The 576,716-nt window shown below is 39.7% G+C and overlaps 4 protein-coding genes across 15 annotated transcripts; 2 read left to right on the top strand and 2 right to left on the bottom strand.

Annotated features, from left to right (window-relative positions):
- The first annotated feature begins 142,902 nt into the window (after positions 1 to 142,902).
- CD180 (CD180 molecule) lies at positions 142,903 to 144,947 on the top strand. Its single transcript, XM_050329828.1, is given in 6 exon segments — positions 142,903 to 142,931; positions 143,900 to 144,186; positions 144,189 to 144,291; positions 144,293 to 144,534; positions 144,537 to 144,748; positions 144,750 to 144,947. Coding segments are annotated over 6 exon segments (1,071 nt in total).
- An 8,712-nt stretch (positions 144,948 to 153,659) lies between these two features.
- Positions 153,660 to 423,443, bottom strand: MAST4 (microtubule associated serine/threonine kinase family member 4). Of its 9 annotated transcripts, XM_050330031.1 has the most exons (31): positions 423,216 to 423,443; positions 364,413 to 364,566; positions 354,222 to 354,343; positions 323,090 to 323,164; positions 293,059 to 293,090; positions 228,400 to 228,488; positions 218,257 to 218,326; positions 215,164 to 215,184; positions 214,333 to 214,411; positions 209,527 to 209,684; positions 205,487 to 205,562; positions 203,896 to 204,105; positions 200,877 to 200,978; positions 196,165 to 196,297; positions 192,277 to 192,344; positions 189,905 to 189,990; positions 181,577 to 181,785; positions 180,725 to 180,863; positions 179,542 to 179,674; positions 178,665 to 178,830; positions 175,813 to 175,914; positions 171,843 to 171,965; positions 171,486 to 171,598; positions 169,933 to 170,060; positions 169,598 to 169,830; positions 165,446 to 165,646; positions 163,971 to 164,200; positions 163,416 to 163,538; positions 161,658 to 161,794; positions 160,794 to 160,975; positions 153,660 to 159,949 (listed from the first exon to the last, which is right to left on the bottom strand). In XM_050330031.1, exons 1-31 carry the CDS (start codon positions 423,441 to 423,443, stop codon positions 156,084 to 156,086), a joined length of 7,788 nt encoding a protein of 2,595 aa, XP_050185988.1. In that variant the 3' UTR covers positions 153,660 to 156,083. The 9 variants fall into 9 exon arrangements, with proteins under 9 accessions (XP_050185988.1, XP_050185989.1, XP_050185990.1 ...); XM_050330032.1 differs by lacking the exons at positions 364,413 to 364,566; positions 423,216 to 423,443 and adding an exon at positions 363,259 to 363,306; XM_050330033.1 differs by lacking the exons at positions 354,222 to 354,343; positions 364,413 to 364,566; positions 423,216 to 423,443 and adding an exon at positions 339,987 to 340,102.
- Positions 423,444 to 499,753: 76,310 nt separating this feature from the next.
- On the top strand, positions 499,754 to 530,547 carry LOC126647642 (interleukin-31 receptor subunit alpha-like). Its single transcript, XM_050330086.1, has 16 exons — positions 499,754 to 499,808; positions 502,292 to 502,339; positions 502,572 to 502,622; positions 505,317 to 505,428; positions 508,978 to 509,144; positions 510,223 to 510,362; positions 513,520 to 513,661; positions 513,823 to 513,905; positions 514,976 to 515,186; positions 516,842 to 517,000; positions 518,024 to 518,146; positions 518,725 to 518,877; positions 521,558 to 521,701; positions 525,218 to 525,311; positions 527,292 to 527,355; positions 530,065 to 530,547. Exons 1-16 carry the CDS (start codon positions 499,760 to 499,762, stop codon positions 530,545 to 530,547), a joined length of 2,223 nt encoding a protein of 740 aa, XP_050186043.1. The 5' UTR covers positions 499,754 to 499,759.
- A 12,695-nt stretch (positions 530,548 to 543,242) lies between these two features.
- SREK1 (splicing regulatory glutamic acid and lysine rich protein 1) lies at positions 543,243 to 576,261 on the bottom strand. 4 transcript variants are annotated; one of them, XM_050330079.1, is made up of 12 exons: positions 575,901 to 576,248; positions 570,591 to 570,724; positions 562,959 to 563,074; positions 561,554 to 561,718; positions 560,418 to 560,596; positions 559,692 to 559,822; positions 558,153 to 558,267; positions 553,789 to 553,908; positions 551,109 to 551,603; positions 546,510 to 546,605; positions 545,914 to 546,049; positions 543,243 to 545,037 (listed from the first exon to the last, which is right to left on the bottom strand). In XM_050330079.1, exons 1-12 carry the CDS (start codon positions 576,059 to 576,061, stop codon positions 544,888 to 544,890), a joined length of 1,998 nt encoding a protein of 665 aa, XP_050186036.1. In that variant the 5' UTR covers positions 576,062 to 576,248; the 3' UTR covers positions 543,243 to 544,887. The 4 variants fall into 4 exon arrangements, with proteins under 4 accessions (XP_050186036.1, XP_050186038.1, XP_050186039.1 ...); XM_050330081.1 differs by lacking the exons at positions 570,591 to 570,724; positions 575,901 to 576,248 and adding exons at positions 563,364 to 563,487; positions 566,638 to 570,578; XM_050330082.1 differs by lacking the exon at positions 551,109 to 551,603 and having other exon boundaries at positions 575,901 to 576,261.
- Between the last annotated feature and the right edge of the window lie 455 nt (positions 576,262 to 576,716).

Genomic DNA, 576,716 nt, shown 5'->3' with positions numbered 1-576,716 from the left:
GAGGAAAACAGGCAGTGAATGGAGACATCAACAGCAAGTACATTGAATTTCACACAGAATATTGCTCTGGATAAAAATCGTTTCTGGAGTGCTCACATCTGCTGAAATTATTGTGCAGGGAAAGGCCACAAATTGTGCTCACACTCAGCCTGTTGCAGGCAACTCATGAAGATGACATCGTTTTCTTGTTGCTCAGCTGTGCTGAGTGCTCTCAGGGAATCCAGGATGAAATTCAGAAGCAAATGCATTTTCTAGCAACCTATTATGATTCATGATGTAACAAGATCTTACAATTAGTAACTGTAACAGCAAGAAGGACACCAACTAACTGGAAAACCCAAACATAGGCACACTTTCATTACATGTAAATGTCATTCTTCACTTTATACCAATAAGTGAACATGAAAAATACAAAGTATTTGAAGGCAAATACAGGCTTGAACTCTGTAAAGATTTAATTTTTGACAGGAAATCCTATGTGAATTTCTACTGGCCTTACTGCAAGGGTTGGTGTTGATAAGATTTCTTTTATATACCTGCCTCTAAAGGTGATGATTCAGCTTCCCTGCAACATCCCATGCAGATATGAAGCCACAGTCAAACACAAAACCAGACATCTTTTTTTTAAGTCTACGCCTCATTCATTTCCATGTAAGCAGAAGCTCTGCATTCAGGGAGACCAGGTTACCATTGGGCTCTCAGGCTCCCCTATCACCCTGAGCCCCACAGTGCAATTAACATCTGAATCTGTCCCTGCTTGCAAAGGTGTAATCTTGCAGTGAACTGACTACATCAGGAGATCTCTTCATTGTGCCAAGACAGGTGCAAGGTGCAAGAGAAACTTAAGCAGGTAAGATTGCTATCAATAAGATATTTGTAGTTTAGCAACCTCACAGCATGCTCATTGCCTTCTCTCCTGAGCAGAAAAATGAAGCCATTTTTTCTTGCATTATGCAATTATTTAAGTAGTATATTTCTTAGAGTTTCATCTGATTTGAGAATCAGCCTGAACCATTTTGTCTGCATTAGCAGACGGAAATAGTCTTCTTTCTGGCCTTTCTTCCATCAAATACTTTTGTTCAAGTGCATATTGGTAGAAACGTTGATTGAATATAGTGTATTCATTGCATATACACATACTTTACCAAACATGCATGTGAGTTCAAGCATTGTATGTTTCAATTCTTATTTGTCACAGACCATCAGATAAATTCATTTTTCAACTGTATTTCATTTGAAGGACCTTCTGACTTAGGCTTCATCCTCCTGAGATCTTGCATTCTCTACAGCATTCTTGCTTTTAAAAATTATGTTTTACAGCTTAAATCCAGCAGTTATCGCTACTCACTTTCTCTGTTGGCAGGACCTTTTAGCCATGGGGCACCACACTGCTTTCCAAGTTACAGATCCAGCTTATGACTCTGGGCTCAATCTCTCCGAACCCTGATGAGTATTGTGAGCATTGTAATTCCTACCTCTTTCTAGTATAACAACACAGCAGAGAGGCCAGTCAAGGTCAAGACAATACCAGTTCAGAATATCTCACTTATTTTTTCATTACAGTACAAACTTGCACAGACCAAGCTAGGAGAAAAAAAAAAAGTTCACTTTAAGGCAGCAAACCCCATGCTGAAGCATCCTTTCTCACCTGCTTCTAATCGTGATCTTACAAAATTGGCACTTAAAAATCAGCAATTGCCTTCTGGACCAACAGCTGTTTCTCACTCACTTAGAGCAACTCTAAACATATGACTGAAAATAGAGGGAAGCCAGATATCCACCTGTAACCTGTGGAGGACCCCCTACCAAAGTAGGTAAATGCCCAAAGGAGACTGTGACCCCTGGGAAGCCTATGCTGGAGCAGACTCTTGACAGGACATGTGACCCCATGAAGAGTAGGGGATAAGCATAAGGAGTCCTCAGTCTGAGGAGGAAGGAGTAACAGTGACAATCAATGTATGATGAACTGACTGCAATCCCCATTCTCAGTCCCCCTGCACTGCTTGGAGTACAGGTCAAGAGAAATCAGGAGTAAAGCTGAGCCTGGGAAGAAAAGAGATTTATTTTTCATTTCTCATTATCCTACTGTGATTTGATATGTAAGAAATGAAACTATTTTCCCCAAGTTAAGCCCATCTTGCCTGTGACAGGCCTGTAGACTGGGAACCAGCCACATTCTGGCCTCCTGGCATCACACAAGTGGGACCTGGGTGTGCAGGGTGGCTCAGTCATGACTTGCAGCCTGCAAAGGCCTCTCCTCTCATGCATCTTCTACAGTTTCTGAAATATTTAACATAAGCTCTTTCTTAAGTTACTATGTAGAAACTTAGTAGGGGTACTGATGAGTGAGGTGATGCACCACTGCTTTCCTCAGTGATACGTTACCTGGGATGCACTTTTCCACAACAGGTCTCTAGCAAGCACAGCCCTGAGGAAGGCATGACTCTCCAGTAACTAGGGGCCTCTCTTGGCCCTCAGCAAACCTGCCTTTATCACAGGTGGGTGTGCCGGTACTTCAGAGCTGGATTTCTTCTCCTTCTGCCATTCAAGTATATAATCTACCCCAAAGTCTAAGTCATGATATGAGAAGGCAATAATCATTCTCCCTAAAACCAGGTTACATATTTTCACCCCATCTTGTATGTCTGCAGGATATCATACTTTAATTTATTATTTTTTTACACGCATGTGGTCAAATTTAAACCATTCAGCCACAGATAATGTTGCTGAACCCCTGGCTCAGAGATGGAAGCTGGTGTTTAGACCATTAGCTGGTGAAAGATTTCATGGCACTAAATTACTTGCATAACCCAGCGATGAAAAAACTAACATTCTAATCTACACACAGTCAAAGCCACAAATGCATCCCCAGTCTAGCTGCTACTAATCTTTGGGAGAGCTGCTCCTCTGCTATATCCACGCAAATCAAATATGACAAAACAGCATTGCTCCTATGGGTGGGCTTTGGATTGTACATCCTTTCTCTTGCACTGAATCCTTGCAGCCTTCCCTTGAGCTGTCCCTGTGGGTAAATATAGAAAATTCCCTTTCAATCTGATATCTCCTATCTTGAAGTAAATCCACAGAATGACCATGAGCCAAACATGAGAAACTGTAAAATAGCTCAGTGCATTGCAACATGGAGAAAGAGGACCAAATTGTTCAGTAAATTTGCTCTTTGGGTCAGATTAATGCACTTGGTGAAGTGATAGCTTTTACAAACACAACCAAAAGTGTTCAACCTCTTACCAACTGGCAATGTTGTGAGCAGGAAAGACTTTGACACAAACCAAATCCATTGAGCCTAACATTACCATTTCATTTGGGGTATATCTTAATCCCACCTTCCTGGTTTTTGCATGTCTTTGAGACACTTGTATTATTGTACAACAATGGCTTCTGCCATCTGACTTCTCAGATCAAAGAGCACTATCTTCACTGGGTTCTTCTGTGATACCATAGTGTGGGCAAAATAACAGCAAACTAGGATCATAGTGCTGCCCTGTGAGCTGTGAGGCAGGAGGTGAAGATGGGAGTAGGCCAGAGGTTGCATTTCTCTCCCTGCTGAAGACTCTGGAAATCACATTCCACATGGTTGGCTAGGCACCTGAGGGCTGGTCACCTGTGCACTTGTCACAAGAGGTAATATAGTGTTGTAGAAGAATAACTAAAGAAGGAAATCAAATGCCCCTATCAAGAAGGTCCCTCCAAATGCTGGAAATTTGTATCAGGCATTTCATCTAGGAGTAAAGTAAAAAATAACTGTCTTCTAAAACTCAGTGTCTGAAGACAAAGTGAGAGACCCACTCTCTCAGGATCCAGCACTAATGTAGAGACCCTCTCTCCAGAGAAGCATGTCTTACTGGAGACACCCAGATACTGGCACCTTTTGCAGGTGCTGCTGAGGCAGGGAAGAAATATTTGGTGCATGATTTCACCTGGTGGCATTCTTTGCCTAATAGGGCTTGTAGAGAACAAAGCAAGTGAAGAGTGACAGGAGTTAAAGTGTCAGAAACAGCAAAACAAATAGTAGATGAAAGCCCAAACTTAGAATAGGTGCTCCAGATGACCTCAGGTAGGTGCCTGCTGCCATAGCACTTAGTGCTGTCTCCTGTCATGGTGCTCCAACAAGAGCCTCACACATTCTGCGAAAGACCCAAGAGGATATGCACTCCAGGATAATGCAAGAAATGAAGGCAAGATTATAAAGACTGCATAATACAAACTAGGGGAATAAAAAGGGATGGAATTGGCATTTCTGCTTTACAACTGTGCCAGCATTTCTAAGTCTTGGCTACCTGAACTTTAGCCCTGGTTGAAAACTTCCACATAATGTAAGGAGCACTTTTCATGCCAGTTACAACAGCTCGTGGGGTAAAGAGTAGCATTTCCCAACACAGATTATCTTGATCTCCAGTGTGGTGCTGGGTATGTTTTTGTAGCTAACGCATTGGTGTTAGCTTTATAAGCTCAGACTCCACAAATGGATCACAACATAAGGTTTGTTTGAACTATTTTAATAACTTGCATGCTTATTTACTGCTTGCTCTGCATTACAGATGCTCCATAAGCAAATGAAAGTGCCTTGGAACAGGTCTATCTCTTTATCTGACAAGGAATAGAGAGCTTTGGGAGCATAGGCACTCCTTCACACTCTTACCTTCAGCCCATGGGCATCTATGGAGCCCACATTGTATCGGCCTGGGACAAACTAGTGAGAACACATAGGACTGAGCTAGTTCCTGCTTCATTCATCACATCTGACTTCAGCTCAGCCCAAGCAAGGCAGAGCCTCCCTGTGCCTCACAGGACTCCTGTATGTTCCTACATTAATATCCACCAGTTTGGGAAATGAGCAGTCTGGCAAGCTCTCATGAAGCCTAGAAAAGCATTTCGTATAGGGGAAGAGTTAAGGTTGTTGTGAAAGTGGTATTGCAGAAGGTAAGTCTCAAATTTTCCAGCATTGGGAGGTTTAAGTCAATTGTGATTCGAGTCTTTAAGCATTGTCTTCATGTCCTGTAAAGTACCAGAAACCACAAGTCTCCCCACTGTTACAATCCAATTATTAAAATCATTAGAGAGATGTCTCTGCCTGAATTAATGTGCAAATGAGATCATATGCTGAAGCCGATAGTACAGATTTTTATTTAACAGTGAATGTGAGGTAAGGAGAGATAGAAAGAAATAGGAAAAAGAGGGGGGGAGGGAAAGAGTCACAGAGAGACAGATTAAATAGAAAAATATCATCACTCCATGGATTCCAACAGTATCTCATTAGCCCTCTTCTTTAGGGCTTCTCAGAGGCTCAGTCTCGTCAAAGTGCTGATTGCAGTCTAGATCCATCAACTAGTGAGGAAAACCCACAAAACACAAAGTTTCATGAGTTAATATACACTCAGGTTCAGGTAGGAACACCTAGGTACCTTCCCTGGGGTGGAGAGTTTTACACCGGATGATGTAATACTTTGGATCAAGGGACACTCTGTGAGTTTTTGATGATCTTAGACATTACAGCTGCCTCTTACATCAGCACAGTTGAATCAGTTATGGCCTATTATGGCCCATCAACAGGGATGAATACCTTCAGGCTACATATGAATGTCAGATACTTTCCCGGAGGGAGTTTTCACAGCTGAGCCATTATGTAAGGGATGTGTGCATGATGAAAAACACTTATCCCACCTGCAGGATTTGGCTCTTATCAGCCTTATCTTGTTAAAGTCCCAGGTGTAGCCTCACCACCACCCCCTGTCCCACAGACACACGCACACACCCTGCCTCATAATGGCTGTGCAAACCCTCTGTATCTGGGCAGTTGCTGCCAGTAGTCAATTGTTTCGGTCATCAGCCATGAACAGTTCAGTCTCTCACACCTACCCTAGAGTATTCCTTTTTCATATGTTTCAAAATGTGACTGCAATGCTGCTTTTCCTATGTAGTCTGATGGCTCCCATGAAATCAGCCGTCATATCCCAGTGTCACCAACATGAATTGTGGCAAAGAAAGGGCTGGGGAAATGGCCCCATGGTCATGCAGGACAGCTTCCCAAAACCTGCATACATGTGCCCTTTTCCCATTCTCACACTTCTCCTTGGTGCTGCTCATGCAGAAAACTTCTTAATGGGGGAGGATTAGAGCATCCAGAGGGCAACATTACTGCAGGCTGCTGCAGGCAGACTTGCTTTGGGAAAGGGGAGAGGGAAGCAAGAAAAAAGTGTTGAGATTGCTCTGGGACAGGCAGCATATGCCTCTGCCAGAGCCGTGCCTGCACAGACCGTGATAGTATGACATACATGAAGTCTGGTGCGAGGTCAGAGAGCCTATTTATGGAGGGTTTGGTGGGTATGAGGAAGCAGATCTGGCCAGGCACAAGCCAGCACATGTCTGCCAAGACACATCAGCCCATCTTTATCACCTCTCTGACAGTGCAACTGCAACTCTGTTCAGAGGCATGCCTCTGCAGCTGCCAACAGGCACCCTCAGGCTCCAGAAAGATGTATAGAGAAAAACAGTACTGTTATTCATGCCACATCTTCTTATCTCCTCTTTTCACCACTGGGATGCAAATTAGTCATCACTATAGTAACTGATTACATAAGCATTGTATTAATTTTGTTCATATTTCCCCAAAGGAATCAGCAAGTTGTTATTAGATTTGGACTCACAGATTAATTTTCCAGGCATCATGGACCATTGGCAACTGGGGTGAAGTCATTTATCATTTAACAACAAAGGTAATTTGGTTAACAAACCAAATTTCTTCCAAAAGAAAGAAGATACAGCAAGTAAACAGGCAGTGATAATCAAAAACCTTGAGAGGGTTTGGAGGACAAAGAAAATTTGCTTCAGCCCACTGTTTTTTGTACAGCGTTCTCTAGAGCTGCCTGAAGGTTCATTTGTTGTCATGCAGAATATTCTGTTACACACGGCTTTATTCAAAAACAGGGAGAGACTGCACATTTGTAGATGGAAAAGGTCTTGAGGAAGTTCAATGTAAAAATGCCCAAACCCCTCAATCTTATAAGCTTTCGACAGCCCCAGAGGACATATCAGTACACCTCCCACTGACTGCACCTCCTCTGACTTTTGCTGGATGATACGTGCACAACTCTTTCGCTGGAAGAAAAAATAGGTTTGATGAGAAAGTTTGCTCTGCATCGATTTTGAGTGCAATAATAGGGGAGTGAGAAGGAGTTCTTGGCAGGCATGTGAAATCCCCTTATCACAGCTTAGAGTGACTTGAATTTTGCCATTGAAGTAGATCCATAAGGCCTTTGGCCAGCCCAGGCTTTGCTCCTCCTCATTGTTAAGTCTCCTTCTGGGAAGAAGGACATGATTAAGGTAAGCAGGGACCTACCTGACCCTTCTTCAAGCACTGGGCTTCTCTTGACTGCAAACCTGGGGCCACAGCTGGTGAAAGGCTGACATCTGTAATGCCTGTCTTAAACCTGGGAGCAGGAACAGGGCTTATTCTGTAAATAAAGTGATATTCTTTTATCTTCCCATGAAATACTCATAGCCGTGAGCACTCTGGTGAGGGGCAGGTTGATAAGTACCAGAAATCTCAAACTGCAAGTTTTATTATTTGTTTCTTCCAACAGACAGTCTAACACACAGAGGGGACAAAAGACAATGCCTGAGCACACAATCCTTTGCCTGTAAGCACTATGCAAATGCAGACCCACACAAATTTCTCCATCTGCTCTACAAAATTTGTCAGCCTGGGGATAAATGATGCCTTGCATCCTTTGTATAGACAACCAGCTGCAACCAACCTAACAAGGTCCCTTTACAGGACACAGAGAATGGAGTGCACAATAGCTCTGCTGCTGAAACACCCTTTACCATGGAGTCCATGGTGAGGAGGGCAGCATGCACCCATCAGCCATCAGCTTCCCTGACCCACCCTTGGGATGATGTTGGTCTAGTGGGTTTCCCTTGGAGTGCCCATTCCTTCACAATAGCTTCCCTCATCTGCTCTTCAGGTTCAGAGCGATGCCCCTTTATTCTATATCTAATTATTCTATACCTAAGAAATTACTATGACAGCCAAAACTGTACTCTGTGGAGCTAGACTTACGTCTACATTAATTGAGACCCACAGTAGATCTAATAAGAGCATTCTTGTCTTCTGTCTGTGTTGAATTATTTCAGTCCCTCCCCTCCACTAATCTGAGGAGTTTAGGTCCTGAGATATTTAAAGCCTAGTCCAGCAAAGTACTTTAATATATGCTTATCCCTAACAGCAAAAAAGTTCTTCTAGAACCAGTAATAAGTAAAGCCAATTTGAGTTTTGTTTTATTTTATTTAGGAGTAAAGATAGTCATAGAAATCAATAATTAAAGGAGCTATAAAATTTCAGTCTATATATCCAGATTATATTACAGTAATATTCGTACCTACATAGTTCATCTGCACCAGCCATTTTGCTGCACAATTTGGAGGTTAGCTACATCCAGGATGCTTTCATGGTAAGGGGAGCTGTTGTTTAAAAATGTTGTTTAAAAATGCCTGAATGAATCTCATTAAAATAAGATAGTGTTTTCCACTTCATGGTATGAACTGCAGTTGCTGTACAATGAAGTAGCTCAAGAGCAGGCATTTTTCATTGATAGATGAATTGTTCCCCTCAAATTATGGAGAGATGACGAACTGTATGTAAGAAACCTTTAGGTTATATTTTTAAAGAACAGAAGTACAATACATTCTATGATAATTGCTAACCTCCAAACGACTATATTTTTTTGCAATTTTTTATGAATAATGATTTGTTTTCAAGCTAAAAGTTGATATATGGAGTTCAAGCTTCGAGCACAATTCCAAAGCCAATCTCAAACTTTCTAAAATGAAAATTCATTATGAAACATAAACAAGTCTTTAACTATGCCATGAAGAACAAGAGGTAGAATCATTCTACTGTGATAAGAATAATTTTCCTCTGCAGTTGAATCATTGTTCTAGACTGAGTATGTGAAAAGAATTAGGTTAGCCTTACCTTCTCTGTCTTAGATTTGGGCAAGTAATAAGAAGTTAACAGAAGGTAGAAGTTAGCTCAAAATGCCAAAGCCATACAGTAATCCAGAAATAAAACTCCAGGCCTGTCCATGGTGATTTAAATCTAAACCAGAATGGGACTAGACCTTAAATGGTTCCACAACTGTGGTTCAGCCTGCACTTTTTACAGACCTGTTGGCTGCTTCTCCATCCTCTGGAGAAAATCCTTCCCTGATCTCACTTCCTTCAAAATTACAGTTTCCAAATTTTACCTCCAGACTTTCCCAGTCTTGCAAAGACTCAGACCTCTACCTGGCAAAGACACTCACTCTGTAGCTGCCATACAGGTACAAGGACAGCCACAGTCCCCTTCCCAGCAACTCTGACTAGTGCTGTACCTCCCAGTTCAGCATGCTACATGCCAGCATTGCCCAAGGTACACACCCAGGCTCTTAGGTAGCAAAAGAATGAATTGCCTTGTTGGGGCACGTGGAGATGTTGGTTACAGGAGCCTGTCTTTCTCCACCAGGCATAGCAGGACCCTAGGAAGGTACCACCACCATCTTCCCACAGTTAGGTCAGATGTCTGCCTAGATATCTCCAGAGACAGACTACATCTAACAGCTTTGACTGCAGGGCCAAGTTAAGAACTTCAACTGCAGGACTAAGACAACTTTGCTGTCTTTGACATAAGCAGAGGCATTACATGAATGCCAAGTTCCATATTTGCAGTGGTGAAAATAGCTCTGTCCTGAACATACAGTCAGGGAGACTGAAAATTACCCTACTGGTGTGAGGGACTAAGACTGTCTTTGGAGTACATGTGCTCACGGCTGCTTACTTAGACGCTGACATCAAGTTGGGACAAGTCACAAAAACAGGGTCACCTGGAGAAGTCACTTGCCATTGTCATCAGCAGTGTGATGGCACTGTGACAGAGTGTCTTGGGTCAGTGCAGCCCCTGACAGCCAAGTGGCTGCACCTCCAGGCACTATCACAACCTGGTCTGCTGGAGTCAGGATATGAACAAGGTTCAAGTACCAGGAACACCTAATGCCTGCTTGCAGCCTGCTACGCCTCTACAGGTCAGTGGACAAGTAGATGCCTTTCCATCTGCCTTGGCATACTCTGGTAACAAAAACCAGTTTCTAAGACAGCTTTTTTTCCTAGCAGGGAGATGAACAGCAATCAGGCAGGAAGACGCATGCTGAGTGGACCAGAGCGTGCCAGATACCTTTGCTCACTCATACCCACTCATCCTCCCACAGATGAGCAAGAATAGTACCTGATCACATTGCACGTGTGTCTTGTCTTCCCTGATAAAAGTGCTGCAACTTTCAGCAGAAACAGTGCTTCAAAAATACTCTTTCAGTGACATAAATGACAGGCTCTTGCATCCTTGTGTTTGTGCATGCTCAGTTAATTCCTCAAAAGCAGCCAACAGGACCAGTGTGTTCTCAGCAGGACCTGAGGGAATGGCCTGAAGTTGTGTCAGGGAAGGTTTAGGTCAGATATTACAAAAAGGTGCACTGTCAGCTTCCTAGAAACCACAGTTCAAGTGTGCAGCTAATGCACTGCTTCCAGATTTGGAAAAAAAAAGCAGGGCCAAGGGGAAGGGGTAGATATGCAAGTCTCTGTGAGCCTTTACAGGAAGGTAAGAAGAAAGGATGGCCAGACATGCCCTCTGGACCAGGAAGAGTCATGAGGATGCGTGGAGGGTGTGAAGGATCCGCATAGTATTAGGTAGTCCTGATCCAGGATCCCATGAAACATATTGTCAATTAACTGAAAAGTGTTGCAAAATACCAGGTCTTGCATAAGAGTCTCCAGTTTATGCTCATATTATTTATCCTCCATCTCCTCCCTCATGCATGCATGTCCTTAAGAACTACCACTGACCGCATTACAGAGCTGCGGTCCCTAACATCCTCCAGTTCTGTGAAAAGGCTTCTATTTGGGCAACTGCCCAAAGCCTGATTGCCCTTGGTCATACTTTTCAGCTCATCCTTCTGGCAGCCAAACAATTTCACCATCCCACAGGCACATGAGGCATGAAGGCAGGATGGTGCAGATGCAGAGCTGTGCTTGCCTAAGAGCAACCAGAGTGCTGACACCTCTAAAAAGTTCTGGCTGCTGAGCATTTCAAATGTAGATTTTTTTCAATTCAATTACTGTAGAGGGTTTTGACTTTCCTTATGTTCTATTTTATTTCATTTATTTGCTATTTCACTCAAAGGCTAAATACTTATTTAGTTCTAAATCTGAAAAATGTTATGTGTTCCTACTGAGTAGGAACATGAAGCACTGGGATAATCTTGCCACTTAATACCCCAGCGTATCTGTGGGAAGGTCAGCTACTTAAGCACGTCTGCAGCTTGCTGATTGTCTGAAAACCATGCAGAGTAGCCAAAAATCCATTTCACAGCTGTGGATGCCTCCTGGGCAACAGCCCCTGCTATTGATTTGCTAACTCTGATCTGGTTGATGGGAAAGCACAGGCACTTTGAGAAGCTTCATGCTCTAGTCCATGTCTTCTTTACATTCAATGCAGAAACAAGGTTAGACCAATACATTTTCTGACCCTCCTTTGCTGCAAAATCACCTCCTCTGTCTTTCTGATGGACTCAGAATGGTGCTGGCAGTGCAGCAGAACCAGCTTGCCCACCGTGGTGTCCTCCTTTCTCTGTGGCAGAGCTGGGTCCTGTTCTGCCTGGCTTCCGCACAGGCCAGGCAAGCTAAATTGATTGATGCCATCATTGCATTCAAATGTTGTTGGATCCCAAAATATGGTATCTGCAGAGAGGGATTTGAGTGGACTTTACAGAAAGCCTTGGGCTAGGAGAGTTGGGGAAAAAATCTCAGTTTGAGAAGCAAACAAGATACCATCAGATGTTGATTGCCCTGCCCCCGCCCAGAGAGCCCACATCTTGATTTCATCAAATCTCTGTAGAAATCCTATTGTACCTTATCTTTCCCATTGTGTTCCCTGAATCTCTGCATCCTGTAGAACCAAATACTTGTACCCCCCTGTAAAATCCTCTAAGATAAAGTGGGGTTTTCTCCATGAGGTAATTGCTAAGACCGAAATTTGTTAACCTGGGTTTTCCCTTATGTCATCCCCCAAAACCCCCTATTTGTAATAAATTGTAATAATTCCAACCCCCTGTTGAATATGCAAACCCTAAACCCTTTAAAAATGAACTTGTAAGTCCACTAAACAGTTCCAGCTTCTTGACTCCCTTGGGATCATCTTAGTTTCATTAAGCTCTGCAAAATGTACCTTGTCAGCCTCACAGCAAGAGGCACATTCAAATGCAGTTGCAGCCTCTGGCTGCCTTGTGTAGTATCAGTGTTTGCATACTGGTAAAAATGCTATTGTGCTGGTTAAAGGAATATCAATGGAGAGAGGAGGTGCAGTTTTCCAGCTCAGCTTTAGTCTCACAGCATCTTGGTGTCCCACAACACCCTGACAGAGGCCTGACATGGATCTGGAGTTCACCAGATGAGTTTGCCAGAATGTGAGAAAAATATTGTTTATTAATTTTAGAAAAAAACTGCAAAAAAAAAAAATAAAACGAGTAAGGAAAGTTCTAATACAGGGCACGCCGGGTCCTGAGAACACACCTGAAGGTCCTGAGAACACGCCTTTTTATTCAAAAATCGTGCCTTTAAAAGTTCCCAAGGTCACACCTCGTATATACGAAACAGAAGAGGCATTCCCTTCTCCTTGGTTGGCTGTGCTGTGCTTGAAGGTGGGGCCCGCAGCAGCATGGCGACCCCCAGGTCTAACCATGTGGCACGAGGGGTTTCCTTACCAATATTCATTTTACAGTTTCCCCTACTCCTGCCCTCATGGTTCCCTGACACCAACTCCAGACAGGAGCAGGTATCTTACAGCTTCCTGATATGCCTTATAGGTTAGAAAAGAAAAACTCCTAAGCTAGTGACCTGTTTAATCCATTTGCTTGTAATAAAACTGGTTTTCTTATTTCTCACAAGAAGAAGAAAATGCTACCAATTCCTGTGTTTGCACTTCATGCATTTAAAAATTACAACATATCCTTCGTGAGGATCATGTTTGCTCATCATCTGTTTCATAGGTGTGGAGATTTCGGGCTTTATTTTTATTTACACAAAAGCTGCCTATGATAAACTAGGAAATGCCTGTATTACCCCATGGGAGATGAAGTATTTGAAACATGTCTGATCCTGATGTGTAAATGTTCTGTGGATCAAAAAGTGCTGTGAGCAGAACCAAGCAGGAAAGGTAGTACACAAATCTGGATAACGAGCATCTATGGTAGACATCAAGAAACTGGATTATAGCCTTAAGAAAGAAACTCCTCCACCCCAAACTCCATTCCCATGACATGGCTGGTTCACCAACATAGAGAAGAGAGGGACTGAAGAAAAATGATGGACAGACCCACACACGTGGAAAGGAAGGAGGACTGACAACACCAGAAGTAGCTGTCCAGAGGATGCTGGCCAAAACAGGCAGGTTGGTGAAGGATACAACTTGCAGTAGCAAGTGCTGTAGGCTGCCAGGGCTGCTCCTCCTGGCTGATGTTGGGACTAACCAGGAGCAGAGTCTTTGTTTGGGCCTCCAGCTGCAGTGTCATGGGGCTACCATGCAATCATGTGACTGCTCAGCTTAGGAATCTCTTGCACCTCCCAGATAAGACAACTACATGTAGTTCAACTGAGTAGTTAAGAGACTTCTCTGCGACCTTTACACAGGTGCTTCTAGAAAGTCCTATACAGGAGCTGGCAGTACAAAGCATCTGGTGTCTTGATCAGAGCTGCTCAATGCCCTCTATACTGCACTGCTCTTCAGTCCAACCAGTACAAAGAGATGACCGTCCCTAACGCACTGTTAGTGGAGTAATGGATGGTTAGGGGTGTTTAGAAGAACACGTTTCTGATTCATTAGTATAACTGTGCCCTTGGATGTATCAGAATTAGGGTACACTTGTGTGCTCTCCACTACGTTGTTGCACAGAAAAACAGATTCTTGCTGGGGTATTGCAGAGGCAGAAGGCATCACTCAAGAGCAGCACACTGAGTAGATACAGCCCTGTTTTCCAGTGTGTGGAAACCACAGGGTAGGTTGGGAAGGGGAAGAGAAGCAAGTCTGCGGATACTTGGAGCACACACCCAGACCACAAACCTGCAATATGCTCTCATATGGTGATGTAAAGACATAAACGTACAGAAAGCCCAGCAAATTTAGTAGGCAACAATTTCCCACTTGGCAAGTGCTAGGAAATAGAGAAATGATGGTTCATATATTCCTCTGTCAGGTCCTCTGCCATGGGGAAGGGGTCTCTAAGGGAGCTTGGACTGTTAGAACGGGGGATTGGATACCTTGGATCTGCTATTTAGATACAAAGAAAATTAGCCACGTTCCTCAACAAAGTACCTGGTCTGTCCCATAGGTGCCCAACAAGTACTGCAGCTTCTGGTGGTGTCTTACTGCCCAAAGCCAGAGCTTAGTAAGTATGTTCAGCTGATGCCAGTACAGAATGAATACTTTGTTGTTTGAAAGGCAGTAAGGAAATTTGCAAATGGCCCTTCACTTTTGCTGGCTGGCATGGAGGGCAATACTGAACAGCAGCACAGGTGTTTTGTGTAGAAATTACAGCTCATGGCACATTGTTGTTCATGGACTTTGGCTCAGGGTAGGAAGACCACAGCAAAGTCCCCTCCACCAACCACAGCAGGAGAGGTCCAGAAGAGGTTAAAATGTAGAGGGACACCAATGTGACTAAATGGCTCCCATCTTTTACCATACTCTTTATCACTTAGGTCTTCATCCTCAGTAGGAACTAAGCTGAAAGTTATCCCACACTTCCCCAGTGCTGTGTTTCTCTCACATCTACATGGATATGCTGTTATGAAATGCAAAGAACATGGCTCTTAAAGCAACTTATTTGATTTTCTTAAGTGAATTTAGGGCATGACTAAAATCATAGACTTCTGCACTTGCAAATAACTTTTAACACCATTACAGGATGCAAATGAAGATATAGTCTGCAAATGATTAATTACTTGATTGCAGTAAATCACAATGGTAGATATCTGTGTAGTCTCAGTTGAATCCACAAGGAGTTGCAGGTCCAATCATTAGACATATTAAAATTATAAAATGTAAAACAGGAAGAAAAGCGAAGGTGGCTTAAAAAATTGGAGACAGGATTTTGTGAGCAGTAAACTAAGTTTGCTATTGTCTTTACCCCTACATATAGGAGCTATTACTATAGCTCATCAATATACTGGCTAATATCTAGATTTCTTTGTCTTTTTCCTCTGTAATGTGCAAACTCAAAACACTGCATTGTTATATATAAAATGAACTATAGATTTTTTTTCTGGTTTTACTGCAACTGTGGTTGTCTCCAAAGAGAGTGATATTTATTAAGGTATGACCATCACTCAGCTAAAGCTCTTCTTTATCCATGGTCCTTCAGTACTTACACGAACCCACAAATTAAGGATAAAACACTCCATGTTTCAACTTGCAGATACACTCTGAACTTCTGTAAACTAACACTGAACCATGAAGTCCTGAAAAACTCTCTCCAGAAATGTTAGTGTTTCTTCATTGTTAGATCAATAATGTCTCAAGTGCCATCATTTTCCTCATACTAAAAAAAATCTCGGTAGATTACTCTAATAGTGAACATGTGAGACACAAAGCACCCTTTATCCTGGCTTGAGCCAAAGTGTGGGTGAGACTTCACAGTAAGGACCTTACAAAATGATCTATTTTGGAAGAAGCTGGTTGCCTTGCTGCTGTGCCTCCTCAATTGTTTGTGCTGGAGTGTCTTGGGCATATGAAGAGTTTGCTGTTGGTTTTAAAACCCACAGGAGCACACAGTAGAATCAAAGCCTCCAAGTGAGGAATGGCTTCCGAAAGGATAGCAATTACTTCTTTCCAAAACATTTTTGGGAGGAAAAAAAAAACCACAAGGTCAGAAGTTTACCTCCGAGTACAGGCTTTTGGCCAAGGACATCATGGATTTGACACACAGGGATTATCACATTATGCAGTACGTCGGTGCCAAGCCCAGGAATAATGCCAGACCCATCTGACTCCTACCCATAGTGCTGCAGGTGGAGCTGAGCCCTTTTTATGGGGGAAGAAATCAGCAAGCTCAGGAACGCACTGTTCAGTATTGCTCCACAGCAGGAGTTCACAGAGGCTTCAGAGGCTGTTAGACATAGCTATTAGGAGGTATTTACAGAAATGAAGTGTAAGCATGCCAATGAGACTCCTGCTCAGAGAGCAGCTCTGTAAACAACTGATTGGGAAAGGCTTGGTCATTCTGCAGACATAATAACTAGCACACAAAAAGCCCCAAGTCCAGCCATGGAAATATTTGTTTACTGTTTGAAAAGAATAGGAGAGACATGCAGTCAATCTGATCATCCTCTTCCCTTTTGAGCAACCATGCTGAATACAGTGAGGGACAGAGGTAAGTGATCAGTTCTTTCCCATTAGTTAAACTAAGGACTTCTGCTCCAGAAAACTTACCATTAAAAAAAAAGAGAGCATGGGGGTGCAACTGATCATTTGACAGATATTTATAACTCTCCTGCTAGAGGCTTGTGCATTTAGTCTCAAGACATTAGGCAATCCTAACTCTAGAGACTGAATAGAAAGATGCCAGTAACACTTCTCTGACAATGTTTAACACTTGTGATTCTGGGAAGATCGGTCTGTTTCACACTTGCCCCAGACTTCCATATGTGCCTAAAGATTTTCCTTGCTGTGGGTAATTCAGTCACTCCCAAATGATCAAAGCTTCTCTTCTACAAATACAGATGTGTTCATTCCCTCCATTCTTCTCCCTCCACATAAATGTATTTGTTAAATACACAGTCGCATTGTCAAATCATCCCTTTCTGGTCCTCTGCTGTGACACTACAACCAGTACTCAAGACCTGAGATGGTCTTGTCAGCTCTGAGCACATCCTTCAACCCAGGATCCTGGACTTCATCTAAACAGATAAATGATGCACACTTCAGCAGGTCAGTATTTTGGTGAAATTATCTTCAGGCCTCTGAATCTCAATGCTTAATGACCGTTCTCTGGAAACCTCTGCCTTCTGTGCAAAACTGTATTTTTATACAAGGATATCTAACTCATAATTAAACATTTTACAGGAAAACACCCAATAACAGCTAATCTGACAAAAATTAAGATCATTCATGAATTTGCCATTCGTGAATTTGCCATGAAGAAGATGGTACAGTGCTGGAAATGATTGCTCAGAGACACTCTTGAATCTCCATCCTTTTATGTTTTCAAGCCTCAGGTAGACAAAGCCATGACTGACCTGGCCTAGAACTGAACAATAGTCCCCATTTTGAGGAGGTGTTTTAACTGGATGATCCTCAGAAGTCCCTTACAAGCAGTAATTCTAAGCTCCTTTTAATTTATCACAGAATCACAGAATATTCTGAGTTGAAAGGGACCCACAAGGATCATCAAGTCCAACTCTTAGCCCTGCACTGGATCATCCCCAGGAGTCACACCATGTGCCTGAGAGTATCATGCAAACACTTCTTGAACTGTGACCACTTCCCTGGGGAGTCTGTTCCAGTGCCCAACCACCCTCTGGGTGAAGAACCTTTTCCTAACATCCAACCTAAACCTTCCTTGACACAAGTTCAGGCCTTTCCCTCAGGTCCTGTCACCAATCACCGCAGAGGAGATATCCATGTCTGCCCTTCCTCTTCGTCTCATGAAGAAGTTGTAGACTGAATTTATGAGTATAGGAAAGTTGAAACTACATGTACGTTGCTGCTAGAAGTCTCTGTGACTTGACATAAGAAAACCCACATATATTTTCAGTGGAGATGAACGTGGACAAGATGATCACCTATGTTAAAGGAGAGATGCCAGCAGCTGTTCTGTTAACACAGCGAGATGACAAAATAATAACTGCATGATCTTTATAATCCTGTTCTATCTATGGAGATATTTAATTGTTTTCTAATTACTTTTTAATCAGATTGTATGAAATAAATTTTAAGCAAACAATAAAACATAACAGTTTTGCAATGTAATTTAGCTTGATTTATTTGATGTGATTTCCACTACCTTGCACAAGTAATTGCAAAGTGGGTCAAAGGAAGCATAATGTATGTCCATTTCCGTTCAGAGCCACCCATGACTGAACACAGTGTCCATCCACATCAGTCATGGGAAGGCACAGTCTTACTCAAAGTAGCATGCTTTCCCATGCCCACCCTATTCCAGGCTGACGTGCAGGGCTGCTCTGTCTGGAAGGGTGAGCTGGCATATAAAGATGGTAACAAAAGACACTTTACAGTTTCTCAAAAAAAGCACAGATAAATCATCTGAGACTGTTCTGACATGAACTTCCACTTGTCTGCATTTGAAACTATTACTGGTGATCAGATGCTGAGGAAAAAATCACAGATGAAGGAGGTTTGAAAAGTGTAAGGGTTTGGAAAAGAATTTTGGAAAAAAAAAAAAGGCATTACAGATAGGCTTTACAAATTCTAGAACAATAAAAATACTTCTTTTTGCTCCAATTCCACATAGCATTAAAGGCTCATCTTACTTTCTGTCTGCCTGAAGGATGCAGTGTAACTGGAAAGAAAGTTCTTTGCCATTCAAGCAAAGTAAAAGATCAGTATTGAATTGCTGGTTTTCCTAACTCCACCTCTAAGGATAACATTTGCAGTAAGGCACATACAAAGAAACTTCCCATAAATATAGCTCTAAAGACAATATTTAGTCAGCCGTTGGGAAACGAACATAGAATTTTCCACTCATGTTATTGTAGCCAGTAAAGGTTTACGTTCTGATTCTTATAAAAGGATTTATAGAGTGCTGCAAATTTACAAAGCACTTTCCAAACAGATGAGACATATTCCCTGGCCTAAAGGGAAGACAAATGTAAGAGGAGATGCAGGAGGAATCCTTAGGAAGAATTAGGGACTACAGATTCTTGAAAGCAAGTGTTAAGTAGATATCAGTGCCCTGGAAAATACACAGCCCAATGCTTCAGCTTCTTGCATCAGCTTACAGGTACAAATCAGTTTCTTAAGAGACCTGATTTCTACTCCACACCAATAAAAGCAGAAAGATCCTACTTCTATCATTCTGGCAACAAAAAAATTATTTAGAAATTAGCAGCAGTTAGAAGTCTGACTACTAGATTTGAACAAGAGTTTCAAAACCGAATATGTTCAAAACCAAAACAAAATTTAAACTATCCTGAAAACCAAACTCTGGGTTTGTAACAAGAACCACTACTAAATTGGGCTTTCTTCAAAATTAAAAATCAAAACATCCTGAAGAGATTAAATCTTGAGTCCAGTTTTGGATCCTAACTTGTGACCCAAATCACCTACACTAGAGATTAAAACATGCTGACCCATGGTTGATGAGACTTGGGTGCTCAGAGCTGCTTAAAGTCACTGAACTAGCACAGAACAGTTGCAGCATTCTGTAGGATTAACACTAGAAGTGTTTGTTAGAACAGTTCTGTTCTAGCTATATAGTTTCTCTCTTTTTATTGGATTTTGCCTCGGAATCAGTTCATTGAAATGCCCCATTTAATTTTAGATGAGTCAATGAAGTGGGAGGACTCCATCCCATGAAAGCTTGTTTAAAAGTTTCAGTTTCATAACCTCTAAAATACTGCAGTTCAGCTCTACAAGTTATTTTTTAGGGCCTGGACTTGAGCCTTCAGTTGTGAAACCTTTTGTTTAACTTTGTTGTTTTAAATATGAAATTCTACTTGGACAATCACAGTAGCTTCCAACAAAAGGAAAGGGAAAAAAGGGTTTCAAAGCAACGAACTGGAAAGAGAAGTTAAAAGGAGTGCCCTGAATGTACTTTTTTGTACCAAAATCATGAGCCAAAAATCAGACTTCATTTTAAAGCAATCTCCGTACAATTCTCACTCATTTTCCAACTGGCATCAGCAACTTATGGTGAAATTCACATGCTTTTTCCAGTGCATCAATATATGCTGAGACCCTGAAGGTTAAAATGCAAGTCTATGTAGTGGTTAAAAAAAAACCAAAGACATAACAAACATTGTCAGAGTGCTTTGGATAGCTCACTTCCGTTATTAAGCTTTATACCATCAGGAGCCCTGGCCATATTTCAGTAAACGAAAAGATTCAGAATTCTTTCAGGAAAAAAGACTGCTTTTTTCTGACAATATTAAGAAAAAGTATTAATATAATAATAATTCAAATCTGCACAGTGGGGCAGCCATGCTTTTTTACAGCTCTGCAGTGAACTCTGAGCTCCTCAGGCCCCCACATTTTCAGTTGCATGAAGCAAACACCTGTGACATGTGGAGTTTTGATGCTCTGCCCTGCTGAAGTGTGGCAGGTTAAAAGATTTCCAGGACATAAAGTCATGGTCTCATCCTTTCCTTATCACATGCTTCCTTCACACACAATCCTTTTCCTTCTCTCCGAATGTTACTGGTTCTGCTTTGTTCACCTTTCAAGTTTCCCATCCCAGGAAGGAGATGACACCTCCCTCCCCACCCAGTGTGCCTCCTGCAGCCTCTGTGTTATAACTCAGCTGCAGACCCACCTCCTCAGCAGTGCCCACAAGTGGATTCTGCATCCATATCTGGCTTTTAGGAAATTATCTAGCACAGGTAGTCCAGGACAGGAGATGGCATGGCTTACTTCAGTTCAATTAGTGTGATTTTAGCCTGTGCCTTTCTTCTGAGTGTCTTCAGAAAAATGAAAGGCAAATGTCAGAAATACAAGACAGGCAGTGCAAGTAGATGATATCTGCTTGGTGCTGAAATCTGAACATTCAAAGATGAAGAGGATCCTGGCTTTCACAGAAATGCAAGGGTAAATAATCGGAGAGAGATAAAACTCCAGGAGGAATGGAGTGGTGGGTGTCAGGCTGTAAAACTAAAGTATCTGGTGAAACTAGTAGATGGATTTGTTGTAAATAACTTTGTCAGCATTTCTAGTCCCCTATATGCACTGGAATCCTTCTGTGATTTAACTGAAAACAGTCTCCAATTTAGTAGTGTTAAATAAATGGTACAATTACTATACCTTCATTAATCATAGAATAATTTGGGTTGGAAGGAACCTTTAAAGGTCATCTAGTCAAATAGCCCCTGCAGTGGGCATCTTCAAATAGATCAAGTTGTTCAGAGCCCCATCCAACCTGGCCTTGAATGTTTCCGGAGATGGGACTTCCATCAATGCTCTGGGCAACCTCTTCCAGTGTTTTACCACTCTAACTGTAAAAAATTTCTTCCTCATATCTAATCTGAAGCAACCTTCTTTTAGTTTAAAACCATTACCCCTTGTCCTATCGCAACAGACCCTCCTAAAAAGTCTGTCCTCATCTTTCTATTAAGCCCCCTTTAAGTACTGAAAAGCTGTGATAAGGTCTTTCTAGAGCCTTCTCTTTTCCAGGCTGAATCACACCAACTTTCCCAGCTTTTCCATATAGGAGAAATGTTCCACCCAACTGATTATTTTTGTGACCCTTCTCTGGACTCGCTCCAGCAGGTCTATGGCCTTCCTGTGCTGTGGACCCCAAGGTTGAATGTATAGTCAGAGTTTGGTGCCTCTTGTTCAAAATTTTGGAGCTCCAAATGGTACATTTCATAGTACTCTGTAGCAAAACATGAACAACAAGAATAGTCTCAGAAATAAGATTCATCAATTTAATTTATTTTTTTATAAAATTCACCTAACATTCAAAATGCCTGCAGTGTTCTAAGAAATCTGCCAGCCTTCACATTTGGGAGCTGCTATGCAAAATCTAAGCCAGGTTTTCAAAGCCATTTTGGTGTCTGAAGGTGCAGTGAGTATCTAGCAGGGCTTAGAAATGTGTCACTTCGTAGTTTGGACTGTAGCTTAGAGTTAATGGCATTCATCATTGCAAGATGATTTTAAAACTCAGTTAAGATGTTTTCTACATTTTAAGACAAACACATAAATTTGAAAAAATGGACTTTTTACTGTCTGGTGAGATGCCCCAGCTTAGCAGAGCCAGCACCCAAACATTCCTGGGAATCTGAGCTTGCAGACACAAGCTTGGGCTGCACGAGATACTCAGGGAACCTCCAAGGTGTCTAAAAATTAGGTTTTATTTGCTGATGATATCCAGCTAATATTCATTTCCACTTGTTAAAGAATCTTGCAAATGAGTCCTGATTGTGCACGTCAGACACAAGTACCTCCTATTTGTTCTGCTGTACCTAGAGTTAGGTCTTGATTTCATAATCAGATGTTTATTGCAGCACAAAGCAAAGAGAGTAATTGTTTTTCCTGTAAATCCAGTAGTATAAACAAAACTAAACAAGTCATTTTAGAAATATTGAGAACCAAAAAGCATGTATGGAAAAAAATCTTACCAAATTAATTTGCCTCACTTTTTTAACATGAGCTATTTCTTTCACTGGGTTTTCCCAACACTTTTGTAAAGAAACCAACTGTCACTTGACCAAAATGTTTGGTATTTCTGGCAGTTCTCTTTGGGTTTAGCTGACAAGATGGAGATCACTTAATGGTTATCAGAGAGATTCAGGTGCTGCTGAAATTGAGTGTGTTCCTCTAAGGGGCTTTTTGTCCCTGGGCTAATTTTGAGAATGCTTCAAGTTTGATGAAAAGACACTTGTGCCTCTCTGGAAACACTTCTTACAAAGCTCTAAGAAGCCTCCCAAGTGCAGTCAGTTGGTATTATTTAGCCAGATCATTGTATGCAACCATATTTTTTATTCATCCCTTTAGCCACAAAACCTTGAGTTTTACAGGGTGCTACAGAGGAGAGATGTTTCTTACTAATTTCCTACAGCTTAGCTCACAAAAGCACCATGTAGCGGTGCCTTTACATATTTATTGCTGTTGAAGACAAGCCAAGAGTGATCACTACTTAAACATCATCATCATTCTACTGGGGAAAACAAACAAACAAACAAACAAACAAAAACCAAAAAAACCCCAGAAAAACCCAAACCCAACACCACACCACAAAAAAGCTCCTACCATCACTAAAAAAAAAAAAAATGCAGGAGCCTTCCACACTAATCTTTTGCCTCTAGCACCCATTTCCACTCATCCTGATTTATCTTTTAAAAGTATCCTTGCCTTTCCCGGTGGTAAGAGGAGATGTTATATCAACCAAAGGAATAAATCTGCAGTCACACTCATCCAAAACTTTTTTATCTCTAATAACTCTATGCCCAGCACTGTTTTCTGCTTGTAAAATTACATAGAGGGTAATGCTAACATTGGGGTGACATCAGACTGGTGACCTGTCACTAGTGGGGTTCCACAGGGCTCCATTTTCATAAATGACTTGGACACAGGACTGGAAGGGATACTAAGCACGTTTACAAATGACACAAAACTGGGAGGAGCTCTTTTGGCAGAAAGGCAGAGAGGCTCTTCAGGGAGATCTCAACAGATTAGAGGACTGGGCAGTAGCCAACCAATGTAGTCCAACAAAGGAAAGTGCCGGTTTCTGCACCTGAGATGGGGCAACTCTGTATGTACATACAGACTGGGAGAATGTGATGCTGGAAAGCAGTGCCACTGAAAGGGACCTGAAGGTCCTGCTCAATGTCAGCAGTGCCCTGGCAGCCAGGAGGGCCAACTGTGTCTTGGGGCGCATCAGGTAAAACATCGCCAGCTGGTCGAGGGAGGGGATTGTCCTGCTCTGCTCTGCTCTGCTCTGCAATGTGGTGGCCTCGCCTTGAATATTGTGTGCAGTTTTGGGCACTACAAATATAGGAAAGATATTAAGCCATCAGAGAGTGTCCAAAAGAGAGCAAGGAAGACGGTGAAGCTCCTTGAGGGGAAGCCGTATGAAGAGTGGATGAGATCACTTGGTGTGTTCAGCCTGTAGAAGAGGACGCTCAGGGGAGACTCATTGCAGTCTATCACTTTCTTGTAAGGGTCAGACATTGATCTCATCTCTGTGGTGACCAGTGATAGGAACCATGGAAATGGCCTGAAGTTGTGTCAGAGGAGATTTATATTAGATATTAGGAAAAGGTTTTTGACCCAGAGGGTGGTTGGGCACTGGAACAGGCTCCCCAGGGAAGTGCTCAAAGCATCAAGTGTGACAGAGTTCAAGAAGCATTTGGATGATATTCTCAGGCACTTGGTGTTAGTCTTAAGGATAGTCCTGTGCAGGGCCAGGAGTTGAACTTTGATGATCCTTGTGGGTTCCTTCCAACCCAGAATATTCTGTGATTAATGAGTTACAGCAAGGCACATACTCCCTTGCCTCTGCACACTTCCCTCTATTACTTGTCTAATGTTTTCTTGAATAAATAGATGCTGTACTTCCTTTTTTATGAGAATGTTAATCCTTTTGATGCACGTTAGGTGTGCCTTGGGAACACCTTCTGGACACCTGCTCTCCTGTTTGCAAAGATATGTGGTTCTCTGTTCCAGTACACTTGTATATCAGTTCAGATTTAAATTTCTCTCCTTTGCTAAAGTTGGGGCAAAGAAAGCAAAATATGAAGCTAATAGGAAAGCTTCCATTAAAAGGTGAGATGACAGTGGGGCTTAGATGAGCAGAGCATTTCTAAATGTTTTGGGATTATATATCTAAATTAAGACTGAGATGAAGTACATGAGCCTATGATTGGATGTAGATGTTAGGGCAATGGGAAAATTTAGGATTGTCAGCCATGATGCATATGTATCCTGGGCACCTCTGGATTAGAGAGCAACCTGATGAGCTTAAAGAATACTTCCAGAAGACATTTCAGTACCCAAAGAGATAGTTAGATATAAACTGAGAGGGTTTTTGTAGATCTAAACATCTCCCTGTCAGCATTTCAAAACCCTTATATCTTGTCTATTACACAACTCACATTAAAAGTATTCTGCAGCAGAGCATTCAATGTGATCTGTTTTCCAGCGATACCACAGTTGTATTGTGATTGATTGCTTCAAAATAGCAGTAGTGTACATTTATTTACATATATGGAGATATAAATACCCACACATATATGCACACTAAAAGAGAATGAACACTGTCAGATTAAAAGAGTTAAAAATATTACCACATCATGTTTTCCAGCCGGTCTTTCACCAACAACAAGAAAAACAGTTCTGAAATGAGGAAATAATCAAGTGAAATTAATAAACTCAATTCTCAAATAATGTAAGATGTGAAAGTTACTAGATGCAGATGGGGTCAACATATTTAAAATGAGGAAAAACTTCAGGGAAAATTCTGAGTATCATATTATTCTTTCTAGTTCATTAAAATTTTCCAGTGTGCAGTTTCAGACATACTCTTCACCATCAGTAATTAACAGAGTGCAAGCAGCATCTTGTTTCCTTTCTTTTATTTTTCTGATCTTCACTATACTTGCATTATCTCTGCAACTCCACCGCTCCAACTGACAGTTTTGGTCTACTGATAACTCCTGCTCTGGCTATCTGTATTTACAATTGGGCACCATTTAAAATCTCAAAAGGTGAAATAGTATCTGTTTCAGTACACTCTTCTGCATATTAATATGTTAAATGTGGCTAAGTCTACAGCAGCAATATAGCCTGTCCTCTGATTCCCAAAGGCATGTTAAATTACCCCATGTTCTTACACAAAATTTTCAAGTCCCCTGAAAATTTGAGGAAGACTCTTGTTCTCTCTGGGGTATGCACTCAAAGCCACTATCCTGGTACTCCTAAACTCCTTTTTTTTTTTTCTTTCCTTGCTTTACAGGGAAAAGGGTAGTTATTTTCATGCCCTGTTTTATTGACATTGTAGGCCTGACTGGTGCTTTTGACCATCTTAGATGTTTTGCTGCAAGACTAAAGAAGTGCAGAAAGCACCTGCATCCACTTTACTATTATTTACCAAATTGCATAGCTGCACTGTTGAAACATTTGAAATGTTGTGGACCTCCGTGTGTAACACCTTGAGTAACACTGCTGCAATTGAATAATTACATCATCAAAGACAAAAAGTGTTTTGTATGATTCCTATTTTACTTGGGCTACAAATAAAGTCTTTACTTGGGCTACAAATAAAGTCTTACACAAGTTAGGATTACTATGAAATGGAAAAAGATCATCTGGTTAGATGAGAGCCTCCACTCTTTTTGTCTTTGCAGCCATTCAGCTTCTCCCTACCCATTTCTCCATTTCTGCTTTGTAATATCAGCAAGATTTCCTTCTTATTCAAGTTACCCTGAAAAGAACAGAAAAAGCCACGTGCTTTGGCCTGCCCATATACGTGGTTGAGAGAGACCCATCCAGCGTCTCCAACACATTCCCCTGATGCAATCCCCAGGCCCTCTTGTGCCCCCTTCTCTGCACACTCATTATTTTTCTCTAGTTCATAATAATGCCCAGTTTGTTTATCAAGATCCTCTCTCTCTGCTCCTTCCAATATACTATTTCACTTCTCTGTCTCCTCTTCGTTAAGAAATTACCCAGTTTTACTAGGGACATAGGAGGTGCTGATGACTATTACTTCCAGCAACTGCTGACCTAGCTGATCATCTTCCTCTGTAGCTGCAGTTTATTATTTACATATGAAGAGATTTCCAGCTGTTTTTCCCAGGTAAGAAATAGAAAGCATGGAAGGAAAGGAGTCACAGAACGTGTTTTGCCAGCTCCCCACAGTCAGTAAGTAAGTGCTTTTATGAACCAGAGTGGAACCAGGAGCCACAGCATGAGCCTTAGCAGGACTCCATCACTTCTAATTACATACTGGGTTTGCCACACAGATGCTTCCCTTTCCTTCTGAGGGGACAGCATGGCTAGAAGACAAACCTCATCACACCTACTCTTTTAATCACACCTAGTCAAATGCATTTAGTTCTTGGAAAATGCCTCTGTAAGGCTGTTGCTCTGGAGTTTAAATATTTCTGTGGGATTTTTAATAGTACAACAGGAAATATAACCAAAGAACATGAATTAAAGTTGAGTCAACTTCAAGAAGTCCAGAGGTTTGGAAGGAAGGTATACAAATGTCTATGTCAAAACACTGTTTGGTCTAGAAGTCAATCTGGAATAGCATGACAAGAATAATAACAAAGTTAATTTTGGTAGTTTCTCTGATTTTATCTCTCATGAAAATTCTAGAAAACACCTTTGATGTTTCCATTTAGAGTCTCACAAAACCCAAAGAAGTAGAAAGGTAGAGAAAACAATAAAAGGCAATGGTTCGGTTTTTTGAGGCATGAGAATAGTCTCATGGCAGTTCATATCTCTATCCATTTCCTCAAACCTGGTTTAGGAACCCTGTCAAGCTCAAGTTTCTTTAAACACAACTTTTAGTCAGCCTCAGTGTGATAAACAGTGGTTGCCCTGTTCCAGGTGCAGAATCCAGCCCTTTTGCTTGTTGAACTTCATATGGTTCGTGATTGCCCAGTCCCCTGATTTGTCAAGGTCTCTCTGCAGGACCTCTCTGCCTTCAAGGGAGTCAACAGCTCCTCCCAGTTTTGTGTCATTTACAAATTGGCTTAATATCACTTCCAGTCCTGTGTCCAAGTCATTTATAAAGATGTTGAAGAGCACAGGGCTTAGGATGGAGCCCTGTGGAACCCCACTAGTGACAGGTCACCAGTCTGATGTCATCCCGTTCAGTATTACCCTCTGTGGTCGACCCATGAGCCAATTGCATGGTAGAAATTATGTGTTTATCCAGCTGTGTGATGGACATTTTGTCCAGAAGGATCTTATGAAAGACAGTATCAAAAGCTTTACTGAAATCCAAAAAGATTACATCAGCTGGCTTCCCTTGATCAACTGGTTGGGTCACCTTGTCATAAAAGGAAATCAGGACTTCCCCCTCATGAGGCTGCCTGTAACCAGTGACTGCATTGTCTTTCAGGTGTTTTTCAATACTTCCCAGAATAATGTTTTCCATAACTTTAACAGGCAGCAAAGTGAGACTGACAGGCCTGTAGTTTCCAGGGCTGCCCTTCTTGAAAACTGGGACAACATTCACCAGCTTTCAGTCAGCTGGGACGTCTCCAGTTCCCAAGAGCACTCAAAAATCATTGAGAGAGTTTTTGCTATGACATCAGCCAACTCTCTGAGGATTCTGGGATGAATCCCATCAGGCCCCATAGATTTGTAAGGATCCAGCTGAAGCAGCAGGTCCCAAACTATTTCAGGGTCAACTGGGAGTTGATCATTCTTGAAGTCATGGTTCTCCAGCTCAGGGCACTGAGACTCGCTTGATCCATCATCCATGTTGAAGACAGAGGCAAAGAAAGCATTAAAAACCTCTGCTTACTTCTGTCTCTGTGAGGTGACCATACTTATCCTGTAATGGACCAATGATATTTCTATACTTCCTATCTTTGAAAAAACTCTTTTTATTGCCCGCCACATTTTTGGCCATCTTCAGCTCCAGTTGAACTTTGGACACGTGTGTTTCCTCCCTACAGTGGTAAGCAGAATCTCTGTATTCTCCCCATGCCACTTGACTTTGCTTCCACTGGGCATACACCTTCCTTTTCTGCCTTACTTCCAAGAGAAGATCCCTGCTCAGCCAAGCCAGCCTTCTGCCTCATCTACTTGATTTCTGATATTTGGGAATTGCCTATGCCTTTTGGAAGTGATGTTTAAAAAGTCACCAACATTGACAGACCAGTACCTGCAAAAACCTTGTGCTTTACTTACATCTAGACTTTTTGGGGCTGGAGATCAGGTGAGCAGGAGCCATCTGCAATAGGTATCATTTCCCCTGTGAAGCAAGGCAGAAATGCAATGTGAGCCTGCATCCAGTTATTCTGGACAGTGATATTGCAACTGTATCAGCAGAGGTTCTGGGGATGCCCTGGCCATGCAGACCATACCATCCATACTGTTGTGGTTTTACCCACCAGCCAGCCCCTGGGGCTGAGGATGGTTTTGCCCAGGTGGATTTCCAGAGCAAAAGCCAATCAAAAAGTTCTAGTAAGGCCTTTGCCAATTACATATTTAAGAAAACGGAAGAGAAGGTTGTGGTGCAGTTGAAATTAGTAGCCATGTAGGAGCAGTGGCAGGTCCCAAATGAGGGCCAGGTCCACTCCCCCCCGGGCCCTGCACCAGGGGCAGGTGTAGCACTGAAGCCCCCCTTCTCTCCTCTAACAGAGTAGAGAAAAAAAAAAACTCTAGAGAAGAACTGACTGCTTGGACAAGAATGCTGCAGAAGAAATTCCAGCAGAGAGATAAAGAAGTGTTCAAGGCCAAAGCTGGCAGCTGGAGGAGAGAGAAGTTTGAAGGGGGGGGCTGTTTCTCCTCTCCCTTTCACTCTCTCTCTTCAGCAGGGAAAAGACTGAAAAATAAATCCCTGCTACCTTTGGAAGATTGTTGGGATGAAGAGACCCCCATGCTGCTCGTGGAGGAGCCTACATTTGAGTAAGTTGATGCATGAGGAAGACGAGACTTTATGAGAGACCTGAGATAAGGCAGAGTCCTGCTGAAGATTTATGACCCTGAGAGGGATGAGGCTTACGCCGGAGTGAGAACGGCTTGGGTAAGCCTGGGATCTCAGTGAGGGATCCATGCTGCTGGTGCTGAAGATTTGTAACCCTGAGAGAACTTACGCTGGAGCAAGAACAGCTTGGGTAGGGTGTTGGGATCCGAGTAAGGGATCCATGTTAGACCCATGTCGGAAAGGTCTATCAAGGACTGTTCTCCCGTGGGGAGGGACCTCACAGGAAAACTGTCGCGGTCGAGGCGGGAAGGCGACATGGATTTCAGGATACCAGCAGCTTTTTTATTGCAAGAGTACAGCTACCTTTATACAGTCCTGGGTGACACATGTACACACAGCATTGGTTTACCACTTCATAACAACTCATGATTGGACATACAGCCACATGTCCTAACACCATAGGCTAACATCCTCACAGGAAACCCACTCTGTGTCACAGTCCCCACTGTCTGTGGTTAACCCTCTGCCAGGTGTAAGAAGTTCCATCTTCAGTATCTCAGTTTACTGAGAGCCCAGAACCAGCTGGGCTCCCCAACAGAAAACAGGGGTGGACTCAAAAGCCATTATCCCCTGTGACCCTGTGGTGAAGATCCATGGTAGGCAAGTGTCCCCTTGCAATCCATGGAAGGGAAAACCCTCAAGGCCTGGGTAAGCCTCAGCCTCCAGTCTTAGCCCAGGAGGGGGGTAGGCCCAGCCCTGGAGGCCAACACAGAGCAAAAGAGAAAGAGTTCCAGCTATGACAGATCAGAGTTGTCATCCTGAAATAACAAAAGAAGAGCTTTAAGGTACTGCAGAATTATTGAAAAGACTTGGAGCTCTGAAAAAGGAGAAAGAGACTGCTTCTCCTTCTTGGACTGATAAAAGGGGGGAGAGGTATTTCTGTAAATATATAATGTTTTTACATAATCGGAATTATTGTAGATGTATTTTTTTTTAGTTTTATTTTGCTAGTAATAAATGTTCATATTATTTTTCCAAATCAGGTCTCTTTTGTCTGCATAAACCTTCTCTCAACTAATAGTAATTGTGTGGGGGGTGTGAGAGCAAATTGACCCAGAGCAAAACTACGACACATACTAACTACATTCCCAAAGGTTTCATGGAGGTCAGAATTACACCTACAAACCTGGTAAAATATCAGACCACTTCTGTGATATATGCAATTAAGGTTGAGCAGAGAGCTGATTGTTGCTTCTGCCAAGGAAGGATCCCTGGGACTTGGGACTAGTTCCCTGTCCTCTCTCTGTCCTATTTTTCCAAATGTAAAATGAATTTCCATTTTCTTTCCATTGAACAGGAGAAGAGGGGGAGGGATTTTGGGTGAAATACATAATCATATACTGCAAAATACTCAGAAAACTATCTACAAGATTAATTCAATTGTTTGAGCTCAGAAAACTCTGTCTTGAGCAGTAAATATTTAATCCCAACATCCTGTAATTGAATTGAATTCATTTAACTTCATATAATGCTTTGTTTAGGTGTTTACGTAAACACCTAAATATTTTTAAATGGTTTTCTGTGCATTGCTTTTCCATCTTCCAATTTAAACACTTAAACTTTCCTTAAAAGTAGGGAAATCATATTTTATATCTGCTTATCTAGAAACTGTACATAACATCATTTTCAGACAAAAGTAGTTATATAAGTTTACATTTGTGAAAGATGCTTTCAATCCTGAATTCTATGTTTGAAAGATATGGGAAGACAGGAAAAGTAATAAGCCCTGATATTGAAGTTCTATAAATTTTACACTCCTGGGATCTTTCTTTTTTATTCTTCTTTTCCTGCAGGGTTATGATTCTGTTTCAAAGCCTCCAAGGCCTTTTCTACCTGTCTTTCAGCACAGAATACATGTGCATGTGAGCTCATTTTGGCCTATGACTACATAGAAAGGAAATTACAAGTTTTATTGAAAAATCTTTTTTGTGCTAATGCTAAATTAGGGGACTTTTTTTTCTCTCTCAGAGGACAATCCAAACTATTTGGTGGTGAAGACCCTCTGCTGAAAATACCTGTAAAGGTGCACAGGGCAGCACCTGAATTGATTAGTGAAAGCTAATGAAGAACATTTCTATGACATCCTCTCCTGTGAGGAAAGGCTGAGAGGGCTGGGGTTGTTCAGCTCAGAGAAGAGAAGGCTCCAGGGAGACCTTATAGCCCCTTCCAGTACTTGACAGGAACTTATAAGAAAGATGGGGACAAAACTTTTGCTAGGGACTGTAGTGATGAGATAATGGTTTTGAACTAAAAGAGGGTCAATTCAGGCTAGATATAAGGAAGAAATTCTTATAGTGAGAGTGGTGAAACACTGGAACAGTTTTCAACCAGAGAGGTGGTGGATGCACCATCCCTGGAAGCATTCAAAGGTAGGTTGGCCAGGGCTCCGAGCAACCTAACCTATTTGAAGACCTCCCTTCTCATTGCAAGAGGATTGGACTAAATGTCCTTTAAAGATCCCTTCCAGTCCCAACTATTTTTTAATTCTGTGATTCTATGACTGTATGACAAGGGCACCTCTTGCAAACATGTGCATAGAAATACCACGAAGCAGGGCACTTTGTGGATACTTCCATGGGAACAAGAGGCATTATCTGAATGGGTTTAAGTAACAACACAGCTGTGACTCGGTATGCTCTGAGTAGCTTTCAGTATATAAACCTACAACATAACATTCATAGCGACCCACTAAATAATTTTCAGTCAATAGGAATCAATTCACAGGTGCCAGGTATTTGGCAATGTAAATGGTTTCCACGTAATTAAAGATCACAGTTCAATACTTGAGATCAGTAGAGAAAAATTATGGTCACAAAGATGCACACAAAATCCTGACTGTGAAGAAAAAAAGTCTTCGCAATGTTTTATCCTGCATTAAACAAAGCTTGGTCTGTGGCATGCAGAGGGAAGAGATAAGCAGAGAAAACACCCAAAGTACCCTGATCCACCAGCTGGTATATCTTAGCTCTGCTACACTATGGAGTCAGCAGGGACCAGGGTGTCTACTGCTCTCTTCGGCAGCACCCCATTCCCCACACTTGTTTCCCCCCACAGGCACATGTGCTGGGTAGAGGGACTGCCTCTTTAGCCTGAGCCTGCAGAGGTGCGGGGGTCTCCCCATAGAGGTCAGCACGGTTGCAGAGTAAGCAATGGGGCTTCTGATAGAGCCATAGCATGACCCCTGCTCTGACACTGTGCTGACACTGTATGGCTCCTACAAAAAGGAGTGGTTTTGACCTCATGTCTCTGTTTCCCCCTTGTGCCAGACATATCAATCCCATGACTGCAACAACAGTCAGATCAGGGAGTTGATCTGGCAGAAGAGTAACTGAGACTGAATCCAAAGCTTCATTTTCAACCAAACTAGGTCCCAAATCTGGTTCATCAAGTGCATAAGAAAACAAATGATGAGAAGGACCATTTCTTGAAGCAGTAGAACCACAACAGCTTAAAGTGACTTTACAGTTCCTCACAGAGTAAGGAACAGGCAGTAAATGCTCCTCTAACATCACTCTACAATCCATGTTCGTACAAAGTAAGAAAAAGTGGGTAATAACTTGAAGGATGTTGTGATAGGCCTCTAGCAATCTGGATTTGGTAACTGTCTCATGTCCACCTCACTGCATTGTGCCATTAATACACACACACACACACACCTGCTATCCTTATCTAAGCCAGAGCTATCCCTTCCTTACCTGCAAGGCATAAAACACCAATGAGCAGGCTAAAATATTTAAAAAATAGCATTTCACCTAGTTTGATGGAAATAAACCCACCAAATTCCAGTTTAAGTAAAGCAAAATTGTCTCACCTAAAACGACTTTACTGTGAATAGATGTGCAAACTGAGGTTCCCTAGTGCTGACAGTCCTATAAAACTTGTATAAACAGAGAAAATAGAATACAACCAGTTCTAGACCTGCAGCACTGTTCTGGACTGCGCAACAAATGCACCTACACACAAAACACCTATTGAAACACTCACCACTGTTTGCAGCTTTCACAGAACAGGGGTGTAATTTCTGCAAACATTTATTTTCAAGGCACCGTTCAGGATCTTCAAGCCCATACCTCTGCTGAGGGTAAGGCTAGCTCTGGATCCAGCTTGGATCCTAAACCAAGCTGACCAAGGCCTTCAAACATCTCCAAGGGTAGGAACACCAGCCCACTCCAGAAATATGTTCTGACAGAGACAATCCATCCAAAAGGCAAAGGGCCAAGCATATGGGACAAAATTTTGAGTTCATAACCCTAAGCCAGGGCTGGTGACGTGTGTCAGTTCAGTCTGCTACCAGCTGTTCTGCAGGAGAGCAATTTGTCCTGTCAAAATCTGATAAAAATGATTTTCCAATCAGCTAAATTTTGTTTTAGCTGCTAACAGACTGGGAGACCTGGAGGTCCCTTTCCCTTCTTCTCAACCACATCCCCTCTGCCTTAAGTCAGCTTTTAGGCTGAGCAGATGCTGAGCTCAGCTACTTGGCCCTTTCCCAGCAACTACGAAATGTTACCTAGGAGTCACGGACCATGCCCTGGCCATTGGCATGGACATGGATTAGAAAGCTGCTGCCTTTTCCAGCTGGAAGCCTTTGCTGAAGAGCAGCACTAGTGACTCCCCACCCCCTGGAGAGACACCTCCTCACCCAACAAGGAAAGCCACAGAAGTTGCCTTTAATTTTAAAAAAAGGTTCCTTTAGAGCTTATTTTAAATGGGACACCAAAGTGCTGGGTTTGTTATGGATGTAAGAGGGGGGCAAGTCAGAAAGATCTTTGAAAATGTAGGAGAAGGAACTGAGAATTAAAAAAAATAAATACTGGGGCCTACAGGCTTGTTTCCATCTAAATCAGCAGGTGGTCTGTTGGCTTCAGGGAAGCCAGTTTTTCACCCAAGCATTGGTGGTGTCAAGGGAAGGGATAGCAAAAAAATTTCATTATCCAAATAAATGGAGTGATCCAGATTCTTCAGCTTTCTTCAAACTGGAAGGTAATGTTCAAATAATTAAAAGGTTGTTATGCAACGGTCATCATGATCTGTGAGTCACGCTTTTCAAAGTTCAGTCAAATTGCTTTTAAATCAGTCAACAGACTTCTTACTGATTGCTGGAGCATGTTAGGGCTCACTACCCATTTCAAGAGAATATTTCACAGGCCCTGCTCTTGTTTTCAAGGTCTCTGAATGTAACTCTCTGCAAACCTATCCCAACTCTCTGAGTTTGTAACTCTTCAGAAAAGAAAAGAAAAGAACATTTGTGGTAGCAATGAAGTATTAAAAGAGGAATTAAAACCAAGGAAATCACTGCCCTTCCTTATAGATCCTCTGTCTGCAGAGTGCTGGGGGGATGCTTTCTGAGGGGTCCATTTGAAACTCAGCAGCAACCATCTTACACAGTAACCTAAAAAAAACAGTTTTACTTTTGCTAACAAAAGAAAGATTACGTAAGTGTTGCTTCTGCAAATACCAATTCTCTGACCTTCAAAAAAATCACGCCTAAAATTATCACAGATCCTTTCCCAGGTACACAGCTAAGTGGACAAATTTTCCAAGCAGGGAGTGTTTCTGTGTACTTTAATGCAGTGCATTAAGAACTGTTGAAAATTATCACCCAATATGCATTTAACGCCACGCATACGCAACTGGGTTCTGAGAAAAATGTTTGCTATTAAATGTTAACTAATATCTACCTGATCATTAATGCATAATAACTCTCACCATATACTAGGAATTCTAGATATTCCAGCATTAATCAGCCTACAGAAAGCATGACCAGAAGATAACACTGATGTCAACAATGTAATATGATTCAAGTACATATGAATAAGGAGAATAATAACGTACAATAAGCTCTTTCATATGAATCAGGGGAAAAAGAAGACTATACTGTAGCACCTTCCATGTATTCAATAACAGGTTAATCAGAAGTTTTCCAGTTGGTTGATTGTTTTCTGACTGCCTATTACCAATTTATTTCTCCCTTCCAAGGGTGAGTTGCTGGCCTTTCCACTCCAGACTGCTGTGCTGGACAGACCAGTTCAGATGTTTGGCAATTTCCAAGAGATTATTAAATTACCATGCATATTTTTGTCCTAGTTATAACATATAATATCTGGGCAATATCCAAAAGAATGCAGAAGACTGATAATAAATTGCAGACCCTGTATGACTAGTTCAAAAATCCAACCCTGGCAGTAAGCTAGGCCAGTTTTCTGACAGTTGTTCTCACAGCCTTTTTAATGCAAAGGAGTAGGAAGCAGCAGAGCACGCAACCCTGCACTGGAGCTGGGCAAGCAGGCTGCCCCGCTGGCACTGCGACTGCCTGCTTCACAGCATCATCAGAAGAAAATTCTTCTTCAAACAAAGAATCTCTAAGAAAAGTGATCATTTGGCATCAACTGGGAATAGGGAAGAAGTTCAGAAAGAAAGGGATTGCTTTTTTTCTTTGTTGTTACTTTTACAAATTTTATTTGGTGCTGTCCAAATACTGTTCATTTTTCACAAACTTTGGAGGGTTTTTTCTGAACTCACTTCTTTGTCTTTCCACAAGCAAAATGGAAAGAAGAGGTCAAGAAGTGAAAACCAGTTTTATTCAAAGAAAAACCCAGCATTTCCAGCAAAATTTTTTGTTTTCTTCAAAAAATGTTGAGTGAACCTTGTGGGTAACTCTTTTTACAACTGTTGGATTTCCCACAAAGGAGAAAACAAAAACTTATTGCTGTAGCAAAAGCAATAAGACATCCAGCAAATTCACTGCACAGGCCACCAGGGCCTCCATCACTAAAGCCTAACTTTCTCATGGGCATGGTAATGGCAAAAACCGTGTTTTACGATACTGCTATGAAATGTAACTCCTGCAAATGAAAACCCTCATAGCAAAAAGTAGTGCAGCCTCCCATTCAAATTATGCTATTAATTTCATCAAGTATGAACATGATTTTCTTTGACCCCTCTCCTATCTGCCCCATTATTTCTTTTTCACTGTTTATGAAATTCAGACTTCATTTTCTGTGTGATCTATATTACGTCTCATGCTTTTGTTTATAGCAAGGATGGGCCAGCATGAGCAGCAGCCCACTTCAGTAAACAGTGGATGACACAGCACACCTGCATCCCAGTGAGAAGGGTCCCTCTCCCACTGGGGAATTGTTCTGGCTGCAGCTGGTAAGGATGGGAGATCAGCCAACGCTCTCTGGGCTTACTGCATCACCATGCTACCATGGCATAGAAAACACCACAGAGGTGTGAGAGGGCTGAATGCCACTACAGCTGAAAGCCCTATCTCAGCAGGACATTGTCCTCTGCTCAGTGCTGGACAAGTCTCAGTGCCCAAAGCCTCCATGGCACCTGTTGCTGAGACTCAGAGGTAAACAAATCATCATGCATCCTCTTGACAAGGGGGAGAACTGTCCTCTGACAGGTTTCATTGCCATTAAAAAGACTAAAATTTTGGCTATGTTATAGCTTTCTCTGAAGTTTGAGATGCGAGTCCCAATTATTCTGCCACAGGCATAGGACAGCTGAAGGAAAGTAAAAGTGGCAGGAGGGAGATAGTCAGTAAAAAGGAAAGGATATGTCAAAGATGAACCTTAGTAAAGAAGATTTCTACATTCAGACTTTGCACCCATCCAAACTAGCTAATGTGATACTCTTTATGAACACTCTTCCTCCCATTTAGGAGTTCCTTTGTCCACTTTACCTTAAACCTGTTCCCAATCAGCTAATGTAAAGCTAAGATAAACCCAAATTAAATCAAGATTGGAATGTACAGACGACTACTTGGAAACTGTGTCTCAAGACACATGCTTATTTCAGCTGGCTGAAGCACTGATTTATATGATGTATTTTAAGGATAGAAAGTACTTATTAATGGAAAAGGCGCTAAAAAGCATTTAATTGAACGTACAGGACATTTAGGATGACCCTTCTTCAGTTGTTTGTTTAGAATGCATTTCATGAGGCTGTGATCTTTGAAAAATAATAGTACCAAGAAAAATACTAAATTATACTGAAACGATGGCAATAAGTATTATATCTAGATGAGAATAAAGACCTGTACGCAATCTGACTGGCAGAGAATCAGAAAAAGGACTTGACTTTATCATTTTCATATTTAGAAAAGCCCTAGGTATTTTTTCCCTTAATAACAAACATTTCCAATATAATAAAGCATGCCAGAAAAATAATATATCTTGGAGTACTATGGGTGGCTTTACAAGACCTGAAAGATCATATAAATAACTCATTGCCCAGCAGCTGGGGAAACAAAGCAGACTTTCAGGAGCCCCCAGCATGGACCCATGACCACTTACAGAGATGCTCGGAGAGACCAGATCAACTCAAGGTCCCAGGTGTGGGAAGCTCAACTGCCTGGTCTGAGGTAGGCAGCTTATATTCAGCTCCAATTTGCATATGTCACAACATATGTATGATAAATGTAATGGCCTCACTTAATTTACAAACAGAGTTATGTTGTCAGGGTCTAAAAACATACTTCTAAAAACATTTATGACAGAAGTTATATCAGAGGGATTAATTGAATAGCCAAAGACTGACTCTATCATGTTTTCACAGAGTGTACCCTTCCCTGCCAGGATCACAATGAGAATGAAGCAGAAGTTTCCACTTACTCTTCTAATATTGTAAAAAAACCCCACACAAAACACCTTGAGGAAGGACAGAAGCAAACAATCTCTCTTGATTTTCTTCACATGAAACGAAAGGTCAAATGAGATTATATTGAGTTTCATTTCAGGGCTGCAAGACACGCTGTACGTACCATTAATCCTACATGGCTATTCCTATGTCCCAGACCTGCTTGGTATTCATTCCCCTTGCAAATAATAATTATAATATTAGGTGTCTTAAGTTCAAGCATACAAATCTCAACTATTAATTATTTTATTTCAAATTAGAATTGTCCCAGAGTTAATACCAAAACTGTTTTTATATGGATATTTATAAAATTGCCTGTGACACACTAGCAATAGATTTCAACATTTTAACTTCCGGTTCTCGGAGTACCACTAAGAGAGATTCATGTGAGAAAACAACTTGTGATAAGATTCGCCAGGTAAAATTGTGGAGACATCTATAAAAGCATGATCGACTTTATGTCTGGGACCTCCTAACACTATCCTAGGGCAGCGGGGAGAAGATTTGAAGAATGTGGACTTTTCTCATCATGAGCAGTGGCCTGCTCCATCAATACAATAAACTGCCATCCACAGAGTCCACTTGAACAATTTTGAAATGACAAAATGTACGTGACAGTACAATTTGTCCAGTTAAGTGCTTGCAGAAAGTAATTATAAGGGATTTGCTGGCAACTTAAGCCTTAGTTATCTTCCAAATCCATATGCTTAATTCTAGAGAGGGTATGTGGTTATGCTATTTCCAGGTCCTGCACCTATGTCATAATCTGTGGTTTGCAAAATTAAAAACTAATGAAGTATGCTGGCATTAGGAGGAATGCTTGAGAGGAAAAAACAAACCAGTAATAAAAGACAGTAATTGCTGCTGAACAGGGGACTGATGGATAGCACACCACACTGGTTCAGGTAGGTTATATAAAGGAATGAGTAATCAGTGACGAGAGTGAAAGAACAAATTTTCTCATATGAGAAAGGCAACTGTTGCCTGAGATCAGCCAGTTGGACATAGAAGAGTAACTAAAAATTTGTTGGATCAGAATAAAGAAGGTTAATGGAAGAAAGTTATGGAGTAGCAGATCCCATTTCCAGTTTGTTCTAACACCACCACCAGCAGCTGCAGCATTTGCTGACCACGACCAGAGGAGGAGGCAGGCAATTCTTTCAGCAACTGACCCATCTTGCACATTCACAGCAGCAGGCAGGGTTAATACAGGCTGAGAGCTGACTGGAGGTGATACCTGGAGGTTCATTTTTTTTCTTCCAATTAGGAAGTGAGATTAGGAAGTGAGTGGTACATGTTGTATTTCAAGACAAATACATTGTCATTGCATTTGGATGTTAGAGCATGAACATCCATGTGGTCAGCTGTCACTGCAGGGAATAGCAGAGCTCAGACTTACTGAACGGGCTTCTTCCCATACTCCAGTAAAGTAGACATGTTCTTCAGTGCTGTTTCCCCAGCACTGCTCCAAGAATCCTTGCTGCTGTGCACTCCCACAGCTGCACACTCAGCAGCAGGGGAAAGATGAAACTGGTCTCCCCAGTAAAGGGACCCCACACTGAGTTGGAACAGGCTAGGCCAGGCACATGGATCCAGAAGTGCCACAGCAGTGCTCCACTGGGAGATACAATGTGTTGAGACTTTTCCCTTATTTGTATATGTATGGTCCATTTAAATATTAAATGAAACCAGGCCACCTCTCCTCTGACTTTGATTATTGAATGACAGTCGATAACAGAGACAAGGGAATACTCTTACACTTCACCACTTGGATATGTTGTTCACCTAATTCCTTCAGACACTGCTAAATATTTCCCTAGTTCTTCCTCCAATAATTTTGGACTGTAATCCAAATTGGACTGTATATCCCAACAATGTTTTGGAGTTAATCGCCATGCTAGTCATTGGGATGAACAGGAATGGGATGGATTTACCTTTGTTCTTAGATGAGATAAGCCTACCTGTTGCAGTTTCGGGGGGGTTTCCAGAGGGTCCTCCCGGCAGCTCTGTGAAGGTTTCCAGGGCTGAGATCACCCCCCCGCCACCCATCCCTCATGGCAGGGACAGGCAGCGGAGGCCCCTATGCCAGGGGACAGAGACCACACAGCACGCAGGGAGTCCAGCAGCGAAGAGAGCAGAAGAGAGCTTTATTGATCTAACAATGGTTTAAGTACCTTTTGGAGGGATCCCAGGGTGACCAGTGAGAATACAGGACATCTTACAAACAACCAATCATGACAAGGGGTTAACAACCAATAGATGAGTTTCTAGTTATCTCTCAGACATTCCACAGGTACAGTGAGGGGTTTATGGGAACAAGAAGGGTTACACAAAGGTTTAAAATCACAATCTTGGACACGTGGTCAATTTAACAATATTACAGGCTCCTGCATTCCTTTTATGCAGCAGAGTTAGCCCAACACCTACCCATTAGGAAAAAGTTTCCTGGTTTATGCTCTTAGCATAAAATGAAACTCCCTCTCTGTGCTACCCTTGATTAGATTCTGAGCCCGTAAACACTTTCACTAAACATTTGCAAAGAAAAGAAAACACAGCCAAATCCTACTAAGTTATAATGGTCAACAATCATATTGCAGGACATTTATCTTTTCTGTATATTCCACTGGGGAGAGGTCTCTTTAAAGCTTTCAATATGATTTAAGCAAAAATGCTTTTTATATAGGTCAGGAAAGAGAAATGTAATTTCCCATAGTTTTGTTTGGTTGAAGTTCTCTGTTCTAGCACTTGATTAATGACTCTAGTAAAATGCTTTGAAAGCAGCAATGTTTCTTACCACAGATGTGTTGCCAAATAGAGTACTTCCTGGTCATTGTCTGTTTTGGAGAGGATACTAAATGAACATCCGTGTGCTGCTAATAAACTCAAGGAAACTATTTTTATGGCCAAGAATAAAAAAGGTATTTCTTCCTCAGTACCCATCTCTGTCAGTTACAGTTATGGGAAATAAAAAAGTGAAGTAAGAAATGTTTAAAGAGAGGAGGGAAGGAAAGCCACACAAGGGCAGTGCAACATTACCCCAGCTGAAACATTCAGTTTCACTGGTTGACTTTGACACTAATTTCCTTTCTGGTGCATCCAGCCTTGAAAATAAAGCACTCCAAGGACAGTCCACATAAGGACATAAGCACCCAGAATGGAAATTAGGCAGAATTGTCTCCAAAACACAATCCTCAAATCTTTATCTAATCCAATGACTGACTGTTCTTTTACCATTATTTTTTCCCATATTATTAAGCTTTTATATCTCTTTTGGTCCAGCATCTGCCTCAGTCATGGTAGCTCAGAAGGTACACATGCTCAGAGCTCCCCTAAGGTTTGTTCCAAGTTGCCACTACAAACTGACAGCATTGCCATCAAAGGCCTGCCCAGATAAGGAGATGACACACTTCCGTTGTGCCACATCCTGCTGCCCCCTGCACCAGACAGCACTGAAAGCATCATTCTTGCAGACACTACTGCTACCTACACTCTTCACTTTCCCAGGGCTTCTAATTGCCACAGTTCCAAGTTTTCATGCTCTTAGGCAGACTGATAGGACTGCCCTGTCCCCCAGCAAGGCCAGACTTCACATTCTACCTCTTCAGCTCTTCCACTACCGGATGTACAACTCAACAGTGCAGAAAAATTTTGTGATAAAATCTCTTAATTTTCTGAAAGATTTCCCTTACAAGCCCTTGCCACACCATGATATCATTCAAGCAAACATCATTGCTGGAGGAGGCTCCAGTAGCAAAAACTGCATGGCTACCACAAGGACCTGAGGAACTAAGCAAAACACCAAAAGTGATCAAAAATCTTAAGAGTTATTTAAGATGTATTCATTTTTATTCAGAAAAAGTTTTTCAAGGCTGTAACAATGAAAGACTGAATCTGCATTTCAGGCAAAGCACAAAATAGCATCAGACATGAATTTCTTCTAGGTGACCGGACTAACTCCTCATCCTGACAGTAATCTTGAAGTAGAGTGGGCTGATGAGAGTGATGACAGTGATAAGGTGAAGACACCACAAACAGAGGTGAGATTGTTTTGCTTCTAAGTGAGGATGACAATGATTTTGCAACAAGATGCAACAAGAGAGTGACTCCTGATATAATAATTGGTGAAATAGCAGATCTATGCATCAATCTGAGTGATACTGAAATGAGATGTGGATCTAGAGATCTCAGGTGAAGGTAAAGCTATGGGCAGCAGCTAACAAGGAAACCATGAATTTCCTGTTAAAATATTTGATGGGTGTATTGTCTATCTTTAACCAGCACAAACACTGTTCCTTTAATGTTGTTCCACAGACTCACAGCATCTGACAAAATTAACAACTGCCCAGGACTTCTCATTTGGCATTTCTGCTTTCTGCTGGAACACAATGATACTGGCTAAACATGTGTCTTGTAAACATTTGCCTGTGGTGTTCTTGCTTTGTCTATTTACACAGACATGTAAATTTTATGCTTTACTTTTGACAGAGAAAACATGCAGTGGCTTTTATGTTTAATGCATTCATTCTGACGTTTTTGATTCTCCTACTGCCAATATGCTTAGTTTTTTGCTTAAGGACATTAAAACATATTAATAAAATATATTTGCACACATAACCCTCACACTGCTGTTACTACATGTTTCAGTGGCGAAGCAAGTGACCTATTCCCAGGTTTTTGATCCGTGAGTTTCCTCTGCATCATTAGAGTGACCAGGCAAGGCGAAGAAAATAGAGCTCAGAAGGTGAGGGGGATCCCACGCAAAAGCTTGCCAGCCTGGGAAGAAAGAAGCCAGGGCAATGCCAAGTCACAAAAGTTGAATTTGCAATGCTGGATCATGCTAGCAGGTAATGCAACTCATGGATGAGGAGAACAGCTTTCTCTTGACAGCAACATGCAACCCTTCAGACAAAAAGTGACTAGGTTACTAGTCTGCAAACTAGTGTCTTTATTTTAAGCTCTATGCAAGCTTTAGAGGGACTGATGATATTGTTGGAGAAGAAAAAAAAAGGCAAGCCACAAAATATAATGAAGAAATAAAACAGAGGACTTTTTTTGCTCAATTTCTCTTCACTAAAGGAATGTAAGAACTAAAGTTATTACAAGTGTTTACAAAAATAAGCAGTCAAGGATTGTAGGAAAGGTATTAAAATACTCATTGTTTCAAAAACAGATCTTACATGGATCTCATCAAGCTGATACCCCCAGGAAGAACAGGTAAGCCATGCAGTTAGAAAATACTTTGAGGTCACTAGGGAGTCAAGAAGCCAAGAATAAGCACAAGCTAGGGCTTATGGAACCCAGCCATCCCACTCGTCATGACTCAAAAATTATTTCTCTGCCAAAAAAGCTGAAACTGAAGTAGTTTCTTTCTCAGAGAACTGTGGCAAGTAGAGCACCCACTAGGATGGTTAAAAGAGAGAAAAGGGCTTTAGTGTGAAATTAGGTTAGCTTTTTTTAAGGAAAGTCATTATTAACTGCAATTGATCTTAAACCTTATGTTTTCCGAAAGGAAACTCACAAACATCTTCCTGCCCTACAAAACATACTTATCCTATCTGCAACTTCAAGCATTGAGTCTGCAAAGCAGACACAATTTAGGGCAGTGTTACTGCTTTTCAGGACAGAACAGTCAGAAAAGTGAAGTCCAGAAGTAGCATTTCAATCTTATTCAGAAAAGAAACCTGCATATCCCCATGTAGACTTAGACTGGATTTGCCAGAGCTCGTGGAGATGTCCTGCAGAAACAGAGTCCAAACAAACAGCAGTTCTTCTAGCTTCTAATAGAAGCTAAAAGGAGAGTTGGGACTCTTAGGATTAGCTAATAAGATTTTTGTAAGGATAGATATTTACAGGATTTATGGAATTTGTACCCCTCAACTGCTCTGATAGCTTTGCCTCTGCTTCACTTCCTATCTGTAAAGCAGAAGAACATTCTGTTCCTTCCTGTAATGTTTTGGAAAGGGAATTAGGTCTTTTAAGGCAAAGCTAAAAACAACAATAAAAAATATAAAAAATTTTAAAAACTAGAGATCCTTTATGCTGCCTCTAAAGGAAAAGGAGTTTGAGGAAACTATTAAGAATTGTTACATGTGTCAAAAGTACAGGTTAAGTCAGGCAATATGTCTTAATTTGTCAGCAGTAACATGAAAGAAGCAGATCTTGTAGTGGAAAAGACATGTAAATTCATTTCCCAGCCCAGACTTTTCTTCTCCTTAGAGATAATTTCAGCAAACATCAGTAGATGGGCAATGAAAAGCTCATGTTGTGCACATTTGTATGGGACTCAGGGTAACTAACAGAGGATCTTGGCCTGAATGAGATCTCTAGCAATCAGGAACTAAAACAGTTAGTTGCAGTATTTAAATGTAGGTATCTCACTAGCAGCCTTAACCCTTAGTCCAGGGGTACAGTGGATAACAGGGTCAAAATGGCAAAGCCTGCACATAGAGCCCAAGCTCAGGGACATATGCTAGTTATTGTCTTTGCTAAAACAAAACCTCATGAGAGCAAAGCAAGCATGTGAAAAGGGAGTATAGAAAACATGTTCACAAAGAACAGCTAGTGCCAGGTATTTCCCTGTGCTTGAAGTATCAGCTGGGTCTGACAGGTGCCTTCGAAAAAACATCTCCCTAAATCCCTGCTGTGAGACACTGGCATGCTAGTCATTTACGTACTTCTCCTTTCTGATAGCCAAAGGAGAACTGCATCTTCCCAAGACACTAAACCTTGCTCATCTCCTAAATAAACATTAAGCTCTCGCACATATCTAAGGGCTGAGATGCTTGGATGAGAATGCAAGCCCAGCTCCTCCATCAGACATCCTGCTCCTCCTGACTCCCACCATTAGATAAACATAAAGTAACAGAGTCACAGGATATACCGAGTTGGAAGGGACCCACTAAGATCACCCAGTCCAACTCTTAGCCCTGCACAGGACCATCTCCAAGAGTGACAACATGTGCCTGAGAGCACTGTCCAAACACTTCTTGAACTCTGCCAGGCATGGTGCTTTCATTACCCTGGGCTCTTCATCACCAAAACCCTTTCATCAAGTTGTAATTCTGCCTGCTCCTGCATCCATAAATATTTTAAACCGAGAGGCTAGTAGGAACAGGACCTCGCCTATGGATAATATAGAACCAAGCCAAAGTTTTTTTTTGTTTTGTTTTGTTTTGTGTTTTGTTTTTTTTTTTTGTTGGTAGATATATTAAAGGGGAACTAAAGATTTACTGTGTTCACCACAACAGAAAACATTTATAAAAGTTCTGTTTTTCAAAAGGCAATTGTCCAACAGCCTCTTAAAAAATTAGGATTTCTTTAAAAACATCTTGAATTACTGCTGAAGAACATTTGAAACTAAAAATCACCAGACTTTTACAGGCATTTAATGTGAAAAAACAGACATATAAAACCAAAGCCCAGTGGTTTCCCTTTACACGGTGGTAACTTTTGATTAAAATTTTTATTTCTTATGTGTTCAGTGGCTGGCCTAAAATGTAATTATATGACAATCTGATATTTGAACCTATGAATATAAAAAGAAAGATTAAACTTTGTGGCTTCCACTGAAGTCCAAAACGAAAAGCACACATCTGACAACCTCAGATTGTGGTGAAGTTCAGTTCTTAGACCTATCTCATCCCCAAAACACTTGGGACTTGTTAATCTTTAGTTCTACCAGGCTGTCATTGTTTTACAGAAAAAAAAAAAAGAGAAAGAAAGAAAGAAAGAAAGAAAGAAAGAAAGAAAGAAAGAAAGAAAGAAAGAAAGAAAGAAAGAAAGAAAGAAAGAAAGAAAGAAAGAAAGAAAGAAAGAAAGAAAGAAAGAAAGAAAGAAAAGAAAGAAAGAAAAGAAAGAAAGAAAAGAAAGAAAGAAAGAAAGAAAGTCAAACGGTTTTCAGAGTGTTTTACAACGAATTCACTGCTTTTGAAGCCTGAATAAGGACTTGAAGACCTGAAAGAGATGTATGCTGTTTAAAGGAAAGATATGAAAACATACAACTCCTATTAACCATGATGTATACTTGGAAAGCTGCTAAGTTTATGATGGTGTTTCACTATAACAACACTAAGGAACTCTTCTCCTGTAAATTTTAATTAGTATCCTACTACCTATAAAACACAATATTGAGTCTACATCTATGTCTTTTTACTAGGCTGTGTATGAGTTAGGACCTGACATTCCCAGAACCTCCAGCATTGTGAGGGATTCTCTGTGTTTATCACTATCTTTAAATAAACTTGTAACTGACATGGAACATGGCACTACACCTCCACCGCCAACTCAGCCAAATGTAGTTTTCAAGTGGAACAGATCCCAGAACTTTTAAACCACCTGTCTGGCTTTGTTTTGATGCTCTTCCACTGCAGCTAGTGTGGATGAGGCTAATGTGGAGCCCCTCGCTCCAGTTACCCTTAATGGTCACTGCACTGCACCTGCAATGTTGCTGGAATACAGACTTCAACAGGAGGCTGCCTGGAGCTGCAGAGCCCTCATTCCCATTGTGGTGCTGTGCTGGTAACGTTCTGTGAAACAACACGGTACCATTGGCTTATGCCCTTATAAAGGCTTTTACACAGTAATGGGTGAATGCTTAACTTTCAAAGGGTTTTATACTGTTTTCAGGTTTTAACTTCGCCTTTATAAAGGAAATCTGAAACCCATAATCATATAGCACAGCTGAAAACCTGACAAGGGCCAGAGACATATAACACAATTCTGTATTTCAGCCTGAAGGCCATAAAATGACCTCCAAGACATCAAGAAACAGCCCTGTGCTGTGTCAGCTCTGAGGAAGGGAGGGAGGGAGCCAGGCTGGAAGGCAAGAAGGCAGGCAGGCAGGAAGGAAGGCAGGAACGAAGGCAGCAAGGCAGGCAGGCAGGAAGGCTGGCAGACAGGAAGGCAGGAAGGAAGGAAGATTGGAAGGCAGGAAGGCAGGAATGAAGGCAAGAAGGCAGGCAGGAAGGAAGATTGGAAGGCAGGAAGGCAGGAATGAAGGCAGCAAGGCAGGCAGGCAGGAAGGCTGGCAGACAGGAAGGCAGGCAGGAAGGAAGATTGGAAGGTAGGAAGGCAGGTAGGAAGGCAGACAGAAAGGCAGGCAGAAAGGCAGGAATGCAGGCAAGAAGAAAGGTAGGCAAGCAGGAAGGAAGGCAAGAAGGAACAAAGGAAGCAAGGAAGGAAGGAAGGAAGCAAGGACACCCCCCTACAGTCCATACCCATTTCTCAGCCTCATTGCTGCACTTGCTCTGTACTGTTTTGTCTGTTTTGTGCTTATCTACAGGGACTAGAACAAGGATGTTTGTCCCAGAAAAGTGCTGTCCTACCTCCCCATGGCCCTTTCTGCAGTCATATCTGGTTCTTTCTCCTGGTGTTTTAGTACCAACAATCCTTGGCTGGCTCCATGGCTATCTGGATATCGGTGTTTCAAACATACATATTAGCCTTGTATCTCCTCAGCTTCTATATATGGCTACTAACATTTTAACTGCCCTGTTCCAAACTGCCCTAATAGGAGACTCAGACACATTTCCTGGTATCAGAGGAACATGATACATATCTGCAAGACACAAAGGAAAAGCTTTAGCAGCCTGGGGGGGGGGGGGTAAACAACAAAAAAAACCCACAGCAGTCTGAGAGAAAGATGTGAGCTTCAGATTTCTCTTTGGTTTTCACAAGACCTGTCTAGGACGTCCTAATCTTGTGTATGGTTGAATTAGTTTTGCTAAAATAACTGACTGAAAATAAAATATCAGTGCCGTCAAAGAAATAAAAGTGAATTATTTTTCCATAATAATCATTTGCCTTAATATGCAATTGAAGCTGGATAAAACGCGATGGATGTGAGACCTAGGTAGGCTACAACTTGCAGCAAACTAGCCACAACTGAAGAATAACGTAAAGATTAAAGCTATGTTACAAAATACTTTTATTTCTCATCTCAGAATCTGCTTCTTTCAACTTGTCTTGTCAAGTCCAATTCAATTTCTTGTCCAATACGACAAACTGACAAAAGTCTTATGATGAAGCAACATTTGCAATTGTATCATTTTAACTTTTCATTGTTCTCTGTGTCATCATTGTGTTGTACATTTTCTGATATACATTGCAATTTCCTCTGAGAAGGAGTATTTAATAAATTATATACACGTTTTGTAAGCACAAAGTACTCCAAAGGAACTAGTTAAATCAGCAATAAAGATACCATAAGCACAGTAGCCATTAATTCAAAGAAAAAGTGCTAGTTGCTGTTCTTACCAAAAAAAAAAAAAAAAATCAAATTTTCACAAAACATTTCCAAAATGTTCCGGTCTCAAATTGCTTTGGCAATTGCAGTGGAAAATCTCTCCGATCACAGTCTGCTAAACTGGGCACAGAAGCTGAGCCAAAACAGCAACATACTTGAGGCTGGGATACAATCTTTTGACAATTTCTGTAAGGAACTATCCTTTTTTGCAGAAGGGAACCTCCTGCAGTAGGATTTTGCAACAACCAGTTTTCTTTAGAGGTGAATATCAGAAGGGGAGTCAAACATATTCTAGACTGACTCCGTGAGTGCTGCCTGAGACTGGAAACAGGTAAAGTTTCTCAACTGGACATGCTCCTTACAAAAGCCAGACAAGTATGCTGAGAATTCATAGACTTAGCTGAAGGGTTTGGTACAGCAACCTTCTTATGGAATAGCTGAGACAACCCAGCTGTGTCCTGGCCTGGAGGGATCCTAGCTAACAAATAGAAGTTCAAGAAGCGTTTGGATGATACTCTCAGGCACATGGTATGACTCTTGGTTATGGTCCTGTGCAGGTCTAAAGGTTGGATTCGATGATCCTTGTGGGTCCCTTCTAACTTGGAGTATTCTGCTATTCTGTGATTTTGTGGAAAGTAAACTTTTTATGTTCATACAGTGAGATTATAAGCATACAACTTCTGCAATCTACTTTGTTTCCACTAGAAGTGGTGGTAGCACTAATTAGTGTGCAAGACAAGATGAAAACAGAGGTATTTGGCTAACAGGTAAACTAGCCTGATTTCAGGCAGGAAGTAACAAATTCATTGGGTCTTTAGAGGTGCTTCTCCACCCTTTTTTTGCTCCCCATACAAAGTTGTTCTTTTGTATTTAATAAGACCTGGGGCAATTTTTAAATATTGTGCTATGCAACTCCATAAATATTCTGGAACAGGACAGACTGTGCAACAAAGCCAACAAACTGCAGCACTGGAAGCAGAGGATAAAAAAGTGAAAGCTAAATCCTGCCTGGATTTACTTAAGTTGGTAAACAGAGAAATGAGGGAGCCCAGTGTCCCGCTCCCTCACAACTCATGCTGCATCCCTCTTCCCTACATCCTTTCAGCATGCTCCAGCCACCACATCTTCACACAAATTTGCTATGACATCCTGCTTCAATCAGACTTGCTGTACAATTTTCAGAGAGCCTGGAAGGACAGCCCGTAGACTTTATTCAGCCTAATTGCACCACTTTGCAATCACTGTCATTTAAGGCTTTTTAGCAGCTGATAGGTCATCAAAATAAAATTATTCCAATAACTTGTTCTTTTACCTGCCTGAGATTCATGGAAATAGTAATCAACATTAAAAAGCAGTTTCTCTCTGAAAATCAAATTACAGGAAAAGATTTGAATTAAGGGGTACATTTGAAAAAACGTAGGAGCTTTTCACTGAACAATGCTGATAACAGGAGGCCTTTAAACCCTACTGAAATATAATTAAATACATGTTCACCTCAAAACCAATTTTAAGGAATTAAGCCTTCCTCAAGCCATTCAATAAAACCCCTTGGAACCCATTATGTATCCTTTCAATGACATTTTATAACTATTCATTTATGGGGTTTGGGGTTTTTTTCTTGTTGCCTTGGTACATTTCATGAGAGCAAAACGGCCTAGTGCCATTGTGTTAGCTTTGGGGGGAAATACAGTGCTGTAAGCAAATGCAAATGCTCTTTTGTCTTCCCCTTGTTACCCGACAGAATAAGAATAGGGATGTAATTGAAAAAGTGACCTCATATTTGGGCACACATAGGAAAGAATGACTTGTATTTCATTGTAATTCTCTGGAGTTCCCATAAACACATCTTTCCAGATACTGCCCTAAATGTCAGATTATGCTTCTTATGAAGTAAGTGGGAGGTTTGCCATTGTCTTCTTTGTCAGCAGGATGGACCCTCTGGTACTGGTCTTCAGATGTGGTGACTTGTCCATGTCCACCCATGTCACTAGAGCTCTGTCTGCTTAAGTTAGCTGGAGATCTCCCAAGACTTGTTTATACCCTATCATTATTGAAAGCACAGCATACAGGAATTTAAAAAACAAAACCAAAAATGCCCAACAAACAAACCTCTTTGTTAAAGGAAGTCCTCAAGGATGGTTCTGCACCTTTGAGAGAGGACTGCACATGCATGGAGCTAAAGAACATGGAAAACATTTGGGTGTGGTAGCAGACAGAGCAGGGAAGTTGTTGCATAGAGGATATGCTTGCTTTGCTTGCTCCCAGTACCACAGGAGCTGTAGCTCTCCACAGCTGGATGAGAGCTGGAAGAGAGGATGAACTGACCTTTCCTCCTTCTCATGGGGTCCCACAGGGACAAGAGGAGAGAAGAAAAGTGTGAATACTGGGCAGCAGTGATGGATGAGGAACACCAGCTGGATCTTGAGGAATGGGGGGGATAGACCCAAAAATTCTACTACCAGTAGAGTCGCTGAGTCCACTGAGAGCAGGCACAGGCTGGAAGGGAGGGGAGCGGCATACAAACCTTTCTCTCTTGTCTTTTCCATCCCCCCTCCTCTTCTTTCTGACACAGTCACTTAAAGTTTTCTTTATTTAAAAGATTAAACATTCTCAAATTCAATTTTCAGTTTAAAAGTCCTCCAGATTTCCTGCAGAGAAACACTGTAGGTGGAAGGCTTGGCAGATTGGTCCCAAAACTCTGGTCATTGGAGTCCTGTCAGAAGTACCAACAGATACCATCTACAATGCTCATGGAATTTGACATTTTTTCACACCATTTTGTTTAACAAAGCCATTCCCCTTGCTACCAACTAAGCTGGAATATACTGTTCTTAAAATTTCAGTGCATCTTTGTTTTGTTTGAATGTAACTATTTGGGGGGGGGAAAAAATCCTGCTGATGTTTATGTCTTGTTAAGCCTTTTATTCTATGCTAGACAAAAATCGGGTAAGGTGTAATGCTTAATACAAAGGTGTAATGCTTAATATAGACAATAACTGCACTTTATTTTGGAGTCAGCCCACCACAGAGAAGAGATGAAGACCAAACAGCTGTGATGAGGTTCATATTCATAAGATTTCTCCAACATTTGCATTGCATGGATTTGATGGATGGACTACTCTGTGGATAAAGAACTGGCTGAATGGCCACAGAAAGAGTTGTGGTCAGTGGTTTGTTGTCCATATGGAGACCAGTGACAAGTGGTGTCTCTCAGGGGTCAGTACTGGGGGCAATCCTGTTCAACATCTTTGTTGGTGACAGGGACAGTGGAATCAATGGCACCCTCAGTTCACTGATATCAGTGACCAAGTTCACTGAGGACACCAAGTTGTGTGGTGCAGTTGACACACTGGAGGGAAGAGATGCCACCCAGAGGGACCTTGACAGGCTTGAGGGGGGGGGATCAATGAAGTTCAACAAAGCAAAGTGCAAGATCCTACACCTGAGCCAGGGCAATCCCAGGCACAACGACAGGTTGGAGGGAGAACTGATGGAGAAGAGCCCTGCAGAGAAGGACTTGGGGGTGATGGTAGGTGAAAAACTAAACATGAGCTGGCAGTGTGAGCTCACAGCCCAGAAAGCCAATGAAATCCTGGGCTGCATCAAAAGGAGCATGGCCAGCAGGTCGAGGGAGATGATTCTCCCCCTCTACTCTACTCTTGTGAGACCCCATATGCAGTAGCGTGTAGAGTTCTGGTATCCCCAACACTTATGGGAAGGACATGGAACTGTTGGAGCAAGTCCAGAGGAAGGCAGTGAGGTTGACAAGAGTACAAGAGCATCTCCTGTATGAAGACAGGATGGAAAAGCTGGTGTTTTTCAGCATGGAGAAGAGGAGTTGCATAGTGACCTCATAGCAACCTTCCAGTTTCTGAAGAAAGCCTACAGGGAAGCCAGAGAGGGACTCTTTGTTAGAAACTGTAGTGATAGGACAAGGAGTAATGGGTAAAAACTGAAAGAAAGGAAGTTTAAGTTAGATATTGGGAATAAATTCTTTACTGTGAGTGGTGAGATGCTGGAACAGGTTGCTAACGGAGGTTGTGGATGCCCCATTGCTGTCAGTGTTCAAGGCCAGGTTGGACAAGGGCTTGAGCAACCCAGTTTAGTGGGAGTTGTCCCTGCCCATGGCAGGGGAGGTTGGGACTAGATATTTAAGGTCCATTCCAACCCCTTAACAACTGTGACCCACTTCCAGGAACACATCTCACCTCTGGTAAGACAGGCAGTGAGTGGCCTTTCCTCAGGCTCCCATTCCACTTGTTATAGTTGCACCCAAGCTCATGCATTGTGGGAACCACTCCCAAAGCAGAGCCAGCTCACCAACTAAACTCACCCACCAGGGTTCTGTGTCCTGGCAGAAGAAGGGCAGCTGGCAGTCACAGAAGTGGAAATGTTTTCCTCATCCACTGAAGGGACTCAAAACAATGGCAAAAATGACCCAGAGTAATACCAAGGAAAGCTGATGGAGATTACTGAGGCCCTTCACTTCACCAGGAGGTATTCAGGACTCTTGGGTCAGAGAGTCAACATGTTAGCCCAGCATTTCTAGCTTCACAGTAAAGGGATGAAAGGCACAGATAGAGAATATTAACCCATGGATATTGATGTGACAAAAGACAGAACCATAATCAGAGAGAGAGACAAAATCATGCATCAGCTTCCCCCACATCGTCATTCAGCGAGCTCAGTGACTTGGCTGTGCCTGTGTCATTTCTCCATTATATATTTTTTCCTCATTTACATGGTGGAGAATCTGTATTAATTGTTAGTTATTGTTAACTATGTGAAGGTGTTTCCTGCTCATGCAGTAACTCCTTGCCAGACCAACAAATCTTTGGGTTTTGGCCTCACAGTATTTATTTTGTGGTGGATATCCTTGGGTTAAATCACTTCTGCACCAGGCAGCTATTCTACTTGAGATGGCTTTTTACAAGCAAAATGTGCTGTATTTGTCCACACAAAGCACAAAGGGAGCCTCAAGTAAAGACGTCAGCCACTGCCATCCATGCTCAGATGACAGACTTTGCCAAGGAGGAAAAAGGACTCTTATTTTCCTGAGCTGTCACTGATATTTTTTTCATCTGAGGTAGGGAGAAGAGAAAAACAAGAGTCTGTCCATTCAAGCTCAAGTTATTTTAAAAACAACACCTGCTAGGCCCTGGCATTTTGATTCAACTAAATTCATGGATCTTCCTGGAAAGGGAAATGAGTTGCTGTTGCTCAGCGTAATAATGAGGAAATGCAGAGATTCCTTTCCTATGGAACCCTCTAACTAATACCATCTTGAAGTAAACTTGAAATAGGGATTAGAGAGGGTCTCAATCCCTCTGAGATAATTATAACTACATCTTCAGTGCTTTGCAATCTGATGCATGAAATGCTAATTTAACACATTATATTATACTGCAGTGTCATCATGGTAATAATTTATAAATAACTGACATAACTTTGCGAGATGAAATGGTGACAGTATTATGAAACCTGTGCAGACACTGACTGTAACATATTTGACATGAATGGTTTATTAAGGGTGGGTTATTGCCTTCAGTGTTAAAGTTCATCTTTGGTCTGTTGTTAGCCTAAACTGTGAAGGGTTTTCTTAAATCATCTGAATAAAAGTAGTGTTTTCCATCTCTTTCCAGGAGTCAGTAGTTCTTAAACACCTTAACTGTTTGGATTTACAGCTGCAAAATTTGCATGTGAATACCTCCAGTGACCAATTAATTCAGGATTAATTCACTATTTCAAAAATGGCTAATCTTATTCACAGTCTTTGAGGTGACTTATCCTTGATAAACCCTGCAAGTAGGACATGTTCTCCTATCAAAATATGTGCTATGGCAAAGGCATAAGGTCCTCTACTGCTGGAGGCGTTGGTGTTTACAAATATCCTTGTGCCATTTTGCTGTACTTTAAAGAACTTACTCCTCCAAAGCAAAGGTACTCAATTGCATCAGAAATGTAAACATCTGCCAAAAGTATGTTTGTAATCAGGGTTCAGAGTAAGAAAAGTACCCCCATGCAGAAAGGTTAGTTAAGCATATGTTTAAATTTAGCACATGTTTAGGTCACATGAAAGGAAGTTATGCTTCAGCATTTCTCCTTGCACTGACTGTCATACCCACTCTGCTAGAGAAATCAGTGGTTCATCAATGAACTGAATGCAGTGCCTGTATTTCCTGAGAAAAGCTGCCACATGCATTTGAATATTTTCCTAGGTAAGGGAATATGCACCAGTAAGTTTCCAGATCAAGGTCTAGAATCAGAAAAGATGAATGAAGAAATATGAGTGAGTTAGCCATCATTCCCAAAGAAAAGACCTTCTTTTGAATATAACCCACATTTTTCAGGGAATCGCTGTCCTCTGTAGTTCTTGAACACCTGGGCTTCAGCTGGCAAGATGCAGCTTGAGTCAATGGCTGCCACCTGATAAAATACACTGATTTCCCAGCATGAAAAATCAGTGGCATGCACAATATTGGGTTTGATGTAACTAAAAAGGCATGCAATTTCAAAGACACCTACTAATTTCTTTTAGTTGGTATAGTAATAATTATGACAATTAAATAGCTCCTGTTTTTTGTTTAAAACTAACTTTTTTTTTTTTTTTACTATAGGCCCTATTTCTACCAGTATTACATTTTTTTTCAGATAAGCACATGCCCACTTAATTAGAGATAGCAATTGTTTTGCTTTGTAAAAATGCAGTCCCATGCTCAAATTTTGATGGATTAGAATCATAAAGATCATGCTGTTTTATACAGGACTTCCAATAATTACAGTTCAGAGCCTGCTTTGCAGTGTTGTTTGCTTAGCTCATAGTCTTCCCATGAAATTTGTGTGCTCAAAACATTTACTTCTTTACTTGTTTTGTATTTAATTACCATAAATCACTGAGCTGTAAGAATTCCATAAATAGAGGAATTGATTCCATTCTCTAACATACACTACACAGCTCTGACTGCACTAACTTTAGCAGTATCATTCAGTTCATCACCATACACAGACATGCTTCTCTACAACTTTACAAATGCTCGAGAATTATTTTTTTCCCCAGATTGAGGAAAATATAAGTACATTTCAAGAAAAGTTAAATTTTTCTAATTCTCTGGACAACTAGAGGGGGGGAAAGACCTGTCTTATGCAAAAGACCTGTCTTAGGCAAATATGACCCCTAAGTATGAAAACCAGCTAATAATATAGTCAATCAGTCCATTTCATAGCTTTGATGTTTTGAAGAATGACCATGAGTGAGACATTATTTTGGTATTCAGATTAATAACATATTTTCACATTAGTCCCAAGACTCAGAAACAGAAAACACTCACAGGTTTGCTCAGTACTATGTAGTATCAAAATCTCCTCTGAAAACCCCACATTCATGTGATTTGTGCATACAGCTGGAACAGTCTAAAGCTCCCTCTGACACTTGGCAAAAATGCCATGACTAAGGGAACACAGTCACAGATACATCAATGCAGAAACAGTCCTGTATGAGATCCTTCTTTTGCAGCACAGCTTGCACATCTCGTCACATGGTACATGAGCAGATTTGGAGACTGCCCTGCTCAGGACTGTACCTGTTTCTATTGCCTGTCAGGTCTTCTGTGCACAGCACTTAACTAATGTGAAGTTCCAGCAATTTCTTGCAACATCATCTGCAGCCCACCAACATCCTAAAGGTCATGTAACCCCAGTGGTTTGAAAGCTGAGAGAACATGAGCAGTGTGAGGAGGAAGGAAGTAAAGCACCAGAAGCAGGCAGCTCACTTTTCTCACCAAGTAACAAAACCAGACAGAAAGGAGAAAAGCTGATTGGGCAAACTAATTCCAAAAGCTAGATCTGACCTGTTGTAGTAGCTTACAGAGGTTTACTGGTGATACATATGGCCTAGCAATTGCCATCAAGGGTCAAAAGTCTCTGCTGGAATATCCCTGCAGACGTCAGTGTCTGACTATGGTGAACCCATTCTCTGACTTATAATCAAGGTGTTAACGGTTTTGTCTAGAAGACAAATACTTTGTTTATTCCTTGGAATTTTGGTCTATGTTAAGATAGAATCTCCTTCTCTCCTTCAAAGCCAATCAGAATGATATTTAATGAGGCAATAAGAAAAATTCTGAGTCAAACTCATTTCAAAGATCACTTCAACTTCATTTAGTGTGACTAGTGGTCAGATCAGCATTGCTCAGAGGACACACAAGCCTTCCCAATCTCTGTAGTTCAGAAGCCAGGAGTAGGCACCCCTCTTCATATTGCAACGTGCTCCCACCATATTATTCAAAACAAAACAATTCCTAATCTGGATTACATAGCAGGGAAAAAAATCAGTGATTCATGGCAGTTTTCAGAATCCTTCATAGAGCTGCAGCATTGCTTTGTTGACCCAAGCTAGGGAGATGCGTGGTTGTGGCAGATAGGCCCTGTTAGCAGCAATGCACACCATACAAAGGCGTTTGTGTCCTCCCTTTGAGACAAGCAAGTTTGAAGTGTAAACCATCTCATCAATTAAAGTCTTAGAAGCAGAAAGTGCCTAAAAAGGCTCACTGTTTGACATTGCTTAGTTTTAAATTGCAAATAAAAAAAAAAACCAGGTCTCCCTTCAACCCAGAGAGCAGAAATATTGCACATGCTTTGACCTGTATCTCCATGTGAACCACATCATGGGATTTTCATGATGTATGGCTTTACATTGTTCCTATCTGTTTCTGCTTTAGTTTAAAAAGAAGGGAAAAAAAAAAAAAAAAGAATAGGTATATTTCTCTTGAGTTCAGCTGTGGAGTTTGAAATACAGATTTTGAGATGAGAAAAACCCCCCACCCTTTTCCTAACTACAGCATATTTTTCTCTGTAGAGGAAGTGAACACTAGCCAAAAAGCAAAAATATAATCCATGAGTTCCTGTATTTTAACTGTCTCTCATCCTGAAGCAATAAACAAAGGTTAATCAAATACTAGCTGAGTAAATATTTTTGCTCATATGTATAAACCGACCTAGGTTAGATTCTCATGTTTTGGCTCTGGGTTAGTATGACTTTTCAAAGTTGGTAGAATCAAAATTATTTTTTCCATCTTAACTCCTTAGGCTAAATCGAGGAAATACACATATATACATATATATGTATATACAGACACTCTATATACATTGTTTTTTACAGACTCTCCAAGAACTGTTTCTTTTTCCTCTAAACAAAGCCCAGCAGTATGTTCATGAAAATGTCTCTAAGGAAAAATAAAAATGCATTTAACAGAAGTCAGTAGATTTCAGCAAGGTAACACAGTCCAGCTACCTACAAACTAGTGGAAGGATCTTTCCAACCCACCTTACAGACGGTGAGACAAAAGCTCCATTTAGGCAACACACAATCCTCCTTACCTTACGTGTTCATTCCTATCTGGCTTTCAGCAAGCCCAGGACTTTAGGGTCAGTAAGTCAATCATCAGCAGAGCTCACACGTGCAGCAGTCTGACATGACCTTGGTGGTAAACAGGTCTAGAATGGAGAACAGATGACAAAGGGATTAAACAAAAGGACAGAATGAATATGTATTGCCTTCTCCTCCTCTTCCGGTTCTGTATTCTCCTTCTCACAAGTTCAGTCTCAGCTTCTCTCCTCTAACCTGAAGCCTCCTGGTTCTCAACTACAATTTCTGCCATTACAACCCTCAAGCAGAGAAGCAGGGTTAGGATGGTATCAGCTCTGCCCACCATGGGTGATACAGGGGAAGAAGACCTTTCCCATGCTGCTGTCAGGGTGGGTCACAGTTTTTTGCCCACATGCTGCAGGGAAGTGTTTCTTCCAGGGGCAACCTGCAAACCCCATCCACACAGCATACCTACCCACCTCTTTAGAATGGTGGTCAACAATGGAATTTTTCAATCTTTCCTACCCTTCTTGCAACTTCCAATTAAAACATGTTTTTTTGTTACCGACTCCTTTGACTAATTTTGCTCTTTTTTCTGCTGTGGTCACTTTATAGGAATGAGTGTGGTTGCAGAGGGAACCAGTTCCAGTGACTAATCCAGCTGCTGTGGTTCAGTGGGAGAACTTCTTTCTGACCTTTACGCAGTCTGTCTGCAAGAACATCCCCTCAGGACTGAGATCACTGGCCAGTACTTTTTCTGCAAGATCAAGCTGAATTTTCTCCCCTGGTTCCTCCAGCATCTTCTAAGGAAGCTGGGCTGCTATTTGAGACATAGTTCTTCAGGGAAATAGGCAACCAGAAGGTGTTTGCAGTCGGACAGTGTTAACATCTTCATAACAAAAAAGTATCTATTAGCCCTGGTTAATATATTTCTGGCAAGTGCATACCAGTCATATTATTTCTTTCTCCTTAACAATGTCAAAAATAATTTATTCTTATCAATTTAATAAGGACATAATTTTCATTCTCAACTCCTGACACTTCTGTCTGATTTCATGCTACAGTTACCTTTTTTTTACCTGTTTCTGGATCCTTGGCCAGTAAATATCATGTGTGGTCACAGGTTTTCTTCTGTAAACAGGTCAAAGACCTCTGGTCTTTAATAACTTAACTTAGGCACGGGATCTCAATCTGGCCAGAAAATCTGGCTGATCCATATAAGCCCATGCGATGGAGCTGGCATAGTGTCACTGCAGGGATGGAGTGTGGACGTAGGCAGGGGTATTGCCATTGGTGCACCCAAGCCATGGTGTCCCCTGGCTTCCAGTAGCTCCTCCAAGAAGGTATCAAAGCTCCATTTGTAACTGCCCTGTTACAAATTCAGAGAGGAATCTGGCATCCAATGCTGCCATTCCTAACAAGGGCTGAACAAGAAGATCAAGCACATCCTGCTACACCAGCCTAAGAAGGCAAAAAAAGAGTACATTCACATACAGGAGTGGCTGGAGAGCAGGGGATGGTTGTCCTGCCCTGAGGACAGGGGACTTCCTGCTTTCCAGTTATTTCACAAGATTTGTAGAAGTTTGAAGGCCCAGCTTTTTGGAGAAAGCACAAAGACAACTTGTACTCTGTCCATCCTGGGTGCACGGTCCTCTCCACATCCATGAGAAGCCATGGTCACACCTCTGGGAATCAGGAACCATTGGACCACATCATGGAATTCAGGAGTTTCTCGTAACTGGAAGAATATAGCTCTGGCTATGTCCAGTGGAACGCTGCACTGCACTCATCTCACTAAGACCAACACTGGAGGCTGACCTCATTTACAGTCAGTCACTCAGAAGACACATTCACTTCAAAAAAAGAGTCAAGGACACTTGGAAAATATGCTTCAGAAACCATGGCCCTGGATCAGAGGTCGTGGTATATATATCACCAAGTGTCCCTGTTTGAAAGTATGTCCATCAGAGCTCTAAACCCATTATGCACCAGTAGCCCCTCTCTGGTCACAAACACCTGTCTTTCTCCTTTCTTAGCTTGGAAAAGAGAAGCCCTCCTCTGAGACTTGTCAGGCAGCAGAAGCAGTTAAAGGAGCAGTTAGTAACTAAACTCAGATGTGTAAGAAAAGACTTAGATCCAAAGCACTGACAGTAGCTAATTTCAAAATGCTTTCAGTTATGTGTTCAAAGCTATCTCCACAGGATCTCCTCTGAGTTTTTTACTGTATGGTTGAAAAGATTTTCTTATGTTGATGCTAATTTAAATTATAATAAACAGACATTTCTGTACAATCCTGCACTTACACAGTTTATACCTGTCTCATCTAATCATTTTCTGGGGTATGTTTTAGTTTAGATATCTCTCTGGTAGTGAGATGACACTTCTTCCCATACAATTACCTCACATGCATCTCCTTTCATAAACATCTTACTCTTTGCCTTTCAGTTTCTTGCCTTCATCCCTTGAAATTCCCTTTATATGTCTTCTTTAAGAAGGCATGTTTCCTGAAGCCACTAGAAGCCTTTTCTTGCCAGATACTGCCTCAGAAAGGAGCGTTCTCCACCTCAACAAAGTCCAGCATAGTCCTTCTTGCATTTCAGCTCCCACTGTTGAGTGCTGAAGACCCACTGTCCTGGCCCAGGTTCTAAGTAGCGTATGTGGTATGCTGAGTATTTATCAGGTTTTGTCTCTTGCACTTCCTGTCCCTCACCCTCACCCAGCATAGCTTGTAGTTATGCCTGCAACGTTTTGCTTTAGACCCTAAACCCAGAGGGAGAGCTTCCAAAGGGCAACACTGGCAATGTTAGTCTCTGCTCAGGACTAATGCAAGCACATCTTTTCCACTTGCCTCAGCACCAGCATCTTCCACTTACTGTCAAAAAAATTACATTTGCTATGAGGTTTGAAGTAATTTAATATAAGGCAGTAATCAGCTTCTAAAAGAATCAGACTCAATGCAGTGTTGAAAGTGAATGGAAATAATAGATCCAATAGATTCTGTAGAACAGTAGAACTCAACTTTGCTCTGCCTGATACTCAAGATGCCTTTGCTTGGCAATTTAGCCTGTAAACTAATCACTGTCATGTGGCACATTTGGAGATGTTTTAGGCAGAGAAAAAAGAACAGCAAGGACTTCTGTGAAAGCAAGCGAACAAACATAGAAGTCAGTGCAAATGTTATTATATTTCTCTTTGGTCAACTGTATTTCTGAGTCCTTACTAGATGGACAAACAAGGTGTTATTTATTTTCTGTTCACACATAAATTACAAAGTTCTACAAGAACCAAGTATGCAATTAAGGCTGGATTTTGCATACAAAGCACAAGGGAGAGTGATGTAGTTTCCTACAGCTTCCCTTGTGCTTTTCTGCTGGAATCAAGCCCTTCCAATCAGGAGACTACTGAGTGAAACAAGAAGAGAGAGTTTATTTTTTTCAAGAAGGAGGTTCTGCCACCAGTTTGCAGAAAGGGGCAGGGGTCTGTGGCTGAACTGCACAGCTAGCAGCAGTGGCCCACACAGAAGGTAAAAACCTACACAGGCTGCCAAAACAGCCAGTTACCAATGGAGTTTCACTCCTAAGGAATGAAGCAGCCCCAATGACTTCTTGGCAGCTGGCATGTGTCACCTCCAATGCACATATCAAAAACTCTTCATCCTAATCCCCAAATACACCTTGCCTTTTAAGTCAGAGCAAAGAAGCAAGTAATGGCACTGATATAAAAATTATCTTTTTTAGAGACAGTTGTATGTTATGTTAGTCTGAATACAGCCATAGTCTACATCTACAGGACTTAATACAAGTCATGCAAAATCTGTGCATTGTGACTGAGACTCAAGAGATCATGTTTCAGCCATGCAAAACATATGGATCATCACTGAATCTCAAAAGACCACGTTTTGTAATTGTGCACACATTCCCATGGAGAAGGGGTGAAGGCAACGAAGACAGTGGCTACAAGGCAAGAAAGGCCTCCTACAGGAATTAGATCTGGAACAAAAGTGTCTTAAGAGTTATGTCTAGAAGCAATGATGAGAGAATTAATGGACAATTAATTCAGAGATAACAAACCTAGGCAGGTGAGACAGAGGGAGAACTCAGGAAGCACTTAGCATGAAACCAAGTGCCCTTATAAGAGCTGTTACAAAAATAAAAAAACCTACACAGTACAGTTATATTGAGATACTGCACTAAAAGATTGGAGAGTCATCTGCAAAACTGTAATAATTAAAAAAAACCCAAGTGTTTGAATTCATTGCCCTGATTCTCAAAAATGGATTTCATTGAACACTACAAACAAAGAAGAGCTGTTAAAATAAGCTCTTAGGAGGGTCCTGCCCTTACTAAATAAATATGATAAGACGAACAAGGGTTTATCACCCTTTTGAAATTTGATCATGATATTCCAGTCCTACAGTGAGTAAAAATAAATTGCATATTAGATTATGCCAAAGGATTATTCCTTCTAATGGTAGTTGTAAACAGTATGTTTGTTTGAAACCCTGGATAAGAGAGGGCAAAGCGCACTGTGGGATTCAAAGTTACGCTGCTTGCTACAAAAAACCCCTTCAAGCATTATTATATCTAAAGCAAGCACAGGCAACTTGTGAAAAACACAAACAGAACTCACCCAACATTGTTTAAGTTGGGATGCCCTGCCCCAAAAAATCTGAGAAAATCCCCATGGAGATCCAAACCAGTGAGGTGGCTCCCACATCTACATGTCTGAGAAAAAACTCATGGCCCTGAATTGAGTTTTGAGAAAGATTGCATTTCATAGTTTGGGTTCAGGGTTTAGCTGCAGGGGCTTCCCACTGCTGCCAGAAGTTCAGATCAAAACCACATCCCAAATCTGCCACGACAACTTGAGGGGAGAGGACATGGGAGCAACTTGGGCGATCACATATGATGGCAGTTAAACAGCTGTGGCAACCTACTCTTATGCACAGGAGCATGAGACCAGTGGTTCTGTGCCACAGACAGCACTGGGTCCTGGGAGTGCCCAGTGCTGCACCACAGCACCAGCCACCAACTACCACTGCCACTGCCACCGCCACTCTCACCATCACCACACACTCTGAAGTTGCACCAAATGTTGGAAGTGCTGCCAAAGCCCCAGCCAGACCCTGCAATGTCCCAACAAGCAGAATTAAAATAAGCCTGCGGCTGAACTGACTGTACCAGGAGCACAGAAGCACACTCTAACCAAAGCTGTTCAAATCTGTTGTTGCCAATGGCTAGTGGGCAACTTTAATGAGGCTGAGCTGGTCGTTTTTTCCTTTTCTTTTTCCATTTTCTGGTCGGTTGTCAGGAGCCAGACCAAGATTGCTGAACTCAAGGCTGCCCCTCTGGCCAGCCTGCTCCGGAGCTTTCCCATGGGCTGCTGTGGGGTCAGTACCTTGTGCTCTGCCTGTGAGCACGTGTGCCTCTGCTGCTGTGTGCATCCAGTGCGTGAACACTGCGGGAGAAATAGGCAGTTCTGAGCCCTGTAATGCTCATACTTGCTTACCTTTTGTAACAGGTTTCAAACATTCTTTTTTCTTTTACCACTCAAATCTCTGTCTAGTGAAGTTTTTAGCAACCAATACTACTCTCTTTTAGTGTATACTTTTCAGTTAAACCATTTCCTTTTTTGTTGTTGACCTTGCCTTCTGCATGGTTCATGGTTACCTGCTCCCTTCTGATGGTAACTACTCAACTACAATTTCACACCACTCTGTTTTCAAATCTGTCCTGTGTTATGCTGGTAAAGTCTCATTGTCAACCATAATGTCCTAACCCAGCACACTCTTCACATTTGCAAGGGGAAGGACTCAAGAATATATTTTTTTCAAACTTTTGTTTCAATTCTGTAACTGGAAAAAAAAATGAAGGAGAAACAAAAGTTACAAGAAGGAGGAGTTGAAGGGAGGCCCAAGGAGCCCATATAAAAGGGCTGGGCTGCAACATCGAGTGCAGTTACAACATCTTATAACTACCTTTAGAAGGAGACAGTTTATTATAACAAAAAAAGAATGATATCTGAATGTCATTATCAAACAAGGCACACCTTCAGAGAGATCTGTCTGTCTGCTTTTGATGATGGAGAGCAGCCAAGCAGGTCTCTGAGCGTGTCTGTCTCATGGCTCGTGGAGCAGCAGGAGAACATTCACAGGCCTCTGTGCCAGCTGGCAGTGCTTCAACCTAATAATCCCATACAGCACTTTCCTACAGCACACTGCAGGGTGTTGTAAGGCTTCATTAGCTAAGGCTTGTAAAGGACTGTGAGTGCTTAAATAAAAGGCACTAGTTTAATGTTAGATATTAGTAGGACTTTTTTTCACCAAGCAAAATTTACAGTTCCAGCTCAGGGAAATCAGCTCTCATCCTGCCCTCAGCCCTGTTTGGGAGAGGCATCTGCCATCAGTAATAGTATCAACATCATTGTCTATGAACATGATTGCCTGGGGTGGCCTGAAAGCAACAGTGACACACAAGTTTCTTTCACAACTAAAGCAACAACATTTCATTGATTTCTTAAGAGAAATCCTAATTTGGCAGCACTATAGCAGCTAAAACTATATGCTGGCCAATCCTGTTGTTTACCAGGATATTTGATTCCATTACATTTAAAACCTTTATAAAGAGTCAAAAAAAAAAAATTACAAAAAAGGCTATATTTTAGCATAAGTGAATAGTACTACCATTGCTATTAACAGAGCACCTCACACCAAACAGGAGAAAGCTTCTACTGTTATATTAAATAAATAAATGGCAGTTTAAATTAAAACAGTTAATCAACTGCTAACCATGTAAATCTTCCTGCACTACATCTTGAAGACAATATATCTGTAGACAAAAAGAAACTTTCTGTCCAGAAAATTAGTTCTGAAGAGTAGAGGAAACCTCCCCACAGACTGTGACGCTAGCATATGATAATTTTGGATTGTAGCATGAAAAAAAAAAAAAAAGAAAAAAAAAAAGGCAAAAAGCCAGATTATTAACAGGAGGTAGATCTGCCAAATTAAGAGAATCATTCTGGCACCAACTAAGAATGATTCATTGTACTATCATTTAAATGTGTTAGAGATTTCCGTGATAAATTACACAGGTCAGTTTTCTCCTTCATTTCTCTATCAGCTTCTATGCATCCATTTCCCAATAGTCACCAAAGTACACTATCTTTTACTTTTCATAATCTAAAGACCTGTAAACTTTATAAGCCATACTTGTAGAGAGTTGGAGACAAGACCTTTATCAGGAAGGAAGGATGATTTTCTCAGTAAGGAGTTCTGTGGGAGCTGGTGACAAAGTTGCTAAACCACTATCATTTTTGAAAAATTGTGGCAGTCAGGTGAAGTTCCAGATTACTGGAAAAAATGGAAATAAACTCCATATGTTTAAAAAGGGGTAGCAGAGGACCCCAGGAACTACAGATCAGTCGGGCTCACCTATGTACCAGGCAAGGCCATGGAGCAGATTTTTCTGGAAATTATGCTAAGGCACAAGGAAAACAAAGAAGTCATTAGTAGCAGCCTTTACGAAAGGGAAATCATGTCTGACAGATCTGGTAAGTTTCTTTGATGGGGCTACACTATTGGGTGACAGGGCAGAGCAACTGACATCATCTAGCTGGGATTATGCAAAGTGTTTGACACTGTCCCACACAACATCATTATCTCTAAATTGGAGAGACATGGATCTGATGGACAGATGGGTGGATAAAGAACTGGGCAGCTGAAGAAAGGCTGCATGGTCATGCAGAGAGTTATGGTCAGTAGCTCATTGTCCATGTGGAGACCAGTGACAAGTGGTGCCGTGCCCCCAGAGGTCAGTACTGTGGCCAATCCTGCTCGACATTTTTGTTGGTGACCGGGACAGCGAGATTGCAGGCACCCTCAGCAGGTTCACTGATGACACCAAGCTGTGTGGTGCAGTTGACACACTGGAGGGAAGAGATGCCACCCAGAGGGACCTTGACAGGCTTGAGAGGGGGCCAATGGAAACCTCATGAACTTCAACAAAGCAAATTGCAAGCTCCTACACCTGAGTCAGGGCAATCCCAGGCACAATGACAGGTTAGAGAGAGAAGTGATTGAGAGGAGCCCTGCAGAGAAGGACCTGGGGGTGATGGTAGATGAAAAACTCAACATGAGTTGGCAATGTGAGCTCACAGCCCAAAAAGCCAATGAAATCCTGGGCTGCATCAAAAGGAGTGTTTCCAGCAGGTCGAGGGATGTATACCACAAATGACAGGAGAATAACCTGGGGTAACAAAATAAGCATAGTCACTGATCTCAACTTGTTAATATCCTGAATATTTTATTATTGAACAATTTAGACATTCAATCAGAAGTCTGTGTCTCATTGGAGTGTTTAACTTTTTTACTATGACAGACCAGAGGCTAAGACAGTATTTTTACCTTACATTTTGTTTTTCAAGGAATTTTGTCATCAATATTATACCAATACCTTCTTGCAGAAAGAATAGCTAGCAAGACCTTAGCCTGACAGAAAAATGTATAGTTAATTTCATATCTATAAACTTTAGTTTGGCCTTCTTTTCACTCATATAAGTCTCTCTTAGTTACAAGGAGTGCTAATTTTATGGTAGACTGGCCATAAAAGTCCAAAAAGGACTTTTTTCCTTTATGAAATGCCCCATATCATATGTATCAGTCTCCAGGCACTTCCTTCAGACGAAACCAGGCTTTTTTAATTGAAAGAGAAACCTTGCTCTTTAGCCTTTGTTAGATGCTGAAGATCTCTACCAAGTCTCTACCAAACTCTCCTTGTTGACTTTTCCATCCAAAAGAAGACCTTAGACCTCCAGCATGAGTAGGCATAGGTGGCAAAACTGTTCCTGAAAGATGCAACCTCTGGAAAAGCTGTAAGTCATATTGAAAAGAGCTAAAGCTTAGTCTCTCTTTTATGTGCTTGTGTCATCACAGGACATCTGCAAGAGTAGTGACCTGCATGACTGAGATCCCTGGTGCTGGGGAAACTGAGTGCTAGTGCAGCAGTGGGTGACTGTGAGCAGAGCTCTCACTGGATTCATCAAATCTTCAGTAGAAGAACAATCAGAAAAGAAGATGTCAACCTATTTTGTGATTTCTCTTTTCTCCCCCAGTCATCCTTAGTGGCAGATGTGTTGCTCTGAGAAGCCAGGACACAAAGCACTATGCTAACTTAATGTTTGTATTATTTGTGCTTTCCAGAAGTATTAGTAGCAAAATTATTTTATCAATCCATTTCATCAGTCTTGGTGGGGGCCAAGATGGGGGCGGGCAGGTGGCCACGCGCTCCGCGTGCTCCTGCAGCTGGGTGGTGGGTGGTGAGGGACCCGCTCCTGCTATCACGGCTTGTCGTGGCCCTGCATGCATGGGAAAGGCTGCAGCACCGATCTGTGCAGTCGACCTCCTGGAGAAGCCGTCGGGAGCTGTGCTTCGACGTCGGAACGGCGGAGAGGTTGGCAGATGGCCGGCGGCCATGCGGGGCCGGGCCGCGGGACCGGGCCGCGCCGGGTCGGACCGGGCGGGTGCAGGGAGGGGGCCGGACGGTCCCGGGGGTTCCCAGACCGTGGGGGGTGGGGGTGGGTAGATGGTCCCGTTCAACGCGGGGGAAATCCCCTGGTCGAGCCGTGCCGGGTCAGGCCGGGCAGGAGCAGGGGGGAGGGTGGACGGACCTGGAGCTTCCCCGGGCCAACGTGGGGGGGTCGGCGGGGCGGCCTCATTTGGGGGCCACGGACGGGCAGTGCAAAGGGGAGCTTGCAGTGGCACGCTGGGGGCTGAGGTTTGGGGTGGGTAGTGGGTTTATTCTGGAGGCTGGGGGGTTTTGGTTGGGCAGGGGTTGTGGAGGGTGCCCAAGCCTAGGGTGAATGCGGGGACTTCTTACATGTGTGCCTGCCATTGCCTGGGGGTATGCCGGGATCGCCGGGTGTTGTCGCAGTGGGAGTTGGGATATGATGGGTTCGGCTTGCTAGTGGCTTCTAGTGGCTTCTGCCCAGGAATGTGGTGTGCTTTTATTTTTGTTGTTGTTGTTTTGTGGGTTTTTGTGCTGGTGTTTGTCGTTGGTGTTTGGTTTTGGTTTTGGTTTTTGTTGTTTTGTTTGTTTGTTTTGGTTTTGTTGTTTTTTTGTTTTTGTTTGTTTGTTTTGTTTGTTTGTTTGTGGGTTTGGGTTTTTTGTTGTTGTTGTTTTTTGTTTTGTTTTGTTTTGTTTTTTCCCTTCTGCTCCTAGTGTCTTGAGGGGTGCTCAGGGCAAGGAAGTGTCCCTGGGTTAAACTGTAGGAAGCTGTGAAGGAAAAGTAGGGAGAGCAGGGCTTGTCCAAACTATTTCAGTATGCCCTTATGAGGTTGTGAGCTGTGCTGACGGTGGCATATGCCTCCGGTAGGGTCTCCCATGCCAGACAGGTCAAAACTGAAGGGTCAAATGTGTCCGTGGGCAGGATGAGCTCACTAGCCTTCCGGCAGTCATCCTAGGAGAAGGACAACTCTAATCTCAAACCCAGGCAGATAGAGCTCGCTTAGCCCTGTAAGGCCTTCCATCCAAGAGAAGGATACTCTAATCAAACCTACGTCCTGAGGACCTCACTGTCACCGTCCAAGCTTGCTAGGCCCTGGCAGATGAACCTCAGGAGTAAAGGGTGGGATCAGTTCTGCGCAAGCTGAGCCTCACCTAAAAAATCCACTGCGCAGGCTCTAGGGTTATACCCACACTTGTAAAGTCCTGCAGCGACATGTGAGGGACGAAACGGCAGGTGATAAGGTGCACTGGAAGCCGCAGTCCTAACCCTGCATGCAGGCGGTTCAGGACATTGGTCGGCTGAGTCTGACCCCAGAGATGACAGACTCACTCAGCAGCATCCTGAATGACCAAGCAGCCTTTTTCAAGGAGAGCACTGCTTGCTCCACACGGAAAGGGGCCTAGAAAAGGTGGCCTAACCAAAACTCATCTCCATCCTTCAACCGGTTGGTTAACCACCGCCAACGGGCATCTTCTGTTGGGGTCAAATAAAGATTAAGAGTAAAAGGCACACACCTGCCTCCAAAGGTGTACTCAAATTAACACTCGCATGCTGGAACATCAGAACCATGCTTGATACTGCAAACAGTGGACGTCCTGAGCATCGCTCTACTCTGCCCATGAACTGTCACGACTCAACATTGACATCGCTGCTCTTCATGAGGAAGGTAACCTTAGAGAACATGGTGCTGGTTATACACTCTACTGGTCAGGTAAACCCAGTTCTGAAAGGCATCTCTCACGAGTTGGCTTCATGAGTAAAACTCTATTGCCTCTAAACTCGAAAATCTGCCGACTGGTCATTCTGATCGTATTATCTCCCTACGCCTCCCACTACACAACAAGCAACATGCTGTTCTCTTTAGTATATATGCCCCAACCCTCCAAGCTGACCCTGCTGAAAAAGATAAATTCTACAACGACCTACGCCACCTTATCCAAAAGGTTCCTGAAGATGATAAGATCATTATCCTTGGTGATTTCAACGCCAGAGTAGGAAAGAACTCTGAAGCCTGGAAATGAGTACTAGGCAAGCATGGTGTTGGGAACTGCAATGATAATGGTCGCCTTCTGTTAGAGTTTTGTGCTGAGCAGTAGCTTACCATCACCAACACTATCTTTCAGCAGAAAGATAGTCTGAAGACAAGCTAGATGCATCTTAGGTCCAAACACTGGCACCTCATTGATTATATCTTGGTCCGACAGAGAGATACCCGTGATGTTCATCACACCCACGTGATGCCTAGTGCAGAATGTCAAACAGATCATCGCCTCGTGCACTGTAAACTTAACCTCCACCTTAAGTTCAAACCTAAAAAGGGCGGCATTCCTAGAAGGAGACTTCAAGTTAACAATCTTCAATCAGCTACAGTGAGGGACAGCTTCCAGGCAAATCTTCAGTCCAGGCTCGAAGTTCATTCCACAGATCCCTCTCCCGAAGCGCTTTGGCAACTTATTAAAAATAGCATTCTGCAGTCCTCTGAAGAATCCTTAGGGTTCTCCTTCAAGAAAAACAAGGACTGGTTTGATGAAAACAACCATGAGATCCAGGAATTGTTGAGTAAGAGGAGAACTGCTCACCAAGCCCATCTTACTCAACCATCTTGTCACATAAGAAAAGCAGCCTTTTGACTCACATGCAGCAAGCTGCAACAGAAACTTCGTGACATCCAGAACAAGCAGTGGACCAATCTAGTGGAAAAAATCCAATTATGCGCAGACACAGGTGACTACAGGGGATTCTATGAGGCTCTGAAAACAGCCTATGGTCCTACACACCAGGTTCAAAGCCCATTACTCAGCACAGATGGCCAAATGCTTCTCACAGATAAAGCTTCCATCTTGAATCGATGGTCTGAACACTTTCAGACCCTCTTCAGTACTAACCGTGTAGTTCAAGACTCAGCATTGCAGTACATTTCACAACAACCCGTGAAAACTGAACTGGATACTGCCCCCACCATGGGACAAACTCTTAAAGCAATACAGCAGGTGAAAATTGGCAAGGCAGCTGGGGTTGACAGAATCCCACCTGAAATCTGGAAGCACGGTGGCCAAGCACTCCATGCTAGGTTTCATGAATTTGTGGTGCACTGTTGGGAACGAGGTGAACTGCCTTCAGACCTTCGCGACGCTGTCATCGTCACCTTTTACAAGAGGAAAGGAGATAAATCAGACTGCTCAAATTACCGAGGTATTACTCTGCTCTCCATTGCTGGTAAAATCCTTGCAAGAGTTCTGTTGAACAGATTAATACCTGCCATAGCAGAAGATCTTCTACCTGAAAGCCAGTGTGGTTTCCGAGTCAACAGAGGTACCACAGACATGGTATTTGTTCTCAGACAACTGCAAGAGAAGTGTCAGGAACAGAACAAGGGACTCTGTGTTACCTTTGTTGATCTCACCAAGGCTTTCGACACTGTGAGCAGAAAAGGTCTGTGGCAGATTTTGGAACGTTTAGGATGTCCTCCCAAGTTTCTCAAAATGATCATCTCGCTTCATGAGGACCAGCGCGGCCAAGTGAGACATGGTGACGCACTTTCTGAGCCGTTTCCAATAGCCAATGGTGTGAAGCAAGGCTGCGTTCTTGCACCAACTTTATTCACAGTCTTCTTCAGCATGATGCTCCAAAGGGCCACGGCAGACCTTGATGATGAAAACGGTGTCTACATTCGATATCGTACGGACAGGAGCCTGTTCAACCTAAGGTGACTGAAGGCCCACACTAAGACCTTAAATTATCTTATCCATGAGCTGCTTTATGCTGATGATGCCGCCCTCGTCGCCCACACAGAAGTAGCTCTGCAGCGTCTAACATCCTGCTTTGCAGAGGCTGCTGAGCTGTTTGGACTGGAAGTCAGCTTGAAGAAGACAGAAGTTTTATATCAGCCTGCACCTCAGGAAGTCTCCCATCATCCCCATATCACCATTGGTGAAACAGAACTCAGATCAGTCCAGCAGTTTAGTTACCTGGGAAGCATCATCTCCTCAGATGGTAAGATTGATGCAGAAATAGACAACAGGTTAGCTAAGGCGTACAGAGCCTTTGGTAAACTCCATAAAAGAGTGTGGCGAAACAAACACCTGAAGAAAAGTACAAAGATCAGCGTTTACAGAGCTGTTGTACTGTCTACTCTTCTGTATGGGTCTGAATCATGGGTCATTTATCGACACCACTTGCTTCTCTTAGAACACTTCCATCAGCACTGCCTCCGTTCAATTCTAAACATGCACTGGACTGACTATGTGACCAACACATCTGTCCTTGAACAGGCAGCAGTCACGAGCATTGAGGCCATGCTGCTGAGAACACAGCTGCGCTGGGCAGGGCACATCTCCAGGATGCAGGACTACCACCTCCCTAAGATCGTGCTCTATGGGGAACTTGCCACTGGCTACCGCAAGAGAGGAGCCCCGAAGAGGAGATACAAGGACACCCTGAAACAATCCCTCAGCCTTGGCCATATTGATCACCACCATTGGTCTACCCTGGCCTCCAATCGGGAGGCCTGGAGACACACCATCTATAACGCTGCTGCTGCTTTTGAGAACACACGCAGGATCACTCTCGAGGAGAAAAGACAACGCAGAAAGAATCGCGTCTCGTCGATATCACCTGGGGAGTCTTTCTGCTGTGCCTTCTGCAACCGGACTTGTCTATCTCGCATTGGCCTTTTTAGCCATCAGCGTGCTTGTAGCAAGCGTGGGTAGAGCCCTTCTCAAATCTTCGTTCGCGAAGCCTAGCCATGATGCATGAGTAGCAAAATTATTTTATCAATCCATTTCATCAGTCTTTAAGTTTTACTCTGGGTATCCTCAAACCCTTTTCTGGTTTGATGTTTTTGTTTGGTTGATTGAGGTTTTGTTTGTTTGTTTGTTATTTGTTTTGGTTTGGGATTTTTTTTTTTCCAGTTAGAGGATGCTGTACAGAGTAATCCATCTTTTTATTTTGAATCTTTGAAGGCTAGTGTCATCTCAGCTCCTTGTATCTGATCTCTTCTCAACTGTTCCTCTTCTCAAGGCACTCGCTGACATTTTTGCCTTGTAGCACATGCATCCTGTGTAATCCATGCATTACTCCTTTATGATTCAATCCAGCCACTCCTCAGGTTGCTTTTCCTGCCTTTCCAATGGGAATAGGAGGTAGATATTGCCTATCTCCAAATTTAGCATCAAATTGTCCTCTCATCTTTAGAGGATATACTATGGACACGAAGTGCAGTGTTTCTTCCTGGTGGAGGTGCATGGCTTCCTTGGAGAGCAGGATGGCCACGGTGCATTTTGCCCAGGCCACTGTGGGCCATGACATATTCAAAAGACTGTGCCTAAAAAGAGAAGGAGAAGACATGAGGTCCCTCATTGCTCAGTTTCCTGACCTACTCCTAACCCATTTTATAACTCTAAATTAAATTAATTGACTTCCTGCAACCTGTATCATTGTTTACACTTGATAAAATCTGTTAGTGCAACTATATATATATATATATATATATATGTATGATCATACTTCCTAAATGCATGAGTGGCAATGAACAGCAGTATTTAATAATGACATATCCAGCTGTTTCTAACAGCATTACATGTTGCAGCTACACATGCAACACTGGTGTAACCTGGCTCTGGTCACCGTGGCAGGTTGTATTTTGCCTGGTGTAATTCACATTATCATAGAATCACAGAATGGTTTGGGTTGGGAGGGATCTTGCATATCATCTCGCTCCAACCTTCCTGCCCTGGACAGGGACATCTTTCAACATACTAGGTTATTCAGAGACCCATCCAGCCTAGTCTTGAACATTTATAGTAAAGAGTTTCTTTCTAATATCTAATCTAAACCTGCCCTCCTTCAGCTTAAGGCCATTCACTATATGCTCTTCTAAAAAGTCTCTCTTCAGATTTTTTTGGGGCCCCCTTTAGGCAATGGAAGGCTAAAGAAATATGGTATTAACAGTCTAGAAAACTACTAAGCACAAAAACAACAAGAAAGCTGTCCTGACAGAGTAAAACCAATGCCATTTCCCACAAGGGAAAAAGTTTTTCTTTAATGATGGCTCCTGAAAAGAATTAATTTCATAGTATCACAGAATATACCAAGTTGGAAAGGACCCAAAGGATCACTGAGTCCAACTCCTGGCCTTGCCTAGGACCATTCCCAAGAGTGACACAATGTGCCCAAGAGTATTGTCCAGTTGCCTCTTGAACTCTGTTAGTAACCACTTCTGGTGCTGTAACCATTTCCCTGGGGAGCCTGTGCCAATGCCCAACAACCACCTTCTGGGTGAAAAACCTTTTTCTAACATCCAGCCTAAACCTTCCCTGACACAGCTTCAGGCCATTTCCTTGGGACCTGTCTCTGGTCAGCACAGAGAAGAGATCAATGTCTGCCCCCACTCTTCCTCTCACAAGGAAATTGTAGATTGCCATGAGTCTCCCCTCAGTCTCCTCTTCTCCAGGCTGAACACACTAAGTGACCTCAGTTGCTCCTCTTACATCTTCCCCTTAAGGCCCTTCTCTACCTTTGTTACCCTCCTTTGGACACTCTCTAAGAGCTTAGTATCTTTCTTATACTGTGATGCCCAAAACTACACACAGTATTCAAGGTGAGGCCACACCAGAGCAGAGCAGAATGGGACAATCCCCTCTCTCAACTGGCTGGCGATGGACACGGCTGGCAGGATACGGTTGGCCCTCCTGGCTGCCAAGGCACTGCTGACTTATGTTCAACTTGCCATTGACCAGGACTCCCAGGTCACTTTCCATGGCACTGCTTTCCAGCATCTTATCCTACAGTCCATAAGAACAACTGGGGTTGCCCCATTCCAGGTGCAGAATCTGGTCCTTTGGCTTGTTGAACTTCACATGGTTGGTGATTGCCCAGTCCCCTGATTTGCTGAGCTCTCTCTGCAGGGCCTCTCTACCCTTGAGGGAGTCAACAGCTCCTCCCAGTTTTGTGTCATTTACAAATCGGCTTAATATCACTTCCAGTCCTGTGTCCAAGTCATTTATGAAGACGTTGAAGAGCACATGGCTTAGGATAGAGCCCTGTGGAACCCCACTAGTTACAGGTCACCAGTCTGATGTCACCCCATTCACTATAACCCTTTGTGCTCAACCTGTGAGCCAGTTGCTCACTCACCACATGATGTGTTTATCCAGCTGTGTGATGGACATTTTGTTCAGAAGGATCCTGTGAGAGACACTACAGAAAACTTCACAGAAATCCAGAAAGATTACATCAACTGGCTTCCCTTCATCAGCTAGGTGGGTTGTCTTGTCATAGAAGGAAAACAGGATTGATAAGCAGGATTTACCTAGTGCCTGGAAACCTAGTGTGTAATACCGAGCACAACATTATTAGCTGTGCAAGTGCCAAAGAAGTATTTTGTTTTTTTTCAAATTATAATGTGATTTTTACTACCATTAATCAAATTATGCCAAAAGATGTTTGACATATCTGAATGATCTTACAAAATGTACATATAACTTCTTCCATGGCTGATTATTACCAAATATCTAACAGAAGAATTCTTTATAGAATTCTTTATAGAAATGGAGAGACATTTTTATACTCACATGGAAGACAATCAATCTGTAGAAAGAGGTAAGTAAAAATATCTAGAAAAAGTTTAAATTCACTAGGTCTGCTATGTCCTTAGTGCTTCAAGGTCAACGAGAAATCATTTCAACATCTGAAACCTGCATGGACTCCATCTGCTGCAGATGGAGAAAGAACTTCTAGTAAAGAAAACTAGCAAATGTATAAGAAAAAGAGTTGAGTATCTTCACTACGACATAATGTCAACCCTGAAGTCTTCCTTAATTGACTAAAGAGCTTTGCCATATGGCTTCCTGCAATTACCTGTCAGTCAGTTTAAACTGCTCCTTGGACCATTGTCCTGAATAAATGAACATCTATATTAAATCATTTTGATGGACACATAAACACACATTTTTTAGGAACAATTACAAATACCCTCATAAACGTTATGTCTTCCCTCTTGGGAATTCCTTAATGTTTCAAGGTTTTATTCCAGTAGTACTTCATCAGAAATGTTAATCTAAGCGACTTCCCTTCTCCCACAGTAAAAAATCCCAATGATGTCATACAAAATCCCATAGCCAACCTTGAAACCTGCAAAATGATACCGCTAATTTGAGTTACACTCATGTAGGTAATGGAGGTAATCTCCATCAAAACATTTCTCTCCTTAAAGTAAATTAGGTAACCTCCATGTACAAAAAGTGCAAAATTCATATGCAAGAGCTGACGTATGTGATGTTTATAGAAATATATAAGGCAGATAAAGACATGAGTACAGAGCGTGTTCAAGGAACTAATGACTGCAAAGCACATAAAATCCTAGAGAATTTGTCTGACCTCCATACTGTGAAGGGTAGAAAGGCTAAATAGTCCTAAGCGCTCTTCCTACCAAGGCCTAGGATTTTTTTTTTAATACTGTAGCACATTGATCAAGCATTAAACTATTACCCACTGGACAATAATTTATTACATTGGTTAGTGCACCTAACTGCTAAACCAGCTGTAGTAGAATCCTTACCCTGAGTGTTAAAGCTCTGAAATTAAAAGGTAGCAGGACCATTGAATTCTGATTGCATCAGAAGCCCAGAAGACTCACATTCCTTCCTGATAAGAAGTGTATAAATCTGTTATAGTTTTATTGTTTTATATTTAATTTGTTATATTGTTTTATATTTAATTAAAAATGTCTTACAAGTGAAGTGCTCATCTATTGCAACATGGAGGCTCACTTGGAAAAAAAATTAAAATCTTGCAACAAAGCAGAGCGAAAAAGAGTAAAGAAGATGAACTCTCACTGCTCCCAAAACCCATCGTCAGATACAAACATTTCATTTTTAGCTTTGCTTAGCCTAGCAGCAGACAAAATCAGAGTTTCCACCAGAGCAAGTGCTTTTGCCAGAGTGAGCTCCTACATGGTGCAGATGTCAAAGCATCAGCTACCACTGAATGAATGTAACATGGCTGCTCAAAAGCAAAGTAGTCTCTGTCATGACCATATTAAAGCTTGGCATGGAAGGAAAACACTTTAACTTTCATGTGACAGATCTCAGGAGCTAAAAAAAAATGACAGCTCTGAAAGCCAAAGCTAAGCTGCCTGGATTTTTCTTTTTTTTTCTTTTTTTTTTTTCTTTTTTTTTTCCCCCCCCCCCTTTCTAATTTAGGCAATGAAGCTCCATGACCCCCTTCCTCCCCCAAATCACTTATTTACACAGACTCAGTGTGCCCCAAGAATTAATTTTTGACAATGAAAGGAAAGTAGATTGCTATGCCTTTGCATTAAGAGCCTCATGATGTGTCAGGGACGTTTAAGACATCAGTTGATACTGATTATTTTCAGACTTAGATTTAATACTACTCTTTTGTGAGCTTATTTATTGCTTTGGAAAAGCAGTTTCAGAGATCTGCAGCAAAACCTACAAATCGCTAGCATTTTGCATTTCCAACTGCTGTGGACTTGTGAAACTGCATTAAAACATGACAAGAAAAGAAGTCCTGCATTTCAAATACATGAACCCACTGGTATATCAAGATCGATCCTTAACTTGCTCAATAAATGCACCATTTACAGCATTTCCAAAGCCTTTGGATTTCAGCAGTGTGTCATGTTCGCCATGTCACACTGATAAGTAATCTGAGCACGGAGCATACTCACATCCTGTGATGTGCAATACACACTACACCAGGTGTACTAGTGAGTATGGCTACAGCCTCTGAATCCTCCTGTTCACTGATATTTGAAATGCAAAGTGTGCTCATTGCCTCTGCACAGCTCCAATAAACCAAACCTCTGAGGATAAATGACTGCCTAAGCAGAGAAGGAGCACTTTGAATGAGAGATAACTGTTCAAATTCCAAACAGCCAACATGAAAAAAAAAATTTAAAAAAAAAAAATAAAAAAAAGGAAAGGATAATTGTGTACCATTGAAAAAGAGGTAGAGAAACACAGTATATGAGTCTGAGTAAAAATGAAATCTAATCACACTATACTGAGGCTGTGGATAGAACATTTCATCCCCTTTTTTGTATTCTGTTCATTCAGGCAGGAATAAAAATTACCTTTCTTACTTGCATGTTTTCAGAAACCTGTTTCAAGCAGATGTTTATTTTATCTGACTGGATCTCAGCTAGCCTTCAGCATAGATGATACTAGATGTTTTCTGTTTAAAGCTTGTACTCTGAAAAGTAAAACCTGGGCAGTACAGCAGGTGTCTGTGTGTGAACACTTCATCTTCTTCATCCCTGGGATCTTTCTGAGTTTTGTGTGAAGGATCTTGTGCTCGTCCCAGGCAACTGACCTAAAACATCAGAGATGCCTTCTGACAGCTTCATGGTGTGTCCTTACAGCCTTGACACTACACAAGCCTTGAGCCATCCCTTTCTCATACTAGAGTGAGTTTTTCTCAACAGTGAATAGGATTTAAACTCAAAAGTGTTTCCTTCCTTTCAGCCTCACTTCAACAATTTCTAGGCATGTTTCCCACTGTGTTTTGTCCAGAGTCCAAACCCAGAGAAAGCTGTCTGCTGAAATTAAAAGGGTATTTAGCTATTTAGCTTACCTAGTACCATGTATAAGACCACTTGAAATGGACTATACAGAAAGATCTCTATGGCTTAATGTCGTCTCTCTGGCAGTGGTCAAAATCAGGTGTCCATGGAAGGTAACAGATAGGGATGCACCAACATGATACTTCACCTACTTAATATCACAACATCTGGTTAACACATGACTGAGGGTCACAGTGAACTTCAGATGATTCCTGTATGTTTTGTAACCCCCAGAGCATTTGTCTGTCATTAACATATTCAATCTCAAGACATGAACTTAGGCATCTTTGATATCCTGTGGCATAGATTTCACAGCTGAGTTATACAGCACTTGAGCAGATTAACAGTGAGCAGGTCAAGTTTCACATTTTGGGCATTACCTCCTGTCTGGTTTACCCATGTCACCTGTTAACAAAGGAGTGTATAAAAGGAAGTTCTTGAAAAAGTGATGAATATACATTAAAGGGGGAATGGTACAAAGAAAAAAGGAGAAAATGAAGTATTACCTTTAATATAGTGTTGGTCTCTCATTTGCCTTAGGTCCTAATGGAGAGGTTATGGAAAGCTAGAACAGTAATGTTTGCATCTTGTTTGAGTCTCATGATGATCATCATCATCATTATTATTACTACTACTACTGTTATTACTACTACTCTCGTTTTTATCATTATTGCTACAAATATCTACTTGGATCAGATAAAAACCCTAGGGCTTTACTATATTATGCATCACAGCTGCTAAAACTTTATTTAATCAGCTGGCATCTCGCACATTTTCTTGAAGAAAAGATAGTTGTTTTGTTAGGAAACTTAAAGTTCAGGATTATAAGATACGAGAAGCAAACAGGAAGACATTCAATGGAAGCAATATGAGTAAAAAAATGGGAATAATGGCCATTACATTCTCTTCTCAAAGAGAGTTATTACAGTGGAGCTCCTTCTTTCATACTTGCAAAGACCTTGACTCTGTCTTACTGCAACTACCTGCCTGTAGACCTGTAGCAGTCCCAGCGACAAAATGCCAGTAAGCAGGAATGTAGAATGAAAGAAGGGATTTACTGACTTTTAATAAGTGAGTTGAAGAACAGTGGTAGAGAGACATCTGCCACTCCTAATCCATTTACCAGCCAGGATTTTGTCTTTGAGGAGATTTCTTAGTCTGGAAAGACAGAGGAAGGAAAGTGAAGAAGAATTAAAAGATGTCTGTTTACTCAATTGTTGTGTTACAAATCTAAAGGATTTGACTGAAAGAACTCTCTGGACCTAGATTTTTCCAGCATAAGTATCTTGATTTGTTTGTGGAAAATTATAGTTCAGATATAGTATAGTTCACAGCACTGCCAAATTTCCTCACGCATGTCATTTGAGATTATAAGGTTGTTCTCAAAACATTCATAACTCTCTGGAGTATTCCAGCCCCAAAGCACATCTCCATATAATGAATCATTATTGCTGCCATTTCTGGGAGCCCGTAGGCAAAACCAAGCCCTGACTAATACGTCCAGATCCAGTTTGCATGCCTACAAAGAAGGAGAGTATATATGTACAGACAGATGCATAAACAAGGGACAAAAATAACTCCAAGAACACATCACTACTGTCCCTAGGAGGCAGTTGGCTCTTCAACAAGTTCTTTTTACTATATTCCAGGATTTAATTACATTACTATGCATGACAGGAAGTCATCCTCCTTCGTCCATGTGGGGATATAGAGACTACTGAAGGCTAGGCTAAAGAGCTGAGTGTATTATAGCATTAAAATTGTTTAATGCCCTATTAATGAACGTAATTTTAAGAGAATAAAAAGAAACACCTTTGATTATGGAGAGAAAAATAATGTGTCAAAATTGAAACATATTCAGCACTAAGTGGAACTCACACAATTGATGGGAAAAAAATAAAGCAGGAAACTATCTGATGCAGGCTCAATAAACACTCCGAAAACAACCCAAATGCTTATTCACTTGATTTCTGTAAAACTTCTTTGGCTTACAACCTGCCAGTGAGTGAACCAGTTCTAGAAATTAACCATATACTTTCACATCAACGACTAGATGTCAAAATAATTGGAGCACTTGCATAACAACTGATGCAGCACAGAGGAGAAAAAAAAACAAAATACGGAGTAGAAGGATTATTTGTGTTTAATTTCTATAATATTATGAAACGATTTAGTGTTTCAATGTCTCTGAGTATTTTTTCAATGTTTTTGACTTTATTTGTTAAGAATTACCTCCTTGCTGCATTTTCCCCTGTGTTTTGTTGACAGCTTTTCTTAGGTAGATGGACCTTGATACCAGAACAGAGGAAAATGTCTTCCGATCAGCACTAAGTGATGAACCAAACGCAATAACCGCCTGGTTAGGAGTTGTGTCCCACATTCAGTAGGAGCAGGAAGGTCCCTTTTGGCCTGACCTGGAGGTTATGACTAGTGCAGCCTTCATGGTACACCACATTAGTCTCAGCTAAAATCACCTTTTACTCATAGGTTACAAAGAGTACCTTTAACTCCCAAGACACCCTTAAAAACAAGATGAATGCCACAGACATGCTTCACCAAGGCCTATCACATGGTAGTAGTTTTATCCACCAACAGTCTTATCCATATTCAGCTGCTTATAACCCAGAGGTAAAGAAATAGTTTATTTCAGGCTCCTGGAATAACATCCCATTCCCTAGAAATGTTTCATGCTGTACAGATTATTTGCTGAATGAAACCACTGTGCTGGCCTGCGCCACATACATAACCATTTCCACTCACCCTCTTCTGCACGTGACATGCAACAAAAGTGCAGAGTTTAAATTCTGCTAAGAAGTTTACTTCAGAAGTGTGATCATTTAATAGGATCATGAAATTGTTTAAAATACAGTGAGCTTTAGCATAAGAAATCATGGATTTGTTTTATAGAGATGTATTTTTGTATGGTTCTTCTTTCATTAAAAGTTGAAAAGATAAATTATGAATCTATCTCTACACTATCTAAAAAGAAATTTTAACTTTTATTTAAAATATCAGATTTATCAAAAAAAATAATGTATGCTGGAAGTAACGCAGTACAGAATTACTTACATATCTAGCTGCCAAGACCTGAAAATAGGGTAATAACCTCTGGTAATTCCTAGGTATTTAAGGTTACCATGGAATATCACTAGAAATAACTTAGCAAATGATTTAAGAATGCCTCAGACTGTAATCACATGCAGATAAAGGGGTAGAATATTCTTGGTGTAGTCTGGAGTTCTTAAAACAGTGAGGATCTTATTCTAAGGTACTTTTAAGTCTATTCTATATAACTGAGGTGGAAAAGTATCAGCATGACAGTATCTGATTTAAATTCAAGGTAATTGTTACATCTCTAATAGGATTTTTCCATTGTACAACAGAATAGGCAGGCAGTATGTGATGTAAGGGTCAGGGAAGAAAAAAAGTGAGTTTGGAAAGCTCAGAGGAAGAAGAATACCTTGAACTATTTGCTCCTCTTCAGTAAATGAAGAAGGCAGAAACTTTTGCCAAACCATGAGGAAACTTCTTTGTGCTCATCCTTCCTACAGGCTTTCTCCTCATACCTGGAATCATTCCCTCCTGAAGCATAAACTCACAGAAGCTCCCTCTTTGCAAAACTGAGGCTTGTCTCATTATTAAAACAGTGACTGGTGACCCTGAGAGTTTGTTCCTTTGCTGACACTGCCTTTGTGCAAAGGTGAATCCATCTGCAGACCTTACGGCCACAGCTAAGAGAGCCTTTGGTTGCTGTGTGCCTGCAGAGCATTGCTGGTTTGAAGCTAGTAGGGCCTCCAGCCCTATCCCTCTGCCCAGCCAGCCCAGGCTGTGGCATGTTGGTGCACTTCTAATAAATAGCATGTCTGTGAGAGAGTAACAGCTTTTGCTGGGTAATATATGACAGCCTGCCCTGTTCCCTTGCCTCTGGGGAGTGAGGGTCACTGTGGGCAGTACACCCATGCTCCCAGGCAGCTGGGTGCCCTCACTGCCCCCACCCCAGCACACCTTTTCTTACCATTTACTCAAGCACAAGTTGAGAAAAATTTGCATTTTCTAAAAACAAAAATCCTGCACTGGCATGCAAAAAGATGCCCTCTCTCACGCTAAACCCTCCCTTTTGCTACTTGTTAGTGAGCATGCTTTGGGGCTTCAGCAGGGTCTTATTTAGGTCAAGAACCCCCCAAGTAGCTGACACTGTGGCAGTGAAGCAAACTGACCCACAGATGCATCCTGCCAAGGCTGCAGAGGGAAGATGAGACATGCACAGGCAGTTCATGGTCTGAAAGTCCCCTACTAACGCCAGTCCCTTCCTCCCTCTCCCCTGATAAACACAGCACAGTAACCATAAGGAGAGAAGCTTACTTTCAAACAATTTTAAATTGAAACTAAGTAAAAATATCAATGGACATGGTGTTCACAAATCAGCATAACAAGTTTTAATTATTAGAAAAAAGTTATTACTTGTCACTGTGATCAAGGTTTGGAATGAAGTTGTAATTATAGCATTAGTTTGCATTCCCAAAACACTAATGAATCAGGACCTGACATTTAGAATTATATTTAGCTTGATTAAGAAATACAAAAACAATGATATACCAAATTTGCCTTTTTTTCAAGTCACAGAATTTTCACTATCATCCAGGGTTTCTCTGGAAAATAAATAGGTTAATCTGGATTTACTATAAGGAAAAGAATTCATTATAATAAAAATAATGTTCTGAGAAATTACATGTAAATGATATTTTGCCAGGAAGCTAAAACTGACAATCAAATAAAAATACCCTAAATAGTCATTATGGTAGCACAGATGTTCTCCTGCCTGCATTTCACTTCTACTCTTTCTATTCTAGCTGCTATAAAATATTAATTGAATAAGAGGCTCTAACAGCAGACTATAGACTTTTCAGTCCAACTCAGGCTCACAGATCTTTTTTTTATAGTTTTATTCACAAACCTGTTGTTGCTGGACTATATTTCCTGGATATTGAATATGGTGAACTCCATTTTAATATAAATATGTTTTGCAGAAATACAAGCTCTGCAACTGTTATGGTGCCTTTTTTTTTTTTTTTAAGCCCTTTGCACTGCATACCATTAGCATTTCATGGAACTTGACTAAGGAGTTCAAAAAGAGGGCAAAATGTGAAGTTCTCACAAGATCAACTAATTCAACAGATTGGAAAGAGTAAGTGCTCTGAGAAATCACATTAAGAACTGTTAAAAGTGTTCAGTCAACAACAAACTTCGCATACGTAGTCTGGTTTCATGGAAAATTTATGCTTGTGCCTACAAAACCTTGCTTTTTTCTCCTGAAAGTTATTAGGGGGGTTTGTTTTAAACAAATCTTCACAGATCAGACCTCTGAAGCCCTTCTGAAAGCCCCTGAGAGTTTGGTGCTACTACTTGCTTAGGAGTCATATGATTAATTGATTTTGTCAGTTTGCTGTGTTAACTGAGAGAAAAAAAAAAAGGCAAAACAAACAAAAAAAAATCACAAAACAAACAAGCAGGCCCCAAAGCATCAGCTCCCTTAGCAAAGAAAGAATTGGGAAAATATCATGGGGAATTAGCACGACTATTTCCAATGATCCAGGCTGGAAGCTGTATTTTCAAAATGAAAATTTTTTTTCCTGCCAACTTCTTCATTCAAAACTATTTAACAACTCTGCAATTACTTTCAAACTTGCATAAATTGACTCAAAATTATTTTGCCAGCAAACCATACATCTAACAAACTTTAACTGTCTTACTTGGGAGCCTTGGAAATGACCACACCAAGTTCTGCTTCTATGTAGATATTACACTCATGTACTGCTTTCTTAGAAAAGCACATTAATTTTACTTGCACTTTCAAAAACTTCTGTGACTGACAGAGCAGACCTTCACCCTTCCATGCTAGCAAAGGTTCAAACATCTAAACTTCTTCGAGAAAAAATCCTCTGTCCTAAAAGCAACACCTGACATTGTTCTCTGCCCTACCCAATTGCACACAACCCAAAAAGAGTGTGCAGCTCACCATGGCCAGGTGTAGGGTGGTGAGGATATCGCCCCAAGGCACTACCTACCCTATTCTTTCTCTCCACATCCCTATCAGGATAAAACTTATCTGTTCCTACCACAGACAGATAAATTGATAGCAAAACCCTCATTCATGTGAGATGACACTCCTTGACCCATGCTCAATCAAGACCAAAAAATAAAAAAGGCTGAATTTTGCTCATGCTGCAGCCACACCACATGAGCCAGACTCCACATCAGGAAGTCAATACATTTGTGAGCAAACCATTCTCAGACCAAGTCATAGTCCAGTGAATTCACCTCTGTAGCCCCAGAAATGCCATGTCACATAATCACAGAATGGGTTCGAAGGGACCAAAGTGGGTTATCTGGTCCAACCTCCCTGCTCAGGCAAGGTCATCCTAGAGCATACTGCACAGGATTGCATCCAGACAGTTTTTGTACATTTCCAGTGAGACATTCACAGTTCTACAGGGAGCTTTGCACAGAAATCCATTTGGAGGGTACAGGCTAGGGTTTTATTTCTAAGAGCTATGTAGTATGCAACTGCAATGGTTTCTCCTTATCTGCCAGGCCTTTAAATGAGGCAACAATTAAAAGGCATTAGTAATTTTGTGCTTAGATGTAGTCCCTTACAAAAATGCTCTCAGTTTCATTATTTCAACTCTTTCTTCTTTTAATTGGAGTAGCTCACTATGGCTGCAAGAAAGCATTGAGGTCAACTGACTAAATGGGGTAGCATTTTAGTTGTCAGCATTTCAGTTTGGAAAAAAAAGAAAGCAATGCCAATAAAAGTTTGAAAGGCTGAAATGTGCCGTGCATTGTACCTAGGACAGAGGTTCACTTTGAGCAGTTCTAGGTACTGTATTTTTCAAAATCTCACTCACAGCTGTTTAATTAAATCAGGTTTTTACTTTCCTTCCAAAACATCAAAGTCCCAACATCTGCCCTTGAGCGGGAAGTCCTGAGACACCAGCAGGTAACTTGACTGAGAAAAACTCAGTCTAAGTCCTGAAAAGCTCCTTTGGACCCTCCTTGCATGAAAAGGAGAGCAACTGAGGAATCTACCAGAAAAGAAAGAATGAGTTTGGGCCACAAGACACAACCTTCTTTGAATTTTCCAAAAATATTTGAGCAACACTTCATGCCAGAGTATGATGGTACAGCCCAAGCCTCTTTATCCTATGCATTAAAAATATAATTTCCCCCCAACTCTGTTATTTGTAGTTTTCTCCTTTAATAAAAGAATTCAAAAAGAGTTTCCTGAGGCTGTGCTAGATTTCTAATCTGAAGGACTTCTAGGGATAGTTGGGGAATATTTTCCTGTTGTGTCTGAGAAACGTGTGTGACACAAATGGCTAATGTAAGAAGAGCAGTTTTTTACACTTCCTCCTGTGACTGATGTCTAGAGATTTCCAATGCGTGGCCCAGGAGCTCATTGCTAGCAGCTACTTGTGAGTGCAGAGGGCTTTGCATACAGTGCTTCCTCACTGCTTCTTGCCTGTGAACTGCTGTGGGTTTTTTTTTAAGTAATTGGCTAAATGGCCCTGATTTTAGGGGCTCTCCACAGCAGTGAGGCTGTCACATCATGGACCAAAGGTTTCTGATCCTCAAGGCAGGTAAGTGACCACTGTGCTGTTTTTCCTCTTATGTTTCATTACCAAACTACCTCTAGATACCACAATTCTCAGAACATTTCCTGCCAAAAATAACTGGTATTATGAGAACTACCATAGGCTTTTTAATGCTAGATGTGTATTTGAAACTGAGACTAGCATCTCCCTTCTTAGTTTCCTTTCTCCTGTTTGAAAGTAGAAAAGTTGTGAATATTATGACCTCAATCTCATTTAATGGAATAAAGGGCCATCAGAAACTAAGGACAGCTTTATCACAAAAGCAACACTGTCATTTGGTATAGTGTGTGTTTGCATGTATATATTAAGGTTAAGGGAGAAAAACCTACTAAAAAAAATTAAGAGTCTTACAAATATCAAATAGCAAGACGAAAACACTGTTTACTGAACAGGAATAAGCTCTCTGCAAAAAGTAACAGACTATTTTAAAATTGTAACTATGCCATTTTGAACTGAACATATCAAGGTGATACTCAAAGTGCAGTTAAGCTAGACTGACTGTTTAAATGCAGATTAAAGTATATCTTGCGTTAATTGTTGAAGCCGTTGAAGCTCCTTCAGGCCTTATAAGATTTCTAGCTACGAATCCCCAGCTGGTTTATTTCCCCTTTCTCGTATGTTTACCAGATCATTGCTGTACTCAGCACCACACTTCCTCCTCTCAAGGGCAAATCCTCCCTGAAGATAAGCAGCAGAAATCCCCTGAACTCACAAGGGTGGTGGCAATGCCATGGGCAGAAGCCTCTGGTTCTGCTCCTGTCTGCAGTGTTGGCAGTCCTGCAGGGGTATTTCCAGAGGCCGGGACTGGAGGTGGTGGTGCTTGTAGGTGACAGCACTGCTGGGAGCACCTCCAGCAAATCGGCCTCTTGCCAGGCTCATCTCACCAATTTGCAGAGCAGCCTCTCCAGCACCAAGTCATAAGGGGCTGCCATGCAGAGGAGGAAAGGGCACTTTTGTTTAATCAGTTTCCAGGAGAAAGCAAGCCTCAGTTTCTGTATTCCAGCAGACCCTAGATTATATTGAAATTGTATATTGATATCAGGACTGGCACAAAAGGGAGGAAGTGTTTGGAACAGCCCAGGTGGAGCCCCATCATGTCCACAGCCAGGTGGGATGCCCTTGCTGATACAGTATCTGAAGCAGGGTCTTTCTGTGGAGCCCTGACTTATCCGCTCTGCTCAGCCAAGCAGGGTCCTCTGGACAGGTCAGGCAGGTGACAAAACACTCAAGGTATCATCAGGTTCCACTGGATCAGACTCATTGCAACTACCTTAGAATCGTATTTTGACACAGTTACACAGAATTTATTTTGAAAGGCATTATCCTATGTTTCACTTCTGTTACTTAATAACTGAGGCTGTAATGAGTATGACAAAGGAAAGAAGATTGCTATGCAGATCAGATACCCATCATTAACTTAGGGAGAGATAATTAATATGGTTAACAGTGCTGCTGAGAGAGTTCAGTGTGCTGAATGTAGATGAGATTTGCAAGCAAACTTCCTGAAGATTTCACTGGGGGATGCATCTTTCCTGCACACAGAGGGGATGGAAACCCACACCACAGTTCCAGACTGGATCCAGTTAAGCACATCACTAGGACCAATATTCTTCAGTTCAAACCCTCTGCCCTGAAGACTCTTTCTGTGCAATCTCCAGACACTCTCCTCTCCATGATAATTCTGTAACACACTCACACATAATGACCCACTGTGGAAGCTCTTTAAACATTTCCCATTTCTTTCATGCATAGCAGGGCAGACTGAGGTCCCACAGAGACAGTTTTGTAAATGCAGCTAGCAGACCAAGGTAATGTAAATGCCAGGAGCAATCAGGAGTAAGGAAAGGTGAATACCACAGTCTACTGATTTATGAGTACATTGGTTGACCTTGACAAATTTTTTAGAAATATATGACAGTTTAGGCAAATCTCAACCTGTCTTTAGGTCAAAACGTTCCTCACAGGATAGCAGGTTTAAACGAGCATTATTTACTGCTGTTTGGTTTCTAGTGTATCACTCAATGTAATTTCCAAAAACTCACTAATAATGTGTTGAGCAAAAGTAATAACTCCCTGAAAATACCAAGAAAATAAAGTGTTTTTTCAGTTCTATCCCATCTTCCACTGGAAGGAGTGCACTTTATGCACTCCAGAATTTGCCTGCAATGCCAGTGAGGCCTGGGGAGAAAAAAAAAATGTTGGAAACATTCACCTCTAACACAGAACTGCAACTTACTTATAAAAATATATTATAAACATATTTTAAACCAGATTTTTTTTCCACAAGTATTTTACATTGCTATTTCTCTCATCACTAATTTTAATTGCAAAATATGCTCCTTGAGTCACCTTGATCCTTCTTCAAAGACAGGGCATACTATATCTAGAGAAATATTCCTACTTCTAAACCATCTTTTTAGTTATTCACTATGAAGCCATTAAAATAGTTTGTAAGGTAACGTGTATGTATAACATAACATGACATGAAACAGTAATTCCTCATCAGTTTAAATATAAGTAACCTCTCTTTCCAAAGAGAAACCATAGTTCAGATGCCTTTAGGTCTGTGAACATCACGAACATCTTAATATTCAAATGATAAGTACTAGGTTTCAACAAAACAAACAAACAAAACCACACAAAACCCCAAACAAGACAAAACAAAACAAAACAAAAAAATCTCAGACTTGCTTTCCAGTAGATGCCTGGGGGAGATTTAAAATATTCATACCAAAGTGATCAGTATTCCACATAGCACTTCACAAAGGAATTAAAAAAAATCAATTTCCTACAGACCTTCCTATTTCTGAGCTTTTTTATGAGTCAATGACAGGTGAAGTGTTTGCATCATCAATGAGGTCTTGCAGCACATAATACCTCAAACACTGCACAAGGTCTCTCTTGGGACTGATGAAACAAACACACTAGTTTTGATGTCCAGACTTCAGAGCAAGAATCAGAAAATGCGGCTGCACTACACCTCTCATACGTGTATATCCTTTTTTTAAACTAGATTGTATTATGCAGGGTAACATATTTTGCTATCTCTCCGAGCTCAGCTGCACTCATATGGAATACCCCAGACTCCATAGGAATCAAGGAAAGCAGAGGCACAAGTACGTACTAGACATTTTAAATCTTGGAGTCAGAGCCTGAAAGAACAAAAGAACACTGTATGAAATGCAAAGTATACTATGGCTGTTCTTTTCCTCTGTAGTAGCTACATCAACACCAAAATCAGAAGGTTTGGCTTGTGAGGTCTCTAGTCCAGAAGTGTAATTTAACAGAGTAATTTGTGAATTTCACAGATGAGATGTGCAGAAAAAAAATTTATGAATGGAACATTACTCATGCTTACTGCTTCTTAGAATAATTAACCAATAACCTGCTAAGAGGTTTCCCTTCCTGTGGTACCCCACCCCTCAGAAAACAATGATTGGACTACTGCCCTTGGGGCAGCCTGCCTGCTCAGTGGCATCTACCTCAGGCTGCAGGAGACTTCTGCTAACTGACAGCACAAGAGTCACAGAGATCTTCAAATGCCCTTCTTCCTACTGGGAGGAAACTACAGTTGTACTCCCACCTCTCTGCAGCCTCCAGCTCTCCATAGGTTGGAGTCCAGAATCCTCCGCCTGCTTCTGGCATGCTGTACATACTCCTTTCCTGCAATCTTTTTTTTTACCTCAGTTTTTGAAGACAGCTTGCTGTGTTCTGTATTAGTTTGCCAATCAAAAGTTCACTGTCACAGTCTTAGAAAACATACTTTTTTGGTTATCCCTCTTATTAAACATGTTAGTCTTTTGGAAGCCCTGTGTGACCTTGTGTGCCTTGTGCAACACAAAGGAAATTTCTAATATTTAAGCCTTAAGAGTGTGACAAAAATTCCTCTGGTGACTTCACCTGTACTGCAGCTAGCCCACAGCTCTGCAACAGCTGCAGGGTTTACTCTGCTGGTAATTTTTCATCCCACTTGCCAGGTGACTCAGTGGTGTCATAGCCCTCATGGGGCACAGGGTGTGCACTGTACAAGCAGAGTTAACAAGGCAGAAAGCACTGCAACTTGCAAAAAGTTCAAACAGTGCTCATCCCATGTATCCAAAACGTTGTCCAGTACAGTGAGTCACCCCAGAGAGCACATCCCTGCTCTGGCCCACAGCAGTTCACTCAGCCAAGTGCAACCCAGGCCAGGTACCCAGCAGGGTGAGCACTTGCAGGGTGGCATCAATAATTCCCTTGCAGGCACCAGACAGATCCTACTCTCATGTTACTCAGTTCCATAGAGTGAAGGTTTCAGTTGAGTTTATCTTGTCACCGCTGAACTCACCTTCTGTGCTTGATTTACTACATTTTTCTATCTAAAGTATGGCATAAAAATGTCACACAGAGATGTAGAATTGGTAAAGTAAAAAGGTCCTCCAGAGAGAACAATAATCTAGTCAGGGTGTGTGGGTATCATTTCTACCTCATTGTTTGGTGCTTGCACTGCTGTTTATGCAAACTGTGGGGTTTGGGTATTTTTTAAAGAAACATACAACAAAAGACTATTTGCAAAAAAGGACATCTGGGTCTTTCTCTGCAGATCCAATATCTTGACTGTAGTAGAGAAAAGATCAAGGGTAAGTAAAAACTCTGTTCTTCCAAGGAATATATTTGCCTACCCATTACGTACTGCTGGTATCATGTAGGACCAACCTTGGCTCAAATCAACAATGTCATCTGCAAAGCCCCCAGCACCTAAGCCAAAGGACTGAAGTGATTATTACCAGTTAGGATTGTCCAGACTGCCCACTGAATAGATATGTATTTGGACTAGAGCTGGTTTTGAAGAATTCTATCCTACAAATTTCACAATGGAGGAAACTCGACTGTAACCTAGTATAAATAACTCATTTCAGGGAATCTGACTCTATGGAGAATATTGTCCAAGTCCAAGATTATCAAATACACTGGTGAAGGTAAGAAGCGTTCTACAACATTATTACCTCTGACTTCAAAGTATATTTCTGCTGCTGTTTCTTAATTAGATTTACAACTAGCACTTCAGAACTTGGCTCTGATCTCCTAATCCTGAAAAAGTATTTTCCTTCCTTTTAACCAGACAAAGTACAGATCCAAGAGAAAGTACGCTGTTTGGCTAGATATGAGATATGTATGCTCTTAGGCTAATCGAAAGTTCTTTGGGTGAAGTACTTGAGGCAACATGTGCATGACTAGGAAATGATATGCAGGCATATAAATATGCATAAGTGTATATTCAGACTTAATTTCTCATATCCTGTGGCCAAGCATTACCAGCCATGGGGTGGGAGGAGGAGGGGGAGGAGAGGGAATAAAAACGGTAAGAACCATGGGTCGTTTTGCTGTACTGGTATTCAGCATCTCTTCTACCCTGAAGGGTAGACATCCTATTCGCATTCTAGGAAAAAACACAATCCAAAGCAAAGAATAATGTATATATTTGAGAGCAATAACCCACACTGAAATGGTCTTGCATCTCTCTCAATTATCTCTACACTATTATAAAAGAAAAAAAAGCCTTCAGAATGAGGCGTGTAATATTATCAAAGGTTTGATGAAAAAAAGTCTTCTGGGAAGTATCAGGAATGCACGTCATATCTCTGAATTCTGGGAAAATACTTAAATATGATTTAGCTGAAATTTGTCTAACAATATATAGAGGCAAATACCTTACAATTGAAAGCATATTGGAAAGATCACGAGAACTTATTTATTCCCGCAGTGACCGTAAGAAAATTATATTCCAAAATATGTGTTCCTTACCTGCTTGTTTCATAGCTTATGGCTATCTGACATGCAAACTGCTCACTTCCAGTCAAAAGGAACCTCATTTACAGAGCAAAGCTCATTTTTAGGTCTTAAAGCAGAAGCAAGTTGGACAAGCATGTCTCTGCCAGTTTACCTCCTGGAAAGGCAGTGATGTCCTAAAGGCTATACAAGATTTTGTGCAGCAATTGCTGATCAAGCCCTTAGATGTGTAGAGCATGTCATTTTGAGAGTGTTTGCTAAAAGATCCTAGTGGCTACCAGGAGGTGAATTTCAGAACCAAAGACAATAACATTCCTCATTAAAACACTGGATTTGTTATGCTCATTTTAGATTCAGCTGAAGGAGCAAGGAAATCACTTTCTATATAATAAAAGACATTTCTGAGCTGCCTCACAAGGCATTAAATTGCAAAAGAGTTCAAGGCTAAGCCATTTCACCTGAGAGTTTCCACTCATTGCAAAAGAAGAAGCTGGAATATTAGTTTTGCAGGAATTGGACTTTGGAGACACAAAATCAAGTGAAAGGGTTTGGAGAGGAAACTAGAGAGAGATGGGGCTTTCTGAATGCCTAACTCCTTGGAGTTACAGTTTTTGGATACACTAAGAGCGGCACCCAGTGTGTACTTTCTCTATTTTGTTACAGAAAAAGTACGGTTTTCATTGATACAGTTTCCATTGACTGAGAGGGTAATACCAACAGCCCCAATTCATAATCTCAGTCTGCATGTGCTTGACACATAACCTTGTAAATTCTCTCCTTTACAGGTTGTAATTACTCAGTGTTTCAAAAATTTCTGAAGAAATTGACTAGAGTTTCCTACTCTGGACGAAAGAAAAGCTCAATACCAATAGAAACGTATAGAAAAGCGTGACAATTACATGACAAAGAAAGACCAACAATGAGCTTACAGGACTCAGTTGTTACTGACTTTGTCCTGGTTCCAAAGATGGGTACTGGGCAGTGTAAAGACTGAAGAGAAAATGAAGAAGAGTCTACCAGTAACAGCTTAAAACTCCTTGAGGATGAGAGGCACCATAAAGCTTAAGTGAGGTGGAGGAAATATCTAATTAAACATAAAATATACACAAATAAATACATTCCTGTTCTGGTAGGGCAGGCACATAATACTAAGGAAATGTAAACCTATCTTTGAAGTCAGTTCTCTGCTGATTTAGCAAAGCATCACACTTCTCCTGTGTGGCACTTAGGAACTGGGAAAAAGGATGGAACAGATAGATAAACATCACCTTTTGATTGTCTCCCACTGGAGCAGACTGGACCATCCTAACAATAGGGAGTTTTTAAAAAATAATAAAAAATAAGGATTAGCAAGATTTAAAAAAATAAACTGCTTGTCATTGATGTTTCTCTGTCCACCTATTCTCTTCTCCTCTCCTCGAGGCTCAGAAGACACATTATGGCCCATCTGTTCTCTTCTTTCTCTGAATTGTTTTGGGGTTTTTTTCAAGGAATAATGTAGAACATTTATGAAGTGAGGTCTCGCTGTTGATTTTCGTTTGCACTCTAAGCCTTTCATGTTCCTCTCTGAAATCCCTGACAATTCATTTTCTCTCTGCTTTTCTATTTATAAATTAATGTGCTGAATTTCTAGAAATTTCATTTGCATTTTGCATTTCAGGGCTTGGAGAATGAACTGGGTATTATTTTGAAGTGTTTTTTTCCTGTTTGTTTCAAGACCACAGAACACCTTGCACCTAGATTATTTGTTGTTTTTCCAGTAAATCCTTCCATGCTTTTTAGCTGAGTATTATTTTACCTATCTGAGAGGTTGGACTGTAACATACTATCGTATTCCTTTTAAGAGTTTCTGTGAACATCTCAGGCTTAAATTAGATGCTAGTTCAGGCAAGGGTACTGAACCTTTGCTGTGGTTACAGCTGGTAAGTAGTTATATAGGATTTTTTCTTCTTTCTGTATCAGGAAATAGGTATTTCTGCTTTCAATATCTCCCAATCGTGTAAACTGCAACTTGAACAGATCTGCTCTGGGCATCTGCCCATTGTACTTTTGAATACCACCAAGCATTAGTTTGTGCACTTACTTGTAAAAACATGGATTCTACACCCATTCCATATGTGCAAGAATAATAATCATGAAATGGACAATATTTTTATCACATATACCTTCTACACTTATACATTTATGGACCTATTCACAAAGGTCATCACACTAAATGGCATGTGTTCTCCGAATAAACCAAATCAACCTTTCAAGGCATTTCAGCTGACTTCTTCTTACATGCAGGAGTTTCACTCCATGTTAATTCTATACATGTTAGCTATTCAGTTACCCAAAACTTTAACTGGTAACATCCATTTGCCCTGTTAAACAAATGTAATATTCAGACCTATGTGGTGTCAGTAATCAGTCTGTCATAATTCCACCTGCTGTGCAAAAACAACATCTTCCCAAGAGGAATAATCCACTGTCTCAGGGAAAACATAACACCAACTTCATCCAAAGAGAAAAGTTTTGAGTCAACTCTTTGTTGCATGCAGTGGCTGTGCTTGCTCTTGTTTTGAAACTCTCCCCTTGCTGTGAAAGAGCCAAGGTCAAATGAAAAGCCTTCATATGGCTATGATACAGATTTTTGATCATTAATAATATTTAGTCATGTATTGAAGTCATCATCCTGAGTGCAACCTCACAGCACCTACAGGATGGACAAGGGATCAGATCCAGCCAGCACAGGTTTAGGAGGTGCAGGTCCTGCTGACCAACCTGATCTCCTTTTATGATCAGGTGACCCACCTGGTGGATGAGGGGAAGGCTGTGGATGTGTCTACCAGGACTTCAGCAAAGCCTTTGACACCATCTCCCATAAGTTCAACAAGACCAAGTGCTGGGTCCTGCACTTTGGCCACAACAACCCCTGCAGTGCTACAGGCTGGGCACAGAGTGGCTGGAGAGCAGTCAGGTGGAAAGGGATCTGGAGGTGCTGATTGACAGGAGGCTGAACATGAGCCAGCAGTGTGCCCAGGTGGCCAAGAAGGCCAATGGCATCCTGGCCGGCATCAGGAACAGTGTGGGCAGCAGGAGCAGGGAAGTGACCCCTCCCCTATACTCAGTGCTGGTGAGGCCGCACCTGGAGTATTGTGTTCAGTTCTGGGCCCCTCAGTTCAGGAAGGACATTGAGGTGCTGGGACAGGTCCAGAGAAGAGCAACCAGGCTGGTGAAGGGACTTGAGCACAAGTCGTGTGAGAAGAGGCTGAGGGAGCTGGAGTTGTTGAGCCTGAAGAAGAGGAGGCTCAGGGGAGACCTCATCACTTTCTACAACTCCCTGAGAGGAGGTTGTAGCCAGGTCAGGGTCGGTCTCTTCTCCAGGGCAATCAGCAGTAGGACAAGAGGGCACAGGCTTAAGCTCTGTCAGGGGAGGTTTAGGTTGGATATTAGAAAGGGGTTCTTTACAGAGAGAGTGATCAGGCATTGGAATGGTCTGCCCAGAAAGGTGGTGGATTCACCATCCCTCAAGGTTTTTAAAAAGAGATTGGACATGGCCCTTAGTGCCATGATATAGTAATTAGAGTTGGATCAGGGGTTGGACTTGATGATCTTGGAGGTCTTTTCCAACCCAATCTATTCCATGATTCTATGATTCTATAGGTTTTACTTTCCACTAATGATAATGTCTTTTCACATCCTGCCAGTCCAAAACCTTCTACTAGAAAACAGTCAAGGGTCCCAGACCTGCTGTCCTGCATCATTACCCTTACCAACTCCTGCACCCCAAAGACACTTGGGAAATCAGTCCTGTGAGACTGGGGAGCAGCATGGAGTTTGCTGTAGGGTTTATTCAACATCATACACAAAACACAAAAGCTTTTCATTTGCAAACAGTCATCACTTCAGATATAAACAAGATGTAAACTCCCATTTTTATACTATCTCCATGTTCAGTCTCAGCACACACATAGGGTATGGAAATCTCCAGAGAAGTCAGCTGGCAGATTAACACAGAGATCAAATTTAAACCTAAGAATGATTGAAGAGAGAGGATAGTTGTAGTTTCACTGGGAATATCAGAAAGGCCTGGAACAGCTAAAAATGTGAGATCCATCAGGGAGCAATAATATAAGCCTCAGAAACTGGAGAAGGAAGACAGAAGTGGCTTAGGGTGCACTCAGGGCAGTAGATCAAAGAGATGACTTGTGAATAAGTCTGATCCTTAACTAATTGAGTAAAGGGAAAAGCAGACAGACACAAAGACTGAAGCAAGTCTGACTTCCTTTGCTATCTTCTGTTTGATCTGGACTGTGCTTACAGTAGTTACCTTGATTTTCACGGGGATATTGTGAGTAGGGCACTAGCAGAGATGGTGATGTTAACCTACAGAATTATTATATCAGAGGTACTCTTTATTAAACTAAGTTGTACCCTCTGAAATTGACAAGGCATTACCATTACTTGCTTGTTCTCTTTCCCTGTTCCAATTATACTTAGGCAGGAATTGCAAGAGGAGTAGCCCAGGAGGTTTGAACCTGAGATGCTTTGCTTTGTCCCATAGACACAAAGTCAGAGGTCACTCACAGGGGGCACTCAAAGAAATATGTTCCATGAGACACTGAGTGAGAAAGGGGCCAGGGAGACTTCCAGACGTTTCACAACATAAAATTTTCTCTAGGATTTAAACTGCCAAAGAGCAGGTCTCTCTAAAAATGAAGTTGTTTCATTCAAATCTTTTCAGTTTTGACACACAGCTAGATAAATCATATGAAGAGATAAAGCAGCAACCAATATCAGGGCCTCTTTTTTACTCTGTCTTAGCATTCGAGAAAGAATGGGGAAGGGGTGAACGGAGACCACTCTTTTAGTTCCTAAAACCTTTTTTCTTCAGTATCCTGTTCATATCTTTCCCTAATCCTCTTTAATTGTGATATAAAAGTCCTTTGTCTCAACTGTCCAAAGAAAAGCCAACTTAAGCAAACTACTTAAAAAATATAGCAGTAGAGCTACTGCAGAGAGAACTGCAGCTCTCAGGGCTCTTGCCCTGACAAAATTGTAAGTTACTTCAGGGCCAAGTGTCATCCAGGCAGATTCAATGCAAACACTGTAGAAAAAGGTGAACATTACTGCACTGACTGCTCCAAACTGAGGAAGACAAAAGAAGGCAATCTATACCATAGGCAGACTAGATTAGGAAACACTTTTTTCCATCACACTATGTCTGCCTGTATTCCTCTCCCAGCTCTGCCATATGCACAATCACACAAATGTCCTCTGTTTGACATTTTAATCAGTAAAAGTCCAGTGAGTTGACTGACAGGCTTCTCATATACCAGTTCATCACAGCAGGAAGACAGAAATAGGTATGTCAGTATGGCTGCATCTCAGTCCCATCAGACAACTCAGCAGTGACGACGGGACCAAGTGAAGTCTTTCTACTCATTAGATTCCTGTGGTCTACAATGTGCCAAGAGCTTGACTACGACTGGTGTATGTAGATGACTTCTGTGATTCCCAGTTGGTCTCTCACTGAAATCTATCCCAGGTTTGGGTCTGGCTAGCTTTCAAGAACAAATGACACTAACAGAGTCATGGGCTCCAAAGATAGTTATTTCTTAAAGAATACAAAGTCTTAAGGGTAAAAACAAAGGTCAGCAAACAGCCACCACTGCAGAGTCAGAGATAAGAAGTCAGAGCAAACCAAAAGAGATAGGGTTATCTACCCTGTTTTGTTTGGGAACAGCAGAAACAGAAGGCTTCTATTGCCTTTTTTCTTAACCGAAAGAGTACTTTTTAAGTAAAGTAAGACTGTAAGACCTTAAAAAGCAATAATTTTCTTTATTTGCAAATAAGACGTACTATCACATTCTCATTTAATCTAATTCTTAGCCACTCTGCTCTCTTTCTTCCCTGTTCTGGCCAGCTCTGCTCTGACACCCATCAGGCCCATGTGACTGCAGAATTAAGGCAGTAATTCTTACTGTGACAGCAAGAAAAATCTCTGTTTATATTAAAGCCATTTTTCAATTCAATTTGATACTATTTTATTATTTGATTCTGCAAGAAGAGCACACTGAATCAATACAGAATTAACTAAGGGACCTGGGCACTAAGTATCACTACTTGGCACTGGTTTGATCTAGAGGCAGAAGGACATGGTCTTTCTTCCCCTCCCTTTTTACCACACTGCAGGCATTAAAAGGTATGAAATGTTCAAAGAGGATTCGATAAATCAGTAGAAGGACTTGTAGATCTTAACTTTTTTTTAAATGAGGGATGAAATATAGGAAAAGAACTGCAAGAAGGAGGGAGGAAGAACTAGGGAAAGGCAGTAGATGTTGTAAAAGATCTACTTGCATGTTCCCTGTGCACCAGAAATGTCCAGATGTATGTTGGCAGAGCTACAGTCAGAGTCCATAGCAAGGCTACATCTCACACATCTGGAAGCTATTTGGCAGGGTGTAGAGTTCAAATGTTTCCTGCTTCAGCTGATTTCAGATATGCCTCTCAGTGATGGGCTAAGCTGAGGACAACTCAACCAACAAACTCCTTGAAGAAGTCGTTCACCGCAGCTCCAGCTCATTTGCTCTGACTGCTGTCAGGAGCAGGCATGGAGCTGGGCTTTCTCTCCCCTTTGGCTAAGGGATGCTAGTAACACTCAGCAGTGACAATGATAATAGACGAACAGGGAGGAGAGCAGGGGAAAGAAAATGGCACCACAATTCAGCAAAGCCTGGCCTTGTATCAAGAAACAGAATGTACCTGGACAAAATCCAGCGTGTGAGTCAACTGGAGTGCAGAGCAACCCATTCAGGAAGTAAGAAGGTCTACACTGCACGGAAACACAGAAGGGTTACATTAGAGCCCATGTGCCTTTTTTAAAGAAATCCTTCTGTTTTAAAAAATAAATAAATACAAACAGAAAGAAAGGTTCAGTTTCTCTACTCTAAAAGAAATGCCATCTTAAGCCAGCAAGAAAGGGGAGGCACATTGCTGCTGTCAAGGCTGCTGACTTAGCATTGACCAAGTATGGAAACTCACAGCAGTCACTAGAGGTTAACTCTGCTTTGGTAAGAAATGTTTCAATAGAGATGCACTTCTAGGACCACCTTGTAGCAGTTATTAATATAATAAATAATAAGTCCCATGGGGACCATGGCGACACCAACGTGATGTGTAAGAAGAGAGCGAGTTTATTCAAGGAGTCCCAGCTTATATAGCAGTTTCAAATGCTGCCACGTCACACAGGTAACTTAAGCCAATCCCATACAAGCATTCAACAGAGCATGTGTGACAGAGTACTTAGAACTACAACTCCCAGGATGCTTTGCAGCACCTGGTATAACCAGACCCCACAATTCCCCCATTTTTATTAATAAGACAAGACAGGGTAAATTTAAAAAACAGTGCAATTCTTAACAAAACGTTTTTCACTTGACATAGTAAACTTATTTCTTGCTTAAACCTTATTTACCTAAGGGTTTTTTGCAATTGGGTAGAACAAAAACTTTTATCAATCTGAGGGTTTACATATAACTGGGGAAAACTTACTTTATTAAAACACAAGGAAAAGTTTAGAGGAAGATCATGTTTTGTCTTTTATTAAGGCGATGTATTAGAGGTAGTGTTTGCTGTGTGTGTTCGTTTCAGATATTTTGTATAAGGTGTAAATGGTTCACATACACTCATACATTCACACAATGTCTCTTTCACTCATTCGGGTGGCCACCCCAATCATTTTTCATTCATGCATACATGTAATCTTTATTTTGTTTTCATATTCTAGTTATATAACTTAAACTTTTATGTAGTGTTTGGTCAGAATGAAAATTGTTTGACTCAGGATTTACTTACTTATTTACATGCATATTCTCACTGTCTTACCACCTCATATTCCAGCTGGCACAGTCCAATGCCTGTGAGCTACCTGATGAGCTTAGTGAGGAGAGAGCAGTGTGGTGCATGATTTATCTCATCATGATGAGCTCCCCAAATGCACTACACCTTGCAGTGACAAGCCTGCCTGACAGCTTGCTGGGACTGGCTAATCACCATGCCAACCAAAAACTTGCTGATGGTGCAGACTCCCCAGACATAGAGGAGGTCACAGCAGAGGGAGGCTTTCCCCACCTCACAGCACAAGTTCCAGTTGTGCCACCATGGGAACCAAGCCAGGGTGAGGAAAGATGCCTTGTGTGACAAGGAGTCAGGGGCCAAGCTTCACCTCTGTGAACTGATCTTGGACCACCCAGAGAGCATTTGGCTCATTTTTTCTCAAGTCTCAACCATATACAGGAATTTAAAGGAATACACTGATCCTTTCAGTGCTTGACACACTTCAGGCTTGCGTATGAAAGATGTACAGTATATTACATACCTCCAATTTTGCTTTCTTTTTTTTCTGTCCAGAGCCATCCTGGAATTATAACAAAGAAAGAAAGGAGGAATGAGATGATCCAACACCTAAATGTAGTGTACCAAGACATTATCACTGGATACCACTGTCAGTGGCAGCAATATTTTGCAGCACAGCCCAGATCTATTAACACCTCCACCACTAGCTCATGCACCCTCACTATTTTTGTTTGCTCTTTGTGTTCTCTGACGTGTGTACCCAGTTGCAGGTGATGTTGCACTTCTGCTTTCTCCATTCTCCTTCAAAAGTTGAAAAGCAGCAATATTTATCCACTTATTTTGTTGCTAAGGGCACGACACAAAGCGTGCAGCAGAGAGATGAGGAGGCAGAAAGCCCCCCTGCAGTGACATCTCCCCATGGCCACTGTAGTCATGTCTACCCCCAGTCCAGGTGTCCAGCCATGTAATCTCACTTTGGAAACATTTTGTGGCAGAGTCTGTCAGGTGGGCTTGTCCTCAGAGGGTGCTGCCAGTCCAGCCATCGAGTCCTGTACTGACATTTTCCTGTGTCAGTCTTTCCAAATGTTTTCTTAGCCTGACACTACTGCCTCTCTGCCCTAGCCTCCCCCTTCCCAGCCTCCCTTGTACCATTCCACCACCACCCTGACAGCTTCTCCAAAACAAGCATCCACTCACTCTTCATCCCTTAACTACTATTTACCCAGAGTCCTCCCATCCTGGTGCTGACATGGATAAGCCACACTGTTTGTTTAGCTGACATAATGAAAAGTTCAGTCAGGGATGAAAAAGGTCCAAGAGAAAAACCAAGATGTTTTATATCAACTTGAAATAACCAGTAAGTCAGGACTTTTAAATTGCTGATCCTACATATCAAAAATACAGCCAAGGTGGAGGACCATATTCATAGCATAAAAAAATCCTGAACCCTGCAACAAAGTTAAAACACATCTGATTACAAGTACAGGCTGAGACAATCAGTATTGTACAGCGTGGAGAAGAGAGGCCTTAGGGAAGACCTTATAGCACCCTGTAGTACCTGAAGGGAGCCTACAAGGAAGCTGGAGACTGACCTTTTACAACGACATGTAGTGATGGGACAAGGGGGAGTGACTTCAAATCGAAAGAGGGCAGGTTTAGATTTTATATTAGGAAGAAAATCTTTACCATGAGGGTGGTGAGGTACTGGAATAGATTGCCCAGAGAAGTTGTGGAAGTGTTATGGCGAGGTTGGATGTGGCCCTGAGCAACCTGGTCTAGTGGCAGATGTCCCTGCCTATGGCAGGGGGTTTGGAATTAGATGATTTTCAAGGTCCCTTCCAACTCACACCATTCTGTGAATCTATGATTAAGGTGACTGGAAAATTCAAGCAGACCGTGACCCAGTTAGTCTTTTCCCTACAAATAGCTTTACTAGAAAATACAGGTGAACTATAAATATCAAATTCACTTCCTTTTTCAATCTGCTCTGCCTAGCACCAACACGACATGGTGCTGTGAAGCTGGACAGTTTGAAGAGGAGGAGGAATTCAAGCAAAATGTGCAAATGCTCTGCCTCTGTATGACAGCTTACTTTCACTATCCCTGCCTGAAGGAATAAAGGAAAGTGGTTTTGAAATAGGAGAGCACCCACTGGAACCACCTGCAATACCTGTGTTTGGCTTGTATGTAAATACTTTGAAATAAGAACAAGATGCAAACTTACTGATTTTTCATCTAAAAGAAGCAAAAGTAGCTGCAAAACAGGGAAAAAGCATCAGTCCTCCAGCCTTGTGGGTGTGGAAATCCATGTCAGAGAAAACAAATACTTAAATCCAAGCTGGTGCTCTGGGGCAAGGATGCAGCATGTGTAACTCAGAAACGTGTGATCTTCCCCAAAGCCAGGAAAGGAGAAAGGTGCTTTGGGCACTAGATCAGCTGTTTTCCTCTGCTGAAAAACCATAACCTTACCTAGCTGATGTGCGTGAGCTCTAGGTCACAACATAAACAAAAGAGTTATCCCAAGCAGTCATGGGGTATAACAGCCTAAGAACATTAAGCAACAAGGTCTGTGGACAGAGAGGAACATATTTTACTAGACTCACTAACACAGTTAGACAAAAAAAAAAACAGACCAGCTTTCAGCATGTGGGATTTTCTCGGGTCTGAAATGGAAGTGTTACCCCAGAGGAAAGTCATGATTCTGGGGAGCAAAAAGAATCTGGGAAAATAATGGGATGCTGAAATTCAGTGGATTATTCATGCATATTTGGAATATTAGGATGCCTGTTGACTAGCACAGTGTTTGGCCAGGGGAAGAGGGCAGCAAGCTGCCTGCCACAGGCTCTCTGAAAGCCAGTGGGAAGCAATCACAACGCAATGGGCAGAGCAGACCCTCCCACAGCCGACCAGGCTGTGAGTGGGAACCTATACACTTGGGACATCAAGAGCTGAGGAACAAGCACTGTCCAGGTTCCCAGGCTCCAAGGGATTTCCAAACAACATATCAATAGCAGCACACAGGTTTGCTCACAGCCATGGTGGAAGTCATGTTTATCAGCAAAGCGCCTGTCTTGGTGAAGCTGCAAAGGCCAGTGCCTCACCTGTGTTAAGGCTGAGCTGGAAACCTGTAAGCAGTTACAGTGTACAGTAATGGGACCCTTTGGGGGTTTTAGAATCCTGCAAAAAAGAGTTTGCAAGAGATAAAGTTGTTTTTCCAACTGTTCACTGAACTTGCCACATTTCTACAGAGAAAATTCTTTTAAAGAAAGCCCTTACAGTCAGCCTCAAGTAGACTGAGAGAAATAAAAGCTCTTTTTCCACTGAGACAGAGGTCCAGCAGCACATGAAGAAAAGCCTATGCTCCCTTGGAGAGATGACAAAACCCAGTGCATTAGTATTGTTGTGTCTGTGCAGAGGCCACTGCAGCCACCCTGCTTCATTCTGTATTTTCTTTCTTGCAGTCTATACAAAGGGACAAATGATGAAACTGTAGCCCAGACCTGCTCCCACAATCAGAAGGCAAACAAGAGTATGGAAAGAGAGCTTGTGCCTGAATTTGAATGCCTGTTTGCTGAAAAGAGATCTGCACATGAAAGCTGAAAAAGTCTTGATCTGGTAGAAATGTCCAAGTATGTATCCTTTTGATCAAGGGATGAAACTAAGTAGAGAAGGAAGGCAGGAGGCAGCAAGTGGTAGGGTTGAACACATGGAAAATGAAATTTTTGCCACTGACATTGAGTAGATCCAGATCCAGTACTGAGTGGTGCTTTCTACCCTTCTTTAGTGCAAGAAATATTTCAAAATCAGAAAGTTATGATACAAGTAGAAGTAATATCTAAGTTTCAAGGAAATGGAGGAATATGTATAGTTTTTACTTATGAGAGGTCACTGTAAAAGAAGAGAAAAAACTATACTTCACAGAATCACAGATTGGAAGGGACCCACAAGGATCATTGAGTCCAATTCTTAAGTGAATGGCCCATACGGGGATCAAACCTACAACCTTGGTGGTATTAGCACCATGTTCTAACCAAGTGAGAGATGAACTGTTGAGTTGCATGGCATAATCTTTATCTATCATGTCTTCTCAACAGGTTTTCTGCTGTAATGAAATCCCAAGAGCTGATGAAAAGGGAAAGCAGGTTGCCAAAATGAGTGAGGTACTGTCAGTATAGACCTGAAGTTTCCAGTGCTCAAGTACACTTACAAAGCTCATGTGTCAGCTAGCAGGTATAGCTGATGGCTGATTTTCATTTATATATGAACCTCAAAAATGATCTTTCTCTGCTTACATAACAAAAGACAGTTTACTATTTTTAAAAATTATGTATCTGGTGTTAACCAAATTGAAAATAGAACTACTAATTTCAAGTCATGGGGTCTTTGTGGGAAAACACAAAGACATCAAACTATGTCACTGTCTGTCTTTTACTTTTCACCTTTCCTAAAAAGGATAACAGCTATGATGGTCAGTGTCATATCCTCCACCAGAGTCTAAAACTGCCTCAGACTCAGCTCAGGAAGAAAAGGAAGCTGTCTGAAGTGCTACCACAGATGTAACAATCCTCCTGCTTCATGAAAAATCATGGGGAGATTAAAGCACTGGTTCCACTGCAGCCTTGCCTTTGGCAGTCAGCACTCTGGCCAGCTAAGGCTCACCTGCAGGACTTTGTAGGCCAAGTGTTTTTCTGACAGTGGAGTACTGATGCTGTGGTAGTTTGCATTTGCTGCACTAAGTGATTGCCCTTCAGAGAGACTGAGAAACTGGACATGTTGCTTTTGCTCATTGAAAAAAATCCAGCTAAAGAGAGGAGATGATAGGTTCTCTGCAGAGCTCAAAGATAGAGAGGAGATGCTTCTACCAGCATGACAAGGAAGTTTTCCCATCACATGGAGCTGAGAGGTGCACTGGGGAGGAAGGGCAGCTCCACTAAGCTTAATCTGGCTTTGAGATCTGTTTTTAGCTCCATAAAGTGGGACAAATGATGAAACTGTAGCCCAGACCTGCTCCCCACAATCAGAAGGCAAACAAGAGTATGGAAAGAGAGCTTGTGCCTGAATTTGAATGCCTGTTTGCTGAAAAGAGATCTGCACATGAAAGCTGAAAAAGTCTTGATCTGGTAGAAATGTCCAAGTATGTATCCTTTTGATCAAGGGATGAAACTAAGTAGAGAAGGAAGGCAGGAGGCAGCAAGTGGTAGGGTTGAACACATGGAAAATGAAATTTTTGCCACTGACATTGAGTAGATCCAGATCCAGTACTGAGTGGTGCTTTCTACCCTTCTTTAGTGCAAGAAATATTTCAAAATCAGAAAGTTATGATACAAGTAGAAGTAATATCTAAGTTTCAAGGAAATGGAGGAATATGTATAGTTTTTACTTATGAGAGGTCACTGTAAAAGAAGAGAAAAAACTATACTTCACAGAATCACAGATTGGAAGGGACCCACAAGGATCATTGAGTCCAATTCTTAAGTGAATGGCCCATACGGGGATCAAAACCTACAACCTTGGTGGTATTAGCACCATGTTCTAACCAAGTGAGAGATGAACTGTTGAGTTGCATGGCATAATCTTTATCTATCATGTCTTCTCAACAGGTTTTCTGCTGTAATGAAATCCCAAGAGCTGATGAAAAGGGAAAGCAGGTTGCCAAAATGAGTGAGGTACTGTCAGTATAGACCTGAAGTTTCCAGTGCTCAAGTACACTTACAAAGCTCATGTGTCAGCTAGCAGGTATAGCTGATGGCTGATTTTCATTTATATATGAACCTCAAAAATGATCTTTCTCTGCTTACATAACAAAAGACAGTTTACTATTTTTAAAAATTATGTATCTGGTGTTAACCAAATTGAAAATAGAACTACTAATTTCAAGTCATGGGGTCTTTGTGGGAAAACAAAAGACATCAAACTATGTCACTGTCTGTCTTTTACTTTTCACCTTTCCTAAAAGGATAACAGCTATGATGGTCAGTGTCATATCCTCCACCAGAGTCTAAAACTGCCTCAGACTCAGCTCAGGAAGAAAAGGAAGTGTCTGAAGTGCTACCACAGATGTAACAATCCTCCTGCTTCATGAAAAATCATGGGGAGATTAAAGCACTGGTTCCACTGCAGCCTTGCCTTTGGCAGTCAGCACTCTGGCCAGCTAAGGCTCACCTGCAGGACTTTGTAGGCCAAGTGTTTTTCTGACAGTGGAGTACTGATGCTGTGGTAGTTTGCATTTGCTGCACTAAGTGATTGCCCTTCAGAGAGACTGAGAAACTGGACATGTTGCTTTTGCTCATTGAAAAAAATCCAGCTAAAGAGAGGAGATGATAGGTTCTCTGCAGAGCTCAAAGATAGAGAGGAGATGCTTCTACCAGCATGACAAGGAAGTTTTCCCATCACATGGAGCTGAGAGGTGCACTGGGGAGGAAGGGCAGCTCCACTAAGCTTAATCTGGCTTTGAGATCTGTTTTTAGCTCTTCTCCACTCTTAGGCTCAGTGCCCCACATGGCAGAGGGTGCTGGGTGCCACTTAACAAGGAGAGGCAGGATGTGGTACTGAACCCATGGAGCATCACAGTGTCCTGAGTGCTTTTCAAATTGATGCCAGATCATTCTCCTTGCAGTGTCATGCAGGCTGTTTCCATTTAAGGTAGAGCTTGTTTTGCTATTGTTTAACCCAATCCTCTGTACTGTACTATTACATTTTTCCATGGTAAATGATATTGAACCATTTTTACTGAAGCATAGATGGAATCCTGCTTTTTTTACCCTAGTTTCTGACTATCATCTTATACACAAAGGATTTGCTTCATAAAAGCAGGTATAGCAGCCAGAAAGTTTGATGTAGAAGTACCTGAGACACTGTCAAGGAGTGGGGACCACAAATTCTCACTGGGGCGATGAAGCAGAATAACAGCAACACCAAGACCTCACCTGGCTCAAAGGAAAATCTGTGCCTCTTTACATGATTTATACAACAGAACTTCAACATCATTGTAAATAACTGCAACCATTCTTGCTGTAGGCAGCCCCTGGTTTTTTGTTTCTGCCCCTTTTTGTTTCAGAGGCCACAGAAACAGAGCTAATGGTTGCAATGGGTGGTTATGATGGAGCTACAACAAAAGAGACAGTTTTGCAGATGACCAAAATTCAACTGTTCATAATTCAAGTCAAATAGTGTTAGCCAAAAAAGGTAGGTGATAATTTTTAAACAAACTCTTTAAGTATTTTTACAGTGTACAAAATAGAATATTTCATTTGAGATTAAAGTAACACATTTGGTTACAGTAAAATTTTCCTTTTTATTACATTTCATTGAAAAGAAAATGAACATCCAAACTTCGATGGGTTTTTTCCTTCCTTGGTAGCTAAAACATAGTTCAGTCCAAGTTTTCATTAGTCCAGGCCTTTTCAAAGGCCAGGCCTTTCATATATATTCCTTTCCCATTATTCCTATTGTCTGCATTAGTACATTCCAATGGATATGATTACTAACCAAGACATAGGTTTCTTATGACATGAACCTCAATAAATATATAAGCCAACAGTAAGGGACCATATCAAATTGGTTTTACTAATCAACTTTATAAAACTATGGGGAAAAGTGAAGAGAAATCAAGAAAGGGAGCACTGATGAAGTTTTACTTATGTATTTTCATATGGGAATCATGACTGATAACTTGATGTTTCCTGTGTAAGTCAATATGAGCTGTGACCCTATTTATCTTTATCATTACCTGATATCTGCACCCTTATTGACATCTCAGCAGAAGATAGTCTTCCAGAGGTACTGTAGGCCACATAGGGGCCTTCTGAAAGGCCACTGCATACTTTCATTTTCCCACCTGCTGGGTTTGCCAAACAGAGGCTCAGGTCTTTAGGAGCTTCAGAGAAGGGAAAATATGAAACTAATGAGAAAGGAAAAAGTGTATTTCAGGAATCAGAAGCTAGAGAGAATTACTCTCTCTCATTGGCAATCAATACCTTTTCCTGATCACATCATCCCTACTTGCAAAGGAGAGACAACAGGACTGTAACAAGCATGAAGGAGGTTATAATCTTTCCCTGAAATATTAATTACTGACATGGAGCTGTCTGACGGCCTGGTAGCTCTTTCTCAGCACACAGCTGATCTACAAAGCCACACCATGAACCACCTTCCTTGGGTAGCCAAGTAGAAAGACTATTCTGTTAAAACATCAAACATTTTCATCCCATATCAGAATGAAAACGGGACCAATATTTTTGAGAGAGAAAGTCACGATACTGCAGTCTGAACCTTAAAACAATTACCAGAAAAGCAACAGGCTGAGGTTTAGTCTTGCTTCTGTCTCAATCAGAAATGGATCTCAAATCCAAATTTCCCATACCTCAAGTGAACCCGGTGAGACATAAGCATACCAAGCTGCTCTGGGTTTTGCAGAGAAATCCTGATATGTAGACAAGGAACCCTGGTGAGAGTGCTACTATTGATGGGTCCAGATTTCAGAGTGCATTGCAGTAAATATGGTGCCAAGACTATAAGACATGCTACAGGAAAGGTACAGCCATTGCCCTGCTTAGCCTCTGTGAAGCTGCAGAGCTTCAAACAGGTATTCTTTGTGTGAGCAAAAGAGAGGCTGTAAATTTCCTCCCCACTCCACCCTCCAAGAAAAAGATTTCACTGAAATAAACTATTGACATGCTCCAGCTGCCACAGAGAAAAGCCCTGGCTCGTGCCTGCACTGGTAAGTCAGTCAGAGAGTTGGGGTCCCCACCACAGGGTGTGTGAGCTCCCTTGTTTGAATAGCTGGGATACCAGGGTAGAAGTGCTGTTGCAAAGGGAACCTTAAGCTCCAACTTGCAGTCAGCTACCTCTTTTTCATGCATTCCTGCATATCAAGGCTTCAGTGTTCAGACTTACTCTATAGCCTTTTTGTTCCTCCCCCCGGGGAATAACTAACCTTATGATGCTCAGTCCGGTTCAGGGAGCCTGGAAGTACCCCAGTGACATACAAATTGACTTCAAAATCTACCAGCCCTCTCTGAAACAAGGTGCTATGTTTAACGTGGGAAGGCTGCAGGCTGATGAAGACCTCTGGAAATTTTTGCTTTATCTGGAGTGGAACAAATTGGAAGATACTAATAGCATTAAACTTAACAGTAATACAGATTTGGGCAACAAACAGCACAAGATCATGAAGAAATAAGGGGTAAGATCACTGCAGTTGCTTTATTGACAGGACTGCAAGCTTAGTGGAACGTAGCAGAGATAACACGAAGGTACACCCTAAATTTGGCTTCACTGCTTGGAGGCAAAGAGCAAACCTGCTTTGTCTCACTAAATGTCTTCAGCAATCATTTATCAGCAAATGGAAGCAGCAATCCCCAGGTGCAGGAGAATTAGATAATTTTCTTCTAAAATTTAGGTACACTTACTTCAAAGATGATGTGATTAAACAGTAACTGCATCAACTTCACATGGTCCCTTGCTATGGGGATCTGTGGGCTGGAGCTGATTCTTTGTAACTGGTGAAACAACTGAACAGTGCTTTCCTCTACCAGCTTTACTGTAAATTCTCCTCGGGAGGAGTTTATTGCAAATGAACAGTTCAGTTAGTACTGATGAAGAAGAGGTGAAAATCACACACCACAACTGCCAATTAATTCCATTCTCTTACGGGAATTCTTTCAGGTTTGGCAGCCTGCATTGATTCCATCGCATCTTTGGGGACGTGCTCTTTGCGCAGAGCAGAGCAACCTGTTAAACAACAACCACAGCAGAAATGGTGCACAGTTCTTCTTTATTAAGCTCTGCTCATCTATCTCTTTACTAAGAAAAACCACCAAAGCCACACTCTTGGTAGCACTCTTCTTATCTTTTTCTTTTCACTGCAGAAACTGTGCAGTTCATGTTCCCACAAAAGAGACTTACAGAAATTTAATTGCCAAATCAAGCAGCAGCTTGAACCAAGTTCTCATTTGACAGCTACCTTTGTTTTTCCAGGCTACATACTGTGAAGTCTAGTAACACATTTGCCAAGAGACATAAAAAAATTGGAGCCAATGGGGAGCAGTGATATTCAGAACTCATGACAAAGCTACTTTAGAAGTGGTGAGATTCCAAACGTTCATCCTATGTCAGAATGCAGCCACAATTAACTGCAGAAGAAACTCCTTCCCAGAATACAAGTTTCTTATAGTTTCTTTCATTTCACACGACCATCCATAAGAATGAGCCAGGACACCTATTGCTGTACCAGTAGCAATGCTGTGCCACCTGACACTAAACATAACCAAGAGAAATCTGAAGCCAGGTTGTCCTCTCTTTCAGTTTGCTCCGTGCAAAACACTTCGAAGTGTTGTAGACTCATAAAAGTAAGTAGCTGAGAAGAATTTGAAAACTGTGAACTTCTTACCACTGTCCCAAGGCAGCTGCTCCGGTGTCATTACTGGGATATGTTTCTCCCAATTGCTCTTGAAAACTGGCGTCCTATTGCTGCAGTTCACTCTCATTACCATCAGAGAGCCTTTCCCATTTTCAAATCAGAAACTTCTTCTCTGCTATTTGCACATTGCTGTTACCTTTTGCAGAGCAGTTCGGCAGCACCAAAACATTTCTTTCTTGCCTCCTCAGTCTCCCATTCTTTAGTCTAAGTCTTGCACCATCAAACATTATTTGCTGAATCCCTGAGAACTCATACTGCTCTTTTGTGGACTTTTTCTAGTTGGTGCCCAGCTTATCTGCTGTTGACATGGCTCTTGAGCTGGTTTGTCACAGCTTTGTCATCTTCCTTATACTTCTCCTCATCCTATCCTTAATGGTACTTTTCCCTCTCTCTCTGTCAATGGAGAATAACACTGCCTCATGTTCGCTTTGCAACTAACTATACCCTCCAAATCCCTTTCTTCCAAATTCCTGCTCATTTAGCCCCTCCCTACCCATGCCATTCATCTCATCGCTTCTGAGAAAGCAGAGATTTGGACTTGTCTTTATTGAGTTACACCACCCTTTATCAGCTCAAATGATTAATTCATTGAGATTCTTTACAACTCAAAACCCTTCTGACATGTGATCACAGCACTCTAACCATGATGTTATCTGAAAATTTAATAAACTGTCTCTAGTTCATTAAAATGTTGAATAGTGATGGACAAAAACCAAACTCAGCCAAACTTCTCACAAACATCTTTTAGTTTGATACACCATTTTCCCAGCCTTCCTGTTGAGTAGGACACATTTCTTGCTAAGTAATTCACCTATATCTCCCCTCTTATTATAAAAACACAGTCCAGTCTGTCATATCTACTTATGGTGAGGTAGAAATAAAGATATTACTAATGGTTTCTCAAACATAAGACACCATGCATAATAAAAGATAGCTGTAAAGACCTGTGCCCAAACTAAATAGAGAAACTTCCCATTAAAATAGATCAGTAGTTACTGATTAGACTTTCTTTGAGGGGTTTAGCATATTTCATCTTTAATACTTCTATGGAATCAAGCACTAAGGTACTCATGCATTTCTTTCTTACAGCTTGGGGCAGACCCAAAATCCAAGCGCGGAGAAAGTAAAATATCAAGAAAAGAAGATATCCCCTAAACATTGTAACCAAGTCTAGAGTTTAGCCTTTTGGGAAAATAAAGCTACTGTTGTTTGATTATTTGCACTGTAAGTGGCATTTCTGATTCAGCTTGGACTTTTGCATTGTTCCAAGTGCTTAAGACCTGGCTCTCTCACAACTGTTCCTCTCTAATTTAGTATTACAACTGCTTCTTCACATAGGTTATTCCCTGAAGCACTAAATACATTTAACAGCACTAAAAAGATCAGTGTAAATTTCTAGGGTAATCTTCAGATGTTTCTCCATTGGTTGTCTTATCTCTAGCTTTTCCTCATAATATTCTTTTGGTCTGTATAAAATCTGATGATAATTATTTATTTGTCTTGAAGATCAGTGCCTCTGCAGGCAGTAATAGAAAGTCTTTGTAAACATCCCCTTGGAGTAAAAGCAATATAAAACCTAAAGCTACAGTCACATGATGTTTCCATGATTAATTTCTCTTTTGTAATAGCAGATTCTCTCATGTTCCTTGGTTGAGGGGTTTTTGTGAGTAACAAGTCAGAGTGCTGGCCAGAATGGCTTCTGGATGCTGCACGGGTACTCCAAGCAGCTGCTCCCCTAACAGCAGGCAATCCAGATAAGCTGCTCAGGCACACTTACTCCCTGCCCATGGTGTAACTGCAGGTAAATTTCCCTACTCCAAGGGTAGATTTACCCATCCTTACTGTTGGCACTGCACTGTTCACCCCTTTCCCACAGGCCAGCAGATTAGAGAGCCAGTCTGTCCTTCCAGTTTATGGAATCACCACTGGTCTTTGGCCCAAAGGCTTTACAGTCTGCTTTGAAGAAGAGCATGAAAGAGCACGAACAAACAGAGGGAGGACAAATGGAGATCAAAGGTGTCCAGGGCAATGAGAATAAAATAGAATAATAACGCACATCTGCCATTTCTCAATGTTATGGTTTCAAACTGTCTTTAAAATCAGCTAACCTTCCAACAGAATCAGGTTTAATCACACTGTGTGTTGTTAGATTTTTCTATTTTAATTAGATTTTTCTCTTTCCTCAGAGGTGGCCCAGGAGAACTAATTCTGAGTAGAAACTACCTGTAAAAAGCCAAAGCTTTTGAAATAGTTCAGAAAGGCAAGTCTGAAAACAGCACAGTGAATTCAAGGCAGGTGTGAAGAAATGAGTCATTTAGGGTGCCAGCCTAAGGAAAGAAGGGAAAAAAGTCACAGGGGAGATCAGATTAGGAGCTGATGGTCTAAGATACTTGGAGATTTTAGGATACAAACCAAATCCCATTTTGCTGAACAAGCAATTCTTGTGCCAGGACTTCCTAGCTGCAGAAGGAGGGCAGAATTGCCTTATTTTTCCTACCAGGGGTATATACAGATAAACCAGAGAGTTTAAAGTGAGTGATGTCTTTGGAAATTGCAGTTGACAGCACAGTACAAAAGTAAAGGTAGAAGCCTGGGGAAGAGGGCTAGCAACATGAATTTGCAAGCCTAGTGCTGCATGGAGTTCACAGAGCTCTGCAGAGTTCTAATAAATAACAAGCTAGAGACATGGAAATCTAGCAACTTAGAAGAGCCAGAGGGTGACCCTGTCTGCTGTGACTCACTATTTAATAAAATTAACATTTAACCTTTTCTTTAGTTTCATGTGAATAACTCACAACCATCTAATACAGATTAAGCTCAACAGAGTTCTGCTGTTGTGTCTTGCTGTGAAATCATATTATTCCAAATGCTTGACTTCATTAATATGGCAGACAGATCACTGCTGTTACAGTACCTTTTTATGTATGATACACAAACCCTCGCTTCCCCGCTCCCTTTACTATCCCTTTTCATTTTCTCCATCAGGCACAGAGTAACAAGAAATCCCGCCATTGTAATTTACTCTGCTCAGTATGCTATCTGGCTAAAATATTTTTCTTTCATATGGCATCTCCAAAAACACACAAATATGAGAATATTACTATGGTTGAAAAAAATCAAGCTAGTTAGGTAATGTCAAACTGGCAGACATTCAGCATTCTTCAATTACCTCCCTTGTACATATGCATTCTGGCATAGTCTTTAATTAACATGATCTTACCATTTTTTTCCTAGTGAAAACATGTCATTAAGTACCCAGGGTGAGTGAGGACCCAGTTCAGTGCATTCTACTTTCTCCATAATGATTAAAAGGCTTATTTTCTATAATCCCCAAAACCCTGCTCTGAAGACAGACTAATTAATTTCTGCTTGCTTTCTCCCATGCCACTACAATACGTGAGTGCTTCAGAAACAACATGTTCATTTTCACGGGAGCCTGAGGAGACAGACAAGAGGTAAGGACATGTGGGAGGCAACAATTTTCATTTTACAAGAAGCAAGCCAAAACTGTGATCCTCAGTGGTGGCCAGACTCAAAGCCAGTCCCCCTGTTCTCATCCTAGCCCAGACTGGAGAAGCATAAACCACCCATCCCCAAGTACAGTGCTAGGCTCCGCAGGGGCAGCACACACTTTGGTTGGTGACAGAGGCATCAACATGGGCAGGTGCAAGTCTCAGGGCATGTGGCCCACTAAGCCACCCCAAGGGATGAAGTAAGCTTGGGTTGCCTCGGGGGAGGGTGTGCATCAGGCTTTATGTACACAGGATTTCTGCTCAAAAATGGCCAAGCTTTGGCTAAAGCTTTCCAGCAAAATCAGCTTGCCTCAGAGATTTGGTGAGGAAGTGCTCAACTCAAGGTCTCACACTCTATGAGAATCTGACAATCAGAAGTACCAGATGACCATAATAATAAGCCCTCTCACAGTGAGAAAATTGAGATTGATTTTGACATTCTGACAGCACAGTTTTAATTGCTGTTTATATCACAAAATTTTTATATATCCACATAATCAATTAACAGACCTGTCAGGAGCTAAACACAGGTGCTCTCACACATCAGCTTGAGGAGACTGACTGGGGTGGTCTCACCTGCTCTGGGTTTCAGATGGGTTGGTACTGCTCTGGTCATTGCCACCTCTACCCAGAGCCACCTGTACTTTCACCAAAGTCAGGAGTACAGTCAGTAGGGTCACATTAACCTACAGAATCACAGAATAATGAGAGTGGGTCTAGTTGGATGGGACTACAATGGGCCATCTGGTCCAACCTCCCTGCTCGAGCAAGGGTCATCCTAGAACACATGGTATAGGATTACTTTCATATGGTTCTTTAATATCTCCAGAGAGGGAGATTCCACAACCTCTCTAGGCAGTCTGTTTCAGTGCGTGGTCACCTGCACAGTAAAGAAGTTCTTCCTCATGTTTAGGTGCAACTTCCTGTGCATCAGTTTCTGCCCATTGCCTCTTGTCCTATAGCTCATGATCACCAAGCAGAGCCTGGATCCATCCTCTTGACATCCTCCCTTCAAATACTTGAATACATTGATGAGGTCCCCTCTCAGTCATCTGTTCTCAAGGCTGAACAGATACAGCTCCCTCAGCCTCTCCTCATACAAGAGATGCTCAGTTCTTCTCATCATCTTTGTAGCCCTCTACTGGACCAGGGCTGAACAGAAGGGCAGGATCAGCCCCCTTGACCTGTTAGCAATCCTCTTCCTAATGAACACTAGGGCACCACTGGCCTTCCTGGCCACAGAGACTCACAGCTGACTCATGGACAGCTTGTGGTCCACCGGGACACCCAGGTCCTTCTCCACAGATCTACTTTCCAGCAGGTTGGCCCTCAGCCTCTGCTGGTGCAGGGTGTTATTCCTCTCCGGATGCAGGACCTGCCCTTGTCCTTGATGAATTTCAGACAGTTCTTCTCTGCCCATCTCTCCAACCTGTCGAGGTCCTTCTGAAGGGCTGCACAGCCCTCTGGGGTATCGGCCACTCCCAACTTTGTGTCATCAGTGAACTTGCTGAGGAGGTATCTGCCCTTTCATCACAATCATGGATGGGTAAGTTAAACAATACAGTACTGAACCTTGGAAGACACCCTTGGTGACAGGCCTCCAATTAGACTCTGTGCCACTGATTTCTATCCTCTCGGTTCTGCTGTTCAGGCAGTTCTTAATCCACCTTACTGTCCACTCATCCAGCCCATACTTCCTGAGTTTGCCTATGAGGATGTTGTGAGACACAGTGTTGAAAGCCTTGCTGAAGTCAAGGCAAACAATATCCAGTCCTCTTCCCTCATTCATCCAGGTAATTTTTTCATTGTGGGTTGGTCCAGCATGATTTACCTTCAGTGGATCTGTGCATACATATCCGCATCCACTGAAAAACCCTGTTGCAAGGATACATAGAGCTCAGGGCCACATTTAGCACCAGAAGTTTTTCATAAAGAAACCAGTGTGTAGGAGTTCAAAGGACTCCAGTTTAATCATGACAGTTCAGTACAGTCATATGGGTCCACCTTGCACAGGCAGTGGGCAAGTGCGGCTGTGAGGATGAAGGACTCTGGGAAGAACGCTCTTACAGCCATTGCGTGTTTAAGTATCACAGTCTGTCACAATCAGACTCCTTTTGAACGATGTGATTACTAAACAGCAGTAACAGTCAGAGACCCCAGAGCACAAACTGTTTTCTGAACCCCCGACATGAGAATTTTACCTAGCTACTGTGAATAGAACAGATATGACTAGGTCTGAAACACAACAGCTTAAAAAAGATTTTCAAAAACTACATATGTGGAAAGCCAGCAGCTCAGTCACAGACAAGTGATCACCAGGCTCAGCTATACCTGTCAGATCTGTGGCACAGACCAAGTGCTGAGGGTGACGTGCTCCCTATTGAATCTCAGAGGCCTTACAGTGAACAACATTAAAAAACCTGCATCAAATGACATTAATTCAGTGCTACAACATGTGTGCATTCAAAGGCATCATGGTGGTGCACCACCACTGCCACTTCTTGCTCTGATAGCCAAAGACTGGAAATCCTCCACAACAAACCTTCATACACCTATCTCTCAGAAACCTGTATGATCACCTTATTTAGCATAGTGGCAATCACGCCTCTTTTGCAGCCCCTCATCAGGTAAAGAAAGTGCCTTCAAGACAGACTATATTTACTCTCAAGGAGAAAGGAGAGAACATAGTCTTCAAACAGCACCCCTCCTTCTCTCCCTGAAGCAGCACTGAAGAAGTTTTATATCCTTCTCGAGGGCAGTGGAAAATCAGACAGTCCCCCAAGTTAAAGATGTGCTTATAGGGCTGGATTGAAAATTAAGCGTAGATTATTTTCTGAACCAAAGCCAGGAACAACTTCGCCAGTTCACTCTTTTTGCTTGAGACTTGTTATAGTGGTAGATAGATGGTGGTTTTCATTAAATCCTTGGTTTGAATGTGAAATTTAACACATCCTTAGTTACATCACTCTAAGTAGCAACTCCACAATGTTTTCAAAAAGAACGAAAAATCCTGATCTCTGTAGGATCATACTAATCCATAGCCAACAGCCCTGGAAATAGCACATAACACCCTCTCAGACACAGGTAAGACAAACTGTTCCACATTACAGAAAACACCAGCACATTTTAATCTTTCCTTAAATGCAGCCAAATGAGCGACATTCATTTGTAGGAAGTTGTTGGGAGTAGGGAGAAAGAAAACACCTATGAAATGTGGAAGGCATGTGTTGTGGACCAGGGAAACACCAAGACAGTGGAGAAATCCTTCGCAGAATGGAAGGCACACACAGTGAAAGGTGCTGGCAAGGCAGGGACATCGACCAAATCGCCTACTACATGATGGACTGATTTACTGTGTGTTTTTGGTTTAGGAAGAAAACCTAATCTTAGGTTGGACTCCATTTTACTTTACTTGTCTTCTTCCCATAAGGACTCGGTGCCTGCCTTGGCAGGCACAGCAACAATTCCTCTATTGGCCAGATACCCTGGGGTACTGACCAATCGCAGGGTTTGGCTGGCTCCCCCTGCCCTGTTGGCAGGAAAGCCTGATTGTTACCTCCCAGTTACCACCCCCCTTATCCATATTCATTCCCCCTACCCAATGTTTGTAGGAGGATTTGCATGCTCCTCCTTCCCTCGCCCAGTTTCCAGAACCTACCCTAACCAGCCCTATATAAACCCTGTCCCCCCATGAATAAATTGGATCAGCCCTGGTCGCTGCTGTGAATAACACCTCGGTCTCGTGTCTCTGTTTTGGGCTTGGGACTCTCAGCAGCGCTGCGCTACCTTCACTTCTGCCTGCACTAGTGTGCTCCGCCGTCTCCCACATGCGGAGACTAGCTGCCACTGGCTGCCTTAACCGGAGACCACCTCCTCAGAGGTTAGCGCAAGAACCCCTGACGCTGGTTCGCTCCTTTCCCATTTTCCAAAGCTGCGTCTGGAAGTCATGTAACTAATTATATTCAAACACCAACACAATCTATCTGCAATTCTTACTCCAATCTGCTAGCTAACAGGTAGTGAGTCTAAGCAAGTACAGATGAGCAAATATTGAGCAAACCCAGTGAATTTTCTGAATATTCTAATGGTATGCAATTTTAAACGTAAAGAGGAAGCAGAGAACTTTCTTTAGCAAGATCTTTCTGCCAAACTCTCTGAACACATGTGCCTTTAAAGCAGGATGGGACAAAATATTTTATATATATTGATCAAGTGACACCAACAGGCTCAGTAAAATCTTCTAGCTCTGTTTTTATGAGCTGAGAATAAAGATAGTTGTATTTTGGATGTAAGGAGAGTAGCAAACCATGGCTACTGATATTCAAATGACAAAAATGTCTGAGAGAATTCCAGATGTCAGCCATGTGTTATGGTTTAATAGTTCAGCTCTGAGTCACAGGCACAAAAATGTTATGAAACACATGCCGGCTGGCCTGCCTGTGTGTGTACACACATCAGTGTGGGCTACTTAAAACAGAAAAGTCGTAATTTTCTCCAGGGCTTTAACAGCACTGGAGAAAAGCAGTTAATCTGTGCTGAGGTGGAAGAAAATTTGCACAGTTTGTACTATGCCATGGATGAAGGGTGCGATGATTTAGGTGCAACATTTACAAACTGAAGTTAGAACTGAAGAGAGGTTAAACACCCACTTGATAACACATGTAATCCTTTCAAATCCTAAAAATCCAATCACACCTTGTGTCTTGAATAATCACTAGCCTAAATCACACATACCCTTGCCACGTGAAACTCATGGAAGTCCAAGTAATTTCTAGCCTAGATCTTTCACACTGTAATATTTATAAGGTAATTTATTAGTTCCTTTTAGCAATTTTTTATCACATAAAAGGAATGAATATTTGTGATATCAATGTTTAGCAAGAGATATCACATGCCTCATCGCCTTTATCGTGGAGAAACACAGACAATCATTTATTGCTCTGTGCGTAGTTGGTGTTCAGGAGCACGCACCGCTCGCTGATTGATTTCAGCTCTCTCTGGTTTTGGGCGGTCAGCCTGCAGAGAAGCTGGCAAGCAAGATGTTCCCTCTTGCCTGTCCTCCACTCCAAGGTGGACCTGACCAAAACAGAGGATTTTCCTCTGCGTCCTCACCATGTTGCCTCACTGGAGAGCAGCTAATATTTCTGGAGGGTTTCCTTGCCTGTTATTCCCAAAGCATGGTGGAAATACATCATGAATAAGCCTTTTCATGAGCTGTGTGCTGCCAAAAGAGAAATGCTGTCCTGAGTCCATCTCTTGATCCACAGGCATTCAAATTTGTGTGCAAATAAAAAAAGAAAAAAGATTTGAGACTTTTTTTAACTGTCTGATAGCTGTTCCTCGACTTGAATGCAAGGAGTCATTTGTCTGATGGGTATACACACATGATCAAAATCACGTTCAAAATCTTAGGAGAATAATGTACTTTGGCTCATCCGTTTTTCACTCCTGGAACCAGTGTTGCCTGTGCCATGCTCCCACATACTGACATCAGCCTGCTCTCTCCCTACCTGCCTCTCTCCGTCTGGGTGGCTTTTCCAGGGGCACAGCAAATTGGGAGCTTTGGAATCTGGACCAGTTGGTCTCAGGGAATTAGCACAGCAGTGAAATCCATAAGAAGCTATGGACACTCTACCACCTCCAAGACTTACACCCTTGAACATCCACAGGCATTTGCATACTGCATGTTTCCTTGGCTGATTGTAAATGCCCATTTGTATTTGGACACGCTCATGCCAAGTCTGTGGACCCGCACAGCCACCTGAGTGTGCATGCAGACCTCATTCAGACAGGTCAGCATGTCAAGGGCACATACTTTTGGGGTGTAGTAACTACATGCTCGGCATGCACAAACTGACACATGTTTTTATGAAAATTATACCTCTAAAGATACATTTAAATAACACATATTAGAGGATTTTAATGACTCCATGAAAGGACAGGTGGGATAGGTGCAATGAAGTGGCCCAAGCAAAATCACTCAAAAGAAGTTCGTGCTGACGAGTGGAGAGTGGAAGGATGAGGAACAAACTTCAGCTGTAGGACAAACAGCAAGATGCTCCTCAGCAGTGGAGCTGGTTGAAGGCTGCCTGCCCTCTGGGGCCTCCAGGATATACTTATCAGCTGCTGAAGGGTCATCATCAGATTAAAGAAACTGAAGTTATGTTGATGCTGCCTCTGTTCTGGTCTGGAAAAACCAGACACAGACAGTTCTTGTAGACAGTTGGTACCTGTGTGCCAACAGTGTACCAGAGGTTTTGGTCTGCCTCAGGCATGCCTACAAAGAGAACAATCCTCTGCTTGGGAACTCACAAAAGTCTTTTATATTTCCCCCAAAGCTCCCTACACTCTAAAGCACAGGTTTGGGGGCAGGGAAGGAAGGATGTTAAACTGTACGGGGAAAAATAAAACACCAAACAATTGTCAAACACACTTATGATCTGTCTTTGCGAACTAAGTATTCACATGGGAATTTGGACAGGTGCAGCGTCACCAGATCTGGCAACGGCAGCCCCCTGCCTATGTAGCTGATTCGTATTTATCTTGCTGTGGTTTCCACTTAGCTGGGTCCCGCAGCAGTGGGGATTTCACATGCCGTGTGGCTGAGAAGCAGCAGCCGCCTCTCTGCCCTGGCAGGCATGGGGAGCAGCTGGGCTCCAGCACTGGGAACTCGCTTTGGGGGGAAACCTTTGCCAATGGGCTCCATGTGCGGCAATGGACTCAGGGCAGGCATGCATTGCCAGTAACACCTCATCACAGAGATACCACTTATCTCCTGTGTGCAAACAGAGAACACCAGCTTCTCCTGGCAATTGTGGTACAGCCCTAGACAGCTTGCAATGCAAGCAGAGAGCAAGAGGTGTTCATGATACCCTCCTTTTAAGCATTACAAATTCTGCATATAAAACTAGCCCTAATTTGAAAACTCCTGTTGAAAATCCCCAGATAAATGCCTCTCCCTGAGCTGCTGCTATTTATGGAGGCTGGAGTGCAAAAGCATGCCCCTACAAGGGCAGGAGGAGTTTGGCTCTGTGGTCATGACTTGATAAAAAGTCAGGGATGCCATGAGGTTTGCAGACATATATTATAGAACAACAGCATTTACTTGATTTTTTGTCTGCATTGTGACTCAGTGGGAAACGGCTGATGGGGCCAAAGTGGAGCAGGAATAAGCAGGTGCTGCAGAGGGAGATTGCAGTGCATGGAAACAGACACAATTAGATTTAAAAAAAAAATTGATGAGAAAGGATAGAAATGCCACAGGAGGTGGTCATCACAACGCATCGAAGGCAGTCTGCTGCTTCAGAGGACTGAAGTTTGCAGACTGGGGCCAAGGGCAAGGGCTGGTAGGTGTCAGAGGGCCACCCTGCATGAGCTTGGGACAATGGAGCATTGGAGATTTCCTTAGCCATGTCAAAATAAGCTCTCCAGAGAGTTAAGGTTGGGTGCACGCTCCACCAGCTGCCCCAGTGTGGGGCAAAACTGCTCTGTGCTCACCTGCATCCTCTGGGAGCAACTTTTGCAAGAGGCCTTCTGATGACACAGTCTATCAAATTATGCATTATGCTCCAGCTGTTGCTGTTGGGGTTTGCTTTTTTTGAATGATGATTTTTCATAAAAGCCTACCCACTTCAGAAATGTTGTCACAGAAATAAAATAAAATACGCAGTAGCATTACTTATTTCCTGGGGACTGCTGCCAAAACCATGTTAGAATAGCTCCATCTCGTGGAAATCAGCAGCACCAGTGGAGGCAAATGACTACTATCTGTGAGAAAAGCTGTAGGAAAATACTGGCAACTTGCTCCCTGAATGCATGTGCCAGCAGTGGCTTTGGTTCCCATCCACAGGGGTTTTGCTTGTCCCATCTCTCCCAGAGGTTCAGCTCAAGCTGCAGGTTTGAAAAAAACCGTAAAATACCTGTGTGCAAAGCCAGCATAACTAGTACCTTTAAGCAGATTTTTTACGTATACCTGTAGTATTTACACAGTTCCTGTATGGTCATGTTCAGAGATCAGGCAAAGTTTAGGGCTGTGTGGTGGCTTCAAGCACTGTCACACAGAGCTCGACTACAGACCATGTCTCAGAGGGACCCCCATCTCCCACCATCACTCCCTGCCTTCACTGATTAATTTAAAGTTGCATCTGCACCTCACTCAGCACTTTTTTCTTGACTCTGTCATCTAGTTTCCCTTTGTCTGTACCCTTGTGCATGTACTTGTAAATCAGGAAGCAACAGCTGTACTGCAGAGCTCAAACACATTTCTGTCTTTAAAGACTTTCCAGTTTAGATAAGAAACCTTAAAATGAGGTTACATTTTAAAATAATAATTACTCTCTCTTTCTTAATATATGGTTGGATTTATTCTCCTATTTTTCTAGACTCTCAGTTGTACCCTGTGATAGCAAAGTTTATTTAAAACTTTCTGTTTAAAGTCTGTTTAATCCATGTTCTGGTGAACAAGAAATGAATTTCAGCATGAAGTATGTGTCCTTTTGGTTTTGCACTGTTACCACCACTTAGAATCTTCTAGGCAATGAAAAAAATCTTTCAGACTTAAGAGGTCTGACAAACATCCCATAAACTACACAAGACATCAGCGTACATCACTGACAGTAGATGCAACAACCTTCTCAGGAGAAACAGCACTCATCTGCAAGGTGCACAAACATTTAAACAATGCTAAGAAGATGGATTACCCTGAAGAGAACGCTGCACTGCCCTGCCATGCTCAGGGTATCCCGCAATGCCTTAGCAAACAGTGCCCACTCAGTACATGGGAGTGGGAGCTGTAACAGCAGAAAAGCACAGCAGTGTACACTCCAGGGATCCCATACAGCTTGCCTCAATGAGTTCCAAACTGACAGCAGTCTAGAAATAGGATCTTGACAAGAAAGGCCATGGAAAATGCTGAAAATCTAGGCACAGTCATGGTTGAAGGGAGGCTCTTGGAAGTAAATGGCAGCAGGCAACTCACTGAATCTGTTACAAAAACCAGCTCTTTGTCCTTCCCTCTGTCCTCTTCTCTTCTCTCTAAGACCCCCTCCAAGGTCCTGCTCACTCCACAATGCTGGGTATGACTCCTGCAAGTTTGGGTCCTATAGGAAGCCACAGATTGCTGTTGTTGCTTCTTAGGTAGCTGAAAGACAAAAGAAACAAGAGCTAAAACTAAAGAAAAGGATAATATAGGAGACAAATTTTGGAAATCTCATCAGGATCACAGGAATTTTACCTTCTTCTATTGTTCATCCCACCATCCTTCTCTGAAGAGTTATTTTTTCCACTCGTGTAAAAAAGATCATTTATACAGTACTATTGCCCACATTGTTTCATTTAATCAGACCAGGCAACCCCTGTCCAGGGCAGGCTTACCACTCACAAACAGCACCACACTGAAAGACACTGCTATTTCTGTCACACCAACACAGCATCAAGAAACTCATTAAAATGGAGTGCCAGTGCCCAACGTCTTGTGTTTCTTTAAGATCCACTCTTCTATGACCTAAGAAAAATATACATTCCGTGGTGCTTTGCAGACCAAGAGAGTCATGTGTCTGCCCCAAGCAGTGCAGCTCGGATCAGCACAGGAGCGTAACAAACTACAGTGCACACACCTGCTGGGAACACTTTTTTACACAGTTTTGTCTCCACATGCTGGAGGTGACAGCTCTGACTAGCAGCTGTGTCGTGGGTTTGATGACCAGCCCCCCAGTGCTGAAAATAGTTTTTCCAGGTGGATTTCCAGAGCAAAGCCAAACAAAAGTTTTAGTAACGCCTCTGTCAATTACATATTTAAGAAAATGGAAGAGAAGCTGTTGGGGCAGAAGAGATAAGAGCTATGAGGTAGAAGAAAAAATGGGAAAGCCAGTGTAGCAGCCGGCCCTGCTGGGCTAGGCCGTGTGCTCCCCACCCCGGGAGACGTCTGGCCCAAGCAAGGGGGACCAGACCCCTTCTCTCCTGTAACAGAGCAGAGAAAAACCTCTAGAGAAAAACTGCTTGGACAAGATGTGCTGCAGAACGAATTCCAGGCAGAGAGAGAGTACAGCCTCCAAGGTCAAAGCTGGCAGCTGGAGGAGAGAGAAGAGAAGCCCGAGGCACATGTGTGAGGGGGGCTCCTTCTCTCCCCCTTCTCCCTCCCTTCAGCAGGGAAAAGACTGAAAACCAAAAAACCCTGCCATCAGTGGAAGATTACTGAATGAGGAGACCCCTGCAGCTCATGAAGGAGTCTGTGCTGAAGCAGCTGAATGCATGTGAGTGCATGAAAAGGCTATGACTCCGTAAAAACCTAAGATGGAACAGATTCCTGCTGGAGACCTGTGGCCCATGGAGAGAGACACCTATGCTGCAGCAAGTCATCTTAGGTAAGACTTGTGATCCCAGTGAGGGATCCATGCTGGTGCAGCTGACTTTGTGACCCTAAGGGACAGCAGAGAATGGAAGAACTTTTGCCTGAAGGTGGACTCACACCAGAGGACTGTCTCTCATGAGGAGGGACCCCACAAGAAACAGGGGTGGACTCAAAAGCCATTATGCCTTGTAACTGTAGTGAAGACCATGGTCAGGCAAGTGTCCCCTTGCAGTCCCTTGAAGACCCCACAAGGCCCAGGCTTGCCATGGGAGGAGAGAGGGAGTGGTTATGTAAATCAAGAAACCTTAAAAGGACTCGTCCCTCCCATTCTGGGTGTGCTTGGACTTGGTCACGAAGCTGGTACACCCAGCGTGCTGAAATTAAACTTCTTTGTTTCACTTTATTTGGCTATCTTCAAAAGTTGAATTAGAGATATTTCTCACATGGTGGTGATGGTTCAGCTGCTTCCAGCCACACCAGGAGAGCACAGAGAGAATTTCACTGCAAAAAACAAGGGAAGGCTATGGCTTGCTTCTGGCTTTCTTTTGAAGGCAATTGATATTTTTGAGGGATTGCAATACGCAAAGAACTAACACCAAGACAAGCTGCAGTGTGAAGCTCTGATGTGCTTTCTTTTTTTGATGGCAGTGAAACCTTGCCAAAGACTGAGTTGCCAAGCGAAACACTTTGGAAAGACTAATGACCAACCTGCAGATGGTTTCTGGAAATACTGTAGAACATTTGCCCAGCAATCTTTCAGGGGGCTGAGAAGTTAACCAGCCTGTCTCAGACCTGGATCTGACAAACTCATCAAGTCTAAACATTTTGCAGATTCTTCTCCTTGCACATAGTTTTGGAAACAGAGACTAGGTATTTGGTGTATATATTTTTTAAAAACCAGAAGAAAGCAGACATTAAAACAGACAGGATTTCTGGAGAAAGTATCTGATGGAAGAAAGAACTGGTGGCCCCAGGTCATTGGTCTCTGCTGAGTCCAGTCAGCAGAGGGGGCATGGCCCCGGTGAGGACCACTGTGAAATAACTCTGCATGCATGGGACCACTCTTTTCAGATCCACATCTCTAGTCTGGCTGAGTTATAAGAATTCACCATTTCAAAACCATCTGATAGAAACAGCTCATTAGCAGCACCCAACCTTAGTCTCAACTCCCAGTAACCACATAAAGAACTCAGAATTTTAGCAGAGAGGTTGGTTGGTTTTCCCATCAGTTAATCAAATCAGTCAAGGATTCATGCTTGGCAAGAAAGACAGGATCACTGGAACTTCGGAGCCCCATCTCTGAAGCATGGTGAAGACAAAGGAACAAATGTTATGCTGTGGGAAAATATATTTCATCATCATCATGGCTAGGCTTCACAAATGAAGATTCGAGAAGGGCTCTACCCACACTTGCTGCAAGCGTGCTGATGGCTAAAAAGGCCAATGCGAGATAGACAAGTCCAGTTGCAGAAGGCACAGCAGAAAGACTATCCAGGTGATATCGAAAAGATGCAATTCTTTCTGCATTGTCTTTTCTCCTCGAGAGTGATCCTGCGTGTGTTCTCAAAAGCAGCAGCAGCGTTATAGATGGTGTGTCTCCAGGCCTCCCAGTTGGAGGCCAGAGTAGACCAATGGTGGTGATCAATATGGCCAAGGCTAAGGAATTATTTCAGGGAGTCCTTGTATCTCCTCTTTGGGGCTCCTCTCTTGCGGCAGCCAGTGGCAAGTTCCCCATAGAGCACGATCTTAGGGAGGTGGTAGTCCTGCATCCTGGAGACGTGCCCTGCCCAGCACAGCTGTGTTCTCAGCAGCATGGCCTCAATGCTCGTGACTGCTGCCTGTTCAAGGACAGATGTGTTGGTCACATAGTCAGCCCAGTGGATGTTTAGGATTGTACGGAGGCAGCGCTGATGGAAGCGTTCTAAGAGACGCAAATGGTGCCAGTAAATGACTCATGATTCAGATCCATATAAAAGAGTAGACAGTACAATGGCTCTGTAAATGCTGATCTTTGTACTTTTCTTCAGGTGTTTGTTTTGCCACACTCTTTTATGGAGTTTACCGAAAGCTTTGTATGCCTTTGCTAACCTGTTGTCTATTTCTGCATCAATCTTACCATCGGAGGAGATGATACTTCCCAGGTAATTAAACTGCTGGACTGATTTGAGCTCTGTTTCACCAGTGGTGATATGGGGATGATGGGAGGCTTCCTGAGGTGCAGGCTGATATAAAACTTCTGTTTTCTTCAAGCTGACTTCCAGTCCAAAAAGCTCAGCAGCCTCTGCAAAGCAGGATGTTAGACGCTGCAGAGCTACTTCTGTGTGGGCGACGAGGGCGGCATCATCAGCGTAAAGCAGCTCATGGATAAGACAATTTAAGGTCTTAGTGTGAGCCTTCAGTCGCCTTAGATTGAATAGGCTCCCATCTGTTGGAATTAAGTGGAAATGCAGAGACCAGCTAGCTCAGTGTTGGGGTAACAGAGCTGAATCAACTTTATTAAAAAAATGAGGGTTTTTATAGGGATTGGGGAGGAAGGTTCAGGAACATGGGAGGAGAATCGAGGAGCATGCTAATCCTCCAACCTGGATTGGGTATAGGAAAATACATAAACATAGGGAGCATATACATATGTATGAAGGGGTAAGGTAGTAACAGGGGAAAACAGGGATTGGTCGAGCTGCTGTGGCTCCATGAACTGTCCAATGGCAGCTGACACTAGCTCTTGAGCACGGTGTCCATGGCAACCACTTGCAACATGGTGACAATTGAAGCTGCAGCTCGAGGGCAATATTACACCTAAAATCCTTTACAACACAGGTTGTTTTACCACCATAATTATACTCCTTACAATTACAAAAACTACCTCCAACACCCATCAGTACGATATCAGATGTAGACACTGTTTTCATCATCAAGGTCTGCCGTGGCCCTTTGGAGCATCTTGCTGAAGAAGACTGTGAATAAAGTTGGTGCAAGAACACAGCCTTGCTTCACACCATTGGCTATTGGAAAGGGCTCAGAAAGTGCATCGCCATATCTGACTTGACCAAGCTGGTCCTCATGAAGCGAGGTGATCATTTTGAGGAACTTAGGGGGACATCCTAAACGTTCCAAATTCTGCCACAGACCTTTTCTGCTCACAGTGTCGAAAGCCTTGGTGAGATCACCAAAGGTAACACAGAGTCCTTTGTTCTGTTCCCGACACTTCTCTTGCAGTTGTCTGAGAACAAATACCATGTCTGTGGTACCTCTGTTGGCTCGGAAACCACACTGGCTTTCAGGTAGAAGATCTTCTGCTATGGTGGGTATTAATCTGTTCAAAAGAATTCTTGCAAGGATTTTACCAGCAATGGAGAGCAGAGTAATACCTCGGTAATTTGAGCAGTCTGATTTATCTCCTTTCCTCTTGTACAAGGTGACGATGACAGCGTCACGAAGGTCTGAAGGCAGTTCACCTTGTTCCCAACAGCGCACCACAAATTCGTGAAACTTAGCACAGAGTGCTTGGCCACCGTGCTTCCAGGTTTCAGGTGGGATTCCGTCAACCCCAGCTGCCTTGCCGATTTTCACCTGCTGTATTGCTTTAAGAGTTTCTCTCATAGTGGGGGCAGTATCCAGTTCAGTTTTCACGGGTTGTTGTGAAATGTACTTCATTGCTGAATCTTGAACTACACGGCTAGTACTGAAGAGAGTCTGAAAGTGTTCGGACCATCGATTCAAGATGGAAACTTTATCTGTGAGAAGCATTTGGCCCTCTGCACTGAGTAATGGGCTTTGAATCTGGTGTATAGGACCGTAGGCTGTTTTCAGAGCCTCATAGAATCCCCTGTAGTCACCCGTGTTTGCGCATAATTGGATTTTTTCTGCTAGATTGGTCCACCACTTGTTCTGGATGTCACGAGGTTTCTGTTCTGGCTTGCTGCATGCGAGTCGAAAGGCTGCTTTTCTTATATGACAAGATGGCTGAGCAAGGTGGGCTTGGTGAGCAGTTCTCTTCTTACTCAACAATTCCTGGATCTCATGATTGTTTTCATTAAACCAGTCCTTGTTTTTCTTGAAGGAGAACCCTAAGGATTCTTCAGAGGACTGCAGAATGCTACTTTTAATAAGTTGCCAAAGCGCTTCAGGAGAGGAGTCTGTGGAATGAACTTCGAGCCTGGATTGAAGATTTGCCTGGAAGCTGTCCCTCACTGTAGCTGTTTGAAGACTGTTAACTTGAAGTCTCCTTCTAGGAATGCCGCCCCTTTTTAGGTTTGAACTTAAGGTGGAGGTTAAGTTTACAGCGCATGAGGCGATGATCCGTTTGACATTCTGCACTAGGCATCACGCGGGTGTGACGAACATGACAGATATCTCTCTATCGGACCAAGATATAATCAATGAGGTGCCAGTGTTTGGACCTAGGATGCATCCAGGTTGTCTTCAGACTATCTTTCTGCTGAAATAAAGTGTTGGTGATGGTAAGCTGCTGCTCAGCCCAAAACTCTAGCAGAAGTCTATTATTTTTTAATAGCGTCTTAGGGGGTGCTCAGGGCAAGGAATTGTCCCTGGATTAAATTGCAGGAAGCTGTGAAGGAAAAGTAGGGAGAGCAGGGCTTGTCCAAACTATTTCAGTATGCCCTTATGAGGTTGCAAGCTGTGCTGACGGTGGCATATGCCTCCGGTAGGGTCTCCCATGCCAGACAGGTCAAAGCTGAAGAGTCAAATGTGTCCATGGGCAGGATGAGCTCACTAGCCTTCCGGCGGTCATCCTAGGAGAAGGACAACTCTAATCTCAAACCCAGGCAAATGGAACTTGCTTAGCCCTGTAAGGCCTTCCATCCAAGAGAAGGATACTCTAATCAAACCTACGTCCTGAGGACCTCACTGTCATCGTCCAAGCTTGCTAGGCCTTGGCAGATGAACCTCAGGAGTAAAGGGTGGGATCAGTTCTGCGCAAGCTGAGCCTCACCTAAAAAATCCACTGCGCAGGCTTTAGGGTTATACCCACACTTGTAAAGTCCTGCAGCGACAGGTGAGGGACGAAACGGCAGGTGATAAGGTGCACTGGAAGCTGCAGTCCTAACCCTGCATGCAGGCGGTTCAGGACATTGGTTGGCTGAGTCTGACCCTGGAGATGACAGACTCACTCGGCAGCATCCTGAATGACCAAGCAGCCTTTTTCAAGGAGAGCACTGCTTGCTCCACATGGACAGGGGCCTAGAAAAGGTGGCCTAACCAAAACTCATCTCCATCCTTCACCTGTTTGGTTAACCAGGTGCGGCCAACGGGCATCTTCTGTTGGGGTCAAATAAAGATTAAGAGTAAAAGGCACACACCTACCTCCAAAGGTGTACTCAAATTAACACTCGCATGCTGGAACATCAGAACCATGCTTGATACTGCAAACAGTGGACGTCCTGAGCGTCGCTCTGCTCTGCCCATGAACTGTCACGACTCAACATTGACATCGCTGCTCTCAGTGAAGTTCGTCTTCATGAGGAAGGCAGCCTTAGAGAACATGGTGCTGGTTATAATCTCTACTGGTCAGGTAAACCCAGTTCTGAAAGGCATCTCTCAGGAGTTGGCTTCATGAGTAAAAACTCCTTTGCCTCTAAACTCGAAAATCTGCCAACTGGTCATTCTGATCGTATTATCTCCCTATGCCTCCCACTACACAACAAGCAAGATGCTGTTCTCTTTAGTATATATGCCCCAACCCTCCAAGCTGACCCTGCTGAAAAAGATAAATTCTACAACGACCTACGCCACCTTATCCAAAAGGTTCCTGAAGATGATAAGATCATTATCCTTGGTGATTTCAACACCAGAGTAGGAAAGAACTCTGAAGCCTGGAAAGGAGTACTAGGCAAGCATGGTGTTGGGAACTGCAATGAAAATATATTTAGAGCACTGACATATTCCCAACTGGAACAGTATGCGTTTTACCTCGTTACATGCCATGTCATAACCAGTAGTTACTTGGAAGCTGCATGGATGCTCATCAGGCAAAGGCCATGAGAATGAAAGGCAAGAATTTATTAATATGAATGGAGGAGAAAAAGGAGGGAAACTTGAGAAGTGAGTCGAAGCAATCAAAACTCTGCTGAGATATCATTTCACGTTCCCAAGGCACCTGGCTGAGCATGACCTATATTTTTCTTTTACTTAACATGGCAGTTTTGGGGTTCTCCAATTATTCTCACCCATTCTGACCAGAGGTACAGCCTACTTCTGCATTTCAGCAGGTGGAGGAGGAAGGGTGGCACTCACCTGCCTATACAGTCTTACCAGTGACCACCCTGTACCAAAGGGTCATGGAAACCCCCTCTCAGCCAGGATGATGCCGGGACACTTTAAACACACTGTGGATGTAGCTATGGCTCCTCACCAGCACTTCTTACTTTAAAGCAGCACAGAGGTTTCTCTCCTGGAGCTCTATACACAACAATTCATATTACTTAGCAACAGGGCTTCCTTTCAAGATGTTCTTTTGTCATTTCAAAGCCTCTATGTCAGAAGCTCTTTAGATAGTCTGAATTCACACAAGCTCCATCAGTTTAACTCTTTATCTCTGCCTGGTCTTCTCCCATTGTAAGGTTAACATCTGTGTCCAGCTGAAGAAAACCAAATCAAATAATAATGCAACTCTGAGTGATCAGTCCAGCTTCACTGTGCAAGGGCTAATTAGAACCTCCTTTTCCCTAAAACCATGCCAAGTAATGACCAACAGAAATCATTGGAGAGAAAAGGAGAAACTCACAGGGGTCTTAATTCTGATTTTCTGCTTGCTATTGAAGTCAGACAGATTTATAAAACTACCAGATTTCTCTATTGTCCATTTAGGATTTAAGACTTGTGCAGATCAGTTTGACAGATTCTGTACTGTTTAGAGAGAATAATAATGGTTTGTTACTAATCATTGTGAATTGTATTTTATCTTGGCTTTATAGTACTTATACAGTACTATAAAATGCTCACTCCCATGGGGAGTGAGAACACCAGGTCTTTTGCTTGTTTAGGAGGAAACAGAGGCTGAATTTTTGAGACAGGGAAAAAGTCTCATAGCTGTTTCACAGACTAACAGAGAGCTCCCCCACTGAAGTCCTCAAGACATCCTATGAATTTTTGAAAAATCATAATCTACTCGATTATAGCAGCAGCTATACAGAAGCAATGTCTGCAGGGAGAGTGTAGGAGATGTTCGCCCTTTGAAGATGAAACATGGATGAACAAGATATCACTAATTAATCAGTTGCTAATTCCTGTCAGCAATTTCCTTCCTACATAGTGCCTTTGTCCTGGCTATTTTCAGTCTGCATTTGGTAGGACTTCACATAGCTTCACATGCACCAGTCATGGCCAATTCAGCTTCCTGGCTGGCAGGCAGGACTCAGGATGCAGGCACAGGGGCCAGTAAGCCCTGTGTCCCCTGGCCTCTAGCAAGCTGCAGTCTTCACCTGAAAGTCTGTTCATCCTGTCTGCTAAAAAATTAGCACTGATATCACCTCTGAAGCCTGGAGTTGCAGGGCATGGCACAGGAGTAGCACCCTGGCTGAGTATCTGCACATCAATCTTTTTGAAACTTACCTCAAATAAAATCCACAAGAGAACAATCCATCCATGGAGAGGCAGCCAGAGGAGTTCTCACTCTATTTGTTTGGAATACAATTTTCTATAATGTTTCTATACACAGTGCTCACATCATGCCCCTGGTCACACTGTCCTTTCTTATCAAGGAACATCTAGGTCACTACCTCCGCAAATGGTTTGCTCAAGTCATGGAAATTTCAGATTGAAGCTGTGGCATGTCCTCAGTGCTAACATCAGCCATCAGTGCCAGAAAACAGAAGCTGGTGGTTTGGTCCCCCACCAAGGAGTTGTGGTAAAGCAGAGGAAGAGGAATTCCTGGGGCAGGGGGATCCTTCAGCCTAGTCTCTGGCTGCCCAAAAGATCCATCAGCCACATTGTTCCCCAGCTGGGAGAGCGTCATAGTTGCAGTCCTGCAGCTGCTGTCCCACTTGTATCCCCAACACCCCCAGTGGCAAGCAAAGGGACATTGCTCGTATACACACACTGACTGCTATCTCCTACCCTTGTTTAGGATTTCAGAAAGATTAACTGCTGCAGCATGAAGCAGAGGGCTTTCACATGAAGTCTGGTAAAGTCTGACATGTTTTACACAAGCTGTTTCTTCTTGACAGTGATTTATGCTCTTGCCGCATCACCTTGTTTTAGGCTTCTCCTTAGAGTGCAGCCTGAGCCTGCAACACCTGCTGCACAGGCAGTAGAGTCCATGCAGGTTTTCCTGCTGGGAGATGCATGTTTGTGGCAGGGCAGGTGGTCCTGGTCCTCCCCAGGTTTCATCTTCTTGGGGTATCACACAGCCACAGTGGGGTAACTGCCCAAATCACACTGCTCCAAGGCAAATCCTGGTCTGTGTTCTTAACATGCAGCATTGAAAGCAACCATTTGGATTCCTATCTCTGGTTTACGTTACTAAAGAAAACAACAAACAAGGAAAATCTTGAACCCATACTTGAAGGAAATGGCTGAAAACCATTTCAGTCCTTTGATCTTGAATAGGATTTACAGATATTTTGGAAGCCTTGGTGTACTGGGTTGCCAATCTCTTTTTCTTCAGAGCTATGGAAGATGCAAAAATTGACATTATTTATCTGTTAGATATGAGGGAATTAACATCTCATAGGGATTCTGAGGGTATTAAAGACCCACCTTTCTATGTCATAGGTGGGAACTGGCATCCTGTGAGCTCAGCATCATGCCAACAGCTCATGTGATGCCCAGGTCTGTGCAACTTGGTTGGGCTGAGGAGTACTCCAGCACTTCACTGTCAGGGTCCCCTCTGGGACTGACACTACATCCCTGGTGGGGTTTTGATGGGGGAAGGTCCACTGTCCATAGGCAGACACTGTAAGTGACTCACTGCATTTTGGTGAGCCTTGTGAGCTGTTCCTCTTGTCTAGCTCAATAAATCAGCTTAAAATGGAGAACCTCTGAGGGATGTACCACCCTCTCCAGAGGACTTTCAGAGTGCAGGGGAGACTGACTGAGGGGTGCCACAGCACTGCAGGTGCAGTGTGAAGGGAGCAACAAGCTCAGTACTCAGCAGCATGCAGCATCTCACGAGTGCTTAGGGATGAGCACAATCACACTGGAGTCAATTATTACTGCTGCTGTTTGCATGCTCCTAAATTCACCATAATCAGAGTGGAAAGAGTTTCAACCAAGCACAGAGGAGGTAAAATTATGAGCAGCAAATTCCTCATGAGGGGACTCTCCCAGCACCCCTGTGGTCTGACAGCCCCCTGAATGCAGTGATGGAGGAAGAATCCACCGAGCACCTGGGAACAGCACACACCAGCAGGAAGAAGAGCAGCCCCAGATGAATACGAAAGGTGAATCAGCCTGCAACAGCCCTGGCTGCTACAGCCACAGAGGGTCTGCAGCCTGCTCAAGCCCATGGTGGGTATCCATAGCAATGCCCCTTGCCAGCACCAAAACTCTCTCCTGCTAACTACTGCCATAAATTCTTACCTCTCTCCATTTTGTTTTAAAAGCACAAAGATCTAAATTAATCATTAAGTGTTGTATGCAGTTTTGGAAGCCTCAATATAAGATATAAAGCTATTACAGAGTATCCAAAGGAGGGTCACGAAGATGGTGAAGTGTCTAGAGGCGAAGCCATGTGATAAGCAGCTGAGATCACTTGGTCTGTTCAGCCTGGAGAAGAGAAGACTGAGGGAAGACCTCCTTGTGATCTACAGCTTCCTCCTGAGTAGAAGTGGGGGCAGGCACTGATCTCTTCTCTTTGGTGACCATTGACTGGACAGAAGGAAATGGCATGAAGTTGAGTCAGGAGAGATTTTGGTTGGATATTAGGAAACAGTTCTTTACCCAGAGGGTGATTGTGCACTGGAACAGGCTCCCCAGGGGAGTGGTCACAGCACCAAACCTGACAGAGTTCAAGAAGCGTTTGGACTATGCTCTCAGGCACATGGTGTGATTCTTGGGGTTGTCGTATGCAGGGCCGGGAACTGGATTTTATGATCCTTCTGCATCACTTCCCGCTCAGGATAGTCTGTGATTCTACGAAACTGAGTCAGGCACCAGAATTCATTATTTGAATAATAAATACTCCCATTTCCTCAACAGCATGGAGTCTCTCTCATGGGAGACTTCCATGAATTTCTCCAACATGAGTCCATCCATGAGTTGCTCCAATATGAGTCACTCTTCCATGGAATGCAATCCTTCAGGCATAGGCTGCTCCAGTGTGGGACCCTGACAGGACCACAGGTCCTACCAGCAAACCTCCTCCAGTGTGGGCTCCCCTCCATGGGTCTGCAAGTCTCTGTCAGGAGCCTGACCCAGGATGGGTTCACAGCCCTCTTTCAGGCATCCACTTGCTCCAGCGTGGGTCTCCTCCATGGGCTGCAGGTGGAATTCTGCATCCCCATGGTCCTCCAGGGACTACAGAGGGACAGCTGCCTCACCACAGTCTTACCCACAGGGGAATCCCAGCTCCAGCACCTGGAGCACCTCCTCCTCTTCCTTCTACACTGACCCTGGTGTTCCTCTCACATGTTCTTACTTTGCTCTTCTCCGGTTGCAATTACATCTGCACAATATTTTTTTTTCCTTCTTAAATATGTTGTCACAGAGGCATTGCTATCATTGCTGATTGGCTCAACCTTGGCCAGTAGTGGGTCTGTCCTGGGGCCATTAGTTCTATTGGACATGGGGGAAGAAGCTTTTGGCAGCTTCTCACAAAAGTCATCCCTGTATCCCCACCCACACCACCCTACCAAAACCTGGCCACAAAAATCCGTTGCACAGGGACAGATCAAGCCTTCACCTTTGAGCACTAACATGGGAAATGGCAGATAAACAAGAAGTAAACATATACAAATTCCTCTGAACTTCTTGCAACCAGCTGCAGGGTGAGCAGAATTCCCAGAAAACACAAGACTGACTGGGAAAGATTGGCAGCACTGTTAGTGGGATGTGGAGTGAGCTTTTCAGTTTGTCATTCAGAGAAGTTACTTTCTTTTGTATACTTTAAATTAAAGAGGACTAAAAAACCCAGCTAATTAGGTTGGCACAGAAGCATCCTAGTGGAAGAATGACACAGCAGCAGGTCACTGGTTCTGTTGCCTCTCTGTGCCTGCCAGCCTCAACAGCCCACCCAACAGCTTTAGGCAAGTATGCAAAATTCACTGAGCTCTGAGCTGGATTTTAAGCTTCCCTCCTGATATGTTGTGAGCATACCTCCTGATTTTGTGCATGTCCTTGGCACCATAGAAGCTCAGGTATCTCCACCTTCCCAGGTGTCAAGCCTGATGCTCTCCAGTTGGCATCTTGGTTGCTTGAAGCTTCACTGATTGAGTCACTGATGCTGGAGCAGCTCTGTCAGGCTAAGCCCAGTAAGTTTTCATCACACCTTTCTCTACTCTACTAGAAAGACTGCAGCTTAAGCCTACTGAAAATGAAGTTGTCAAGCTGATAACTCAGTAATTTAAGAAAGGAAAGAAAAAGGCACGTTGAGCTGTTTGGCTCAGAGTCAGCATTCAGTGCTGTTCTGGGTAGTGAGGACCAGACACCTTTGTCTGTCTGGCACAAGATCCCCTCCTGCCTGCAGCTGCCCCACACACACCCATCTTAGAGATAGATAGATATATTGTCCCACTCAAAAAAACCTGATCATTTCCTGTAAGGTAAATACAAGAGAAAGAGTGTTCCTTTTCATATTGAAGTATTGCTTTTTAGCTACTGTTTCTACTGCAAGAGTCATGCATAAACATCACAATCGTTTTTGCAGAAATATAGGCACAGATCTTAGAGTCATAGAATCATAAAATGGTTTAGGTTGGAAAAGGCCTATAAGATCATCAAGTCCACCGTAAAAGTAACATCACAAAGTGCACCACTGCCATCAGTCCACAAAGCAGAGCTCTGGCCTTCAGCTGTTTTACAAGATTTTGTGCCTTTCCTAAATGATGTATAAAACTTTGTTCAACTCAAACTCCCTGTTGCACTAAATTCCCCTTTGGTGAGATGCTACAGTCTCATCTGCACTACCCTGTACTTAGCAGAGACATTTCACTCTACATGAGCATAAAGACTGATTTCTCTCAGTTTCCACTTCTTAAAAATCTATTCTGCTCCAGAAAAGCATCAGTGCACAGTAACCTGACTATATTTAAAGCAGGCAAGTTCCTCTTTCACTCTGAAACTATTGTTTTGCTCATGCTGAGTCTGGGAAGTCTAGCAAGCTTATTTTTTCCTGACAACCTCCTTTCTAGCCAAGTGCCCCAGTTTTTCTCTACTCTACTCAGTCTCACTTTCATTCAGGCAACGCAGCACAAGGTCAGCCAATGCAGCAATCCACCTCTCTCCATAATGGCCTGTGGTTTTCACAGTGCTCACTTGTATCAGCTGCAAAGCATCCGGTGCTGCAGAGAAAATGTGTGTGGAGGTGAGTGACAGACACCAGTCGCTCTTGATTTACAGGAGCTGGAAACATCTCAGGTGACTACTTACCTGCTAACATTTCAACATTTTCAGTTCTAAACGGATTTAGGGGAATCTGAAGGTCTTTATCAGAGAAATAAGACAAGTATCTTGACGTCAGCTTAGGAACATCAGCCACTGTCCCTCCTCCTCATCCTCACACTTGCACACCTGTGCACCTTCACACTCTCTCCCCCTACTGAAGGGAACCTTGGGAGCCCATCAAACCAGCACTGTACTTCATCCCTCAGAGATCTTGAAGGATGATAAAGTTTCACAGGGGTATTTAAGAGGTATCAGAGCTAGATAGAGGATTTTTGTCTTTTATGCTGTGCTCGTCATACAGGAATTTGTACACAGTGTTGGGATGATGATGTGTCTATTTGCTGTTTGGTATGCACTACCACATGAGAATAATAAGAAAATACCAGGGCTTTTTCAGGGACAGGAGAAAAACTGACCCCCTAAGATTCTTCTTTTATTTTCTTTAAACCTTTCTTCTGTTTTCTTTTCTTTTCTATTCCAACTGGGAGGCAATGGAAAAAAAGGTAACATGTTTGATTCAGTGAAGAAGCACAATGGAAAAGCAGCCCTCAGCAGCACACATTTGGGGCCAATAACAAATTAATCTTTGAATTAAATCTACAAATCCCTGAGGACTCGGAGCTGTACAACAGGATCCCCATCAGGATGGTGTCTCCTCAGCTCCCTGTGAGAGCCACTTCATGCCCTGAAGCATACGGAGAGAGCTTGCTTACTCACTGTTTTATTTGAATGGCAAAACATAAGCACTGTTGTCCTTTATAGTGACAGCTAAATAACTTTTATCTGTCTAAACTGCACATGGCAGCAGTTAGCTCCACAGGTTTTTCTTTGCTCATCAATATTGAAAGCATCAGTTTTTCTAAGGCAGTATTTTCCCATTTTTGTAGTGACTGACACTGTATTATTTTGGTGCTTCTAGGCTGAACCTGAGTCCCTATGCTGTCCCAAGTATTATCACAGCAGCTACTAAAGTGGCTTTCTGGCCCCCCCGCCATGGTTCAGCACTGACTCATCACTCCCTGCTGGTGCTGTCCCAGAACTCTATCTGGGACTCAGCATGCCAGAGGGAGCAGGGCAGTAGAGGAGCTGGACTCCCTACCCAGATGGGAAATTTTGTGGTGACAGTCCCTCTTGACTTCCTCCACCATGCTTCTGCCAGTGTCTCTCTGCCCCTGCCTGCCAGGCTGCACTGCCTGAAGCAGTGTGGGGCCATGTTGCTTCACAGAGACTCCCTGAATTTACACCATCCATTTACAGGATTTGTGCTTAAAGGAAAAGAAGAAAGTGTTCACCATGTCCAGTTTGTGGCTTGCAACAAATACTACTAATTGTCCCTCTCCTGTGAGGCTGCTGAGAGCTGACGCTGCCCACCTGCATCTCCTAAGCCAGAGACAGGCAGAGATGTCGTTTAGCCTCAAACAGAGTTTCAAGTCGACAGAATTGAAATAGTTAATAAAGGCAAAGATAAATAATTTGCTAATCAAATTATCTTTGCAATGTTAGTGTTAGTGGTTAGTTTGAATTACAAATGTCAAACCACAATGTTATGTTACTATGGAAAGCTATATCTTACTATGTTAAACAAGTTCTGACTGTAAGCTTTAAATGAGCCTATAAAGATATGGATAAAGGGGCATAGCTGAGCGGCACAGCCCCCAGCACAGCCTGTCACAGCCGAGCCAGGAGCGGCGGAGCAGCCGTGGCAGCAAACTGCCCGAGGGGGGAGCCGGCCCGAGGGAGGAGCCACTCGCCCCGTTCCGAGAGCAGCCGCTGCCATCTGAGGACCACCTCCATCTGGGACCTGCCACCCGGCATCCAGGCGCCGCCTAAAGGGGAGGGAATAGCGGCACATATAAAAGATCATGGCACGTTTTTGGCGGGAAGACCGTTGGTGGAACAGGAGTTTCCCCGGGTCTTCCAGCGCGCTGCTTTGCTTATTTGCCTTCAATAAATTTCTACAATATATTTAAAAGAAAAAAATTTATATCTGGTCATTTGACTATAACAATTTGGTGCTGTGTCTCGGATTTGGATCCCTGTGTGGTGGGATTCTCTCTCTCTGAGAGGGCGCCCCCGTCCCTGTTGGACGGCTCAGGGGAGACTCCCGCAACACAGATTCCAAATATTCGACCAAAATTTTGAAGGCAATTAAGCAAATAAACTACTGCAGTTCCCCGTAATTTTCGTGCATGAACTCCGGACGAAGACTTGCTCGGGGAGAGAGCAAGTGATTAAGGAACCCGCCCGGCTTGCAGTCGGGTGGGGCCGCTCGACTTAAGTCGAGCGAAGACTTACTCAGAAGTAGTAAGTATAATAGGGGTTGCCGTCCGGTTGGGGAAGGGACCGTTTGGCTAGGAGCTGAACGAAGACTTACCCAGGGAGAGGTAAGTATTTTGCGGATCCCCCTTTCGGTTTGGGAGGGGGTCCCGGAGTGCGAGAAACTGAGACGTCCGTCGGGACGAAGCGAGTGCGGACCTTGTGGTAGTGGGTTCCCTGTATCCCGCGAGGGACCGAGCCACGAAAGAGGGAAAGCGAGTGAAGTGTGTGTGTGTGTGTGTGGAGGCACTCCGGAAGATGGGACAAATAATGAGTAGAATTTTTGCTCCCATGGGTAATTCTGAGGTGGAATTGCCTGAAATACCCCTGAATAGTCACTTGGGAATAATGATAAGATACTGGAATGATTACCCCTCTGGAGGAGGGAAGTCAAGGGAAAAAATGGTATATTATTGTATGGAAGTCTGGGGAGGAAAGCAGATAAGGCGAGACTATTTATATTGGCCAGTCTATGGCGCATTTGAGGATTGGATGTGTCAGACTCTGAACATCTATGTTAATAGTAAGGAACCCTTCTGTGCAGAAGAGAGCGAATACGCTAGCATATGGATTAGGTCAGACACTAGAATCCTGTTTGGAAACTTGCTGTCTTGTCCCGTCTCTGCCGCCGCGCGGGAACATTGCCATTACCCCGCCCCCTCTGCCGAGGGGGGGGATTTGCCGTTTTGTCCCGCCTCTGCCGCCGCGCGGGAATCGTCCCATTACCCCGCCCCCCCCCCTCAGGCTCTCAAACTTCCCCTTTTGAACCCCCCGGTTCGCCGTCCAGACATGCTCAGTACATAGGTTCTTATCCATACATAGTCCGGGGCATGTGCTCTTTGCACATGCTCAGTTACAAAGTTTTCCCCATGCATGTTCCTGGGCTGTGTTACCGGCGTCCGTGGTCTGGGGGTTTCTTTGTGGGCCGGGGTCTCTGTGATGAAGATTTTTAGTCTTCCTCGATGTCCACAAGATGAACCCGGCTTGGAGCATGCACCTTTAGTAGGTATTTTTCCTCCCCTTCCAGTCTTATATTTTTCCTCCCCTTCCAGTCTTACAACAGTGAGGGAGGGACGAAAAGAGGATTACAAGCAGAGACGTGGGACCCCTCGTGAGTCTGACAAACAAACAATCCCAAATAATCAAAAACAGACAGGTCAGACAGAAGCAGAATGCTATTACTGCCACAAGAAAGGACATATAAAAAGACATTGCAGGAAGCGTATGCTGGATGAGCAAGTATTTCAAGAGGATTAGGGGTGTCAGGGACTCTATTTGCTGGGGACCAGGACAAATACAGAACCCTTGATAAAACTAAAATTAGGTCCCCAGCAACAAGCGATTGAATTCTTAGTAGACTCTGGAGCAGAGAGATCGACTATTCAGAAGGTACCTTGGGGCTGTGTAGAATCCTCAGATTCAGTACAAGTTATAGGGACAAAAGGAGAATCATTTAAGGTACCCCTTACTAAAAATGTAAAAATAGAGACTCCTAAGAAGTATACTGTAGGATCATTCTTGTTAGTCTCTGAAGCAGAATATAATTTATTGGAAAGAAATTTAATGATTGAATTAGGAATAGGCTTGGAAACAAAAGAACATGGGTTACAAATTAAGTTATATACCCTTACAGTTGAAGATATGGAAAAAATAAACCCTGAAGTCTAGTATACTCCAGACTCTGTGGGAAAACTAAATATAAAACCATTTGAAGTTGATATTCAAAATCTTGAGGAACCAATAAGAGTAAAACAATATCCTATTTCCTATGAAGGAAAGATGGGATTAAAACCTTTTATAGAAAGACTTATCACACAGGGACTATTGGAGCCTTGTATGTCACCACATAATACCCCTATTTTACCAGTAAGAAAACCTGATGGAACTTATCGATTAGTACAAAATTTGAGAGAAGTAAATAAAAGACTCATTTTGTAGAAGCTTTCCCTGTAACACGATGTACGGCCAAAACAGTAATCAAGATCTTATTAGAAGAAATAATTCTGAGATACAGTATTGTAACTATCATAGATTCAGATAGGGGACCACATTTTACCTCAAGAATAATTAAAGAAACAATAGAGCTTTTTGGAACTAAGTGGGAATATCATACACCTTGGCATCCGCAAAGTTCTGGTAAAATTGAAAAGATGAATGGAGAACTAAAAAAACACTTAACTAAATTGATGATGGAAACTAAAATGAGTTGGGTAAAATGTTTACCATTAACTCTATTGCATATCGGACCCAACCGCGTACTGATACAGGAATTTCACCATTCGAAATGATATATGGGATGCCATATGATCTTAGTAGCCCTCTAAAACATCCAAAAATAGAGGATACTTTTCTAAGAGAATATATAATTGAATTAATGAAGAGAAAACAGGAGTTAAAAGGATTAGTAACTCAGAGACCTCCTTTAGATATAGCAATACATAGAATTCAACCTGGAGATCAGGTATTAATAAAGACCTGGAAAGAATCCTCATTAACCCCTTATTGGGAAGGGCCCTTTGTTGTTCTTCTTACCACAGATACAGCAATTCGTACTGCTGAAAAAGGCTGGACTCATGCATCGAGAGTTAAAGGACCGGTAGAATTATCTTCCCCAAAGTGGATTATAACATCCAAACCAGGAGATCTTCAAATGAAAATCAGAAGAACAGGACTGGTAAATGAACCCTTACGAGGAGAAAGTAAAAACTGACTTATACCAGTGGTTCCAACTACCCCTGGGGACACTCTTTAAAGAGTAAATATGGCATCCTGGTGTAATAATGAACGGATACCCTATCAGACGAGAGAAGCTGAAATATGTAGATTAACAACTGAAATACCTGAACCTTGGAGGAAACTTCAGGGTATACCTTACATAAAGCATCTCACTTCGGGCATGTGGAGTGAGTGACTTGTAAATGCATACAGTATGATAAGAAATGGTATTGTACTTCAACTTTACGTCATACTCATTGTATAGACTGTAGAAATCATCACTTAGTTGTAAGAAGAACTAGTGTGAAAATTTATAAATTACTCTGCAAATGAGAATTATTAATACCTGAAACCTAGGAAATATACAAGGAAAACTGACATAACATTATAAAACAACATGCTACCAAAATTGCTTGGGAGCGAACCCCAAAATAATTAATTGATAAAGTAAAACCTGAAATGAGATTCTAAATAAATAACATGATTCTAAAACCACAGTGAGAAGGCTAAGTGAACATAAAAGCAGAACTCCTGAAGAATACCACTGCTGCCGAGAAGAGCTAATACCTCGTTGCTCCCTGCAAAGGAGTAGACGAAGGAGGCAGAGAGGTACAATTGTGGAGACAACTAACTCTGCGAAAACAAACTTGCCACTAGCCTATACCACCGCAATAAGACTGAAAATTAGATTACAGTTTACAAAGCAAATAAAGTTCCAGGTATTAAAGTTCTATGTCAGCAGGACCCCCCCCTAGTTTTTCAGTTACAATGATAAGAATTATAGGTAGTCTGAAAAGTTATAATAAAATTTGATAAGCAAATTACTGATAAATAAAAGAAGGGGGGAATTGAAATAGTTAATAAAGGCAAAGATAAATAATTTGCTAATCAAATTATCTTTACAATGTTAGTGTTAGTGGTTAGTTTGAATTACAAATATCAAACCACAATGTTATGTTACTATGGAAAGCTATATCTTACTATGTAAACAAGTTCTGACTGTAAGCTTTAAATGAACCTATAAAGATATGGATAAAGGGGCATAGCTGAGTGGCACAGCCCCCAGCACAGCCTGTCACAGCCGAGCCAGGAGCGGCGGAGCAGCCGTGGCAGCAAACTGCCCGAGGGAGGAGCCACTCGCCCCGCTCCGAGAGCAGCCGCTGCCATCTGAGGACCACCTCCATCTGAGACCTGCCACCCGGCATCCAGGCGCCGCCTAAAGGGGAGGGAATAGCGGCACATATAAAAGATCATGGCACGTTTTTGGCGGGAAGACCGTTGGCGGAACAGGAGTTTCCCCGGGTCTTCCAGCGCGCTGCTTTGCTTATTTGCCTTCAATAAATTTCTACAATATATTTAAAAGAAAAAATTTATATCTGGTCATTTGACTATAACAGAATGACCCGTGCTCAGACCACCCAGGGCTCACAGAGATGCACCTCAGCAAACCCCCACAGGCCACGTGCTCCTGCCCTCAAGGCACACACCTGCACTGTCCCCTACACATCATGGGCTCCAGGGCATTTCCCTCTGGACACTCAGCTGCTGCCCCTGCTTGTGCTCCTTCACCAACAGAATTGCTTTGTATCAGCTAAAGTGCTCGTGCTGGCCAGCTGTGCCACACGTGCTTTTACCCACAAGCAAAACGTCTGTGAGGTGACTGGCAGGGTATTGTCAAAGCTGCAGCTCCCACGCAGCCCCAGGACTCACCCTTCCCAGGCTGGGGCTGGCTGAGGAGGTGGCTGTTGCTGCACTGATTGTGCTCACACTCCCCACTGCAGCCTGGCAGCTGGGACCGGGGCAGTGCTCCGAGCATTCCCAGCGTTTGGAGCAGTGAGGCAGCCTGTTTCAGGGTGTTGCTTCCCAGACTCTGGTTGGCTTCCATGTAATCCCCAGACAAAGGTGGGTCAGGCACGTTTAATGACTTTCCCTGGTAGCCACAGAGTAGACTTCTCTGTGTAATAGATTGATTTATTTTCACTTAAATTGAAAATCCTTCATGGACATTTTAAAGACTAAGCATATCAGGTATGATCTTTTCTTAGCCTGAGCTAAACATTCCTGCTGTCTTCTCACTGCAGCGTGTAAATGCAGTTCATATCCAATTAATGTGGCCACATTCTTTCTAGAAACATTTTCCAGACTTGTTTTTTTTTTTTTTTTACCTCCTTTCTGTAAGGTTTACTTAAGACTTCTCTTAGAATAAGTTTTGTTACAAAACTCGTGACATTCAGAATTTAAAACTACTTTGTAGGAATCCTCTTTTAATGATTAGTAATTCATTCAGAAGAGGAAACAATTCTCGTATTTGCTAACTTTAATAAGAAAGTACTGCAAATGAGATACACTTCAAATTAGTACAAGAGAGATTCAAGGCATTTGTTTTAAAAACACACTCCACAAAACACCAGGGATGTCCATTACAAGCCTATGCTGAGGCTTCCTAGGGTTTTGGCTGCTGCATTTTAAATAATTCAAAACTCTGGGTTTATTTGGGGGTTGTGTTAGTTGTTTGTTTTTTTCCCCAAGTGCCATTTATATTCACAGTACATAGCTCTTTCAGCTTCACTGTATGTTTTCCACAGATTACAGCAAATAAAAGCTATAACTGTGAAGGTTTAGGACTGAGGGAGATGCCTGAAAAACTAACTGTCACAACAGAAATACTCTACTTCAGTTTCAGTGTTCTGCCTTCACCCCAGAATTCCTTAGAAATTTTCGTTTTATTAAGTTGGACATTAAAAACCTCCTGTCTCCCTGCCTCCCACAAATGCCTCCTCACACCCACCATTTCAGGGCAGGTTTTTCTTCTCAGCAGAACCCTGTAATTAAATGTGAACTTAAAAGTACCAGACAAGCATCACTGAAAAAGTTTTATCGTGGTGAAGGCAACTGATCATGAGTTTTTACAGACGTGAGGTTCAGCTTGGGTAATCACATATTCCATGAGAGTTTTGCGAGACAGGCCACTGATGCCGCTTTTTTGTTTTCTCAAGGTATCAGATCAACTGGCTGTATGACGGCACCCACAGCAACAGGCAGCTGAAGACAGTTGTGCTGACAGGAAACCCGCTCATGCTTCTGTCTGACACAGCATTTGCTGGCCCACATTCCCTGGAGCACCTTGTCTTAACAAAGACAGGAGTAACCAGTATCTCTTTCATTCCAATGACAAATCTGGACAGCTTAGATACCCTTATCTTGGACAGCAACCAAATTTCTTCATTGCAGCTTCTTCCCAACTTTCCCACTCAAAACCTCAAACATCTTGACTTTCAAACAAACAACATACAAGCACAGCAGTAGATGTCCATGTTCTGCAGAATATCAGCAATATAACCCTCTTCTTTAAAGGCAATGACATTACATATATTGAACCTAGAGCCTTCCAGCCCCATTTCTAGTTTGGACTTCACAGACTGTGCTGATGCCTCTGGGGTCCTGGCAGGGATACAGAACTCCACAACCAAGCCCCTTTGGCTGGGAACATTTTATAGTGAGGAAAATGATCCCTACATAAGCCCAGATGTTTTACAAGGCCTCTGTAATATCTCTGTCAAGGACCTCTATTGGCAGTTACAGCATTTCAGAAATCTGAGTGCTGATACATTTCAGTGCTTAACCAAGCTCCAAAACTGGATCTAACCCAAATCCACATACATGCATTGCCCCCTGGCATCAGTGGCAGGAACTTGGTAGCAGAGTTAGTTCTCATTATAAACTCCTTTAAGCACCTCTGCAACATCAACTCTGCTGCCTTCCCCTCCCTTAACTCACTTCACATCAAGGGCCTGTGGCTGGGCTCTGGCTGTTTGGAGAAACTGGCAAAGCTTCAGCATCTTGAATTTAAGTCAGAGTCATATTGCAAGCTCTAAGTGCTGTAATGAAGCGCTGAGTGGTTTGAGCAGTCTTCCTTACGTGAATCTGTGCCACAACATACAGCTCCATCTGCAGGATTTGCTCATTAAGGACAGTCCTAACCTACAGCTGCTTGACCTAACCTTCACTCCTTTTCATATTAACACTTCACAGGGCCTTTTCTGAAATTTGCATCTCTTGCAAGTGCTGAATCTTTCCTACTCCCACATTAATACGAGTATTCACCATCTCTTTCAAGGCTTTGAAAACCTCATGCTCTTGGACATCAGTCAAAATAACTTTGGCTTGGGGATCATGCCAAAACACAATCTGTTCCAACAGCTATCCAATTTAGAGGTGCTAATATTATCATCCAGTGAACTGACAACAATAAGCAACCAAGTATTTCACAGCCTCAAGAAGTTACACTTTGATCTGAACCATAAGAAACTTACTGCATTCAGCACAGATGCATTTTCAAATCTCAAGAGTATCTATCTCAGTTTTGCCAATAACAGGATCCATATTGCACCAGGTGACAAACTATTGTCCCTTGCTGGCCACTGCATAATCAATTTAAGTTACAACCCTCTGGACTGCACCTGCTCCAATATTGGTTTAATCACCTGGTACAAGCCAAATCTGAATAAAATAGAGGACCCTAAAGGAACAAGTTGGGACTCAACTGACCACTGTCTCATTCTCCTGTGGGATGAACACAGCAGAAATCGTTGCAGTTGTCCTGGCTGTTTTCTCCTGTGGTACCATGTTCATTCAGGGTGCTTTGTATTTCCAGAAAAATTAGCAGCAAATATATGTTTATTATGGAGACACAGAAAAATATCTATAACAATTGTATTATGTTGAAAGACATCGTACTGGTTTTGTTTGTGACCTGTGTTTTCTTAACTTTGTAATACCCTTTGTATTATAACTTTTAGAAAAATAATGAAAAAATTAGAACTGAAAAAATAAACTATGACCTGAACCTTGAATATAAATAACTTGTCTTATAGAGAAATCCCAGTGTGTACCAGTTTGTATGGCTAATGAACTTGTAAAGGGAAGATCCAAGGTCCAATATTCTCTTTAAAAAAAGAAAATCCTACCACCATCACTCTCAAAAACAAACAAAAAACACCAAAGAAGAACAAATTAAAAAAAAAAATCCCACCTTCTATCAAATATCCTTGAAAAGCAACGTTGTTTAAGAGCTGGCAGTAGTGCACCCCACTCTGCTAAGCAGTAAAAAAACTATCTGTGAAGAACAGGCACAACATTCATAGTCATGTAAGACATAGTCCTGCAGGACTGTCAGAAATAGCATGTATCACTTCTATGATTTCTTTAAAATATTTCTTTAAAATATTCTTGATCCTTAGAAAATTCATGACCATTGGACCTTGTCTGTGCATCTCCCACCCTGAGGCAGGCTGTGCTCCTATGCTATTTTCTAGACTCCACAATAAGCAGAGACTGGCACCAAATTCATCTTTAACCATAAAATTTGTAGATTTGGTCAAGATCTGTTGGCACTACATTTGCTTGCACAGGGCAAAAAACCCCAATGCCAATAGCTATGAGACATTCCTGTGCCAGCCAGGAGTGGACTGTTCTTTCCAGCCACAGCCCAGGAGAGAAAACTAGAGGCTGCAGAGGGGGAAGTGTAGTGGACAACCTCATCCCACAGGTGCATCTCATAGCAACAGCTACTTCACAGGGCTTCTGGTGGGCATTCCTGGAGTGAAATTAGAGTCTTTCTGCTCTAATGGGATATGCAACAGCTAGGCAGGAATAAAGACTTATTATTTACATAAAACCAAATCACTTTCCCTGCCATCATATCTGAATAAACCCAGTAGCAAGACAGAATATGTGCATCTGACCAAGGATCTAATGGAAGATTAGGATCTAATGGAAGCCGTGCCTGCTCATCTGCCCTGTGTTACCATAAGTAATTTATGTCACTGGTGCTTTAATAACAGGCTAATACAGATGTATAGCCACAACCTTCTTTGGGGTGTATGACCCTTCTGTCTCTATGGCAGAGCATGCACCACATGGAGTCATGCCCTCTCCCAGCATGGCTCCCTGCTGTGTTATGCCAGGAGCTGCAGTTGCTCTCTGAGACATGGAAGGCAAGCTCTCTCTCAGCACTTGCCATGCAGGACTCACATTCAATTTCAGCTCCAGCCCAAAGGCATTTCCTCAACAAATATATGTTTATTATGGAGACACAGAAAATATCTATAACAATTGTATTATGTTGAAAGACATCGTACTGGTTTTGTTTCTGACCTGTGTTTTCTTAACTTTGTAATACCCTTTGTATTATAACTTTTAGAAAATAATGAAAAATTAGAACTGAAAAATAAACTATGACCTGAACCTTTGAATATAAATAACTTGTCTTATAGAGAAATCCCAGTGTGTACCAGTTTAGTGCGGCTAATGAACTTGTAAAGGAAGATCCAAGGTCCAATATTCTTTTAAAAGAGAAAATCCTACCACCATCACTCTCAAAACAAACAAAAACACCAAAGAAGAACAAATTAAAAAAAATCCCACCTTCTATCAAATATCCTTGAAAAGCAAGTTGTTTAAGAGCTGACAGTAGTGCACCCCACTCTGCAAGCAGTAAAAACTATCTGTGAAGAACAGGCACAACATTCATAGTCATGTAAGACATAGTCCTGCAGGACTGTCAGAAATAGCATGTATCACTTCTATGACTTCTTTAAAATATTTCTTTAAAATATTCTTGATCCTTAGAAAATTCATGACCATTGACCTTGTCTGTGCATCTCCCACCCTGAGGCAGGCTGTGCTCCTATGCTATTTTTCTAGACCCACAACAAGCAGAGACTGGCACCAAATTCATCTTTAACCATAAAATTTGTAGATTTGGTCAAGATCTGTTGGCACTACATTTGCTTGCACAGGGCAAAACCCCAATGCCAATAGCTATGAGACATTCCTGTGCGCAGCCAGGAGTGGACTGTTCTTTCCAGCCACAGCCCAGGAGAGAAAACTAGAGGCTGCAGAGGGGGAAGTGCAGTGACAACCTCATCCCACAGGTGCATCTCATAGCAACCAAAATAACTTTGGCTTGGGGATCATGCCAAAACACAATCTGTTCCAACAGCTATCCAATTTAGAGGTGCTAATATTATCATCCAGTGAACTGACAACAATAAGCAACCAAGTATTTCACAGCCTCAAGAAGTTACACTTTGATCTGAACCATAAGAAACTTACTGCATTCAGCACAGATGCATTTTCAAATCTCAAGAGTATCTATCTCAGTTTTGCCAATAACAGGATCCATATTGCACCAGGTGACAAACTATTGTCCCTTGCTGGCCACTGCATAATCAATTTGAGTTACAACCCTCTGACTGCACCTGCTCCAATATTGGTTTAATCACCTGGTACAAGCCAAATCTGAATAAAATAGAGGACCCTAAAGGAACAAGTTGGGACTCAACTGACCACTGTCTCATTCTCCTGTGGGATGAACACAGCAGAAATCGTTGCAGTTGTCCTGGCTGTTTTCTCCTGTGGTACCATGTTCATTCAGGGTGCTTTGTATTTCCAGAAAATTAGCAGCAAATATATGTTTATTATGGAGACACAGAAAATATCTATAACAATTGTATTATGTTGAAAGACATCGTACTGGTTTTGTTTGTGACCTGTGTTTTCTTAACTTTGTAATACCCTTTGTATTATAACTTTTAGAAAAATAATGAAAAATTAGAACTGAAAAATAAACTATGACCTGAACCTTGAATATAAATAACTTGTCTTATAGAGAAATCCCAGTGTGTACCAGTTTGTATGGCTAATGAACTTGTAAAGGGAAGATCCAAGGTCCAATATTCTCTTTAAAAAAGAAAATCCTACCACCATCACTCTCAAAAACAAACAAAAACACCAAAGAAGAACAAATTAAAAAAAATCCCACCTTCTATCAAATATCCTTGAAAAGCAACGTTGTTTAAGAGCTGGCAGTAGTGCACCCCACTCTGCTAAGCAGTAAAAACTATCTGTGAAGAACAGGCACAACATTCATAGTCATGTAAGACATAGTCCTGCAGGACTGTCAGAAATAGCATGTATCACTTCTATGATTTCTTTAAAATATTTCTTTAAAATATTCTTGATCCTTAGAAAATTCATGACCATTGGACCTTGTCTGTGCATCTCCCACCCTGAGGCAGGCTGTGCTCCTATGCTATTTTCTAGACTCCACAATAAGCAGAGACTGGCACCAAATTCATCTTTAACCATAAAATTTGTAGATTTGGTCAAGATCTGTTGGCACTACATTTGCTTGCACAGGGCAAAAAACCCCAATGCCAATAGCTATGAGACATTCCTGTGCCAGCCAGGAGTGGACTGTTCTTTCCAGCCACAGCCCAGGAGAGAAAACTAGAGGCTGCAGAGGGGGAAGTGTAGTGGACAACCTCATCCCACAGGTGCATCTCATAGCAACAGCTACTTCACAGGGCTTCTGGTGGGCATTCCTGGAGTGAAATTAGAGTCTTTCTGCTCTAATGGGATATGCAACAGCTAGGCAGGAATAAAGACTTATTATTTACATAAAACCAAATCACTTTCCCTGCCATCATATCTGAATAAACCCAGTAGCAAGACAGAATATGTGCATCTGACCAAGGATCTAATGGAAGATTAGGATCTAATGGAAGCCGTGCCTGCTCATCTGCCCTGTGTTACCATAAGTAATTTATGTCACTGGTGCTTTAATAACAGGCTAATACAGATGTATAGCCACAACCTTCTTTGGGGTGTATGACCCTTCTGTCTCTATGGCAGAGCATGCACCACATGGAGTCATGCCCTCTCCCAGCATGGCTCCCTGCTGTGTTATGCCAGGAGCTGCAGTTGCTCTCTGAGACATGGAAGGCAAGCTCTCTCTCAGCACTTGCCATGCAGGACTCACATTCAATTTCAGCTCCAGCCCAAAGGCATTTCCTCAACATTTTCCTCTATAACATGCTGACTAGCTAAAATTCCTAAGATTAGTGCTGGATTACAAAGTTTTGGCTCATTTCTGATGATACTGCTGAAAAGAATCCCAGCTTGGTCTTCTCTGGTAAGAACTACCTGTCATGAAAAGCCCCTTTTATTGTCTATTAGCAGATCAGACGCATACAATGTGTATTCTTGCAGCTTTCAGATGCCTTCACATCACTGTCACTGCCTTACCCTGCAGCTTCTCCTCCTTCCCTTTGTAGCCATGTATGCCTCCTTTTTAATTTGCTTACAAACATGCCCAAATTCGAGGCACCAAAAAAGTGCTGCCTCTCCTCACAGCTCTCTGTATTGCTGGTTCGTGTTCCCTGTTTGTGTGGCCACTGCCCCTCTCTGCAGTGAAGCCCCTCTGATCCTATCAGCAGGCACTGAGCTCGAGCTGCCCAACACCAAAGCCGCATGAGCTGCCTCCCCCAAGCGAGCCTTTCTGCAAGGGCTGCTCAAGGGAGAGATTTCTGAGCACATCAAGCTGCCCAAGGGAAGCACATCCTAACTTGTCCTTGGGAGCAAGGCAGGGATATTCCTGAACTCAGCCTGGGGTTCAAGGTGCATTTTCCCCTCCCTCCGAAAATCCAACTGCTTAATTGGGCAGCCTCCACTAACAATCCAGCACAATTGCCAGCGTGCCTACCATCCAAGAAAAACCTGCTTCTTCCATTGTTTTCCTCTGAAAGATGTGGATTCAGGGAAGGGTTCGACAAACAGTGACTTTGAAAAGGGAGCATAACCCTCCATAGGCATACAAAAAATTCCTGAAAGTATCAGATAGTAACTGCATGAGATACTAGTGACTGGAAACTGCATGCTGGGCTGAAAGGTATTCTGAAATGCCTTTTTATGTAGAGAGACCACCACAGGATTTAACCACCACCAGTTTCTGAAATGCCTCCTAAAGTGGTGTAAACACATTTGTAGACTTCACTTGCTGAAAACTCAAAGACAGCTGAGAAGGCAAAATGTCTTCCTGTGCAGTATCTGTTTGCACATAGTGTTAAGACTTTCCTGAAATCCATCCTTTTCTCTCTGCACAACTTGTTTTAGATTGCTGTATATGGTATGTGTTGTATTTTTCCTCTTTTTCTTTACAGTGTCATCTCTGCTCTATTTGCCTGCAAAAATGCCATTCATGAGAGATCCCGCAAACAACAATGCTGAACAGCACACGCTATGTGTTTCAGAATGCACAAGTCTAATAATACAGGGACTGATTATTCTGAAAGAAGAATTATCTATCGATATAATACACTAAAATGGCCAGATTATATATTAAGACTTTTAAGTCCAAAGATTTATTCTTCTGGGATCACTTAGTAAGAATATAAATTGAAAGAGACAATAGATTTATTTTTACTTAAAGAATTCCTTACCTAATCAAGCTCTGATGTGATGCACTCTTTGGTTTCAAGTCAGGCTTTTACTCTCTTTATTTTTTTCAAATACAGCTGTGGAGCCAGCACAGACAGAACAAGGGAATTGCCAGAGGTGAATGGTGCCTAACAAGATTTAACTTTCCACCATGCTGGCTCCTGGGCTACAAATGTCTCTGAAGTCATGGTACAACTCAACATCGCAACATGGAATTTATCAATATTTACACAGAGAAGGAACTTGAGCATGAATTCATTGTCACATTTCAGAGACTGGTAAGCTCTTACATTTATTTCAGTGGGACAAACCAAAACTCAGAGCCAAGTTCTTCCTTCCCTAACTGTGCTTAAACAAGATGCTCTCAGTAAGATCCAAGTCAATTTCTGAAAGAGGATTTTACTCTGAACAGAATGTTTGAATGGGCCAATTTCTACATTTGTTGACTTAAAAAAACACACCCTGATGTCATGGTACATCCTTTAAGAACTTTCTTACATTCACTCATCTTGTCTGTAGCTGGAAAAAGAGCAGGCAAGATCCCTCCCCAAACACTCTCTACTATACCATACCTCCCTCATCTGACAAAAACAACGGAAATTCTTCTCTCCCAGCAGCAGAAGACATTCTTCTCCACCAAATCCCTTGGACAGCCTCTTCTTCCTGTATATAATTCATACCTGCGTTTTGTAGGGCTCGCCATGTACCAGAACACAACAACTGCATTGTTACTGTCTGCTTACTCTGCAGTCTTCTCCACTCTTCCTGATGCTCCCAAATGCATCCTTGGCAGATCTCTGGGAGATCAAGCTGGTCAGTTCTCATCACCTACTACACTGTAGATACAGTCAGTGGAAAGAAAAACTGTTGCTAACTGTAGCAGTTATTAATATAATAAATAATAAGTCCCATGGGGACCATAGCGACACCAACGTGATGTGTAACAAGAGATCGTTTATTCCAGGAGTCCCAGCTTATACAGCAGTTTCAAATGCTGCCACGTCACACAGGTAACTTCTTAAGCCAATCCCATACAAGCATTCAACAGAGCATGTGTGACACAGTACTTAGAACTACAACTCCCAGGATGCTTTGTAGCACCTGGTATAACCAGACCCCATAGCTAACCTAAGGCATGAAGTGGGACATGCATCCATACATGCTCCAGTATTTCCCTGTCCTGTGATCTATTATTTTTGAGCTACTACCTGAGTTTTGATCCAAATCCAAGCTGGACACCCCTGCTAAGCCTTAAAGACTGTGTAAGAATACAATAAGCCTAAGGAGACTCAGCAAACTGGGAGTTTGGTGCTGAAGAAGGGAGCTCATGTTTCCCTGGCAGACCACGAAAGCATTACCATCTCCTATAAATAGGTGCTGTCTTTTCTTACCACAGTCAAAGTGAGGATGACAAGCCATGCCAGACACAATACCGATAACCTGTCTCTCCTGACTTCTTCATTAATGCAAACTCCATATACCACCCCTTTCCTCTGGTCCTAAACACTATGGAGGCTCACGGAGCATGCTGGCTTCTGTGCCTCCCCAAGCTGTGTACAGCCAGGGAGGCATGAAATTCAGTCAACCCTCAACTCCTGTCATTTCCTTTCCCTCAGCTGCTGGATCCTGCTCTTCCTTCCTTGATCTATCACCCCACCATCAGTGCACCAGTTTTGCAAGACTATCTGTCTTCCAGTGGGTTGGAGCAAATTGGAGAAGTTGGGGGTGATCTGCAGCTTCCCCTCACCTGTTTGTTTCAAATAGGGAGTGAAACTGCAAAAGTGATGCTGTAACACTGCTGCACTTAGTTTTGTACAGAGGAAAAACAGAGAGAACAATTTAATAATAAAATGTGAACACAAATTCCCACCTGTTGGGCAGCTATGCAGATTACCAGCAGCAGAACAGTAAAGAGCTGTGTATTTTAATTGATACTACTCCTATAGTAATAACAATGTACGTTTTGGAGGAAGGATTTATATGTCCTACTTGTATGTCCTACCATTACAGCTACTGCACATGGAGTATTAAGACTTTCCTGAAATCCATCCCTTTCTCTCTGCACAACTTGTTTTAGATTGCTGTATATGGTATGTGTTGTATTTTTCCTCTTTTTCTTTACAGTGTCATCTCTGCTCTATTTGCCTGCAAAAATGCCATTCATGAGAGATCCCGCAAACAACAATGCTGAACAGCGCAGGATATGCTGTCCATCATCACACCACACCTATCAATCCAACAGCCAAGCAGTGGTTCCAGACATAGCCTGAGACCAGATACTCAGCAATGCAGACGTCCTCTGTCCCCAGACAAAACTACATTTCCTCATGCAATACCCTCTGCCAGCATGTACCTTAAGGGATCCACTGAGTTGGCCCGAAAGAAGAAAAACCGGCCCACCTCTGAGTAGAGAAGAGATGTGCTTTAAGTTATAGCAGTGAGAGTAGTTAAAGGAAAAATGCTAACACAGCAGTGTTTCATGCTGACTTTTTATTTTTGTTATGCAACTGCTTAAGTATAAATAATTGTGTTCAATATATAACAATTATGACATCCATAAGGAGTTTCTTAGAGAAAATAAGACTGCAAACACTTTATTGCACAGACCCTAACAATTTTTCCTTTTTTTTTTTTTTTTTTTTTTTTTTTTTTGTAAGCTGAGAAGTCTACTGCAGGAAGTCTACAAAAGAACACATCAGATCTACAATCACATTAAGACTGACCAAGAAGAACACAGGCAGGAGGATCTCTTAACAGCTCACTAGTAAAGTAAACACCAACAAACAGGTACTACATAAACACAAGCTTATACACTGTTACACTTCCAAAATGCAAAGAACTTATTTGTCAGAAGTGATAATGAACTATACAAAATATACATAAAGGTATACTGTAAACAAAAGCTAGATGTGCTTTAAAGGAAACAAGGATAGTTAAAAAATGCAGAGACTGTAAACTAGGAAATACCTTCCAGACAGAAATGTTATTTTGAAGTGCATTAGCATTCATTTGCAGTAACTGCCAAAGCACAGGTGAACTGTAAATGTTGAGACCATTTTCTTTTTAACACTTCTCCAAAATTATTATCCACTGCTCACTAGCTCCTCTGCGAATGCATCAAAGGCAGTATGAATGTTCTAGTGCCACAGTTCTCAGAAGCTGTTTGTGGTATTAGCTTTTCCTGACAGTTTTGCTGTAATCCAACTCAACTTGTCAGTACAATAAAGTTTTCAGCAGAAGGAAATGAATTCTGCACACTGTCTATTGTCACGCAAGTCTCCAAGTTAAGATTACACTGTGCTTTTATGAACAATTTTCTAGCTTTTGAGACAGAAAGACAAACCACAAGCATTGGTGTAAAAGTAGGGGCCTAGCTCTACTGTGGTTACAGAAAACAGAAATAAGCAAAACGACCATTCTATTGATCCCCAATTATTAAAACCCATGCTAGTGCAAGGGCATTTTGTAGTGCTTCTGTACATGTTTCAAATTTCACCTTTCATCTCTCAAAACAAACCAAATATCCCAACACTAAAACGATCAAAGTCTACATGTTCCACAGTATATAAAATTTAAATAAGGCTTAGCAAAAGTAAAAAGACAGTAACATTCTAGCACCAAATAGCTCCAACAGGTTCCTTTGTTATAAAATGCTTCTTTTGTAATTACAGTATTTAACTTTTTTTGCATACAAATAAAAAGATTATGTTATGAAATGTATGGAGCTACTTAATGCATTTAGAAATGAATGTGAAACCCAGAGTTACTTGCTAAAAACAGCAAGTTAAGTCTAGAACATAAGGCCCCTGCTATGTATTAAAATGTATCGGATATCCTAAATTTTTCTGAAGATATGATATTGAAACTCCTGAAACTGGTTTTTTTTCTCCTTTTTTACCTTACTTGTCATAAAATAGAAAAGAGCTATAGCATTATGACACTAATTACACAGACCTATATGCCATAATACGTATTATCTAAATGTATTGAAAACAAGGATGAACATACCAGTACTACCAGTCATGTGCTTATACTTGTGCCTCACACTGTAAGGGCCTGAATTTAAAAAAGCTCAAGGAACTTGAAAGGACTGCAGCAAAAACTAAGCACATGGCATGTGCTTCAGATTAGAGCCTTGTCTGAGGTGAAGGTCACAGAACACACTTCCAATAGACAAGAACCACCATTTCACCACAGAAAACGACTCTCGCTGGGATGCCCTGATAATTAAGTGGTCTTCCCATAGCTTTAAGGACACCTACTCTAATCAGCCTTTGTGCATTAGGGAGATGCAGTTATGTTAGATCTGGTGAAGCAGTCAGCCAGGTACAGTACTATCAAAATCAGATTATTAAAAATACATGTAAAAACTCACAATAGGTCACCATATTTATTCTGTACTAGTATTTTTTTTAACCTCTATTTAGGATTTTTAGTAAGTAAAAATGTGGCCTGATTTTCTCCAGTCAGACCTGTACTTGTGCATGACCATGCCAAGTCTGTTTTAATAATTTGGTTTCATATTTCAGTATGGCAAATAAGTGGTTAAGCAACTATCTTAAAAAGGGAAAGAAGAAACAATGCAACCAGCAGCAAAGTATATATGCTACATTCGACCCCCAAACACATCACTAAGTATTTACAGAGGAAATATTTTCTTCAACAGCTCTTGGCTGCAAAGGTATTTTTGTACAAATACTATATGGTAACAGTTTTACCGGTTTCAATTGGAAAGGCATTTTGAAAAAAGTCCTCTCTTTACATATCCCCTTGTATTGTTTCTTCAGTGACATGAAAGCTTTGCCGCACAAACACACGACACAGTGCTGGTTTAAAGGCAGTACAACATATTGAAATTGTTTCAGCTAGTGTTGAATTTACACTTGCCAGGTCTTACAGTTAACAGGATTTTTTGTGAGCATTGCTCCGCGAAGCTTCCTTTCCTCGACGCTGCCGAGTTGAGTCTTTGTCATCTGAAAGTGCGCTAGGGCGGTCAGGTGTGGCTGCTGACCTGGATAAATCTTTACCTACATTCTGTTTTCTTGAGGCAGACTGCTGAGCCAGAATGGTGTCTTTTCCCTTTACATCCCCAGTGTTAACAAAAAGAGTCTTTTCTTGACTTCCAGGTTTCCCCCCAAGGTTTGACGCAGGGTGGTAGGCTTCTCCTACAATAGCAGCACTGTGCAAGGCCATCAATGAAACACTTTTAGTCATTTCTGCCTTACTGCTCCCTGTGGAAGAGGTGCTTTTCTTATTTAGTTCCTTGCAAGTTGCAGGAAGCTCAGGTGAGCCTGCTTTAACCTTTGCTGAAATTGCATCACTCTTAGCTGAAGCCAAAACAGGTACTTCTTGCCTACACTCAGAGAAATTGGATGAACAAGTCAGCGGCTTTCCTGGTATTGCAGTCACACGACAAGAACTCTGCCCACTGGCAGCAGACAAATGTTTTATTGCAGTCTGCTTATTTGCATCCTCTGGCTGTTTCTGATTAACTTGTCCCTTCCCTTTTATATCTTGAAGGCTTTTGCTACTTGTGGTCACTTTTTCTGCTCCTTTCCCTCTGGCATCATAGTTTGGAAGACAAAGGGTGGGCTCTACTTTCCCACTGTCAAGCTGAACGTAAAGTGCGTCAGTGCATACTTTTCCTTCGGGTCTTTTGTCTGCAGAGATCATCTCATTACTAGGATTTCTGTCTGCCGCTTTGTTCTGCAAGAGACAATCTTTCACAGTGGAAAACTTTGGAGACATGGTTTGTTTTTCACTGAAGTGAAGTTGCTTTTGATCAGCAGATTCCCCCAAGCCTGCTGGTTCTTGCCTCTGCTTAGAACTCTCTAGGCCTGCTGGTAACAGGCCCACAGCAGAGGATTTGGGTTTGGTGTCAGGGGTGGTGCTGCTCATTTGGAGGGTGGTGATTGAACAATGATCCAAACTCACAGGCCTTTCAGCCTGCACGTGTTCATTGTTGATTCTTCTTGAAGAGCCCGGAACAGAAGAAACATGATCTAGCACATTTTTACTGGTATGTTTCCCATCCTTCCGGGAGCTGGCAGACAACTGAATAACAGTTTCTTTTTCTTTTATTGTTGGAGTGCATGGTTTTTGTGACAATGTCTGTTTATCCAAGGATTTAGACTTAAAGGAACTTGTATCAGAGGCTGGCCTGTGTTTATTAGTGCTGCTTTCCACACAGGTGGCAGCAGGTTTCACATGTTCTTGTACACCTGTGTGAACTTCTACAGTGCAGTGTCTGCTTATTGTGTCTTTCACAGCAGGTGAGCCTGAAGTGTTAATTTGCTGCCGAGGAACTTGGCTGGACTGTTCTCTCTCAGCAGTTTGAAGCCTGGTATCAGCAAATGGTTTATGATCTTTCTTTCCTAAATCTTTGGCACTGTCCTTCTGTACAGAGGAAACTGGTGCCAACTTCTCAGTTTTATTATCGCAATCTTTTGAGGGTTGCACAGGCCATTTGGATGGAAGAGCTTCACTTTTTGACTCTGAAGTAACCCTCTTAAATTCAACCTTCTCCTTGATTATGTCCCTTTCCACAAAACTTTTACCAACACTGCTGTCATCTTTTCCTAGCTGTTTCAGTGATTCTCTGCCATCCTTAGGCTGTGCCTTTGGGGCAGCTGGCTGCATTCTTCCTTGCATCTGAGGTGGAATGGCAAATTCAGCACAACTTTTTTCATTGCTTTTGGAGCAGCTTGTTATGAGGACATCTGAGGCAGATACCTTCACCGATGACTCCCTGATCACTTCCACCTTTGCAGGGATAGGTTCACAACCTCTCCGGGCTACTGGCTGTTTGGCAGGCAAGTCCTTTTGTACTTGTTTCTCTTTTCCTGTAGCTTTTTCAGGAGTGCTTTGGACAGCAGAAAGTTTGGAGTATGTTTGAGTAGTTCTAACACTCTGAGTAACACAATACTTTGTCTCCACTGAATTGTCCTTCTGTTTTGAAGGGGAGGTATCTTTCTTTTGAACAGCTTCTATAACAGAAATACTGCCTTTAGTAGCTGGACTAGAAACCTTTTTTTCTGTCACTGCTTCTGCAGCCACAGGGATAACTGGTGGATTTGGAGACCCCTTGACCGTGTGCAGAACTTGAGGCTCTGCTATGGTAACTTTGCCAGATTTTGAGTAGCTTAACAACTGCTCTTTCTGACAGACCATTTCTGCCTTCCCACCGCTCCCTTGTGGCCCTGGGGGTTTAGAAGATCCCCCATCACTGCTGGGGCTCTGTCCTTCTGGCAGCACACACAAAGGAAGTTCAGTCTTTGAAGCCTGTGGACCAGAAAGCAACGCAATGTCTAGTGTGCCTTCTATCGGCTTCAGACAGGAAACAGACCTCCCATCAAGTTTATATTCTGATGGACTTTTTCTGACAGGAGCATCAGTGGAAATAAGGGCTGGTTTTTCCACATTCATGTCTGCTCGGCCACTCAAGGTCTTAAGAGGAACAAAAGGAGCTGAGTTAATCTGAGCAGCATGTGCACTGCCAATAAATGCTCTACTATCTGCAAATGCAGTGGAGTCCTGCTGTATGTTCATGGGTCTGCCTGTAGTAAGTTGAAGGCATTCATGAACATTAGATGTCAACTTGGGTTTTAGCACTGGACAAACACTGTCATCTTTTTCTTCAATGGACATTTTCTTTCTGAGATAATCAATATTTGCGAGTTTACCATCTAATTTTTCCAATTTGGCAAATTCTTTTGTTGGTACAATTTTATCTGTGTTTTCTCCCTTTCCATTTAGTATCCTGTCAGAGGACTGAGGTAGCACATCCTGCAGTGTACATGGAGGAGAAATTCTTTTGAAGTCGTAAGAAATATGACTGAGTTCATTAGGGGGAGGCCCATGACACAACATCTGTGCATCTAAAGCAACACCATCATTTGATCTCAAGTTTGCATTCTTTTGAAAGGTGTCTTTGAGTATGCCACCAGTTGACTGGGTCTCCAAAGCAACAATTTTTGTTTCAAACTGATTTGATCTTTCTAATACCTTTTGGAATGCTTTTTTGTCTTTTTCTTCCAATCTTAAGGTATTGGGATTTTCTGGTTCATGGCTGGATTCATGTATAGCAGCATTTGCTTTTTCAGCAAAATCTTGTTTTTTCATTACTACCTTGACCTTCAGCTTCTCTCTGTCTAGCTCATCAATGGATTCTTGCCTACCTAGTTTTCGGGAGATGGGTCGTTTCAAGCAGCCCTGCTCTGCAGGCCTGACTCGTGTGAGTGATGGCACATCACATACATTCTCCTCCAAGCTCTGAAGAGTTACTTCCCTTTGAGATAATTCTTTATTCACTTCTTCCTGGGTCACTTCCAGACTGTGTTTTCGTGAACATAAGTGCTTCTTATCACCGCCATAAGAGGGTGCAAGTTTCTCTTCAGATTGGACTCTCTTTAACAGTGGAGATCTTGGTGGCTCTGCACTCTTTGGCCTGACAATATGCCTTACAATAGTTGGAGGTGAGTGCATTTTGCTAGGAAAAGATTGAGCTATTTTTGTATTTCCAATAGAATGTCCCAGCAACGGTGATGGAGATCGCTGAGGAGATGTTGGCTGGGGTGTCGGAGAAGGTGTCCGTGCAAGAGGAGAAAGGGGAATGCTACCAGCTGATTTGCGTCTTCCTGATCTGTATCTTTGCCCTCCAAGCTTTGGACCCAAGCCATGAAGAGTGCTGGGTCTTATGTGTCCTGAACCAGCTGGAGAATTGGGAGCACTTGAACTAGGGGAGCTACTCTGGGAAGAGTTAGTACCTACAAAAGAACAAAAACACAAACAAACAAACATAAGAATAGGAAGACTTCTTCAATCTTCTAATTTCAATCTTCTGTCTAAATGTTCAATGAGAAACAGAAAAAAAAGTTCTATTCCAGCTCCTGCCACAGTGTTCCAAAATCTGCAGGGTTTTAAGTGGCTGGGTTGTAAACCCTGCATCATTCCAATTATGTTGCTATTTCTCCCTTTTCCCTCTTTCATCATCCCCTTTTAAGTTATCTCTTCCTTCTACTTAAATAGAACAGCTAATGCTTTCTGCCACTTCAAAGCAATGATCAAGGCTTTCCCGATTATTTACCTTTGCCAAGGGATTGTACAACAGCAGTCAACTTCTAGTACACACTTCAATTATGACAGAAGTAAAAGAGGAAAAAGGGGGAGGCTTCTAGGAGCCAGAAAAATGCATATTTCAGCACTCAGACAATCTTTTCAGCAATAATCTGCATTCATGAATGCCCATGCTAGTTCCACTATGTAGCAACTTACCTCAGTTTCACCCTTTTATCAGTTAGCCTCTGCTAGGCAAGATTCTGCTTTTTGCTGCAAATTGGGATTTTTGGACTGAGATTTTTACAGCTGTTGGACTGAGATTTAAATGCTGGGACAAACTTTGAACACACAAATCCTTTTTATGTGCTTCTGTATTGTAAAAACACCTTTGATTTGCATCAGGAATGTTTTTCCCTATTTCAGACTGTTCAGTGACTATGCTTGCCAGAGCTGACTACTCTTACTACTGAGTGTATCCAATCTGTGGGGGTTCACAGAAAGCACAATACCCTTCAAGTCCTTTTCCTCTACCCTGCACTCCTTCACACTCACCTGATGGAAAATCAGGAGTGGAACGGTAGCTTGGGGTAGGAGATCTAGGAGATAAGCTGTGGGTTGGAGACCCAGGCAAGCTCTCCCCAGAAGAAAGGGATCGGTTCAGGCAGGAAAAACTTCTGCTGGTATGAAGAAGAGGCGAGGGCTGCTTTGCCAGTTTTTTAAATAGAGATCTTCTCCTTGTGTGAAAAAAGCACAGCATTAATTGTAAGTTAAGATGCACAGAAGATACTATTACCGCAGGCAAAATTCTTGCAAGGGTTTCCTCTCCCATTATGAAAATATTAAATCTATCTTTATATGAAAGCAAACCACACTGCAGAGCATGAAGTTCCGAAAACATTCTGATTTGCTAATAGGTGGGATAGATGCTGTAACTAAATCTATTCATACTAAAATTTATTCACTTTATTTCAGAAGAACAATTAACTCCTTATGAGTATAAATCTTCATTTGCATGATTTAGGAACCCACCAAAACTGAAGGAATACCTATAAAGTATAAGTGATGTATTTACCAAGTACACATAAACTTATCATCCAACTAAAAATGTTCAAAAACTTAGCACTAGGAAGTTTAATTAAACAAGTACAAAAACATAAACCAAATTAAGATACAACCTCAGTTATTCACTTTTTCCTCCATATCTATATATGTACCATGCAAAACTTTTAGGTTATTTTAGCAGATCTAGTTTAGGCAAAACAAAATTAGAAGGCCACAGAATCTCAGAAAAGAAGATAAACCTATGTAGAAGACAAGACAGAAAACTGTATTAACTTCATATTTTAAATTTATTGTTATGTACATACAAACACACACAAGGAAATGCATTGACCATGGAAGTAAAGAATCACTCACCTCTCTAAACTCTCCTTCTTCTTGGTCTTCTTACTGCGTCTGACCATTCGGCTCCTGTAGCTGTTTCGCCTGGCAGGTCCTGTCTTGATAGAAGTATTTTCAAAAGGAGTTGTCGTTACTGAGACTTTGTTGCCACTCTGCCAAAATAAAGGAAGATGCTTTAAGTGTGAGTAATATGTGTAACACAAGACAACTTGGCCTTGAATTGAATCTATGCCACAAACATGAACACAACAAGAAAGAACTCCAGCATCAGAGTAACAGCTATTAGTGCAGGGAACCCTATGAAGACATTGCCAGGCACGTCAAATAAATGATGATTGTAAAGTTCTCCAATTTTGCCACATTTTCTAACTTCCTCCATTCCAGCTTCAGAACAAGGAGAAATTCCCGTAATTTTAGCTGGACAGGAGGAGACCAAGGATTGACCAAGACTGTAATTTTCAAGATGAAAGCTTCTACAGAAAAAAAACCACAAAGAACAGCCGTAACTGTGCAGTGGTCCATTCACTGGCCGTTCATGTCTCAGGATACCAACACTTACAATGATGAAACAGAGGAGAAAAATAAAATCTTTATTGTCAATCCCAAACCATCCTTTTATCTTGTTCAAAAGAGATAACAAATATAATTAAGCTAAGCTTTTTAGCACAGATTGCAGAGATTACTCAGTAAATAAGATAGGTATTTTCTGCTGATTTTATTTTTCAGTAATCAATACTTCCTGCTCAGCATCGCATACTACTACAGTGAACTTCTTTTCAAAGAAATTCCAATGACCCAAATTAGTTTATGATACAGCCCATCGAATAAACAGTGATCTCTTGTTTTGAGTTTACTCTTTTAAGTAGTGGGTAGGATTGTCATGGTTGTCTTTTTCCACATCTCACAAGAAAACAACTGCGCACCCTACTGCCTAAAATTACAGAATTTTCTCACACATTTCTTGCAAAACTGGAAAACCTGGCAGTTCCTTCTAGTTTCCAAGGAAGAAAATAAAGACTTCAGGAAAAGTATATTTTGTATCTTTCCTCAGCTCTTTATATTTCCCTATTCCTTCACTGCCTTCCAGTGCTTTCTTTGACTTCTTTTATAACTGACTACTCCCTTTGACATGCATGTTACATCATAAATTGTTAACAACATAGGAAGTAAATATACAGATGTCTAAAGTATTTCTGACCTACATTAGCCTCTGCTGAAAAGCTATAGCATGAGCTGTAACTATAGGCTACAGAGAAAAGCTAAGACACTATTCAATCAAGAAAAGTTCGTTCAGAAAAGTTGAGGGGGTTGGTTTGTTTGTTTTCAAGGCAAAAATACAATTTTCTAATGGGATAGACCTCAGAAAACTCCACAAGAGAAAAACATGACAGATTATTCATAAAAGTCCAGCTGCAGGATGAGAATTTCATTAATCAAAGAAGCTCTGCCATATATATATATATAATCTCATATATGAGACAAAAAAATGTCTTGAAAATGAGTTTTTTTGAGAGATAGACACCTCTTTGTGTCACTGCCTCAAATTTACTTCAGCTATCTCAGCATCAGTGCCAGGCTATGGCAGAAAAACTGAAATCATAGCAGCATATATGAAAGTAATTGACCTTTCTCCAGATCTGTGGCAATAGCAGATTAGAGTTTGTACTTCCAACAACCATAAAATCTAGTAACTAATCTCAATGAAACAAACATAACTCCTCAATCACTGGTGAAAATAGCAATCACTTTGTATCCCAGTTGTCCAAGAGTTACCTTTAACAACAACTCAATAACTTCTGTATGAACAAGACCGTGCACTGGCTCTCCGTTGATATGAGTAATCAGGTCTCCAGCTTTTAAACCTGCCTGGAAAGCCGCACCTCCTTCTTCCACGTTCTGAAAAACCGAGATGAAGAAAATGTACAGAAAGTAAACTCCTTTTAACCTTCATTCCTTCAAGAGTAGACTTTGTTTAATGAACTTTCTATAAAACAAGTTAGAAATGAAGAAACTTACTAAGTTATAGACAAGAAGAAAAGAAGAAAAATACATCCACCATCAACTACTTACTCAATCTTTGTATTTAGATGGGGCTCGAATGGTTTCAAAGCTCACTGAAACACTCTTTGTTGCAACTGGTATTAAGTAAGCTTTGTAGAGCAGGGCAGTTTTCATGCATGGTAAGAAGGGGTGGAAAATTGCTTGGCATATCATGATTTACACAGTAATTGTCAACAAACAGATGTCATAGGTACCAAAAAAAAGTGAATAAACCATTACAGTTTTCTGTGCTTGTATATTGTTAAAAAAAAAAGAGTATTATCTTACCCAAACAATATGGTGCACAGTATAGATATCGCTGTCACCTACGTACACCCTGATGGCTCGGATGGTGAAGCCATACTTTTTCCCTGAACTGTGAATTACAATTGGTTGATGAGGACTTGCAGAAGCAACTGATGAATCACGGCTGGGAGATGAATCTCGGGATGAAGAAAGATCAGATGATAGGGAATGAGGAGACATAGGACTTCCCAAAGGAGAAACACCAAACACATCTGTAAGAAAAGAATCTGCCTATTAGAGTACATTCTGAGAATATACGAAGTTTGCTTAGTTTCATGACATTTTTGTGTCAAAATATGTAATTTTCTTTGTATAAACATCCTGCCCTCCTCCCCTGGTGTGCATATTAGTGAATGAGAAGTTTAACCAACAATCAGATATTAGAACTAAATTTTTTTCCCTGTAGTGTAAACTGGATTTTTTTAATTCAAGGTCTACTTGTTAGATGTAGACTGCTTTTTCCTTTCAGACAGGAAACACATGCATTGCTAACTTTGTAAGAACAATTCTCAGCCTTTTCCTAACAAACATTAATGAAAAGAAAAGCAGAGTTTGGTAGCAGATGTGACTGTGAGTACACCCAAAACCACACCCCAAATTATCCCAGCAGTGCTTAACAAATCACTAGCTGTTTTCTTGGTCTCAGCTACATACAGATAAAGATAGAGATAAAGACTATGTACAGTATGTACTCAATACCTAGGACAGTAACTCAATTCTTGTACCAACCCTCCATTTCTACATTATGCTACATCATGTAAAACCACAAGAGTTTCTTGCAACAACAGTAGCAATTACAACTTCATTTAATTTTATTGTTTTAAATGCACTATGTCTGTGCAAATGTGAATACAATTGTACTCATTTGGGAAGTTTGGACTTTAATTCTGAACCATGAAAAAGTAAAGCACCTTTGCTTCATGTGAAAACATTCAATACTACTGTTATGCTTCCACTTACTTATAGCATTATTTCTGGTTCCAAATTTTGAGCACTTCATCTAAGTTAATGTAGTACATTTAGAAGCCTACATGCTATTTCTGTCCTTCTGATATTGCTCTCCTGCTTATCCGCTTTTCTTATGGGGGACGAGAGAGAACTAGTCATTCTGAATGCGCTGTTGTAACAGTTATACACAGAGAGCCAGTTAAAACTTAAGCTACAACCCTGCTGTTGGATGGACCAAGGACTGAAGTTGCATCCTGCTGTCCATGCACACAGTCAAACAAAGTCACTGCTAAGTAACATTTCTACCTGTCAGAGAAGGCCCCTTAACTGTAATGTGACCATTATAACTTGCTAACAAGACTGCACCATCTAGTCATGCAAGTGAACAAGAGAAACAAAAATGTGCGACACAGAATACATTCTGGACTCTCCAAAATCTTCCATTTGTGTCATAAACCATTGTAACATTGCATAAGTCAAACATTTTGACCAAAAGTATTTATCTCTACCTCCTGGAATCATGAGGGACAAAGCACTTGCAGAAAGGGACTTTGTGACTTTTCCAGAGATCTTCTTTTTCTCTGTGCTTTCCAATCGCTGACGAGCAATGTGAGATGTAGCTTCACCAGCTGTCTTTGAAGCATTATCTGCGCTGTCCACAGTCTCACTTCTTCCATTTATTTGATCTAAGTGTTCTGAGAAACTGCCAACTGTATGAAGAAGGGATAAACACATTGAGGGAAAACTGGGGGGGCAAGAAGGGGGAATGGTACAATTGTGGAATACAAAATTTTCTGTTAACAAATTCATAGAACTACATTACAGAAATCTAAGTAATTCTTCCAGACTTACAGAAGCATACAGTTTAACAGAATGTATTGAAGCAACAGGTTTATTTAGTCACTGACTAAAGTAAAATAAGACAAAAAAGCTGAAGCAAGTCTTCTCTCTCAATATGCAACACTCACCTTACAGAGCTTAACCATACATTTATTTTTAATGTAAACTTCTTCTAAAGTAAACAAAAGGTTACAATCCTACATAAGTTGCTATCGGCCTAACAAATTTTCTAAAATAATTAAAATACTAAGTGTATTTTTTTTTTAGTTATTAACTTTTGCTTTTATTATATGGGTGGTTTTCTATCACAAGGAGAAAGAAACCAAGCACCAGTAAACTCAGTATTACAATCACATTGGTCTTAGTCTATCATAGGTAACGAACTTCCACAATACTGAAAGAGTAAGAATCACAACGTTTCAAACAATGAAAATAAAGGCCTCGTGTCAAGTGAACATCTTGCACAGGTTTTCATCAAAAACTCAAACTTGTCACAGAAAATCTGTATGATCTTATCAACATGCACCATGGGTATGTCAGCTGTTTAAAGACATAGCAACAATACCTACTATTCCTTTAAGGTCACTGAATATCCTTTTGCTAATGGACCACAGAAAAATGAACCTACCAGGGGTGGGGCCCCACTAGACCTGTTGTTTACAAACAGAGAGGGGTTGGTGGGAGATGCAGTGGTCGGAGGCCGCCTGGGGCACAGTGACCATGAAATAATAGAGTTTGCAATACTCAGGGATACAAGGAAGGCCACCAATAAAACCTCCACACTGGACTTCCAGAGGGCAGATTTTGGCCTGTTCAGAAGACTGGTCCAGAGCATACGCTGGGAAAAAACCCTTGAAAACAAGGGGGTGCAGGAGGGATGGACGTGCTTCAAGAAGGAAGTCTTGAGTGCATAGGAACAGGCTGTGCCAGTGTGTCAAAAGGCAAGCCAGCGAGGTAGATGACCAGCTTGGATGAACAGGGAGATTCTGAAGGAAATCAGAGATAAAAAGAGAGTTTACAGACTATGGAAAATAGGGCTGGCTACTCAGGATGAGTTTAGGAGTATAACTAGGTCATGCAGAAAGAAAATTAGAGAGAGAAAAGCGCAATTTGAAGTCAATTTGGCTACTTCTGTTAAGGATAACAAAAAGGGCTTCTATAAATACATTAATAACAAAAGGAGGGGCAAGGACTTGAGGTGGAACATAGTTAACAGGGATGTTGGAGAAGGCTGAGGTACTTAACACCTACTTTGCCTCAGTATTCACCAGTAGGACAGTGGCCCTTGGGACAACTGCCCTCTGGAGCTGGTAGACAGGGACAGGAAACAGCCTCCCTGTATTCCAGGAGGAAATAGTCAATGACTTAACTGAGCCATCTGGATCCACACAAGTCTATAGGACCAGATGGGGTCCATCCTAGGGTGATGAGGGAGCTGGCAGAAGAGCTTGCCAAGCCGCTCTCCATCATTTACCAACAGTCCTGGTTCCCTGGGGAGGTCCCAGACGATTGGAAGTTGGCGAATGTCACACCGATCTACAAAAAGGGTTGCAAGGAGGAGCCGGGAAACTCCAGGCCTGTCAGCCTGACCTCAGTGCCTGGCAAGGCTATGGAGCAGATCACCTTGAGTGCAATCACACAGCACCCACAGGATGGACAAGGGATCAGACCCAGCCAGCACGGGTTTAGGAGGGGCAGGTCCTGTCTGACCAACCTGATCTCCTTTTATGATCAGGTGACCCACCTGGTGGATGAGAGGAAGGCTGTGGATGTGTCTGTCTGGACTTCAGCAAAGCCTTTGACACTGTCTCCCATAATATACTCCTGGAAAAGCTGGCAACCCATGGCTTGGACAGGGGCACTCTGTGCTGGGTTAAGAACTGGCTGGAGGGCCGGGCCCAGAGAGTGCTGGTGAATGGGGCTGCATCCGATTGGTGACCGGTCACCGGTGCACCCCCAAGGGATCAGTGCTGGGCCCAGTCCTGTTTAACATCTTTATCGATGATTTAGATGAGGGGATTGAGTCCATCATTAGCAAATTTGCAGATGATACCAAGTTGGGAGGGAGTGTCAACCTGCTGGAAGGCAGGAGGGCTCTGCAGAGGGACCTGGATAGTCTGGAGAGATGGGCTGACTCCAATGGGATGAAGTTCAACAAGGCCAAGTGCCGGGTCCTGCACTTTGGCCACAACAACCCCTGCAGCGCTACAGGCTGGGCACAGAGTGGCTGGAGAGCAGCCAGGTGGAAAGAGATCTGGGGGTGCTGATTGACAGGAAGCTGAACATGAGCCAGCAGTGTGCCCAGGTGACCAAGAAGGCCAATGGCATCCTGGCCTGCATCAGGAACAGTGTGGCCAGCAGGACCAGGGATGTGATCCTTCCCCTGTACTCAGAGCTGGTGAGGCCACACCTGGAGTATTGTGTTCAGTTCTGGGCCCCTCAGTTCAGGAAGGATATTGAGGTGCTGGAGCAGGTCCAGAGAAGAGCAACCAGGCTGGTGAAGGGACATGAGCATAAGTCCTATGAGGAGAGGCTGAGGGAGCTGGGGTTGTTTAGTCGGGAGAAGAAGAGGCTCAGGGGAGACCTCATCACTCTCTAGAACTACCTGAGAGGAGGTTGTAGCCAGGTGGGGGTCGGTCTCTTCTCCCAGGCAATCGGTAATAGGACAAGAGGGCACGGGCTTAAGCTCTGTCAGTGGAGGTTTAGGTTGGATATTAGAAAGAAGTTCTTTACAGAGAGAGTGATCAGGCATTGGAATGGTCTGCTCAGAGAGGTGGTGGATTCATCGTCCCTGGAGGCTTTTAAGATGACGATGGATGTGGCACTGAGTGCCATGATCTAGTAATCATGGGGGGGTTGGATCAAGGGTTGGACTTGATGATCTCGGAGGTCTCTTCCAACTCAGTTAATTCTATGATTCTATGGTCTGAGTTACCATTGCAACTCCTGTGCTAATGCCAGCACCATTACCTGGGGGTAGAGGGATAGTAAGCATGACTTGGGATACTGTAAAACAAAGGTCAAGGTTTTAGATAAGGGAAGGAGATGGATGACCCTGAGGAAATTTTTTTCTCCAGAAACAGAAAGAAGGAAGGAAGAGGAAAATGTGGACTACATAGGAAATTAGGGATATGGGAACAGAAATGTGTATCTTGAAAAATACTCAGTAAGGTAAAAAAGAGAAATAAGCTGAAGACCAGTATATGTGTAGATAAAACACTAAGGTCCTGGAGTGTACTGAAATGCATGCAAATCCTTGAGCAGGGTGAGGGATGCATAAAGCAAATAGAGTAATTAAGTAGGGAATGGTTTGCAACACTCCCTCCTAGATTTGTAATGACAAAAGTGAATTCCACAAGTCAGAGAAAACACTGTCAGTTCTGAAAGGTTTACATCATTGAGATGTCTTAATTAAAAACACACAGTGTTGTAGCACCGCATGTTAGAAAATAGCAATATGGTAGATTCCATGATGACCAAAGATCACAAACTTCAGTAAGGAAAGATATAAACATAGTTCTTTAAGTGCTAAACGCTCCTTTTCTTCACAAAAGAATCCTGCAAAGGCTCTATGGTCAAGCCACCATTTTGTTCACTTGCCTAGCAACCCTTTAGAGTCAGGGATACCAAATGATGCAGTTTCTAAAAATGCTGAAACTTTCCCATGTTTTCATGAGATTTTATTAGCTCAAGCCTGAGCACAAACCATATCTCCATTGGATGACTTTTTTTAAAAACAATTCTGATGAATACTACTGTAAAACAAAGAAGGTCTGTTACTGTTTCTCATGTAATCAGTCAAGAGACCCACTGTCAATTACCTGAGAGTGTGGAGCTGCTGATTGTACTTGCTGGAGTGGTTACTTCAGGTTCATCTTGCACTATTTCATCGTTCACAAATGCAGACTTTTCCTGGTCCTCCTGGGGTCCCACTGAGCTGGCAGAATCGTCCTGTACTCCTTCAGCAGATATAGACAACTTTGGAAGCAAACCCGAACTGCGTTGCTGCCGGCTGCTCTCAGTCTCAGATGAAATGGATGTAGATACTTGTTGTCTGCATTAAAAACAAGCAAACTCTCATGCAGTTACTGAGATGAGGCTACCTGCTACCTGGCAAGCAGGATGTAGACCCATTCCAGCACCTCCTCCTACTTACATTTCAGAATATTCTGAACTCCAGCTTAAAGATTCCACACAAGGCAATGTTACATTTTTTGTTTTGTCTCCTGCATCTTCCTTATCTTCACCTTGTGTTTGAGTGACTCGATCTATACTACTAAAAACCTATTACAGACAAAGAAAACCCAAAAAATCAATTCATTACTGACATAAATTTGATACAAAAAAGATAAGCAGGATCTGTGATTCTATATGCTTATACAGTATTTCAGAGTGCGAAGTTCAAGCTTCCTGAACCTTTTCAAATTTTCAGGAGTTTGTGTTCTTAAAATGCCTTCCTATTTGCATTCTTGGTTCCTCACATATGAATACACAAATATAGCCTGTTCTCATGAATTAATCAGTTTGCTCCTCATTTCACAGTGTTAACCAAGACAGTACAAACAAAATCCAAAGCCTTGGCCCTTCTCAGTCACAGGATTAATGTACACCTTGGATTAATTCACAACCATAAAGCCAAGCAAGATCAAAAATCCCTAACGCCCAAGAAACTGTCTTAGTACCTACCAGTCAGGTGGGGAAAGCAGAAAAAATAATCAGAATGTACTTAAATTCAAGAATAAATACATGCTTTATTAAAAATGAACTCTGATCACTGGAAGTCTGTTATTTGCTTAGCTGACAAACAGCACAGAGTCTGAGAGATACACTCATAATGCATAATTGCATAATGTTATGCAGTGACATAACATTAACCAATCAATTACTGTGTAACAGAGCCTTCAGTAGGACAGATGTTCCCAGAACCACAGAACAACATTGAAAGGGACCACTGTACGTCATGTTGTTCAACCCCTCTGCACAAGCAGGGTCACCTAGACCTGGTTGCTAAGGACCATGTTAAGAAGCTTTTGAAGATCTCCAAGGACGGAGACTCCACAGAGAAAAGAAGTGTTTCTTTGTCTTCAGACAGAATTTCCTGTCTCTCAATCTGTGTCCATTGCCTCTCATCTAAGAGAGGTATACTACCTTTTGGACAGTCAGTTTCACCTTCAATTCAGAGCACTCAAATCCCTCCTTCAAAATCCACAATTCTCCTTGACTGAAAGACATGCTAATCACCACCCTGCTTTTCTCCTTCAGTCTAATGTCATTAAATTAATAGGTACTATAGGATAACACTGTAATCTTTGTTATGATATCATCTGCAAGATACCCAGGACACAACTGGAGCAACATGAAAACTATGTACAGGAAAAACAGTGTAAAGAATATGTATTAGCATTTAACAGAACAATTTCCCTAAATTTTCTGCTAAGCCATAATGAATTTTCTACAGAAAACACTATCATTTTTTATATAATTTTCCATTAGTATCTTAAAGATTTAAGAATTAACTTTCCTACAGAATCTTTCCATGTTTTGATTTACTGTTACTCATTTTATTCTTGTCCAATTTTAGTTAACTTCACTGTTTCTTGAAAAAACAATGCCCTATTAATGTCTTGTATATTTATAATTTCCAAACTCCGTTAAAGTTGAAAAATGTTTATGCACACAATGCATTAGATTACAGTAATTTTTACTTACTTTTGAAAATCTGTGAGAACATGAGGAAAACTGTCTTATCTCCAAATTAAAATCTTCATCATTGGTATCATCTTCTTCTTCTGTTTCCATATGGTGATATTTCTCAGAACGAGCTACAGACAAGGGAAATAAAATATCTGAATTTATCAGGAAGAATGGATACCAAGCTTAAATATTAAATCAAAGTCAAACTTTATTCTTAAGACTATTTCTGCTGAAATTTCAATCCACCAGTGAAACTGCAAGTTGCCAGTGAATCTGATAAAGGGGCTGTTAAGCAGTAACCAAGAGTCAAAATTAATGATTATTTAAACACGGCATTCATCACTTTTTTCTTTAATACCATAAAACACCTACTGTCAAAGTAACTTGTGTCATCTTCAGACTCCAACTGTGGAATAAATTCTGCTTTCTGCCTCAGCAAACTATTCCAGTCAAGGCTCCTGAAGAACTGATGCTGCTTTACTTCATATGCACCACCTGGGGGAACCAGAGAAAAACACTGAGCAACCCATACCAAATCCTCTAACATTAATTGAACTAAACCCCTGGCCAATAATGCAAACAATCATGGAAAGGCATTGTCACCGCTGTACGCACGAACATCTACTACCCATTTCCATTTGAATATCCTAAGTCTGTCTGAGATCCTCCCTGTCCCTGTTTTATTATGGTTATTCTTTAACAGGTGGCACTGTTTTATTATATTCCCCTTCTAACATTTCTATTTTTTCTGGATATTTCTGTCAGCTACACATTAGTCAGAATCACCAGACGTAGTAGTAGTTATAAAAATATAAATATGTGCACCAGGGGAGTAAGCACAAGTTATAAAATAATGAAGAATTATTCTTAATAGTTGCTCAGTATAAATACTATTGCTGACCTAGAGATCCTTTTGGTGTTTTATGGCAGTAATACACAATTCTATAGGAAGTATCTTATCATTTATCTTCTCATTGATTACTGTCTGCTGTAATGCGTGTTGTAATGTGTGTTAAACAATTACACTAGTTTTAAGTTAAAAAACAATTATAAGAACACAATGGAATACTGGAAATTTTGTCCTGGGAAGATGGAAGATGATGTCATTAATAAGCACACACCTAATTCTAAAAACTGAACAAATAACCTGCAGCAGCAAAACCTGCTCTCAGGTTTAAAGTATTTGGTTTATGGTTTTGGTGGCGGGGGGGAGGCTGCAGAAGTGGCTTCTAAGAGAAGCTGTCAGAAGGTTCCTCTACATCCAACAGAGCCAATGCCAGCCAGCTCCAAGATGGACCCACCACCAGCCAATCAGCATTATCTGGGATAATGTATTTAAGAAATATATTATTTTCATAATGTATGACAGGTATGTATTCTTAATATATACCTACTGCATAACAGCAGCCAGAAGAGAGGAATGAGAACAGATGAGATGAACAACCCTGCAGACATCAAGGTCAGTGCAGAAGGAAGGGCTCCACGTGCTGGAGCAAGATTCCTTTGCAGCCAGTGATGAAGATCATGGTGAGGGTAGCTGTGCCCCTGCAGCCCATCGAGGACCCTAAGGCAGAGTAGGTGGGTGCCCCTTTAAAGGAGACTGTGATCCCATGCAAAAGCCCTTGCTGGAGCAGGCTCCTGATAGGACCTGTGGCCCTGTGGAGCTCACCCTGGAGCAACTTTGCTGGTAGGATTTGTGACCCCATGGGGAATCCATGCTGAAGCAGTCTTTTCCTGAAGGACTGCACCCCATGGAAGAGACCCACACTGGAGCATGGTAAAAGCATGACAAGAAAGGAGCAGCAGAGACAGTAACCCCCGTGTCCTGTCTCCTAACCTGCTCAGAGGGAGAAGTGAATTACTCAGAGGAGTGAAGGTGAGCTTGGGTAGAAGTGAGGGGTGAAGGGAAGGTGGTTTTAGATTTGTTCCTATTGTTCATTATCCTACTCCATTGTTAATTAGCAACAAATTAACTTCCCTGAGCTTTGCTCATGAAAGTAACTCCCTTTCCTTATCTCGACCCATGAGTCTTTTGCATATTTTCTCCTCCCATTGAGCTGAGGAGGGCAGGGACAGAGCAGCTTGGTGGGTACCTGGTGGGCAGCCAGGGTCAACCTAGCATATTGATAAAGCTAGTCTACTCCTGAATATCAAGGCTAAGTACGGAGAGAGCCATAGAAAAACAGTAAAATCTCCAGGATTGGTTTCTAAGTCAGTGCTAAGATTTCTAGGTTGGATTCTTTTCTGACTGCACCAGTGAAAAATTCATAGAAGCTAAATCTTCCCAAAGGAGACCAAAATCACATCTCATCATAAGTCACTAGCTAAAGAGTATTTCTCTGAGCTCAGTAATAGGATACTACATCAGAATTTTATAATTCTTGATTGGTATCAGATGCTCCAAACCCAAAGAAGTATTTTTAATGTAATTTTCTTCCTTCAAAACTAGTACCTATTTCTCTTCCTTCAACTTGCCTATGCCACTCAGGTCTCCTGAGAAAAATAAACAATTACAATTTTCATGAAGTGTTATGCAGCTTGCTAATATGCAATAAATTAAAATTCATGATGGAACCTGGGATAAGCTGTGCTATTTTTCAGTGCCTACCCTAACCCTAACCTGCCACTGCAGCTTCCATTTTTGTGAGCTGCTTCTAACACACAGAACCCACAACTTTCCTGAAATTTCTAAATCCCAGGCTTGAAAGAAATGGCTGCCTCATTTCTTTCTTCAGACTGTCAACTCTTAAACCAAACGCTTTAAAGACATCAGTCCCTAAATGAGCACCACTGGTGCTCCTCGTGGTGGCACTGACCATTTCAGTAGTTAAGCCAGACTCAATCTAGTCAATTCACTTTCTCAATCAGCTGTAGCAACAGAGGCAGAATTTGCATTCCAATTCTGGCCCAGCCTCTCACAAGGTGACAGTCTTGAATTAACACCGTATTTACCAGGAAGAAGCATCCTGGCAATGAACCAATGTCTGGAAAGAATATACTTAAGACAAGGAAATAAAACTAGTTGTGGATTTTCATTTTGTCTTTGGCAGTGGTGCCCTCTGCAGAAGAGGAAGGTAGCAACTGGAGAACATACTGAGGCATGACACCTTCCTCACTCTTAACTTGTTCATCATGGGGCAAGATACCACAATAAACTTTGCTGGATGCCACTCACTCTAGATTATCAGTTTCAGAGAAGTCTAAGGGTTGTTCACACAGGTCCCAGACATTCAGGAAGGGACATGAAGTTCATAAATCTCAGTCACATCACCACATCCCAAAGGAAGTCAAAGGAAGACATGTAATTTGGGACCAAGTCAATAATACACGGGGTCTGGATTATACTCACATTTCCCCCGAGCAGCTGTGGTAAGGCCAGTTATGAACTGATTCCTAAAGCTTCTTTTTAAATGAGGTCTAAAAACATGTAACACAGTCTGACCACTGGACTCAGTTTTGCAAGCAATTCTCCAAGTACTCTCATGCTGACTCAACCTGCCACTTGGTTTCCTTAGTATCCCCAATGTATTTATATTCATGGCATACAGTTCATTGTAAATTATACTGCAAAGTATACCTTTCTGTTTGGGCTCTTTTATATAGGAGGCCTTTTTCTGTTGTGTTTACCTAGTGCTTTGCCCAGTAGGATGACAGTCACTGACTTGGGTTCTCAAACATCATCCCTTAAAAATCATGTGCAATATTCCTCCTTACTGCCTCTCACAGAAACTCCCAAATAAGTCCTGCTCTGTCAAGTAAAAAAATAAACTCTATTACATAAACATATAGCTCTTTCATTAGCCTATGCAGTCTCACTAGTCCTAATACTTTCTTAACGTTTACATTTGGGTTTCAATTCTTTTTCATACAAGGTATTAGTGCTTGATGAATGAGAATGACAGTAATTTCTGAATAACGAGTTTGAGTGCTCATCACCCATCCTAAAACCTGGAGAACTGATTTGCCAGCTAAGATACTTGTGAAAAAGGAAGCCTTCTCTATTTCTGTGTTTGGTTATTTAACACTGTATTAATGAAGAAACCGTATGCAATGGCTGCTTTGAAAAATCTGTTATACTTATCAACTTAAGAGTAAATGCAAATGAGAGCATGTAAAGTCTGTGAAGTCCAAAAAACCCCCCAAAAAGAACAGTTATCATCCTGTTAAGCTCATATTGCCAGTCTGAATCTATAAAATACCATTGGTTAGAATAGAATGTTGTCATACAGCTTGTCCTGACAGAAGTTTCCCAAGTAAAACAAACAGATGAACAAAAGCTCCCAATGCTGAACACAGAAGTAATTTCTAGAACATTAACAATTTAAAATTAGTGCCTCCTAACCTGTTCCCAATCTTTCCAAAGGATTCTGCCTGAGCAGTAGGGTAATCAGATCCTGGGCATCCGGAGGTGGTGCTTCATCCTTTTCAGGCCAGTTGATTTCATCTAAAAAAACCCAGAAAGTTGTTTGTTATTACTTAAGTCTGATCCCAAAATTCAGCACAAACTGTGTGAAAGTTGTCACCTAGCAGCAAAGCAGACTTAAGGCAACTTTTTGTGTTAGATACCAATTACTTCTAATTTTATACTCTCTATACAGACTCCATAAACATATTATGTTCCCATTTTCCTTATAAGTATTCTTTACCCCAAAACAGTCTTTAGCAACAGAATAGAAAAATGCTTGGCTCATGGAAAACTATTTCAAAATATTAGCACAACTTGTACAGTCTTCTCCCTGCACCCCCAAACATTGTTTAAATTGTAGTCATGTTCTATGGAAACTATTGTTAAGATGGACACAGCTGACCTGACCCAGCAGTTGCTGTTCATATCTGTATTCCTTCTACGGAATGCTGGGAGATTCACTGAAATCATTACTCCCATGATTAAGGTCCAGGTACCACTCTGTGACAATGGACCTTTTCTTCAAAAGTCTCATACTTCCAAGGAAAACCACCTTACTCTAGCGACTCTTACACTATTACGGCTTTTGCACTTCATGGCAAGCTGGACCTAAATCCTGCAATCAAGACAAGATACGCTGCACATGAACATGAACTTTCTAAAAGCCTACATGGCAAGTTTTGTTTGGTTTTTAGCAAAAGATGTCTCCACAAATGCAATATATTGCAGGTTTTAGACAAAAGTCTGCAGAAGTTTCTTGGAGGGTATAAGAATTTTGGCGACAGAGAAACAGAACATTAGGAGCTCCGGAAATATAGAAGGCTGTTAAGGACTTTGTTGTCATTATACGATCTAGACTTCTCCTTCAAAATAATCATAACTGGAGAAAAAATCATCAGAAGCTACACACAAGTTTAACCTTTGTATTTCAGAGTTTAAGGAAAAGTACTGAAATAAACAGGCATGAAACGTAATCTGTTTCTGGAGCAGTATTTTCAACTCCTATCACTTTTGGCATGTAAGTTTACACTGCGGCCTCCCACAGTTTTCCTTGAGGGAGAAAACTTGGAGGCAGGAATGGCAACCTACAAAGAAGGCAGTGGCAAGACTTACAAATAGAATTTCAAGTAGAATGTAAATTTTGCCCACAATAACTGGAATAGAAGTCTAGGCTACAGTTTGGGTTCTTTAACACAGTTTTTACAGTTAAATACAAAGGGATCATTTATTTTAGCACAGAAAACTTATCCAACAAGAGTTCTCCTAGAGACACTAAGAATTATTTCAGAAAGTAAGAATACCTAAAATAAAGGGAAAAATGGTAAGTCAAAATCAAAACAAGAAACTAAGCTGACCAACAGCCTTGGAGAGTGAATGGAAATAGATCAGGATAACAAAAATAATTTCTATAAGACAAATGGATGCATTCAAACAGATAAAGTTATTTACATAAGCATCAGCTAGATTGTAACACATATGTTTTACAAAATGTAAAATTAATGCCACAAGCAAAATAAAAGTCTGAAGTGTAAATTTTGTCATTAATTTTAAAACTATTTCCTCCCCTTCTCCAAGTCAGCAGGAGCAAGGATAAAAACACAGGTGCCCATGTCTGGAAATACAATAAAAACATGAGTTATTTCCATGTTTTCCTGCCTACAGCTTCCATTGCAGTTTAAATCTGATTTGGGAAATAAAGCCTGAATAAGTATTGCAGCCACAAGGCATTCAGAATAAAGACATAATTTGCTCCTTGTGTTAATTAAACAGTTCATTATTTTTGCCACTGAGGCCTCAGCATACCACATCAGAAAACAACATTGTTATAAATCCACAAACAGCTAGGATGTTGTATAAAGGGGTCACAGGCACATCAATACAGTTTACAAACAAGTCTGGCTTTCAACTTGGACAGAGGAAAGCAAGATGATGACATAGTGTCTCCTTAAGTATAAAAGGGGATCTGTCGCGTTCTCAGAGAAAAGGAAGCAGAGGTGCATTCTTAGCTTCTGGACATTTTAAACAGACCATAAAACAGACAGGGAAATAGTAGCAGAGGTGCCATTTTGTTAAACTTGTGTCATAAATAGAGAACCTCTACATCTATGCATCTGGGAAATTTATGGAAACAGCAGGTAGGATAGTGAACAAGTCTGTTTAATTATCATTCAGTTTTGTCACAAGCCATATAACACTTAAGGTCAGTTTGCAGGTTAAGACCCAGAATGTTATTGAATTTTAAATGGAAGAAGAACAGATGCTACAGAAATAACAATACACTACAACAATCACCAATGAAATCATTAACAATCTGTGAACTGAGTTTGTTTCCTTCCTTTCTCATTATTTATTATTCAGGAGACATTTGTTTTAGAGTTTTATTACATATTTGTTAATTTCTTCATTATGCCATGAGGCATTTTCCCATTTATGCAAATTTATTTTAACTGTTTCTTCTCTGGTATAATTTATTTACCAAAGTCTGAAATCACTATTGCCATAGTAGCATGAATTTTTTACTGATACTGCTTTTCTTTTCCTAACAGTGCAGTTTAACCACTTTACTATATATCACTGAATTCCTGTACTTAGAAAAAATATATAGTAAGTTCAGCTTTTAATCCATATTTATTCTTATTACTTTGATAGCAAATTGTGTTTTACAGTATTACAATAATGGTGGAGTTTTTGAGCAAAACTAGCCTGAAAACCTGGTCTATCAGTAAAGATGTAAATACATTTACTATTAACAGAAATTGATTTTTTTTTTTTTTTGTGATTATCCTCACCACTGATTACTTGTCCAAACAGCTCTTCTGGTGTATCTCCAAAGAATGGCACACATCCAACAAGAAATTCATAAAGAATAATTCCCATAGCCCACCAGTCCACTGGTTTTCCATAACCCTGTCTCAGTATCACTTCAGGAGCTATGTATTCAGGTGTACCACAGACCTAAAAGAAAGAAAATAAGCATGATGGTAAAATGAGTCTAACTGAGCTATGTCACATCATTTATACTTCTTGAAATATAAATTAATATGGAAATATGGAATTCTGTAAGGTTTAGTCTGCTACGTTTGCATAACAGCTAATGCTTTTAGAACATCTTATCTACATTAAGAGGCATTATAATCAACATTTGTGTATCTGTTATGCAAAGAACCCTCTGTGCTTTGTAGATGGGAGCCCATCATAGCAAGTATTTTATTTAACTTTTAACATATCCTTCTCTTTACATGGAAGTTGTGGTGGTTTTATCTTACAGAACTTTTAGTGAACAGATTGTGAGCAGTGGTAATGAGGCACGCTTAAAGGGAAATGGGCCATAGCACCGATTTTAGCACCCTTGGTTCTACAATGCATAATGAGCTCCACAAGTACTCTGCTGAGACGTTTGAATTCCTTATAAAAACAGTTTTCCATTTGTCTCACTCACAGATTAAGCTGCACACAATTAGGTTGTTCATCTTACTAACAGATCCTAATGTAGAAAGAAAAAGACTAGGACAATCTGCAGGGCATCAGTAAAAATAACTGACATACTCAAGTGGAAAACCAGAACAGAAATAACAGTGGTTTATTTGGTATTATGGCACATTCTGCTGGCAACACACTATTTCATGTGAATATTCAATGTAGAAATAAAAAAATGTTGTTTCTTACTTGTTTATCAAGGAATTCTCTGGCATCCTTCTCAATATGACCCTCATAGAGATTGGTAGTCAAACTCATTAGCCCCACTTTTGACAGGCCAAAGTCTGTAAGCTTTATATGGCCCATGGATGTTACTAATAAACTGAAAAATAGGAAGATTTGAAGTTATAGTGATATAATTCAACATTACGTGCTTTTAATTGTTATTACTGCTGTAATACCTAAAAAAAAAAAAAGTTTCGATAGCACTGTAAAAGTATAAACATGGCTTAACTACATTTAACTACATACAAAATAAATACGTTAAAAATCTCAGTCTTACTTTTATTACTATTATTATCAGAAGTAAACAAACTTTTTATGTGTTATTGAACTACACAAGTCTTGAGAGCTGAACGCTACAAGCTTTGAAGAAAGTTATCATCTGGAAGACCTAAAATAGATGGCTTTGAAGTGACGTGAGTATTTCTGGTCCAGTATGAGGTGGGTCATGCATTTGAAACAACTCTCAGATATTAAGCTAGTAACTAACACTTCACTGTCCTAAGGTATCATGCTATGAAGGTATTGTCAGCTAACACCCATGACTCCGATTATTTTTCTTTTTTAATTTGGAACAGGAAGAAGATTAATTGAGTTTCAATGACCATACTGTGTACTTCAGCTACTTGCTGTAATGTTAATTTGTATGTATAGAAGCCATATTGTACTCTTAAATATTCAAAGTAAAAAACCCAAACCTCTCAAAAACCAAAATTGCCCCTGAAAATCACGCAACAAGAAATATTTCTCCATTTGTTGAATTTTGTTTTCATATACGCAGATAGCTGCAAGTTAATGATATTTTGTATTAAACAGTGGTTTGACCATACTTTGAAAAAACTTTTCTTTAGTAACCAAATGCATTCCCCTCCATTTCAAACAGAAGAGTAAGTTTTTTTTTTAGCTACTCTGATAGCCCCTTCCATCTTAGACAAAGGAAATTCTTTATTAGCTCTTTTGGAAAAAATACATTTTCTGTAACTGCAAGTAGTGATAATTCAAATACTGTGCAAGAACTGTGAATCTATATATCATTCAGGGGGGAAAAAAACCAAAAAACAAACCCCAAAATATTCAAAGCAAGTTTAAACCTTTCATATTTTATCTACCAATTTCAAAGTCCTCTTTCAGTTGTATTCCATACACATACTTGTCTGGTTTCAAATCCCTATGTACAATTCCGTAATTATGAAGGTATTCCAAGGCCAGAACAGTCTCTGCAAAGTACATCCTTGCCATGTCTACAGGTAAGGGACCCATATTCTTCATCAAAGTAGCACAGTCTCCACCTGTGGAAACAGGACAAATGTTCCAGATATATACTGATACTACAAAGGATCAGTATAAACCATATATGATGCAGAAAAGGACCCAAACAACAGTCATAAGTGTTCATTTTCTCATCAGATGATTCTACTGAACATGTGACCCCACCAACTACTGTACTGGAAACAGTGTAAAGCTGGGAGAGAGCAGTACAAAGATTAATCTAGAAACCAATAAAAAACCTTCTGCTATCTAAATGGAAAAAAAAAAGTCAGTGGCAGAGAAGACCACACAACCCTACATTTCTGTCCACTGTTCTTCTTCAGTATCACCATTGTCTCCTCTTTCCTATTTCTTTGTAAAAATAACTATTAAAAATACCCGCACATGTGCTAATGAAAATTTGAACCCCGGAAAAAATCAAACATTTCCACATGAACTTTGAATAATAGCACACTTCTGATTAGAGTCTATAAGGAACTTACCCTAAGAGCAGTTATTTCCCATTATAGCTGGAGCACAAGTGTTTTACAAGCTGTTTAGTGGAGATAAGGACTGGGGGGAAAAAAAAATGCAAACAAACACCTTGCTGTTGGACCTAGATCCTAAATCTGAACAGCTAGAATACAGAGGACACATGGGAGGGCTTTCTAATACAAGTACTGCATGGGTTATTTTTCTTTCTTGGTGTAAGAAAATTCTCTTCCTCCTCTGTAAAACAGAATAGACGGTTTACCTTCCACATATTCCATGACCATGCATAAATGACGTCTTGTTTCAAAGGAGCAATACATGCTGACAACAAACGGATTTTCTGCAAATGTCAGGATATCACGCTCAACAAAGGCCTGTTGGATCTGGTTTCGGAGGATGAGATTCTGCTTATTAATTTTCTTCATGGCAAATCTTTGTCTGGTTTCTTTGTGTCTCACAAAATAAACCGCACTAAAAAGTTCACATGGGAGAGACAAATCAAAAAAAGTCTGATTAACTATTAAAAATACATTTCAAAATAGATTTAAAACTAGAAAATAATATTTTTTAAAAAATTATATATATATATTATATAAAAGTCAGTAGTTGACGTCCACATTAAAGAATGGTTACAAATCTCATTTTGCTTCATAACCGGGATGAATCTCAGTCAACACAAACTAATATGCAAACTAAAACCATGCAACTCTCTTCCATTTTCCTCTCACTCCCCCAAAAAAACAACAGATATAACAGCAAATGCTCTCAGCTCAGGCAGATTTTGGGCGTCCCCATTACCAAAGGATTATATATAAAACCCAGCTATGGCACAGTGTTACAAATGATTGTGACAAATGCTTATTCTGTAGGTCTGCTGTAAGGTAAATATAACTCAGTCCTGGGGATTTTAAAAAATGACACAGGCTTTTTATGAAGGTTGCTCAGAAGTTGCTTGATGGGGTGGCTCCCTCATCACAAGGTGCAAAATCCCCCATCCTTTTTTCAGTCCCTGACATGAGCACTGATCTGTATCAGAGGCAAGTCACCAGTAGGTAACCTGAAACAAAGGTCAGTGTATTAACCACATGGTAATGTGGGACTATAATGTATCTTAACAAGCAGAATTTCCACTGGCCTGCTGGGTATAGCTTCCTGTGAGTCTGGTTAGATAAGGTAAAGGCGACAAGGGAAGCAAAGGGAAAGAAGACCACCTGGGTAAATCTTCTGTCTTTCAAAGCTAAGGAGAAGGAATCACCCTGCTGTGAAACACTGACACAGGACATTACAGTTGCATTTCTCAAAATCCCTTGAGGTAAATCCTAAAAATGTTTGCCCTGTTTGCAATCTACTTTGTAGCATTTAATGCTCATACCATCTCCAGAATATAACTACCACAGTAGTAAGTGTTTATAGAAAGAAAGGACTCAAAGAAGAAAATGGGGGGGAAGGGGAAGACATATGGAAGTAGGACTCAATTATGGAAGTTTTAAATTCTATTTATTGTCCCCATGAGGTCCAATTATCAGCATACAATTACTTACACACAAAAAGCAACTCCTGCCTTACTATTTCTATGAAGATCTTCCCAGAAGCAAAGAAGATAAGAAGCAGGTAAAAGACAATTATGAAAGTAGGTGAAAATCCCCTCAGTTTGGAATACAGACTGAGCTGAAATTCAGCTCCAGTAGTTCTCCCTGCTAGCTTCATGCCTTTTGTCCTGCACCTCTTCCTACTGCTCCCCTCATATTCACTTCTCTCTCCACCCCTTCATTACAACTCTTTCCCTTATGTTTTGGTTTTCCTCTCTTGTTTGTTCCTATCAGCTGTCTTTCAGCCTTAGCTTCTTAATCTCCTGTAATTTCATCTTTTCCCTGTTTCAGTCCCCCTATGCACTCCTGGAATGTAGAAAAGTAATGCCTGAAGCCTCAGTCCATTAAAAAAAACCTGGTTATATGAATGAACTGAGGACTCGGCACACAGATCTTTCTCAAAAGTTTTAGACTGGACAGTGTGCCAAGACGCACTTCTGAGAGGTAGATAGTACAAGAGCATATTATTACAGATTCTTAATAAATCCTCTGCACTGCAGATCAGGTGCATCTGTAAGATCATTACTACCATATTTAAAAATTATTAATCATTAAGTTTCAAAGACTCTTTAGCCCAGTAACTATCTGGGACACTCTGGCTAGATTTTTCCAGCTGTCTAAACTGCATTCTCCAGTCTTACAGTCACAAGCAAACAACTGTATGACTTTCCTCTGGGATTCCGTTATTCCTCAGAAAAACACTGTTTATTTCAAGTGTACCAGATTCACAGGACAACTGCAACGTAATAGTCTTCCTCATTCTTACATACGTATACACTGTTTATGCTACAAAAAGTGCTTTTAAATGGTCTTTAACATAGAAAAATGTCTAAAATCCTCACATCCTCCCATCACAGTAACCCCAGCAAACATCATTTATACTTTAGGAAGAAAACTATGCCCCAGACAGCAGCATGTTTATCATTAAATGCTGCTCGTGACCTTCAGTATATTATAAAGATAATATCAAATTTAAGGAATCTTTGACACAAAAATAGTGTAAAACCCAGATTGCCCTGTTGATCCATTCAATGACAGTGGCATCCTCTGTCTGCCTTCAAAGCCTCCACTAGAGTGGTAGTGCTGCAGTACTCCAATGGTTTCAAATGAGGAATTTGCTTTCCTTTCTCCCCCCAGCTTTCTGTTTTCATAACATGGTGACAGGAATTTCTAAAACATCCCCTAGTTTCACTGTGTAAACTGACGCTGTAGTTCAACACAGTAAAAAAAGTTTACTTTTCAAGAGAAATAAGAACATTAATCAACTTTAGCACTGTTCAAACATTAGTTTATTTCACTTCCAAAATAAATCTCAGCTTGAGAAAGTATCTCCATAATACATCTAGCTAGGCACAATTATCAAACACTGTGCACAAGTGAAAAAAAGCTAATATATTTAACTGGTTTCCTGAATTAGTCCAAATTAAATATTTTGCAAACAATTACTCCAGTCTTACAGCCGTGACTCCTGTTTTTTCTCTAAATTGAAAATCTTTAATTACTGAAAAAAGTCAGACAGGCTTCAGACCTACTTTGCAGCTCTTCAGTAACTTCAGATTTTAGAGCCATTTTACAATCCATTCTACATTCAGTGCTTAGGGCTAATATAGCCATATTGCTTGCTTTTACCCTGTTTTCTAATCTATCAAAGGACTTTGAACTCTTGTGGAGACACAGGTGCTGTACTCATAGCTTAAAAATTTCCCCTGCTGATCAGGTAAAATTCACTTTCACAAGCAATTTCCTGGGACTGCTAAATACTGTACGAGCCCAGAATTAGGTCTGACATTGCCTCCAGTGAAGACAAGCTACTTGTGAGGCTGTGATTCACGTTGCAGCAATATGCTGAAGTTTACAGATGGTTATTTAAGATCAGAATTTAAAAGCAGCACTGCACCACACCATAGCTAGGAAGTGTCTGTGACCAGATCAAAGTTAGCCAGGGGTAAGAGGAAAGGCTATCTGAAGCACTGCAGCAGTCCTGATGTAAGCATCCAGTGCTTCTGAGCTCTGGGACAATCTCAGACTTAACCCAGTTTGCCCAGAAAGACCTGAGAAGTTGGCCACATGACGAAGAGCACATGATGGCTTTGATCCTTCTCTCACAACTGGTACTCGTCCTAGTTGTTCTAGTACGTCATCAGTTTTGAAAAATTAAACTACCCTTTCATACATAACACTAGAAATGCCTTCTATCTTCACGGAAGCTAGTAAATAATAAGCACAGATTCAAAGTGATGAAACTGCCCTCCAAAATTCTGATAGGTAAACTGTCTGGTGCTACTTAAGTGAACCTACAAAGACACAGATCCCTCCCTCCCCTTCCACTTCTAAACTGGTGGCTGCCAGGCATGACGAATTAACCTGAATCATGGAGTTTTATTCTACAGTTGGGTAACTTCCTTAGTCCCATTCCTACTACAGTACTATCAACAGAGTAGAGAAGGGACACGAATACTCACAGGTTAGGTGCAGCACCTGCTCACGATAACACTGCTTCCAAATTTTTAAATTTATCAAGCAACACCATTAGCCAGTATGCATGTACATATTGACACTGCCGTCCCTGTAGAAGTAGAAGCATTCCAGGCTGGACGAAAAGTGCTATCATGCATTTGGTTTAAGCAGATACATTTATAAATTGGTGAAGACATCTTGAACTAACATAACTCACTTCCCTGGGATCAAGTGTAATCTTTATTTTGTTGAACTATTTCAGGAAACCAGGCTGATATTAACTCGAGATGGACTACTACTACCTGCTACCTCTTGCAAGTTGGAATATGGAAAAAATATTGCTGTGATTGCATAAAAAGTTTAAAATTTGGGAAGTATGAAAGTTTTGACTGGCTGAAAAAAGTGACAGACAGCTTAATGACTTGGCCAGAATCCTACATGTTTACTGATTCACAGCTTGTTTAACTTCTTGTATATTCCTAGCCATTCCCAAAAGCCTCATCTACAACACCTCATCTACTATACACTCATTTAATTGAACTACAAATGAGTTTACCCAATCAATTAAAAGCAGAGAACTGCTAAGATATTTACTCAAACCTTCACAAAACCAATAGTTTACACTTAAACTCATCTGAAAATCTCTGCTACAGTATGGCAAGACCAACAAATGTCAAGCAGTCAAAACTTTCTATTTCACTAATAAAGGCAAAAACACCACAGCAAAATAAAAGAACGGATGGGGTTTTCTTTAACTGATTCAGAATTAAACCCTCCATTATAGCCTCAAAATAAGTAAAATATTACTACAGAATACTAAATCTTTAATAAGTCAGAGCACAAAGCATGTGTAATAACATTTTTTGAGAATAAAACAATGAAGCACAGGTAGAATTCATACATCTTTAGATGATTTCAAAAAATTAGTGGCCTGGAGGGAAAAAATAATCCTTGCAGCATAACAACAGTAACTTCTACTTCAGCTTTCTATATTTGTAAATTAACTGCAAAAAATGCCTTTAAGACAATTTACTGCTTTATATTCACATGAAACAGATATCATTTGTTTATTACACTACATGTTGTAGATGGGTTAGAGAGCATTTAGAATCACAGAATCATAGAATAGATTGGGTTGGAAAAGACCTCCAAGATCAATCATCAAGTCCAACCCCTGATCCAACTCTAATTACTATATCATGGCACTAAGGGCCATGTCCAATCTCTTTTTAAAAACCTCCAGGGATGGTGAATCCACCACCTCTCTGGGCAGACCAATGCCTGATCACTCTCTCTGTAAAGAACCCCTTTCTAATATCCAACCTAAACCTCCCCTAGCAGAGCTTAAGCCCGTGCCCTCTTGTCCTACTGCTGATTGCCTGGGAGAAGAGACCGACCCCCACCTGGCTACAACCTCCTCTCAGGGAGTTGTAGAGAGTGATGAGGTCACCCCTGAGCCTCCTCTTCTTCAGGCTCAACAACTCCAGCTCCCTCAGCCTCTTCTCACAGGACTTGTGCTCAAGTCCCTTCACCAGCCTGGTTGCTCTTCTCTGGACCTGCTCCAGCACCTCAATGTCCTTCCTGAAATGAGGGGCCCAGAACTGAACACAATACTCAAGGTGTGGCCTCACCAGCTCTGAGTACAGGGGAAGGATCACTTCCCTGCTCCTGCTGGCCACACTGTTCCTGATGCAGGCCAGGATGCCATTGGCCTTCTTGGCCACCTGGGCACACTGCTGGCTCATGTTCAGCTTCCTGTCAATCAGCACCCCCAGATCCCTTTCCACCTGGCTGCTCTCCAGCCACTCTGTGCCCAGCCTGTAGCACTGCAGGGGGTTGTTGTGGCCAAAGTGCAGGACCTGGCACTTGGCCTTGTTGAACTTCATCTCATTGGAGTCAGCCTAACTCTCCAGTCTATCCAGATCCCTCTGCAGAGCCTTCCTGCCTTCCGGTAGGTTATCTTGATGTGCTTCCCTTTAAACTTGACCATAACTTTTGGGTAAATTAACCATCAACTGTATTGGTGCCAACAGAAAAAAGAAAAACTCAATAAAGATTAAAAAATGGTCTGTTCATTTTACAGTCTGTCCCACTTGTCTGATATACCACGACGGAGATTTTCAAGGACACAGGTAGTTTTGAAAAAGTGGTATCCTAGAGAATTTAGCAACACAAACCTCCTCAACTTACAATATTCAATAGGCGCTAAAATAATTTTTAAAAGTGAGTAAATGCTTTTAGAAGTTTATTGTCTCACATTTCATTGTGTTTCTTTCCCTCTAAGTGAATTGTAAGAGGTTGTTTGTTTTCTTGTTCTTGATTTTTCTTGTAAGTAGTAATGATTTAAAAGAAAGATCCAAATCAACAAAATCTACCTTCGTTATTACTTCCTTAAGAACGGAAGTAATAGCACTCTACTAAACGGATGAGTTTTTCAATTTCCACTAATACTATCACACATATTATAACCTGCCAGCCTACCCCTATTTTTAAAGACAGTGATTCATGAACAAACTGAACACACTCCAAGGTATTCATTCTCTATCAGCTCTCCTTTTCTTCTCATATTTATCAGAGTTTCATCCAATTTTTACAAGATTACATCGACAATTTCACTTATTATTGGCTTTGAAAAGGTATTTTGTAAGTGTTGATTTTCCCAGCCACAAACATGAGGAAAAAAAAAGTCATGTGTGTCATAGAAGGCCATGGCTTTTCATCCATTCTTTTCCAGCTTTTTGGATCCTTACTTGTCTCTGGTTTCAGTTGTCTCCAGTCTGTATTTCTTAATGGCGCATCGAGGCTCCTTCTGACTGTAACACTCATGGAGCAAGAGTAACAGGTCTACTGAACTTCTGACTGCAGGTTTCAGGCCTCACATTGCTGACTACAGTATGTCCTTCTGCAGCTGCTCCCTTCTCCACCCATCCCTCAGCAAACAAAAACTGCTGGGAACCTGGGCAGGTTCAGTGACTCTTGACACCCCTTTCTCCAATGGGTTCCCACCCCACACAGTTCTTACTACCCTCCTCCAGTAAGACAGAAATGAAAGGACAAATGGAGGGGACTTAGCATTTGCCAAGGGAAGAAGAAAGGGGTGCAGTCAGGGGGTGGGCAGCATCTACTGCTAACTGCTGAAAGGCTTTTGAGTAGTGAGGCAATTGGGAGAAGGTGATACAAAGTAAGCTACTAGTTTGCCTACGGAGAAATATTGAGAAAATTAGACAGAGGTTGACTAGTGAGAAGTTGCATTTGAATATTTACATAACTTTAATTATGCTATTTCCTTCAGGAATTATGCTATTTCCTTCAGGATTTTTGCTGAGCTAGGTAAACACATCTGGATACAAGTAGCCTTCACTCAAGTTACCATAATCAACAATATTGAATGCCTCCCGTTCCAGAACTCAGAGTTACCTTTAAATATCATCAGAGAGAGACAAATCAGCCTCAGGCCATTAAACAGACACAGAAAACTCCAGAGGGTATATTGCAGGTGGTCCTTCACCTATGTTCAAGATTTCTTCAAAGAGTGACCTATCAGGTCACTACTTCTTCCTACCTCAAGCCGAGGTGGCACAGAGCAGGGTCAGTCTAATGGGGTTTCTGCTGGAGAGCAGCACAGCCCTCCTCCCCTGTCAAGCTCTGAGTCTCATCTGGTTGTTGGCTCTTCATCTCAAGATGGAAACCTCTCTTTTTTGAAACAATACACATCTCTTCTATTCCTGCAGATTACAGAGACCAACAGTTCCTGTCTTCATACATTTCAATGTATGTAGAGGAGGAGCCAAACAAGGCTCTAACAGGTAGCACTGGATCAGAAGATGTGACTGAAGACAGACACCACCACCGCACAGTACTTCGCACATATCTGGTATTCAGATAACATTTAGTGTTCATTTAAGGCCCAGGTTACCCAAATGTTCTCTTAGCCTTGTGGGATTATCTCCAGATACTTACTTACAACTTACACTGGGCAGTAAGTTGTGCAATTTCCAAGTAACGAGAAACTAATAAAGGAATAGCAATTCATTAGAAGTTAATTGGTTAAAATTTAGGAATTAGAAGAGCATCCATGGAGAAGCAACAAAACACTGCTTCCCTACTTCAGGAAATTTATTTCTATTTCAACAATACTTTTAGGTCAAGTAAGCACTCATTTTTATCAATCCGTCTCCCTACAAATGAAGTTTTATTCTGTCTCATATCTGCATAAACACCGGCTCTTTCCCATATTATAAAAGTGACTTTAAATCCGCCTTTTCATTTATTCAGATTTTATCTTTAGTAGGATATCCACTTCTGAAAAATCTTTGTGATTTAATATTCAGTACCTTAATTTACCGCAGCACACAGCAATTAATTATTGCCCAGCAACTTTTCAAAAACTTGTAAACTCAAATATTAGTAACAAAACAGGAAAGCAAAATGAAAAGTGCTGCAATGCAAACTCACTCTCACACAAAGATCCCTGAAATAAGAAATAATGGAAAGTTAAGCAAAACTAAAATGCAGAAGACTCATCACAGTCAGAGATTACTCACCCATAAGCTCCATTACTAATCAGTTTAATTGTTTCAAAATCACTTTCCCGAGGTTTCCTCTGCAGCTTGAGTGAGGTATTAGAGCTCTTCAAAGGAAGAGACGAGAAAGAACAAAGTTAATACAGTACTTTTTTTCAAAATCAGGTGAAAAAACCCAACCAAACAAAAAACCCCAATCATCACCAGGTAGAAGCTCTGATCAGACAGTCACACAGTCAGCACAGAGAGGGACTGAGGGACTCGTGAATCAAAGCTGTTTTTATATCAAACAGGTATCTGCTACATCACAACAAACTGTCCACTTATCTACATGCGAAGGTTACAGCCATGAAGGTTTCTGGTAAAGTAGTTACTGGCAATTCATATCTGGAGTTATGGACTCATGTGAATCCCCCAAAGCTCTTGTTGGCCATTGCCTTCCCATTTTAGTATTACAGCCTGGTAGTAACAAACTGCTGATGAGCTCCTGTTCATTCAAATGAACTTTTGCACATTTCAAACTAATGTTAGGGTAGAGTGTGCTGTAACTTAGGATAGACTGTGAAAAGGGACAAAATGAAAGAGAAAAATATGGAAGATAAAAATGCATTAATTCTACCTTTAGAGAGTCACTTTCATCTACTTGTCAGAACTTTCTAAAAATTCAGATGTCCTGAGTATGGCAAAACCTTTTTTCTAGTTTTAATTTTTAATTAATCTTCAAGATGTGTGAATTAGTTGGGGTGCAGGGGAGGAAAGATGAGGGCACATGACTCCAAAATCAGCATTCCAAACCCACAATATAGTTTTCAAATGTTTTCCAAACCTCCAACAAGTTCCATGACCCCTATCCAAGCAGTTTGGTAATAGTTAGAAGTTGAAAGTAGAGCTGGTTGGAACATTTTCAATTAAATGCTTGCTAATGAAAATTCAGTGCAAGATCAGGAGGTGACAGAGAGGACTTACTAAACTGTTTAGCCCACTTGCGTGCCAGTATAGGATTCTTCTTAATTGCATATTTAATATAATTGTGAACAGTCCTGTATTTGAAAGTTATGCTTCCTGTATTTGAAAGCTACACTTCCTGTGTGTTTATTCCACAGCTACACTTTCAGATACTTCCAAATATCCTGTATTTTTCTGTACTAATTTCATTTCATCACCTCCCTTACTTACATTTCTTCATTACACTACATTATCCTTCCTATATTTCTTCAGCATTTGTACAACACAAACTTTACGATTTCAATTTCTTAGTTAACGCTCCTTAGATCCTGTGAAGCACTTCAGCACTTCCTTTAAGCCTTCTAATTATTCTGCCTGGTTTTTCTCCAGTTTGTCAGCATCCTTCCACTAAATACTGCTTGGGTGTAATACAGTATTTTAAATGCAGATGAATGAAAGCAGCAGAGTAAGAAACACCCTTTGTGTCAATTACGGAATTATGGTTTTATAAGTTGCATTTTGCCAGAATGTTAGAAATTATCCCAGTGTAGTATGACATGTACCAGAGAATGATGTCTTTTCTGTTACATATCAGAATCAGTTTAACAGAGAGCCCATGCCTGCTAACATTTGTAAATACATGTAAAGTACCACTGAATTACCCACACATCTCCTCAAACTGCACTTGCTTTCTCTATCCACTTGAACTGAAAATCAACCAATAAGTTGTTAGAACTTCATCTACTCTCTCTTGACTAAAATCCAAGGTATGAGAACCAACTTTTAAAAATAAGATAAGCTCATAATATTCAGTGCAATCAACTCGTCCAATTATTTTTTGTTTTGCCATCCTGAGCAAACATCTGACAAAATATTACTGTAACATACCCGTTACTGCAGGTATATATTTCCAAACACAGATTCAGAAGAATGATGCACAACCTTCCAGACCGTAAACTAACTTTCTGTATCTAGCCTATTTGCTAACTTACTCATTTCTTCCTTGTCTCTTCACAGGATCTGTTCAGAGTCTCTCACTTTGATCATTAGCTGCCTCTGTGAATGGACTGTTATAAAATCTCTTTAAAATACTTTGTTTTATTAAACAGTTTACAAGTACTTCAAAAAGCAAAAGAAATACATTGATTGAATAGAAACAAAGAAAGCACTGGTGGATTTTGTGGTAAAGCTATTGCCACATGATTGACACTAAATTCATGGAAGCTAAAGACACTAAAACATCTAGGAAAATAAGTAGAAAGCTTTGTTATACTTTTTGAAAGCCTTTTGCCTGCTGAGCATCATGACATTAGTGTGAGGATTAACCAATGTTTATGCAGTCCGTTTACCCATACCAGGAGAAAATATAACAGACAGGGTTGGGGGGAACACAACACATTTTCCTTTTTCACATTCAGCAAAAGCAGCAACATAATGGAAAAGCTTACATTTACTGATTCATCCACTTCCAGAGTTTCTGCTGTCCCACTCTCACAATTAGCTAGTTGAGCTATTTCTGGAAAGAAAGATTAAAAATTTCATTTTAAACTACAGCAAATACAAAACTAGGTGAAGCACAGAAAACCTGAGAAGTGACACCTTTCTGAAATACTAAATTAAAAATGGTGTCCTCATGTAATACTTGCCAAGTAATTTTCAGGGCATCTTGAGGCATAGATTAAAAAAAATGCACCCAGAAAATTACAATCTGCTATTCAGTACCTATGTAATCTTCCACTGATGAATTCAAATGGCCATGAAGCAATGAAGAGCAACACTGTTTTCACTGTTGAGATGTGGGAATTTCAAGACTTGTGTGTAAACTAAGCATTAAGGGAAAGACAGCACTAATCTGATAGAACTCCTGAGGATCTCAGCCCTGGAGGGGTTAACAGTAGGCAACCCCCTTCTTGGGCTCCTTTACAGTTAAAGCAGAAGCTTCTAGTTTAGACTAAAGATGGAATCTAAATATTTTGCAACTTCTACACAGAAACACTATAGGTCTAGCAGAATAAGCTAAAAGCCCTACTCTTAGAAGTTTATAATTTAGAGAGTCATAACACAGACAAATTCTCAGGGAAAGTATTATTTTGGGAGTCTACAAGTTGAACAGATTATCCCTGCCAGCATCAACCCATGCTGCAAAGCTCCTAAGCCAACCCTGTTCTTTAGGGGGGACAGTAAATAAGAATTCATTTGGGTAATAAAAGCTAAACAGGACAGTCAGTAGCTAGAAGACCCCATATACATACTTGAATCATACATAGTTGATTATATATCCCCTACATAGCGAAAGACGCACATTTTATCATAATTATGAGATGAGAATCAGACAGATAAGACCACCTGAAATCTGTAAGATGCATTTTTATCTCGGGACTGTTAACTGAATTGATGAATATGAAATATAACTGAATATTCACATAGAATATCTAAACTGGATATTTCTATATATATGACGATTATAAATGAAATGTTGCACAACACTCATTGCAGTTTTTAAAAGTAAATTAACCACGCAGACAATTTTCTGTTGGAACAGCTAGAGATTTGAAAGGAGTAGCTCTCATCTGTAACCACTACTGAAAACAAAATGTATGTAAAGTATAAGAAACAGAGGAAATTAGAATGTCACTTCAAAAGTCAAGCAGACTTTTAAAGTGTTAATTTTTGGAATGTTTTTAGCTTCTTTAAGTCAATAAATGGTGAAAAATATCTCCACTGAGCACAAACAAATCTTAAGGGAAAAAAAATTATACAGGATGAACTTGGAGTGGATTTCCATGGGAAGTCACAGTTTTGTGAACATGGGGGTTTTAAAATAGAAGTGCTGATGAAACTTGTATTGTATGGGAGAGAACCAAGCAAGCTGAAATAATATACTTTGACAGTCTTCTCAACTGAAATTACTTTCACAAATAGCATATTGAAATGCTATCTTTTTAAACAAACTTTTGCAAAATAACCATTATCTGAGAAATCCATATTATTTGCAAGCAGTAGGTAGTAATGGGATGGAACCAAGAGCCAACTTTCAAAACAGGGAGCTATGGAACCATTTTGCAATGCCTGAAGAGATTTTTAAAACTCACCTAAATACCATTAAACATCTGTCCTTTTTCTTTCATTGATTTAAACCATTTTCAAGACTCAGCATTCAAAAAGGTAAAGATGGTAATTTACAAAACTTGGGAAAAAATGTCTCCTCCGGGAACTCTTCAGAAATGCAGGCATCACTCTCTGCTAAGTGATGAATCTGTTGTGGTATTGCTTTCAGTACAGTATAAATTTATCTAGCATTATCTCCAAATAATGCATGCATCATTTCACTCAAAGAAAGGACACTACAGCTATGGTAGCAAACAAAGGAGGTAAGTAAAGAAAGGTATGAAGTAGGTTGCTTTTCTCTGCAGATGAAATAAAGAAGTCATTGCGCAGTGATTTATACTGCTTATAAATATCGCTTTTTTGTAGGGTGGCAGGAAAGCAAAGAGTATTTCAATTATCATGGAATGCTTTAAAAGTTTATATTATATAAATATCAGTTTATGAACTATAATTTTAAGATGTGTCCTTGATGAAGTACACTCACATACAGAAGTCAGAGCAACAGTACTCCTTACTTTTTTGCTATATCTCTCTCATAATAAACTGGACCAAAAAAAAAAATTCAAAGATTTTATTAGCTTAGACTCTAGATTCTTAGATTCTTGACTCATACTGAGAAACACTTTTTTATCCAAGTGGCCAAGAAGAATCAATCAGAATGGTAAGGTTCAAGTGGCAGAACCAGGGTCAGTGATACCACACCCTCAACACACACTCCAAATTATATCTTGATGTAATGATGATCTTATATGTACTTGATCAGGGAAGAATTTATGAATTGTTGGTTTAGGACAGACCAACAGCTCACCAAACCCAGAAGATACTTGCAGAGAATTAAGATACTTCTTGATCTTTTCCAGAACCAAAAGGAAAACAATATTTATGTGTATTTTCCCAATTTGTCTGGCTTCCTTGCTGTACTCCAAATCCAAGCAAAAACCATCAAAGCTGTTAATCTGTATCTCAGATAAAAAACAGTACTAAGTTTGGATGAGGAAGTTCTTCTGTGAAGACAGGAAGTAGACTAATAATAGACTTGATTTTCTTTAGATCTGTTAATATAGAATGAATATCGGCTATAACAATGACCAATCTAAATGAATTAGATCTAACCAAATTCCTGACAACACTGCAGTACTGAACTTTACAAACTGCTTTAGTTCACCAAAAAAAGAGTTTTAAATGCAATATGCGACTCGTTTGATTTAACAACAGGTGATCATGCATCATAAGAACTAGCTAAAAAAAAAAAATAGTTTATCATAGTTTTTTGCTATTACTTTGTGTTATCAAGTCCTCTCTTAGTCCTGGTCTTAACACAGAAGACAAGCTAATTGGCACTAGCTAGACTCATTTTTGCATGATGGCATTTTGGCCAATTTCTTCCAAATTACAGAACTAGCACTGAACACAATGAACTGATTTCTATTTGTCACCAGTGATTGAACATAGTCTCAGGATGGCAAAGAAGATAGTCTAACTAGGACAGAGAAATAATTTAAATTTTTTCAATGCTGTCCTTAAAATAATCATAAAATGGCTTGGGTTGGAAAGAACCTTAAAGGTCATCTCTGCCATGGAGAGGGACACCTTCCACTAGACCAGGTTGCTGGGAACCCCATCCAGCCTGGCCTTGAACTCATCCAGGGATGGAGCACCCACTACTTCCTTGGGCAACCTTTTCCAGTATCTCACCACTCTCACAGAGAAGAAAAATTGTGCAGTGACCTCCACTGGAACCTAAGTTCTCCCTATAAAAGTTTTCAACATGTACACATAAATTACCCAGAAAAATAAATGAAATGAAAGATAGTTTTCTCACAGACTTTAAGATGCAGAAGCCTGGGGCCACTGAAAAGCAAAAAACTCAGTGCATGTGTTTCCCTTTATACCTGTGGTTAGATAACATTTGATAACCATCAAATTATGCCAGTAAATTTCAGCTAGAGCTGAAATAAGAAAGTTGCATTGTCAGGCTGGAAGAAGACGACTAGTATCATTGACACAATGCATTTGTGAATGATATTCAAACAGAAGAATTCTATACACAACAAGTTACCTTTTTAATGCCTTTGAGCTTGGGAGAGTATTGTGAGGGTTAGCAAATGCTTGATCTGCTACCATCTTTACCTTTACCCTTTTCAGGCACACACAGATTATCGGAATGATAAATTACATTGAGAAGGAAGAATCTAGGAACCTGCAGCTCTATCAGGAGATGCACTTACCTTCCAGAGGATCTTTATTTAAGCCCAGTTGGCTAATAATATATCGAGGGATGTCTGTTTTAATGCCCTGACCCTCTTTAGCATGGCCTTCAGCTGCTTCCAGGAGATAATAGAACTCTTCAGGATCAAATTCCTAGAAGAAAAATAATCACCATCATTTTCTCTGTTGAAACTGAATTTTTTAGTGCCTAATAAAAACATCCTTTGCCTTTTCTACTGGACATATTTGATGTTTCCCTATTAAAAACAATAGCTTTTTATTCTATTACTAGTAATCTATTAATCTATTCTGATTTTTCTATATTGTAACATACTGTAAGCAATGAAATTCCACACCATTACTTCAGAGCCATACTTTATAGGAATAGTATGCTTTTTGCCTTCAAAACTTCACACAATACTGAATGAAATTACCTATAACAGCAACAATAACATTTCAAATAGAGAAGACTACCTCCCTGCATCTGCTCGCCTACAAAAACATACTACAGAAACAAACTGTAAATATATTGTATTACAATTTTTACTTCTAAATGAAATTTGAAGTATTTTTAATCAACATATATGGACTGTGTTTTATGGAAATATAATTAAATAAATCAGTAACTTCAGAAGGAAGACAAAATTTTAAGTTGATAAAAACACATTTGAACTTCATTGATCCAATTGTTCCACATCTAGAAATGAAACATTCTCCTTTGGGAACTGACTATATTGTAACTCTCTTTTATAACATACCTAAAAGGTAAGCCTAAACAAGCAACAAAAAGTAACCAAAAAAACAGAAATTCAAAACTGCCTATCCCCAAGTCCCTTGGAAATGGTTTAATTTTACTACCTTTATAGATTATAAAAATAGGAATGCATTTAAAGGAGTAAGGAATTTTATTTAAAAGGTTTGTCAGATTTTTTTTTTTAGCAGAATTTCTCTCTCTACCAGCATGAATTCCTATCAAAACACCTCTTCATGGCTACTGCATTCTTCAAGATGTTTGTATAAACCGGTGCCATGCTTAACAGTGTTAAAACATGATGAGTCATGAAACACTGATGTAACAAAACAGATTTTTTCCTCGAGTAAGTTCATCTCTGTCACAAATACCTATGGAAGTCAGGCAGACTGCTGAGCTACCTTCCCTGACTCTTGTTTTGTGCCCTAACATAACTGCACATGGTTTTAGTCTACATGCTGAATCACAAGGCTCCTGTCCTAGATTCTCAGGCTACTCAGGACTTAGAACCTCGACGTCTCAACCCAGAAAATCGCTTGAGAAATTAGGTATCATGTTTCATTTTGAAAGCATCAATGCAGCGGCAGCTAACAACATGTCTGAAATAAAGCATCTGTGGAATTTTCAGTTTTATGGAAACAATCTTAGTTTTACATTTATCACAAAACAATTTTCATCATCTACAGCCTACTGCCAAGGATTTATCATGAACCCATAAACTGCCAGAACTGTCTTAATTAACTTAAAAGTCTCAGGATGTTGCTAAACTGCCTAAAAATCTGAACAGATAAGTAAGCAGTACATGCTGTTTCAGTCTTACTCTCATCATATGACTTGCCAAGCCCAACTGATTCGCTTACATGTTACTCTTTGGCACTGAAGAACCCAAAAACGTGGCTGTATGCCAAGATTTCTATTTACTTTCATCAAGAAAACATCCTCTCTTGACCTGCTGCAGGGGTAGATATACAGCTTCTCCTCCACTTACTAGCAAGACAAGGCAATTTCAAAGCAAGTAGTTTTAATCCTGTAAGAGTGTGTGTGGGGGGGTGTGTATGTGTGTATGTATCTATCAAAATACATTCATCTAGCTATATACATACACAGGTGTGAATAACGAGAGGCAACAAATTCATTTTCTGGTCTTTACTTCCAACTATATAATTTTCCGTGTACAAATAGAGAAAAATCTTTCAATATTTGGCAGCAGCTCTTGCCACACATGAAACTGTAAAATCTTTATTCATGTGATTATCAGGTAAATTAAAACAGAAATTCACATGCCATGAACACCTGAGCCAAGACCTCAGAAAACTGACAGCTTTACTGCATGATATATGAAACTTCTTAAAAATATAAAGCCAGGTTTATTTTCTACAACTTTATGAACTTTCTTACATAGGCTGAAGTTTTTCATATCTAGTATCTATTTCAGACAGATATTCTAAAATACTACTCAGTATTATTCAAAAGTTTCCAGAGGGACACTACGAATTTTGTTTCTGTAAGTTCACACAATTCCCATGTTGTTTATGGAGTAGGTTTAACACCTTCTTGCATGAGAAACATATTATTTTGTGACAGTATGCCTAAATTTGTTCAAACTGCCTGTACCTGCAGAAACATACAGTGCGGGGTTTTCACATTCCAGTATAAAGCTCCTGAACATTCTGTCTGAATTGAGAACACTTGAAGCAAGCTGTGCTGGCTTTCCCTGCCGTTGCTGCTCTGAAACTCTGAACTAAGAGACAGTCACTTCTGGTCTTTGCAGCATGGTCCTTCAACTCACTTCAGAAGATTCAGCAAAAGGAAGGACACAGGATGCACAACGCTCTACTTGAAGGATAAGGGACTGCAAGTAGCCTAGGATAAAATCCAATAGCAGAAACTGGGAACTAATTGAATGGAGATTTGGACTAGATCCCTATAAAACTCAGCACTTAGGGAGAATGAGCCAATGGACAAACAGGCCACCAGGAGAGAACCACAGAATCATCAAGGCTGGAAGAGACCTCCTACAAGATTATCCAGTCCAACCATCCTCCCAACACCACATTAACCCCTAAGCCAGTAAACCATCACCCAGCACCAAGTACAGATGCCCCTGAACACCTCCAGGGATGGTAACTCCACCACCTCCCTGGGCAACCTATCACTCTAACAATGAAAACTTTTTTTCTAATATCTAATCTGAATCTCCCTTGTCTCAAGCTTAGGGCCATTTCCTCTTGTCCTCCCACTGCAGGCAGAGACCTGTCCCCACCTCACCACAACCTCCTTTCAGGTGGTTGTAGAGAGTGCTGAGGTCCCCACTGAGCCTCCTCTTCTTGAACTAAACAGCCCCAGCTCCCTCAGCTGTTCCTCATGAGACATTTTCTAGACCCTTCATGAGCCTCATTGCCCTTCTCTGGGCACACTCCAGCACTTCAGTTAGAAAGCTAATGAAGAATGATGATGCTGAGGGTAAGGGTTAGTGGGAGAAAGCGAACAAGCATGGAAGGGAAGGATATAACGCATGATTAACAAGTATTGGTCTGTCAGCCTTCAGAATGTGTTTAAGGGCATTTCTGGATGTGTGATAATAGAGAAGGATGCAGACTAGAGTAGAAAAAGAAGGGGAAAAAACCATCACATGACAAGTTGGGTTATGTGGATAAAGGCTATATGAACCCTGTGCATAGAGCAGGGAATATCACACTAGACATGGAATAAGCTTGTCAGGGCTCAGGAAGAAGGAGTAAAACAAGTTTGGATACAGTGGCAGAGGCAGGACATGCTAAGATGTTCTCTAAAGCCTGCCTTTTTGTTTTGTTTTTAAACTTCTCTTTCACGCTGATTCAGAGCACATATCTTATTTTAGACTGCTTCTGAACTGTAAATCATGAACAAAATGCTGGGAATACAGAGACACGGCACTTCCAAAACAAAAGAGACAGCTCTCAAAATCCCACAGTTGAATGAGCCAGGTTGTGGATTAACTGTGCCACAGATGAAGGGACATAGCACAGTCAAAATCATCTTGGAAAGACTTACTAGATCAGATCCAGTGCCACAAAAATGCAGTTATGACAATTTCAGGCATAACTTGAGTCTAGCAGCATGTTAGTGGCTCCCACATAAGCCTTTCCAGCTTCAAACACCTGCATGCAGCATCAACACTGTGATCTTGGTATCAGCAGGCAGAGTGGCTCAAAGTTAGCTTGGGTTGCCTGCTAGGCCTGTTGGACTCAGGCTGGCTCTGACATGATATTTAGGTGTCTGCACCATCCTCCTGAATACATTGTGTTCTGCAAGGGTTTCTTAGTTCCACTGAATAACTGAGCTCTGAGCGCATGAGCAACTTCCCACACCTGAGCCATCCCAGCTCCTGCAGCATGGACAAGAAAAGCAGACATGCCCACACAGCTCACACAAATTAATGCAGTCTGACAACACTGGTGTTATGCTCGTGCATAAGTAAATAAACTCTTCTGCTCCTTCTGGTTCCCAGTATAGTATCAACTACCCATATATGCAGGTAGCCTAATCCCTCTGCTGTTACTCTCCCAAGATCAAGTACAGCAGAGCTAACTTCAAGCTGCTTACAGCTCTGGCAGCTGCTAAGTGAAACAAATTTAAGAAACTGGTAAGAAAAATGGGAAGAACACCAATTACAAATCAGGAACAGTCTTCCCAAGAAATAATGAAGTATAAAAAAACCAACAGAAAAACCCAATTGGTTCCGAACAGCAGCTTCCTTAGCTGATGAAAAGAGCTCTATACCATAGTATTTGCAACAGTAAGGAAGCAAACAAAACGGAAGGAAAGCCCTGACACTCCCATGTTCCTGAAATAAAAGTGTAAAGGATCCCATCAACAATGAAGTCCTACCCTATTGTTTGACATATTCCAAAAAACATGTTTAAAGGGCCTTGAATACTAACCCAGAAATTTTCTACACTACCAAGTGAAAAACACTACTCATAATAAGCATGACCTTACCAGGCATTCTAGTAAGCGAGCAGGACGAGCAATAACTATCAGGATTTTTCGAACAAGTTGTTTAATAAATGCCATTTCTTCACTCTCTGACCGTTCTTGGGCCTAAAAGATAAAAATAAAGTGATATTAAACGAAACCACATTCAATGCACTGCAGGAAAAGTTTGTATGAAATTTGGGACACTTCTGAGGGTTTGAAGCATGTACTTGATACAAACAGCACCTCAATTTCAAGATGCCAGAATATATAAAAAGGATCTGAGCAACACTAACTTTAAATTAAAGTAACCCATTTCTACAATTCTAACACTGTAACAACAAAATAAAAGCACCTGTAATGGACATATATCTATGGTTTTTTTTGCTTGTTTCTTAAGCTTATATGGTATTATTACCATTAAAACCATCAGTTTTGCAAAAGGGACAACATTCAATACAACACAGGTCTCTACATGTAGGTTGTGCCTCAATTTGTTAATAATTTTAGGATGAAATGAAAACTAACCCAAATAATAACAGAAGATATAAGCAACATTCATGCTAAATTGATACTGATTTCGTATAGTCAATTGTCATAGTGAAATGACAATGGCATATATGTAAATATATAAAAACTACACTTGCAGAGAGGCTCCATGTAGAGGTACATGTAGATAGGAAGACAATGAAAAACTGAGTTCTACAAAGATTACCACAAATGGGGGAAAATGCTATAAAAGAATTCATACAGAAAGAATACTTCTAGAAGGCTTGGTAATATCCGCACTATGGTCTGAGCTGCATTTCAAATTTCTTTTAAATGCTTTCCTCTAAGAACAAGTTATGTAATTTAAGAATAATACCAATAAATGCAAGGAAACAGTATAAACATATTAATAGCCCTTCCCTCAAATAGCAAAGTATTTATTTGTTCTGAACAGTAGAAGCTATAGACTTAAATTTCTCATTATCTCTTGCTTATTCAAAACCACAAAGAGAATTATGAAACCAACACTTAAAAGACTAATAATACGGACTTTTCATATAACAAGTTACATTTTTGATTTTAAAACTCTATGAAAACAGGAAGCTATGAATACTGCACTTAATATAAATACCACAATTTTAAAAACCATCAAATATCTGAGAAGAATTAACTTGTGGAGTTTAAAAAAGGAAAGAAGAAAAAGGCACAAATGCCATCTAGCACTCTGCAGTAGATTTCAAAAGAACCTTGATTAGATCGAAGCATAACTCCGAATATTATCAACTAAGTCCAAAAAATACCTTTTATAAACAAAAAACCTGCCTATTTTAACCATCAGCAAAATTTAAAGCACCTCTGTAGCGTTTTGTGAACACTTAAGTGCATAAGTGAACAAAAATTTCAATATATGTTACATTTAAGATGGATGGAGCAGGAAAACATTCAGCTCCACTTGACCTTGACCATACAGTTAAAAAAATACTGGCTGAACCAAGCTGCTCAAACCTTAAGAGAGTCTTCCCCAGGTTGTGCTTAGTGCCAAGTAGCTGCAGGAAATGCAGCTTTCTACTGACCTTGCAGCTGAGAATTGACAACAAATGAATCGTGTGAATCCATAGCACAACTAAGTGCCCAGAACCAAGTCGTGCAAAGAGAAAGGTTTTGTAGCGTCATATTATGCCGTTAACAACTATGCAGTGGACTCAAACACATGAATATTTTAAGGTATAATGTCTTTGCAGAACAGGAAATGTTTTCATAATACAGAATTAGCATCATAGAAGATGAAAAAATGAGCGTTTTGGTAAATTTTTTTAATAATGCACTGCTTTATACGCAGATTGAAGAATAATTTGCTGAAGTATTTTTTTTAGTGGGTTTTGGGGAAGATGTTAATGAGTGAACATATACACTAAACTTCACTCAAATACATTGCCATTTTAAAGAATATATGGTCAGTCTTAGCTTGGACATGTTTCCTTGTATTTTGACATTATCAACTGGTCAGTTCCACCTGCAATTTGCATCATAAAAGTACGATCATTTCACAAGAAGGTCACTGGCTCAAAACTTCCTCTTGACTAGCAAGCAACCTCTATGTACTTTTAATGTTTAAAAAAACAGGGTTTCAGTAATCCAGAAATGAATCACTGATGTTTTAAGTTTTGCATTGCTGTATGAAGGGAAAAAGTTTAAAATACATCAGTTGCAGAAATCCTATTTACTCAGCAGAAGTTAACAAAAAAGTAGCATAGGAAAACAACCAAAACCAAACCTTTAGCAACTGCTTTTGCATTCGGAAGAAAACAGAAAACATAAATTAAGACGGGTACCACATCTTAACATATCAGTTGGAAGATTTCAAGTTAATATTGAATCTGCAGGTCTATCAGATCAACTTTGGGTCATAATGTAGTATCAGTTCCCATACAAACAAATTAGTATATTACATGACTCACTCATTGTTTTAAAAACGATACATTAATAAACTGCAACGACTTATGACAAAGTGCATTTATTTGTTAAATTTCAAGTTCTTCTTAATTCATTCAGCTGATCATTCTATGAAAGTTTCAACACTTTTAGAAACGACATTATTTCTGTTAACAAACAGTTCAATTATGAAAGGAATGTTAGAAATAGTAAATAATTAAATAATCTCTTACTGACGAAAAGCTAAGGGTTGCCGACTGCTTTCTCAACACAGCAGGCAATCAGTAGGGTTGATAAAAAGCAAAGTGTGCATGTTTCCTCTTTTATTTACAGCAAATGGAACAGCAAGCATTCTTCTCTGGGGCTTATGCACACACCTCTGCAAGCAATTTATAACTTGCACTGCTGTTGTTTCTGAAATCTTTACAACCCATCTATGCCAGTCCAGCATACTAGGATGCCTTATCATTTTTCTAGTGGTTATTATGCAGACTAAAAGAGATATGAATACAACTTTGACAACTACTTGAATGAACAGTCATGATTCATGACACCATTCAACACAACTCTTAGGCAAACAGGTTTAACCCATTTTTCAAGCAAACAGTCTCATGGCTCATACCTCCTGTAGCAATTTGTCTAATTTCTGCTGTAATTCAAGGAAGTATCGTGATGTGATGAGGCCCTGGTGAGATTTATCCAAACAATCTCGAGCCAGTTCTGTGATCTGATGGTGGGTAAAACTGAGAACTCCATCTGCCAGGGGAAGGATGTTCTCTGGAGAATGATTGGTTATAATGTCCTGAAGCCTCTCTTCCATCTGAGCTGTGGCCTATAGACAAGTAGTTATGCAATATATTAAATCAGCTTTACAAGAAACTAACAGCCTAGAAGCTTATTTCTGATTCTAGAACATTTCTGTACTGCCTAAGAATTTACCCAGTTGGAATGCATGAAATGACTGATGTCAAAAAACCAAGCACACTGAGAGACAAAGTGACAGATGACACTTCCCCACACTATCAGTCCAGAAAACCAAAAGCCTTACTGTTTTACTTACAGTTCCTCCCCTTATCTCCAACTGGTGATTAACTGTGCACTAATCTTGTGATGATCACTAAACAGAACCAAAGAAGCACCCATAACTTTTCATCTTTTAAGTCAATGCCAAAGTAGAAATAAATAAATAAATAAAAGAACTCGTGGGGTCTGCTTTATTCTGTTAAAACTGCAAATACTACAGACAAAAATATTACACTGGGCAATTTGAATGAACAACTGACTAATTAAAAGCACCACAGGCTCACAGGTCCTGCCAAATGTGTCTGCAGGTTCCCAGATGTCTGCAGATTTTACAGAACCAACCGTCTGGTCCTCACAGAACTGCAGATGCTTTGAAAAAAACCCTCAAAGATATTCTTATTATTAAAAAGTAATCCCATACATCTTCATTCATACCTGAAACTCTGAGATGAGTGGGTTGTTCACACTTCAGATTTTTGCTCAATTGCTCTGAAAATCCTGACAAATCTCTCCTTGTATTTATAGGAAGAAATTCAAAGAAATTTCTTCCTTTTTTTTCACTTTTTAGGAAAAGTACCTTGTTTTATTTTCCAGCCATCAGCAAAATCCTAGAAGCAACCAGAAGCACAGTGCTTCAAGTTACACTTGCATCTAGGAACTCACGACCTCTGGACAGGAGAGCAAAATGTCCTCATATCTCATAGTCAAACCTCCACAACTGTGTATTGATCTTCACAATTAAATCAGTGCATATAATGTATATACATGCATATAAGATGTTTGGAAAAATGAAGAAATGCCACTAAAGGAAGGAATCTGCAGGTTTATCACACCAGATGCTTCTCAAGACTTAGCAAGAGAAAATGGTTTTGGTTTAATAAGTCAATACACATTTGTCCCAGGTAAACAGCACCTATGGAAATCCAATGCATCACCAGATGCCAATCCGCAGAATATATTACCAGCATGATTCGCTTCAAAACTAGTTTGGAAGCTTTGCCAAATAAATGCCCAGTTCTCAGATGGGATTTTCTATATTGTGATTTTATCTTTGCAGTAAGAGTTTGGTGATACTTTATGAACGCCATTACAAGGTTGGATCACCAGTTCTTGTAACAAAGCCACCACTTACTTAAAGCCTAAGTTGCCTATCAATTTGGATACTGGGTATGCTAAATATAATTCATTACCTTTGGGAACCTTTCCTTGTAGACATGGTTCATCATAATTATTTCATTGTCACAGCAGGCAGGAGAACGTCCAGGGCTACAAGCAAAGCAAATTATCCCATTACACTTGTCTCAGCATGAACTTCAGTATAGTTATTATATTTTTGTATGATTTATTTGCAACAGAATGCACAAGCTTCACTGGAAAGGTTCATTCTTTCATCAGTGGTACATCTGGTTCCTTTTGCTATTTCTGTCCAAATCCTCACAGCTATTTACTATACTTAACATCTAACTGCTAACAATGTTTTTTTCTAAGTTTGTACATACATTTCAAGACTGAAGTAGTCTTGTAACACCTCTGAACATCATCTTTTTCTCAGAAGGGCAGCAGAAATGTATTTAACTGTTAGTTACGGTTATACCTGAGTCTTTCAAGTTTACATACAAGCAAAATAGCAAGATCTGACAAAGAACTCTGGCAGTTACAAGAGAAAAAGTCAGCAATGGGCTTGTTTGCATTTCATTTGGTTTTTTAAACAGATAATTAAAAAATACAAAATCAAAACAATCTATTTTCCATCTGACTAGCAGATAAAGGCAGTAACTTCCCAGAAATAATGTCACGCATATGCATGAGTCCATCAAAGCCAGGGCTTTGTGCCTGTATATGAAGCACAAGACTTTGAGGAAAAGAATCCAAAAAGGATACCCAACGACTCAGCTAACCTACATAACTACTTTTTGCTAACATGAGCCTCACTGTCCACGACAAAGACCTTTAAAAAAATCTCAGTATGAATTTCCTGTGTTGGGGACACTGGCCCATGCAGTCTGGCCTGAAAGATGTGGACTAGGAAGAGGACCCAACACAGAGGACAATCCTCTAGGAGTGACTTTATCATAACACAATCACAGGGTTTTCTTGCATTAGCAGAAGAATTAAAATTTTTGGGAAACAGGAACTTCAATCCATCCCACTTCTACCAGTTTGATACCAGGGCCAACGAGGGATGCCCACAGCCACTTCAAGCAGTAAGCAGTATGTTCATCGAGGTTCAACTTAAGTACCTCTACGCAAATGCACAGAGCATGGGCAATAAACAAGAGCCATTAGAAACGCACATGTGCCTGCAGGGCTATTGTCTTACTGGCGTCATGGAGATGTGGTGAAATTGCTGCTATAACTGGCCTCTTTGAATAGAAGGATGGAAGTTCTTTAGGAAGGACAAGCATGGGAGACGAGGAGAGGGTGTCACCCTCTAGGTCAGTAACTAGCTGAAGAGCGTGGAGCTCTGCCTATGGACAAATGAGGAGCTGAGTGAGAGAGCTCATGACACAGCAGGGCAGAAGTCACCCAGGAGGTTTCTTCTGGAATGTGTTGCTGATAAGTTCCTTCTCCAAGTGATAGAGAGATCAATGAGGAGAGGTGCTATGCTAGACCTCATTTTCATCAACAAGTGGGGCTAGGGGGGAATGTGAAGCTCAAAGACAGGCTGGGCTGCTGCGACCATGAAACGGTGCAGCTTGTAATCCTTACGGTTGGATGAGAGCTGGATGATATTCAACCGTCACCTTCTCTGAGGTCAGGAGTGATGCAACCCAACAAAAACGAAGTCAGGCAGAAATGCCAGGAGGTTTGTCTGGATGAACACAGAACTTCCGGACAAATTCTAACACAAAAAGGAAACCTACAAAGGGTGGAAGCAAGGATTGGTAGCCTGGGAATAGTACAGAGAGAATGTCTGAGCAGGAATCGGGTTAGGAAAGCTAAAGCCCTGATAGAATTAAGTCTGGCCTGGGAGGTCAATGGCAACAAGAAAAGTTTCTATAGGTATGTCAGTGATAGAAGAAACAGATATAGAAGAAAGAAAAAGGAAAATGTGGGCCCTCTCCAGAAGGAAATGGGAGATCTGGCTACCTGGGAAATGAAGAGGCTTGGGGGACTTCATCACTTTTTTGCCTCATTCTTCACTGGCAATTGCTCCATCCACTTTGCCCAACTTGCAAAAGACAAACACAGGGACTGGGAGATGGCAGAATCACCAGCTGTAGGAGAAGATCAGGTTCGAGACCATCAAAACAACCTGAAGGTGCCCAAGACTATGGGACCTGGTATAATACATCCAAAGGTTATGAGGAAGCTGGTGAAGGAAGAGGCTAAGCCACTGTCCATCATATTTGAGAAGCTATGGCAGTCAAGTGAAGTTCTCAATGACTAGAAAAGCAAAAAAATAACCTCCATTTTTAAAAAGAGAAATAAGGAAGACCTGAAGAATTAGAGGCCAATCATTTTCACCCGTGTGCCTGGCAAGATCATATAGCAAATGTTCCTGAAAACTATGGTAAGGCATATGGAAAAATACGTGATTGAAGCCAGACAACTGGCTTCACTAAGGGCAAATGATGCCTGCCCATTTGGTGGCTGCCTATGATGGGGTTACATCATAGTGTGGGTGCAGCACAGAAGAACAACCAATGTTATCTACATGGACTTGTACAAATCATTTGATACTGTCCTCCATGACATCCTTGTCTCTGAACTAGAAATACAGGACTTGATGGATGGACTTCTTAGTGAATAAGGAATTGGCTGGATAGTCACAGTCAAACACTTGGGAACAGCTCAGTGTTCAAGAGGACACCACTGAAGAATGGTATTCCTCAGGGGTCAGTATTGGGACTGGTGCTGTGTAATATCCTTGTCAGGGACACAGACACTGGGATCAAAGGCACCCTCAGCACATTTGCCAATGACATCAATCTGTGTGGTGCACTTGACATGCTGGAGGGAACGAATGCCATCTTGCGGGACCTTGATACACTTGAGAGCTGGGCCCACGTAAACCTCATGAAGTTCAACAAAGCCGAGTGCAAGGTGCTGCACGTGGATTGAGACAATCACAAACACGGATACAGGCTGGGCAGAGAATGGATTGAGAATAGTTATGAAGAGCGGAACTTGGGGGTGTTGGTGGCAAGAAGTTACAAATGACCTGGCAATGTGCACTTGCACCCTAGAAAGCCAATTGCATCCTGGACTGCATCCGAAGCAGTGTGGCGAGAATGTCAAGAGAGGTGATTCTCCCCCTTTATTCTTCTCTCCTGAGAACCCACCTGGAGTACTGTGTCCAGTTCTGAGGTTCTCAGCACAGGAAAAAGACAGACCTGCTGGAGCAAGTCCACAGTGGGGCCACAGAGATGATTAGAGGGATGCAACACCTACTCTAAGATTACAGGCTGGGAGAGTTGGGGTTGTTCATCCTGGAGAACAGAAGACTTTGGGGAAACCTTACAGCAGCCTTCCAGTACCTACAAGGTACTCTAGGGGGTACAAGGGACACATAAGAAAGCAGGAAAGGATTTTTACAAGGGCATGTAGTGAGAGGATAACAGGTAATAGCTTCAAACTGAAAGAGGGCAGTCTTAGATGAAATATTTGGAAGAAACTTTTTACTGTGAGCAGGGTGAGATAGAGTAACACATTGCCCAGACAAGTTGTGGATGCCCCATCTCTGGGAGTGTTCAGGGCCAGATTGGATGGGGCTTTGAGCAACCTGGTCTAGTGGGAGGTGTCCTTGCACATGGCAGGGGGGTTGGAACAAGATGATTTTTAATGTTCCTTCCAACTTAAATCATCCTGTGATTCTGTAACTCGCTCTGGCTTTCTAAAAGGTCAAAAATGAACACTAAACTTTGTCTCAAGATAATCACAATGGTGTGTCCTTTTACAGATATGGACAATCCATTACAGACATCCACAGCAAATCCACTGAGAACAGCATAGGTACATAAATTCAGAAAGGGAATGCTACAACCAGAACAGTAATGACTAGGTCATCGAGATAGTGTCTGCAGGTTAGTTGCCTTCACATTAAGACCTATCTTAACAATACTGAAGTAAGTCACGATCAAAACCAGAGTAAGTATTTAAAAGGACTAACCTGAATTCAGCCTCAGTTACATACTTCTGTATGTAAACACCTCCAATATACACAACCATGATGCTCTATAATACGTGGATTTAGAACCAACTCCTATTTTCAGATATACAAACTTACCTGAGACTTCGGGACCGAGGGCGCATTGCAGTTGTCCTGCACCTGTTATCACTGGCAATGCTCTCAGTGGTACAGAAATGTTTAGACAAAAAATGTAGTTCATCAGGTGTCGGTTGGTATGGTAACTGATGTAGCTTCTCTTGGGATGAGCAAGATGACTACAAGAGCAGAACAGAACACAAGCTTCTATCAGAGTGAAAAAAAAAACATTTTGAAGACCACATTTGGTGCTCAATAATCAATATAGTCTTATTATTTAAAAACTACAGTTACTGTTTCTCATGCCTGACTACCAATTTAAAGGAGAAAATAAGTAATTAGCCTAAAACTCACGAACTAAATATAAAGTATTAAAAAACCCAAAACTGCAGTCCCAGAAGACAGAGACATTGCATTTCAAAAGTTTAAATTTCCTAAGGCAAAGGTGACATCTGATGTCAATAACAATCAACAACAGATAAGAATAGTTAAAATGGAGTCTGCTGAAAATTAAATATTGGAATAGCATAAGTATGATAACTGTAGAGTACAACTTACTGTCAAAATGCTAATTGTAAATCTTCACCATAAAGGTATGTCATTAACCATATTTAAGGCATTACTAATGCTTTTAAAAATAAAATTAAATACAATCTAAATTCTTGCTGAAAAATTCATATGCTAATCTTTTATAAAAACCTGTACATTCAAAAATGAGAAAACTTGACACATTTATCAAGACAAGATATATGGCTGACAAAAACTAAAAGCCATCCACTTAGTAAAAAACTAGAGGATACAGAGAGGTATGAAATTGGAAGTGGTACCACAATAACTATCCTCGCAAGATTTCATGTATACAGCTGCTCTGCATGAGCAGTGCAGATGATCACACTATTATATTTTACTGTATTTATTGCTAGCTCCCTGAGCCATGATAGATGCTTGGAACACAGAACTTTGAAATTTCTTCTATGAGCGTAGATCTGATATCCTTGTCAAGAACAGGTACATAGTTCAAGGCATTAACAAGCAGGACTGGGCTACATGGGAATGTTTCACCACATCAGAACAAGCTGAAGTTAGCAACACTGTGTCACCTTACTTTACTGTGGGCTATAAAGCATGCACATCAAGAATTTACCACAGTCCACATGACACGTAGTAACTTGTTAAGTTACAGTAAGTCATGTATGGAATTCTGCCTTCGCACATTACCATGCATCATTAAGCACACAGCATAGGCAATTTTTTTCTTATCTCACACTATGGCAGCTTGCTGCAGTTAACCTCACAGTACAATTCCTACACCCATGCTCTGTAAGATCAAAAATACTCTAGCACAGGGAAATTTCCCAATAAAGAATATCACAGATGGCTACTCCTATAAAATCATTCTCTAACTCTTTGGTTTAAAGAGATTCTGGGAAGATCAGTAGGAAAAACAACTGATATCACATTTCCCCTCAAAAAAGGTATCAGAAAGTTTAGATCCAACAGGAGAACCTTCCTAATGCTAACAACTCTCAGTTGCATTTTAGAATGCCTGATCCAAAAATCACACAAAACTTAAAATATTTTTAATATGTACAACCATAATGCATTATGGAAATGCAAACTGTTCTTCCAACAAAGAACAGCAAATTTGCAGCCAATACCAGCTAAAGCAACCCTAAAGTCTCTTTTCCTATCTCCTTATCCTACTTCCTCATCCCAATAAGCTTCCAACAGTATAATCTCCTGGCAATCATATGCAACTGTGTATTCTTTCACTTTATCAGTTTTATAGACTTACTCTTCTAGAAGATACAATCATCTCAATTGTATCTCGTAACTGTCATGATCTGATCCAACTTTGCTGGAGTATGATGTACTAAGAGCTTCTTTTACACTGAATAATTTAGCAGAAGATATTTTAACTTCCACTCTGTTGTAAGAACCGGTATATGTAGCACTTGCACCACTTCTAAACCCACAATTATCCACTAAGTGGGTAATTCCATCAATCTCTCCAATTTCAATTTAAAAAAAAAGATAAACAGGCTAACAAGATATCACGAGCTACACTCACCTAACAATAATTGTGGTAACTACGGACACTTCAGCCCTGCTTTGACTTTCAGTTGCTTGTAAAGAACAAAGTTCTGCTCTACTGTGATGTGTAAAAACTATTTCTGTTCTCTGGTTGATACATGTCTAGATGAATGTGAATTTTATTTATATACCACGGAAATGGGAGTGTTCTGTAGGTACACTCAGGTTGATGTATGAAATGATCTCTCATTGCCTCTAAGAATTAGTAATAATGTGGAGAATGCTGTACAGTGCTAGCTCTGTTCCAGATTCTGAAAAGGTATATGAAACCAATTAGATGGGTGTACTTCTAGTTTTAATTTTATGATTCACACGTATCATTCAGTTGGTAAAAGAAGAAAGTGAAAAACATCTCTACTAAAAAGTGAAGAAATAGTACTAGATTTAGAATTCAAAGGTTGTCCCAGTGCTTTTGTAGGGCCCATAAGCATCAGAGGATTTAGGGCAAAACAAAACAAAAAACTAACCATAAGATACTGTAGATAACACAGTTATGCATGATACATTACAGCCCAAGAACCAGCCAAGACCCACCCCCCAGAAGCCTTCTGACCCATTTCCAGAAAGGAAAGAATGGACTGCACACGGTAACTAATTTACACAGAGAGTAAGAAACCCGCCTTCAGGGTGGGGAAAGCTTATCTATAAAAAGGTACCCCCCTCCCAAGCCCAAGGGTACTCCCAGAACCCCAGACTGACGATGAAATCAGGACTGGTGATATCTTTCACTTTCTTTCTTTTTTCCCATCTTTCTTTTTTTTTCACCATACCCCTTTATTGAAAACCCACTGCCATGTGCTTGTATAGTAGCTCAGAGACTAACATAAAAATTTCCACACCAAGTGTGTAATTTACTAATAAAACTTTATGAGTTTTTGTGAACTGTCAAGACTTTTCTCATTTCTTTTGACCCAGAGCATCTATGAGTCCTGGGTGTTCCTTTCCCCTTAAGGGTGGGACATCACAGATACAAATGGTATGAATCTCTACTGCTGCTTTCTTCGATAAAATGCAAATGTATTTATTGGAAAAACATTATTTCCACAAGTAAGAAAATGTTTGTTCAATGCTAGGGAATCTATTTTAATATTTAATTTTATCTATTTAATCTATTTAATACACTATGTTTAGCCAGGAAAAATTGTGGGATAAATCAACAAAGGTAGAAGTTAAGAAGTTAAGATATCTAAGTCAATAAATAACAGTGCTATAAATTTTTGTAAGAAATGCAAATATCATGTAAAATTGCTTCACATTCCAGGCGGACTACAGTATCTAGTAAACTTAAATATTTGAATTAGAATTACCATTTCAAAATTGAAGACGACAAAGGAAAAGCTATGAATATGGACAGAAAATTAAAACTGTGTTTTGATCTGTTTTTCACACAGCTTTTAGTTTCATTTCTAGTACAAGTCTGTTTCTTGTAACAACGATGTTTCTATGGCTATTACTTTTATCTGATATAACCTCCTTTACAATATATTTTAGATGAATACAGCACATTTCATCTAGTCCCCATGAGAGGTATACAAATATGCCCTATGGAAAAGTGTAAAGGAATTAATGTGAAACCAAGAAATTTACTTGGTAAAAGCAAGATCTACACAGAAAGGAAAGGACAAGTTAAAAATCAGTGCGGGAATCAGTGAGGAAAAGTTCTTGAGATCAGAGAAATTGCTCAGTCTGCTTTAAGACAGATAAAATTGTCTTCCCAGAAGTCTTTGTGGACAAAAATATAATAACAGAGACTGAGGGGAGACCTCATTGCAGTCTACAACTTCCTTATGAGGAGAAGAAGAGGGACGGGCACTGATCTCTTCTCTGTGATCATGAATGAGAGGACCCCAAGAGAACGGTCTGAAGTTGTGTTACAGGAGATTTAGGTTGGATATTAGAAAAAGGTTCTTCACCTGTTCAGTAGTAATATCATTCATAAAACGTAAAAAGTAAGGCTAAATATATAAAACATTGAAGAGCCATAGTTGGATCTACACAGTCCAAGCCTTTGACTGTAGAAGATGCTATGTAACTGTCAAAATGTCAACTATTTGCTATTTCTGAAGCAGGCTTCCTCCACAACTCTATCTCTCCAGTCTCTCAGGTGTGACTATCACAACAAACAGCTTGGTTCCAAGTTGTAACATGAGTCAGTACTTCCTCTACAGAATAGAGATGCACAAGATGTACAGACTGATACTCCTCCCACTGCCCAGCTCCTAAGTACTAAAGCAGGATATCATGTACTCCCATGGCATGGATCACAAGTCACCTTGTACATGTATGGCAGGGGGGCTGATAGAAAATCACATCAAAACAATTGCTCAAACATGCAAAAATTAATAAGTTAGACTTATCCCATTATGTGTAATTCATCCCATCTTAAGACAGCAGTCTGACTCAGGATGGATGAATCACGTCATAGATTTTTTTTTTTTATCAAGGCAGCCTCACTTAAGACTTGATACCTAACTACCATATGGTTAAAATAAGGCAGATTGAAAGGGGGCAGTTAAACATTACTCACTGCCAGAAAGTATCTCTAAGCAAAGCATACATCATTGCTGAAAGTCTTCTATTTCAGTGAAGTAAAGCAGTTTCGTATCACATATTAATTCCAAGTCTATTACCCATAACAAAAACTACATTGTCTTCTTTTAAGAGAAGCATACTATATTTGAGAAGTTAAAGCACATAGGAGAAATCTACCAGCACAGCAAAGTGGATACTTACAGAAACAGTTGAGCTGGGTGTATTTGTACCATAGCCAGAAGAAGGGAGGGAAGCCAAAGACCAGCGGCGACCATCAGTCCTGTTGTGAAACTGAGGTTAGTCAAATGAACACTGCAGTACCCTAACACAGAAACATCCGTGGAAGTATTACTGTGTAAAACTGCATTCCAAAATCATGATGCAAACAGGATTTTAATAAACAGTATACTTTCACAAGGGACCACAATAAACAAGCATTCACCAAGGATGACTTAGGCTTACAGATTATTTTTTAGTGTGTTTTTTGAATTAAAATTCTATGAAATGAAACAACCACAGAGTGAATGAACAGCTAAACAGAACTGGGGACTAACTAATACACACAGAAATGGACTACAGGGAGTTTACAACTCTTAAAGTCCATCAGATGAAAATTAATAAGCAAATCAAAAATCTTATGAATAAATGTAAACCATAATGCTCTGAACCACAGATAACCAGAACAGGCTGCTTGAAATACAAGGGTAGTGTGTTCTTAAGTGGCATCAGTAGCATCAGTACAGGATACCAACAAACTAGTAGGCTAATGTCAAATAACTGCAAAGAACGATTAGATAAATCTAAACTTGTTAAATGTTAGATACGTAAGTCAGGAAAAAAAATTCTGCAGCAACAAATCATGCTCATTCAGAATAAAAAAATAAAATACAAAAATTACAATCAAAACCAATTTATGTTCTTCACTGCCTGAGGTGAGCTACACAACAGACATGGAATTTGAACATTCAAAGTCACAAACCAAATAAACAACTATGGGAGCCACGTTAGAATTTTTGAGAAGGTAACATTTACCTGTCATTTCGATGCCCATGACTGGAGTACAATTGTATCAAGTATGTTAAAAAAAAAGGCAAAATAATATATAAATTTTAAACATAAGTTTTTACTTACATGAAACATAATTTTTTATTAACAAAAAGTATGACTGGAAAAGATAATCAAATACCTGTCTTGCAGCTAGTACAAAGACAATCTTTCAAGTCTGATTTACACAAATAGTGTAATTTTGAAGAACTGAAGTCATGTCAAATCGGGAATCTTAAACCTCTTGATGCAGCTTCCCTTCCTTAAGAAAACTGTCTAAAAAACCTCCTTGCTTCTTTCTAATCTAAGGTATTAGTTCTTACTACTATTTATTCAACCACAAACTACAACTAAAGCTCAGAGACTTTGAATATGTAAAGTGTAAGAAAAGAAACTACAGTGCATTATTAGTATTAAAATATGAAGAGCACATGTGCTAGAGGGTCTGCTGATTGTATCAAATACTGAACTCCAAAAAAAAACTTCCTCCACTTTCATAATTTCATTTTTAATTTAGTAATTCTTCTCCCTTCTTTCCTTCACCCAGATATACAAGACACCTCCAGATGAACAAACTATTCCAAAAGTAATTTTCTCTTCATTTGGCTTAGCTAAAGCTGTTCACAGTTGAAATAAGAACTTAGACAGTATTTAAAAATGGGTGAGACCCATCTATTTGGCAGTTGTGAGAGAGAAAGTACTTCCTTACTGAGTAACTCACAGTGAACAGGGTTCCTGCATCACACAGGAAGACCACCAAGAGTGGGAATGGGATATCACAGAAAATTATCTGGGAGATAAAGGTAGGAGAATAGGAGTTATCCATAAGGGATGATGAGGAAGAAAGCAGAGGAAGCCTGTACAGCATTTTCTGCTGGATTATGATACACAACTTGTCTCTGCCCCAGAGTATGGAATTACTCATTTTCCCACAAGTCTAGAAAGAAGAATCTGTCACCTACCCATAGGTTTGTGGATGCCAGGCTTGTATGTACCAGCAGAAGCAGTGGCTTCCAGAGGCACTGTTCCTGGGCACTGATGATTCGACCAGATACGGGCAACAAAAGGTGACTCTGCTGTTTGTTGCCAAGGTCCTGGGGAAGGCTGCCTTGAGCCCTGCATGGCAGAGGCCGACAACCACCTCCCTGATGTAGCCCTCTTTGCTGTGGCAGCGTAACATGGCCAGTGGCTGATGAGAAGCAGCTACACTAGAAGACACTTCCCAGGAGACTTCAAAACCATTTCCTTTTCCTCCCTCTCACTTCCCCATCTTTTTGCTATCCCCACTGACTGGTCACAGTGGATGGAAAAGGAATATCCACACACCTACACCACTTTGCCCCTGTTTCTTCAACCTGCTGTATCTCATACCCACACAGGCTTGTTTTTCCCTTCCTTTGTATTTTCATTAAATTTACAAAATACAACAAAAAAAAGGCATAAAGTCAGAAGACTGAAAACTGCTCTCATTGACCACAGGCCATTTTATGACAAAAATGCATCTTATCACAGGTTATATAAAAACAGCAACACAACTACAAAACAAATTCTTAAGAAAATGTTACATTAAAGATGTTTTAAACTTCAGTGTCATCAAGCATTTTCACTACAAAGACAGAAAACCAGTTTCTACAGAAATTTGCTCTAAATATGTTTCTTGAATCCCACTGAAGTAGTGAAATATTTTTAAGTCAAAGAAACTACTTCTGTTACCATTTCTTCAGTTAAGGAATTTATTTAGAGCTCATTATAGGGCTCTAAAAAGGTTAAAATCCAAATGAACCACTGGTATACTTTTTTTTTTTCCCCATGCTGAATTTTAAGTTTTGCAAAAACATAATGTTTTAAACTTTCTGTTGATTATGGGTGGGAAAGGAAAACTACTTCCTGGCTGTTGTATTTCTAAGCAACGCTTTATCTTTCACATCTGCTTTTTCCATTATAAGCTATTTCTGGATTTAATGAATCTTTCTAAAAATACACTTACGTACAAATGTAATCTGTGGTGAGATAGTATCTCTGACAAAAGAAAAGCTATCAAGAGAAAGCAGATTCAAAAAAAAACCCTCAACTTTTTTAAGGTGTTGATTAAAAAAGTAGCATCACAAGCTATCAGAAAGATTGACAAGATCTACTGTCACTGATGAATTAGATTCAGATGAAAGAAATACACAAGTTTTCAAACCTTTGCAGCTTAAAAAAAAAGAAGTTAAACCATTTCCTTGCACTTACTTTTTAAAACCTGTGTGTGCCACTTTACTGATCTCCCAAAATAAAGTAACTAAAACTTTAGAGGCAAGTGATGTCTCACTGTAAATTCAACAGTTACACCCATGACACTACTTAGGCATTCTAATTTCATTTCTTGTATATACTCTTGGGTAAACATAAAAACTGTGCCTACTCTCACAGACTTAATGAACTTATTATTTGAGGTAGGTTGACAAAGTGTTAAGTGATAGGGAACAAGCAGAGAGTCTCCCATGATGTCCTACCATAACTTTGGTTATGGATCATTTAATAACAATTTACTTCATAGATCACTTAAAATTCACTTTAAATCTTTAAAAATTCAACCAATATAAATTAATTCTCACAACACTCCTATAACAATGCTAATTATCTCAGTGGTATAGACTGTGAAACAGGTCAAGGACAGGTATTCAAGGTATGGTAATAGTATTAATGCTGCCAGCAAAATCAGACCCTGAACTCAAGAAATCAATTACAGTGCTCTTATAAGCAATGCACTTCTTACACCAGTAAAAAAACCCCTTTATATAGCTTAAGATTTCCCTATATCTCAGTGGATGAGGAGATAATGTCTGAACTGGATTCATGACAATCAAGTCTTTTTTTTTTTTCTTTTTTTTAATTCAAAAAGGTATGACCGTGTTGCACCACTTATTCAGTACAATTTTGTTGTCACTGAGGTTTAGGAGATTTTACATAAGTGAGTTAATGTTTATTATTCTAAGCAATAGACCTGACAGATGTATTTACAATCAACTTTTAATATCTGGGTCCAACATCATTTCCTCCATGCAGAAGGGATGTTGCATACTACATACAACCTCTTACCTTCGTGCAAAAGAAAAGTGGGCTGAGGCACTGGGAGAGAAGTTCCTAGGGCTATCTTGAGGACTGTTTCCTGTTGGAGATAATACACACAAAAAATATTAGAGGGTTGGGTGGGGAGAACCCACTAAAAACCATTCAGGATATTAATGTAAGCATTTCCAGTAGGTTAGAAATAAACTTCAGAATTTCTTCTCTCATAGTCTCTCAGAATGTAAACTGTGAAACAGAATCTCATTTCAATTAACATTTCATTTATACTGGATTTTTAGTTACTGGATTTTATAATTCATAAAGAACCTTTATTTAGTCTTTTAGTTTGAAAATTCTCAAAATAATTTCAGAATTAAAGTTTAAAAACCCAGTACATTAGCTTGAAGCATTTTAATGTCAGAAAAAAAAGGGGGGTTTAATCACATAAAACATTTGAAAGACAGAAAAATCACAAAGTGATTTAGCCCTTACACAAGGGCTATACAGCATTTCTACAGTTGCTTTATTGTGATTTTTTTTTTTTTTTTTTAGTTTTTTCTTGCTGTTGTTGGGGAGGTTTTTTTGTTTGTTTTTTTTGGGGTTTTTTTGGCTAGCTCCAAAACAAACAAGCAGATAAAACACAGTGAACTGATTTTTTTTCCCTTAGTTATGTCAGACTGAGGCATGGAAAGGCCCTTTGTGATGAAAAGCAACTGGACATTGTGAACAGGTTGCAACTTTAGGGTCTGCTACTTCTTCATATCAGAGGATCCGACCTCCTGCAGACCAGCATGAGCGGACAGGTAGCAGCTGGTGAGAGCTGCTCCTGCCACCTCCACCCCTCAGCCCCTACAGTATCTGAAGAAGAAATAAAGATGACCCCTAAAAAAACCCACAAAAACTACAAAATACAAACAAAACTCCCAAACTTCAAATAAACAAGAAAGTCAAAATCTCAAACAAATCCACAGCCAAAGCCAAAAGGATTAAATTTAAAATAGCACTGGCATACATCTCACAATCAATGTTTCCCTAAACATTTCCTTACAATGACACTAACAGCAACACCTTAAAAAAAAAAAAAAAAACCTAATATATTTGTTGCAGCATTTTATTCTTGGACATAAATGAGACTGCAACAATAAGCAATAGATTAAAAAAAAGATCCTATGTACCCAGCTAGAATCAACATGAAATTTTAAAGGGGAATATTACTACCCATGTATGAAAAGGCCAGTACAATAGAGTGAATCCTTGAAAGGACTTCCAGTGGCCTTGATTTCTATTCAAATTTTTGAATTAACACTGCATTTATCATAGTGATGCCTATAACAGATCTCATTAATTCTATAGGAGGAAGCATAATTGTCAAGCCATTAGCTGCAAACACAGAGAGTAACACACACCCCCACACCGCCCCCCCCTCCTTTTCTGTCTAGAAGTAGGTGCAAGATGGTTTCTGATCTGTGCTTAAATCACATCTTTGCAGCTGCTCTTCCCACCACCCCAAGAGACAAGGATTCCACTCTCATTGGCCAGTACCTCCAAGGTTTTTTTGCCCATTTATCTTCCATGGCTGAATTATGTCCTTCCTACATTCTCTCCTTCTCCTCAATACCCCAGCTTCTTTGTTACCCTTCAGACACTTCTGAAGGTCTCAATAATTTCAAGGTGGCAAGAATTTTTGTTCCGTGAATGGGTTGGAGCAGAGGGAATCCGAAGACACAGATTTCCTGGGGACCAATACAATGTGTTCTTGAACTGCATAAACTGTAAACACCAAATTACTAAGAGCAATAGGTCATCTAATTTAACAGCTAACTGGATTTCTTTTGGTGCTACCAGAAGCTTGTTCACGAAAGATAAGGTAAAAAAAGAGAACTGTAACACTGTGCATATAAAACAAAGTTACCATCTTTAGCTACTGCACTAGAAAAAACTAAGATGCAATTTGGAGTGTACTGTGGACTTAGACAAGAAGTAAAAAAGACAACGAATCTACCCTGAATTCTGGCAGAAAAGCACAGAATTAGGCTTAACACAGTGATATAGAACCAGCTTTTGACAGGATAAAGTTTTACGAATCAGCATTTGTCAACCAATTCCTTTCCTTTAGTAGCTCTTTTAAAGTTACATAAACGTGTATTTATCACATATCAAGGACATGCCTAACTGTCCATCAGTTAGAATATATGCAAAATCTTCACATAAAAGTAAAAAATATGGTTAAATAATGCAGTAATTTTATAGCCATTGCAGTGCATTTGGATTTGTGGAGACACAATGCTGCCAGCTATGTTGCTAGAATCAACAAAGATCACTTCCTTACAGGCAAAACCTGAAGAAGTCAAAGTCTTACTCACGAAGAGAATCAGATCCTGTTATTAGGAAAATGAACATGCAAGCACTACTTTCAATGGCAAACCAGCTTTTAAAATAACAAAACTAGTGATGCCACATACGTAATACCTGGATACTAAATCCTGTAGGTTTATCTTGAAGTCTTAAGAACTCTGACAAGCCTGGAAACAAGGGATTAAATACAAATCCCTAATGACTGGAGAAACAGCTAGTGCTATAACAGGGCTAGGGTGTGGTGATCCAGAAGAGCAAGACAGGTTAGAAGCAGAGTACTATAGGTGACCTTCATTCATCACAGCATTCATCCACCTATCTGCAATTCAACAGCAGGGAGACTTTCAAATAAAACCGAGTGTCAGTTAATTCTCTGCCCATATGTGCAGCACTTGCTTATTAGCCAAATCCCGCTGTTCTTTGGGATCTGCTAGCTGTTGTATGTCACAGTCTGAGGGCATCTAACCCTAAGATTACTGTCAGTGTTTCTGATATGGTAAAGTAAACTGGACTGGTACTTAGGCATTAGGTAATTAAACCCAGCATCCTCTGGAGACAAAATCAATAGGCAATCAACATATCAAAACAATACTGTTTCATGAAAACACACAGGGAACTACTCTGCAAGCAACTACTGTTAAGAAAACTACATCAAGACTACTTAAACTGTGATTGTTTTGCAAGTATCTTCAAGAAGTCCTGTGTCTTTGCCAGAGGGATGTTGTCTATTTACAAAATAAATAGTTTCAGATGCAATGACTTTCTGTTAGTACTGAGGGAATACCAGATTAATTATAACTGTTATCCTGAATTCCTGATGGGTCAAATCCGGCTTGAAGTCTTGATGTTATGATTTGATGGTCTTCTAAAATGCATCACAATAATACAATATAACAATGGGTCATATGTTCCTCTGTGTCAGTTTACTTGATGATGAACCCACAGTATGACACAACAAGGCATCAACCACCAGCAGTTACAGGTCTGACTTTCATACCATAATAAACAGTGACAGCCAGTAGAATGCACAGCTGGGTAACAGAATATTTTTGAATCCTTCTGCAGGTGCTTTATACTGAGATCCATCCATGTGAGGAGCTCAAGCTATTTCAAAGTCTGGATTTATGCTTGAAATGAAGAAATTAGTTTCACCAGTTACAGCAAGAAAGGTTTGCATGCTCCTTAAATCCATTTCCAAGAAAGTTTTGTATGTTCTGACAACTGCTCAAATTGCATCTTGTTATCCCATTTATAAATTTATTGAATCCCATAGGAAAGGTCAGGTTTGTCCCTGCCATACTAAGTGGACAGTTCTTTAAGACCCTTCTGGTATATATGGGCAGCATGTATTTCTCTTCAGATTCTATGAAGGGGACAAAAAAAAAAAAAAAAGGCAACTCTCTGGTTTAGATGACCATACCATCTTTCCAGTCTTCCTGTTGTTAAGGCTAACAAATAAGCCTTTCAGCCTTATACAAAGGAGTTCCCACATTCTATCCCATCAGGTTTTCTGCCCACATTATCCCATTTGAACATGTATAACCATAAATACAGGGAGTATTCCAGATAAAATCTAAACAGGACATTGTACATAAAATCTTCCCAAATTAAATTGAAAATTACTGCCTTTATACATCTTCTGAGATTTGATTTCCAAAGCTACAATAGATTGCTCCTTGCAAACATCATCTGATTCAGAAAATTTGTCAAAACCTTACCTAAATTCCTTATAACAGCTGAGTCCACAACTTACCACAGACAGAATATGTTACAGATCCTCCAGCATAAAGCGCTGCATATTGCAACGTGATTTCATACTTTTTTATTCCACTCCTTGAGATCATTCACTCGCTTCAAACACAGTCCCCCAATGCTATTTCAGACTGGATGTCTTCCAAATTTATATCAGCTACACTAATTTTTTGCCAAAGCCACTTATGAGAAGATTAAAAAGGTTTGGCCACAAAAAGAAAACCCGAGGACTCTACTGATAACCTCCATTCCCACTTTTTAGTATCTCCCACTTTAGCACAAGCCCTGTCTTTACCCCCTTAAACAATTTGTTATTTATCTTGCAATTGTCCTACTGCGTGTCATCTCAGTGGCACCACATAAAACATTTACTACAAAACAGACAAGTATAATTTACAGCATTGCTCCTAACAGCTAAATCTTACTCCTTCAGCAGATATAATTAAAAAGCACCACATGTGACTATTAATCATTAGGGGTTACTATCACCACAGGAACAAGCTCCTGTGACTCCTGAGGTGGGGTGGGTTAATGTCCTGACTTGCTGAGATTATAATCATTCCCTTTACAGGTTGGGTGGAGCAGATGACCTGCCTTAGCAGCGTCAGGCACAGTGAGACAGAAAAGCCCATTACAGTACCTGGGCACCAAATACTGTCTGAACTAGTGCTGCACTTCCCAGAATTCTGAATGTATCCAAGAGTTCATATTAAAATTAAAATGATCTTTAGGCAGGTTTAACAGCTTCCAGTAGAGATACTTAAGGCAAAGGATGGTCAAACAACTAACCAAAGAAATTACCTGGCACAGATCTGTCTTCTATTTTCATAAGAAACACAGTGAAAGCTGACACTTTTCTTGAAATCTTTTGTGACCTTTACACACATGTATAAGCCATAGCAAGAGACTTCGACTGCAAACTAAAAATCTGACTTTTCCAGGCACAAATTATCTCCATGGGGCCTTCACAGAGGAAAGTGGCATTACATATATTGTATTAGTAATTAATGTACATAACAGACGTCTATCTCGCATTGGCCTTTTTAGCCATCAGCGCGCTTGCAGCAAGTGTGGGTAGAGCCCTTCTCAAATCTTCACTTGTGAAGCCTAGCCATGATGATGATGACATAATAGATATATAATATTTGCGGTACACATTGCCTTTTTCTTATCTGCTTTTTAACCCTCAGTCTTAGACCTTGTAACTCTCCATGTGCTCCCAAGACTTGCACTACTTACTGATCTAAGAAGTCTTTACTGTAGCTCATGAGCTTTTATGGTCACTATGCTTATAAACGAATCTGCCCTTCTTTGACAGATGTTACTCATGCCTTATTTGTGCCCTGCACAATCTATTTACTTCATCCATGTGGTGCTGTCTCACTGTTCCTCCCTTCCATCCTAACACGTGAGTCTGAGCACAACTGACACGGTACAGATGACAGTTAAAAAACTCAGTATAAGTATACAGATGCAAGCTGATTTGGACAAACCCTAAACAGATTAACAACAGACTCTTTTATAGGAGTGATCCTCTATTACCTCCAGAGCAAACAATGAAAACTGGGGACAGGCAGAAATTTGCAGAGATCTCTATATGACTTCCTCATAAGGGCAATTATTGTCATCCTGAACTCGGGCCACTGGTTCTCTTCAAAGACTGTCTATCTTAACTACAGAGTAGCTGGTGCCTCCAGTTCAGACCATACTTGAGAGAAAAACAGGACTACAAGGAAGAACATGGGAATAAAACGCACCTTGAAGAAGTATGACTGTGTTCTTCCAAAACAGAGCACTACTATTCACATCCACTCTGTTTTAGCTAACTGGAACCAGATTATGATTACATAGAAGCTCTTCAGGAGATCGCAAGTAATGGCACATTGTTTCAGAAGGTGCAGCCAGACCTCTAAATGATTGCTCTGCAGATATCAAAGATGAAATCATTCTTGAGAAAAACCACAGATACTGGCATTAAGGTTAATGCAGTGCATTCTAAGAGTGCTCCAACTTGAGATTCATCACATGCCTTTGCTACAGCTGACACAGAGGATTCATAGAACTTTTCTGCCCTCAGGAATGTGAGGTCTTGCGGGGGGCGGGGTGGCTAGAAACAGAGCTTAAACTAGTGCTCCCAATAAAACCCATCTCAAGTATGACATGTAAGCAGAGGTAACTAGGTGCATATTTTGCCTGTTGTCCCAATAAGCAATGAATTAATGGAGAAGGGAAGAGGCTGTTTTTACATTCAAGGGTGTCCTCACAAGGAATGAAAATAATGACTTCAGATGCCTCTGAGGCAATGAATTCCCAAGCAATGCCAACAATTTCATTAGGACTATACACAAAGCACCCAGGATAACACTAAAGATCCTTAGTGGTTGGTACTGTGCTGTGTTTTAGATTCAGGATGAGAATAATCTTGGTAGCACACATGGATGTTCTAGTTGTTGCTAATCAGTACTAACTCTGAATCAAGGACTTTTCAGTTTTCTGTGCTCCACCAGCAAGCAGGTATACAAGAAGTTGGGAGGGAGAACGGCCAGGAGAGCTGACCCAAACAGGCCAAAGGAATATTCCATACCACAGAACATCATGGCCAATATATAAACAGTGAGTGCTGACCAGGAGGGACTGATCACTTCTGGGAGCAGGGCTGGGCATTGATCAGCAGCTGGTGAGTGATTGTATTGAGCATCACTTGTTTCTCTTGGATTTTATTCCTCTCTCCTTTTCATTACAATTATTATTTTTGTTATCATTATCATCAGTAGCAATATTATATTTTAATTTACTTTATGTCAATTATTAAATTTTTCTTATCTCAATCCATGAGTTTTACTTTTTTTTTTTTTCTTCTCCCCACTGAAGGGGGGTGGTACAAGTGGATGAGCACCTCTGGAGTACTGAGTTGTTACTGCAGGTCCTTATCCCTTTGTTGTGATTTAACCCCAGCTGGCAACTAAGTTGGTACAAACATTAAGAATTTAGTGCACTTAAATAAGAACAACTAATGGAACTATTTTCAGTAAGGGCAACAGCAGGCTCTCCCCAGAGATGGATGGAGTTCCCTGAGAGTACAGAGTACAGTAGGGGGATCCAGTATCCAAAGAAAAACACATCTGTCAGAAAAAGCATTGATGGTGTGAAACCAGAAACCAAAATGGTTTTTAAAAGGCATGAACAATAAGGGTCATGTGTATCCATCTTCCCATCTGAATTACTCAAACCCCAGCAGATGATATCTTTCTTTTTCATGTTTCATGGAATCAGAATATGCCCAACAAGGAATCTCTAGGTACTTCCTCTCCAAAAGCAAAGCAAAGTGACTTCAAAGTATGCCCAGACCTTTAAAATAGCCTCAGAGATCTTCCTTCTAATTTCTCACCTTGAAGCAAATGTGATTACTCTCAGAACTATGTCAGAACATAAGCCATGGCGGCCAAAGTCATGCCAGTCTGATGTTTCAAGCCCGAACTCAGTCAAATTTGCAAGACATGAACAGACAATATAACATAACTTTGCAGCATATGAACAGAAATAGTCAGACATCGTAACTTCTGGCCTAAAATGCTGTTAAATACGTATCACTATGTCCAAGCATATAAAAATTAAGTCCAAAACACGTTTCTAATCACATTTGAATGAGAACTGCAGGACAGACTTCTACTTGAGCCAGGATCCAGCTGATTGACACATAAATGTTCTGTCTCTGCCCAAAATAGCTCCTCTTCCTACTACAAAGGACCTGTAATGCACTACCTCTCCTTGCTCTAGATACAGAAGAAAATTCTGTGTCTTAAGCAGTATGCTTGAGATTCCCAAGAAACAGGGAAGCTTAGACGAGGGGACTAGACATGTCAGAGGCTACATGTCTTCATCAGTTCTTTTGATTTAACTCACAGAAGCATATCAGGCTTTTTCTAAAGTGGGAAGCAAAGTAACAAAAACATGAAACAAAAATAAAGAAGAGAACAGAGGATAGAGAATAACTCTCAATGTATCAAAAATGCTGAGAAGGTGAAACATGAACTAAGTATCTAGGAAAACTGACAGTCTGGGTTTGTTGCAACCTGTCCCACACTGAGGAAGACTGGTGCACATAATCTAGTAAGGGAAGTGCGACCCACCAAAAGGTGTGATGTGAAGAAGCTAAATGTTTCTTGGACAGGTGGCACTGAAAGAGTCCCAAGTGGCTAAAGTTCCCAGTGTTCTTCATCAGTTAGACTGAATCCCCTAAAAGGCAGATTCAAGAATCAGGTCTTTTCCTTTCACACCCAGTGACAAGCAATTGTGTAATAGTCTCACAAAGTTAGCTGTGAGCACCCATGCAGCCACATCCTGAGCCTGAAATCACCTGGGAAGATTTTTTGCATGAAACTGAACTCTGACAACACACAAGAACACCAGGTCCACTTGAAACACTGAACTCCTACTACATATGTAGAGGACAATTTTAACTTACGAAATGGGCATCTTTATTTTTGCAGACTAGGATGACATTCATAGGGGTTTGATGTACATACTTGTCTAAGCACATCAGCCAGCTGAGCAAGGAGTCAATGATTGTGTCAATATTTACTGTAATTAGCTATTCATGAAGGCAAGCTAATACCAGAGCCATAAACATGCAAATTTTCATCCCATATATGAGAATTCCTAGTGCTACTAAAGTGTTTGGCACACATAACTTGGAAGAATGTATCCAACTAAGGGAACATACTGTATCCTGTGTAACTGGAGAAATTGCCAAACATTTGTAATACATTTTTGAATACACAATACATACTGCTTATGGAAAAGAACTGCTTACACTTAACATGATTCCCCTCTTATTGTCTGAGAAATCAATTCAAAACTGAAAGCCCAAGTCCACTGCTGGACAGGAGCTCTTCAATATTTATCAAACACACAACCTATATCCAGATCCCGCATAACATGTGCTAATCAGTGCATACTGCTGAAGCCTATTAGGTCCAAGGTAGCAGTTTCCAAACAGGTGGTATAGTCACTCATAGCATCGGACATGCCAGTTCTCAGAGTAAGCATTGTAACTGCTTTCATCAAATTAGCACAGAACAACTAAAGACACTTTCTACGGTATTCACAGATCTTATCTTCCAAATGGTGATTTCTATACTTGGGAGACCCAAAGAGCAATCCCAAATACTCCAACATCTAATTTTTCAGTTTTAAAAGAGTCTGCACTTTGTTTTTCTTTATCTGTTTTAAATGCTCTACTGTCTTGAACTCTTCATAAATCTTCATGTTGCCTACATTCTTAGTTGTGACAGCTGCTGCTCAGAGTGAAAATCACCACCATATTTTCTCTAACAATGTTGCTTCAACAAGAAAAGTGCCTTCCAAAACTCATGTGAAACTCTGCATCTTCCCATTTAGCATCCACCTGAGAGCAGTTTTCCAAAGTATTCCGTGTCACTGACTACAAAAGGACTGGTGCAAGGCTTTCATTTTGGAATGTAGTTACAGCCAATGCCCCAAAGATATAAGGAGATAATAAACCTTTAAGGAAGTGTGTTTTGATATGGTAAACATGTTCCTTTTTTAATATTAAGACAATATTATCAATAAAGTATTTATTTATGGATATTCATTCAATCTTTAGGTGGTTCAGGTGTTTTAAAAGATGATCATCAATTTATTGCCATGCAAAGTGAAGCACAGAAATTACCAGCAAAATGCCTAACGCTATAAATCCTAGAGAGCAAAAGCAACAGGAATGGAATTAATACACCTCTCACCAATACTGCCTTCAACATGTGGTGCAAGCTACAAGAAAGGGAGTGGTAGGGGGAAGAGAAAAAGCATCAGAATGCAAGGTGGGGAAATAAAAATAGCTATATGATCCATGTTATATATTTTTGACTGCTTCTGAGTGTAACATAGGATTTATGGCTCTAAATATAAAACAGAAGTTTGGATGGAAAGGTGTGCAACTTTTTGCTATTACAAACATGGGAAAGAAGAGTAGAGTCTGTTTTCCTTTAATTACACAGATATTCTAGGAATATTATAACAGGAGTAGTAGCATACTTATGAAATCACCTGTATGAGCCGAAAGTGGTGAATGAGGCCGAGGCAGAGCTGGAGACTGACTACTGCCCATCAGACTCTTCCTGTTACTTGTTCTGCAGCTGTGGGCAAAAACAGAGGAAAGAAGACATTAGTATCAAAAATATAGCACACACCACACATGGGTGTTTTGAGATTCTGGTACTGTGTTCATGGACTTTCCATGTTCCTATTACAAAATCAGAGATATTGTTGGTTTTGTAGGCGTGTCCAGGAAGTCTACGATCATAATGGATAATGGCAAACGCAGCAGTTTCTAAAGAAAATGTACAGTGGATACTTTTTGGGCCTGCATGTTTGTTGTTCTAAGCAAAGACCAGCACTCCCCTGCAGAGTCATTAACAAAATGTTCTCTGACTACAGTTTATTTCTCTGCCATATACATTTTACATAATATAAAAATAAACAATATGAAACATGGTCTCAAGCTTACAATCACCAACGACTAAAGCTATTTCTGTTCCATGATCTGTAGCTTGAAATCACATGTCAGAGAGAGTAAGATTTATCAGTCTAAAAATGATAATTATAAATCTAATTATTGAGATAAATTTCACATCTGTGCCTTTTGTCAATGGAACAGATGATGCCTAAGAAGATGAATGCATTTTTTTACTCATACATTTTTCATCTACAAAGCCACTAATTTCCCATATCACAAGATCATTAAATGAGATAAACAGCAAATTAACACATCTATTAAACTTGGGAAAGGAGGTACTTCTCTTAAATACATCATACAGTTTTTATATATTTGTTGGTAGATGTGTTTTAATTTTTCCCTTTCTCTACCATAAAGAATATTCTCACAAACATAAATCCCCAACATTATAAACAGTCATGCAGAAAGAAAATACTATCCTGAAGTCAGAGACCTTAGCTGTGTATAAACTGAATATGCTAATGTTCACAGCACTGCAATCAAAATTTTTCTGTAAAGGTTTAAAAAAACCCCAGACTACTAAAACCATTTTGTTATCTGAGCAGGTTCCAAGGGAAGCAGATTCAGATCACATTTACAGATGTCTCCAAAGATTAATTTTATAACTTTATGATCTCTATGTAACAGCCAGAAAGCAAAGCTGATTAGTTTTTATGTGGTATAAGTTGAATAAAGTGCAAAGGAATGGATGTAATTCAATAGCAAAAACAGTTAAGAAAAACAGATCTACAGTAATACAAAGTAATACTGAAAACGAGGAAATAAAGAAAAAGATTAAAAGTTGAATATGAAAACAGTATAGAAGATACCTACAATACTTCAATACTTTTTAACTCAAACATTAAGACCACTCTCCCTTTTGAAAATGTTTTGTGAAGCAGCAAAATTGCCATTCCCAACTCTTTAATGGGTTAATGCAAAGTTCATGTGAACATTGCACAAAATCTTGCCATATTACTTAATTATTTTATTCAATTAATTAATTAACCCATGAGTATATAATTTTTTTTGTAGACCCATGTAAGAAAAGAATGCACAAAATTATTCCAAAATTTTGGAGGGTGTGGATTTTTAAGAACTACTTCTGGTGAGTATGATGGTATTACCTTAAATTTAAAAACCTCAAATAATGAGAAATCTTCCCCCAGTTGCTATTTAGGAAAAAAATCCTTGCTATTTGCTCAGATGTGGCTGTAGCTGTATGGAGAACTTATTCTGCTATCATGCTCAAATGGAATGTTCTACTGAGAAATAAAAAATAAAAGATACACAGTCTACTGTAAGGTAAAAACTCCCTTCATTAAAGCACAAATTCATCCTAGAGCTCTCACTGGAGGCTTTGTTTTTCAATTGTGTTTCACAAAGATTTTGAAACAATGTTATCAATTCTGTGTAATCTGTGAAACCCAATTCCTTCCCAAAAATACTGCTATTATAGAAGAGGCATTTTGTGGATTAAAAAAAAAACAAACCTTCGGGGAACCCTGAAAGATGATCTAAGCTGCCAGAACACCACAAATGGGAAGCAGGGTGGCTCTAAGGAAGTATCAAAGTATTACTTACTGAACTGTATTTAGCCTTAAAATACCAATCTTCCATACATAAAAGAATCTCAGAAGTTAAAACCATTCTGCAGGCAAAATCAGTTTTTTTCTAGATCTCTGAACACATCAAGTAACTTTCCTCTTCTATTGTCTTCATAAAACTATTCTTCTCCCATTCAAATCTGACAAGATAAACCAACTGATAAGAGGCAGCCCCGAAATAAAGGCTCTTTGTCTGCAGGAAAGTTATAGCACTGCAGGAACACTCTATAGGAATCGTAACTTAGGGAAACATAAACCTTGGTAAACCACAGAGCGCTAGCCCGCAAAATGCAATTCTCTAAGCCTTGGATTTCACGTTGTGATCAGGTTGCATGCAACGAAGAGATTAGCAAGCTAGGCAGCAGGTAAGATGCAGGGTTCAGAACACTGAAGGAAAAAAAGGAAAAATAAAAACTTCTTTTCCTAAGAAGAATAAGAGAGCAGGGAGAACAAAGAACAAATAAAAAGATCCAATCCGATTTAATAACTAAACTTTGGGGTGCACACAAAATTGAACAGAACAGAAAACTTGTATTTGTTGCCCTTTGCTTTCTTCTCTGCCCCAGGAACATTCTCCCTGGACTTTATTTGTCCTGGATGACTACCTATCTGAACTATTTGACATTACACCGTATCAGCAATGGCACTCCTCCTTATCTTGGAATCCAATTAATTTTTTCCCAAATCCCCCCCCCCCCCCTCAACAGGTAAGGTTCTGCCTTACCTCCTACTCTTCATTACTTGACAATCCTGCTCACTCACACCTCTCCTCCCTACCCTGTCTTCTCACCATATCTCACTGCAGGTGAATTCTTCTTTCAACCCAGTTCCAGTATCAGACCCACAACTCCAAGCTGCTACAATCAACATTTCCCATGAGAAGTACTCATGACAAAACAAGTAGAAGACACTAATAATGCAAGACCAGCCATCACATAATGCTCTAGGGATAGAAAAGGTAGTTATAACTTCTCTGGTGTTAAAACTGCATAGTTGAAAACTACCTGAGCAGGAACATGCTGTCCCTAGCAAGATTTGAAATGTGGTTACTTTGTTTATACAGGAAAGTTAAATTTCATTATATTTCTGTTATATTTAACTTGTTATGAAGCTAGGTACACTGTGCCTTCATAATTGTTGTCTTCAGCAACAGTAACAGCACGGCACATAGCACTTAAAAATATTAAAACATTTAAATGGAATTTAGCTTGGCTTTTTAGGAATTTAGGTTTGGCTTTTTGGTTTTTTGCTGCTTTTAAAGAAGCCTTCTGCATTAAAAAGCAGTTCAGTGGGTATTTCCAAGCTCTTCAGAATCCAGACGAGTTCTGTGGAACATTAACTGGAACAAATGCAAAAACCAGCTGGCATAAAGAGATGACACACACTGATACTACAGCAGCTCCCTTGTCAAAAAGAGCCTTTATGTTTGTATTTGATGAAGCATCTCAAGACCTAGAAAGTCAAATTAAGACACGGCCTCCAGTTAACACCAGCACTCACCTAGACTGCTTTATGGAAGAAAACAAATTGTGCGAGAATATGAACACTGAATTCTGTGGAGTTAGGGATACATGGGGAGAATCAAGAGTTCACCCAGTGGTAATCACTGCTATCCTGGTCCAACTTACAGCTAAGAAAGACCAAAGAGTAAGGAAGCAAAAGCATACAATTTTGAGAGATATTTCTTAGTCTGAAGTAGTTAAATTTTTAAGGTGCTATAATAATTGAGAGAAGTGTACAAACCATTTGAATGCAAGTAAAATATACCATGATAAATAACCATAATTTTCATTTCATTCTTTTAAAGTCTCTCAGTATTACACACTTATATCCATTTATTATCATCTAGGAGTATTTTCTGATATATTTGTACTAGGCTATAGGTGTGCATATACACTCTTCAAATTTGCTACATGCATATAGATGGGTATATATATGTATAAGCATCTACATATATACCTTCATATTTACATGCATAAAGCACATATTTATATAAAGACACATATCTAAAATCCTACAATTACAACATCACACACAGCACTGAACATTCTATTTATTATATATCTTTCTGTGAGAAGTTATTCTACATTAGTTTGTAACAGATTAGGAAAAATAGGGTATTAGGATTTAAATTTTACGTGTTGTAATGTACGGATTCAGATTTTCCTCTTCTGTATTTAAGGTTTAGTCAACTTAAGTAAGGCTTGCTTTCGTCTGAAGAAATATCAAAACATAATGAACACGACACAAAAGACGAAGAATGCAGCTGCTGGCAGCCCCATTGCAAAAACAGCCACCAGGAAAAATCAGAGCATTGCAAAAATATCTGCCAAATCTCAAATGGTCAGACCTGAGGAAGGGTGTCTTTACAAAGACTTCTCCCACTGTAGAAGGCCTCTCAATTTCCACCACTTCAAAGTATTACAAAACAAATAAACTGATCCTTCATTATGCCTTCTCAACTGAACTTGCTAGTTAGGTGTGTTCAGAGTATTCAGCTTCACTGATTATGTTCACTTTTACTGTAAGCAAGTTCAATCCATAATTTTTCTCCTTCTTACACAGGAGAAAAATTTGAAATATTTCCTTATTCTTCATAAAACACCTAATTCACTTTTAATTTACATAATTAAATATCTCTACCGTAAGTTTGATTATCTGTATGCTACATAATTCAGGACATGTAAAAAAAGGGCAGAAATGCCTAACTGGGAAAAAAAAAAAGAAAAAAACCACACAAAAACCTCAGGAGCCATTGTGATGCGTTTATAATATTTAAGAAGTGCTACCTTAAAAAAAAAAGTGTCATGCATCACAGCTATTAAGATCAAAGCGTCATTAATTTGGAGGTGTTAACCAAAGGAAGTAGTGCCTCAACCTGCATAGTAGACAACCCTGCAGAAACTATTTGCATTAGGCAGGAAATACCCTATTTACCAGAGCGCATGCCTACCCAGGCTGTAGCAGGAGATTCACAAAAGAGGTCTCAATGTATTCCTGGCCATTCCCTGCCATTTCATATTAACCTGTATCACTCCAGATTTTTACTCCAGACTACAACCTGATGGTGCATCTCTTGGGCTAAGAGGATGCAGCCAGACATTTCCTACAAGCTGCAGTGGCCAGGCTGGGGGCAGATGTTTCTCACTCTGCACCACTGCTGGTTGTTAATAGTTTGGGAGAAACCGCGGAGCAGATGGAGGTGAATCAGGATGTTGGAAGGCATTATCTCTGGAGCCTCTGCTCCACCTCCGGTTGTAGTGCTGTCTGCCAGGCCACAGCACAGACACTGGTCATAGGCAGTGTCTGCCACTGGCTCTGCCCCTAGTTTGCGAGCTAGGCTGGTGCCCTCTCACTGCTGCTCACAACACAAGCAGGCCAGGCTTAGAATAGAAGGTAGCTGAGGGATCTCCTCACCTTTCCATCCCCAGCTGATGGGGAACAACAGCCCCTTCCACACTTACACTGAACAGAGCAGTCAATCTACAGCAACTTCTACCCAGTCAGGACCTTCAAAAAAACCCAAACTAAACCAATAAACAAATGTGTCCTGTTACAGCCGTATTTCCTTTAAACAACATCCATTTAGACTCAAGAACTAACCACAACCAAGTCCCCAGGCCACTTCAGTACAGCAAAGGAGCCAAGCACATATCCTTAGTTTTCTGTAATTCTGGTTAAAACAGAGGTCAGCAGAGTTCAGAATTTAGATAAAACCTGGGAGTGTCTCCAAACTACAGACAGAAGACCTGTTTATCCAGTTACCTACAACAGTGAAACCCTGTCACTTTCTCCCCAGCTTTCTCATTCCATTTTCCACTTAGACGTACCTCCTCTTGGGTTTCTTTGTTTCTTCCTTGCTGGTGGCTTTCCCAAGCACTACAGCTCCACTGTTCATAACTTATCATGTATCTAGGGATCAGTGAGCCAGGATGATAAACCAGACAGACCTCTTCATAGCACTGAATACGCTCCCCAGATAGCATGGAGAGTAGCTTCTCTTGGCTAAAAGTTTTGTGCATTGTGTCTATATTCATAAAGTTTCAATGGGTTAAAGTCTGTTATGTTTTGAAATTATCACTTAACTACAAGCAGCCAGCCTAGGAAGTCTGCTTCCTCAGCAGATGTCTAGGGGACACCTCAGAAATTACTGGTTTGCATGCATCAGAAAATCTTTTGTTGCCAAGGTTACTTTCACATAAAAAAAAATCAGAAGCCTATTAAAACAAAAGTCTACATGGTACCCTTTATCACATGAAACACTGTCTGCTTTGCACTGCACCCCAGAGACCCACCCCAGGATAAAAGCCACTGAAAGACAAGGTCCTAGAAATATTTTTTCCTGCATTATTTCAGTGTTTTCAGGACAGTTTTAAGCTTTCCTTTTTTTCTTCCCCCCCCCCCCACCCCACGTTTCTAATTATTTTTTTCTAATACTCTTGGATTATTAGAAAAATTCAAGGATAGGAAATTAGGAGCTTCTTGAAGTAGATAGATTTCACATACTTTCTAATCCAGTAGTTCTCTTCTGGTTTAATCCCTAAAATAATTTATATTTACAACTGACTCCTTTCTCCTATAATAAAATAGAAACAATTAATTTTTACTCAAAAGAGTAGTGAGTCAAGAGAGAACAAGACTTCTTCTTTCCTCCCTAGATGAACCTAGTAGCTCTCAATCTCTCAAAACTAAGAGGGTGCACATGGTGGATTAAACATTTTGTCTTTAAACCTTTTGCAAATACTCCCAAAGACTTGAAGGATGAACAGGTGCAATGCACCTGATTGAAGGAAAACTTCACAGTAGATCAAACCCAGTAGGACAAGAGTCTGAATTCCTTTATTCCTCCTTGCACAGGATTCCCACTTGGGCAGGCAGAAAAACAAAGGAGGGAAAAGCATTTAAGGAGGACAGTCTCTAACAGGAACACTCTCCCAGTAAGAGCATAAAGTTATTATTTAACCTCTTGAGAACCAGAAGTGAGGATACACATCCACAGATTGGGAAGCATTACACTGATGAAGCACAGTTGCCTAATTTGACACAAGGGAAATGAGTTTCACCCCTTCTACTGAGATTTGGCATTATTTGGTGAGGTCTATCTTCTTTCTTCATATATATATGAGAGTTGCAAAAATTTTGCAATAAATGCCTAATTTTAAACAATGCACTCTATGTTTGCACCTTTCTTGAAAGAAATCAATACAATTAACAGGAAGAATGCTCCTGTTCCTTTTCAATTCTTAGGTTTTAAAAGGGGCAAGAGGCAATATTACATAACTAAATCATCACACTTCCTATACAAGCAATAAATATTTTACAATTAATATTCTGTACTGTCTTCTGTTTGGACATAATTAGTCAGTAATGCATAAGCGGTTAATACACTAGACTTAAGGAAATAAAGAAAAAAACATGTAAAAATACAAAATGTTATTTAGGACAAAATATGGGTGTTTGAAAACTATGCCCTTTACTGGCTAGGAAACTGAATATGAACAATTAAGTGGAAGGCATTCAACCTGAAAACGATGTCTGTTCCCACAAGACCTCTGGTGGCACCATCAGTGTCCCACATTTGAGCATGCACACATTGACTGTAACGCAGAAACTCAGTTGGTAAACAAAAGGCCCCCCTCTCTTTACCGAGATTCACATTCTCCATCCTTCCCCCTGAGAGCTGACCAAAAGTTTTTTAATTAAATCATAATTAGAGCATCTAGAAGCATTATTTTCCCAGGGGAAGGTGAAAAAAAAAAACACACCACATTCACTGTGGCCATTCAGCTATTGGTGTCTGCTGAGCACACTGCAGAGGGCATCAATTAATGCCGGCTACGGTGGCTTTCATGAAGAGGCTGTTTGTTCTGTAGAAACCAGACGTCTGCAAAGTTATGCTAAAATGTAAGCGGCCAAACACTCCACTGCCATGACGTTAAGACTCTACTACATATATAGCTGCAGTCAGCAGGGTGGCCTTCCCCAGCCATACGAAGTTACAACAAATTAGAGTCTATTTGCCCTTGGAGTTCCCAAACACAGCTACATCCCTTTAATACAAAACCAACAAATAACCAATATAAAAATGGCTATGTCTGATCTAGCTTTTTCCCCAGATTAAGACTGAGCTTATGTAACAGATATAATTGTTGTATTATTTTTTATTTAACGAAGCTTCATGAGAAATTTAACAGGAAAAAATGGTGCACTGGCACACAGCTGACACCGTTCACAAAACTACATCAATCTTTTCTTCTCCCCATGAATTCTGAATAAATATACAGTATCTACAAGAGTTAGTTGTGTATCAAAACTGGTATAGTTACACAGGCATATTCTCCCTTCTACTGATGTAGGTTACACCATAGCATAAAAGGCTTTTTACTGGTTCAAATTTTCCCAGAAGGAAACAAAAATGAACCATGAGAATACAAGCTGTCTTTTTCAACTGCAATTGTGTAGTAACAAAGCTGTGTCAGCAAAATTACCTGGCTTGCTACGGCTCAAATTATTATCCCTGTATAAAGCCTAGCATGTAGACCAGGTCTGCGAGCAAACTTCAGCTCCACATGACAGTACACCTACTGAGGAAGGCAACCTATTACACCTGCAGATCATCACACTGCTTTGCTGCAAAGTCACAGTGAGGTAATTGGGAACATCTGAATAATCTCTAGTGAAGAAATTCAAACATCTCCAGGCATAGTCATCAGTAGGGATGACAACACAAGGCCTCTGACATCCACTCCCTTTTTTTTTTTTTTTTTGGTAATGATTAATCATCAAGCACTACACAAGGCAGGAAAATCAGATGACTTTTGTGTTTCAGTTTGCTGTGACAGACCCACACATTTATAGTACTAAAACTAGTGTGACACAGTTTCAAAAAAAAAGTTTCCATGGCATATGTTTCAAGTGACTGGATTACTCAGTGAGGTCAGAAACAAATTATCTAGGCCATTGCAAACAAAGTACTGATAAAGCATTCATGTTATGTCATCCAACGTTCCCTTCCTTTTGACATGTTAAGCCACTTTAATGATTCATCTGTTTAAGTCACTGAATCACAAATACTGTACAACTTTAGAATCCTTTAAGTCTATCTAACACAGCTTTTTGGAGATTAAGACACGATGATGCCAGGTTGTGACCTTTCATACAGGCCCTGAGAAGAGATGATGCATTAACCTGGGAAAGGGGAATCCCTTTTCTCTGCAGTGATATACTCCAAGTTCTTTCCCATAGCTGGTGATCCAGCACAACTAAAATGCAATATGACTTTAAATGTATCCACATGGTTATGCCTAGTAAAAACCTGGTGAGTGAAACTGGAAAATCAGAAGTGTCATCCTAGCAAAAAACAACCAAAACAACTAAACAGTATACATTCAACACCATAAGCCTAAAGCAGAGCTTCAATGAAGTGAAATGTACCTTCATGAATTAATCTGGTCCACAAAATCTATTCATAGTATGTCTTTACCAAGAGTCACGTAAAATTGATTTCTCATTTATAGCTCTCCTGACCACTTCAGTGGTCAATAACGCCTTATTTTCTCATGAAAATCCAACAACACAGAATCAAGGCCATAAGAACATTTAAAATTAACTTCTACACCTAGCATATTTTCTGTACTAGACCTTAATCTATACATCAATACAGTATCCCACAAGAATACAGAGAAAAGGTTAAACACAGCACAGAGTATACAAGCAACTTATGAAAACAAATTTTGCATATACTTTGCCCCATAAAAACACCCATACTAGGATAGGAGTATTTTACCACCAATGTACTAATTGCTCACAAATAGAAGTAGGTCACAGAGGATTCATGAAAGCAAATGCCAGTGACTCAGTGTAGAAGGAAGATGAAAAGAAAGAAAAGGAACCCAGGATATGATTTATAGTGTGTAAATAGCTATGAGCTAATAGTGCGAAAAGGAACAAGTTCACAACAAAGACTTGTTTAATTCACCCTTATGTGTCAAGAATGAAGTATCACATAAAATAACTAGTAAAGCAACATTCACTAGAGAGACAAAAAAGCAAGCAGTGGTAATTATAATTAACATTTTAATTTTGAACGCATCAGTTAACTTACTGTCCCCAGCCAGGACAGTCTACTACCCCTGTGAACAAACAGCAGCAACAGCTTTAGGTGCCAGATCCAGCAGTGCTACTGGCAGTAACAAGAACAACGTGAGACGCAACAGGAAATATCGCCTGTCAAACTACGTAACATATGAAGTTAACATCTGTTTTAAAACTTAACTGTTTAAACAATATTGCTCCAATACAGGTAGAACTGAAGGAAAACTAAAGGAGAGGAAACCAAAGTGAGTGTGTTGTCAAATGCTAAATGGGATAATATAGTACTTGCAGTTAGTCTTCAAGTTCTATCTTCTGGATTCATACAACGCCTTGAAAACTCAAGAGTTTTCAGTGCTTGAGGGTAGGCCTTTATTGTTGTGGGGGTTGTTTTTTTGCTTTGTGGTTTGACAATTTTTCTTCCAAGTTCATGTTTCAAGCCCTATTTTGGCAATGGAGAGATTTAACACAAACCCTAAATATCTAAAAACAGACAAAAATTAACTTCTGTCCATGAACATCAGAAAATAAAGTGCTAAAATCTACACAACAACAATGGATTCCAAAGAAAACAAATACTGTCTTGGATGCATACAAAGTTGAAAAGCGCAATTCAGTGTACAGCCTTTCTTCTTTACACATCCGTCCCTGCAAGCATTCTAGTATTACATAGTTAAAAATATCTCATTTTATTATATATTTTATATAAAATATATATATATTTATTATAAAATCCTGAAAAAACAGATCTGTATGACTTTTAAACTTATGTTAAAATTCCACAGTGAACTAGCAGTGTCTGGGACAGTGGAGGAGTAAATCAGAAAGGGAATTTGTCTCAAAATTATCAATGAGGAGAGCTGAAACTCTCTTACAGAGGGTGATTTTACCTCAAGTCTTGCTGTTTATAAAAGGTTAATTACACAAAAGTGGTTAATTTGAACAAGTCATGCATTTTGCTTCCACAGTTCACAACTATTTTGAATTAGAATTTGTGCCTATGACTTACACTGGATTTAGACCTAAGAGACACTCAAATTATCATTTAAACAGTAAAAACAGGATCCATAATGAGCAAGTTTCCCCCTTCCCTCAACTATGTCTTCAAGTAAAACTTTATCACATCGCATTCCACAAATCCTCTAAGACATACTACTATGCTAACAATTAACTCTTACATGGACAAGGTAAAACCAAGACTTTTCATAGTTTTCTGTAAGCTGTACTGCCACAAGGTTAATGTCATCATTACTATTCTGAGACTCACATCACTGATTCCATCACAGAAAGCAGTCTTGCAGATTACCAGTCATCTTAAGCAGCATGAATGAAGAAAACAAAGTTGAATCTACACTTTAGGATCAACTCAATAGTTTTCACAGACGAATACTCTGTTCCACTGAAAATGCACCTTGGCATAACTTTCACACACTGTCCATTTGACATAGTGGAGACAGGTTCAAGTAGAACTACAACACAGTATTCTGTGATCTTGTAACTCTCGCAGTAAAGTAGTAAGGAAGAAGACACTGAGAGTTTGAATACTAATTCTTCATTTCCTGTTTTTTGAAAAAACATTCCTCTAATTCGTTCAGTGGTTTCATCAAACATTAGATTTTCTATTAACATAGGTTCTAGCTCAGCTTTTCAAATAATAATTACAACTTATCTCAAACAGACTAGATTCAGCTTGAAAGCCAAATGTAGACATTCCTCTGAAAGACAAATTAACGTCTATTAAAGCCACTTCCCCAAATGTCTTGTATATTAAAAGAATAGAGACATTTGTTTGGATTTATCCTTTCTTCAAATCGTAACTGCAAAAACTACCACTTTGAAATTAAGTGATAAAACATTCACATCAATCAATGCTAACATAATCACATGCTTTTTAAAAATCTCCCTTCTATAAATCCATAACTAAACATTAAAAAAAATGATTTTTCAGTCTTTCAAAACCTCAAGAAAGTTCTGTGCAGGGAATGGTAGCATACAGTTTAGGAGGGCTGGATAACTATTTTGATCTACATATGGGTGTGTCACCAATTAAAAAGGGACTGATTGTTTTCTCAACCTAGCTTAAATTGATTACAGAGTTCTGACTTGTTTTTATGGGAATATATAATCTCTTGCCTCACTGTGACTAGCATGAATCTAGCTGATACAGGAAATATCAGCTGAAACACTGAAATATTTAAAAAAACTACCTATAAAAAAACCAAACCCAAGATTCTAACTGGCAAACTGGTATACAACAATTTGGTGAAGTGGAAATGCAATCTGATAATCTCTTCCTTCTAAAGTGTTTCATTAGGTTCTAGATTCTTTTTTTTCTTCATATTTTTCAGACAAATAGCATAACTCACTCTCTTAATTTTTCTTTATTGGTTATTTCTTCAGTAAAGAAACTCAAACACAAGAATAGCACCTTCCCATCTATCTAGCATAAGACAGGTACACAGTTTTTTGCTAAAATCTGCTAAAATGCCAAGAGTCTTTGAAAGACTGAAGCTGGAGTGAATGTTACATTATTGATACTCATATGTTTGATATTAGTTTAGCAGATTGACACTGAAGCATTTCCCACTCAGAGCTCCAAAAACAAGTTATGTTAATAATTCCAGAAAATAACATTCTGAATATAAGTTCTGAATACTATGTTATACTAAACATATTTTTGAAACAGATAATGTAGTCACTCTCTCCAAAGGGCATATTCTGATCTAACTATTCAGTAATGTCTCTGGTCACACTTTTCCACAAGTAAAAAGGTAGAAACATGTCATCAGTGTTGGAAACAGGCATCATGCTGCAATGTGATACAATGCTACACGTCATATCCTTTACAAGTCTAGCCTTAATAGTCCAAATGCCTGTAGCAATACTACCTCATGCAGAGATTTTTTTCACATCTTTGGCTATGCAGCACTGGGCTAACTAGCTGCTGCAGGAAATGATTATCATCTCCAAGTCAGAGCTAAGCACACACCCCAGTATGGCGCTGCAGGGCACAGTGCTGTTTTGCAGATGAATCTCAGCTGCCAACCACATGAGATCATTAGAGATCACTGTTTTTAGTAAGCATAAGGGTAGTCAAGCACACACTTGTGAAAAAATTTATTAATTATTCAGAAATCCAAATCAACTGAATGCGTTTTCTTCAGTACCGAGTTTCTCTTCAATACATCAACAAGCTAACTGAAGAAAAAGCTTAACCGCTTTGACACCAAATTTGGGTTAAGCAAACCCCTGGTCACCTTAAGCATTTCTCCATCAACACTTAATTCAAATCAACATGTCTTTTGATACTACCAAGCTCCTGAAAACTTCCCAAACTAACAGAAATAAGTCTGTTACATGCTATGTATACACAATTCATCATTCAAGGAAACTTACCATCTCTGACAAGAAAGTGAAATGAGGATGATATGAGATTAAATTTATCAATACAAAACTATCTGGTTTAACAAAACAATTTTTATCAAATCACAGACCAAATATAAAAAGTAGGTAAATTCATAAGGTTATCACCACTAAGTATGCAAAGAGAAGCACAGAAGTTCACCTTATTTGTTGAAGCAAACAGGTAGCCACAGTAAAGATTAGAAGTCAGATATTCAAGGATCTAAATCAACCCTCAAGATACTTGCAAATATTTTAAATTTTAAATAGTACTCATTATAGTTCTACAGTCTTTTTATAAATTCAATGTGCTGGGAGAAGGGAAGGAAAAAATCATTAAGCCTTAAGCTCAGAAACTGTTGTCTTAGAGTGTTACAGAGGGGTACAGGGTACCTTCCAGCTTAGTTCAAACAAATCAAATCAACTGAAACTAATCCTACATTGTACGTTAGACACTTGTTTGAAAATGTGCTTGGTGAGTTTAGTGGTTACCAAGTTAACACCATTGCACATTTTCTATTCCAAAATTAAAATGCAGCAAATGTGTGAAAAAACAATCTGCATCTTCGTTTTCTACAAATAACAACTGGATCTCCTTGTTCTTGAACACTGTACAATGATTTCAGACTATAGCCTTCCTCCTTTAGGCTGCAATGAAGTGAATTTGCAGAAACTCTGAAAAAATGTAGAAGTCAGTTTTGTCTCAAGACTTCTAAAAGTATTTTGAGAGTATATCTGTCCTAACTGAGGAAATCCCTCGTTTTCTGCTTTCAAGAACAAAATCACTCAGTCCATCATGCACAAGAGTCCAGTGGAGAGAAGAAGTATTACTTCTTATATATGCAGTCATGCTATGAGTCTTCAACGTTCTCCACGTCATATGAGCACAACAAATGACAGCCTCCACTCAAAAGAGCTTACACAAGCCCAAAAACCCAGGCTCAACACACAGACAAGACAAACATCTCCAACAGGTTACAAGAGGGTGTGGATGAGGTAAGGTGACAGAATAGAATGTGCTACAGTTTTTGGCCATCAGGAAGAGTAATCACCTCACTACTCATCTGGCCCACTAGCCCACTAGCTAATTTAAGGTTTCTACTTGCATCACAGCAGAAGGATGCCTGAAGAATCAACATTCAGAAAGGAGAAAACCACCATTTCTGTAGCTTTCCTTTTTATTTGGAAAATGTCTTATGTCTTGTGAACACCACAGTCAGAGGGTTCAAGAAAAAAGAAAAAATGGGACACTGCTCAAAAAACTACTTCAGTTCCCTCCTAGTAGTAGCCAAGTCACAAAGCCAGGAACAAATTCACCTTCACATCCTTTGTTCTTTAAGATTTTATGAGGCAACAGTAGCCCTGGCTTTTGACAGCACTTAAACGAATATATTGCCTAATAAAGGTAATGTTAGTAGATTAATAGGAGTTAATAAAGGTAATGTTAGTAGATTAATGGGAGTTATCATTAAAAAAAAGACAAAAAGCAAATGCCTTAAAAACAAAAAGTCTGATACTGCTCACAATTTTTCCTAAGCACATGAAGCACCACATTCCTTTCAAATCATATTACAACGAATTGTCTTTTAACTACTTGAACTTCAAGTGAAGTTGGCTTGTCTTCACTTACCTTGAAGAGAATATTGGCTTGTCTTCACTTATCTTGAATAGCTGTATTAATAATATTTGCTACCTTTGCCCCCAAGATGGTTATCATCACATGAAGTCATCCACTCATGGTTGATGACTTTTAAGTTTACAGTATCTTGATGTCTATCAGAAAGTGGTTTTATAAAATAATAAAAAGTTTGCAGAAAAAAAATCCCATATTTTTAACAGTACAAACTGTTCAGTTGAAGTATCTGTAAACCTTTTATTAAAAAAAAAAGGTATATGAAAATTAGAATGAAAACTATGTCTCCATCCTTGCTTTTGGTTGTGCAGCATTATTTGCATTGCTGTAACTTCAAAGAGGTTACTGTGTAAAGGCAGAACTCCAAGCCAGTTCTCAAACTCTAATCCTTTCTCTGACATTAAAAATGTCTGTAACTATAAAGTGGGGTTTTTTCATATGATCTTTTCCATAAAATTGGGCACTTACACTGACTTTCATAATTCTGCATTTTCTGTTATATGCACATTTAATATACATATACCTGTGTGTAAAAAAAAACCAAAAAAAGTGTTTAAATTATTACTTCAAATAATCTGAAACCTGGCAGATATTTTAATATTCTACATGCATAGGTACCCCCACACCAAAACAATACTCAGCAACAAGTCACTGCATTAGGGTGCCAGATTTCTAATTATGCACTCAGTGTTGCTGACATATAGGATGATCTAGTTCCTGGACTCTGGTTTTCTGATTGTCTGTACTGCGTCTGTTTTACTTCATTCCTGTACCTTTTTTTCTGTAATTATCTGGTTTACCTACAAAATGACACCCGGGAACAGCTCTACAAATAGTTTTATAACAACAGTCTCCATGAACAAGACCAATGGGGCACTTTTGCCTCCCACTGCACTACAGTCTTCCAACAACACCTCAGAAGGATACATTCCTTCATACAACTCCCACACACTTCCATCTTTTCAGACAGTCCATTCCACCTGAGAGAGCACCCGCCAAGACTTTACACACATCCAACACTCCCACAGGGACCTGGGCCAAGCATTCTCACAACACATAGAACCCAGGTTGTGCTGTCAGCCCATCAGCCAGCTTCCCAGGGCAGGTGTCTTTTAGAAAACACAGTATCATTGTTCCCCCAGTACGACTTGAAGAGAAAATTAATTTTTTCAAACCAAGCAAGGCAGAAAATGCAGAGTCCTTTGGACCTCTCTTTAGATTGTTTCCTTCTATTAATATCTGGTGACCCTTAGACTGTATTTAGGTAATCACAGTCACAAAGAAGATAATGAACTGTTGCAGTATGCTTTTAGGATATAAAAGAATACGGAAGGTTGTGATGTTCTTAAAGTGACCATGCTTCCAAAATGGTGATTGTGACTCTTTGTGTAACCCTTCTTGTTCCCATAAACCCCTCACTGTACCCTTGGAATGTCTAAGAGAGAACTGAAAGGTCATCTATTGGTTGTTAACCCTTTGTCATCATTGGTTGTTTGTAAGATGTCCTGTGCTCTCACTGGTCACCTTGTAATCCCTCCAAAAGGTACTTAAGCTGTTGTCAGATCAATAAAGCTCTCTCTGCCTGCTTCCCTGCTGCCTGACTGACTGGCCCCGTGTCCTCTCTGCTGGAGGCCATGAGGTGCCGGGGGGTGGATGAGGGAGGGGGAGGGAGCACCTCAACCCCTCGGAGCAGGGGGTAAAAGAAAGCCTCCTGTTCCGGGGATCCCCGTTCCTATCCACTTCAGCGTTTGTCAAAGAACATTTTTTTATGTTTATAAAAAGACTGGCCCATTGTCTCCAAGGCCATTACTAAGGTTGTGTGAGAGAAAATAGCATCAGCAATAAATCAGTAGCGATAAAAAACACAGCTCACTTAAGGAACAACAAGAAACAAAAGAAAGCTGGCCAAAAAAGTATTAAATGTTTAAGATTTTGCCCAACTTGCCAATGATTAAACAAGCATGTTACCCTTGTCTCAGAGGGTTAAATTACTAAATCTCTATTACTCTGTGTTTTATTTCCTGTAGACTCTCAGTAGGTGACCCTACTGGTTTCCTCTTGCCCTTATAATTTATGAATCAGAAGGAGGAAACACATGATGGTTAAAAGGTAATAATTTGTAGATAATGTTGAATGCTTAGGTCTGACCCACAAACGATTTGCATATTTTAAAAAATAGTACAGTATATTCATATACTCTAGTATGCTTTGTATTTCCTTTACAGAAGAGGGAAAGAAAAGCTGCTTACTTTTCTAAGATTTGAAGAAGTCACATAAGCAGTAATTTGAAGAAACAATTTCCAAACTGGAAAAAAACCAAACCAAAACAAACAAACAAAAAAAAACAACACAAAATAAAAGAAAACCAAAAAATCAAACAAGAAAACAGGAAGAAGTTTCACTTTTCTGGTTTGAAATTTTTGCCACAGGTAGAAATCAAAGCCTTGCAAAAGATGATAATATTTTGACGTTTGGCAAGATAGAACAGCATTTCTGAGGCACAACCAAGAAACAAGGAAAACTAGATAGAAGTGCATCTCCCAACAGAACTCATGTTCTCCAGTTAGTCATATGTCACAAATGGAAAGCAGATGGCTCCAAACGCAACAGTTCAATCACCAAAACATGGCAGAATGGCCAGGGATGAAGCCAAATCACCAATCCTAAGGTGAGAAAAAACATAAGTCATGTAAGCTTACTTTTAAAAAGTGTTACGTATTTTCTTTGTTCATTATTTGGTGAATGCAAAAGGAAGATTCTCTGGTAAGACCTGATGGTACAGTGAACTGACATAATCATCCTTTTGCATGAGGTGTTCATAGACAAGGTGAACAGAGCATATTAGACTTGTCTGACTGCTTTTGCTTCTACTGTTACAGCACTTACGGAAATTCTCTTGACATACCCATGCAGAGGAACAAGCTAGACCCTAGACTCACTGAGAAAGCAAATCTGTAAAACAAATGCACATAATTTAGTTCTTATTAGTTAAATCCAGGCAAGTTAACAGTATTATCACAAAGGATATTACTTAATTACAACTTTTCACTGAATAGCACTGTCAGATAAAGGAGATTCTGTTCAAACATCCTCTTTACACTTTTCGAAAAAGGGAATTAAAAAAACCCAGGTATTGATTTACATTATGAAAACCATTCTAACAACAAATTCTGATAAACACCAAGCTGTTGGTAGAAACATATGTTTGATTTATTTTTATCATCAGTATCTAACTTCCGTTTCATCAAGGACTGGATTACTATGTTTATGTTTGAACTATATAAAATCTGTAAAGATATATTTATCAACTAAAAATTCTAATACAGATTTTTGCCTTTTCCCAATCAGGATGAACTGTAATCAACAAGAAACAGCCATGATTGAAGGCAGAACTTCACTCTGGATTGTTAGGCTCATTGATATTAACCAATATATTGTTAAATTAAATTACATATATATGTTACAAGTAATTCCGTCAAAAGAAGAATCAGGGAACCTACATATTCTATGGATCCATTTCCTCCAGTTGAATCACATTTTCTACAGTCCTTCTGTAAAATTTTCATCTCTCATGTTCCATTTGCTCTCCAAACTCCCTTTCAGGCCAACTTTCCTCCCTGTTGTTTAGCCATCCAGAGTGCAAGAGATGTTTCATGCAGTCACTGATGTACCATCTCTGTGACATTTAGCTAGCATGTCACCACCTCTTGGCTGGAAAAAGGTCCTGGCTCCCAGTTACAGAGACCTCTGTGAGTCCATCAGGCACACCAAGAAGTTCCCATATTCCATTAGAGTTCAGTTTGGATTTGATGAGGGATGTTTTAGGGTTAAACTATATACCACAAAATACAGTATTCTTAGGACTACTTTCTTTTGTTTTCTACTTTTGCAGTTTCTGAATATATCTTCATGTAGGAATACCTTTGCAGAAAATTCCAGCATCTCATCCAAGAAGTGATAATACCAGTTACTGAAAGAGGATTTTAAGAATAAGAATTTAAATTAGAAGCTATTTCATTATACTCAGATTTATCAAAACCCAACTAGTTCAAACTACTGTACCCATCTTCCCTATAACAACTTTAGGACTCATAACTGATGCATGAAAACATTGCATTTAAATGCATTTCAAAAGTACAGGCTTCTTATAGAAATCCATATCTGATGATTATCTTTAATAAAATAAGTAACCATAATATAAACATTTCTCTTTTAGGAATGCATGGGGGGAAAAAACTCAAAGTGTCAAAAAAGCACTGCAAGTTGTTCCACACACCAAATCTATCTCCCCTGAAAAGTGTGAATCTGTTCATAAGCCCATGCCAAATCTGGGGGGAGGGTTGAGGTCCAGCAGCCCAGAGAGGGAAGACTGACTAGGCAGTGTTCCCAAATACATGCAAGAAAACAGCCAGAAAAAATTAAAGAAATGTCTATCTACTACTGCTTCAGTTACGCATATCTTGAGTGTCTCTTAAAACAACCACTAGTAAAAAGTACCAACATTCAAACAAAGTAACATTTATTAGCCCTCTCAAGTTGAGCTCCAGATGAAACCAATATCCACAGAATTACCTCAAAAAAAAAAAAAAAAGAAAATAAAGTGAATCATTCCCGTTTCTTAAGGAAAAAAATACTTAGATGACATGGTATTTCACAATACAAATGCTAGACTAGTTTGAATTAGTAAAGTTCAAAAAAATTCATCTAATTCCAACCCCCCTGCCATGGGCAGGAACACCATATATACTGATACATATGAAAATAAACAAAAAAAACATTGACACTTCCTCTTCAAGCTTGCAACAGGTAAGTTTACATTCATGTACGTCCCCCAAAACCAAAAAATAACAATTCTGTCAGATACATAAAAAATGTTCAGAGTAACGTATTCCCTTACTGACATACAAAAAAGAAACAGCATTTGTTCTATAACTACCTTATTGCCTTGAGAGAAATGATGTTTTTTAAACTCTGGAACACAATATCATAATCAAGCACTAAGAGAACTTACGGTATATATATTTCTATTAAACTAAACACCGCAATGAGCAATACTTCACATTGTTTCAGAAAATTAAGCAGCTGAATGGTATTTCTTCAATAATCAACACCCTAAACATTACACAGGATTACCTTAGTCTACTCACCATTAACACAGATTTTTAATTTGTTTACGAGTAAACGCTTAAACTAATAATTTTTATAAAACAGATTATATGTACCCTTAATTTCTCTTTATTTATTTGGATGTTAATAACTGTTTTAAACCAGTCTAGTTAGAAAAGACAGACACTTTTTTTCCTACCAGTAAGCAGTGCCTCATTTGACATATGCTTCAACATTTTTTTGAGGGAGGAAAACAGAATTCATTGGTGGGTAATATTTTAACAAATTTTCTTTAATACATTATTTTAAACCTAGGTTGAAGTCAACTGATAGAGCTCAATAGCAGGATATTGCCTGCTTAGATGCTAGAACATCTAAGTCATTATTGCATGTGCAGAATAAAAAAATGGGTGGGATAAGGAAACTGCACCAGTTATTGTTTTCTAATCATCAAAACTGAATACGCCAGAATTTCATTGGAAAAACAGATGCTATTATAATATTTCCCAAACAATACAACATGATAATTTTCCTTATTCCTCAGCATTTATTTAGGGAAGACCACTGCTAACTGAAAAAAAGGGTGAAAAAGCTAGTATATCTTTTCTGACATGACCCCAGTATTTTTATACTCATCCGTCAGTGCTAGGTTACCATTGTGAAGTCTCTCTATTGACTAGATCAATCTGTGAATTGTTCTGCGCTATAGATAGTTATACACATTAACGGGGTCCCCCCTTAGTCGCCTCCTCTTGAGGCTGAACAGCCTTAAGAGGCGCAGCTCTCTTAGCCTTTCCTCATAAGAGAAATGCTCCAGACCAGTTCAGCAGATCTCTGCTGGACTTGCTCCAGGAGCTCCATGTTTCTCTTATACTGTGGAGCCCAGAAATGGACACAATACTCCAAATGTTGCTTTACCAGGGCTGAGGAAAAGGGGAAGGATCAGGTCTCTCAACCTGCTGGTAATGCTCATCCTAATTCACCCCAGGATACTGCTGGCTCAAGGACAGCTTCTTGTTCACCAGGACACCTTGTCCACCAGGACACAACAGCTCTCCTCTGCAGAGCTGTTTTGCAGCAGGTCAGCCCCCAGCCAGCAGTACTGGTGCCTGGATTATTCTTTCCCAGGTGCAGGATGCTGTCTTTGTCTTTGCTGCAGGTTCTTCTCTGCCCAAATTCAAGGGAAACCTATCCTGAAATCCACTAGTCTGATCACAATTTCCAGATTTAACAAAGAGCTACCAGAGGTAAGCCCATCAATCAGTATGTGCAGCCACAAAAGTAGGTGTGTATCTTATCACTAACAGAAGCTCTTTTTGAAGCTCTCTAACAAGTGGAGCAGAAGAGGCAACTATTAACCACTGCATGGGTGAACTCCTGGGTGCTTAAAAATTACATTTGAGAAAGATCAGTCAATGTCTAATACAGCAAGAACTCTAATGACCGTAGAAAATCAGTAGCAGATGTAAGCCAAATACAACAGAGTGAATCTCTGTGTGCTGTGCCCACATCATGTGATGTGTCCCAACAACCACAGCATATGAAATGATGTCTGCACTAGCGTCCTTTGGATTCTCTGGGCAAGAAAAATAAAGACAGTCTCCTACTTTCACAGCAGATATTAACTACAATAGTGGGTGCGGGGGGGGGATCAAAAATTACAGCCTCATTCAGCATGTTCTAGCACTTTTCTAAGTTTCTTTTTTATTTTGCTCATGTTTCAGCTTTCCTCAGGCTTTCTACAGTAATATACTTTGGTTACCTTCTAATGATCTCAACATAATTCTAACAAAACAGTATTTTATAAGATGAAAACAAAGCAAAAAACAGGAATATGACCAGATGAATCCTCACCAGTCTGGCTAAAGTCAAGAAACAATGATGGTTTATTCAGACTGTAAGCAGAACTTGAAATACATTAATTGCCTGAACAAAAAGACTGGTCAAGTAAACCAACCAGATTGAAAACAACACATCCACCCTGACAGTGAGACTGTAAAACTATCCCCCTAACACACAGACCTTATTGTGAATGAAAGGAAATACAATTACCAAGGTACATTAACACTTCCCTAGGTAGCACAGCAATGAGTGGGATCATTAGTCCAACAGATTAATTTCTAACAAAATATATTCAATTACAATGTGTTTTGAAAGCACAGATAGCCTGCACAGATGTAATTCTTATTCCTCCTTCCCCCCTTTTGGGATAACAATCTTCTCTCTAAACTTATTCATCTATTAGGATAACAGCTCCCACTCTATTGCTTGTAGGCACAAAGGTGAGTGAAGAAAGCCGAAAGTAAGGAAAAGGTAAAGCTCTTCAAACTACTACACTCCCAAATATACATTAAAAACAACACTGTTACATCAAAAAGAAACACTTTTTAAACAAAATTTTAACTGATGTTTACTATTATGTAACAAAAGTAAAATAATTCAAATTGAAACACAGATTCAGCCAACATCAATAGAATAACATGGTTTTGTGGCAGTTTTTATGTTAATAAGTATGCTTGGTTTTCTTATGTATCAACAGGACCACTTTTAATACCTACTATTAAGCAAACCAATCCATTTATAGTATATTTACTTATAGTATACTATGTTGACAAAAGAAAAAAACCAGATCTACACAAGAACCAATAGTAAGAGTTTACATTATAATTTTAACATCACTGAACCTACTCAAACAGCCAACTCAGAGACGTTCAAAAAACCCACTTAGTATTTTCCAGGAAGCATGTTGTCCCAAAAGTAATAGAACTACAACAAAGTTTGACCACTCTGTACTCTGTGTTTCCAATATAAGTTATAATTTTCCTTTGTGTTTAGGTTTCAGAAATGGTTATAAACTGTCAGGACATATACTTGATGACTGATGAATATTTTATCCCATATCATGAAAGACTAACTACCACTTCAATGACTGTACACAAATAAAATGAAGACAACACAAATCATCTATGAGTCTCCTCTGGCTCTGGGGAGAGGCAACTGGGCAAGCACTCATGAATTTCAAGCCTTTGGGAAAGAAACCCCCCTCTGACTCAAAGAAAGACCGACAGTAATAACATTGTTTCACTGCAACTACCACAAAGAAATAAGAGAAAAGGACATACACACAAAAAAGGTTATTGGTTTGCCAGAGAAGATACAGAGAGAAGATCAGAGGCAAAGAGTGAAAGTGGCAGAGAGAACCAAATACGTATCACAGAATGAAACAGAAAGTATTTAGTGATTTTTTCCATGTTAAGAAAGTGTATGTGTATATGTGTACATATTTATCCCTTTGTAAATGTACACAGCAACCTATATAAATGAATGTCTACACCCAGAGAGAGACCCTCTCACTCTCTCTAGTTCTCTACTCCACAATGTGATTCCAGGCAGGAATCTAAATCCTCTTAAGGGTCCACATAGCTACAGCAACAAAAAAGAAGTAAACACATGATGGCATACACGTTTCTTTGCTGTAAAAGTGCATGGTGTAATCCACGGCATTTAAAGGCTCAGCAATTTGAATACCAAACACCTCCAATTCATAACTGAAGAGAATTTTTCTACCCGTCAGTCCTGAAAACCCACTCCAAGACTTGAAATTCCGGCTGAGATGTTTCTTATCCAGGTATCACTTCCACAACGAACTGCTGCAACTGAAATTCAGCTACATCTAATGTTGGAAAACTCCTCCGTAAGGAAACTACCTTCTCCTTTTTTATTTCTTAGAACCTCAAACAGATAAATGCTTATGTCAAGCAAATCTGTACAAAGAAACAAAATTCTTAGTACTAGCAGTCAATTCTCACTATCCCAAGTGTCAAGAAAGTATGATACTGCTCATAGATATGGTACAGTCTAGCAGGCCACAAGAATCTGATAGTGCAGGTAGAAGTAACTGAAAAGGCAAAAGGAGCATAAGTAAAAGGCAAAAATGGCCAACCAAACTGTAAAATTATTGCTCTCACACTGGCAAGGAGTCAGCCTGTGGATAAAAAAAAACAAAAACAAAAACACAAAACAAAACAACAATGAATGCCCCTTGTAAAATTTTCATGAAGCACCAAGGCATACAGAAAGCTAGACAAGTTTCATAGGTAGTGTTACTATTATGTAAAAACATCTCTTGGATCAGTGGGCCCAAAACTTTCACTCAAGCACAGCCAGCAGATTCAGATGACAGGAACTAGACTCCCTTCAGGTCTTACTCCATAGCCTACTCCTTGGGCTCTGAAATGTCTGGAACCCTATACAAAACAGGAGTGGCTACCACTACCCAGCAGCACTCTTAGAAAGGGAAGACTTCCTGTGGCAAGTCAAACAAAGTAGGCATCTATCCTTCCAGTCTTTCCATGCAACAGCTGGGTCTACAGCTGACTGAGCTTGTGACAATGGGGCAGTTGAGATACAGCTCAGAACAAGTAGACCCTGGTATCTTAACTATCTAAGCCCATTTCTACAGGAGAATCTGCCCTGTCTGTATTAGCTTTAATTCTTCTGACAGTTTTATTGCTCTGGAATCTCTTATATTAGTAAATGAATTACAAGTATAAGAGTGTAGAGAACAGGTCCACCTTTAAGAAGAGAGATGAAGAAATGTGTGGTCAGCCTTCCCCAGGTAGCAGATCCTGAGCTCCCTACTCAGAAGAGAGAGCCAGAAGGAGGGCATCTGGACCCAGTAAGAGTAAGCAGCCTTGAAATTCCACTGTTGGCTTTTTAGTTTCACAGTGCTGTGACACACTGATTTGGCTAAAGAGATGGCATTAAATATTGAATATCCTTGTAATACATAAAACGTAACTGCATATATGGCATGTACTATTCACTGATATGTCATATATGGGATACGCTGAGACAATATTCAATGCTGCTTTAAAAAGTCAAATATTTCCACAACCCACTGTTGTATTAAGTATATTTGAAAAGCAGGAAAGCATCCAAATATTAAAAACCAAAATAACACGTGGTATGCATTTATTTCATGCTTCTTGTGAAGTCTATGAAGTCTCTCTCCTCTACCTGCCACGCAGCCATACACTTTATAACAGGTATTTTTAGGTCTTCACACAAGTGTAAAACCAATTTGAGTAAGAACAGTGTAGATAATTAAAAGAAGCTCCAGCATGTTCCCCTTTTTTAAGTCGGGTACATTTGCAGCAGAAAAATGCATAAGGCCTATACAGATTCTCAGTTAACACTGAGTAAGAGTAAAAATATTATTTACAATAGAGGGTTAATAATTATAAAGTAATTTAGCACTTCCATCTACCCCAAGGAGGAAACACAAAGAATGAATATTTACTGAAGGAACAGTTTTGCACTGATGTGAAATAGACCACTTGTTATTCCTGCTTTAACTTTCTGCCATTAAACAGATGGTCACTTTTTTCCTTTTGAAAAAACATTACTACGAAAACACTTATACCTTATGAATAGCTGCTCTACTGGCTTGTTTCGTGCCACCTTTTTAGCCAGTGGAAGAAACATTTCACACATGTTCTCCAAGGATAATATATAAGCCAATAATCAAGGTGGTTTCACAGACCATAATCATAATTTAAAACAACTGATATGTCTCAAAATGGCACATACTAGTGTATAAAGTTACAAACTTCTATATTTTTTTCTGCTCCTTGTAATAGGGTCATATGCTTAACTGCAAGGGACACCACGGCACAAAAAATGACCATAAGGTGAAACTTGTCACTATTCTGCCCATTGACGGCAAAACTCTTTAACTTTTACTTGGCATTTATTATTTCCAAACCTCCCCCTGACACCCCCTCCCTCCCCCCCCCAGCTTTTGACAATAATAAAAATGCTACACAAATAAAAAGTCCATTCCTGTACTAACAAATGTCAGCTAGCCTGTCTAAAAACAGTAGTGACACAAACTTGTCCCTTCAGGAACACCGAACAAAGCAGGCTATCTTGAGTTGTCCATATAAAGAATATCTGCTCCCGATAAACAGTCCAATATTTGAGAGCAAGCTGCAAGTGTCTTTAGGGGGGGGAACAGGAAAGAGGGGAAGGAAGAAGGGCTGGCGAAAACAAAACACCACCTCATAAAAGGAGGCAAAATAACACGCAGCGGCCGGTATAAAAAATCCACCACTAAGGGCCTCGCAGGGAGAGGCTCTCAGCTCTCACGGCTCCAGACCGGCAGAAGCCAGGAGGCCGCGAATCCTCCCCATGGCTCTTCTGGCGGGGATCAGGAAATCCAGTGCCCGCTCCCGCGCACCTGGAGCGGCCGGCCGGCCTTACCTCTGCGTCCGGCGGAGCCGGCTGCTCCGCCGCAGGTGGGGCAACGTAAAGTTGGAAAGGAGCGTCCAAAAGCTAGGGTCCGACATATCCATTGTCCTGCGCTGAAAAGCTCACAATCTTAGAGCCATAGTACGACGAGGAAGGGAAGGAAGGGACAGCAGTCCCGAGAGTTAGAGAGCGGGAAGCCCGCCAGCCTCCGAGGGGGCGGAAGGAGAGCGGAGGTAGCAGCAACTGGGACCGGCTGAAACTTTCCTGTGCGGCTTCTCCGCGGGCACCGCCCCGCCCGGCCCCGGCAATTGGCGGCCGCGCCACTCCGCCCACCCCCCGCGGGTCAGGGGACACCGGGCAGGGAGCGGGGCAGAGCCGGGGCACAGCTCCCGCGGGGCGGGGGACACCGGGCAGAGCCGGGGCACAGCTCCCGGGGGGCGGGGGACACCGGGCAGAGCCGGGGCACAGCTCCCGGGGGGCGGGGGACACCGGGCAGAGCCCAGGGCAGAGGTCCCCGCGGAACAGCGGCACCCGGCAGAGCCGTCCAGCTGCGCTCGATCTGCCGGGCACCGCACGCTAAAGACCACGGCTACGTGTGTATTCATTGCCGTGGCTTCATGCCTATCCCTCCAGAACTGACGGTACATGTACTTAATTACTGTTTGTCACACTGGCTACCTGCCACTCCAGACACCAGGAATTTGCCACGGAAAGCTGGGACACCCTCTCCTGCCAGCTATCGGTTTTGGCAAAGCTATTCTGAAACACAAGCTGGCAAAAGAGGGGTACGGAAAGGCTCTGAGTACCTTTCCCACTCAAAATAGTGACCTAATCCCTAAGGTACTTTGACTCATTTCCTCCCCTTCCTCCTCCCAGTTTTCTTCCTTGGCTTCCCTCTTCGCGATTCCCCAGCTGCCTTCCAGCTCATCTGGTTTGGTTCCTTGACTCCTCCCCCGTCACCGGCGCTCATTTTAGCCTCACGTGTGCTGACTATTGTCCTCAGTCTTTTCACACCTAATTCCAGCGCAACTCTCAAGTGCTCTCCTCTCTCCCTCTGCAGCTCTGTCTAGAATAGCATATTTCCTCATATCTCTGCAGTGTGCAAATAAAAGTGTTTCTAAAATTACTTCTCTACTACGTTGTCATTCTGTAATGCCTAACTCCAGCTGTTGGAAGCTGTTGGTTGTTAGGTACAGAAAAACAATTTGTGTGCCTTCAAAAAAATTAGGTTTCTTTTATTGTACTTAAAAATTTCTACTTGCCTTTCCATTTATCTGAGGGTCACATTTAAGGGACTTTATCACATTTATGGTTATGGAAAGAATGCTGCAATTTTTGTGCTGAGACTTTATTTATTTTACTGAAAGCATGGTTCCTGCATAATCTCAACATTGCAGGTGCTATATCTTGGGAAAACACTAACTACTGTGATAGCTGGCAGCACTGCACTCTCTAAACCTATGACGCACTGTGTTTAAATCACCCATGGCTGTCTGTGCATAGGAGGAGGAAAATCACATAAAACAAAAGAAAAATCTGATGTAAACACAGATGAGTCTATCACTTGGGTGAAAGAAAACCCATGGCGCAGAATGCTGCAGCGCAGAGCTGGAGAAGCTCTCATGACACTTGGAATGAGACAGCTCTCACAATACCAGCTCAGCATGTAACACAGCATTGCAGTGTTAGCCCTCATTTTGATACGCCTCCAGAAACACACACTGCCAGGGAAGAACGAGTGTCCTCCACCAACTAACACATGTTAATTTTAGGGGTGGAAAGGAACGTTTTCTTGGGACAGCTTTACAAGTAACAGGTACAGACCACTGTATTCAAGAAATGGGTTTAGACAGGTATTTAATAAGGTGTTGACACTCTAGTTACCACCAAAGGCCTTAGTACAAATCCCCATAAGACACCATTTACTGACGTGCCCCAGTACATATCAGTGTAACACTGATCAAGCACAAAAGAATCATCTAACACTTCTTTAAAGACATTGTAATTTTAGAAAAGACCGTTTCTATGAAAGAAGAGAAAACAATCCCATCTAGGTCTCAGGTCAGATTTTCTTGTATGAGAAAGGCTGAAATGGCTGCAAAAGCTGGTACTTGGGCTGATCTCCATTTGTGCCCTGCAGGAGGGCACTTCTCAGCCAGACTACTCTTTTTATACCCCCTATTAGGATGAGGGACTATTCACATCTACTGCAGCCAGTACAAGAAAAACTCTCATCCATTTGTTTTCATTTTGAGGCATGCTTGAGCATACTGAGCGTTAAGTTTTAAAGGTTCATATGAGGGCAAGCATGGCTGGCAACACTCCTTTCTTCAAATGCTTAAGACGGAAATTCTCAAATCTCTACATAAGCACCAAAAAACACCTCTTCCTCCATGTACTCCATTACTTTATCTTCTCTACTATGTACACAAGTTTTTGCCTGTAAATAGCATGTTTGGAGAAAGAACTACATATAATCACGAAACAAGGGAATTACCCCTAACCGATGTTTTGAAAAGCACTGGCTAAAGAATAAAACCAAAATCTTCCACCTATCACACATGAAAAGTTTCAGTGTCCCCACTGCCCTGAAAACTCTCCCCTCTTCTCACTCTTCCTAAGAGGCAGTTGGAGTAACAAAAGCAGTTCAGTTTCCATAAGTGTTAAGCACATCATGTGTGGGGGTGATCACGGAACATGGAAGTCAAACTTTATTTTACATCAAGGCCAAAAATTACCAGTCTTTTGTTTTGCAGGACTGTAATTTAACTCATGACTTCTTTGTGAAAATCTCTACCACTTTATCAAGAATGGTGTGAAACCTCCAATTCTGAAACATACTCTAAAAACTTTTTAAAATTAAGCAAGACTAGCTATCATACTGTGAGCAAAGACCCACATGAAAAAAGATGATAGCTGCTTGCAAGTAGACAAATCCTGATCAAAAAAATAAAAAAAAGTTTAAAGTTCAACCTTTCTATGTCCAACCAGAGATGACTACATCAAAAGCCATTACACAGACCCAGATCCTGCAATCTACATTTCATGATCTGAAAAGCTGGATTTTTGCAAAAGCAGAAAGGAGTGAAAAAATTCTAGGCAACAGCTTCTACCCATGTATATAGCAACAGAGAGTATCATAATGTTGTGACTTAGGAATGGTGTTCCCCAGTTTAATGTTCCCACTGAGACTCTCCAAACCACGTGCTGCTTGCTTGCTCTCCCCTCCCCATTCCACCCTTGTGGCAGGAAGGAGAATTGGAGGCAAAAGAGGTAAATATCACAGACTGAGATAAGAACAATTTACTGGAAACAGCAGTGAAATAAGAAAATTAAGAGTAACAGCAACAATATTAATGACATAGGGCGCAAGAAACAAATGATTCGCATGCAAGTTCTCACCCCCAAAAATACCTCACCACTCCCACCACCATGTTACCTGACCCAGAAGGGACCCTTCCCCTACCCCCATAAACGTCATGAGGTGGTACAGACTAACCTCCAGGTCTCAGCCATGCCCCCTCCTGGCTACCGCAAAAATTAACTCTGACCTGGCTGGAACCAGGGCAACATGATCACATCAGAGTGTCATTCTACATTTTAATGCTTAACACTGCTTACTTCAAGCAGTGGGTGGATGGTCAAATCCCTTGCAATTCCATCTCTAGACCCAGCACAAACTATTCACAAGCAACAGCTCCCCGAGTTACATATGATGACCTGTAGGTCCAAACATAATTTCACCTTGACTGTGCAGAGAAGTGCACAGTTAGGTACACACACAGTCCTCCTACTCAGTCACACTGTTTGTAACACAGGCTTGAAAGCAAGAAGACTTGGCTGATTATTTTTCTCAAGTGCTTGCTGGACATAAGCGTATGAAGTTAGCACTACAGAGACTCTGACAAAGGAAATGAAGGGAGAAGCTGTGTGAGAAGTCCATCATAGTCCCACAACAACCTTATACAAATTACAGACTTCATAAGGGGGAGCATAGGCCTTATCCTTAAGAGCACAACATGTAAGGGAGGGTGAAGCCTTTGCAATGCCTGTCAATAAACAACACAGCTTTCAAAGTGGTGCCTGCAGTTGGTGACTTTCCATGACAGAAAAATGCCTGATTAAAAAAACGAACATTTCATGGAAGAGTGAAATTTTGCGAGCCTATTAGTGTCACACAGATGCTAACAGGACAGTTTGTCTCACAACATAGTGAACTGAATCAGCTCAGTGAAGGACACCCCAGGATCAGACCCAGTACAAGGGAAACAGACAGAATGAATGGCCAGGCAGAAAGGCAGAGGCAGCTAGACCACTTTTTTTGCAGCAGCTGTCCCTAAAATTTGAGCCGCTTTCACTATAAGCACTGATAGTGCTGCTTACCCTTCAGAAACACAGCTTCAACAGGCTCAACAAATGTATTGTGTCTTTAAGCCACTGCAATTTACTCACCTCTGCCATGTCAGTAAGTAAGTAATGGCCAGTCTTCGCGAGCGAAGATCCGGGGAAGGTCTTTCCACCTTCCAGCCTGCGCATTGGATTTTTTAGGTGAGACACAGTGTGCGCGGAACTGAGCCCACCCTTTAATCCTAAGGTTCATCTGCCGGGGCCAAGCGAGCTTGGACGGTGGCAGCGAGGTCCTTAGGACGTAGGTGGGTTGCCTTTAAGGGCTAACGAGCTCCACCTGCCCGGTGGTCTAGGGGTAAAGGCGCTGCCATGTAGAACTGGACAAAAAAATCGAACAATAAAGATGATAATGTTCAAAAATATGAAAACCCGACGTTATTAGGAACAGATCTATGCCATATTGGTAAGTGCATACTTGACAATTACCTACAATTTTCCTGTAACAAAATATTACTGGTATATTCAGCAACTTTCCCTCAGTATCCAATTAAAACACTGAATTCTGCAGTAGTCAAAAATAAATAAAACACAGCAGTTAAGAAGCTGCAAGCTAGTCCTTAATAGGATTTTTTGCTTAAGTTTTCAGCTATACAGACACTTGCAAAACAAGAGGCAATTAAGGCTACTTCATGTCTTAGGAAATGTTTTACTATATAAATGGGATGATGACTTCTATTTATCACAAAGAATTACATAAGCTAGCATGTAACAAAACAAGTGAAAAGAATCATTAAGTTTTCCCTTTTATATTCACTTGAAGATAAAAAACATCACACAAGTCAGACAAGGTGACTAATCTACCCTTGTTTTGAAGAAAATTACATTTTCAAAAGTAAACTTATAAAATTCATCCTTAGAAAAGTCTAATTTCTAAATGTCAACACTTACTTCCAGTAATTAACAGCAATAAAAATTCTTTCCCAGAAACATTTTGTTATATAACACCAATCGCTGATTTTAAGTACCACAATGAAATGCTGAGGAAGTTGAAAGTGTATCTTTAAAAACACAATGAAATACAGATACTAAATCAATATTTTGCACATAATATTCCAATGCAAAAGTTATCTAACCTACCATCTTCATACTGACAATTACACTAATATGCACTGGAATTTTTAAAAACATATACGAAAACCTTCTGGAATCACTGCCCAAAGGCATTACAGAGTGCTCATATCTCATCAGCTTTACAGCATGATGTACACTGAAAGCAGTTAACCAGCAACAGTACAGACAATAAAGACGCTACAAGTTGTAAAATCCTAGTAGTATAGGTCTTGTATGGAAAAAAAAGAGTAAGTCTGTGAACCAGGAAAGAAAAAAGGTTGCCTTAATTCACCTTTTCCATTTTCATGGGCTAGGAAGATTTTGAAATCACATCTTTTAACAACAAACATATGCTTCTCATTTCATCAACATCTTAGAGGAATGTTAGATTAGAATTGAGCTCACAGATCACTTGAGAGGAGTTTGGTTTTGTTTAGTTGAGCCTTTTTAGTCAGATAGTTATTATCAATGAGTAACAAAAGAACTGGCAAAATTCTCATTCAATTATTGCTACTTTCAAAGTGCCTTAAAATAGCTCCGTTTTACAGCAGTGGAACTAAGCTGTCATTTCATAACACTCCATTTCATAACATCCATAACAGGATATTAGCCACTGTCAGCAGTGAATTCAGGTATGGTAACTTCCTTACTGTCACTAACACAGTTTTACACAGGGAACAATTCTATCCAAACAGATCTTGTTTCAAATAAGATTTCCAGTCCAGTCAATAACAATCTCAGCTGACTAAACACTGAGACATTTGAAAAACATTCAACCAATCTCCTCACAATGTTTTAGTAATTTAACTATCGCAATACAAAAATTCATGTGTGATGAGGGAAACATTAAAACTCACCTATAGATTTGAGAAAGTAACTGCACACTAAACATTGCTAGTGGATCATACAGGGTTATGTTTTTTGTTTAATACAATTCAATGCGCTCTCGATGATCTGGAAACAAATATGATAACCTTTCCAGCAAACAACACAAAAGAAGTTAAGTAATCACAGGAACAAGATAGTTTATCACTGGATAAAGCAGCCTGGTTTGAACAAACATGCATCATAGCCATCAAGTCGTATCAAAGCACAAAAACATCCCACAGATCTCCAAGGTCATAAAAAAGTCAGGAGTTCAAAAAAGAAGTTATAATGAAATCTGAACTATAGTGTGCAACTTGAAAATCTTCATTTATTTCACTTAGTCAAGTCTCCTGGAGACCCTTGTTTGTTTAGAATGTGTATCCCCAGCAAGAAGATATTTTTGAGAGGAGACAGGTCATAAGAATAGCAAACTCCATCAAAATCTCTCACAAATACTAGAGTTAGGGGTTCAATCTGCAGGAGTCAGACAAAAAAGCAGTTTTAAATTCTTTCATCTTACCCACTGTAAGATAGTGTGATTTCCTATCACCATAAATCTTATATGTCTTCCTATTCAAAAAATTAATCAACTTCAAATAAGCATTGGAGGGTAATTAAAAAAAAAAACACCTCTAAACAAGGTCTACAGCCTATTTTATACATGATGTTACAATAAAGGATCTCATTGGTCTATTCAATCTTTTAAATGTAGTAATTATTATTATTACCACTCAAATATAAAATTGAAATCTTGCTCCCCCTAGTGGCTGATGTTTAGTACCTTCTAGTGACTGCACACGATTTTCACTGTGGGATGGATGTACAGTGTAAAAATAAGTTGAAGAAATCACAGCAAGGAAAGAAGTATTTTGTAGGTGTATAATGTATGTCTGCCAAGTTTCTAAGTTTTTTTAGGTTCATTTATAAATACACATAAACACTATTACTCTAAACACTTCTGAAATAGCGTGCCAAATTCTAAAAAATCTCCCACAACTCTAGTTTATTATAGCTCATTTAATAGAAACACATTTCGGAAAAGCAGTGGTCCCACATCACTTCACATTTCTAAAATCATGCACAATGTATTTGGAAGTTAAATATATTGTATATCCATCTGCATCAGGCATCAGAATTCAAATCAGGCAATGCTATTTTTAATCCAAATTTTGCTGTCTGTAGTGCAATGAGCCAACCATGCTAACAACTATGCTACCTATTTGCTTTGGTCCTAGACATTAGCTTCTCCCTCTAAGCTAATCTAGCAAACAGACTAATTAGAAAGTGTAAAATAACTACTTCCAAATTTTATCACTGAATTTACATTTACCTTGGCAAGTAGAGAAGCATTACTACATTTCACAAGCACTGCTTTATGTGGTAAGCAAGTCCAGAAAGGGAAACAGAAAATATCTTATAAAAATGTCATAATTTTTCAGATACTATGGTGCTTGGATCTTGACTTTATTATCACAAATACTAGGGGATGGCAGGAGGAATACTGTACTAAGTAGCTAGTATTATCCCATCCTGCTTCATTTGTTCTTCAAGTACCCTTTTGCCAGCACTTAGCAGCATCTTAAGAGGATCACACCATTTTTTCAAATCAGTAATTTACTATTTTTGTGACTGCAGTACCACTGATACAAATGTGAAGGTAGCTGTGTTGTCCAGCAGATACATAAAGAGCCATAATGAAGTTTTCCATGGTTTTGGGCATTCATGTGAAACAATGACACCCTGAAGAGACCTATCTTATTGAACTAGCCCAGACCACATAGTCAGAGGTTCTCCTGACATCACACACCGTCACATTTTATCAAGCACCTTTTTAAAATAACAGCCACAGCCTACATGGTAAATGGCATTATCTTTAACGGTCAAGGTGAAATTCCTAAACAATTTCTTGAGAAACTCTGGATACAATCATTCTTCTAAAACAGTATAAACTTAGATATTGTTATACAATCACAGCTGCAGTCAACAAAGCAGTAATTTTTGAGAAAAAAAATCTGAATTCAATTGTAGAAAACCTTTTCTTTTTTTTTTTTAAGAGAAGATTTTGGAGTTAACACTGTAAAGTTAAATTCGTTTTTTTTATAATTTAAAACCAAATAAATCTGGCAGTCTGTATGAACATTACATACAGCATATAATCTTTCTCTGCCTTTTAAAGATGAAAACATTCATATCCGACTCTTCTCTTTTAAGGGAAACAGATTGTTTAAAATTTGGTTTGAAACATGTCTTTAAAAAAAAAGATTGTTCAGCATTTGTAAGTTTCTTCAGCTTTGTTTTATTTTAGTAACTTTCTACTTATGGAAAAGGAAGTCCAAGACTCACTAGTTTCATTACTTTTCCTCAGTTAAATGGAACATTTTGTCATGCCACCACAGTATTTTGGTTTAAAGAATCCCAAACAATATACTCCTCTGAGAGAAATACTAGTCCTTATATAGAGCCATTTCCTTGTGTTCAACTCTGCCCCAGGGGAGAACCCACTGCCATACTCACCAATTTGAGTAAAATACTTCAGGGATTTTCTATGTTCTAGTCAAATGAAGATATCAACCTCAAGTCCTTTTCAATAGCTTTGAATCCTGATAGATTTGGGAAAGGTATCATCATGAGTTGTAACTTTCCTCATTTTTAAAACACCTCTTGGGGTATGCAGGAGGTTTAATGGAAGTCAGCACAGTGAAGCTCTCAAGTCTGTCACTCAAAGTCTAAACACATCAATTCCTCTGATACTGAATTTAAAAGCAGTTATGCAGTATAAATGCTGTCTTCAGTAAGACAGGAAATTTCATCTGCTGTAATATTTACACAATTAATTTCCTATATTAATCACCCAATCAGCACAAGACTAATGGCTACAGATCCATTATAGATCTCTGTCAGAGCAATGAAATGAAAATGCTCCTCCCTAGCATTGGCAAGTACTGCATTTACTAAAGGTAACTTAAACACATAATTTACTTTGAATCATGATTTAAATCACAATGAATAAAAATTGTGAATGAAAAAGGTGCCAAAAATTCAGGGCTTTGCAGTATATGTCCAAGTAGTTGCGTTTCCTGAGCTTTTCCTGTGCTTATCTGGCTTCATGCTTCAGTTTATCCATGTGATGGATCTGTTGTCAGCAAAACGGTGTGAGATGGAACACCCCATGCAGTGCGAGCCCGTAAACTGAAACTCAGGGACATAAGTAGTTAAAGGGAAAACATTATCCTAAAAAGAGTATCATGTGCACTGCCCATTAATGTTATCCTTGGTATTTCAAACAATGAGCTGAGCACACAGCTCTGCAAGTTGATAACAAACTTAAATTACTTTACATATCACCCTTAATGCTCTCCTCCTCAAAAGGCTAAATAAACAACCATAGGTGTGTTTCAGAGCACACACCCTGGTTTAAATCTGAATTTCTGAATAACGCTAATTACACTCAGCACATAATCTTATGTCTGTGAGGTTTTCTCAACAGTTAACTATTCTGTCGTTAAATGGTACTGCAGCTGAATAATATGAACTGTACATTCAGATGCCAAACAGAGCACCACTGGAAGTAGCAGAATTAACTACATAGAAAGAAGACGATTTCAAGGAAACAAAATTAAAAGCAAGCACCTGGAAGTGCAAGAGCAGTAGAGTCTATTTTTGTTAGCTATGCTTGTCAAAACGGGGGAGAAAATCCTCAAAATTAAGGACAAAATACTAAAAATTACCTCATGGCTAAGGTGTCTCAGGGTCTAAGACCTACTGTTATCTAATTATTTAATCTGTTAAGCTTCAGTTCTCCACCCGTAAAGCAAAGATAAATGCCCTACTACTTCTTGGGATTGCAGTGAAGATAATTCTAGAAACATCTGCTTTAAATGCTCAGATACTAAAAAAAAAAAAGAGGAAAGAAAGAAGTAGACAGTAACAAGGGGAATCTTCAGGCTGAGCATTCTATAGATTCAGAGGTATTGAATAATTTCTACAATTCCCACCTCCCTACAGGCAAAGATCATACAAACATAAGTTGAAAGGGATTCAGGAGTCAAGAAACAGTCTTAAATCTCTCTGACATGCACATTAGGGAGAATGACAAGAGTCAGAGAGGACACCACGACAAGTCATGAAATTTCACCTTTCAGCACAAAGCGAGGCAAACATTTTAGTTTAGTTTTGTAGGACTGAGAGTGCACATCAGCATTCCATAACAAGGCCGGGCAGGAGCAGGGGGGAGGGCAGACGGATCTGGGGTTTTCCCGGGCCAATGTGGGGGGGCTGGCGGGGCGGTCTCGTTTGGGGGGCCGCAGGTGGGCAGTGCAAAGGGGAGCTTGCGGTGGCACACTGGGGGATGAGGTTTGAGGTGGGCAGTGGGTTTACTCTGGGGGTTGGGGGTTTGGGCTGGGCACGGGCTGTGGAGGGTGCCCAAGCCTAGTGTGAATGTGGGGACCTCTTACACGTGTGCCCGCCCTTGCCCAGGAGTATGCCGGGATCGCTGCTCTTCGGGCGCTGTCGCAGTGGGAGAGTGGGAGTGGGATATGATGGGTTTGGCTTGCTTGTGGCTTCTGCCCAGGAATGTGGTCTGTTTTTGTTGTTTTGTGGGTTATGGGTTTCTGTGTTGGTTTTTTGGTTGGTTGGTTGGTTGGTTGGTTGGTTTTTGGTTGGTTTTTTGTCTTTGGTTTTTTTGCTTGTTTGGGGTTTTTGTTGTTTTGTTTTTGTTTTTGTTTTGTTTTGTTTTATTTTTCATAGTGTCTTAGAGGGGTGCTCAGGGCAAGGAAGTGTCCCTGGGTTAACTGTAGGAAGCTGTGAAGGAAAAGTAGGGACAGAAGCGCTTGTCCAAACTATTTCAGTATGACCTTATGAGGTTGCGAGCTGTGCTGACGGTGGCATATGCCTCCAGTAGGGCCTCCCATGCCAGACAGGTCAAAACTGAAGAGTCAAATGTGTCCATGGGCAGGATGAGCTCACTAACCTTCTGGCGGTCATCCTAGGAGAAGGACAACTCTAATTTCAAACCCAGGCAGATAGATCTCGCTTAGCCCTGTAAGGCCTTCCATCCAAGAGAAGGATACTCTAATCAAACCTATGTCCTGAGGACCTCACTGTCACTGTCCAAGCTTTCTAGGCCCTGGCAGATGAACCTCAGGAGTAAAGGGTGGGATCAGTTCTGTGCAAGCTGAGCCTCACCTAAAAAATCCACTGCGCAGGCTCTAGGGTTATACCCACACTTGTAAAGTCCTGCAGCGACAGGTGAGGGACGAAACGGCAGGTGATAAGGTGCACTGGAAGCTGCAGTCCTAACCCTGCATGCAGGAGTTTCAGGACATTGGTCGCCTGAGTGTGACCCTGGAGATGACAGACTCACTCGGCAGCATCCTGAATGACCAAGCAGCCTTTTTCAAGGAGAGTACTGCTTACTCCACATGGAGAGGGGCCTAGAAAAGGTGGCCTAACCAAAGCTCATCTCCATCCTTCACCTGGTTGGTAAACCGCGGCCAACGGGCATCTTCTGTTGCGGTCAAACAAAGATTAAGAGTAAAAGGCACACACCTGCCTCCAAAGGTGTACTCAAATTAACACTCGCATGCTGGAACATCAGAACCATGCTTGATACTGCAAACAGTGGCCGTCCTGAGCGTCGCTCTGCTCTAATTGCCCATGAACTGTCACGACTCAACATCGACATCGCTGCTCTCAGTGAAGTTCGTCTTCACGAGGAAGGCAGCCTTAGAGAACGTGGTGCTGGTTATACACTCTACTGGTCAGGTAAACCCAGTTCTGAAAGGCATCTCTCAGGAGTTGGCTTCATGAGTAAAAACTCCTTTGCCTCTAAACTCGAAAATCTGCTGACTGGTCATTCTGATCGTATTATCTCCATACGCCTCCCACTACACAACAAGCAACATGCTGTTCTCTTTAGTATATATGCCCCAACCCTCCAAGCTGACCCTGCTGAAAAAGATAAATTCTACAACGACCTACGCCGTCTTATCCAAAAGGTTCCTGCAGATGATAAGATCATTATCCTTGGTGATTTCAACACCAGAGTAGGAAAGAACTCTGAAGCCTGGAAAGGAGTACTAGGCAAGCGTGGTGATGGGAACTGCAATGATAATGGTCGCCTTCTGCTAGAGTTTTGTGCTGAGCAGCAGTTTACCATCACCAACACTATCTTTCAGCAGAAAGATAGTTTGAAGACAACCTGGATGCATCTTAGGTCCAAGCGTTGGCACCTCATTGCTTATATCTTGGTCCGACAGAGAGATATCCGCGATGTTCATCACACCCACGTAATGCCTAGTGCAGAATGTCAAACGGATCATCGCCTCGTGCGCTGTAAACTTAACCTCCACCTTAAGTTCAAACCTAAAAAGGGTGGTATTCTTAGAAGGAGACTTCAAGTTAACAATCTTCAAACAGCTACAGTGAGGGACAGCTTCCAGGCAAATCTTAAATCCAGGTTCGAAGTTCATTCCACAGATCCCTCTCCCGAAGCGCTTTGGCAACTTATTAAAAATAGCACTCTGCATTCCTCTGAAGAATCCTTAGGGTTCTCCTTCAAGAAAAACAAGGACTGGTTTGATGAAAACAATCATGAGATCCAGGAATTGTTGAGTAAGAGGAGAACTGCTCACCAAGCCCACCTTGCTCAGCCATCTTGTCACATAAGAAAAGCAGCCTTTTGACTCGCATGCAGCAAGCTACAACAGAAACTTCGTGACATCCAGAACAAGTGGTGGACCAATCTAGTGGAAAAAATCCAATTATGCGCAGACACAGGTGACTACAGGGGATTCTATGAGGCTCTGAAAACAGCTTACAGTCCTACACACCAGGTTCAAAGCCCATTACTCAGCGCAGATGGCCAAATGCTTCTCACAGATAAAGTTTCCATCTTGAATCGATGGTCTGAACACTTTCAGACTCTCTTCAGTACTAACCGTGTAGTTCAAGACTCAGCATTGCAGTTCATTTCACAACAACCAATGAAAACTGAACTGGATACTGCCCCCACCATGGGAGAAACTCTTAAAGCAATACAACAGGTTAAAATTGGCAAGGCAGCTGGGGTTGACGGAATCCCACCTGAAATCTGGAAGCACGGTGGCCAAGCACTCCATGCTAGGTTTCATGAATTTGTGGTGCGCTGTTGGGAACGAGGTGAACTGCCTTCAGACCTTCGTGACGCTGTCATCATCACCTTGTACAAGAGGAAAGGAGATAAATCAGACTGCTCAAATTACTGAGGTGTTACTCTGCTCTCCATTGCTGGTAAAATCCTTGCAAGAATTCTTTTGAACAGATTAATACCCACCATAGCAGAAGATCTTCTACCTGAGAACCAATGTGGTTTCTGAGCCAACAGAGGTACCACAGACATGGTATTTGTTCTCAGACAACTGCAAGAGAAGTGTCGGGAACAGAACAAAGGACTCTATGTTACCCTTTGTTGATCTCACCAAGGCTTTCGACACTGTGAGCAGAAAAGGTCTGTGGCAGATTTTGGAATGTTCAGGATGTCCTCCCAAGTTCCTCAAAATGATCATCTCGCTTCATGAGGACCAGCGCGGCCAAGTCAGATATGGCAATGCACTTTCTGAGCCCTTTCCAATAGCCAATGGTGTGAAGTAAGGCTGTGTTCTTGCACCAACTTTATTCACAGTCTTCTTCAGCAAGATGCTCCAAAGGGCCACGGCAGACCTTGATGATGAAAACGGTGTCTACATTCGATATCGTATGGATGGGAGCCTATTCAATCTAAGGCGATTGAAGGCCCACACTAAGACCTTAAATCATCTCGTCCATGAGCTGCTTTACGCTGATGATGCCGCCCTCCTCACCCACACAGAAGTAGCTCTGCAACGTTTAATGTCCTGCTTTGCAGAGGTTGATGAGCTGTTTGGACTGGAAGTCAGCTTGAAGAAAACAGAAGTTTTATATCAGCCTGCACCTCAGGAAGTCTCCCATCATCCCCATATCACCACTGGTGAAACAGAGCTCAAATCAGTCCAGCAGTTTAATTACCTGGGAAGCATCATCTCCTCAGATGGTAAGATTGATGCAGAAATAGACAACAGGTTAGCAAAGGCGTACAGAGCTTTTGGTAAACTCCATAAAAGAGTGTGGCAAAACAAACACCTGAAGAAAAGATCAGCATTTACAGAGCCATTGTACTGTCTACTCTTTTATATGGATCTCAATCATGGGTTGCAATCATTTACCACCGCCACTTGCGACTCTTAAAATGCTTCCATCAGCGCTGCCTCCGTACAATCCTAAACATCCACTGGACGGAATATGTGACCAAAACATCTGTCCTTGAACAGGCAGCAGTCACGAGCATTGAGGCCATGCTGCTGAGAACACAGCTGCGCTGGGCAGGGCATGTCTCCAGGAGGCATCTCTGCCTCCCTAAGATCATGCTATATGGGGAACTTGCCACTGGCTACCGCAAGAGAGGAGCCCCGAAGAGGAGATACAAGGACTGCCTGAAACAATCCCTCAGCCTTGGTCATATTGATCACCACCATTGGTCTACCCTGGCCTCCAATCGGGAGGCCTGGAGACACACCATCTATAACGCTGCTGCTGCTTTTGCGAACACACGCAGGATCACTCTCAAGGAGAAAAGACAACGCAGAAAGAATCGCGTCTTGTCGATATCACCTGGGGAGTCTTTCTGCTCTGCCTTCTGCAACCGGACTTGTCTATCTCGCATTGGCCTTTTTAGCCATCAGCGCGCTTGTAGCAAGCGTGGGTAGAGCCCCTCTCAAATCTTCGTTCATGAAGCCTAGTCATGATTTCAATTTCCTTTATCTTTTTTATTAGAAGCTACAACAATTTCAAGCACTTAGTATTTCCTTCTAGTCTTTTTCTAATACCTCCCCCACTGCATTCCCCATTACTATGACAAAGGACACCAAATTATCCACAGCAAAGAAAAGCATTCTGAAATTATGTCAGAAGCATACACATGTTAAATATCTCAGTAGCTGTGCTCAGCATACATTATCTTCATTTTCTCTCTTTCCTTGAAAATCTGCTGCTTATATTAATTAGTACTAAAATAGCACATATTTCTCCCCCCAACAGCAGTTCAAGTTTTCAGATGACTCAAACAGAAATACAAATATAATGGTAAAAGTGTGCCTAGCTTCCTGAGATTTGAAAAACCTCTTCATTCCCCATCCTCTCTAAGAAGCAAAGTATGGATAGTCTCACACTGCATCAGCAGGCAGGTATTTCCATCCACAGGATGATACTGTTTATTTTGTAAAAATCTTCATCATCTAGCTGGCAAAAGGTTCCCTTTAGGCTACTACTGTATGTGACAACTGCTATAAGCAGAACTTCAACAAAAACAACTGCCTAAGGAGCAGCTGTGCAAGTCAAAGGCCACGATGGAGATGACCCAGCATGAGAGAGAGAGAGAAAGAGAGAGAGGGAATGAGAGAGAGACATGAAAATCCTATCCATCCACTCTGGTAAGGCTCCCATGCTAACATTTCTGAGTATGAGCAAATGCTGAAGTAATTCCTCTCCTCCCACATACAGGAGCACTGTGAGCTAATTGAACAGGAAATGCTAATTACTTAATTACATAAATGTCAGGACAAAAGAACGTAAGAAAAATCCCTATGAACTTCAACATTTTTCAGCAGAATCAAGGAAGTCCTCATATATCAATAATTTCTAGTCTGTTTCTTCAAAAAGCATCTGAAAAGTCCCTACCCAGCATCCTCCAGCATAGGACGGAAAGTGCTCAGACTTGGTACTCTTGAGAGCCTCTTGCCCACTCAGCAAGGGTAAATAAAAGCCTTGAGGGTCCTCTTTCTGAAGACCATAAAAACACTGAGGATTGTGTCCATAGCACAGTTTGCATTGCAGGACATCCACACATCTGAAGAAGTAGTTCAGCAGGTCATTCAAGTCATGGCAAATTAAAACTTTGTACATTGCTTTTTGATTCCACAAAATTGACATTTTGAAAAAGAGTACTTCCTTCAACCCAGAGGGAAGTAATTTGTTCTGGCTGTATAAAATTAAAACCCAATGAGGAAATGCTAATTTTACCAAGCATTCCATACCAACAAGATAAACTCCACAGAATATACTGATTTTGCTAATAATTTATTAAAGAAGTATCACAAAAGTCTTTTCAATGAGAAAGAAAAAGTGTGTTTATTTAAATCATACTGAAAACTGCACAAATAAGGGATTCTCATACTATCGCTTCCCTAACAAAACAGGATATATAAAAATTACAATATTTCTTCAGAAACACATACCAAGTCATTAGGTTATTGCTCCATTTTTCAGTGTCACATGAAGCCTTGACAGAAGGACTCTGACATACTAGTTTGGTTTTAACTTTAAAGTATGCTGAAGAAGAGTAACATATCCAAACAACACTACATTTAAGAGGTAGTACCAAATAGGCACAAATATACCTTATTATGTCCTTTAACAAGGCAGTAGTCTTTATCCTCACAGTATCAAGCGAGACCTTTGACCAAAATAAGAAGAGTGTTTTTTGGTTTTTTTTTTTTTATCCATGAGGCATTGATAACTCATTAGTATCTTATTTTAAAAACTATTTTCCCTGTGGAGCAGAACCTCAATGACTGACACCTATGAAATCCCTGACTAGCTATTTAATTTTCTGCTATAAAAAGAAAATAAAGAAGAAAAAAAAAGTTTCTCTTTATCAGAAACATCCATCAACTATTATTTATTATGATAATTTTAGATAATAGGAAGAATTTAATAGTATTTTTAAATCATTTAATGACTTTCTGATCTCATGAAGCCTTTCTGGCAAAGACCAAAAATAATTATTCTTATGAATTAACCCAGGAGTAGAAGAAAGAAGAGGGTGAGAAGGATGTTCTACGTGGCTGTTAGGATTTATCTTAAAATCCTCCTAGTCCTGAGGAAGAAACAGTTCTACCAGTGTACTGTACATGACTGTCTTCTTCTAAAACACTCAACTCACTAAGCATACTATTACTCCTCAGGTAAGTAAAAAATAGCCATGTGTTCCATGAACCACCCACATTTCTGAACTCACCTTAAATTTCTCACAAAGCAGAACACAATTTGAGGTATGATGACAGGAAGCAAACTATAAAATTTTAGTAGCAGATTAATTCCTACGCAAGCAGACAAAGCAACACAGAATTAGGCATCAATATCTTGAGTCTCTGTACTCAATTTTGATGTCTCAAAATATGGATTATCCTGTATTTTTTCCATAAAACACTTTACTTCAGAACAGCAGCTGGTCAAGTAACACATAGTTTGGATTGCAGAGACACAATTAATTTTTTTTCAATTTTCCCTTTGCAATATGTTTTAATTGTCAGGTTTTGGATGCAGAAGAAAACATCAACAATGGAAGTTTACTTGCTTACCTCCAAAAATGAAAAGTGAACAGAGGACTGCATGGACTGCAGGGGCTTGTTGGGGTTGGGCTCAGGCTCCTTGGGGTGAGACTGCAAGTTAAAATAATGTCATCTCTAGTGAACAGAAGGTTTAGCAATAGTTGCATGTCTTAGCGTAGGAGTTATGAAAGGAGTTTCGGTTAGAACCAAAACATGACCATCCTTCTGAATGAAGTGATTGACAGTGGCCACGGTTTCTGACTGAAGATGAAATTGATTTAAATAAAAACAAACATGAGAACTGGTACTGATGCACATGCTTGACTAGATTAGACTTCCTCCAGGAATAATGCTTTTGTATTATCACTAAAAATTAGAAGTGCCCTAGTTAGCATCCATTTCACTACGAAATGTTTCCTTACAAAAGTTATATGGACATAAACAATTCATCCATATAACCCTTCCTTGAGCATCTGACTTCAAAGGTGCCTTCAAGAAGTTGCCTCAAGTGTATCTCCATTCAAAAGGTTTCTCAACAAAACAGCAGGCCACTGATACATTTCACAGATGCTGTTTAAAAACAAACTCACGCTATCACATGCAGTTCCCCCCATAAAACTTGCAAGAAACTTTTTTTAAAACATGCTTAATAGCATGCCTTTCATTGCAGTTTGCTGAAGCTATCTCCCCAAAAACCCCACGCAACTCTGCATTCTGTGCAAACTGAGTGAAGGTCGAAACTTAGAGGGAACTTTTTCCAGCTCACCTTCATAAGGATTTGTTCTGCTATGTACCAGATCCTTTCAATCAGCCATTGCTAGCACCCTATTCTGTCCCCAGTGGAGATGGCCAATACACTAACCACATTTAGGTCCAGTTCATGTTTTCAAGTGCATAACACTTTGCCAGATTTCAATACATTCCCTTCAAAACCCTTCAAGGTGGATACCTGATTCAGCAGGAATAGTACTACGGCTTCCAGAATAGATTAAGGATGACTTTTTTTGACATCATACATTTTTGCAATCTTTCCTTCTTGAGGTGTCTTTGAGAGAGCACAAAGTTTGGCAGGGACATGCACACTGAGATAAGGATGGGCCTTGCTGTTAATTCTCTGGCTGCTGGCTGTGCCTACATAATTCCTGAACTAGGTGCACAGAAGAGCACACTGCCGATGCAGTCTAGCAGTTGGGTTTAAACTGGCTTTGTTTCAGCTGCAGACTCGCTCTGCTAGCACAACAGCACATCTGAGATGTTAAGGTTCATTAAGAGCCAATGGGTCAGTATCACCCTAAAAATGGCTAAACTGAACCTAGGCTCATACCAGTCAGCCCATGAAGGCCTGTAGAAAAAGGTGTGGATTAAGAGATAGATTTTTGCTGTTCCAGTGGGGCAGTTTTTATTGCATTACACTGACCTGCTGCTACATGCACTGAAAAGGTCATCGTTTCTGTATGATCAATACAGGTTTGTAAGAGGTGGGTTTGCATTTCTAAGCTTTATCAGCACTGCCTCTTATTCTCCACTAGAGGCTGGTCTGCTCCAGCACAGCTGGTGGTTTGCCCCTAGTAGTCCCCCTTGTGTCCATCCCTCACTGACTGCAGGCTAAGAAACGCTCCTGTGCTGCACCATCAGTGCTTGCAGTGCTGTTCCTCAGGGACATAGCAAGGGAAGAGGTGGAGGCAGGTGATGCAGACCACAACCAGCCTCCATCAGGACCAGAAGCAGTAAGGGGAGCTGGCACTGATCCAAAGAGAATCCAGGTGGAGAAAAGAACTGGCACCAGCTGGCCAAAGACGTAGGGCTGCAGCACAGAGAGCGCAAGGTAAGTGCTGTGGAGTAACAACTGTGGGCAAGGAACCTACTAAGACCAGAACAGTTAAAAGGAGAGCTCTGGTGCTGAATGAGAAGAATATATTAACTTCAAACCCCAGAATGAGATCCCTAAGTCACTTTACTGTGATCAAATCCTAATGATACCCTGTGGCAAAGGACATCTACCTCCCTCTACTGGATGGCCCACAAGCAGCAAATGGAAGTCCTACACCCCCTAATAGCTACTCATATTCTTCCTCATTTTCACTATTGAAACACATTAGAGTCTCAGTCATGGCACAGACTCTGGGCATCCAATATCAGATGTGCTAGTACTATGGATCTAAAAATTCCCACTATGAGACGACACTAGTGTGTCAATCCATTTCCTCTACAGAACTTGCTTTTCAGCTTTGCTTTTTTTAAGACCTAGAAAAACCTGTTAAAATAAATTATCACAGTGTATGATAGGCAGCCTTATTTCTTACATTTACTAAATTTGGAGTGCTTTCTTTTGGATCTTTGATATTCTTTGAAATTACTTTCTGCAAGTAACAAATATAAAGTAGACAGACTGTGCTAATTTCTCAGGGAGACAACGTAATTCTAGTCCCAACATTTAAACTTAACTGGAAGAAAATTCACTAGAATCAGGGTGCGACGAATAAATTGGATTCTTTCCCCCCTCAGATAAGCTCATTAATAAACGATTGCAAATAAGAATTTGGGAGACATGACTTAAGTCTGCATTGACATAACTCTGGCAAATCACAAGAGAATGACTCTGTGGAAATCATTGTGTGCCAGCAATCAAAATATGATACTTTCTTTTCTCTAAAAGTAAATCAAGTTCAGAAAGTAGCAAGTGTGATGGCAAAAGGAAGTGTAATATATGGGAAAATTAAATATATTCGGACAACATTTTAGCAAAAGCAATGATCAATATTGACTTTAAAATATTATTTATTTTATCAGTCTTAAATATTGTCAAAATACAGCAAAGCAAGTGTAATTATGTCAGGTTACCAAGAAAAAGGAGGAAGCAGTAAACAATTACCTCCTATTACAAAAACACACACATACATTGAAAAACCAGTAAGATGCATTTTTTTCCATCCTTTGCAGCTAGTGATGTTACTCTTTTATGATGATTGCATAATTCAGCAAAGACTGATTTAAAGTATTTAAATTGCTACACCTTAAAAGAAGTATAATTATCAATTATTTATGGAAACCATTTTAATGAGGTCTCTGTTAAGACCCCTCCTCCAAAACTCATGAGAAATTAGTAATGCTCTTTTTGTCAGAAAAATATCTAGAGCTTACCCTGCTCACAGCTAACACACACTGCCCTTACCAGAAGATACCTGACTGAAATGCAGAATTTCTCTGAGACATTTCACAAATATAGTTCTGGGGAACCCAATATAACATATACATTCGTTCCTTTGAACAAAGTGCTCTGTCACCTTCATATGATTAATAGAATAAATTATTTGCTATGCTGCACACGGACCTGTAGCCCTCTCTTTAAAACATGGCAGATGTCAGAGATAATACCTTTCATGGCTAAATAACTTTACTGCAGGCATCTGCAGCATTCAGGGTTTGGGTTTTTTTCTCCAGCAAGAATGGGGCAGTCCCAGGGAATACTAAAGGATCTGACATAACCGTATCTATTTACCTAGATAAAATTAGCAAGTTCTCATGGTGGTTATAGAATCCATGCATACATGTCTGACATGTCAGTGGAGACTGCAGGCATATATGTATACATGTACAGAAATAAATATTTGGGTTCGACAAACAAATCTTTAGTAAACATATGCTGGCATTTATGAGTAAAAGACTATACTTACTATCACTATGTATTAAAATTACACATTTTCATTTACCTACTCCCTAAATACCTGAAAGCACACAAATTAGTTAATCAGTTTTAAGCAAGTACAGGTAAACATACTGCTAAAGTAGGTAAACATACTTACAGTAGAAACTATCAGAAATCCTCCAGAATGTCAATACAGTTCATTAGTGCAGTTGCACATGCAAAATACATGTCGTTCATGATGGATTTTCATGAACAGTATTTCTATAATGCTTTAATTTCTTGCAGTGCTCTCTATTATTCAGCACAGAAAGAGGCCTTTCTAAAAGGCAGCACTGGGATAAACACATAGTAACAGAGAGCTGGAGAGAAAGACAGACACCATGGCCTACTGACAGCCTCTCCCCCTACGAGCTGACAGGATGTTTCATGCACTGAGATTCAGTAACTTCAAATATGCAGAAATGCTTTCTTTCCAAACACACTGCAATATCCCAGCTCCAGGCTCACACATTTGCTGAAACCAACTGCAGTGCATTGAAAACATGTTCTTTCAACCTGGAGCTGCAGTGCTCCCAGACTGTCAGCATAAATGTATATTAAACAGCTCCTGACTGCAGGAAAGCCAGTATCATGCAGAAATGATTAAAATATTAAAGACAGACAATACTTACTCCAAGGTCAGCCCTGGAATTTGTAGCCTTTCCCGCTGGGCTTTCATTGCTGTTAGGTGTTACCACACTCTATTGTAATCATGACATACATTCACAGGCAGCATTCTGGCGATGACAGAGAGACAAATGAAACACTATAAAGGAATGGATTAAGGATCTCTTGGGGCGGGGGAGGACCGTAAGTCGGGGTCCTTCCACCTCTAGCTGTCACAAAGAGCTACCGGCTGTCTCTCTCAGGTCAGTGGCAGCGCACGCCGCACCGGTTTTGTGAAGCAAACAGCACCTTCAGTTGTGCACAGCAAGTAATTCATCCCCAGAATTCCGCAGCAGCAGCCACTGCGCCAGCACACGCGCACGTACACACGTTGCACCTCAGAGGATGGAGAGGTCCCCCTTGCTATGCCAGCCCACCACACAGAAAAGCCTCTGTGCTTAACACAGTTTCTCTCGGCAAATGTCAAACGTTTGCCACCCCCTCTGATCCTGCCGAATAGGATTTAGCCATCTTCTTTAAGTCACATTATCCCTTTCCCTGGTAAACAGACAGGCAGTTTCTGCAATGATGGAACAGCAAACTGCTGAATGAAAAACAGGCTCTTCTCCTCTAATGGGGAAAATTAACTGCCAAAGCTTTTAAAGGGCAAATATATTGATGTAACACAGAGGTTAAAAAAAGGAAGAGCCATCATTCTGTTTCTGTCATGTTTGCACCTGAATTTTAAACGGAAATCATCTATCATTTATATTAAGGCCGAGAGTCAAAGCTAGAAATTGCTGAAAAATGTATCAATTTCAGCTTTAAAGGTAACGTCACTTAAAAGGTGACATCACCTAAAAGTAAACCACGACACAACTTTTTTGTAAAGACAGTTTTAGATCACTGCCACTACGCAGGATGTTTTACTTAATTTTATTCCTTTTTATGACAGCTGATTTGGAGAGGGGGCACCGTCAGGTCTTGGGCGTTAAACCATTCTCTGGAGGTGTAATGCTCTCCCAACTGCCCCTCGAGCACGTGGCTCTATGAGCCCGTAAGGACACACAGGACCATGGCTGAGGGACAGATGAAAGAGGAAGTTTATTTGGGGATGGGGGTTTATATGGGTTTCAGGGGGATTGGAAAAGGACCAATTACAAAGTCAAGGTACCACAGAAAAACCCAATCAGGTAAAGAGTTAACAGCCAATAGAAAGAGGTGAAACAAAGATCTCAGGGTATCTTCCCAGGATATTCCTGCATAAGGGTCCTTCACAGAGGGGTGTCGGGAAGGAGACAGTGACTTTGCAAAATACAGAAAAGCCATCTTAAGATCTGTTTAAACAACATTAAAAACTTCTGTTTCTATAACCCTTGCGCTGTTTTCTTTTTTCCTTCACCAGTCCATCTCTGGCAGGATTTCTTCCACCCTATATAGGGCAAATCCATTCCTACACCTTTTTTATGTAGTCTCTCTTATCCTGAGGTTATTGTTTTAATAAATAAATACTGTGAATTGTTCCATGAAGATTTTTTCAGTGTTTTATAAAAAAGCAGGAAAAACAAAGTGCAAGTGCTTATTTTTAGAAAGTTAAGAGCTAGAATATTTTATCTCATCCGCCTACTTTTCCTATATACAATATAATAATGTCAACCACGTGATTTTATTTTTTGCAGAGCTCTGGACCTTCTCTGTGTATGGACAACTTCCATAGAGTAGTCAAAGCTAAGGACCAAATGAAGCTGTTACTTTCTGGGTCCTTGGTTCAGCTCTGGAAGAAATGAGGGAGTTCACAGGTACACAGCCATAGGTTTCAGAGACAGAAGGAAATCTCCTAGTTATGAAAACTGCTGAACTGGATTTGGATTTGCTGAACTACATTGCTTTTTCAACCACACAGTAGAAAAGAATAATTAAATTCTCTCCTTTGTGTCTCCTACATATTTCTACTGCAAATTTTAAATTTCTGTTATGGATTACCTGAAGCCTTCATTTACAGATATTAAAACCAAAATTGAAGGATACACAGAACTATGCATTTGAATTTTTATAACATAACAGACATCTGGATTCTAAATATTAAGCTGAGGTCCCACCAAGCATTACTAAGCAAAGCAACATCTCTAAGGAAATTTTAAGTTCTACAACCTCCCAAGAGAAAAGACAAGATCTAAGGAATGAATTTCACAAACTGCAATGGGTGAATTCACAGATTTGTATAGACAAAAAGTTCAGTTAGGTACCCAACTCTGAACAGCACTTTCAAAACACGTTTCTCAGATTTTATTCAGAACACAAGCAAAACATCAATGTTTTGAGGATATCCTCAAATTGGGAAAATATAGTACAAGAATCAGCTAAAGGTCTAACAACTCTGCCACTGAAACTACTCAGTGAAGCTCCCCATGTCTACATGATTTGAGTTTGGAGACAACCTTTTATGAATAGAAATTTAACAAGAGAGCAGCAGAGTGTGAGATATTACAGTCACAGGTCCCTAGCTCTCCATTAGCTGCCAAGAACAGGCAGCTTCCTATTCCCATTGCTCAGCACCTCTCAAATCAAGCCCTGTTCCTCTAAAAATCCTTTGATAAAAATCTCTTTTTTTACATAATACTTCTTTAGTTGCTGAAAAGTCCTATTTCTGATGGAGACAGAAAATTCCAACAGGTAAACTGTGACTATGTGCACACATGTATACACTTTCAGTTAAGCTATAAATGATATTCAAAGGGCTTCACTCTGTGCATCCTTACCTTTAGTTTGGTGCTTCATCCTGTTATCTGTGTAACTATATGGCCGCATAACACCAAAGTACTTATTTGTTGTTCTGTAATATTGTGAAATTTTTATTGAAGGCAGAGAGAGTCAGAGATAGCATAACACCTCAAGGAGGACAGCCAGCTCCACCAAATCAGGATGTCCCACAACTATTTCTGTAAACAAACCAGCAAAAGGACTAGCTCTGAAGGAGAAGGTGTGCTTTGATCAAAAGTCAAATACAAATTTTCCATGCTACTTCCATAAGCCAAACGTTAATACTGGGGTGAACAGATGTCCACAATCAAGGCATTTTGGTTGGTTGCCTCTACGTGCAAACAAATAGTCTGTCACTAAACACAACTTCAGCATGAAACATGACAGTTAGGTATTTGGTGCATTTTACCTGCAGGAGGGCAACATGAGCAGCTTGTCTTGTCTATAAAGGAAACTTAATTGGCCTGGAAGTTCGGTACAGTCAGTTAAACATAAACATAAACAACTGTATCTAAGGGATATTTTGAGATCACAATAAATCAACCTTTTTCCTGAGCTAATTTCTGCAAGCACATCACATCACGTTAATGGTAAATTTTTCTAAACTGAGATTGAACGATAAGTTGACACTGAAAATTCTTCTACTATACATTTTGCCTGAAGCTTGGAAAATCATGATTTACTGAAAAAGAGAGATGAATACATAGTAAGATATCAAGTTCTTCTCACTGTTACAATCTCACAGTTTTTGCAGGAGTAAATGGCAACTGCTTCATTCATTTGTGGGTAAAACCTAGCAGCGATTTTATTAGATGAAGCCTTACAAGTGAAATCTGACTTCAAATCTGATCAAAGTAACTGTTTTCTCTTAATTTTGGACTGCTTAGATAGCATCTCACCAACACAGAGTTGAGGAAGTAAGTCGAAGTTAAAAAGGAGGCTTATTGTACTACAAAAGATAGATCTAGATTTACCTGAACATACTGGCAAGTTTTGCCTATATTGACACAACTTCTATAGAGAAAATTTTTCATTTGAAAAGAATCTCAAACAAAAATTCACTAACAGCACTGAAGAACTGTAAGAATTGTATTCCCCTGCAAAAGTAAACCCTGTTCTCCTTTTAGCTAGTTCAAGAGCTGAAAAGCAAATTTAAAAAGTGAAATGTAAGAATATATGGCTCAAATTATTAATTTAAGTCCTTACTGAGGTCTCTCTGGTTTAGTAATCACAGATATCTGGTTAAAACCAAGCAAAACCAGCAAAGCACAGTGGAGTGTGTTATGTCCTTGAAACACAAACCAGAAAGATTTTTCTTCCATAGCACAGTTATTAATATTCTATGCTTTCAAGGCACTCCTCCTCTGCAGATGTTGGTTATGCTTCCTTTTTTCCCTTTAATAATAGTAAAATAATAATACCATTAACAGTGCAGGTGCCACTGGCTTTCATTAGTCTCTAACTTTAACAACAGTTACACTAAGATAATAAGTCAATGCATGCTTTTTTTCTGCATGCACTCTTTCCTAATGTTTTCCAATGGTACTCAAGGGTTAGTAGTCATCTCTCAAAGGATAATGACAACAGACACCTTTCTGTCATAATTCTTAAACCAAAGATCATTTAATCTGAATTTCTATCATCTAATCTGTTTAGCACATCAATTCAGACATTCCAGTTAATTGGTAACACTGCAGTTTATAAAGAAGTTCTAACAGGAATGATGCAGAAGCAGTTGACTGCAACACTGCTTCTTGGCATCAGTGAAACACAGAACACAGCACAAAGGAAATGGGGTGAAAGAACACAACGTCTTTTTGCATTCTTTCAACAGAGGATGCCTGGGCACATTACTGACTACACACAAAAGAAGTCTGAAATATGAATCTACTAGTTTGATACCTCTGGTTGAAGTCAACAGACTGACCAACGCAGTATGTATAAAGCAAATCTCATGCTTTAGCTGTCTGCTAGAAAGCACGAAAAGTATTCTTTGTATCGATGTCTAACTGTGAGTTTGTTCAGGGTTGTTTGGCTATTTACTACTTTCCCCGGAAGTATTTGAGGTAGGTCACAGCTAAGGAAGCAATACCAGATGGTGAAAGGAATCCTTTTCCTTAGATCCCTGCTTGGTATGTCTCGCTCATAATGCTCAAACTCAAAATAATTGCCCAATTTGCAATTGCAAGGCATATTTCATCTTGGTCAGATTACATAAGGAAGAGGAGAGGGGCTGTCCTGTTTGCTTCACTGGGGAAGGAAGGAAGTGGATGAAAATGACAGAAAGTGTTTGCATTTGCCCACACCCAGGAGCTCAGTTTACACTATGGACTCAGCATGGCATGCAGAAATAAATTCCTTGTCACTGCAGAGCAGTGAGTAGAACTTGGTAGAACTTGTATGATCCTGGGTTATCTGTGTTCAATATAAGCCAGTCATAGCACTGTAAATTCCCAGGGCAGGGGGATGACTGTTTGGTACCCCATGACAGAAAGTCATACTAGATAATCCTTCCAGCCTGAAGTTCTGTTACATTTCAACATCATGGATGTACTGACTTTTACAGGCATATCCATAAATCTGACACCAGTAAGGAATTTTCAATAATGTGTTTTATGAATGTGTCACTGGAATACACAGTAAAAGCCCAGGTGGTCTTACCTACACTTTGCCAGTCTATTTAGAGCTTTAACTCTCACTATTCTGCAAGGAATTTGGTTTTTAAATTATAGTTTTAAAAATCACTCCATTAAATTCAAAGTATTTTAATAACTTTTTATAAATTGGTTGCATATTCTGGCGATAGCTCTGTGGTATTGTTTGTATTACTAAACAATGGAATAGAGCAAAGGAATGTGTTTATTAACAATGTTAATTAACCACTAAAAGTAACAGAACTGCCATGTAGACTTCTGGTAAGTTAACCCAGTAACTGGTTGTCACACTGAACATCTTAATGAAATCCACTAATCCTAAAACATTGCCGACAAAAGCAATCAATAAATATACACCAGCCAAGATGTGGCAAAATCTCTCCACAACACCACTCATATTCCCATTCTTTCATAGAGAGTTTCAATAGACAGTTCTTATATTTTCCTGAGAGCCAGGACAGCCTCCTTGGATCTACAAATAGGTGACTGTGAGTTAAAAGTGGGCCTGATGTGACTGCTACTTGTCTATTCTTTGTCAAAATATCATTTGAATCATTACTATAGACGACACCAGCAAGAAGTGCCATCCAAAGACATGTTAAATAGCCCTCCTTGTACTCCACCAAGCAGTTTCCCATTTCCCTTGACTAGGCAGCATCATTTGTGCACCCGCCTGGGAACGCTCCAAAATAACATTTCATACAAAATTAAAAGCTCAATCAATACAACGGCACACCCTTTGACAAATTTTTTTATGGAAAACTCCCAGAGTAACTACTTCAGATTTAGACAACCTTCTACCATATTTCACATACTATAAGAATAAAAAAAGAAAAAAAGAAAAAAATTGGAAAGCAATAAAAATATATCAACTAATAAATTCTTGTGTTGACAGACTTCAAGCTAATACTAAAACTACACCACCTTTCAACACAAAAAAGGCAGCATTAAAAAAATTAAAGGTAAAAATGAATCTAATTTTTGAAGAGTTCTATATTACAGAGTTAAACAGTTATTTTTTTTTTAATTCAATATCCTTCTTACACAAACCAAACCCAGGCTCTTAATGAGCATTTGTTTATCTGATCTTTATTTAAGCTGTTTTTCAGCGCTAACTGATGGCATTTAACTTTCCTATCTTTATTTTTCATCAAGAGAATGAAAACACAAAAATCCTCTATTGAATAATTTTCCAAGATCATTACGGTATCTAAATATCTTCTTCAAGAAGTTAAAGGACAAATAGGAAATTTTATGATTCCATTATCCAGCCTGCAGCTGGATTTTCCCAAAACCCTACACCCATCTATCAAAAACTAGTAGGTATGTACAGTTATCAAGCTCTGTTTTGGCTGATTGATTCATAGCTGATTCCTTATTAAGGCCCTATCATGCACACAAATGCAGATATGCCTGTAGATGCTTCTGCAAGCTACACAACAGCTTGGTAAGGCTACCCCATGTATGCTCAATTTTATTTTTTTTTAAATTCAACTTCTGGTTCTCTTAGACAAACGGGTAGGTAAGCGCTCTGAGCAAAATCAAGAAGTTTGAAGCTTGAGTCTTTTTTTTGATCTGTCTTATGCTTACATGAAGCCCTGCACAAATTTCCACAGGATTTCAGGGAATCCTATCATTTTAGACAAGTACAAATGAATAATAATGTCTGTTACAAGACAGTATGTTCTTCCGTGAAAGCAGATACTTAAAATATGGCATCAAGCTTCAGCAAAAAGTTTGGGGAAATAATCCCATGAAGGTAATGACAGAATATAAAGGAAGTTAGAAGGAAGTTAAGAGATCATATTTTCCTTCCCCAAAAGAGGTCCATTATACCTGTATTACCCTTATTGCTCCAGTCAGGTGTCTCATCTATTCTTAAAAGCTGATAACAATTCCACAACTCCTCTGCTTCACTGTTGAGAGACACTAAGACTTTCAACAACGTCCAAGATAAATCCCCTTTGTTCCAACTTAAACACATTATGTCTTGCTGTACACCCCGACAACACACAAAACACTTTTACTTCCAACTCATAGCAGATGTTCCACACACTGCAAGACTTTCACAAACATCCCTCAGCCTTTCCTTCTCTGGAGTAAATAACCCTAGCCTGGTAAATATTTTTCCATATACCATATCCAATTTTCAAATTAGCTGATAGTTGTCATTTGCTCTCAGCTGATCCATCTCAACACACAGCACTCCAGTATAAGGCCTTATAAGTTCTGTGTTCGAAAGAATAATGATGCATGTTTTGCAGCTCAAAATATCAGCTTCTCAGCGTGATATACCCACTGTCCCCCATCAGCATCACATTGTGGTACATTACACCTCACAGACCCTCTTCTGCAAACTGACACCTATCCAACTATCTTGCACTTGAATGTCAGAGTATTTTCTGCTGAAGTAAGAAGCCTCTGGGCTGTTCTATTTTACTTGGCATAATTTCTCCAGGTTGTCAGAATGATTTTGAAACCCCATACTGTTCTTCATATATTTGCATTCTTCCCAGCTTGTTGCCTGCTGCAATCTTAATAAACACCATCTATTCCATCACCTAGGTCACTAATGAAAAATAATGACTAAAACCAGTCAACCAGGTTTATCACATCTGTAGCCCAGTGTAATTTCCTGGTTGGTGTTTCTACCCTATAAGCAATATAGTAAAAGGTTCTCAAAAACAACGATATCTCCACACCATGCCCTCACCCCAGCAAGACAGATTTGCTAGTATGGCTTACTGGTAAAACTTGGCTAAAAAAAAAAAAAAGCCAACAAAGTTCTGATTTATAGAGCACTAATATAAAAGCTTTCTGGATTTAGATTTATATAGATATATTCTTGATATCTCTGACAAGATTTCAGTCATAAAAACAGCCATATTTTTAAATGTATAAATTAAAACATTTTAAGTGTCTCCTAGCAGTACCTAGGAGAGAAGCATTCTCACAAAATATGACAATGATCTACAGAAATTCATTTTCAATAGCATCTTGATACTAAGAAGAATCACAGAGCAGTTTAGGTTGAGTCTCAAGGCCATATCTACACATGAATGTAGAATATGTTTGGTTTAATCTTGTTTCTATAACATGCTGTGTTGAAGTGGGATATAAGTCTAGTCACCTGACTGCAAAACAGTAACATGCAGCAGAGGGGAAAAAAACATTCCCCATGTCTATGTTCCCTGTACAACTTTTACAAAGGCACCTGAGAGCTTTTCCATTCAGGCTAGAAAATCAAGACTTTGTTCTCAGCAGTATGCTCAGCTCCATGTCACGGACACCTGGAATAGCATGTTTGTCTCAAATATCATGCTTGCCTTCACTGCCAAGGGGCATGACCACACTAAATATTCAGGAGTGAAGCCACTGCGATATGAAGAAATGTGATTATATGCAATTACACTGCCTTTTGCACTATGGCAATCAACACACAATGAAATATAAAGAAAGAAACTCCAAAACCTGTGTCAGCCTTTTAAACCCATTTGCTCCCCATAGCAGTTATCTGCCACCCTTTTCAGGTAAGCATGGTAATAATACGGATCCACTTTTCCTCAGCACACTTCTTGACCTTTACACTTGCCTGTGAGAGCTGTCCCATTAAACCTCACAGATCTAAGCTTGACTGAGTGGCTAGGAAAAAATCTGACAGAGAAGCATAAACCCTACATAATATCTGGGAAAAAGGGCAAGGGGACAGAGATGGCAGAGAAGAGCCCAGAGATAGCAGGACTGCGTGCTAATGCCAGGTTGGCTGCTGCCACAACTCTGTGAGCAAAAACTCTTTAAAGACTACACAGAGGCAGAACTCCCTGATTAGCTCCTATGGAACAGAATGGTATCATGCCAAAGCAATATTTTCCTTCTCCAAACCTTCTGCCATCCTGCTGCCATCCATCCCACCTTTCCTTTTCAACCTGTCACAGAAGCCACTCACCTTCCTGCTGCCCAGGTTTTTGGCTGAAGTGACCTATTCAGTTTTTGCAAGTTCCAGTCTCCCAGTGAGCCATCAACCCCTCCTTAAGAACTGCACATGCCTGCCCCTCAGTTTAGTCCCAGGAGCCACCACCATCCTCCAATACATAAAGCATTTGGCAACCAGGTTCTTGGCATGCCTATCCCCATATGAGAACTATATCCACATGAGCAAGTTCTATAAGCCTAAACCTGGCTCAGGATCCCTGCCCAAGTTCTCAACCTCTCTTCCGCAGAGAACATACCTGCAGTTAAGGCACACAGCTTTACACAGAGGCTGAAAATACAAAGAGATGGAAAACCTTTAGCAAAACAGAAGTGTGTCAAGCAGTGCACTTAGTCAACAAAACTTTGTTAAAGAGTAAACATGACCCATAACTCCCACGGGGAAGAAAGGCAGATACTAGGATGGAGAAACGTTAACAGGACCCAGAAGTTTTAGACAGAGACAGAAGTGGTAGTAGATGCAAAAATGGCCACAACCACAAACATAACACGATATGGTAAAAAAAAAAAAAAAAAAAAAGCAACAATGCAACTTCACTATGAAGCAGACACCACCCTCAGCTCTAGGCATCGCTGTCATCTGGCTGCTTTAAAACTTCTGTCTGTGGACATATAACTGCAGATAACAAATACATTGGTGTCCTTTATGATAAGCAGCAGTACTGATTTAGAATACTGACAGCAATAAAAAATGTTCAAGTCTGTTTTCCATAGCAAAGAGAGAGGAGAAAAAAGACTTCCCTCCTCCTCTGAGACAAAACAGAAGCAGCTCATTGGGATTTCATGATCTTCACTCATGACATCTGCAGATAGTCAGCCTATACTTTACATAATGGAATGGCAATAATACTGAAAGTTTCAAAGGGAAAATCAGTAATGTCAGAATGCATGACAGCAGACGCGGGGCAGGCAGATCCCTAATGTTCAGCAACTGCCTCTTTTTTCCTGAGAGCAGATATTTAGAATACAGGTGATATTACTGCTTCTAGAGGAACAAATATATTGTGCAGAAATCTGAATGCCTCTTTTCTTAAGGTAAAACCAAACATTTATTTGTAGTCTCTACATCAGTTAACCTCCACCAAAAAAAAACAAACAAAAAACAAAAACAAAAACAACAAAACAAAACAAAAAAAACACACACCAAAAAAAACCCAAAAAACCCCCAAAAAAACTACAAACAAACAACCAAAAAAAAACAAAAAAAACAAACAAAACAAACAAAGAAACAAACAAACAAAAAACCCACAACTTCTCATTACAGTTCTTTAAGCAAGCACAGGCTCATCAAGCCATCATGTAATCTGCCCAGAGCCCAACCATGGTCCCAATCCTACAGAAGCTATATGTCTGCAAGCAAGAAATCGCACAGCTTCAAAAAGCACTCTCTGTAGATGAAGAGATTATTCAAATCTTTGCAGCATCAATGTAAAAAAAAATCAATTCATCAATACAGCATACAGCAGCCTATATCTTCCAATTAATGAGGACAACTCCTTTGTAACAATTATTTTTGACAAATTTCAGACATTCCTTAACTTATAACTGGATTTCCCAAAATTAATGGCACTGGAGAAAAAAAAGAGCGTACCAGACACTTTTTCAGTACATCAGATTTTAAAAGTTTACTATTAAAAATTCAAGCTCTGTTGATTAGCGGTGATTAGCCACAACGTTCTTCTGCCAGCTTTCTCAATGCATAAATGCTTTCTCAGGCAGCAAAATAAAACATGTGGTTATATGGTCATTTGGGTTTTTTGTATATGTGATACAATTTTGCAGAACAAAATCAAAGAGAAGGAATTTTACTCACAGGTAATGCAACGTCTGTTCACAAAACAAACAAGAGGACACAGCCAATGCTAATTTAAGAAATGTTAATATGCATCTATCACATTTGCCACTGACAGTCAGAATTGAACCACCCAGTTACCATATTCATAAACTAAGTTATCCCTAGACCTCACCCTGATGCTCAAACATCACTACTCCCTTACCTCAGTAGGTCACATTCCCAGACATTAAATTCCCCTAGCACTTTCCATATGCTCTTGCTATATGCTTTGCTGCTTCTTTGCATACAGGAACACTGCAAACACCACAAACTGCTGGTTCAACAGGTAATGCAGGATACAGGGACAGAACCCAAAGACCAGCACGAGCAGTTCAGTGAAAAAGGCCACAAGCAGAAAAGGCTTCTTAGGGGAGCAGATTGTCACATGGGACACATGTGGGGAACAGCAGAATAGCCAGTTTGTCAGACCTCCATCCCATTACTCTTTTCTTGTCTTATTTTATCTGATTGACTATTCAAGTTTTAGTAGTGAACTGATGAGATTTTTACTGCTACTTCTTTGTAGAGATTTAGTTATTTTAGCACCTCAGCCCCTGCTTTTTAGTTATTTTAGCACCTCAGCAATCCATTAGCCATGAGATATGTCCCTCAAACCAGGTTTAACCTCACGTGCTATAAAGTAATTATTTGCATATATAAAAATATTTTAAAATATTCTACTGCACACATATTTTTCAATTTAGGTAAAGCATGTAGGCACCCAGATACTTGTTTCTCTTTGCTCCTACCAAGCATCACATGACACCCTCATCCTGAAATTCTGCAACGTGCCTACAGAACTATGCCTTGACCCTCTAGGTTGATTTAATTTTGCTTTTTCCCTGTGGCTTATGTCTGATCGCAATTTTGATAAAGAACTACTTAAGATTATTTTTCATTCTTGACCCTATCCTGTCCTTGCCAAAGTAGCTGAAACAAAATTCCAACAGGGCAGTGTTGGCTACTAAATCATATAAAAAACATAACCAAATTTTTCATTGTCAATCACAAGGAACCCAAAGGATGCAGGGGAAAAAAAATTCCACTCAGTGACAGCAGTAGAAAACCCCTGAAAGGCAAGGACAGAAATAATACTGGTAACAACACTAAATATGCATTTTAAGAATCCAACATGGGCTATGGAGAGTATGTATTAGAGCACAATCCAATCATATTAGAACTGAGACCTTCATTGCCTGGCAACAATATTTAACCTATGCCGCTCTCCAAATTTAAGACAACAGGTCACCTATAAACATATTCAATTTTTTATTATATAGAAATCTATGTGCACATAAAAACTGTCAATCGAATACCAGTTTTGTCCACCTACATGACAGAGGCCTTAGAGCTTTTCTTTTCTTTGTTTTTCTTAAGCACTGTAGGTATGATCTCATAATTCCATTCCACTCAATGGATCATTCTCATTTTTCCCTAATGGTAACTGATAGTCTGTATTTTTCACTGACAAAAAACATTCTTATAAAACTGTCTGTAACTTTCTTGAAACTTATTTAATCAAGCGCCTAAGCAAGAAGTGGCTTTAACTAGTGTTTCTCTTGAATTCTTGGCTGGTCACAATCTTATGTTGCTGTTATACAAGAATATCAGCTGTTTCACTGTAATGTATAAAGTAGTTTCATGAAAATTCCGTGAACAACTTCGACATTTCCACAGGTGCAAGCAGATTACATAATTGCTTGTACTGAACTTGAGTCCATATTTTATAATTACTGAAATTAGTTTCAGAAATGTCAGGAGAAGGACAGATGCAGCAAAAATAAATAATAAAAGCACTCCCTCTCCAAATTAAACTGAAATTGAAAAAAATAAAAGAAGACAGAAAGAGAGTAGATTTCATCTAGAAAAGTCAGGTATTTGTGTTCTAGGGCAGGTACTTTAACCATGGAAGCTCTAAATAAAGGAAAACCTGCCTCTAGTTACTCATTTCTTTTATGTGTTACTGTTTCTGACAGCTCCTCTCCACCTCAGAGAATCCCATTTAATTTTTTTTTTTTTTTTTTTTTTGAAGAAGAAGGGTATTTTAAACCGGAGCCCCTGGTGGTCTAGTGGTAAAGGCGCCGCGCTATCACCGCGGAGACCCGGGTTCGATTCCCGGTCAGGGCCACTCCCGGGCAGGTGGGGCTCGTTAGCCCTTAAAGGCAACCCACCTATGTCCTAAGGACCTCGCTGCCACCGTCCAAGCTCGCTTGGCCCCGGCAGATGAACCTTAGGATTAAAGGGTGGGCTCAGTTCCGCGCACGCTGTGTCTCACCTCAAAAATCCAATGCGCAGGCTGGAAGGTGTAAAGACCTTCCCCGGATCTTCGCTCGCGAAGACTGGCCATTATTATTATATTATTATTTTAAACCAGAATGTACCCACTCAAAGCTAGGTTTGATTTTTGTGCCACAGCCTTTGAGTTCATGCCCTGTCTCTCTCCAGTTTTCATTTTGCTGAACTCTGCAGGTATGGTAAGGAAACAAATGAGGATAAGGACACTCATACCTTAAATTCAGGGATGGAAACTCACTTGCTTTAACACACACCATGCACTGAGAGATCATCTCTGACTACCTACTTCAGCTAGATACACTCTGAACGTCTAAAGCACAATGATTTTTAGATGCTATCAGGCATTCCCTGGTTCATCAGAGAATCTGCATGCTTCATAGATAGACAACAGCAACACTTACTGTGATCAAATTAAATCTGTATTTCTGAGTCTGGTTTAACATTAAACATAAATCTTCCTTGGTATCTGGAAGTGTTTGGTGAAAATAAACAAATCAGCAAAAATATCCAACAAGATATAAATAATCTACTTCCATAGTGGCAGTGTGCAAAAATATACTTCAATATAATTTTTAAGGGACTTGAAAGTGGGACACTAGCAGCCGTGCAGATCTGCAATCATGTGAAGCTTATATAAAGTTCAGTTTTGCTGCTGGAGACAGCCTGAGAGAAAGCTCCCAGATATTCATTCTGCCTCCATGCCACCACACCCTGCTGCCATAAGTGCATTTGTGGAGCTGGGCAGTTAAACATGCTGAAGAACATGCATGAAGTCAGGTGCAACCAGGATCAGTTCTGCCTGTGTCCACTAGACCACTTGTGCCAGCACAGGCAGGGGGTGCTTTGAACATGGGAAACCTCACTTCTTTCTCAACCACCACCCTTTATCTCTATTTATGCCAACTATGCTAAGGTTGGTCACCTCGAATCAGCTCTCCTTGTGCTGCTGAAAGCTGCACCTTTGGCATGCCACCGTCTCTGAAGCTCCAGAATACAGTATGTTGTGCCTCCCTGGAGCCATTCAGGACCTCTAGATGTTTATCACAATGAAAACATAGGACTTTTCACATTTTGAAATTCAGTCTTCATGTCAACATGCATAAGACATACAAATATAGCAGTCAATATGACCCATGCACACCACCCCTGATGCCACAGCCATTGCTAACCTCAGCACTGTTAACCAAGACAGCAGTATCAAAGATGTTTTAAAATACCATCTGCAGAAACCTAAGCATTTTAATAACTAGATACGATTATGCTGACAATGGACTGTTTCTTTACTATGCTTTAATAAAGTCTCAGGAACATCACAGAAGGTGCACTTACATCTCAGTGATCAGCCATAAAAATACGTATGTGAATGCAATTGAGGTGATTGCATTGCAGTCATTTTTCAAACTCTAAGAAAAATATCTAATAACATTCAATATCAAACATCCTAGCAAGAGTAAGCAAGGTCAAGTTTCAAGAGCCACTTTCTGCTCTGGCTGAAGTCAACAGGAGGTTAGCCATTAACTTTAAAAGAAGCAGTCTTTTGCCCACACAACAGTTTCAGGTTAATATAAAGTACCAAGGACACCAAAAGAAGGCACCAAAAACTGTTTTCCTTAAATGTTTTTTCTCTATGTCATTCCAATACTCAAATATTTGATGTGAAATTAGTTTTATATTTCCTTGAATTTTCATAATTAATAGGTTTGCTTATTGTCTAAGACTTCTCACATGTCAGAACCTAAAACACAAGTCTTTTCCTAGACAGCAGATACCCTATGAAGTACAGATTTCTAGTATATCATTTAAGTCAAACTAACAGCACTTTCCCAGCAATTAGTTTCAGTTATTCACATACCTAACCTTACTCACCAAAAGCTACACAGCAATATCAAGTTGCAACCAAGTAACCAGCCCCTTGTGCAGAGCTTAGTGTTTTGTTCACAAGGTGAACTAATAGAGAACAAGAAATTAGAGATACAAACAAAAAATATAAGCTTTCAAACCAAACAGCTCAAAACCACTGGAAAATCAAATCCAAGGTATAGAAATCTGAGCAAAGCACAAATAAACACAGTATCTGAATAGATATTATTATAACTAAGTAACAATTTATACAAGGATATACAGTCAATAATCAAAACAGTAGCTTAACAATCCTATATGTTTAGTAGAACTCATCTATTCTTTGTTCCTACCTTTTCATCCACAGGAGGACTATTCACAGAATTTTATAAGGAAACAGTTCTACTTATGTGATATATGTGTTTGATATCATTCATTAAGAAATTAGATTTCTTCCTTGATTTTTAACAAGAAAAATCTTCAATATAAAACAAAAACTTGAACATAAGAAATTTTTGCAACTTTGGAAATCCCTCACATAGCTCCTCTAAAAGATGTGCATAAAGAGGTGACTGCACAATCCATAGATTTTCATTTACAATCTTCATTTCTTTCTAGATATTCTAAGGCAGATCAACCACCACACTTTACCTCCATTTTAATTGCCCTGAAAAGAAGACTAGCCTAATCTAAAATTGTAAAAATCATGAACCATACTGTTAGTGCAATACAGAAAAACTTCATATACTTACAAACTTCCTCTTCTTGGAAGGCTCAACTCTTTCTGCAACAGAAAAAAAGTTACAGCATATTAGGAATAAAACATTTCAATTGGAAGTGGCCTTTCTAAGAAAAGTACTTTAATCTTGTCATCCCACTAGTAGCAGTGAGACAGAAGACATGTTGGGACAACAATAAAAGATGATACAGATTTTACATGTACCATCTTCCACTCTTATTTGAAATATTATCATTAGCAACTGGAAAAGTCTAGGCCTTTTTGTAGCAGCAATATTAAAATATTTCAGGCAATATATACTATAGAAAAGCCTCACAGTCAGCTATGATGCACTGATACTACTAAAATTTGCAAAAGCCAGTGACAAATATATACTAAGTTCTTTTTAACACTGATCATTTGCAAAAATTGTTAACAACAGGAGGAGCCCCTGGTGGTCCAGTGGTAAAGGCGCCGCGCTATCACCGCGGAGACCCGGGTTCGATTCCCAGTCAGGGCCACTCCCGGGCAGGTGGGGCTCGTTAGCCCTTAAAAAAAGGCAACCCACCTACGTCCTAAGGACCTCACTGCCACTGTCCAAGCTCGCTTGGCCCCGGCAGATGAACCTTAGGATTAAAGGGTGGGCTCAGTTCCGCGCACACTGTGTCTCACCTAAAAAATCCAATGCGCAGGCTGGAAGGTGGAAAGACCTTCCCCGGATCTTCGCTCGCGAAGACTGGCCATATTTTAACAACAGGATCATGAGCTAAATAGATGACCGTCACCAATAAGCTTTCTATACTATGTTGTTTAACACAAAAACAACATAGTTGTTGTTTTTGTGAAGGACAGATGAAGGACATAACAGTTTTGTCCACTATAAATAACTATAATTTATTACAATCTTCTACAAAGTACTAGCACAACAACAGAAACACCGTTGTTAAACATTTCTAAAACTTTTGCTGAGAATAGTTAACAACTAACTACTTTTTATGTGACTGGCCAGATATACCGTTGTCAAATGGAAATTGCAAAGAAACATTTTACTGTTATTATAGCATAGAAGAAGCCATAAAGTTTTGCCCATCAGAAACAAGCAAAATACATACATCCACAAGTAGATTATCTTCTATTGTATAAATCATAGAATAGCTGGGGCTGGAAGGGACTTCTGGAGATCCTCCGGTTTAATCTGTTCGTATCAGGGCCTATTGCAACAGGCCTATTTTACTCAAAATTACATCCAGTTAGGATTTGAATATCTGTACAGATGGACACTCCAAAATCTCTCCAAGCAATCCATTGCAATTTTCAACCACTCTCCTTTTTTTTATTTCTCACATGAACTTATATCACGAAACCTAATTAGTTAAGTCTTCTTTGCAAGCATGCCAAGCAGGGGATATCAACTACATTCAAACAAAGGGACAACTTGTCTGACATAGAGGATATACATTCAAGACAAATGTGAAGTTGAAGGGCATCATGAAAGACAAGGCTGCATATAAGAATGGTTCAAGTTATGTGGATGGATGTATTTACTCATTTAATTGCATTCTTTTATGTTTACTTACAGTAACCTCAAAAAGGGATGTTTTAAAGTTTCTACTCAGTTTCCATTCTTTAAGCTTTCAAAGGGAATAATTGCAAAAGTCTTTCAAAAGTAGATATGTACATGCATTCTGTGTAAGCATGCACACACAATTATTTCACACTTCAAAGAAAGTAAAGTTATAGGTATTGATCAGAAAACATGTATGAAAATACAACTGAATGGACAAAAATAGTTCAGCCAGGCACCCTAGAAAAGACCATAAGGGAATAAATAATTCTGTGTTTTTTAGAGAATTTTAAATGGTGTGCAGTAAACAAAGCCGGGGCTGCTAAATGAATGATAAGGCCTAAAATATCAAATAGCTGCTCAATTCCTGAGCACCGCCTATCCTGTTCACTGAATGAGGCCGGAAAAAATAGTGTGAAACAATGCAATTAGAGATCACAACGCAAAGGCACAGGAAAGCAGAATTAGAGGCCTTGGTAACAAATTCTGGCACTTCCAAGGAAGTTCCTGCAACTGTTCAGAATTTGCATTTTAAAACAACATCTTTCAGCGTGACATGAACTTATATACACAAGAACAATTACACAATACAATATTGCGCTATGAAGCTAATTCCACTAAATTTAAAATGTCACAGTCATCATGAACAAACTGTAACTGCAACTTAGAACACACATACTTCCCTTTGTATTTTTTTCTTGAATATTTGCAATGCCATTGTGTTCAATTTCTAACACAAAAATTTACTCATAATGCTAGGCACTGTCATACTGCAGCAGGCAATGCTTGTGGAAAAACTGCCAAAATGTGTAAGCAAGAATCATCCATGGATTTGAGTTACAACATGTATTTTAAATTTGTTTCCTATGAATCAGATTGTTTTTGTTGTTCTTTTCAATCAGGGTGTTTTGGTTGTAGTTTATCATTATAACGGCACAGCAAATTACTTCTGTGGACACCTGAAGTCACATTAATCTCTTGGTGCATTCTCATGTATGCCATCCTGAAGCACTACTTCTGACTGCAGGATAAGGCTCCAAAAGATTATTGACTCACTGATAAAGATGTTAAAAACTGCCAAGATTACCCCATATGAAGTAAAAAATAAAGCAAAACCTGAAATATCTAATTCATTCAGGATGATTTAGAAAACATTATATTTCTAAGGCTGGATGTTAAAACAATATACATGTAAACAAATGAAGGACAGAAATAAAACAAATATCCTTCCTGGATAAGATCTCTATCCTCATTTTTCTTATGTATCATAACAATGATGTTAAAATTAAAGGTCGTTTCTCTCATGCTTCTCCAGCTGGAGTATCTCCAAGAAAAAAAAAAGAATCTGAAACATAGTAAATAGAAGTTTATTTTTCTGTCTTAGATCAACTCGAATTATTACAGCTTCTATACAATTTTTTTAGTTTCACTTAGGTGTCACCTGCCCCAAAGTTTTTTTCACAGCCTGAAGGAATTAGAGATTATCAGCTATGTCAGAACAGGCCTCACTCCAGACAAGGCTCATTAACATGATGCTCGTTTTGTAATAGTACAGAACAGCTGCACAACTGGATCTACACAAAACAGTTGGGAAAAGCATAAACAAGCTTTACATGGGGCTAGCCAATAGCTTAGATTAGAGAAATCAATTATTTCCTGGGTACATAAACACCATCCATACTAAAAAGCTAAATATGCCACTTTTACCCTGTTTCCCATCTGTTTTACTCACGGTCACCGAAAATGCAGATGAATGATACCACATCAAAAATCACTGAGTTCTTAAGGCTTGCAACACACTGGCTCAGATCTCATCTAAACCACAGGTGACCCACAACAACTGGTATTACAGCATTTCCTTTCTGAAAGCCTCAATAGAAGACCCAAAAGACCTGTCTGTCCTAATTCTCCTGCCCAGCATCCAACACATGCAGACTGCTGAAGGTAAAATTTAGCAGGGTCAGGACCTTCAGATCACCTACTTAGCAAGGAAGTACATGGGGCATTAAAAAGAAAAAAAGATGCTTTTGCTACACTCAGTATGGCTCTCAGTCACCAGCCCTGCCCCAGAGGACAACACTGTGCACTTCTGCCCTTGTCCTACATGGCATTCTCCTCTGTGCAGTTCAAGTTGGGCTGGTTTTAGGACTGTTTCATTCCACTGCAGTATTCCACACAAAGCAGACTTAAGGTCAGAGACTCTTGCCCTTGAGGCCCTATTTATTTCAAAAACTATTGTCACAAAACATAATAAACCTTGCCTCTAGTTTAAGAGATCTGTGCAAGCTGTACCAAATTGCTGTGATGTTACATTAAGAACCATGTGTACTGAATTTAATTGCAGCTATCATTAATCAATTCAGGCTCTACTCTGTGCATTTTACTATCAATAACATGGTTTTACAAGCACAAGTTGTTTTTGATTATTTCAGTAATTATGATTCTTCCTCTGGTTCTACATACCTGTGAAACACTTCAGTATGGACAAGTTCAATATCTGCATGAGAGTGCAGATATTCAACCTCTTACAAAACCCACACTGACCAAATAAAGCACAGTGAACTTTATTCTGGGTCAAAGCCTTCATCTCACTAACTAGAAACATAGTTTAAATAATAAAACTATATGAACAGATTTCAACAACAGAGGTGACTTAGACTTTACAGAAAATTTAAAATACTGAATTTTGTTGCCTATATGGGAGGAAGAAAAGATGACATTAACTTACTGCTTGTTACTAGGTTCCATTTTAAAGAATCAACAAGAAACTGCCACATTGATAAACAGTTAAAACACAGGTAACGTTGTCAGTACAGACTGGCTTTACAACCACAGTAAATCTGCTTCATTTTCCAACACCTGAAATGTTCTTTCAGAGTTTCCAGTTGTCCATAAAGTAGTCTGGAGAAACACACCTTTTCAAGACAAATTGCAGTAACGCACTCTTGAGGTGGGGAGGTGTTAGATATGATAAGATTCATACAAGGCTTTTTTCTGTTTTTAACACTTTTGCACTACCCATCCATTATAAACTGTAAGCATCTAAAGATTTTCTGGTAACATGCGTTAGGTCTTATGAATAGGTTAACATTGTAACATTAACACTGTATTAATAACAGTAGGGAAAAAAAAATCAGCAATGGCAGGTAATTCACCTTCTTATCATCATCACTGACAGCAAGAATTACTGCTCTGAGGGATGAATCTGAAGGACTTCTTCTGCAGTAATTACTATATTTCTGCTAAGATAAGATGGGGGATGACAGCAGATCTGTCGTTGTGTCTCACACCAAATGTGCTTCTCCTGCTGTAAGTCTGTTTCTCTGGCAAAGCCCTCTTTTGTTCTTATGACAACATACAGTGTTTCCTGGTTCTGCCTCAGAAATGGTTTTATAGTGATACAAGGATGGAATTTTAGGAATGGCTATTGACCCTAAAAATTCCAGTTCTAGACAGGATTAACTAATTTTCAAAAAGATGCAGAAATACGTTCTTTATCAGTCAAGGTGTTCTCACTCAGATCTGATTTCTCTCAAAACAGGTACAATTATAAAAGTGTTCGCCCTTTCAGATGACCCAAGTGACTTTGTGTTAGCACCACCTCTTTCTCAGCACTCTGAGTTCTAGGCTTGTCCAAGTTGCAATTCTATATCCACTTTCCTCAGGAAAACTCTACCGATACCATCTTCACTTGTAATGTAAGTCAATGCCTTATGGTACAGTCTGATGTTCTGCCTTTCAGCTGAAGACTTTCTAATTCTTTCCATTCATTCAGATGCAGTCACCAGTTCATCTGGGTTTTTGCTTACTTAGTGTGTACCCTCATCAATTAAATCAACAGTCATCTCTTCACAAGCATTTGCATGAATAAAAATTGCCACTACTGCACTGGCAAACACCAGCAGGTAGTTACTACTCAAGAAAGATTCTATTTGGAAATTCAGTTTCCACAGATTTTAATGGGGATATACTGCAGAAGTTAACCAGCCTGTTAGTTTCAGTTCAGTACCTGGTAAAGTTATGGAGAAGATCATTCTGGAAGGTACTGAAAAATACAGTGCAGTCATCGATCAGAGCCAGTACAGCTTCATGAGAAGAAAGTTCTGATTATCAAACCTGATTTCCTTTCATGACAAGGAGGAAGCCAGTTTATGTCATCTTTTTGGATTTCAGTAAAGCTTTTGGTACTGTCTCTCATAGGACCCTTCTGGACAAAACGTCCGCACACAACTGGAGAAACACATCATGTGGTGGGTGAGCAATTGGCTCACAGGTGAGCATAAAGTGTAATAGTGAATGGGGTGACATCAGACTGGTGAACTGTCACTAGTGGGGTTCCACAGGGCTCCATCCTAAGCCCTGTGCTCTTCAACATCTTCATAAATGACTTGGACACAGGACTGGTAGGGATAATAAGCAAGTTTGCAGATGACACAAAACTCGGGGGAGCTGCTGACTCTCAGACACAGGGAGGCTCTGCAGAGAGACCTCAACAAATCAGGGGACTGGGCAATCACCAACCATATGACGTTCAACAAGTGAAAGGGCCGGATTCTGCACCTGGCCTGAGGCAACCCTGGATGTACGTACAGACTGGAGAATGAGATGCTGGAAAGCAGTGCCATGAAAAGGGACCTGGGGGTCCTGGTCAACGGCAAGTTGAATCTGAGTCATCGGTGCCCTGGCAGCTAGGAGGGCCAACCGTGTCCTGGGGGTTATCAGGCAAAGCATCACCAGCCAGTCAAGAGAGGGGATTGTCCTGCCCTGCTCTGCACTGGTGCGGCCTCATCTTGAATATTGTGTGCAGTTTGGGGTACCACAATATAAGAAAGATATTAAGCTGTTACAAGCATCCAAAGGAGGGCAACAAAGTTGTTGAAGGGCCTTGAGGGGGAGCCGTGTGAGGAGCAGCTAAGGTCACTTGGTGTGTTCAGCTTGGAGAGGAGGAGAGGGAGGGGGGAGACCTCATTGCATTTTGCAGCTTTCTAGTGAGGGGAAGAGGAGGGGCAGGCACTCTCTCTTCTCTGTGGTGACCAGTGACAGGACCCAAGGGAATGGTCTGAAGTTGTGTCAGGGGAGGTAAAGGCTGGATATTAGAAAGAGGTTTTTCTCCCAGAGGGTGCTTGGGTACTAGAACAGGCTCCCCAGGGAAATGGTGAGAGGACCAAGCCTGACAGAGTTCAAGAAGTGTTCGGACAATGCTCTCAGTGACATGGCGTGACTACGGGATAGTCCTGTGCAGGGCTAAGAGTTCGACTTGATGATCTTTGTGGGTCCTTTCCAACTTGCCATATTCTGTGATTCTGTGATTTTGTCTAATTCTATACTGTGTGTTCTATGAAATCCATTTTTATCTCTTCAGTTAACTGCCCCTGCTTTTGTTACAGGCACTGCTGACTGTATCATTCAAAGGAGATACATATCTTTGTATCACTTCTATGCGTTCTAAGATGTGATGGAAAAGGAATACCCAGGCGCCTAATTAAAGCCAGGTGTTATCAATTTAAATGCAAATTAACTGAATTTTTAAAAAATTGCCAAACTGGCTACATATGAAAACCATACAGTAAAAAGAAATCAATCACTTTATCATGTGCAAGAGCTATTTAATTAATCTACTTTTAATTTTCTATAGATGAACCAGATACAGCATTAAGATTCATAATAGACTAGACTAAGTAAGTAAATGGCAGTTAAACGTGTTTTGCTTTACCTAGTATTCTTCTAGAAACTCTCATGTAGCATTAAAAACACTGACCCTCATGGAAAAAGGTAAAACATTTCAGAATGATTCCATGCATTAACAGTAAGAATTTTCCTATGAACTATACTACAGTCTGAATTCTCTTGAACTGTGGGATTGGTAGTAACATTTGGCAACTAAAAGCACTCGCTCAGAAGAATTACACCGTTTAAGAGATGCAATACAAATGACACTCTCAACTAAATTTTTAAATAAATTAACAGAAATCAAAGAACAATAACTACACCAAGACGCATAGGTTGTAACTAGCTTGCTTTTTTGTTTGTTTGTTTTACAGTTCGGAGACAGTAGCAAGAATCTGCAAAGAGGATAAAGGAGTCAGTCACCTGAAGAAGTTTTGAGTATCATCTATTGATCCTGAAAACAGAAAAAATAATAATCAAACTGACTTCGCTGGGGAAGAAAAGAAACTTAATAAATAAATAAGTAAATCAAAAGTGCTGCGAATGTACCACTTATGGGAATAAAATTCATCAATACAGAAAATGATGGGGAGAGACAACAAGGTTGTTTGGTTTTTTTAAAATGCTTATTGGCATGCCTAGTTTACCCCAACTGAATCCATAAATATGCAATGCTTCAAGGACATACCACATCATCACAAAAAAGTAACTCCAAACACTGTATCAGTAATCTACTGCTCAAATGAGAAACAGGAATGCAGTTAAGAGTTATTCAAATGATGCATAATAACATAATCTCTGCTATATCTCATGTTCTCAGCCAAAAGCAGCGGTGGAAGAACACATCAACTCCACTTCCTTACCACAATAATGCAGCATAGCTTATGTGGAGAGTAGCTACTGTAATCAATAGGTGAAAACTTCCTTTAATGAGAAGCACAAACTCCTCTGAAAGAGAGTAATTTGACTCTTGCCAACATTAGCTCAGTAAATGTTTGCATTTTCTTTATTTTGTTTAAGTAAAGTAAAAATAGCAGAAAAATATTACTTCAGAGAAGGTTTTATTACTCACCATGTTGCATTCTTAGCTCAACTTTTAAAAAAATCAATAACCATGTTTCTTTAACAAAACAGTATAAAAATTCTCAGTGAACTCTCCACCTGAAAGTATACAGAATCATTTTATCTAACACAATGTTAGAAAACCCATGCTTCATTCTGATCTGCTGTCACACAGTTTATTTCACCCCTTGGCAAAGTACCACATCACCACATGACTAATGGAGAAAATGCATGGACTGCAAAGTGTTTGAAACAACAACACTCAGAAGACTCCAGCTGCCAAGTTCACATGAATATTCCTATCACTAGAGTTTAAAAAGTATTATCATATATTAATGGAAAAGGAGAAGAAAAAGATAAAAATAAAAACACACAAGACATAAATGCCATAAATTTGTTCATCTGAACAAGTATAAGCAATTTCACAGTTAACCACCACTGGAAAACCCTGAATCCATTTTGACTAAAGGCAGGGATTTCTCTAAGTTCTGTTTGAATCTCTAGGTTCTTTCATCAAGCAGAAAACAGTAGTTTTTATACAGGTATACCTACAAAACATTTTGCCTACTATTAAAAAGCAGAAGTAAAAGATCACCACCAGAGCACCAGGGGCCACTGTTGACACTTCTTGACTTTCTAGTTTCTGGAGACCATCATGCCCACAGGAATCTATATACCTTCCTTTTCCCAGCTGCAGATCATGTTTTGTATTACATAATTCAGCAGCTGCTGCTGAACTATGTTGAAATCACTAACTAGAAGATAAAATGATTAAGCTTACCTTCAGCATGAAAGACACTTGCCTACACTTAGCCTTTGATTGCAACAGTTTTTGTTAGTCACTTTGCACAGGATAGAAGGGGCTAAAAAGAGTACAAATACATTTATTCCTTTTTCCAGGACTCATCACCATTAGCCAAATACAGGCCTTGCTCTACCTTAACACATTCACAATCATCAGCTGGAAGAGACCACGTAAGCTGAAAGGGGAGATTTAATTTTAAGCTATGTTATCAGGTTAATTTAATTTTAAGCTATGTTACTCAGTGGAATTGAGTCACAGAATCTGGTCAAAACACTACTGTGCCCACAATGTCCGCTTCCAGACCTACAGAGCTCAGCTCTGCAGCTGTTCTTCACACAGAAGGCTTGCTGAAAGCCAGGAACAAATCACAGAAATAACTGACTTTTTTACCCAGAAAAGTCACAGGGAACAGCAGCACTGACAAAACATCACTTTTCTGCTTTCAGCAGACAACAGAAATGCCTCTTTTGCATAAAAAGGAAACTATACATTTGCTTTGATAATGATTCCAGATCTTCTGCCCATTATGTAACTAAAGGTCTCAAAATTATAGATATTTTACTCTGTATTTGTAAATTCACATTTGATTGGCTCAGCTGATCCTGTACAGCTTACTAATAGTATCGTATTCTACTGATGTGAAAGAAAAGTTCAAGTTCCAGAGCAAGGGTTACACTGGAAAAACTGAGACTGTCTGGAGACCACCTAGGTAAATATTAACTCCATTTGTGAAACCAGCTTAATCAAAATGCACACTTCACTTTTTTCACTTCAAAACTCTGCTCACACATTTCTCTTAACAGTTGATTTCAGCTTATTCAATTTCAGCTGAAGCTCGACTTCCTACAGGAGTTTAAATGTCCTGAAAACTCTGAAGATCCACTCTAGTGTCTTCCTCTCCCAAAGGAGAGCCTCATTGTCATAATCTTTTGTCTCTGCCACTATTATAAATCTAAACATTGCTGTTCACAGGTCTTCTCACATTTCCTAGCTCACTCCTGCTTGTTTTCCACACTCGCTGCTGACCTGCAAAAGGCTACTGTCACTGCTCCTCTTCCTATATGGCAGGCAAGAGGACACTACCACCTAGTCAATACACACTCCAAAGCAAGAAAACTTGATTTCAAAGACAGTATGGCAAAAATCCCATGATCCATACTGCTACTACACTGTTCTCCCCACTGATATTATCCAGGTTCTCTAATAAGCTGCAATCTCAATTTTGAGTATCCACTCAAGGAAGACAGGAAAAAAAGGGCTCTTTTTAAGTATTCCTTTCCTTATCAGAAAGGGAACATAAGCATTATCAGTCTGCTATTTTTATTTTCAACTGAAAGTCTCAAAATGTGTGCATCAATATACATATCTGGTGTATCAATCTCTGATCTAAAAATCTCCGATGCAGACAGGAAGCTGATGTCTAGCAAAGACTGCCTTGAGGCACAACCCCAGCTTCTTAATACTGACAATTTTACTGGAATAATCCTTGATAAAACAATACAAATTACTAGAACAGTGCTGGACCACTGTGTATAACGATTTCTGAACTCTTGACATGAAATAAAGCACTATTTCAGTCTAGACAAGGTTTCTGCTAAAAATCACATTGGACAGACAATCCTCCTTACACACAAAAACCAAACATGTAACTGTGATAAATCCTTTTCCACAATTTATATCATTACCTGGTCTCTCTGTATGTGCTAGCAATAAAGTCAGGTATATTTTATAGGTTTTGTTTGGACTACTAACACCCTAGATCAATTGAGATTAGGACCCAAATAATCTTTTGATTTATTGCCACTTTATAGTCAGTTTCATCTCCTTCTTTGCCCAATATGGCAAAATGATTGCTCCAAGAGAAATGAAGTAAATCATACCAGAAACTGTTTTACGTTTTGCAAGTATTACATTTCTTAAATTCCCTTTCACCTTTGAGTGATAATCCTATTTATACCAGCTTAATAAGGTCTAACAGGATAAGTGAAGGTTACTCGAATTTACACCTCTATCTAGTATGGTTGTCTGCAAGTTTCTGTCATGAAGTACCTGCTAATTAATGGGAATAACTTTCCAAAGGCACTGAGTCTTGTCAGACTAGTCAAAAGTAAATTTTAAAAACAAGAGATTAAAAAAGAACATACACCTTCAGATTTGTATCTATTCAACATGAAACAAAAGTAAAAGAGAGACAACCATGATTTCTTCTCTACAAATTTATTAGGTGTTTTTAAGCCAGCAGGAGACAAGCCAAACCTACACCGAGACTGCAATAGGGAATAATATAAAAAATTCTTCCCAGTTCCTATACCGATTTATATGAATAAACTGGCAGGCTAATCCATCAGTTTTCACCTTTTCTGCAGTCATGCCACCAAGATATTTGAGCCAAAGAAAGCACCAGTGTATTTTGCATGCTAATTTCATTAGAAAAGATCACAGAATCACATAGTTAGAATTGGAATGGACCTCTGGAGATCACCTAGTCCAACCCCCCTGCCACGGCAGGGTCACCTAAAGCAGGTTACACAGGAATGTGTCCAGGTGTGTTTTGAATGTCTCCAGAGATAGACTCCACAATCTCCCTGAGCAGCTTGTTCCAGTGCTCTGCCACCCTCAGCAGAAAAAAGTTCTTCCTCATGTTATAGTGACACTTCTTGTGTCATTGCTCCTTGTCCTGTTGCTGGGAACCACTGAAAAGCATCCGGCACCATCCTCTTGGCACCTGCTTTTGAAATATTTACATGCATTAAAAAGATCCCTCTCAGTCTTCTCCAAATTAAACAGGCCCAGCTCCCACAGTTTCTCCTCAAAGGAGAGATACCCCAGACCCACCATAACCTTTGTGGCTCTTCGCTGGACCCTCTCAAAGAGTCTTTCTTTTCCAGAACTGGACATAGCACCCCAGATGTGGCCTCCTTATGGTTGAGTAGGGGAAGAGAACCACCACCCTCAACCTGATGGCCACACTCTTTCCAATGCACCTCAGGATACCATTGGCCCTCCTGGCCACAGGGACTCACTCCTGGCTCACGGTCAACTTGTCATCCACCAAGACTCCCAGGTCCTTCTCAGCAGAGCTGCTCTATAGTAGGTCAGGCCCCAATCTGTGCAAGTACTTGGGGTTATTTGTCCCCAGGTGCAGGATACTGCACTGCCCAACTCTCCAGCCTTCCAAGGTCCCTCTGAATGGCAGCACAGACTTCAGGTGTATCAGCCACTCCCCCCAGTTTTGTATCATTAGCAAACTTGATGAGGGTGCACTTGATCCCTTAGTCCCGGTCAGTGGTAAATAAGTTGAGTAAGACCCAGTCTTGATCCCTGGGGAACACCATTGACTACAGGCCTCCAGCTGGATTCTGCTCCTCTGATCATGACCCTCTGAGCTCTGCCATTCAGTCAGTTCTTGATCCACCTCACTGTCCAGTCACCTAACCCACACTTCCTGAGCTTACCTATGATAGGTAGGTAAGATAAGCCGAATGACGTACCCTAGTCCTCAGGAAGGTTATGAAACAGATTATTTTGAGCATACAGGACAATCAAGGGGATCAGGTCCAGTCAGCAGAGTTTATGAAAGGCAGGTCCTGCCTGACCAACCTAATCTCCTTTTATGACCAGGTGACCCACCAAGTGGATGAGGGAAAGGCTGTGGATAGGGTCTACCTGGACTTCAGCAAAGCCATTTTCAGTGTCTCCCACAGCATTCTTTTGGAGAAGCTGATAGCCCATGGCTTGGATGGGTGGACCATTTGCTGGCTGAAAAAACAGCGGGACTGTTGGGTGATGGTGAATGGTACTGATATCTCAAGGGTCAGAAATAATAAACAGTTCATCTAGAGAGTTACAAAGAATGAGAAGAGAGTTGTGAAAGTCTTGCCTTATATGTGAAACAGGCCTCACAGCCTCAAGGGAGGGACCCTGAACAAAGGACCACCTGAGCTTTTATACACTGTGAGATAGTCTGGGTGTTATGGTTATAGGCCAGGGGGTGGGAATTTAGTGATGAATATTCATACCATCATATTATCACAGGAGGCCACTCTTCCACCTGGCATTGGGAGTTCAAAGGAGGGTTTTCCCACAAGTTAGAGCTGCTCTGTGAGTCCCAGCCATTGCAGGAGGAGCTCTGTGAGTCCCAGCTGCTGCCAGAGCTTTGAACTTTAACCTGTTACAATTTTATATTAATGAAGATTTTTATTCCATAAACTGTCAGTGTGAGTCCTTCACCAGCACTGGTAGTTGCCAGCAGCAGGTAACACACTTGAATTAAGTGGGAAGACCCAGAGAGGGGTCTCCCTTATGCTGTTGGCTTAGCCTCCCAAAAAGGGCAGTCAAATCACCCTCCATTCCACCAGGACTGTTCAGTGAAGGGTTCCCAGAACAGGACACTGAGAGATGGGTTGGGCACAAGGGTCTAAGCTCTCCTCGTGCACTGACAGACAAATCAAACACTATGTCCCCTTTTCATACTGTAGCTCGGCATATCAGACCCACAAGAATATAAAGCTTTAGTTGACACTGGCACACAATGGACTCTGATGCCATCCAGATATTGAGAGGCAGAATCCACTTCTATTTCTGTAGTGGCAGGGGGTCCCAGGAGCTGACTGTACTGGAAGCTGAAGGGAGCTTGACCACAAAGAAGTGGCAAAAATATCACACTGTGAGTGGTCCAGAGGCCCTGTGTATCCTTGGCATAGATTACCTCAAGAGTAGGTATTTCAAAAAACCCTGTTGTAGTTTTAGTCCAATTGGTAAGATTTTTGTTTTTTTTTTTTTTCCACATCATCACATGGTTTCAGAGTGCAGGGAACCACTTTCTCCAAGCCATCCAAGCTGACCCAAGAAGGGACTGTCCTCAGCACTGCAAACTGCCAGAAAGGCAGACAGGGGTTTCCCCAAAGTGAAGCACTGCAGGAACTAAGCAGAGAGAGGATAAAACCCTCCAGGGCACTTCTGGAACTGGCTCTCTTGATACCTGGGTTTTGCTCACTGAAGCTTTTTCCCTGGAGGGGGGACCAACTTGCCTCAGCTGCCGCTGTTTTTCCACCTGAGCAGCAGTCACCTTTCGCATCAGCTCGGGACTGCCGCAGCTCCCAGCTGAGCCATCCCAATGCAACCAACAGCATCTGTCTTTTGCATCAGATCAGCACCACCCTGGCCCCACACTGAGCTGTCCTGATGTGATCAGCAGCATCCACCTTTCACACTGGATCAGGATTGCCCTGGCCCCAGCAGCACACCAGGACAGCTGGGCCCCACCACTGTCATCTCATGTGACACCAGAATCCCTGCTACTGCCTCAGTGGCATACGACTTTTTCTGCTCCGCACAAAATATCCTTCCAGGTTTTGCTTTTAACCTAGGGGGAAAGGGTAGTCAGGTAATATTTTTTTCTGCCACTGCTTTTTGTTTCTTAGCATTTTTAGTACAACTGTTGTTTTAGTTTTCCTTCTTCACTCAGATTCCTCATAATTTGTAATTTGTCAATATTTGGGGGGAGGGAAATAAAACAAAGAAAGAAAAAGGAGGGTTATCTCATTAGAGGTCTCACCTCCTGAACACGCTGTCATTAAACCAAGACAACCCTAAAAGGCCTTGCTGGGCTTTTGGGATAGCTGCTGTGGAGACAGAAGACACAAAATAGCCTGATCTCTCAGAGGACCCTTCTGCTATGGGTTGAAGAATAACATGTGCTGATCGCCACCACCAACAGTGCACTGTCAGCAATACTACACCCACCAAGACTCCCATCCATCAGATGATTTGTAGAGAGCCAAGGGATGGTCAGCAAGACTCATCTTTCAGTAGCCCTATATGGCCAATGCATAAGAACAGTGGAGAGTGGAGACTGATAGTGGACCGTCGTGGCCTGAATGAAGTCACGTCACCAGTGAGTGTTGCTGTGCTAGATATGCTGGAACTTCAGTTAAAACTGGAGTCCAAGGCAGCAAAGTAGTGCTACCACTGACACTGTTAATGCATTCTTCTCTATTCCCTTAGCAGCAGAGTGCAGGCCACAGTTTGCTTTCACCTGGAGCAGTGTACAATATACCCAGAACCAACACCCCAGGGGTGGAAACACAGCCCCACCATTTGCCATGGACTGATCCAGACAGCACTGGAAAAGGGTGAGGCTCCAGAACAACTACAGTGCATTTGTGACATCAGTGTACAGGGAATTTTTTGAGAAAGGGGATAAGATTATCCAGATTCTCCTGAAAGCCGGTATTGCCACTGAACAAAGTAAGGTCAAGGGACCTGCCCAGGAAACTCTATTTCTAGGAGTAAAGTGGCAAGATGGACATCGCCAGATCCCAATGGATGTGGTTAACAAAATACCATCTAAGTCTCCACCAACCACCAAGAAAGTAACACAGGTTTTTCTGGGTGCTGTGGGTTTTTGAAGAACGTGTATCCCAGAGTACAGTCAGATTGTAAGCCCTCTCTACTTCGTGACGTGGAAGAAGACTGATTTCAAATGGAGCCCTGAGCAACAAGCCTTTGAACAGATCAAAAAAGTGATTGCTCACACAGCAGCCCTTGGGCCTGTCAGGACAGGACAGGACATTAAAAAATGTGCTCTACACTGCAGCTGGGGAGAATGGTCCTTCCTGAAACCTTTGGCAAAAACTACCTGGGCAGACTTGAGGATGACCTCTGGTGTTCTGGAGTTGGGGATACAAAGGATCTGAGGCCAGCTACAGCCCAACTGAAAAAGAGATCTTAGCAGTTTATGAAGGGTTTGAGCCACTTCAGAAGTGATCGGCACTGAAGCACAGCTCCTCCTTGTACCTGACTGCCAGTGCTGGGCTGGATGTTCAAAGGAAAAGTTCCTTCCACACATCAGGCCACCGAAGCCACATGGAGTAAGTGGATCGCTGTGATCACACATCGAGCTTGGACAGGAAATCCTAATTGCCCTGGGATCTTGGAGATCATCACAAATTGGCCTGAAGGCGAAAATTTCAGACTATCACCAGAAGAGGAAGGGGAGCAGGTGACACATGCTGAGAAGGTCTCATCATATAATCAGCTACCAGAAAATCAAAGGCAACACACTCTCTTTCCCTGATGGCTCACACCATGTCATAGGGACAAATAAAAAATGGAAAGCTGATGTATGGAGCCCTATGCAGCAAGTCACAGAAGCCACTGAGAAGCCATAAGGTGGATCAAATCAGATGCAGAGCTGAAAGCCATCCAGCTGGCTTTAGATATCACTGAAGGAGAGAAATGGCCAGCATTCTACCCCTACACTGACTCATGGATGGTGGCAAATGCTCTGTGGGGGTGTCTGGACCAACGGAAAAAGACCAACTGGCAGCACAGAGGGAAACCCATCCGGGCTGATGAGTTATGGCAAGACATCACTCTCCAGGTACAGAAGCTGATTGTAAAAGTACATCAGGCAGATGCACCTGTACCCAAGTCGAGCTACTGAAAAACATCACGACAATGAACAGGTCGATTGAGTTGCCAAGATTAAAGTGTCTTAGGTGGATCTGGACTAGCAACTCAAGGGAGAGTTATTTCTGGCTCGACGGGCCCACGATGCCTCACATCATCAGTAAAGAGATGTGGTATACAGATAGGGTCACAATCGAGGGGTGGATTTAGCCAAGGCCACTAACTCCCAGGTTATCGATAACTGCAAAATATGCACTGCAGTCATGCAGGCCAAGGGGGTAAAGCCCCTGTGGTACTGGGAGGGCAATGGTCAAAAAATAAATACGTGGAGGCCTGGCAGATTGATTATACCATGCTCCCTCAAACATGCCAAGGCAAGCGCTATCTGCTGACAATGGTGGAAGCAATCACCATTTGGCTGGAGACTCACCCTGTGCCTCATGCCACTGCCCAGAAAACCATCTCAGGTTTTGAAAAGCACATCCTGTGGTGACATGGTACCCCAGAAAGAATTGCATTGGACAATGGGACTCATTTCAAAAACAGCCACATAGGCACCTAGGCCAGAGAGCACAGTATTGAGTGGGTGTATCATATTCACTACCATGCACCAGCCTCTGGGAAGCCTGAATGGGACAACAGACTGTTAAAAAAGGTAACGGGTAGTGAGACCTTCAAACATAGGGATCTGAATTTAGTGAAGGTCACCTGGTTATTTAACACCCAAGGCTACCAATCAAGATGCTCCTGTGCAACCATAACCCTTATGTACTAAGATGGATATAAAGTCTCTGTGGTGCATATGAGAAGCATGTTAGGAAAGACAATTTGGATTAGACCTTTCTCAGGCAAAGGCAAAACCATATATGAATTGTTCTTGCTCAAGGACCTGGATGTACTAAGTGGGTAATGCAGAAAGATGGGGAATCACAATGTGTACATCAAGGGGACCTGATTTTGGATGAGAACCACCTGCAGTATTGAATTGTAGATATAGTACTGGTTGCTGAATGACACTACCATTGTAAACCATACACACCATGGACTAAATGGACTGAACAAAACATCCCGGGGGACAATCGGTGATTACCGAATTTGTTTGTATAGCTATATGTGCATATTTATATACATGTGTAGTTGAAAGGTGTAAATCTGGGTATGATATGAATGGTATAGAGTAAGGGGTGGATAATATTATAATGGGGATGGGGCTTTAGTGATGAATATTCATACTATCACAAGGGGTCACTCTTCCACCTGGTGTGGGGGGTTCAAGGGAAGGTTTCATCACAAGTCAGAGCTGCTCTGCGAGTCCCAGCCCCCACCAGATCCACTGCTTTGCTCAGGCAGACCCAGGAAAAGTGTCCCCTGACCTATGCCAGGGCCCCATCAGGTCTCAGTAGGTTTGCCTTGTCACAGTATTCTTTTGGTTTCAGGCTAGGGGATGAGGGGGCCTCTCATCCAGTTCATCTTGGCCTGAAGAAACCTTGCAGCCATGGCCATTTTTTGTCTTGTTTATGGCCTGGAAGTTGTGGAGCTAGCAAATGATTCCTGCCTTTGTTGGCTAAGCTGTTTTCTTTTGTATCTTTGTTAGTTACTGCTACGACCTTTAGTAAATCGATATTTGTTTTACTTATATCTCTTCCTATTGTCTCTTCATTACGGAAGGAGCTGAGAGAGGCTGAAACAAAAGGCGGGGCAGGGGGGACACACACAGTTATTTTAGAATTCCATTTCTCCTGTGGTTTATCCAAAACCAGCACACTAGGATCTTTCTGCTGAATCACTGGCTTCTGCTGGATCTCTTGTCACTTGGCATGTGCCACAGGTCCCCCTGCACTTTGTAATGCAAGGGATCAGTGCCAGTTCACAGCGCCTTGCCTCAGGCTCCCATGACCCCAAGCTCACTCTGCAGCTGCACACCGAGACAACTGGGTTAAAGGTAATTCCTGCAGGGGCAAGTAGCAGCCACTAACTCATGGACTACTGAATCAAGAAATCCACCAACTCAAAAGAAGAGAAAGACTGAGCACACAGAACTAATTAGCACAAGACACGAGAGAATCATTCAACCAACAAAAGGTAGAATACTAATCAATAAGAGAACGAGCTAACTTTGTAGCCAATGAACTATGATTTCTCTGCTAAAATGCATGGTGTAAAGTTTTGAGAACCAGTGTGTTAGCTTTGCAAATTTACCACTAGCACTCATCTTTGTGAAATATGAAATAAACAAATACATCAGCTTTGCATATGAGACTGGATTACTGCACACCAGCTGACAACACTTTTAGGGACAACAGTGACACATCCAGTTGGCAGCCAGTCACTAATGGTGTTCCCCAAGGCTCAGTATTGGGTCCAATCCTGTTTAGCATCTTTATTGATGATCGGGATGACAGGATCAAGTGCACCCTCAGTAAGTTCAGTTATGACACTAGATTAGGTGGGAGTGTTGATCTGCTGGAGGGTAGGAAGGCTCTGCAGAGGGATCTGCACAGGGTGGATTAATGGGCTGAGGCCAATTGTATGAGGTTCAACAAGACCAGGTGCTGAGTCCTGCCCATGAGTCACAACAACTGCAGGCAGTACTACAGGTTGGGGGAAGAATGACTGGAAAGATGCCCAGAAGAAAAGGACCTGGGAGTGCTCATTGACAACAGCTGAACACAAGACAGCAGTGCCCAGGTGGCCAAGAAGGCCAACAGCATCCTGGCTTGGATCAAAAACAGTGCCAACAGGACCAGGAAAGCGATTGTCCCTCACTGTACTCAGCACTGCTGAGGCTGCACCCTGAGCACTGTGTCCAGTTCTGGGCCCCTCAATTCAAGAAAGACATTTTGGTGCTAGAGCAAGTCGAGAGAAGGACATGAGAGCTGGTAAAGAGTCTAGAGAGTGAGACCTATGAGGAGCAGCTGAGGGAGCTGGCGGCATTCAGCCTGGAGAAAAGGAGGCTGAGGAGAGACCTTATTGCTCTCTACAAAGGGGTAGCAGCCAGGTGGGGGTCAGTCTCTTCTCCCAGGTAACAAGACAGGACACAGCCTCAAGCTGTACCAGGGTAGGTTCAGGTTGGACATCAGAAAGAATTTTTTCATTGAAAGGGTCCATAACCATAGGAACAGGCTGTCCAGAGAGGTGGTAGAGTCACCATCCCTGGAAGTCTTCAAGAAACAACTGGATGTGGCTCTAGCTGACAAGACGGTGATCAGTCAAAGGTTGGACTTAACTATCTTAGAGGTCTTTTACAAACTAAATGATTCTGTGAATAAAACAGTTCTCTAGGGGAAAAAAGCAACAACAACAACAGAAACAAACAAAAAAAACCCAACAAATGTCTTTTTGATGACATAAATCTTACCTCAATATGGTTGAAATATTTCCCAAAACTGGTGTGATCCAACACTCTCCCCACTCCAGTTCTTGGTAAATATTTCAAATTCTAGCTCACACCTTGGTTCCACTCCACCCTTTTTTTGTGTTCACACTAGGGAGACATCCCACACCTAAATAAGGATTATGTTCACCAATTTAACCATATCTTAAGACTGACTTTACACTTCTGTAATATTCTTTTGCATACATACTAGCATTTATGCTATCCAAACTATTTATACTATACTAATATACTATTTACAATAGGAATTTCTGCCACAGCTATTTCTATTTTTAGTCAATTAGGAAGCATGCATGCACCACTGAGAAGAAGATCACACATCTGAGATAACAGCTGAAAAGATCTAATTATAACTTGGCATTGCCTTCCACAGAACTAAATTTTTAGTAAGGAGAACAGGGAGTCCTGTGGCTTATTTTTTTTCTGGTTTGGAGCAGAAAGTTCTAAAACTTACCTCGTGCAATGAATATTGTACTACTGACAGACTTGTTCATGAGATTAATTTTGTAAGAAAGTTAATCTTAACTTGCCAGGGAGGATCCATTTGTAATATCTTACTGTAAACGATCTTCTGCTTCTATTTATACATGTGCCAGACTCTCTAACCTTTGGCAAACATAACATTCTAGCAGTCAATTGGCCATCAAATCAACCTTCTGTCAGCTGTTGTCAGAGAGGAGTGCTAGAGAATACTCCATCCTCTGCACTCCACTGCTCACTGGACGATTTCTTTTTTATATGAGTAGATCCTGTGATGAACAAATTATACTAATATGCTACTCCTGCCATACACACTTCTATTTGTGTTGATTTTATGATGAAAAGCAGTAAAACTCCAAGAACATGGGTTTAAAACATACTTAAGAATAAAATCTGATCCATCTAGCCTTTTATTGTCAATAGCCATAAGTAAACAATTATTTTTAAGAGATTTCTCATCTGTTTAAGACCTTCAGTCTAGGTTTAGCAGGTGTTTAGCAGATGGAGATATGGTTCTCAAAAGCAAACTGTTTCATTACAAGTCACAAATCACTGAGGTGGACAGAAGAAAACAGTTCTAGAAAAAATTATCAGCTTAAAAAGTGCAACATATGACCTCTGTAAATTCAGAAATTACTTCAGGAGCAACAAAATCTGGGATTCTATTAAAAAACTTCTGCAAAAATTACTCCATATAAGTTGAGGAAAGATTACTTTCCTCTGAAATTAATTTATAAGGTACACCCCAATATGTGCAAAAGCAAACAACCCTTTCTCTGCTGAAATGTCCTCTCTCTTCACAACCAGTCTGGAGTTTATTCAATTCATTCTACCAGTGGTTTTTTTCCAAGCTAATAAAATTCTAAGTAATTTTTGTAATTGTTACAGCTGCTCCTAATTTATACCAGCAGCCTAACTGGAATACAGCTTTATTCTTCCTATGCATTGAAACACAAAAAAAGTTTGAAAATAGTCTGAATGCTTTTTTTTATAAATCCTTCTCAATCTCCATGTTTCCACATCAAGTTGATTTTTATTCAGCTGTTAACTTTCACAGCTTTATAAAGGCACATTTTATTTTGTCTTTCAGATCATTACTCCTGGAACACTCTCTTCAACTCTGTTTTGCCTGTTACCCACTAAGAAGTTCCAGCAAACAAATTACCCAGAAACCCTTTAAATTACACTTCTGTTTCAAGGCTACAACAACAAATATAATACATATAGCAAAAGCTATGAAGAGACTGTATCTGTATTGTTTTTATGTATATCTGAGAACAAACCCTGCTCTCTGGGTCAAACAGACTAGTTAGAATGCAGTTCCCCACAATGTCCTTCTCTCTAAATTGGAGAGAGATGCATTCAGTGGGTGGACTGTTAGGTGGATAAGCAATTGTTTGGACAGTCACAGCCAGAGGGCTGGTGGTCAGCAGCTCAGAGTCAAGATGGACAGTGACAAGTGGTGTCCCTCAACAGTCCTTAATGGGACCAGTGTTATTTAATATCTTCATTAATGACAGCAAAGGGATCAAGTGTACCCTCAGCAAGTTTGCAAATAACACCAAGCTGAGTGGTGCAGCTGGCACACCTGAAGGATGGGATGCCATCTAGAGGAAAATGGACAGGTTCAAGAAGGCAGCACGTGGGAAGCCTCATGAGGTTTAGCAAGACCAAGTGCAAGATGTTGCACCTGGGTCAGAGCAGCCCTGGTATCAATTCAGGTTGGGGGATGAACAGATGGAGAGCAGCCCTGCTAAGAAGGACTCAGAGGTACTGGTGAATGAGAGGCTGGACATGACCCAGCAATGTGCACTCACAGCCCAGGAAGCCAATTGTATCCTGGGCTGCATCAAAAGCAGTTTGGCAGCAGGTCAAGGGAGGTGATTCTGCCCCTCTACTTGCTCTCCTTTGCTCCACCTGGAATGCTGCCTCCAGTTCTTTAGCACAGGAAGGACACTGACCTGTGAAGCAAGTCCATAGAAGGTCACCAACATGCTAAGAGTGATGAAGCACCTCTCCTGTGAGGAAAGGCTAAGAGAATTGGGATTTTTCAGACTGGAGAATGCAAGACTTGAGGGTGCCTTAACTGCAGCCATCCAGTACCTGAAGGGAGTCCACAAGAAGTGTTGAGAGAGCTTTTTACAAGGATGTGTAGTAAGAGGACAAAGGGTAATGGCTTCAAACAGAAAGAAGACAGGTTAAAATTGGGCATTAGGTAAAAAATCTTTCTTGTGAGGTTAGTGAGGCAGTGGAACAGCTTGCCCAGAAAAGCTGTGGATGCCACATCTTTTGAAGTGTTCAAGGCCTGGTTGGATGGGGCTCTGAGCAATCTGGTCTAGTAGAAAGCAGTCCCTGCCTACGGTAGAGGGATTGGAATTAGATGATCTTTAAGGTCCCTTCCAATCCAAATCATTCTACAGTTCTGTAATTGTTTGAAGCCTAGGTTTCCTTGGCTTGCATCAGATCAAACATGAGCTCATAGCTGGCCAAGTTCACAGTACCCTATTTTTACAACTCTACTGTCTTTTTCCAGGACAGGCCAAGATCCTCTCCCCTCAAGAAACTTTAGTCTCCGCTAAGTCAACACAGCATGTTCTTTGCTGCATGGGTCATCCAAATCACTGACTCAGAAATGCAATTCATCCAGGTCCAGGAGGAGCAGAAAGAGTGCTGAGACACAAGTCAATCCCTGTAGTCAGCCGACCATAGGTCAAGGATCTTCCAGGCAAGTTGTACCTCAGTGTCCTCAGAATCACTCAGTACAGCTGCTGCTTCCATGAGACATACTGCCTTGCTTCCAAGTCTCCCAAATACAATTGTTCTCCCATAACCATGAGGTTAGCAGGCAGATGGAGGAAACCCAGGACCAGACATGCAGAATGAAACACCTGTACAAGCCCAGCAGGATACTCTCATAGGCACAAAACCAATATTCTTTTACAAGTTTGTGATGGTCTTCCCCCAGCCTTAAATAGCATCCCTGATATAGGCAACAGTCCCTGCAAGCTGTGCAGCCTGAGCTTCCATTACATCCTGCCACCTGGGCAAACAGTTGCTGCACAGGAAGGCAAAAGGAGTAAAAGGGATCCTACCAGTTTTTACAGTGCCAAGATACAACATACCATTTCAAAATAACAAGTTTATTTGGTTTGGCATTTTTGTTTAATTTGGGGGGGGGGGGAGAGGTTCATGTTTCTGTGTATGCGCTTTGGTTTTTTTAAACTAGGAAGAGCTGAATCAACAAGCTTAAAGAAAGGTATGCGAGCTTTGTTGATAGCAATTTGCCATCTTTAGTCTAACAGCAGCAGGCAACGTAGCTCTCGTTTTAGGATGACAACAAGACCATGAGACTGGTAGCTTCTGTGCACCTTTACCACGGGGACCAACTGGTAGCTCTTCCTGAGGCAATCAACAAATGTGACAAAACAAGAAACTGGACAAGTTCTGCCAGTCTTGCCTTTTTCTACAGCTTCCTCCTCTGGAATTATCCGCACAGCTGACTCCCACTCTGTCTTCCTAGTTTTGATCAGGAGAGATCCAAGAACAAATGATCAATGACATGCATGCCCCACTGGTGGAGGGGGCTGCCAAAACAGCACTTACAGCACTTGCGTGTCTGCAGAGGTACATGGAGTATTTAGGTTAAGCCTTTGGTAGGACTGGGAGACAGGTGCACTGCTGTTGCTTTTTGAGATGACTGGGTCCAACTTTCTCACATCTCTGTAATAGAAAGGGCCTTTCCTCATCAGCTGCTTTGCAAACGGATTCCTTCAAGCAGAGTGCTGATTAGGTTTTTACAGCAACTACTGGTAAGGGAGGTTATGCTACTCAACAGGATAGATGGACTTTGATGACACTCTACTGCCTTGCAGTAGTCTGAAGGTGACTGACAGAAAATAGCAGTTTATCAAGGGCAAGCAGGAATACAAGGGAAAGACACAGTTCGTCTATGGTAAAGACACCAGGCTCTGTGGTAAGAGCACTTCCATACTCTACTTTAAACAGTGATGTGAATGGCAGACACTGAGAATCTCACATTGCCTCAAGTACCTCTTGGAACATAGATGAGCCTGTGAAGAACAGTGTATCACCCCTGCTTGTTACACAGCACAGTGTGCCACACTTCTCCCCAGCCAAATCTGCTCAGGGCTACTCCTCCCACCAGCACACAAATAGCTGTAGCACCTGCTGCAGGGACAGATTTGTCTTCATTCCTTCTCTTGAGTAGTCTCAGTCCATGTAGTAGTCCAGTACAAAAGTCCTGAGGAAAGGTGTTGAACACAGCCTTCTCACTGCTCTCATGTCTACCTCCTGTGTGTTCCATGCACAGCAGCAAACTTGTCCCATAATCACTAGCCAATTTCCCTACTCCAAAACACCCTACTTAAGGGCAGATGTTGAGCTGCCAATGCAGATTCCAGATCCTACATTCCATCAGCTGGGCCAACCTGAGTGGAGCATGATCACAGGTTAACATCACCTTTCCCAGACCTGAGACCTAAAGAGTTGCACCAGGGGAGGTTTAGATTGAGTATTAGGAAAAATTCCCTCACTGAAAGGGCGGCCAGGCACTGGAGAAAGAGACGTGTAGGTGTGGCACTTGGGGACATGGTCTAGTGGTGAACATGGTTAACATGGGTTAACAGCTGGACTTGATGACATCTGAGGTCTTTTCCAACCTGAACAATTCTGTGATTCCATGAGCCCAAGCACATAGTCCAAACACAAAAGAAGGGATGGGCTTTATCTATCTAGGAAGGGAAAATTACTCTAGACCATAAGTTGGTGGGGTTGATCAGGATGGCTTTAAACTAGGTTTGAAGGGGGAAGGGGTTGAAACCAGCCTCTCCAGAGAAGAGCCTAAGGGAGGAAAGTCAGGGTTAGGAGTGATAGCAGCAGCCCAGCTGAAGTGCATGTACACCAATGCACACAGTGTGGGTAACAAGCAGGAGGAGCTGGAAGCCATCGTGCAGCAGGAAAGCTACGATGTGGTCGCCATCACAGAAACGTGGTGGTACAACTCACATGACCGGAGAGCTGCCATGGATGGCTACAAGCTCTTCAGAAGGGACAGGTAAGGCAGGAGACGTGAAGGGGTGGCTCTATATGTTAGAGTGTCTCTCCACCCTCCAGAACTTGGAGTCAGTAACAATAAGGTCGAGTGCCTGTGGATCAGAATCAGGGGGAAGGCCAACAAGGCTGATATCCTGATGGCAGTCTGTTACACACCACCCAACCAGGATGATGAGGGTAATGAATTTTTCTACAAGCAGCTGGCAGATGTCTCAAAATCGCCAGTCCTTGTTCTTGTAGGTGACTTTAACCTGCCAGATGTCTGCTGGGAACTCCACACAGCAGAGAAGAGGCAGTCTAGGAGATTCCTAGAGTGTATAGAGGACAGTTTCCTGCTCCAGCTGGTAAATGAACCTACCAGCGATGGGGCCCAACTAGACCTTCTGTTCACAAACAGAGAGGGGTTGGTGGGAGATGTGGTGGTCAGAGGCCATCTGGGACACAGTCATCATGAAATAATAGTTTTCAATACTCAGGGATGCAAAGAGGGCCATCAACAAAACCTCTACACTGGACTTCCAGAGGGCAGATTTCAGCCTACTCAGAGGACTGGTCAGAAGGGTACCTTGGGAAACAGCCTTTGAAAACAAAGGGGTCCAGGAGGGATGGACATGCTTCAAGAAGTAAGTCTTACACGCAGAGGAGCAGGTTGTCCCAGTGTTCCCAAAGGCAAGCTGGCAGGGAAGATGGTCAGCCTGACTGAACAGGGAAATTTTAAAGGAAATTAGGGGAAAAAAGAGAGGTTACCAATTACTGAAGAAAGGGATGGCTATTCATGTGGAGTTTAGGAATAGAGTTAAGTCACGTAGAAAGAAAATCAGAGAGACAAAGGCACAATTTGAACTCCATCTTGCCACTTGTGTTAGGGATAACAAGAAGTGCTTCTACAAATACATCAGCAGCAAAAGGAGAGGCAAGGAAAACCTCCATTCTCTGTTGGACATGGGGGGAACAGTCACCAAAGATGAGGATAAGGCTGAGGTATTTCACACCTTCTTTGCCTCAGTTTTTAACAGTAAGACAGGTTGCCCTCAGGAAAACTGACCTCCAGAGCTTATAGACAGACAGAAAGCTGTATAGACCCCCTGTAATACAGGAGGAAACAGCAACCTGCTGAGCCACTTGGATCCTCACAAGTCTATGGGACCAGATGGGATCCACCCAAGGGTGATGAGGGAGCTGGCGGAAGAGCTCGCCAAGCCGCTCTCCATCATTTACCAACAGTCCTGGCTCACAGGGGAGGTCCCAGACGATTGGAAGTTGGTGAATGTCACACCCATCCACAAAAAGGGCTGCAAGGAGGACCCAGGAAACTACAGGCCTGTCAGCCTGACCTCAGTGCCTGGCACAGTTATGGAGCAGATCATCCTAAGTGCAATCACACAACACACGCAGGATGGACAAGGGATCAGAGCCAGCCAGCACGGGTTTAGGAAGGGTAGGTCCTGTCTGACCAACCTGATCTTCTCTTATGATCAGGTGACCCGCCTCGTGGACAAGGGAAAGGCTGTGGATGGGTCTATCTGGATTTCAGCAAAGCCTTTGACAACATCTCCCACAGCATTCTCCAGGAAAAGCTGGCAGCCCATGGCTTGGACTGGAACACTCTCTGCTGGGTTAAGAACTGGTTGGAGGGCCGGGCCCAGAGAGTGCTGGTGAATGGGGCTGCATCCAGCTGGCAGCCGATCGCTGATGGTGTCCCCCAGGGATCAGTGCTGGGCCCAGTTCTGTTTAACATCTTTATCGATGATTTAGATGAGGGCATTGAGTCCACAATTAACAAATTTGCAGACGACGCTAAACTGGAGGGGAGTGTCTATCAGCTGGAAGGCAGGAGGGCTCTGCAGAGGGACCTGGACAAGCTAGAGAGATGGTCTAGTTCCACCAGGATGAGGCTCCTGGTGGAGTGCCAAGTGCCAGGTCCTGCACTTTGGCCACAACAACCCCTGCAGCACTACAGGCTGGGCACAGAGTGGCTGGAGAGCAGCCAGGTGGAAAGGGACCTGGGGGTGCTGATTGACAGGAGGCTGAACATGAGCCAGCAGTGTGCCCAGGTGGCTAAGAAGGCCAATGGCATCCTGGTCTGTATCTGGAACAGTCTGGCCAGCAGGAGCAGGGAAGTGATTCTTCCCCTGTACTCAGGCCTGGTGAGGCCATACCTGGAGTGCTGTGTCCAGTTCTGGGCCCCTCAGTTCAGGAAGGATATTGAGGGGCTGGAGCAGGTCCAGAGAAGAGCAACCAGGCTGGTGAAGGGACTCAAGCACAAGTCCTGTGAGGAGAGGCTGAGGGAGCTGGGGTTGTTTAGCCTGGAGGAGGCTCAGAGGAGGTGGTGGATTCACTGTTCCTGGAAGTTTTTAAGATGAGACTGTATGTGGCACTTAGTGCCATGGTCTAGTAACCACGGCAGTGTTGGATCAAGGGTTGGACTTTATGATCTCAGAGGTCTTTTCCAACCTGACTGATTATATGATTCTATGAAAGGCATGCAGGAAGAAGGAGGAAACACACAGAAATTAATACCTCAAGTTACCTCAATCAGACCAGGCACATACAATCCTTTCAGCTGTAGTAGTTGCTTCCAGGAACATAACAAGGGTGGTGGGTGAGAAAAAAAGGCATATGTATCTAGGACATAAAGTATGGCACCTATTCTTCACTAAGAAATGTGTACCAGACAAGAGAGAAGGGATGGCTGTCAGTACAGATGGGTAAAGGTGCCTGTTAGTTTTATAGGCTTGCCATGATGAAGTACCATTCATTCAGTGAAATGCTATCCAAGAAGAGGACTCAGAAGACTGTGGTGGGGTTTTCACCACTCTCTTGCCTGGACAGTGAGGGAGAAGATTATGTGTATGACCTGAAGACCACTGAACTTACACTTTTTCTTTTCTGTCCCACACTACTGGCAGTGAAACAGTGCTGTTTGTTTGCCTTCTTTCTCTTCCTTTCCCTTCTCTATTCAGACACATTTTAATCTCAACAAAACACTCAACCACATCTATGTTCCTATGACATGCTCAGGAGTCTTTCCTTAGCAGATGGTCATTCACAAGCTGCTGCCAATTATTGTAGGGGGGGAGGTGGAGTATGATGTAGTCTGTGGTAACAGCCCGCTTCTGGATGCTGGGCTGGTATCCAGCAGTGCTGAGCTGTTAATTGACTTGCTCCCAGTGCATCAGGATGTTCCCCCAAGCAGCACAGACACTTACTAAAGGACAGTGGCTTAGGATACTGGAAATCCAGACCCCTTCTGATCTTTCTGTACCAAAAAAAACAGAAGTGCAAATAACTGAGAAGGTTAGTCTGTAGCTACCAGATTGAGATTTTGACAGCACACCTACCTTTGACATGGTGCATCCAGAGGCACAGTAGGGCACTGGGGAATGGTGAAAAACTTCAGAAAAACTAGGTAAGAGGAAGGAGCAAAAGCAAGCACAGTTATGTCCACAGAACCGTACTTCAGTATGCATTTTTCCTGTGGCTCTACACGTTGACGGAACTACTTGGAGTGATTCTTATGTACATTAATGCACAGAGAAAGTGGCTTATCAAGAGAACAGGCATATACATAGATAGATATAGATAGATATAGTTATAGATATAGATAGATAGATATTTGACTTACATTTGGTTCTGCAATCCCCAAAATGCCCTTCCCCAGTTCCCCAAAAGATCTTAGTGTTGATATGTTGAAAGGAACAGTAAAAGTCAACGTAACTAAAACCTAATGAGTCAATGCATTTAGCAGCAGAAAGAATCAGTCTGGTAAGTGCCTGGAGTCCTAATTTAGAATGTAAGACACAATATAAAAGGAGGGCTTTCCTCTCAAGACCAACTACTGCTATTGATCTACTTCATCCTGCATCAATAGTTACATGTAACTACTGCAATCAATTCTGCAAGTATCTCCAAGAAAGTGGAGAATTGGATTTCTGGGAGGTAGTAGTAATGGATACAGAGTTTCATTCTTGCTGGACTCACAAAAAGTAGCAAAAAATAAATACAGTTCAATATTGACCCCTAAAAGACCCATTATAGGACATTTTAAAAGTTCCATAATAACATCACTTTCAGTGAACCTATCAAGCTTTCTGAGTACATCTCTAAAAAGGTGGAACAGCATTATGAACAAACATGTACTATTTTATCTGTTAATATCATCTTTTGATTCTACTTTTTTACTCTGAAACTCTGTATTGCTTCATATTGCTTGATAATAAGAGTGTTTAGTTATTTTCCATATCCTTGCCAATTTTTTTCAATGACAGCTTTTTGTTTAAGAATGAGACAAATGAATTGCATATGTATTTAGGAAAAGACATCACGCAAAGTAATAAAATCAAAGTGGAACATTTCATACAGTTCCTATTTCACTTTGCAAACACAAAAGAAATCTCATCCCAACTTTTTAAAGCTAAAAAACAACAGCTGCACTTGAGTATCAATTAATTCAGTGATGAAGTTCACCCTTAGAGACACCGATTGTATCATTTGCAGATGAGTAAAAGTAACTACACTAAGCACATTGAAGAGCTTCTCTTTAGCAACAAATCCTCTGCTGACACTACATCCCATTTTAGACATGGTCCTTCAATAAAGGCACTCACTTTTGTAGCTGATGGTTCCACTAGTCTCTGACGGTGACGTGCTGAGCTGAAATGACTCTTCTGAGGCGTCCCTTCCTGACAGTGAATGGAGAAAGAAGAGAAAGAAGAACAGAAAAAAAGGGAGAAATGGATCGTGGAGAGGATGGAATGGAGGATGTTGGAGAAGGGAGAGGGAGAGTATTTAACTGAACTGTACTTTCACTAACTTTGAAAAAGATTTATTAGTTTAATTTCAGTAATACTACTGTAAAAATATCAGAAAGAAAATGAAGCTTTTGCAAGTAGCAGCCTCGTGAGGCTTTTATATACATATTATTCATATGCATTTTATGACAGTCTCCTATAAATTCACACATGAACAAATGCCTATTTCACTTCTAGATGCACACATTAAACATTCATTTCAGTCTTCCCAAGTATAAATATTTTCTATATCAACTTAAGAAGTTACACTCAAGAAGACCCAACCCAGTAGCCATGCCACCCAGCTGAATTCACACCCTAACACAAATGCAGAATCTCCTCTAACAACATATGACTTTTTAGATTCACATTCTTCATCCAGACCTTCAACAGGTCAATCACCTTATGTCTTAGAGTCTTTTACCTAGAGATTAATGCCCTTGCCAAGAAAACTTGAGAAATAGCAGGCTCACATGGGTAAAAGATAAGCATTTTCTCTCAGCAAAATCTGAAAGGGCATTCAACTGAAAAAAACTGAAATATGATAGTCTTCATTACATGTGCAAAACTATTTAGGACAACACCTCACTGCAGCCAATCTCAAAACTACCCAGGTTTGCTGGACTTGCAAAAGGAGGACAGTCTCCTAGGCTTTGAACAATGCAGCACTTGATTGTCTCTTCTTGCTCTTTCTTGTGGTTCTCTCTCACTGATTAAAATAAATTATGTACATATTCAAACTGCTTAAGTACAAAAAATACTCAGAACTATAAACAAATATAAAGTTTCAACAAAAACACACTTTGAGTAACTTTACCATATAATCTGAAAACTTACAAACTAAAAGCTTAGTAAATTTAACTCCTTTTCCTACAATGAAAGGAAAGAATATTACAGATATCTATTTCTTTCACTGGTCTTCTTGCCCCTCAGGCTTCAGCAGACCAGATTATTGCAGTTTTGTTTTTCTTTCATATTCATTTTCCCCTCTACTGACATCTTCTTGATATTCTTCAGACATCATAAAGCCACACTGGAAGAGGTGCTACTCTAACACATCTAAGAAATATTATGAATTAAGGTATTAGGACAAACAGCTTTTCAGGAAAGCAATTCAATTTATTCCTTACTTCTCAACAGCCTAAATAAATACTTTCAATTAAACAGCCTTGCAATGTTTTAATCACCTGAAACAACAGCACTTGCTCTGTTTTCAAAGATTAAAAAAATTTCAAAGTTATTTTTCATGACAAATTCTATCAAATATGGCACCTGAATTTTCAGGAGATAATTTAAGTTGCCACAAAGGAGGCTGAAGATTAAGCAACCATTCCTAGAAACTCTAGACCAACCACAAGAATTAGCATGCCCATTAACTTTACAAACATTACAGAAGTACTAGAACACAAGAAAGAAGGATGGTTTAGGTAGATCATAGAAAGTCTTGGGTGGAAGAGAGAATACGTGTAATAACTAATATTAAAAACATGTTAGACCAAAGAACAAAACACACCAGAAAATAAACCACCGAAATTGTTACACTAGTGCCATAAAACCAAGTACTTCAACGATAAACAAGAATACTTCTGCACAAAACTGCCTTCTGCTAGAATTGAATGACAACATTCTCCACTACCACAGACACCCAAAAATCAAGGTAGTGCAGGAAGCAATTTTAAAACACAAAGTTGTTTGAGTAATTTTACCAACCAGGTAAAACCGGAGTAAATCTTGGGTTTGTTTCTAACTGCCTTTTTGGTTGAGTGGTTTGGGGTTTTTTTACCTAGTTTTAAAATACAATGCTGTTTTTGGTCAAAGAGCTTGAATTAACATGAATAGTTTCCTTTCTTGGCGTTGTGCTCTCTTCACCACTTTTTAAGGATATACAGAGAAAAGTAAAGTTTTATGAAATGTGAACACTGTTATCGAACTCAGGAAGAAAAAAAGGTATTTGCACAATGCTGTTCATATCCCACACAACACAACGAAAGATTTTTCCAGGATATGAGATACTGGTTGAAAATCCTCTCCCTGCTGAATACCAGGAGATAGAAAACCTACTTTTAGTTTCCTCCCCAAGATACTTTAAATACTCTGTCTCAGTCTCTCCACAAACTTTCCAATTTGGACAGCTTCTCATCACAGTAGCAAGCATGAACTCTACAGTCTGCTATTTCAGGTATGTGTCTGAAGGGGAGAAGATATAAGTAAAGAGCCTGCTCCACATCACAGGAGGTAGAGGATGAAAATTCATGAGACTCTTTCTTTATCACTTTCAAAACAAATACACAATTCTTCTAGGAGTCTTCTCTGAAAAATAAGTCACAATATTTTACAAATGTAAGACAGACTTGCTCCTAATTCTGCAAAGGTATCCACAGGGTTCTTTAAAAAAAACTAAAATTCTACTCAACTTGGTAAGCATTTCTCAAGATATTAAGACTGTTTTTAAAAACTAGTTTTTATAAAAGTAGGTTTTACATCTCCTTAACAAAAAGGCTTCCACTCTTAGCATGACACCATGCAGACAGAGCCAGCTCTGTAACCCAGAAATATTTGTTGGAAGTAATCAAAGATTACAGATACCTTGGGAAGACTATATCATAATTCACCAAATCCAATGTAGTAGGAGTAGAGCAAACTAATCCTAATTATTAGAACCAGCATTACAGAAAAATTAGTTAACAACACTTGTATAAACACTTGGTTACAACTGCAGAAGACTTTTCTGCTGATGGTTATGTCTTTAAATAATACTCCATTAAATTACTGATGTAATTGACTAAAATTAGCAGTAAGCACTAGGGCTAAGTGATTTTATCACCTCTCCTTTTGGGAGATACTCTTGAAATCTTTAATAATATCTTCCTAAATTTCTCAATGCCCTTCCCATTATAATCTAACATAAACTTTAATATAGTCAAAAACGGATGGGTGAAAAGGGTCTCCTTTCTATCACAGTTTGGAAACAATGGTATGGTCAGTTTAATCTCAACATTATAGCTAGCAAGAGTGCTAATCTCCACATGCCCTACCTTGTCTTGTATTAAGGTTATTAACCCACCTAACATGGGATCCTTTATCAAATTGAGAACTTGGAATTCTTCTCTTATTGGCATTTTTCTTCCTTTCCTGTCTCCCCTCCAGAATGTGGAGAAGTTGAGAGCTGGGGCAAACACAGTTTACACATCGAAAAATTCCAGTACAGCACAGATATCACTTCAGAAGCATAAATGTTTTTATAAATGTGATTATTCCTATGACAAGGAAAGTCTTCAGACTATTAGGTGTTTACATGGGCTGTGCATTTGGTAATACCAGTCCTGCTGATACACCAGAACAATATTCTAAATCAGAGCATATCAACAGTTCATTTTATTAGCACAAAATAATCAGATGGGTAGACTTGATGCAGTACCGTCCAAGTAGGGATGAAAGTTTATCATTAGCACATGTGAAGAGAGCTACCTTGAAGGCTCAATTGATCAAGAGATTTAAAAAAGCTGTTGGGACAGTGCATACAAAAAACGCCTCAAAGCTGAATTTAGAGCATAGAATAAACATGAGTAAAGTTCTTTCACTATATAAAAGTTTAATATAGAGCATCTGAAGCAGGTAGAGACTAATTAGACTGTATGCACAGAGATTTTCCACTGCATCATAACATCCTGCCCCTAGCATTGCATTTCAGCTGATAAAAACAGAAACCTTCTGCCAATGTCAGCTGACATACTGCTCCATGCAGGATTGTCTAAAAAGGGTAGACAAACCACAGGAAAAAAAAGGCAGGTCAGGGTCAGTGTCACAGAGATACAGCCATTTTTCAGTTCAAAAGCATAAATATAAAATAAATTTTTAAAAAATCTACACACTGAAAAGACTATGCACTCAGAGTAACTGTAGTTATTACCAGCAAAGCACATACCTTTGAAGGGTGAGTGTCCTTTACAGAGGAACAGGTCAGTTGCAATTATAAGTTGACAAAATAAAACTGCATCAACAAGGACAGCTGAAGGAAAACCAGAATGATCCTAAATAATTCTCATTTATTGTAAGGTATTTTAAGCTAGATGGCATACAGAAAATTGGCAAGGGAGCAGAACGAGTCAGAGACTTATTTCATTTAACAGGTGAGTAATTCAAGAAACCTCCTTGAGGAAAACAGACTTCTTTAAAGGAAAGGAGGAAAAACCATGCAAAACCAAACGCACACAACACCAAAAAAAACACCCACACACACAGACAGGGGCAACAAGTACTACACATATTACATAGTTTATTTATGAAGATACAGAAGCCTGAAAGCAGTTGAGAGGAGAAAACATGGTTTGGGCTGCAGAGGCTGGTAGCTAATTCAACAACATGCAGGCTTTAATACTGATACTAAAAGCAGTTTCCATAAAGAGCAACTACCATTAACTGCATAGCTGTTCTCCTGAATATGGCAGTATCCAGATTCAAGCAACCGAAAATAGCAAGTGACACAAGCATGTGGTCTTATGTGAAGAGATTTCTACTTCAAAACTGAAGTAGCCACAGACCTCTTGGATTTTTTTGCTCCCTTTTTATTAGCTGCCAGACCAGGATCAGAAACAAGTGGCAGTAATTCCATACAGAGGAGTTAAATTCATCAACGAACACAACAGCTGATCCAAGACAGTTTTGCAAGTATTTAGTAGAATAACATGAAGAAAAATAAATTCACAGCAACAAGCTGGACAAATCCTAATGTCAACAAGTCTATACTGAAGAACACCTGCTCAGATACCCTTGAATCATGATCTTGAAGCATGCTTTCTCCTCCAAGACTAGGCCTGAGCTATTTCCTCATTATAGATCTCCACCCAAGACTTAAGTCCCTGCCATATCCTTCAGCGTCCTACACTCCAGCCTGAGCATCTTGGCATTTGAGTGCAGTTAAACTGAAGCAAAGCTTACAGCCAAGGCCTGCTGTAATGGCTAAGATCATATCTGAAGTGTTTTTTGTTTTACACATGGTGACTTACCTCTTGTTCTACAGTCTCATACTAGATGCAGGTGTTCTATTCAATTACCAAACCACTACACTGCATATTTTTAAATGCTCCAAAGACTGCTTTTTTTCCCTTGTAAGAGAAAGTTAGAAGTCCTTCACAACATTACATTTCCACTCTGTTATCATTCATCTACTTAGGAGAGCTATGTAAATACAGCTGTGAGAGCACAGCAAAATACAATGAAAAGGAAAGTAAGAAAATCAGAAACAAAAAGCTTGTTTTAGAATATGATGTGTTTGGTCTGATTTTTCTCTCTATTGCCTCACAGGGGCCATGACAATCAAAGAACATCATTCAACTTCTGACAGCTCAGAAGTTTTAGGATGTAGTAAAGAAAGCAGTACACATTGTGGGATAGATAAAAAAACAAGTCATTCACATTATGGGGTCTGGTTACACAATGTGCTGCAAAGCATCCTGGGAGTTGTAGTTCTAAGTACTCTGTTGAATGCTTGTATGGGATTATCGGCTTAAGAAGTTACCTATGTGACGTGGCAGCATTTGAAACTGCTGTATAAGCTGGGACTCCTGGAATAAACGATCTCTTGTTACACATCACGTTGGTGTTGCTATGGTCCCCATGGGACTTATAATTTATTATATTGATAACTGCTACATCACATTACAAAATACTTCAATTCATTGCAACACTAATTCATCATATTATCCAGTTATGGTTTTATTAATTATATGGTACCATTCACAAAGTCAGCATACTACATCAGCATTAGCATTTCTTCATACACACAGTTTCCTGCCATTGGTTACCTGTTGAACAGATCTGTGAAAGTTACCAAGGCCATCTCTATCAGATTCCTGTTTGGTAAAAACTACTGGTGATTAGGGTCTGTACAGGTATTACAGTCATTTCATACTTAGCATACTTAGTTCTTGAACTGTATCAGAAGATAAAAGTTTGACATCTTTTATTCTATGATGTTCTGTCTGTTCAGAGGTTATGAGTTCATGGTAAAAGGACACAATCAGTAAATTCTAGATCACCAGTAGCCATACAGTCTCAAAGAAACAAATTTCTCTGTGTCTCAACTTACCAAAGAGATAATGAAATGATATTCCTGTTTCAACAATAATATGACACTTTGAATGAGGAAAAAAAAAGATCTAGAGAAAGAAAAGCTAAACTAGTTTCAAGTTTTCAGTATTCCAGCTGCAGATTGGTTAATCAGCTTTTAATTATCAAGAAAAAGCAAATAAGACTATTGTCTTTATAGGCACTGCGAGCCTTCTTCTCATAAAGTTTAATTAAACTCATTAAAAGAATATGATACTTCATAAGCAGGAAGGGGTAGCTGGGATGTGCAGAAAGGGATGGAGATTTCATACATTCTATTCCCACAAAAATTCACAGAACTAGATCGCAAAACAGACTCTGCTTATATGAGACAATACTGAAAACTCACCAACACTTATGGGATACACAGTGTGGAAAAATTCAGGTACTCAAGGTGACATGCAAATAAAGCAACAGATCGATGACAAAACTGAGAGGATCAATTTAGGTAGAGATGGACTTAAGAAGATATTCAGAATTTTGAAACTTACCTGACAATATGGTATAAGACAAAAATATATACAAACCCCTGCACTGGCCTGAGAGGTAACAAACAACATAGTATATTCTCTCATCACAGTCTCCATGACTTTAAAGTATTCTGAATTCAAATTACTTATTTTTGTAAAACAGACCAGCAGACAGTAGGCAATTCAGGACACAAACTGTGGAGACAGGAACAAATTACAAATTCTAACACACAGTTCTTCCCTCTCAGCTTTAGATTCAAGAAAGTATAAAATATTTTGGGGTTTACTGTGAGGGAGGGGTGGGTTGGATTTGGTTGTCTTTTAACTAGTGAGATGTTTATTTCATGCTGATCACAAGTGACCAAATTTAGAACTTCAGTGCAATACACAGGCTGATCAGGAAACCTTTCTGCTGAAAGCCATCTCACAGCAGAGCCAAAGCATAGTGAGTAAGGAAGATTTCTACCTAGTTATGGAATTGAAACAAACAAAAAAAAAAAGGTAGTGAGTTCTCAGTTACTTGACAGAGAATGTCACATTATGGTATATCAGACAATCCTTACAGCTAGGGTAAGAAACCAAGTCAATAAAAAGTGATGTGCATGTGTAGCTTCAAATTTGAAGACTAAGAAAACAAACTCCCTCACACCAACTCAAATGGAAAACTATCTCCCAAAGAGACCATAAATCAAAGGTCAGGACTGAATCTTGCACCAATTAAGCTGTTCAGCAACAGAAAGTACTGGCAAAGGAAAAATTCATCTAAAGCAACTTCCTGTATCCTATTCTTGCAGTACAGCCATAGATGTTAAATTTTGTGTAACAAAAACGTGTAACTAACAGGTTTCCTCGAAGTGCTTGGCAGTCTAACACGTTAGTGTGCCAGATATTCTCCCATTAGCACTGCTAGTTATAGCACTACCCTCTTCTCCCTAACCACATCCTGTTGTACACAGACAACCATTATAGCATTTGAACAAAGAACATTTGAAGGAGAAAAGGACAAGAACTAATATCGGACAGCATTCTCATGGATTACTGCATTTCCTCAATGGTGCTGGAGAGAAGATACATGAAAAATAGGTGCTTTAAATATGAACTTTTTTCTAGAAAAGTTCCTTCGCAGAAACTCACTCATTTAAAAGTAGCTGGATCTTCTCCCTTTATCTCAGAGTCTGAAGACAGGAAAACATACTTTACATATCTATAAGCCTGATCACCGTTACTGGATTCAGCATCAGAAGAGCTTAGTATTGATTTGTCAGATATACTTCACATCAGAAAGAAATTATACTGAAATAATTGACGGTATCTTTAGGTTGAAACAGGTAATCAAAAAGCACAAACTACTATGTTGTGCAGGTATGCTAAAAGACTAAGTGGAATGTTCCATTCTTACTGTTAAAGAAAGGAGCATAAGGTGCAACAGAAACTATTAAAAGACATCAGCCCTAAACACACACAAATAAATACATAGGAACTGAAGAAAATAAAATGGATGCACAGAAAAGGTGGTTGTTCTGTCATTATTCAAATCTGTTCTTCCACAGTCTTGTCACAGATGCTTAAACATATGCAAGCCCTCACCTGAAATCTCAGTTAGAAAAGAATAGCATTTTGCAGTGATCCTAAGAAAATTAGAAAACCAAAAGACAAACAGGAGAAAAACAAAGTTGGCATTACTGGTAGGATAAATTGCATGCAACTTCAACCAAATTCCAAAGACTCATGAAAAAAATCTATGCTGAAATACGAGGATCTATGCAGAGTCCCAGGAACATAGACAAGAAAGGCAAGTATTATTTGAGAAATGCAACTGAACCAACTTAACGGTCAATCAAGATGCTGCACCGATTTAGCAGGCACTGGTCTCTTCAAAAGATAAGGGAGAAATACAATGAGGTCTTTGAAGCCACCTGATACAAACAAATTTGTTTTGAGTTAAATCTCTTATCACAACTGTAAACAGCACAAGCAATTGCAGTTAACAGTCCATACTCAGTGATAAACATGGTATGCTTTCCATTAGATCTTCTCTGTTGCCAATCAACACAAGAAAATTGTAGATTTTGGCCACCCTGTCCTAAAAACAATTTTGAGCAGTTGCTTCATGACGAGCAAATGTTCACGGCAAAAGTGGCAACATACGAAAACACTATTCAGCTTCATGCTTGGATGTTAAAATCTGCTATTTATCACTGACAGACAGTCACAGAAACAGTCTAATAATACAGCTACTTCTTCACTATTTTGCTTACACCAAATCAACTCTGATAACCCTTTATAGTTAAAAGACAAACAAGCTACTGTGTCTTGAAGAACTGAAAGAGAAAACAGGACATAACTAATAAAGACTCAGAGTATATAGCTCTTATCCTGGTCATAAACATTTGCTCTTAATTTTTCATTTATATTACTCTTTCCTTTCTTGCAATTTTCTACCTTTACTAAAATTTTTAAAAAATTGAAGTAATTGAAAAATAGAAAGCTGTGTTCACAAGGGGCACTGGAGTCTTAAAATCAATTCTCCACCCATAATCTGAATTTTCCAGCTGTGCTCATGAGTTTTGTATTCAGAAAACATAAGAGTTAAGGGAATATTTTCAGGTTCTTTTGCACAGAAATTCTGAATGTTAAATTCCCTAATGTATCTGCAGAACTTGTGTACAACTAGACTTTTTTAGAGCAATTGAAATGGTATCCTTCTAGTGGTATAATTTAAAGCAAAGGGGTAAAATTAAACTTTTCACATCAAAAAACTCCACACAGAAGTTAATGCAAGCTCAGACTTTATACACTTTTTAGCACATCTCCCTTGCTTTTCACATAGAAAGAGACAGTTACACTGTGGAACCAAAGAAGAATATTCCTTAGTTGAAAAATATCTTCAGCTATCTTTTTCTATTTGATATAGCATCATTTATCTGTAGAGAACACCAAGAATATTCATATATACAAAACACATGCAAAAAATATGCACACTTTAATTTCTAGCTTTCCAGGGCTAAAATAATATCAGAAGAATTATAATGTGACTTTTATCTCCACAAAACATATCAATGCACTTCGGTCCATTATACAAGGCAGACAGTTTAAACAACTACCAGACTCCAGACACCCAAAAGTGAAATTCGGAAAATACACACTGTTTGGTAAGAGGAACTACCAGTTACTGGTAATGCCACAACCCCATCTTTTAACTAAGTAGCATCTAATAGTTTGATTAGACTGTAAGTCTGATTACTCAAACATCTCCCTGAAAGTTGATCATTTGAAATTTTCTCTTTTACAGCACCTACAGAAGGATAAAAAATTTGATATAGTGCTTCTAAACTGGATCTCCTATTTCTGATAGTAAGGCCTAAAAAAATATCTATCTTTTAATACTCTGCAATGTAAATGTTCCCTTGCTTTGACATAGTGTCTTGGTTGGGGAGGATACCCAGATGTCATAGAAGTGTTATTTAATATCCCTGTCAAACTAAGCCAACAATATATACAAAACAAAGGCATTTCAAAAAGGACAAAGTACTCCAAACATAACATGCTCTGTAGAAACTTGGAGTTTAGCATCTAAAGTCTCTCTCTGAAGAGCTTGTTTTTTCTCAACGGCTCAGACATCGAGTGCAATTACCCTTTTTATCTCTAATCCCAACTTTTGCATGCTACTGAGGAGCACTAAACTTCAGACATAAAAATCAAGAGGGACGTGAATGAGGAGGCACAGGGATTCAAAAGGAAACCAAGAGCAGAAACTGAGACAAAGTAATTGAATAAGATTATAGAAGACATGAGTTGTTGATAGGAAACAATGTTGTTCTTATTTACATTGGATGAGGCATGGATCCTACAGAGAAGAGAGTTGCAGATGCTAATGGGAAAGGGGAAAAAGTGAAGAAAACAATATCAAAATAAACTCTGAAACTGAAGTATTGAGTGTTCTGCTTTGTGATCATTTTTATCATAAATCATATTTTTATCAAAATCATAATTTATGGGTTTTTATGTAATATTAATGCTCAGCTGGATAAATGGCACTGTTATAAGGAAAAAAAGGGTAGTGATTCAATCTAATAGGAAAGGAATTAATAGCATTTCAAAGCCTGTGGGCAATTCTGATAAAACTGCTAACTTACAAAATGGAAAACTTCAGACTTTTAAAACAAATGTAGTGTATCAGCTGGTGAAAACAAATCTCAAATCATTATGCTGAATGTGACAGATGAAGCAGCATGACAATCAAAACTGTATCAAACTCAAAGGAAGCTTCTTACAAAATTTCAAAAACAAAACATGGGAAACTACTAGTGACAAAGTGAATAAAACCATTTGTCAAACCAAGGACATCCCATGGAACTGAAAAAAAACAATCCTGCTTCAATAAGAAGTTACTGTCCTTCATGCAGCTATTATTCCTACTGTTACAAACAGAACAGACAAAGAAAAAAAAAAAAACAAACAAAAAAACCCCCCAAACAAGCAGATTAGGGAGATAAGCCAAGTGACTCAGGATCAGGAGCTAAGGAGTGCATAGAGACAAGTGAATAGAGAACACCAAAGCTGCTTTTCTTTATGACCCTTAGAACACAACCAAGATCAGTTCAAATCATTACAGGTTCCACCACTGAGCTCATGAAAGGATTTCACAAAAAGAAACATTAAGTTTATGGTTTGCCTTCAAAACCTAATGTAAAACAGTCACTCAGCTTTGTGACATACTGTAGACTTTATCAAGAAATGTTGTTACAATTATCAGAAGGTAATAGTAAGAAGTGCACTATGGGCTACAGACACCAAATTTGGTCTCATGCCAAATATTTTAGCTCTGAATGCAGCATGGGGTACTTTTTTCTTTTCTTTTTCACTTTTCAGAAAAGCTTTCATAGCTCAAATAATAGCAAAGTATGTCTGACAGAAAGCATTTTAGAGGAACTGACAAGCATGTAACAATGCAGGAATGACTGGAAAATAAAGTGAATAAACTGATCAAGAGATTGTATACTCTATTAGGCCTGCACAAGTAACAGCTAAGGAGAAGAGAAAAACTGTTCTCTACATCAGTGTCTCTTCTCTCAGAAGGCTGGTCCTTTGCTTTCTAAAGGTAGCTATCACTGCTTATAAGTACTTAAGCAAAGAAAATATGTATTCTAACTTGCACACTCTCTCCCTTACAAAAAAGCCAGATTTTAAAAGCCCTGTTTCCTACAACAGTGCGTAGAATGACTTAAAAAACAAAGATGGCTCTATCTGGAAGGGGGAAAAAAAATTATCAAGATTATACAAAATTTTGGCTTTTTTTTTTTTTTTTTTACATTTTATATCTATGTATGTTGCTCATGCAAAAAACTCATAAAATGAAAGAGCAAGTGTTAAAATTTAAGTAGTTCTGAACTCTAGTTTGCAAATCTGGCCCGTGTTAGACAGAACTGGACACAACTACTAAGCAGGGGATGAATGCAGTGTGTAGATACATAGCTACTCCCATACAGCACCAGAAGACATATACGCTGTCTTCTCAACTGATTAATCTGAACCTACTGGAAATTGCACACTGCAATTTTTTTTTTTTTTTTTTAATTTTTCTCTGGTTCAATGCCCTCCACAGACTTTCTCTTAAAGACATTTTTCACACACACTCACCAAAAGGCAGACACATGTATTAGACCTGATTTATAACTGCACAATTCCTCTTTCATACTGTAGAACCATTTTCACCAATACAGGGACACCAGCAGAGAATACGGATCAGGTCCCTCTTGCCTAGGAGAACACTCATATACACAGCATTCAAATCAGTGAAAATTATTAAAAACCTTTCCAGAACCTCATCTGTAAAGCTGACTTTTCCATCCTTTTTCTTCAGTTTGCAACAGAAGGCAAAGTCCAATTAATATTGTACAATTTTTATCACATTCTGAAGCATGAACTGCATCCACAAAAGAGATAGTTACAGTCTCCTAATTTCCTTTTCCTGTAGAGTGTGGTTTCCCAGATCACCCTTCTACTTCACACATCAATTTTCAGTATTTCAAAAGAATTACTTTCATGAAGAAACTTCACCTGTTTAGGAGCTGCAAATAAGGCCATTTTCCCTTGGAAATTATGTCCTTTTTTTCTGATTTCTCAGGATGCATTTTTAGGTGAATTAATAAGCAAGGACTTGGAAAAACCTGTAAGGTTTTCATTTTTGCAAAGGTCTTTCTGTACCAAAAAGGACCCTTTTTGTACCAAATTTCAAAACATCTGTCCACAAAAGGTAACTGTTTTGCTGTACTGGAGGCAGAAGAAAGGAAGAGTCAAGGCTACATAATGATTGTGCCCCTTGCCATCTTTTCTAGAAACATATGGAATTGGTATAAATTGATTTCCTCAATTCTGTAAAAACAGCAACACTCACACCACATTTTCATTTACATCGCCTATTTCAATTTCTACAGAAATAAGTCGGAATTGTGTGATTATTTTTACCTCACACCCTATCCCTCTGAAATGCATGTATTAGATTCTCCATTAGAATTTTCCATGTTGGTTATAATCATATCTCTGCAAACAACACAGTGCAGTCACTCTGAATTGAAAGAAGCCTAAATTGCCTACTACAATTTTTCAGGGGAAAAAAGTGTGTAAATACTTAAAGACAAGAAAAGAAATAAGCACAGCATTTTCTTTGACACTTGGCAAGGTTGCATGTATAGCTAATTTTTCTGCTGTTGGTCAATTTCTCTGCAAGTCTAATTAAAATAGCTTATGTAATTAGCCAAAGATTTACAAACACTGTTTACCATCCACTTAGAGGTGAAATGAAATTAGCAAAAGGAAAAGTGAAGGCTCAAACCATCTGTCTCACAAAGTGAAATCTTAATCAGTGCTGGAAGCATGACTGAAGCTGGCTGCATCTGGCAATAAGGTTTCTCCCACATTCCCACATCCTTCTTAAGAGATTCATGGAAGTATGTGCTACCTTTGTCCACCATTGTGTGGGTTCAGAGTCCTTGGTTTAAGGCAACATAAAGAACACTGCTTGGCTGAACAACTACACAAATTCACGGAAGAAAGACCAAACACAGGCTGTTGGTAGAATGCAATCAAGAACTGTAATTAAGAATATGCAACAGGTAGTTAGCTTTTTCATCTTTTTTAAACTTATTTTCAAGAGACAACTATTTCAACCTATACTAAATTACATTTACAAATTTTAGAAGTTTAAAGAAATGGTCAATTTTATCCTGATGTTTCTTACCAAAATATAATATTCTTTACAATTAAAGCTTCAGAATTTCCTCACTAAAAAGAGCACACAGAGAGATTCAGAAGAGATTCAGAAGCTTTTAGTCTTCTATGAATACAACCAACCTAAGTAACTGGACACTAGAAACAGGTTGTAGTAAGTTGTTAACTAGATGTATGTATTCAGGATGCAACAAAATTAAGGTTCAGTTTCTCTCAGAAGCCTGAGCACCAGAAAAACCTTTTACATATCAACCCAACAAAAGATTTATCCACGTCTACATATTTACTTGAGGCTTAAATTCTGAGATTCAATTCAAGCCACTTCCTGGCTTTTTTTTAAACACAGCATGATGGTACATGGCATTAAACACAACTACATCAGGTTCCCGTCTAAAAGGAAATGGTGTGTGTCCTGTAAATCAAGCTTTGAACAAACTGTATACAAAAAGGAAAAATCCCCGCAGTTACACCAATTCGGCTTTTAATTTAAATATGTGCTATTTCCTGTTATACGATTGGTTTAATTTAAATGCAACTTCACCTGAGAAAGCACACAGCTTTGAGCAGATTTACCTGCTTTTAACATTTCTACTTCTAACCAAGAGAACTGACAGAGTCATATGAAGTTATCTGACCTTATATTGAAGATGACAGCTATTTCAGAACAGTCTTAACTCAGATCTTATCCTTTTACTTCCCTCATTGTTTTTTGTTTTTGTTTTTTTTTTTGTAGGGGGGGAGAGACGGGAGTTTGTTTGGCTTTGGAGTTTTTTGTGTTGTTTCGTTGGGGGGGTTTTGGTTTTGTTGGGGTGGGGATTTTTGTTTTGTTTTTCCTTTTTTTGTTAAATCCCTTTCAGAATATACTCACCAATCTTCAAAAGAGAGTATCAATAACATATGAAAAAGAAGAGGGGACAGTTCCCACAGAAAACAATGGCAGGAGAATTATTTAGAGGGGTTTTTAAATGGTAAAAACATATACTACCACTATAAAATAGCCAAGTCACTACTTTGGCACATATACTATAAAATCAAAAGGTCAGCAAGGCAGACAACTCAGAGACTTAATATTTACTAACTAAACTTAAACAGCAGTAACACTCCTTGTCACATGTCAAATCATCTGCTTTCCAGCTCACAAAGTCTCTGGGCTAGTTGCATGGACAACAGATGAAGATAAAAACAGAGCAACAGAAAAACATAAGGGGAGCAAGAGGACAATAAAAGACAGATTCAGTTTAAAGGTCTAATGAACATAACTTGAGTGTAAATAAGATTTTTTCCCCCTCCCATCTTTCTCTAGATGATAGTATGTCAACTTGAAAACTTCTGACCATTAGTTTATTTTCTCCAGTCTAAGACCAGATTCTAATGGCAGTCATGAGGTACACATCTTCAAAAACAATTTATTACTGCATACACTGCAAGTCTGAATTGGCCTTTCTGGTACTGGGATTATTCACTGTGTAGCTTTTAATACTCTTAAGTGACCATAAGCAAGTCCGTGAAATAGTCTGGTATTCATTCAAAATTACTTTGTTAAAGTTACAGAAAATAAGACATAAATAACATGTGCAGAACTTGATGCATTTCTTTCACATGAAGGTTTAAGTTTTCCCTTAATCAGGCCAGACTGCTGTTCAATTCTTGTCAAAAGGCAGAAATCCAGTTTACACTACTGAATGGATTACAGTAAGTTTAGCAAGAGGAAATCCAGTTTGACTGTGAAGATATACCTCTTGAAACTTTTATATCCTCTCCTTTAAAAGCTGTCATCCAGAGTCTCAACATGCAGCAGAGATCCTCCTTCCCACTTTACAATCACTTAATAGAAAATATTTATGAATTAAGGACTGAATAATGCACCAAAATCTTTTTATGAAAGTTATTCACTTTCCACAGGCCAATGTTATCACACAAGAAGTTAAAGAAAAGTTAATGGATTCTTAAAAGACTAAGAGGCCCAAGAGAGTTCCAGGACTTATGTATGTTCCATAACAACATCGGCTACAGGCTCCGACTTGCCGTCATCTGTCTAACAGAAACTGTCACACTGGAGCAGCACCAAGTTGAAAGCACTGATCAGAAAAGGCATCTTCCCAAAAAGCTCAAAACTGTGCAAGTTTAGTGCGTCTTAAACATTTTAAGGGGTTTTACATCACTTATGAATAATGATCCCAAATGCAAGGAGGCTTTCCTCTTCACCCTCCTCCCACTGAAATTGTGGATGTTGAGGAAAACAAAAGAAAGGAAGTACATTCATCGCTGAAATCGACTTGAGCAAAGGGCTTTCTGAACAATGGCCAGTAATGATGTAGTTTGAGGTGGTGCTCCATTTTGATGAAAGACTAAAAAAATATCTGCACCCTGTATGCGATGGAGGTCACAAGCTCTATATTAATACGCTCCAGAAAAAAAAAAAAAAAACTGTTGAGCGTTTAAAGCATCATCCTGAGAGAGTATACGTCTCGAGTCTAAGGTTCAAACAACATACGGTACCAACACTGTGTCATAACCTACACTCCATTTGAGATAGTGCATTTTCTGGAGTTTGGGAACGCCAGCAGAAAAGTCATCCCAGAGCCTCCCGGGTCACAAAGTGCGCCGCATTCGGAGTGTCGGGCGTCGGACAAACTTTCTCCCCCCAGCAATGCCCGCCCGCTGCCCTGCTCCGGAGCGCGGCCGGCAGAAAGAACCGCGCCGCCGCTCCTGCCCCCGCCCGCCGGTTCACAGAAAGAGCGCGGGCGGGCGCTGGGCGAGCCCTCCGAGGGCAGCCCCGCCCGCACACAGGTGTCCCCCCGCGCCGAGCCCGCCGGCACAGCGCCCGCCCGCAGGTGAGCAGGGCAACTTCCAAACTGCGGACGGGCGGGGGCACCGCCCGCCGCGGCACCGCCCCCCGGCCCTACCTGCAGCCCCCGGCGCCGCAGAATGCCCGGCTCGTCCATGCCGCCGGCCTGGCGCTCCCGCCGTGCGGCGCCGCCCGGGCTCGCCGGAGCGCCCGGACCCCGCTCCGCATCCCCGCACTGCCGAGCGCTGACATCACGGCCGCGCCGATTGGCGCCGCCGCCACACGTGACCGGCAACTTCGGGGTCCGGACCGCGCACCGGCACCGCCCGCGCCTCGCGGGGCCGCGACCGCCCCGCGCCCGCGCCCGGCCCGTCCGCCCTCAGCTCGGGCGGGCAAGGGGTGAACGACAAGTTTGCGTTTACTCACAGAATGGAACTGCGGTAGAGTGTTATAATAGCACCGCCTAGGAAACTGCGCCCCACGGGATTGCCATGTGAGGCTGCGGGGAACACAGCGAGAGGGGACGGGCTGCCCGGGGGGTGCAGGACACGAGGGGTGCAGGACACCGCAGCCAGCAGGTCCGGCTGTGACCTTGGGCTTGACGCCCGAGCGCCTCCCATCAGCCCCGCTGACCCGACAGAACCAAGGAAAACTCCTCTAGGTCAAAAAACCAGGTACTGAATCTGAAAAGGTTACGTCTGAAAGCACAGATTCTAAGGAGCAAAACGGTATTGGTGTTTTCTTATCTGTCAAGCTGCTGGTTAAACAAACCATTGATTTTTTTTTTTTTTCTAACAGCTGTCACCACGCTATTAGCTATTCACCCATTAACAGTCTAAGGCAAGGATTATGACAATCACAACCTCAAATCTAGTATGAAAAAGAAATACTGATTTCCTGTCAGATTGCATCATTTTAGAAGTAGTCCATGTACATTCCATAGTAGTAAAATCTACTAGGAGCAAAGGCATTTAGAAGAAAAAAAATGAAGGACTGCTGAAAGGATAACGCTGAGCAGTAACAGCTTATCTGAAGAACAGAGAAAGAAAAGGCTGCTGTATTCTCTGCCCACACCCCCAGCCTTTCTTCATGACTGCAATGCATTTACATTACTGTTTTACACTTGTTACAATTTAAAAATAATAAAAATCAGCCATCTCACTAAACTACATTTCTCTGAGATCTCCAACTGTATTATTCTAAAGAAACAGACAATTTGTATCTGAGTTACGCAGTGACATTAACTGAACATGTTTCCCCTTCCCTGTCTCTGCATGTCTCCAGCTCCAAATGCATCCATCACATTGGGTCAATGGCTTAAAACTCAGCCATCACCAATCTTGATTACAGGAGAGCTGTATTTCAGTTCAGAAAGAAAGATGTTCATACTGACCAAAACTCCAGCTCCACAAGAGGGAGACAAGAAAAAAAATCAAACACTCCGATAGATTTACAGATCTGTAGGCCAGAAGGAGGTGTTGTGCCCATCAAGTTTGACCTCTGTAACAAAGGCTACTTAACCTTCCTAAATTAATTTTTCAAGTACATCATCTCTTTAGGCAGCATGCTGAACCCAGTGAAAACTTTTTTGCTTTACAGAATCAAACTGAAAAGCAACTAGATCCCTCACCTGTCTGAAACAAAGGGCAAAAAGTTACATTGAGGATTACACAGGTATCTCCTTTGGGTTCCTCCCAATACTCCTATTTTCCTTTTTGAAACATCATCTTCTTTCTTCCTTGTTAATATTTTAATATTTTGTCCCAATCATTCACACCCATGTTCCTCACATCCTTTTCTATGTTTCTCTATTTGCAAAGACAGAAGCGAACGACTATTTAAATGCTGCTGTCATGCCTCCAGTGAGGGTAGCAAAAATTAATTAGCCCAAGACTGTCAAGTTTCAAGAGTAAGAGGCAAAACCTTAACATTTGTCTCTCACAACACACTGCAGGTGTCATCTCCAATGCTGTTTGCATTTATATACCCAATCTAAATACATATTTACACAAATTATTTTAATCACTGAAATAAAAAGCCTCCTAAGTCTCAATTTCTCAGCTCCTTTAAAGGTAAATAATACTGAGGTGTAGTTTTGTTCCAAACATCATTTTAGTCTATATAACTATGCATAACTGTCTAATATATATGTGTAAATTAAAAGTGCCCTATCCCACTAGCTGAGAGATCCTTACTTGAACAACAGCACAAATAAGTCATACCTTCAAGTAATGTATCACTGAGAGGCACAGATGCAAAAAGCCCATAACCTAACAATACACACAAGTATCACAGAAACTGTAATTTTGTACAAGGACAGTTTACAGAAAGGATCAGAAGGAGACAGCACTGATATATATGCATGAAGAAACTACCCAACTACAGACAGAGTGCAAGTATTACTTTGTTTTACAATAAGCTGAAGATCATCGGTACAGCTACCTAACTAATACCGGAAGGCAGGAGAATGAAACAAAGACAAGACTGCCTTCCAGTGGAAGACGAGATAAATCTCAATTAGAAAAGTATAAAACTACCTTTCAGTGAAAAGTGCATTTACTGTCAATTACAGAAGCTTTCCTAGGCTTGTGCTGCAATTTATAAAGGTGTATTGGAAGGAACTCAAAGGCAGAGAATTGCAACTAACAAGGGAAGCATCAACTAAATTTTCTCGCAATCTATGAATCTCTTTAAATATTGCCAAAGGTGTATCTCTATGTTTAAAAATGTGTAAGGCCTGCTAGTTTTTTTCTGGAGGTTTTCTTTATTTTTCAGATTATTATTTCAGTTACATTCACTATTGAAATCATGGCACATAAGATCATGGCATGGTAAAACTTATGTTTTGGAAGGAAAATCATTAAGGATAAGGATCCTCTTTGAAACATTTTAATATTATATAATAATATAATAATGGCGAAGATCCGGGGAAGGTCTTTCCACCTTCCAGCCTGCGCATTGGATTTTTTAGGTGAGACACAGTGTGCGCGGAACTGAGCCCACCCTTTAATCCTAAGGTTCATCTGCCAGGGCCAAGCGAGCTTGGACGGTGGCAGCGAGGTCCTCAGGACGTAGATGGATTGCCTTAAAGGGCTAACGAGCTCCATCTGCCCAAGGAGAAGGGTCCCGGACCGGGAATCGAACCCGGGCCTCGGCGGTGACAGCGCCGTGCCCTTAACCACTAGACCACCAGGGGCTCCCATTTTAATATTACCACCCTTATATATATGAAATACAGCAAAATGCCTCACAGATTCCTTCACATCACTTGTAGCAGAAAGGCACAGTTAGTACATACACCACAAAACAGCACATGTATACAGTGTATGAAGAAAGAAACTTCATTTCCCCCCCCCCATCAGGGGAGGCAAAATTATTTGAAGAAATACAGTCAATAATCTAAAATTTTCCCAATAATCTTTTTCCCCTATAAAGGAAGCATTTGACATAACTAAATGTGCAGGATGTTTCAGAATTAATTTAGATACATACACCCAACTATATGTTCATTTAAAGCTGAAAAGAAACATGGTAGAAGATAGTTTTCAGGACAATTACACAAATTTAGGCAGCTTTTACCCTCATTCAACTACCCTTTTTTTGCATTAATCATACTGCTTCACTTAGAAAATAATACTGACTGACAAAACCGGACAATTTAGAAATCACTGTGATTACTGAAATTAGCCAATCAACCAGATAAAACCTAAGCATGCAAAAATATATATGAACATGTAGCTGAAGTTTTACAATGCAGATTTAAACTTAATTTTTTGTATACACATATTCCATGTGTAGCTGCCACTTTCATACTGCATGTGGTGGCAGCATATGACAAATCGTATTTTTTATGCACCATGAAACAACTCGCTTGTATTCTGCCTTTAAATCTATCTCTGTCAGGGCTATTTCCTATACCTTAAATACTCCACAGTATCCAACCACCATCACTGAGTTTTAAAATTATTTTCTTTCTAAATGTGAATATTCTAGTGCTTAGAACAGATAACAAGCAGTAAAATAATTGCCTTACATTCTGATAACTTGCAATAACAGGAACTTTTTCCCAGCACTGGTAGAAAGGGAGGTTTTCATCACATTTTTGTCTACTGATAAGCTATTCAAGTGACTTAGTAGAAAAATTAAAATACTGTGCCATATTTTCAGAAATCCAGGTAAGTGGACACACTATAACTACAGATAGCTGTTTTTACAAGCACAGAAATGGAGAAATATGGAAACGTTAAACACTACTTCCTACACAGCCCTTCTCTAGGCACATTAGAGAAGAAAGAACAATTAGAGCATACCAGTGTGTGTCCCCTTGAATGTTGTAGTTATAATGGTTTTGAAACAAATATCTGCAAAAAATGCTTTTGTGGTTTTGAGTGGAGAGCAGCCCCACAGCAAACGACCTGGGGGTCCTGGCCACTGGCAGCCAGGAGGGCCAACCGTGTCCTGGGTTGCATCAGGCAAAGCATTTCCAGCTGGTCAGGGGAGGGGATTGTCCCACTCAACTCTGCACTGGTGCAGCCTCACCTTTAATATTGTGTGCAGTTTTGGGCACCGCAACATAAAAAAAATACAAATTTATTAGAGCATCCAAAGAAGGGCCACAAGGATCGTGAAGGGTCTGGAGGGGAAGCCGTATGAGGATCCAATGAGGTCACTTGGTCTGCTCAGCCTGGAGAAGAGAACACTGAGGGGAGACATCACTGCAGTTACAACTTCCTCATGAGGGGAAGAGGAGAGGCAGGTACTCATCTCTTCACACTCGTGACCAATGACAGGACTCAAGGAAATGGCATGAAGCTGTGTTAGGGGAGGTTTAGGTGGAATATAAGGAAAAAGATTTTCACCCACAGCTTGGCTGAGCACTGGAACAGACTCCCCAGGGAAGGGGCCAGAAGTTGGACTTGATGGTCCTTGTGTGTCCCCTCCCACTAGGTATATTCTGTAATTCTGTGGTAGTTCCGAGCATAAACTGCCAAGGGAAAATGACATTACAATTCCACAAAGGAATCTAAAGTTATTTTTCTGAATATAAGAGAAATTGTGCCACTTTATGTGCCACAACAAAGTAATCATACTTTGCATATGATTAAAAAATCATAACAGAGATCACATTCCTGTTTTGTAGCATTTTGAAAACAGTTTCAGTTCCTAAAGAAATTTACCCCCAATGTTTTACCTGAATTTTAAACACCCTAAGCAGACACAGTACATTACTGTCTATTCCCCACAAGAAAAAAAAAAAAATCTGAAAAAACAACTATCACTGAAAAGTTTTCTGTCGGAGGATGCAGCAAGGCCGCAGTGCCTAGCAGCATGGAAAAGAATGTAAATAAGAGGTGAACATCCAATCATACGTGAAGGCTAGTGGTAAACATAGATAACAGAGCTAAGAATAGTGTTAGTATGTAAGATTCTACAGGAGGAGACAGTGTGTGAGTGCAACTGTGTGAAGAACAAAATGTAATATTCTGGATGAAGCGAATAAAACTGAATTTAGGCCTTTATCATAGAATGCCCAGTTTTGTTTACTTGGTCGTCCTCACAAACAACAACAAGTTTTCAACCCTCCTATATATATACATCCACACCAAACCATCCATATTGTCACTCCACAATGCTGTGGGGAAAAGGGATTTCATTAGAAATGATAATGGATCATCATCAAGTAAAACCACAAAAGCATGAAAGCAAAAACCCTGTAGGATACTGGGAGTTGAAAGATGTGCATATATTTCTTATATCAGTTTGAAAAATCATTCTGGAAGTGAATCAAAACAAAGAACATCTTTCAAGAATTTTATACAGATCAGTATCTAGCCATCTTACATAAGTCAGAAACTTTGTACTATCACTACCTACTGTTACATTACCCAAAAGTTTTCTTAATGCGATATTTTTAATGTTTTCTGAGGAAAATAAGGTTATGGAAAAAACACTGTCCATCTGCCTCTTGTTCCTTCAAATTCTGAAAGGTATATTATTGTGAAGTGTCACTGAAATTGGCTAGAGCACTGGAAGTGAGACATTTCATCAAAATTAGCAGCAAAAATTGACAAACCCACACTTAACATAATCGCCAAGACCAGAGAAGCTGTAATCCACTCAAAGCAGCTGATACCTTTTTAGTCTGTACATACAGACTAGCAGACAGAACTATAACTCTGTAATATATTTAGCAAGAATTTCCTCATACAACCACAGGAATGCTTATTTGTTTTGATATTAACAGTAAAGGATATTTAAGATATTTAGTCGGTGAGGGAATGTAGGCCAGCTTTATCAAAACTCCTTGAACGAGATAATGAAAATCCACCACTTGGCTTTTATGATTTATTTTCCAGGATTTCACTTACCCACAGAAGTTATGCAGTGACATCATATGAACTGCACATTACTTTATGAAATAGGGAAAACAATTCTCTCATTTTAGAGTGTTAGGGGCTAAAGTTGCCTTGGCTGACACTGAGATTGATAAAGACAATTTAATAATAATTATTAATCTACACTGAAATTCTGAGAAACTAATGAATTTAACAGAACCAAGTAACATCCAAAACATCATTTACTACTAATAATGCATGATAAATAATATACAATTTTAGATACTGTAAACAACAAATATTTTATGATTCAAAGTGCAAAAGTTACAGTGTTTCATCCACATAGGTATTTATGTTCCTGCATACATTTGCCTATTGTGCCTTCTAAAGGGCTTAGAAAAAGTAAGGAATAAATGCTCCATGTGAAACTAATAGCTCCCTTTCAGGGTGCAACATGATAACCAGCACCCCTCAGGAGAAGAATTTGGCTTCACCAGCCAAATGCTTTCAAGGTACTGCTTCCTCTGAGTCCCCACCTACAGCACTGAAGAAGGCATTGCTGGCCTGATAGCAAAATTGTGAGCTCTTACCAGTTTTTCCTCTATCCTCCTTCAGTATTACAATCCTGTCCACACACATAGAAAATGCATTGCTCCTTTTACATCTTTCATATTTCAGAAATAAAGACTTGTGGGCAATAACCACTTCAAAAATTGATAGAACGCTACTGAATTTGTGTCCCACTTTACTACGTTACACAAAAACACATTCAGATAAGCCAAGCTGCATTTTTCCAGTTTCTTCCTGCTTGTCATGTCTTTTTTAGCCTCTTTATCCCCCTACCATTTCCACACCTGTATATCTTTTAAGGAGTTGCAGAAGCTTTGGATCTAAGGCCAGAAAAGTCCACCACTATATTCCTGAGTCTTATTCCTTGTTAATCACAGATTACAATTTTGTTCTCTTACCCTCAAGCAAAGTCCAACAATAAGCTGAGAAAGCTTTTATTCCCATAAAGGCATCTAAACTTCAAACAGTATAAACAATTACACATCGATTTCTTCTGGTCATATAGTTTATTGCTAAACACCACTACTCCTTTGTTTCTCACATGGCCAATTTTACAAGCATGAAAAGTTCATGGCCTCACTTTTGTAACACTTCCCACTTTTTTCTTCCTAAACTACTGACACAACAATTCTAGATGACATTTTGAGATACCCATCACTAACACCACACAGACATGACTCAAATATCACAGCAAACAAGAATAAGCCCTTATTCAGAGTCACTACTAACATACAGTCAGAAGTTTCAGTTCTAAGCATGAAGCATTACATTTAGCCAAGCTTATTGACCTCAACTGTGTGGGTCCTTGTTGTGGTTTTGCTCTGGGTCAATTTGCTTTCACACCTCTCACACAATTACTTTTAGTTGAGAGAAGGTTTATGCAGATAAAAGAGACTGGATTTCGGAAAATAATATTAACATTTATTACTAGCAAATTAAAACTGAAGAACTATATTTATAACAATTCTACTTAAGTAAAAGTACTATGTATTTACAGAAATACTTCTCCCTCCTTTATATCAGTTTAAGGAGAAGAAGTAGTCTTCATGTCCATTCTCGGAGTTCCAGGTTTCTTCAATAACTCTGCAGCACTTTCGTTGCAGCTGGAACTCTTTTTTTCTCTTGCTCTGTGTTGGCCTCCAGGGCTGGGTCTACTCCCTTCCTTGGCTAAGACTGGAGGCTGGGGGTTACCCAGGCCCTGAAGGTTTTTCCTTCCATGGGCTTCCAGGGGACACTTGCTTACCATGGATCTTTTTCTACGGGGTTACAGGGGATAATGGTTTATGACTCCACCCCTGTTTCCCTGTGGAGGTCTCTTCTCACAGGAGAACAGTCTTTGATAGACCTCTTCGACATGGGTCTATCATGGATCTCACACACAGATCTCAACATCTCTACCTGAGCTGTTTTTTGCTCCAGCGTAAGTTTTCTCAGGGTCACAAATCTCCAGCACTAACAGCATGGATTTTTCACTAAAATCCCAAGCTTACTCGAGTCATTTTTCGCTCTGGCATAAGCCTCAGGGTCATAAATTTTCAACAGGACTCTGCTTCATTTCAGTTCCTTTCATGAAGTTTCAACTTTTTCGTACATCCACAAGTTCTTCTGTGAGCCACATGAGGGTCTCCTCACTCCAACAAACTTTTACAGGTGGTAGGGATTATTTTGCAATCTTTTTCCTGCTGAAGGGAGAGAGTGAAAGGGGGAAGAAGCAGCTTCCCCCCCCTTTGAACTTTCCTTCTCTCTCTTGTAGTTGCCAGCTTTGAACTTGGAGGTCTCTTATTTCTCTGCCAGAATTTTTCTGCAGCGGTTCTTCATCCAAGTAGTCAGTTTTTAAGTTGTTTTTTTTTCTTCACTCTCTTACAAGAGAGAAGGGGGGCTTCAGTGCCCCACTTGCTCCCGGCCCAAGCCGGGGGAGGAGGGGGCCTTGGCCCACCTCGGGGCCTGCCGCCGCCTCTCCTACATTAGGGGCTGCTGCCCCTAATTTTTACTGCGCCACAAGCCTTCTCTTCCATTTTTCTTAAATATGTAATTAGCAAAGGCATCACTAAGAGTTTTGATTGGCCTTTTTGTCCGGAAATCCACCTGGACAAAACCATCCTCAGCCCCAGGGGCTGGCCGGTTGGGCAAAACCACAACAGTCCTACAGACCAAACAAAAATCTAAAACAACAAGGCCTGCTCAGCTGACAACACAGGCTTAGAAAGTAATTTTAACAACCCTAATAGAAACTGGTCCTAGTGAGCCTTTCAGTGTTCAGGCAAAATCTCTCATGAAGGACAAAGACCATCATATGGGAAGCCTGGAAAACAGAAGTATGGTACTTATGTCCAAAATAGGGATATATTGCTTAGCTCCTACACACAGTTGACCTTGACTGGTTTTGTACCATCATCAGTATACAGAAGAGTGTTATACCTTCATTCAGCTCTAATAAACTGCAATACCTTCTTTCAGTTCTAAATCACACTCAAATACATCCTGAAAGCTGGAAGATAGCTGAAGCTGATGGGAAAATACTTCATCAAAAAGTGAGTATGTTTTGAAGACACGGTGGATATGCTCACAAAACCTTTTAATGTAGGTCAGTCTTCTATGAGAGATTTTTTCCCATTTTTCTTTAACTAATGATAGTTTGCAAATTTAGCTGTGTTCTCAATTCTGAGAAATTGAAAGTTCTCTCTGGGAGGAGAGTTAACCCCAACCATCACCAGGTCTGTATTTTATCCACATCCAAGAATAAGCAAGAAATGCATAAGAATTAATAAAGCCATTAGTTTCAATCAGACAACTTAGGAAAGGTGTCAACATCTAGAACTCCATCAAGCAACTGAATCTTCAGTTTTATTTTAAACCCAAGTATGCCAAGTCTACTTTGAAAACAATTATACAGACAAACGAACACTAATAAAAACAAATTTATATTTGTGATACAGAGCACCGAGTCATCAGCTTGTCAACTTACTACAGTCCCACAGCTCTGGACCAGGTCTACTCCAGCCTTTTGCTGTGTAAAAATATGAAGTATATAGGCATGTCTATGAAGATGGATGTCAATTTCCCTCTCTCTACTACTAAATTAGATCTATCTACTGGATTAGAACTGCAATTAATTATTTGTTAAAAGGTAAATACAGACAAAGAAATATGAATGCAAATACATATTCATGGGTAAGAAATTAATGAAATAAAACACATAAGGGAGAATAACTCTCTATTCTTAAAAGCTAGAAGCAACTGAAGCACAGAAAACCTGCTACCATTATTTGACAAATATAGCATTTCCTAGGAATAAAAACTTCCTATTTTAAAAAGGTTTCCAGTGATTAGTCTTAGATGTTAAGCTAGTTGTAAGTCAAACAAGAATATGGTTTTTATCTCTATACAATGGTTTAGCATTCAAAAAACGTCCTCAGTTCAGATTCAGTGTTTCTGAAACCCAGCTAACTATTTTGGGGAGATTTTAGAGACATTCAGGAGTAGTTACTTTGGTAATTTGTATTATATCTTCTTTTCCTTCTTACAAGTGCTATCCTTGTACTTGCTCATTACTTTGCAGAGTATTAATCACTGCTCACACTTAGGCATTGAAGACCTGAATACCTGGACAGAAAGAACTAAAACTAAAAGCAACCCAAGATGCAGGTTCCTCTTGCTCTCTAGTAAGTGTCCCTAAAAATAAACTCAGCTATACCTGATACTTACTAGATAAAACTGAATACAGGCAACTAATGTTTTGAAAAATGTCCTACGATTCCAAAATAAAACATTTAAATAAAAGCCTTTTTAAAATTATGTGGTTTGACCAAGGACAACTGATACTGTCATTCACTTATCTAACCAATTAGTGTTTCTGAAGTATTTATTTGTTTGCAATCATTTGTTATCTACACTGCAATTTTGCAGCTTCTCAGACAACAAATGGCTGTCTTGCATCTGGGGAATAAAACACACAAAAGGCTGTTGGTGTGCTGTTTGAATACATGCAATTACTGGTAGTTAAGTTCTAATTAGCATAATTAGTTTTGAAACAGTTCTCATAATTGTCAACATTATGTCAATTTAGCTGAAGTTAATGGCATATTTAACAAAGACACACTTACTCATTTTCAGTATTATAATATTTAAAAGAAAGGAAGAGGCAAAGCCCTTTCTGAAGAAGTAGAACTGTGCTTGATAGACACTGAACACTTCCTATGTTGTTTCCTTTCAGCAGTCCAATTTATAAACTAGTATTTTATATAATTAACATCCACCATTTTCTGTAAGACCATCCATACAAATTAACACTGATGAGATGGCAATAAAAACCAAGTAAACTAAAGTACAGATGCTTGCAAAGTCAGTCTTCTGTTGTTTTGGAAAGGTAACAATATTCTGGGAGTTTGGAGGGGGAGGAAATCAAGAGATAAATCCTGAAAAAAAATGAAGTAAACAGTATGCTAGTAAGTAACAAATGCTTCTAGTTGTACCTAGACAAAACATCCCTTCACTGCTTAGCAGAAAAGGGCAGTTTACACTGCTTTTCTAGTTTTGATGTTACTTGAAAACTACTTTCAAGTATTCAAATATGTTCCATTACTATACTAAGTAAAAATTTAGTCATTTCATTGACATCTTTCACATTTACAAGAAGCAGCAGCATGCCTTTCAGAGTCTGACTGACTTCAGAATACTTCAGCAGAAAATAAGCATTTTCAGAGGCCAATCCATCCTACCATGAAATAGAAGCTTGATATCAGGCGAGATGACTGTCAGCCTACAGTGCAAGGAGAGTCAGACAAATGAGCTCTACCACAGTTTCCCTACCCTCCTGCAGAACTCAACACTGAGGCACACACACTGAATTGCCATCCAGGAGTATGTATTACTCTCCACTAACTGCAGAGAGGAAGAGACTGACCAAAACAATGAGCTGTGAAAATATCCTAAAAGAGAATAACTCTACACCTCACCTTCCCATTTCTATTCAGTGTTGAAGATTTTCTGTATCATTTTCTTAATGCTTTTAATTCCCCATTAATATTTTCTGAAGACTCCTATAATCTGTGTCACTACCACAGAATCTGTCGTGGACAGCTCAAAATGCTCATGCCAGAAATCGAAGAGTAACAAGACTATCATTTGGCTACCACTGAACTAAAAGCCCACATCAAATCCAATACACTGCTCATTCATCTGAAAATTAGCCTTCCCTTACACATCTTTAACCCAGTTATATGGGTCTACATGGAAATTTATAGTGAGTGAATCATGCACAGCTATTGAACTCCATCTAAAGCAACACCTGCAGCCCATTTTTAATCAATATTCTGTAAGTCATTTAAAAATCTATAGTTTCCGACAGAAATGTTTTATATCTGTGCCCCAGTAAATGGTTTTGTGAAGTTCTTACAAATTACTGACAGAAGAAGGGAAAAGTATGTCTTTTGTTCCCTGTCTGCAACTGCACTAAACACTAGCACGTGTCTTGACTTGTTCACTCACCATTCTTGTCTATACTGGCACATCATCACTGCTCAGTCAGGTCCACATCAGTTGAGTATCAATCTCAGCAAGAACAATCACTCCTAGGAGTGAACAGTTACAGAAAATTCTTCACACAAATCTCATCTACGTAAGGTAAACTTTGTCCTAAATATAATTAAAAGCGCCCCTTAGTAGAATGTAAAAATAGGACTCCCATATTCAACTCTGTTCAATCACAGCACCAAGACAAAAAAAAAAAAAAAAAAGGCAAGGAAAGGGAGTGATCCCTAACTTATGGCCCCTTTTAAGGAAAGGCCAGAGTCTTTCAGAAGCCTGACAGTACGTATTTGTTTAAGATGGCTTGAGAAGAGCTCTGGATATGTGACATTAACAGACATTAGCATTAACCTCCTCAGGAGGCAAGCCTGATCAGCAGTTCATGATAAGAAATAAATACTTCCGAGAAACCTGCATCTCCACCCTGTGCACAGTCTGCTCAGATCTGTTTAGACGGCTCTTGCGTGTCTTTTGCACCAGCATAAAAGAAACGGCAGTCAGGCACAGATAAAAGATGTGGAGAGACAGGAAGGAAGAAGTCTGTGGCAGACAGATACGTAGGTGATGAGTGAAAGGTCCTTAAGGAAGCCTGGCTCACTGAATTTTTCATTAGTCTATTGTTTTATAACCATTTAAAATACTTTTTGTCAAAATGCTGCTGCATTTTCCTCTTCCCATAGTTTAAGCATCACACCAAAACAAAAGCACAATACTGATAGCAGCATGTCACTTAATAATTGTGCAAACAGAAACAGAGACTCAAATATCAACAGCACTTTTAAGACTTAGTTAATTAGGAAGAAATTATTTTTTATTCCCAAATACAGAAAAGAAGGAAAAAAAATGTACAGTTTTGATGCAATTTAAACTGATTTCTGGTCTGAGCATTACCTATTTTCTTTTTCATTTTAATTATACATAATCCAAATCCTTCCTTCAAAATGAATGTTTCTACCAATAGACTAGACAAAAAAATAAATACATTGATAATTAGTTCCCTAGAAAATATTAGGGTTCAAGGCATACAAGATCTTGTTTCAGACAGATCATGGAGAAAACAGCCATCTACATATCAGTGTGATAAGAAAACCTGTCATGGTGCTATCTGTTCCGCATTGGCTGACCATAGCTACCTTCAACCTGAATATTGCATTAAAAAAAATCCCAAACCACAAAACAAGTTTCCCTTAGAAAGACATGGATCAGCAAAGTTTTAACAACTCCAAAGGTGGGGGGGGGGAGGGGGAGGTAAAATGCTAATAATTCTTTTTCTTTTTTTATACAAGAAATATATTAAGATAACTCTTTGAAGAAAAGTATAGGCTAGTATACAGAGTCCCACATTCAATTTCAACATTTCTTAAGATATTAACTTCCAGAAGCAAAAAGCAGCAAAATGGATGCTTGAAAACAAAAGGCTGAAAGTTCAAGTGCATGACGCATCTCTTCCCCTTTCTCTTCTCTTATCATTTTATCCAAAATTCTTAATTAAGCTCATGCTTCATACAACTATGTCCTCCTAAGGACAGAGTACTGCAAGAAGTGGAAAGACATTCATGGAAAAGAATGTTCAGGAGAAAGTGATAGAAGACAGCTGTCCTGTCCTAAAAAGTATGCTTTTTTTTTTAATGAAAGAAATCATTTAAATGCAAACACCTACATTAATGAAACATTCAGCTCAGAGTTTATGCAGAATTCAGTAACTCAATTCAGAGTTACCACTACCATAAATGTTACTCAGCTGCATTCAATATACTAAGTAATGTTGTATGCATGCATGCATGCATTAGATATTTTAAAAATGCTGCTTAAGGAGGAGAGGTTGGTCTGGAAATAAAATTCTGGTTTGATCCCCATCCCCCCACTAACAGATACAAAGATAATTTTTTTGTACATTTCTAGCTTTGAAAAGAATTACTCACCAAACTAGCAGTAAGTGAAGGTGCTGACTGTCCAAGTGTTTGGTAGCGCATGCGAATAAGATTTGAGGTTTCTATAGGTTGCCACAGCTGCTGTCCAGTTGCACTGGGAAGCAAATACTTGCCTGTCAAGTTAAGAAAGAGTGAGTTAAAAGAGGAGACATTTCAGGTGAGGCAATGCAATGGACAAAGTTTACTATAATGCTCTTGCCACCCTAAAACTCTACAGCCCTCATCACAGGTGATTTCATCAGAACAGAAATCCTACTATTCACTTGCTAGTCCTTCACATCAGCCTTCCACAAGCTACACTTTCATAGGTAAATTCATTTCTTCAGTATTCTCACTACCCAGAACCACAATTAAAGATACAACAGATACAAATATCCAGAATGGTGGTTCTGAACCAAAGAAAACTAGATTCTGAAAGCTAGTCAAACAAAAATTTAAATAAATAAATAAATAAATAAAAATATGCCTCTATCTACACCTTTAAGGAATAATGTTCCATGTTTGAGGGACAAAGTGAGGTTTATTAGAATAAGACACTTACTATGTTGATAACAATTACATCACTACCCAAGAGAGGTCTATTCTGCTTCTATTCCAAAATTCTTTACAATCTACCTAATAGTTATCACTTAATTCCCCAGAAAGTATCTTTACCCAATGTCCCAAGTAAGGGGAGATGACCAAGGTGCAGGCCAGCCATTCCTCAGGAGTGTTCACACAGGGCTCTCAGGGAGCAATGGTGCCTGCCTCTGCTCACCACTTAGTGTTACTGCTGTGAGAAAGAACGCTCAGGCTCAGTGCCACAGAACGCCAGACCCCCACTCAGAGCACTGCCACTCAGTATGGACTGTGCCCCCACAAGTACTAATTAGGCAGACCACATCTTCAGCTCATGAAGCCCCTGAGCTACCAACAAACAGCAAGAACATTCAGAGAATTACATTAAGAGGACAAGCACGTTCTGCTTACTTTCAGCCAGTGTCCAGAAACAGGACAAGAGGCTATATACTCTCTTGGCAATATGTTCACCTTAAATTCTTGGTTATCTGTGAAAACTAAGTGAGACAATCACACTACTAAACCAACGGACTTCTCTTAGAAGAACAACAAGGTGATGTAAAGCATCAATTCAAAAGACTTACTATTTTTAATCAAATCTAGGTTCAAAAACACAATGCGAGATTTTGACTGAACAGATCAAATGAAAAACATCACCAAGCCACATGGCCTAAACATTTGTTTCCTGAAATGCATCAGTCTCTCTCTTGAAGTCGTCCACCACAAGGTTTCCCGTGGGGGAAAAAACTTCCCCTCAGGGGGGAAAAAAAAAAAAAAGCAGGTGGTCGAGACTGGGGCCCTGCTCTGTCCGGTCGGTGGACAAAACCAAAAACCTCCGGACAAGGGACTCCCGAGGCATGCCCCCGGCCCCATGCTTCCAGGGAACCTTCCCCTGCCCCCTGCACCACCCAGCACATCCGGCTTCACTCAGTTCCCAAGCCCTCCTTTCACCCCCCGACTCGCCCCATCCTGGAAGAAACAGGCTGAGGAAGGTAGACACTGGGGAAAAAATTCCAACATCTATTTTCAAACCTATGACATTTTGCTAACATCTATTCACTGAAGTTACATTTCTAGTTTTACTATTTGCAATCTATGATTGAAGTACAGCAAACGGTAATAAAATATTTGAAAGGCACTTGGGATCACCTGCAAATCTCTGTAGTTTTAATTAGGTTTGGAGGGTAAGGATGAGTTTGAGGTTTTCAGTTTTGTTTGTTTGCTTCGGTTTTGTTGTTTTGGGTTTGTTTGGGTTTTTTTGTAGTTTTTCATACCAGAAGTATCTGATGCAATAGCAGTGTTAGCCAACCAATGACACTGATAACTACATCATAAAACACCCTACAGAATGAAGTATCATTCATTATGCTACTTCCCTACCTCCCAATTCTACTGAAATACAACTCAGCAAAATAATTAGTCGCAGATATTTATCAGTGAGCTCAGAGATAGAATATTCTGCAGCTTTCTTTCCTTTATCTTACCAACAAATAAATCCTTTTCCCATACTTCTCACACGTAGCTGCAAAACTTCTAAACTGCTGGTCCATTCTACAACACAGCCCTAAAACACATATATTACTGCTTCCCTTTCACCCCTTTTTTTCAGTTTACAATTGTTCTACAACAATCTGAAGGTCCACTTCTGAAACTCAGGTAAGAAGTAGAAAAAACCAGAAATTTAAGATTCACACTGGACACATGATGCTATCAAAAGCACATTAAACTACATCTAAGTCATAATGAGACAGAGTTCCTCCTGATATACAGTCAGTTTTGCAAAAACAAGAATCCTGCACACTAATAGCTGAGAGAGAGCTCTTATCTGCAACTCTAATTACTGTCAGACTTCCTACAAAGCCGCGCCTGGAACACACATGCTCTAATTTTGAGGACCTCAAAAAATTCACTGTTGCTCAATTCAAACATTATATGAACAACTACTTCAGCCAGTGGCTGAAGTCTCTTGGCTCTCAGCTCTGCACCATCTCAACATTTGTTTTTTTGCTACTTGCTCAATAGAATTTATGATAAGAAAACAAATGTCTTCCATTGCACTGAGGAAAATGCCCAGTGATTCCTAACTGACATTAAAAAAGACAAGCATGAAATTATGTGTTAACATGTTACTTTCTCTACAGTCCCCGCTATGACCTCTATTTTTTGTTTCATGTACATGTTCCTAATCCACATAATAAAGAAATTATTTGTCACTTTATGCTTACAGTAATTTTTCAAAAGGTAAAGCTTCCTAATAGAAAAACCTGCTCCTGTTTTCACTGGAAAACATCTAGGAACTTTTCCACTCAAGTCTTCAACCTTCATTTTAGGGATTAAGCACAGGACTGTTTTTCTCCTCAAACATTTCTCAATCTCTACATTCAATTTAAGTTAAAGCAACAAACTTGGAGAAAGCAAGTATGTGGTCAGATCATTTGCTGTACAATATCCACTAGAGAAAGACCATAGGGAAAAAACAGGAACCCTTAAGCCTCTAGGAATAAAGATCATGTGTTCTTGATATGAAATTATGATTTATTAATATGCTGCAGTCAGTTTTGTACTAATGAGCTCAGGTATTACCAACAATAGGACTGCAGTGTCACAGTGCTCAGATTTAGTTAATCAGATGATTAAATCCAACCATTTAACTAAGTTCAGGCAAGTTCTTTCATCTGTGCTTCTACAGTTACAGTGCTAACCATATGTAAAAGCCAGCTAATTCAACAGCTCTAAGGGTATTTCTTGAGGAGCTACAACTCAAACTTCAGAAATGTAATAAGCAGATTAATTTTTTCCACTTTTAATTTTTCCACTATGATAAATGACTCTTAACAACTTTCCAGCTGCTTTTATAAGTGTCCCAAAGAGGGTTAAATTCTATTTCTCCCACCTTCAAAACAGGCAGCTTGCAAACATATCTGCTAATTAGGCACTCTATGCTACAGTTTGCTTTGATCTCAACAACAATCAGCTTCTCACATTCTGATGATACAAGCACGATTAAGCAGCAATCAAGGAGTTAAAGACAAAATAATGAGACAGGAATACAATATCTTCTGTTCTTGTCTCAGACTATTACATGATGCAGACTCCAGACACGTCAAAGAATATGGAAATTATCTTGCACAGGGAAGTAAAAATCAACTCAACTATGCAGGCTGATTGAAGCCTTAAATGAGGAAGGTAACTGACAATGACAAATATAACTTAATGTCATCTCAACCACCAGTGCACCATGAGCCAGCTAAAAATGCATATTTTATAGCAGAATATATTCACTTCATCTGTAGAAGAGAGCTTAATGCCTAAAAAACAAAACAAAGCAAAACAACAACAAAAAAACCCACAGCACATTTCCTCAGATGTGTAATTATAGAAGAGATTGCTTCTATCTCTTTCAATTAATTCTGGAGTAAGTGTAACATGTGATTTGGTGCTTTAAGGAAACCTTTGAGGAAGGCAGCAAAAAGACTCCCAGACATGTTCTGGGTAGGCAGAGCTGCTGAATGAAGCATAATTTGCTTATGATCATGCACACCTGGCTGCTGAAACTTCCCACCTTTGTACCCAGGAAACAAGAGGTGTTCACACCAGTAGTAGGCTATTACTCTCCCTCATCTGCTGTTCGGGAGAGCCCTCAAGCAGCTGTTGCTGAAAAGGCTTCCTAAACTGAGTACATCAAGTCTTGTCATGCATCACAATGAAAGCAATTTTGAAACATGCTTCTGCACTAATATGTGAGGGGAAGAAAATGCAGGAAGTAAAATTCCTTACAAAAAGGCACACCTGATAGAACTTCAGCACTGGCAGTCATCCTTTCCCCTACATCCTACAGCATCCCAGTTTCTGGGACTGGGGATAGTACAACACAGTCTATACCAAGCTATATCCCCAGAGACAGCTACAAAATTACAGGGCTTTTTATGGGGTGACACATGTATAATCAATTAGTAGCACAGCAGGAAGAAATTTTTATCATATACACAGGAAATACTTCCATTTATCTACACCAACTGGCTATCATTAATAGAAAAAATCTTTTTAAAATGTTGCCATTAAACTAATCACATCACAGTTATGATAGGAAATTGTAGGTAATGGGAAGTTTCTGATCCCAAAGAGTTTTCAAGGTACAAATCATGTGATTTTTTGCTCAACTTTCCCCATTCATCAAGTTGTATTATATATTTGACACTGTAAGCCTTAGTGAGCTAATCTCCATTTTCAACAATATTAATGAAAATTTATACAGCACAGTGTTTATGAAAGCTCTGCTCCTGCCAGCTGCTCCCCTGTATGAATGGGGAAAACCTCCTCTTCCAAGTCCTGCCAGCACATGCCAACCCATGGATAAGAGAACAGCTTGTTCTGCATGGCCCATAAAGCTGTTGATCTTTCTGCTAATTAGTGTTAGCAAAGTGATGAATCTCTGATGCAAAAAACCAGACTGAGAATCCCCAAATTCATTTAAAATCAACCACAGATTAGTTATATGGGAATAACAACAACTGCTGAGCATATTTGGATGACTGATGACTCAGAAGTGGAAAGATGATCATAACAAGAATATTAAGGAAAAAATACAAAAACTTGCAAGATTTCTTCGTTTTTAGCTGTTTGTGATCTGTAGACAATATGTGTTCTCTGGACTGTAAAGTAACTTCTTTAATATAAAGTGCTTTAGGATTACTAGATTAAAGATTCTATAAAATGAAATTTGCATGTGTTAAATTGATCCTATATAAATACAGGTAACATAAGGTTAGTAGATAACAGCCCTATCACAATTAGAGACAAATAGCCCAGCAGGTAGTCTGTTTCCAGGCAGTTAGAGATGCAAGATAAGTAGTTCAAACTATAGGTAACAAATTCTAATTTTTCTTCTTTATATATAACTGCAGAGTTTATCATTACAGTATAGAGACAACTGAGACAGCTACAGAGGTCTCCAAAACAGAAACTCTTCCCAGCAATATGTTCTCATATCTTTCATAAGTGGAGAGATAGCAATCTCCAAATGCTGCACCAGAGCAGCTGAAGAGAGGGAACAAAGCTGAACCGCCCACCACAGTGTTAAGCGAGGAGCAGGGCTGGGGCATGAAAGTTTTGCTTGTCCGAGTGATTTGCCAGGTTAGACCTCTCCACGGTTTAAGCTCATTTAATTTCTCATCCTTGCATATTTCTTTCTGCCATGGATTCTATTTAAGCATCTCTGAACACAGCAAACTAAAATCTGTAGACAATTTAAGCCAAAAACTCTCTGACTATAGACAGCCCTTTGAAGTTTGCAAAGATAAGAAAAACAGCCACCACAGAAAAGCAGCTTTTTAATTAAACATCTTTTCTCCTGATTAGAAATAAGTTTTAAAGTCCCAGTCTGCGCTCCATTAGGAATGCTTAAGAAGGCAGTCTAAGGCTACAGCAAGAGGCATTTGAATACATCTGTACACACAGATGTCTGACCTCACCTCACCACAGTTTGCTCTCAATTCTGCCCTGCACGCCTCCAATACCCCTGCACCCAGAGGGCACCAGCGTTCTTCTGGAGTAGTCCTCTTTTCCCTCTGCATCCGACCTAGGGCTATGAAACCAGCAGCTACAGTTCAGCTTTGCAACAGGGTTTATTCTGCACTTGAACAAGCAGCACAAGTTTTACACTGTCTGTGGCAGAAGCAGAACTTTCAAAGATCCAGTTTACTTCCCAGGTAAAGGATATGGCAAGCACAGTTACAGGCATGTGTGCATGCAGGGAGGAATCCAGAGTAAGAGAGGAGTTACTGTGCAGAAGCAGAAGAGAAAAAGGCAAAAGCAGATTACAGTGGCTATGCTACCTTTAACTTTATAGCCCTTTGGTAACATGACCTTTTAAATTAAAAGACTAATTGGTCATTAATTACTTCCAATTCTTTTACTCTGGAGTTGTTTTATCTCATGAATGCTTACATTCAGCAGCCACAGCTATGAAATACTGTTTTTCATCCTTTTTTTCTATTAAGCAATACTGCTAGCCCTTCTCAACAAGAACTATTAAAGCAGATTTGCTAGACTAATAGCAGGCCACATCCAATATACCTTTTTCATTCCAAACTCAGTCTCTCTTTTTCCAAAAGTCTTCCTCCACCTCCTCCACAATGAAGATAAAGAAAAGCAATACTCTTGTAACAATTCATATTGAAGTGTCTTTTCCAAAACACAGCAGCACATTGACCCCACAAAGCAGTATTAATTTCTTTTATTGGTCAAACTTTATGTAATATCAGTGGCTCCATAGCAATTTTCAACAGGAAGCAATAGTAGCTTTGTTCTCAAAAACACTGATTTAAATTTCTTCAACTCTGAAAAGCATTCTTTACTTGTCACTGAAAACACATGTTTGCTGGATTGCTTAAAACTGTGCAACTCGGGAGAAAAAAAAAGGGCTCTAGTGTCCCTGAAGCTGTGTAGAAAATAATTTTGGTTTCTATTGCACCTCCACAAGTTTCCAACCATCTTCTCCCTTGTGCTGACTTCCCTGTGGAAAGATCCTGTACATCATTCTCAATTTTTCTCATATTCCTATATAAAGACTTCTGTAATTTACCATAGCCAACTCAAGGCAGAAGGTTCTCAGAAACTCTAATCCTTCCAGTTTTGCAAATCTCATTCCATATATTGCAACACTACAGATTTTATCTCCTCTCATATATCTTGCATAACATTATTCCCTCTTGTAAAACCCAATAAATTCATTTATTTAGGATTTATTCCCATAGATAAAACCCCTATCTATTCACCTCTATTAGTAGTCAGCCCTGTAGGAATTTAACTATCCTGTTTTAAAAAAACATATTAAATTTTTATTTTTGTTTTCATTGTTAATACTGCTTATACTCTACAGCTCAATAATATTTAACAGCAAAGTGTTTTTAACAGCAAAGGGAAAGTAACATACAAAGCACAATTCACTTTTCTAACATTTGGAGTGAACAACATGCATCAGCATAGGAATATTCTGCAAATTTGCAACCAAGGAATCATGTCTCTTGCTTTACTTATTCCCAGAGGTAGAGACTGAACTATAAATAATTTCAAAAATACCTTCATGAACTATTTCCAAATGGACTGATACCCATTGTTAAGCTAGTACTTAAGGGAGTATTAAAAGTAACAAAATAGAAGAAAGAATAAAAGAAGACAGTAATTAGTGCATAGTGCAATTAAAGCTCAAGTAATTAAAATCAAGTACTTTTTCAAATGGCAGGTCTCCAAAATATTCCCCCTCCCTATGGACCAGGAATATCTTTCCAGAAATATTAAGACTGAAACACAAATTTCAGCAAGGACGTGTGAGCATAGAAGTAAACCCAAACCAAATGTCAGCTCACACATTTTAATGGAAGGCCTCCTCATGCTCCCGTTTCCTTTTTTTTAAGTGATATTGTGATTCCTGTAGTTTCAAATCAGAGCAGCAAACTACTCTTAAGCATTAAAGAAAATTAAACCCCCCCAAACTTAACTACATAAAAAAGATAGGTAAAAACAAGACCACAGCAACACTGAAATTAACTTGAGCATTTGAAACAACCCTGGGAATTAGTTCTCTATCTGCAGCTGTTTCTTTAAAGTAATTTTTAAAAAAAATCCCAAAAGAATATTAAAAACTTTCAGTCATCAGAATGACTTTGATTAATTTAATCAGTATCATGAAAGCTGTTAAGATATTTAAACTATTTTAAGATACCAAAGCCCTAGGGTATCCAGGTTCATTTAAAGTGCATTAGTAATAAAGCAGTTTAACATCATTGCACACTATATTCACAAATCCTGAAATGAAACTCTGCACAGCATATTGCAAGCAGACAAAAAGAATATCCATTTCCCCTTATAAAGGCCTCAAGCAATAATTTGAGCATATTGATAAAGACCAGAGACTATGGCAGCAGTTGCTATATTTGTTTTTCATTAGTCTGTCTTCTCCCTCTTTATTTGCAGGGCTTACATAGGAAAGAATAGCTTTTAAAGGCTACCACCCCACTTCAAAGTTAAACAAAAATAAAATTAAAACACTACACCAGCTCCTCCTGAAAAAATAAGAAGTGTGCTAGCAGTTTTAAGTTTCAGTAAAACAGTAGTTTGGTTTACATTCCAAGCTTTTAGAGCTGTAACACTCCAGAGATACCAGAGTTCACTGATATGGTTAGCAAAATTGACACTTGTGTGCTGTAAATCACATCTCATTCATGAAAGCCCATACGGATCACAAATACTCTTACACTGTTTCTGAAATCTTCATAAAATAACTCTTGATAAAAATTAAATTCCATGGGAAATGGCAAATCTTACCCAGTGACACTAAAAATAACAGCAATGATTATTTGCTGATGTGATACAAGAAATTCCTACAGCATCTGTTTTTCCTTCACATAAAGTATGAGAACTTAAAAAAATTAAGTTCCTTAGGTGAAAAAATAAATTATTTGTCACTTACCAGAGACACTGTAGGTCATTTTAAGCTACTGAATACAAAGAGAGGTATTGCTATAGTTTCTTGAAGCTTCTTCCAGCATAAGGTTTCGGAGAAGGATGGGAAGCAAGTGAGGAAAGCCAACACTCTAAAAGCACTTTCCAGACACGGCAGAAGAATCAGCTCTATCCACTGTGACACCATTTTTCATCCCAAGCAAAAATGGCTCTGAACAACGTACAGAATTTAGAGACTGCCATATCTCTAGTAAATATCATTTCAACTTCCTCTAACCTACATTTAACCTGCTAGATTCTAATATCAACCAACAACACCTGGACAGATAAAATAAGATTTTGAGTCTCAGATTTGTATCTCCCAGTAAAGTCACTCAAATCTATTGTCCCTCTCAGCAAATACAATGAATTCTTCAAACTATTAGAAATTGTGCACTTTAAGAACATACTTAATCCAAATTACTAGTGAATTTAAAAATTATTTTTCTTGAAATACACAAAGTCCCTACTTTTCCATATTCAATTTGCTCCATACTCAAAATTATTCCCTCTTCAGTGACCACTGCAGCAATAGAGCTCCCAGTACAGTGTCATGATACCAGGCATTTGGTATCTTCTACAGACACTATCAGGCCTGAGCCCCCCTCAAGCATCCTGCTACTTCTACATGGCTCCACAGAGGAGAAGCTGCAGTCCACAACCAGTGGCTAGCTGGTAACACCCTTCCTTTGCTGTGAGGACTCTACCAGACAAATGAGGCCAAATTGTCTTTTCTTTAATGAAATCAAGTATAAGGGGACCATCTGTGCACTTCAGCTCCTTGAGGAAACAAGATGTATGTGGCCCCATGAATGCATGCACATGATCACAACTCAAAACAGGTAAACTAAGTTGGCAAGATAAATACAATATTCATGAAAATCTTAAAATATGAGTCCTTTCTAGGCTGTGCTTGGCCACCTATCAGCAGCCCATGGAAGCAGAACCTCAGACATGAGCTCACCAATCATGGAACCCATGTAGAAGTGATTTTATGGAAACTCCAGGTGGAGCTTACACCTCCCCCAGGGAGTTCAGCCACAAGACAAACACCAGAGGTCAAGGTGCCATGAGCTCCACAAATGTTAAACCTCCAGGTGACATTACATACCCCAAACTCACCAGTCAGAGCTCCTCCAAGGCTTCCTCTTCTGAGCTGTCTCCCATCTTCACTCAACTGTCTCTTAAATTTAGGAGACTTTCCAAGACCAGAAGATACTTCAGGACTGCTGGATTTTCGGAAAGGTATAGGTGGGGGGGACAATATGTGATCAAGCTGCAAAGAAACATAGAAAAAAAAATACGTAACTATATTGTTGAAATGCTTACCTTCATTGAAAGAAAAATCTAAGTTACCTTCAACTACAGATTACAACAGCATTTGGCAAAAAAATTAGTGTTCATAAAGACCTTAAGGTAATTAATTTGCTAACTGAAATGAAAAATTTAGCAAGTATGAGATTTGGGCTGGCTGTGTAAGAAAGTCATCCTCCTCTTGTACAGTGCACACCACCTCCAGCCACATGTTAACACAAGGAGCACTTTCTGCAGGTACAAGTGATTATACTTCAGCTTACTCAAACTTCCATAAAAGTAATCTCTTTGCAGTTGTGAAGCACTCAACCTTGAAACCTATGTGATCTGTTCGTCAAATGTTTTTCTTTGGAAATTTCTCCCCAGTCCTATCTGAGCAGTCACTAGATGGCACTGCACTATCAACAAAAGGCAAACCAGTGCCCAGTCCAGGGAAATACTAATGAACAGATTTATGAATGCCAGTAGAGAAAAAAAAAATTATCCTGTTTATAAATCATTCATTTACACTGACTTTGAAATAAGTGGAAATACACATCCTCATTCTTCACACTGTGTTCCTGTCATCACTCTCACACAACATTCTATCTGTCTGGTTTTGACAATACATTTCATGTCTCAATATTTCATTAAATTCACAAAAACAAGATGGAAACCATGGAGCACATATAGGGAAAGAAAAAAAAGCAGGGACACAAGCATGTAAAGTAGAAAAAGTTTTACAACTGTCCTTCAGCCTAAACTGCCGCAGTTGCATGGGATCCCTATTTTGCAAATCATTCAAATGTTTTTCTGTAACATTTAAACCCTGATTCTTACTAAAATTTTTTAGAAGCAAAGCATATCAAAGTCTTTTGGATTTTTACAATTCACGTACCAAGACTTATTGGCCAGAAAACCTACAGCCCACCTGCATTCCCAACTGCTTCATCCTCTGTTCGCTGAAAGGAAGGAATCAAGATCACCAGCAACACTGATGAAAATGCACAGCAAAGCCCATTTTTGCTTACAGTTAATCCCGAAGCAGTGTACTGTATTTCCTACAAGGCATTTTGAATCCCAAGTTCATAGTTTCCTATGTATTTACTATTTCAGGTTAGTTAGTGTTTTGGTCAGTTAGGGTTTTTTTTTCAGAGGTTTCATCAAATCTGCTGATTATTGGAGGTGTTTGCACTTCTGAATCTGCTTCTTCAGCACAGTAAGACTCATTTATGTTCAAAACAGACACTGAAGTAACTCATTCACCCAGAGCCTATGCCTTTAGCAATTTCCTAAACTGGATGGTTTGGGGATCAGAAGAAATATTTAATTAACCATTGTTACCATTTTTCTTCCACAAACACAGGCATATCAAATATGTAAATACAAATATTTGTATTTACAACCTCTGATATACCTCAAAAGGTGAATTTACAAACTACTTGCAAATAAGTCCTTTAGAAAAGAAGTGACTGAAAACAGTTGACTTTAAAAAAAAAACAACATTATTTTGACAGTCTTTCACATAAGTCTAAAAGCAAATACTCAAAATTGCTCACAGATTGGTGGATGGCAGAGATTGCTCAGTGCTGGACTCCAAATCATTCCAAGCATCTGATGATGACATGATCCCATGAAGGCTTTAGGTGAGTTACTGGCAAAAAAATCATGTTCTTTTTCAAACCAGGTTCACACTTCAAAGTAACAAAGCACATTTTAAATGCCTTTTTTCCTGGCTTAAGGTTCATGAAGATTTTAAACAACATAAATAAGAGGAAAAAAAAAATCAGCAAATGCACTAAGCTCCCTATCCATTAGCACTTAAGTCAACACAACAGAATTTAGAACCTTCTACCCTCTCATCTTGTCCCTTGTAACCAGGTATTCAACCTCTATGATTGTTCCAGTCAGTCCCACAACAAATGGACTGGTGCATTTATTTTGTCCAACAAATTAGACATGCAGTCTAATTACAAAATTCATTATTTCCAGTTAAGCTGTGCTCTATATTTTCACAACTTCAGGGTTTCTGAAGAAGCTTTAAGATGGTGCTAATGGTACAGAGTAGCATAATACAATCCAGATCTTCAACTCACAATTGAGATGCTTTCCCATCTTCAGAAATGTATGATGTTTTAAAGCTAAGACAGTTTAAATATTATCCCAGTTACCTCTTGCAATGCCCTGACAGTATTCTCTCACAAAGGTACCTCCTCAATGCTAATGATTCTACCACAACTAAAATTTCTGTTTGGCATGATTCCAGAACCACTTTGGGCACACAAGTTCTTAACAAGACAAACTTCTTTAAGGGCTTGCATGGAAGTGGAGACCCCCATGCAGATGGCCACTGGGACAAAAGCTATCAGTCAGGAGGAAGTAATTTCAACCCCACATCAAAGGACCATGCCTGAGAAACTACATAAGGAACAGGACTGAGGAGGAAAGAACTATGAAAGATGGGAGACATCCTTCCCACCAGTGCTCTTCAACAAGATGTCCTCAGTTTGAAAGTTGCTATGCAATCATCTGACATGAGAAATATGGCAATGAAATGCAATTTCTGAAGTTTTCTATTTTTAAACACATCAGGGTGAAATTCCGACTCTGTTGAAGGTGAATATGATTTTATTATATGGAGACAACAATACCAAAGTAAGAATCTTGCATATGACAAATTAAGGACTAAAATATTACAGCTATATATTAGCTTTCACCAAGGGTTTCTCAAGGGCAGAAGTTCATTTTAATAAAGGAACAGTCAAATTCAATACAGTAGATGACATTTACCCAGATCTGTCAGTTCAGTTTCAGCTGGATGTAGAGAACCCCATCTCATCACCTGAAGCAACTATACTAAAAGACGTTTATAAGGTCTAACATTACAAAGAAACAATATGGAAATACATAATTTAGTATTTTCATATTGATGGCCAACTCCTGCTTTACAGAAACAATTACACATGTATCAACACAGTATTTCTGGAAGCTACCCTAAGGCTTGCTTACTTTTGCTTCTGAAGGGCAAAAAAAAAAACCCCTATGGGCAGGTACAATGTGTTGATGCAAGGTACAAAGTTGATGCAAGTCTGTACATTGTAACTGATACTGAAGCAAAACCAGAAGAGTAGACAAAAATACACCTTTTAGTAGCCTTGATATTACAGCTCTGGATGTCTGGGAAATATGAAGGAAATGGATTGCAAAAAGTAGCCAGACTTGCAAGCTCCCTCTGAATAACTTCTTGTATTACTCTCAAATAGACAGCTATATGTTCCAGAACTTCAGAGATTTTCTAGCCCCCATTCAGACCTCACTTCAAGCAAAAACCTTTGCAGATAAGGAGGTTTTCTGCCCTCAACAGAATGGCCTTCCCCTCCTGCCTGGCACAGCATTCAAGTACAAGTAAGGAAACCAAATGAGAACATTAGATCCTGCTTCCTTGGAACCCAAACCTGATTCTGAAGCAGCATAACATGTTGCATATTCAAATCCCACAAAATGGTTAATTCAGTCAAAGAGACACTACAATTGTTCAGTCAGAAGATTATATCAAATTTAAATAAATCAGTAATAGCAAGACCTATTCAATCTTGTTAATTTTTATTTGAAAAACATCCTTGAAACCTAACACTATGAAAGTTCAGGTTGTGTGTCTTATCAGGTACAGATTGGACACCGCTGTCCACAACATAACAATCAAAGCAAGTATTTTGAGGATTGAGGTGAGTTGAAAGTCTACCAGAGATATTTTAAATAATTCTACTTAACCGGCTTCTACACAGTACTCAGTTTTGCCCAGCCACAGTCATCACTTTTTTACCTTATGCTTACAGTTACATGGACATGTGCTGATGTTGAGTGGTAATGACAAATGCAACAGGACAACCAGGGTTTGTTTTGTTGCACCTTTTCTATCAGTGAAACTTGCTTGACAGCAAGTTGCAAGAAATACAATAGCTATATCCCTGCAGGTAGTTTCCAAAAGACAGACATTCATGTTACACATTTAGGTTCTCATTATCACATGCTCTGCCCACTGTCTTATTACTGCACGCAGGCTACAAGCACACACTTCTCTCAACACTCCTTTAAAAGAAATGTTTGTGATCTAAGGAGCAATGGGGTAACAGAGGGAGTTTTTTTCAGCTAAAAAATAAAAACAATGAAAAATAAACTATGAAAACAACCGTATTTGGCTGCCCTGTATCTAAAGTATAAGTGCGTTAAGTTAGCCATACAATCCATATAGGCTGCTTAGAGAGAGATTTTTAATCAGTACACATCTCACCACAGTCTTTGCTGTTAATATTCAAAATGCATGGGTGGTTAACTTATTTAAAAACCTCCCTCCCCCAACATTAAATACTGAATAATACTTTCTCAACAAAGGCACTTTGAAAGACAGAAATACATGGCAAATTCCAAGCTACCAACATACTGTTCTACAATTCATTTCTTCCAATCCATTTTTCCATATATTTAATAAAAAAATCTGCCTGCTTTTGTCATAGGTATAATGAATTTCTACAGAAGCATTGTAAAATTTAGGAGATAACACCTTTCACAAAACCCTATTTGTTCCCCTCTCTCCCTCCCAAGAACCTTACAAAAAGGGATAGAATTATTAGAGGAGAATGGTTCAAAAACAACATGGAACAGAATCATCCAAATATCCTTACCATAGACTTCTATATGTAGATTTAGAGATCCTATAGAATCATGGATGGAATTTGAGTGACAGTCTCCTCCAGTTATACAGGAATCAATTTGTCCTCAAATAATTTTTTACCCTATTTTGAAGCTATTTATTTTCTGTATCAATAGAATCAGCTACGTTCCTCTAAAGAAAATTATTCTCACACTGTAATAGCCAAGGACTTTTAACAGCTCACCTACTCAGAAAGGATTATATTAGCATTTTTTGAAAACCCCCAGTAGCACTGAATCCAGCTGCTTACCATCACGTATTTATTCTTCCGCTAGAATGAATTCCCTCCTTGATAATTATATCATCAAATACTCACATCAAGTACGTCAGCCTACATGTCCTTATGAAGATTAAGGACATGACAACTGATTCAAAATAAGACATCGTATCAGAGTTTAGGAGTACAATTTGAGCCAAGTACATAATGAGGTGTGAGGCAGTCAGAAAGAAAATGAATTTCAAGAGAAAAAATTAAGGGTACAGGAAGGTGAATGAAGCTAAGAGAACACAATCACACTGACAACACCAGGATAACGAAAATAAGTTGTTCCCAGATGCTGAGATTTGTTGCAACCTGGGAGTGTTTTTTTCCAATAAAAATTGTATTGAAATGAGAACTGAACTCATCTGATCAGCTCCACTTTTTCTTAAAACATCCACTATAGTTTTACTGTCCAAAATACTTCCTCTCCAACCTCCCCTAATCGTTCCACAGGCAGTATTTCTACTTTCCACAGAAAATGGGAAATACTAGTCAAGTATTCAGTCTTATCAATATGAACAAAGATGTTCCATTAAGCAATTCTATTTCTTCATCCTGAATGCTGCACAATTTCACTCTACCTCAGGTCATGTTGTGTATGCATATTAAATCCTAAAGTTTCCATAAAAAGGCTGTGCACTGTCACCCATTTTAAGCCTCCCCCAGTCAGGCACCAATCCAGAGGAGAGATGTACCACCTGAAAACTGTTGCATATAGTGCACCAAAAGCAGGAAATATCTAGTATACTTTTACTAATTAGGTGGGGTTTTTTCATTAACAACCGGAATTCCAAAAATAAAATTCCACTAATAAGTATGTTGTCAAGAAATACCACAGATGTTTAAAAAAGTGAGAAGGAAAGCCTCACACTCCAGTCCTATGTAGATAAAAGCATAGAAGCCTCCCTGATGGTGAAGAGATATTCAGGTTTCAGTAAAAACTCTGATCTTTGCTAAGTTAAATCTTTCATAGAAGTGTGGCTTCACAAGCCTAACAAATTCCTCCTGTCTTTTGCATCTTCAAATGTAACCTTTGCCAGGAGCGACCATGCCAAGACCCACTAGTAGTTCAACAGTGATTAACCCTATTTATTCCTAGTTGTCAGCTTTGATACAAATCAATTTGTTTCTCCTTTATTTACACTCAGTTCCTCTCAGCACTCTGCATCTGGCTCCTATGCAGGCATTTTAAGCACTGATGCTAAAAGATAATAGCTCAACAAAGCACTTTTTTTTTTTTTTTCCAGGCAAGGTATACAAACTTATTTCAACTGGACACTGGCAAGAGGTATGTTCTTATCACTTAAATACTCTCCCTAAGTCTAATCACATTTGGCACAGATACATGAGTTTTGATTAGCTCCACTGATGCAGAGAGCAATATTGTATAAAATCTTATTAATAGATGGGATTATACCTTCCAAAAGCATCTCAGAATTTGTTTAAAAAGACATTTTAGTCAATTAAGAGCATGGTGCACTTCAGTTACTCCAGATGCTTGACGAGGACTCGATAGAACCAAACTAGACTTGAAGAGGAGATGCTACAGTGGGGTAGCACAGACAGCCCAGAGGTCTGTCTTAAAGCACTAACACAAGCAGAGGTGCAAACATATTTCCACAGATGCCTTGCAATAACTAACGTCTGCAGCAGCCATGAGCTGACTGCTTTTGGTCACAACATCGTCAGCTTTTGAAGGATCCTGCTTACATCCTGTGGGTGTAATCTGAGCAATCTAGGAGTCTCCACAAACCTGTCTAACACAGTAGCTGGACAAGACTGCTAGCAGTTCCAGTTAAGTCACCCGATGGTTGAAATATTCTACATTCCCTTTGCCACAAGCAGTATTAACCCACCTCAGTTTTGAGTAGCGTTTAGAGAACTACACAATTATTCTGAATACACACAGCTCTCAGAGCAGCCTCTGCTTTGCAGAAGAGATAATCACAAATAACTTAATTCACACAGAGGTAAAAGGAAAATTATCCCAAAACTAGCAACACTTCCAAGAAGCTATGGATAATGAAGGCACAAAGTGGATACAGAGGAAGACTCACCAGGCCACATGGATTTCAATGGACAAGGAAAGATCCCATTTTTTGCTCTCTTTTATATCACAATTCCTCAAAAACAATCAGAAACCTTTCCCACCACCACCTCCCCCCACAGGTCAAGCAGGAAGATGACTACTCATCCCACATTTATTAAATTCAGGATTGCCTTTCTGTGGGAAAGATCTTACTCAGCTTGGGCTGACAGATCTAGTTCTCCAGCTTAGTGGCATCTGTCATTCTGGTTCTAGACTTCCATCCTTGGACTCTCTCACTTGCCTCCACAACCTCCAGTTTCCTTGTCAGGACAGGGACATACTTCAGGTCTTCAGCTACTGTACAGACAGAAAGTAAGGTTTCACACTCTGCGTTGAAGGAAAAGACTGAGGCAGAAAACGTGTTATGTACAGGTAGATTTGCTAATCCTTCATACAGCAACACTCAATTTACACATGAATATAACCTGCAACTAGCACTGCAAACATGTCCTTATCAAGGTAAAGAGAAAAAAACCCTAGTAAAGCTCGGTGATTCACAAAGCATCACTTCTAATCATATTATTTATTGATTTTATATCCTACATATATACAGAAACACAATGCTTATAACTAAAGTCACTGTTCACAATTGTCCAGTTTATCATGCTGAACATGTGTTGTCATCTAAATAAAAAGAATCAGCAAACAACACCCATGATGCTTCTCTATAGCATGTTCTTACCTATCATATTGTAGGTAGTAGAGAAATATTTTAAGAATTCTCCTAAGGATCAGCAGAGGCATAACCATATTCTTTTGCTACCCACTTCACACTCATATTAGAAATACAAATCTGCCTTTAAAACAGTTGCATTTTTCTTCAAAAAATCCAATGTCTGGCCAATTAAAAACAAATAAATACAAGTCAGATGAATATGAAGAATCTGCTACAGCTTTGTTAAAAAAAAAATCTTCTTGCATCCAATGCTTTTTCAGAAACATATTTACACATGATTGCACAGAAAATGAAGCACAGCCTTCACAGTATTCTACAAGGCCAAGAAGTGGCCTATAAATATGCATGCAGCCTGCTGTCTTAGCCAATTATTACTTTACCCTGGTTAAGATGGAACAGTTTTGTCATGCTATGACAGAGTCCTTCAGTTCTTGAAGGCCTCCTGGGTGCTGCCTCTGTACACACAGATTGAGAGAGAGATTGATCTCTTTCCAGGAAACAAAGGAATCAACACTATTGAAGACACTGCCTCAACAATTCAGCCTGCCCTCAGTCTCCTCAGATTTACTCACCTGGTTTAAATAAACACTAAAAGATTAAAAAATAGCAGGTTCTGCAGACCTCATGTAAGACGAAAAAACCAGAACAAATACACTTCTACCCATAGTTAAAGGTGACCACACAGGGTGCTTTTTTTTTATTCTGAGTCATACAGGTATCTTCTCAGGAATGTACACGATATGCTAAGGTCTTGACTTCTGAAACAAAAAGATCATTTCCAAACTAGGGGAAACTGCAAGCACTCACAAAAACCAAGAGAAGTCAAAGCATCATAACAGGCTGCTAGCCGGAGCAAAGCTGCAGCAGCTCAACAGGTCAGCCCTACTAGGAATGACACAGAGGGACCATACTCAAAACAGCAGTTTCTTTGAGGAAGTCTGTTTGATAAGTTAATCAAAAAAAGCATGAAAACAGACAGCAGCTCTGCTGTAAGTGTATCATCCAGAAAAAAAAAAAAAAACAACTCTCTGTGGTAAGCTTCTCTGAGCACTGCCCAGGCATCAGGAAGCACACTCATGTTTTACCTTTGCATCCAGTTTTAAAAGAGATCTGACAAAGAAAGATAAAAAAAGAAAACCCACCCTTTTCTGCCCAGATGTGCAGTGGTGCATGCCACTGCTATGCAGCAGGAAGGATACTCCCTTCCTGTCCCTGTCCTGCTGGCCATCTTGGCAGGAAAAAATATTTCACAGTGCATTCGATGTGACTACTGCCACATCTGTTGCAAGAGACCCAGTGAGTAGCTAGAAGGCAGCAAGAGAAAGGCAACAAAAATCAGCTTAAGCTTCAGTTTGAGAGGAAATCAGGAACACAACCCAACTACAAACCTGGTGGGTAGCTCCTAGGTTCTGGGAAACACCTTTGCTGGGGCAAAGGGACAACAGCTGGAAACCAGCAGCAGCAGAAGAGTCACACACACAGAACATTTCAGACATGCTGCAACACTGCAGGTTTAAGGTGTAGGCATAGACACAAGTGCTTCAGCACTCCTGTTCTTCCAGCAGGTCCACAGAGCAGCAGTGGCTGACCCCTGCTGCATCCCCACAAAGAAATTACTTGGCAGGGCACGAGTGAGTTGCAAAAGTTCTAACACAAAGCACACAGTTCAAAGGGTTATTTTGTTTTCCCTGATTTATCTACTTTAAGAAGCCAAAGAGAACAAAGACAATCAAGTTTTCAGCTGAAACACTAGGAACCAAATGTCAACAAGTTAAAATAAAAGTTATCAACATTGTGCATCACTGAAAAAAAATTACATGATAAAGTACTATTTTCTTACCTTCCCTTGCATAAAGCCACCTCTTTGGTAGCTTTTGTTCTTCCATTTTTTAAGGCTGTATTCATTTTCTTACTATTGTATGCAGAGCTATTGGGAGCATTAGCAATGCTATGCACTATATTCTGCTGTAGATAAAAATATTAAAGTAGCTACACTATTTTCTTAACTTCTCAATGACGGTAGAAATTAGCTACACAGCAAAGTGAAAAGAACTTTGATATTTCTAGACACCACAGGTAGAATTTTCATCCTTAATTATTTTAATGATCCATTTTGCAGCTCCAGAAATCCACGACAAATGCATGGAAATATGTATTTATGCTCCATGAATGTGAAGGCATCCACATGCACACCATTTTTTAATGCTGCTGCTCATACAGAGATTTTTAAGAAAGATTTCTCCTGGCTCTTTAACTAGGACAAAAATTTAGTAAAACTGACCTTCAAAGTCACTTTCAATTGCAAAAAAAAAAAAAAAAAAAAAAATTAAATACAGAAGAAACCTATTCATCTTCATCAGCTATTGACACCATCATCATTCGTCTCATGTTAGAAAATAATTCAGAAGAGAATATATATATTCTGGAAAGAGGGTTGGTTGTTCTTTTTTTTTTGTTATATCATTAATATTAATGATGTGAAAGCAGTTTAGTTCTTTATAAAATCTATTTTCATTCACATTTACCAATGAGCTCCCAGACTATCTATAAAGGTTTCATTTATTATATCACATTGGAAGCCTCAGAAAACTAATTGTTTATTCAAGTCTTTCTATTCCATCCATGCTCAATTAGGTCTCAGTTTTCCCTCAGTTACAGCCAAATTAAAAATAAAAATGCAAGCTGAAACATTCCTTGTTCCATTGACCAGCTCCCCATAACAAACCCACTCTGAACAACTATTGCTCCAAGCGCAGTGAGAGCTTCTTGCCCAAAGTGCAGCATTTGCAGGACCTACTTAGCAACCTAAAGAATTCATACTCATTAACTTGGTCCTCTGAGTAATGGAAAATAACTTTGAAATGCAGCTTTCTAGTAAGAACTACCAAGCAATATTAAGTGTAACCACGCATTCCAGCCTGGCAATTCCTAAGTACCTCATAATCTTTACGCACAATAAGTAAAAGAATTATTCTCAATTCATTACTCCTTATTTAGACCATTAAAATATTAAATCATCCATTTCGCCACATAAAGCTTCAAATTCAGCATCCCTTTCATTATGAATAACATATCAAAGGGAACCACAACGCATTTATGCAAGGTAGGTACAAAACAAAAGAGAGAAACCCATGATGAAATGAGTTTGGAATAAAAGGTTCTCAGCATGTAATGGAGCTGAAGTTGATCCATAAATCAATGCAAGATGAAAGCAAGATTATTTATGTGAAGGGGTGCATTGCTAATTTACAGTCTGATTGAAAAAAGAAATGCTTTACTCGATCAATATACCAGTGATGTGCATCTGTGAACTTGAGCACAAATTAGTTATAATTACCAGTAGGTATATCTCCTTGTATTTTTTAATTAACCTTAACAAGCAGTACAGACAGATCCAGAAAATGCAGGTTTTCCCTGAGTTTGCTTTTAACACGCTCCTAAATTTTTAAATAATGCAGCCTCGCCACAAGAGACCTTGCAGACAAGGGCTTTTTGATCTCTTTCCTCCTCTTCAGTGCTGAGAAAGACAGCATGCAGTTATTGAACAATAGCTACCATGAAATACTCTTTTCCTGAACTGGTTTGAAAGTGAACTAGAATAACGCATTTATCTGATAGCTTCACAGTTTTGCCCTAGACACAGAATTCTAACACAGAATTCAGAGACTGGGATGCTTCTCCTTCAGCCTCACCAACAAAATTAGCAAAACAAAATATCAGAAGGGTAAGCATAGCAGGGGAAAGGTGGAGGAACAATCTAATTTGCATTTGGCAGAGATCTGTAGTTAAGCACAATAATCAAGAACCATGTTTGTAATTTGAAGTGTCTCCACTGCATTTCACATCACCTCTAAGCTGCCACTTGTCAGTCTCAGACAATTTACATGGGTCTATCATTACCAGAAGGGATTATTAACACTATCTGGCCTGGGGAAGATTTTTATCCTTTTTAGCCCAAAGACTTTAGAGTAGCACTACAATTAGGAAAAACCATGAAGACCATGTGAGAACTTAACCAGAAACGTAACACAGGACGATTTTAAATACTCCAGCCCTCTATTCAATTCTTTGTGTAATCTAAGCAAGTAACTGTCCATATATTCTAAATAGCCCCACTGTAAAACCTACACTCATTAAGTAGATTGATCCTCACTCGTCCTGGTCTTTTTTATCCAGACTTTTCCAATTGAATAAGGAGCTATTTAATACAATGGCATTGATGGCTAAGAGAAGGAAAAAAACCCATGTAGATTAAAAAAATTCCTGTATTAAGTCCCATTAGGCAAGCAAATCATAGCAGAATGTATCCCACACTGTATCTACAAGAACAGACATTAGTATGTATGTGCCAAGGATCACAAAACAGGAATGTAAAAAGCATCCAAATCTAAACAACAACTGCATTTTTTACAGTTTAGAGTTCATATGGTTTCTTCACCCTCATACAGAAAATCTAAAATTAACAGCAAATCTCTAAAAGCCATACATCTTTTTTATTTATAGATCATATCACCTCAGAGATTTACACACAGTTTTTTAGAAATTCAGTATTATTTAATACTCTCTAAATTACAAGTCTTAGTTGTACAGTAAGTTGTAGCAGTTGATTGGTATTACTACGAATCTCACAAGTAATTCAATGCAGGTTTTGTTAAAAAGTCTGGAGCGTAGCACAGAAGCACTATAACATAAATATAGAGATGGTGGATTCACTGTCCCTGGAGGTTTTTAAGATGAGGCTGGATGTGGCACTGAGTGTCATGATCTAGTAATCACAGTGGGGTTGGAGCAAGGGTTGGACTTGATGATCTCAGAGGTCTCTTCCAACCCAGTTAATTCTATGATTCTATGATTTGCAACTTGGTAGTAACCTCTCAATGAGAAGGGTTTTTTAATAATATTTTCCTAAAGTAACCAGATGTAATAAAAAACAAAGTACAATTCTACCGAGGATGTTTCACACTCTGTTAGAGCCTTTCTCTCACTTTCCATTAGTAAAGGGGAGCATTGTCAAAAGCAGGACAACCACCACCTTCTGTTATCAGGGTCTACTAGGATATCTCATAAGAGTAAGGCAGGTGGACTTTTATTTGATTTGTAAATCAACTTTGCACCCTCACTTCAAGTAAATACCATGCTTCATCCTGTGTTCCCAGGGTTAATCTTCTTACGCAAAATAATGGAACCCCATACCTTTCATAAAACAAAAGAAGTTGTCAAGTCAATGTAAAAAGCTTTAAATCATACATATTGCTTTAATCTGTGTTCAGTTACAGGCAAAGATTATCAACTAGAGTAATTCCACACTACTAGCTTCAAAATGCAGAAGCATTTTTACCATTTACCATTCTACCATTTTACCATTTCAAAATCTGAAAACAAACTGTAGCTATTAGAAGGCAAATATATTGCCTTTTATATGGTTTAGAATTCAGTTTACAGAAATCTGAAGTCTCTAAAAGACATAACAGCACAGATTTGAAAACGAAAATTTTATATAAAAGTACTGAAAATCAGCATAAGGAATGAAAAGTCTAATAAAATAATGATGGTGGTTATTACTATATTTTATTTTAATTATTAAACCTCTTATCTCAACCCTATGGGTTTTACTTTTTTCCAATTCTCGACACCATCCCACTGGGATGATGCGGAATAAGTGAACAGCTGCATGGCACTTAGTGGCCAGCTGGCGTCAAACCATGACTGATGAATTTCCCTCCTGGAATTTAGAATAAAATATAGGTAAAGTAGAGCAACTGGGATACACAAATTAGTTTATTAGTGACCTCGTCTTTCTTTGCACAACAATTTCAAAAAATGATTGGTAACACAAAGCCTCATTAAGAAGCATTATTGACAGGAGGACAAACTACTTTGAAACTCAAAGCGATGCCACGGTGATTTTTACTTCATCTGCTTTCTTTTGCTAAGACTTGAATGTTACCTTACACACACTAGTTAGTGGCTTCTAAGCCAAGGACCATTTGGGAAAGACAGATCATATTTTGCATGTTAATAACAATAATGTTCGAGTAATTTCAAAACAATAAAGAAAAATACAATTAAGTTTTAGTATGTAATTTTAATAAAGACTTGACATATTGTAGGTTTAATATATGGTTTTCCTAATCAATCAGCAGCATAACCTATCAAAGTTACTCCCTCCACACAACATTTCTGCAGCATGTTCCTCCCCAGAAAGGACAATATCAAACCCTTCAAGGCCTCTTATGAGTCCCAACTGTGCCAAGGTATCCAGATCTCAGCTAGGAATCTACTCTGTAGGACTACTACTCCACAATGCCTAGAATTCCTGCCCATCGAGGGATATAGGATCCAGAATCTTTCCTCTAAGTAGTACACGCTATGTATGGAGCCCCTGGTGGTCTAGTGGTTAAGGGCGCGGCGCTGTCACCGCTGAGGCACGGGTTCGATTCCCGGTCAGGGCCATTCCCGGGCCGATGGAACTCGTTAGCCCTTAAAAGGGCAATCCATCTACATCCTAAGGACCTCGCTGCCACCGTCCAAGCTCACTTGGCCCCGGCAGATGAACCTTAGGATTAAAGGGTGGGCTCAGTTCCGCGCACACTGTGTCTCACCTAAAAAATCCAATGCACAGGCTGGAAGGTGTAAAGACCTTCCCCGGATCTTCGCTTGCGAAGACTGGCCATTATTATTTACTACACGCTATGCTGTTCAAAGACAATAAAATGAGTGATCTTTCAACAAAGAAAATGCAGTTTACATGCATGCTCTCATTTTACAAAATCATGCAGGAAACTAGTGCAATTACCATGTCTGTTTAATAAGAAATGTAACCCCTCTAAATTGTCCTTTATATTTAGGCAATCTAGACTACCAAAGCCATTATCTCCCCAGTAATACTACTGCTGCATCTATTTTTGTAGTAATAAAGTTGCAGAACTGTATGCATGTAGCAAGGCTCAGAGTGCTGCACCACATTTCTTCATGCCCCATACAGTGACTGTCAACTGAACTGCCTTTCCTACAGCTTCACATCTTACACTGCCAGCATACCAGGAGCTCACACAAGAATAACATGAAACAATGGACCCTCCATAAATGACTGCTGAAGAATGTGAAAGAACATATATCTCTTCCAAGCTACTACCATGCTGTAGTTGCAAACACACACTATAGCCTCATTAAGAAACACAGCACTGTTAGAAATTCTGATTCAAACAGCAAGCCAAAACTAATACAATATTTTCACTGTAACAGCATTTCATAAAAACAGAAACCTTTAGAATCTCCTAACACCTCAGGCTCAGGCTCCAAGTTCAGAGTTTTCTTACTCATATATTTTCTTACTCAAAGTGGCAGGGAGGGAAGAAACTGCACAGGTGCCTGGAGGAAGCAAAGAGGAATCAATTAGAAGAGGGAAAAGGCAATTGCATCCTTATCTGCCTGCCTGATTTGAGCACAATTATCTCCCTTTCCAGGCAGCTTAGCTTCTGTCAGGATCCTTTACTGCATCCAAGCTCTCTCTCACGTTTTCACAAGTACCTGCTATGCTTCCACAGTGAATGCTATTTTCTGTGACTACAGAAATTAAATTAATTTACTGCAAGTGGTCTAAGTACAAAAAATGAAGCAGCTTGATACCACTGTAAGGCAAAGAAGAATCAGAAAAGAAGCAATGCAAACCTTCAAATGTTTAATACCTTTTTTATCCCTTCATATTACCATTTGAGTCTTCATTATCCTCTAGCTTGTATTGCAGATGTGCTTCTCTTAATGTTCTCATAAGACAACTGGCACTGCTGACTGTTTTATCTCCAGAACAAGACCTCAGGGTATGCAGCTCCTTATGCACTGCCTCTAAACCACTTATTTTTATAATGAAGCATAAAATAAAAGTCTGATCTCAGATTTCTGTTCCATTCTCCTCATTTAGTTAAAGTTCTAGAAATACTCAGGAACAGAAAGATACCCTGAGATGTTCAACGTGTGGTGCTGCAGTCCCTGCCAGCCAACAGCAGGATGTTAACATCACTATTGAGAGATCAGTTTTAAGACTGACAACAGCACAATCAAAAAAATGTTGAGACAAAATGTGGTGATGTTGAGAGAAGAATCTCAAAGTGCCTGATCAGCAGTGTTTGCATTAAACTCAGCACTGTAACCTTTCCTAAATCAAGAGCTTAAGGGTCCTGAGACAGTCTCAGTTGATAAGAATTCTCCTCTGCTTGATTATTCTAAAAGACAACTGCTTTAACAGCTGCATGCTCTTCCAGTTACTTCTGTCTTGCAAAGCCACCTGACTCCAGACAAGGAAAGGATTGCATCTTCTTCAGACAAGATCCAAGAGTCATGAAAAATAGGAGACTGGACATGGGTGACACCTTACCAGCCTGTACATACTCACCAAGTCACTGAATAGCCTACTGTAACTGAGGTTACTGGAGAAACGCAGACCCTCCTTCTAACTGTCTGAGAGTGGAGCAGGGAATCCAAGCCCAGGCAGTAACTGACTGGACAGCTGCATCCCCCAAGATGTACAAACTTGAAGCAGTGAATTAAAAAAAGGATAAAATGCTCAACCTATCTACTCACTTCCTCCTCTCATTTCAAACCGATATTTAACTTCAGGAGAAATCTACACAGTAAGCTGTGTTAAAGATCCAGCTCAAGAAGGCACATATTCATCCCCAGTCTCTGGACAATGCTAGAGCCTGCTCTACCAGATCTTTGTGGGACATGCCCAAACCCCTCCCAAAGAAGAGACATGTAGTGCAAACACAACGGAGATTGCCACATTGCTATGGGGTCCTACCTCAGTATCTCACCACGAGTCTTCAGAAGATGTCAGGAAAGTCAGATATCACAGTAAGTGAAAGATAATAATTAAAAATATTATCAAAAGTAATCAGGGTTTGGTACATGAAAAGAAGACTCTTAAAATTCAGCAAGGCTCCTTCTTACTTTCATTGCCAAAGTCCTAAATCCAACTCAAAAGTTGTTTGCAAGCTGCGAGGAAAAAAATTGTTTATTAAATTTTATTCTTACTCACTTTTGCAAGGGTTCCTTTGAAGTTTCTCTATGAAAGAGGAATGGCTGCACTTTCCTCCTCCATGCTAGCTGAATACATCTTGGCATTTAGATGGCAAATTCTGTGGTCAGTCTCCCTCCCAAGTTCACTACAGTTTCAAGGCCACAACATTCAGGGCTTCATTCATTAAAAAACAGCTCAGCCAGCAATTTCAGATTTGCTGTCAGGCATACAAAGTACTGAAGTATAAAGTTTCTGGAGAGACTAAGCTTTACTGTTAGGGATACCACTAACCAAAAAGTACAGTAGAAAGTTTTTACAACTTCATGTTACAGTCAAGAAGAGAAAACTTCAACTGATCAAGTGGCCTGGTCTAGTGACATGACCATTTGTTAGTTTCACTATCATACCTGCTTAAGGAGTGCCAATGGTTTACCTCCGCATATTCAGAAACGAGAAACAGAGTTCAGTTAGCATAAAGCATAGAACAAGTCACAGTTGCTAAGCCATGGCACAAACATGGAACACAAAAGATAAGTATGCTGTCTTGTAAAGTGCAAACATAAAAAATGTACAGATCAACTGTAAACACCTTTTTGTAAGATACAACTTTTTCTTGAAATTATTTGATCACTTGCTTAAAGTCTTGAAGCAGTGGATTTATGCACCAGAGTTAACAATTTTTGGGGAAGGTTTCCATGGCTCCCTCTTTTGCATTAGGAAAAATGAATTCCCTAATAGTTCTAATCCTACCTTTAATAGCAGCTTGTCTAAAAAAGCAGAGAAGATGAAAACTCTCTTTTGCTAACAACTGCAAAGCTCGTTCATGAGTCAAGCTTAAGCTGTTTGTTTTCCAGGTGAATACAAAAGTCACCTGCTCAAAAATCTTGGAGAGGAAAGCCTGTGGAAGGAACATGATGGATACATGAGCAATTTATATTGTGTTCTCTAGTTTTATAAACTTTGCTTTAATATAGCTTTATAGATATTATAAATTGTAAGTGCCAAGATGGCTGCGAGTCTCCTACCTAGAACAAAAGGAACTTTGTGCCAAGAAGAAGGTAGGGTTTGTTAAAGTAAATGATTCGCTTATTCTGACTAGATACCTGTTATAAACCAATCATAAATGTATTTGTAATATATGTTTACATCTGGACAGTAGCTTGTAACCAATGGTATGCATCTGGTCATGAGACCTTGTATAGAGAAATTATAAAAACTCGAAACTCTTCTAATAAAGCAGACATATTGGAGATCTTATAGATCATGTGCATATATACCCGAGCCCCTCCATCAACAAAAGCCCATATTCTACAGATGACACAAAGCTATCAAAATTTGTACATAAAAGCCCATACTGCAGATATTTTAACATGATGCCCAGAGACTTCTCTCAGAACAGGACACACTAAAGAATCAGTGACCCATTTATTATTTACAACCCTGATCTCCTATCAGTACCTTAACTGGTAGAATACAAAAAGTTCTCACACTTTCTCATTTGGCTCCAGTCTGACTCAGGCAAAACATCAGAAAAGCAAATACACAGGAATTGTGTGCCAGGATCTTATGTCAACATTCTTGGATAACAGGACCACTGAAATTGCCTGATCTTAGGGTCAGAGTTAGGGTTACAAAGGTGATTTGTGATTTATAACCGTGACTCCTACTTCCATCAGCTTTTGTGTTAACAGCACACCTACTGAAATGTGTGACCACACAGGGTAGGGGCAGCACCTGCGCAGATGTTAGAGCAAAGACAACAAAAAAAATGTTCCTTACAAGAAAAGAGGCTGGAATACTTACACAAAGGAAGTGGAAAGTGAAAAAAGACTAACTTGCACAGACAGAATTTTCTTCCATCATTCAGAATTCTTCTCTTTTCATGCTGCAAAGAGGCGGCATTCAAATTTGACCATGATTCAAATTTGAGTTTAGTCCTTCAAAATTTAAGAGCTAATACACAAAACCTGAAATGCCCAAGGTAAAAGGATTCAGGTACAGATCTAAACACTTACAAATATATATTCTTAAAATAAAAATCCAGATGATATTGAAGTCTCAAGGAAAAAAAAAAAAAAAGCCAACACATACCACATCGCTCCCAAAATTACCAGGACAATCTTTTGCTCAGAAATTATAGCCTGAAGTCTTACACAGAAAGATGGAAGGGAGATGAGCATGGAAATATTATTTTTAAATCTTTAAAGAGAATCTGTGCTACACCTTGTTGATGCACAGCATAAAGCAGAATTAAGCACATAGGTTTCATAAAATATTTTTTTTTCTACTTCCATCAATATTTCCTTGTTTCAGAACAAAGTCAAAGAAGAAACACAGTCCCTGGAAGCAGCTAGTTTGCACATACACTGAAAAAACCAAGCATTTACATCATAAACTCCCTTAAAAATGCCCTAGATTTGTGCATGGTGTTCAAGTATCTTTGGCACATCTTTATTATTACATCATCTGCTCTGAATTTTAATCATGAAAATGGTGAAGTTATTATTTGCAAATATGACCACACTTGCAGATTAATGTAGTTAGTTAATCCCCCCTTACCTACTCCATCATATATATATATATATATATATATATATATATATATATATATATGTTTTTATGTATGTATGTATGCACACTGGGTAAAAACAGACATTTTACTGTTAACAAGGAAGGGGGAGGGGGCAGGGGAAGGCCAGGGAAGATTTCAATTAAATATGTATACACCTTAAATACATACCAACAAATACTGAGCAAGAATGGATTAGGAAGGAAAAAGAACATTTAAAATCCCATTTTTGCAGTTCACATAAGACAATGAATTAGAGAGCAGGTTTCAAATCACTGTTAGTAGCACAGTTGAAGCTAATGTGCATCTGGGGGATACATTTTGCTTTGCATTTGCCATTCTATAACATTATGGATTTATAAAAGCAGAGCCTCAGAAAAAGATCAATGTATGACAGTTCTCTTTGATCTCTTGGTTTACTTACTTCTGCAAGGGAGATCAGATTTTAAAAGCCACAAGAATTTATCACTTTGAAGTATTTTAACTGGAATAGTAGTACTCAATTACAAGACAAATTCAGAAGGTAGAGCTTATTTTATTTTTGCAGACTTAAGCTTGTTTCACAACTAATAGCAAATACAGTATTTAATTTAATTTTCAGATATATGATTTCTCAGTAATATTGGAGTTATGGGAAAGAAATGGATGCTTAAGAGAGTTGACCTGTTTTGCTCTGGAATGAGTAGTGCAACATCCCACTCAAATTTATCTCCACTAGGAGATACATTTATTTTTCTCTTCATGTTCATGCAGTTGCCAAGCTTGACCCTGAGCACTGACCAGACTAATAAGGGCCACTTTGCCCTTTCTTAAACAAATTAAGATTTGCTAATGAAAGTAAAACAGAACTGTTTACTCTGATTAAAATTGGTGGTTCTTGATACTGGCATTCTTTAATGTCTTTAAAATGACATCTAAGGATAAATACAGTGGAAGTGCCTAAAGCTAACAAACAAATATTTTTAGACAATTAAACTGGAAGTTACTTGTCTTAGTTTGCAGATTATATGCCATGAACTCAGTTTCCTGAATGGGAAATATAAATTTATATCATATAAAATTTTTGAGTATTTATTTTGAAATATCTAAACTGTGACTCCAAGCCAAAATATTATAAAGCTGTCTTTTTTATCCTAGTTATTGTTTACCATTTTGGGGGGATCCTATGTAGGATTTATCATTTCTACTTTAAGATTTGATCATAATATCCAGAAGGCATGATGGCAGAGAAAGCTACAGATTGAAAATTAACCAATATACTCTGGCTAAAAAAGTTCCTCTAGAAATACAAAACCTTCACTGCATGACCACAAGTGTGAAAAACAAGGCTTTTGTTTCTTTTTTTTTTTTTTTGAGGGGGGAGAGAAATATTGGAAATCAGAATAATAAGAGAAGAGCAAGAAATTACTTGTCATGTTGTTTTTTAAGTAAGTAGTCCTATAGTTCTGGTCTCAAGACTGTTTCATCCTGTATGCACAAACTGAGGGGGTGGGGAAAAAAATCAAAAATGGAACATATGTGCTTGGATTGGTAACCACAGAAATGAAAACAAAACAAAACAAATGGAAAAAAAAAAAAAACAAACACATCACAGTATCACAATAGTGCTCTTTTCTGACTTGCTTACAAAAAATCCATACATTGGGATAAAGGTATTTATAAAAAGGTAAAACTGCTATACTCACACGACTGGTGACAGAAGGGTTAACTTGGGGAGTATGAAAACACTAAGAATATCTACCAAGAAATAGCTCCACAACAACAAATTACTATGAAATTGTCTTTGTCTATTTATATTCAATTTCTAATTTTGCCTATGTAACCAATACATGCATAAGTTTATCAAACATGATCCAAGATTTCAATCTTATTACACGGACACCCACACACATGCTAAGGAAAGGAATGGGCTTCACTATAAACTGCTACACTATCAAAAGCATTTTTTTTTCCCCGATAAAAACTGACTATTCATAAAAGTTGCCTTCTCCAGGAAGAAGCTGGATCTGAAGTAAGGGAGCCTTCTAAGAAGGAAACAGGGAAATGAAAACAACTTTCCAGAGACAAATCCTGTTGATTCACACAGAGGCAGCTTGAAACCAAAGCACCAGCCCATGGAAGAAGAACTTTCTTGATTAAAAGAGACAAAACAGAGCTAATGCAGGGCTTAACTGGAGGTATAAGACTGCAAAGTAGCAGCAACTGAACCCTGGCAAATCCTGAAATTCCCATAAAAACATTCAAAGCTAAAAGGGACACCACAAGAAGCAAACATCAGAAGTCACAACAAAAGCAGAAATATTTACCTGGTGGTTACCTCTCCCAGAAGCAACATGGGGAATCCAGCTGAATCAGCAAGAAGTAGCAGAAGAATCACTCTGAATAAAAATACACAGGTGGTACCAAAGCAAATATGACAATGAGCTTTGTTAAATAAGTTTGTGCAGTTTAATCCTAGAAATGCAACCCTGCTTTACAGACAACTCTCAATACACAGCAAGCCTACGTGCACTCACCAAAACCCAGGAGTGACAAGACAACCTTGCACGCCCATATGGCAGTTTTGCACCAACTGCACTGCTTTCTCTAGATTTTGATCACTTATGCAACTATTTGATCACTTATGCACTATTTTCAAATACCTGCATCATTAACAAACAAATGGGACTGCAATTACATCCAATTTTTTAAGTGCTGGCCACAGAGAACATATAATTACGTCTTCCTTACATGCACTTATGATGTTTCAGTTTTCTGAAGTCTGTATATAACGCAATTACAAATATGTTTTGGACAAAGTCCATTTTGTCCCCAGACTCTCAAGAGAACACTTACCATTAGGTTTTAAAATTACCTGGTTTACCGTTGCACATTAATATTTCTATTACTGTAATTCATTACATATGATGGTTGTATTACTTAAAGGGAATTTATTTCTATTTGCTGAATGGTGATCAGGTACTACATTCAGAATATGAGGGCTTCTTGTGTATTGCATGGACTGTCCTATCCTAGTTACTATGAAGTCTAATAGAAAATAACATCTTTTCCTGCCTCTCATTAGAAGTGGAAGTTGGGGATGCAAGGATTACCAAAAGCTTTCTCCATGGGTTATTTGTTTGCCCCAGCTCTACCCTCTTCCTATTACTCATAATAAAACCTCCATTTCCTGCTTGTGTCAAGGAAATGTGAAGGCAGCACGGTTGATGTGGCATGAGGATGCAGAGCAGTGACAGCAGCAGGAAAATACAAAAATCAGGTCAGAAGGATGTCTCAGGTCATCCAGCCTGGCCTTCTGCTCCAACCATCATTCAACCATAGGTCAGCAAAAGCAGCTCTCAAAACACACTCAAGACTGAGTATTAACTAAAACTGACCATCCCTTTTTACAGACTACACAGTGACTGCACATCTAAAGGACTGCTTGAGCAGAGAAATTTTGGAAGCTTACATGAACCATTTCCCCTAAGGCAATTTCTCCAGCGCACAATGCAGCACAGCCTGAGTAAAGCACTACACAAATTCCTTCAAGGGCTCATGGGAGTATTGAGGGACCCCTCTCTGCCCACAAAGTCATCACAGTTCCTGCTTCCTACTGAAACAAGGTTCAGGACAGAAATGTGGGTTGAGTTCAAATAAATAATGGAAAATGTGCAGGTGATCAGGAAACCAATGCATAATAAATGTTTTGTATTAAAGCTTAGCTGAGAGGGAAGACCATGAACGAGCACCTTCCCAAGCAGACCCTTACTGTTTTACAGTAATAGTTTTAGAATTTGGAAGTAGTTCTTCCAAACACACACTTATAAAAATCTGAAATAACCACTAAAAATGTCAAAATTTGCCTCACTTCAGAAACTAAAAGCATACCCTCTTCCTAAGTGCTGATGATTAACTTCTGACCAAGCTGGTTTTTAAAACAGCTATGGTAACCTTTTAAATTACTTCTCATGGCAGACTCCTGTAAACCAAGGGATACCTGCAATAACTTCAGTTTTGGTTTTCTGGTATTTTCTTTTGTTTGGCTTTTTGTTTTGGTGGGAGTTTTGGAGTGTTTTTTGGTTTGGTTTTCCTTCTGTAAGGGGGCATGGCAGCACAAAGGGAAATAAAGAAATGTACAAGCAAAGGTCAGTGTGTCAGTAGGAAAAAAAATATCCCTGATTTGAGAAAAGGAAGCACTAAAAGCTACCACGATCTTTCAACTAAAGGCTTTTTAAACTTTTTGGTTACATAGTACTTACTCAAACATCAACTACTTATAAAATTTGGACTAATCAGGAATGTTACTTGATGTCAGCTAGTGGCCCACTGCATTATCCTTTGGTAACCTGTTTATTTTACAGAACAGAGATCGATAATATAAGGAATGAGAAAAATCTCTTTTTTCAAGTCATGCACAGTGTCTATATTGACTGAAACATCAGGCCCTGTAAAGGACTTTGCAAGCCTCTTTTACTCACTAATGCACTAAAAATCAAGAAAAGCTAGTACAAAGATAATACATGCTATAATCAGTATTTTTTTTTCCTCCTTTCATGCAATATTTAAAAGTTGTCCATAAAGACAACAATCATGTTTAATGACAATGAATTTGAGTTATTTGAAGACACATAACTACTTTCTCCAGAAAAGCTACATAACTTACCAAGGTTACCCAAGATGAAAAACAAGGCCTAACAAGAGTAGGAAGCATGACACGTTTGCAGCCAAGGCAAATAAATGTAAAAAAATAATCTGAAGCCAGATGCATTTTTAAAGAAATTTATTTCTGAATTAACTCTGAGTATATCATGTTCAAAACAAAACAAAACAAAAACACTGAAAGTTCAGCTTATGAACATTATAAAGCATCCAGGTAATTTCATTAATATACCAGAAAGACAACTACTTTGTCTGCATTTCCAAATATGAGAATCCACTATTTTCCTTGAATTTGCTACTAAAATGTCAAACAATTACGTGAGTTTATCAGATGCAGCTTCCAGGGTCTCTTGAGATCCAATCACAATAAAAAGGTAGTTTCTGTTCTCTGACATGTAACAAACTATGCTAAAATCAAAACTAAAACTCAACTTATGTTGAGAGATATCAAATCAACACTGACCTTTGCTTTTAATCACATACACAGTTCGACAGCCAACATGGGGAATAGTGTAAAAATGCAGATATCCCAACGTTTAAAATGATTTTACCCTCTCATAACATTTGGAAAGTCAAAATTATGTCAAGCACAATTCTACCAGTATTCCAGGGCCCAGTATTGGATTTTTTACCAAAATTTCTGATGTTATATTCTGATCCCCCTTGCAACTTCACATCAACCGTAACACAGAAGCAAACTTTTTTTTTAAAATTAATGAAAAAACTGTCAGCTATATGTGTAAATATTAATTTAATGATGTATTTGGTACTCCTTTCTACCTGTGCAGCAAAATTCAAATATTTAAAATTTTGAGTGTGTGAATTTTCTCAGTCTCCTGAAATTATTATTTTTCACCAGGAGGATTAGGATTAAAATGCATCTAAAATTTCATTACAAAAAAATTAAAAATCATTCAATGCAAATTAATTAATCAAGACCCTAATTCACAAAAAAGGACATATTCCCTGGTTAGATTTTATTCCACAAACTGTAGGTCCTCAAAAGTAAATTTATTATATGTGACTAAATACTGAGAACAAATCTTACAGTCCAGCTGAAACTGTATATATAGTATTGGCATTCAAAAGGGTAATTGCAAAGCAGAATAAATCCAACCATAGCAAAAGGGCACGTGCCAGATACACAGATTTATTCAAGTCACCAAGCTACTGGCATGAGTCTGTAGAATCAATTAACAAACATTGATCTGGAAGCATCCGTGACCATTTAAAATATAAAGGAAGCCATGAGGAACAAGGATACCTCTGTTGCTGGACACCTGTGTTCTGTGCACTGCTGAAACCAGCAACACTTTAGAGCACTACTCTTGCTATGAAAGGTACTCTGTAATGAGGATGGCATCAAGTTGTGTTCACCAAAGTCAAAGGTCCCTACCTGTAGGAAAGCCAGCCTTAAAGACAAAAAGCTAACAGTGATCATCTTAACCTTGCTACAGCCCACTAAAAAAATCAATATAGTTTAACTCAGATCTCTTCTTGTGCTGTTTTTAACACAGACAACTTTACTGTATTTTATTACCATAGGGGAGAAGTTCATTTCCTTTAAAACCAAACAGATGAATATTTTTAATACTGTTCACTCCCCGATTAGTATAGCTTTTCTGAAAAAAAAAAACAAAAAGCAAAAAAAAACAAACAATTGTCTTATGAGAATTCTATTAGAAAGAGCAATGCATGGTAAGGAGATGTATCTTCTCACCATAACAGGAAATTCTGCAAGTTGACATTTAGAAACAAGTATTTTTTCCTCCTGTAGAGTGTGGCCAATAGCCATGACATGACTAATATGGCATATTAATGCAGTCAACTATGGAACATAAATCAATAGGAAAAAGTAAACTGAATCCACTCTGGTAATATCTGCTGCACAATGAAGGACCTTTTGGTGTTCTTGCACATTTTCTTTTGAGGGGTGTGGCAGGGGGTGGGAAATGAACTGTAGAAGGAACAGATTCACTTTCCATTCTTTGTGACTGAGCGAGAATTCCAATTCTCTCCATTTATATTTAATTACTTCATTTTGCTGTACACACAGTCTACTACACTATTCTACACCACACACTGGAGATAAATATTTGATTTCTGACAAGGTTTGACTGTGTTTTGCAAGGATTGTCATCAGCTTCATGCATGTGCTCAAACCAACTAAGTAATATTTCATCCTGAATTGGCTTAATTTTTTTTCTGGTTGTAAGTCCCAAGTTTTAAAGCCTGAAAATATTAAATTCCTCAGGAATGGTAATTAGCCATTGGTCATTTTTGCTTGTGTAAAACAAAAATGTATCAAGAAAGGACATTTTAAATAATTAAATTCCCTTCCTGAGCAATAAAAGAAACAACTAATTCCCAGATATATTTAATTGAACCTACTGCTATTTCAAATTCAATTTTTCTTCAATTGGTAACTGTAGTACATGTTAATTATTAACCAGCAATCCCCAAGAACAAGATATAAAATAAAAAGAGAAAAGGCTTCCAATGTAGCTGGAAGATAAACTTACTTTTTTCAAGACACTCTATAGAATTCTCCTGCTGCGCTGCTTTTTTTTATTACCATCCACCTCAAGTTCTGCTGGAAGGTTTCCTCTAAGGAGCCCACAGAAATCAGCTTGAGGATGACGGTATTATGGGACTTGCCTTCTCTGAAATGTTAAAGATTTTCAGAAGGGCTACAGGCACAAGAATCCATACTGAGACTTCTAAAGAAGCTGAAGAGTAAGCAAGAACTCTTTAAAGGTACCTCTGCTCATATGGTAACTGCAGCCAAGAACTGCTTCCCCATTAACCCATTAGATGGAAAAGAATCAGTCAGAGATATTCCAAGAAGCCACACAGCAAAGAATACAACTGCTTAACACCAACAGTGTAAAGCACAGATTTTGTCTGCATAAGCAGTGTTCTAGAACAGTAAGCAAAAACTATTCTACTACATATGTTATGTTCTTTAGATGCCTACAGCTATTTCAGCTGTCCTGTGTTTAAAAAAGGGTATTATCCCAGTCACCAGCACAATTACGTTAACTGCAGTCAGCACTACAAGCACTCAATGTTATTCCAAATCTGAGGCTACTTGTCATTTACCCAAAAAATGCTGATGAACAGACATCCTTGTCAGTTGCCAGCCCTTGCTTCAAAAACACATCAGCCTTCAATACAGAGCCAAGCTCTGAAACATGAATGACCAAGGTACGTCTGGTACCATTGTGGGTTTTTTTATTTCTCTTTTCTAAACTAAAGTCCACTGGATAAGAGGAGCTGGCATTTCAGCTCTGCTGGTTGAGGAACATCTCAACTGAGATTGCCAAAGTTTGTGAAGAACATGCAAAAATTATGTTAGTGGCCAAAGGATCATTCCACAGATTTAACAATACCTTAACTACCCTAACACAAGACACAGAACTCTACCCCATTGCCAGAAAGGTGTGAGTTACTCCTATTCTTTGGAAGAGTTCCCCAGGCAAAGAAATGCACAACGAAAACTTAAGAAAACCTGAGACCCAGGCATATACATAAACTCAGCATTCATCTCCTCACCAAATATACATCCTTGGACATCATTCCATATTCTGAGAGGCAGCACCATCAGTACCTTCTGTTGCTGCTACAGTTCCTCAGCAGTTCACTTGGTTAAGACTACATACCACACCACAGAAGAAGGTATGCCACTTGGTACTGCTCAACAATGTGAACACAAAGATGCTTTCTCCTAGCTACTCATTAAAGAAAAAAAACATTCAGGAAAACAACAGCACTCCCAGTAAACACCTGCTGCAGAGTGGTGGAAGCCACCCGGCAGTGTCTGGGCAGAAGGCACAGCATGAAATCACACTTAACTGTTGCAGTTTTTGGGGGGGTTTCTGGAGGGTCCTCCCGGCAGCTCTGTGAAGGTTTCCCTCGTGGCAGGGACAGGCGGCGGAGGCCCCTATGCCAGGAGACAGAGACCACACAGCACACAGGGAGTCCAGCAGCGAAGAGAGCAGAAGAGAGCTTTATTGATCTAACAATGGTTTAAGTACCTTTTGGAGGGATCCCAGGGTAACCAATCATGACAAGGGGTTAACAACCAATAGATGAGTTTCTAGTTATCTCTCAGACATTCCACAGGTACAGTGAGGGGTTTATGGGAACAAGAAGGGTTACACAAAGGTTTAAAATCACCATCTTGGACACGTGGTTAATTTAACAATATTACAACTCCTGCATTCTTTTTATGTAGCAGACTTACCCCAACACTTAACCAGGCAAAGAAGTAACTACCCACTATTCTCACAATTATTTTTGAATGCTGAATTATTATTCTGCTATGCTGATTCTTCTACAACAAGATGAATGCTCTAAAGAATGAACAAGGACTATATACATTTATGCATGTGTATATATGCGAGGGATACAAGTGAAAGTGGAATATAGGTGTTATGTAAAAATAGTATGGAATAAGGGGTGGAGAATGTGATGGTTTTGATCTAGGCCTTCCTGGTGACCAGTTTGTAACCAAGGAAGTGGTCAAGTACCCAGTATTCCATACGATTTTTACGTAAACCAGAGTATAAATAAGTTGGAGATTAGAGACCTCTCTCTCTTCTCTTCCGGTGACGGTCGGGAACTGTAGGTCCTTGCATTGGTCTCGCTTATCTAAAGCTGAGGCTTGTAGTGACCGCTGGCCTGCCATGTGGGGGGCTCGGAGAGTGCTGGCTGTTTCTGCCAATCCTGCTTTTCTAAGGGAAGTGGTGAGATCTGTTTTGTTAGTTACTAGTATAGTTCTTGAGTTTGATCAGGTATATCTGTCCCTTTTGTTCCCTTTCGTCCCTTTTTTTCCCCCTTTCCCTATCCCTTCGGGGGGTGGATCCCCTTTTACTGTGTATATAGCATTTTAACTGTATATAACTGTAATTTACATAAATATATATATATATTTATATAAGCAGCTTGACTTTGGGTTCTTTAATTTTTTATAGTTTTTTTTTCTTTGCCATAAGAGGAGAAGGGAGGAGGAAGGGGGCTGCTGTCGTGACTTTCGGGTATTTGGCAGGGAGCCAGGTCCAAACTATCACAAAAATAATTCTCCTGATAAGGAGGAGAAAAAAGCAGAGCCATCCTTCATATCAAGTGAAAATATATTTAGATAAAATGTTGGAATGTCTACAGTTCAAGACATCAAATTGGTTTCCTATCTTAAGGAGCTAGTATCCTGTGAGGCGATTCATCTTCCTCTCCTACCTCTGAGAAACATTCATCAGCTTGTACTTAAAGCAACAAGAAACTGTTCAGTAGCTACATCTTTTCTAACTTTTTTTTTTTTTTTATTTCAGATTTGACACCATTACTTAGGAGCTTTGCAGTTACTGATGTCTCACCAGAGAGCACTGACATAGGAAGACTGTGCAAGAGTAGCACTTTTTAGTTCAACAAAGAAACACAGCAATTCATTTGATCAGTCCTTATTTGATAACCATTTGAACACATGGCCCCATAAGCACAGCTACCTAATGGATTTACTCAACAGCCTGTTCTCAGTTCACCTCTCCAAAAAGACAGCAAGTTTAAAAGTCACTATAATCCCTGTTAAGGATCCTCTATGTAGACACAGGAGAACACAAAAGCCCATGAACCTGGGAGAGGAATGACAGGACAGTCAATACAGTGACAAGAAGAGCAACATGCTCTAAAACTGCATCTACTTTGAACTGAAATTTGGCAATTCAATTACAGTAGCATCAGTTGACTTTTAGACTAGATGCATCCTCCAGAACGAAAGGAGAAAATCTCAGTTATTCTTGGATTACAATCAAAGAGAGACTGAGGTCACTTTATGTTTGACAGTAAAAAGCCACTCTGCTGCAAAGTTTTGAATTTGGGATAGAAGGGAAATACAATGAAAGCATGGTCACTCCATAGGAGACTGCTCCCACTTCTTCCATTCAGAAATCCACAATGCAATTTCTGAACTTCTGAGTAAAGTGGGAAAAAGGATGTCTTTTGAGGATAAATTCTTCAAATTCCTTTATCTAAACTTTTGATATGACTCCATATCCAGCTATAATTAGCACTAATATTTTACTGAGAACTAAAAATCTAATTTCTAATCTTTTCTAGGGATTATTCTGTGCATAATGCTCCTGCAGGATAATATTTCTAAAGGGGCAGTTTTCACTTTAACTTCTAAACTCCAGGAAACGTTGTAACCATGCTTTATGGTATGTACATAAATATACTTCTGAGCCAAAAAAAGACATTTACATGTGTGAATCACTGTATCATTTTCTAGCATGAATCATTGTGTTACAAAATTGCAACTGAATGTTTTCCTGAAACTCTGTCAACATATGTGAATTGCACATTGGTCCCCACAGTACCTTTTATCTTTATTTTATAATCCTTGAGAGATACATGGAGAAAAGTCTAAAAACATCCTGCATGGTTTTTTCAGTTTCAGTAATTTAGCAAGAATTTTGCCTTCTAGATAAAAAAACAGATGAATATTTTCACTGAGCACAATAACCATCCTGTCATTTCATCTTCTTACAGAAATTCTGCATCCTGCATTATTTATCCCAAACACTGCTTGTAAATTAGTTAGCACTGCTAAAAATTCAAAAGGTTACATGTAACTACTGCACTGTATGCACTGAACAGTATTTTGGCATGTGACCACTTACAGAGACCAAAAAAGCATCTCAGAAATAGTCTTTCTTGACTCAATATGAAGTCATACCTTGAAGTGAATTTTTGTTAGCTATATTAAAACATGATGGTTTTCTCTGAAGAAAAAAAATCATGCTCAGCGTGAGAATAAGAGGCTGTAACAAAAGAAATTAATCATCTGTATGAGCTCATGAAACACAAATTGCTTAAAGACATCAGAACATGTTCATAACTAAAGACAGATATTCCAAAATCGTGGCCTATGACAAAACACTGGTGATGAGGGGAAGAAAACAAAAATTGCTTTTTTACTGCATTACTTCAACAGCACTCAACACTAAAATATGTCCATTGCCCAGAGCAGTGTCTTAATTACACAAAATAAAGTCTTATCATCAAGCTTTTGTAAAGGCTTTCCAAACTTTCTGAAGTTTTTACAGTAACTAAACCAAATGCATAATACATAACTACGGCGCAATGTCACCTGGAGGATGTACCAAGCTATTGAGTTGGTATATTTGAAATTTTAACGATGAAGCAATCTCATTTATCATCTATTCCTTCAATTGACCAGTCACTGAAGCATATGTTTAAAATTCCTTTGCAAGTTGTCACTTCTCTCTAGTCTAGACAGCATAGGGAATATATAGAAAATCCCTATTTGCATGTCTCTGCTCTCTCCCAGTGTTAAAGTTTTCTTCAGCATTTAGACTTTGAGAACTTTGAGGCTTCTCTCATTTTCCTTCTCTCTTTTTCTATTTAGAGCCCAAGTTTGATGTTTTCACTTTTCAGCTTTGGTTTATTCCATTCCCCATCTAGCACCATAGTAAAAGCCCAACTCAGTCCTCTCGCTGTCATTTTCTTTGCATACCTCTCCAGAGAAGCATCCCAAGAAACACCTGCAAGGGTGCTCCCCTTCACTATATCAAGAATTGCACACAGGCAGGCCACTTTCTCACTCTGCTTATTCAAAAACCTGTCAGTACTAGCTGTGTGCCCTAGTGATACAGAATTTAATCTCAGGAACATAGAAAGGCAGGGATAGGTGAGACCACAATTCCAAGCAATGCACATACTTAAATCCTTTCAACTGACAGGACTCTCCCCAAATCATCCACTCCAGTGTTTGTGCCCCCTAGCATAATGTTCCAGAAATTACTATATTTTGCTTTTCCTTCCATTTTACAAGACAGATACAATTATTTCATAGATAATCCTTGCTTGGCTCAGAGCTCTTTCAAATTAGAAAAATGGCGAGAGGACACAGTCAGATTTTCATACATCATAAGTCACCTAAATAAACAGGAGACTCATGGTAAACTACTCTACTAATATTCCTTGAAAAAGAATGGATGAAATCCTCAGTTTTATTTGTTTGAACAGAAAAACATGTCAGATCTTTTATCTGCTACACGTCAAGCAAATCACAGCAGTAGCTCAAATGTTACACAGTCAATTAACACCTGAGGTTAACACGCAGTTCTGTAACCAACGTGGTACTAGAACATCTGGCAAACTGAAAGAGTGGGTAACTCCTTAAGATCAACATTCCATGTTCACCTCAAACAACACTGCTATTTAAAAATAAAGGAATTTTACACAGAGTAACTCAAACCCATAGAAGTCCTGAGCATTATAAGCTTCAGGTAGAAAAAAATACTCACTGACAGAAGTCATCCTATAGAAACACTTTCAATTTCCTGAATTTAATATTGGACATGCACTGCTTCTCTTTAACTATGTACACTTTCCAAACACAATTAAAATAGCAAGGGACATTGCTGGCAATATAGGGACCACACAACTTCAACATATAGTTGGAACTAGATGATCTTTACGGTCCCTTCAAATCCAAATCATTTCAGGATTCTATGTTTTCATGTCCTATGTAATATTTCAGTCAAACTTAAGTCACTGACTTTTTAAGTTTTATGTCCTTTAAGCTACAGGCACCAAAGCTAACAGCATCAGCCCAGGCCTATGTCCTAACAGTAGTAACATTTTGATATTCCTTCACATATCTAAATCTCACAAAAAAATGGTCCTTTCTATCTACATGTCCACAAAAGAGCATGGAATATGTTGCACAGTCATACATATTTCCATGAGTAACATTTAAAATAGCCTTTCCTTTCATTGTCACTAAACATACACCAGGCTTTGCTGTTTGCCTTTTTACATATTCATAGTATTAAGAAAATACCTTTATTTAAAGACTACAAAATAATTTGACCAGAATTGTCAAATTCGTAATGACAGCTTCAGTAAAATCCACATTAGAAACTTCAGAATCAAAGCAAGACTTTCTCCAGTTTCAGGGAAATGCTTAATCCTAAGTATCTCTTTATAGAATCATTAAGCAGTAAACAGACTAAAAGAATTTACTACAAACTCAATTCTTCATGCCTTCTTTAACAAGTTTATCCATAAGATGGAATCAAAATGTTTTTATTTTATTCGCATGAAGACAGAATTCATTTGAAAAGGAAAAAACAGACATTTCCAGGGGTTATTTTCTCTTCAATACTAGAAAACAATTTTCAATGATAATTTGCAAATCATTATCTCTGGTCTTATCCCACATTAGGCATGACAGTGCAGCATCACATTGCAGTAAAGTATCTTTTCTTTCTCCCATTCCTCATCACCCATGCACTAGGTAAACACTATATACCAAGAAAGAACTGAAAGTAGTACTCATTTTACAAAGGTAACTTAACTTTGGTACATTGTGGTGAAGGAAGAAAAATATTAAATTATATTAAGTTTTGGTGTTGCAATTAAATCCTATAAATGAGACACCACCAAGAGACCTGACAATAGTCTGAATACTAGCATAAAGTTTACTAAGGTAGCTTTTACTATTTCCTTAAAGAACTTCACATACAACATTTCTACAGGGGAGATTTAGATTTGGTATACAACCTACTTCATTAAAAATCTGAAAAGCTAGTTCACAAAATTTAGTCTGCTCCGATCTTGATGACGGGCAAGAAAACACAATTAGAGTTTATACAAATTGTCTGCAGAACAGGTGCATGATGAAATGGATGTCAAAAGATCAATTTTCTGATCAGCTCTATTAGACTCGTTTCTATCTGGATTTTCCACAGAAGGAAGAGACATACACAACTGAACTGAATGGTTTCCTGACATGATTTTAATTTGTCTAAACCATGGAAGTGACAGCACCTGAAACCCCATAATGGCAGTAACAGTAATTGCCAATTACTCCCCTCTGCAGTCTCACCTTCATTCTTGGAAATATGTAGAAAAATATTTTTTCCCAAAAATTAAATTAAATCAACAATTTATTCTACCATGAACATGCCTTAATCTAAATAATAGAAGTTAGAGACAAGGAATCATGTACAGTATGAAGTGGGTCCAAAAGTTCAGTTTCATTCACAATTCCAGTGAGATTTTATCACTAGATTACAGTTCAACTCTGGTACAATTCCCCTGATCTCATTCCCCTGAAAGCAGAACATTTGATTAAAAAGGAAGATAACTGAATTGAATCATATAGGAGAGAATTGAAGATGCATGAAACTTAACCTAGCTAGGAATTTTTTTTTTTTTTGTAGTAGTTTACATCAACAAGAGCCTACATTCCATACAGGTCTTTTAATAATAATTTAAAAACTAGTTTATTTGGCCTCCCCCAAGTTACTCTGTATTTCCAGTGTTACCAGAAACTAAAGGTGCCTAGGTAAGAGCTGCAGCACATGATTAAAGCATTGCCATGACAATATGCTTAGCCCTGCACCATAATTATTATCTGAAAAAATAATTACCCCTAAGGTGAAACAATTCTGCTTGATAATTTTATATATAAGCTTTTAAGCTGCATGCACACTTCAGTTGTGCAAGAGGTATGCAACACGTTCACAATCAATTCAGATTGCTAGAAGAAATATATTTATAATTATTACTCAGTGTTGTGAGTTTTTTCATAAACTACAAATTACCCGCAAAACAAGGCATTAGTAGATTACACAGATGAAACCTTTTGAGCAACTCCAGTTACTTCAGACTGAGTAACCATACTTTAAGATGGAAAAAAGAGTAGCAGAAGCATTCCTAAGTCTTTGCATGCATCCAACAATGCAGAGGCAGTGTGCACTTTGCACTTCCCATGCACATACATGTACTGACTGATGTAAAGTACAGATTTACTCATTTATAAACCTCAGCTTTGAGTCACTGTAGATTTGGAGGTACAGCTTCTCAATGTTTACTGCCTGGAGATAACACAATGAAGCCATAGCAGCAGCTTTACAGTGCGGGCATTCACAGCCCTCAATTCTGTTGCAATGTCCACACTGCCCTGTGCTTTGACTTGCTGTCTCACCCTCCTAGCCACAAATTACAGTGGTTCTTCAAATAGAGGGTTTCTTAGCCCTTTGCATTATCAGAAAATGCCCTCATAGTACTTCCTTGCAGTTTGATCAAAGACTACTCCCCTTCTAGAGGCAGAGAAACTCATCTCAGAAAACTATGACCTCAGCGCTGCCAGGTTGAGTTGTCTTTTTGACAACTTCCAGCCACTGCATAATTTAAGCTGATAGTCTACAAGTTGAAAACTGAACTAAGACTGAATTTCACATTTAAAGGCCTTCAAGGCTTGCACAAAATGCTTCAGAATACCAGAATACAGGAAGTCCCCCTCTGTCTGACCTTGTGAACACTCAACTGGATATTGCACGTAAAACATCTACAAACAAACAAATTATTACAGTGCCTTCTCCCACCACAAGAAATGGTCCAGAGGACCAAGCAGAACATTTAGAATTTCAGTCTCATCTGAATTAAACAAAGCAAACCAATACAGTACCAGACCTGTCACCCCCTACCACACACAACCACAGTGTTTAAGCAGTGCATGGAGAGAGATGCATTGGATGTTTTTGAAAGACGAAAAGCTTCCCCATTTGGGGTGGGGTGGAGGAGTTCATTAACAGTATTATTATAAGTCTGCTGCTGCAAATATCTAGGCTTCATTTATCAACAGAAGACCAGTTTTGAGAAAGACTCCAAAACAGAACATGAAGCCTTTATTGGTGCAACAGGACATACACAAAATAATATCCATGAGTTAGCATAATTTCTCTTGCATTTAGTCTGCTCTAACTCAAGGAGCAATTACTGCAGCATTCCTTTCATTAAGGATGTTCACAATTCAATATAAACATTACTAACTGAAGCTCCACAAGTTCACAGTATGCACTCCTTACACAGGGAGTCTTTAAGCAACATCAGCCAACCAAATTCCACATTTCCAGTGCTGCGTGGGCTTTTTTGTGTGTGTGTAAATTTTGTATTTAAGAAATCTTTAAATCACATGACAACACGGTCAAATACTGGAGGCAAAAGAGATTAAAATACCAGTTGAATCCCTGGTTGTCCCTGTCCTTTTGTGTTATTATTATTCTTTCATTAATCCCAATGGCTTTATGTTTCAATTTCTGTATTTGAGACAGCAGTACTGTTGATTTAAAGAGAGATCTAGTTTTATGACAACTCAATAATCAGATGTTATACTTGTGTATCTGTTGTTTTCTTCTTTAAGCAAGGGGTTCTTATTATGTCTAAAGATGTTAAAAGAGAGATCACTTTCTTTCATCTCAAAAAGCACAAGCCCAACTGTCTACTTAAGCAATAAATGTGCAATATCACCTCAGAGAGAGACTGAGTTAGAACTTTTGGCAACTACACCTCCAAGCACAATGCAGCAGATTAATTTCTATGTTGGGCCTGTCACTGCAGTAATTATTTTTCCCAACTACAGCAACATTATCCTCCAGCACAGAAATAGGGTTTTCTTTCTGATCTGCAATTCAATAAACAAGATGAAGTGACTTGTAATGGACTAGCATGCATTCATTTAGAAAAAGATACAGACAGACAGGAAGACACATTCATAAAGTCATTTAAAAAGCCTTTTTTGTTTTAGCATTATGACAAGAAATAACCCACACTAATAAGCACCAGGCTTGCTTCCAAAGAAGACATTCCCTTCAACCAGCACAATCCCAAGGACAGCCAAACAGATTAAAGCTGCAAACCTCAACAAGTCCCGCTCACCTTTTCCCACCTCCTTACCGAAGACAAAGGAAGCAATGGATGCTTACACACTACAGGAACAAGTACCCAAAAGGCTGAGAGTGTAGCGTCCCGGCAACTCGAATCACAAGCACAGGCCAGTCTAAGGAACACCACAGAAAAACAAAAAATTCAGGGAACAGCTTCAGGTGTTGAATAACACTTGAGACAGTCTATATGGAACACGTATAGCGAATTATAATTGATGTAAGCAGCAGTGTGAACCACATGAATATTATGTTAAGAGATTCAGCTACTCCTAATTACTTTAACAACACATGCAAGTGTGTTAATGGAATATCCTAAAAAGTACCTAAAAAGCAACACCGACATATTATTCTAAAAGCAGAGTCTCAAATGCAGAATTCAGTCCAGATCAGACTGAAAGCTTTGAAAAAATTATAGTAAAAATCTTAATTTATACTGAAGTCTTTCACTGTGTGAGAACTCTTTTTTCTTTAATAAAGTGAAAGTGAAGCAAGTTATCTGACAAAGACTTTCATTAGTGCTGTAATAAGGTGTCACTACATTTTTACTACAAAAACAACTCACAAGGCATGTGCAACAATACATGTCAATTATGAAGACCCAGGCTAAACATCGGTTGTTATAAATTCACTTGGGAGGAGATGGAGAACTGAATCAAGTTGGACTACATAAATTTAAAGCAGAGAGCTTATTTTCTATTTATACTGCCAGATCAGCAGCAATGACATTGCAAGTACAAACCTTTTAAAATTCTGCTTTCTACTGCTATCTTTTATGTGTGAGTCTTCAAAAACCGGGGAAAAAAACCCAAAACCACAAACCAAACACTTACATGGCCCACAAAAAGGGTTCTGAGTAAATTATTTGACTAGCATTCATCTTTGCCTCATTTATAACATACTATTAAGTGAAAAGCTATGTTATAGATTAGCTAGGCATGTTATGCTTGATCTCTTTCTCTTAAGGTCTCTCATCCAGTGCTGCCTTGCAGCATAATAAGTAAGCATTCACAGTAATTTTCTCTATTTCTGTGTTGTGACCATATTTTCTCCTAGACAATGATCAAGTGAATATAATTTGAAATAAAATCTATTGCTCCTAGCTTTTGCTAGCTTAGAAGTGAGAGTCGTCTACTATATTTAGAAGCATTACTTTTTTAGGGTATTAAAACATCTCAATTTAAAACAGCTCTCTGCTTGTTAAGGTAGAGTTGCAGCTTGCTTAAAAATTAAATGGTTAACCTACAAATACATGTATGAAGAAGTTAGAGAAATATGCACATAACATTCAACTGCTTCGGAGCAGCAGTCAGCAAGTCAAGCAAGGAGATGTCTATGGAATAGTATGGGTTAAACACATTAAAAGCCACTGAGACAATTAAGCTGCATTACTTTACAAAAATTGCATGCTTTGATGTTTCTTCTACCCATTCCAGGATATTCACTCTTACTGCACTGAAATCTCTGTAAGTTTCTTTCTTAATAGTGTTTTTTTTTTTCTAATTGTCTTTTCTCCCCTATTAGGCTTCCCATCATTTGAGTGACAAATACACAAAATAATTATTAACAAATCATCACCAAAAGAAGAAAAAAAAATCACAACACCTATCCACATGCTACTTAAAACCAGGGAAGCAATCTTCTAATCTAACTTTGAATACACACAGCTTTCTATATGTGGATTTAGCTTTCTTTTATATCAAACATACACCAAGCATTTCATAACATTAATATGACCTATGTGTGCAACCCATTTATCATTAATTCTAACATTATAATAAGCTAACAAATCATTAAGAGTTCACATAGAATGCAAAGAGAAACAGGAAAACCAATTTACCTTTTGACATTAATCAACAAGAAGGGAAGCAAATTTGTGTGGTTGCATCACTTGAATTATCCATATTTTTTTTCTAGATAAAGAAGATAAATCTGTTAACAAAGTGATCACAACATTTCTGGTGTGATGTCATGCACCAGGGAGATCAACAAAACATGAACTTCACCTTGGAAGATCAAGAGAATCCAATTTTCAAGTGTTGCAGCTCAGAATTTGCATGTCTTTAAAACAGATTTTAAATACTTGCTGTTAACATGAACTCCCACACCTCCTGCCTTTGTTCATCTAGTGTAATCCATCATGCAATCAAACTGGTTCACTTCCATTTGGATACACTGCCTGCAGGATTATTCCACACATAATGTAGACTCCGGACTAAACTGTGTCTCAGTGCCCAAAATCTACATGTCTTCTTTTCCAAGTAACTCATCCATCCTCTAGTGAATAAATATCTAGAAACCTTTTCATCAACTTGTAACTTCAAAACAACATAATATGGAATAACATAACAGTGCAAGCTGGGGGCGGGGGGAGGGAAAGGAGAATACCAAAAATGCCAAGTTTCTTGCACAGGGAAATTCAAAGTCTAATGACACAATCAGTGGTGCAAGACTGAAGTCTTACTGATGCCTCTTAGAACTTTTAAAGAATATTTTAATGCTGTCATTGCTATGTTTGAAAAGCCTGCCACTAGCAACATACATTGAAACACTTCAGCTTCAACTTTACTTCAAAGATAAATTCAAAAAAAGGGCACAGAGCTGTATCTTCCCCTCTGCCACCCAATGACTTAATGATCAAACAAATTCCTCACAGGCAGATGCAATATGGCAACAGGTACAATGGTTTAGAATATTAAATAGTAATCTAATGTTGTGTATCATCAAAAGAGACAGGGAAAACTAAGAACAGCAAGTCACACAATTTTCTGTGGCCTTCCAATTAAGCTAGACAAATATTTAAAATTATATTTTGCTAACATTTGTCTCTAATAAAATAGATTACTGGATTCTAACCATGCTTTCTTGACCTCCTTCTACCCCAATAGAAAAGGAAAGTAATCTTGGCTTTAAAATCTTGTCAGCATAAATTGCTTCAGAGGGTCACATGGGACCAAGTCTTTTCAGCAGCCACATCTATGCATGTTTACAGGCTTCCAGTTTAAAGCCCTTACTAGCATTTAAAAATCAGTTTCTCCTTCACTGATTCAATGCCAGCCTAAATGCCTGTATACGCATCTAAAGCATGCAGTCAAGAGGCTCATATTCCAACTTAAAATCCCTGCATCTCAATTTAGGATGTTACCAAGTCCCAATGAAGTTTCTGATCATGACACCTCTAATCAGGGAGAAGTTTGAAAGGTGAACAGAAATCTACTCCTGAGTCTGTAACAGGTTGTAATAAACACCACGAGTAGGAGGCTACATGTAATATAATTTCTGCCTTCAGAAAGGAAACCAGTGGAGAGCAGGCCTAGCTTCCTGCGAGTTCATCATACACCTCTCCAACATATACATGCAGGGAAATTGAGTATCCAGTAGAGATTTTATGACCTGTAAGGCTATTAACTAGTGGTGACAGCCTAGACATGCTGGGTCATCACCATTACTGTCAGAGGGTAGGTTAATGACATGCTAATGGCATGCTGTCCACAGTTCAACTTCCTCTGTATCAGAGAGGGTGCACTACAGTCGTTTTCTCTGCCAGGATACACACTGACATACCTTAAAATGAGAGGGTGGGATGCTGTGCAAAGATGAATCATGTTTCCAAGCTCCGGAATTTTCACATGCATTCCTGAGCCCTCCAAAACCTGAACGTGAATTTCTAGGCAGCATTCACAACAGACTGGTTGTAAAGCTAAGAGAGATTAAAGATGTTCCTTTTTCTTTCACTTTTTTGAATCTAGCTATCCTGACCACCCTGGAAACATCTTCAATTTTCTGTAATGGCCAGTCTTCACGAGTGAAGATCCGGGGAAGGTCTTTATACCTTCCAGCCTGCGCATTGGATTTTTTAGGTGAGACACAGTGTGCGCAGAACTGAGCCCACCCTTTAATCCTAAGGTTCATCTGCCGAGGCCAAGCGGGCTTGGACGGTGGCAGCGAGGTCCTTAGGACGTAGATGGGTTGCCTTTAAGGGCTAATGAGCTCCATCTGCCCGGGAGTGTCCCTGACCGGGAATCGAACCCAGGTCTCGGCAGTGACAGCGCTGCGCCTTTACCACTAGACCACCAGGGGCTCCATCAATTTTTTTTTCTAATCAATCAGCATTTCACCAAGAGATAGACAATTTGAACCACAGTGTCTCAGATAAAGCGACTTGATTATTGAGAGAAATTCATAACACTGTAATTTGGCTCAGTTCTCTCCTAGATAATAGAGGTTAGCACTAGGGGTAGAACAGATTGCAGGATGTATACACTGGCCAAGTCTTACTCTGAGGATACTGAACAAACTGAAAACTAATGTGTTTGGGCAAGTAGAGAACAGACAAATAAGGAAGAAAAGAAAAGCTCAGTCAATTGACATCAGTGTACCTTCTCAAACAGTGAGACTCAAATTGGACAAGGTAATCAAACTGAAAACTCAGAAATTTTACAAGTAATGTCTTTTTTTTTTTTTTCTGCTTCTTCTTTTACAGGTATTCTCTTTGCAATGCAAAAGAGAAGTTTCTGGAAAAAATCTTCAAATCAGCAGTTGGCTTGACAGATGCCCAGTATCTCAAATACCCAAAGTGTCTCCTAAACTAAAACCAGCTTGAACAGATGAAACTGTGCATTAAGCTGTTTTTCCTTTTTACTGACAATCTTGAGGCCACTGCACAGATGCCCAGCCAACAACCCTTGCAAGAGAATTTGGGAATTCCTGCAGTTTGATCACATAAAATGGACAGATTTTTTTTCCTACTTCTCTTTAATTATTTCCATCAAAAACCAGTGACAATAGGAAATAATCTTCAAGTAACCAAAACCCAAAAGAGCGGCTATACCAAAGTACTAGTAATCAGCAGTAGCAAAGGTTACTTCAGCAGGTTCTTGAAGGGGCAGCCCACCAATGTCATTATTGAAGTTCAGCATAATATCATTCCTGCAGTGGGCATACACTTTTTTTACCATACATCATTCTTACTCCTGATAACACTACGTCCTTACAGTAATAAGCCAGTTACTGGTATGCTAAAAAATTTGGATGTTGCATTTAGACACTGGTACCAACTGGGCTTTCCCTCAGCAGCCTTCCTTAACTGCATTAACTTCAGAAAAACAGTTATCAGCTGTCAGCAAAATTTTACCAGTAGCTTCCTTTGCTCTCCTATGCCCTATTTCCAATGAAAGCATAGCTTGTCAAAGGAAAAAAAAACCGCAGCAGAGATTTCAATGTCTGTATTGTTACCAAGAACTAAAACTTGACTGACGTGCATTCAAAATTCATCATCCTCTTACAGAACAGTGAATATAGATAAAAAATGTATTCCTCCTTGGTCTACACACTACAAAACCACCGCTAGGTGGAAAGGAGAAACTGTTTTGATTCAGACTGTGAGACTAGAAGAGAATGAACAAGGTCTCACTAGAAGCATAATGCCACTATGAAAAGATTTATATGCATGGCAGCCCTTTAGCAGATGAAATTACTAATACAGAAGTGATATGCTAATCCAAGTCCTGGAAAGTAATTATACAGTGCACAAGATAGCTCCAAAAATTAACCAAAAACCCCAAAATCAAACAACCCCCCAAAAAGCTAAACCCATAACGCTTTCCAGACTCCCATACTTCATTTATTTTCAGATTGCTCATACAACTACACAGACTCACAGATTTAAACAGTTTGAAAGCAAAACGCCTGCTAGTACCTGTGTATCTTCTGCTCAAAAATTTACCTTATGGCTATGTACGTAAGAACTTACTACTGACATTGCAGCTTAACCAGCCATGTTCCATCAAAATCATTAAATTAGGTCAATGAAAGTAAGACAACTATTCTTCTTTCTCTTTGTTTTTAAGTAGTCAAAGACACCTCTTGCTTTAGTTGTAGAAAGTACTTACCTCTCCACCTGTACAATATCTTTTAAACAAATACAACCAACTTCAGCATCCAACTGAACACATATACCTCTGGAATTGAAGCACCATTACAAGAATTCTATTGTGTAGAAAAACGCTTACATAATTCATCTAAAGAAACAAGCGTTGATGGCTGAATTAAGGCAAGAACCATGACCCATAGGAAATAAAAGCAGCAACAACTAGTTTGAAGAAAAATAAACTAAAAATGCAGGGAAGGAAAAAAGCCATCTCTACAAAACCAATTCTGTACAGGCTTAACCCAATACCAGGGCTATAACACAGCTGATAAATCAGCCACGTTAGTAAGTGCTCAAGGCTGAAGCCACAAACAGAGTAACAAAATGAAGGCAGCAAATCACAACTCCAGGTGCATGGTTGCATATAATCATCGTGCCACAGGAACATGGAATCAAGTCATCAAACTGGACAACCTCAGGCCAGTGTGCTGCACACCACCACAGATAACCTCAACACAAAGTCCGCACTGCAGGTTCCTTAGCTTACCACTGCAACATTCTTTCAAGCCTGCCCTTGCCCTCCTGCAGAAAGTCAGTTTATAATCAAGAGATTATAAAGATTATAAATCAAGAGATTATAAAGATTATAAATCAAGAGATTATAATCATGGTAAAACAGATGGCTTTCTTGTACCTCTCTGGAGAGCACACGTGTTAAGAGAAAAAAATACCTTAACCCAACTAATCACAGCATTCTCAATCTTCATATAAAATTACAGTGTGATTCTGGCCTCCATGCAACTCAAATCCTAAACCCATACACAAGTATCCATTAATGAGGCTGACTGATTTAAGATGAGCAAAACGTTTTAAATCCTTGGCAATAAGATGATCAGTGAATCCAACTTCAGAACAGGTAACCCTCCAACTTCTCCCATATTAAAGGCTTTTTCTGACAATTTTTCTTTATAAAGCTAAAAATACTGTAAAAAAAAAGGTTTTCATTAATGTTATGTTCCTCTGCCACATTCTACTATTACTCTTAAGATATCTGTAGCATCCAACTTACATAAATTCAAAATGTTTTTCAAAAATTTGTTGAAATAAAAGTGTACACTATAAATATTGATTTGATTTTTAAAGGCCTCCCAATTGACCCCATTTATTAATGTAATCCTGTCCCCTTGTAGTAGAAAAGGAAGTATTACCATCACGTAGATGAACCAACAGGCAGCAGAGAGGCTGCAGTAATAACTGAGAGACTGTGAGAGGTAATAAAATTTTTTCAAGCTCTCATCTATTCCACATAATCCATACTATTACTTTATCTTCTCCCTCAATAAAATAGAACAGTCTTACCTTTTCAGAGAGTAAAAGTACATCTCACTTTGGAGATGCACCCAGTTCAAACATATCAGTTTGTATTATGAAATCGGTATTGATGTCACTGTTTACAACTAGCACTTTTCAAAAGACAGATTTTTCTTCTTACAAGATGACAACTGACAGACAGACATAACATCCAGTGCTACAGGGATAGCTGTTAAAGTCCCATACCCGAAAACACTTATGTTCAGCTCTACAGAACTCAGCAGTACCCACTTCTCTATATACAGTTGGGAAATTCAGGGGGAAAAAAAACTAGAAAAAGGCTTTACACATAACTTAAGTGACATTCCAAACATACTGTTTCATGTACAGCTCTTCCCTAAAGGAGCAGTGACATAACTGCATACCTATTGCAAATAACAAAACACTTACAGACTCACTCCTGTGGAAACCAACATCAGTGGCCACTTCCAGCATCTCCGCAAACAGGACGTTACCTTGTTTCAACTTTACTACTCATAAGATATGGAGATATTACTACAAGTTTGAAGTAATTTCTTGGCACTGTTACATGGTAAGACCACCAGGCATACTTATAGAAAAAAAAAAGTTTATAACTGGGAGGCCAAGAGCTCAGTACTGATAATCAAGGTGATCTGATGTTTCAGATGATTAACTGAAGAGATAAATGCATTTAACTGTAAACCCAGCATGAGCTTATAGAGCTCATGCATTCTAGAAAGAATACACATATATATACATATATTTGCAAACCGAGTAGTTTCAGCTGCCAACCTGTGTCAGCCAAAAGTGCATGGAGCTACATCAACCTAAACACACGTAACGACTGTTTTTCAGACAATTCCCTTTTAGAAAGTTTTTGAAATGCAATATATACGTAAACTAAGAACTGGAGGCTTTGGTCAACTGCCAGCCACCAATTCAGCCGTTCTCTCACTCCCCTCCTCAACAAGACAGGGAAGAAAATAAGACGGAGTTCATGAATCAAAATATAGATAGAGAGATCCTTAACCAATTACCATCATAGGCAAAATACGTTCAACTTGAGGGAAATTAATTTAGTTTATTCCAAATTAAAAGACAGTTGTCTAATGCGAAACAAAGACTAATTAAAAGCAACCTCTATCTTTTCCAAAGCTCAACTTCACTCCATTTCCAACTCCTCTACCTCTTCCCTCCCAAGCAATGAAGAGCATTGGGAATGGACATTGGAGTCACTCAATAACAGCTCCTCTCTGACACCCTGCTCATCATAGAGGGCACCCTTGCAGCCCCCCACCGCCAGCACCTGGCCACCCACACCCAGTACAACTGCACTTTCCGAAGGGAAACAACAACTTGAGAAGCACTTCATGTCCTTACTGAAGCTCACCAAATACAATGGATTTACACAGATGTTCATGAACCCCAAACCTGTATTCCAACTTTAGAGACCTGAGGAAGGCAGACAGCTTGCCATTTTGCCCGGCAAGAGAGATTTACATCTTAATTTATAGAAATTCACAACAAACCTTCTGTGCAGCCACCTAGACTCTGCAAAGACACCTTTCAGTCAGTAACAGCACAGGACACGTCAGTGGAAAGGAAAACCAGAACTTATTCCCTGTGACAATTTCAGCAAGACAGGAGGAAGCTTCAAAACCAGTGTTACATCTACATGTAACCAAGAACCCAGCAATGAAGGCTCAACTCACCTGTGTTACCTCCATCCAACACTGGGTTTGCCTCATGACATTTTATGTGACCTTACATTTCGTGTCCACACATCCACAAAGAAACATTTAAGCAAGAGGCAACAGGCAAGAACACTCGAGTATGCATGATGAGCACAATAAAGTAAACCAGACAATGACAGTTTTGATAAAGTCTTATTATAAAAGCCTTCCAATTGCTTTAGTAGTTAGTTGTATAGTGCTGAGCTATAACTCCAAAAACTCAGGAGCTATGCTGAAGTGATCACCAATGTCCAGTTAACCACTCAAACTTCAGAAGGCCTTCTACTACATCTTCTGCAAATGCAGTCAGCAGAATTATTTTAAGTGCTATGTCTGTAGGCTAAAACCTTCAAAGTCATTTCCCCCACCACCACTTTCACTTACATTATTTGGATCTTTAACGTAGATTATTATGTTTACAAAAATCCTGCAGGAAGAGTTATAATTACTCAAGCACTACGGGAAATGAATACACCCATACCACATATTTTTACATATATCTGTCAATGTATGCCCACTAACATTAAAAAAAAGAGCTTATTCTGAAAGTTTCTAGTATGTGAGTACCATTAACCCACTGAAGACCAATTATCTCCTACACGCATGCACTAAAACTGTGTGATTTCAGGGGAGTCCTCCAATCTTAAGATCTAGCTTTATACTTAGGGCAAACAAAAATCTGTTGTTATGGGATGTCTTTTGCCCGCAGCAGCTTAACTGGCTTTATTTGGTTACTATCAGAATAAGTAGAGACATTGCACAGTTATCTACACCAAACTGCAGGAGGCATCTGTTAGTAGTACGATCAGAAGTGAAAACAGGCCAAGCCATTCTACTTTCCACGCTTGCTAAAGTACAGGGAAGAATATGTATTTTTCCATGTTCTGTTAGATACATATAACATCTTTAAGAATTAGAATCATGCACAGTGGTATCGCTTTGTCTCCTAGGAGACTGGGCAAATTTATTTAAAGGCAAAAACCTAAACATAGGGAAGAAGCTGCCAAAGACCAACAACATGTAGGAAGAAAATTCCTATTCAAAAAAATTAAGGCAGACAGAAAACATAGCCTTAGATAGGCAAGGCATCTAGCAGGTGGATTACCAAATTCAAATCTAAACCGAAAGGATTAACAGACTAACCACCTGTTAAATCCCTCATGAAAGTACTTTAACCTCAGCAATAACCAGTGGGGCAGCGGGATTAATGACTAATGAAAAACACCACACCCAGTCAGAAATTTCAACAGAAATGATTTTGTGTCTACAGTATGACCAAAGCTGTAGCTCTTGCAGACACACCCAAGTTTATGCAGAAAAAACTGTCCATGAATCAACTGCTCCCTGAAACTCAACACTTACTAGGCCAGGCACCAATCACGAACAGGTGGCTAAATGGGGCAACATCATCAATACCCAAGTCAGCAAGGCTTCTACCAGCCTCTAACAAACCCTGAGGCTTATCTAACTCCTGTACAACTGGCAGTGTACCAAGCTGTCAAGCCCTGGAATCAGGCTAGTGTCGATCTGAAGTCATTACGTCCAAACACATATAATGTGAACACTGTCCTCAACAACATTTCATACTACAGATCCATTCCCTCTGCTTTGTCGTACTTAGTTATGTAGGCAAGGTTCTTTCTGTTTCCTCATTTGTTTTGTAGGAACTAGATTACTGCAAAAAACCTATCTTTATATAAGGCTCATCAGACAACTGTAGGATCGTTTTTACAGAAGCTGCTCATACGAAGTTTTAGTGCCAAAATTACTTTTCTGCAACAATATATCACAGCTCCCAAAAGGACAAATTAAATGAAAAGCATTAATGACAAGTAGATCACTAGCATGGAAATATTTTTTTTTATAATAGCAACAGGGGGGTTTATTTTTTTTTTTAAGAAAAGCATGGAAGATTTCACTAACTGCAACTAGATACAGGTGAGAAACTAGCACACCCTTACCTTGAAAAACACTCCCAACTTGTCCTGGATTAAAGCCCAGGTCCTCAGAGATGTTTAGTTTGCTAATTCCAATTCTGTCTTTGTTTTCCACTGACTGATTGATGACTTAATATATCTACATTTTTCATCTGCAGTTTCCACAATTTTTTAATTTAATTACCACATCAAAAAAACACATTACTTAGAAGAGTCTTACTGGGAAAGCACACCTGGAATGAAAGTGTTTTAGCTCCTGCTGCTATAAAACTTGTCTCTACCTGCTTTTATGTCATCAGGGCATGTATAAGTGTGAGGCTATTCCTCTGCTGTGCACAAGGTATACGATGCCACAGTTCCTGGCGCAGCTGCTCTCTTGGGCAGCATGCAGTCCAGGTAATAAAGGGCTGTAAAAGCAGGGCTTGCACCTCCCTGCTGTTTGAGTGGCTACCAACATGCTTAAATTCAGATGTATTTTTCTTCATCCTCAAATAAGCTTACACCTAAAGCATCTGATAGTGCGGCTTTAAGTTTCTGACTATTTTTAACACATTTCTTACTTCAATTTGTGTATGACGGTCCTGTCAACACAACGCTAATACTAACAGAAGCATACAGATTACTGAACACTTTGGAGAATCTTCTCTAATGCATCTCATTATACCTTCCTTAACCTAATCTCCCTCTTCTTCCTCCTCCTCTCACATCTTTACCCTACTTTAATTGTACGACCACCTGCTGCTTGAATGTAACCCTTAAAGTTTCAGTTGCTTCAATTTTCAGTCACTAGTTATTACCTCTGATGAGAGCTTAAAACTATGCATGCTGATTTTGGGTGGAAGCAAACCAGGGGAGACCACAAAAATAGTTGCCAAAAGGGAAGTTAATATTCAGCATAGTGATAGTATTGTAAACCACTATGGATACTGGAGGAGCTAGTGACTCTCTTGAAGGCATGGAGGGCCTGCACAGACCTTGACAAATCAGAGGACTGGACAAGCACCAACCATATGAAGATCAGCAAGGGAAAAGTGTCAGATTCTGCACCTGGGATGGGGCAACCCTGGATGTTTGTACAAACTAGGGAGTGAGATGCTTCAAAGAAGTGACAGGGAAAGGCACATGAGAGTCCTGGTTGATGGCAAGTTGAATATGAGTCAGCAGTACCCTGGCAGCCAGAAAGGCCAACCATGTCCGGGGAGGCATCAGGCAAAGCATCACCAGCCAGTCAAGGGAGGGGATTGTCCTGCTCTGCTCTCCACTGGGGTGGCCTCACCTTGAATATTGTGGCAGTTTTGGGCACCACAATATAAGAAAGATAATAAGCCATCAGAGAGTGCCCAAAGGCGGGCAACGAAGATTGTGAAGGGTCGTGTGAGGATTGGCTGAGGTCACTTGGTCTGTTCAGCCTGGAGATGAGGAGACTGAGGGGAGACCTCACTGTAATCTACAATTTCCTCATGAAGGGGAGGGGACTCTTCTCTGTGGTAACGAGTGATAGAACCTACGGGAATGGTCTGAAGTTGTGTCAGGGAAGGTTTAGGTTTGATATTACAAGGAGCTTATAGCACTGGAACAGGTTCCCCAGAGAGCTGGTCACAGCACCAAGCCTGATAAAGTTCAAGAAGCATTTGGACAATACTCTCAGGCACATGGTGTGACTCTTGAGAATGGTCCTGTGCAGGGCCAGGAGTTGGATCCTTGTGGGTCACTTCCAACCCAACATACTGTGATTCTGTGATATTCTTTAATTTATATCTTCTTTCATAGAACCATATAATCAATGAAGTTGGAAAAGACCTTTAAGATCATCAAGATGAACTATTAACCTGTCAATTACACCACTAAACTACATCCCTAGGTACTATATCTACACATTTTTTAAACAGCTCCATACAACTACCTAAACACATAGTGTGAGTGTATATACATCCTCTCAGTATAATTCAGCAACCCTGAGCTCACACCATAATTCCAATACACAGTCTGTGGTTCAGTAAACTGAAGAACTCAATGAAACTCAAGAAAGTCAATGACTATCCATGCTCCTCAATAGTGAATAAGCCCAAGGTTACCTCCTTGCTGCTTCAGCTAATCAGTCTGTAACTTAGAACCATATTTTCTAAATGTATGTACAGCCAATTCATTATGCAGTATTCTGCTTGTTGCAGAGCTGCTCCGAGGAAATCAATGACATCTTTAAATCTAGAACATGTTTTCCACTAGAATAATGTGTTAACACCACGACTATTTGAACAAATGGCAAGGGGAAGGAACCTCTGATAAGTTAAAACACACTCAAGCTTTACATAACCCACCTACTCATCAAAACTATAAAGATCCAGTTGAGTTACGAGATCTCCCTGTGACCTTTTGTAAACAACCTATTCTGTTAGCTAGTCCAGAACAAAATATATCAGATACAATTTGCCCTGCCCTTCCCTGTCATGTACTAGGCACAAAACCTGAAATACAGCTTGAAAGTCATCCAAGGCATTTTTGTTATATGGCCTGAATAACAGCTTTACAATGACTGAACCATAACTACAGCAATATTACGTTCTAGTAAAAGTTTCCTGAGGTAACAATGAAAATCCAATTAGCAGTTTAGTGCAACAGTTCATCTGCTCCATTCACCCCCAGCTCTCTTCCTCAGGATTGCAAGGCTATTAAAAACAGGGAATCATTAACAGTCCAGGTGCAATTAATTATACAAAGCCACTAGCATGGCAGTATGGCCTCACAAAGGAAGTCTGTCACTCAGTATACAAGCACCGCCCTCTAAAATCAAAAATATATAAATAAATATTAAAATAATATATTGAGATATACACAGTTGTTAAAATAAAACACTGTAAACTGTGTCTAATAATGAAGTTTCTATGCCAGGCCACAATGAATTCATCTTTCCTGGCTATACAAGTTGTCATCCTATAACCAGTTATTTTCATACACACTTAGTAATTCTGGAAGATCTTTTCTGTAGCTTGCATGTGGTTGGGTTTTTTTTGCTTTTCCTGAAAGTCACTTCCAGAGCTGTTTGATAAGCAAAGAAAAAAGAAATTTCTCTTTTTCTAGTTCAAGATTGTACATGTTATTGGTTAAGAAAAAAGTCTTGCATTCATCCCTGGTCCCCACTTTAAATTCAAGGTACTCAGTAAAGAAACCTATGGCAAGGGTAACCGGGGTGAACACTTGAGCCTTAACCCTTGATATGCTTGTAGTTCACTTCTGAAAATCACAAATTCATCGGCTTAGTTTCATTTGTACAGGAGGGTAAGGTATTCATCCCACTGCTCCCTGGCTGAAGCCTGACAGTCTTTCAGCTGGAAAGTTTGATGAGAGGACCCCTTTTAGATAGGAAAGTGTAAGTAAAACTTTAATTGGCTCCATAAACCAAAAGCTAAAACAGATTCCTGTCTAGATTTCAAAGTAGAGCTGATTTGCCACCACTCCCCCATGTTTCTCACCTTTTCAGCTACCTTGCCCCAAATGCTTGCATCTTTTTTTTTGCTTCCTCTCTACCACAACAAAAAGAGCCACCAGCACTTTATGACTTTAAGCATCAGTCTCTCATAAGTCATATATCTTAAAACCCAATACCACCCAACTATTAAAACATTTCAAAAAGAATTTTAAACTCCATAGGTGCAAGAGAAGAACTGATAAAAGACAAATCTGAAGGCTGAAGCAACAAACAATAAAAACAGGGTGTACAGAGTGTGTGTCTTAGACTGCAGAGTATTTCAAGCTCACATCACTGTTCTTAAAGAGGTTTAGCAATGGCACAGTACTGCTGGTGATACCATCATACTGAGAAGCTCTCAACATAAGCTGGAATGGGGCTGTGCTCAGTACCATACCAATAAAAAACCAAAAAGCAAACACACAAAAATCAACCAGAAACAAGCAAACAAAAAAATCAGTCCTCAGTCTTTCCTCTTTCACTTATCAAGCTGTTAAGAAGACCAGTATTTCTCTTAAGACAAAGCCCAAGCAGGTTAGTTTCCAACCCAGCAGCAGAACAGAACAGAAAGACCCTGTGTTACTGAAGTTCTTAATAACAAGCATCTGATTTGTTATAATAGACACAAGAGGAAAACTCCAGCCTGGTGTCAGAGTAATTTTGCTTGAGAAAGCTGTAGCAGAAAACTTTAAGGACTCAACTCACATTACTCATCTTTTCAGAGTCATCATATCCCTTTTCATAAGTTGCCCAATTCTGCATTTCAGAATTTTGCCTCTAAAATAAGGGTAAGTATCTTTTTCTCAAGCCTTGTACAGAAGAGAATTGCTGGTTAACATTAGCCAGCTCCACGTAACACAAATAGATCAGAAAACAAGTATTTGATATGTATTAATGTTTCAGTCTTGCAATCTTTGAGCACAGTTGTGCTTTGGGAATGGGGGGACAGAGTGCATAATTTGCAACAAAACCAAGAGGAAGTTACCCCATTAAATTAATTGTTGCATTAAAAGGCTAGCCAGCTGCTCAGCTTGCTAGCTCAAGGATCTTTGCATTTGCACTGCGCTTAGCTGTGCTCATATTTTATGTCTCAAGATTTAAGACTTTCTTATCCCTTTGTATAAAGTCAACTTCACACGAGTTTTTACTGCTAGCAAAGCAGCCCATCACACAGAGCTTCCTCATTGTACAGGAGTAACCACCACGTTGTTATGTTTACAGACATTCTGTTCAAAGTAGCTTACATCTAACCAGAACACTGTCAAAGACACCAGACTACGCTGGACTTTGGCTGTACTCCTTCAACAGAGCTGCAGCTTTTCAAAAGAGATGTTTCTTTACATTTGATTTCACAATTGGACACAGAGATACTAAGAGATCCTGAAGATTAACCTCAGCACTGTGTCCTCCAGTCTGAAAAATACAAAGGGTACAAAGGGCCCCCTCAATCGTATTTGCAAACCTGTTTAGATTTTGAAGACTGTAGTTATCAGGTCCTCACCCACTTCTTTCCAGAAGCATTTTCAGTATCTAAACAGTTCTGGCACGTAAAACGACATATGCAACTTAAAGCATGGTTCCGCTTCTTCAGTTCTCACTTATTCCAATCCAGAAGGAAGATAGATGCTCTGGTTATAGGCCTATTTATACCCACCAAATTCTTGAAAAGAAGCTCCATAGAGCTGAAAACATTACAATTTTACAAATAATCTCAAATCTCAAGCAACAGCACATGGCCGTATTAGATTAAGCTCTCAACCATGTGACTCTCCGTATCCCAGCGTATTTCTGACATAATAAGGGTACGTAACAACATGCACCTTTAAAGGCTTATTCTGCACACAGAAGGTTTAAAGTACTAGACAAACATACATTTTTTCATACCAGAAGCAAATCAATAAAGTGTTTTACATAACTCTTGAGACAGCCTACTCACTTAAATTGTCAAGTATTTCAGTTTATAGGTATCTTATCACAAACATATCTAAAAACCAAAAAACAACGTTGTTAGTCTGGTTGACGTGACACAACAATAGTTTTGCAGCTGCTCCAGGCTAGATGAGTGTTTTATTTAATCCCACCGCAATAATTTTAATCCTGAGAAGAACAGATATTTTTGATGGCATCACTAATCCCTAGTGTAATCTAAGGATCACACTCCAGCAATCATGCTATTCATCCTCGGGTAGCTCTATCGTTCAGGTGTGCTACAACAGCAAAGGATCCATCACTGTCAGAGATGAGGAAGTCTAAAACAATTACAAGAAAAACCTACAGTATCTGCCACATAGTCCAAGCGTGTTCCATGGTTACTTCTGCAGCAGGACAAACAGGAAGGGAAAGAGGTAACAAAAACATTATTACTAGGTTACAATTACGTCACAGTGACATTTTGACAGAACTACGACCAACTCCTTTATACATGTAAACACTGCCTTCACTTCACACAGTCTGTTTACTTTATCCCATAGTATTTTGATTTCCACTCCTCTCCCAAACTACACTACAGTTTTGCTGGGGTAAAGATCTGGCAGATAATCTGTAATGCTGGAAGGACTGTAGCTATCTAGCAGACATACGTTAAAGGAAAACTGTGTGAAAGATCAGCTTCTATAGCAATACATTCTTTACCACCCTCTTCACATTGCTATGAATACTTTCATAACAAAATCTTAGCTTCCCAGTAATTAATTCACCATACAGTCCTCCTGAAGCTGCAACAGATTGCAACATAAACAGCAAGGCAGATTCAGGAGAAGAGTTAGCAACAGAAAAAGCTTTTATATTTCTTGCTCTGTGCAGTGAGGTATCTTTTTTAATAAATGATACACACCCTCTAGACAGTAGGAGAAAAAGTACAGTAATCAACTTTAAAGGTCAATGGACATTTTTCATAAGAAATCTTGTCTTATGTTGCTCATCATATCAACTCTCATAAACTTGAACAGTCACTTGAGGGCCAAACGTTTAATTTATAGATCAAGAAATGAAATTATTTGAGAACAAAATACCACAGTCTAACCCCGTGTGCCCCCCTCCCTTTTTTTTTGGTAGTTTGAGGGGTTTTTTTAAGCATCTAAAATAATGAAGAGGATTCATTATGATAATTCAGAAGACACTGGAAGGTTCAGAAGCTATTGAATCCATTTCAGACCAAGACAGCTGTGCTATACAGCAAAGTATTATTCTTTCTGAAAGACTTCTGATCTTTCCTGGCTTTGGTAAGCAATGGGTAGTTACTGCGACAAGATTCGTAGAAAGGTGAGCTCTTTCAGTAGATCACCTGACTCAGACAGAGAAGACAGACAACTCCAAGACACATAATTTAACCTTCAGATCCTTGAGATTACTGATGTAGCCAAAGAATCCATAGGTTGCCTTCATCCTCTTCTTAAGAAACAAGGTTAAACCATGTGAGCTCTCACCTACCCTGTAAAATACTAAGATTTGGAAGCCACCATCAAAAAAAGCATATCTCACGCTGGACTGAAAGACTGTAAGATATTTTGAATGAGAGAAACTAACAGAGCCAACAACATCTGGCACCATTTGCCTCAGTAAATTTCATAAAACACGTTTCCTGTTCATAGTCACTTTTTTGCCAAAAGGAAAACTAGTGTAGAGAAGATGGAAACACAGGAGAAAGGAAAATGGGGGAAATCATGGGGGGTTTTGCATTTATCCTGGTCCCATAATACCAGTCCATATTAACTACCCACAGAGAGCAGAAGCAGAGAGATTACAACAGAAAACATGCTGCTGTCCAGCCTCAACTCCTCCCTTGACAGCCTGGAAAACATTCTTTCAAATGAAGAGAGTTCTGAAGAGAATACGGAATAATTAAAAGAACTAAACAACCATACTGCATCAGCAAGATGGTGACCCATTGTCTGTGTAGTATTTGCCTTGAGTGGAGCCCCTGGTGGTCTAGGGGTAAAGGCGCCGCGCTATCACCGCGGAGACCCGGGTTCGATTCCCGGTCAGGGCCACTCCAGGGCAGGTGGAGCTCGTTAGCCCTTAAAGGCAACCCACCTACGTCCTAAGGACCTCGCTGCCACCGTCCAAGCTTGCTTGGCCCCGGCAGATGAACCTTAGGATTAAAGGGTGGGCTCAGTTCCGCGCACACTGTGTCTCACCTAAAAAAATCCAATGCGCAGGCTGGAAGGTGTAAAGACCTTCCCCGGATCTTCGCTTGCGAAGACTGGCCATTATTATTTGCCTTGAGTGCCCTTCACCATGCAATCCCATCCTGCCTGCTCTGTCAGCTGTTAGCCACTCGCCTCAGAAGAGCATAGGCAAATAATCTGCTTGAATTGATTTGTGTTTCACGTTTGCTAACCACAGCACTTCACCACACAGATGTTCCAGCAGCAAAGCACTTTTCAAATTAAGTTAATGTTAAAGCCATATTTAATTCTTATGTGTCTAGTATCTCAGAGTAAGATATCAAAAACACTTCAGCAACTGACAGCTATAATCTTGTAAACTATCATTTGTTCTTGATTATATGAAATGAGAGATTTCTTCAAGTATTTTTTAGCATTTTTTCAAGGTGAAGTTTAAGCAACAGTAGGATGAAGTAATGACAACAGGGGGGAAAAAAAAAGAAGTGATGTACTTTCTCTTCTCACCCCTCCCTTCCCTGTTTGCCTCCAGGAATTAACTTCTTCAGACATGATATCCATTAGAGGAGTTAACGTGCTTCCAGTTCTATAGTTTAATTTCTGAAAATAAAAGAAACTGACCTACCCTAGATAACAGAATTAAGTTTCCTTCACTGAGCTGCAGAGATGAACCATTCTTTTTGGCAGAGGAGAAATGTTCACATCATTCTTCAGAAAAAGACATAACTCATATGGACCACAAACTGTAAATTAGCAGTCTGGGCTCTGGGCTACTTAAAAAACAACATTCCTTGAGAGACCTCTGAAATTATCTTTTGGTCCTAGCACAAGTGTCAAGGCCTAAATCTGAGTATGGCATCCTGTTTTTTCACATCATGCTTCAAGACAGATGTGACCAGCTGGAAAGAGTCCAGCAAGGACAGCAATGAGAATGATCAGATGTCTGGAAACACATTCTATACAGAAAGATGAGTTGTTTAGTCTAAAGAAGAGTAAGAGGAGACAAAGTCTAAGTTGTCAAATATGTCATATACAATGTCACAGAAGAAGACACAGTTCTACTGAAACAGCACACAAAATAGTTATGTATATGGGAAAATATGCATGTTTTCTAACTACCCATTAGTTTGAAAATATTTTATATGTCATGGCTTGAAGAATTTACTGACAGCTAAAGTAGCAACAGAGGTAGCACGACAGTCTGTCAGACACTGCTGTCTGAAGGATACCAAACAGTTGTGACAACAGATTCAATTCTGCTATGTTGGCAACAGAAACAAGGCCAGGGCAAGAGGACAAATAAAACCTGCCGGTGCACAATCAAGAACCAGGAATCCATAAAATTAAAGAACTCAGTAACAGAACACTGCAGAGTACATCAACATTTTCATTATTTGACAGTAACTAAATAGGATATCAATGTGAAATCTTCCAGCACTTCTCTCAATGTTATACTTTCGGCAGGTGGCGCATAAAGCAAGACTGAAATCATCTGTACGTATATCTTGGACCTCAGCCTTGCTTTTTTCCACTACCCTTAACAGTTTCAACGTAAATAGATGCTCTCTTGGTTTTAAATTAACATGTGTTCTTTATTTCTGCATTCTAATGCATTGTGGTGACCTTGCACAAAACAATTATTATACAGGTGGATTTGTCAGGTAGTTCTGCAGGTACGCAGAAATTCAGCTGCAAGCACTGACTACACCAGAATGGAAGGATGGGCAAAACCAAAGCACAAAAACCACAGACAGAAAGTCTGGTGTTAGGTAATGAAGGAATCTAGCAGAGGTGAAAAAAGGAGAGCAAATAAGGTTGCATATTTTAAGCAAACCTTCCCACTATATCAACATGACTTTATGCTGCCATCTTCTAGCATTACTAACTGCAGGCGAGGTATCAGACTGCCCATACAGAATTTCCTAATTCCAGTGAATTCAATGTTGAGTTATTTTTGGGCTTGCCTTCCCTATACTGTCAACTCCAAAAATGCCTTTAACTCATCTCCAAAGCACACACAGAAACAACCAGTCTTTACCAGAAGACCGCAGGTCTGCCAATGGCTCCTAGTTCAGTTAAATGAACAGAACACTTTGTATATTTCTACAAGGTATTTTGCAGGCATACCAACTGAGCACCAAACCACCTAGACAACTCACAGTTGTAAGCACAGCCCCAAGCCCACGCAGACCAGACCTGCTGAGAAGCAGGAAAAAATAATTATCTACCAGTACACTCCATGCTAACCGCAGTTACAGAGCTCCTATTCAGTTTAATTAATAAAGTTAACTATACACATAAAAATTATGTGGATGTATGCACATTAATTCTACTTTTATCATAAATGCACTTCACTGTAAATACATTCTCCTCTTTGTGGCCTCACGCAGTTGAAAGAAGCAAGGAAACTGGACAAAGTTTGAGTATTTGGAAAAAAAAAAAGGAGGGGGATACAGAAAGTTATATTTAGTTTCAAGTCACCATGCTGTCTTACAGTTGTATCAACTTAACAGAGCAGGCGTCGGGGAACGAGAGAAAAACAGGAGCTACGTAGACAGCCATTACTGCAGAGGCAAATATTCCTGACAACCACACCTTAACTAGTCGAAAATAACTTCAGCCAGTTTAACAGATATTTCTTTAGAAATGCAAGGTTTCCGAAAAAAAAGCATTTGCACATCCATTAGCATAAAAGCAAAGAATAAACACCGCCTAAGAGCAAATTAAAAAATTAAGCACAACAAAAGGCACAAGTCAGGCAGACAAGAGATGATGAAGTAAACAGCAGTCGGAGAGAACAATGCATTTGGTTGGGGGTCATGACACGAAATAGCTTTAAGGAGTGTAAATCATGCAACAATAAATAACAAAAAAATAAGTCTCGGACACAAAAGGGTCACTTTACTGTAACACAGTGGGAGGGTTGTTTTAAGAGTGCAGTTAGAAGGTAGTGCGGCCAGATTAGGAGGGGAGGGAACGACACGCGTATCCGCGTTATCATGCTACAGATCAATCACCCACTGAGCTCCTCCATAACCCACAGCCTGTCATTAGCTCTCAGGATTACTGTAGTTTAGGGGCTTGCCCATCACTTCCTTCTGACACTGAAGAGTTTGCTTTAGAGCAGCGTTATCCAAAGGTGACACATTAGGAAAACTAAAAAAAAAAAAAAAAAAAAAAAAAGGCAAAAAACCAAGCTCTCCTAAAACAAAAAAATTCTCTCTCCATACAAAAACCCCAACTCTCTACATCGGCAGCCAGAAGGGGCGAGAGCCCGGGAGCAGGCACAGGAACGCGTCGGGTTTAGCAGGGGAGATGAGGTGAAGGGGCTGCCCCCAGGCGGCCCGCAGCGCTCCCACCGCGGGCCGGCCGCGCTGGGCGGGGTCTCCCGGCGCGCCCCCGGTGCCTCGAGGCGGAGAAGCAGCAGCCGCCGCCCCGTCCCCGCGCACCTCCTCATCCCGCTCCTCCAGCGAGGCGCCGTCCTCCACTCGCACCCCGGGGCTCCCCCGCTCCGCCGCAGCCGTCGCCCCGCCGGGGGCCGTCACCGCCCCGCCGCCGCCGCCGGACTCTCCCTCCTCGGAGAGAGTTTCCGAGCCAGAGGAGGAGTCGGAGCAAGAGGAGCCGACGTGGCCGGCGCCGCGCGCCCGCTCCGAAGCCGCCGAAACTTTCTCCGCCATGGCCACAGGCTCCGAGCCGTACCGCCCACACGCCCCGCCGCCGGCAGCGAGCCCCCCCCCGAGCGCCGAGCGCTGCGCCGACCGGCGCTCCCGAGCCGGCCCGGGCCAGGCACGGCGCTCCGGGCGGCGGGCGGTGCCTGTCGACAGGCGGGGCGTGGCGGGCCGGGCCGGGCGGAGCCAGCGTCGCGGTGGGCGGGCCCGGCTCGGCGGAGCCGCGGGAGGGCGGCAGGTGATGGGAGTTTGGTGCGCGCCGAGCAGGGTGTGAGAGACGGGGCTCAGCGCCCGCTGACCCTTGCTGCGAAAGGAGCAAGGGAGGGAGGAAGGGATGGATGAAGGAGCGACGTCCCGCGGCGGCGGTCCCTGACGCCGGCAGCCCGCGGAGCAGGGTGGCAGCGCGATCTACCAGAGCCCCTGGCCGGCCGGGAGCTCTCGGCGGTGCCGCAGCGAGCCGTGCTCGGCTCCTCGGCGATGTCACGGATTTGAGTAGGGGCAGGTATTTCGCATCATATTAGGGTTTTCTACGCCCTCACTTCCTTTAAAACGGAGCCACTAGCACTTTACCGCAGCAGTTTTGCCGCCTTACTTCCGTTCGCGAAAGGCTACAGATGCCTGGTTACGATCTTGCAGCAAAGTCCCTGTGGGTAGTTGACTTTGAAACGGGCGTAGGCATTGGGCTTTGTGAGCAAGCTTTCGGAGTCATTGAAACTAAACCACATCATGGAAGTTAGGCGTCTGAAAGCTTTTGTAAATCCTCCTATACAACTCCTTCGTCTTTAAATGGCCTTTAAACCTAGTTATTCTACCAATTTTGACTATATTCTTTGAAGATGTTACTTTTGAAAGTTCCTCTCTTTTTTTCTGCCCTAGGTTCTCATCTCATATACTAGAATTATATATAAATATATACCAGAGTCTTATTTGTTTATTCCTGGACCCTGGGTTAATCCAATTGTGGAATCAAAAGAGAGTAAGAACTTTTGTAATGAATGAAGTCCCACAGCATCACTACAGAATAGCTATCTTCTCCATTTCACAGAAAAAGAAATGTGAGCACAGACCAATTATTGATGTGCTCTAATTAATGCAGTAATGAAAATAGGAACCAGAATGCAAGTCTCCACTTTTTCAGATTTCTAATTTGACCAGTTTATCCAGTATTCCTAGATGGTAAATGAAAAAATAAACCATTATTATTATTGTTGTTGTTGTTGTTATTGTTATTGTTATTGTTATTACAACTATATGGATTATCAGTTTAACAATGAAAGAAAAACAACTATATAAAATTCTCCAAATCTCATTTCTTCTCTGCTTTGAGTGAGTTATTAATGCTGGATATTAGGTTGTAACAATGCTGATAACTCTTTGTGGTTTCTTGTCAGTACTTAGATCAGACCTTAAAAGTTACTTTATTGTGGAAGAAGATTGTAATAGTCACTAGGGACAGAATTTGACCCAGAAATTTGCCTATACTGACAATTAGTTATAAGGATACATCAGAAATACACAGAAAGACAAAAACTCATTCTGGCTAAATGAATTAGACACGTACGCTACTGCAAACCTAATTCTAATAATTTTAACTAACCGGCAAAAAGAGTTACTTCTCAGTTCTCCAGGTTCTGCACATGAGCTGCCATGTCTCCAAAACCTGGACTTATTAATAATTCTTGACTCCTTGGATTTTAAAGACAAACCTCTTCCAGTCAGATTCTGTCTCTGGTTTAATGTCATTCTCTTAGCAGAACAACTGACTTAATTTCCTACCTATTCTTCAGAATGTAAAAGAAAATTACCAGGTAGTGAAAAACAACACTGAAGGTCTGTCACTTCTTTTTCTTGCTGCCAGAGATGAGACTGGGAAAAACAGAGCCAAAGCACTTCTACATTTCAGTTATTATCAGCTGCCAGAACAGCCTCTAATCTGGGGGCAGCAAGAAACACATGAGAATAGTCACTGAACTGCTCTAATTTATGCCATAAATTGAAATCTAAGGCAGCACTCAAAATGTATTATACCACCCCAGAGTTACAGAAGACAAGTGACAGGATTGTTCTGCTCTGACCTATGGACTACACCAGATCACATGCTCTGCTAATATTATCTTACACAAACAGAAGAATGGTGCTATGCTGCATGTAGTTGCTGAAAGGGAGCTGAAGCTAAAAGCAACAAAGATAGAAGTGTACATCATTTTCCATCCTGGGAAAAGCACTGTTCCTAGCACTGCACCATCACAAATCAGTGATGTACTTTGTGGCAAAACACTGAATATCTGGCATGACTTAAGAAGCTCATTTTGAAAACATTTGTTGAGAATATGTCCCTATTTAAAAAGCTTTGAGCACCTCCTGTCATGCATTGGATTCATTTGATGGAGAGTGTGGAGAGAAGAATGTAGCTCAAAGTGGTCTAGCATCAGCTATAACAGGAGACAGACTCATCTTTGGAAACTTTCACCCATTCACACAGTTTTTTCCACCCATACATTTACAAGCAGCCATCCCCTGATCTGCTAAATATTCCCTTTCTGTCCTCCCCCAGTACACACAGCAGTCACCCACTCTGTGTGTTTACAGCTGTTCACTATGTGCAGTAGTCACTACTCTACTGTTATTTAACTGAAAACAAAATACAAGAAGAGAAATAAAATGTATCTCAAAACTCCCTAATTATATACCTGATTGTTAAACCTTTGGAAATTCTTACACTCTATTTGGTCTTGAAGGACTGGAAGAGTGACAGGCTAACAGATTTATTGACAAATTTGGCACAAGGTAAACACTGGAACAAGGCATGAGGAGGTATAGAAAAAATGGTCAGTGAATCACAGCTATACATGAGGCAGTATGAATAGACAAATAAGAAGATAATGATTGACTTTGTAATTGGCCCTTCAAGATAAAGATGAGAGTCTTTACCAAGAAGTGAAAGTGAGAAATCAAAGGAGAAAATACATGGTGAAAATGACAGGCAGAAAAAGTAAACATTGCAGCAATGTGTTGAATGAATCAAAGAAGTCAGAGAGAAAAGCTCATGACAAAATGAAAAAAGGTGGGACAATGGTTGCAGCAGGGCAGATATCTGTCCCATGTGTTGTGGGTTTTTTCTGGGTTAATTTGCTTTCACACTCCCAACACAATTACTATCAGTTGAGAGAAGGTTTATGCAGACAAAAGAGACTGAATTTGGGGAAAATAGTATGAATATTTATTAATAGTAAGTTACAACTAAAGAATTACATTTACAACAATTCTATTTAGGTAAAAGTACTAAGTATTTACAGAAATACTTCTCCCCCCTTTTATATCAGTCTAAGGAGGAGAAGCAGTCCTTTTCTCCATTCTCAGAGTTCCAGCTCTCTCTCCAGTAATTCTGCAGCACTCTTGTCACAGCTGGAACTCTTTCTCTTTCTCTGTGTTGGCTTCCAGGGCTGGGCCTAGCCCCCTCCTGGGTAAGACTGGAGGCTGGGAGTTACCCAGGTCCTGAAGGGTTTTTTTCCATGGTCTTGCAAGGGGACACTTACCTACCATGGATCTTCTTCCACAGGGTTGCAGGGGATAATGGTTTATGAGTTCACCCCTGTTTCCCTATGGAGGTCCCTCCCCATGGGAGAACAGTTCTTGGTAAACCCCTCCGACATGAGTCTAGTATGGATTCCACACTTGGATCCTAACATCCCACCTGGGCCATCTTGCTCCAGCATAGGTTTCTCTTGGGGTTACAAAGTCTTCAACAGGACTTTGCCTCACCTCAGTCCTTTTCATGAAGTTTTGGTTTTCTGGTACATTCACAAGCTCTGCTGTGAGCCGCATGAGGGTCTCCTCACTCCAACAATTTTTTACAGGTAGCAGGGGTTATTTTTCAGTCCTTTTCCCTGCTGAAGGGAGAGAGCAAAAGGGGGAAGAAGCAACACCCCCCCTTCGCACTTCTCTCTCCTGTTGCAGCTTCAGCTGCCAGCTTTGACCTTGGACACTCCATTATCTCTTTGCTGGAATTTCTTCCACAACAGTTTCTTCATCCAAGCAGTCAGTCTTTTAAACTTCTTTTTTCTTCACTCTCTTACAAGAGAGAAGGGAGGCTTCAGTGCTGCACCTGCCCCCCGGCCCAAGCCGGGGGAGGAGGGGGCCTTGGCCCACTCGGGGCCTGACACTACCTCTCCTACATGGCTGCTTAATTTCCACTGCGCAATCCACCTTCTCTTCCGTTTTCTTAAAGATGTAATTAACAAAAGTGTTACTGAGAGTTTTAATTGACTTCTTGTCTGGAAATCCACCTGGACAAAACCAGCCCCAGGGGCTGGCCGGCTGGGCAAAACCACGATACCATGTTACAGCTTTAATGGGTCAAATGCAAAAAGTAGAGCTTTGTAGTAGCTACTGCTTCAGTTTCATGGCATCAATTGTCTTCACTGTCTTTTTTAACTAGGCAGTGTTCCATCAAATTATTTTTTATACTGCTTAGAATATTCTTCTTCCCATTTGATTCTGAATATTTAGGCAAAAGTCCACCTCCGCAAGAAGGAATTTTCAAAACACACTGGCAGTGGGGTTAGCACCTTAGAAAATCCCTAGGCAAGACTGACTGATCTGGCAAATACAAGGATCTCCAAATAAGACACTTGCACTACCAGCAACAAGAGTGCAGTGCTTCACTTTCTGCATAGTAAATGTGCATTAAACCTGACCTGGAACTACTGCTTCTTTGTATTAAAAACTCTCCATGCTTACTCAGTTCTTGCCCTTCCTGTTGAGACTGCCAACGGCATTGCCAATTAGTGCCAATCTTTAGGCATACCACGGGCATTCCTCATAATCTCACAGGACAAGGAATAGTGGAACACACCCACCAATCACTAAAAAACGTGCTAAAAAAGCAAGAAAGGGGGAACATAGATCTCACTCCCCATGAAAAACTGGCAAAGGCCATGTATGTTTTGACCTATCTGAACAGGCAAGATGGTGAGTGCACACCAGTGCAGAAACATTTTTAGGTTGGTGACTCACTGCATAGGGGAAAAGCTCAAGTTTTATACAAAGATTTGATCACTAATCAATGGAAAGGTCCCTTCCCTCTAATTACATGGGAGAAGGGACATACATGTGTCTTGTTAGATACAGGTCCATTACGGGTCCCCTCAAAGCAAATCAAGATCTTCAACGGACCTCTGTCATCTTCCTAATTCTCGTTGCGGTTATCAACTCTACAATATTTACAATATCTCCTCCTCAGCGAAGCCGTTACCAGAATTACCATCTTGGGCATTTCAAAATAAGGAAAACATATGGGTAACGTTAGCTAAAAGCATAGAGGCAGACTCCATTTGCCTTTCAACTTCAAACATTAATGATCCTTTTAAAATTTGTTTAATTGGTTTACCCTCTGAAAAAAGTATGAAAAAATTTCTTAAGTCTTATTCTGTTAAAAGTTCTGAACCTACTGAAATAGACCTTTTAGGTTCAGTAAAGACCAACTCATGCATTATCTTTAAAAGGAAAACAAGTCATCCCATCAGAACATATAAAGTTACTCCCAATACACCCATTTATACTGATGTGTCTCTCTGGTGTAATGAATCATCCCTCACGGTGATATTTACAGAACATACCAACTACCCTTAGCATTACCCGAAGGAGAGTTTTTACTTTGCGGTGATAGAACGTGGCCTGGAATACTATCATGCCCACTGGGAGGACCATGCGCAATTGGCAAACTTACTATGTTTAACCCTGCAAAATTCCTCCTCCCAGGCCATGAACCTCCTGCACTAATTCGGCATAAAAGATCACCAAAAAAACTTAAATCCATAAGTAGCGTTCCCCTGCCAGTAGAGGAAGACTGTGATCCAATTATCCCCCTATGACCTGGAACGATGAATGTTTGGGGCAGCCTTGCAGTTTTCCCGGGGATTGGCACAGCACATGCACTTAACGTCTTAATACGTGTGGGATGCTGGATGGCGAAAGAGGCCAATGCCACCAACATTGCCATTGAGGGATTATCAGCAGAATTCATTAACACTTAAAGAAGTCACCTTGCAAAATCGAGCTGCGATTGATTTTTTGTTGTTGACACATAATCATGGTTGTCAAGAATTTCAAGGATTACGTTGTATGAATTTTTCCGATCACTCCCAGTCAATTTATTCTAGCCTCTCTGAATTGAAAAACCTTGTTAATGTGATACATACCGCCCCAAAATTTAGTTCTTCCGATATTTTTGATTGGCTAAACTTACCATCTTTTCCAAATTGGTTAAAACAAATTATCCTAATATGTGTGTCTGCACTCCTTGCTGTTATTCTTGTCATCCTTACACTAACACACATTTTTTTTTGTTTGAAGAAATTTGTTATCAAAAATGTTTTCCTAGGCCTTAATTTAGAAAACAAAAAAGGAGGAGATGTTGGAGATGATTTAGAAGATGAGACAATGTTCAGTGAATGGAAGGATCGTTTTGCCACCGGAGAAGAAGTGCTTGCTAACCCTCAGCCAGCTGCTTGATGGTTTTTATGTTTTCATGTAAGGTGCTAAACTAATATTGAGCTTATGCTCCATTTTGTGTTCATCTTGTTTCAAGAGACTTTGCCTCATGGCACAACAACAGTACCCTATTGGTTGGTTTACTGAGAGGTACCATCCAATCAAGTTTATTCCCAGTTACGTTATGGATTGTTCACACACCCCTTTATGTTTATGCATTTACCCTTTACCTATCCCATGTAGAGGATTTGCATGCTCCTCCCATGCTCCACCCACCTTCCAGCACCTTCCCTCTCCTGACCTTTAAAATCCCACCATTTTGTTAATAAAGTTAGATCAACCTTGGCTGTTCAAGAGTTCACTTCACTGTCCCATGTCTCCTCATTCTGAGGTGCAAGGTGCGTGTGGGCTTGACATAGCCAGTGACTATTGCCTTCTATCTAATATCTACAGGCTAGTCACAAACCCCTAGCTGGTCTACTCCTCTCCAAGACACCAAAACCGTGACAGAGTGCTCCTTCCAGGTCTAGCAGTACACTCTGGAATCAGAGTTGTTTTTCTTGGAAATCCTGCTTTATTGAGAATACATATTACAGGACCATAAAGACAACACTCGGTTTTTATGTGACATGCTTTGTCGCTACATATTCACTCTCAAGCAGTATCCAAGATCAGGAGTTCAAAAACTTTCACTTGGTGGGGTATAACCCTCTAGTGTTAGTGGCAGGAATACTCACTAATGCAAACCGCAGTGGTAGGCTGGAAGCATGTAAAAATGTGCACAATGACACCTCTCATCTCTGGGCTGGGGCAGGCACCACCAAATATACGTCATGGTTTGGAGAACCTCTCTTCTTATCTTTAAAAGTCTCCTTAGGATAATTCAGAGTAAGCAGAATCCTCTTCATATCTTCCTAAGAGAATCAGTTCTTAGACTCACGCTCTCACTGCTTTTTTGACAATAAATGTGAAGCACAATTTACTTTCCATAGCACTTGCAGAGCATGAAGCAAGGGCATTTGAACATACTGATTAGATTCAGATTGTCTAAAAAGGCATTAGTAAGCTGGTCATGTTACATTGTAAATCCTAGAAACAATAGGTATATTCATGAACAGAAATATCCCATTCAAATCTGTGGAACATGTAATAAACCTGAGAAAAATAAAACATCTTCTATTAATTGAATATGTTACCAGATGTGAATTGTGTTTGCCAGAGGAGGTAAAACAATGAGTGCAGGCCTCCACCTACTGCAGGTGCTTTTATCAAAACCAAGTAGTGCCACCATCTCGACAGCTAGAGATGATGTGATCAGCACTAAACAGCGTAATTGGTAAAGACACTTTTCTCTGATTACTGCCACTTGAGGACCTGCATGAGCACTGCATGAATCACTGTCAGGAGACCTGCAGAAAATTGTGCTTAGAGGAAAGCCCTGGCAAATGTTTACACTCTGACATTTACATTTCTGATACCTTCAGGGTAAAAAAAAAAAGGAATGCTGCCCAGCACTCTTCAGGCATTTATATATCACAGAACATTGGGAGATTTTACAGGAAGATAGGGAAACAGAACCCACCGATAGCCTTGTCACGTTTCTGTCAAGGCACTGCTGTGGGATTACACCACTGTGACAAAGCATCAGAAGCCCATCCTCAGCTTCAGTTAGATTAAGGGAGGTTATGAGTCAGTGTGCTGTAAGGGACAAGTGCAAGTGAAACTGTCTTAATCTGACTTCAGACACAGAAGTGTACTGTCAGCACATTTTGTGGCGTTTTTGCAGAAGTCTGCTGACAGAGGCGCATGGAAGGTGTAAAGACCTTCCCCGGATCTTCACTCGTGAAGACTGGCCATTACTCTATGCTGACAGAGGTGCTTGGGTTCTTGGTGGATAACCCTTGAGCAAGGAACCTTCCACAATTTCTCCAACACCTTCACAACATCTATGTATCAGGGATATATATTGACAAGCCAGAAGCAGAGAAAATCAGTAGAAGCATGGCACGGGCCTGTTACAAAATGGCATACAACAGGAAGGTTACTCATTCTAAGACCCCTTTCCCCAAATTCACATTCTGTTTATTCAAGGTCAATGTTATGATTCTCATAAAATTATGGAAAAACTGTTTCTTCTCATATTTTAACGAGATTGTCACTCTTCCTTAAGAGTAGAAATATGATAATTTCTCAGTGTACCATGGCTGTATCCTACTGCCCAGTCATGAGTGTTATGAAGGCCAGGTTTATGAAGAACAGATAGGCAAGAAGAGATGGTCCAGACTCAGGATGGAAATCAGAGATAACCAAAGCTCCAGTAGTAGACAGAGTAGGGAGAGGAGAGGAGCTCTGAGACAGCTATGGACTGCTACATATAATCTAGACCAAGGCTGCATTTTGTGGTGTATTCTGGTCAATACTTCTAGCACTACCAAACCATGTTCTAATCTTTTGCTCAACAGGTGTAAACCTATTCATATCTGCACCCTGAGAAATACTGCATTTTCCAGACTCCAGGGGTTACTGGACTTCCCTGGACAAATTTAGATGCCCTCAGCTGTCTACACAGCATCCTTTCCTCAAGTGTTAAGGCTGTGGTTGACAGTGTTATTACGGACTGCAAAGTTTGTGGAGAGAAATCCTCCTCAGCAAGTGTTAGCCAGAACCTCTTTGAAAAACAACATCAAAATGGAGACCAAATATGAAATCCAGTGACTACCCTGAATTGTCAAACTCTCCAAAGCTCCATGGCAACAACTGAGGTAAAAACAGGTTTAAGGCAGCCTACGAGGTTTCTGTAAACTCTGCCTGCCCTCATCCCAGGCCTCACAGTGCCTAAATAGAGCAGGCATGGTGTTTGAGGAAAAGCTGTGATTTTCTCTGAGAAATCAGCTATTGTGTGGGAGCACTAAAAATGGGGCTACAGTATGTGAATTGTACTGTTTGTGCAGACATTTTTGCTTGCAGAAAGAGCAAAACTAAGTCCTCACTGTACATCTAAATAGGATTAATATTTTGAGTTTTAGTCTGTTCTGATCTCTCTCTCATTAAAATTAGGGTAATTTCCCAAACTCGAAATGTCATGATTCTTAAGCTAGGAAGACCTCACTTGCTTAACAAGATGGATACAATTTTTAACGTATATACCTCATGTGTAAAGTAAAATATTTGAAAGCTAATTTTTACTTGCTCTGTCTACCAGAATTAGGAAAAAACTTTTGTTTCTTTGAAAATATCACTTTACTTTTTTTTAACTTGTAAGATTTTAACAGCAAAAATGAACCTCTTTTGTGGCCTACCTCCCATTTTTGAAGTAAAATATTATGACATGGGGATTTATTTTTCTTTATTCTATTACTCTTATTTTTTTATTGACTGTATTTGTGTCCCAGCATCTATCAAAACTGTATTCTGTGTTTCCAGGGAGACACTGAATAGGGAGGAAATTCATTGTTGTAATCATCATCCTCACTATGATATAGGCATTTATGTGAGTGGAAGGTCTGCTAAAGATGATTGAATTTTGTTTACTTTGTCTGTGCTGAAAGCTTATTCCTGTCAAGATGTATGTGTGGCCTCCAGATCTTACATATTTTTGCCAGGGCTTTACGCATGGCATGAGATAAGGGATAGTACAAACTCAGTGGATTTTACATTGAAATTTGGTCTTTTATATCATTTGTAGCTTTGTAGACTAATTACATCAATAGTACCACTCTGTGAACCTTGGTATACTTTGCTAAAAATATTACCTCAAGCATACATTTTTCAACTTTTATTCTGTGTTGTATTTGTCGGATTGGCAGTTTCATCCTTGGACAGTTAGGTCTAAAAAAAAAAATACAGCAGTGTTTTGGGAGCTGAAGTTTACAAATCCATGTTCTTAGATTCATTTACTGCCAAAATCTAAGTGCCATTTATGCCAGTAGCTGCCAGTTTAAAATAAAAACTCCACTGAATAGGGATGTAGGAAACTCTCAACTTATCCAAACTTTGCATGTTTAAAATTCAAACATTTCATTCTTAGGTTCCAGATTAGAAGTAGTGGTCAACACTTAAAAAAGTAAATGCCTGAAGTCAGATTCCTAAACATGTACAAGGGGTCCTTAAAAGCCACTTTAAAATCTGAAACCAGGTTAATTTTATGTAGGAAACTAATTTGAGGCATCTATCTGTGAAAATAATAGCCATTGTTGCTCAGCTGGCTGTGGCTTCCTATCCAAGGAGATTGTTCTAGGTTCTGTAAACCCACACAAACTGTCATGTGTACTAAGGAAGCAAGTATTTCTCTCAGGAAAAAATTAGTAAGACCTTCAAAATGTGAAAAAAAAATTATAATTATGATAATGATTATAGTAATAATAAATATATTTGATAATGATAAGATCTTCTTAAGTAAGCCAAGATTTTTACATATGAATGCAGTTTCTACAGCTGGTTTAATAATTTAGCAATTTTAATGTCAACAACACAGAGCAAATTTGCACCTTCTCAATGTTATTCTCTCTTTTCAAAGAAACTCTCTCTAAATATTGGGGTTTGTGCTCTAAATTATCTCTGCATATGTGACATTTCATCTTTCTAACCTCTTTATGGCAACAATGTAATAAACATTTCTCCAGTGAAGCTTTTCCCTGTTGTAAATAATGAGTATGATAGGGGAAGCACTATAGACTTCAGAGATATGATAAAAATATACATATTGAAAAATCTAATCATACATATTAACAGAAAAGCTGCCTTTATGAATCACTGTCCCAGCCTAAGCTTTGCTACTACAAACAAGGCTTCAAAATGTATCAAAATTAGAGACGTATTGAAAGAGTGATCCACTTTTAGTAGCGGTGCTGCCCAATGCTTTCATCATCTTAAGACTCTGTCCCGGGCTGCTTATAGTTTTGCAAAATTGCACTCATTCAAACCGAAGTTTTCTTTTCTTTTTGTTGTTATGCGAATTTAGCTGAGGTTGTGATCAACTGTATTGTTGTCAAAGTTGTGGCTATTTTATTTTGTGCCCTTTTTATTTTTTTTTTTGCATTTGTTGAAATTTCAACAAAAACAATTCAGCCATTTCCAAAAATAAATCAGAGGAAATGCACTGTCTAATCACTTTTAAAATTCTCACAGCAGTTCAGTACAAAGCTCCTGTGTTTTCCTGCCTCAGAGCCAGAATCAGATTTGGTGGGAGGGGAGGAGCACCTTGCTGTCAGGAATGTGATGTTACCATCCTTAAAGAGAATGCAGCCTAATTTCATCACAGACCTACTTAGTTCATAGAAAACCAGTACAAACATGTAAATGTGTATAACAAATAAATCACACACATTTCGTCTGAAATGGGCCTGATATTCACCCATGTATAAAAGAGTCACAAAGCCTGAGAGAGGTTTTAAAGGCACTGCTGAAAATTTAAAAGTGCTGAAAATTGTGTGTTGTCTTTCCTGTGCTTTTATTGCCTGTGCTACTGAATCCACATGTAGAAAAGGGCATGAAGATTTAAACTAGAGGGAAGTCAAAGGAGTAAGAGCACAGGAAGAATCAAAATCAAACACCAGGTCAAAATGTGGCAGGTGCAATGAGTATGTGCAGAAAGTGTTGGACAGAGAGAAGAGCAGGATCTCAGGAGAGAGAGAAGTATGGGACCAAAAATGCTAGAGGCCATAGGAAACAGGGATGTTGAGACTCCCTTGGGCATAACTTGCTCTGCTCAGGTGACTGCAAAATCTCAACTCTGTCTATGCTTTTTTTAAACAACTGGATTGAGACCCAACAGCCGTGATGAATCCTTTATATAAGGAGTGCATCTCCTCCCTGATGCTAGTTCACTCACATTAAGAGGTTCTTGTTTAAGACAGGGTATGTTGGCCCTGTCTGGCTGCAGCTCCACTACCAACCCCTGAGGCTCCATTACCACCATGGGATGGTGTCAAAAACTGCAGGAACATGAACAAGGAAGCTCATGGGTGAAGATACAGGCAGGGAAATGGTTTGCCATTTGCTGTCACAGGCAAAATGCACCCACCTTTTGGTAATTTAACAATTTATTACCAATGAATGTTTTTAATTACTGATTCAGGAACTGGGAAGCAGAGATGGAAGAGGCAAAGACTAGAACACCTTTCCCCTCCATTGGTCTAAGTGCTCTTCTGCCCTTTCTCACTCCTTTTCACCTCCCGTACCCCTTCACAGATCGTGTTCTCTGCTAGTTTGTCAGTGTCAAACCTGCTCCCTGAGGTGCTGCAGCACGGCTGACCTGGGCAACAGCATCTTGACATTTGTCCCTAGAGAAGCCAGCTGCAACACGTGGGAACCATCTGAAACATACACATTGGGCTGGAACCAGCTGGAACTGGCGTGTGAGGCAATGCTCATGGCAGACCCCACCCCATGGGTAACTGCATGAATACAAAAAAGGGCAGGCTGGAGGCTGCAGGGCTTGGTGTGGGCCACTGAGGTGGCAATTGAGGAGGGAGAGGTCAGGGGTTGAGTCCAGCAGAGTAGAGCACAGGAAAGCACCTCAAACTTCAGCAATACCCAAATTTCCCTGGTAACCTCAGCCTGGCCAGTCAGTGTGTGTCTTTACTTTGAGTCAATCTTTGAGGATGTGATAAACATTCCTCTCGGACTGGCCTGAGGAGGGAAGAAGCCATGGTGCAGGTGTCTCTTTGAGTTGTGGGAGAAGCTGGAAAGTGGTTCCTGAAGGGTAAGGGGGCTGTGAAACACCACACTGGAGAGCAGGCAGGGGTGGAGGCTAATCCGGACCACAAGCGCAGTGATACAGGCGAAACAGAGAAGTGAAACAGAGCGGCAAAACAGAGCATCTCCACCCTGCAGCAGCCAAAATACAAACACAGTCTGCTTTGTGTCCCTTTACTGTTTTGTGTAACTTAATAAAGATCTGTACTTTACTTTATCACTATGCTGTACTACACAAAGGTGTCTCAGAATCATGAAATGTTAAGGAGTGGAAGGGACCTTAAAGATCACCTAGTACTAAACCTCCCTGCCATGAACTGGGACACCTCCCACCAGACCAGGTTGCTCAAAACCACATCCAACCTGGCATTTACCACTTCCAGGGCTGGGGCATCCACAACGTCCCTGAGCAACTGTTCCAGTATCTCACCACCCTGACAGCAAAGAATTTTTTCCTAATATCTAGCCTAAACTTTCTCTCTTTCAATTTGTGTTGATATATTTCAAAACCATTCACATACAACTTTATAAAGTTGCCTAGAAACATAATAATTTCAAAATCAGAAGTTGAATCAGAATGACCTGGAGAAATTCTTTCTTCTTCTTTTGTATTTCTTTCTCAAAGTTAAATTTCAATCAAAACTGTTAAAAAGAAATTGAATAGGAAAAATCCACTGGAAACTTTTGAATAACCTTTCACTCTTTGGAAAATTGGCTTGTTGCATCTTCAGTCGAGCTCACCCAGTCAGTGTGTCTCTAGCAGTTGAAAGTCCGGTTCTCCCTGAATAAAGATAAAATCAGTCACAGAACTGTTGCAATAAGAAATCCATTAATTTAAAAAAGACTCTTGTCTTACAGTAATAAATGTCACAGAAACCAGCAGGCAAAAATTAATAATTCTGTGTTCATCATTGGACTGGGGTTTATGAGGTAAGTCAGGCCTGAGGTCACCCATGAAGCAAAAGAAATAGAGAAATATTAAAGATACTCCCTCAAGGAGCACTTGACATGTAACCTGTTACACAAGTCTGGTTTTTTAATGCAATAATGCGTCTGATTGTGTACAATTACCCAGGAAATCTTGATTCTGACCCATTCAAAATTAATTAGCTTCTTAAATGATTTTAAAGTCCTTTCAATATTGTAGCTATACAGCACAAAAAATTCTTAAGTAAACTCACGAGATGCTAAGGTGAGCAAACTGTCTTAGCCATCCCATAAAATGAAAGAGAAAACCAAATTATTTCCAAGAATGCAATCAACAATTGAGCAAAAAGAGGTTCAGCAACTTCTTAAATAGCAATTTTAAAGGCTCTTTCAACAGTCACACTTCATTCAGAAAGAATATTTTCAAGTCTTCAAAACCATTTATAACTATTTTGATGTGTTACATTTTTTGCTGTCATTGTGGTGCATTTACTGTGATAATTAGAACTGATGGCAAATATAGGGAAATTTTATAAGGATATTTAATCACTCTAGTGCAGTTCTAGGTCCTGATAGATTTAGTAATGACTTTTAAAATTAAATTCTAGACAAATCAAACAATTAAATGCTTGATCCCATTAAAAAAGAATTGTAAGTGACATAAAAACTAAAGAAGCCTTAGAAAGGGTAATATGTGCATATCTCTCCACTCTATATCATGTTAATTTGTTGAATGAAAAATTTATTGAAAGAACATAAGCTATTTTTCAGTTCAGCTGTTACAGTAGGATTTAGGGAGTTAACAATAATAAGGTCTCTAATGCCTACAGCATTTTATTCTGACTCCAGAAGGGTCAAAGCCATAATTCTTTTCCACAGGGAAGTTATCCTGCTATTAACCCCCATTATATTTTATGCAGCACAGTTAATGCAAGCACATTATTGTTGTATAACTAAAGCATAACTCATTAAATGAGTAAAAATTTTTAGTGAGACAAATAAAGTAAAGCAATCCTTTAACTTTTCTAACATGTGGAAAACAGAGCCCAGAAATTTTGAGGACCAGAGCGTCAGTAGAAGGGGAGAGTGTTTGCCCTTCAGTGACTGCATGATTTCATCAGGAACTCAGGCTGGCCAGCTGTAATCTGTCCCTTGTGAGAAGTCTCCCTGGAAGTGTAAGGAAGCGAGATACATATGTAGATGTGCCTGCTGTGACAAACTTTGTCATTTATGTAACATCAGCTACTGACGGCTCATAGGAATATTTATGCATGTCTGTAAAGAAATAGAAAAAACCATTCTCAATCTGTAAGCAGTGTTTTCATCTACAAAATAATTGCTTTGAGTGTGTTAATGAATGAACCTATAAGAGTGTTATGATGTTATGTGTTAAATAATGTTGAGGGTGTTTTGTAAATTAATTAATTTTTTATTACAATAGTTCTGAGAGTGAAAAATAATTTTATAGTTCACAAATATTCTTTTAAAACTCACAGTATTTATCCGGATCTGTTGTTGGGTAGATAAAATAAAAAATGCACAATTACCATTTGTCTAACTTGAAAGAATTGTTTCATTTTGATTTGCTAAATTGCTTTGGTGTGAATGAGCCAATGTATTTAAAACCCGCAAATAGAATCAAGAGATCTAAATATGCACTAAGCATATAGATAGCCTCTTCTTTTTTTCTGTTTTACGGACAATATGTTTGTTTAATTAAAACGTATTTTGGGACATCATTTAGGTCTGAGTACTGTAAAATCTATATATTAGACCAAGGATTTTTAAGTATGTAATGTCATATCACATTAATAAGTCTGACTTACATTAATAAGTATGACTTAAAACACAATTCTCAAATGAAGTCTGACTCAGACAAAGTCTGCCACAAAACCCAAGTTGACTAAGGAGTGTTTAACAAAGAAACAAAACCAAAAATGAAAGAGTAAAGTGCCCCTGAACTTTAGGATAGCAAACTTCCAACTCTTCAAGGAGACAGTCAATAGGTGACTACCCTCAAGGACAAGGGAGTGGAACGGAGCTGGCAGTTCTTCAAGGAAGTCTTCCATACAGCACAATAGCTGGCAAAGCACAGGAGTAAGAAATTGGGCAAGGAAGGCAAGAGACTGGTATGGCTGGTCAAACTAAGGGGAAAGAAGCAAATGCACAGTCAATGGAAGCAAGGACAGGTAATCTGGGAAGAGTATAGAGAAGAAGTTTGGTTCTGTAGGGTTACAGTGAGGAAGGCCACGGCAAGGCTGAAACTGTACTTGGTGAAGGACACAAAGAATATGGAGAAGGGGTTCTACAGGGGTGTTAACCAGAAAAGAAAGGTCAGAGAAGGTGTAACCTCCTGATAAAGAACACTGGAAAACTGGTAACAGACAAGGAGAAGACTGAAGTACTCACCAAAGTTTTTACCTCCGTCTTCACTGGCAATCTCTCTTCCTACATCACTGGAATGGATGGACAGTGAGATGGGTGGGAACTGGGGGTGTAACGTGTTTCCCACTATAAGTAAATTACATTCATGACCACCTGAGGAACCTGAATGTACATAAGCCTAGGTTACCCAATGCGATACATCCCAGATTCCTGAGGAAATTGGCTGATGTAGCTGCCAAGTCACTCTCCATGATATTTGAAAAGCCGTGGCAGTCAAGAGAAGTCCCAGGTGACTAAAAAAAGGGAAACATGATACCCGCCTTTGAAAAGGGTAGAAAGGGGGAGCCTGGGAACTATGAACCTGTTGGCCTCACCTCTGTACCTAGGAAGACCATGGAACAGATACTCTTGGAAGCTGTGCTAAGGGACATGGATAGGGAGGTGTTTTGGGATAGCAAACACTGCTTCATCAAGGGCAAGTTCTGCCTGGTCAATCTGTGGGCCTTCCAAGAGGGAGTGACTAGATGAGTGGACACTGGAAGGGCTACAGATGTCATTTATCTCAGATTCATAGAATTTCGTGCTATTTTTCTTCAACATGAGCAGATGTAACCACCAAAAATATTTTGACAAACACTTTTGAATTTGCAGATTTTTGTGATTTGGCGAGCTCACTGCTATATACAGTGGTAAGATTTTATTTTTGTACTTTTACATCTGAATCTGCAGGAAGAGTCTGAGGGCTTTTTCCTGCTACTTTGATTTTCAACATTTAGAAATAAATGCTGTAGATAAAAGAGACTGTGTAGAAGGGCAGATGGGTAGGCTGCTTTCCAAATAAACCCTTGGCCAGAAAAATCTTGGTTCTAAGGTGAAAAAAGTATACTTTTTAATATAATTTTATGGCCTTTTTGTATGGTTATTACTGTAATTCATTTCACCAGCTTCACTGGCATAAATGGGGCTTTTATTGTACTGTTATGTGGCATCCTGTACAACGCAATAACAGAAGCTTAAAAGGCAGACAAGAGAGCTAGAACAAGTGAAATGCTGAAATGTTTTAGCTAATCAATACGGTCATTGTAATGCACATGTTTTTCTAGCTCATTTTTTATCTATGAAAGTAACTTTTAGCTCTAATAAGTAATTTCTGGTTTTTTGACAGTGCTAGGGAGAAAGCAAAATAACTGGAAGAGGATAGAGTATCTCTCTTCTGCAATGTATTTCAAAATTTGTTACAATAGGCCCCCATTCTCTAGACAGAGAATTAATATCCATTTTTTTCATGACAGAATGCACTAGATGTTTACACTTGACATCATCAGGGGCACAAAACCTGTAGTCCTGCACTTCTGTGCCAAGAGAGATTGAAGGCCCATATGAATATTAAGCAGTGAAGGTTACTAGTTCAGACCATGTAGTGCACACCGTTTAATTTGATTTGCGGCAGGCTCAGCAGAAACATTGTGTTTGGTGTACCTTCTGCAGGGAAGAAAATTCTTCTTCCATAAGGACCACTTAAGCTGTAAAAAATATGAAACAACAATCAAAATCCTGAGTTATTCAGTCTCTTCAAAAAGACGAACCAAAAAACAATTGTAGAAACCACAATCATTAGGACAGTTATTGGCTTTTGGGAGATATCTAATTGTTCATAGTTAACTCCAAAGAATTGGGACAAATACGAAACTTTTTGGCTTCTGTCATAATTTGACACTTTCAGCAAGGCATAACTAGAGTAAGCTTATTCAATACCTTTACTAAAAAGTAGTGAATTTTACTCTATTTGAGACTGCAGAGGTGTAGTAGGTGTAGAACTGCAGAGGTGAGTAAGCACTTTTCTAGTCTGACTGCCTGACATGAAGAAATGTATGTGGCCCTGTCTTTTCCACGTACATTACCTTTTCATGCAGTGCTTCACTTCTTCTGAATTCAAAGCCCAGCTAGGCAAAATAACATATTCACTGTGGAAAATGAAGCATCACTCACTAGATGCAAATCTGTAACACTTGTATACTTCTGTGATCACAAATTGGGCTGGAAGCATTGAAGGTGGTGTTTATCCTGAAATATGCACTTAACATTTTCCTGTTCAATCACAGAGCACTGGAAATGCTGGTAGAACATACAGTTTTTAGTAGAAATGAAACACTGATGTATACTTGCTACACTACCTCCTTGAATTCTTAAATTAAGTGTGATCATTAATTACTCAATTTCCTTGGTTTATGCATAGCAGGAAGAATTATATCGGTAGTGGGTAGTACCTATTGTTCAAGCTTACAAATTATTTATGTTCCACACTGTGCAAGAACAATCTTAGTTTTCAGCAAGACAAAGTGACACACAGCAACTATTGATGATGAATTACATTTTTTTATTAATTTGCTGCTTAAGTAAGTTGCAGGCAGCTTTTGTATAGCAAGTTTGAAGCACACATTTTAGAAGGGGGGAAGGGGAGGGCTTGGCAAAGAGCTGAGTAGGGCAGTGGTTAAAGAACTTAGATTAATGAAGCATCTTGCTCTTGGATGTAATGTTTCTACCCAAGCCTGGTTCCTCCAACTCTCTCAAATGAACCTTATGGAAATTTAAAACTTGGCTTATGTGTCCTGTAAAGCTGAATTTGGTAGATGTTTTCTCAGTTTACTTAATGTGTCGGTAGGCTCAGGCTCCCATAGAATACAGTTATTGCAGCTTTCTTTCCAAATTCAGCAGCAGTACTTCTCCTCTCCTCTGATTCTTTGATAAAACAGCTGGCAGGATAAAGCATTCATTTAGGAATTGAGAAAGCAAGATTACCACCTCAGTCAGATGGGAGAAAAAATGTACATGTCCCACCACTGTCTCCATTTGCTTGCTGGCAACACGGCACTTCTCACCTCCGTGGCTGAAACTGTGCTGTTAACCAAGCTCTAGTGGTGTGAGTCTAAGACGAAAGAGACAAAAGTGAAGAAGCAGCTTCTCCCACACCCAGGTATTTAGAGCACCCTATCAAGATGAGGAAAGCACAACTTTCCGACACTCCAGTGGCCATTTTGCTTTAAAGTTTCTTCAGGCACAGATAAAGAGTTAGCATACAATGTTTTCTCTTCAATGGGACGCGACCTAGACATTAGCTTTATTCTGTAGAGACAGACTTTCAAGAGGCTTCTTCCAAGTGATAGAAACAGATATGCTTAAGGAAAAAAACACATATATTTTCCTGAAGTTGGATTTTTTTTTCCCAGAAAGAGAAAAGTGAGCTTCACATTCTTAAGAGTAGCTTTGGACTGTAGGTCACAAATGGCAGTGGTTTCCTGATTACTACATCAATATCTGGAGAAGAGACAGGCTGAAAACATGCCTGGTTGTTAGCTAGTTATGGACTACTTTTACTGAGTTTCCTTTGAAAGTTGGAGGTGTTCATGGGGAGTGTTGTGCTTTACTAGGTACCCTATGGGAAAGCTCTACATCCAAATCAGCAAAGGTTAGTGCAATAAATGCAACATAGATTGCACTTCAGTGCACAATATTTCCGTGTGTATTTGTTTTTCACCCCAGATTAGGCAGTGGCTTTTCATCCTCTCCTTTTCAAACTTCTGCGATATCTTAGGGGGTTTAATAAGGCAAATACGCAGGGCACTATAACACCTAGCTCTCAGATGTCAACATCTTTGACGCTAACCCAGGGTAAATATGTGATCTTTATTCTTTGACAGCATTGTTCATACACTGCTTTAATGTTTTCTAACTGAATTAGATTGATTCTATCTAAAAAAGTGCATAACCATTATCCACATAGCATAAGTGCAAGGTGATGAATGAGTGTTATTTGATTCTGTGGTAGTTTTAATCTAGGCCTTCCCTGATGACCAGTTTGTAATCAAGGAAGTGGCCGTGTTCCCAGTATTCCATACAATTTTTACGTAGACCAGGGTATAAGTAAGAAGGGAGGAGAGGCTTTCGTTATCTTCTCTTCTGGTGAGGTTCAGGAGCAGTGAGTCCCTGCTTTGGTCATGCTTATCTAGAGCCTGAGGCCTGCAGCAACCGCTGGTCTGCCATGTGGGGGTTTGGAGAGTGCTGGCCGTGTCTGGTGATCTTGCTTTTCTGAGGGACGTGGTGAGATTTGTTTTGCTAGTTATTTTGCTAGTTCTTGGGTTTGATTGTGTATACCTGTTCTGTGTGTCCCTTTTTGTCTCTTTTTTCCCCTTTCCCTTCGGGGGGGTATCTGGATTCCCTTCACTGTGTACATAGCATTTTAATTGCATATAACTGTAATATACATAAAATACATATTTTTATATAACTAGCTTGATTTCAGGCTCTTCCATTTTATAGGTTTTCTTTTTTTCCTTTGCCTTAATGGAAGAAGGGAGGGGGAAGGGTTGTTACTGTGAGTTTGGGCATTTGGCAGGCAGACAGGTCTGAACCATCCCAGATTCTAATCCTTCAAAGTGTCATTTCCTTTCAGGTCTCCATTTCACTTCTGGAATAACAAACAAAAGTGCTGGTTCTGATTGATAGCTTTGGACACAAGGAACTAAAAAAGAACAGTGCTTTGTTTAAACAGGAATTAAAATCCATCTCTGTTGTGTTTTAATTATGCTAAAATGAGGAACACATGGCCCCCCACTTGCACACTCAGAAGTTATATTGCACTCCTGCCTGGTCTGTTTGATGTCTCTCATCAAAAAATTGGATTGAAAGCTTCCTAGATCATGTTATATTCATACAGTACCTAGACAAAACAGGCTGAAACTACCAGATTGGCTCTGTACACATACACGCGCACACAATGGGGGCATTGCTGCTGTAAGCTGTCTTGAGCTTAACTACCAGCATCCATCTATACTAGAGTTACCTTGAGATCAGGCAACCAACAAATCCAATATACCTTTATGGCACCAAAGTTCAGGAGCCTTGTGGCAAGAACTGGTGGGAATCCTTGATGGCACTTGCATGTACACTATCGTTTTGGTACATGCTAAGGGGTAGTCAGACTAAATTTTCTCCATGGCCTTCTCTGAAAGTCATTGCAACAGGATCTACAGCCCTTTGGAAACAGAATGGGATTAGGTTAATGTGACTTGTCAGCATTCAAAATGCAGTTAATATGCTATGTTTGTATATCATGTTTAACACAAGAAGGAAAAGTTCTTTTGTGGCTACTTCAACATTATTTGTGATTGGTAATAGATCACTGTTACCTGATATCAGTACTGTTCTAGTAACAGTTAAGTAGTTGTTGTTTAGGAAATAATTGATGCCAGACTCTTGAATGAGGAAAATCTTGGTTTTTCTGGACTGAGGAAACATAACCACACTATATATTCAGTTTTTAAATTTGTAGTCAAAAGGGAGAACACGTTTGTTGGTTGCCTTATTCAGATTACAAGCAACATCTACTTTTCAGCAAGATCCTTCTGTAAACAAGATTTTATTAAATTATTTACACTCAATTTTCAGGTACAAGGTGATCTGAATTTACCTGCATAAATAGCCAAAACCAGAATACCAGAATAAAGTCATGCACATCTTTCATCTACAACTGTAATCTATACAATTTAAGCCAGTTGGATTGATTGCAGTCATTACCTCTACACAGGTGAGGAATTCCTAAACAAGCCTTCAGTTAAAGTTATCAGTTACAGGGCTGTTACAGAGATACATGTTTAGAAACAACTGGGGGTCAAAAAGGAATGGCCAAAGTCAGGGGCAGTTGCTCCTGAAAAGTTCTACCTCCTCCAACTTCTCTGTTTCTGGCTGGGATTATCAAAAGGATGAATTCCCAGATGCACAGCTGTTTCTATTCCCTGCTTCTCTCTCACTGCTCCATGCACATGAACAAACCAGTGATACCCACTAATAACACAGCACCTTTGTAGAGTTCGTTCCAGCTCCTCATTGTGATTACTTTTTTTGTGGGAAGCAATTAAATGCAGGCAGCAAAACTAACCATATCTTGTTTATTCACTCTGACAATGTTTCTTGGAAGGCTACAGAAGAGTACATGTCTCTGTATGGGAGAGAGAGAGGCCTGATCTGTAATAATTTATAATAATCAAATAATAGGTATACTGTTTTATTTTTAATGAAAAAAATACCTACTTATTCATCAAGAAGTGAAGACACAGAGGAACAATTGCAGAAGTACCAGACTATCAGCAAACATTCAGGATCAGGCTTTGGTCTAACACATGTTGATTCTGCTGAACTACCCAAACTGGTTTAACCCAGCTTCAGAAACCACCACTGAACAAGATTTCAGCACCTTTAATAGATGGTGCCAAAAGGTCAGCTGAGCACACAGAGAAAACAAATAAAATGCAAGACACACAGAGTTTATAGCTAAAGATCAATACTGACTGACAATAAAAATTATTAAATTAACTCATGTCTTGGTTTAACCCCAGCCTGCAACCAAGTACCACGCAACTGCCTACTCACTCCCTGCACCAGTAGCATTTGGAAGAGAATGGGTTGAGGAACAGACAGTTTAATAGGGAAAGCAAAAGCTGTGCATGCAAAAAAAAGCATAGCAAGGAATTAATTCACTACATGGGCAGGCAGATGTTCAGTTGTCTCCAGGAAAGCAGGGCCTCATCACACAGAGGAACATAAGGAAGATGAACAGTATCATTCTGAACATCCCCCACCCCCACCCCGCCCCTTCCTTCTTCTTTCCCCTCACTGTGTGTACTGAGCATGATGTAGTATGGTATGGAATATCCCTTTGGTCAGTTTAGGTCACCTGTCCTGTGACCTAATGTCTCCTCCCAACTTCCTTGCCATTGTGGCAATATGAAAAGCAGAAATGGTCTTGGCTCTGTGCAAGCGCTGCTCAGCAATAACAAAAACATCTTTATGTTATCAATTCTGTCTTAGCACAAATCCAAAGCACAGCCCCGTACAAGTCATTGTGAACAAAATTAACTCAACCACAGTGAAAATCAAGACACTCAATAACCATTTTCTGTTAGCTTGTTTTCCTGTTAGGTCATATTTTGAACAGAGGAAGTTGTTTATGCATCCCTTGTGAAGAGTAACACGACCCTAAAAGGAAGAAATGGAAGTTCCTGGATGAACTAGATCTGCTGGAGCATGTGTGCCTGATCCCCAGTGTTCTGTAACCTGGAGCAATCCAGAAGATTAAAAGAGATTGCAGAGCAAGGTCAAGGTGCAGACTGCCTTATGCCACAATGAAGGGTACTCATTTTCAGTTCACGTTCGAGGAGAGTGCCTTTGTCAAATTTCAAAACTTCTCAGTACAAGAGCTGCACTAGAGAGAGTTTCTTGCATGCCACTGTATTGTAGCCAGGTCTTTTAAGAATCCCAGTGTGTGTCTTCTAGCAAAACTTGATTCTGTCAGACTTTTTGCTTAATAAGAATCAAACAAAAAATAGCAGCTCTTCTTGTGTACTTGCAGATTTTGTGATTTTAGTTACAAACAGATTAACAGAAATTCTTCCTGATATTTGCTCACATATTGCTGTGCCACATTTTTCTCAAAATGACTGCATGAATAATACACCACTAGTAATGACATTTAATTTAACGGAAATGACTCGGAAAAACAAAAATATCACCCTTTTTTAAAAAAATGTTTTCAATATTATTCTTAGCTTACATTATTTAGGGAACCTGAATTTTCATATTTTTATCATTTATTCTTTATTCCAAATTATAACATTTTTGCATTATGACATAGTTGATTGCTCTGGAAAAGTCCATTATGTCACAACCGTAATATTTGATGATTCCAGAAGAATGGGAATGGAACCAAGAAAAGTTTAACATCAACAATATTGACAGCAAAGACAAAGGCAGAAACTAACAAGGGTAAAAATAGGACATATTGAAAGAAATTCCAATTATGAAATATTTAGGCTAGATATTTAAATTTATCCGATGTAGGTAGTGTCTTCAGTTGTGCAAGACTGTTTGCCTTAAAATTTAGTTGTGGTAAAAAGAACAGAACTATACTGAATGCCTTCATTTTCTAATTATTCACCCCCTTATCCCAGTGAACAGCAGTAGTATTTCAAGGACCACTTGTCTATCAGAACTCTCGAAGTCATGATGCAAACCATGAAGCCTAAGCACATACCTGAACTGAATCCAGAGAAGAGTCCATCAGATAAAACAAATAGATATAATTAAAAATAGCACATCATGTAGAGCTACAAACAATACCATAACCTGTGATAGCAGCAGGTAGGAAAATAGAGATAACAGCAGGGAGTTGGGATGAACCTTCTGGAGGAACCATGAAAAATCACCTGTCTATGAAAATTACAGTGAAACAGCATGCTTCTGAATGTCAGCAAGATTTCTACACAGATGGGAATCCACTTTTTCTGCACCTGCTGTCAGTATGCATTAGACCATAAACACCAGCAAACATTGATTAAGCATATTGCCTAAATGAAATATTAGGCAAAGAAGGAAGGAAAACATCTCAGAAACTCTAAATCATGAAAGACAAATTACTTATCCCACAGCAATTGTAGGCAGAGTAGAGTCACTGCTAATGGTGTTGAAAGTTTTAGAACACTTCTTTTAGTAAAATGTAACCTTTCTCTTCTGTTTGACAAATCCAGAGGACAGTAGTCATCAACCCCAACAAAACCATGAAAATCAGATTATTGGTCAGCTGCAGGAAGTAGTTCTTGTGCTGTATCTCTCTGGAGAAAACATGCAAAAAAAAGCAAAGACCAGTGGAAGGCTCTCTTGGTCCTGGAATCAACAGTCTAAAATGTGAGTCCTACTTCTTACCCAAAAGTTTGCTTCTTGGAAGTGTTTTGGGATGATACAAATATCAGGAATCCAACTCTGCCTTGCAGTCTTGCCTAATTATTGAGTATAAGCAGCCAGAATCTGGTCAGTAGTATTTAAAGAGAAAGACATGAAAAATCTAAACATCCATACAGTCTGTTTCTCCTACTGGAAGGGACTTACCCAAAACCAAATTTCAGTGACCATTGTCACTCCAGTATCAAAAGTGGTTAATGAATAATTGCAAGATGTATGGATCATTTTTGCCGTGATTTAATCCATGTTCCAGCTGTTGTTTTCAACAGCATGAAGCACTACAGGTGAAGGTTACCTATAGTATGTTGGAAGGCTTGTTTCTGCTTGTTAACAACATGTTGCGGGCGGGTTTTATTATGCCGACATGCCTGGTTACAGATGAGCATCACTAAAAATGTTAACATACTGCTACAATAAATAAAATATGTGTCATATGGGTCTTGATTACTGAACGTCTGTGTGACTTCAGACAATCTTGAAGGTAAAGGCATTTGTAGGGATCAGAGCTGTTATTTTTCTTGAGGATGGAAATCCTGATTGCCCCTGCGGTGATGCCCACCTTAGCTGTATGTCACAGCCAGGCAGTTCAGTTGAATACAGGCTAGGACAGGTGCTCCAAATATCATACTACCACCTCTTAACTATCCACAAATATTGTGAGACTTAATGATCCTAGGCAGATGAACTAGCCATCTACAGCTGTAATCACTATCTTCTCTTCAGGCCAACCTTTAACAGATCTTCACAAGTAATTCCAACACAATTTTCATTCATCTCAGTTGAGCCATAAGAAAGTAAGAGCAATGCTGGAAATTCTTTAAGCTCCATGGAGAAGGCTCCTCCTAGCCCACATATAAATGTCAGGAGAATATTTGATCATAAAGAAAGTCAAATGGAAATTTTGGGAAGGTAAACTGCCAATGTAGGGAATTCACAGTAAAATTGTAAGAAAAAAAATTTATTTTTTGTCTTTTAAACCTTATTTTGTACTGATGAAATGTGTAACTTTTAAACCATGTCCATAATTCCCTGAAAAGCTGAATAATGTACTCTTGGCTCTTCATAATGTAAAAGACAGACTCTTGGCTAAGTATTTCAATTTGCAATATTTTAATGTCTTTTCATACTACATACTGGACACAAAGCTTACCTATCACCAATTCTTCAGTTCTGTCTTCTCATATGCAGACATATTTTATATACCAATCACTTTGTTTGCACAGAGCAGTAAGAACAGTAATATTTAGCATAGTAATTATCCTTTTAGACAAGGCCATTTTTCTCTTGAAAATAGGATCTTGAGCACCTGCTGCAGTTCAGTTACTACAGTATGTCACAGCCAAGCACCTAGCCTTACCAGACTTATTTGGGCTAAAACCCATTTGATAAGCCGTTAGAAGGAAATGGATTATATACATTGCTGCACTGAAATGGATTTTATTTTAATTCACCTAACTCATCACTAAGAATATATTCTGATTTTCTTTTTGCATTGTGAAAGCTTTTATAGGCAATATTGCATGGTTCCAGTAACTGGATATTATTAAGGAGAGCACATTACCTCTATGTTTGAAGAGAGGCATTCATTTCAGTGTTTGTAATAGTAGCCAGTACTTAGTGACATCTGATGCTTAAGAACATGAACATCCATTTATTTAAAAACAAAATAAATTGTGATGTTATTGTTTGAGTTTTTGTGTTCTAGTTTTCTGGTAACATTGTATAAGTAGTATCCAAAACAGGAATAAAATAAATATTGAAATACCATTACACAGGAGCAAGACAATACAGTCTAGCCAATGGTAACTTTTTAAAACTATATTTTGAAGTAAAAAAAGCTAAAGCATTTGTAAGACCTATTGATCTTCTCTTTAAATAGCCAGAGGGAAGTTTGAATGTATATACTACAAGACCAGCTATTCCAAGCAAAAAGACTCAGTACTCATAAAACCTTACTAGCCCTGAGGGATCCTGCTACTTATGTCAGTAGCTGGAAACTCATCACTGCTCAAAATAGCTGATCAATTCTCACAGGAAGAGACTTTTTAGATAAGGTCAGAACTAATTTACTAAGTACTGTTGCACGCCTGGTTTTAAATAATAACCTGTGTGAAAAGGGCTGTAAGTTCTGTGTCCTGGAGACCACTGCAGATGCCCTTAGGGTGCAGCAAGGAAGGAGACAAGTACATGGGGCCCTCAGCTCCAGCCACCTCACCATACAAGAACATACAGGGTACTCTCAACACAGGGATGACAGATGACTCTTATTCAAAATTATACATTACCTGTACCCTCTGATAGGAATCTCCTTTTCTACTCATCCACAGAGCACACTTGTCAAATTCCCGCAAATTGAGAAGGAGAAGCATGACAGGCTTTTAAGATACTTTTTTCTCCAGGCAGCCCTGTATTTCACACATTCACAATGCAATATCCCTGCTTCTCACTCTCTTGCTGCAAAATCCATGACCAAGGACAGGCAGGAAAGCTGTTCTTTGAAAAGAAGAAAAAAATTGGGAATCCCTTGTGCCGTCCTGTTCTCTAGCACTAGAAGAATGTGATAGACAGAGAAGTGACCTGAACAAAGCACTTTAGAGCCTGTACTGGTTTTGGCTGGGGTAGAGTTTATTTTCTTAATAGTATCTAGAATGGACTATGTTTTGGATTTTTCCTGGAAACAGTATTGATAACAGAGAGATGTTTTAGCTATTACTGAGCACTCTCAAGGCCTCCCAGCTCCTCACCCCACCCCACCAATGAAGAGGATGGGGGTTCACAAGAAGCTGAGAGAGACACAGCCAGAACAGCTGATCCCCACTGACCCAAGGGATATCCCATAACATATGGCATCATGCTCAATGTATAAAGCTGAGTGAGAAGAAGGAAAGGGGGGAACATTTGGAGTGGTGGCATTTGTCTTCACAAATCACCATTATGTGTGATGGGGCCCTGTTATGGGAATTTTTGAACATCTGCCTGTCTGTGGAAAGTAGCAAATGTATTCTTTGTTGAGCTTTGCTTTTATGCATAGCTCTTGTTTTACACCAGTTAAACTGGTTTTGTCTCAACCTACACACTTTCTCCCTTTTACCCACCTGATTCTCTCCCTCATCCTGCTCAGGAGGAATGAGTGAGCAGCTATGTGGGACTTAGTTGCTGGCCAGGGTGAAACCACATCAGAGCTTAAGTTCACATTTGTATAGGTAGTAGAGATTCTTTGTACACAAAAATGACAGGTTAGGGTAGCTCAGGCCGATGAATTCTGTGTACCTCAGTGTTTTATCATATTTCATTGTTACAAAACATGAAAAATAGAAGGGAATTATTAACTGAAAAATGCAGTGTAAGTAGACACAAAAGAAGATAAAGGGAATGGGAAGGAAGGGAGGAGAGAAATTCAAGCTGCTTACAGACACTGGCACTTTTTAAAGCTCTGCAAAGTGGGAAGGGAAAGGAGGTTTGGGCCAGAAAGATATAAATAAGAACAGTAAGGAAAGTTTAATGAGGAGAGATAAGAGAGAGAAGGCAAACCTCAACAGCCCTAAAGAGAGCCATGGCTAATAAAGGGACAGAAGAGATATGTACTCTGAAGCTGATTTAGTACAGGTCAGTCCTAAAACCTGGGGACTAAGCTGACAATTTCCTGAACTAAGTCACTGCTGCAGCTAGGAAGGGTTTTGTCGTTAGATCTTATCTGTATCTATCTTTAAATTCTTTTCTTTTGCAACTGTGTTTGCAAACCTATACAACAGACAATAAAATACAGGTGTCTGTGTATCAGACTGTAATCCCAAGGAAGATTAAGGGCTCTTTGGCACTTTGACAGATTGTACCAGTTAAGTCACACTATCAGTGTCCCTTCAACTAGCTAGCTACACGCGACTATAAGTGTGCTCATGTCTACAAGAATGACATCTTCTTCCTGACCTCAGCTTCATCCCTCTGAAAGACCTGGTCGCTGTTGTGGAACTGGGACACAGAGACTGAAAATTCTGGGACCTGTGGTTTCCCCTGACCCTTCAGAGTAGCAAAATCCACCTTTGCAGGGGCACCCTCTGCTGATTGCTCCACATGCCGAGGATGGTGAAGTCATGTGACAAGGTGCTGATCTCTATTCTCCAGTTTCTGAAAATCCTTGGAAAACAAAAGGAATATAACTGTGACCACAATCAGATGTAAGCAGTGTCATATGTGTAATGTGTTGTATGTTTGTAGTCTCATCTCTCAGCAGTGCTTTTGGTGTCAAGAATCAACAGAAGTGTCAAGGAGGGGGACAGAAGAACCCCTTGGCCCTCCATCCTCCACAATTCCCAGCCTGATACCGTTTGCGCAGGAAGGTCTAAATCTCTTTTCTTGGTCCTTCTCAGTCTCTATGCATCTCACAAGCAGCAAGAAGCAAGTAACAGAGCTGTCCAGCAAGTTCAGTGTGCTGCATGGTGATTGACTTGATAAAGGCAAGCCTTTTCTGTTAATAGCTCATCCACGATAGTCATAGGTTGTGTATGATGAGTAATGAACTGGAGTAGACCTGCCTGCAAGAAGCCCTTGGTATAGAGCAACACAGAGGCAGATGAGGTAACTTAGAGCAGTGGTGCTCCTGCCAGATTACAGTATAAACATGACTGGCCCAAGACTGAAAGCAGACAGTATGGAAATGAAGTCAGAGGCCCAAAGAGAGCAGAGCTCAGCCTTGCCATGGTCAGGAATGCTCAGGATTAGCAAACAGAGAAAACAGACAGATGTCATTATGTAAACATATATTCTCTTAAACTTAGATCACTTTCCTCACCTTCACATTCCTTTGAGGTCTCATCTGCATCAAAAGAGGCTGGAGAGACTCCCTGTGTTGAGAGCTGTAGAACACATGCAAGAATACCCAGCCACAGCTCCTTCCTGCACAGCAGCAGATCCAGTGGGTTGTGTAGGCCTTTGATGCTTCATGTGCAAACATGGGCTGGTGCCATTCAAAACCCCAAAATGTTCATGGAACCACCAAGAGCAAAACTGCTGCAAACAGCAACTGTGTACTTGTTTGAGCTGAACCAAGAGCAAAGGTATTTTGCCATGTATCCAGAGCACTACAGTGCCTCCATTTTATGCTGTTAGCTCAATATTTGCAAATTTGTACAACCACACTACCAGCAAAGAGAAATTTTTGTTGCTGTTGTGCAAATAATTTGAAGGCTTTTCTCTTCTCCTACAGTCAAACATATTTATAAAGCCCAGCCTACTTTCCCCGAGCCAAGGGAGGAGGATTACTCTAGCCAAAGCCACCAACACAGACACAATGTGCCTTTCCCTCGACAGCGTGAGTCATCCTTTTAAAAGCTGTCTCGTGGGTATACCTGAGTGGAATAGGTTTATCCAAAACTCTTCCCTTGTAGAAAATTTCCTTCCTTCCCCAGACACTATTTCCCAAACTCTCCTACGTCTAGGTGCCCTAGATACTGATCCCCAAGAATTAAATCTTTTAGGTTCATCTGTTGCTACCACTTGCTTTAGGTTCACACCCACTACTAATCGCCTTACCCTAGAACCTAACATATCCCCCAATTCTTCCATCTATACTAACACCACTACATGGTGCAATTGCTCCCAACCTTACCCTCTTCCCACTGAACGTTTCTCTAGACCCACAAAACTGCCTTCCACCTACTTTCTTATCTGTGGCGATAGAACGTGGCAAGGCATCCCGAAAAATCCAGTGGGAGGGCCATGTACCATTGGAAAACTTACTCTGTACAACCCAGCTAAATTGCAAATAATCAGGAACCAAATTTCTGACAGACCCAAACTCATTCGAAACAAAAGATCCTACATTTTAATGCGCACCAAATCTAGACCACTCCCAGTTGTGCCTGACTCTTAAACCACCGGCACACAAGGTCCCTCAAAACAATCCAGCCAAGGAGGATAAACTAAACATCCATATCCCACCAGACTGTGACCCCAAATTTCAAACTTGGTCCCACGCTCAGAGATTCTGGGGTAGTTTTCCACTCACCAGCATTGATGCAGCCAAAGCCCTCTCCACTCTAGCCCACATGGCCTGCTGGATGGCCAATGAAGCCAATGCCACTTCCCTCACCATTGGGGGCCTGCTAGCAGACACCCTGAAAATCAAAGAAGCTCCTCTCCAGAATAGAGCAGCCATTGACTTTTTACTTCTTGCCCACTGCCATGGTTGCCAAGAATTTGAAGGGCTGTGTTGTCTGAACTTCTCAGACCACTCTGAGAGTGTGTTCCAAAGCATCAACACTCTAAAACAACTAGTTAATGACATCACCATAAACCAAGACAAAGGTTTTTCAGGTCTCTTTAGCTGGCTTCACTTTCCTTCCCTTTCTGATTGGGCCAACAAGGTTGTTAAAGGAATAATTTTGTTTCTAATTATCACTTTCTCCATCCTTGTCTTCCTTCCCTGTCTAATTTTTTGTGTTAAAAAATCCATGACTAAAAGTTTTTCCCAAGCTTTTCCAGTCTTGCAAAACAGAGAAGGGGGAAATGTCAGGGGTGGACCAGAAGAGGCCTACAGAGAGTGGCGAGAGATGCAAAAGAGCTACAAGGAAGGCTCAGAAGAAGAGATCTCTATCGAAGTCTCCTAGTAACTGCAGCTGCGCAGAACTGCTTGGGACCCAGCTACAAGGCCGCAGCCTTGCAGCTTCTGCAGATTCCCCTGTCTCTGCCCCCAGGACAATCCTTCCATTCTTCCCTAAACTCTCCCTTCCCCTGGTGTGACCAGACATATTCTATGCAGCCTATCCCTCCAAGTTCACTTATCACTGACTCTCGGGATTCGAGGTTCCCCAGCAAGAAACCCACCTCTGTTCCTGAACCTTCTGTATCCCCCTGTATATAAACTGTCTTCTTGTTTTAATAAATGCCATTTTGTGGGTCACATACACTTGTGTGTGTGTGTGTCCTGTCTCCCATCCAAGATGTGCCGCTGGGTCTGTCGCGGGACCGAACCCCACACGCGATATACAGGCATAAGAGCTTAGATAAAAAAAACACCCATACAGACAGACAATGACCTCTTCTTTGCAGTCCCTTCCCTCCCACAAAGGAAGGCTTTGGCACTGAAGTGGTTCATACCATAAACATACACACTTTTCATAGTGCAGTTGAAGAATTTGGAACGATACTCCAAATGCGACTGAGTTCCTTACAAAGAGTTTGTTTTGCACATCACTTGCCTCAAGGCACGTGCCGTCTCTGACGGACCCTCCACAGCAGCTTCATATGCAGTGCTCCATGTAATAAAATGAAAACTTGCGAGGCTTATTAGGAAAATACGGCATAGCCCAGCAGGCTGTGGCACTGCATCAGTGCTGCCCTATCCCCCAAATCGTGGCAAGCAATTTAAGGGGTATATATCTAAAGCATCTCACTTCAAAGAAACTTCTTTCCCCTCTTTTTCACTAAGGCCTTCCATTTCCTAAGAACCAGAAAGAGCTGACTGAAAAGCAGAGTGTGCAGTACTTGGATGCAGTTTCAGTGTAGCTTAACTAGGAGGCAGGCACTGTGCTCTTTCAACCAATGACTCCTTCAGTGCCGTTCTTTAAATTTTTAACAAAAACCATGTTGAAAGTACGTGCTTTCCCTTTCTGAATGTAAAGTAAGTGAATGGAAAGTATTGTTTTGTAGTGGATGGAGAGAGAATATGGATGCACATATACTGCTTCTCAAAAAAAATTACATGAAGACATTAAATATTATTCTTTCTTGGAGAGACCAGAAAAAGCACAAAAGCTCTCTTTTGCCTGTAGTGTTGGTAAACCTAAAATAACCCTTTGAGACCTCTTCTAAACAACCAGGGACCGAACATGGTCTTATGCTTTGTATAATCTTCTAAACTGTAGAAAAAAATAAGGATAAAATACTGACAAATCTGAATAACATCATTTTACATGCACTTCACCTAGGTGTAATTGACTGCAGAAAGGCCAAGCTGATTAATACCATTCTCAGTAGTTCAAATCAGGTGAAATTACAGAGACGTGAACATGAATAAACACTATACGATGATAAGTTTTTGTTATTTTATTAGCAGACAAATGTTCCTCCTTCTCCATAATGCCTACTATAAGACTGTTTTAACATTCTTTTTTTTCAGAGAAAAAAGATGCTGGGGCCTTTAGCAACCTAATCTAGTCAGTAGCATTCCTGCCCATGGCAAGGGCTTTGGAACTACATGGACTTTAAGGTCCCTTCCAACCCAAACCATTATATGATTCTATGATCCCATGATTGTGACTTTCAGAAGCCTATAAGAGAACTCTGCTTTTATAAGCTTAATTTATTCTTTCAACTGAGCGAAGTTTGTAACTGACAAAAAATTGGAACTAGTAATCCTAATTTCAGTCATCTCATTTTGGGAGCAATGAAAATGCAAATTAGCCTCTAATTGAGCCCATACATTTGCTGTGATTCTTGCAGGCTGGACTGCAAACCAAACTGATGATAAAAGTCACCTAACTGCTCAGACACCAATTTAACTTAATTGAATTGAAAGTGACTGCACAAGCAGAAAATTTTTTAGTCTGCAGGAGCTACTGATACAAGCTGCTATTTTAAACTGAAGTGATTTATGCGCACATACATCTGCAGGTACTGAAGTATCTCTACTTGTGTACCAACACATAAATTCACATAGTCTTATTGTAGACCAAATTCTGGGATATGCAGAGGTTGACATTCAAACAGGAAAATAGGCTAAAAATTTGTTTCTCTTGGTTTACAAATTAGTTCTCTTTTTTTTCCTTGGGAACTCAGAAATTGGAAACTTAAATTTCTGATTCAAGTCAACACTTGCATACTCCTGCAAAAGTTTGGTTAAAACTCTCTGTAGTAATAAATTTCACCAGATTTTTTTTTATTGGCTGTTTACATAAAATAGTGGTGCCAGAGACACCCTCTCCAACTCAGCCTTCATATCATTTGCCAAAAATAACCCAAACCTTTCCCTTCATTCTCTTCATTCCCCAGCCTTGCTATTGTTTTTTGTCTGATAATTTAACAAGCTCTTCCACTTAAAAACACCCCAGTAATCCATCCTACTGTTGCCAGACAAAGAAACATTTGCTCAGCACATAGGAAAATACAATGCTTACTTTTAAAAATCACTAGCCTATGAAACCACACAATGCTTATTTTGTATGGTCATGTGAAACATTAAACAAGAAGAGGAACGGTAGAGTAACCAGCCCAGGTATGCCAACTCAGCTCCATATCTGAGAAGTAACACCTGTTCATTGAGCGCTCAGCTATAACTTTGGGGTCTACAACCACCAGAGACCATGAGAGAGAGCACCCGGGAGAGAGAAGAACACATGCACAGAGTGGAGGGAATATATGTTAATAATGTTGGGGAAATTGTTATCATATGTGTGTTTCTTCTGGAAAAACCAATGGATATGTATGTAAAATATGGTACATAAACAGGATCTTTTCTACGCATGGTATGCACAATAGGTGGAGCTACCCTTTGTATACCCATACTCTGAATAAAGAATGCAGACTTCTTAATGCTACATTGGTGTTAAAGACTTTTTTGGCCATTTTTGACAGCACTACCGTTCTGTAACTCTTATTCTTATAACTCTTCTTATTCTGTCTTTTGGGACTGCAAGCTCAGTGGGACACTCTTTATATTTATAGAGTAACCATCATTCCATATGCTGCTACAAATGCCACAAAAAATGATATGTTTTTGCTGGCACTAGGATCAAAGTTTTGTGCTGTCTATGTTAGATACTGACTAATAAAACCCTCAAGCATGCAGAATAGTACTCAAAACAAATTAAGTTAGACCTGACTATCCATGGTCAATTACCAGGATGAGATTTAAAGTGTACAGATGTAAAATAAGTGTACAAACACCCACCTGGAGTACACTGTTCACTGTTTTGGAAAAATTCAACATTAATGGCCAGTCTTTGCGAGCGAAGATCCGGGGAAGGTCTTTACACCTTCCAGCCTGCGCATTGGATTTTTTAGGTGAGACACAGTGTGCGCGGAACTGAGCCCACCCTTTAATCCTAAGGTTCATCTGCTGGGGCCAAGCGAGCTTGGACGGTGGCAGCGAGGTCCTCAGGACGTAGATGGGTTACCTTTAAGGGCTAACGAGCTCCATCTGCCCGGGGACTGTTCACTGTTTTGGAAAAATTCAACATTAAAAATCAAATAAATTATGAAGTACCATAAATTGAAAGTGCTATGCTTAATGTGACAGATAAAAGGACTGTGTTACTCTCCTAGTATTTTTGTAAGATATAGGTAAATAAACCAAATTTAGGCTACCTGGAAACATATTTTTAAGACTTCACACTTTCTTCTTGAAAAATTTTCCTCTATTCCCCTAACCAAGCTAATGTTACTGTGGAGCAGGGGTGGAATTAACTTTTCTGCAATACAGTTTTACTTGGGCTACTTTAAACACAGCAATTAGTAGAGGCACCAACATTACCATGAACTCAAACCATATAATTAGTACCTGGTGATAAAAACTGAGTACTTACTTTAGCTCAGTGTTACTGGACACAGAAACAAAGCTAATTTTTAAAATACCGGGAGAAGAGAATAGAATTATACCTTTAGTGGTATGAAGTTTGACTATTGTGGAGTAAGTACTTCGTATCAGAAAACTCCATTACTCTTACAGAAAAAAAAACCATTAAGCCCCAGTTGGTGACAGAAACTGAGTTTAAAGACAGAAGCATAGGGTGTGGTTTGGGTGAGCTGAAGAGGGGCAGTAACCTTGCAACAGGTGGTAAGACCTTTCTTAATTCTTCTGTACTACCATCAGTCAAATCTGACATTAAACTTTATTCAAAAGCTCAGTCTTACTGATAAGGATATTTTTATTAGATTTTGCATTACGATTTCAAAAGGTACTTGATATATCTGTCATATATATGAATTAAATTACATGTTCTGCACAGCACATTTATCACTAAAATAAGGATTTCAGGCCCAGTCAGTAATCCTCAAGATAGAATGGTACTTTTTCAGGAATTGCTGACAAAATCATTAAAAACTAAATAAAAACTATTTAACAAAGAAGTTATCTATCAGAAAACCAAGGAAATTCCTTAATTATGCCTGTTTCTTCAAAATTATTTTGTCTTCTTAGGCATATGTGCTCTTTAATTATCAAATCACGCACTATGTAGCAATCTTAATTCTGGCTTTTGAATCTTTTGGTATGGGTTTTCAACACCAATAAGAACCTATTAATAAGTTTGTGATGTAAATATATAGAACAGGTGTGACAACATGAAAGAATGAAGGTATTGGTTGTTTGTGTTTAAAGTCCCATGGATGGAGACCTTCAAAGGGTTTATAAAGCTGGCTTCTGTCTTATCACCACCATCCTTAGTGAAATAACTTCAGCTGTAGTATTACTGAGGTTATGTCATGTACATATATGTGTGTAAATAACTGAATAAACACAAGGAAGGTCTTTCTTGACCCTTCATTCTTTCGATTTAAAAAATAATTTGTTACAATTAATCATTTAATCTGGTCACCCAAAATGATGTCTTATACCTTTTTTAAGCTTTGCTGCCAGAAAAGATAACTAAATACATGGTTGGATACATAAATAGTAGTCTGACAGCTTTAAAATGTCAACATGTCTTTACCTTCAAAAGTTATTTCTACTGAAATCTACCATCTAAAAATGCAAGCTTTCATAGAATTTATCAAAATTATTTAATATGAATTCTAACAAAAATAACCATATTCATATTGCATTTTGCAGTCATGCATACATCAGATGCTTGTTCCCAAAAATATTTAATTTGATTAACAAGAGTAGTCCCCTCACACCGATGTCTTCCTCAGATGAATCATGTTATTCATCTTACTTAATTTTCACCCTTCTCAGAATCAGCCCCAATATTTCATGTCTCATCCACCCCTACTATAACTGTGTGGTAAACCACGGAGACATACCTCATTTTTCCACCATTTACTGGTATTTACCCCATCTCCATATCCTGGGGTTCAAAAATACCTCAGTTGGTTTCAGTCAGAAGAAATATTGTTGTAGGTTTGACATCTTCACCTTTTTTCATTGCCATCACATGGGAAGATAAACATGTTCCATGCTGAAATTAATCAAATTCAGCAACCTTTTGCCAGTAGTGCTCCAGCATCTTCTTTCATCAATCACAAATAAATCATGATGGCTGGTGAGGCACTGGGGGATTGACATGGCAGTATGTCAATATCTGTAACTGAGATATTGTTGTTGCCTGGCAAATTATTAGCACAGGGGATCATTGACTGAGCATCAAACTTCCCCAGAAGTTTGCAGCCATTAGGGCACATTGCTTTCAAAGCCCACTGTCCTTGGAAGACTGTAACAACAATTTAAACTTACCAAGGGTCTAACATTTGTGCTGATCTATCCACATCCATGTCCAGGTCCAGGCTGTATTCACTGATAGGCTGTCTCTCAGCATGCAGCTGGAGAACCATCACTGAACAGACAAGTTACTAATGCAGTTCCCCAGAGAACCTGTGGCCCTAGGACAGGTCACATTTTTTAATCAATGACTTGGAAAAAACCAAAGTCATTACAGATAACATTTCCAATAGTCACAAAGACTGATGGAAGGCCAAATAAGAGAACAGGTCCTTAACCCCATGTAATTTTAATGCCTGGAAGCTAGGCAAAGACAGCACATTTAATATAGCTATGTGTAAAATCACACAGTGTCCAAGTGATGATTGATGACTGATCTCCTCTGTGCCCATTAGCACCCCAGTGTGATTACTTCACATCATTTTTGACTTTCAAACAACAGCTGGTACTGAGTCATAAGCACTGAAATATTTATGGAAGCTATGACTGACAGAGGACAGGTTTTCTAAGTCCTATAGATTCAGCAAGGGGAATGGCTTTATGCAGAAATGGAATACAAGGCTACTCAGCTAGGCGGAGTTCAAGGAGAGATAAACAGCTCACGATAAGGTCATACCGGGAGCCATCAGTACCTGGCCAATCAATTAAGATGTGAAATGATCAGTTATTCAAAACAAGGCTGACTGTATATAATTACCCTTCAGTTTTAGTTTCCTTAACTTGTTGATATTGGGAGTGTACAAAATGAGACACCCTTGTCATGTGGTCAGGTCACTCTGTTTGCCAGACACAGAGTAGAAGAGAGCAATTTGGCCCTAGAATAAACAGAGATTGTATGGCTACCCTGTTTCTGATATCTGTAATTGATACATTTACCGGGGAGTTCACAAATGAATGCTTGAATTCTTTATCAGCTTCACATGATGGATGCCAAGGACATTTTCATGGTATCTGCTGAATACTCACCGGATACCTAGACATTCAGTTTCTTGGACTGTGACGATATGTACTTTATAGTACCTAATACCATAAAACATGGCTTCTGCATTTCTGCTAGAATTATGAAGTGATGCAATTGTTAGCATTGCAAGGAAATGCATTTTCACATTTTAGAAGGGATCTGTAAAGGAAGAAAAATCTACTGGTGCCATTCACCAATTAATTGAGCCTTTACTGGTAGTATAGTAGTAGAGAATATACCTGCTTCTTCTGGGAGACATGTAAAGTACATCTAATCCCAAAGAACATAGGTGTGCAATATCTAGAGAAATAAAGTTTGGATAGCAATAACTAAGCAAGAGTTTCAAGTGCCAAAGAAAAACATTAAATATTGAAAAACTTGTCCTATTTTATGGACTGTTATGTGTCAATCCATTTTAACTAAACACAGAGAAGGCTCATTGACAACTTGATTGTACTATGTAAGTACTCAGATGCACCACAGCAACAGGATCATAGGGAGCTTGTCAGCCCATCAGACAAATATATGACAAGATAAAATAGCTGGAAGCTGAAGTGAGGCAGTTCAAATCAGTAACAAAATGTTATTATGCTTTACATGAGGAATTATCAATTTAGGAATGATTGCAAGCACAGAGTTGTGATATGATTTATCATTGGCAATTTTCAGTTATAGCTTCAGTGTTTTTCTGGGAGAGGCATTGTAGTTAAACAAGAATTTATATATTTAGTAATATAGCCTGAGCTACATACCCACAGATTGTCCTATTCTAGCTTGATATCTAAGCTTCTATAACACAGGCATATTTTTGGTTTCAATAAACAGGAGAAAGAGTGGGGTTTTTTCTGTGTAGAAAACACAAGTTCCAAATCTTTTAACACATCACTAAAAGGTAAACATATTTCTGCTGCTGAATCTTAATGGTTGTTGAAGAATAGGATCTGCAAACACTTTAAATTTATAGGGGGTGTTGTTGATTCATTTGTTTATTTTTCCTGAGTGAAAATGTTTCTGTTCCTGCAGAGTAACTCAGGCTTAGCTAAGAAAACTTACATTTCTTCATATCAGAAAACACAAGTCCATTGTGGACAACCATGCTCTGTATCCATTCCATCAGGTTTTATTTCTCTGCTCCATTACCTTGATTTTAATGAAACCTGTCCTTGTGCTTCTGCTTGCTTTGATTTATCTATTCTTCACCCAGTCAGATTGATTGACTTTTTTATCTCATGACTGTTTGTATGGAACAAACTTCTTTCACAGCCATCTACACTTCTTACAATTGTTTGCTGTTTTATTTCCATTTATTCTTGTAAACACTGAAACACAAGAGACTGAATTCTTCAAACTTTATCATCATTTTACTTAAGAAAACTCTGCTGAATTCCGTGGTTGTTCCCTCAAAGTAAAGACTTTTTTCATTTTTCTGCTTTTTCATTTTACTGCTTCAACTGCTTATCCAAAGCAGCATCCTCTTTGGGGTAAGTTGATAAAATATGTTGAGGGATTGTTCTTCTTTTTTTTTTTTTCACTGCATGTTATTATTGGGGGAAAAAGTACTCTGTAATCATTAAATCACATAAAGTGTACTACTCGTGTTTGCTTGATTTAATCAAATTCACAATATGCATTGTGGATTCTTTACAAATCTATTAAAATATTATGGCCATATAGAATATTTAAATATTTGGCAAGAAATGACAGAGCTTTTATTTTTAGTAATTTTAAAACTAGAATTTTGTTATGGTATTGAGTACTGCCTCCACTTTTATGTTTCATATTATGAATGGATAAGCTATGATCCATAAGAGTTAATCAACATTTAAGAATGAGGACTAGGAATTTTAGTGTAAGTTCACCTCTATTACAGTTAGCACACGTGATTTTCTAGTTCTTGTTTCTCTGATAACTTCTGTTACTGTATCAGAACTGTAGCATTTTTTTCATCCTCCCATTGTGATTTATTTTACATCCAGTAACTCTCTGGAGAGACAGGATTGGAGAGAACTTAAAGATGTCATTAAGTCTACTATTGCTTTACTCCAGAAAGAATAATTATACCATTGTCATTTCTGACAGGTATTTCACTAGTTGGTTCTTAAGGACTATAAAAAATGGAGATTCCACCATCTCTCTAGGCAAATTTATTGCAGTGTTTTACTCTCCAACCTATTAAGCTGTAGTTTATACCCATTACTTCTAGGTATAGAACATGAGGAACAGACTATTCCCTCTCTTTGGCGCCACCTTTTATGTATTTGAAGATTGTTTTGTTCCTGCAGTCCTTTCCTTTCCAGGTTAAATAACACAATTTGTTCAACCATTTTTCATAGGTCACAATTTTAGACTCTCAAACATACTCATTTTTCTCTACTGAATTCTCTCCAGCCAGTCCACATATAACTGGAAAATTGCTCTGAGTGAAGCCTTTAAATGCTGAATCAATAGGAAGAATTTCTTCATGTCTTGCAGGCTACATTGAGGTTATAAATGCCATTTGACCCCAAAGAGCTCTGGACTTTTTCTGCATCAATGACACTGTTGAATCATGTTGAGCTTATCTGCAGTATGGCCAGTTTTAACCCCTATGTTCTTTCCTGTAGGACTTCTCTTTAAATTACTTTTATCCATCCTGTCTACAAAACAGAGAGCTCCTGATTAATGTATGTGCCCCCATAGGGTAATATCTGATTATTTTCAGATTATATCTCCAATTCATGATGATTCCTTTAAATTGTTATACCATTTTCAGTATATTCATCCCCAGCTTGGCTCCATCTGCAAATTTAATAATCATTCTCCATACTCCATCATCCCATTTATTAATGAAACAATTGAACAGCATATGGGTTAGAAATAGCTGCTACTCAATGAATCCTTCTATTTTGACAGTGACCAGTGACAAATACTCTTTCAGTATAGTTTTCAGACCAGTTCTGGATCTAGATTCACACAGTTCACTATGTTTTATTAGTTAGCATATAACATTGTCACTGAAGAACGCCAAAGGTCTTTCCAAGATCAAAATGAATGTGGGCAGTAGGTGTGCCTGCCCTTGGTCCACGTACTGTTTTCTTGCCACTGAAAGAAATTCAGCCAAAGCTTACTGAAAATATAACATATAATTGGTGCAAAACAAAATGCAAAGCCTGACTGAGTGAAATGGTTTCAGTGGATTGTGATTCCCAAACTGATTCTCTTTCCACGGAGGAGTTGTCTACCCACACAATTTGTTTTAGTTTTAATTGGGAAAGAAAAGGCAAATAGATAGAAAACAATATATAGCAGATGGTTTAAAATGTAAAAACATTGGTAAGAGATGCTAAAGGTGACAGAAGGCTTTGTGGATGGCAGGGTTGAGTCACATAAAAAATTTTTATTTGAAAGAAGTGAAAGAAATTAATATTCTAACAATGGTACAAGCTTCTTGCTCAACAGAGATAGTAGATTTATTCTCAATAGTGCAGGAATAGAAGTGTTTATGAAACATTTCCATGCTGTATTTGAAAATAAGAGAGATCATAAAGGGATGATTCTTGTATGTTGAAGTGCTTTTTAGTCTATTTGTGACAAAGGATATTAAACAGCTATTGCATTTAGTAATTTTTAAATTATCAGACTGAGAACACTTGCATCTAATTCCTAAAAGCACCATTTGAGGAACTCTATGGCTCGCTTAACACTTACTAAATCCTTGGCTTCCTAGGAAATTCCAGAAGACTGAAAGAATGATAATGTCATGCCAAGAGTCCAAGGGGGCAGGATAAATTCAGGAGAGGAAGATCCACTACAGAAGCAACATATGGTTTTAATAGATAAAGTTTCACAGTGTAACAGATTTGCAACAGATTTGTCAAAATTACTTTAAAAATATAGAAAAACCTGAATTTTGCCCAGTAAAAACAGATGGCAGGCACCACAGTGTTTCCAGACTCCAGTGTCAAGATTTGAAGGAGTCTCAAACTGAGTTAAAACAAAAAAGTAATTGAGCTGTCTGATATATTCTTTAGTAAAAACTTATTCATACCAAACAACTTATCACAGTTCTTTCAGTGGTATGAGGTGTAGACCAGGATTTGTCAGTATGTAATTGGCAGTAGTTACAAAATTTTAGTAAATTAAAGAAAATGTATATTCTCCAGCATATCCTATGTTTGGTTATGTATTACATTCTCATGTTTATGCTTTTGTGAACATTATCATTCATCAACCACCTTCAAGACAATGTATTCCACACAAGCAATCATTTTGTATTATCATCAGGTTTGTGCTCCTACCTCTACAGAGATACACAAATTTAAAATTTCTGTATTATTGTCAGAAAAGCCTGATTATTTTAGTGACCAAACAGTTTGCATGGCCAAAGCTGATGGACTGGTGAGGAGGCCCTTGTTCTCAGAAAGTCCACTCAAATGCTTCAAATCAAGACTAGAGACATCAAAAGTGACATTCTTGAAACATATAAAATGTCATCAACATTTATAGTCTAAGACACTCAGCTTGCTAACCTTTGAGTTCAGCTGGAAATAGAATAGGAACAGACCTTAGGTGTTAAAGCAAAGCCCAACTCAAATTACTTTCAGAAACAAACAGAAACAACTCAGGAACTCGAAGCCAATTATTGGCCATTCAGCACAAAGATTTTAGATGAGACATTTTGTGTATTTAGTATGTGGCGTGTATCTTTACTTGCCACCATTTTTTTTTTTTTTTAAATCTATATATTACGTCTCTTGTGGTTGTTTCATCTCTCAAAACCCATGTCACAAGCATCTAGCTTCTTACATTTTTACGAAAATGTATCATGGAAGGATTGGGTGAGAATACTGAGACTGTAACTCATATCACGCCAGAGGCATTTCTAGGGTATGATTCATCTAGTCCTAAAGTAAGCTTCTAAACCAGGTCTGATGCATCAAGTCTTAAAGCCCCTCTTTCTTTCCCTTTCCTATAAAGGAGTGGACCACCAGATGTCAGTGTCTTCATTCTAAATATCTAAAAGGAGGAGAGAAACGTCCAAAACCTATGCTATCACAAAGTAGGAATAGCCTAGGTGATTTATTCTATTAGGGTTTCCCCATCTGTAACAATCTCAACACATATAAGCAACGCATTGCTTTTCTACATCTGCTTGTCAGGACTTTTCTCACAGTATCATTCAATTATTTTAAATGTTTGAAGTTTAGGTCAGTGTACTAATGTTGGTATATCTTTCCCAAATCCCAAAGCTTTAAGCACTTGTTTGCTAACTGCAGCAAGAATCTCTAGACACCTGCATAAATAGGTCATAAAAAGTTGCAAGATTGCAGTTTCAAGTCAAAGTGAATCAACATTTATGCCTTTTTCAGCTTTCTGTACCAGATCAACTCTAATCTCTCTGCAATGACATCTAAACCATTTTTAGCTCCATTCCATATTTTATTTTAAATCTCATTGTCCTCATAGTCATAAATGAAGGACATAATACCTTGTTTCACTTGTAAATGTCAAGACATGCAGTGTTATCACCTGTGTTACCGGTAGCAGTAATAACATTGTAGACTAGACTGTTCTATCTTCATCAAAGGCTATGCATCAGTTGAGATACAGTGCTGATGATAACCTGAGTCAGCTATCAGGGAAAAGGGCTCTGTAATATGTAGGTCACTACCAGGGTTCATTTCAGCAAACATCTGCAAATAACACTTCTCCATGAACAAATGTTATTGTTAGCAGAAAGATTTAAAAACAAAGTGCACAGAAGTCCCATGAATGTAGTTATATCCTCATTCCCTAAACATCCACACAAGAAGCTTGTGGCAGTTTATTCAATATCTGTATAACCCCTCTCCTCCCACAATTTTGGTTTATTTTTGCATTGATTTTTTCCAGACTGTTTCCAAGCCATGCTTTCACTCTACCTATTAAAGCGGCATAAACATGCTGATATCTATGCCAGCAACAAAGGACACTGCATAAAAAGACCTGAGGCTGAACTCCAAGCATAGATATACTGGAAAGAAATTCCTGCATATTAACAGAGTCAAACCCACTTCTATTATCCTCACTTAACATCTGTCCTATACAGATAGACATGTTGGAGAGAAGAGTGCTCTGCATGACCAGCTAGGTTTAACAGCCCTTTAAGTATAGGTTTTCCTCATTGTCTGCACACTAATAAATTAATCAGCAATTTTTTGACCTTTTTTATATATAGGCTAATTTTAAGACTAATCTGCAATTAATTGGCAATTTTTTCCTTCACTATAATTTATGAAAAAGAGCTCCAAAGTATTGCTTAACACTGAAATCTAATTAGCTCACTATGCAAAACATACTCACAAATAGTGTGTTTAAATAATGCATCCCACTTCTGTATGTCTACTGTGGCTGCTGCCTTGGTATTTTTCCTATTTATTCTTCTTATTGCAGGTAAGATGCATTTAGGGCATCTACATGTTTATATGTACTGAAATTCAACTTTAGTCTAAATTAATATCTATTAAATTATTTTTGTGTATTAATTGAATCTCCCCCCCCCCCCCGGAATCCTCTTGCTCTGCTTTTTTCATAAGCAGATAAATAAAAGAAATATCTAGAGCTACCATGCACCATTTGGATAAATGTCAGCTATATCCCTACCTAGAGGGTTTGGAGTTTATTTCTCAAGAGGGCAGGTGTTGGTTTTGCTTTCCTTACCTACAGTTTGCACAGTTAAATAATTTAAAAAGGACTTAGTGCTGAAAGATAAAATGAAGATGGAGCATATTGTTTCTGGCTAAAAATCCCTGGTGCTGTAGGTGGCATTTTCTGCTAATACAGCTTGCAGTAGTATTGCTAACAAAACCAGAGATTTGAGTCATCGTTATTGATTCATCCCATGTGTCAAATGGGATTTTTCTTTGAGAAAGAATACATACAAAAATAATACTAAGCACATGTGCACGAGTACATATGTAATCTATATATAATTTATATCCCTAAAAGAATTGTTATTCAGTGAGATCACTAAAATTTCTGTGTCCTAAATACCAGACTGAAGCAGCAACTAGAGAAATGTTCTAAGAAAAATGTTCAGTGCAATCGTTTATTGCCTTTGAAAAATACAATATTTCCCCATAATTAGTAAGCTAGCAAAAGATATCAAACTTTGAATTCTTTTGCCATCATTACAATCAGAGTTGCATATTAGCACTGCCATTGATGAGATTCCATTACAATAGATGCAGTGTAAACATATGATACAGGGCTTTGTTGAAATCAAAGGGTTTGCAGCATAAATAAGAGAAACAGAAGTTTGGAAAGGTCAGAGTGAAGAAGGAATTTGCCCGTGGTCACACCTAATTAAGTGTTAAAGCTCCAAATTGACTCAGGATGCCCAGGCTAGCTAAGTGATGTGTTGTCTGCTTGGGTAACAGTGTAGGGGAAAGTGTTTCTTTTGAAGAAATGCCATGATTCCGCACCATGCACTAACCCCTGAATTTGTCTGATGGACATTTACTCTCAACTGTGTATGCAACTCAGATCTGATTTTTTTCTGTGCAAAATTCAATCTTGGGCAAAATGAGCCGCATGTGTGCAGCTGCACAGTTGTTCTTCAGCCTGTGTCTTCCTGAAGTGTATGTAGTGGTTTATTAACAATGACAGTGTTTTGTAATTGCATATTCAGATACATTCTGCATCAGGTCAAAATGGCTTATCTACGATCAGTCTCCAGTTGATTTGCCTGTACAGCCAAAGCATTTGCATATCTCCTCAAACACTGAGATGAGAACACACTGAGCAGCATGGTGAGGCATCCCTGAGGAGCCGATAGTGAGAGAAGGGTCAAGGTGAGGGTCAATACAATACCCACTACAGCAGCAGAGTAGTCATCATTTTGAATTTATTCTCATCTGAGGGACAACCTCATTTGCTCTTATATATTGAGGAAGAAGAGAAAAAGGGAAGAAAGAAGGAACAGATGGAAATGATAAACAGGTCAGGGAAAATAGACTTATGGAAAGAGGGAGGATGCAGAAGGAATGATATAAGAGAAGTGGAAAGAAATCCCTCCAAAAGCAATATATTCTGTAACAATGTCAAGCTCAGTTGCTCTTGTCTCAGAGCTCTTTTCCTGACTTCGTCTCCCAAAGGAGGCTTGAAGAGGCCTTATGAAACCATCTCAATCACTGCTCTACCTAAACAAAGATAAGCTACATCTGTGTCTGTGTCATTCCTGACAGATTTTTATCAAACCTGCCCTTAACAGTGTCCCCAAATAGAGGTTGCGCATCATCCTCTGCTGTCCCGTCCAAACCTTAACGAACAGTTTCCAGTCTTTAACTCAGTGGTTTTAAACCTTTTTATTGCAAAAATACTGTTACACACTTCTGATTGCAGCTGTAGGATCTAGTCAAATGAAACCACACACCACATGATGCTTTTCTCAATTACTTGTCACAAATCATTTTAAGGCATCCACACAGCCATTTTTGACATATATGAAGACTAAACCCAAGTGTCCTGGTTTTGCCCCAGTCCCTCTGGGGCTGAAAATGGTTTTCTCCAGGTGGATTTCCGGAGAAAAAACCAATCAAAAGTTTTAGTAACGCCTCTGCCAATTACATATTTAAGAAAAAGGAAGAGAAACCTGTTGCACAGATGAAATTAGGAGCCATGTAGGAGCGGTGGCAGGCCCCAAGTGGGCCAGGGCCCCCTCCTCCCCAGCCCTGGGCCGGGGACAGATGTGGCACTGAAACCCCCCTTCTCTCCTATGAGAGAGTAGAGAAAAAAACTTTTGAGAGGGACTGACTACCTGGACAAGACATACTGCAGAAGAAATTCCAGGCAGAGATAACAGGCCTTGAAGATCAAAGCTGGCAGCAGCAGGAGAGAGAAGTTCGAAGGAGGGTCTGCTTCTCCCCCCCTTTCTCTCTCTCTCTCTCCCCCTTCAGCAGGGAAAAGACTGAAAAATAAAACCCTGCCACCTGTGGAAGTTTATTGGGGTAAGGACACCCCATTGCAACTCATAGAGGAGCTTACACTGAAGTAAGTGGATGCACGAGGAAGCTGAGACTTCATGAGAAGCCTGAAATGAAGCAGAGTCCCGCTGGAGACATGCAGGCCATGGAGAGAGACCTACACTGGAGCAGAACAGCTCAGGTAAGATGTTGGGATCCGAATGAGGGATCCATGCTAGTGCAGCTGAATTTGTGACCCTGAGGGACAGCAGAGAATGGAAGACCTGTTGCCCAACGGATGGACTCACGTTGGAGAGGTCTATTAAAGACTGTTCTCCCATGGAAAAGGACCCCACAGGAAACAGGGGTGGACTCAAAAGCCGTTATCCCATCTGCCTCTGTGGTGAAGATCCATGGTAAACAAGTGTCCCCTTGCAGTCCATGGAAGATCCTACAGGACCTGGGTAACCCTCCAGCCTCTGATCTTAGCCCAGGAGTGGGGTAGGCCCAGCCCTGAGGCCAACATAGAAGAGAGAGAGAAAAAGAAACAGTTCCAGCTGCGATGAATTGGAGTTGTTGTCCTAGAGATAATAGAAGAACTTCTGAGTGCTGCAAAGTTATCTAAAAGACCTGGAGCTCCAGAAATGGAGAAAGAGACTGCTTCTCCTCCTGAACTGATACAAATGGGGGAGAGGTATTTCTGTAAATGCATAGCACTTTTGCCTAATTAGAATTGCTGTAAATATAGTTCTTTAGTTTTTATCTTGCTAGTAATAAATCCTAATATTATTCTCCCTGATCAGGTCTCTTTTGTCTGCATAAACCTCTCAACTTATAGTAATTGTGGGGGGAGGGGGGATTGAGAGAAAATTAGCCCAGAGCCAACCCATGACATTTTTGGTGGAGAATGTGGGCAGAGACTGCCCAGAGAGGCAGTGGCTGGATCAAACCATGACACCAAGTAATATAATCTACTTAGTCTTAAGTAACATTTTCTAGACCATCATCCTTTTAATCCTTTTGAATCCTCTGTACCCTCACTTCAAACATTTTATTAGACTGGATGGTACTTCAGTGGGATAGAGCAGTCCAGGTGAGGCACTGCTGGTCCCGAGGACAGATAAAAGTATAACTTTGGATATCCCTGCAGTCTGAAGTTAACATTATTCACTTCAGAATAGCTGGGTTTGGGTTTGTTTGGCAGTCAGAGAAAGGTAGGACATGGTGTTATTGACTTGTATTGAGCTTGTGATCCACAAAACCTACAAATAAGGTTCTGCTACTTAGCGTTCCCCTCTTTTATTTGTGCAGCTGATTATTCCTGCTCAAGTGCAGTTCCTTATATGTATCCCTAGTGAATAGCATCCTATTTATTTCAGACTATACCTTCAATTTGTCAAGATTACTTTAAATTCCAATCCTGTCTCGCAACATACTCATGGTCCCTTGCAGATTAGAGTCATTAGCAAATCTAATAAGCATGCTCTCATTCCTTTCATTTTTGGCTATCCCCTGAAATTACAGCATGCTTATGACCTTGCTAAACTGTAGGGATAAGATACCTACTTTTCTGCAACACTCTAAAAGAGCAACCATCAATCAAATAGACTTTAAGGATGTTTGACCTCACCTGGAGTCACCATTTGCATCAGAGCTGAGAAGTAACCTGTCTACCTGCAAGGAGGACATAGAGCTTGCAGTTCAGGGAAGCACTTCTGCACTAACTCCAGCACTGCACAGACTGCACCTCGAATCCTTTGTTCAGTTTTGGACCCCTCACTACAAGAAAGATAATGAGCTGCTGGAACACATCCAGAGAAGGGCAACAGAGCTGGTGAAAGGTCTAGAGATTGAGTCACCTGACAAGAGGGTGAAGCAGCTGCAAGTGCGTAGCCTGGTGAAAAGGAGACAGCTTGTAGGAGAGACCTTACCTCTCTCTATATCTATCTGAAAGAAGGCTGTAGCCAGAAGGGGATCAGTCCTTTTCTCCCAAATAATAAGCAACAGGATGAGAGGAAATAGGTTAAGTTGTGCCAGGTCAGAGTTACATTGTATGTTAGGAAAAATTCCTTCACAGAAAGGGTTGTCAAGCATTGGAACAGGCTGCCCTGGGAAGAGGCTTAGTCACCATCCCTGGAAGCATTTAAAAGATGTGTAGATTTGGCACATGGGAACATGGTTTAGTAGTGGGTTTAGCAGTTCTGGTTTGGTGATTGGACTTGATTATCTTAGAGATCTTTTCCTACATAAATGACTCTATGATTCTATGATTAAAATTTAATCTGACTCTGACTCCAACAGCAAGCTATGGATCTGGTCTGCCACCAGCTCTGACAGAAAGCAATGACTGAAACAAGCCCTGCCAGTGGTACCTTCCCCACTCCTTATCATATCAATGGAGGAGAATCAGGGAGTTTCAACAAAAATGTCTTAAGATAATTACTCTGCACAGAAATGCCATCTATTTAGGCAATTAAAGGCTGGTTAACATAACTGCTCAGTGCTACCAGCAACCTCAGTTTTGCCAAATGCTGATCCATCTCTTTCTGGACATGAAAATGCTTCACTTTTCCAAAAATCAAATCCCCAGTAATTTTTCTTCAACTGCTTCAATTGCTAAATTTGGAGAAATGTCATCTCAGATGTAATTTAACTCATTGAAAGGTGTCTATTGTATTAAGGTTTTTCTACCTATAGTTGCTGTTTATTTGGAAAAAAGGAATACACAAGTTTCTTTCCAAGTAGCAAACTTACAGTTGTTCCCAACACCACCAGCTACTTCATTTACTCCAGTTTGAGAAGAGGTTTGAGAAAAAGGAAAACAGAGAAGAATCAGCCCACAAAAATTTTAAAAAGTGTTTATCTGTGAGATCTCTATAATGCTCAGTGCTACAATGGGAGTCATGCAAATGATGGAATATATTGGTAATACTTACAAGGAATACCACTTCACAGAATAAGTGAATAGTGTACAAAGTTGCTCATCACATTCAAATATACATCCTTGAACAACATCTGCTATGAGCAAAATGTGCTGCAAATAGTTTCACTCAAAATTGCTCAGGAGGATAAGATAATCAGACATTTAGGTGTCCATCCACTTCTTTTGTTTTCCAGTTAATCATCTGAGCAATATTAAGGGTCAGAATAACTCCCTCATACAAATACTAAGGGGGGGAACAGGAGGCTCTTGTTAGGCTTCTGATATAGGAAATTCACAAATGACTTTTTGATAGAAGGAGATGGATTTCCTTTGTTTGAAATAGAAGAAAGTCATATTAGCATTAATGGATCTGCTCATGAAAAACTCCATCATAATTAGTGATCATCATTTATCATCATCGCAATTTCACCAAGAGATCTTAGTCACTCATTCCCTCAATTACTCACAGAAAAAAGAGATGTATGGTAAAGTGTTGCATGCAGGAGAACACTTTATGCCTGGTAGAAGACATAGTATGCCTGTGGCATATTTGGACAAATAATTTCCCTTTTCCTTAGACTCAGTATTTGAAAAAAATTATACCCATTTTGTCTTTTAAATCACAGAAGTGTAAGGGCATAGTTTTTGAAAGAAATTGGAAAGATACTCTTGAAAGTGCAGAAATTATAGGGGGGAAATAGCTTATCTATTCTCTTTATTTGTCTTTTCCTTCCCCTCTCACACATCTCCCAAATTCCAGAATCTTTTTTGACGCTGGATATATTTTTCATCATGAATTTATTATGTGAGATTATCTGTTCTATCTTCAATCTAGTTCAGCTATATCTGGCTGGCAAGAGATGTAAAGGAGGTGTAGGTGAGGGCTACTCAGCTTCCCAGTCTGGTACACTTCTGTACCAGCAGCACCTGAGGTAGATCAGAGTTGTCACACCAGATGTGACACCCACTAAAACCATTTTCTCCTTTTTTTATCTCACTACCTGGGACCATAACGCAAAGATGGTGTTCCTCCCTGCTAGAGAAAGTCAGACTCCCTGAACAGCTGGGGTTGGAGGGGACCTCTAGCTCATCTTGTCAAAAGTCCTGGATTGGATCCCAACATGTCTCAAGGTTTTAAACCAGAGAGAGAAAGGTAGCAGAGAGAAAGGGGAAGAAAAAAAAAAAAAAGGAAATTTTATTGAAATGACAGATCTGTTTGTTACGTATTATTTAAAATGCTGGGAAAGAAGATATATTATTCATCCCTCCTATCTCATGTAGCTTTCTTTGCTGTGTATCCTCTGTACAGTACAAACAACTGCACAAGAGTCAACTGGGTGAGGGAACAAGGGTCTGCTGCATAGATTATTCCTGTTACCTGTTAAATCCACACTTACCCCTTCAGTCACTGGGGCACGCTGAATGCAGGAAACTGAGTAAGAAGGATGCAAACACATCATAGATGTGTTTATATATGTTTTTATTGTAAATAAAAGCTGCCCCATTGATAAGCAAGTTAATGATTACATTATAAAGTTTGGGGTGCCTAAATGTCTGCTAGACTAAACAGTGAGCTCTAAAGGGAGTTTAAAATGTGTGCTGTATGAGTAAAATCATTACTTTAAATTAAAAGACTAGAGTGTCAACAAACTCTCTTCTCACCCCTCATGTCATATTGCCAGTTTGTAGAAGGCTTAGTTACATCAGGTATTTTGACCTTCAATTCTTTTAATAAGGATTTTATACTAGCTGGTTAGATACATGCTTTACATGCTCTGGCTCATATGTTCTTTTCCATTCTAACAATTTATTTTGAGATTGTGATTCTATTATTCTTAGTCTAGATTCTCTATTTATTGTCTATTATCGATTTCTGCCTCTATTTTCAACAAAATTATTCCCATCCTTCACAGAAATAGGTACTCAGAGATTTTCTGCTACATGGTACAATCTAAGAAATCAAATAGACATACTTTATCACAAAAAATAATAAACAACTACATAATTCAGAGATCATTGCCTGACTGTCTTTGCAGTGTGATGTGCAATTGCCTGAATCTTGTCTGATTAACAGAACAACAGATTAAATAGGCTTCAAAGTTGAAACAGGAACAAAGTTTTTATGTATGGTATCACCACCTCTTCTTGCTCTATAGAAGAAAATCATGCAAAAATTTTGGATGCAATAACATTTAGCACCCTTGTGTTTGTCCTAATAAATAAATTAATTATTTCTTTTGCAGTCAGTTTTAGCAGTGATCTTGTATTAGAGTCTGTGTTTTCATTTCCTGCAGGCTTTTTTCATTTGGCTCATTTATCTTTCCTTATCCCTTGAAACCATCTACGATAATTCAGTTCACTGCAGCTAGACCTTCTAACAGAGCCAGAAATAATCAGCTCCAGGCACTGCTGATTCCAAAGTCAGCTAACAAGTATCTGAAGATTCTGATCACTTTATGATTTTTAGATTAAAGGGGACTTTTGGAAAGCATTTATTTCTTCTTTGCCCTGTCAAGGAGTTCCTCCATCTTCTTTCCTATCTACCGAAACACAGTGTGAGCAGTGGTACAATATCAAATCACACACAGACATAATGAAATAAAATTCTCAGTTGGCTTGTTGTTCCCGGGACTAGTTAATATCTTCCAATGTAAAAAGTATAAAATATAAAGCATAGTACAGTAGTGTCACAGAATATTTCAATATAGAACAATTTGTTATTTAAAACCTTTTAAAATCTAAGACAAACTCACGTAAATACAATATCCATTCTCCTTAAGCTTGATTAAGCAAGTAAATGGCTCTTAAAAGTCATATTGTGATTTACAGTTAGAGTACTTAATGTAATGGATCTGAATAATTTATTTTTTCCTACCAAAGTCAGTATTCATGAAAATTTCCCATGTGAATGCAGCTGGTGTACACCCATGGTAGCCACTATCCAAGCTCTCCACAGTGTATAGTTGTACATTACAAGTCAATTCTGGAGTACCATTTTATATAGGGAAGCCTTTTGCCTAGTCCTAGGGTAAGATACTGTCCTCAGAGATTTTTCTTACCTAAACATAAGAATGGTGCTTTGTTCTTAACACCAAGTAAATAATAAGTTGATATCCATTTTTGCTGTGAACTAGAATTAAGACAGAAATCCTAGAATCATATATTGGTTTGGGGTTGGAAGGGACCATTAAAAGTCATCTAGTCCAAACCCTCTGGAGTGAGCAGGGTCATCTTCAACTAGAACAGGTTGCTCATAGTCCTGTTCACATGACCCTGAATGTTTCCAGGGACGGGGTGTCCATCACCTCTCTGGCAACCTGTTCCAGTGTTTCACCACCCTCATGAAAACTTCTTCCTTATGCCTAGTCTATTCTCTCCTAGTTTAAAAACATTATCACTTGTCCTATCACAACAGGCCCTGCTAAAAAGTCTGTTCCCATCTTTCTTATAGGCCCCCTGTAAGTACTGAAAGGTCACTGTAAGGTCTCCCTTGAGCCTTCTCTTCTCCAGGATGAAGAACCCCAAGTCTCTCAGTCTTTCCTCACAGGAGAGGTTCTCCATCCCTCTGATAATTTTTGTGACCTTTCTCTGGACCTGCTTCATCAAGTCCCTATCTTTCCTGTTCTGAGGACCCCAGAGCTGGATGTAGTATTCTGGATGTGGTCCACCAGAATATAGTAGAAGACTAGAATCACCACCCTCAGCCTTACAGAAACCCAGATAGATATCATCTGCAGCCCCTGAGGTAGTCACTCCACCACAGAAGACCTCAAGGTTGGTCAGATAGGATTTTCCCTTAGTAAAGCTGTGCTGACTGTCTTGAATCACCTCCCTGTTCTCCAAGTGTCTTAGCACAGCTTCCGGGAGGATCTGTTCCATGATCTTCCCAGACACAGAAGGGAGATTGACAGGTCAATAGTTACCAGCGTCCTCCTTTCAACCCTTTTTAAAGGTAAGTATAATATTTCCCTGGTTTTAGTCACCTGGGACTTCATCTGACTGCCATGAGTTAGAGAGTGTCTTGGCAACTACATCAGTCAGTTCCCTCGGGACACTGGGACATATTTTTTCAGGTTCTATAGACCAGACAATGTTCAAGTTCCTTCAGGTCATCTCAGACCTGACCTTCTCTTACAGTGGGAGGGACTTTGCTGTATCTGTCTTGCAGTCTATACACTCAAGAGATGTGTGAAGAGAGACTGCCCATGAAGACCATGAGGTAAAAATATTGTTGAGTACAGCAGCCTTCTCCTCGTGTTTTCTTACATGTTCATCAGGGGATTAAAACTTCTTTGACATTCCTTTTCTGGCTGACATACCTGTAGGAGCCCTTATTGTTCTTTTTCGTTCCATATCCCTCAGGAGTGCAGACTCCACCAATGTGAATCCCTGCAGCCCACCAGATCCTCGCAGGCCTATCTGCTTCCAATCTTGACATCACCCATCAGCTCACTTGCATTGGTGCCCATCAGGTCCAGTAACAGATCCCCTCTGACAGGGCTCTCTATTACCTAACTTAAGAAGTTATCTTCCACACATTTCAGGCATCTCCTGGGTTGCCTACAGCTTGACATGCTGCTTGTCCAGCAGATGTTGGGGTTGTTGAAGTCCTCCGTCAGGATGAGAGCTCTTAAGTGTGATGCCTCCTCTAGCTGGAGTAAGAAGCCTTTGCTGTCAATAGAATCCCCTTGATCAGGTGGCTTCTAGTAGACACCCAGCCACAAGATTCTCTTTGTTGCCTGAGTCTCTGACTCTTATGTGTAAGCTTTCAACTTGTTTGTGGCTGGATTTCAGAGATAGCCCTTCACAATCTATCCATTTCTTGTTGTAGAGGGCAATACCTCTGCCCTTCCTTTGTTGCCTGTTGCTTTTGAACAACTTATGGTCATCAATAGCTGCACTCCAGTCATGGGATTGATCCCACTAAGTTTCAGTATTGACAACTGTGTTCAAGGTGTATTGCAAAATTAAACTAACAAAACATCTTTTCAGACAGAAACATTAAGTGTAAACAAAATGCTTTTTTCTGATATTGACCTTTCAAAATTTGAATGGAATCAATTTTATTCAGTTTAGTTTTGGCTGATACTTACTACCAATTATCAAGGGAAGAATGAAATAAAGCCACAAGATATTTTTGGGTTTGGTCTGATACCTACTGACGTCACTCCTTCCTCTGCATTTCTCCAATACTTCTCTATTTCAACAAGGATTACTTGCCCTCATCTTCAAGGACCCTCATGGACAATTACAACCCTATTTCCATTCTGTGTTAAGGAGCTGTCATCAAATGGCCCACATGGTACACTCAGCTTTAAATGTTTTATTTCTTCCTTTTTTTTCCCTTGTACTTGATAGGAATTCATTAGATATACTGCAGAAATACAAAGCCATTTTCATTCAGATTCCTTCTTCAAATTTTAATGCCCTCATATGGCTATATCCATACAGTTATGACATGTGTTTATTTTTAGGTCACGTGGGATAATTCCTGTCTTTTTTTCTTTGTTTGGGCAATACCTAAGAGAATTAAGTACAGATCCTTGTAGGGGTCCCCATGTACACTTTGTAAAGACAAAATGAAAGGGAACTATGGCTGTATCTCAGAAGCTTTCACCTATTGCTTGGAATACTTTGAAGAATCAGATACAGTAGACGTATTTATATATAAGATACAGATACATTTAGACAGTATGTCTAAAAAATTTCTGTGGATTTCTTTGGAATTTTCCCTGATGCATTAGAAAGAAATTTGCATGGATTGACCACAACAATCTGTTTATAATATATTTTTTGAGTTCTTTATTTTTTTATGTGTTGGACACCGTAAACTCATTGTAGCATCAAGGTTAAAATTTTGTAACAAAAAAAATTAAAAAGGGTTACCTGCAGCCAGGGAAACAAACTATATTCTAGTCCACATCCTCCTGTAAAATAGACATCATTTAGGAGAAGCCCTTAAAAAGAGATTTCTTAATTGGAAAAACATCCTTTTCAGTCACAAGTGGCTGAGCTGAAGTATGTTCTCAGAATATCAATATGAGCTGAAGCTATTAAAATGTCATGGTTAACCTTTTTAAAAAGCCTAATTTAATTAGAAAATAATAATTAGAGTATTCTTACCAGTAAGAAACGCCTACCTCAAATGAACAACATGTTAACTCTCAATTTCAATGGGCAACACTCTACTGGAAAAAATTCAGTATGTGAATAATGAAACTGAGTTTGCAAATACTGTGATTAACTTACTAGTTTTGCTACTGGAAGTAATTGCTAGAGCATGCTGGAGGGCAGGGACAATTTACTTCCTGATCACACCTAGTAAAATGTTTTGGCATATATCAGCAGCCCTTATGCATACTGAGAAGAAATCATCAGATCAATCAATGTTCCTGCACAGTGTACGTTTCCTTGCCTTTTCTGAAATCAGTAGGAGCAGAGACCTCATGAACTGAAGAAAAAAGGCAGCACGGCACCCTACAGGATCTTTCTTCACTTAAATCTGCATGAGTTAGAGCCTCACTCTAGCTAGAATTTTGGAGGTATATTTTCATCCAGATGGAAATAACTGCATCTCATGTCAGACCCGGAGAGACGCTTCCTCTTAGTGCAGGGACTTCTGGAATAAAAGCCGTCCTATTAAATAGAACAAGATTATCTGAGGCAAATTATGGGCCTAGAATAAAACTAGGATGACTAACCTGAGTAGTATTTGGAGATCAGGTGATGAAATACCTTGGAAAGATTGTTCAACAGGTTCCATATTTAGAAATAAATATCAAAAATAATCTCACTGGATGTGGGACTGGAGAATAACTGTTTATGAAAACAACACAGAAGTCTTGCAATAGAACACTTAGGGCCAACAATTTTAGGACACTTTTAAGACATTGGAAAACATATCTACTTTTGTTTACTAGCTAGGGCCAGTGGGATCATCAAAGCCTGGTGATTCCTGCATGGGATGATGCCAGGCTACAGTAGTAGCTAATTTACTTGAAAAGTGTCCTTTTCTACATCCATGTTATTTTTTAATGGATTGATGCTTGGTTGTGGAGTTCTGACTGGGTGTCACAACCCTAATCATGGTGTCCCTTTCAGTAATGACTATTTTGGCTCCTCATATTCCCTGACAGAGGACCTTGCCTTTATTTTGTGCTTCATACTCAGCCTTGGTGCGAGAAAAGTCATGGGAAAATACATCACACTCAACCCTCTTCCCCATGAACTCAATTTCCCAGTTCAAACATTTCATGGGATTTCACCATGAGGGGAGTTACAGGAAGAATCAGCAAATCAACACTCCAGAGATTTAGGTCCTGGTCTAAACTTCTATGAAAACTGCTATACCAGCTCTACTGTGGAGGCCAGTGTCATGCATTCAACAATAAAACAATGAAGAAATGAAGGGTATAGACTAGTTTGTCCTAATATAAGTATGGCAGAGCTAAGAGTTTCTCTCTGCCTGAATGTCACTGACCTCCCTTCACACCACACAGCTGATATAGGAATTTTTTCACTCTGTATGAAACACTGTGTATGTCTGTACACTTGAAATTCTATAGACTTTGCCTGTTCTTGTCAGCCAGTTCCTTCTTCTTCTTTCTCACTTCAGCAGGCTCCATATAACTATAAAATTATGGCCCTAGATGGGTTAAAAAATAAAATGGAATCAGATCTTTATAACTCCGCACAGAGACATATTGTGCATTTTGCCTTCAGGTACAGAAAGATTAATAAAAAAGACCAATAGAAAAGATAACCTAACTTACAGCTTTGAGAGTGCACTCAACCTTCCCTTAAGCTGAGCTTTCAAAAATAAATGGCTCAAATCAAGCTACAGAGATATGTCAGAAATCACGGCTCTTTTAAGGCATGATTGTATACTCACCTCTGTAACAATTGTTATAGATTGTGACTAATTTTGCAGCTATCTTTGCACTGATTTTTAAGTATTATATGAAAGGAATTGCAGTGAAAGAGGTTTTTAATTCTAGCCTGAATTTATATAACAAAACAGGGCTGCCATGGTGGTTGCAATTTCCTTCTCTTCCTATGCCACTTGGAAAGACCTTGAATAGCTGTGCTGCCCATCCCTCTGGTTCACCCTGGTTTTTTGAACAGGTCACTTTTGCGGCTCTGTGGTCATTTACAACCTGTTGAGGTGTACAGGCACTCCCCCTCTGCTGCTTTCTGCAGGGCTCCCAGCATGGGCAACACTGTCAGCAGGGGCTCCTGCAGCCAGTCAGCCTGTGGGAACAGGGGTTTCCTTGTCTGATCAAACTGTGGAGAGACAAGGGTTAACCAGTGAACTAGTTCACTGAACAGCACGTGACCGTACTGTCAGGTATCTGAAGTAGCCTTCAGCCACTATAAGCTGCTCTGTGTTGTTCACTTCTCTACTCACTATTGTTCCAGTTTCTTCATCAAATAATAGAATGGTTTGGATTGGAAGAAACTTTAAACATCACCTAGCCCCAAGGGCCCCACAGTGGTCAGGAATGCCACCCATTAGACCATGTTGTTCTGTCCTGAACTTCATTTTATACCTGTACTTTTTAATATCCTGACTTTTAAAGCGGACTCTGATCACACATCTATCTTTAGAGTTTTACAGTCTTAATTCTGTTGCCTTGACAGCCGTTACTAAATCTAACCCTAGTCCAGACTGTATCTAATCACTGAGTTGTATAAAATGGTTGTGTAAAACACAAGAACATTAGACTCCTCCAAAATCACTGACCACCTAACACTAAGAAGAAAATGTAATTTCATCCTGAAACATGCAGCCTTTTCTATAGGACACTTGTGCTAGAGACAACTCAAGGGGAAGAGTAAGTTTGAAAAAGGGCATCCTTGAGTTTGGAAAGGGAATGTGTGGAGATGCAACACATCTTTAACAGAAGAATAACCCCAGTAGTTGATACCTCAGCCACAAACTGCTGAGGATTACCTGAATCCTCCAGGGCACTGCATATTCCCAGGTAGTGGCTGCAGCTAGAGAAGAGGAGCTCTCATAGCAGTGACTCTTGCTGTTGCTCTGTGAAGATTTTTAGAAAAATTGCCTCTGTCTTCCCACAGCTCAGCTGCCATTGCTGATTATCACACTACCTACCACAAGCACGCCCTGTCCTATCAGTACCTGCTGGCTGTGTGCTGGAGTGTGTGGTCAGACTGCTGAATAGTTCTTTCAAACACAGGCAAAGCTATATGGATGTCATTATTAGCCATAACTAGCATAACAGAGTGATATGAAGCACATGTGAATTCAAGATAGATGAAGAGTTGTTCTTAGAGCAGATAAATGAATCAATGCTTCCACTCTGAGCAAACACAGCCTGAGAGGAGCATCAGTTAAAAAAGCTTCTCTAAGCAGCAATGGTTTGAACAACTCCACGGTAACCACCATGTTTTGTAGTAATATTGAATCAGTTTTATAGCAAATAATTCAGATTCTTATAGCACAGAGCTCAATAATTATATAAAACCCATTGATGAAGTCATAGTACTTGGATGATTAACAATATTATTAGCACTTCCCAAGTTCATTAATTCAAAGCTATCTTAATTATGTCTGTGTTGTAATACAGTCACAGAAGCAGTCACAGACCTTGCATCAGCTATATGCTAAAGGATACAACTGTCCTGGTCTTGTGTGGATATGTAGTAGTTAAATCCTACATCTCTACAGAGTTAGATTACAAACATCAGAAGTATAGTTCCCTTAAACAGTTATGCAATTCTGTGTATGTTTATGCCTCTGCTGAAGACTACAGAATTCTATACAATATTATTTATTAAGCACCAAGTTTTAACTTATTGGGAGAAAATACGGCTTCCGAAATTCACAAGGCTGGCTCTGCACTTCTCAGCACTTGACAACAGGGCACCAGTTGAGTTAGTTTTCACCATTGTCCTAGCACTGGACAATATGAGCCCTCAAATAGTTCTACTTCTGTAGGAAATGCAATCCCAAAGACTTTTCATCCCTTTCAATGCTTAAGTGGGGATGTAGCAACTTACTCCTCAGTCCATGGCCCATTGCCTTAGGAATGTGAAGGTCTTTTACCCAGTGTAGCTATGAAAACTCACTCATCTTCCTTTGATTTCTGAAATTCAGCTTCTTCTCCCTACAAATCTCTTTGGGTTGAGTTGCAAAACATAGCTGTGGCTATCAGGGTCCTTAGTTCTTCCTAAGAGTTTTTCTCAGGTTGTGGTACTGCCATATTCTCTCTTTCCAGATAACATGGCATCTCCAGGGATTGCAATATTTTGAAGTCTGTTATGGTATTTTATACAGTAAATATGATAAAAGGTATTCACTGTGCAGTCACTTATCAATCTTGCAATCACTTAATCACCTCCAGTTCTTGTTGCAGACCAACCATGATATTAATATCAGAGAAGACATATTTAGTAGAAAATTTACTAAGTTCTCCCTGCACAATTTGTTTCAGCATTAGCGGCTCTTGCTGTCCCACATATGCATATGCTTAAGCTCCTTTGTTGACCTCATGCCTCTGCTGCAGTTCTCTCTCCATCTGATGGTCTTTCCCTGATGCTCTCAAGAGTATACTTTTATCTTTCTTTAATGCAAAGCAGGTCATTACCTTCAGAAGTCTTGCAGGTCACTTGAACACCTACTGAAACTGACTGTGTATGAGTAAAGGATGCTGGCAAATTACCAGAGTAAAAAATGTAGTTCAGAGACTATGCTTCACAACCTAAAGTAAAATTTAGCAACATGGTACTGTTCAAAAAAGAAAGATCTATTTTTACTTGGAGATAATGTCTCTTGTGCTTCTACCCAGGGAAGAGTTCACATTACTTAGCCCACCAATTGCTTTTTTTGGGAAAGTATATATTCCATACTCCTGGGAACATGAAGATTTGAACACTTGAGCACTGCTCTGAGCAAAAACACTCTTCACAGAAGTTCTGATGTACAAACCAACCCCAGTTCATGAGCACTTTATGCAGTCATTTACCCTGCATAAAAAAAAAATAAAAAATAATAATAAAAAAAAAATAATTTAAAAAAATAGTTTTCCACTGGAGAAAGAACAGTGACAACTACGTGATGCTTAGAAGAATCCTCTTGGAAAACAGTCTTTCTCTGGGTTTAGTAAAATATGACTATGTATCTGGCTCTGAGAACAGGAGCACAGGTTGGTCTGCTCAAACAAAGTGGGGTGCGTAATGGTAGAGATAGTAGAGGGATTCTTTCTTAAATAAACTCCACAGCCTGACTACAACTCAGAACTAGCTCTTTCTGCAGCTGATTTTACTTCAAAGTGTAAAACATCTATTGAATATCATCTAACATATGTATGCATTATTTCAGTCAAACAAACAAACAAACAAATAAATAATTTTTTTTCCAATATCCCACTGTTCTGACCCCTAGTAATCTCTAAGGCAGTATTAATCAAACTGTGGTCCATGGACTGGTACAATCTTACAAAACATCACAAGATTGCCTTTTTTTCAATGAAAATCAAAAAACTAAAACTACAAACATATATTCCCATGCAGCAGTTAATCTGACCATGCCCGCTGGCAGGTATAGTCAATGTCCAGCTTTCTCCTAGAATTTAAGGAATTTGTTGGAATTCTCTCACCACTGAATGTTCAAAAGTAATCTCCAAAACCTAGAATTGATGGACAAAGGTATTTTCAAAGTTAATAATTTATCAAGATAAAAAGCTGTTGAAGACAATTAAAAGCACAACTACATTGTCTGCAAGAAAGGAGAAATTTCATAGACCTATTCAAAAACATAACAATCTTATTGACTTGTCACTTTTGACGGTAACACAGCAGGGTACAAACATTGTGGAAAAGGAATATTACAGATTAGTTCAATACAGGTCCTTATGTTCTGATCACTTTCATAATATCTAAAAAGCTGCAGACATGATACATTATACTTGCATTTGTTCTCTTACTCTCCCTCCAGAGCAACTTAGCCTTTGTTGCAAACCAATGAAAAATAGATAGCATCTCATTCAAGATAAATACAAGCAAGTACTCAAATCTTTTCGTAACCAAATAATGAAGATAATAAACCAATCATCTTGCTTATTTACATGACATATTTCTTGCATATTTTATTCACAAGTATAAATCCAAAATTATTGTAACATTATTAGTTAAAAAATATTTTTCTTGTCTTTATCTCAGGTTCTGGGGAAAATATAGAATTGTGATTCTTCTTATTTTAGTTTATTTAGATAAAGATAAAAATCTGTAATATAAACATATTTGCCAATGTCATGACAGTAGGTAAACAAGTGTCTCATATTAAAGATCTACCTTTCATCTGACAGTCACAGTTCTGGTTGTGCTGGTCTCTTTATTCCCTTTTTGTGTGTGTGTGAAATTCCATCTCTTAAAATAACAGTCTTCTTTTTGATATGACTGTGTTACCATTACCCTAGTAATCTCACTTTGAGATTTCACACTATTCATTAGAATACCAATTCCAATCTGCCTTTTGACATTATTCTTTTCCTCTGTTCAAACAGGCTTTTGATTGCCCTGGCTCATCACTGAGGGGGCTAATGCTGAAGATAAAAAGAGCTGATGTCCCACAGTGTCATTCAGCAAACCACATGCTCCTCTCTAGTAGCAGAAGCAGCAGCTACTGCTAAGGAGATTAGGAAGTGATCATAACATCTCCCTGTTAAAATCTTCCAGCCGTAATCCACATGCTATTTTTAATCTGTACTTTGTATCAAAACTTAGCAGTTTTGACATAAAAAGGGAAGCTGTAAATCTTTTCAGATCTCAGGCTGCTGTGTACAAATATTGTTTGGAAACAAAATATAATGCCTTTTTTCTTCCCTACTTGTAGCTGATGGTTGCTGCCTTTATACAGCAAAGTGTTCTTTTCCAAGAATGATTTATTCTTTTCTATTTTAACGGTTGATTATATGTTTCATATCTGTGTCTTTGATTTCATGGTTTCTTTGTGATTTGTCTTAATAGGAAGTTCTGTAGTTTCACAATGGACCTTTAATAAACCTGTAGGAGTGCTACTCCAAAACGTATTTTCTATTTTTCTTCTTATCTATTGTCAAAAACTTTGTTGATAACAACATATGCTCAGGAGCTCCTTTGTAGGTTTTAAGTAATTTTGTTTGCTGTATCAAAGTGCTACTTACCGGGAACACAATATGCTACTCCTTAAACCACACAGGAAAGAGGAAGTAATCTAATGCAGATTTAGGCAGTATCAACTTCCCTGTTCTGTGTTTTTGTCGAAGTTAGGATTCAGTCTCAGAAGGGGCTTATATACAAAGAGATAATGCAGATTAAACAAAAATCTTCCATACTTGTACTGTTGTGCAGAGGTAAACAGTTCTCTTCACCCTTTCCTGTTCCTTGCCTGCTGTAATTCCCTCTGCCATGAGAACTCCTTCAGAGACTTTCAACGGCACGTTAAAAGTCACTCACAATAAAAACAAGGACTAAATTAATCTCCTTTGCACATTTCTTTATCTCTTTCTCCTACCAAAGATGTAGAATGGTGAAAACTCATTTTAGGTTACAGTATGTACAGGTGCTTGCAATGTACCTGTGACCATTGAGCCATCCTGGTGCCGGGTGGCAGAGTGGGCTGACAGGGGCACAGCTGCTCACTGCAACAGTAAGTCCTCATACTCTGTACTGGAAGATGTCACAGACATGCAGATGTTGAAATAATTTTCTTCCCCTTTTGTGAAGCTGCATTAAGATACTACTTCTTGTCGATAAGACAGGGCTCAAGTATGCAAACCTTCCTTGCCGTGGGAGTCCATTCCAGGCCCAGAAAGTCTCACTTCTCTCAGTGACTATGTGCAGCATCAGCCTACAAAGCTAATTAGCATAGCATGTGACACAAATTGGGCAAAGGCAGTCAATCATGAGCCAAAGAGCTGTTTTCTCTTAGCATATCTGCTCAGACACTTACTGCCACATCACTCATTATACAGATCTTTGATTTTTAGCATACCTCAACCCTTATCAACAGTGGAATATAAAGAAAAGAGCCAACAGAAACAAACAAACAAACAAACAAAAGAAAGAGTAATAAACCAGGATATACACTCACACACTGGAGCCCCTGGTGGTCTAGTGGTTAAGGGCGTGGCGCTGTCACCGCCGAGGCCCGGGTTCGATTCCCGGTCAGGGCCACTCCCGGGCAGGTGGAGCTCGTTAGCCCTTAAAGGCAATCCACCTACGTCCTAAGGACCTCGCTGCCACTGTCCAAGCTCGCTTGGCCCCGGCAGATGAACCTTAGGATTAAAGGGTGGGCTCAGTTCCACGCACACTGTGTCTCACCTAAAAAACCCAATGCGCAGGCTGGAAGGTGTAAAGACCTTCCCCGGATCTTCGCTCGCGAAGACTGGCCATTATTATTACACTCACACACACACAAATAAAATAGAGGATGCCTATATCCCTTATAGACATAACCCAAGGAGATGGATTTTCACCCCTTCCTTTTAATTATAAACTTCCAATTTAGAAGGCATTTTTGTGAACTTATCATTCACAGTTGCTATGGAAAATCCTTGATGCTCATCCAGGATAAGGAGCAGATGAAAATGAGAGTGTCACAACTGAAGTCATTTGATTGGAAGTTCACTGGGCTAGTGCTTTTCCTCCCTGTCTACCTGAAAAGCATCAGTAATGCTTATGAGCATTGTGCAAATATTAAGAAATCAGCTGAGGATTTCTGAGCTGGCTGGAAAATGAAGAACAATGCAAATAAGCAGCAGGGGAGGTGGAAAATGCATGCAAATCAACCTATACTTTCTGGTCCATAGGTCCCAAGCCTCATTACTTTTGAAACTTCTGCTTGTGCTTAAGCAGCACTGTAGCTTCTTTCTCAAACATGGAAGCAGAATCTGCCATCCACAATTTAATGAGCCTCAAGGAGATCAAAAGAAACAAGTGAGAGAGATTCCAGTTGTCATCTTAAAAATAAATTTCTTCTGTATTTGTTTATTTATAATTCCTTATCTTATAATTATTTTTCTTCCTGTTCTATAGATGTATTTTTGATGAATGTCAAGGAAAGAATAGCACTGCTTTTTATTTCAAATATGGGGAAAAGCCTTAATGCACCTTTTATGATCAAAGTAGTATAAGGTACAGCTTATAATATACTGTTTTCCATCTTCAATATACTCTGCAAATACGCATTTATTAAACCTTAAAACATTACGTACATGAGATAAGGTCATCTTCATTTTCTATGTGGAAAAAAACTGTTCAAGAATTTTATTACTCCGTGCATGAGAAGACTACATTGAAGATCAAAACTAAAAACAATTTATCTGAGTCGGGATAAGAAGTACAAGCAGACTAAGTGATCAGAGCAATAAGAGGTTTATTCTTATTACTCCCTCTCAGAGAAAATTGTAATTAAAAAGTGTGGGATTCTAGGGGGGATTTTTTTTCCTCAGAGGAGTGTGAAAAATTGAGGAACTGATTTTATTCCAAGCAAATTAAAATGAACAGAGAGTACTAACAAAAGTACTATTTCTGTATATTTACTAACTTATAGGCGTACCGTGGAGACTGTAAGGTGAAGGGTCCTATCTGGACCTCTCACCAGGGATCTTTCGCGGCCAGGAACAGGGAACAAATTATGAATAAAAATGTATTCCTCTGTGCCATGTGGATACACAGAGAGACCCTCCATGCCTTGCAATGAGAGGATGATGCAAGACCCCCCTGTACGAGCCCAGGGGAGGTATGTTACAACCAGCCAAAAGATAACACCCACTTCCAAAGCAGAGAAATTACCTTTTAAGGCAACAAGCGGATGTAAAATGAATATTCAACAACTGATATCAAAGGGTACAAAAAGCGCGGTTTTCAAACAGCAGTGTGCTCTTTGTTTGATTCAAAGGTGCACCCAGTGCTGGAAATGGCTACCCAGCACTGCAATAAAAATCTCTTGCTATATTTCTTTGTCCTGCAGGTATTTTTGCCGTCTTCAAAATTCCAGAGAAAAAGTAACTTATAACAAGGAGGAGAGGTCAAATTGAATATATATTAGAGGAACTGTTAAAAAAAATGTGCATTTGGCAAAGAAAAACTCAGAAAATATTCCTATCATGTGACAAAGAACAAATGCTGAGCAGGTAACCTCAGCACAATTTCTTTGCACGTGTTATGAAGCAGTCATTACCAACAGACACAAACCCTACTTTTTCCTCTGCATAGCTTTTGTTCCTCTAATAGAAGGAATAGTTACTCACTTTCACTTTCTTATATTCTTCTCCAGCATACACTTACATTCTGCCTTTGGTGCCAAATATATGACTGAAGAAATACAAATATCTTCAGGGCTTTTACCCAGGAGTTCCTCAGTACTGCCAGTTTAAGGAAACCGTGCCTTACTGAGCTCTGCCCAGGGTGGCTCAGAGTCCAGCATCAGTGGGTCCAGCACAGATCCCTGTTACTTGAGACACTTGGCAGACCCTAGAGGCAGAGGTACATACTCTGTACTGCAGGACAGAACAACCTGCTTTCTGGTTTTTCACAATTACATCCTGACTCTACATCCTTCCTTTCTGAAGAAAGATCAGACAATAACTGGAGCAGGGAAAGGAGTAGAGTTTGCTTTAGAGGGTTACTGGAAAACCTCTGATACACCTTTCAAAACCATCTAAGCCACTGTACACAAAACCTGCTTCCTCCAACACTGCCAAAAGAAAACACAACTCAGTCTGAGGCAGAAACCACACTTAATTTAAAAAAATGTTTCTTGTCATGCTTGGTCTAAAATTTATAGGAGGGTTGCACAAAGCTGTGTTTGAAGCTTCGTTGCCAGCCTTAGTTTTAACACTTCCGTATGTGTTATAAGTACACATACAGATGTATTCTAAATGCAGCTTTTACTTTGTCTACATGAGCTGTTGATAAGGGTTCCATTCAGTGCAACCTCACTGAGTACAAATGGCAGGAAAACCAGTGGAAACTCCACCATTATTTTAATTCTGAGACTAATGTAACTCCTCTCAAAGGCAAATATGTATAATTTAACCGCTTATATAGGCAAAGATTATTTCACCCATGTTGTAAATAAAATAAGGTATTTCCATTAAAATTAGAAAGCTGAGTATTTATGTGTGCCTCTGGGAATCCAGAAGTATTTCCCAAAACCGATGCAAATCCTGCTAAAAGCTAAAATGACCTCACACTTTGGTCATTGCAAAAAGCCATAGTTATAAACCGATGTATACATGGCATATGCAATGTTTTCCCTTTGGTCTACATTTTGTGGTTAGTATTACAATCCCTGGCATTTAGTGACACCTAGTGGTATTTCTTTAAGTAGCAAAAGCCCATTCAGTTTTATTTTATTAAATATTACGCGTTCATGTTAGAAGAATACCTCTTCTGAATACCTTGTGGCAGATTTCCTCCCTACCTTCATTTTGCTTTCTGAATCACTCGGGAAGTTGAGACAGTTCACAAGGACTGCCAATGAGAACTGCACCTTTTACAAATGAAAGAACTATTTCCTAAAATGTGAGAATGGGAGACAAACTTGTTCCATACATTGATCAGACTTCACCAGATATCTGGGGGAGGGCTTCAGCATCCTCGGAAATCACTGTGCAGAGAAACACAGCGCATTTCTCTGAGGTCTGCTCTGGGACTTAAATGGTGCTGTACTTCGGGTGTAAAACTGTGTTCACTCAGTACTTGTCTTCAGGAAATCGCAACAGGCTGCTCTAGAAGGTTGCAGTGTGGTTCTCAGAAGGTTTTTTTAATACTCTGGTGTTATTTTCACTTCTGCTAGTCTTTTCTATAACTCTTGACACACATAGCATCCTGTTTCTGGCATCCGGTTAAAGTTTAATTCATACTAAAAATAAATCTTTCTTGACTAAATGAAGGTCTTTCTCCAGTAGCTGTCATTGTAAGGTATTAAACACAAAATCCAATCATCTCAGTGAGATGTGGGGAGCTGGGTGGGATGCAGGACAACCCTAACCTGTTTGGGCCAAGGGTCTTTGGCTCAGCACCCTCAGGGCAGGGAACATTGACTCCTTCCTCATCTGAACACACTCCACAGCCTGACAAAAAGTGTGAGGAAAGATGCAGCCATAGAACTTTTCCAGTGCCTGGTGGAGGAGGCTTGTAGGGTTTGCCTCATCTGGACCCTCCCCTCACACTCCAGCAACTCCCCGAGCATCGCAAGTGGACAGGATCACTCAAAGTCCATCAGCAGTGGAGCACCTGCTTCTGGGTGTGAAATACCTGGACTTGTACAGAGGTTGAATTTTTGCAGTCTTCAGTAGGAAAACCTACATTTTTAATTTTGGGCATCTGCAGTGTAATGAAATCTTTTATTTGGCAGCTGTGGGACTGATTTTCCAAAGCAATAAGTCACTCAAGATTTTGACCGTATAACTGTCTGCCTAAGGACTCTGTGCCTGGGGTCAGGAAGCCAGATTTGAAAATGTCAGCATGATTTCATATTTTGTAGAAACCAAATTGAAAAATTTGGCTGGCTGTAGAACTCCAGCTCTGGTTTAAGTAGCCTTATTAATCTCTGTAGTGGTTTTATGTTTTTGCTGTTAAAGCAGTTCAGTATCCATGTGTCTGGGAAATTCAGTCATAATAGCCTTAATGAGTAATTCAATTATATAAATTATTACATTATTGTTATACTATATAAACCACAAATAGATTTAGATATAGACATGGATGAGGAATTTTTAACATCACTTTTTCTCTGAAAAACCTTAACATTTTGTGGAAGTGTACCAGCTTTGTCTGAACCTACCTTGAGAGTGGAGTGAGGGAAGACTGGAGCACAAAAAGGAGGAGCATTTGAAAGCTGAAGAGGAGAGCACCCTGCTGGCTTTGTGTGACCTTACTCCAGCTCCTGGCCGTCACTTTTCAAAAGCATCTTTTTTTTTTTTTTAGTACTAGTTATTTGAAAAAGGGGGACATTTCTGTGAATATAAATAATTTCTTATTCTTGTCTACTTAAAGAACAAGTACAGTTTTATTTAAAGAGATATGTGTTATAAAAGTCTAGGAGGGTTTTTTTCTATTTCAACAAATTATTTCCTAGTAGATGATATTAATGAGAAACTCAATAAAATATTTTTCCACCAAAAAGGGAACTAACTACTGTCAAGCAGCTGTTCAACCAATGTATGTGAACACAGGGTTACATAAACAACATTGTTGCAGATAATTTCAGATCAGCACAAAGTATTTAAACTGTAACTTGACTATTAAAAACTCTGCTGGTTCCTATAATCAGTGCTGTGAATTATGGCCTGTTACAAAGCTAGACAAATACCTTTATTTACCACCAGCAGTTGAAATTGTACTACCTCATAGTGCAGTGGTCTCTGAAAAGGCATTCCCAAACAAGAAATTTCTGACATTTGAAAGTAGATTGGAAATGTCTCACTGGATTTTGGCTTTTGGCATGGGTTAATAACAATGAGGAAGACTTTGTTGGTTTGATTTGCATATTTGAAGCTACAGTGGATTTCAACTCTTCCACCTTGTACCTCTCTCTTCACAAAGACAACAATGGGTCCATCAAACTCTTTAGACTCTAAAGAGATATTTCAACACAGGCATCAGAATCTCCTTTGAGATTTGCTCTTTAAAGCATGAAAACTGGTGTGAGAGAGTCTGACTTCTGTCTTTTGATCTCTGAAGATAAACTTCCCTGAGGTGAACAGATTAACTGTACAGGGTGCACATTATTGCTTCTGATCTGCACTTTTAAAATTACTTTCAATGGAAAAAACCCTCTCCTTTAAATAAGTGTAAGACAGTAGTGTAAAGAAATGTGACCTTTCTTGGATTTTTCCCCTCTATTAACAGCTTCGTTTCTTGTGCTAAGCTTATCCAGTACTGTGAGTGAGAAGCTGATGTACAAAGATGTACAAAGCCTACACAACACTACTCAGAAACTTATCAGAGTTTCATATCTATGAAGTATGTGTTATTTTTTTCTTACTCTTCATGATTCAGAAACTCAGTTAAGAAAAAGGGCATTACTAGATTTGTGTCACTATGAGGCACTGCCAAATTTAAGCAGTCTTCACAGACCTCATAGCCAGGTTTTTCATAGAAAAAATAGTGAAGGGAAAGATAGAGGGACAAGAACTACCTTCCACCAGAGCAGGGATCACTGGAGAAGGGCTGACAGTCAGATGACTATTTGACGTGTGAGCAACAGCTCCAGTTCTACAACTAGCTTATGTGCAGTGCTTGGAGCAAGGTTTTTTAGAGCAAGCTGGCAATATGCCCTTCCGTGCACTGGTCTTAAATGGAAAGAGAGCAGGTTTAGATCAGATATTAAGAAGAAAGTCTTCAGTGTTAGGATAGTGAGACACTTGAGCAGGTTGCCCAGAGAAGCTGGGGATGCCCCATCCCTATAAATGTTTGAGACCAGATTGGATGGGGCTTTGAGCAATGTGGTCTAGTAGGAGTCCATGGCAGGTGGGGTTGGAAACATATGATCTATAAGACCCCTTCCAACACAAACCATTCTATGATTTTATGATCCCATGACTCTATTACTTTATGACTCTATGACCATGGTATTGCTTAAGTCATGTTTAGTGTTGATGCTGATGATTTCCTGGCCAGTGTAAAATTTTCAGTACTTCAGTAACCACAGATTGGAAGGGACTGAGGAAAACAGCGGCAGAGGACTATCAAGAGCTGTTAGGAAACATTGGACATAAGTTAGATTTTGCATTTCACTACCTATCCGTGTTTACTGACTAAGAGATAGCATTAAAAGCCATTATACCTAGTAAAAATTATTGAATTGTGAATGCTTCTTGTACTATGCATTTGTGATGCCACTAGTACAGTTGTACAATAAAATTAAGGAAACCCAGACCTTCTTTATTGATCTGTGTGATTAAATGATTGCATCAAAGGATGCTTCAAGTTCTTTTTATCATATAGAAAGTCTGTTGTGTTTGGAGAGAATAGTGCTAACCTTTGAACAGCCATTAAACATGGAAATAGAGGGTCACTGCCACAATGACTCACTCCAAAGACAGAGATTAAATATAATGGTGTCTTGCAAAATTGTAATAAATCCTAGAAAGGAAGAACGAAAAGTCATTTGTAGGTATTCCTTTAAAATTCTGCTTCCAAATTATTCCAAAAGATAAAACAAACTGGTCACTCAGATACTTTCTCACAAAGAGCTCTCAGAGATACAAAGTTCTGAAACAGCTTTCCCTAACAAGTAGTAGCTACCAGAAACAACCATTTTTAAGTTGGAGCCTGACCAGTATACAAACATGCTGACTGCAAGTGCCTTCTCAGAAGCTCTCTTCCTTCATTTAGGAATGAGGTAGAAGGGATAAATGAAATAAAATTACTCTCTGTTTATTGCAGTATTGTTCTTTCCTGTATGAGAGAGTTCTTTCATTTTGTTTCAATTCTAGAAAACTGACTGTACAGAAAGGAATTTCCTAAGAAAGGAATTTGTTCTCCAACTTCTTTTACTACTGCAGTGATGTTCAGAGAAAGTTGGATCAAACAAGCTAGGCCACAGCTTCTCTGTTTCGCATATCTTCTGCAAAACAAGGTAGTTTTCATAGACCATTTCTAGCTTTGTGCCATTCAGAGTCTATGTGTCTCCTTCCCACGGCAGAGTTAGCTCCTGCTGTAGGTGGGGTATGACACCACAAGGCTGTTTACATGACCCAACACTAACAGACTGTCAGCAACTACTTTTCTTAGATGTCAAGAACACTCTCCTGTTCATTCAGGCCCTGCTTCACCGAAAGACAAGGTGGTATATAGAGAGAACAGACTGAATTCACATCCTCTTACAACCTCACAGACGAAGCAAACCTCTCAAACAAATGTACCTCAAGTGTGAATGTCCCTTGCCCTAAACCACTGAGAACTGTATGGACCCCAGTGTGGCAGCATGTGCTTTGCCTGTGTATATAGCCATACATGACAGAGAATTTGATCCTTTAATACTTTCATTGTTTTACAGGGAAAAGACATCTCTCTGCTGTGCACTTAGACTTCATGTTTTATATCCATCTACCTCTAAGCATTCAGAAAGAATGGAAAGATCAAGTAGGAGACACGCCTGTAGCTCAGCTCACTGCTCACTCTAGCTCTTGCTTTGTCCATACCCCAAGTCTGGCAGTTCAAAACTGTGATTAAGCATATTCTCTTTGGTGCAGTTCCACACCCTCTTGCAGCAACCCTTTCTGTAACCTGAAAGGCCTGTCCTTCATGTGTTTTTCATATCCTTCTCAGCTGAGTGTTGAAGTCTACATATTGGCCAGGTACTGTTTCGTTGCCAAGAGCTGGTGCCTGACAAGGAAGCCGAGCACTAAATTATTGATTTCAATTTGTTATGTAAATGAGGAAAAAAACACAAAGTTTTGACACAAACTTCCCAAATATCAGGATTGCTTATACTCTCTTTAGTTCAGTTTTACTCTTTAGCAAGTCATTTCACTCTTAATGTGATTCCTATTTTCATGTCATGCTCCCTCCAGGGCCTTTCCCTATCTTAATGAGAAAAAGGAACTTGCATCATGGAAGTTATGCAGACTTTGACTGTCTCATGCAGCCACTTTCATTTCATGTCCTCTATCACATTGCTTTAAGGTTCATACTCAGAACTCATTAAGTAAACCTGCCATCATTTGACGGATCTAATTTCTTTTTTTTTTTTTCCCCAGAAAACAGAAGAAAATGTTTTAAATAAACATTTTTAACTGGAGAGAGCTAAGAAGGTTTTACAGTCTTCAAAACAGGACAGAAAAATTTGCACGGGTCAGTTTTGCATTACTGTATCATAAGAAATCATCAGTAGCTTTGCTCGAAACATTTTTTTTTCAAGGACATTCCTAAAGATCTTTATGTTTCTTATTATTTTACTCACTTTGCATTTTATAAACACTGGTTAAACAGCGGGGACATGCCTGTGCCACTTTGTTAAATTCCTAGTGCAAGTGCACCACAGAGATGCATTATGCTGCTCCACGATCTCCACCTCAAGTGGAAGATGCTCATGCTGCAGAATGACCCATGCCCATGCAAACCCTTCCTCCCCTCCAAATTCTTGTGACACAATTGCAAACTTGGACCTCTCAGTTCCATTTCCCTCTCCAGCATCTAATTCAGCCTCTGTGATGGAAAGTCATGAAATTTTTAAAATTAAAAACCCCTGCCAGTTCAGACCCAGCGTTCTGCACTCCTTGGCTAACCACTGAAACACACTTCAACAACTCAGAAATTAAAGCATGACCATCTGTGGTCAGCAGGAAGGCTTCACCCTGACAGCACCCCTGGTCAAAGAGAGATAAAATAGGGGCAACAGCAGCAACAGCTGATGTATGTGTTTCTATTCATTTTTTTAGCAGTGAAATCTCAGAAAATCAGACTGTCCAAGGAAAGACGAATGAGATAACAGGGAAAATAGAATGTTTTTCATGTAATAATAGACTGAAAAAGAATTACTTGTTTAAATCTCGTAAAACAGAGCCTCATAATGCCTATGGACTGCTAAAGAAAATATTTTAGAGTAAAGAAGGAAGTCTCACCAGGGATTGCTAAAATCAGGAGAAGCCTCCACTATGAAGTATGAGGATAAAAAAACCCATTACCCTTAAGATGAAACAAGTTCTGTTCATAACTGAAATTGCAAGAAGTTGTTACCTTTGATAGCAGAGGAGAAACTTCACACAGCCACAAAATCCATGGTACTTCTGTGTTCTTAGCAGCAAACCTAACATGGAAGCTAAGAGTGAATGGGAACATACACACTGTATTACAAAAAAGCCAAGAAATCTACACGTTCACAGAGTTTATGAACAGACAGGTTTTTTCTCCAAAGGGACCATAATCATGGTTGTACAAGTAGTCTATTGGCAGGCAGATAAAAATCAGAAGTTATAACCATGTTTGACTCACATCTGAATTCTTATGCAAGCAAACAAGAAATCTGGATTTCTGAGCTGTCAAAAGTATGCCTTAAGTAGTAGGATAGTAATTACATCTAAGGGAGCATCTATGAAGACCCTCATGACTCAGTTAACTATAATTACTATTTTTAAATCACTTTGTTCCAAAACAGGAAAGACACTTGAAAATATTTGAATTATGAAAAGCTAATGATGTGACAGCCCAGTTATACTGGACAAAATTTGTCAAAAAAAATTACTATGGAGAAAATCTGGCTGTTTCATCATCACTACCAGTGCAAATACATGCATTGTTACTAGAAAGGAAGTGGTAGGATAAAACACCATGAACACAAGACAGTACGCTAAAAAAAGTTAACCTTCTGTCTTGTACTAAGCCAGCTTCTTCATACTGCTTTCCCGGACTTTCTCCAAAACTGTTTTCTACAATAGGTGTGTGTAGACTTCAAAATGGTAAAGTTTACTCCCAAAACTGTGTATAGGAAGAGCGCAGACAAGTTTTTTTCTCTTTATTTCCACATCACATAACGCAAAATAACTCTCTGTAGCAGATGCAGGTCCACTTGGTAATACAAATAGGATGGTAAGGAAGAAAGCTTGTTTTCTTTCTCATCTGCTTGTGTGTTAAAAGCTCTAATAAGCATTTAATAAAATCTTAAATGTGATAGAGGAAGTTAAGGATGATCCTTGATTCTCCTCTTGGCTGCACAGGAAGAGACAAGAATATAAATGTAAACACATTCTTACTTTCAGACACATGCTTATTTTCAGAGCAGTCAGAGACTAGTAAAACTGATAAGTAAGATGTGCTTAAATGTGATCTAGCAGAGGTAAAGATCTTGTTTCCAAGTCAAATCACATACTTGTGATTTGTTGTGCACACAGCTCAGTCACCATGTGTCTATCAAATTCTGTTTTCAAACTACTGGTATGAGCTACCCCAGAGACAATTTCCTCCCATCATCCCACAGATAAGCCTGTAGCACTAACTGTGGTGCTGCAGTAAAAAGCAGTTGCCTGTCTCATCTTATCATACCACCTCAACCCTCATAAATATTCTAGCTGACACACTAGGCAAAACTCTGCATCACATCACTGTCAATGATACGATGCTGGTTAGATCCTGGATCTACTCCAGTATAAGCAGAATTTAGTCTACGTTTGTCTTAATGAAATCAATTCAGTATTCTCCTTTTTTTTTTTTTCCTTCAAAGAAATCTTCACCCAATTATGTAAATCTCTGCTGCTTCTGCATTCTGCATTGGTTGTCTAGTTTATTCAAGGACGCTATCTGTACTTGGAATTTTTTTAACTTCCAGGGTAGATCTCTCACTGAAACTTTTTGATGGCCTCTGTATAGCCAATGTGTGAGGGTAAAAATTGTGTTTTTCATTAAGATAGAACAGAATTGTTTGAATGATAAGCTGCTTCATAATGTAACTTGAACTTTGAAAGGATGAAAGAGTGTGTGTTGGAGACTCTCCCTATCACAGCAAATTTCCCCTAGGGGGTGTAGCTGAGGGCTGAGTGGGAATCTTTTTTCCCCAAAAGATCATATGAGAATTGCTTTGAATCCAGATATTCATGTATTTCTCAGGGGGGAAAAAAAAACACAAACCAAAAAAACTGTAAAAGTCTGACACATCTTTTATAAACCTGGAGGTTTGCTTATTGGAAGCAGTTATATGAGAAATAACTTGTGAAAAAAGAGTGTGACTCTACTTTAGATCCATAAAGGAATGACACGGGACTTCAGCATATATTACTAATAGGCCAAAACTGAATTTGAAGTTGCTACAATATTGAACTTGCTACAATCTGCCTGAAACAGATCAACTGTAATCAATTAAAACTGTTCACCAGAGAAACAGCAAACTAGCAAAAAGACACACAGATGCAACCAGAAGAAAATGAAGACCTCACCAGTTTGCACTTCATTCAAGGTAAGACTTCAAATAGGAATGCAATATTCATTTCCTGATGCAGCATTTCTGCAGTCTACATTCTGCTTCTGCTGCCCACCAGGATCTGAGTGCACTTTAACAATGTTACTGGTCACACATAACCCAAACTGTCTTGGGACATGTTTAGAACTCTCAGCAAACAATACTTCAAGCCCTTTCTGGTTCATTAGCATTCATGGGTGCATGAGTGACCCGCAAAATAATACAATCTCATGACTTGACCAGTCCTCCTATGATGTGCAAGGCTACAGGAACTGAAGCTCCACAGGACGAGAGCAGGATGAGGAGGCCAGTGGCATGTTCCTTGCAGAGCCCTCCTGCCTTCAGAGATTGCTTTCCTTTCAAAGAGCAAGAGTTAACACATAAAACTGGGACAGGGAACAGAGGAGGACGCTGTGGGTTTTCTATTGATTTACACTATGTAATCCAGTCTAAATTGAAAGGTTCATTTATTTCAAGATTCTACTCTGGTGAGACCTTGATGTGCCTTTCACTGCAGAATTTATTTAAGAAAATGACAAAGAAAAGCATTCAGAGAAAATCTCATCTATAAGAATACATAAACCTAGGTCTGAAAAAAACATATCAGAAATGAAGCAAAGCTGGTAGTGTCCTCCAGTCCTGCACTTTTGAGCATATCACAGAACATGGCATAATTTATCTTTATCTGAATAATAGGAAAACTTAGGGCATTTAGAATTCTGACAGAAGTTCGTAGTGCTGAAAAAGCCGAAATATTAAACATGTGAAAAAGTGGTTCTATGCAAAATTTACCTCAAAAACAATAATCCACCTTTTGTTATATATTAATAGGTTACTCACGCTGATAACTGAGGTATAATTAAAAAAGTGGCCTCACTCAAATGCAAAATTCCAGTTTTCAGGATTATGTCTCCTCTGCTATTTTGACTGGTAATATATTTTCTGTATGTGTTAGAATTAACTGTTTTTCTTTAAATGGCAGTATCATTCATACTGAGCTCCAGCAAAGATGATGTGAACTTTCCTTATTGGGTTTATTTCTCTCCAGTGTGCTCTGTCCTAATTCTGTGCATGCTAAATCCAGTTTCCTGCCCTTGCATTGAGTTACTTACATGGTTTTCATTTGTGATGGGTTATTTTGAATGTGATTATGCTGAGCACATCAAACCAATACATACAGTTGGTAAAGTTTTCTTCATATTTTGACTTCTATGTTATTATGAGTCTCTTGCACTTCAACCCCCCTGTCAAAATCTGTCACATATAACTCACCTTTTTTCTTCGTCAGTTTTTGCTTATGATCATCAGTTGACACTATCCTTTTGGCTGTTCTTTGTTGGAAGCATCGTCAAGGCTGATTTTTGAGTCAATCATATAATAGAGGGTTTGAACCTCTGTGAACACATTGTATCCATCACCTTTCAACATTTTGGAGCTTACTCCCAAGCCAAATGAATTCATCAAATGGAAACCCCCTATAGCACTCAGTAGAATTCCTTGTTCACTTGCATTTTGTGATACGTCCTTCATGAAATCTGATAAGATATGGTTGGTGCATTAGTCACCCCTTCCTACTGCAGAACATGTTGAGAAGAATGCCCATAACCCTCTTTCTTTAAGTAAGTGTTTAATTTTAAGCAATTTTTTTTTTGTGGGGGGGTTTTTTGCCATTCATACTCAAACTGAAATATACCATGGTTGCCAAGATAAGTTAATAATTTGTCTATCTTCAAGTAGGTTTGGATCCGATCTCTGATAGCAGCTATCTAAGCCCAGAAGGGAAATTTCCCACAGTAATGAAATTTTCTGAAAATTTCCCTTTACATCTCTAACAGTAACAGCTATTGTGGCTCTGCTGGCTTCTGTGCTCAGAATGTTCTCTGACTTAATGGTGTTTATAGTCACACCTAATTTTTACCTATGGTGATTTTTGATTGCATTATAGCCCTCAGTGTAGGTACCAACAATGTAGATACAGTATCTTTGCAGTGGTGAAATTACACTGACAGGGAGGAGAAGTCAGAAAGTGAAGACAGTCAGGGTCTTCTGCTGCTATTTTTTTATTATACCAAAGCATTCACAGTAGAGTCAGGCAAACACCTTGACTTCCTTTGAATTGATAATATCTCTAAATCACTTTGACATTTAGTCTAGGATTTTCAAAGCAATTTGAAGTACCTATATAAGCTTAATTCAGTTTGCACTGTTGTTATCTCAGACACCACCAAGAATCTCACTGTGACTACTTACAAACACCAAGGCAGAAAGTTCTTGGTTTTCAGAGGGGTTGTTAGGATTTTTTAAGTGTAATTAATAATATAGAGTTCATGTATCCCTCGCATTGTCATTAATAAACCTATTACTTGTGTTTAGCCAGTAAGAGTATAGGTGTTAGAATGAATAGGAAGTTTGAAGAGGAAGTGTGAAAAATAGACTGAAGACAGCGTAATGTTGATTGTAATCATTACGCTTCTATACAGAGAAGATGAAGAACTCTCTGCTCACAGCTGTCTTTTTACTTGCAACAGGTGAGTTTTCATACGCTGCATCACTTACTGCTACTTGTAAATAGCAAAAATTCTTAATGCTACTCAAAGATGAGGTTGTATCAAAAAACCAAACCAAAACAAACAAAAAACCAAACAACAACAACAATAAAACCTCATGACCAAATTGTGGGTAGGACAAACAACCACCAGTAAAAATTTTTCCGAGTTCTTTCGCAGTTGTCCTGGTAAACCATTCCTTTTTACTCCCCAGATTCCTGCAGCTTCACGAGCTGCGACTCTTCGTTCTGCCGGCAGCTCCCAGGTAGGTGATGTCGCTCCCGCAGCCGCGGTGACAGTGGCGGTGGCACCGCGGGGTCCGGACGGCCCCGCCCGGGTCCGAGTCCTGCGGCCGCCCGGAGGCCGCCCCCTCCCCCCGGGGCTCCGAGGTTTCACCCCAAAAACAGCCGCCCGCGTTTTCTGAACGGAAAATCCGCCCGGGGGAGCACAGGCAGTGTATCCGCCTGTATCCACGGCGGAGCGCCCGGGGTAGCCCACACGCTGGGAGTGAATCCCACCCGGCGCGTCGCCAACAGCCATGGCTTCAAAAGACCGCGGAACTTGTAATGTTTTTGTTTGACGGATATTTATGCTTTCCATTTAACTGATAAATTACTGATCATGAAGAAAAGGACCAGTCCAAAGCATTTCAATAGAGAGTTTTACAAAGCAGTGGGTGCTCATCTGATGTAATTTGTGCTGTATTTATTATAGTAGGCAGGAACACCCTACTTGCTCACAGCAAGAGAATAGAATATTATTAATTACACTCTCACAGCAGAGGTGATAGGTTTTTGAGTACACAGTGATGGCGGGCAAGACATCTTCAGGAGGATTATGTTTTTTCTGAAATTAGCCACGGATAATTTTATAGTCCTTGCAATTAGCCAGCCAGACTAAATTCCACTAAAGCATTACTGAGAACACAAGACATGCAGGAAGAAATTCTAGAGGGAAAAACAATTCAGGGCATTGTTTTTTGCTTGATTTGTGGGGTTGGGGGGTTGGGGGGGGTTGTTTATTGTTGGTTTGTTGGTTTGTTTGTTATTGTTTTGGGTTTGAGTTTGAGTTTTTGTTTGTTTCTTTGGGGGTTGCTTGGTTTATTTTTTTTTAATGGAGAAATTAATTCTTTAGACCAAAGAATTTTTTTCATTTTTTCTTTCTTTGCACAGCTCTTGGAGCACAGTCATGGTACAGGATTAGGGCTAGGAACAATTAAAAATACACATGTTAATGTAAAGCAGTACAGTAAAGAGTAAAATGAATGTTCATGTGGACACTAATACACACAAACAGGACAAGTGAAAATAAAATTGTTTAAGATTCCTTATGTTCATCTGGAGAAAGTAACTTAAAACTTCAGTATATTTGGAATGGGGTGGTGCTTTGGGGTGTTAGTTGAGCTAATACTCTATTTTCACACATAAAATCTACTATTATTTCTTTGTCTACTCTAATATCATAATCTTATGGAGAAAGACGAGGGGGAGGGGGTATAAAACTTAAAGCACGAGGAACAGTACAACCCCCTGTTCCTCTCTCTTAAGTAGAGACAAGTCTGCAACTTTGTGGTCACCACTAGGTTCCGAGCTGATAGAACTGTTATTTCCAATAGTTTCAGGAGCAATGCATTGACATGAACTGTTGCAGAAGTTCCAAAAAGGTTTTGCTTTCAGATGTTTCTTCAAAATAAGAATAAAGAAAAAACAATAAGTGAAGGGTTTAATTCAGAGCAAAACAGGAGGAGAATGTGACTGCTGTTGCTGTTTTCCCCAGTTGTCATAACATCATGTCCAATGGGTGAGGAAGGCAAGATGTGGTTTGGTGGCCAGAATGAAAAAGCAAAGAATTCAATGATTTTTCACGCTTCTGTAAAAACAAGGAAAATCTGATCTCCACCTTCCTGAAAGGAAGCCTTACATACCTGAACTGATACTGCATAACTATATTAGAAAAGCACTATTCTTCTGGTATGAGTGAGGGTATTAAAGCCAGAGTTTTTCATCTGATGCACCTTTTGAACAAAAAGAACTTTTAACTTAAGTATACATATGCCATCTCAATGATTAAAGGAATACCAAGAATACGTAGTAACTCACGTTGTAGGAAGAAATTGCTCTGAATGAGGAAAACAGGACCGGTCTTTTATCTCATAACTTAGGTTGTGAGATACCATAACCATGCTGTAACACCAGCTCCAGACATACACATATTTATTTATCAAATAACAAAACATTTCTTATTCAAGACTGATAGGCCTACTGGCAACTAGTTAAACCTAATAAGTGTTAAGGACAAGTGACTCTACTCATCAGGAAAAAATAATTTTTATCACCCTAAGCATCCTGTACCTTTTAATATCCTTATCTACTTTTCTGAACAATAACAACAAAAAATTCTGGGTCTTTTTTCAAAGTGTGGGTAGCACTTTGAGGCATCATGGCTGATTCTTTGAACTAGTAGTTCAGACAGTAAGACACAAAGCAAAAGGACAACAATTATATTTTATCATTACCATCTCCAATAAGAGGCTTTTGGAAATCTTAAATAAACTTAACTGCTAGAGATCAAAACTTAGTTCTTTTAATAATGTCACCAGTGTTTAATTTCATTCCAGCTGAAAAATGTATATGTTTAGTTACAAAAAAGCCTCATATTTCAGTTTCAAAAAATTAAGCACAAATAATTTTGCACATAATGTTACGCTCCTCCTGTTTTATAATGTGGGCCTGTGGAGAGAGGAGCCCTTTGTAAGGCTGGCAGTACAAGAGTAATATTGTTTTTAGCATTGTTCTGAACTCCAGATAGACATGACTGATGGTTTTGAAGCCATTCTGGGGCCTAGTTAACCAGCTCTGTCCTGATTTGTATTTGGTTTTGTTTCTCATAGTCTCTTAGAGCTGTTTACCATCATTGCCTGTGATGGGTCTTTACAAGTGCATTTGTTTTCATCTTTCAGACTGGGACAATGAATTGGTGTGCTACAAAGAATTAAGTGAAGATCTAACCTGTACCTGGCTTCCAGTATCAAATGCTCCTAATACAGTTAATTATACTGTATACTTAAAATGGTAAGTCTGAAGAGTAATTTCAGAAAACAAAAAATTATTATTGCTGTTATGTGATTCCCACTTGCCAGAGTTTTGTACCACTGTTTTTCATCACACTCTATGTTGTTACACAATATTGGCCAACATCTTTCTTCACATCTCATCAATATCTATTGATTTGGTAAGAGTTTGGTAAAGCGTGGGGGTTTGACCGTGGCTAAGCACAAGGTGCCCACCAAAGCTGCTCTATCCCTCTCTTGCTCAGCTCAGCAGGGCAGAGAAAATATAAGAAAAGGCTCATGGGTTGAGATAAGGACAGGAAAAGATCACTCAGCAATTACCATCATAGGCCAAGCAGACTTGACCTGGGAAAATTAATTTAATTTATTAACAGTCAAATTAGAGTAGAGTAATGAGAAATACAGATAAAAATTTAAACACCTTCCCCCTCATGCTTTCCTTCTTACTGGGCTTAACTTTTCATCTGAATTGTCTGTCTCATCCACTGAGCAGTGTGGGGGGATTGAGAATGGAGATTGTGATCAGTTCATCATATGTTATGTCTGCCACTTCTTTCTGCTCTCATTCTTCCCTTGGTCCAGCAAGGGGATCCTCCCACAGGAGACAGTATTCCATGAACTTCTCCAGCATGAGTTCTTCACATGAGGCTGCAGTTCTTCCAGAACTGCTCCAGTGTGGGCATTCACACTGGGTGCAGCCCTTCACATACAAGCTGCTCCAGCGTGGGCTACAAGGCCTGACAGCAAACCTGCTCCAGCTTGGGCTCCTCTCTTCACAGGCCCACAGGTCCTGCTAGGAACCTACTCCAGCACAGGATCACAGCCTCCTTTAGACACATCTACCTGCTCCTGTATGGGATCCTCTATGGGCTGCAGGTGGATCTCTGCTCTACCCTGGACCTCCATGAGCTGCAGTGGTACAGTTGCTTCTCCATATGGTGTTCACCACTGGTTTCAGTGGAATTGCTGCTCTGTCACTTGGAGCACCTTCTCCCCTCCTTCTTCACTAACCTCAATGTCTGTGGAGCTGCTGCTCTCACATATTCCTCTCTCCCAGCTGTTGTTGTGCAGAAGATTTTTACCCCTTCTTAAATATGTTATCCGAGAGGTGCTACCACACTGCTGATGGGCTCAGCCTTGGCCAATGGCAGGTCCATCCTGGACCCCGCTGGTGTTGGCTCTGGGGAAAGCTTATTGCAGCTTCTCACAGAAGCTACCTCTGTAGCTCCCTTCTACCAAAACCTTGCCATGCAAACCCAATACAAAGAGTCATTATACATCTTAACATGTTTCCAACACACTGTTTAAAACATTATTGACAAAAATCAGCTTACTCAATTACCTTTATTTGCCTATTGACTTGCTTTGAATATCCAGCACTAACGCATTCAGAATAAAAAACAAAACAAAAGGCCACCCAAATATAAACAGACACTAAGCTTTTATTTTATGTATTATGTATTGTGTTATAGCATGTATCCCAGGAGATGTCAGATGTGGCATACTTTATGGCAATTCTGAATTATTAAGTACTGGTTTAACAGACGGAATGAACTTGCAGGGTTAATCTTGAACTGATTACTCAAAATATGGGCATCTTCAATTGCAGCTGCATTACAAAATTAGATTTCCTTATTTTATATCTACATATTTGAGATCTCCCATGAGATTAGAATTATGTTTAGAAATAGAGAAGTTAGATCAGAAGACATGATCTTTGCATGAGACCGTATCATGGAGTACAACACTGTCTGCCGTGGGCAAATTCTGATATTCATTGCTGATTATTTTGCCACGTAACGCACTGCTCATCATTAAAAGTGAGCTGTGGTTAGGAACATCTCCTAAATCTAAGTAAATGTCACTACACTGGGAAATTCCCCAGTGTGATCTTCTGCACATTGCAGAGTAGCAAAGCAATCACCTCAAGGCTGAGGTTACTCCCCTCCATCACCTTCAATATTTTCCCGCTGAAGTAGCTGCAGCTGCCAACTTGCAATAAGCACCAAATCCCACTGCATTTGCTATCTTGCCTCTCGGGACTTCAAGGAGCTCACATTTCTTGGAATGGCAGAAGCACTTGTGAATCAGCTCTGTTTCTGTAGAGATGTTATCTGCTGCAGTATTTGTAAGCTAATCCCTCTTAAAGTCCTCAGCCAAAACCAGACTGTGCTGTTCCTAGGCTGCAGGGTTGATGTTATAAACAGAGAAGGCAGAAAAAAGCGTGAAAGAGGAGGTTGGTAGGGGCAAAAGAAGGCAATTCCCTTGCAGAGATGTTGATTTTTCCAAGTCAGAATCGGGACTTGAAACTCAGTCTGCTAGGCTTCAAACAAGTGGTCTTAAAGAAAAACTTCCTTTCGCCTCTTCTACTGTGTTAAAAGGAAAAGAAAGGAAAAAGGAAAAAAAAAGAAAAAAAAAAGAGAAAAAAAGTTCCACATGTGAAAGGGCTTTTTTCTTGCCTAGAAGAGGACATGATTCCTTTCTGCATGTAATGTCAGTTTGACATTTTAATTGTTCCTTGTCTTTGCTCCTTATGATTTAGTTGTCAGGAAGAAAAAGATTAAAGAAAAACACTCCCACAGAGAAGTTCCAATCAAGAATTCAAAATCATGCTTTGAAATATTAATGGCTGATTCATAGCTAGTCCAAAGCAATAGCCAGGGAAAACTCCAAGTACTTCTGTTCACTTATTAAATATTGCATCATGATCAGCACATTTGTACTTGAATATACTAATATATACTCAAATACTTGAAATATGTAGCTAGACAATTAGTATGCTGGCCCATGTCTTTAAGAACATTGAACTGGCACAGCTTTAACCTTGGAAAAAATCTGTCCTGGGTGCAGCAAAGAGTGAATGAGAGAGAGAGATTGAGAGAGAGAGGAGGAGAGAGAGAGAGAGAGAGAAAGAGAGAGAGAGAGAGAGAGAGAGATGGAGGAAAAATGTAGGCAGCACCACTGTATGTGAGGCATTAGACCTCTTGCACTTTCTGTAGTGTGTGTTAGCTACAACAGAAGTAACCTAGAGGGCTGAGTCATGTGAAATTTAGTATCGTCAAACTCATGCTTTGAGGGAACAAAAGGCAGTAGATAAGCTTGTAAGAGGTTTTTCATACTTTTGTGGAAATTTAGATTCATGTAACAGAAATTTTGCTTTCCCAAAGGAATTTGAGTGCCCTTATGATAGGTGGGAAGGCTTTATGAAGTAATTTCCTACATCATTTTATTGCTTCAAAATGCTCTAAGTATCCCATTGTAAGTATAAATCTAGTAAGTACAGACCTTGTCTTGTATCATGCTATGCCTTACAAGTTTAAGGTATTTAACAGTTCCCCACATACAACAAAGATTTGCATGTTTAAGTTTGCTACAGTCACTAGGGTGCTGGAATTACACTTGCTGTTTCAAGCACTCATGCCCTTACCTTCAAGATTTCAAGATACAGAATTATATGTATAGGTATCTGCAAAATTACCATTTGCTGTAATGTTGCTTTCTGGGGGCAGATAAATAAAATGTTTTTAATTCTGTTTCCCTTTCTCTGAAGGAACAAAATAAGAAAACTTTTTCAACGAAACACATCATCACCTTACATCACAATTGAACGAAAGAATCTCTACCTTGAGCGATTTGCATACATTTGGATAGCAGTAAATTACGCTCATTCCAGCTGTGTAAAAGGAAAGAACATCTCAGTTTTACTAAGCAAAGCAGGTACAGCATCTTTACAAGTTGTGTTACTACAGTGCCCAGCTGAAGCAGTAGTCACATTTTCTTAAAAATCATTTCCAAAATTTCAACTTCCAAAATACACTTGTTATTTTTAATGATTCAGGGACCTAACCTGTAGTTTGGTTTCCTTGAATGAAGTTAATAACAGATGTCTATCAGCTTTTACAGGAGAGGGGATTTACTTCAAAAATATGATGGAATATAAAATTAAGTAATATCCAGAAAAATATATATAGTGATATTTGTGTAGAGTACTTAACCAGCTTTCTGTGCTGTCTTTGACATTTTTCTCAATTTATTTATTGATTTATGAAGAGTAGGCTGACTTAGTACTGTGCACTTAAGGAACTCTTGGTATAGGGCATTAGAGTTTCAAGAAACTTTTTCAAAGTTCTACTCTTTTTGAAGGCCACTTACCCATTACACAGTGCTGCAGGGAAGATATGAAAAAAGAAGCCCTATTTACTATGTCCTTTAGATGTTTATTTAAAGATTCTCTACAGTATCTGGTGACTGAGATAATGTTAAAAACTTACCAAAACCTTACCTTCCGAGACTAATCATGGTCCAAGAAAAAATGGTGCTTATCACTGCTGGGAGTTACTACCAGTGCAACTCAAATTATCACTGTGACCTCTGCTGGACACTTTTGGCCACCTTATGTTTATTGGAAAGAAAGACAAAAATTGCATTTTCAATTACATAGCTGAAGACAGTTGCTGAAATTGAAAGATGTTCTGGTAAATTTTTATGCAATTCACTATTACAGATACTCTTGACATTTTGATTTTGCCTTTCAGCCTCTCTCAGGATAGTATCTGCTTAGAAAAAGGGTCTTCCTGAAATCAATTGAAACATTCACAAAAGAAAGGCAAGAGGGAAAAGGTTGTTTTGTTGATATCATACTAATTTAATAATTATTAATTTTCAGTCTTTTTTGAAGTCTTACGGTGTTCAGCATGAAGTCTTTTATTTTTTATAAACCACACCTGATAGACATAATTACAAAAGCTTTCCTACTTCTCTTGCATTTATAACAGCTGCATATTCCACATTTTAGGGAAGTGCTTGGCACCATCTAACATAAGTGCTCATCAGATCAAAAACCAGATGATAATAAAGTGGGACCTGCCCACAACCCCTACCCCATATGAGCTGAGATACAGAGAGATGCTCACAGAATCCACTCAGTGGACCATGGTAAGTACTTACAAATAACAACCACATGAGAACATGAGGTACCTCACTATCAGCTCAACAGCACATTCAGCAGGCCATCAGTGCCATGGTACTGAAGAGAGCACACAACATGGATAGCAAATAGGTGTGGTAAGCACCACTTGTTGCTGATGTCCACTGGGACTTTGAGCCATTGGCCACTACCCTCTGGATGTGACCATTCAACCAATTCCTAATCCAACTAACATCACATCCACTGAATCCATCTTTCTCCAGTTTGGGGAGAAGGACATTGTGGGATACAAGATCAGTTCCAGCTACATTTTAGAACATGCAATATGGTGCAGCAACAAAGGCAGTACCTAGAACTGAAGGCAATAAATGTAAGTTGGAATAACAGTCATCATAACAATAATATCTTCATGTAGTAGCAATAACTGCTTATCCTGTTTGTTGTCATCCAGACTATCATGCAAAACCTTTGCCAGCAGGCAGGCACATATGCATGATTTGTATCACTGGGTCCCTGAAATTGTCTGTTTTTCCAGCTCTGCTGTTTTTATTTGTATGAAGAATGTGTATTTACCAAGTAGAACCCCAGCAAGAAAAACATTTAAATAGCAACAGTTATGCCACTTCTTGGGCATCACTGCTCACCTAGGAGCCTTTTCCCTTCCTCTTTACTACAAGAATCTCTCTTATTCTTCCTTTTATTTCAGAAGACTGTTCCCATTTCTCTCATAGCTGACTGTCAATCTTTTTGGCCACTTCAGGGTTACTGTGAGAGGCCCATGTTAGAAAGGTTTTACCCTGATACAGAGAATGTGCAAGAGTCTCCTTTTTCAATGGCATAAAAGTCCTAGACCATTCTAGGACAGAGAGTTACCCAAGCATAACCCATCCAGGAGTGCAATAGATAGATAAGTATGTGCAGATGGTCTGCTATGTGACGTGTGGAAGAACAGAGGGTTAGGAGCAGCACAAACGCATGTCATACAGGTTCTGGAGACAGGGGAGATTAGGAGATTCATGTGTATACTGTGAAGGACTGGTAGATAGAGCCACAGTGGGTGATTTGAAGGACAGGACATAAATAATCGTTATCTCCCATGTCCCAGCTGATCCTATGAATTTAGGCTGTAATCTTCTCCTAATCATGTGACCATAGGCTACACATGCAGATGGGGCTGGAGGGAAAGGGCGAGTGTGAGCATAAAAACACAGCGGATATATAAAGCTAGATGAGAAATAGTGTTTATCAAGAGTAGTAGACTAATGTTCATATAATGTAATTTAACACTTCAATCTTAAATCCATTCCACTTCCCTCTTCTTCTGTAGGAGACTTGGATTCTTCCTGTAATACTGTGTGGAGTGGGATATTTTTGTGACCAAGCTCTTGTTCTACTAGCAAAAAGTATACAAAGTTGTCATGGGTGGAGTAATACACTTGACTCTTAAGAAAGAAGTAGCAATATGTTTATTGATATAAAACAGAAATCTAGCAAAATTTCATAATAAGTGTGACAGCACTTTAAAAAGAGTAAATGGTAAGCAACACTTGATGACTGCATAGAGGATAGAGTCAGACAGAACTGTCAGGTAGACCTTTTAATTGGATCATGATGCTCAGAAAGGCTCCCCTTGCATTCTAAAATTATTCTCAGAGTCCCAGGAGTTTAGTTGCTTCAGGATCCAGACTTAGTCCCAGGTCTGGTCAACAGTTTATGTCTAAAGGATTATAATGTGCACAATCAATTCTTTGTATCACTTAAATAAGATTTCATAGTTTCAGTGCTGTAATTTCCAATTCACTTATCAAGTATCTGATGGGATAAGTATTTACTCAGTCTTGAGGAGTAACTTTGAGAGGTGTCCCTACTCAAGAGATTCTGGTGTGCAGCACACTGCTGTGCAGGAAAGCTCAACAGGCCCTTGAATGCCCACTCTTTAATGGGTAAGATGATTTAGACTTATTTGCATGTTCACTTCAGATCTTAGTTTCTTCCAAACTTGACTTGAGTCAAACCTTAAGCAGTACTATGGTTAGGTGGACAAATTATTCAAATTACCCTTGGCTGTTATGTTGTTATCTGTCTCCCTCGAATCAGCCTCAAGCTAGATGCAGCCATCATGACCAGGCACACCCATTATGGCTGCTGGTGGTTATTACTTGGGCAGGGTTACAGGAAATAAAGATCAGGTTGGAGGAGGGGGGTGAGCATACTGCCACAGATGTTAATTAATCAACTTTATTAAAAAAATAGAGCACTGCAGAAATTTAAAGTGATGAGCTAGTCACCTTATATTCGGGCTCTGTTGGTTTTAAGGTTTTTTTGTTTGATTTGTTGGTGGGGTTTTTTGGTGTTCTTTTAAGTAATACATATAATTAGGAAAACAAAACTTTACAGCAAACAAATGCCAACACAAATATTTCAATCTGCAATAGTACTTCTAAAAAAAACTCAGTGCCTAGAACTGACCAGAGAAAAGGTCTATTAATGCAGGATACTGTGTTCTGATAGGAGCCACCAATGGACATCTGGTAGAGAGTGTAAAATAAACATTTAACAACAATTTTTCACCATATTTTCTCCTAGTTTGCAGCTCAGAGATTTCCTCAGACATGGGTGGGTTTCTTTGTTTCAAGAAAAATTCCATTCCCTGCACAGTTACTGGAGCACCAGTGCTATCATTAGCTGTAGATGCACATTACTTATACCATGCTAAGGCATAGGCAGCCATACATTCAGTACAGTCACCACTTTACCACATCAGTCACATGGATCTATTTAGGCATACTGATACTTCTGAGAACAAGAAGATTTTTTTAATATGTGTCTTATTTTCCCTTGACATCTTGTTCTCGAGAATGCCAACTAGGCTCAGAGTTAAATAAATTATTATTTTTCAGTATATATCATGTCTAATTGATTTTAAAAACAGTATTTAGACCCATACGGTTGCTTACCGTCCTGACTGAGCAGAACAAGTTCATGAAAAAGAGGGTATTGCTTTGAAAAAATTAAAACACCTTGGCTAAAATGTGCATTAATTCTTATTTGATGGCAAGAATACCTACTTTCAGCTGCAGTCAGAATGCTGGTCCTTGGCTGAGAAAATAATTAATATAAGATTATGTCTTATTGGTGCTACATAAAGTAAATATTTTTTTTTAGGTGCCTGTAGAAAGCAATGCTGTCAATATCACCATTTCGAATTTAAATGCTATGTCTTCATACATTGTTCAGCTCAGATGCATAGCCAACAGTGGTCTGAACTGTGTTTGCGTGTGGAGCAAAGAGATTTTGGTCCCTCACAGTAAGTGAAATGTAGCTTTATCCTACTGAGAATAAGCATGAATGTAAAATCCTTTACAAATCTTGTGTCATATGAAATAGTATTTTCAGATACTGTTGAAAATATGAACATCAGAATGATTCATATGACTGCCTGTCTCCATCTTTTTCCACATTTACTAGAACTCATGAATAAGCCAAGAATATCATACAATGTAACTACACAAATCTCTCCAGGAAGAAGAAGTGTTCTTCTGAAGTGGGAGGTAATGTTCACTCAAGTCTCAGTACCTGCTGTGGTGTACGTGCTATTAATTTATTACCTTATAGGGAAAACCAGAATTCCTTATTCTATTGAGACTACACTGCATATGCAAAAGGCATTAGATATTGTACACCTGCTTCTGAAATCCCTGCATTTGTATTCTGATGATTTAGGTGCTAGAAAATAATAAGACAAAAATACATTCAATTATAAAATTGAAAAATCATTAAATCTCTCATTCCTGTCCTGGGAAAAACATCTTATTTTCATTTTAAGAGCTTCCACCTTTGTCAGAAATTCCTCTTCAGAATGTGCCTTTTAAATTAATAAATATCTTTCTGTCTATGTTACTCCAAAAGTGCCCAATTATTTCATTAAGATAACTCAATCTCACAGCTTTGTGGTATCTACACACTATTAATTTTGTGCCAGAAATAACAGACTTGATATCAGAAATAATCCTTGCAGAATTCACAGGTCTTCATGTATAGAGTTAAGTTTCTTTCTATATTGCAGTAATTTCCATTTCTGTGCACTCATTTTCCAATCTCTTATTAAGATCAGTATAGTAAAATAATGATTGAACCACCACCAGAATTATCCAGAAATCGGATATTTAACATGTTCCAAATTTGTAGTGTAATTACTAGCATTTCTTTTTAAAGAGACCAGGTACTTAACCAAGCCCTAGTAGATGAAGATTCCCAGAGGCATAAATTCCAATTAAACACCTCTCATTAACTTTCAGGTTCCTAATAAGGAGGGATATGTTCCAGTGAGATGTAGAGAACGTTACAGCTGCTTTGGTGTTGTTATTACTAATTGGATACACGCAACTAAGATCTCAATTAAGGGAAATTTTTTATCCTGTGCTTCGAGCCTCTCAATTTAAGCATGCTCTTAATTTTAAGAAAATGCTTTGTTTTATTGATTCCTAATGACCTAATTAAAACAGCATGATTTTATCCCCATCATTAGAAGTTATATTTTGTCTATACAATAAATCCCACTTGATTTTCTGCACAGGACATAACAATATTTATAGAATAACAATCTTTTTCCTCTTGCTAGGTAACACAAAGTGAGAACATCCTTGGATATTTGGTTAATGTGGAAAGAATACCCAACAACTGCAGTGACTCACCAGATCACATCTTTCTCAAGGACAGAAAAATTCTTCTAAATCTCTCCATGGCTTACTACAGAGTTAATATTTCTGCCTACAATGAAGCAGGAGAATCTCCACAAGCTGTCTACATTGTCCCAGAATTCTCTGCAACAGGTACTTACCTTATCAATCTTTCACTAGAGTGGTGGAAAAGTTTTATGAGCAATCTCTAAGGCTACTTTCTGACACACTGGGATCGGTTAAAGCATTCTCTTGCATATTTTTTAGGCTCATATTTTTACATAGTGAGAGTCAGTATTGTTCCTTAAGAAAGGATTTCAATAGAAATTAACAGACTAAGCAATTTAATATTCAGTTTAGCACTTGTGCTTTCTCAAGCTACAGAAATTATTATGTGCTAGACCTGCCCAGCAAAATGCTTTATGAACTGTCCTCACATTAATTACGTGCCAGTGGTTTAAAAAAAGTTCACAGAACTATGTGTAAATCTAAGTGTTTTGAGTTAAGTAACTATTAGGACACCTGCTACTGCCTTTTATTTCTGTATTACTCTAACAGGCACATGGGACAAGAAACAGATGGGATGTACTTGTCATATTTTAACGAAGAACAAGGTTTTATGATGCCTACATATACAGTTTTTTCATTTAAAAAATAGAACTATTTAACATTGTTTTCCTTATAATTAAGCTAGTTTCACATGTTATAGTCTTGAGCTATAGTTATTGCAATATAAGAAAAACCTCGTTCTTCCACAGTAAGTTGTGGGGTTTTTCTAATTAAGCTATAGCATTCACAAATAAAGATGTGTGCAAGTACCCTTGTTGATCCTCAGATAGCTGCAACTGATTGCTTTTCCAGGACTTTCTAACATACTCCCCTCATTCTGTTCTCCTTTTCCTGCAAAGAGGTAACAACTTGATTTTGCCCTTACATTTCAGTCCCTTAGCTCTCTTCTGATGAAATATATACTACCACTTCAAGCAACCTTTTGACTGACAATCAGTTTTCTACTGAACCTCAGCCTGTTCTTCATGGTTCTCTTCAGACACCTGTTTCCCTTTGGCTGCATTTCTATGCAGGTTCTCTGTATCTGTCGTGATCTACTGGGAAGATATTTGCATAAAGTGCATTCCCAAGATAAATTCCTTCTCAGCGTACCCAACTTTTGCTCAGCTAATACAGCCATTTTCTGTAATTTGCCTTTATTATATTGGTTTCCTGACAGGAGATAAAATGGAGAATTTTTATGTCTACCACTTCTTACTCCAAAATGGCAGATTTCTCTTCTCCCTCATTAATGCCAGTCATAAGATCTTTCCTAGTTTGGTAGTCTATCTCTTAAAATGTCAAAATGTTTAAAATCCTTTCAGAATATGCAAAGTATATGAAATTTTATCTATATCTATATCTCTGACATTAGCCCGTTCTCCTCCTCCCCTGCCCAGGTAAGAACGACCTCAGAGTTGCCCTATGTATAGCACTTACTAGTGGCTCACAGGAGGTTATTTAGCAACACCAGGCTTCCTCTTACTGAGGCTTGGAACAGCCGTTTAATTTTTGACAATTGAAAACAGGGAAAAGTTGTGAACAGCAATCAACACCAGAGCCCCCAGACACTGTTGCAAAGTACTAAATGCTAAGTTTCCTCTATTGACTGACTAGTAGAAACCCTACTATGATAGGTAAGTCACTTGCAATAAAACTACTTAATGGATGATCTTCAAAGAAAAGCAATGGGAGAAAGCAAGTAATAGAGGAGAAATCTGCTTTGCTGTTTATTGATGTCTATGTATGTTTGTTCACAGACTTACCTGGTCAAATCCATGTCAAACGCCAGGGAACTAATGCAGTTGTCACCTGGACTCCAGAATACAATCCAAAATGTTTTGTGGTTGATTGGGGCACTGGTAAAGGGGATATGCACATGAAGATAATAACTACAGCTACTGGAAATTTCATGCTAGGTAACAACAACTGGTGCATCTCCTGTGGAAGCATCCTTCCATTTGTTGATTATTTTTGGTTGGGAACAGTAGGATTTTTCATTCTGTTTTCAAGGGCAGACTGAAGATCCATTCAGATAAGTGCAACTTTTAATCTTTGTCTAGTGCTGAGACATCATTTAATGTTTAGCAACACCACAGAAGATAAAAAGCAGAGCTTTCAGTAGGGTTCTTCTGATCACAGTTGGGCAAGAAATGCAGCCAAACTGCTACTGCTGATACAATGTCTCTCCTTGCCCACATTCTAGTCAGACCTATACATCAGTGGCTTTTAAAAAAACTTCTGTCTTGTTCCTAGGTAAGCTAATCTTTAAATATAAACTGTTCTGTTACAGTCTCCCTAAGATTAATTTCTTTTTTTTATCCCAATGGCTATCCTTATAAAAGCCTATGTTCTCAACTCCAGTATTCTGCTTACCAAGCTTGGCTTGATGGGCTACAGTCGAGGATAACTTTTTGGGACAGACATTGAATATCTTGATTAAAGACATGCAGGTGACTCTTGCAAAAGCCATTCAAGACAGGCTTATTTGTACAACAAAGGACATTAACTTCAGAGTTCTATAAATAAATGCACCTTTTCCTTGGTCCTTTTCCAATATCTACTTATTTTTCTTGGCTTTTTATATGCTAGCTGAGTGGAAAATATCTGCCCTTGAACTAAGGTATCTATAACCATTTTAGTTCCCAGTTTCTCCTTTGGTAGCTAATGCCTCCCAGACAGAGACTATGAACAGATCTGCCACCTTTTAAAAGAAACCCATGTTATATGTTGTCCTGCTTTTGAAAAAATTTGCATTAAGCACCTAGAGACATTGAAGAAGGATGTACATATTTAGTACTCAGTGCAAAGGACTATAAACTTATACTATACTATGTCTCAGAAAGTAAGAACTATACAGAAAAACTGTAAAGTTATCATTTATCTCCTCTATAATTTATAACTTTTCAGTAAACCCTGATGCACATTTATTTGTTTTCCAGATAATTTTCAGCCGTATAAGTTGTACAAAATAATGGTACATACATCTGATGTATGTCAGTGTGAAAATTTCATAGGACATGAAAAGACTTTTGGAGTGACCCACTTTTACTTCATGGAAGGAGGTATTCCTCCCCTTTGTATAACCTCATCCTTTGTATTTCTTCTTATTCCTATCTGCAGCCATAAAACAGAGGCTACACAAAATTTCTTTTCCAGGTGACTGAACGGCATTCTTCAGTTAGCATTGCCTTTGGTCTTAGCAGTTATATCCTGGTAGTGAATGACCTGAATGCTGTTCCTTACTGACAAGTGCATTGAAACATTTTTATTACACATGACACTACCAAAAATAACAGAAAGAGGGCCTCAGAGTTGCTACTCCATGTAACTCAGTTGTTAGCTGCTGTCCAAGTCAATTTCCCAATCCCAATTTGCTAGTGTCTCATATTGCAAGATGAAATAAGTACAGCTGTGGCTATTGGAATAAAATCTTTGTGAGAGAGTCACAATTCCTACCTACTTTGGTATTTTTTAAGATGAGGTTTTTCTACTCTATGAGATTTCTCCTTTCTCTTGCACCCTTTACATGGCATTTATGGCATCTTGAATCTGGCAAGGAACTCCCTAGGAAGCACCTAAGTTTCAGTCTTGTATGTCTATTGCAAAAGTATTGATGCAGAACTAAAATAATTTTTTTAAGTTCCCAGGGCAGGTCCCACTAATGTGACAATTCTGAATATCACAAAGCATTCTGCATTTGTGAAGTGGAACGAAATAGCTGCTGAAGACCGTCTGGGCTTTCTACGGGGATACAGAATCAGCTACACAGATTCATCAAGGAAAAAGTCTCTAGGTAAGTCACCATTGCTCAGAACAAAGCAGCAAGTCAGAGCCATGAAAGAAAAGCTTCATTCAGACTATTAACTGTGGCTACAGCACATACTGAGTTACTTAAGATTTCTGTGCAAATTGAGTGCTCTCAAAGATCAGCTCCTGATTAGACCTTTAATGATCTAGATGCTCCCATGAATACTTGGAATGTTCTAGATATTATCTCAAACTAAATATTGCTATTTCCTTAAAAATTACATTTCTAAGACTACTGCAGAATTCTCTGGTAACACTTAAAGGAAGTCAAGACTTTCAGTGTTCCTGAAGTATTAAGATTTCAGTCACAATACTTTTATATTTCTTTGCAGTTCATCCAGGATTGAGTATAAGCCTTTTTTTAGGACTTAAGACATTATGTATTTAGTTTTTCAACTCAGTTAGCAGTTTGTATTTCTTACCTATTTCTGAAGACACCATTATTGATTTACTTTTAGAAACATTTTCTTAAATTGATAGATTTTGTGTTTAATTTTGGACTTGATGATCTTTTCCAACCTTAGAAAAGTACAAATTGTGAAACTTCTACACAAGGAAATAAATGAAAAATTTTGAATTCAAACCATATGAGTTTTCAACAAAAAAGATCCCCATATTTCTTTTGATAAGTATTTTCCTTCTGGTCTGTAGTGGAAAGTCTCCTTGCCATAATAATACACTAACTTTGTATGTACTGACTTTCAAATAAAATTGTAAACATGCTACGGAAGACAAATAGCACCTAAGACCTTAGAAAAGAGGATAGCAAGGGTCCTATAATTCATGTTAACCTCTGCCTTTACAGAATGATAGAAAGTCTTCTGAGGGCTCATTTCCACTCCAAATACCTATCAGAAAGCACAAGAGGCAACAGAATGAGAGCATCCAGGATTGAACTTGTTTCTTTTTTCCCTCTGCCCTAATTTGTCAATACAACAGTGACATGACACCCAATTGCCATGTTTTCCAGGAAGGAAGTATAATGTTATTGGAGAATGTGGAGGAAGGAAGTCTGTAGGCTACAGTACCACATTCACTTCTGTGAAGATCTTAAATCCACAATGGCAAACTCGAAAAGTAATTTCTGCCCTACCAAAGGCATACTACAGCATTGCTGGTTGCACGTTATTCTGGCCAGGGGACCGTCAGAAAAGGAAGGTTGATCTGAAAGCTCCACAAAGCAGATGAAGCAGAATGCACAGCCCCTTTTCTGTACTGAATGATGAGAACTAGCACTAGTATAAGCAAGGTGAACAACTACTGACTACTGAAGTGAGGATAAAGCATGTGATAGGGCCTAGTACTAACGTTCATTATTACAGTCAACATAAAACAACCATTCAGCATGTTGGATATATTTTCCTCTCATGAAGTATACACAGCCTTCTGCATTCATCACCTCTGGTGGTTTGACCCTGGCTGGATGTCAGGTTCCCACCAGAGCCACTCAATCACTCCCCTCCACAACTGGATAGGGGAGAGAAAATGTAATGAAAGGTTCATGAGATGAGATAGGGACTGGGAGAGATCACAAATAGATTACAGTTACAGGCAAAACAGACTCAGCTTGTGGAAACTAATTTAATTTATTGCCAATTAAATTCAGAGCAGGATAATGAGAAATAGAACACACCTTTAAAACACTTTCCCCCATCACTCCCTCTTTCCAAGGCTCTGCCTCCTCTCCGCCAGTGGTGCAGGGACATGGGGAACAGGGGTTACAGTCACAGGTTGTTTCTACCAGTGCTTAGGGAGAGAAGTCCTTCCCTTGCTCCAGTGTCCCTCCCATGGGAGACAGTTCTCCTTGAACTTCTGCAGTGTGAGTCCTTCCCATGGGCTACAGTTCTTCAGGAACTGCTCCAGCGTGGGTATCTTTCCACAGGGTACAGTGGTTTCAAGAACTGTCTGCTCTGATGTGGGTCCCCACACGGTCACAAGTTCTACCAGGAAACCTGCTCCAGTGTGGGCTCCTCTCTCCAGAGGTCTGCAGGTCCCCTGCCAAGTGCCTGCTTCAGCACAGCCTTCCCACAGGGTAACAGCACCTTTTCAGGCATCTACCTACTCCAACACGGTCCAGCAGAGGTCCACCTCTGTGGGCTGCAGGTGGACCTCTGCACCTCCACTGACCTCCATGGCCCCTGTGATCGGCACCACAGGCTGTAGGGGAATCTCAACCCCAGTGATTACAACACCTCCTCCTCCCTCCTTTCCCACTGACCTTGGTGTTTGCAGAGCTCATTCCTGTCTTCTTTGGCTGCAATTATATCTGTACAATAACATTTTTTTCCTTATTAAATATGTTATCACAGAGGTGTTACTATCATTTCTGATTGGCTTGGCTTTGGCCAGTGGTGGGTCCATCCTGGAGGACATCAGGGAACCTTCTGGCAGCTTCTCGCAGAAGCCATCCCTGTAGCCCCCCTGCTACTAAACCCGATACATACTTGGTGTTGAAAGCTCATGCTTTTTACCTCTCAATTTAAAACGTACATAAATATTTTTGAGAAATCTTGTATCACCCAAACAACATCTGCATCATGTGGATTCCTCCAGATATGGATTAGGGCACTGAAATTTTGTCTTTTCCCCAGTCAGCTGCACTGATACACACTCCGTCACTAGAGTTCATCTAATCATCTCCTCCCCCAAATCTTCTTGCATTTCAGCTGTTACTCTCAATTCTTCTACCACAAGTTACCATCTTACTGGACTGAAGGAAAAAAACATCTATCGTGTGCAGATTTCAGGATTCACTGATGCTGGAGAAGGACCTCTGACTCTTTCACAACCTTTCAGCACTCCAAAATATGGTACCGCATTACACAGCATGAATCTTTTCCTTGTGCTTTCCATATGCCCTTGTCCTCTACCTCTTCCTGCTTTTCAAGTAGTCATAGACTGCTCACACACAAGAGCTATTATTCAATCCTTGGTTACTGGGAGCAAACACACAAATTTTTTCCTCTGTTAAAGGTAAACTACGCATGACAGAACAATTCTGTTTGTATTTTACTCCCTAGTATACAGGGAAGACTTAGGGTTCCTCATCTCTGAAACCTTTTCTGACATTTTTATGCTAGCTACGTGCACATATCTTTATTTATTGATAATTCCTGTCATAGATTTCAGCAGTTTAGATTTCTGCCTGTGATTAGTAAAATTTAAGTCTTTACTTTTGGCAAAATCCTGAGCAATCACATAAAACTGGCCTCCTGAACCATTAACTGTAAAAACAAAAAATTAGGTACCTTTCAATTGCTTCTATTGTGGGTGACAACCAATCAAAGTATCTTTTGTTTTCAAATAATTTAAGTATATTCTAAGTTACAAGTCCTTTAGTTTGCTGGCAAGTTTCTTTTTCTCAAGGGTGCTTGGATAGGCTAAGCAGACCAATAGAGTTATATTTCTAAAACCTCAAATACTGTAATTATATGGGGTTGACCAAACATAGTCTTTCAAATATTTTTAGCACTCTATCAGTGAAACTAAAACTACACTGCAGTAGACTCTTTTTCTTTGTTTGACCACAACTTCACTTAATCAAAGCTTTCTAAATAGAAAAGAACAAGCTGAGATGGTATCAGTAATCTATGAAATTCAGAGGCAAAAGTATGCAAGTGGTTTCTCCCCACAACAGCTTATTTTGTACTAAGTGAAAGACTTATAAGTACAAACAACTGCATAGTCAAAAGTGTGATGCTGAAAGAAAAATGAAAGAAATTTAAAATCTTCCTTGAAATCATCAGAATTTGTGCCTCCTTCTCCCCCACACTGAAATACTTTCTCCTGACAATGCAAAATATTATAGTAGCTCCCTGGATCTTTTCTTCAGGACTTTATTCCACTTACCCAACCAAATATATATTTGGAGAGGATTCAGTTGTTCAGTAAAGTAACAAAAATACAGAGTAAAATTAGTGCAACATTTTAAAAATGCAAGTAATTACATTGAACTTAAACATTACATTTAATATTTCTGCCCTCTCCAACATTCTACAGGTTACTTAATTCATTAGAAGAATCTCATGTTTCGTTGCTTTAAAAACCTTTTTCAGCAACAAAGCTATTTGCAGATTTCCAAAAAACCTTTTAACAAAAAATAGATGGCTGTTTGACTTTAAAATAAAAAAAAAAAAAAGTTTTGCTGGGGGATGGGTAAGAAAAGAAAAAGTAAGAGGCCTTTTTGCAAATATGGTTTGACAGTATCAGCAACACAATCATGAACTGACCACGCTTTCCTGGCACTATTTTTAAACTTTTGAATTAGCCATTTATAAAGAAGACCTCAACACCAACTCTCTTAACATGACAGTCTGCTTTGGTTCCTGCATTAGCAGGACTGCTCGCATTGCCTGAGCACTTTATCAGCCTTCATTAGCCTTTCAAACACTTTGTCTTCAGGTGGGTGGGGTGTTGATGGGAAATATCTCAACAGGTATTAACATGGGCAATAGGTGACATAGCTTTGCATCAAGGATTGACAAGTGGCTGAGATTACAGTTAAAATGTTCTAAACAGGGAAAGTATGGGCAACAAACAAATACAACATATTACTATTGTCAGAATCAGGTGTGATCTCACAAAAAACCCCCAAACCCTACTAGTAAATCCTGAAACAGATGAAAAGCCACTTTCACTTGAATAGTTTCTTATTAAGTCAGATATGCATTAGGGTCCTGACCTGTTAAATAAGCTGAAGCCCATGTAGCAGCATGGGGTGTAAGAATACTCCTTTCATTTTATAGTGTTTATATTTGGATGGTAGATTTAAGGATTCAACATATCAGTTCCATCCCTGGAAAGGTGATGGAACAATTCATCCTGGATGTCATCTCTAACTAAGCATGTGGAGGGAAAGATTATCAGGAGTAGTCACTATGGATACACCAAGGGGAAATCATGCTTGATCAATCTGAGAGTTTTCGGTGATGGTATAACTGCCTGGGTAGATGAGGGGAGAGCGGTGGATGTTGTCTACCTTGGCACCAGCAAGGTTTTTGGCACTGTCGCCCATAACATTCTCATAGGCAAACTCAAGAAGTGTAGGTTGGATGAGTGGACAGTGAGGTGAATTGAGAACTCAGAAGGTCGTGATCAGTGGCACAGTCTAGTTAGAGGTCTGTCACTAATGGTGTCCCCTGAGGTTCTGTACTGGACCCAGCATTGTTTAACTTGTTTATCTGTGACTTGGATGAAGGGACAGAGGCCTCCTCAGCAAGTTCACATAAAGCTGGGAGGAGTGGCAGATACCCCAGAGGGCTGTGCAGCCCTTCAAAAGGACCTCAACAGGTTGGAGAGATGGGCAGAGAAGAACTGTCTGAAATTCAACAAGGACAAGGGCAGGTCCTGCACCTGGGAAGGAATAACCCCCTGCACCAGCACAGAATGGGGCTAACCTGCTGGAAAGCAGCTCTGTGGAAAAGGACCTGGGATTCCTGATGGACAGCAAGCCGCCCATGAGCCAGCAGTGAGGCCTTATGGCCTGGAAGGCCAATGGTGCCCTGAGGTGCATTAGGAAGAGCAGTGCCAGCAGGTCAAGGGAGCTCATCCTGCTCCTCTACTCAGCCCTGGTGAGGCTTCACCTGGAGTGCTGTGACCAGTTCTGGACTCCTCAGTACAAGAGAGACATAGATCTCCTGGAGCAGGTGCAGCAGAGGGCTGTGAAGGTGATCGGAGGAGTAGAGCAACTCACTAATGAGAAAAGCGGAGAGAGATGAGCTTCTTTATTCTGGAGAAGAGACAACAGAGAGGGGATCTTTAAAGTATAATTTAAGGGGACCTTAAATGTACAGAAATATCTTAAGGGCAAGTGTCGAGAGGATGGGGCTAGACTATTTTTAGTGATGACCAGCAACAAAATAGATAATAGGCACAAATTCTGAAAAATCAGAATTTCCACCTGAACATGAGGAAGAACTTCTTTATCGTGAGGCTGACGGAGCACTGGAATGGGATGCCCAGAGAGGCTGGAGAGTCTCCTTCCCTGGAGATATTCAAAACCTGCCTGGATGTAATCATGTGCAACCTGCTCTAGGCGAACCTGCTTTAGCAGGAGGTTGAACTAGATGATCTTCAGAGGTCCCTTCAAATTCCAGCATTCTGTAACTCCATGGTACCTAGATGTCTTAAAAATACAAACCTGAAAACCTCACACTCTCTCCCAGAATGTCAGGTCTAGTTTTTACAAGATTTTACTTACTGGAATTCAAGAACATTTGTAAAGTTTGCCTTGACTTCTGTTTGAATTATTTCTCTCATGGAGGTAATATGGCTTTTCTGTACTTGACACCTCAAGTCTGTGACTCAGTCTTTCTGTTTCTCATCAGAGAAAGGATCTGAAGGATTTGTGACTGGCCTTTTCTTCAGTATGATATTCATTCTGGTTTTTGCACCTCTCACTTGTTCTCTGGTACTTCAAAGGTAAGAAGGGAATATTGACTGAAGTTGTTAGCAGCACTCTTGTTTTGCTTAACTCTGAGTTTCATTTTTTGTCATTACAAGCAACACAACTCAAAAAACACACTGTATAAAAGCCACCACACTCGTTTCGTAGCGAGAGCAATTACAAACCACTTCAGCTGATTAAAATAGCTTGTAAAAAATTCTATAATTTTTTCTTTTGATACAGTTTTCTGACTATTTTCTGTCTTAAACACCACCAGAAATAGCCAGGATCATTTATCACAGTGCAGAATAGATTATATATATTGAAAAAACACGCATTTGATTATTATCCTCTTTCATTCCCAACTGATAATGATGTCTATTCTATGGAAACACAAAAGTAAATTTTAGCAGCCATCTAAGAAGTTTCTTGCAAAAACATTTGGATAATAGCTGTATAAATTATGCACATAAGCATATCATGAGAAGGAATAATAAATGGATGAGTAGGAAGAAGAGAGAATAACAAGGGGGCCTTTAAGATAGGGATAAGGTCTACTTCTTTTAGAACTAATTTTCTGCAATAATAAGTCTTCCCCCAGAAATTAATTTGAGGTACAATATCCAAGGCATACGCTACCACTAAAAGAAAATGTCATGCATAGTAATGGGTTCTAATATTAACTTTCTGACAAACTGAATTGCATGTAAGCACTCATATTACTATTTTGATATCCTAGAACACTATCCTCCCTTTTTCTCCTTTTTATAAAGCAGCAGCCTCAGAACCTGAAAGCACAGCTGCTAAAAGACAGACAGTACAACCTGTGGCTTGAAATGACATAGCCTGCTTTAGCCTGAACTCCTGTCCTTGCCACTGGGAAACAGACACTGCATGCCACATTAAGTCTCCTGTGCTCTTACCTTTTCAGACTGCACTTTAAGTTGTTGTATATCTGATCCAGCATTTTGGACAAGAACTTCTGAGACTATGCAGAAGTTTTGACCTAGAATATACTTCATTGTGTTAAGCATAAGATCACACTTCATTGCCTGGGACCAATAGGAAAAAATAGGAAAAAAAAAACTCCACACGAGAATCAAGCAGCACACAGAAGCCCTACACATAGGTAGCACTACAAAATAGCCATTAAATTTGTAAATCTGTAGAAGTATTGAACACCTTGAACTGAGATAAAGCATCCCAGAGATCCCCTCATTTGCCTGTTTGATTTGTAAGAAAGAACTCAACCGACAGCCAAACACCCATCTTCACAGGAGTCAGCAAGAAGATTCAGTAACTCAACAGCCTCAATCTTCACCTCAGTGAAGTACTTTACAGCTAATGGAGTCTAGATTTAATTTCAAAACAAGAAAACACTGAAGTTAACACAAAGGAGAGTTATGGTCTACTTAAACTCTCAGCCTCTCACAGCTGTATTGAGGTGTTTTTATTCTTATGGAGGTGAGATACTTTATGTAATAGCTTTCAGAAAAAGCTAAACTCAAAACAATCAGGAAAGAGAAGGAGCTGTATTGTTCCCTCTAGAGTCCCTTGCAGTGCCATTTCACGGGAGCTGCACATAGCAATAGCTTGGTCTTTATTTGACTGAAAGCAAACTTCTAAGTAGAAGCCCAGGAGCAAACACTTACTAGAACAAACTTCCTTCTATGTGTCCCAGAGCCCTTAAGGAAGATGGAGGTTTTGTGGAAATTATAACATATTAGGATTATACAGTTATTAAATACATAGAAAGAGACAATCTTACTAGCACCTGTCACAGTTCCTTTGTCATTAAACAAAAATGCTAATAATCACTAACTCAGCATTTCATTGTAGACTACCAAGTTTGGTCTTCAGCCTCTAATTAGCATTATGCTTAAAAGTCTCTGTAAATGCCTTGTTTTCATGGTCACAAAAATACCAATGTGTTATGTATAAGTGGTAGTTAATTTAAATGCATAGGAAATGACAGTCATTTAATCTGACAATAAACTTAGAATATTTCTTTACAGACTGAAAATATCATGCTGGCCCAGTGTACCAAGCCCAAGAAACAGCAGTGCACTCCAAGAAATGGCAAGTACTCTTCTAATGGTGTGCAAAAATACTCAGGAGAGATCTTTCCTACTGATCGTACTGATCTTTCCTGCTGAAAACTAGTAATGCTAGTTATTAGTCCTTTCACACTTTATCCTAGAAAGCAACTGATATCAACAGTTGGGAAGATGGAGTAATATTCAAAACATAGGATAAGGGAAGGTGGTTGTTTAGGCAGAGGCCTAAATTTTAATTTTTTAATTTTTTTTTAATAAAGGTCTAGGACTTCTTTGAGTACATTATAGAGCATTTTTAAAGGTATGGTTCTCAAAAGAACAAATCAAACCTGAGTAGGGGTAGATGGAGTTTAAAGAGAAAAATTGTATTTTTTATTCAGTTGTTTCTTACCAGCTGCAACTGATTATCAAGTACAAGTTACTTAAAATACAAAGTAAAGAACTGTGGCCTAATTCCACAGAAGTCTCATAACAGAGATAATGTACATGGTGTTTTCTGAAGTCTGCTCTTCACCTCAGTATCTACTTGCCTCCAGAGCAATCCAAGGTCACTGGATGGTCAGCTGGTGGCTGTTTGAGCAGTATGCTCAAATTTTGCCCACAGCTCCCCATATATTTCAATAAGGATACCTGAATTTCAGCACTAAAGAAGTTAGAAGGAATTACAGCTGTTAGGAGGAGCTGCTGGAGATCACATTATTAATTTTTGTCTATTAGTGGATTTATTTGCATCTCCCCCTTCTTACCTTCCCCCTTTTAAACAAGTTTCTCCTCCAATTTTGCTGACGTTTGATAATAAAAGTCCTTCTTTTACAAAAACTAGGTTTATCTCTTAAGTCTCTATCATTATGTTTTTGGAGCAGGAACTTATACTGTTTCGTTTTCAAATCTCTTTTTCTGGCAGAACTGAACTTAATTTGGCACTTGCAAATCTCATTCTGCAAGCCAACTTGTGAGTTTTAACAAAGCAGTCTTTTATCCAGTCAAATTTCAGACATGAGCTAGTACATGTCTACGAGCCAGATACTGGCCAAAACTGGCACACAAAACAAAGTAATCAGAAACAAAATTTCAGAAGACCCTGACAGTCTGCTGATAATCAAAGGTTTTGCTGAACATCAGCATTCCTTCCTGCTACAGAGCAAGTATAGGCTTTCATACTCCAGATCAGGACTTCCTCACTTGCTTTTTTCCTTTCTTCCACTTAAACGTAGATTAAAAAGTAGGGGGCTCAAAGCCAGTATCAGATAGTAATTTTTTCAAAGCCAAGTAATGCAGAACAAAAGAGTTGCAAAAGTGGTGCTGTTCAAAAATTGCAGTTTCACCAATTCTTCAGCTAAAGAAATTGTTCTGCTTATGAGCACCTAACAATTTCTGTTTCTCAATGCTGGCATTCAGATAGCCCTACTGATCACTCCAGTAAAAATATCTCCACCTAATCCTCTTCATTCTTATCCACCATGCATTTAGAAAGATGGAGATCTGCAAATTCAATACTTGTTTGAAGTTAGACTTCTCAAAGGAAAAAAAAGAAACCTATCATATTCAGCATTTGTAGAATTCCTGCCCTAAAGAATGGAAGAGCAGAAGCTGTTTTGGTGTAATAACGAGCTTAGGTGGAGCTGAATTGCAGTATAGAAATTCAGCAAGAAAGGAGTAAGAACCACTATCCAAAATAATCTAATAGGTCCAAAGAATAATTTGCCATTGTGAAGAATTGCAAATGAAATACATTGAGGCTGCGTGTTATAGAAAGGACAAAAAGGGTTTATGAACCACAGGGCCACTGACATAAAATATTTTTAAAAAATATATATTAATTTAAAATGCATTGAACTGTTTTTGCAGCAGCAAGGCAACTGTCAAAGAAAATAAAGTCTGTATTAGCCAAATCTGGTAGAGAAATATTGATAACATGTTAATAACATGGCAGGTGCAGTAATAACAGATATCAGATAATGGTTTGGGGGAAAGCAGAAAAAGCACTATGTGAGGAGACAGTATAATAAAGAGGTTACCGCATATCTTGTCTAGATGTAATTTGGTATTATGAACACTAAATGAACCCTGCAGAAAGGTATTCCCAAATGGGCACTGCAAGGAGCAAATCTTGCTATGTTCTGTACATTTATTTGTTTATTTATTCTGTAAATTTGTAGGTTGTTTCAAGCAGCTTGAGGTGGAAAAGTAGGTGAGAAAGGAAATATATAAATAAATAAAAGCTATTAGCTATACCAGCATGCCCATAATTTAAAAAATATTATGGCAAGGGAGGGCAAACCTAAAAGAACAATCTAAGGGGAAAATAAGAATGCTTGGCATTAGCAACTGTTTTCCATTTAATCATCCAGAATCTGCAAAAACTTGTTACTCCAGGTATACTTAGATCATAACATGGTATTAAGTTTAACAACAAACTGCTTGCAGCAGTTGACAGCTTAATCTTGTCTGGTCGCTGCTCAAGCTGCTGCCTTTTTATAGTAACACATTTATTAAACTTTTTGAAAGCTGTGGGTGTCAGAACAGCACATCATGAGGCTTACATTTTATCACTATGCATTTGATCCCAAGTATATATAAAAGCAAGAAAAACTGTGCTTAAATATTATGAGAGAGGAGAAGATGGTCCTCTAAATTGGGGAAATAAGTATTTTCCTTCGTTTCTAAACCGAAAGATGAGATGAAGTGGATTAATTAGCACATTATTCTTTCTTCTTGCTTTGTCTCACAGGCTAACTGGAAACCTGTTTCAAGGCCACCACTTCAGGCCCTGTCAGACAATGATACCACCAGTCTTTTTGTTATAGAGCATGAGTCAAAGGCTCCTGTGAAGCTTGGTCTCTTTACAGATGGTGGAGAAGACAGCACATGTGACACTTGCCAGTCAGATAAACCTAGCAATAACATAGACATAAGCCTGAGGCATGAAGAAATCTCTGCAGAAGCAGTTACAAGCAAAGAAGGTATAATTTCCTTTACGGTACCACTCCTGAGTGACTACACCAGCATGGAGATCAGTCAGAAAGCCCTGATGAGTCTGACACTGAAGCTTTCTGAAACAGCTGCTCATCCTCATGTAGAAATGGAACTAAGCAGTAAGCCTCCACAAACTGTGCATAAAGTATTGTTTGCTCCCCAGGACTACCTCAAACAAAGCCAGGTAGTACTATTGCCATCTGGACCAGCTTTCATGGGGCAAGTCAATTTGAACTGAAGCCTCTTCATAATTTTCCATACCATAAAATCAAGTTCAAAAACTTCTGATACTTGACTGAGGTCATTAGGACCGTATAGGACAGTGAGCTTGTGACAATAGTTGTCTTTACTTCAGGAAAATTTCTTGTGAAATGTATTGATTGCACAATTAGATTAGCTATTTCACCACAGTCATCTTGTGGAAAGTCCAACCATCTTACAAGGAACTATAGGAAAAACCTTCCAGTAAGGTATCTGTTGGTAGATACTTAGTCCCAGGGCACTCAGAAGCCATTTAAAGCTTCCACTTTAAGCACAGTGTTTTTGTTGCCATCAGAAAAATTTTCTAACTACTATGAGAAGTTTCAGATCTGATTTTCAGATCTCATAAGTTCTTCTTAAGTAAAATTACATCATAAATTAAAAAAATGAGCAGAAGTATCTACACTGCAAAGAAGTTTTCCAGCTGTTCAAAGCTGGCCAAAGAAAACAGTGTAAAGCTTTGAAATTATTAATTATGTTTATCAATCTCTTGAGTGCTTTACATCTTAAGATTTATATTGTAGGTAAACAGTATTGTGTAAATGAAGATGCTGATAGGTTTCATTAATACTAGTGGAGTTTTTACTTGCATTAAATTAAGGTTATTTCTTCCTACATCTACCTATACATACAGAGAAACCCAGTCATGATGGGTTTGGAGAGGTAGTTCCAGATATGATCTCATTCTGCATGCAATGATAGTATCTGCTGAACAGACTTCAAGAGCTGAATAGATAGTTCAGTTTGTGATCCCTCCAAAGATTTGATGGAGGAGGATAAAAGGGGAATAAAAGGGTGTCTTTCTTAATATGCTCCCTCTGTGACTCCATCATGCAAGGATCTCCACAATGCAAGGAAGTCTGAACCATTTTTCTGCCTTACAAGAACTTCTCAGTCATGAACTCTGTAGGTATTAATCGTTTGCTGTTATTGAAGAAAGCCTAGCTTTTTGTTGTCTCTAGTTTAATTACCTGTTTTATTCACTTCCCTTATTTACATTCACTCTTTCTTTATCTATATATCTCTATATGTGTTAGGACTGGCAGGAATTAATTGGTCTTTCACTGTGGGTTATGCACTGTTTTTTTTCTGAACACTTAGAATTCATTGTTCTCCCACATAGCAATGTACACCTTTTTACTCGTGTTTGTTAAACCTGGTAATTTAAAAAATGGATAACGGGAGCACTCCACAGAGACTGAAAAGGTTTGGACAGTCTTTTAAATATCTTTCTTCTTTTCTTTAAACTTCAGTCTGGTAAGTTTGCCTGATTTGAATTTAGGAGAATGCAAATGATCCTGCTATCAGTGGAGCTATTGTTACTTGTAATATCTAATAGTTAGGTTGAAATGAAGTCCAGATATACAATAATTATCAAGTAGTTATGGTTTGTCCATCTCCCAGATATAAGAATTATCCATGGTCCTTACTTACAGTATTTCTTTCATTTCTGGTCAGAGCAACTTATTTTCCTTATGCAGTCAGTACCTTCAATAGCTTACTCGTTCCTGTAATTATTGAAACCTTCTTTTCTTACTCTGTGCCTACCAAGCCAGTACATATTCTGTTATAGATGAAGTAAATAAGTAGAATTAAACCTAAGATTTGCAAACAGTTTCAGTACCTGAAGCAGACTTCATACATGAAACTCAATAGAGAGGGCTTTTGACCTAGTGAACATTAACTCCATGATATTAACCATTGTCTGACATCCTGTTGAAGAAAATGTATATATCAGGATAGAAGAATTGTCCTAGAAGCACAAATGGCTCTCAAATAGAAGAGATGGATGTATTCCACTTTCAGTTATAAAGCTTACAGTATATGCAATTCTTAATTGATCTCATTAGAGAAATATTTTATATTATGGCTGTAACGAGTACACATGAGAGAATGAGAGACACATGAAAAACCGTCCTATGAAGATTAGATATAACCTAAGAACTATCCCATCACGATGTATTTTTTTAGAGCAAAGAAAGAACCTTTTATGTGAAGAGAAATAGAAGAGTACACTTGCTAAATAGTTTCATCCAGCCAAAAAAGGATGCTTTGTTGGAACAATGTACCTACTAGAGATATGGGATTAGGAAGCACAGGTTAGGGTCAAATAGTTTTCTTTGGTTTGTTTTTTTGGTTGGTTCTTTTACAGGGATTTTTAATTGTAATACCTGACCTCTTCAGGCAGTTTAAAAAAGTGTATGCATAACCGATGTGACTGTACAGTGACTACAGAAGCCTTCCTCTACTAATAAACATGTAAAATAGTTTATTCCATGTGCTAGAGTACTGTTCAAGTAGTTTCAGTACTGTTCTTAGTGTCAATATTCTCAACTTCAACATATGTTATATTAAGAGTGAAATTACAGGTATGAAGGCTCAAGATCACAAAGTCCAAGGCATTTCAAGTTATTTTTTCCTTTCTTTTCCCAGTCAAATAGCTCTAGATGACCACTGTTAGCATTAGTGAGAATCTAGATATGATAAAAGGTAACTGCAGGCCTGGAGGCACATAAGCATAGTGATTTATAGCATTGGGTATTATAGTGCAAGGTTACAATGTGTTAGCATTTTATATTTACAGAGAAAGGAAAGAAATATTCAGTCTCTCATACAGACTCTAACAATTTGCACAAGGCAAAGTTAGTACATACCTATTTTTTCCTGCTATCCAGAGTAGAGGTTTTTTCTTGCATGGACATGAAGGTGTTTGGTGGTGTTTTTTTAATTTTTGATTAATGCTTCAGGTTGAAAATAATTAGTGTTTTAGAGAAAGATAAATAGGTACTCAATCTGGAAGAGGAGATTACAGCAACCATAATACTGAGGAGGGCTTTTCACTCTGTATTAGTTACCAAATGAGTAATATTAACTATCAAGTATCTACAAATCCCCCAAAACCCTAAGCCTCTGGAGTAATTGGACAACCCCGAAAGCCACCTTTATGGCACAATGGTATCTGCACTTGAGCAGAGTCCTCTGGAAAGCAAAGAGCACAGTGGCACCCTGTCCATCGAGTCAACCCCACTTACTGCTACAAAAATTGTAAAATAATGGAGCACTTCATGAAAGACCTCTGCTTACAGAATATGACTTGTCTTAGAGCCCTTGACTCTGTGTTGCAGGCTTTTAGTTTGCCTGTTTCCCTCTCTCTCTCTTGGTGGCACTGTGTATCTGCTGCCTGAATGATTTAACTGTGTCCTGGCACTGCATTGACTGAATGGGTATAAACTTAGGTAATAAAACTTGTGACAGCTTACAGCACTCACTTCTGAGCAATGTTTACAGAAGACTGCTGATAAGATTAATCACTCCATGGGAACGGTGGTGGGGTGGGAATAATCTTATCTTGATATCTATTTCACTTCCACAACAGAAGGATCAGTTTGACTAATAAAACTGAAAACAACCTGCTATGCTACAAATGGTCATTTGCATCGCCCATCCTCAGAGACCCCTAAAATGCTTCACAGAATCATTGATATTGGAAAAGACCTCTAGGATTGAGTCCAACTGCAAACCTAACACTGCCATGTCCTTAAATTGTCTCCAGGAATGGTGACACAGTTCACTGGGCAGTCTGTTCCAAGGCTTGAAAATCCTTTCTGTAAAGAAATTTTTTCCAAATATTCAATCTGAACCTCCCCTGGAGTAACTTGAGGCCATTTCCTCCCATTCTGTCACTTGTTGCCTGTGACAACATACCAAGCCCCACCTCACTGCAGCCTCCTTTCAGGTAGTTGTAAAGAGGAACAATGTCTCCCTTGAGCCTTCTTTTCTCCAGGCTAAACAACCCCAGCTCCCTCAGCTGCTCCTTGTAAAACCTGTGCTCTAACTTCCTTGCACAAAGCCTTCCCTGGGTGAAGGCTGAAACTTTACAGAAACAAATAAACCAAGGAAATAATCTGGATTTGTTGAACTAGTAGACACGGGTAGTAAAAAGGAAAATCCTGAGGAATGATAGGCACAGCTACAGGCAGGCCTGTCAGGGAAACTGACACAGAATTGACTTCGGTCCTTACTGGAGACACTGGAGTCTAGGCAGGCTGGAGAGCAGTAGATATGCTGCTTTACCTGAAAAATTACAGACTGAAGTCAGTTTTCGATAGATTGCTACCACCGAAATGGACAGCAGAACAAAAAAGCTCTTATGGGTATTCTCTGTGCTTTTCCAAACAGTAATGGCTATTGTTAACTTTGCTGATAGTGGTTCAAGCCATGGTACTCAGCAATCAGCAATAATCACCTTTCTTGTGAATTGTAATTAAATAACCATTCTGGCACTGATTTAATTTGTGTTGTTACTGGGTATCACCAGAACTGATATCCATAAGACTCAGTAATGCCCTTTCGGCAAGACACCTGTTGTTGCGTGTTCAGTATCTGGAGGTTTGACGTCTTGAAACGAACTTGGCCATTGTGAAATATGTGTGTTACATTCAAGACACATGCTTTTGGAAAGGAGGTTACGTGTGTTTCTGCAATTTTTAATTATCATGGCTGTGTCCAACTAGCTGTAATTGCCAGTGTCCATACAATACACATGTACAAGCTATTCATCTGGGCAAAGACTGTATGGTAGCTTCTCAACACATGGGTCAGTACCTCATAGTTGTAAAAGCAATAGCACATAGTCACACTGAAGTTCTAACTGGTTACACTGGGTCATACAAATGTTCTTCCAGTGCTGTAAAGCATTTGTGGAAAAACTGAGATAAAATTTACACCAAATGCATTTACTCAATAAAAATTACATTGCTATTAAAAGATCCCACTAGGAAAAAACACAGATATTTTCACTACTAACATAAGAGATTTTGCGGATGCTGAGAAAATCCCTAGCTCCAAAAGCAGTTAAAATAATCCAGTGGTATGTCATTCTATTCATTCAGTTTCAATGTTCATTCAACCTTAATCAGAAGATGCTTAGTAAGTAAGAGAAGCAGCATACTTGAATTCACTATACATAGACTGTATCTCCATTGGAATGCTTGAGGAGTCTGCAATTCCAAAAGGTGTTGTGTGTGTACTCATAAACCCATTATACAATTGCTTTGATGCCATTTGCACTAAGAATGTTTCTTACTCTGACATTTCTTAAGAATCCTCTCTGCAACACTGGAGAACCAGTTACAAGCATAACAGAATACTACCTTTTCAATTTCTAAGGACAGTCGTGTTTTATGTTGTTGTTGGGAGTTTTTGTTGGTTTTGGTGGTGTTGTTTTTTCATATGGTTTTTGTTGGTTGGGGTTTTTTAATAATGACTGGTTATTTGAAAGCTTCCAGGGACAAAAGAGATGGTTTGGATGCAGGGAACAAAGGCGACGGACAGACCTCCAAGCACTAGGAGCAAAATGGAAGATACAGTGCCTGTTTTTCCTTACACCCTTCCACTTGCATTGTCTGTCCTTCCAGCAGCTCCAAAATGACTTGGAACTCGAAGCAGCTGTGCTGCTCAGGTGGCTCGGTTTTGCACAGTGGTATCATGGTACTCTGCCAAATGCCATGTTACAGAATCCAACCTTACACTTCCTATCTCTTTTCTTTCCTGGCAAAACTCTCATTGCAGTCATAAACTGCACTGCAGTAAGGACTATAGATTTCTAATTTACTTTATTTTCTCTTTCCTTAAATAAAAGCACCTTCCTGCTTGCAGGCATTCTAATTTACCTTCCATCCTCCAAAAGAAACAGTTCAAAGAAATACATTTCAGCAGCTGATTAAGTGCATGTAATCAAATGCAAAGCTCCAACATATATCAGACTCAGTCCCCAAGGGTTGGTCCAAGGCATCAGGTAATGAACTGGGCATAATGACAAAGTCAAAACAAACCTGCAACATACATGAGTATCTCTTATTAACATAGAAATAGGTAGAACACATTCCACTGCCTCTTAGCAGATTAATTCTACACTAGGGCACAAAAATAGCAGTGGTAGAGTACTAAAAATAGTGGTATTTTGCAGTAGGCTTGTAACAAAGCATGCTCTATGTCTAAATACACAGCATTTAAATGCTATCTGAAACGTTACTGTGACAAGTCAGGAGGGGATGTTCCAGTATTGAATTCTATATTGCAGTGTGGTATAGCCTAACTTCCAGAAGATGCTCTTCCTACACCAGATTATGGCTTGAACACTTCTGTCTCCACATTGTAATTCCCTCAACATGCCTTCAGGGGCTTGAACCTTTCTTGGAGATTTCTTGCTTGGGTCATACAACCAGCCCGTGTTCTTAGCAGTAATGGCAACATTTTCAAAATAAGGTACCGCTACAGCAAATCCAAGTTTGTGATTCGGAAGGTCTTGGTAAGTGATACACAGAACGATATTTAAAAAGGAAGTTTTCCACCTATTGATTTTGTATTGTGCTGGAAAGTATTATTTTCAAAAGCTCTATTCCACCCTGACATTGTCACAACTTCCCATTATCTAAGCACCAAGCAGTGGCAACAGTTTACATGGTATAATCACACCCAGAGACATCTGATCACTAATGTTAGGCATTAGTGTGTGCCTTTAAGTCAGAAGATGACTGAACAGTGCTACCAGCAGGCTTGGACAGCTAATCACCTCTTTATGACAAGAGACAGACCAGGAATGATGTTTGATTGCTTTTATAGAGCTCTTGAGAGCTATAACGTGGAAGGCTGATACAGCTTCTAAAATAAAAACTTCTACTTTTATGGTCTTTATAGATCTCTATTCATCCTCTTGATAAAAAGCATAAAGGAAAATATTTCTAATCTTACAGGCAGAAGATGACACAGAAGCCATTAACACGATCACCTCAAAAGGGACATAATACTCTCTCCATTTGCATTTATGAGCTACTATTGGAAAAGAGTTACACATCTAACAGAAGAAAGTTATTAAATAAAAGTACTAGGATTCATACGTTTTATTATCACCTGCTGAATTACTACATTCCTTAAAACTAGAGGTAAAAATGATCAAAGGAATCTGATTTATTAAAATGAATTAACTTATGCAATACCTGCCATCTTTCATCCAGTCAAAAAAACACAGTCAAAGCTCTTTCTAATGCATTCAGTGCAATGCAATGACCCAAGGTCTAACACCTTCTTCCATCTAAAGGTTCTGAAGTGTTCTTCAACACTTTCATTGAACAAAGAAAGTATTCTAAGTCCTAATATAATTTTAGAGAGTATTAAAGTGACTTAATGTATGTCCTACACTATCTGAGAAATGGCCCAATAAAGCAGCCTCTAGCTCTCCCAGGCTTATGCCATAAATGTACAACTGCCACCTGTCCATCGTCTTTGGAAATTAGGAAGCAAATAAAACATAACAAAGCAAACATATCAAAGGTCAGAAGATTTTAGTGAATCAAAGTGAATCCTTGGTGATACAAATGAAACTTGGGTAAGTGAAATGCAAAATATCTTCTGGCTTGGGTACACCAAAACAAATCCAAAACATGTTTGTTACTGGATGATATATACCATCTTTTTATTTATCCTCTCTTATGCCATGCTAATAAAAAGACATAATAGCTCAGAAAACTTATTAAATGACTCTTAGTTGAATTAAATAAGAAGAGTATCATCTCAATATTGAACAAAGCAGATGAACAATTGTGGAAAATGTTACATCTCATGTGGACTGACACATTCACTTTTAACTCCTCAATCCAGTAATCCAAAGCAACTGTTTAAAATATTGCTTCAATAAAAACTGAGGTTTTTCTTTAGGCTTTATCTTTAAAAAGAAATGTAAGATTTATAGAGAGAGAAACAGAAGGAGAAGCACAATCTTCCTCAAGTCTGATGTAGAAGAAACACACAAAAGAGAAAAGTACTAACACTCAAGTCTGCCTGTTTTCTTTAAAATAGGAGATAAAAAAACCCACGCACACAAAACCTTGATTTTAAAAGACCATCGCTATTTTAGTCAATTTTCACTCTCCTTCTCTAAAAGAATTTCTTTTTAGTAGCTATGTAAGTAAAGTAGGCAGTATATAACAGGGAAAATTAATACATGTTATGAACCATTTTAGTCATCTCAGTGTTTCACAGATCAGTTTTTCCCTGTATTTTTCACATTCAGAGCAGCAGCATGGTGAAATGCAGTTATCCAGACTACAGATGTGCTGACTAAATCCCCTGATCAGTGGGAACTTAACCAGTCGTAAGTCTCCTTACAGACATGACTGATCTCAAAAATCACAAGATCAGATCACTGCTGAGAAGCAAATCTCAAACTTTTGCTCCTTAATCATTCCTGTTTATTTCACATTATACAAAGCAATAGAGAATCTTAAGCACTGAAAAGTGAATTTTATTATGAAAATATCCATGACATACATTGGTATGACTGTTAAAGCCAAAAGCTCTGCCTGAACTCCTAATCCTACTCTGACATAGTCTTCTATACAGTCAAATTTTTAATTTACTGTTTGAAAGTGAAACTATGGTATTTTCCTCTGCAGAAGAAAATCCCCTATTCACACTGGGGATTCAAAAGCCTCTTCTGTAACTAAACAGTGATGTTACATTCAATTACTTAAACCCTTATCATGTTTCCTGTAACATTCTTGCCAGTGTCAGTACAACAGACTTAGTTTCTAACACTTGATTCTGGGGCAGATAAAGCCTGTTAAAAAAAAATAATAAAAAAAGACGCTTCACAGTCGCTTGCTGTATCTCATCCAAATGTATTGGAAGTGAGTTTATGACAACATTAAAACTTTGGGACATTGTTTATTTATGAAAATAACAACTACGTAAGAGCATTTACATGCACCATTTCATAGTTGCATCAGTAATGCAAAAATATACTATTATCAACATTGTACAAGTTTGGTTACCTATTAATTCAACTTAGAATACCTACTTTACTACTAGAAATATTGAATGTAGAGAAGGGAAATAATACTTTTCTGCTGGGGTGCTCAGGTTCCCCAGGAACCCAGACTGAGATAAGTGTGATTTGTGCATAACCAAGGAGACATAGCTCCCATATCAGTGGGGAAAATACCAGAAAGGATGTACTGACAGGCTACATAAACTATGAATGTTAAATTACTTTCCTGCTGTTTCTGGAACAGATCACTCATTCCTTTCACTAAATGACATTATGTAAATGAGTTATATTATGCAAATGCGGGCTTTTCAGAGTATCTAAGTGGCCCATGATTTACTCATCAGTGCTGCAGTAGTTCTAAATCTTTGCACTAAGGAAAAAGTAAGAGCTATAACTTCTTCTAAGAAAGCTGTTTAACTTACAGCCTCATTAATGACATCAACGACTGAGTGAAAGGAAGATGAAACTATTGGTTTGCCATTGCTGATATATCTTTCAGCCCAAAGATGACATGTAATTTTTTCAACATGAAAAGAATAATTTAATTATAAAGATTAGTATAGAACACATTTGGTACACCAAGAACCTCTAATCTCAAATTTGGCACCAGACAAACATAAAAAATGCAATACAATAAAATCTAAAAAAGTTGAAGCTTTTTAGAATAGAATATGTAAACAGCTAAACCCTCACTTTTGCTGTCCATGTTCTCCTGTATTAAGCTCAACAATCTTAAAATTGACTGTCATGATAATTTTAAAAAAAAATTTTTCCCTCTTGGATAATAAAGAGTTCATGTGTTCAGAAAACACCAAAACTGAAGTTTGTATATAGCTTCTCAATTGTAGCATTTATTTAAACGATAAGAATTGATGTGTAAACGGCTTCATCTCCTCAAACTGGCTGGAAAGTAGCTGCCTCTGTATATTGTCAGACAAGTTTTCCACTGAAGAGAATACAGAAGAAAGCCACACACTAACATGCTCAGATCCTGTAACAGGACTTACCTACAAACAAGGCATTCTTGATAAAAATAAATACTGCATGCAATGACATTTTTTAAAAATCTAAAATTAAACTATTGAAAGTATGATTCTCATACATTAAAAAGAAAATCCCTTTTTCTGTTTTTAGTTTTCAATATAATTTTAATTACATTTTTCAACATATAAAAATAAACCTAAAGTACAAGCTGAAAGCTTCTGTTCTGTTTACATATTAGAAAACAAAATTAAATTTTAGATTCTCTTTAGGTACTAACACTATCTCCATATTTCAATTCTCCACACTCCAATCTCTACTGAGAAAACTGCATCTCTCTGAACTAAGTGCCTACTGATTGCCATGATTTTAACCATTTACTGATCTCAGCAGTTATGTCACTAAATCAGATTTTTCACATTTAAGATAACACCAAAGGCAGTAACTGATTGCTATAAAATGGAAAATATCACCAAGTGGCAGATGGGACCCATAATATGCCCCAATTAATTATTCATAATTCACATCCTGAAGACTGTTTTACAATTATGATGCAATTATCACACTTTGGATTCTTTTTTTTCCCCCATCTAGAAGTACATGAACTCTAATCTTCTTTCATTACAAATCAACAAAAAGACAGTGATGCTTCAGACCTAAAAGCAGACAACATACACATCACTATGACATTACTGCTTGTAATGGTCATACACATGAATGAAAAAATAACAGAGTAATAAGGACAGGTAAGAACTATACAATAATTTATAACATACAAAGCAGCCTTTGCTTACTATCCCTTTCTTAGACCGAAAGAAAATTTTCCCCACTCTAGTAACTATTACAAGGTATCACTACAAGCTAAGGGCAACAAAGAGAAGCTACGATGTAACACTAGGGCTTCCAAGTAATTTCAGGTATTGCCTTAGATATAAGTGGGCCAGAGAACATTAGCAAGCAACGCAAAGCATATTACAGACTACAGACTTTTCCTCCCATGCAGCAGAGTAAACACATCCAAGTGTCTACAGCTTGTTTCAGAATCCAAGCTGTGCACAGGCTGCTGCTGTCAGCCAGCTAAGATAAGGCTAGTTCAGATGTATCTGAAAGTGTCATCAAAAAAATGAGCAGGTGGTTGAGTAGACAGAACCCACACCTCACCGGTTTCCCAGGTATTCTTCAGATATTTCTCATTTCTAACCCAGTGCTTTTATCCCTTCTAGTTCTGAAATATGAAAACCAGTATTCTTTACATACCATACTATCAGTCTTTGCAAACAAAATTCCATCCCCCCCACCTGCGTAAATCCATTGACTTTGATGAATTTATCTAAGCCACAGCCACCTCTATCTTGAGCTTGAAATCCTCTTTCATGCACCAGCAGTTTTCTTCTGCTATCTTCTTCTTCCAAAATCCATGTCTATTATCTGGAAACACTGTTGGGAAGTAACTGTGGGCACTAATGGAAGCTTACGCATACGTGCTTTACATGGTCTTTGCAAAATGGCACCACATGATTACTCTTCTGGGCAGTCAAGTTTTCAAATAAAGGCTGAATCACATGAAATTACACGTAAAAACAATGGAGCTATTGTGAACTACACCGTTCTCAAAACCTCTACTCGATTTAATCCCATTTATAAAGCAGGAACCCAAATGGTCTGACATAGCAGCTCAGCATGCAAGCTTGTTAATAATGAGGCAATGGACTTCCCATGGAAGATGGACAAATTCAATGGATAATGCGCGCAATCCTATAGGAGCAAGCTGAAACTTAATTACTGTGCTACACTACCAGTTTAAAATGAACTACCCTCTGCTGAGATAAACTTTTTATGGAGTATATAGTTCTCTAGCAGTGGCTTTTCAGGAAGAGGGGAACCATAAAACATCCTATACAAATAGAACTTAACAACCTCACAGATCTGCCCAGTATTTACAAAGCAAAACCAAAAAACAAAGTATTTGAAAGAAAATACCACTTGAGGTGGGGAGGAAATGTGTGTGTGTTTGGTGGCTGGCTGCTTTGGTTGGTTTGTTTTTTTCCTTTTTTTAAAAGCAAACAAACAAAAACCTTCTGTAAGGGACTATAATTCTCATACAACATAACAATATGCTGCATATTGCCTCACACATGTGGTAAGTTAGCTAGTAAGTTAAGGCTGCCATCCTTAACTACCAATTTCCAAAGGCATGTTTCTCAGTTAAGTGTATACAATCCTTTACATACTCTATAACCAATAGATCATAGGGGCTATGCAATTTCAGAATAACAAAACTCATGATAACAAACTAATATCTAAGCTAAAACATGATACACTTCAAGAATCCAAATTCTTCCCAAAGGAGAAACTTAGCTTTTCAAAGATACCATAAATAATGCATGTATATTTTAACCAATACCCACATTCTGAATCAAAGAAGTTGTGTGAATAAGACCAGATGGTCTAAAAATATTCCTTTAATAAGTATGTACCAACAGAAATTTCCCTATAAAATACTTAATTTTATTAGTGAAATGGTACCAAGGATAACAAGCACAGAAACAATCTCTTTGCTCTACGCTAGACATCATAAATAAGACAGCCGATGTTGTAAGACACAATCCTTCATTCTTCCTGTAAGCACAGAGATTTGTTATTCTCTTATCAGAATTAGCTGCTTACCAGCCAACAGTATGTGGCTTAAAGATCACAAAATCTTCTAAAAAATGAAGTGATTAAGCAGTTTCACAATCAAAGTGATCTGATTACCTTAGGAATTGGACACATTTTTGTTCCCTGTAACATGCTCTCCTTCCCCCCACTGAAAGAATTAACTATGCAAAAGAAAAGTTTAACAAATAAAAAGCAAACAGACAATATATTATTATTTTTTTATTTCAACTGAAATAACACTTCCCATGAGGTAAGGCAATTAAGTAATTCCATTGCATTAAGTTGTAGTAAAAATAATCTACTCCACTTTAGGTATAATTATGTCTTAGAAGTATGACTTTTCAGAAATCTCATGTAACCAATTAAATTAGTTCAGAGAACACAAGCCACGTTTTACCTTGACAAAAATATTTCGTCATTCTCTTCTTACATGCTTTCTTCCCAAAGAATGAAAAAAAAATCTTTACTATGTAAGCCCTGTGTAAATTTAACTTTCTTCCCCAAATTATTTATCCCCCACTGCTTTGCAAACAACTCCTTCTACATCACCCTACAGGTATCAGAGAAGATGATCAAGAGGTAACAATTAAGGCCATCCAAATGTAGATTACATGTCTTAAGGGTTTTCTTGATGCAGGTGATCAGAATATGGTTTACATTGAGCTACTACTTTTGTACAGTGGTAGTCCCCATACTGCATCTTTGCTCTCATATATAAATCTCCTTTAAGAATAAAAAATAAAAGTAAAATGGAGCTTCATTATTTTAACAAGTGAACCAAACAACCGTTCTGACAAATCACTTGCATCCTTGTCTACAGTATGGTGGTGGCAAAATAGCAAGAGAGATCATATAAGGTTTAGCTGAAAATGTTTAACAGCACATATACATTTCTAGAAAATATCACATTTCAAGAAGGCACTAAAGCTTCTGCTTGTGCTCCCATATTTTTTAACCGAAGAAATAAAATTATTTCCTTAATGGCACCTGTACTATTTGCAGCTTAACAGACACACTGCAGTACATCCTAAAACAAAGCTTTAAGTTCTGATAATACCATACTCGTGCTCACTTCTCTAAGGACAATGAAAACAACAAAACAAACCAATCCCAAAATAACCCAGTAAGATAACCAAATATCTGTAACATGGCAATGTTCCTTATAGGAACAGAAAAAGAGCATGCATTGTTCAAATACTTTAAAAGAAATATTAATTTTAGGGATATTAGTAAAAAACCTGTTTTAAATAATAAACCCGAATAATCTCAAGCAGTGAGCAAATGAAAAACATACTAGTTCTTGGGTACTTAACATAAGATAAAACTGTGTTTATGTTTAAAATTCCTTTCCCTACAGTTGTCATTTACAAGGAAAGAAGGTGTGTACATTTATGCACCATTTTCAAGCACATCAAACATTACACACTGGGATTTTTTAACCCACAGGGCAAAACAACACAAAAGTCATCAACAAGCAGTATTTTAAACAACCCTCAATGCATATCTTCAGCTTTTTGGGGGAAGTACAGGTTTACATCTTTCAGTTTCTACTTATTTATAACAGCTTATAGCAAAACATATGATTTTACAAGTAACTACAGCCATCATGGAAATGCATGGATTTTCAGAGATGAATAGTTCTGATGGCATCTGCCTTTTCATGGTATAATGACTGGTCCGTGCTCTCTTGCTTTACAGCAAGAAGACAACAAAGCTATCACAAGAATTGTAGGAACTACTAAGTACTATCAACACGGTCAGGTTGATTGCTTTGACATTTTCTTCCTCATTCTGGGAAATAAGATGCTTTGGATTTCATTCCTTAGTTGAATCACAAGTTCATTCTTTGCTTTAAACCTCTTCCATTTTAATTGAGAGGCTTTCTTCATTTGGTTGACAGTTCCCATTCTGTTGTAGTTTGACTTCATCTGTCCTTTGTGTATCTCTATTGTCTACTTCCTTGTCAGTTTCTGAATTCTGATCCTCTTTGTTATCTTTCTCCTACCAAAGATAAAATAATTTTACAAAAAAATTTTTCTTAGTATTCAACGATATGACTTCCAATCAACTCTTGGTGATTTTACTGTCTCAATTTTTACACGCCTATCCTGTCTCTGCAATTTTTAGAATAGCGGGTGTGAGCTTCTTTGCCACTTGTTTTTTTAAATAAGCTTTCTTTTCAATTGGCTGAAGTTAGGCACTCATACCAACCCGTCATCCTAGAAATCACTGCTATAAAGTGATGTCTTTATTATCTATATTCTGAAAAAACAGAGCAAGCAGTACCTATGAGAAACAGCTCCAGAAATCAAGATTTTACCACATTTTTAAAATAAAACAGGGCTAAATTTTTTCTTTCCTATTTTTTTCCAGGTATCTGATGCATTTTAACAGAGTTCTTGGGTAAGATCCTTAAGCTTTGTAGAGTCACATAAATCAGCTCTTTTATAACATTTGTATAATTCTGAGCACAACAAACTACTCTTTAAAGCATGCTGGTATTCAAATTCTAAGATTAAGCAGTTTGAAGATGTTTCTTTTCTTAACTGCAGCACCTTCTCTTTTGCTGCCTACTTACAAAGGCAGGCAGCCAGCCAATTCCTAACATAAGGAAAGAGATACAAAACCCAGTGTTTCTATATACTACTATAGGTCCAGTATAGTTCTAACATGGAGACTTATCAAACTGGCCCAATCACCCCAATTGCAGGTCTCCAAGTAGCAAAAACTAAACCCAAATAGTAATAATTTCATAAGGAAAACAGAAGGAGTAAAAGAACAGTGGATGAAAAGAAAGGAAAAGGAGGGAGGGAGTTTCAGTAATGGCTTCACTGCCACCACTTTAGTCTGTTGATTATTTGGGTGACACAAGCTTACCTTCAAAGTAGTGGTGCTTTTGTCAGATTTTTCCTTTCCATCTTTTTCTTTACTACTTTTTTTCTTGGAGGTGGAACATTCTCTTTCTCTTCTTTCATTATTTGTATCTCTTTCTCTTTTTTTTTCTTTCTTGTTTCTGTTTCAGAAAATTTTCAGTCAAATTAGGATTTGATCAAACTTCAAACTATTTGACTATCAACTTAAACTCTTTGCTGTGCATTTTAAAAAAAATCCTAAAATGTAACAGAAAAACCTTTCATAAAGGCAAGAGGATTTTTTGACTTGAAGAGAGGTTAAGAGTGCAAGTGATGAGTACACACTGTATTTGCCAAGCAAAAAGTAAACTGATCTCTATCAGATCAAGGGGTTTTATCATTTTGAAGCAAATTCGCATTGCTGATTGATTTGAAACTCTCCCACTGAACACCATACCAAAGCTGAAATCCACTAAGGTTTTGGGTTGGTTTTAAATTAAAACTGAATCATATTGACTAATTGTAATCATCTGAGATGCTAAGTGCAAAGGCAATAAAACAAGTATTATAAATCCTGACTTCTTTACTGATCACTAACTTTTATGTTTACATCAAACTGACCTTCTGGGGGAAGGAGTTCGTGAAGACTTTCTCTTTGCTGTTTTCGATGTTTTAGGAGACTTGGAAGGACTTCTACTCTTCCTTTTACGCCTTTCTCTACAGGACCAAGAAATTCAAGATCATCAAAATCCCAAAATAATTTACTCAGAAACCAGATAAAAGGAGAAAGCTCATAAATGATCTAACACATCCACTGTGCAAGTATCCCTGAATTTAACATTATAAATCACCAACAATATAAGAACTGTACAAAGAAAAAAAACACTTTTTGTATGTGCCAGTTTGGTGGGGAAGGCAAGGGCTTAAAAAGAAAAAAGGTTGTACCCTTTCAACTGCTATTTTTTTTAATCATCACATGCTTGATAACAATGGAAACACACTGAATTCACTAATCCTGTATTAACTAAGAGTTTCCTCAGTCAGGAAAAGAATTCAGTTGAATGAAGTGCCATATTAAGACAAAGGCATAACTTGAGCAATATGAAATTCAAAACGTAACATTACAACCTGAAGACCACTGAAACTTCAGGTTAACCTGACTGAAATTTAATTTATGAATGAAATTTAATACATGGGCTAGAATTCCTGTTGGTTCAGAAGAAAACTGTTCACAATTAATCCCAAGCTGTTGTCAAAATCAGAATGAATAAGCAAATATTTATTATTTTTCTAGTGCTTCTTGCTCAGCAAACAGAATGCTATCATTCTATATTGCACAGAAGAGCTTGTATGTTACAGAACAGCTGTTTTACATAGCTGGAGTTTGATCCTGAATAGAACAAAACCTTAAATAACTGGTTGCAAACATGCTGAGGCACATGTTGAAGCAAAAACTACTCTAGTAAAGCTTGATTCCACATAAATGCAGAACCTATTTTTGACAAAATAAGATCATTTTCTTCTATCAACACTTCATAGAGCAGGAAAACCAGATTAGAAGAACCATCAAAGAAAAATAGTAAAGTTAAAAACTAACTTCTAGATATGACACAAAAGCTACACTTACACATACTAACTTTTTCAGTTCACACCATTAGAGGTAGCTATTTAAACCTTAAGTACTTAGAAAAGCCAAGAAATCAACAGTAATTAGATAAATTCCAGAAGAATGTATTAAGTTATGTCTAGTGTCACTATCTGAATTGATAGTCTGACAGTATTATTTACCTTGACTGTCCTGACTTCGGTCAGGAGAGAGTTAATTTTCTTTCTAGTAATTGGTTACAGTGATGTGTTTTGGATTGTTCTGACAATGCAGTGATGTTTTAGTTGCTGCTCAGGGACTTTTCAGTTTCCCATGTTCTGCCAGCAACCAGGTCCACAAGACTCCGGGAGAGAGCATGGCCAGGAGAGCTGACCCAAACTGGCCAAAGGGATATTCCATACCATAAGTGCAAGTTGGCCAGGAGCTGCTGATTGCCCTGGATGATGGGCTGGTCATCGTTTGGTGGACGGTGAGAGATTGTGTTGTACGCCACTGGTTTGTCTGGGATTTTATTCCTCTCCCTCTCCTTCCTATTACAGTTATTATTGTTGTTATAATTATTATTTCAATTACCAAAATGTTCTTTCTCAAGCCCTGTGACCCACAGCTGGACAGAGTGGGAAAAGGTTGAGCAAGGAAGGGGCTCGTGCAGGAACAAAGAAAGTCCAGAAACAACTGTCGTAAACCCATATGAGCTCACTCCCAGTCTCCCTTCCCCTGCTGGGGCTGGAGAGGGTATCTATCAGGAAAGAAAGAAAATCTCCAGCACTCTACCAAGAAGGCACATAACTCTCTCCCAGCCAAAACCAAGACAGGGACCTTCTGAAGCTGCACCAGGACCAGATTTCTTAAGTATTTTGTTCAATAAGTTTTTAAGTTCGATTTCCTCTCTGGTAAACAAAAATATAAAGTTGTTGGAAACATAGAGCAGATAAACACAATCACTGATGGGTTGTTCACTAATTAATAAACATCTCATTTTGAAAATTTCCATATTTACCATCATTTTTTTTGAAATAATTATATCAGAAACTGATCACTCTGATAGTGTTCTCCCACTTTGGTAACATCAAATACAACCCTGCTTTATTTTGCTTTCCAGCATACATAGCTGTGAGTAACCAAGTACTTCAGTAATTGTGGTCAAACTAGAAACTGTTTCTTCATGAAATATAATTTTAATTTTCTGCTTTTCTCATTTCAAGTTGAAGAACTACAGCTGTGTCTCACTGCATTTGTTCCCACTTCTATTACATTTGTCTTCAAAAAGATTTTTGTGCACCTATTTCATTAGTGCTCTTACACAATACTAATATAGCAAAATTCAGGAAAAAGCAAGTCTGACTACTTTCAGAGTGATACTGTGTCTCCTAATCATACACAGAAATAACATTCTGCACCTCCTCTGGTACTGCTGGTTCTGCTAGCCTGTAAGTCAGTTGGAAAGGCAGTCAGATCATTCTCTTCCCCTGGTCTGTCTCTTCCTTCAGCTAGGAATCACAAATAACCACTTTATTTCCAGTACTTGCACACTCAGCTGCCACCTAGTTCTTAAAAAGTTCTGTATGTCCTATACCACCTTCAACTCTTCTCCAAAAAGATGAAGACTATTTGTCCAATATTTTACACTCATCAGGTAAATGATCAGCAGTCAGTGCTATACTGTAAATTCAGGCAACTGAAATGCCAATTTGCTGAATAATCTTCTCCAGAAAGGTCTGTAACCATTTCAACTTGGCAATGTCAGTCACTAAAGTACCTTCCTTGACTTGCTCACAACACTGCTGGCCTTCTCAGCTGCAAAGACCCGCAGGTCCTTTGCTGCCAGTCAGCCTTCCATCCAGTCAGTCCCCATGCTGTACTGCTGCAATGATGTCATTCCTGCCTGGGCGCAGGAAAGGTCCTTTCTCTTTGTTCAACTGCATGAGATGACTATCAGCCCATCTGCCCCATCTGCTGAGGTTTCTCTAAATGGCAGAACACTCCCGTGGTGGACCAGCTTCTCCCCACAGTCGGTTCTCTATTGTTTGCAATTTGCTGAGGGTGTAATCTGTCCCACTATCTAAGCCACCAATAATAGCGGTGGCCAATTCAATCAGCACTGGCCTCAGTACTGATACTCTAAGGACAATGTTATGTCTGAAGAAAAAAAAAATTGTACATCTATACTAAAAAATGTATTTTCTTATTCTCCATCTTCAAAAGAACACTGTCCTTGTGTAGCAATATCTAGTATAAAAACCAGTAACTTCATACCAGAGTAGGGGTTTGTTCTTTGCCTCCACTAGAAGAGATGCTAGATTAGAAAATTCTAATTTTCACTGGATTCTTTGCTCAATTACTTGGCACTGTAGCCTTCCATAACACCTTCATAACCAGTAAGATGCTTAATAATTGTTGCAGAATTTTTGGTAACATCCAGCTAACTACACTCGCAACTTGGTATTAGGACCCTGGTCTTCCACTAATGTTTTTATATAAGCTACATATTGTGAAAATCTAATTCAACTGCTGAGGCCTACAGACAGAAAATACATTTTCAAAGCTAACAGAAGCACCTCTACTCTATGTACATCTTCAACCCATTAAAATAGGAAGCTGCGTATGCTTAAAGAAACAGTATTTTGCCCATAATCCTCTAAAACAACATGGACAATTCATATAACACAAATAGAATACTCAGAAAACACGATACAATTTTTTGCCTTCTATGAACTCTGCACTCATGAATTTTGAAGACTATAGGAATTCTGCTTTTGTTTAGTGAAATTATTATAATACATAAAACTTTTCCTAATTCATCCAGCATTTCAGTATCTCAAGGTAACAAATCTAACACAATAGTACTGAACTCCGTAATTCCTGAGGTCTCAGAAAGCACCTTAAACATCAAAGCTTCTGAACTCAGCTGCAATGTTTTTAGATTACGCCTGAGTTTAACCATTTAGAGAGTGATTATAAAATCACAGCCTCCTTGTGCTGTACTGAATGTAACCAGACTTTTACCTACTTAAGCTTGCCTCAGCTTCCCTGCAACAGCTACATTATTGTTTTCCTGTTTAACTTGTACCTGGCCATCTAATCAGCTAAACAAGGTATCTATATCTTCCAACTGAATATTCACCTTATGAAAGGTTAGTCAGTTAGATATTCCTGCCTCCTGAAGTTTAGCCATCCAGCCAGGAAGTAGCAAATACTATCAAACAACTGTTTGCACGATCTACTGACCAACACCGTGCAGTATGTAACTAACAAAAGAACTATGTAACAGGGACTCAGATTTTCATCAGGGCAAAGATCATATGTGATGCTGGTCAGAACTTTCACCTGCTTGCAATACATAAAAATGGCACAAGAATCACTACTTACTGTCCTCAAGGACTATACTGTATGGTTATGTGAAAATCAAGCATCAGCAGCCCAACATGAAACCATGTTCCCTCAGGCATCATACAGAGTTTTTTGTAATAGATTTTACTTTAAAGGAAAATCAGAAAACCACAAATAATACAAATTTATTCAGTAAGAGACATGGTGAAATCAATACATAAAAGTTAGGATGGCGCCTCACTGAACTGACAAATCAAAAAAAGCATGAAAAATTCTAAACAAACCTGCTGGAGCTACGAGATCTTCTTGAAGAGCTATAGCTTCTTGGGGGTGTTCTGGATCTCTTATCTTTCTTCTTTTTATCATCTCTCTCCTTTTCTCTTTCTCGTTCTTTCTCCTTATCCCCATCTTTTTCCTTTTCTTTGTCCCTGTCCTTCTCTTTGTCCTTATCTCCCTCTCTGTCCTTCTCTCCTTTCTCAGTATCTTCTTTTTCTTTGTTCGGGTCTACCTCTTCCTTGTCTTTTTCCTTCTCTTTTTCTTTTTCCTTGTCCTTGTCCCTGTCTCTGTCTTTGTCCTTATCCTTGTCCCTATCTTTCTCTCGGGCTCTTTCTCTATCTTTGCTTCGCTCTTTATCTCTCTCCTTGTCCTTGTCTCTGTTTCTCTCTTTATCTCGCTCTCTTTCCCTGTCTTTGTCTCGGTCCCTATCCTTCTCCTTGTCTCGGTCTCTCTCTTTTTCTTTGACCTTTTCCTTGATCTTTTCTTTGTCTCTTTTCTTGTCCCTGTGAAAAGCCAAACACAAACCCATTAATTCATCTTTGAACTTTCCAATTAAAATTCCAACTAACTTTTAGTATACATTAAGACAAAGTTTGCGACTCTGTTGAAAAATAGTAACTCTTCAATATTTTAATCTTCCATCCGTGTTTACCATGAGCAAAAGGTTATATGGCTAGGATATTTTGGAAATCAAATTGGAGAAGGGGAAGCCAAAATCAAATCAAACCACTATCTTCCAAGTGATGTTATGATGTTTGACAAAATATGTCTCTTCACCTCACAGTTATGTAACTATATATACATCAATTTCCTATATTTTCTTAGGAGTAAGACAAACTCTACAATCTGTAAATCCATTCTTTATTTAAAAGTGTGTCCACATAAAATGGGCCTCAGATTAACCACTCCCAAATGAATAAGACCGAAGTCTTTATTCTACGTGTTCTTGCACACAGATATCCTTGAACTGAAGCCCAACAACAATAAATATATAGAAATAAAAAGAAAACAGGGATAAAATTTCACCAGATTCCCTCAAAAAGAAAATATAAGATCAAAATTCAATCAAGACAATTCAACCATCTGCAATATCATTAGGAACTTGAAAATTATTGAAAAATTGCTAGTACCGCAAAACCAGAAGCGAGGAAAATACCTTCTTTGGGACAGGCATTCATAAAAAGAACAGTGAGGAAAATTCCAACCCATGTTCTAGTCATCAAGTCAAACAAAAATTTATTAGCTCACAGCTTTGGCTAGAAGATTACATTTTAGTATAGGATTATTTGAAAGTGCAAGACTCCATCTTTCCTCTCTAGCACAGAGAGAAAAGAACACTTGTTCACACAGAGAAATTGGGAGAAAGCATAAGAGGAGAAGTTGACTAGCAGGCCTTTACATGTCAAAAAGAACCAGACTAACAGAAGTTGCTCTGTGTACTGGTATTAGTATCTATTCTAGATTCTTATAGATCCTAAACGAGATGTCTTCACACATGAAAGAACCTAAGTTCTGCCCTCACCTTCTCTCAAAGTGAGGAAGCGTTTGACTCTATCTTCTCAACTACTAATAAACAGTAGACTGTTGTATGCTCTCTGACCTGACAACTTTGATTCCCAAAAAGTTCTGGCAAATCCTTCTTCAGGAGTCTCAGAGAAGGAATGCATCATAAAGACAAAACAGCATACAGTCCCTGCAATACTAAAGAACCTCCCAAGAAGTGCATTCCAGTTAATTTATCACAGAGATTTCACTGGATGTGCTCCTTCCAGTGAGCAGATGTCTCAAGAAGCTCCAGACAACAGCAAAAGAGAATCAAAAAGACCCACCATTAAAACTCAGCTTATTTTCAGTGAGGCCCACAGATCTGCAGTTTTCAATTACCACAAAACTTCTTCCCTCAAAGAACACTAGGCAACTGCATAATGCAACTACAAAGCTCCCTTCAAATGAAGCAGGGGAATTACAGAGATGAAACAGAAAGAAAGCACCAAGATATCTAGTCAAGAAGCTACTTCCCTAGGCACTTTTGGTTTGAGATCATTCAGTACTTCATCCCTCAGAAAATTATGTTGTTATCTTGTTGGAATTTCACATAATAATTTAGACAACCAGACATAAAAACTAATAGGCCAGATAAAGTATAGATGTAATACATTCTGAAATATAAATATGCCATGTAACAGACACGTGCATTTGTTCCTGCTGTTCGGCATATGATAAAGTCAGAGGTGAAAAACAAAAGATCATGCACAAAAACTTCATATATTCTCAGAATATGGGATACCAAGGTCATTTTGAATTCAATCTTCTCAACACATACGTATCGAAAAAGCATCATCTACTTTTTTGTGGCTTACACAAGCTACACAAAATATTCCTTATCTATTGGTTATAGTCTGAACTAGAGTTACCTATTTTCAGTCAGCTGGGATGTTGGTATAAAAGCAGACTAGACTATCAAAGTTCAGGTACCTCAGTGTGGTTGTTTAACTGCAGGCACCATCCAGGCTACTAGGAAGAAAATCATCCTAGCCAAGATCACTACACTCAGTACTAAAATTTACTTTGTCGTTTTTCCTACAGACAAGGTTCCACATTTTACGATCATCTAAAAGGTTTGTTAATTTTTTTTCCAAAAGCTCTATACTGTAAGCTAACAGTATCATTTCATGAAACAGAACTCACCGAGAACAAGAGCGACTTCTTGATTTTCGCCTTTCTGAAGATCTAGACCGTTTTTTCAGGGGACTTCTGGATCTGCGTCTGTCCTTGTGTCTTGAGAGAGATCTGTTGCCTGATCTACTTCTATATGAAGGATGTCAGAACAAAAATATTTTAATATTGGAATCTCATAAAAATGGGGTCAACCAGCATAGGAAAGTTTACATAAATCTTGCTTGACCACATACTACTATATAAATAATTACACTTTAGTAACATACTGTCTCAACAAACATTTTGCAAATATGGATGCTTTATGCTTCACCAGATGCACTCCTTTGAAACAACGAAACATTGAAGTTATACCCGTGTTTCATAACAATCTCCATGAACATTCTGGAAAATGTAAATCAATATAATTTACAAGAGCTGTCCTTATAAAATGACACTGCATAAAAAACTGTGATTTGCAATTTTTAGCAGTTTGTAAAAATAATTAGTTGCAGATTACTTCCTTTCCAGGCTCAGCCACTTATTGAAGTCTTTGTCAGTGAAGTAAGATGGCTCTGGCCACATCAGTGTTCTCCACTCCTACAATTTAAATTAATAAAAACCCCAAAAACCTGTGATTCAGCATTCAGTCAAGTTACCTTTCCAGTTAAGTGGATTTGTTAGCATGGATTGCAGCTATAAGAATTTCCAGGGAAAGAGCATTTACTACATGATAAATAAGGAACGTAAGTAGAGATACTCTGATAAAAAAAAAAAACAATTAAAGTCTTCTATAGATCTGATGAAGAAAACACTACTTTTACATTTTTTTCCAAAATATTCACTGTTTTTGGAAAATCATTTTCCCCAGAAAAGCAAAAATAAAGAGCTGAATCTGCACATTAAGTTTCATAACTTAGGCAGATTTCAGCCTACTCAGAGGACTGGTCCAGAGGGTACCTTGGGAAACAGCCTTTGAAAACAAAGGGGTCCAGGAGGGATGGACATGCTTCAAGAAGCAAGTCTTACACGCACAGGAGCAGGTTGTCCCAGTGTGCCCAAAGGCAAGTTGGCAGGGAAGATGGTCAGCCTGGCTGAACAAGAGATTTTAAAGGAAATTAGGGGAAAAAAGAGAGCTTACCCAGCATGGAATAAAGGGCTGGTTACTCATGAAGAGTTTAGGAATAGAGTTAGGTCATGTAGAAAGAAAAGTAGAGAGACAAAGTCACAATTTGCACTCCATCTTGCCACTTGTGTTAGGGATAACAAGAAGTGCTTCTACAAATACATCAGTAGCAAAAGGAGGGGCAAGGAAAATCTCCATTTTCTGTTGACATGGAGGGGAACATAGTTATCAAAGATGAGGATAAGGCTGAGGTATTTCACACCTTCTTTGCCTCAGTTTTCAACAGTAAGACAGGTTGCCCTCAGGACAACTGGCCTCCAGACTGACAGACAGAGACAGGAAGCTGAATAGCCACCCTGTAATCCAGGAGGAAACAGTGATCTGCTGAGCCCCTTGGATCCACACAAGTCTATGGAACCCACCCAAGGGTGATGAGGGAGCTGGCAGAAGAGCTCACCAAGCCGCTCTCCATCATTTACCAGCAGTCCTGGCTCTCTGGGGAGGTCCCAGATGACTGGAAGTTGGCGAATGTCACACCCATCCACAAAAAGGGCTGCAAGGAGGACCCAGGAAACTCCAGGCCTGTCAGCCTGACCTCAGTGCCTGGCAAGGTTATGGAGCAGATCATCCTGAGTGCAATCACACAGCACCTACAGGATGGACAAGGGATCAGAGCCAGCCAGTACGGGTTTAGGAGGGGCAGGTCCTGTTTGACCAACCTGATCTCCTTTTATGATCAGGTGACCCACCTGGTAGATGAGGGGAAGGCTGTGGATGTGGTCTATCTGGACTTCAGCAAAGCCTTTGACAACATCTCCCACAGCATTCTCCAGGAAAAGCTGGCAGCCCATGGCTTGGACAGGGGCACTCTGTGCTGGGTTAAGAACTGGCTGGAGGGCCGGGCCCAGAGAGTGCTGGTGAACGGGGCTGCATCCAGCTGGCAGCCGGTCACCAGTGATGTCCCCCAGGGATCAGTGCTGGGCCCAGTCCTGTTTAACATCTTTACTGATGATGTAAATGAGGGGATTGAGTCCATCATTAGCAAATTTGCAGACAACACCAAGTTGGGAGGGAGTGTCAATCTGCTGGAAGGCAGGAGGGCTCTGCAGAGGGACCTGGACAAACTGGATCTGATTCCAGAGGGATGAGTTTCAACAAGGCCAAGTGCCGGGTCCTGCACTTTGGCCACAACAACCCCCTGCAGCGCTACAGGCTGGGCACAGAGTGGCTGGAGAGCAGCCAGGCAGAAAGGGATCTGGGAGTTTGGATTGACAGGAAGCTGAACATGAGCCAGCAGTGTGCCCAGGTGGCCAAGAAGGCCAATGGCATCCTGGCCTGCATCAAGAACAGTGTGGCCAGCAGGAGCAGGGAAGTGATTTTTCCTGTGCACTCAGTGCTGGTGAGGCCACATCTGGAGTGCTGTGTCCAGTTCTGGGCCCCTCACTTCAGGAAGGATATTGAGGTGCTGGAGCAGGTCCAGAGAAGAGCAACAAAGCTGGGGAAGGGACTTGAGCACAAGTCCTATGAGGAGAGGCTGAGGGAGCTGGGGTTGTTTAGTCTGGAGAAGAGGAGGCTCAGGGGAGACCTCATCACTTTCTGCAACTCCCTGAGAGGAGGTTGTAGCCAGGTAGGGGTTGGTCTCTTCTCCCAGGCAACCAGTAGTAGGACAAGAGGGCACGGGCTTAAGCTGTGCCAGGGGCCATTTAGGTTGGATATTAGGAAAAAATTCTTTGCAGAGAGTAACACTGGAATGGGCTGCCCAGGGAATTGGTGAATTCTCTGTCCCTGGAGGTTTTTAAGATGAGACTGGATGTGGCATTTAGTGCCACTGGTCTAGTAACGGCGATGGTGTTGGATCAAGGGTTGGACTGGATGATCTCAGAGGTCTTTTCCAACCCAGCTGATTCTATGATTCTATAACCACGTAACTGGATACTCTGCCTGGGAGATTAAGGTACCATGAAGTTTAACTTATGAAAGACAGAAAGATCACATATATTTTATACTATATAAATCCTGAAGAACTGGGAGGTACAAAAAATACCAATTCCACCTATCTTCTGCAGCTTAAGACACACCAAGTAATACACAACAAGAGGAGGGGAAGCCATTGTTTACCTACAGCTTTGTTCTGCTTATCCAACACAGAAACAGAAACCAATACAAGGCCAATTAATGGCAACTGAATGAAAGCACAATCTTGAATAAATTTTAAGTCACAGAGAAGAAAACAATGTGTTTTATAAAAGAGTGAAGAGGGAAGCAGTAAGGACAGATTACTGTTGCACTTTTAAAGCCTGTACTTGTACCATATTTATTTGATAGTATGATTGATGATAACTCCTTCTGGCCAGCTTTTCTGTATATAAAAGAATCCTAATTGCCTTGTTAAAAGACATGCATGAAAGGATGCAACAGAGCTACTGCTGCAATAAGGACAACACCTTTTTAAAAGTGTAAGGAATCATTCTAAATGGAATCATTCCAAATTATTTTTTTTTTAATACTTAGCAAAGCCAAATATCTTTAGATTGATTACCTAAATGTTCAGAAGACATTCCTGACATTGCAAGGAGATGGATCACTTCAGGAAGTGTTTATAACTCTCACATAGGAACACTGTTTCACTCTTGGAAAAAATTTTAATTGGTATATTTCAAGGATGATCTAATAATTCTCTCTTATCCCATATTCCAAAGCCTGAAGTTCTTCAGATCTGAAGAAATGTAGCAATGCAAACAAAATCTGAAGAATGAAAAACTACCCCTAAACCCTTTTTCCTATATTTTAAAGACCGCAGCTTTACATTTACAGGATGGTAAATAAAACCACTGTATTTATTAACTCAGTGTTTAGAAGTTCAAGACAATATAAATTTTATACTAGCAAAAACAGTCAGCCTATCTGCTCAGGGTGTTACCAGTAAACTACATGCCCAATCCACCAAATGCAAGTTTCTTTTTAAAAGACAGGTCACAAAATGTAGTATGCTACATACTATAAGAAGTCCAAAGAAACAACAAAAATTGTTATGTTACATAGCACAGAAAGAGTCTTCTAGTGTGTTTTAACTGAAAGTAACCCTGAAAATATTTATTTAGAGGGAAAGAATATCTGTTCAGAGATAAAGTTCCTGGTAACTCTGATCTGCTGAGTGCAAGATGGTAATCTCTACAGTCTCTACTTGTCCTATAACTAAGAAACCTCAATAACAACCACCAAGCAAAAAAATCCCAAAACGATCTTAGTCTGAAACAAAAAACATACCTACCTGTGTTTTGAGTGTGATCTTTTCCTTCTAGATCGAGATTTTGAGCTAGACCTGGATTCTGAACGAGAATGGGAACGAGATCGACCGCCTTTTCTTTCACTGCTCTTTCCAGACTCTGAGAGGAAAAAATCACTTTGCAGTGTAAGCTCAGAACATTTAAAGATCCCAGTTAACAATCTGGCACAAGTGGAATGTACCACATCTAGTGCAAGGGGCCTACTCTCTGCACATCTTCCTTCTTTGCACATATCCTTCAGAAACATCCAAGAAAGTCATTGCATATACTCGTTGAGTGCAGCCATCCTGCAGCAGTACACATAAACCAGATAATTATAAACAGCTAGCTCTACTAAGAACAGGATTTATGTTGCTGCCACAAAGCATAAGAACATAACAAGTCTTCCTCCTGGTCTATTATTTAATATAATTATTTTTTTAAATAACCTGAGAAGAATAAATTTAGAGAGTATAATTTTAAAAATAAGCATAAAATATGTGATAATTAGTACTGTCTATACTTTTAGATATTTCAACGACTGTACAAAAGTTTTATTCCTCAAACACTGTTTCATGCAAGGAAGGAATGAACAGAACAGGGTGAAGATGATCCAAAAACCAGGAAGTCAACAGAAACCTTAATAGTGATCTTACCATGGTTCAGACTACAAGAAGACTACAGAAGCTGTTGCTTAACAGTGAAAAAATGTTAGAGCTATTTTTATTCCAACTCTAAAACATAACAGAAAACCCTCCTCCCCAAAAAACCCTCAAGACTCCACCCCATCTAATCTACATAAGACAACATCTGGGTTTGCTACTACAAAGAATGGCAAAAAGTTGCTAATGAAAAGAAGTAGGATCTCAACAGCACGTTTAGTAAGTTGAGAGCTTTTATGCTACGGTTTTGCAATCAAGTTTAAGTCAGCATAAATCAGCACTGGTATGTCTGTCTAACCTCTTAACACACAAACACCTTCCTCTTTGACTCTGCATCTTTGTCAACAGGGAAGGAAACAATCTGGATGAAAACAAGTCTTCTACAATATGTAAAGTTTTATCGCAGATTCATTTTCTGATCCCATTTGCTATGAGGATGCATACAGTCTTGAGCCAGCATGAAAGAGACAAAATTAACCTGCTGCAGATAAGGAAAGCACAATATTACTGCTTTCAGAACAAATGCTGATCATTAAACTATGGTACTCATGTGTACTAGAGAAGAAGAAAAAAAAAATAAAGTATTTTCCAAAGTTTCCAAGTACTCTGAACTTAAAAGGTGTCATCAGAGTATCAATTTGTAAAAATTTGTATTTTTGAAAACATTCATTGAACATGTATTTGAAAACAACATTTGATGAAATAAAAAGCTTCATTCCACTACTTTGTTGCATGAACAGAATTTTTATTATTCTTCTATTTTTTACCAACACATACTGAATACCTTTGAGTATCCTCTTCCTGTGTCTGAAAATGCTTTTAAAGTGTGTGCCAAGGAACACAGAGAATGTGTCTGTTAGCTAATGAACACAATATACCTACCTGGCTCAATAGCAGCAGATATGAAAGACTGGGCTTCCCTTACTCTCTTCATCACTTCTTCCAGCTCCTTAGCAGCAGCTTGTGGTGTCATTTCGGGAGGCTTCACTATTGCATTATTGGAGTGATTTATTCTAAGGAAAAATAAAAACATTTAATTCTTAAACACTTGAAAAGAAAAAATGAAAATCAAGTAAGAAAGAAAAACATCTCGTCTTCTATGTATGACAAAAAACTTTAAAGTTCAGCAAAACTACAGATTTGTGCTAATGCTCATTTTTTCCAAGTACCTGAATTATCTTTTATTGCTTTCAAATCTTAACCACTTTCAGAAAAAGGAAGCACAATATTTCTGTGTTACAGTATTTTTAGTAGAAGTCTAGAAAGCTATTTCTCTATTTCGTATAAAATTTCTATGCTAAAACCTAGTAATTGCATACACATCATACAGAAAACTTAGTACTAGAGGACTTTGCAGATTTTTCACTATATATTCACTACCTCAGGATTAAGAGAAATATATTTTACTCAATGCTACCCATATTATTCTAAGGGAAATTTATGTTAAACCTTGAAACTGGAATTGATAAGGTTGTTCCAGTTTAACATTAAGTTCTCGTACTGAAAAACTAGTCACAGCATTTTCCTATACATCAGAGTCCTACATGTATACATAAGGATACAAAGAAATCTCTCATTCAGTAGTCATATGGATAACTAATTTCTTACTTCAGTGGCCTGTCTCCAAACATAACTCCATTAAAGGCAAGAGCTCGAGGTACAGAATTTTGGTCAGCAAATTCCACAAAAGCAAATCGTGTTGGTTGAGTCTCATCACCTGCCATTCGCACAAATTTGACTTCTCCAACTTGCTTGAAGAATTCAAGCAGCTGATCTGCTGTTGTAGTCTAGAAAGAGTCAAAAAGTAAAATATATAACAAAAACAGCTTATACAATATATCAGGTAGTCTAAGAGTTACAGATTTTGGAATATCTCACCATTATTACACAGGTGGCATGAATTTAGTAATGTCACACTGTAAAAAAGACGTGTTTTTTCTTCCATTAATCTAAAGAATATTCTATGATTTAAAATAGTGCAGCCACAACCCCTTAGTTCTTCATCTAGATTAAAAAAAACACATTCGCACAGGATTTTGCACTTTTCAGGCAACTCATCTGAAATAATTGATGAGGAATTTCCTTATACACCTGCAGCCAAGTTGATTGTGACTTTGATTTTTGATCAACTAAAACAAGAATATCCAAACAATATTAAAAGACTTAGCTTTATCTGGTTTTCTATTATTTTTCAGTTTGTTTTATTATGATCAGTAGTACTTTTACACTCAGTAGCTACTTTAGCATCAAAAAACCCCAAAATGTAATACTTATACTGTTATCAGTCAAAAGCAAGTATTTTTCAAATAATTCAATCAAATGCTGAAAACACAAGTTGCTGACCAAAAGGTATTTATGCTAATTTTGCACTTCCCACTAGGACACATCACTCCATCTTACTAAGCAACTGCACAGTGCTGTGGGAAACAGTTACCATGATCTCATGACTTCTGAGGCACTGCTAACCTAACACAACTGGACATTTGACCAACACACACAACTGTTAAGTATGTTTCTTGAATTCAGCTACAGTGTGACTTCTCTGACAGAACGAATTCCAGAGCCTGGTCTGATTGGCACAGGAGCATTCAAAATATCATGAAGAGGTAATAAAATTGAGGGGCTTTTGTTTAAATTTGTGTTGCTGTTAACTAATGTAAAATCTTAAACAGATTAGAATTCATAAATTACAATTTCACACCTTCCATTAGTATTTCCACAACACAAAAACCCCAAAAAGCTACCTGGGAATTTAGGTTTCCAACATAGACCGTTCTCCTGATTTCATCAATTTTGGATGGATCCACATTTCCCATAATTGGTGGTTGTGGTATTTCTCCCAGTGCTGTAATGTTGGGGTCCAATGCTGCTGCTGGTATAGCCCCTAAAGTGCCAAGTGAAACACCGAGCTGGAAAACACAAAAACAGAATACACTTTGCAACCACGCACTGGCTTCTTCTGTGTAAAAACAGATCTAATAAAAATAGGCAATACTTCAAGATCACAGTACAGCAAGTTTTTTTACAGTACAAATATATACCCATAAATAACCTTCTATAGTTAAGATTTGCTGTGGTTATCAATTAACATCTTATCAAAGAAGTCTGGAAAGGGACCAGTGTATACGCAGTGCATCAATCACAAAACATATAGGTTTAAATCTCTAATGCTTAGATTGAGTAAGATACCTTCAGACACTGCTAATGTTCTTGTTTTTTTGACACAACAAGTATTTGGACTAGATGAGGAACGGCTTAGACCTTGCCCAGCAAAGAAAGAAGGGAATTTGCAATGCTCAGTGCCGACAGGTATCAGTCCATCAAAGGGAAACATAAGGCAACTTTTGGACAAATAAATCATGTAGGTCAAGATTAATTACAGTTGAAATGCAAAGGATATTGTATCTAATTCAGTCTTATTTCCCTCACTCCTAGAGGAAAATACATCTCATTGCTGCAAACAGCAATCTCTCCTGGGAAATGTTAGAAAAAGTCTCTTAAAAATCACTACAAAGTTGGCCCACTGAATTCCTGGTTTGAATTTTATTTTCACTACCCAAAAAGCAACTGCCTTTCGCATAAACAAATTTTCTAACTAGCCATGAGTAAATTTTTTTAATGTAACACAGGAAAAAACTACTCTAACTTGAAATTTTCCATGAGTAAACTATAGGAGCTTGCTGATGTCAAGAAAGGCTTACAGAGACAAAAGCACATTGAGCAGAAGTAGCATTACCAAGATGCTACTTTTCGTAGTGAAAACACTGTTAGACAAACAGTTAAAAACCTTGCTGTAGAGGTATCAAGTAAAATCATCCTACTGCAGCAGTTTAATATTCTGAAAAATGGTGTTACTATAACTATTATGTTTTAATAAATTTTTAGGAGGTGGATAGTACTTTGACTTGACCAAATAAATGGCTCTAGGGTAGGACAACAACCAAACCCAGTATTTACCCACTGTTTTGCAAAATAATAATCTGAAAGAAAAACCCAGAAACGTTGTGCATGGACATCTGATGATTTAGCACCATAGTTAAACCCTCACTGCAAAATCCATGGATCAGATAGTTCTTGTTCTCTGAACACAGGAAAGGCTACAGAGTACAGAAGAAACCAGAAATTGGACAGCTACTGAATTTTACTTACTGTAGTCAAAGGGGTTGGTGTAGGTATAGGAAGCAACCCTGCACCAGGCATCAGACTTGTCATAGTAGGAGCAGGCGCCAATAGAGAGAGGGCTTTGGCTTCATCTGGGATTTTACCTGAAGAAGCAAATGATAGCATTACACAGAGTTGGAACACTAGACAGATGTTACTCTTTCTATGATTTTACAATTACCCTTGCATTTAAAAATGTAATAAATAACAATGAATCTATCTACCAGATCCTTACAAAGAAACAAATAAGAACTTAAGTTTTTCCTTTACCCTGTTCTACTAGGAAAAACAAAAGTGAGAAAAATTTCAAAGACTAGCAATCTCATTAATGGATTATTATTTTAAAAACTGAATAATGTATACAATTATTTAACACTTTGAGCTATGGGTCACCTGTACTGGAAACTTAACGTTCATGAACCAAACGATATCAAGCATGGACGCTTTCCCAGGGCGATGTTTTCGCGGTGATCGAAAGTTGTTTTACACATGACAACCGTTCGTGTTGGCTGCATCACTAATAGCACACAGAACATCAGATACAGAAAAGAAGAACATTTTTTAAAGTTTAATCCCCAGAAATGGCAAATAACCAAATCAGCAAAAGAAAGAAAAACAAAAAAAGAAAAAAACAAGTATATGTTAACTGAAATTTGTGCTCTTCTTTATTCCTCTGGTGCTACCTACTTAGAATGTAAAAATAAGCAAAACATAAAATAAAAAAACTACTGAACTACAGTGACTCCACACAATACATACTACAAGTGAACCTGAAGGTGGAGGAGGGAAGAGCAGAAAAAATTTAGATTTGTACTGTCCACATTCTAGGTTACCTCAGTTTATGTGTAATTTACTTTAAATTTACTGAGACTGAAGAAAATCGTAACTGATCAGCTAAGTAAGCTATTTTTCCCAGAATATGTACTCCCTGCTATTTCAACTTGATTATAATCCTACTGCCATGTTTAAAGTTTAAGTAATAACTAATCTGAATTAAATGCAGGTTTCATTCAATGTAGTCACAATTAGACTATTAAATGAACCCCAAAAATCTCAAAAAATCATGATTTAATAGTCAAACAATTAGGATTACAATTAAATGTACACTTTCAATTTGAAATGCAAAGGGATTTAAACTGGTACAAACATTAAACACTAAAATAAAAAGCTACCAAAAGAAGTTCCAATTATACTAGATATATATGATGTGTTCAACATTACTGGCGTAACTGTACAATTGCTAATCAGCTAAGCCCTTTGGTATTCCCATATGGACCATAATAAAGTAAATGCTCTTATTTAAACATTGTTCTAGTCGTCAAGGAACATACAAAAGCTGTGCCAGTGGCTTTCACTGCTTTGATTCAAACTGCGTATGTTTTAACTTATAAGACCTCTAAATCCAAAATTAAAAATATACAAATATTCTTATCAAAAAGTAAAACATGAGGTAAGTTTCAAAACACCACGCAGTTTTAGCTATAATGAGCTCCAACTCACCCCACAGCAACATACTACTTTTAAAAATGGAATGAAAAAATTTTTGCAAACCTGTTTTACAGATCTGCAGGAAAATCTAGGTTACAGTTGGATATGACCAAAGAACAGAAAAAATCTAAATGAAATTGAATTTATATGTAGCATGGGTGGAAAAGAAAAGATAAAGTAACAGTACCCATTTAATGTCATGCTTCCTATTTACATTTATTTTATTTATGTTAAATTTTGAGACACCTTCCTCCTTAACATGTAAGAAACCACTTGATTTTGCTATCTAAAGAAGAAAAATAGGAAAATTGTTAGCACTTAAGAATTAACTGTGCAATAATGAACTCCAGGGCTTTTTTAAAAAAACATGCATGAATCTAAGCCACCATCACAACGTTCAGCACTCTTCACAGATCTCATTTTGAAGTCAGGCATGCAATGAGAGGTGTACCTAACTGCTCAAAAGGTACTTTGCTGCATACCCTGCCTAATATGTTGCTAACTAAAAGACTTTTGAATACACAGTTCCAGCAGCTGTGCATGCAAATTAGGCATAGAATTATGTACCAGTTCTTCTGCAAAACTAAATACTTCAGTGTTTTCAAATGACTAATGAACCAGAATTTATCCTGAACAGTGAATATCTTGCAATTCTTGCAGGTTTCTATGGATCATGAGACATTGCATAAGTAATAGCAGAAATGGCTCCTGAAGTGGTGTGTCGGCATGCTAACTGAGATCCTTGGTGAATAATGTACATAAGCATATGCCTAATTCAAGTATGCACTTACATACAGCCAATTCAACACACACTTAACCAGGTAAACTTACAATTAGGCACTTAATTTAGGCTTAGGCAGTTAGCCCTTTTAAACAGTAACTGAGTTAGGCACATAACTAAGAAGGACAATGAGTCAAGACTGAAACAGAAGCCTAAACTTTAGGTATATGCATCATGGTATTGAAATAACTGGAACTACTAATAATTTGCTCAAATGTTGTTAAAGGAATCCACTGAACATTTCAGTTCCGTTCACCATTATAGCAGCTCAAAGAACAAATAGCATGCATATGTAAATTGTCAAGTTTGCAGCATTATACACAAAATACTTTGATCTTTAACAATGTAAAGTTTTAGAATACAAAATGTCATCCATCAGTTCCAACACCACAGTAAAAGATTATTTATTTTGTTTTCAAGAAAGAGAAAGGGTCTATCTCTACTGACAGAACCCTGAAAATTTGCCTGTATATTCAAAGATACTGCCTTTTCGAAGTATCTTTTCCAGTTTTTAAAACCAGGTCAAAATTCTATGGAACACTGTTGTGTGGAAACAAAAATCTGCAATGTCTTGAAAATCTACTTCTCTGTTTTTTAAACAGTTTTGAAAAACAACTTAATATGCAAGACCAAATACCCTCACGAGTTACAGGTTTTAAATCTTGGAGTTTTACCTCTGTGAATTTATTTATAAAATGAAATATAAGCTCACAAAAATACAACAAAATATGTGGGCTTTGACACAACAGACTAGCATAATTTAGTTTAAACATGGTATTTAAAAGCTGAATTTTCCATTCTGTTTTGACATGTGGTGAAGATATTTACTTCCTAATGAGGGAAACAGACAATATAAATATGCCACATCTATACCCCATTTCTTAGAAGCATTTCTGCTTAGTAAATTACAGGTTCTATCATCAATTATTTATTGATTCTTCACTTTGCAAAGGAATCTGAAAGCAAATGTAGATTAGCTCAGGACTGCCTACAGACAGTTGTGATTGCTACTTTTTTGTATCATCAAAGTCTCAAGAGCCATAGTCAGCCTATTCTATATCAGAATCCATTTTGATGAAGGTTGAATAGAAGTACCTGCGTTAAACAAGTACTAATTACAGTATTGTTCCTCAAGCGTTCGGAAAAAACTAATTTTCTACTCTTTGTAGTGAAACTACACAGTTAATCCTCACCCCAGAAAGTGCATCTGCAATAAGTTTGCTCATTTTTTAAAAATACTGTTCACGTCTACTCTAAACATAAGAGTACTTGTTTTCCTTCCATTTTAAATCAATGGAACGTGTACCCTTACAAATAAAATACTTTGTGTGATCCAACTCATGAATCTTAGTGGATTTAGCAGCAGCGAATAAAGAGATGACAGCTACTGGCAATTACCTCAACTGCCAAATCCAACAGAGATCACCAAGCAAAGTTCTTTTCAGAGTGAAACCAACAGATGCCAATGCAGCTGGCTGGGAAGAGTAATGCCTGAAGACTAGACACAGCACCTTGTCCACCACTTCTGTTTCAAGGTTTCCATTTCACAGGAAGTAAAAACATCATTTAGGGATGAGAACCATCTCAATCACTCCAGCATGAACTGCCAGGGCTTCTGAGACTGCGAGATGATGGAGCAAAGACTAATTTTCTGACATTTTTTTTTTTTTAAACTTCTTTTTTCAAATAATTACCGCTGCAGCATGTCAAAAATGCAATACATACACACAAACACACGCACACACACGAAGAACTGATTCAATCTTCTCACAAGTAACAGTGTTTAAAGACAATGCGTCTCACATAACACATTCCAACCAAAATTTCAGGTTGCATTTGTACTTATGAGTGGTAAACGGTCTTTTCTGAAAATTACAAAAACAAAAGGATGAAATCTTCCTGTCACTGACCTCACTGCAGCAAGGTTTCATCAAAAGTAAACAAATATTTCATGACATTCAATATTCATAAAATTGTTTCTGAAATAATTATTTTAAGCTCATGACACTAGACATAAATAATCAGCCTTCTTTTAAATAGACATTGCAACCTAAAATAAAACACTCTGCTGAGGAAATATAGCAGAGAAATATCATGACTTTACTTTCTAAAGTTGGTTTCTCCAGAAGTATGAGTCTCAACTGTCCTTTTTCAAGATGAACTCATAAAACACAACATATGAAAGAATGTATCTCAAAACTGACATATTTTTCACTGTTCCTGCCTTCTGACACGATGTGCTAATCTGCTGAATTTAGATGCTTAAATGTATTCTAAATCAAATTTATCCTTAATTCACAGCATTGAAAACTAATCATATTCTAAGTTCTCTGTATATCATCCACCATTCATAAGCAGTTTCGGGTCAACTTCAAGATTAAACACTGTGAACCCTTTACAAACATCATTTTCACAGAACTGAAGTACCAGTTCACAAGTACAAGGGTAAGAGATTTAACAGAACAAAACAAAAAAGGGACAAAATAAAATAAAAATAAAAGAAACAAAGGAAAGAAATCAAAATAAAATAAAAACAGAGACAGGGCGTCCATCTTCAGCAGGCCAGACTTCGATCTCATTTCCCCCATGAAGGTTTCACTTGGCGGCAGGTTTAGTGGCATGGCAAACAATGCCTAACTCAGGCAAGTGTAACAGGTCTGCCTTGGCCAGTCTAGTCATCTAATAATGCACAAATATCACACAGAGAAAACATACAAAACCAAATTAATAGTCAAAATCCATCTACCAGATAATGTGGACATAAAATTTAGAATGAATAGGGTGGCATCTTTGTTTAGCTTTCAACCTTTGTGTTTTCAAAGTATATTTAAAGAAAAACCTACCAATACACACACATAAAAAGTCATATTTTGACAGCTTAGTACTCTTACTTACTTAGTACTCTTACTTACAATTACATTTTTGTTAAATTGTTCATTAAATGTCATATAATTAAGACTGATTTCATTCTGTAGTGATTCCTTCCTCATACACCCTTGATTTACCACTGTTTAAATACATTCTCAATTTCAGATTTTATTCTGATTTTTTTTAAAACCAGGTTTTCAGAGTTCATTTTACCTCTATACCTCTATACTATGTTTAACTTAGCGCACAAATGTTTTATTATTGGCACTGTTGGACAATTATATAATTTTACCTCCTGGCAGAATAAAGCCATCACTACTTTTAAAGCCTGTGATCCACTCCACTGACTCCATTAACAGTGCATCATATGATACATATTGAATCAAAAACCTTGAGCTGTGGTCTCCAAAGTCATATTTATTCCACACAATACTCATCAGAAAGTTAAATCTGTATAATTCACATATTTTTTTAAATGAGTGATTATAATAAAAAGTTACATGGAAACAGCATTCTCTCGTTAAAAAAAGAAGCTACCTCAAAGCCCAATCTCTTGCTCACCTAATTATACATACATTTCTGTGGAAATGGAGAATGATTTTGAAAAATGACATTTTAATACAGTTTCTCAGAAATGCCTAATAAGTCAGCTACAAATAGAGTCAGAACAATATTTGTCAGAACTTTGATTTTTTCTCCTTCCATACATTGTCTACCACCAACAGACAGAAGAAATGTAGCTTTACCTGCCTGGTGCCATATCATGTCAGGCAGTGATCTCATCAGAAGAAAAATACCAGAGGTGTGTTCACTCATTAGGCAACAATCCTCCCTCTCTGGCAGTACTGAACCAATGTTATCAGTTTTTTGACAAAATGTGAAACTAAGATCCTGAATAAACCTTAGTCAAGGTATTTAGGGCAATTTTCCAACTGGGGATTCTGATCCCCTCAGCCTATACACAGTTGCAAGCGGATACAGCCATATTCTCTTTGTGGTTTTAGAACAAGCTCAAAATATGAAACCGAAAAGGCCCCAAAACAAGGCACAAAAGCAACTAAAAATCTAGGCTTTACAAAGACAAATGTGTTAGATGCCCCTAGTAAGAAGGCTGCAAGAATAGACAGGTCAATTGTAGGTCAATTTGGCCTTTAGTGAAACTCTGAAGATTTGGCAGAGTTTGCTAAGAACATCCCAGATGATTATTACAGCAGCACTAATCTCACACTATCTAGATCATTATGTGGCAAACATGCCAAGAAACAGTACTCTGGGACCATCATTAACAAACTCAAGGAAGTTAATAGTATTTTTCTGAACTCTTGCAGTTAGAGATGTTATTAAGAGGTATTTCTGGACTTGCTGCAGTTCATGGTTCAACCACTCTATATATTGTTCATGGCAAAGCTACCAAGTTGAAAGTGAAGTCAGGTTCACTCCATCAGCTGGAATGATTCTACTCCAAAAAGGTAAAAGGGCCAGAGCTAAACAGTCAGATGCTTGATTCCACAATGATCCCAATGAAGTCAATGGGGCTCTGCCTAACTCCAACAAAAAGGTCTACTATAGGACCACGCTTCAGGTAACTGTATTCAGATCTAGGATACTATACTAACAGTTCTGTCTTGTATTCAATACCTCCATAAAAGTGTGGCCTCACAGGCCGGGTAAACGAACATTTGCCAATTTAGTATTCATCAAGTATTTTATTTTATTAAGAATTTTAAGAGCATTTTATGATGGAAGCATTCTGTACAGATCACTGCTTATTTAAGAAGGTATCTAAAACCAAAGAGAAGTACTGCTATAGATAAGAAAAGCTTTTCATGACACACAAAGTAACATTTTCAACAGTAACAAGAAAGATTGCTTTTAAAAAATAAAGCTAACAGGTAAACATTTATATTCAAACAGTAATTATCACCATGAATGCTAAATATTTTAGTTTAGATGACTCTAAAACGGTTAAATGCATATACTGCATGTCTACAAGAAAAAGCAGGATGCACTCTAAAACAATGCAAAATAATCAGTGTCTTCAAAAAAATCACAAGTCAACAAAAAATCCACTACACCAAAGGTGATACATTAAGATTCAAACTGCAGTGTTATTGTGCCAGGAAACTGTCTGATTGTTTCAGAGCTCCATTGACTTCAGTGAGCACTCTGTATAAGAATAACCTTGCCAACACAAACCATAGTGAATTATTTTACTTTTTTACCCTCAAAATATGCAATAATGATGGAAAACTTAATTATCATAATTTAAACCAACTACCTTATTGCTAATGCTGAATTTCAATTAAATCTATATAACTGGATTTGCTCATTCAATGTCCAATTTTGATTCAAGACTTTTCTCTCAAAAAGAAATAAAATAAAATAAAATAACAACAGAGCACCACCTTTTTACACGGAAAGCTTAAAACACTTAACAGACACAACAAAGATCAACAGTACAGAAGAATGTCTAAAATACCAACCTTCTGCGCAGGGAACAACTATCAAAGCTCTGTCAATAAAAACCGTGTTAGTTAGATGCTGGGCCACACCAACACTTGATGCTTCGCGAAACTTAATATAACATACTTTGGAGGAAAAAGCAAGAGGGGCGTTGCTGCAAGATAAAAGGAAAAAAAAATCAATCAGTCACGTTAAATAATTGCATGCATGTATTTTTAACTGTTACTCCTTAAGAAAAAAAAAGGTTTAGACTTCCTAGAAAAGTTAGTCATAAGAGAAGAGTATAGAAATCTACTAATTTGCCTACTTACTATGCCACTGTAAAAAGCATAGTGAAGTACCTCCTTCTTTTTAATGAAAATAAACCTTGTTGAGGAAAGTCAAACAACAAACCCTGCCATTTTTCCATGAGTTCTTCAGATACTAGCCTGTAACAACTAATATTTTTTCTTTGGTTTTCATAAAAGCTGTTTTATTAATTCTTATTAAGATAAAAGAAGTTCTTGAGAGTTCTTTCAAATATTGGGTCTTAGTTGACTAATATAACAAAATTCCTTTTTATCACCTGCCTTAGTTAGGCATATTGTAGCCCGAGGCAGCACTGGATAAGGTAGGAGCAACTCACCATTTGGCTACAAAAGGGAAGGAAATTTGCTTTTCCATTAGGCAGTATACCAACCGAGAACATGTAAATATGTAATCTTGATCAAAACCACAGAAGTTTGCTTTAAAAATGGATTCCCTAGTCAAGGTTGTGACCTTTATCTGAGCAGCTCATTTCTTCACATGGATGAAGTACAGGTGACATTTTTAAAGAGAGAATGTAACAGGATATTGCTGGAATATTAGCAATTTCCATATGAAAAGACCATCTGTCTTCTAGCAAAGCAGAAAGTCATGGAAAATGCACTGCATAAACTGTTTCACCCTGGTTCTGCCTCAACCCAAACTGAAAAACTTGTCAACTTTCTGGAAGTACCAGCAGCAGTTCAAGTTTAACCCAACCCATTCTGTAGTCCCTTCAAATTCCAAAGCAGGTACTTTCAAAGTTATTTCATGAAATTAATTAGATTTCAATATTTAACTACAAGTTCAAAACTTTTAGAGATATTATTTCATCCTATTAATTGCAAAGATAAACCGGGAAGTTCGGAGGCATGCAGACTATATGCTTCACAGACAGTATGCTTCTGGGTACCAGAACAGTAACGCCTACGTAAAATATCTAAAGAGATGATGACATTCAGAATGGCATTCAGAAACACTTATCATGGAAAATTCTGTAAAGACACTGAGGAGGAAAAACTAAACAGGGCATGGGAGAGACAAACACGAAAGTTAGCCTCATACAATTTAGAAAAAAATTACAAGATGACTACATTTCATTTATAAACTTTGTCTATAGTGGCCAATGTTCAAGTTTCCACATTCAGGACAGAAATAATTGCATAGGAGGGGTTCTGAGCCAGCTGTAAGGTCTTGGATCAGATCAGTTTCCAATATCAGAAGTGACAGCAAGCTATGACTTTTTCAGCACTCACCACAAACTCTGCTGACCACAAAGACTTTTAACGGCCACGGGGGTTTTTCTATTTGGTTGGGTTTGCTGGGGGAGGGGAATCCAAGGTGGGGAGGAGGAGGGGGTGTTTTGGGTTTTTCTGTTGTCATTGTTTGTTGTTTGTTTGTTTATCTGTAAATACATGTCAGTGTTACAACTCAAATGGCTGAAGCCTTTGCTGAAGGTTCTGTGGTCCACACTGTTAAAGAACCACAGAATCATAGAATCAACTGGGTTGAAAAACACCTCCGAGATCAAGTCCAACCCTTGATCCAACACCCGTGGTTATTAGACCACGGCACTAAGTGCCACATCCAGTCTTAAAAACCTCCAGGGACGGTGAACCCACCACCTGCCTGGGCAGCCCATTTCAATGTCTGATTACTCTCTCTGTAAAAATTTTTTACCTAATATCCAACCTAAACCTCCCCTGGCAGAGCTTAAGGCTTCTAACATCGCCCAGGTTTTTCTCCTTTTTTTGTTTTTATTGCCAACTCAAGAACATAATTCTGTTCCAGGCAGTCTCAGACCCCATAATAATCTTTATAAATTTCAACATCTACAAAGCCAGCTCTGACAAGTGTGGTTTTTTAACATTCGTCCTCCTGTTTTACTTGGATTTAAATTACAAAAGCTATGTTCAAAGTATGTTAAAAAATATTAATATCTGGACACTACTGCAAATGAGGTTCTACAAAGAAGTCTTGGTACCAAATATTTTCTGAGGGTTAAGAAGGAGAAATTCTCTATAAGGAGACCATCTCTGCTAAAAACACATTAATGATGCATCTACATCAAGGGAAACTATTAAGATCCAAAGGAGCTAAAACTCTAGAAGGTTTCACAATGATTGAGTCCCTTTTAGGAAATGAGCCTCTGAAATCTCCCCAGCAGGCTTCTTAAGAAGTCTTTCCTAAAACAGAAAAGTCCTATTCTGTTTTAATTCCTTTTGTTGCTTTTTTTTTCTGCTAACCTTTTCTGAGGCTGGATTGAAGGAGTCATAGTCTTCTTCCTAGGGTTAAGCAGCAGTGACACTAAAAACCAATTTTATATCTCTGATTGAAGTTTACTAAAATCCAGTTTCTTTAGGAAAAAAAAAAAAGGAAATAAAAAAGGAAATAAATATCTAAATAGTTCTCAGACATTTCTGACATTTTTCTTTTCCTTTGTAGGAAGATAGCAACATTCCATCTCCTACTAACAATCAATTGAAATATTTCCTAAGAATGACCTATCCAGAAGTCTACAGTAAAAAAATGGAAGAAAAAACTGGCCAAATTTTCTTCAGAGGAGTGATGTCTGGAGGAGACAACAAAAATTAATAATTAATGGCATAATTATGCAGAGGCTCCGTGTGTTTTGCCTCAAAGGCCTCATCTATATTGCTATCACTGCATGAGGTAACAATGTCTATTGACTGGACCATAGAGGTGACAAACCTATGTCCCTTTGCTGAGTTAAGTGAAGGTGGTCTATCCATCTGTAAGGCACAAGTGAGAGTGGCTCAGTCTGGTGGCACCCGTCAAAGCTAAACCAGGCTTTGCTCAGCCACTAGGAATCATGGACAGAACACTGTTAGGCTCTGAACTACAAGAGGCCACAAAGCCCATCGCCAAGGTCTGGTATGACATGTGTGTCCACCTCCCAATGCCTGCTGGGTGGCAACTAGAGTGGAGCTTCCTCGTGGCAGAACACAAGAGGCCAATCCAGTCTTGCCCTTGAGTAGGGAAGGGTTACGACCAATTAGCCCACTGTCCAACTTTAGGTTAAAACAAAAGTTTATTTTAAAACACTTGAGTGTTCTAGCTTCCAAGATCACTCCAGACCATGCAGAAGCAAACTGTTCACAGCAGAACTTTGCACACCTAATAGAGCCTGTGCCTCCCTGCTTTCAAACAACTCATTCTGCAAAGAACCAATTGTTGCTCAATAAAGTTGTTCAACATTTAACTGTTGAAAAATCCTCTTTCTTGAAGACTTATCCTTATAAATGTGACTTTGAAGGCTAGTCTGAAACACAGACTTCAGCTGGGTCACAAGTGTATCTCAAAAGCACAGCTGGGAATAGGAATCCGATTACAGGCATCACTGATCTCCTCACAGGTTGAAAAAAAAACGCCACAGTGTGTGAGTAACTAGCACACTGGAGAACATATCCAAGGTAAAAGACCTGTCACACCCTGCAAACCAGTTTCACATTTCAACTGTACTGCAAACCAAAAGGGATCAATAAAACTTTTTGCCTGGGACACCTTTGCTTCCCAACCACTTGTCAATAAAGCATTATTTCCTAATTTTATCACAATGTTTTCAAACATATTTTTAGAGAGTCAACAGGAGGCACCTCTTTTTTTGTTTCAAAAAAAGGACAATAAATAATTAATTTTTTCCCAAGGAAGTAATTTGAAAGTCAGGTGAAATGTCCATACCAGTTAGAAAAGGAAATCTGTATTTCTAACAGTTATTCATAAAAACTCTAAATTAACCAAGAGCAAAATACGTAATTACAATCCCACATCCTGTCTCTTAAAATTTAATTAATCACGAAGAACCAAATTTTATAGCTTTACAGCCCTGACATTCCCAAGCTAAATCCTACTGTGGCACTGGATTTTATTATTTTATGTGTATATATGTACTCTGGCAAAACTGCACATCTCAGCACAAACATTTTTTAGATATGAGTGTCAAAAAGTACCTCTTTGACTAAAACCTAGTGAAAGATAAGAGCAACAGCTGTAACAAAACAAAACAAAACAAAAAAATCAGTAAGGAGAAAAGGCAAATCCCCAGAAAACTGCATAAAAATCCACCATATACCTAATAAAGTGTTTAAAAATCAGTTAGCCTGTTTTAAGCATATTATGTACTATTTACATATTAAATAGTTAATTTTTGTGAATAGCTGGCATTCAAACATACTCAGATAAAATGTAGCTATATAAGCATTGAGAAGCACCAACTTTTTGGCTATTCAGCTTAGTAAATCGAAATTTGGTCAATCTTCACATCATCTTTTTATTAAAATTCAAGTATATGGATGCAAATTACTCCCTCTCCTTTCTGCTATTTAATTATTCTAACAAAATACACAGTTTGAAAGGGCATGGCTGTTATTCACTTTCCAGTACAACTGCTGCCTAAAGAAAAATAATATTTATTTTCCTCCTCTTTTCTGCTGATTACCACCTACTCGGGAGAAGCAGCACTGTTATACTGCAAGTCCTAGCATCTCCCACCTCAGCGCATCCCTCGCGAACCGCTACAATTTAGGGAAAGGTGGAACGTCCATGATTAATTTACTGCACAAATCTTATGGGGAGCAACTCCGAGCACAAGGCAGAGAAGGTTCCGTCCGTCTGCGGAACCTCAGCTATTCTGGCTTCTGTTCGACCACCCCCATCTTGGAGCAGAGCCCTTCTAACACACTGGGGGAAAAAAAAGAGTAAGGCAAGCGGGCGGGGGCGGGCTGACGGCTCCCTGGCCCAGCCGCCCTGCACACAGCCCGACCGAAAAGAGGAGGGCCAGCTCCACTGGGTTTCCAGAGGGGAAGAGGCCCGGTGCCGCCATCTTAAGTGCGGGCGCAGCTCCTTCCCCGCCGGCCCGGCCATACACAACGGGGGAGGGCACGTGACCCCCGCCCAGTGCCCGTAATCAATATGGCGGGCTGGGCCTTGTGCTTCTCCCCTCCCCGCCGCCCCCCCGGCGCCTCCGCGCCTCCTTCTCCTCCCGAGCCTCCGTCGCTGCGAAGGCCGGCGCGGGCCCCACTTACTCCGGGGGATAGAGGCGCAGCTCCTCTATATCTCCCAGGAAGCCGAAGAGTGTCCGCATTTGCTCGCTGGTCACGGCCGAGGAGAGGTTGGTGACCTGGATGACGGACGTGGGGCCCAGGGGAAAGCCCAGCGGGACCCCGATCCCGCCGCTGTTCATCATGGCGGCGCTTGCTTGGCCGCTCGGCGCGCACCGCGGAGGGGGCCGCGCACCGAGGAGCGCGCCGTCGGCGGAGCGACCCCGCGGGCGGGCGGGCCCTCTAGCGGCGCACTCGGTGCTCCCGGCGGAGCGCCCCGGGCGGAGGGCGGCCCCTGCCGGCTGGGGCTCCGGCTCGCACGGCTGGGAAGAGCCCTCGCTCTCGAGGAGCCGCTTCCCCCGAGCCGGCCGGGCCACCGTGGGCAGGGCGGGGCTGCGCGGGCTCGGGCCCCGCCCAGGAAGGGGCGGGGCTGCGATGGGCCGCCCGCGCGCCGGGCCAGGGGCGGCCCCGGAGACCCCGCGTAGGGGGCGGGGGTGGTGGGAGCGCCGCCCGAGGCAGCTCCACGTTTGAACGCGATTCGGTGGCCAAGGGCAGGAACACACAGTTTACTCTGCGGCTAAAGAGGTGGTAGTAAAATAGGTTGCTAATCCTTCTGTTATATCGTGACTGCAAATCTCTCCCAACTAAATTGACTTTACCTGGAGTTGTAGCTGGAAGTTCTTGTGAAAAATTAAATTGGCCAGAGAAAAGGAGGCTGAGCACTTAGTGTGTCTGTGACCTCCATTAAGGATCAAACTGCAATCTTTCCTAGGTGGTACAGAGCTGTGCATCTTGGCACTG

The sequence above is a fragment of the Myiozetetes cayanensis genome, unplaced genomic scaffold, assembly GCF_022539395.1.
Source record: "Myiozetetes cayanensis isolate MyiCay16 unplaced genomic scaffold, myiCay2020 scf4, whole genome shotgun sequence".
NCBI lineage: Eukaryota > Metazoa > Chordata > Aves > Passeriformes > Tyrannidae > Myiozetetes > Myiozetetes cayanensis.
The sequence above is the reverse complement of the archived record's forward strand: the minus strand, read 5'-3'. Positions and strand labels throughout refer to the sequence as shown.

Excerpts from the sequence above, each read along its gene's own strand:
- MAST4 (XM_050330031.1), bottom strand. The coding sequence starts at position 423,443 with ATGGCGGAGAAAGTTTCGGCGGCTTCGGAGCGGGCGCGCGGCGCCGGC. Across the intron at positions 214,412-215,163 it reads CATGGGCATCGAAATGACAG|GACTGATGGTCGCCGCTGGT; the intron begins GTAAATGTTACC and ends GTTTCACAACAG. Across the intron at positions 171,966-175,812 it reads TTTGGAAAGATTGGGAACAG|GTGGTGCATATGAAGTAAAG; the intron begins GTTAGGAGGCAC and ends TGGTTCCCCCAG.
- LOC126647642 (XM_050330086.1), top strand. The coding sequence starts at position 499,760 with ATGCAACCAGAAGAAAATGAAGACCTCACCAGTTTGCACTTCATTCAA. Across the intron at positions 510,363-513,519 it reads AATCCACTCAGTGGACCATG|GTGCCTGTAGAAAGCAATGC; the intron begins GTAAGTACTTAC and ends ATTTTTTTTTAG. Across the intron at positions 513,662-513,822 it reads AGAGATTTTGGTCCCTCACA|AACTCATGAATAAGCCAAGA; the intron begins GTAAGTGAAATG and ends CACATTTACTAG.
- SREK1 (XM_050330079.1), bottom strand. The coding sequence starts at position 576,061 with ATGATGAACAGCGGCGGGATCGGGGTCCCGCTGGGCTTTCCCCTGGGC. Across the intron at positions 563,075-570,590 it reads AGTTGTTCCCTGCGCAGAAG|GTAAAATCCCAGATGAAGCC; the intron begins GTTGGTATTTTA and ends TTGCTTCTTCAG. Across the intron at positions 558,268-559,691 it reads ATCTGCTGCTATTGAGCCAG|AGTCTGGAAAGAGCAGTGAA; the intron begins GTAGGTATATTG and ends TTTTCCTCTCAG.